This window comes from Gobio gobio, assembly GCF_949357685.1.
Source record: "Gobio gobio genome assembly, chromosome: 2".
Classification (NCBI taxonomy): domain Eukaryota; kingdom Metazoa; phylum Chordata; class Actinopteri; order Cypriniformes; family Gobionidae; genus Gobio; species Gobio gobio.
The window spans coordinates 38,814,302-39,391,017 of record NC_137098.1 but is presented as its reverse complement, the minus strand read 5'-3'; the positions used below and the strand labels follow the sequence as shown (position 1 = coordinate 39,391,017).

Genomic DNA, 576,716 nt, shown 5'->3' with positions numbered 1-576,716 from the left:
ATATTTATTCACTGTATATATTCATCTGTAAATTCAGTTCTACTTATAGTAATAACCATCTCTCTACTTATACATATTTATATATATTCAGAACATTTTTATGTCCTGCACTTACGCAACCATTGTATATCCTGCACTTGCTGCTATTGCACTTCTGGTTAGACCTAAACTGCATTTCGTTGCCTTGTACTTGTACTTGTGTAATGACAATAAAGTTGAATCTAATATAATCTAATCTATTAATGATGGAGCATTATTCTAAAGTCTTACCAATTTTTTATATGGCTGTCCATTGTAAAACATGAAAGCTATTAAGTTGAATGATTGGTTTCACCTTGAGGAAGCTGAAGTGAGGTCTTATGAATATATGTCTTATCATAGACGTATTAGTACAAAGTTAACCTCATGAAGTGAGAGGAGCATCATATATCCTAACATCAAATTTACACATTGTTTAGAGATTTGTGTGTGTGTATCTAATATATTTTTCTAAATAAGTATTTATAAACATCTAGCTGTCGTTCTCTAAAAAGCATTTTAAAAGTAATTTTAAAAATGTTACTTAAAAGCCTTTGTGATAATGTGATCTCCTTTCTCTTTTACTCACCTCTCTACCTTTAAACTGTGGGGAAAAAACTGTGGAACAAAGAAAACCAAACATGTTTCTCTTTCTCTGCGAATTTCTCTAAGGAGCATAGTGCAGATGATTGAACAATTTTACCATGAAAGCACCTTTTCCTATTATGCATTCCACTGTGAATAGCATGCCATTTACAACACATTTCTTCGTTGCACCAGGGTACAGACAATACCATTATGTGATGTGCCTCCAAACCACATCACACAAGGCACAATTTTGTTTCTGTTTCATCTTCTCAAACACAACACTTAGGTACACAATTTAAAAGCAAATATATGTTATGTTCCGTATACTTTCTTCCCTGTTGAAGAAAATAATATACACTGAACAAAATTATAAACGCAACACTTTTTTAGAGCTGAACTCAAAGATCTAAGACTTTTTCTACGTACACAAAAGGCCTATTTCTCTCAAATATTGTTGACAAATCACGCCTGCCCATACCATAACCCCACCGCCATCATGGGCCACTTGATCCACAACGTTGATATCAGCACACCACTCACCCACACGACGCCATACACACTGTCTGCCATCTGCCCTATACAGTGAAAACCAGGATTCATCCGTGAAGAGAACACCTCTCCAAAGTGCCAGACGCCATCGAATGTGAGCATTTGCCCACTCAAGTCGGTTACGACAACGAACTGCAGTCAGGTCGAGACCCCAATGAGGACGATGAGCATGCAGATTGGCTTCCCTGAGACGGTTTCTGACAGTTTGTGCAGAAATTCTTTGGTTATGCAAACCGATTGTTGCAGCAGCTGTCCAGGTGGCTGGTCTCAGACAATCTTGGAGGTGAAGATGCTAGATGTGGAGGTCCTGGGCTGGTGTGGTTACATGTGGGGTCTGTGGTTGTGAGGCCGGTTGGATGTACTGCCAAATTCTCTGAGACGCCTTTCACAGGCAACAGCTCTGGTGGACCCTCAAAACTTGCGACATCTGTGGCATTGTGCTGTATGATAAAACTGCCTTTTATTGTGACGGTGACCAGCCTAAAGGTCCTTTCACACTGGACGCGATTTTGACGTGCGAATAATTTGCGCAATGGTTTTATTTTTTGATCAGCTGTTTGTGTAATGAGTGCTTCCACACCGAACGCGAATGTGCTGCGGCGAAAAAACAATGTTTCTTTTTTCCGTTTCAATGTCCACTCTCGCAGCGACAAAAAAGGCTTAAACCAATCACATACAAGGAAACAAAGATGACGAAACGTCCAGTTGATGTCATTAGCTATTCAATCAACATTAACCTTTGCCAGGTATCGCATTTCTCACGAGATTACAGCTATAGTTGTAGTTACAGCTGTACAGCTGTAGGCTACAGACAACGATAACATAACCTTTTGAGTTAAAACTTGTTGATTTTTTTCTAAACCTAATTGTGTCCACGACTATGGAAAGTGGATGTGTTTCCGTCAGTACGTCTGTGGCACTTAAACGTTACATTGTGACTCAACTGGAAACATAGCAGCTCCAGATCGATAGGTTTCCGGAAGTGTGTTTGTCTTGTCAGATGCGCTGCCACTGTCTCTGGAGGAGCTCCTCAAATTGTCCCACGGACATTTGAAATTAAGTGCGGATTCGGTACCGGATAAAGTTTTAGCTCCTGTACCGGATTAGCATACTCCCCTTCAGACGCTCTGTTCTTTAAAGACTGATGCACCCAAAACCTTCTTTTTGGTCTTTTAAATAAAATGAAAAGCTCGTCTTCACTGGATGATGACGTGTCCATGTTTTCTCAGCTGTCACCGCAAATGTTTTGTAATGTTGGAGCTCTGAAATGTCACAGACGTCACAAATTAGTATCGCGGCTGTTGTGAATGGTTTTGACACGAACTATTCGCACACGAAATATTCACTTTTTCGCTTCGCTTTTTCCGTTACGCGTCCGGTGTGAAAGGGCCTTAAGGCACACCTGTGCAAAAATCATGCTGTCTAATCAGCATCTTGATATGCCACACCTGTGAGGTGGATGGATTATCTCTGCAAAAGAGAAGTGCTCACTAACACAGATTTTAGACAGATTTGTGAACAATATTTGAGAGAAATAGGCCTTTTGTGTACGTACGAGTTCAGCTCATGAAAAATGGGGGCAAAAAAAAAGTGTTGAGTTAATAATTTTGTTCACTGTATTTGGCTGGTTGGAAAAAAAACAAGCACTTTAACGCTTATATATACACTCTAAGAAAAGTTTGTAAAAATAGAACCCAATGTACTGCGTTAATATGAAGGAATTTTCGGTACCCATTTTTCACAGGTGTTTTACATGTATTTTGAATTGGATTGTGTTGTGTTTTAGGTTTGAAGGAAATGTTAAGTAAAACAGAAAATTGTCAGTACCTTTTCCGTTTTTCTACAATTTCTTTTTTTCAGCGTATGCATTCCTTTTGAAGGCATCTAGCCTTGCCATTGTAGTTTTACATGAATGCATGCACAACAACACAATGTTATAAACTACACCATGCACCACGTTTGTATTTCATTGAAGTGCACAGCTTACATCACAGCACACCAGATATGCTGAAAAAACATTCCAGTTTGTGTTAAGATGGAATTCAATTAAAACCTTTACATGGTCAGGTAAAAAATATAATCTGAGAAGCATTGTTTTACATATCACAGTAAGTTAAATGTGATGAGCAATGTAGTGCTGCTACACATTTGAATGTGGTGCATTCTGAAATGTTATATTTTTTTTAAATGTAGGCTATGTGCTCTTGTAATCTTTACCACAATTCTTCTGTTTTCTGATGACATATTTGGTGGAACAACCTGTCACTCACCTGAGTTCAAACAATAGCAAGCCACAACGACAATTCTCGATGGACAAAATCAAGTCCCGTTCTAAACGTTTTCTCGTTTGAGAAGCTGTTTCTCTCAGATATAGGTCATAATAGGGAAGAAAAGACTATTGCAACTTTTCATGTCAACTTTAAAAAACGTTAAAATAAAATTATTGTAAAATATTTTTTTTTAGCTTATTTTAACTTGAGCGCTGCATTTTAGAACGCTGTGTTAAAGGAACACTCCACTTTTTTTGAAAATAGGCTCATTTTACAAGTCCCCTAGAGTTAAATAGTTGAGATTTACCGTTTTTGAATCCATTCAGCCGATCTTTGTATCTGGCGGTAGCACTTTTAGCATAGCTTAGCATTCATCATTGATTCTGATCAGTCCATTAGCATCTCATTCAAAAAATGACCAAAGACACTTTCAATATTTTTCCTATTTAAAACGTGACTCTTCTAAAGTTACATCGTGTGCTAAGACAAACTGAAAATGAAAAGTTGCGATTTTCTACACCTCTATGGCTAGGAACTACTTTCTCATTCCTGCGTAATAGTCGCAGATCTTCGCGGCCGTACCATGGCTGCAGCGGTGCAATGATTCGTTGGTATTCTGTGAAACATGGTGGTAGTATACACCTTCGACTTACTATCACAGCCCTTTACAACACACAGAACCATGGCTAATCACACAGGTAAATCCACAACACAATTTGTCGGCTGCAAGCCTGAAACTCTCTCTGCAACTACACAAACTTAGTGCCGGTCACATTGAAAGTTACCTAGTTGGGGGCTACTTTCAGGCGCTGCGTAATATCATTGTGCTGCTGCAGCCATGGTACGGCTGCAAAGATCCGCGACTATTGCGCAGGAATGAGAAAGTAGTTCCTAGCTATATAGGTGTAGAAAATCGCAACTTTAAATTTTCAGTTGGTCTTAGCACACAATGTAACTGTAGAAGAGTCAAGTTTTAAATAGGAAAAATATTTAAAGTGTCTTTGGTCATTTTTTGAATGAGATGCTAATGGACTGATCAGAATCAATGATGTATGCTAAGCTATGCTAAAAGTGCTACCGCCAGATACAAAGATCGGCTGAATGGATTCAAAAACGGTAAAACTATTTAACTCTAGGGGAATTGTAAAATGAGCCTACTTTCAAAAAAAGTGGAGTGTTCCTTTAAGTCTGATTTATACTTCTGCGTCGGACCTATGCCGTAGGCTAAGCGTTGGTTTCAATTTATACTTCTGTGTCATGCAGACTGCTAGGCAGTGTCCATGGGCAGATGATGGTGTAACCCACAGTATCAAGGCAAAAATCGAAGAAGAGGCTCACCTGAATCGAAGAATCAGCAGCAGTGATGGCAGCAAATAGACTTTTTAAAACGACTTTTATTGTAGCTTGAGTTGGTAAATATAGAAGAAATTGTCATTGGAATTGTAGAATTGGCACGTTGTTACATTTTTGGAGAGGTGCACATCAGGCTACGCCACTGGCTACGCATGCTACAAGAAGCCTACAACATAGTTTTGATACAGAAGTATAAATCAGCCTCTATACGCAAGACGTGAGCGCAGCAGTTACAGAAACTGTATTGCCTTTCAGCATTTGAGTGAAAAAATCTAAATGTCAAACACTGACAGCAAATGAGTTAATTAAAATGGAAAATATATGATATAAATAGGACAAACCGGATGTAAAGTCAGATATACATACATTGATATGAAAGAACAAGACAAGCCATCATCTGCAAAGGTCACGTGCTGTGTTCATCCACTCCAGTCGTAATATTGACATCGCAAAATGTATGAAAGTACAGTGTGATACCTGAACAGTGTGATTGTCAGAAATGTGTGTCCTCTGTCATGATGAAATTAAGCTTTTCAAGAGAGAGTATATCTAGCTCTCCTTATTTAAACTTAGGGAAGCTTGAGTAATATAGTCTTACCACAGACATTCGTTTATTCTCATAGACACACATGCAATGTAAAATTTTGTGCTGCCCTGAAGCTGAGTGTTAAATAGATAATGGATGAGCTGACAAATTTATGGACAGACGTGATACATGGACAGTATTTCAAAGAGATGGGGTGAGATCAGTGCTCTCATACTTATTGTGATTCTTTGCACATGCATTGGAAGCATTGTGATAACTGCTCAGGGCATAACAAAGCTGTCACAGACCATCTTGTTCATTAACAAGGTATTTTTGCAAATAAAAGCAACCATTTCAGTGAGCTATCACAAAACTCGGGACGTGTGGACAGGCTTCCATGACAATACAAAATCAGATGGTTTTCAGCATCATTTATAAAGACAAAGAACTGCAGAGAGACATTCAGCTCTTAACATTGTCTTATTAACTGATCCTCCAATTACTGACAACCAACAGAGTGATCCTTTTCTAAATCTTCAATAACAACCTTGAATGCATGATCAATCCATATCTTTTATTTAACAACTGTAGCATAGCTCTTATCACACAGGAATTACAGGCATGTTTACATTTCGTTCCATGTGATGTCCCTATTCCAGTTTACTTTGCTACAATGGTAGCTTACAAAGAGGAAAGCTGAATCCATTCATGATCTTGTACATAAATGCTGAGATGTGCTGCCTGGAAACGAAGGCATTTATGAGGTCATTCGTAACCATATTTTGCTCAAAATAGAGTCTTTCTTTGCGTCTACATATATCTGTTGTCTGTTGAATTTAATTTAATTTCACCATGTCTCTACCTGAAATCATTTCTTGTCTATGTTCATTTTTTGCACATCGACTTTCTTTTCTTGACTTTAATGAAAGGAAATGTGATGGAAATATAAATTGATGCTTAGCCAATTTATTTTGGAAGGAGTGAAAGGATGTGAATTAGGCCAGGTTTTCATAATAAAGAGTACCCATACCTACTTGAGTCTTCATTAACTATTGACTATTCCTTGATGTTTCACACCCTTCAGAACAGTGAGAATGGTCATGGTTTTTCTCTCAAGAGTTCACAGTGATGTTGAGGGATATGGACAAGTAGTTTCAGTGGTTCAGTTTTGCTAAAGAGAACACTTGCATCATCTCAGCACTGCTGATTTAACAGACGGTGGCCAACTTGTCTAACCATGAAGACATCATCAGCCGCCATATATTGACGGATATATGACCAGCAGGTGAAGATGTGAACACTAGAGACATCACTAGGCCTGCAGTTTCTTGATGTGGGTTGGCAATCCCCTATTCCTCCTGAAACAGCGGTTACAGCCAGTGCATTCATAGCCTTGCTTTTGTATCGCTTCTGTGTCTGAAGTGAGAGGACGGCTTCTTTTGATATTCTCCTCACTTTCCACTCATAAAACCCAAAAGTTTTCAATACCTTCATTCTTCTTTCCATTTCTTATCGCTGTCTGGAAAAAAGATTCCTAAACGCATTGTTGTAGTTCTTGTTAAAAGCTGTGTAAATGAGTGGGTTGAAGAAGGAGTTTGAGTAACCCAGCCAGAGAAAGACACTTTTCCAGACAGGGGGGATGTCGCATGAACAGAGCGGAATGATGAGCTCAGCGAGGAAAAAGGGAATCCAGCAGAGCACAAATACACCAATCAGGATGCCCACCATCAGAGCTGCTCTCCTCTCTTTCTGCTCTCGCCACGTCTCGCCATCCGTCTGGAACGATACAGTCGCATGACGAACTGTGAAGGCCATCTGTGGCTGCCGTTCGGCCTCCTTTACCTGGCAGTAAACAAATAAAAAGATGAAATGCATTAGTAGACCTAACAACTATTAGGTCCTTCATTAACACTATATTGGTGGGCAGAACACAGCAACTACACATTTTAGAGTGAAACTGAGTCTCTGTGATCTGTCCTGTGCCAGATATGAATCAATATGCACAGATTCAGAGAAAAGCAGTGTAACCCAATTTGTCCTATGCTGATCTTTAAGCATTACTTATGTACAGGTCTCCATTCACTCTACCTGTAACAGAATATTTAAATTCTTTAACCCAAACTATATCTTTTACATAAAGCTGTTACTGGACTAAACAATCTGAGATTATACCACATACAATACAGTACATGCATTAACGGCACAGTATGTAAGTTTTGTCGCTAGAGGTCACTTATTCAAAACAACAACAAAGGTGTAGCTAGTGTTGAATCATGGGAGGTGTGGTCTTCACCTCCACGGCCGATGGAAAGCAATCCGATGGGATTCATCGCAGAAATCATGTTCATGTATGAGCGCATTTATTAATGTTTTAGGTAACACTTTATTTTAGGGTTCAATTCTCGCTATTAACAAGTTGCTTATTAGCATGCATATTACTAGGATTTTGGCTGTTTATTAGTACTTATAAAGCACATATTAATGCCTTATTCTGCATGACCATATTCAGTTATTCATATACAATGGTAGAGGAAAGCTGAATCCATTCATGATCATGTACATAAATACTGAGATGTGCTGCCTGGAAACGAAGGCATTTATGAGGTCTTTCTTTGTGTCTGCATAAGTCTGTTCTGTTTAATTTAATTTAATTTAATTTCACCATATCTCTACCTGAAATCTAATGAGAGACCCTTGCGCGACACCGGCCTCACTTAAAATCGCATTATTTGATTTTATTCTAATGAAATAGCCAAAGTAATAAAGTGCTGAATTAGACACTTGTTGCACACTGCAGTAAACTAGATCGATATTAGAATATTATATTAAAAAAGCTGGATGACTTGTGTTGCTAAATGGCATTCAATTCATTTTAAAATATATTGTATGGCAGAGAAAATGATGTACTACAAATAAAGCTATTTTTTGATTTTGCTATGTTAGCCAATTGACAAAATAGTGTCTCTGAGGCATGGGACAAACATGTTACTCATTCATTGCGATAGGCAACGCAATGACACGGGCTGTTACACTGGTTACACTGGGTAAAATAGCTGATTTCTCTGGATTTTAACATTGTTGGACACAATTGGGATAATATAACATAATAAGTACACAAGTTAACAAAATATATAACATTGTTCTAGTGGTCTTTGGATATTTTAATCCAAATCGTACTTATTGTTAGCCTGACGTCGTCATACTCAATTCTAGTCAGAATATGAGTCTGATACTGCTCCGTTGGGCTGTGATTATGGGGCGTGTTTCAACCGAACCAGGAAAGATCTCAATTGGATAGACCTACAACCAATCAGAGCAACGGAGCGACGCACAACGTTAGTTGTCAAATGTCAACAGAACTCAACTGCACTGTGTTGCCATGTCCGCGGGTTGAAGCGACCCCAATTATGTATATACAAACCCAGGAATGCGAATTTTAGCTGCCAGCCCTGCCAAAATAACACATATTTTACCCCCCAAATGCCTTTTTTTCCGGAGAACCCCCCCTGGAAAGCTATTGGGCTTGTTTTTGGCTAGTTTTGAGGAACGTTAGCAATTGGGCGGGTTTTGTTGTAAAAACTTGGCAACCCTGTCTGCACGCACGCTGGAATAAGTAGCCTAACGTTAGAAGAACAAGATTAGTGTACGATCTTTGCCGGTGTTGTAAAAAAAAATAATTTAAGGATTAGTGATGTCAACAATAATCGATTCAGCGATGCATCGCAATGCGGGGCATGCACGATTCAGCATCGATGTGGCAAAGTGCCATAATCGATTATGTCACCGTTTATTTTCTGGCCTTGAGTTGGACAATAAAGTTGTGAAGTTTCAATTACTTCCAGGGTCATAACAACAACAATCAAGATGGCTGAGGCGGAGGGAGATGACCGCGATAGACGGGTAATTAAAAACTCACCCAAAGCTTGGAAAGCGGACATCTGCACATTTCGGATTCTGACGCCGGCTTCACACCGCACGCGTTAGCAGGGCAGGAGCCCGCGCCCCCATTGTGGATTCACACTGGCAGCGTTTGTCTTGCGCAGATATTGCAAATACAGACAAATATTGTACATTGTCACATTTTCCGGGCTTCTCCTCCGAGCCCCGTCTGTCTCGTGCTTTGATTTTTGATGGGCAGCATATGCTGTGATTGTGAAACACACGGGGCACGTCACTACATGATTTCATGGTGAAATTAGTTATTTTCCATGTTAATCTGGTCAGTTTTCATCAAGAACAATCCACTGTGGCTTCAAATCAGCGTGAGCAGCGCGGCAAAAATAGACTCAGCGCCGAAACGATCGCGGCACTGCTGCTCCTGCGATGCGATGAGCTGCCGTGCCGCCTCTGCGTGCGATGTGAATGCTCTGATCTGTTAACATGGGCGCCGAAAAAAATATGCGCTGCTTACGCCCTGCTAACGCGCCTGCCACACTAAAATCAAGCACGAGAATTGACGAGTCCCTAGTGTCAACGTTACTGTGTGTGTTGCACTGAATATTTTTATTGCCTGGTGCCTGGGTGGTGGTTGTTGTTACAATAGTGTGACTGTAATTACAGATTAATATTTGCACAGGAGTTCATGAAGTGCCCTGTCTTAGAGCTTTTTACTGTGTGTAAAAAAAAAAACACTTATGTTCACTGCTAGAAAAAGTTGGCTTAGTTGGTTATTATTGCTCTATATAATTTCAAATGGTTCTAAAGCAGAGAGAAGAGAAACATTTCTCATTCAAAGCACTGAAATTAGTGATTTAAGTTTTCTTTTTCAGGTTTGAAAATGCCATATCCAATACCCTGTAACATTCAATTTTATTTTATTTAATGACATTTATGTCAAAGATACAGGAGAGTGATAATACACACATAGCAGCCAATACAATCTGTTGTTCAATATCTGACTGCTTGTATTGCCTCATGACTGATTAAAAATTTGCCTTGTGTGCAGTAGAATTTTGATGCATCGCAATGCATCGTAGAATCGAATTGAATCGAATCGTTACCTGGTGAATCGTAATCGAATCGAATTGTGAGGGCAGTGCCAATGCACACCCCTATTAAGGATACACAGACAGAGTACTTACCAACACGATCATCATTTCTGAGAGAAATAGTAAAGGTGAAAGCATATACGAACAAGTTCTCAGTTTAGGATTAGAACAAACTCAACCCAAGCGGCTTTTGATGACGTGGACGTTACTGTTTATCATCTGTCCATCATCGTCTAAAGCCCGCCCTGACAATTTCATTGGTCCGAACAGTTTCTGTTCGGGCATAATTACTTCTCTACCGATCAATTCCAGACCGAACTGCCCGAGTAAAAATGTTGTGGGCGGGGCTAAGTTCGGCTGGCATCCAGGCTAACTTATTGTGCCTTTAATGTTGGAAAATGAGAAGCATCTTTCCCCAGCTTTGTAAGGCTAAGGTAGCTTCTGCAACGCATGACATTGTGTGACACATCTCACATCATTTCCCTTGAAAGCAGAGGTGTGAATTTTCTAAATCAAGATAATATATGTATATTTCCATTTGCTCACAAAGTTCCCTATGATAAAGTCTGCATCTAGCTAAATTCGCCCCACACCAGCCACCCTTTTGGAAAATAGTTTTTAGTAATATTCTAGATTATTCTCTATGTTGGCAAATCGCCAAAATGTATATTTAACCAATGTCACACTTTTTTCTGTGCCAAAAAAAAAAAAGTTTAAAAAGAAGCCGTAGCATCAGGCTTTATGTGTTGCCAAGCAACACAGAGAGACAACATGTTAAAATCACACCACTCAACTCCGCTTCCATACCGCTCACATATTATAGTCTGGAATGCTGCTAAAATTGTGAAATTTCCCATTGCTGTTATATGAGGCACTTCTGAATTGTAGCTTATCCAATCAAATTAGAGGACGGGAACTAACTGTTGTATAAAATAAACATTAATCCTACACTACAGTATAAACATTGTTTGGCTTGTGTATTGCATCTTGGATCTTTAAAATGAGAATTTAAATTGGCTTAAGTAGCTTTTTGTTAGAAAGGCTGTAGTTGAGTGAGCAGAGTACTGTGGCAGAACAAAATAAAATTGCTTTATATTTATGTTTGTTTGTGCATTTCAACAGATAAAGGAGGCAACGGAGCAAATAATAGATTTTTGGATCAGTGTATGTTAGTAAGAGTAATGGACTCAAGTATTTTGTGTGAAAACGCATCGATGAAAGGAGGCAGTGTGTGAACAAGAGGTAGAACAAACCTGTAAAAGAGATGATGGAGAAGTTTTGGAAAACATTCATTACATAAAACATTACCTGTCTGAGGTGGGACCATACATGATAAATGCATAATGGTTGGACAAATTTAAAGATGAATATGCAAACTTTATTTTTAAAGAAAATGCTATCTGATACTCCACAAAGGTGCCACATTCTCCCATCAAATTCTCTGCATTGAAAGTAGAGAATGTTGAATTAATTCGTTTTTTGGGGGGGTTTTTTGAAAGAAAGGAATAGAATTAAAATGAGAGCGACAGGATCAAATTAGTAGAATTAGGCCTTAAAGGAACACAACACTTTTTTGAAAATATGCTCATTTTCCAACTCCCCTAGAGATAAACAGTTGAGTTTTACCGTTTTCGAATCCATTCAGCCGATCTCCGGGTCTGGCGGTTGCACTTTTAGCATAGCTAAGCATAGATCACTGAATCTGATTAGACCGTAAGCAGTGATCTTTATAAATGTGAGGCATCCTTCAACCTATCCATTCAAAACTGGTGATTCATTCGTGAATGATACAAGTGTCTGCCTTTATGTGTGGCTCATGGAATTATTTACTCAATCGATAAGTTCATTCAGGAATTAAACACGTGACAAGCTGCATCCGAATAAGCATACTTTCACCTATATAGGTGAAAAACAGTATGTAAAAGGAGTAGTATGTCCACATAATTCATAAAACAGTAGACAAAAAGTACCTGACCTACTTCCAGTGAGATGTATGTACACTTTACTATCCCACAAGGCCATGGGAGAGGAATTGTGAATGGTAGTATACAGTACAAAGACAAAAAAAATACACTCCCAAAGTATAAAGAAAAGATTTCCAATGTTTTCACTGGAACAACTTAATTGTATTTTGTAAATGTAGATTTTGATGGCTGCTACATGCTCCAAAAAAGTATGGACACAGGCAAAATAAAAGTGAAAAGCTTATAGAATATCTAAGTTTTGTAACTCTTTTGAAACAGTCCACAATAAGTAGGTGAATTGGTAACAGGTGAGGTTATCGTGATTGAGTGTAAAAGGAGCATTTCAGTCTTTGCAAGCAAAGATGACTGCAAATAATTGAGGTCTTTCACCTTCTACCATACATATTGTGAAAAGATTCAGGGAACCCGGAGAAATCTCAGTATAGGACAAGGCAGGTCATCTTCTGTTGAATGTGTGTGACCATGAGCCCTCAGATGGCACTGCATAAGAAACCATCATGCTACTATGTTAAATATAGCCACATTGGCTCGGGAATGCTTTGGAAAATCGCTATCACTTAACCAGTGTTGGGCACGTTACTTTAAAAAAGTAATTAGTTATAGTTACTAGTTACTTCTTACAAATAGTAACTGAGTTAGTAACTGAGTTACATCATTATAAAAGTAACTAATTACCAGGGAAAGTAATTACTGCGTTACTTTTTTTTTTTTTTTCCAAATGTTCAAATATGTCAAATAACTTGGATGCCCCCAATATTAGATATGTTAAATGAATGAATTGGACACTAAATAGAATAAATTATTATTATAAAACATTGTACATTAATGTGCATTATTGTAATGTTGCTGTGGGACAATGTGAGAGACACCTATCAAATTCAATGCATTATTGTAAATATTATCAGTAGGCCTACTATAGTTGTGTAAATATTATCAGTACTATACTTTCCTTTGGTAGTGGAGCTCACGTTATAACCTGGGTTTTTAGCCACTAATTTTGTGGCATATGATGATGTGAGGCGCTTCAGAATCACTTGCCACCGGCGTGGAGAGACTCTTTCTTCCTGGGCATAAGTTGCACGTTACTTAAATATTCTTACCTTTCACCTCAACGAGGGAAAAGTAGCGCTTATACTTCCAATTTGCGAAAGCTACCTTTGAAGTCGTTGGACCATCGCTGAATGTGCATATGCGTGTGCGTCATAGGTGTGTGTGTGTGTGTGTGTGTGTGTGTGTGTGTGTGTGTGTCTGTGAACCATAGACGTGAAAAAAAATAGGTGTGAACTCAACCTATCAACTTCAACCTTGTCTCCCACCCACCAATCATCATCAGTTATATGCACCACCGCACCCACCCCCAACACGCATGGCTGGTGCGCGCGCACACGCACACACACACACACACACACACACACACACGTTGCAGGTCTGACTGACAGAGAGCCTCGGATGAAAAGCGCTTCAGTGAGCTCAATTAAAGTAACGCGACTAACGCCGCATTATTTTTCTCAGTAACGCTAACGGCGTTGTAACGGGAGAGACAGTAATTCGTTTGATTACTCGTTACTGAAAAAAATAATTCCGTTAGTAACGCCGTTTATCTGTAACGCCGTTATTCCCATCACTGCACTTAACAGTCCGCCGCTGTCTCAAGAAATGCCACTTCAATCTCTGTTACACAAGGAGAAAGCTATACATCAATTCTATACAGCGATGTCACCGAGTTCTCTGGGCTCTAGCTCATCTCAGATGGTCTAAAAGACAATGGAAATGTGTGCTACGGCGAGATGAGTCCACGTTTCAGCCTGTTTTTGGGAAAAACAGACATTGAGGTCTCAGTCCTAAAGACGAAAGGGACCATCCAGACTTTCATCAGTGACAGGTTCAAAAGCAAACATCTGTCTTGGTATGGTGGCACATCAGTGCAAACAGCATGGGTGACTTACATGTGTGTGAAGGTACCACTGATGCTGAGGCGTATATTGGGATCATACAGACATTTAATGGCATCAAGATTGCATTTTTCCTGGGAAGCAAGACAATGCCATGCCTCATTTAGCATGTGCTACAACAGAGTTCCACGCCGTAGAAGTGATGTGCCTGACTGCCTGCAGTCCAGATCTGTCTTTTATTGAAAATGTATGACACATGAAGAAGAGAATCAGACAACAACCACCACAGACTGTTGAGCAGCTGTCTTGTATCAGGCGAGATTGGGCAAAAAATCCATTTGCAAAACTGGAACAATTAGTATCCTCAATTCCCAAGCTATTAAAAAGTGTAATTAAAAGGAAAGGTGATGTGACACAGTTGTAAACATGCCTCAGTCCCAACTTTTTGGAGTGTGTTGCAGCCATCAAAATCAAAATGTAATACAATTAAAGGTGCAGTAAGCGATTTTTGAAAAACACTGTTGAAATGTGGATCGGACCGAGCACCAAAACACAGTTGTAGCCAATCAGCAGTAAGGGGGGTATACATTCATGTTCGGAGAGGACAGAAAGCTCAGTGCACAAGACAGCAGAATGACTATAAAAAGAGAGAGATGGCAGAGAAAATATGAAAGAAGAAAAGGCCAGGGGAATATAGCTTTTAAAAAGAAAGATTACAATCAGGCAAGAGGTAGGACCCATGTTATTATCGGAGAAGCTTTCCAGCGCTAAAGAGACCCTTAAGGAGTGGGAAGGCCTGAAAACGGACCTAGAGGTTGATTTATTTCTTCTTGATACGTTAGTAACGTTTTTCAGATTTGCTGTTTTTCAGAACTAGGATTTTGCCTTTTGCTTGAATATAATCATGTGCCATCTTCGCTTATTTGTTCATTTGCATTATTATTATTATTATTATAAGCCTGGAACGTCTAAACCTCCTCCACCACAAAAAGTGTCTGAAAAGTGAGATAAAATACTCCTAATATATGGTTTTTCTTTGGTCCCCCTTTTAGTGATCACTATAAACCCTTAATCTTGTCACATTTGTTATATATTACTTGGACTATCATGTTATGTAGGGAGCTGTTCATTAAAGCTGTGTGTGCCACTTGAAGGAGTAGAGGAGCTAAATAACAATTAGACATTCAACCTGATTTATCATAGTAACACAAATTGCTTTCATTTATTGATGATGTAATATCCACGGGCAGCAGGCACAGTGGATTCCACCAGTCGTTGCTGGGTTGCATAGCATGTATGTGAATGTGGAGGCGGAGGCATCAAGATAGGGGTGTGATCCTTTTGGGAAAGGGCGTGTTTGATTCAGTGATTTCGAATATAAACAGCGTTTACCAGAAGTCACTTGCTGCACCTTTAAGTTGTTCAGTGGAAACATTGGAAATCTTTTCTTTGTACTTTTGTCAGTTAAATAAAGTTGAAAGAGAATTAACAAATCACAGATTCTTGATTTTATTACATTTTACAAAATGTCCCATTTTGTTTCTACAGTGATTATTTAGAAAATGTGGTCTGATCTTCTAAGATCTACAAACCTAATCTTGCTAAACTAATAACACACAAACAGTTGTACTTTTCAATTTTTTATTGAAGACATTGAGTGATCAATGACAGGCCAGGCTGGGAAAAGTAAGTGAAACTGTTACGACTTCTTCAAAAGCTAATTGGATTCAATTACGGAGATGAGATTGGAAGTGTGGGTTGCACACAATAAAGGCACATTTGACTTGATACTGTCAAATCTGTTCTTCAAGACAGATTGGTTAGTGTGGACCATGCCTCAATTTGCTTAAAAACACATTACAGAGATGCACAAAGATGAAAAAGTCTATACAAAAACATTGCTTAAGACCTAGGTGTTGATGAATACATGGTGAGTGACACTGTCTTCCAAGGGTCATAGGTTTTATTTTGACATTGGTGGGGACATAACAGCAGTAGTCCCCGCTGAATTGAAACGGTGATGATTCTAAAAGAAAACATGCACAGAACCCACATTTGCAATAGTAATGAATAACTTTCACACGCATCTAATAAACTGCATGATCTTATTTTATTGTCGCTTTAATTGTGTGGATATTCCTGTCAACAATTTGCTTCATACTGTACATTCACTTTAACAACATTAAAGAGGGTAAACTTTATCATTCAAACAAACTGGGCACATTTTTTAGCCAATGTATCTTGTGTTCTTACTCCGTCCATGCAATAAATGCACATCCTCGAAAAAGCACAGTTTTCTAGTGTACTTACTTGAACGTCTCAGGTCGTGTCAAATGCAGCCAACATATAAATATATTTTAATTGTTTGATCAAAATTATTGCAAGAGACAATTCATTATAGTCGCTGGATATTGGTAAGGACATGTTCCTAGCTACTCTACTAAATTCTATGCCCTTGCCGTCTTCAAATGTAGAAAATTCTACATTGATTTTTCCCTGAGTGGGCATCCTGCAAAGATCACTCTCAGAACACAACCGGCAATCCTGAAAGAGGTGTGAAACCAAGGATAACAACAAAAGAGCCCTGAAAACTCTACAAACTGCAGAAGTTTTTGTTCATGTGTCCGCTATCGCAATAACACTGAACAAGAATGTTGTTCATGAAAGGACAACATGTAGGAAACCACTGCTGCAAAAAAAAAAAAATGTTGAGGCATGTCTCATGTTTGCCAAAACCACCTGGTTGTTCCACAATGCTTCTGGGAAATGTTCTGTGAACAGTTGAGACAAAATGCACAATGTTTTATTTAAAGAAAGAAGGGCTCTGCACACCAACTCTAAAACTCTCATCTCAAATGTGAAGCATGGTGGATGGAGCATCATGGTTTAATGCTGATTTGCTGCTTTAGTGTCTGGACACTTTGCAATCATTAATGGAACAATGAATTCTAAAGCCTATCAAGACATTGTACAGGAGAATGTTGGGACAGAAGCTAATGACTGAGAATGGGTGGTGCAACAAGACAATAATCCAAATCATACCTACTAATACCAACTAAAGAATGGCTGAAAAAATGTGACATAACCTAAAGAGGGCTGTGCTATCAAAACCTGAATTTCTTAACTGAAATAGATTTGTGGGGAGCTGGAGGATCTAAGAGTTACAAAATTCAAGGTTTCACTTATTTTCTTCACCCTGCATTGTGGATGATTGATCAGTGTATTCAATAAAAATGTGAACAGTTATTTGTGTTATTAGTTTAGTCAGATTGTGTTTATCTATACTTGTGAGTTGAAGATCAGACCACATTTTATGAGTAATCAATGCAGAAATCCAGGTATTTTTAAAGAGATCACAAATTTGTTATTGCCACTGTGTAAACATAATCTTAAATAATCTCCTTTTATTTACCTCTATGACTTCAGCCATGGGTGTGATGGTGTTGGTTTTGCGAGAGCCAATGCGGAACTTTGCAGCCTTGTAGATCTTCCAGTAGACAAAGAGCACCACACAGAGGGGCAGGTAAAAGGCTCCAAAAGTGGAGAAGACTGTGTATGACGGCTCCTGGCTTACTTGACAAGTCAGGCTGTCTTCTGAGTAGGTCTCACCCCAACCAAAAAGTGGAGAAAGCGAGATAACAGAGGAGAGTAGCCATGTGAGGCCGATCATCACATTGGAGATTCGTTTGCGTGTTTTTAATGTGTACTCCAGGTGGCGTGTTATGGACCAGTAACGATCTAGGGCAATGGCTGTCACATTCCAGATACTGGCTGTGCAACAGAGTACATCGCAGGAGATCCAGACCTGACACAGGGCCCGACCCAGAATCCATCGCCGACCATAAAGCTCCCTAACCAGACTTAGGGGCATAACCAGTCCTGCAACCATCACATCCGAGATAGCCATGGATGCAACCAGATTGTGGGGAACACGATGGAAGGTGCGCACCCTCAGGATTGTTATCAAAACCAGAAGGTTCCATAAAAAGGTGGCTACCACTAGCATGGCCAGCAAAGTGAGCGTGAGAACACTGAACACAGAGAACGGGCGGTACAGATTACCCGATTCGGATCCCCCAGAGATATTAGCCAAGAAAACTGTAACATTGGGTTGAGCCATAGCAGCATGTGACTCTATGCAAATAGATATCTGGCTCTAATTAGAAGGCAAGGTGAAAATAAATGAAGTCATTCAAAGAGTGAAGTGTGACTTTTTTTTTTTTTTTTACTGTCTTTAGGTCAGGCATGGTTTTCTTTTTGGATGTTTTCAAGTTAATTCATTTGAAAATATTTGCAAGAGTTTGTTTTCTGAGTGGGTGTCGTGTTCTTGGCACTACAATTTGTGAGCTTATTGTCCTTTAGCTCAGTTTTCTATGCTGGTCACTAAAAAGGTAGGCGTTTTAAAGTGTACATATTGATAATCATGAGTTTATAGCCTTCAGCAATGTAAAGGTTCACAGAACACACATCTGAAGATGGGAGAATCCATCCTCCATCCTTCATCCTAAAACACAAGAGAAAAAAGGCATATATTAATTTTATAGTTAAAAATACAAATAATAATCTTATTCAGCTACCACCTGAAATAGAAAACAGCTCTAGGCTATGGAAATAATGGAATGAGTTTCTTTTTTTTCTATGTTTTATGGCCAGCAAAGTGAGCGTGAGAACACTGAATACAGAGAACGGATTCACGATTAATTGCACGCTTATTGTGAAATTAAGCATTTGCCATTTATCTTATTAAACACATTCATTTTTGTCAGTATTTGCTATATCCAAAGTAAACAATCAGATTGAAGGGTGAGTCTCACAAAACTGTATTTTCTGCATAGCCTGACAAGCCAGACCCACATCAAGATGTTGGGTCTGGACACTCACCATTGACAGGGCTCAATCAGAGGGGTGGGATAAACGGTTGTCTTTCAAATTCCCTCTGAACGCAATTGGATAGCGCCATGAGCGCCACAACCAACCAGAGCAAAGAAGAAGGTGAAGCTGAGCTAACGTTAGTTGATAGACTTTCGCCGTATCCGGTAGGCAAAACTTTGAACACATCTTGTTTTCTTAAGAATAACTTCAGTGCCGTTCTTTGTTCTTTTCTCAAAGAAAAGCATAACTCCAAGTCCACACGTTGTGATTGGCCTGACCAGAGTTTGGTTTTTCCAGCTCTCAGGTCTACCGAGAGTTGCTAGACTACACTCGCAGCAAAATACATTTTCTGCCGCTAGGGTGTGTCTAGATTTCTAGGCCATTTTCTGCAAGCTCCAATGATCATTGAGGACTCCAAAAGGACACCAAATAACCAAATATAAGAAGTCCATACTTATATTATATAATACATTTATACGCGTGATCAGCGTGGTGGGAGCGGCGGCGCTGCTCACTACGCTGCACACATGCTCAGTATATCAGCTGCTCGTGCTCATCATCATCAGTTCTCTCTTAACAGTAGGTTAAGTCAGTGTACAGTTGGAGTAACTAAATAACTCCGGGATGTTGGTTTATTTAGAGTCAGAGGGAAAGTCAGACATGTCAAAAAGTGAATAACTTTAGACATTTGTGGATTAGTGCTTACCAGAGATGCGAACTGTTTGGAACGGTTCAGTCCGATTTGGTGAACTAGTTCAACCAGATCACTAAAAAGAACGATTCGTTCCGGACATCACTATACACATATCAAACATTATCCTTTTCTCCTATTAACAAACATATATGGAGAGAGAATTTTCTTGTGGTGCACCCCTCGGCACTTGGTGCCCTACGCGCAGCGCGTGGTGGGAGCGGCGGCACTGGCGCTGATTTGCAGTGAAAAGGAGAAAAAGAAAAGATTATGGAGGAGGAAATGGTTGGGGAGTCAATGACTGTGTTCTGCAAAGAGAGTTGGAGGTAAATCAATAATTTTGCAATGTGCTGCTGTTGCGTCTGGTCAAGCAAATGTTTGTGCTTTGATTCTGTTTGATATAATTGTAAATATATCTATTAAAATACTGATATTCTGGTCTATAATTCCTCCCGCTGCCCTGTATCTTGCTTTCTCATTGGCTTGCAAGCTGGAAAAACCAAACTGGCGAATCACATCGTGTATAGAGACGGCGAGCGGGCTTAACATAATGACGGCAGAGTTGCGGCGGTTCCACTGTTCTACTTGAAAACAAAGAAGCTGGCGAACAGCGGTCTTTCGAATCGGCTTTGACCGCGACTCTGGAAGACTTGGAGTTAAGCTTTTCTTTGAGAAAAGAACAAAGAACGGCACTGAAGTCATTCTTAAAAAAGGAAGATACGGCAAAAGTTTAATCTATCAACTAGCTCCACTTCACCTTCGTCGTTGCTCTGGTTGGTTGTAGCACTATCCTATTCCTTGCAGCTGGAATTTGAAAGACAACCGTTTATCCCACCCCTTGGATTGAGCCCTGCCAATGGTGTGTTCCCAGACCCAACATCTTGATGTGGGTCTGGCTTGTCAGGCTAGAGCACACTGTGAAGGTTTTTATTCTGGCCACAAACAGTTGTTCAGGAGCTAATTACCCTCCTCCATACCCAGCTCCTCCTCTCATCCAGTCTGGATTTGGCCTTCTGATTCTCGAATTATGTTGTACATTAAATTATTGAACATTAATGATATTTGCAATACATTTATGTTGGTTCTGTTCTGTTTTCCCTAGGGAGGTTATCAATTTTCTTCCTGCTCTTATGGTTTGCCCAGAACAGAACCATACCACCAATCCAAACTGTATGCTAATTGTCAATCATCTGTAACAATAGTGGTCCTGACAGAATTCATGTGTTGTGATGTTCCACTGTGCTATAATCTGATAAAACAAAAAACACAAATAATGATACAAAATTGTTGGGCTGATGAATTCCCTGAATAATTATTCCATTCCACTGAGTGGATTTCCTCAAAACATACTTTTGAATGGCATTCCTGTTTTAGTGGTTTAAGTCCTTTCGACATGTTTGTAGAACACCAATTTTTTTTTACTTCATTCTCAAGGCTCATTCATCATTATTTTGCCTCTGCTTGATATAAAATTGGCTCATTTATTATTATTCTGTAATTTGGTCCATGGAGTCCTTGGTTTCTGATCCTTCATTAGGTTAGATGTAATTTGTTTGCTTGTGAAACAAATCCGGTTCAATTATTAGTGGTAGCAATTGACATTCCACAAGAGACTTCAATTGACTGCCTGTCTTTATATTGACCTTTCTGCAATAATGTCAGCTGCTAAAGATCCACCCCCCTGGAAGAAGCCTCTTCATCCCAAAAGCACAGCCATCTACACTGAAAAGTAGCTGTAGAGGCTGAGGCAGACATTATTATAGAGCTAAAAGGTTTTGATCTTCATTATGTGTCAAAACTGAACCTCTGTTGGCCTTCAAAACCCAATTAAGGGTACAAAGGCCAGCATGCTTGTCAAGAGAGCTCAGTGGTAAAATCATAAAAACATCAAATACCTGTCAGCATCACAACAGTGCAGAGATTATTACAAGCTGTCATATCAGTAATGATAACAATAAGAGTCCTGAGTTTTCTGCCCTGATTGCAGTCTGTCTCTTTTCAGGCCAAAAAAAACAAGTGTGATTTTGTGTTAGTTTAACTCATTTCAAACAAAGCATAAAAATAGAAAATAAATGGGATTGGTGACAGAAGGGCACTGAGGTGTCAACAGACATTTCGTCTTGATTAACGCACCTCTGATTGCCCATAGTGCGTCTCATTACCCAGCATGCTCATCATCAGTAAATCTGGAGTCTGTCCTGTCAGGAGGAACAGAGAGGAAACACACAATGTCCACACTCGACAAGCTCATTACCACACACAAGCACAGAGGAACACTGATTACAGATTCCCGCTCATTTTCTCTCAGTCAGTGCTGTTGAGCTCTGTTTACTCTGTTGGTATGACAAAGTCACTCTAAAGAGAAAATGACATTTATGGAAAAGATCTAAGATATACATCAAAACTCTGTCTTGGTGACTGGCCAAATATAGTCTACCCTTATTTTTGATAATATTCCTCCTTTTTGCCCATAATTTCCTTTACTTTCATCTTCCTTCTCTCTCTGCATCTCTTCACGTCATCTTTAAATCTTACCCTGCTATCATTTGCCTCCATCTCTTTTATTAGCTTGTTCCCAGAGCCATGAAATTGGACACACATGCACCTAAACACATAATCGGTGGCAAGAAATGCCCTCAGCATATTGTCTTGGCAGTGTTTAACTAATCATCCCTGACAGTTACCCCTCCGAAAATCAACCAGGGCACTGGACACATCCTTAGAGATGAAGAGACCTGTCATTTATTGCCATTCCCATAAGAGTGAAATACGAGTTTATTTCTAGCTTCTACTTTTTTCTTTTTTTTTACTATACAAGATTCTGAGGATAAAAAGCATTCTGTTGTGTTTTCTGACAGAAATAGACAGTTAGAGATTAAAGGGATAGTTCACTCAGAAATGAAAATTCTGTCATCATTCACTGACCATCATGTTGTTCCGAACCTGTATGACTTAATGTCTTCTGTAGAACACAAAAGATGATGACAAAATGTTCATATTTGAGTGAACTAACCCTTTAAATAACAGAAAAAGACGCAAGAAAGAGAAAAGAGAATGTGTACAAATATACTTTGAAATCCTGTTTTGCACACATGCTGTGCTCTAGGGGCTCTTTAATAGATTGCTCACTGCTATTACTCTAGCTCAATATTTAACAATGTTCTCAGGATGATAAACTCAAGCAATTAACCTGCACAAACTTTCTTATTAAATGTTTTGAACCTTTTTTTGTCAACATTTAGCTTCTCGACCTGATGAGAAAGACAAGGAGCCAGTCCCAATGTGGCTGCAGATAAATGGTTAAGAGTCCACTAGGTTCATTTCCAATTAAGGTTATGCAGGAACTGAACAGTTACCAAGATCACAATCCTGAGCTGTCAATAGTGTGCTCTTGAGCGCAGCACAAAACCAAAGGCTGCTGCACTTGGGTGTCTCTGCAATTAGTGTATGCTATACTTTGAATACAAGTCTTATTAAATAATATATCTGACTTGACTTAAACCAGTAAATGTAGGTGTTACCACATGAATGATATTTTGACTAGATTTGTACAATATGAATGTTAACTTCATGTACATTAGATATTATCGCTCACTCATGAATTAATGAATGAAGCATTTACAATAAAATCAAGTGCACTGAATTGTCAATGTCCTTCATTAGCCTGACTAACAACTGCAAATGAACATTAAATTCACATTTATGATGACATTAACAGACACTCTTATTCAGATACTGAAAAGAGAGCTTAAGCATGCTAGTTTGATGAGTTTAGCTGGTCCTCTAGCTTGGTCAGTTTGCTGTTTTTTTAGAGGGGTTTTGAGGACTTTTTTGAGCTGGTCAACCTGTAAGACAGCTAAATCACAAGTGACTTAAAGTCACCATGAAATAAAAATTAACAATTCTTAACTCTTTAAAAAAATAAAAAGTTTCCAGCCACCACCAAAATAGTTTCATGCCCCTCAGAATATTTTGTTTAATTAATATCTGAACATGCAACATGCCCTCTGTTTAAAATAATAAATAAATAAAATACAATTTATTATAGCTTCATGCGTTTTTTTTTTATCAACACTTGAAAGTTTCATTAAAAAAAAGCAACATTTTGAGCAAGAACATCATGTTTTTGTAAAAGACTACATCCAGATCCGATTCAGAACGATGATCAAAACACAGATGGAGTAGATCGAGCCCATAAACACCCCTAAGGCTTGCACAGTCCTATAGCTCATTCTGGGGCAACATTTCATTCATTAATTAGGCAGTTTTGATTAATATGCGGTTTAATGTTGGTGATCGCGTTATTTTACATATGCATCTGATTACATATGATATCGCTTGTTTCTGCATCTTCTTCACATGCGTTTTGATCAGGAGATTCAGTACTCTTTCAGATGATGTGTAAAACCTAGGGGTGTAACGATTCATCTACTACATCGATGTATCGATTTATTTTCCTATGATCGAACTACATCGATCTGTGCTCGGCAAGTTGGCCTTCCGGACGACATATATCGATCTAACATCGTTTTAAAAGGTAATCAATCGATTGTTTCGATCATAGGAAATAACACATTGGATTTAAGCACGTCAGACTTTATATGGATGTTTTTTCTTAGCACTTTTAATGATAAAGGCGTTAAACGTTACTCGATTAAGTCTGCCTATCTGTGACATCATCGCAACGCACCAGCAGCAGCGCTAAGAAAACAAAACATAGCATGGCGGATGGCAGAGGAGAAGCCAACGTGCGAGAAATTATCAATCCACCAGGAGAAAGAGCTAAGTTAGTAACGTGTTACCTGTACTTTCAACCCTTGCTAAATGTTACCTGTGCATTCCTGACACCAGTGTGCCAGCAGAGCGAGTTTTTGTACTGCTGGCGACATAGTGAACGCACAGAGAAGTTTTCTGCGGTCAGATCATGTTGATATTTTGGAAAAAGAAATCTGTAGAGTCATTGAAGAGTAGTTGGTTACATTTTATCTTTGTTAAATATTGTTTGTTTATTAAACTGAGAGTAGTAGCAGGTTCAGCCAGTTTATTCAACCTAAAGAAATGTTGGTTGCACTTTATTTTTGATATTAATATTGTATTTGTATTATTTTAATGTTGTAAAACAACAGCAAAAGTAGCAGGTAAACCTACTATTAATTAAACCTGAAGAGAAGTTAGTTGCACTTTATTTTTGATATTAATATTGTAATATTTTTATGTTGGAAAACAAAAGCAGAAGTAGCAGGTTAACCTACTGTTGAAATGTTGGTTGCACTTACTGTGCTTTTATTCAAAATGTATTGAAAATTGAAAATGAGAGCAGAAAAGGTTAACTTCCTGTTAATTCAACCTAAACTGTTGGTTGCACTTTATTCAAATAAAATGTGAATGCATTTTCCATTAATTGTTGTTTACTTGTTTGTTTATATACATAATTAATTGATACCTGATTCCCTTACAAGAAACAACAGGAATCTAGAAAACTTCACCTGCACTGAGCAGTATCCAGATATTTATTTCAGTCACACAATTTTTGGCTAAAAAGTTACTGAATCGATTTCAAGTCACTGAATCGTTTCGGATTGTATCGTTCTAAATGAACCAATATCGTCCTTGAATCGTATCGACAACCTCAAATCGTGATACGAATCGAATCGTTGTTAAAACGAATCGTTACACCCCTAGTAAAACCGTATAAGAGTGAAAACACGGAAAGCCAGAAAATTCTGTCAATGGCAATGAACCGTTTTCTCAGAAATGTCCATAAATGGCAAGTTAATTTTGGAATACTGCAGTATTTATTATAGATGATTTATCCATCCACATTATTTTTTTAAACTAACTTTCCCTATATTCTCTAAATATCTTCCCCTCCCTCTTGCAACAACATCTTTTCTCTGATGACGTGTTTACAGGTGCAAGGGCGGGACAACCGGTCACTCACATGAGATCGTAACATTAGCAAACCACAACCATCCAATCAATTCCCAATAGACAAAATCAAATCCCGTCCTACACTTTTTTTTATTGTTCGATAAGCCATTTAACTTGGATGTGTCACAAAACGGAAGAAAAGACTATTGTAACTTCCGTTTTATGTCGACTTTTATCACATATGAGACCATATGAAGAGATCAATGGAAATCGTGGAATTTGGGAAGCTGTACAAATGCAAAGTGCTGCAATAATACAGACACGATACAATAAAATAGTGGAAAAACCACCTGATTTATTGTACTATTATGCAAATGCATCATATGAGTGTTTGGTCTGTGCTGTCTAGATTTAAACCAGTAGTACTCAATGAAGGCAATTATGAGAGCCATTGAACATTCAAATACCAATTATATTTGTTCTTCTAATGAAAGAAAGCATGACATCTCACCTCTCGCTATTTTATGTATTTTATGTAGCAGAAAAATTATATTAATAGCCTACTGCGCACGAACGCGGAGCTTAATGTAGATCAATGACCCTGCATGAGTGCAAACTCTCTGATTTGAGCACTTGTCACTCAAATGAGGGTCTCGCGGGGTGATGAAACATTAATCGCTGATTTCTATGAATTCAAGCTCCTGTTCAGTAGAGTGCTGAAAGCATCTCACTTCAACAAACTGCCTGTCAAGTTCAAATCAACAAATTTCAGATATTCAAGATTTCATCTTGAAAGCAACGTTAAATAGCCTATACGTGTGGTCACTTCACGACACGGGTACAAAAATCTAATGTTCCTGCATTCATTTGGGGACAGAAACTCATTCTTTTTCTCTGCTATCTGCCTTTTAATCATGACATTTAAATCCCAAAGGCTTTAAATGTGCTGCATTAAAAACCGCTTTGTCTACACTTCACTTCAAGGGCACCCAATCTTTTTCTCAGTGCTCTACATCGTCTAGGACAGGACAACAATAAATAAGGTTTTGAAGCGATATGACAAACATTACAGCCGTTTGCATCTCGATAAATGTCGCCAATGCAGCACACTTAACATAGCGCTCTTTACACTTTGCAAACAGCAAACGTCCAATAAAGCTCTTAATACTCACCATTAATCACAATAGTAATACGAAGATGCCACAAAAGTGCAGGATTGATTCGCTTTTTATTGTCAACCGCAACTGTTTTGCCCGCACCTCAACGCGTCTTCATCTAAACACTATACTTCAGTCAAGGCTTCTTCAACACCGCATGTGGATTGAACCAATGTGTGGCGTAGGGGTGTTGCATCAATATGGTGTAGGTAGGTGAAGTATATTTCACATATACAGTCGATTAAGAACTTTAAGCTGTTGGCAATGACCGACTCCTGAAAATCGTGAAAATGTCGATAGGTTGTAGAGCACTGTAAATAACAGATCAAGAGAACGGTTATTAGCTCAAACTTTTTTTTTTTTTTTTACCTGTCTTGCACTAAAGTCTTCATTCAAACATTAGCTACATTAAAGTGATATCAGCTACAGGAGGCAGTTTAGATCGCGTTAACGCTCTGTTCCACACAGAGATATTAATATTTAATTAGTTCAATCTGAAACCTATTTCAGATACAGCTGTTTTTTTCTCTCTAGCGGTCTAGCTTTTCCCTGAGCGTGCATTGCTTTAAGATACTATGGGATCAGCGCGCGCATCAATTATAAAATCCTGGTGGGCACGCGGCTTAATTAAATCGGGCGGAAAAAAAGTCTTCAAATGTCTTACACAGAAACTCTCAGAGATTCCTATAACCTATAATTGGCTATATATGGAGAGGAAACGATTTCTTTAATGCTTTAAAGACGGTCTAGTCCAATAATCATGTAGGCCTAGCCTATGTAGGTCTCAATCAATAACAATACAATAGAAATGTAATAGGCTAACATTTAATATATGAAATGTAATAAACGAAATGAAACATGAAAAGGTCCTTGCAACCCAGGTCGATTGCATGTACACGATTTTACTCCCTCACAGAATGGGCCAATGAAAGTACTATTACACTGTAAAAAAAAAAGAAAATGTTCTAGTGACTGATCACATCTTAATTTTTCAATTGGCCAAATTGAATGTCTGTGAATTGCTGCAATTTAATTAACAGAAATTCAATTTGGCCAACTAAAAAAATTAGATGTGATCAGAACATTTTCAATTGGAGAACCTGAATTTTTTTTTTTTTTTTTTTACAGTCTAGCCTATTTAATTTATAATTAATCTAAAGCCTTTTTTTTTTTTTAAATGGTAAGTGAAATCCTGTAACTGCTTTGGCATTATTGGTGAGACTTTGGTAGCCTATGTAATGTGTACTGTAAGCACACTGAAGACTTTCATGTTGATCACAACAGATCACCATTTATGTTCCATATGTATGTAGCCATACAGAAGCACTAGCCTCCAATGTGAGTGAGACATTCATGCACATCAATTTGCATCAAGGTCACTCTATTGTGGAGACCATAACCCAGAATAACAAAGGAACAGTTTATAGAAAAAGAATTAGCTTGTCCTAGGCCTATACTATTGCTTGTCTTCCTGTATATAGACTTGTCACACAGACAAAACTTTAAGTTAAAGGGATAAGGGGATTCAAGTTCACTAAAATGTTAAAATTGTGTCATCATTTACTCAACCTTATGTTGTTGGAAGCTTGTTAGCTCTTCATTCTTCTGCAGAACACGGAGGAAGATATTGGTTGAGTAATGATGACAGAATTTTCATTTTTGGCTGAACTAGGCCTATCCCTTTAAGATCTAGAAGGTCTACACAACCATCTTTAATACTCTCTTTTCCCAAACAATTTGGTCCAGACATTAGACAGTATAGGCTTTTAATTTGAAGAATTACACTGGCTAGCCACCCAACTACTTAACTGTTTAATACAGGAAAATCCCTATAATAATGAGACAATAAATTAACTAACATGCAACGCTTCTATACAAAACATGTTGGAAATAGTTTATTTCACTTGATGATCATAATTTAAAGGTCCCGTTTTTCCTGTTTTTTTTAAGCTTTGATTGTGTTTACAGTGTGCAATATAACATGTGCTCATGTTTCGCGTGTAAAAAACCACAGTATTTTTCACACAATTTACTTATCTGTATACCGCTGTTTTCACTGTCCTAAAAATGGCTTGAGGATTTCCCTGTTCTATGAAGTCCCTCCTTCAGAAATACATAATGAGTTCTGATTGTGCCAGCGGTTCCCGTGTTGTGATTCGACAGCAGCTTAGCGCACGTTGCCCGGAAAGGTCACGCCTCTTACCATAACGGGGAGATGCATGCGCTCAAAGTACAGCGTCCCTGAAGGCCAAACAAAGGTGATTTGACTCCGGGATGAAAATAACAGCGTCTCGACGACATAGCGACAAACACACTACAAACTCAACCGAACGTAACACTTCCTCTTCTCCACATGGGAGAGCAACAAGACCACGCCCCCTTTTTTGCGTATTCTTGTGGGCGGAGGTTAGTCAACAAACTGTTCTACTGACGTAATTAAAGCAGGATGTACAGGGATGTAGTCCAAACCGGCCGTTCGCTGTAGGCTTTGTAAGGGAACTTCTGTTAAATAAAATATCTCGCTTGGCATTGAACTTTGAGCTTTATAATTTTACAGGTATTATTTATGCTCTAACAGCAACATTACACACTAACTAAAGTTTGAAAAATGGGATCACGAAGAACAGGACCTTTAATAAATGATCATGAATGGAACTGGATCCACACTGAACTGACTTCAGCTGAACAATATCCGAAATGCATCTTTTTCTTGTTATCACTGTAAAGCTGCTTTGAAACAATCTGTATTGTATAAAGTGCTACATGAATAAATGTGACTTGATTTGACTATCTGAGACCCATGCAGGTTCTGTACTGTGTGGTGTAAAAACATCTTTGAACAAAACATCTTACTTTTTTTTTTTTTTTTCAAATGTTCAAATATGTCAAATAACTTGGATCCCCCCAATATTAGATTTGTTAAATGAATGAATTGGACACTAAATAGAATAAATTATTATTATAAAACATTGTACATTAATGTACACTATTGTAATGTTGCTGTGGGACAATGTAAGAGACACCTCTCAAATTCAATGCATTATTGTAAATCTTTCTTCCTGGGCATAAGTTGCATGTTACATAAATATTCTTACCTTTCACCTCAACGAGGGAAAAGTAGCGCTTATACTTCCAGTTTGCGAAAGCTACCTTTGAAGTCGTTGGACCATCGCTGAATGTGCATATGTGTGTGCGTCATTGGTGTGTGTGTGTGTGTGTGTGTGTGTGTGTGTGTGTGAACCATAGACCGTGAAAAAATAGGTGTGAACTCAACCTATCAACTTCAACCTTGTCTCCCACCCACCAATCATCATCAGTTATGTGCACTAGAGGTCTTCACGGGTCCAAAAATTCATACCCGAACCCGAAGAGACCCGTAATGTGCTTAACGGAACCGACCCGGACCCGTCTATTATTTCAAAAGCTGGACCCGGACCCGTGAAGATCCGAGAAATGCCAAAAACGTAGTACCCGGAACCGACCTGGACCACTGGGGTCAAGCCATCCGCCACTCCGAAATACACAGTCAATCTATCCGCCACGTTATTTTGGGGTGCGCGCATACACTGGCTGTTACGGTACGACCGTCAGAGAACTGATATGAAAACAAGTGATCTTCTGGTGAACGCGATTTAACATACTTTTATTCAGTACGTCTGTCTGAATAAATGAAAACAAATAAATATTGTACCTGTCACTGTATGATGCCGACTTCCAAAATAAAAGTCTGCCTGAATAAAAATAGAAACATACCTAAATAAATATAAATAAATAAACATTTTACAACCCAATTTCACCTGAAAAGGATAGTACACCTCACAGCCTGTCACTGTATGATGTCGAATTCCAAAATAAAAGTCTCCCTGAATAAATAAACAGGTGTATATATGAATTTTGGGGGAGGGCTTTTAATTTAGTTATATATATATATATATATGTATGTATGTATGTGTGTGTGTGTATAGATATGAATACATGTATATATTTACACACACACACATATACATATATATATATATATATATATATATATATATATATATATATATATATATATATATATATATATATATATATACATATATATATTACAAAATAAGAGCACTCCAAAACTCATATTTGCGCAGTTTTTTTCTATACATTGAGTAACCCATAAAAACAAAAGTCCTAGTTTACACAAACTAATTTCACTGCAGACTGAGAGTACACCTTCTTACAGTGTCCACTACACCGTTTCAGGACAGTCTGATGTGGGATTACAAAATAAGAGCACTCCAAAACTCATATTTGCGCAGTTTTTTTCTATACATTGAGTAACCCATAAAAACAAAAGTCCTAGTTTACACAAACTAATTTCACTGCAGACTGAGAGTACACCTTCTTACAGTGTTCACTACACCGTTTCAGGACAGTCTGATGTGGGATTACAAAATAAGAGCACCCCAAAACTCATATTTGCGCTGTTTTTTCTATACATTGAGTAACCCATAAAAACAAAAGTCCTAGTTTACACAAACTAATTTCACTGCAGACAGAGAGTACACCTTCTCATAGTGTCAACTACACCGTTTCAGGACAGTCTGATGTGGGATTACAAAATAAGAGCACCCCAAAACTCATATTTGCGCTGTTTTTTTCTATACACTAAGTAACCCATAAGAAGAAAAGTCCTAGTTTCCACAGACTAATTTCACTGCAGATGGAGAGTACACCTTCTCACAGTGTCAAATACACCGTTTAGGGACAGTCTGATGTGGAATTACAAAATAAGAGCCACCCAAAATTCATATTTGCGCTGTTTTGTATTGACATTAAGTAACCCATAAAAAGAAAAGTCCTAGTTTCCACAGACTAATTTCACTGCAGATGGAGAGTACACCTTCTCACAGTGTCAACTACACCGTTTCAGGACAGTCTGATGTGGAATTACAGAATAAGAGCCCACCAAAATCCATATTTACGCTGTTTTGTATGTACATGAAGTAACCCAAAAAAAGAAAAGTCCTAGTTTCCACAGACTAATTTCACTGCAGATGGAGAGTACACCTTCTCACAGTGTCAACTACACCGTTTCAGGACAGTCTGATGTGGAATTACAGAATAAGAGCCCACCAAAATCCATATTTACGCTGTTTTGTATGTACATGAAGTAACCCAAAAAAAGAAAAGTCCTAGTTTCCACAGACTAAATTCACTGCAGATGGAAAGTACACCTTCTCACAGTGTCAACTACACAGTTTCAGGACAGTCTGATGTGGAATTACAGAATAAGAGCCACCCAAAATCCATATTTACGCTGTTTTGTATGTACATGAAGTAACCCAAAAAAAGAAAAGTCCTAGTTTCCACAGACTAATTTCACTGCAGATGGAGAGTACACCTTCTCACAGTGTCAACTACACCGTTTCAGGACAGTCTGATGTGGAATTACAAAATAAGAGCCACCCAAAATTCATATTTGCGCTGTTTTGTATTGACATTAAGTAACCCTTAAAAAAAAAAATTCCTAGTTTCCACAGACTAAATTCACTGCAGATGGAAAGTACACCTTCTCACAGTGTCAACTACACCGTTTCAAGACAGTCTGATGTGGAATTACAGAATAAGAGCCACCCAAAATCCATATTTGCGCTGTTTTGAATGTACATTAAGTAACCCAAAAAAAGAAAAGTCCTAGTTTCCACAGACTAATTTCACTGCAGATGGAGAGTACACCTTCTCACAGTGTCAACTACACCGTTTCAGGACAGTCTGATGTGGAATTACAGAATAAGAGCCCACCAAAATTCATATTTGCGCTGTTTTGAATGTACATGAAGTAACCCATAAAAAGAAAAGTCCTAGTTTCCACAGACTAATTTCACTGCAGATGGAGAGTACACCTTCTCACAGTGTCAACTACACCGTTTCAGGACAGTCTGATGTGGAATTACAGAATAAGAGCCACCCAAAATCCATATTTACGCTGTTTTGTATGTACATGAAGTAACCCAAAAAAAGAAAAGTCCTAGTTTCCACAGACTAATTTCACTGCAGATGGAGAGTACACCTTCTCACAGTGTCAACTACACCGTTTCAGGACAGTCTGATGTGGAATTACAGAATAAGAGCCCACCAAAATCCATATTTGCGCTGTTTTTTTATGTACATGAAGTAACCCAAAAAAAGAAAAGTCCTAGTTTCCACAGACGAATTTCACTGCAGATGGAGAGTACACCTTCTCACAGTGTCAACTACACGTTTCAGGACAGTCTGATGTGGAATTACAGAATAAGAGCCCACCAAAATTCATATTTGCGCTGTTTTGTATGTCCATGAAGTAACCCATAAAAAGAAAAGTCCTAGTTTCCACAGACCAATTACACTGCAGATGGAGAGTACACCTTCTCACAGTGTCAACTACACAGTTTCAGGACAGTCTGATGTGGAATTACAAAATAAGAGCCACCCAAAATTCATATTTGCGCTGTTTTGTATTGACATTAAGTAACCCTTAAAAAAAAAAGTCCTAGTTTCCACAGACTAAATTCACTGCAGATGGAAAGTACACCTTCTCACAGTGTCAACTACACCGTTTCAAGACAGTCTGATGTGGAATTACAGAATAAGAGCCACCCAAAATCCATATTTGCGCTGTTTTGAATGTACATTAAGTAACCCATAAAAAGAAAAGTCCTAGTTTCCACAGACTAATTTCACTGCAGATGGAGAGTACACCTTCTCACAGTGTCAACTACACAGTTTCAGGACAGTCTGATGTGGAATTACAGAATAAGAGCCACCCAAAATCCATATTTACGCTGTTTTGTATGTACATGAAGTAACCCAAAAAAAGAAAAGTCCTAGTTTCCACAGACTAATTTCACTGCAGATGGAGAGTACACCTTCTCACAGTGTCAACTACACCGTTTCAGGACAGTCTGATGTGGAATTACAAAATAAGAGCCACCCAAAATTCATATTTGCGCTGTTTTGTATTGACATTAAGTAACCCTTAAAAAAAAAAAGTCCTAGTTTCCACAGACTAAATTCACTGCAGATGGAAAGTACACCTTCTCACAGTGTCAACTACACCGTTTCAAGACAGTCTGATGTGGAATTACAGAATAAGAGCCACCCAAAATCCATATTTGCGCTGTTTTGAATGTACATTAAGTAACCCAAAAAAAGAAAAGTCCTAGTTTCCACAGACTAATTTCACTGCAGATGGAGAGTACACCTTCTCACAGTGTCAACTACACCGTTTCAGGACAGTCTGATGTGGAATTAAAGAATAAGAGCCCACCAAAATTCATATTTGCGCTGTTTTGAATGTACATGAAGTAACCCATAAAAAGAAAAGTCCTAGTTTCCACAGACTAATTTCACTGCAGATGGAGAGTACACCTTCTCACAGTGTCAACTACACCGTTTCAGGACAGTCTGATGTGGAATTACAGAATAAGAGCCACCCAAAATCCATATTTGCGCTGTTTTGAATGTACATTAAGTAACCCAAAAAAAGAAAAGTCCTAGTTTCCACAGATGAATTTCACTGCAGATGGAGAGTACACCTTCTCACAGTGTCAACTACACCGTTTCAGGACAGTCTGATGTGGAATTACAGAATAAGAGCCCACCAAAATTCATATTTGCGCTGTTTTGAATGTACATGAAGTAACCCATAAAAAGAAAAGTCCTAGTTTCCACAGACTAATTTCACTGCAGATGGAGAGTACACCTTCTCACAGTGTCAACTACACCGTTTCAGGACAGTCTGATGTGGAATTACAGAATAAGAGCCCACCAAAATCCATATTTGCGCTGTTTTTTTATGTACATGAAGTAACCCAAAAAAAGAAAAGTCCTAGTTTCCACAGACGAATTTCACTGCAGATGGAGAGTACACCTTCTCACAGTGTCAACTACACGTTTCAGGACAGTCTGATGTGGAATTACAGAATAAGAGCCCACCAAAATTCATATTTGCGCTGTTTTGTATGTCCATGAAGTAACCCATAAAAAGAAAAGTCCTAGTTTCCACAGACCAATTACACTGCAGATGGAGAGTACACCTTCTCACAGTGTCAACTACACAGTTTCAGGACAGTCTGATGTGGAATTACAAAATAAGAGCCACCCAAAATTCATATTTGCGCTGTTTTGTATTGACATTAAGTAACCCTTAAAAAAAAAAGTCCTAGTTTCCACAGACTAAATTCACTGCAGATGGAAAGTACACCTTCTCACAGTGTCAACTACACCGTTTCAAGACAGTCTGATGTGGAATTACAGAATAAGAGCCACCCAAAATCCATATTTGCGCTGTTTTGTATGTCCATGAAGTAACCCATAAAAAGAAAAGTCCTAGTTTCCACAGACCAATTACACTGCAGATGGAGAGTACACCTTCTCACAGTGTCAACTACACAGTTTCAGGACAGTCTGATGTGGAATTACAAAATAAGAGCCACCCAAAATTCATATTTGCGCTGTTTTGTATTGACATTAAGTAACCCTTAAAAAAAAAAGTCCTAGTTTCCACAGACTAAATTCACTGCAGATGGAAAGTACACCTTCTCACAGTGTCAACTACACCGTTTCAAGACAGTCTGATTTGGAATTACAGAATAAGAGCCACCCAAAATCCATATTTGCTCTGTTTTGAATGTACATTAAGTAACCCATAAAAAGAAAAGTCCTAGTTTCCACAGACTAATTTCACTGCAGATGGAGAGTACACCTTCTCACAGTGTCAACTACACAGTTTCAGGACAGTCTGATGTGGAATTACAGAATAAGAGCCACCCAAAATCCATATTTACGCTGTTTTGTATGTACATGAAGTAACCCAAAAAAAGAAAAGTCCTAGTTTCCACAGACTAATTTCACTGCAGATGGAGAGTACACCTTCTCACAGTGTCAACTACACCGTTTCAGGACAGTCTGATGTGGAATTACAAAATAAGAGCCACCCAAAATTCATATTTGCGCTGTTTTGTATTGACATTAAGTAACCCTTAAAAAAAAAAAGTCCTAGTTTCCACAGACTAAATTCACTGCAGATGGAAAGTACACCTTCTCACAGTGTCAACTACACCGTTTCAAGACAGTCTGATGTGGAATTACAGAATAAGAGCCACCCAAAATCCATATTTGCGCTGTTTTGAATGTACATTAAGTAACCCAAAAAAAGAAAAGTCCTAGTTTCCACAGACTAATTTCACTGCAGATGGAGAGTACACCTTCTCACAGTGTCAACTACACCGTTTCAGGACAGTCTGATGTGGAATTACAGAATAAGAGCCCACCAAAATTCATATTTGCGCTGTTTTGAATGTACATGAAGTAACCCATAAAAAGAAAAGTCCTAGTTTCCACAGACTAATTTCACTGCAGATGGAGAGTACACCTTCTCACAGTGTCAACTACACCGTTTCAGGACAGTCTGATGTGGAATTACAGAATAAGAGCCACCCAAAATCCATATTTACGCTGTTTTGTATGTACATGAAGTAACCCAAAAAAAGAAAAGTCCTAGTTTCCACAGACTAATTTAACTGCAGATGGAGAGTACACCTTCTCACAGTGTCAACTACACCGTTTCAGGACAGTCTGATGTGGAATTACAGAATAAGAGCCCACCAAAATTCATATTTGCGCTGTTTTGAATGTACATGAAGTAACCCATAAAAAGAAAAGTCCTAGTTTCCACAGACTAATTTCACTGCAGATGGAGAGTACACCTTCTCACAGTGTCAACTACACCGTTTCAGGACAGTCTGATGTGGAATTACAGAATAAGAGCCCACCAAAATCCATATTTGCGCTGTTTTTTTATGTACATGAAGTAACCCAAAAAAAGAAAAGTCCTAGTTTCCACCGACGAATTTCACTGCAGATGGAGAGTACACCTTCTCACAGTGTCAACTACACGTTTCAGGACAGTCTGATGTGGAATTACAGAATAAGAGCCACCCAAAATTCATATTTGCGCTGTTTTGTATTGACATTAAGTAACCCTTAAAAAAAAAAGTCCTAGTTTCCACAGACTAAATTCACTGCAGATGGAAAGTACACCTTCTCACAGTGTCAACTACACCGTTTCAAGACAGTCTGATGTGGAATTACAGAATAAGAGCCACCCAAAATCCATATTTGCGCTGTTTTGAATGTACATTAAGTAACCCATAAAAAGAAAAGTCCTAGTTTCCACAGACTAATTTCACTGCAGACAGAGTGTACACCTTCTCACAGTGTCAACTACACCGTTTCAGGACAGTCTGATGTGGAATTACAGAATAAGAGCCCACCAAAATCCATATTTGCGCTGTTTTTTTATGTACATGAAGTAACCCAAAAAAAGAAAAGTCCTAGTTTCCACAGACGAATTTCACTGCAGATGGAGAGTACACCTTCTCACAGTGTCAACTACACCGTTTCAGGACAGTCTGATGTGGAATTACAAAATAAGAGCCACCCAAAATTCATATTTGCGCTGTTTTGTATTGACATTAAGTAACCCTTAAAAAAGAAAAGTCCTAGCTTCCACAGACTAAATTCACTGCAGATGGAAAGTACACCTTCTCACAGTGTCAATTACATCGTTTCAGGACAGTCTGATGTGGAATTACAGAATAAGAGCCCACCAAAATTCATATTTGCGCTGTTTTGTATGTCCATGAAGTAACCCATAAAAAGAAAAGTCCTAGTTTCCACAGACCAATTACACTGCAGATGGAGAGTACACCTTCTCACAGTGTCAACTACACAGTTTCAGGACAGTCTGATGTGGAATTACAAAATAAGAGCCACCCAAAATTCATATTTGCGCTGTTTTGTATTGACATTAACTAACCCATAAAAAGAAAAGTCCTAGTTTCCACAGACTAAATTCACTGCAGATGGAAAGTACACCTTCTCACAGTGTCAACTACACCGTTTCAAGACAGTCTGATGTGGAATTACAGAATAAGAGCCCCCCAAAATTCATATTTGCACTGTTCCCTTTCGAAAGGGAACTCGCGCTGCGTCAGCTTGACGCTACGGGGGAACGCCTTCAGCGTGACAGGTGTCTGAATCACAATCGAATCACGTCAATCCTATTGACCGGCGACAGCCCATGACATCATCAAAGTGCGACCAGGAAGTATATAAGGGCGCCTTACCAACATGACACCGCCTCTTCGTCTGAAGGGACTGTTCGGCGGGCAGGCCCTGAGGCATGGCAAAGCGACGCAGCGTCTCGTTCCCTGTTCTCAGGGAACCTAGGTTACATACGTAACCGGAGACGTTCCCTTTCGAAAGGGAACTCGCGCTGCGTCAGCTTGACGCTACGGGGAACGAAATACCAACGCCGCCATGCCGAGGGGAGTGCATGCCCACTGGCAGTGACAACTGTCAGGACAAGCAAATTGAAATAAAATGCCTGAACCACTCCCCCTCTGATCACACAAGGCTGTCAGTGACAGCATTCCCTACGGTCATAGCCCGAGCTATAAGCCTCGTCAGGAACCTTAGTGCGGCTGCACGAGGTCCTACTCAGGCCGCTCAAAGGCCTGGATCCAACCCATTCAAAGGAAGGGGGCTCCTTTAAGGGAATCTGGCTAGGGGGCCCTAGGGCGCCCCAGCCAGCCACTATTCGGGAAGAAATCACCGAATGCCACCAGGGAGACCTGACCCAGAGACCTCTATATGGGACACATGGGACCAGCCATCCTTGTCTGTTCGAGAACAGAGCCTCTGGAAACTCACCTCCGGGAGAGGCATCCAACCCAAGGTACTGCAAGCTGGCAGTGTCCTCCTTGAGCCGGATCTCAGAGACGGGCATCCTGGAGAGCAGTACTCAGCATAGCGCTTTCGACCCTTGCCAGCGAGGGGAGTTAATCTGCCCGATCCTAGGATCTACTGAGTTATTATCAAGTAGAAACACTCAGGAGGCCAGAATGGCCTAAAAGCTGATATAATTGGGAGGCCTCGCGAGGGGCCTACGACCATCTGATCAGGCCCAGGCAGCTTCGGGCTCACATACGACCCTCGAAGAGAGGGGAGCTTAAAAAGGGGCTGCCCGGTAGGTAAGCCAGGTTGTAGGCTAGATTCCCTCCCATGGGAACCAAGTAGCAGAAGCGACCTCAGTCGCGCCAGGGTAAGACCATCCTCAAATGCTGCCAAATAAGGGGCAGATACCACTAGCTGTCAGCATATGCCAGTAAACAGTTCTTGAACTGAGAACCCAACCCCTCAGGGAGGCCTAGTGAGGCCTATTACATGATAGCAGTACATGCCAAATGCTCGAGGAACCAACTCGGGAACTCGGCTAAAGGGAGGCCAGATGAGGCCCATCTCCATAATAGCAGTCGAAGCCCACTGTCGATGCAGCTGGAAACAGGAGCTCATCCCCTCAGGGAGGCCTGGAGAGGCTACCTAATAGCAGGCTATGCTAGCCGCCAGAACATTCTGACTCGGGAATTCCCCCTCAGAGAGGCCCAGTGCGGCCTATTGCCTGGTAGCGAGCTCACCGGGAGGCAGAGTAAGGCCTACCATCTGCCAGCAGTCCATGTTAGTCCACATGACTGAAACCTTGGGGTGTGCCATCAGAGGAGGCCCGGCTTGAGGCCTACTCCCCACGGCAAACCTTCAGGGGGGCCTGGAGAGGCCCGCTACCTGGAAACCCCACATGCCTGCAGCCAGAGGCATCCTGGTCCCGGGGCTCACCCCTAGGGACAGTCAGGCAGCCGCACTGACTTATCATGGTCGACTGGCGTCCATGGAGCCTTACAGCAGATCCGCGGAGGCGGCTTCCTGTTGTGGCAGGCACGAGACTGGCTGCTATATCTCCCGGCTGACAGCGGCTCCTCTGCTGGCTGACAAGACAACAAAGAGAAGTTATTAGTTGATAATTCTGCTACTTGAGGCCGACATCGTTGGGGAGTAAGCACATAGCAATACCAAAAAAAAGGGCCGACTTTGCAAAGGCCAACTTTCCGAGGCTGACTACCTATCTAGGTTGCAGCTATTAATCGCTAACCTCCCCAACGTCGGGACTCACTCGCAAGGAGGCCTACTGAGGCCTACCACCTGACCCGGAGTCTACTGCCCAGACTGCCCAAGTTGGCTGCTCACAGCCAACTGGTTTCCCCAAGGTCTCAACCTGGGGCTAATCCATCCCAGCGGCCCACTTTTCGGGCCTACTGTATGACAGTTGCAGTCTTACCAGCAGCGCCTACAAGCTCTGGAACCTAATTACATTACTCATGACAGGATACTCGGCAAAACAACGCCCTGGACCCCCTAAACGGGGGGAGTACCACGTACGCCACCCGCCCAATGAAGGACCTAGCTTTTGAAGCGGCCTATCGTTTAAATGCAAGGGCGTCAGCCATGGCAATGCTCTGGCTACAAGGGAGCTCACTACCAAACCAACAAATTTTGCTTCACAAAGGTTAAGAAGTGCTGCTCAACCCAAGCCATGGGTGAGGCAGAGTGATACAGAGCTAGGTTGGCGAAATACTCTAATCTACCCTGTTTTAACAGAGGAGTACTGCCACATGCCTTCAAAAACCTGCTGAAAATACTTTTAAAGCAACTGGCTTGTAAAATGCATTCGTTCAGGCCGTCCAAACAGAGGAACTATAAGCACTACAGAACTATCCAACTACTCCAAAGTGATCCCGAAATCCTCAGCAGGGAGCATGGAACAGAAAATGTATTGATATTTTCCCCACAGGGGACTTACCCGCTCGCCTGCAGCACGCCATTGATATTCAAACACAATCTTTATTCATAATGTGTGTGCTTAGGTGCAACATTACCACCGACCCGCTCGAGGGCGCTCTCACACACCAGGCCTGGCGGGCCGTCAGAGATTGGGGTACTTCCTTTTCCCGCTCATCACGGGCCCACCGCCTGATGTAAGAGGCTTTGGGGAAAAGGGAATTGTTAGAAGGAGGAAGGGCCTGCGTTAGTCTAGCGCAGGGGTGTCCAAACTTTTTTTAAAGGGGGCCGGATTCGATATTGTGGACATACCCAGGGGCCGGTCCCTTTTCTAGTCTATTATATATATGATTCGCTTGAGATAGGACACAGGAAATGTATAGATATTTAACAATATCTGTAAAACTTTCATCAACCAAAAAGTTTTAATGGGTGAAATTTTAATATTATTACAGAGTTAGAACTCTATTCTTATTTAAATTTAATAAGTGCTCTATTTAGATCACCACAGGTAAAACCACACTACAAAACATGCTTTTGTGACTTTCAAGATGCTTTTACTAAGGAAAATTACATATTTTTTCCTGGGGGAAAAAATCTAAATGAATTGAGTTTTTGCTTGAAACAAACTAAATTATCTGCCAATGGATTAGAAAAATAATCTTCCAAAATCTTCCTTAAAGATTCCAAACAGAAACATTATTTTTCTTACCCCATTGGCAGATGTATTTGCTTGTTTTAAACAAAAACTCACTCAGAAAACAAGAAAAAATATCTAATGTCATTTAACTTATCTCGTAACATCTTGATTTAAGATTTTTTTGATATATTTAGACTAGAAACAAGACAAAAAATACTAAATGACAGCATTTTTTGCAGTGCACACAAGGCAAAAAGTAATACATACATATATTATATAATAATATAATATAATATATACATACATACATACATATATATATATATATATATATATATATATATATATATATATATATATATATATATATATATATATATATATATATATATATATACATCTAGAATGGTATTTAGTCTACATATAAATTCAAATGCACAAAACTGCAAGTTTATGACAAAAAATAGTCTGCAATTTGGCCTTTATTACTCATTTAATACAAGTCTACATTACAAATTAAATAAAATTAGATATTAACCTACATTTCTGACAAATTACCATGGTTACAGCAGGTAGTGTTGCTACAGTAAATCCATGATAAATTCGAAATGCGAATTGTTGTTTGAAAAGTATTTTGAATCGGCTCAGCTGATTTGCACGTTCGTGTTGTTGATTAAGTCAGCGCTGTTTAACTGGAAATTAAATCAAATCACCGAGAGATTCACAGCTCGTACCGGAGACCTCAGTGCCGAACTCGAACACTTCTCACGGGCTTCGGAAGGCTGTTTAGTGGGCGCGTGATCGAGACACTCAGCAGGTAAACACATTTTTTCAGAGTCAGAGCTCGCGTGAGTTGCGCAGAGCACAAGTACCGCTGTTTCGTTCCGCTTTGGCCGCTGTTTCCCTGGCCTAAAGTCTAGTACTGCCACCTTGCGGTGACATCGTGGAACTGCATGATTTGTAAATGATCCGTGGCGGGCCACATATAATACATTTTAATAGACGCGCTGCGGGCCGTTTGAAATTCATCCCCGGGCCGCATTTGGCCCGCGGGCCGGACTTTGGACACCCCTGGTCTAGCGCCTCCTCGGAGGCGGAGACTGATCCCAACGTGGCCCTCCACGGCGCTGGTTCCGGGTCACTTGTCCGACGTCCTTCCTCTTCTGAGTGCGGCAGTCACGCTTTTTCCACGCCCTGCTCCGACCAGGAGGGGGCGCGCGAGAAGCGACGCTGGCTCGCTGGCTCGCTGGTCCTGCCGCCAGTCCTCAGACCGTGACGGACCGGAGCTTCCCGCCTGTCTGGGTGCCGCCCCGGATCTCTGCGGAATGCATGATCTAAATGCCGCCGAGCGTGCCCTCGCCTCTCTAAACCTTCCCACCACCGCCTCGACGGAGGTGCCAAAGAGTTCAGAGGGTGAGACCGGGGCATCGAGGAGAAAGGTCTTTTCTTTCCCCCCGATGTCCGCCAGGTTCAGCCACAGATGTCTCTCCGTGGCCACCATGGCCACCATCGAACGACCGATGGCGACCGCTGTTTGTTTGGTAGCCCGGAGAGCAAAATCTGTGGTGCGACGCAGCTCGGCCATCGCATCAGGGGGTAGGCCCTCCCCCTGATCGAGATCCCTCAGCAGATCAGCCTGGTAAGCCTGCAACACCGCCATAGTGTGCAATGCCGACGCAGCCTGACCTGCCGACGTGTATGCCCTGCCGTTAAGGCGTGAGGTGGTCTTCAGCGCCTTAGAGGGCAGGGCGGGAGCTCTCAGTGTCGATGGCCTCCCAGACGCGAGATAGTTCGCGAACGTCTCGTCGATTGGTGGCATCGACACATAACCGGACTCGGCGGATCCCTCGACATCAGCGGAATTCCCTCGCTGATAACGAAAGATCCGGGCCGAGTACGGCTTCTTCCATGCCCCCGAGATCTGATCATGAAGATCGGGGATAAAATGGAAGGCTCCCGGGAGCTGCTGGATTGACGTCGGAGAGAAACCGATCGTCGAGGCGGCTCGAACGCGCGGGCTCTCTCCTCGCGCGCCGCCACTGTAGCTGCAGTCTAGCAGTGGCACGCTCCATCACTTCCAGCAGCTCGTCATACACGGGGCAGGGCGGCTGAGAGGGTTCAGCTGATACTTCGTCACCACCCTGCTCAGCTACCCCTTGCTCATCCGGAAGAACACCAGCTGACGAAAGGGAGGAAAGGTCTGACTCCTCCCCCGGCAGCTGCCCCTCGCGATCTGACCGATCGTCAGAGAGAACCACGCCTCTCTCTAGACGATGAGCCAGATCCATCTGGGAACCCCATGATTGCAGCAGGCGCTCGGCCTCAGCACCGGCGGGACCGTCCCCAGAAGCTGGACCCACTTCCCTCGAGAAGAGGGCCAGACGAGAGCGGAGCGTCCGGATGGGAAGACGCTCGCAGTTGGCACAGGAGGCTCCCTCGAGAACCTCCCGTGCGTGCTCTTCCCCCAGACAAAACACACAAAGGGTATGTGTGTCCTCAGGTGTAAGGAACCTGGGACACGGATCCGCGCACTTCCGGAAGCTATGCTTGGACTTCCCTGTGTGTTTCATTGTAGCTTTCGTGATTCTTTCTTTCGAAGCAGACAAACAGTCCCTGAAGACGAAGAAGCGGTGTCATGTTGGTAAGGTGCCCTTATATACTTCCTGGTCGCACTTTGATGATGTCATGGGCTGTCGCCGGTCAATAGGATTGACGTGATTCGATTGTGATTCAGACACCTGTCACGCTGAATGCGTTCCCCCGTAGCGTCAAGCTGACGCAGCGCGAGTTCCCTTTCGAAAGGGAACAGTGCAAATATGAATTTTGTGGGGCTCTTATTCTGTAATTCCACATCAGACGGTGAAACGGTGTAGTTGACACTATGAGAAGGTGTACTTTCCATCTGCAGTGAATTTAGTCTGTGGAAACTAGGACTTTTCTTTTTATGGGTTACTTAATGTCAATACAAAACAGCGCAAATATGAATTTTGGGTGGCTCTTATTCTGTAATTCCACATCAGACTGTCCTGAAACGGTGTAGTTGACACTGTGAGAAGGTGTACTCTCCATCTGCAGTGAAATTAGTCTGTGGAAACTAGGACTTTTCTTTTTTTGGGTTACTTCATGTACATACAAAACAGCGTAAATATGGATTTTGGGTGGCTCTTATTCTGTAATTCCACATCAGACTGTCCTGAAACGGTGTAGTTGACACTGTGAGAAGGTGTACTCTCCATCTGCAGTGAAATTAGTCTGTGGAAACTAGGACTTTTCTTTTTTTGGGTTACTTCATGTACATACAAAACAGCGTAAATATGGATTTTGGTGGGCTCTTATTCTGTAATTCCACATCAGACTGTCCTGAAACGGTGTAGTTGACACTGTGAGAAGGTGTACTCTCCATCTGCAGTGAAATTAGTCTGTGGAAACTAGGACTTTTCTTTTTTTGGGTTACTTCATGTACATACAAAACAGCGTAAATATGGATTTTGGGTGGCTCTTATTCTGTAATTCCACATCAGACTGTCCTGAAACGGTGTAGTTGACACTGTGAGAAGGTGTACTCTCCATCTGCAGTGAAATTAGTCTGTGGAAACTAGGACTTTTCTTTTTATTGGTTACTTAATGTACATTCAAAACAGCGCAAATATGGATTTTGGGTGGCTCTTATTCTGTAATTCCACATCAGACTGTCTTGAAACGGTGTAGTTGACACTGTGAGAAGGTGTACTTTCCATCTGCAGTGAATTTAGTCTGTGGAAACTAGGACTTTTCTTTTTTTGGGTTACTTCATGTACATACAAAACAGCGTAAATATGGATTTTGGTGGGCTCTTATTCTGTAATTCCACATCAGACTGTCCTGAAACGGTGTAGTTGACACTGTGAGAAGGTGTACTCTCCATCTGCAGTGAAATTAGTCTGTGGAAACTAGGAATTTTCTTTTTATGGGTTACTTAATGTACATTCAAAACAGCGCAAATATGGATTTTGGGTGGCTCTTATTCTGTAATTCCACATCAGACTGTCCTGAAACGGTGTAGTTGACACTGTGAGAAGGTGTACTCTCCATCTGCAGTGAAATTAGTCTGTGGAAACTAGGACTTTTCTTTTTATGGGTTACTTAATGTACATTCAAAACAGCGCAAATATGGATTTTGGGTGGCTCTTATTCTGTAATTCCACATCAGACTGTCTTGAAACGGTGTAGTTGACACTGTGAGAAGGTGTACTTTCCATCTGCAGTGAATTTAGTCTGTGGAAACTAGGACTTTTTTTTTTTAAGGGTTACTTAATGTCAATACAAAACAGCGCAAATATGAATTTTGGGTGGCTCTTATTTTGTAATTCCACATCAGACTGTCCTGAAACGGTGTAGTTGACACTGTGAGAAGGTGTACTCTCCATCTGCAGTGAAATTAGTCTGTGGAAACTAGGACTTTTCTTTTTATGGGTTACTTCATGTACATTCAAAACAGCGCAAATATGGATTTTGGGTGGCTCTTATTCTGTAATTCCACATCAGACTGTCTTGAAACGGTGTAGTTGACACTGTGAGAAGGTGTACTTTCCATCTGCAGTGAATTTAGTCTGTGGAAACTAGGACTTTTTTTTTTAAGGGTTACTTAATGTCAATACAAAACAGCGCAAATATGAATTTTGGGTGGCTCTTATTTTGTAATTCCACATCAGACTGTCCTGAAACTGTGTAGTTGACACTGTGAGAAGGTGTACTCTCCATCTGCAGTGTAATTGGTCTGTGGAAACTAGGACTTTTCTTTTTATGGGTTACTTCATGGACATACAAAACGGCGCAAATATGAATTTTGGTGGGCTCTTATTCTGTAATTCCACATCAGACTGTCCTGAAACGGTGTAGTTGACACTGTGAGAAGGTGTACTCTCCATCTGCAGTGAAATTAGTCTGTGGAAACTAGGACTTTTCTTTTTTTGGGTTACTTCATGTACATACAAAACAGCGTAAATATGGATTTTGGTGGGCTCTTATTCTGTAATTCCACATCAGACTGTCCTGAAACGGTGTAGTTGACACTGTGAGAAGGTGTACTCTCCATCTGCAGTGAAATTAGTCTGTGGAAACTAGGACTTTTCTTTTTATTGGTTACTTAATGTACATTCAAAACAGCGCAAATATGGATTTTGGGTGGCTCTTATTCTGTAATTCCACATCAGACTGTCTTGAAACGGTGTAGTTGACACTGTGAGAAGGTGTACTTTCCATCTGCAGTGAATTTAGTCTGTGGAAACTAGGACTTTTCTTTTTTTGGGTTACTTCATGTACATACAAAACAGCGTAAATATGGATTTTGGTGGGCTCTTAAGGCCAATTTATACTTCTGCGTCGAGTGCACGCAGAGGGTACGGCGTACCCTACGCATAGACGCGTTGGATACGCCGTACCCTACGCCGTAGCCTGACGCGCACCTCTCCAAAAATGTAACAACGCGTCAATTCTACGCGGACCACAAGCGCTGTGATTGGTCTGCCAGAACCCTTCCCTTAGGTCAATAAATAAATAAAAAATCTGCGATAGGAGTGTGTGTGTGTCCAGAAATTGGATGATAGTTCCTGCTATAGCACACTATTTTGCAGTCCAGCGATTCTTTATGGTAGTAAATAAAAACATAGATCCGCTGAATATAGTTTATTTATTTTCTCATTAAAACCAAAGATGTTAATCAGTAATTGTATATCAAGAACAGGGACACATTAGGGTATATTTCGTGAATGAAGTCTCCGCAACAACAATCGCTTGCTGAGCCACCGCTGCTGAAAACAGCGGCCACGAGCTCCGCATGGTTTCACAAATGCATTCCAGCGCCAGATCGCCTTATTTAACTTTACTAATCAACTAGAGATGCTTAATTTGTATTAGATACAACAACTCAAGCTGCAAGAAAAGCCGCTCTCTCACTGCTGCTGATATTCCGACATGAATGTACAGATTCTACACATCAAGCTGCTTCTTCTTCGGCTGTTGTCTTGATTACACCAACATGCCCGAGGACACTGCCTACTAGCGTCTGCATGTGGAATTGCACATTGACGCAGACAACAGCGCAGAAGTATAAATGCTCACGACGGCGTCGGCTACGCGCGTAGCCTACGGCGTACACTACGGCGTACACTCGACGCAGAAGTATAAATGGGCCTTTATTCTGTAATTCCACATCAGACTGTCCTGAAACGGTGTAGTTGACACTGTGAGAAGGTGTACTCTCCATCTGCAGTGAAATTAGTCTGTGGAAACTAGGACTTTTCTTTTTATGGGTTACTTAATGTACATTCAAAACAGCGCAAATATGGATTTTGGGTGGCTCTTATTCTGTAATTCCACATCAGACTGTCTTGAAACGGTGTAGTTGACACTGTGAGAAGGTGTACTCTCCATCTGCAGTGAAATTAGTCTGTGGAAACTAGGACTTTTCTTTTTATGGGTTACTTCATGTACATTCAAAACAGCGCAAATATGAATTTTGGTGGGCTCTTATTCTGTAATTCCACATCAGACTGTCCTGAAACGGTGTAGTTGACACTGTGAGAAGGTGTACTCTCCATCTGCAGTGAAATTAGTCTGTGGAAACTAGGACTTTTCTTTTTTTGGGTTACTTCATGTACATACAAAACAGCGTAAATATGGATTTTGGGTGGCTCTTATTCTGTAATTCCACATCAGACTGTCCTGAAACTGTGTAGTTGACACTGTGAGAAGGTGTACTCTCGATCTGCAGTGAAATTAGTCTGTGGAAACTAGGACTTTTCTTTTTTTGGGTTACTTCATGTACATACAAAACAGCGTAAATATGGATTTTGGTGGGCTCTTATTCTGTAATTCCACATCAGACTGTCCTGAAACGGTGTAGTTGACACTGTGAGAAGGTGTACTCTCCATCTGCAGTGAAATTAGTCTGTGGAAACTAGGACTTTTCTTTTTTTGGGTTACTTCATGTACATACTAAACAGCGTAAATATGGATTTTGGGTGGCTCTTATTCTGTAATTCCACATCAGACTGTCCTGAAACGGTGTAGTTGACACTGTGAGAAGGTGTACTCTCCATCTGCAGTGAAATTAGTCTGTGGAAACTAGGACTTTTCTTTTTTTGGGTTACTTCATGTACATACAAAACAGCGTAAATATGGATTTTGGGTGGCTCTTATTCTGTAATTCCACATCAGACTGTCTTGAAACGGTGTAGTTGACACTGTGAGAAGGTGTACTTTCCATCTGCAGTGAATTTAGTCTGTGGAAACTAGGACTTTTTTTTTTAAGGGTTACTTAATGTCAATACAAAACAGCGCAAATATGAATTTTGGGTGGCTCTTATTTTGTAATTCCACATCAGACTGTCCTGAAACTGTGTAGTTGACACTGTGAGAAGGTGTACTCTCCATCTGCAGTGTAATTGGTCTGTGGAAACTAGGACTTTTCTTTTTATGGGTTACTTCATGGACATACAAAACGGCGCAAATATGAATTTTGGTGGGCTCTTATTCTGTAATTCCACATCAGACTGTCCTGAAACGGTGTAGTTGACACTGTGAGAAGGTGTACTCTCCATCTGCAGTGAAATTAGTCTGTGGAAACTAGGACTTTTCTTTTTTTGGGTTACTTCATGTACATACAAAACAGCGTAAATATGGATTTTGGTGGGCTCTTATTCTGTAATTCCACATCAGACTGTCCTGAAACGGTGTAGTTGACACTGTGAGAAGGTGTACTCTCCATCTGCAGTGAAATTAGTCTGTGGAAACTAGGACTTTTCTTTTTATTGGTTACTTAATGTACATTCAAAACAGCGCAAATATGGATTTTGGGTGGCTCTTATTCTGTAATTCCACATCAGACTGTCTTGAAACGGTGTAGTTGACACTGTGAGAAGGTGTACTTTCCATCTGCAGTGAATTTAGTCTGTGGAAACTAGGACTTTTCTTTTTTTGGGTTACTTCATGTACATACAAAACAGCGTAAATATGGATTTTGGTGGGCTCTTAAGGCCAATTTATACTTCTGCGTCGAGTGCACGCAGAGGGTACGGCGTACCCTACGCATAGACGCGTTGGATACGCCGTACCCTACGCCGTAGCCTGACGCGCACCTCTCCAAAAATGTAACAACGCGTCAATTCTACGCGGACCACAAGCGCTGTGATTGGTCTGCCAGAACCCTTCCCTTAGGTCAATAAATAAATAAAAAATCTGCGATAGGAGTGTGTGTGTGTCCAGAAATTGGATGATAGTTCCTGCTATAGCACACTATTTTGCAGTCCAGCGATTCTTTATGGTAGTAAATAAAAACATAGATCCGCTGAATATAGTTTATTTATTTTCTCATTAAAACCAAAGATGTTAATCAGTAATTGTATATCAAGAACAGGGACACATTAGGGTATATTTCGTGAATGAAGTCTCCGCAACAACAATCGCTTGCTGAGCCACCGCTGCTGAAAACAGCGGCCACGAGCTCCGCATGGTTTCACAAATGCATTCCAGCGCCAGATCGCCTTATTTAACTTTACTAATCAACTAGAGATGCTTAATTTGTATTAGATACAACAACTCAAGCTGCAAGAAAAGCCGCTCTCTCACTGCTGCTGATATTCCGACATGAATGTACAGATTCTACACATCAAGCTGCTTCTTCTTCGGCTGTTGTCTTGATTACACCAACATGCCCGAGGACACTGCCTACTAGCGTCTGCATGTGGAATTGCACATTGACGCAGACAACAGCGCAGAAGTATAAATGCTCACGACGGCGTCGGCTACGCGCGTAGCCTACGGCGTACACTACGGCGTACACTCGACGCAGAAGTATAAATGGGCCTTTATTCTGTAATTCCACATCAGACTGTCCTGAAACGGTGTAGTTGACACTGTGAGAAGGTGTACTCTCCATCTGCAGTGAAATTAGTCTGTGGAAACTAGGACTTTTCTTTTTATGGGTTACTTAATGTACATTCAAAACAGCGCAAATATGGATTTTGGGTGGCTCTTATTCTGTAATTCCACATCAGACTGTCTTGAAACGGTGTAGTTGACACTGTGAGAAGGTGTACTCTCCATCTGCAGTGAAATTAGTCTGTGGAAACTAGGACTTTTCTTTTTATGGGTTACTTCATGTACATTCAAAACAGCGCAAATATGAATTTTGGTGGGCTCTTATTCTGTAATTCCACATCAGACTGTCCTGAAACGGTGTAGTTGACACTGTGAGAAGGTGTACTCTCCATCTGCAGTGAAATTAGTCTGTGGAAACTAGGACTTTTCTTTTTTTGGGTTACTTCATGTACATACAAAACAGCGTAAATATGGATTTTGGGTGGCTCTTATTCTGTAATTCCACATCAGACTGTCCTGAAACTGTGTAGTTGACACTGTGAGAAGGTGTACTCTCGATCTGCAGTGAAATTAGTCTGTGGAAACTAGGACTTTTCTTTTTTTGGGTTACTTCATGTACATACAAAACAGCGTAAATATGGATTTTGGTGGGCTCTTATTCTGTAATTCCACATCAGACTGTCCTGAAACGGTGTAGTTGACACTGTGAGAAGGTGTACTCTCCATCTGCAGTGAAATTAGTCTGTGGAAACTAGGACTTTTCTTTTTTTGGGTTACTTCATGTACATACTAAACAGCGTAAATATGGATTTTGGGTGGCTCTTATTCTGTAATTCCACATCAGACTGTCCTGAAACGGTGTAGTTGACACTGTGAGAAGGTGTACTCTCCATCTGCAGTGAAATTAGTCTGTGGAAACTAGGACTTTTCTTTTTTTGGGTTACTTCATGTACATACAAAACAGCGTAAATATGGATTTTGGGTGGCTCTTATTCTGTAATTCCACATCAGACTGTCCTGAAACTGTGTAGTTGACACTGTGAGAAGGTGTACTCTCGATCTGCAGTGAAATTAGTCTGTGGAAACTAGGACTTTTCTTTTTTTGGGTTACTTCATGTACATACAAAACAGCGTAAATATGGATTTTGGTGGGCTCTTATTCTGTAATTCCACATCAGACTGTCCTGAAACGGTGTAGTTGACACTGTGAGAAGGTGTACTCTCCATCTGCAGTGAAATTAGTCTGTGGAAACTAGGACTTTTTTTTTTAAGGGTTACTTAATGTCAATACAAAACAGCGCAAATATGAATTTTGGGTGGCTCTTATTTTGTAATTCCACATCAGACTGTCCTGAAACGGTGTAGTTGACACTGTGAGAAGGTGTACTCTCCATCTGCAGTGAAATTAGTCTGTGGAAACTAGGACTTTTCTTTTTATTGGTTACTTAATGTACATTCAAAACAGCGCAAATATGGATTTTGGGTGGCTCTTATTCTGTAATTCCACATCAGACTGTCTTGAAACGGTGTAGTTGACACTGTGAGAAGGTGTACTTTCCATCTGCAGTGAATTTAGTCTGTGGAAACTAGGACTTTTCTTTTTTTGGGTTACTTCATGTACATACAAAACAGCGTAAATATGGATTTTGGTGGACTCTTATTCTGTAATTCCACATCAGACTGTCCTGAAACGGTGTAGTTGACACTGTGAGAAGGTGTACTCTCCATCTGCAGTGAAATTAGTCTGTGGAAACTAGGACTTTTCTTTTTATGGGTTACTTAATGTACATTCAAAACAGCGCAAATATGGATTTTGGGTGGCTCTTATTCTGTAATTCCACATCAGACTGTCCTGAAACGGTGTAGTTGACACTGTGAGAAGGTGTACTCTCCATCTGCAGTGAAATTAGTCTGTGGAAACTAGGACTTTTCTTTTTATGGGTTACTTAATGTACATTCAAAACAGCGCAAATATGGATTTTGGGTGGCTCTTATTCTGTAATTCCACATCAGACTGTCTTGAAACGGTGTAGTTGACACTGTGAGAAGGTGTACTTTCCATCTGCAGTGAATTTAGTCTGTGGAAACTAGGACTTTTTTTTTTTAAGGGTTACTTAATGTCAATACAAAACAGCGCAAATATGAATTTTGGGTGGCTCTTATTTTGTAATTCCACATCAGACTGTCCTGAAACGGTGTAGTTGACACTGTGAGAAGGTGTACTCTCCATCTGCAGTGAAATTAGTCTGTGGAAACTAGGACTTTTCTTTTTATGGGTTACTTCATGTACATTCAAAACAGCGCAAATATGGATTTTGGGTGGCTCTTATTCTGTAATTCCACATCAGACTGTCTTGAAACGGTGTAGTTGACACTGTGAGAAGGTGTACTTTCCATCTGCAGTGAATTTAGTCTGTGGAAACTAGGACTTTTTTTTTTAAGGGTTACTTAATGTCAATACAAAACAGCGCAAATATGAATTTTGGGTGGCTCTTATTTTGTAATTCCACATCAGACTGTCCTGAAACTGTGTAGTTGACACTGTGAGAAGGTGTACTCTCCATCTGCAGTGTAATTGGTCTGTGGAAACTAGGACTTTTCTTTTTATGGGTTACTTCATGGACATACAAAACGGCGCAAATATGAAATTTGGTGGGCTCTTATTCTGTAATTCCACATCAGACTGTCCTGAAACGGTGTAGTTGACACTGTGAGAAGGTGTACTCTCCATCTGCAGTGAAATTAGTCTGTGGAAACTAGGACTTTTCTTTTTTTGGGTTACTTCATGTACATACAAAACAGCGTAAATATGGATTTTGGTGGGCTCTTATTCTGTAATTGCACATCAGACTGTCCTGAAACGGTGTAGTTGACACTGTGAGAAGGTGTACTCTCCATCTGCAGTGAAATTAGTCTGTGGAAACTAGGACTTTTTTTTTTAAGGGTTACTTAATGTCAATACAAAACAGCGCAAATATGAATTTTGGGTGGCTCTTATTTTGTAATTCCACATCAGACTGTCCTGAAACGGTGTAGTTGACACTGTGAGAAGGTGTACTCTCCATCTGCAGTGAAATTAGTCTGTGGAAACTAGGACTTTTCTTTTTTTGGGTTACTTCATGTACATACAAAACAGCGTAAATATGGATTTTGGTGGGCTCTTATTCTGTAATTCCACATCAGACTGTCCTGAAACGGTGTAGTTGACACTGTGAGAAGGTGTACTTTCCATCTGCAGTGAAATTAGTCTGTGGAAACTAGGACTTTTCTTTTTATGGGTTACTTAATGTCAATACAAAACAGCGCAAATATGAATTTTGGGTGGCTCTTATTCTGTAATTCCACATCAGACTGTCCTGAAACTGTGTAGTTGACACTGTGAGAAGTTGTACTCTCCATCTGCAGTGTAATTGGTCTGTGGAAACTAGGACTTTTCTTTTTATGGGTTACTTCATGGACATACAAAACAGCGCAAATATGAATTTTGGTGGGCTCTTATTCTGTAATTCCACATCAGACTGTCCTGAAACGGTGTAGTTGACACTGTGAGAAGGTGTACTCTCCATCTGCAGTGTAATTGGTCTGTGGAAACTAGGACTTTTCTTTTTATGGGTTACTTCATGTACATTCAAAACAGCGCAAATATGAATTTTGGTGGGCTCTTATTCTGTAATTCCACATCAGACTGTCCTGAAACGGTGTAGTTGACACTGTGAGAAGGTGTACTCTCCATCTGCAGTGAAATTAGTCTGTGGAAACTAGGACTTTTCTTTTTATGGGTTACTTAATGTCAATACAAAACAGCGCAAATATGAATTTTGGGTGGCTCTTATTTTGTAATTCCACATCAGACTGTCCCTAAACGGTGTATTTGACACTATGAGAAGGTGTACTCTCTGTCTGCAGTGAAATTAGTTTGTGTAAACTAGGACTTTTGTTTTTATGGGTTACTCAATGTATAGAAAAAACAGCGCAAATATGAGTTTTGGGGTGCTCTTATTCTGTAATTCCACATCAGACTGTCCTGAAACGGTGTAGTGGACACTGTAAGAAGGTGTACTCTCAGTCTGCAGTGAAATTAGTTTGTGTAAACTAGGACTTTTGTTTTTATGGGTTACTCAATGTATAGAAAAAAACTGCGCAAATATGAGTTTTGGAGTGCTCTTATTTTGTAATATATATATGTAAATATGTGTGTGTGTGTGTAAATATATACATGTATTCATATCTATACACACACACACATGCATACATACATATATATATATAACTAAATTAAAAGCCCTCCCCCAAAATTCATATATACACCTGTTTATTTATTCAGGGAGACTTTTATTTTGGAATTCGACATCATACAGTGACAGGCTGTGAGGTGTACTATCCTTTTCAGGTGAAATTGGGTTGTAAAATGTTTATTTATTTATATTTATTTAGGTATGTTTCTATTTTTATTCAGGCAGACTTTTATTTTGGAAGTCGGCATCATACAGTGACAGGTACAATATTTATTTGTTTTCATTTATTCAGACAGACGTACTGAATAAAAGTATGTTAAATCGCGTTCACCAGAAGATCACTTGTTTTCATATCAGTTCTCTGACGGTCGTACCGTAACAGCCAGTGTATGCGCGCACCCCAAAATAACGTGGCGGATAGATTGACCGTGCATCTCGGAGTGGCGGCTGGCTTGACCGCAGTCCTGGACCCGTCTATTATTTAAAAGCTGGAACCGAACCCGGCGTGAAGACACAGACCCGACTGGACCCGTTTGTCACATATTCCACAATAACTGATATTAACAAGTCAATAAACAAGTTATGAAAAATATAACTTTTTGTCTTACCTAGCCGTCGTCTCCCTTCCTTGTAACGTTACTTGTGATGCATTACATCCTTGCCAAAAAGTTAAATCCATGTTATTCCTCTCTTGTTATTCCAAGCATGCTTAATTCACTCATCATTTCAGCTTTAAAAGTCCACTTTATGTCACGGTGACGGATGACAAATGCGTCTTTGCAGATTTGCATTTCGACTCGAGTTAACTCGCATAATAACTTTGACTGTTTGCCTTTTTGAACTATAATAGCGATTGCTCGTTCGGTGGCCGCTGACGTCCGCATTATTTATTTGCTATAATCTCTGTGAGCGAGCCTGACCACCAAAACTTTAAGAAATAAGACGGTTCATTCATATTATTATTAAAGTCAATCACAGCGGAAGCTCGGGTTGCCATAGAAATGACACGCGCTTGATACTGCGCACATGCGCGGTGGCTGGAGCAACCTGAAATATGAGCTTTTTTACGCAATTTGAGCATCATAGAAAACATTTGTGACAGTTCAACTGAGATTTTGTTGCTGATTTTAAATATATTATTTAAATATAATTTCAAATCAAACTTCAACAGTGCGTCACACGTAGACAGCACTTAATTTTTTCTCATGTTTGTCCACAATATGCATGAAGGATGCCCGGACAGAAGAGGTGCCGTGGGTTTAACTTCTTTATATTCGTTGTTTTTTAGCTTTTTTCACACATCACTCATGAAGGTAACCATTATTATTACCGTGCGCTTGCAGAGAGAGCGAGCGAGCGAGAGAGAGAGCGAGCGCGTGAGGCGAGCGAGCAAGAGAGAGAGAGATCGCTCGTGTTTTTCTTCTTTCTTTTTTTTAAACCTTATTTCCCGGCTCACACTTTTCTTATCCTAATTTTACAGTTGCAAGTTACAAAAAACACACAAGCAGTGCTGACTGACTCTGATCACGGGCAGGTGTTCTCCGAGTCCGGATCGACTCGGGTATTGCACACAATGTTAAACAGACCCGGGACCCGTAGTAATAGATTGGGACCCGACCCGGACCCGGCTGATCATTTAAAATATAGACCCGAACCCGTACGGGTCCCGGGTCGGGTCCCGGGTCCACGGGTCTCGGGGGCTCCGTGAAGACCTCTAATGTGCACCACCGCACCCACCCCCAACACGCATGGCTGGTGCGCGCGCACACGCACACACACACACACACACGTTGCAGGTCCGACTGACAGAGAGCCTGTTCGGATGAAAAGCGCTTCAGTGAGCTAGTAACGCGACTAACGCCGCTTTTTTTCCCCCCTCAGTAACGCTAACGGCGTCGTAACGGGAGGAACAGTAATTCGTTTGATTACTCGTTACTGAAAAAAATAATTCCGTTAGTAACGCCGTTTATCTGTAACGCCGTTATTCCCATCACTGATTATTTAATTGTGATTTCGGCCAGTAGTTTTTGAGATTGTAGGATTCCCCCATTCAAATAGACAGGACTTGATCTTGGATATGGCTGCCAAATTTCTTTTTATGATTTTATGAAAGGGACTTTGGTGTAAGGTTGTAAACGTGAAATCGAATTAGAAAAGTGATTCATGATGAGGTGGTGCACCAGTCGTCCTCAATAAATATTTAAAACAGCATTCTGTAGTAATTAGCACTGTACCATTTTCGCCGGCTTGTTTACTAGCTGTGGTGAAACAGAAAGTAAAAGAATCAATGATTCTCATTTTGGAGAAGTGTTACTAAAAAGTTTTTTTTTTGACTACTCATTGACACATAAACCACTCTAAAATGATTAGCTATTTTGTTTTCCTTCTTATTCACACAAGAAAGGCTCAGTTTTCAAAAGTAACATATTAATGCACTGATAGATTGTTGGAGGAAGAATACAGAAAAAAGGTGTGAGAATGTTTTGGAAAAAAAGACAAAGGAGCGGATATACGACCAGAAAGGCTTGGTAATTGAAAGAGCAAATATTGCGAGGTGAGGGGGAGTAGGAACATTAAATGGGAGAAAACGGATTAAGGAAAATAACATTAGAGCCGTGAGAGAGGTGCAGCATAAATTACAATTTAGCAGATGGCAAACCTGTATAGACTAACCCAGCAGAACCGCTCTCTCAGCAGGTGCCTTAACATACAGAAAATCACCTGAAGCACCCTCTCCCTATCTCTCCTTCTCTCTACCGTCCCCTCTGCCACTCTCTCTTTGCCTATGTGCTGTGTGGGATGCAGACAGAAGGAGCATGTGTGTTTTTTAAGTAAGAGATAGAGAGCGACATGGGAAGCAGAAGATAAGTCTTGCTGGCAGGAAATTGCTTTAGGTATAGTCAAAGATATGAAATAGCGGCTGCTGAGCCTTCACCTTAGGAGAAATTCAATTCATTGAAGTGCTTGGTACTTCAAGTATGTTTCCATTTCTAAAATAATAAAAAGCTTGTGGTCACTGAGACAGTCGTTGTGAGAAACTGGTCACTGAGGTGACCTTTGTGTTTGGATCCTGTCAGCCAGAAATTCACCTTACAGTTTCTTTTCAGAATTGAATTGACAGCCTTCTCTTCCAATCACATGATTTTTCAGGCTACACACCTGGACATTGTTAACATCAAGGACCTAAGCCTTATTCGAACGGGATTAGTTTTAAAAGGGTAGATGGAGTATAATGCAATTTTACCACATGACGTCTGTAATATTAATGGACAATTCACACGGGATAAGAAATCTCAGTAAAACTAGCAGAAGTGGGAGGGGTAACTCGATTTACGTATAATCTATATATAACTTATAAATAACAGTTAGGTCTGGTTGAATGATTTATTAATTAAATTAATTAGATTCTGATTGGATTCTGTTGGTAGGCACTTACCTAAAGCTAAAAGAGGTTTTGTGCCTCTGACAAGTGATTTCAATCTGAATGGTAAGCAGAAAACTTTTTTTTGTTTTCCACAGACTTTTCCCACCTCCTAGAAGGCAACTGAATGCTTTTTCAAACGCTTCCATACTTGAAAAAACGCTTAAAGGTCCCATGGCATGGCATTTTTCTATTATTTTATAATGTTTCCTGAGCTGTACTTATATTGTTAGTATGACTTTTACATCATAAAATGTCATAATTTAGAAATAAAAGGCATTTTTTCTATACTGCTGTTTGCCCTGTGGCTGAATGCCCTGCTTCAAGAGGCGTGTCTGCTGTGAGACTTCAGTAAAAACACCCACTGTTGTGATTGGCTGACATCTTTGCATTTTATATGAGCGGAGGGGGCGTGGTTTATCGAGGCACGAGCAGGCACGAGTCTGCCAGGGAGACGGATGGACCTGAGTTCACTTCACATCAGTTCTCAGCATGTCTGAACTGTTTTAGTTACAGCATATACTTTAGGTTATTAGTCTATTTCTAGTCGGAGGGACTGTCACTCATGTCAGAAAGTTAGTAACTTTAGTAAATTATGGATCAGCGCTGACTGGAGACGCGAACCGTTTAGAACGATTCAGTCCGATTTGGTGAACTGATTCGGTTCACTAAAAAGAACTGGTTCAAAAGAAAGATCGTTCGCGAACCGGACATCACTAATGTATCAGAGACTGAGCTCAGCGATTGCTAACAAAGTTATTTATAGTAACTACTGAGTTATGAGAGCGCTGTCAGTCAGCGCGAGTTTATTGTGTTTGTATCTGAGAGTTCTGAATAAACAGTCACACCGAGTCCGTCTCTTCATCATTATTCTACCAACTTTGTAACACATGCAAAGTACCATTACAGCTGTCGAGATGAACGAGTTAAAAGTAAGTGTTGATAATAGCATTATTTTTAAAATAAAATAAAAGCGTCAGTGACGCGCGTTGAGTACACAGCGCAAACAAAGACACAACAGCAGTAATCGGATGTAATCCAGTTTATTGTGGGGCTAGGCTGGCTAGCCCGGATATGCTCAAGCTTACCCTAATCTCACGCCGCGTTTGGTGCCTCCGCTGTGGGCCAGATGCAGTACTGTGGGTCGGGGATGTTGAAGGCCGAGCTTCGGCGTGTGTGAGGTTTATCTCTGCTGATGTTGAGCAGAAACTCATGACTGTATGCACATTTTAGAACCGATAGACGCGACGAGGACGTACAAAAACACTGACTCACAAGATATAAAACACGAAAACACCGTTCTGTCTGGAGAGAGAGAAGCCGCATTGTGTGCACGAATAATAAATAATTAGCTACACATCAGAAATCACTGATCACAGATCAGAAGGAACTGAAAAAAGACTTCTGTTTTCATTTGTACATCCAAACACTGAGAAACTGCCAGCGTTCACTCGTTCACAAGCAATGATGCAATGATCTCTCGACGAGCGTTTGCATGGGCGTGCCAGATTCTCTGGGCGGAGGAAAGGGAGGAAACCGTGCCTGCTTGGACGTCAAACCAGGAGACTTCAGGATTGGCTCGTCTGGCCTGTCATTTTCTCAAAGGCAGAGAAAGACAGCCACAACTCGGTTTTACACCGATCAACATTTCTATCCACTTGGGGACAATATTCAGGCTAGGGGAACTCATATTAATGTTGAAAAACCTCATAAAATGAAAATTTCATGCCATGGGACCTTTAAAACGACTTTTAAACAGAAAATGACAGAATTTTTTTCGTACATAGTATTTACAGCGGGTCTATTCGCACGGTATTAGTATTACCTGAGGTCATTTTTTTCTGGACCTTTTTACAAAAGGTAAAAGTCACTGTAATCTTTACTGACAAGGCACATTCGGACGGGACTAAAATCACTGAGAAGCTAATAATCAGGCAGCGGCTATTTGAAAATAACAAATTTTCTTGGCGATAATTGCTATTTACACTAAGTGTAAATAGTGATAGATGCTATTTACACTATAAGTGCAAATAGCGATAGATAAATTATTATATTTATTAAAATTATTAAATGGACGGCGCCTTAATGGGACAATAAAAGCCCTCCCTACACCTACCCCTAACCCTACCCAATAAATGCTTTTATTATGATTAAACATTTCGTTAGGCACTTTATTTCCACTTTTAGAACATTTTCTTAATTTTTATTTAAAGTAAATACCTTTCCGATGTGATATGTGATGGGAAAAGAGATAAGAGTGAGCTCTGCAAAAGGCGGATTCGAACCCGGGTCGATCGCGCCAAAACCAAGATTCTTAAAGGGATAGTTCACCCTGAAATGAAAATAAAGCCATCTTTTACTCACCCTGCTGTTGTTCTAATGTCTTATGTCCTTCTATCTTTTTCGGACCTCAAAAGCAGAAATTGTCATGTTGTCATGACAACCTGTACACAATATTAACTTCAGGAGGTTTTATTATTTAGTATTATTGTATTATTTCTAATCATATAGAAAAGACGAGAGTTGCGTTTGTTTCTTTTGAGCCTGATTTCTCAAAATGGTGTGTGTGTGCTTATCCTGGGTAGCCTACCATGACAACAGTGCGAGTTATAGTAAGCATGAGCGCCGGCGGCTGCTGACGGCTCGCACTCTCACAGGAGCGCGCTCAGAGTAACGGACGAGCTCAGTATTTTGACTGAATAATAGGGTTTCTTTCTTGCAAAACCTTATAGTATGCCTCCTGAACAATTTCTATATATGGCGTGCATCCCACTGTATCATTACGTGATACTTTTGTATCATTTTTGTAATGTTTTACAAAAATTATACACACTGGTCGCCATTCACTGCCATTGTAGGAAGGAGCGCGTGCAGGACTATTTTTAAAATTTCTGCTTTTGATGTCCGAAAAAGATAGAAGGACATAGGGCATTAGAACAACAGCAGGGTGAGTAAAGATGGCTTTATTTTCATTTCAGGGTGAACTATCCCTTTAAGGCTTACGCTTAACTGATTGCACCACTGAAGACATTGAAATAAGAGTGTTTTTTTTATCTTGTTTGGCCCAACCAGGCATTGTTAGTGCTAGTGCAAATAGCACTTGCCAACAAGGCACGCTATTTGCACTTGGTGAAAATAGACACTCCGTAATAGGCACTTTACCCCACCTCTCCATGTTAAACTAATCTCGTCCGAATAGTGTTCTACTCAGCACTCAGACTCACTCTATATGCCTACGGGATTAGTTTTACATGGAGAGGTGGGGTAATGTAATTATTACCAGAGCTTCTCAGTGAATTTAGTCCAGGCCGAATGTGCCATCTCAGTAATCATTACGGACAATGTCAGTAAAGATTACAGTGACTTTTACCTTCTGGAAAAAGGTCTGGAAAAATTACCTGAGGTAATGGTAATATGTACGTAAATATTCAGACATTTTCTGTATGAAAGTAGTTTCCCATGTTTTGGTATGGTATGTTGTAAGTATGGAGGTGCTTGAAGCAGCATTCAGTTGCGTAGGTGGTAGGACAAGCCTGTGGCAAACCTCAAGTGTTTTCTGCATACATTCGGGTCAAAAAGAAGGTTGAAAGCACAAAACTTTATTTAGCTTTAGGAATAGTACCTATTACCAACAGAATCCAATCAGAATTTAATTAATAAATCGTTCTACCGGACCTATGTTCAGTCAACATACGGATATTTTAAATGCAGTCCCTCTTTTGAAAATGTTGCTGACCTGTGGAAAAAAAAATTTTAACGAGGAGGCACGAGCCTGCCAGAGAGACGGACTGACCTGAGTTCACTTCTCATCAGTTCTCTCAGCACGTCTCAGTTCAGTGAACTGTTGTAGTTACTAGCATATACTTCAGGTTGTTCGTTTATTTCTAGTCGGAGGGGCTGTCACTCATGTCAGAAAGTTAGTAACTTTAGTAGATTATGGATCAGCGCTGACTCGAGACACGAACCGTTTAGAACGATTCAGTCTGATTTGGTGAACTGGTTCGACCGGTCACTAAAAAGAACCGGTTCAAAAGAATGATTCGTTCATGAACCGGACATCACTAGTGGACCAGAGACAGAGCGATTGCTAACAAAGTTATTTATAGTAACTACTCAGTTATGAGAGTGCTGTCAGCACGAGTTTATTTTGTTTGTATCTGAGAGTTCAAACACGAGTCCCAGTCATGCCGAGCCCGTCTTCCTCCTTATTCTACCAACTTTGTAACACATGTAATGTACCATTACAGCTGTCGAGATGAACGAGTTACGAGTAAGTGCTGATTATAGCATTATTTTTAGATATTTTCCTATCATATGAAAAGCGTCAGTGAGTACACAGCGCAAAAAAAGACACAATAGGGCAGTAATCGAATGTAATCCAGTTTATTGTGGGGATAGCTGGCTAGCCTGGATACGCTTACCCCCCTTCTGCTTAATCTCGCGCCGCGTTTGGTGCCTCCGCTGTGGGCCAGATGCAGTACTGGGGGTCGTGTGTGATGTTGAAGGCCGACCGGTCAGTGCAGCCCGAGCTTCGGCGTGCGTGAGGTTTATCTCTAAAGATGTGACTCTGCCGATGTTGAGCTGAAACTCACGACTGTATGCACATTGTAGAACAGATAGACGCGACGAGGACGTACAAAAAACATTGACTCACAAGATAGAAAACACCGTTCTGTCGGGAGAGAGAGAAGCCGCAGCGTGTGCACGAATAATAAAGTTCTGTGTGAACTTCAATAATTAGCTTCACATCAGAAATCACTGATCACAGATCAGAAGGAACTGAAAAAAGACTTCTGTTTTCATTTGTACATCCAAACACTGAGAAACTGCCAGCATTCACTCGTTCACAAGCCATGATCTCTCGAGGACAAACAAATATAGCGCTCACATGGCCGTGCCAAATTCTCTGGGCGGATGAAAGGGAGGTAACCGTTCCTGTTATGACGTCATAACAGGAAAATTCAAGATCAGCTCGTCTGGGCTGTCATTTTCTCAAAGGCAGAGAAAGACAGCCAGAACTCGGTTTACACAGATCAAAATTTCTTAAATTCTTTTTACAACACCGGCAAAGATCGTTTACACTCATTTTCTTCTTCTGCTTCTTCCAGCATGCGTGCAGTTGAGTTCTGTTGACAACTATGCGTCGCTCAACACGTCACCAACTCCGTTACACACTTGCTCTGATTGGTTTTAGGTCTATCCAATTGAGTGCAGAGGCAATTTCTTTCCTGGTTCGGTTGAAACGCCCTATAATCACAGCCCAATGGAGTATGAGGTCTCTGCGGAACAAAAGTGGGTGTTTCTAAATTTGTGGGTGTTTTCAAACTAATGGGTGTTTATAAACCATGCAATGAAAATGATCCCCTTCACCTGACTACACCCCTAAACCCTACTCATACTGTGACGTGGGCAAATCAGGTAACGCAGTGAAAAACGCTCACTGTTAATGGCCTCTCCCACTGATCTAGTAACTCCTTTTACTATCCTGCAGAGACCTGTACTTGGCCCAATGGAGCAGTATCAGACTCATATTCTGACTAGAATTGATTGGATAACATTTGGTGAAATCGGTACAAATCAATCAGTACAAAGAAAGTTATCCAAAAGCAATATAGTTCTCTAAGGGAGACAGGGAGCAGCCACACAAATTCAAATAGAGTATAATTTATAGTATATAAATGTAAATATTTTTCATTGAATGTGGGGATTTGATGACTAGTCTAGCTGTGCTTGGGGCAGCCCAAATTTCTTGAGCTGTTTTGGAAACAGTTGTGTGTACCTAACAATTTAGTTGGTAATTGAAAACAATTTATCCATATTATATTGTAAGGAATTCAGCTTCTTTATCACCTAAACAGAAAAGTGGGATTGCAAAGGTGCTAAAAGGTATAAGAGGAGGCTTCCCAAGAATGACAGCCAGGCTAAAACACAGCTACTTGTATTTCTACCAGAAAGACTCTGGAGAATAAATACTGTGACAATTATCCATTTATTAACAACCCAGCAAGCAATAAAGTACTTTGGCATAGGCCCCGTCCGTAGCTCGCAATCTGAGGGTCCGGACTCTGCATATCCTGCCTTAAGACGAAGGGAGAGGCGCAGCCGACCCCCCCGTGAGGTATGGAAGGGACCATCCTGGTGGTGGTGGGGTGGATGTAGGGAAGGATTTGACTTGGAGGTGGTGGGGAGGATGGCGGTGAATTGGAGCGTCAGCATCTGCGAACTCAGACATGAGTAGTTACCGATCTTTTATACCCAAGTATTAGAATGTGATTGGATAGATAAAAAGTTGAAGTGACGTGACAATTAAGTCTTCCTGGCAGAACTTATGCTAAAGCTTTCATTTCTTATTGGGTGAAAGCTTCATTTAAGAGTGTGCAACAGTTATGGTGGCTTAGCATCTTGTAATTAAAATGAATAAGATAAACATTGTCAACATCAGAACATAGGCAATGTATGCTGTCATCCTTTGCAGTAAACAAACATTTATTCATGCATGACTAGTTGCCTTTTTATCATCCATGCAACACTGAAAAACGTTAAATTAATTGCTCAAGTGACATTTCCCTTTCTCCTCACACATTTTGTTCCAAAAAAAATCAAATGTCAAATAACTCACTTATCAGTGCAGTTTGAGATTTATTTAGAGGCACAAAAGTTAGCACAAATTGAGGGTTTCTTTAATTTTGCATATGCATTCTTTCCAAAGCTGTGGGATTAGAGAACACCATTGCATATAATTCAATTCAATTCAAATTTATTTGTATAGCGCTTTTCACAATACACATTGTTTCAAAGCAGCTTTACAGAAAGTGCATTTCATAGATGTACAGTAAAAATGTTAGAAAGACAATGTTAAAGAATAATGTTCGAAAAAGTTAATCAATCGTGTATTAATTTAGGCCATAACAACGCTGGCGTTGAGTCATCTCTTCACAGGCGTGGAGTCGTCTCACAGGTGTTGGGGCATCCGAAGTCTCCATGAGAGGCTGGATACAAACTGGAGCTGATGAACTATTTACCTCGGGACTAGTGTCCCGAGATAACAACAGATAAGCAGATGGGAAATGATTAGCGTAGCTGCTGTTCAGAATATTATATTTATGCTTTTGATCCGATTTAACTGTAGTATAAAAAGATAATTATAATGTGAATGCTTGGCTAAAGAGATACGTCTTTAATCTAGTTTAAAATATACACTATGTTGCCAAAAGTTTTGGGACGCCTGCGTTTACATGCACATGAACTTTAATGACATCCCATTCTTACTCCGTAGGGTTTAATATGGAGTTGGCCCACCCTTTGTAGCTATAAAAGAATAGCTTCTAGAAGCACAGCTTGCAGTCTCCGCTCTAATTCATCCCAAAGGTGTTCTATCGGGGTTGAGGTCAGGACTCAAGTTCCTCCACACCAAACTCGCTCATCCATGACTTTATGGAGCTTAATTTGTGCACTGGTGTGCAGTCATGTTGGAACAGAAGTAATTCTGTTCTATCCCCAAACTGTTCCCACAAAGTTGGGAGCATGAAATTGACCAAAATGTTTTGGTATACTGAAGCATTAAGAGTTCCTTTCACTGGAACTAAGGGGCCAAGCCCAACCCCTGAAAAACAACATAATTTTATTGATAAGCGAAGGTCTTATGGGTTTGGAACGACATGAGGGTGAGTAATGACAGGACAGAATATTTGGCTGGACTAACCCTTTAAGAAAAATAAAATTGAAATGATCATTTTGCTAAAAATTTAGCTTGAACACGTTAAAGGGGGTGTCTAATGCTATTTCATGAATTCTGACTTATTTACACTATTAAAGTGTTGGATTCTCATGTTAAACATGGCCAAAATGTCAAAAAATTTGTTAGACATATAATGGAGTATTTCTGTGCCAAATACACTCCTTCAGGATTCAAACAAGTTATGCCCACTTTAAACATATCTAATCATTTGTGTGATACATTTTAATTTTTCATTTTGCAACTTATAAAACATTAAAATATGTTTATGTTTAAATTATTATTATTATGTTAAAACTAGGAAATAGCAAATGTAAATTATATTATTGATTTTGAATGAGCATTTTGCTCCAAATGTTACACATTGGGAATGGAAAATTTACATTTAAATGAAATACATTACCATTTTACATATTGCATTGCCATTTTGCATATTATATTTCAAATAGATTATCACTACCCATAAGCTTCCATACCTCATGCAGGACTTGTTTGCATGCGTTAAACTCCTCTGAAGTAAACTAACCCTGGAACATGAGCTGCTCCGGAACTGCTTACTCATATAACCTGGCATAGGGGAGAGCGGGGCACAACGCTTTTTGATTTTTTCAGTTTGTGTAAATCCACTTGTGGTTCAGAGTATTTATTTTTTCCCACATTAATTGCACACATGTAGTACAATTATGTGGTTTTATTTCATTAATACAGTGTATACTTTTTTCTTGATTTCCCCCGAAAGAATGGAAGTGAAATGTGACAACATGCCCCATAGGTGGGGTACATTGTAACACGCGAGGGGCACATTGTAACATGACCAAATGACAGTTTAAAATGTTATCTGATCTGATATAATCAAAAAAATATCCAAGACAAACTAAAATTTATTTATTTATTTTATAAATAAAAATATTTTATTTTATACTTTTCTTTTCAATGCGTATGTGGACAACATCCAGGTCGCATGTTAATGCCAAGTGTCTAAATAATAACTAACCCCGCGGTAGGTTGTGCCCCACTCTCCCCTACCCCCCAGATGTCTAGGCATAAAACTGCTTCGTATGGTTAAAAAATATTTATAAAATATTTAAATAAAAATAGACTGAAGATTTCTAATATCCATGAGCTTTTTTATCTTTCTAGGCTATGCATTTATCATTCATTGGTGTGTTTCTAGCTTTTGTATATATATCCGCCAGCTTGTAAAGGAAGTGCCCTTGGCAACAGCTAAAAGAAGGAACTGAAAGTGAATTAATAAAAGCAGGATATAAAAGGTAGGGCAATTTTCGGAGATGTTAGCAATAGCAAGCTAGCTTTGAAAGCATTAGATCCCACCCTCCCTTCAAAGTGCACTCAAAAGCTTTGCCTTCTTCAAAACACATGACCGTGTACAGCAAAGTTTGCAAGCGTCACGAGACGAGCGTTAAACTACCTCATGTCTCAGAGTAATACAGAGTAAAACAATAATAATGAAGATAAACTACAAAAGCACGGTCCTGTATCACCTAACTGCTGCAGATTCATTTCGCCATTGATAGTGTTTCCATTGAAATGCAAAAATTCGAGTCACAAACCGTTCTGAGTATACTGTGTGATGTCTGTGTATATATATATATATATGTAAGAGACACGGTTGTTGGTGGTGGTTGGTCCCAGTACAGCTCATAACTCATTTTTTTAATGGGTGCTTAGTTGTGTATACATTTATTCCTATATTTGGTTATTGGGTGTCCTTTTGAAGTCTCCAATGATCCTTGGAGCTTGCAGAAAATAAAGTTTGGTGAGAATATATATATTGGATGTTGTCCACATACGCATTGAAAAGACAAGTATAAACGCGGTTGTGATCAGAATGTTATCCGGTCACCGTGTCCTGGTTTGGAGGTAGTCAAAGATGCATTGTGATCGGATCTTATATAGTATAATGTAAACGCAATCCAGCATTCACAGGTCGAGGTTACACAAAACCCCACCCATTTGATTGAATGTTAATGCCAAGTGTAAATGCAGCATTAGTGATTGCTATCATGATGTGAAGAGACTTTCAACCAGCATAACAAAACAGTTTTTGGAACAAACCCCTGCCTTTAATTGCATTCTCCTTAACTAAATAAGAAACACACTGCCTGAATTTGACCAGTCAAAGGTAATTTGGTGTCTCTTATTCCATGTACATTTTATTGTCTTGACAATGAATACAAATGTACTTGAAATATTTCTTTACTAGGTCATATCCACAATATGCAAGAGTCAAGTCAGTTACCTTATGTCTAATAATCTTAGAATGTGTGAATACTCCAATTATATGGTACAATTATTTGGTGATAAACTGTCCATGGCCTATTTAAAAGAATCAAATCTTTATCACTGCACTGTAAAAAAAAATTGGGGGGAAAAATTGTGTAAATTGATCATTACATATTGGCCCAATAAATGACTTCCAAATAATTATCGCCATGCAAAAAGATGCATTGTACTAATCATAGCTTAAAGGGGCTATATGCGTTTTTCTGAAATTTAAACTCGCGACTGACACTTGTGGCCAAAAAACAGAACTGCTCTCATTTTCTGCTCGCTCTCGCAGCGGTGGTGACGTCACATCCGCAGACAGCGCGGGAAAAGACGACCCGCCAGAAAATAGGAAAAATAGGAGACAGGCTTATAGGTGCACCCACTGTTAGCGGACAAGGTGTCAGTATGCTCATCAGGAGATGTTTGAGTCATAAATGGTAAAATAAAAAGGCTATTGTTACGTTTATTTTGGGGAAAAAGTTGCATATAGCCCCTTTAAGGTCTTCACTAAAAATTAAAATTGTATATTCACCGAACATATTTAATTGTGCTCAGTCAATCTATGAAGTCGAAGTGAAAAATCCATGTTGGCTGAACAAGTCCTCCGTCCGAAAAACGGTATACGCATGATGCGCAAAATGCGCTTGAAAAAAACCGTTTGTGTGGAGATTTCAAACGCGGAGACGCGGGAGCGGCAGCGCGAGCGGAGCCGAACCAGCAGGTGCTGAAGACCGAGACACATTCCCGAGAGAATAGAGATATTCATCTCACAAAGACTTTGGTGAGTATTTAGCACTGAAATTATTCTCCAGAGTTTTGCTTTATGACCGGGTATGAAGTTTAAAAGACATTTTGTAGAATCACGAGTTCATGCATTCATTGTTTTCATGAGTGTGTTCTCGTTTACCACATAATTATCTAATGGTAGCCTGTAGCCAATAGTTTTATTTTCCTCATGTCTTATATGTCTAAAACAATAGGTAATAAGGAAATTAAGTCATTTGTGTGATATGTGCGGCATGCGACTGTTGAACACGGTGCGTTTGGCGTCGGCCTCTTTCTGGGCTTAAGTTATTGCCTTTTAATATCAAACACGTCAAGCTCGTGATTTTCTTATGTCCATTCATTCGTCTCATCCTCATTATATAATGAAGAAACTTCTGTTCTGTCCCTTGCCAGATGTGATGCAGGGGAGCTTTGTCATTAATGTTAGTTTTTATTTTTATTTGCAGGTTTTTAGCTTGTCGTGCCGTGTTTTCTTCACCACAACAACACATCCTGTTATGCAGAAGACTTCTTGAATGTATTCAGAGTTTTTCCTTATTGAAAATAAGGTATTTTCACCCAAATATCCTGTGTTGGAATTTACTTGTTAATAAAGTAATGTGATAAAATGTCAACCCTGTTGTCTGTTTCTGTATTTTGCTTAATATATTTATGTTTTTAGTCATTTTTGTCTTTTGGGACAGTGAGAAATAAACAATTGTTACTACAATTTAAAATATTTAATTGGACCAACCACACAGTTTCACTGTAAAACATTTCTCCAATTCAAAATTTTCCAGTGACTGATCACATCTAAATTTTTCAATTTGGCCAACTAAAAAATTCACTAGAAAATTTTTAATTGGAGAGGTCTGACATTTTTTACAGTGTTGGTAAATTACATTTTTCCATTAGCTCAACATATTTCTAATTGAGCCCATGTTAACAGGCTGTTGCCACAATGGATAAAATTCAATTCACAGAAATTCAATTTGGCTAATTGAAAATTTTAGATGTGACCAGTCACTAGAAAATTTTGAGTTGGGAAGATTATACATTTTTTCCATTGGCTCAACATATTATTTCCAATTGAGCCCATGTTAACAGGCTCTTGCCACAATTGATAAAATTACATTTACAGAATTTCACTTGGGCCAATTGAAAACTTTAGATGTAAACAGTCACTAGAAAATTTTGAGTTGGGAAGATTATAAATTTTTTACAGTGCAGGGAGACATAATCCCTCCAGCGTGTCCTAGGTCTTCCCCGGGGCCTCCTCCCGGTGGGACGTGCCTGGAACACCTTCCTGGGAAGGCGTCCAGGAGGCATCCGAAACAGATGCCCGAGCCACCTCAGCTGGCTCCTCTCGATGTGGAGGAGCAACGGCTCTACTCTGAGCTCCTCCCGAGTGACTGAGCTTCTCACCCTATCTCTCGCCCAGTCACCCGACGGAGAAAGCTCATTTCGGCCGCCTGTATCCGGATCTTGTCCTTTCGGTCATGACCAACAGCTCATGACCATGGGTGAGAGTAGGAACGTAGATCGACGGGTAAATCGAGAGCTTTGCCTTACAGCTCAGCTCCTTCTTTACCACAACAGACCGGTACAGCGACCGCATTACTGCAGAAGCTGCACCGATCCTTCTGTCAATCTCCCGTTCCATCCTTCCCCAACTCGTGAACAAGACTCCAACATACCTGAACTCCTCCACTTAAGGCAGGAACTCTCCACCAACCTGAAGTGGGCAATCCACCCTTTTCCGACTGAGAACCATGGCCTCGGACTTGGAGGTGCTGATTCTCATCCCAGCCGCTTCACACTCGGCTGCAAACTGCCCCAGTGCACGCTGAAGGTCCTGGTCTGAGGAGGCCAACATGACAACATCATCTGCAAAAAGCAGCGACGAAATCGTATGGTCCCCAAACCGCATACTCTCCAGCCCTTGGCTGTGCCTAGAAATTATGTCCATAAAAATTATGAACAGAACCGGTGACAAAGGGCAGCCCTGCCGGAGTCCAACATGCACCGGGAACAGACTTACTGCCGGCAATGCGAACCAAGCTCTTGCTCCGGTCGTACAGGGACCGAACAGCCCGAAGCAGGGGGCCGCCTACCCCATACTCCCAGAGCACCCTCCACAGGATGCCACGAGGAACACAGTCGAATGCCTTCTCCAAATCCACAAAACACATGTGGACTGGTTGGGCAAACTCCCATGCACCTTCCAGCACACTGGAAAGGGTATAGAGCTGGTCCAGTGTTCCACGACCGGGACGAAAACCACACTGTTCCTCCTGAATCCGAGGTTCCACTATCGGCCGAATTCTCCTCTCCAGTAACCTGGCATAGACTTTCCCGGTGAGGCTGAGAAGTGTGATCCCCCTATAGTTGAAACGCACTCTCCGGTCCCCCTTCTTGAAAAGAGGGACCACCACCCCGGGCTGCCAGTCCAGAGGTACTGTCCCCAACCGCCATGCGATGTTGCAGAGGCATGTCAGCCAAGACAGCCCCACAACATCCAGAGACTTTTCGCTTTTCGCACTTTGGACTTTGAACCCTGGCTAACAAGCGAATAGTGTCCGGCCGATGCCACCGCGAGCTCGTGCAGCGCTGTCAGAATCAATCCGTGCATATATTAGAAAACTTAACATTTTGCGGTTTATTTAGTTGCTAAATGCTTAAGGCCATTTCGCGATTTCAATCATCATAAAATAACATGCAGAAAAAAGTAATTTCATGTGCTCTTGGGGGCCCCCTGGTGTGCAGCCGCTATTTCGCTTATGCCTAGGGCCGGCTCTGGCTGCGGCCATCCATCAGCCATCCATTTTGGTGAATGCGATCTCAGACAGAGGACCCCAATTTGTCTCCCAGTTTTGGAAAGAGTTTTGTAGACAGATCGGGGCCTCAAGGAGTCTGTCTTCAGGTTTTCATCCTCAGACCAACGGGCAGGCCGAGCAAGCCATAGTTGTTACTGTCATGACTTCGGTCTGATCTGCTGTGTTTTGTTGTCTTTGTCTCTGTGGCTGTGTGCCTTGTTGCCTTTGAGCACATGGTCCTTGTTTTGACAGCCAACCATGTGCTGCTGTCTTTGTGGCATTTCCCCTCCCACTTGTTATCTTTAATTCTCATTCGTGTTCACCGTCACACCTGTTGCTAATTTTCCCTCAGTATTCTCCCTTATTTTAGATCCTTTCGTGTTCAGTCTTTTGTCAGACTGTTGTTGTACATAGTGCAGTGTTATCACTCATGACCTACTTTCTATTTTGCCTTGTCTTGCTGTGTCGTGTTTTTTCAGGCTCCTGACACACGAGTAGGGCTACCCCAGAATCCATTGCGCACCAATGACGAGAGGACTTTGCCAGATTACACTTACACTAAATGTAAGTATTGGGTTCTGTTTACTCGAATAATCAATGTATCTAATGATACGAATGTAAAAAAAGATATATAAACTGGTTAAAATTTTTACACATCTTACCAAGATGCGATTTTAAATTTTTCTTTATTCTTTAATGTTTATATTCTTTATTTTGTACATAAATGGACCACGGTGAACATATTTAGACAGGTTGTGAACCCTGTTTTGTTTTCAACCAGTTGAATATAACTTTTTTTAAAAGTCCAGTATAAATGTTACTGCCGCACGTCAAAGTTGCTAAACAACAAGAACAGTTTTTCCCATTTAACAGCGCTTAGTCTGACCTTTGCGGCCTTTGAAGGCGTGGACTTTAAGGTCAGAGTCCTTCGAAGGATGCAGCCTTTGAATTGGGACACAGTCAGTGTCTCAATATGAGCCATTCAGGAATGTGCTCCAATAGAGACAGAGCGACACGCGTCATAATCTGAAGACCCCGCCCACCGGGGGGGGGGGGGGGGGCAGACAATCCAACGCTCTCCAATGACTTTGCATTGCGTGAGGCTGCCTCCTTGTCATTTCGGACTTATAACAAAAAACAGAACAATGTCTAAAAGCGGATATGTGACAAAGTGTACAGCAAACAAGCTAAACAAAACACAGAACCAAAAACACAGAAGTTTTTATAAGCTGTTGACCCAAAAAACAAGCTTATAAGGACACAAAAGTGGATACAGGCCATTGAGACAGCGCGACACGTTATATTACACAGAGAACTACACCTACTAGAGGGGAACGTGATCAGCGACATGAAATATAATATATAAAACTGACATTTGGATATTTGACTTAACAGTGACAAAATGTTTACTGCACACATAGACATACTGATTGTCAGGATCCCAAAATGTACCCATTCTTCCTGCTGAACCTTCAAATTTTATAAAAACGTATTTCTGTGTTTTTTAGCTTGTTTGCTGTACACTTTGTCACATAGCAGCTTTTAGACATTGTTCTGTTTTTTTTTTTATAAGTCCGAATTGACAAGGAGGCGATTCACGCAATGCCAAGTCAATGGAGAGCGTTGGATTGCAACCCCCCCCCCCCCCCCCGGTGTGGGCGTGGCCTAAATATGCTCTGTCTCTATGTGATGTCACATGACTGTCATGGAATCTGCCCTAGCTCAGATCTTAGCTCCTCCCCTGAGTGAGCTGTACACAGTCCGCCATGTTTATCTCCTCGCCAGAACATTTAACAGCAGCTTTAATTCTTATTAAAGCTACCAAAGTTAATTAAATCAAGAGCAGTGATTGATTTTCAAATGTTTTTCTTTTGTTGTTTGATTCATATTAACAGCATATTTAGCAGTAGGTACTATATATTACGCTGCTTTCACTTTAATAGATATACACATGCAATTTCTTTCCTTGCTGTTTACATTCACAGACTGTTTATGTAAACTTTGTATATTTTTGATACAGTTAAATTGTAGTCTATGGAGGGGTCAGAGAGCTCTCCGATTTAATAAAAAATGTCTTAATGTGTGTTCCGAAGATGAACGTAGGTCGTACGGGTTTGGAACGAAATGAGGGTGAGTAATAAATTACAGATGTAGATTACATTTTACTATTAAATATAATATTATATATGTTAATATTATTCATAATCAGTTAATATTATGCATCTGTATTATTATTCTTTACTAATATTCATAATTATTTGTATTCTAATTATTATTTAGTCAGAGTGAGCCTGAGCACAGGAGTGTGAGAGACATGGAGAGGAGATCATTTTGTACACAGGAACATGTAGCATAAGTTTTCCAATTATGCACATGCGACAGAAATTCTCTGTAAGGAAGAATTGTGTAGCATGATGTTGTTTTCCGACCATGCATATGACACAAGTCATAAGTTCTCTATAAGACATATTTTGATATGAACAACAAGTTTCTCTATGCATATGTTCAAGGGTATATTGTGCCATGTGAAAGCACAAGGTATAGTGTAAACAACCTGTTTTCTGTTAATGTAATTCATTTCTCTGTTTAAGAAACCTATAAAATCCAAACTGGGTGTCCAGGAAGACAGAGAAAGCTGGGATGAAGACCATTTCTCCAGAAAATTGTCTTTATCTCCTATGTCTGATATAAAATAATAAGTTTTGGGTGACCTAACCCTTTAAACAAAAGAAGTATGCTGTGCTTCTTTTTAGCGTTTGTTTCCATATGACTCCTGGATTCGGCGCTCGGTTGAGAATATCTTTGTATGGTCACAGTTAACTAAGTTTCATACTCCGGGTTGGCTGAACTTGAGAGTTTACGATATATGTGATGGTAAGTTAACCTTGCTTTTTTAACCTTGCTTTCTACCCCCAGAACTTACCCAAACAATACCAAACACAGAAAACTTTTACTCTGTCAGTAAAACTAGTTATTGTGTCAGTAAATGGGCCAATGCAATGAAATGTTTATTTGTCTTTGTTTAGAATATTTTTTTTTTTTACCATGGTAGTCAACCCTATAATGTTTGTTATACAAATCTCATATTTGTTTTACTTTTTGTTGACACTGACAGCTTTATATATATATATATATATATATATATATATATATATATATATATATATATATATATATATATATATATATATATATATATATATATATATATATATATATATATATATATATATATATATATATATATATATATATATATATATATATATATATATATATATATATATATATATATATATATGTATATGTTTTGTCTTGCGGAATGCAATCACAAGCTTTTTAGATACATATTTCAACAGTATAAAAGTTTACTGGGAAAAGTACATTTATTTTTGAAGCAATTTGTTAGATGTAAACAGAAAATTCAAATTTGCATGTCCATTTCTGCCACAAAATGACGAAAGCAGGCAAGTTCCATATACAGTATATGCTTCCAATCTTGACTGGTTGATTGGTAATATTGTGATTCCTATTTCATTATTATACCGCATTTTCCAATTGAACAGACATCACAAACATTCCATGTCATACATATTTACGGAATATACATATATGTCTGACAGATTTTGATTATTGAATTTGAAAGGATTATTTTGCATGTGATGGCTCACAATGAAAGAATGTTTAGAAGAGGATGACAGTTTCACTGATCACAGTTTTGGTCAGCAAGCCAAGTGCATTTTAGTTTTTGTGCAAATTGTACAAATTTATAATTGCCACGTACATGCCAAAATGTGCAATTTGCTTAAATAAGAAATTCAAAGCTGGTGTGAAAAAGAAAGCTTTTTCAGATCTCTGAACTTTTTAGAAATAAATTCTTATTTGAGAATTGGGCTAAAGAAATTGAGGAAATGTAAATGTAAAAACAAGAAGTGTATCTTTAACACAGAAGAAACAGTGCTCTTCAGAGCAGAAAGGTTATATCTTTCATTTACATTAAGAACTTTCCGAGGGCTGTTTTGCTTAAGTCTCTAAAGTCTCTTGAGAAGCACAGTGGACTAAGCCAGTTTTATTTAGTGATGCGTACGCAGCATGTTTAGATTCCATGGGTTTAAAACAACCGATAAAGATTATTTGCCTTTGTTTTGTAAAACAGAACACATCAAGCTATATAACTCAATGTAAAATAATCATTGGTTCAAATATTTATTAATGTAATACATTGTGCCATCATTTCACCCTTAAGCTATACTGAGCAATCAGAAAGAAAGAAAGAAAGAAAGAAAGAAAGAAAGAAAGAAAGAAAGAAAGAGCATGATCTGTTACAAACTAATTAGAGATTAAACAATTCTAATATAATTTCTTTGATAATTACTGCTGAAATGACTGGTGTTAATTGAATGTTAATGAGTCATTAGAGGACTTAGTTTAAATTTCAGGAATATGGCATTTCCCAGGTGGCCTTCAGCCCTCTGGGTGGACAGGCTTAGGGCGATGTCCTCTAAAGTTTGAAAAATTAGAATTGTGCTTCCCCAAGGTCATGTAGCTAATAGATTTGAAGCTGAGCTATCAATCTTACAGCGTTTCATGAATAAATAAGCATAGGTAAGAACTGTCATTTTGCAAAAATGAAAAAATTACATCTACATTCTCTTCGGACCCTTTTTTAATATGTAGAATTTTTGTCATTATGCAGACTGGCGTGCAAAATTCTCTTGGTGAAATGTTAAACAGAAGAGTCACAATCTGCCTTCTTTTTCAATCATCAGCACAGCAGTTCTGCCGTTGGATATAACTCACAGATAATGTCACACAGGATAACCTCCGCAACACTGATTAGACCAGACAATGAACACAGAAAACACAGGAACTTATCCACAAGTTTCCTACGCCCCATGAAGCCTTGCGTCAAAAGTGGGAGCGTCTTCCGGTTCGAAGTAAACAAGAGGGACGTGACATTGACATTCAACAGAAAAATGACCGACTGACTGTAGGCTATATTATGAAAATTATTTCATGGCTACTCAAATAAATAAATAAGAGGATATTGAATATTAATTTCAGTAAATTGTATATTATCTTTTCTGTAAAGTTTTTTACAAAGAAAAAAATAAATCCATTACATTGTACAAAACAATAGAAAAGATGACCACTGCAACAGTATTATAGAAATATTAATAGTAATTGTATCTACAGTTTAACTGAGAAGTTAGATTGTGTTGGTATGAAACAAGAGAGTGAGTCCATGGTGTCATATGAGACAGATGAAGGCAGCGCCAGGTTCATTTACCAAGATGAGTGAACTCACTTGCAATGCACATTGTTTCAAAGCAGCTTTACATAAATTCATGATCTTCATGCCGTATAGTCATTTTTATCAGATTAGAGCTGGGAGATAATATAGTTTACATTTTGCATCGATATAAAAATCATACAGCCGGGAAATAAACCTTATGTGAACAAACTAAACTTGATCATAAGGACTGTCTTGAAAGAGAGATGGAGTCGAGACAGAACCAGGAGAACAGAATACAAAGAAACTGTGGTGGTGTGCGTGTCATCGGTTCACATTGTGGTGTGTTATTCACTCTGTCTTTGAAATCTGACTGGCTCTGTGGCGATCAGACAAGGGCAGACTATGTGCTCTCTGTCCATCTGTCACGCACAGATACTTCCTAAAATAAGAAAAATAAGATTCCCAGCCGTGCAAACTTTGACCTCCTTGTGAGACCTGCCTCGAAGAAGCAGCAAACAGTTGCTGATGGAATATGTGCCTGGAAACAATTGAAAAAAAATATAATTTGAGCCATGAACATTATTTAATGCTAAAAGGAGACAGTAGCCTACTGAATACTCCATTTCTTTTCAGCCAAATGTACTAGTTTTTCCTCAGTTATAGTTATGGTTTGGTACAAACTTAAAATGTTTATTTAATATTAATCAAAAATATTTCCATATTTCACCATAAACAAAAGCTAAATTTGCTCTAATATGCAACTTAATATCAAATGAAAACATTGATTAATTTAGTTACTTACTATAAATAAAGACAACGTTGAAAGGCTGAAAATTAAATTGTTAAATTGTTCTGCAGTCAGTAAACTATAGCCCGTATTTGTTTTGCACACAACACTGGTGTTGGTTTGTTCCATTTGCTTTTAGACAAACTGAACAAAACCGTGTTTTTTATCTAGTCCCATAACAACACACTTTAAATAAATCTTATGGTTGTTTTTTTTTTTTTTTTTGTGCAGATGCCTGGAAATATCAATGTGTTTTGTGTTTACTGGATCTCTCACACAAGTTGTACACACTCTCACTCTTAAGTTCTGTCCTCATGACAACACACTGCAGCACTCAAAATATAAAATAAATGAAACACCTTCTTGACTGAGATGAGAGTATGTTGGAGTGTGCCACAGCTAACAATATCATACAGTATTTTTCACACCCATGGCCTCTATACACACTTCATCTCAGTCCATTGTGCTGCAGTCAGTCCCAAATCATATGAGTCATGAAGATTTATTAGAGTGAAAATGTACCTCCCCTGATGGATATCCCCTCATCCTTTCTTCCCATCCCTGCAATTATTGCCCAAAGCATCAGGAGTCACTGGTAATCAGAGACAACAAAAGCAGAGTTGACATTTCACAAATTCAATGACAAACATTGATAATGTTATAGCTTTTAACTGAGGAGTTAATTATCGTAACAAACATACTGAAAGTCTAACCAGATGTTTTGGGATTTTGTAATATCAGTGAGAGGGGTGTCCAAACTTTTTTAACGGGGGCCAGATTCGATGTTGTGGACATACCCGGGGACCGGTCCCTTTTCTATTTTATATATATATATTTATATATATATATATATATATTTATTTATATATATATATATATATATATATATATATATATATATATATATATATATATATATATATATATATATATATATATATATATATATATATATATATATATATATATATATATATATATATATATATATATATATATATATATATATATATATATATATATATATATATATAAATAAGAATAGAGTTCTAACTCAGTAATAATATTTAAATATATATATATATATATATATATATATATATATATATATATATATATATATATATATATATTTAAATATTATTACTGAGTTAGAACTCTATTCTTATTTAAATTTAATAAGTGCTCTATTTTTTAATACAAATGCACAAAACTGCAAGTTTATGACAAAAATAGTCTGCAATTTGGCCTTTATTACTCATTTAATACGTCTACATTAAAATTAAATAAAATTAGATATTAAAATAATAGTAAAAGGTCATAAGACAAATAATAAATTGCTTAATGAAGTTTAAAGTTGTTTTTAGGGCTGATGTGAAAACCTTTGGTTTTTTAAACAAGATTTAGAGACATTCTGAAAGTAGCAAATGATAAACAGAATTGTGAAATATTTGAATTATACTGCACCAGTGGCTGTCTATCACATTTAATGAGATCGGGTCTGTCCTGAGTTTTAAATGCACACTTTCACAAATTTTCTCTCTTTACCTATATCAGATATGTATCTTCATAAAGATATATCTTAACAACACACAGGCTACAGCGGACACGGAACAAAACAACCTCATAAAAGCAACAATAACCTACTACTAAACTGAACTGAACCAAACGCAGGGCTTAAATACACAGTGAACTAATCAAAGAAACGAGACACAGCTGCACATAATAATCAATCAATGAAAAGTCAAGGGCTGCGTCCCAATTCGCCTACTTATACTATGTCCTAAAAGTATGCACTCTTTTTGTGAAGAAAAAGTACATACTTTTGAGTGTGTAGCAGAAGAGTATGCAAGCTTTGGGACATACTACTTCGTCATCTTTAACGGACTCTGTTACGTGCGTCCCGTCACCGTTTAAACTGCCCTGTCAATCATCGTCACAGTTAAAATCCTCCACTTTCAATTTAATTTCCTACCGTATCGGAGAGAAATGTAGTCGCTCGATGATCTGCCTTTCGTGGGTCTTTAGACTCCTCTCATGTGTTTGCAAAGTTAATGGCCAAACGTATCATTACAAAAGTTCTCAATGCTGCAGAAGGTGAAATATAATGTGGATAATATTGAATAAATATATTTTTGTCAGGTTAAATACTGATAATTGCTCACTCAAACCACTTTATCTAATCCTCTCCACTTAACCGTCAGACTCGCGTAACCGTCATGTTTGTAGTTTTTTAACACTTTTTATCCGCGTTTGTAGTTCTAATCGAATCCTCGTCCATCTCGCAATGGGTTGTGGGTAATATCAGCCGTTAGAGTGCGCATCGATCTGCACTTCGGATTCAATGCACCGGAAATAGTAAACCATCCGGGAATCTTTGGAATACTTTTTTCAACATACTAAGATTTGGGACATACTAATTCTTTTTTCGAATACTATTTAGTACGGATAGTATGCGAATTGGGACGCAGCCAAGGTAACATGAAACTGAACTAAACATATGGAGAGAAAAAATCACCCAAACACAGATAACACATAAATAACAGATACCAAAAATACTGCATATAGGTGACCAAGATTTTACAATATACAAATTGTGTGCTAAATGACACTTTAACACATTTTAAACTTGTTTTGGCAGTATTTTCCCACTGAAAATAAACATTCAAATACTTAATATTCATTCTATTTCATTAAATAAATCATCTAAATTGCTGCAAGAGGACAAATTAAACTTGCATGAAACACTGTTTATGCTCATTATCATATTTGATCATTAGAAAGTGTAAATGAAAGTCGTCGTCCCTTGATTAACTTCATAGGACCCTTGTTGATTTGTGAGCATCTTGAAAAACTTTCTCTGTCAACAGCCTCATGTGATGTGAGGCGTCGGGCAGCGCTGCAAGGCTAATTAACCCGTGATGCTTCCATGAGAGATGATATTTTTAATTACTGTACTGTTTAGTTTCCCCTCTCCACATCTGGACTGTCTTTCATTTAGTTAAATACTCTACTGTAGGATTCAGGGACTATAGGCTAATTAGTGCAGTTGAGCTCAGGGATTAATCAATCAGTCTTATTTACATATTCATGGTGTTTAATTGAAAATGAGTAAGCATTTGTAGACACTCTTGGTATTTGTAGCATTTAATTGCAAAATCTTTTGTCTCAGAGACACAAAAAGAGACTATTCAGCCTAGTTTGTCAGCCAGCAAGTATACGTGTATGTATATAAACATAAATGTGAGTATATATGAAAAAATTGTAAACACACACACACGTTGGGTTTCCATGTTTTATGGGGACTTTCCATAAATATAATGATTTTACTGTACAAACTATATTCTATCCCCCTACACTAACCCTACACATTTTTACGTTTTCAAAATCGTTGATGATGAATAGAAAGTTCAACAGAACAGTGTTTATTTGAAACAGAAATCTTTTGTAACATTTATATGTTTTATATGAATAATTTAAATAATTGTCTTTAAATTCTTTTAAAAAAAAACTTCCTTACCCTAAATGTTTGAAAGGTAGTGTATCACGAAAACTCAACTGATTGTTGAAACAATATTTTAACTATTCATTTACATTTGAATTATCAAAATGTAACTTATTCTTACTTAATATTTCCATATGAACTTTTTTGAAACACTTTCTTGAATATAGGCCAACCCAATGCTCTTTTCAGCCTTTCTTTGTGTCGATTTTTTTTCTTGCTGCAACATTTTCTTCTTCTTTCATTCTTTCTTCTGTCCTCACCATGTTTGTTATAGTTCTCTAATATGGTGTTTTCTACCCACATCTTTCAAAGTAACTTTTGCATGCTGTGAAAATTATGTGTTACAAGGCCACTGGAAAACAAGTTTTTTTCAAAGTTTCTTTTCACACTGTATGCATAACTAATTCGTACACCAAACATGATGATACATCGATTGTGCTGTTTTGCTTGTTTTAATTGTTTTATGCATAATTTATGTAATCATTTTGTTTTGTTCAAATAAGCACATCGGACGAAGCAGCTTCAAACACCATGTACCAAAAACGGAAGAAAGTGATTTAGCTGTTAATTACAGCGCTGGAGTTGTAGGAATAACTACAGCATTTCCACATTCAATGAAGCAAATAGAGCAGTGGATAGCTTCTCCACTCTGAAGGGAAACTGGGTTATACCATTTCCGTCAGAAAACAGAGTCCCTTCTTATTTTTTAACATTGGTTTGTAAGTTAAGGTGTTTATTTGTGCATTACTTTAGCTATGGTTATGTTTGAATGTTCATGTTTGTATGTTTTGAATTACTGAAAGTTGTCTTGTAATATTTATCTCCCTGTAATTTGGTATGGTCAGGACCTATGTATGTGCTCTTTGTCCTGAGACTGAGGCTGTATTCCTTGTGGCAGTACACAGTATGTAGCCTATATTGAGTTGCTGTATGCAGGTCAGTGACAAATAAGGATGTCTGAGATGATTAAAGGGGGTGAACTCTTTTAAAGGCTTTTAGAAATGTAATATTATTATTAATGTTATGATTATTGTTTTTTTTTAATATACTGAAATTTAGATTGAATGATCTGAACAATTCTTTTCGTCTAGCTCTGTCATCATTTTTGTTTTGTTTTTAAAATCTCTTTTCTAACTCATCATCTGATTAAGCAGACATTGTTACACACAACTGAATTTTAAAAATATTAAAAAAGCACATGCAACCGATTCACAGAGAGACTGCTCACTGCAGAGCAATGGGTGGAGTGAGACATCCAGCTCCCCCTCTCTAGCAGTAATTTGGGCATAATGGGTGGCGCTTGAAGGAACCACACCCTAACCCTACCCATAACTCTATCCCATGTCTAGGTCAAGCTCAACCCATGACGTCCAGAGAGGTGGAACTGGGCGTCATTTGGCTCTGCAATGAGCACCACTTGTGCTGCGTTCCAGTCCAGTTTTAGACATGCACTTGCGAACTTCCCTAAGCACTTCCCCTCGGGGGAATCCCCGCCACCATTTTGAAGTGCGTTCCACTTCGTGAAGTGGACAAGGGAAGTTTATATGGACAGACCCTTGCTCCCTCGATTTTGACTGAGGGAGCGAGTCTACTTCATATGTACACTTCAGGCAGCTTCATATACCACAATGCAACACGATTGTGACGTCACCGCATGTTGTGTTTAATTTACCCCACCACAAACAACTCTATGATATATTTATTATGTTTAAAAACATTTAAAACAACCCAAATACACCTCTATACATATAGAATGCTCCATTAAACAATTTCGTAAAGGAAAAAAAATTATAATAAATCAACTCCACAGTGGATTCGAAGTGATCAAGGGCTTAGGACGTTCCAGTTCAGTCCATTGCAAATGTTCCTCCAGTAGTGGGCACTCATGCAACGTAAGCAATGACGCACATCCGAGTGAACGAGACGGAGGGAAGTTAATGAGTGAAGGGCATAATAAAAATGAACTGGAACCCTGCACTGATTCACATGCAACATAAAGTCATGTGACAGCAGTGTAGCATACTGTTAAGAACATCTCCCGTTAATTAAAAATACTGATTATATATTTTTTTAAATAGTCTGTTTACTATTATATCAGCCAGTTCCTTCACACAGTAGCTGGGCCTACCAAAGAGCCTGAGCAGCAATTTCAATAAATGGGCACACCAACAAGCTACAGCTTCCTTCACTGGCTTGACAGAGGAATTTAGGGTCACCAGAGTTAGAGAGGTGTTACTTTATAGAGACTTAACCGACACCAGAGTCTCCTCTGCTCCACTCTTACATCTGGGAGTAAGTGGTGAGCACAGAAGGCAGTTGAGCAAAAGCGAGGCTAAGCCAGCAGCTGACACCATCTGCATTGCTGAAGGCAACAGCTGACACCATCTGCATTGGAATCCAACAGAGCAAACATCAGCTCCCGATAAGGGATATCATCGCCGTGACGGGAGAGAAACCTCAGGTGGAGCCCAGGGTCTCAACTGGTCTGATAGCCTCAGCTTGTGATTGGCAGCTGAAGGTTGACTTAGGAAAGCAACTGAAGTTTCTAGAAAACATTGCAAGGATGACACTCTCACATCTGACTGTTGCAAGCAAATGGTCACGTTGGAACTTACGGTCCCTTGGGAAGGCCAGATAGAGGAGGACAAGTATCTCGAACTGGCAAAGGAATGTAGAAGGCATGGGTGAAGGGCCCACTACAAGCCCACTGAGGACATTCTGTCTCCTTGGTATTAGAGGTTTGCAGGAAAGAAGATCCACCATGAAGCTGTGGAGAAAGCTTCAAGGTGGCTCTGGATCAAGAGGGGTGATCCATGGTGCAGTGCACTACTTGGACTCAAGCCGGGACTGATCTGGGTTGCCCAGGCGAGGGTGTCTGATGATCTAAGACCCGAAACACCCTATGATACTGGGTTTATCACTGTTGATGTGTCCAAGTTGCACACTTGGGTGTTTCAGAAACCATACTGTGCAGTATTCAGTAGTAAAATAAAGTAATTCATTAAATTAATTAAGTAATTAATTAAGGGCATGTTTACATGACAACGATGTACTAAAAACAGACGTCAGCGTTTTCAAAACGATCCCCGATCTGTGAAAATTACTAAAAAGGCTGTATTATGCATTCCAGGCCAGTAGTTGCCGATGTCACCTTATCAAGAAACACCCCGTGAACATGTAATACGCATACAAATGACGTCACTGTTTTCACAGTATTACGTTTTTGTTGTTTACATGGAGATTGTAAAGGTACCGTTTTCAAAACCTTGCACAGGCCACCAAAATGCTGTTGTCATGTAAATGGACGGCCAAGTTTTCAGTTGAAAATGGTATTGTGTTTTTGCTTGTTTTCATACTCACTGTCAATGGTTGTTAACTTGTCTAACATTTTGGGATCATTTAAGCCCATCGCTGTATGTTTATAAATGTGCGGGGGAAAAGAATCCTTCTTTTTTGCATAACTCATGTGTTGGACAGAATATTAATATTCTATTTAACGTTCTTTTGAAACAACATGCAAACAAAAAAAACCTTGACATTTACTGGAGAAGATCTAAATTTTTTTTTTTGATTGAATAATGTATTTTGGGCTTTTCATTATTAAGTTTTATCTCAAGCACACCATCCTCCACTCCAACTTAGATTGAACACTTTTTTTTTGTTCATTTTTACAGCATGTCATTCAGTCAAGCAATTTAGTGTCTGTCAGGTATTATTGCTCCTCTTCTCCTTGATGGAGAAATATGGATGATCGTTTTCAGCGCCATATTACATCAGGCAATGTATAAGCCAAGCGGAACGTTATTGGATTTCCGAGTACACCATTCATGTGGTTCACATGATTTAGCAATGTTTCATAAAGATGAGCCAGAGCTACAGTTTAGCGATGCATGGCATAGCTATAGGGCCATGTCTCCAGATGTACTGTCATGCAGAGAAGTGGCTGAAAAAAAGCGAAGGAATACAGTGACATAAAAGCTGCAGACATGATTAAAAAATTAGCCTCTCTCCAAGCAACTTGCTTCAGTGTTTCACAATTTGTTGTACAGCCTTATGTACTTTCTGACAGTGGATTGATAGAATCAGACACTTATAAAAACAGTCTCATGCTGATTAGCATAATGATGAATCTAGAGTTCAGTGAAGCGTTCCTAATCCAACCCATAGGCTGTATTTAATTAATATGTTGCTGTTTATAGCTGCTCTTTCAGACTAACATTGTTACTTAATTTGAGTTAAGATAAGAGTATTATTATTATAACTATTCATTTCAATTTACTTTCATCCAAAAAGCAACTGTATAACCTTGATAATAAAATACTGATAAAACATAAGTGACATGCCTTAACGTTACAAATGTAACTGATGCTGTAAAATGAGTGAAATGTGAAAAGTGAAATGACACCATAAAGCACAGGATCATGCAGTGTGGTGCAGATTGCAACTGCTGCTTGTCTGTTGATTGTAACGTGTATGCTGAGCTTCTTTGTTTTTGGTTCTCCCCTGTGACCTAGTTTCCCTAGTATGTCTAATTAGCCATTATGTTCACTTGTTATGTCAATCATCTTGTTAGTTCTCCTGATTATTTAAAGGTCCCATGGCATGAAATTTTCATTTTATGAGGTTTTTCAAAATTAATATGAGTTCCCCTAGCCTGAATATTGTTCCCAGGAGGCTAGAAATTTTGATCGGTGTAAACCGAGTTCTGGCTGTCTTTCTCTGCCTTTGAGAAAATGACAGCTCAGACGAGCTGGTCTTGAATTCTCCTGTTATGAAGTCATAACAGGAACGGTTACCTCCCATCCCATTCCTCTGCCCAGAGAATTTGGCACGCCCATGCAAGCGCTATATTTGTCCTCGAGAGATCATGGCTTGTGAACGAGTGAATGCTGGCAGTTTTTCAGTGTTTGGATGTACAAATGAATACAGAGGTCCTTCTGATTCCTTCTGATCTGTGATCAGTGATTTCTGATGTGTAGCTAATTATTCAAGTTCACACAGAACTTTATTATTTGTGCACACGCTGCGGCTTCTCTCTCTCCCGACAGAACGGTGTTTTCTATCTTATGAGTCAATGTTTTTGTACGTCCTCGTCGCGTCTATCTGTTCTAAAATGTGCATAAAGTCGTGAGTTTCTGCTCAACATCGGCAGAGTCACATCTTTAGAGATAATCCTCATGCACGCCGAGGCTCGGGCTGCACTGACCGGTCGGCCTTCAACATCACACACGACCCCCAGTACTGCATCTGGCCCACAGCGGAGGCACAAAACGCGGCGCGAGATTAAGCAGAAGGGGGGTAAGCGTATCCGGGCTAGCCAGCTATCCCCACAATAAACTGGATTACATTCGATTACTGCCCTGTTGTGTCTTTTTTTGCGCGTCACTGACGCTTTTCATATGATAGGAAAATATCTAAAAATAATGCTATAATCAACACTTACTCGTAACTCGTTCATTTTGACAGCTGTAATGGTACATTACATGTGTTACAAAGTTGGTAGAATAAGGAGGAAGACGGGCTCGGCGTGACTGGGACTCGTGTTTATTCAGAACTCTCAGATACAAACAAAATAAAGTCGCGCTGACAGCACTCTCACAACTCAGTGGTTACTATAAATAACTTTGTTAGCAATCGCTCGGTATCTGGTCCACTAGTGATGTTCGGTTCACGAACGAATCATTCTTTTGAACCGGTTCTTTTTAGTGAACCGAACCAGTTCACCAAATCGGACTGAATCGTTCTAAACGGTTCGCGTCTCCAGTCAGCGCTGATCCATAATTTACTAAAGTTACTAACTTTCTGACATGAGTGACAGTCCCTCGGACTAGAAATAAACTAATAACCTGAAGTATATGCTAGTAACTACAACAGTTCACTGAACTGAGACGTGCTGAGAGAACTGATGAGAAGTGAACTCACTGCTCGTGCCTGGTAGACCTTGTTAAACCACGCCCCCTCCGCTCATTTCAAATGCAAAGATGTCAGCCAGTCACAACAGTGGGCGTTTTTATTGAAGTCTCACAGCAGACCCGCCTCATGAAACAGGGCATTCAGCCACAGGTCAAACATCAGTATAGAAAAAATGCCTTTTATTTCTAAATTATGTCATTTTATGATGTAAAAATCATACTAACAATATAAGTATACCTCAGAAAACATTATAAAATAATAGAAAAATGCCATGCCATGGGACCTTTAAACCCGGAGTTCTCCCTGGTTCCTTGTCCGTTCTCATCAACGTATGCATTAATGTCATGGCTGTTTCTCCTGAGAATCTCCTGTGTGTTCTATTAAAAGATTATTATGTGTATGTGTCGTCTTCATGAGCTTTGATATCACGTTATGTGACATTGATTGTATATCCTTGCTTATTGTCTTATACTTGCCGTTATGACCTGCAAATATTTCACACTAGCAGGTTGTAAACAGTAGTGGTGCAATCATTTAATTGAATGATAACAGATTGTAAGGTGGAAAATAATCAAAGATATTTGAAATAGAACAAAATCATCTGCTTTGCTGTTAGCAGCATCGTCGTGATCAAGATATTTGAAATTGACTCAACCTCCTCCCCCCTTAACGCCATCAGAAGGGCCAGTTGGAGTTAGAAGAACAAAAGAATGGCTGGCTGGCAAAATGGTTTTCGCACCTTTGATACAATGGGGGATGTTTTGTCTGATTGGTTATTTTCAAAAGTCTTACGGTTTGGTCTGATTGGTCAGTTTTAAAAGAGTCAGATTTGAATTTGGTGACATCAGGGAAGAGGATAAAAGAGGATTTCAATTGTAGCTCGCTCTCTTTTGGATTCTCTGGCTTTCTCTAGAGAGAGCTGCTCTTTAGCTCTCTCTCTCTTTCTCTTTCTCTCTCTCTCTCTCTCTCTCTCTCTCTCTCTCTCTCTCTCTCTCTCTCTAGGGTTTATGTTTACATCTATTTGAAACTATTTTAAGTGTAACCATAACTAGAATTTGTGTTTCCTTTTAAAAGAGATTTATGTCTATGATGTACTTGACATTTTACATTTACTTGATTGTTAATAAATTGTTACATTTTGATCCTTTCTGAATTAATCTGTAATTATTAACCATCTCCAATGTGGAACGGTATAATTGCAACAAAGGGTTAAAACGGAACGATTAAATGTATGATTAACTATCAAATATAGATGACCAAACAACCGGTTGGGATTCTCTTCTAAATGCGACAACTATGATAAATGGAGTCAGATAAAGAATATTATAATCAAATCCATTCTTCCAGCTGAAACACTGAACGCGTGCGGCCTTCACCGCGGTTCGCTACCGATCCTTGGAACGAATTCATGCGGTCTTACAAGATCATCTCGGAGTTAATGCTTTCCTAACTCCGGAGAAACACAACAGGGCCCGTATTCATAAAGATTCTAAGAGTCCTCTCAGAAAACTCCTAATTTAGCTTAAAAACTTTTACGTAGGAGTCTTAGCTTAAGAGCTATTCGGGACTGATCTGAGAGCAACTCTGAGCAAGGAAAATACAAAAACTTTTATCTTAGTGAAGAGGCGGGGCTGACCCCGTTGCTGCGTATGACACAGTCTTTTGAAGACTGTGATTGGTTGGTTGTCCAAAAAGGGGAAAAAAGGAGCGCTTTTAAGTATAGGGTCTATTCTACGCCTTCACTTTGAAATTACAAGCGCAAATTGTCCTATTTTACCGTTCTCTCTCCCTCACACACACACATTATATATATGTATATAAATCCTTTTATTATTTACCATGCTGTTAATTTCCTATAAGGTATTTGATTGGCTTAGAATTATAAACGTTGTTCCACTCTTTCCAATTCCACTGATTGCTGGCATGTCTATTTAATTGGTGGTTTGAAAGTTGGGTTTAATGCAACAAACATGATCCCTGCACGATCTAATCTATAGTGTCTTATTAAGTCACTGTCATCCATTGTCTTCAACACATCTCTTCTCCCTCTTCGTCTTTCTGCCATTTTCTCCGCTGCTAAAGAAACTCTTAAGCCTCTTAAAAGTCCTCGTCCGTGCTCCTAACAAATTTGACCTTAAGACCTCTTTTAAGGGTTAAGATTCTTTCTGAATAACTTTTTTCTTTACTAGAATTTTTTAGTTAATTTTAAGAGTAAACGCCCACATTTCTAAGAATTTTCTTAGAATTTTGTCACTAGGAGCTACTCTTTGCTTTAAGATTCTTTATGAATACGGGCCCAGATGTTTACCTATGCTTTCCCTCTATTCTAATATAACTAAACAAACAAAACTCACCATCCTGTACAAAAGAAAAGGAAAAAAACTAACTCCAAAACCACAAACAACAGGTTTCCTGGGATAGGCCAAAACTGAAGTGCCACCAGCAGCTTTTAAATAGGCAGAGGCCTCAGGTGTTAGGAGTAATCAGGCTCCGCACCCATCCAATTGGCAACTATACTCAGAAAGAAAAGAGAAAACAAGGGAAAGAGCAGGGGCTCGTAACACCTAGTTTTGATTAGTCATGTAATGAGGTTATTAACTTTGTTTGTTTGTTTTTATTTTTGAATTTTAAAAAAACTGTTGGGGCAGGTTAGACTTGGGACTTGTAACCTGAACGTTACGGGTTCGATTTTCAGTACCAGCAAGAAAAGAACTGAGGTGCCCTTGCGCAAGGCACCTAACCCCCAATAGACCCTTTTCACGGATGAAAATTAAACCGAACAAATCACGGAGCATCTCAATAGTCAAGGGACAGCTTAAAAACGTGAAGTTCTGCATTGGTGACGACCCAATACCAACAGTGTCTGAGCAACCTATAAAAAGCCTGGGCAGATGGTACAACGCAAGCCTAAGGGACAAAGACCAAGTGCAGCAAGTAGGCAGGACATTACCAACAGTCTGGAAAACATCGACAGTACTCTACTGCCAGGGAAGCTCAAGCTCTGGTGCTTGCAATTTGGACTTCTCCCTCGGGTAATGTGGCCACTCACTATCTACGAGCTCCCAATAACAATTGTGGAGAAGATGGAGCGAACAATGACTTCATACATAAAGAAATGGCTCGGCGTCCCACGCTGTCTGACTAACATCAGCCTCTACGGCAGAGGGGTCCTTGAATTGCCTATCACGAGCCTTACTGAAGAGTACAAGTGCGCTAAAGTAAGACTCCAGATGACATTGAAGGACTCCAAAGACCAGACCATCAGTAATGCCGTTCCACCCCTGTTAACTGGACGGAAATGGACACCATCCAACGCGGTGCAGCAAGCTACGTCAGCCCTGAGGCACAGTGACATTGTAGGGCCCATCCAGTTGGGAAGAGGAGGCTTTGGCCTTATGGCAAGTAAGCCAACTTGGCATAAGGCCTCAACATCAGAGAGGAGGAAAATGGTGGTCGATGAGGTGCGCCGTCAAGAGGAGGCACAAAGAACAGCAAAGGCTGTCTCTCTTGCTAAGAAGGGACAATGTATAAGGTGGGAAGGCCTGGAGAGGAGAAAGCTCAGCTGGAGGGAGCTCTGGGAAATGGAGGCAAGCAACATCAGCTTTATCATCAGAGCCACCTATGATGTGCTCCCATCTCCAAAAAACCTCTGCCAATGGTATGGCGAGGACCCAACCTGTTCCCTTTGCCCAACTCCAGTGACTCTTAAACTTATCTTGAGCGGTTGTAAGACCAGCCTCACACAAGGTCGTTACACCTGGAGACACAACCAGGTCCTGAAGAGTCTGGCAGCAGATCTTGAGAGCAAGAGGAATACCACCAACTTCTTGCCCCTGAGAGTAACAAATTTCATCACGGCCCCAAACTTCATCCGAGAGGGACAAAAAAAGCCCAACCATCCCCCTAACAAACCAGAAGCTGGAGCGCTAGCCATGGCCCGGGACTGGAAGATGCTAGTCGATGTTGGCCAGCAACTAATCTTCCCACCCGAGATAGCAGCCACCACCCTTAGGCCAGACTTGGTACTCTGGTCCCCTTCATTGAAGTCTGTTTATATCATAGAGCTCACAGTCCCATGGGAGAATTTAGCAGAAGAGGCCTATGAGCGCAAGAAACTGCGCTACATAGAACTGGCAGCAGACGCTCAACAACGAGGATGGAAAGTGAAAGTCTATCCGGTTGAAGTGGGATGCAGAGGTTTTGTGGCTTTTTCTACCATCAGACTGCTGAAAGACCTTGGCATCCATGGACAGGCTCTACGGCAGACAGTTAGATCAGTCTCTGAAGCGGCTGAAAGAAGCAGCCAGTGGATATGGATTAAGCGGAAGGACCCTTGCTGGGCTCAAAGAGCAACAACATGACCCGCTTACTAATCCCCCCACCCTATACCCCACTTGAGAACCCAAAGTCTCGTGGGCTGTGCCATTTAAAACAACCAGGCAATTCTTATGATTGGGCATGGGACACAAGCTCAGGTTTGATCACCCTGTACCTGGCCACCTTTGATGAGGGTGTCTAGTGTTGAAAGGCCGAAACACCCCCTGATTCAAAGGTACACTACTGATGATGTGTCCCGAAATGAACATCTTTCCCACTTCTGAGATACAGCTCTCACGCCACTCTCAACATCAAGGCAAACCTCATGTGCCGTCTATTGGCACAATGGACAGTTCAACATCACGTCCCATGTTTTATGATTCTATGTGGTATGTTTAGAAATTCGATGCAGTTTAGCTCTCTCTGTAGGCCTATGTCATGTTAGTGGCACGAGGCGGTGGGGGGGGCTACAGAATCAGGCGTTGTTCTTCTTTTGTTGAGGCGGTGCTTCACTACACTCTGGCGTCATAGCCTGGCACATTCTGAGATCGAGCGTTTGGGCCTGGTGTCTATAAAAGCTTTTCTTTGACTAACAAGGAAGTTTTCAGCTCTGAAACTTACAGGATATTCGTATATTACTATGACCTTTTTTATATATCAAAAGCTCAAGGGAAAGTTGATTTCTCAATTCATCATCATTTAGTGAGATTGATAATGGCAGGAAAAAGAGAGAAATATGTTAATTTTACCGTCACTCCCATAGAAGATTAGAAACACCCTCACAGCAGCGCTAACTTGTTTTTTTGTAATTTGATGCAAAAGTAATAAAATACCAAGTTTAGTGTTATGAATGTACATAAATAAAAAAAAAACGTCTCATCACGGTCTGTGAAAAGGGTCTATCGCTCCCTGGGCAAATTCCTAGTAAGGGTTACCATACTTGGCCTTCATGTCACTTCTCTTCATTGAAAATTATTTGTCATATTTGGCCAAGGCTTAGCCCTGAACACACTTTATATATCAGATGTTTTTTCCTCCCTGAATAAAGAATTATTGTGCTGTGTTTGAGCTAAAAGCTTTACATTCTGTTATGACCCAGCCCTATAGCCCAATTAACTTTTGTCTTGTTAGTTTATTATAATAGCTGTCAATCTAATTAAGCCACCTTTTTAACTAAGGCTACCCAATATTCATTACAATGTCATTAAAAATTGAAATAACTGAGCATTATCTTCCTTTGTAAAGCTATTTAGTAGTCACATCAATTAAAGTAATTGCAATAGTTATGCCCACAGATTATCTGGTACATGCACATATACTTTTGCCATTTAATATTCATGGTATAATTGATATAATTAAGGGAACATTTCATTAGAATAGTTCTCTTCTTAGCTCTCTAAGAAGCTAAAATCCTGTGAGATTAAGAATCAATTACAACACTTTTGGAAATGGTTTTATCTGCAAGACTTCTGTATTCCTTGAGGATATAAGTATAATGGGGTTTCTCCATTAAATTTACCTGTGCTATTCTTAACAGGAACATGTAAGGCAGCATATAGTGCCTGAATTTTGATTTCTACGCTCTATAAACAAACAGAATGATACAATCAATTGTATAACATCTTTCTGGTGAGAGGATGTCATTGTTTGTGAGGCTCTTTTTAGAAAAAAGTGGCACCCAACTCTGTCAGCCACTATTAACAGCTATCGTGTGCCAAAAAGATGGTCATGAGGAATTAAATTCGGTAACTCAAAAGACTTAAAAGAGCTTCAACTTCAAATTTTGATGGTCCCTTTTGAACATTCTGTTGACTATAAGTAACTTTGCAACTACATGTCAACTAACTCTCATTAGAGTATTAGTAGACTGTCTGCTTAATATCTGCTGACTCTTTTTTGTGATGGTCCTCCAACAAACATTCTGCTGACTATAAATAACTTTGCAATACATGTAAACTTATTCTAACCCTAACCCAGTCTACAAATACTCTACTAACACTCTAATGAGAGTAGACATGTAGGTGCAACATTACTAGTCAACAGAATGTGTTAAAAGGACCATCAATATAAAGTAAAACCTCATGTTAATGTCCAAAATTATATAAATTAAGATGATTCTGAAGAAATGCAGAGAAACGTTTTAAAGCAGAGGAACACATATGAGCAAAGCAATCAGCAATTAATTTGTGTGAACATTTACTGCTGTTTTTTTTGTTTCGTTGATGTTGTTGTGTTTGAAACCAGATTAGCGGTGCAAAAGGGACATGAAATGTTGAAATAATAACATCAAAATAAATTATGCAAAATGCTTTCTAAGTAGAACATGATGGACAGCCAGGACACAGTTGTTTGCCCTTGGGAAAGGACGGTCCTCTTTCACTAATGTGCATGATATTGTCCTACAGATGATTCCCAAATAGATTTACTGATGTTTCATAAACCACTGATTTATTTTAAATTGGCTAATGTGTTAAACTGCATTTAGATAAAATGACAAACATTAACGCATTAAACTGTCAAGTGTACAAGCACAAATACTAATTGTCAGACTCACATTGACTTGCATGAAAGGTAATGGATTCTCAAAAAAAAACAAAAAAACGGTAATGGACTCTGATTTAAATAGCAGTGGTGAAATCACGACTACTCTCAATGAAGTCTTGATTAGAAACATTGTTTGAGGCATTTAAAGAGTGCTATGTTCTCAACAATTAAATACATATCAAACATGACATCAAATGCGAAGTGCTGGAATTTAGTGGCAATAAATCCACCACTTCTATATCAAACCTGAAAAAATACAGTACGTGTTCTTGTTCTCATCTTCTTACTGACATTATATAAAGGCATTTGCACAGAAACTCGACTGCTTTCAGCTATACTCTAAAGATTTATTGTCTCTTTAATGACATCCCTGCCATCTTTTCCCATTTTCAGATCAAGGTTAACACCCCCACGTTGTAATGGTGGATGCCTACAGTAAAAATGTGTGGATAATATATGCACAGGCCAGGCTTTCAAGAATTCTTAATGATGAAACTCCATTAAATATGTTTTAATGGATTCATATGATGTGTTAACATTTTTTTTATTTAAGGTCTGGTGGTGCAGACCCATAAAAGTTATTGTGTTTTCAGACAAAGACTCTCAGACAAAAAGTTTTTGTTCCTTGTTTATCAACATTTATAAATAAAAACTTTATTTGAAAGTCTACACTACATTCTTATTTTTAGACAAGTATTGTAGACAAAGTAGGTAGATGTAAGAACTAGCAACACTATAAAAATGATATCACTACAAGGAAAAAGTGTTATTGATATGCACTTATATGTAGCACTGTGCTAAGGAAGATGTGACCCTGATGAGATATTATGTAACATAATCCTAAAACCTTGAAATTAGTGATGGAAAATCCATTCAAATTTACATACTGCCCTCTTTTGGTTGATCTTGAAATGTAAAACAGCTAAATTGCTCTTCTGTTGTGTCACTGCTAAAACCTTTCGAAAACTTTTATTTTAAAGAGTATTCACCTGTGCAAAGCTACGGTTGCTCAGTTTTATGTTTTATTCATGGGAAGCACCCATTGCAATTTCGTGGATGAATACATTAAGAATACTTTTGATGACAGTTCAATTAACAAATAAATGTATTCTGTTTCTATTTTCATTTTAAAAGAGAAAAGTGAACATATATCGATGTAACGTCAATGCATCTATTGTATTTCCAGCTAATTTTCTTAATAGTATATATATATATTTTTTTTGTTAACATTTTTATGTACATATATGAGATGAACACTAATGCTGCCATAATGTCTTATTTTTATTTTAAGACCTAAGATTGTCATGTGGTATTAAACACCTGGGCCCGTATTTATAAAGAATCTTAAAGCAAAGAGTAGCTCCTAGTGACAAAATTCTAAGAAAATTCTTAGAAATGTGGGCGTTTACTCTTAAAATTAACTAAAAAATCCTAGTAAAGAAAAAAGTATTTCATAAAGCATCTTAACCCTTAAAAGAGGTCTTAAGGTCAAATTTGTTAGGAGCACGGACGAGGACTTTTAAGAGGCTTAAGAGTTTCTTTAGCAGCGGAGAAAATGGCAGAAAGACGAAGAGGGAGAAGAGATGTGTTGAAGACAATGGATGACAGTGACTTAATAAGACACTATAGATTAGATCGTGCAGGGATCATGTTTGTTGCATTAAACCCAACTTTCAAACCACCAATTAAATAGACATGCCAGCAATCAGTGGAATTGGAAAGAGTGGAACAATGTTTATAATTCTAAGCCAATCAAATACCTTATAGGAAATTAACAGCATGGTAAATAATAAAAGGATTTATATACACTGAAAAAAATTATTTGTTGAATTCACAAAAAAATGTTATCGTAAGTGGTCGCAATCAATTTATTTGATCTCAATTTAAACAAAAACACATGCAATTCCCATAAAACCAATTCATTTTTTAAAATTAAAATCAAAAAACTAAATTTAAATTATTTAAACGAGCACAAATTAATTATGCTTAATTTAATTTTTCAGTGTACATATATATAATGTGTGTGTGTATGTGTGTGTGACTGAGAGAGAAAGGTAAAATAGGACAATTTTGTACTTGTAATTTCAAAGTGAAGGCTGAATAGACCCTATACTTAAAAGCGCTCCTTTTTTCCCCTTTTTGGACAACCAACCAATCAGAGTCTTCAAAAGACTGTGTCATACGTAGCAACGGGGTCAGCCCCGCCTCTTCACTAAGATAAAAGTTTTTGTATTTTCCTTGCTCAGAGTTGCTCTCAGATCAGTCCCGAATAGCTCTTAAGCTAAGACTCCTACGTAAAAGTTTTTAAGCTAAATTAGGAGTTTTCTGAGAGGACTCTTAGAATCTTTATGATTTATACGGGCCCTGGGCCCGTATTCATAAAGAATCTTAATGCAAAGAGTAGCTCCTAGTGACAAAATTCTAAGAAAATTCTAAGAAATGTGGGCGTTTACTCTTAAAATTAACTAACAAATCCTAGTAAAGAAAAAAGTTATTCAGAAAGCTTCTTAACCCTTAAAAGAGGTCTTAAGGTCAAATTTGTTAAGAGCACAGATGTTGACAATTTGGCAACACTGATTTTAGAGCGTCAAGTGACGTGATTTGACTTGACAGCCGTCTTCGCTCGCTGCGCAACAGCGCAAGAAGCTACAGACACTTTTTTTTACGTGATTTAACATAATATGTTGATCGAACGGGTTGCAAAAATATAATTAGGAAAGTAAAGATTGCGTTTATAACGGGATCTAACATAATATTTGACAGTGCCCAGGGCCCCTTAGATGTCCTGTGTCCCTGGGCAAGTAACCAGTTGCCCTAATGGTTAATCCGGCCCTGCGTGTGTGTGTGTGTGTGAGAGAACGGTAAAATAGGACAATTTGCGCTTGTAAATTCAAAGTGACCCTATACTTAAAAGCACTCCTTTTTCCCCTTTTTGGACAACCAACCAATCAGAGTCTTCAAAAGACTGTGTCATACGCAGCAACGGGGTCAGCCCCGCCTCTTCACTAAGATAAAAGCTTTTGTATTTTCCTTGCTCAGAGTTGCTCTCAGATCAGTCCCGAATAGCTCTTAAGCTAAGACTCCTACGTAAAAGTTTTTAAGCTAAATTAGGAGTTTTCTGAGAGGACTCTTAGAATCTTTATGAATACGGGCCCTGGGCTTCAATAGATGAACTTCCTTGTAGGCCTCTTTGGTAAGAAAGTTATGTAAGAATAAATAGGCTCTCAGCTTGTACATGTGAAGGAAATTCAAGGTTACAGAATGTATTGGAAACAAGACGGGATGTAGTGAGTATCCTGGTCAGAAAACATCTGTTTTATCAAAAAGTTATTCATCTCACTATACGTATTTTCTCTATATAAGGTAATATTTATTCTCATTGGATGATTATTACTGAATGCTATTTTTGTGTATTCAAGAAGTACACTGATGCTTGGACAATAATCCTTTGAAGTTTCGTCTCCGTGGTCATCTCTCTTCCCACGGCCATGCATTCTTGACTGAAGGGGCTTAGAGTATTTGACGCCATTGAGAAATAAAGAAATAAGAAATAAGAAACAAGTGTTCTTACACTTTTATAAAAGAGAGAGAATTAATTTGTGTAAAGGTATGTAATCATTGATATTGTTCCATAATACATGTAAAAAAATAAGTCTTTACATTTTACCCCAAAATGTTTTTTCAGTAATAATTATAAGAAAATTAATTATATATCACCTAAATAGAAATCATTAATGTATATTAAATGCAAATGGTTCACTGATATCATATACAATACAAAGTCCCACCAGTATGAAACCTCTAAAAATCCATAAGCAACAATTTCTCTTCAAAGAAAGGTCAGAAAACCAATTTCTTGCTGAATAACCCTTAAATAGTGAATAAGATGCATGATATTCCAGAACATTAACCCCAAAATGTCCGACAGTGGACAGTTTCAAGACACAAGCAAAAATAAATTCATCAGTAATTTGAATTTACAACCAACAGAGTAATAGCATACTCCAACTAGCATGTTAAAACGTCACCACTGTGACCAGTGTGATTTCAACCCTCAATAATATATTCCAAAAATATATAAACTCAGCAAAAAAAAGAAAACCTTTCTGTCAATTTGAACTGCTTTTCACCCAGCAAATTTCTTAAAGCGTAAATGTTTGAATGAACATAAATAGATTCAACAACTGAGACATAAACTGAACAAATGTCATAGACATTTGACGAACAGAAATGGAGTAATGAGTCCCTGAACAAAGGGGGGTCAATATCAAAAGCAGCAGTCAGGATCTGGTGTGGCCAGCAGCTGCTTTAAGTCCTACAGTGCATCTCATCCTCAAGGGCTGAGCCAGATTTGCCAGTTCTTGCAGTGAGATGTTACTCTATTCTTACATCCACATCTGCAAGTTCTCGAACACGTCTGAGGGTGGGGGGTGTGTGTGTGTGGGGGGGGGGGGGGGGGGGGCATTATGGTTACACGTGGTTTGGCACTGCAAGGACGATCAGCTGTCCTTGTTGTTTCCCTGCAGCATTTTCTTAGACGTCTTACATTACAGACATTGCAGTTTATTGCTCTGTTCATGCAGTCCTCATGCCTCCTGCAGCAGGACAATGGCATGTTCATGCAGGTGATCACTGTGCCTGGGCATCTTTCTCGTGATGTTTTTCAGAGTCAGTAGAAAGGTCTCTTTAGTTTCCTAAGATATTCTCACTGTGACAACGGTTAGTGTCTGTTCCACAGGTGCATGCGCAATCATTGTTTATGGTTAATTTAACAAGCATGAAAAGATAAATTATCATGAAAAAGGGATTTTTCTTTTTTATATATTAATACAAGGATTTCTTTATTTATGGTTCACTCGCTGGTGTGTTAGCAGGCTTCTCTTGTCTTTAAAGGTCTTTCCACACTCCAGGCAGGGGAATGGCCTTTCTCCTGTGTGAGTGCGCTCGTGCACTTTGACTTGTGATGTCTGTTTGAAGCCTGTGCCGCAGATGGAGCAGTGATAAGGCTTTTCTCCCGTGTGTACTCTCTGATGTATCCTAAGCTCCGCAGCCCTGCGGAAGCTCTTTCCGCACTCAGAGCAAGGATGAGGTCGCGATTCAGTGTGAATGTTCATGTGCATTTTCAGCTCAAATGACCGGCGGAAGCACTTTCCACATTCGGTGCAAGAATAGGGTTTCTCATCCGAGTGAGCGCGCTGGTGGCTCCTTAGTAAATACAAATGTGTAAAGGCCTTTCCACAATCAGTACAGTGATGATGCTTCTCTCCTTTGTGGCTTTGCTGGTGCTCTTTAAGTTGACAGAACGCCCCAAAAGCTTCACTACAGATGCCGCAGCGAAACTGTTTCTCTTCTGACTCAGGTGGCTGGTGCTCTTTTAGTCTCCTGCTGTCAGTGAATGTTTTTCTGCACACAGTGCATGAATAAGGCCTTTCTCCTGTGTGAATGCGCTTGTGTGCGATCAAATTGGCATGTCCCTTGAAGCGCTTCTCACACACGGGGCAGGCGTAAGGCCTTTCTCCTGAATGAACGCGCCTGTGAACTTTAAGTCCACCCAGCTGGCAGAACGTCTTCCCGCACTCTTTGCACTCGTAAGGTTTTTCACCAGTGTGAGTTCTTAAGTGAACTCGTAATGCTCCGGATGTAGTAAAGGCCTTCCAGCATTGCGAGCACAGGTACGGCTTCTCTCCCGTATGAACTCTTTGGTGAATTCGTAGATCTATAAGTTGCTGGAAACCTTTGTTACACTCAGGGCAGTGATACCGTTTTTCCCCTTTATGAAGTCTGCGGTGATTAGAAAAGGATCCCGACTGAGCAAAGCTCTTGCCACATTCAGAACAGTGGTAGGGTTTTTCTCCCGAGTGAACACGCAGATGCACTTTTAGTTCAGAAGATGTGATGAACCTCTTGCCACATTCAGGGCAACCATGAGGCCTTTCTCCTGCATGAACTAGTTTATGTCTTTTAAAGTGAACTGATGTCTTGAAGTTTTGTCCGCATTTAAAACAATGGTGTTTTGATCTGTTCAAGCGGACTCCTGTGTTTGAGCTCTTTCTTGAGCAACTCCTTTTTCTTTTAGCAGTTTCTAAAAAGAAAAAAAGACAATGTAGCATGCAGTGAGTTAAAAAACTTAAAACTTAAAATAAGGCAGCCCATTGCCTTTTGAAATACACCAGGGGCCTGTACCATGATAGTAGTTTAACAAACTCAGGGTTACAGGATTAGTTTCGGGTTGACAAAACCAAACCAATCTATTCAGGCTTTGTTGGTCCCATGATGCTGATCAACAGCTTTCTCTGTCAACTCAGGCTTTGATCCTGAGATTAGGAGTTTAGCTGTGACATCAGTAGTGAACAGCCAATCACACGCTGTGGATCAGTGAAACTGAGATTCATTTCTCTCTTCTGCAGAATATTACATGATTGAAAAATATTAAGAATATAAACAAATTTACACCGAAAAAAAATCAGCTGTCTATGAAAGAGGACAACTTTAAGAAAAATCTTATACGTCAATGTAAGTAAAAGTTATGAAGTTAGTTTAGTTGATTTATAGCTTGATTTATTGATTTTAAAGCTTATTTGTATGACCTTTATCTAGGCTATTTATATTCATTTTAACTAAGTGCCTTATTAACTAAAATGATACATGTGTAATTGATTAAGGGTATAATAATTACATAAATGATATCTAACTCATTCAAAATTATTATTACTATAAATAAGCATTGTTAAAAGCCAGACACTTTAGTCTTTTAAAACCATTTGCTATGTAGTGACCTTTAATGTGGAGTAGAAACAGGGGGAGTGACTTCATTGCATCAGAGGCGTGTCACTTTGCTCACAGCTGATTGGTCTAATTTCAGTTTGAGATCTCTAATCCAGAACATAACCTGCCCTGGAGCAGGTTAGCCGTGGAGAGTAAGTTACTATGGAGATGAACACAGCTAAAAGCCAAACCACTTTAATGGTACCTAAAACCCAGGATTGGCACAAACAAAGCTTAAACATATCTGGCTAGCCAGCTAAACCGGCTTCATGGTATAGGCCCCAGTACGATTTCTTTCTTTTTTTAATGTAAAATTACTTTTATTTAGCAAGGACACAATAAATTGACCAAAAAATATAGTATTTTGAACAATCTCATAATCTCTCAAATAAATGCTTTTGAACCCTCTATCCATAAATATATATATAAACATTTCAAGTAAGTGGTTCTCAGATGATTTTACTTCAGGATCAAGATACCCAAGTAACAACCCAAAATCAAAATTATTTATCCCACAAAAGTAAACAATAATGTAAAATAAATAAATAACATTTATAAATATTAACAAACTGCACAGATCTATTGAAATATAAAAAATATTAACATGACAATAGCTGAACAGGATTTTTTTCCACAACAATTTTTGTTAAATCATAAACAACAGCAAAGGAGTGATTTACCAGACCAATTGGGCTCACATATTGGCGATGTGAAATATGAGTTTCCACCAAAAAAAAAACCCTGTACTGTACAGTTTGATTGGACACAATCTTTGATGTCAACAAAAGATACTGTCCTGCTTTCTGCGATCGTAACAGACATTTATGCTCATTTATGCCAGTCATGATTTCATGCAGTCATGGAATACCTTATGCTTACAAGTGAAGTAACATCCAGGTAATTATTACTACTACTATATATAATCTACAGTCCACGTCCCTCTAAAGCAAATTCACTGCACAGATTTATTGTGGTTGCTGTGGTGGCCATGGCCTCAGTAAAATGTGAGCACAGATTTGTTTTTGGTCGTTTTACCTGGTTTTGGGACTCCAGCCTCCTCCCTATCTGTGAGAATGGCCCTTGAATCATGGAGGACTGAATCCTGGTTGGCTGGACACACGCCAGAGGTATCCTCATCCTTAACATCAGCATCTTTTTTTAACTCCACACAAATGCCAAACACACTGGGGTGACCACAAGAAGGTGGGCTTGGATCTGGCGTCTCTTCAGTCAACTCAATCACTAGATGTAATTAGATACAAAAACATTACAAAGCTGTACATACATAGAACATTGATCACGTGATTTCTTAATTATCAGTACAGGCTTACTCACAGTGCTCTTGCTGTTCAGATGAGTTCGTCAGTATCTCTATTGCCGCGAGAAGAACATCCATGCCACGTATTACTGTCAGTCCGTTAAATAGTAAAATGCATTAACCGTTCCTGAAGCAGGTGCATATGCTCCAATGAACCGCAAATGCTCTTAAAAGTTTCTAACAGTACGCTATATTTTATTCGATGTTACAGTAACTTTACTGACACAAGTTCCGGAATTGCAGGTGAAAGTTTTTCTGCCCAGAGAGTACAGAAGCCTACAGCAATGACAGTTGCCACTTCAGTCTCCGCACATCTACTACCCTTCTACACTGAAGTTCAGCAATCATGTATGGCGTTAAACCCAGAAGCGAACAGACACGAAGCACACAAAGATAGAGCTGTCATCGTGGATATTCTTGAAGGTGTAAATGTTTTGAAATTTACTTCCTACTTCCGCGTTACGGGTAATGTATCTGCGGATTCTCGTAACCCTGCTGGTTTACAGTTGACCTTTTCAGTGCTGCGTTTTCCACCGTTTGCCAACTACGGTCGCAAGTTCCATTGATCTCTATTGGAAACGACGGAACTCGTGGACTTTTGGGAAACGCACCCCAGTTAAAGTAACGAGGTGACTAGCCTAAGTTACCAGACAGGGCATTTGCCAGTATTTCTCCTAAAAGTTATAACACTTTTTTTTTTACGATATTATTTAAGTTAAATACATTTTAATATTAAAATAAATACTGATATTGCCTATCAATCAGATAAAGCGCTACGTCAGTGTTTACTAAAGGGATGGAAATAACGACACTGATAATAAAAATAAAAAAAACGACACTGATAATAATGCAATGTCTCTAAATTCGTTCCAATTTTGTGCTCACGCGGGGGGCGGCAGTATATTTAAATAAGAAAGCGTTTGCTGTTGCACCAGAGAAGAAGATGTTTCTTTGAAATCCTCTATGATTTTTACAAAACTGGAAAGCCAGCTGGAGTCACCGCTACTGGTTTGAGAACCGCCAGCCTGCAGGGGGCGTGTCATGGCTCAAGCACACTAGTCACATTTTCCACATAAATAAACAAAAACAATCAAAAAACGTAAATATTTCCGACTTAAAGCTGTTAAAAACACAATCATAAAATGTGAGAATATTCGCCATGATCCAGGTACACAGCCATCAGCCCGTTTCGGTCCGTTTGCTCCTACCTTCCTCGATCACGTGATCGGCAGCGGTAGGCGGAAGCCGAGGGTCGCTCTAGGTTCTGCCGTGTTTCTGTGGGGCTGCAGCGTCTTCAATGTGGATCACTACATGGCGGTAACGCGGAACACTGCGGTAATGATGATTACCTAACGCGTTTACTTCAATATAAAAATAGTTTTAGCATCTTCATGGTTATAGTTAGCTCTGGTGAAATTAGTCGGAAAAAGCCTCTTACTGTTTCAATATATCTCAAGTCGTGTGTACACGAGGCCTGCATGAACGCTCGTTAGCCTCTGTTCATTGCTAACCAGGCTAGCTGCACATTGCTATGGCGCTTATTTCAGAATTCTTACCACATATTACGAAGCGGCTACAGTTTGTTTGAGACGCATACAGATAAATCCTGCACGCATGACTAAATCGTATTTTAAAGCTGTAAGTCAGCTTGCATATTTGCTGCTGTTATGTACCAGCTCAAGCGCGCCACTGCCGTGCCTTTAACCTCTCTTTGTTGGTACATAGCCAGTCTGAGGGTGCTAAAACTCTCAGTTCACTATAGTTATACTTGTGTGTTTACGTTAAGCCAGGAATGACATTAATCAAACGCAAATTAAGCTTCCTGTGGGTGGTCCAGTTTTGTGGTGTTTCTTATAAGATTTTTATGGAAACACTGTTTTCAGTACGAAAACTACTGGCTTGTGAATAGGGGTTATGATTGATTCTTACCAGTTTGCATCTTGCAGAAGTGATCTAGTAGTAAATTGAAGAGAGTGCAGTTTATTAGCCTGTTTTTGTCTGGGAAGACAATGAACTGTATTATAATGACTAGCAGTTTCTTAAGGGGATAGTTCCCCCAAAATAAAACAATGTCATTTAAAACCAAAAAAATAGTTTAATGTTTCTACTAACAGTTTGACTGACTTACTCCTGTGGAGCACAAAAGCAGATTAATTGAAAGAAAGTAAATGGTGAAGTCTGTCACTCTGCCTTAACCCTTTGTGTTCCACGGAAGAAATTAAGTCTGCTATCCCTTTAATAGCTTCTTCTCCTTGCACTTGAACAGTGATTTAAATTATTGTTATATGCGTTTCCATGAACCACAGATCATTGTAAAATTGTGAGTGCTTTGCCAGCAACTCTACACGTTCTTCCCGATCCTGGTTGGCACAGTAAGGTTCGCCTCATAGGTAAGTTGCAGAATCTGTCCTTTGCCTAATTGTATAACTTGCATACCTTTGGTTTTGATGATCTATCTTTGTATGTTCTGAGATTTAAGAATTCTTAAGTTAACATATGCTAATTAGACTCAATATCTCAAAATACTACTTGAATATGTGTCTTTTCATTCCATGTCCACTGGACTGCTTTCTCAGTGAGGCAAAGGTCTGATGATGGAGAATGGACAAGGCACAGGTGCAAAGCTTGGATTACCGCCTCTTACTCCTGAGCAGCAGGAGGCGCTACAGAAGGTAATAGCTCTTTCTTGTTTTACTTTATTATTTTTTTCAGTTGTATTATCTTTGTTAGAGACATGAGAGAGGGAAGGGGATCAGTACAGGTCATGGGCCGAACTCCAACCTGCATCACCTGCTCCAATGTGTCAAGAGATCGTGTGCTACTGATGTGCCAAAGCTCCATCTAATAATAGATTCCTAATTAAAAGAGTCAAGGCCACCAGATGCTTCTGTTTAAGTCAGATTGGTGCTTTTTTCATTTTGAAGGCTGGTTGGTACAAATATTCTGTAGGTTTTCTTGTCAGCAACTATCCGTTGAGTTGAAAGAATTCTCTGCCTACAAGTATGTGCTGCGCACCCTTATGGTGAATTGTCATTGTAATAAGCACTCAAATATGTAGCACATATGGGAAAATGGTGTGTTTGGAAGTAAATAGCCACTCTTAAAACGCATCAGCCTCCTTGCTTAATTTTTGCTCTCTTTTTTAGGCTAAGAAGTATGCAATGGAACAGAGCATCAAGAGTGTTTTAGTGAAACAGACCATCGCCCACCAGCAGCAGCAGCTCACAAACTTACAGGTGAGCTGATGTGATGATCTTGTTATGTAGAATGCTTTGAATGTATTAAATGTTGCTTTCTTATTTGAGAGAATTTACAGAATTGATCCGTCTGATTTCGTCAAACCAGTATTGTAGCTAAAACCACATGGTGTACCCACTGGCATGTCATGTAAAGGGTTCACTGTCATTTCAGCATTATAATTCCTGCAAAATGAAGTTAATCTTTCATACTTGCATCTTATAAATATTGGGTACTATTTTATTTATACATAAGGATTCATGGAAATTCTAAATGATCACTCTTTGTAAACAATACCTCCTATGAGCTGTGTGAAATTTATTATGACAAGTTTTTGACATTCAAGAAGTCTTTTTTTTCACACATCACAAGTCTTGTAAATGCTCTTTTTTGTCAGATTAGACTCAGGATTAGACTGAAACACTCCACTGAAACTCATCATGCATTATTTGTTTGCCCTCCCTCTCTGTCAGTTTGGTTGAGGTCTGGTATTTCTGGGACTCATACTTGTTACTGCTACGCTTAGATTAATCTGTTTAAATGTATCTATGAATCAAGAAATTGGACCTAGTATGTACTGCACTCCCCTAGCAGACATCATGATGTCTGAAGTGTCAACAACAGATGAGTTATCCAAAGGATACTTATACACACCCTATGCTTGGAAAATCTGAGCTGCCTACTTGTTGCCTTTGTTGAAAGCAATGCCTATTAGTATCTCTGTTGATTTAACTGTGAAATGTTTCAGGTTTCAGTCAAATTAAGTGGTGATTTAAAGAGGTGGGCAGAGTTTAACGTTGAGTTCGGAGGCATTGACCACCAGTCAGAGAGACTGTCTGGAATACTATGTCTGTCTTCAAAGGATAAAAGAGATATCTAACCTTTTTCAGCACTTTTCCATCTTTACTGTGTTTCAGATGGCAGCAGTGACAATGGGCTTTGGAGATCCTCTCTCATCTTTACAATCGGTCAATAGATTAATTAACTATTATTTACCTTCTGTACGCATTTTGACATAATGACCGTTACCCTTCTTTAACCGGCATTGGCCTGATACACTAGACATTGCAGCAGCATATTTAAAAAGCAGACATGGCTATGTTGTGAATGAAATATTTGTTTTTGGTCAGCCATTTCATTAAGCAGGATGCAAGATGACACCACATGAAACGCCTCCATAAACTGACTGTACTGTTTCAGTGTTAATGAATGCCATGGGAGCCATTTTAAATAACAGGAACAGAATATTATAGATCATCATAGAGAGTTTTAATATGACAATTGCACAGGACATGTCTTATTTACTGACAATGCATCACATATTTGCCTCCCCGAATCACTGCATGGCCACCTGTGTGTGCCCTCATTTCACTGGTCATTGATTGAAGTTTATTTCTCAACCTGAAGCTCCATTTGTCACAAGAAATCTTGTGGGGATTGTGTGTTGTGCTTGTGAATGGTGTGGATGACCCATTTCTCCTTTGTGAATATGCTGTGGCATATAAATGTCATCTTTGTCTGCTGAAAAAAGAGGGATAGCGGTCACTACGACAATCCAAATTGAATCTGCCTAAACTTTGAGCCTTGTGTGTAATCGTATACTTTCGTCATGTGGCTGACATACAATTTAAAACTTGAATGATAATGATTAAAGAATGCTAAATGTGTTGTTTGGTGTTAAAAAAAAGTGTAAAATGGATAGATTTATGCTGATTCTCCCTCAACAGTGATCTGATATGTAAGTCCAAAAGCTCACCTCATGAAAGAGAACTGATTTCACCTCAGCTCATTATCCAGGGTATTTAGTTGTGCTAAGGGGTTACTTTGACATGTTAACCATTAAGGCTATCAGTATTCTTGGATAGAATTCAGGTCAGTTATAACGCTACATGTTTTAATCTGCAAGCACACACGCAAATTTAGGAACGTGCAAGCAGCACTCTCTAAATGGTAAGAAGGGGCTGTGCCGCATGTTCCTAATTCACGATGCTGTGCTTGTTGTTAATGGTAAGTGCTGTAAGTAATGAGTAAGCATAGAGGAACAAAGAAAGTGGAATCTAGCACTAAAAACAGAAACAAAAAAATCTTTAATCCCTGGCTATATTTGAACTTATTGTTTTTGGTGCTTTGTGTTTTTTCCGTATTTTTATTGTTCCGTAGCCAATATTCTCTCCTGTTGTCTCTTTCCTTTCATGACCACCAGGTGGCAGCACAGAGGCAGAGAGCTCTGGCCATCATGTGCCGTGTGTATGTGGGCTCCATTTATTACGAGCTGGGGGAGGATACCATCCGGCAGGCCTTCGCCCCCTTTGGACCCATTAAGAGCATCGATATGTCCTGGGACTCTGTCACCATGAAACACAAGGTATGCTTGTAGAGTCTAGAACATATCCTGAGTCATATTTTTGTCCAAAATCTGTAGAATTATAATTATACAAATACATTCGTAGTTTTATCACCTACTGTTTCAAATTTGAGTTTTGTATGTTTTGAAAGATCATAGTAAATGTCTTGACTGTCACTGTTGATTCTTTCTGAATAGAAGTATTATTATAAAATATATACATTTTTATATGATTATTTTAATAATTTTTATATTCTGGAGAGGGTGTTGGATATGACCCACACAAACTTTAGTGAAATTCACCCTAATGTGAAAGCCAGGAAGCATGTGAACATTGTACACATTGAAAATTCTGTCACAGGGCTTTGCCTTTGTGGAGTATGAAGTTCCTGAAGCTGCTCAGCTGGCGTTGGAGCAGATGAACTCAGTCATGCTGGGTGGGAGGAACATTAAGGTGGGTTCCAAAAAAGACAATCAATCTTAAACTCCCGTTTAAACAGCTCACTGACCGTGAGCTTATTTGTTCATGTTTTATTGTTTTTGTGTTTGCAAGATTCAGAGAAGCTTTCAGTAGACTTACTGTAGCCCTGCCTGTAGATGTTGTTTGTTTGTGTGTGTGTGTGTGCGTGTGCGCGCGCATTTTTCAGTGCTCTCCTCTTCATGGGTGTGTCCTCTAACCTAAATTTGAGCGTATGCGATGTAATGCTTCCACACTGTCATACTGTTTGTTTTCGGAGCTCCTTTTCTCTAGGAGCTGCAGAGGGAGTGTTCATTTGAGGCGGGCTCTTCTCTGTCTGGGATGTGCTGATGATGGGCTGCGCCTGGCTGGTGTTTGCTTGGCCGCCCCAACTGCAGCACAAATACCAACACAAATACCAATAAAAAACTGTTTTTTAACAATCACAGACACATATTACAGATGAAACATTAATCAACCATTTATTGTCCTTTAACATCTATGCTTTCACACAGTGACTAGACAAGAATTAGCTATTGTTAAATTGCTGTCTTATTTATTTGTCTTTGTACAACAAATCTTACATTTAGATTTTTTTACAAACGCAAATAAATACGACAAGTCTTACATGACATGCTTGCAAAACAACATATATAAAGGTTATTGCAGTATTTATTTTCCATGTATGCAAATTTCTGGCATAGTGACAGTGTCTTCTGACAACTTTATTAGTTTGAGGGCTGAGCTACATTATAGTTTATCTTAAACTGTACTTAAGTTTTTTTTTTCAGACTGGTAGAGCAGTTTTTTTCCCCGTTCTTCCCTTTCTCAACCACATGTGCATTTACATACACAAACCGACAAACTCATTCCTTTATACACTTACACTTAGTGGCCCATGTGCTGGTATATGTACTGTAGGTGGGGCGGCCAAGTAACATTGGACAGGCGCAGCCTATCATCGACCAACTGGCAGAGGAGGCACGTGCCTTCAATCGAATCTATGTTGCCTCTATCCACCCTGATCTATCTGACGAGGACATCAAGAGTGTCTTTGAGGCCTTCGGAAAGATTAAAAGTTGCATGCTGGTACGGGAACCCACCACTGGAAAGCACAAGGGCTACGGATTTATTGGTGAGCTGGTCTAGAAAGCATTGTAAATACTGTGTGGAGTTTAAGTCATTGCTGTATGTTGTACTACTGTACAACTGTGAATTAATTTCCACTGTGTTCCAGCATCATGCTTATGAGATGTCTTTCAAGATCCAGATATTTCCAGTGAAGTTCACTGAGTTGTGCCATGCTTTTTACCTATAGAGATGGCAAGTTAAAATGTGAACAGTTACAAAACACTTATGTATGTACAGATTTAGAGATGGAAAGATGCTAGCAGGGTTTTCCTTTCAAGTACAAATGCATGAACTAAAGGAAAACCGTGCAAGAAAGAATAAAATGTGTTGATTTTACTAAAGCTTCAAGAAATGTATGAAAAAAACATAAGCCTAGATTGAGGAATTGGTCTGTCCATTTCATCATGGGTAGAATACGATAAGCCTCAGTCATCGCTGGACGCCGTCTCATCTATGAACCTGTTTGACCTTGGAGGTCAGTACCTAAGAGTGGGGAAGGCTGTTACCCCTCCTATGCCTCTCTTGACACCTATGACCCCTGGAGGTCTGCCCCCTGCTGCAGCTGTGGCGGCTGCTGCTGCCACCGCCAAGATCACTGCCCAGGTGAGAATTAAACCTTAGATTAGGCTGAACACTGCTTTACTCTTGTAAGGGGAACGCATATGTTGAAAAAATTTCAGAATGATATGCTAATGCATTTACAGCTGCACAAGGTTAAACCTTTTGAACTACCTCTTGTGTATGTTGTGTAACTGTCCATTTGCTTACCAAACTAGATCACATAGAAACCAGGATTTGAAATCAGGGATTTCACATTATTTTAATGCATTTGTAGGAGGCTGTTGCTGGAACGACAATGCTGGGTTCTCTTGCTTCACCAGCACACATTCTCAGTCAGCAAATGGGACTTCCACAGGCCGTACTGGCTGCCCAGGCCCCTGGCATCATCACAGGTCTGCAAAAATCAGTGAATATTGATCTTTGATTACTTTTATTGGCCTTATGCAGTTTGAATTGAATTCTTGACCTCCTCACACCTAGATGAATGTTTGGTGCAATAAACGGTTTTAATGTGTTCGGACCAACATTTGCAATAGCCAATGCAATATTTTCTTAATTTTGAGAGGGTTCTTCTAATCTCTTTTCCATTGCACTGAGAATAATGCTAGCCAACCAATAATATTCCTGCTTTTAGTTGCATGCTCAGAGCTGCTGTTGCTGTCTGCCTTTTTTCCCCACAAAAACAATGATCAAATCGAACCCAATTTTCTTGTCGAACATTGGTGTTGGTGTGATCAGGCCTTGAATTGATACATATTCAATGGGTACCATTACTGCATCTGATTCACAGCAAACTTTCAGCATCTTGAAAATCTAGCTGGTTGAAATTGTTACAATAATCAAAGCTTATAAAGAGTTTAAATCTGTACTAAAATTTTTCTCTAAAAAGAGAGAATTGAATCTTAACTGAATAATTGTCTCTTCTGTTAATCCATTCAATAGGTGTGACGCCTGCTCGCCCCACTCTCCCTGTAGTACCCCAGGTTGGTTTGGTCAACCCAGTACTAGCGTCCCCACCAGTCACAACATCTGCTTCTATGGGAACACCAACATCTGCAGCTCATACACATACAGAAGTCAAGAGAGAGGAAGACAACAGACGGACTGAAGAAGATCAGAGTGCGCCAGTTGGAAATGGACAGGACAGTGAACTGGAGCAACTGAGTGTCAGTGCAAGTGGAGGAAAACAAATGGTCATGCAGTCAAAGGTTAGACAGCATCACCTTGGTTGTATGTTAAAGATTATAGAGACACAATCGCAATTGGTTCAGTCCTGAAAGCAAGTTAAGCGTAATAATTCAGAAGTTTGCGTCATTCTGCTACATTTTGAGCACTACTGGGAGGCATTGAATGAATAAATCAAAAGTTTCTACAAAGAAGCCAAATTAAAAATGTTATGAATATATTAGTTTAACCCCTTTTTTCTATCTGTCTTTGCCCACATGCAGTCAACAGTTATGGTGCTACGCAACATGGTAGGCCCAGAGGATATTGACGATGACCTGGAAGGCGAAGTGATGGAGGAATGTGGAAAGTACGGTGCTGTTAATCGGGTTATCATATACCAGGAACGACAGGGTGAGGAGGACGATGCCGAGATAATAGTGAAGATCTTTGTGGAGTTCTCTGATGCTGATGAAATGAACAAGGCCATACAGGCTCTCAATAACCGCTGGTTTGCAGGTCGCAAGGTTGTTGCCGAGTTGTACGATCAAGAGCGTTTTAATAACAGTGACCTCACTGCATAAGACTGTCCCGAAATGGCCACTGGCCCGTCTCTTGGCACTCAAATTTACTCAGCTTTCATCACTGCTGCTTGAGATCCGGGCCTCTTTGAAACTTGTAATTATTTTTTTATTGATGTTGATAGTAATAATATTATTGGAAAAATCTCAATGGTGGGATTTAGCTTAGGACAAAAAAACATGCTCCTCATACATTTACTTTGTGTCACCTACTGTGAAAGACTTGCATTTTTTAACAGTCATTATTATTTGCAGGGTTTTGTTTTCTAATTTTGAAGAAAAAAAATGCAATTTTCACCATTACCACCCACAATTTTTTTCTTTTCTTTTTTTTCTACAAATGGCAACTTTTTCTCCACTGACATTGTGTTCAGATTCTAAACATTGTGTTGGTGACATTGGTTCTGGCTTTACCAAAACAATAAATTTGTCTAATATGCAGTGTTGTCCCAGTCATTTATATGGATGGTTGGATCAGGACATAAAGGCTTGGACACTCCCCTGATGTACACCACACAAACACACACCACTTTGTTTAACCTTAGTCTTAAATTTAACTTAAGAGATTTGCTGGTGAATATGAATCCAGTAATGTTTAGCATTTGCAGTACAAAAATCAGCATGTGCATAATTGTGAATTATGAAATACATTTAAACTGTAAAAATAATTTACACTTAAACACTTAAATTAGCACTTAAATATGCTTAATAACCTTTTGAGCAAGGCTTGAAAGAAGCTGAAGTACATCATAATACATTTTATTTGTAACGCACTTTACATTAAACAAAATCTCAAAGTGCTACAGATTTAAATAAAAAATAATAAGAATAAATAAAACTGAAAAATAAAGTAACAAATTAATCAAGAGATCTGCTAAAAAGGTGGGTTTTAAGACCACATTTAAAAACATCAACAGTCTGGGATCTGCAAGTGGTCAGGGAGAGCATTCCACAGACGACGGGCTGCTGAGCAGAAGGCCCGATCTCCCATAGTACAGAGTTTGGTCGTGGGAGTTTTAAGAAGACATGTTGAAACAGAGTGGAGGTTACGTGTGGATGTTTGTGTGGTGAGGAGTTCCTTGAGAAAGGTGGGGTGGAAAGTGGAATGTCCTGATCAGAGAAAGCAATGCTGGTGATAACAGATTTCCAGACCTGAAGTGGAGGGCCGACTAGGATTGCTTCAGTCTTGGAGCTGTTTAGCTGCAGAAAGTTTTGCTTCATCCATGCCTTTATCTCATCCAGGCAAGTGATCAAAGTGGATGGAGTGAGGTCAGCAGAGGGGGAAGAATTTGTCCTAAGGTAAAGTTGAGTTTCATCAGCATAGCAGTGAAAAGAAATCCCATGCCGGCTGATGACACGGCCAAGGGGGAGCATGTAGAGGATGAACAGGATGGGGCCGAGCACTGAGCCTTGAGGGACACCGCAGGTGATGCTGTGAGACAGGGATATAGCTTCTCCCAACGCAACATATTCAGTTCTCCCAGTGAGATACAAGGAGAACCAGTTGTGGACAGAGTCAGAGAGCCCGATGATGGAATGTAAGCGGTGAAGGAGGATGTTATGATCAACCGTATCGAAAGCTGCAGATAAGTCCAGGAGGATGAGAAGGGATGGGGAACCAGCATCTGCTGCCAGGTGTACATCGTACTTGTCACAAGCATGTTTCCTATCTAATGCTGATTCATATTAACCCTTAAAGGCATAACTCTGGTCTTTAGTGACCCAGGACGTCATTCATTGCCCTCTTCTGTTCCTTTTTTAAAGTTGGATGTCAGCCTTCTTAGTATTCTTCAATCAATTAATTATAAACAATATAATTGAATCTTTGATGACTGAAGTTTCACTCATAGTTTCCGAAGGCAGAAAACTAAAGAATAGAAAGTATCATCAGCAAAACTTGAAATGGCTCAGCGATTTACTGCAGAGCAAGTAATGAACGCAATCAAATATTAGTGTCACTTGATGATGGATCCGGTGAAGAAGCTGTCAGCAATAAATAAAACCCACCCAGCAGGTAGCTAGTCATAACTCATTTACATACAATGCCAAAGTGTATTTAGACATGTAATACCGGTTCAGATAATTAGACTTTCAAACTTATTTTTGACTGAGACAATCATTTTGTGAGAAGTTGATGAAAACAGCAAACAAAAATATCAACATTTTAGGGGAGAATGTGTATATGGACATTTCTTCAACTAGGGGCACTTTTAGCCATGTAAATTTGGATAAAAAAAACTTGTTCAAAAGTCCTGTAACACAGTCTTGTACGTTTAAATAATTTGTCTAGTTTTAAGGTTTGTAAGATGATAAACTTAGATTACAAGATAAATTATTATTTTACATTTTTACAACCTGCAATGAACAAATGTCATTTCCACCACATCTCAATATACAGCTATTATTTTAAAATATAATAACTTATTCCACTCAAGAATTGTCTAAGATAATATTTGTAACTAGTTTTACCAGTTTGTCCACAATGTACAAATACATTTGTCAATTAGATAAATTAACTGCCCTAAGGACCAAATGCTGAACTCGTACACCTGTCACACTCTGAAAAGTAATATTGGTTTGGGTAAGAGCTTATTAGAAAATAAATAACTTGAATTTTAGTAGAGCATGATCTCTTAAATTGTGGATACATGTTTAATGTGTGATGAGAAAGTATTTTTTTAAATGTGTGTGGGGATGGAAATTACGGTGTTGAGGAAATGACAATGAAATTAACGTGAACGTAGAGAAACAGTAGATAAATATAAAAAGTATTGTAATATATTATATATAAAAATGATTACACAAATGCTCTGGCAATCCATTGTACTTTGTAGTCTTAAATGGCAATTCCACCACATGCTGTAATTTCAACCAGAGGGGAGTGCAGTGTGGTGGAAATGACATTTCTGTATTTTTTGTGAAGACATGGAAGATAGCTTCACTGATTAGCTTTGATTCAATACTTAGCATTTCATGTATGCAAAATACTCTTATTTAATTTAAAATGTTTAGCTTTTAAAAAACACCCTTGAAGGTACAACATGTTTGGAAATCACGTAGAATAAATATTAACTGTTCAAGCAATATTTAGCTTGATTTTTCTTCATTTGTTGTTGATGAAAATTTTAATTCCCTCCATGTCTAACATGTGCTCTGATGTCACTGAATATAGACACCACCTAAACAATCTTTCACACAAACTATTTAAAGGGACATTACTGTGTTGTGGTGGAAACGACACCAATACTGCGACAGCTATATTTTGTATAAAAAGTAATGCTGATAGTGGTCTCACATTAAATATATTATAATGTACTTTAATTATTTTGCTAGTGCTTAATTCAGGTGCATTAATAGTTACCAGATAAGTCATATTTTTAAACTGTATTTTCATTGCTGAAATTAAAAAAGTCTGGGTGTGTAATTTTTTAACACAGTAATTTTGACACCTATGTGGAGGTGGAAAAGCAGGGCTCTCAAGTGTCACGCATTGAGCGTGACAGTCACTCATTTAGGTCTTTTGTCACGCACTCCCACCACACATTTTTCACGCAGAACAACTATGTATCATATATTTACAGTATTTCTCAATTGCTAAAACACATTTCTTGAAACCTTCACCCATATTCTAAAAACTTTAAACACAAAACACAGTCTTTAAACTACATTCACAAAACCCCTGACTATTCTGGCAAAATCAAACACTTGCCTCAAAACCATTTGATCGGTGCTCAAAATCAAACAATGCTTTCAAAACATTAACACAGCCAGTCAATATATAAACACTCATCAGCATTCATTAGACACTACATCAAAAAATTGAGAACACAGCGTCCAGGGCATAGTTACAGAGAAAAAATGTTTATTGCATATAGAAAGTCATTTTGCCATAAATAAAAGTAAATAATTCACAACTCAGTCCAGCAAATATATTGCATACTGTAAGTAATACAGTATTACATTTCTGTATTTTCAGCATATAAATAAAGTAAGGCCAAAGAACAAAGACAACTCTAAATGAAAAGTGTATTACACAAAATATTGTGCAATTGCAAAATCAAAGTCAATGAGAGTCTCTTGCTGTTGGGAGAACAAAAGAGTCCTTCCACCCTCATTTGGTAGTCTTGCAATTCTACAAAAGGGAAAATGCTCTTACAAATATATACATACAGAAACAATAGTAATGGACATCACATTCATATGTAAAATGTATTGTAAATCTTTTTCTTTTTTCCCCCACTCCCTTTTCTATTGACAAACTGATGTACCGGTACTATATCAAATGTACAGTAAACTTTCAGTCGCACAAATTAGAAAAACAATACATTTACCTGTTCTCTTCTCTGAATGTCCTGATTATGGTGGCCACAGAGAATCTGGACAAATTGGGTTGTACTCTTGGTCCTGCTTCCCTCATTGTCATTCCATGAACAGGAACATGGTCTATCACAGTTGCCCGAATTTGATCTGAAATTACTATTCTTGCTCTTCGTTGTCCTTGTACTCTTCCTCCTCGTCCACCACCTCTTACATGAACTCTTCCTCCTCTGCCTCTAACATTGTTTCCATCCATTGTGGTATCAACACTCAACGTACCTGGGCCACCTGTGTACTCTGAACTGGCTTATATTCTAGACAACTGATCTGATCGCATCAATAGAAACAAGTGTGAACTATTTTGAGTTGTTGTGTGTAAACGATGACAGCTGTGTTGTAGTTGTGTTTAACTTTTGCCACATGTATGTACCATTTTGCAACACAGTGCAAAATGTGTTTTAGTGAGTAAGAATGTGTTTAGAGTTTTGCAAAAAGAGTGGATGAGATTTGCAAACAGTGTCTTAACTACCTGAACTTTTTTAAGGTTTTGCCTACACTGTAAAAAGTGATTCTGAGTTTTAGTCAGGTGGACAATAAAAATTATGTCCTGTCAACTTGCAGTGCCTCACTACACAATAGGATGCGTTATAACAACCTCAACTTAAAGGTAAATGGAAAACTTAAAATAATGTGTTCATATAACAACAAACCATAGGTTCTTTCAATTTCCTGCCTCATGCGCATGTGCCAGAAACTCTACGTCATGATGACGTACTAACGCATTTGAAATTGAACCAGACGCGCCATCGCCATTTTCTGCACAAGAAGACGAGATCACGACACGAGTTGCTGATGCGAGAGAAAAAAAGGCGACGAAGACGAAAGGAGATCTACAGATGGATTTTTATAGTAAGTACCCTGATTTGTTCTTTCTTTCATGTAAAATTTAGGCACGCACATTTTTGGTAGCTGTACAGTGTGTTAGACAGACACCGAGCTGCTATCGAGACGTGAGCAGAAAGAGATTTGACTAGTATATGTTAATGATAGTAAATATTGTACACATAAGTTACTTTTTAGCGTGTTCTTAATCGGATCTAATTTTTTTTTAGAAACACAGAATGACCATTAACGTTAATATCTGAAGCACCGCCGCTAGTCCATAATTAGTGTTGACCATTAACTTACTACTATAAATGCTTGATTTACGTTACTTATGTTAAACGGCCAGTTGTTATTTTTTTCAAATGACATACCATGCGTTTTTGAGCATGTGCAAACGGTGCTTCTTCTGTCGGCCTATATAGGCAACTTGCCATGATTTTGTATTAATATAATGTCAACTTTTTGTACATAAATCATATATATCATACATATTAATTTGTACACTTAGTTCATTATCACAAGATTCAACTTTTATGTCAATTGTGTTACCTGTGAAGCCCTAAAGAATCATCAATTTCAGGGTTACGTTATTTATATAAAACATTTTCACAATAAAAGCTATATTTACAGCCTGCTCAATTTTATATTGACAGCAACATCATAAGTATAACATTTAATGCATCACCAGAAATAGAAATAAAAAGTTGTAAAAAAAATTTGTTTAAGATGTTTTAGGTCTGCACAATTATGACAACATAATTTTCGATTATTCCCTTAAAATTGTAATGGGTGATTTATTAATTTCAAATGATTAAATGATGTTTTAAATAGCCTAGCTTTATCACAGTGGTTCTCAACTCGTTTGCCCATGGCACCCACATTTTTACATTTTACCCACATTTATGCCTATTATACATTTGTTTACAAAAAAAAATTTGTAGACTCAAAAAAATTACTGTCCCCCTTTACTTAACATAAACATAAACTGTAAGAATATGACTAATACTGATAAATAAACGCTTTACAAGGTTAAGCTATTTAATAGCAGTCCCAAACTAGTTCAGTCTTTTAAAAATGTTTTTTAAAAATAACAAAGTTAATATCAGACTATATACAAAATAAGACAAAGTGAACATAAATGGGTATTTTTGGGTTATGGAAACAACACTTACCATGGTAAATACACAATACTAATAAAAACTGTTAATACATCACGGAAACTGCTCCTGATTAATAAAATGAACATCATACCTGCATGCAAATCCTTCTCAGCTAACGCGTGAGAGACTTTATTTCAGCGTACACTTACGTCTATGGTAGTTCCTATTCCTATAACAATTACGTTATCGTGGTATCAGTAATCGCAATTCGATATTTGAATAGTTGTGCAGCCCTATGTTCAGTGAATATTTCTGAATGTAACATGTATATGTGTACTTAGATGGAGTTTTACTTTTTTATTTTTTTATTTGCAGGATCAGTATAGTGGAAGCAGAAATCGATGAGGTGGTGTTGCAAAATTTGCAGATTTTCCTCGCCCAACCTGCGTGCCTTAATCATCCACTACAAGCTTAAACACCGCCATCAGGCAAGTCACTGTTCACTCCCATGCATCTATATTTGGTCTGGTTTCACACTCAACTGGATTCTGTCGAACCCTGGTGTGTTTGTGTGCATATTATGTCATTGCAAACATGCACGGCGCATGATAGAAAACAACATGGGTCAATATATTGTGTTCTTTATTAATTCGGTGCTATTATGTGCAGCCGAGTGAACAACACAGGTTTACTCTGTGTGTGTGATGCTAAAGGTGGTATTCCGCTGCTTGCAAACAAACTCTTTTGAGGAGACAGTGGATTTCCAAATTTGTTGTCCACTCTAGCTCGTATCCAAGGTAAATCATCAACACCATCACCCCTCACATGCATTATATTTAACTAAATACTTCATAACAAGCTAAAACGCATGCGCAGGTCACATTACTTCCTGGACAAGTGCGCACCCGAGTCCGTGTTGCTTTCACATTCACCCGAACCGCATCACGGTTCGAGTGCAACCGAATAGAGACCACTTCTTCCAGGTAGTCTTGGCTTTGGTACCGCAATGCAAAAATGTGGACTAGTTTAGTTAAATAAAACTCTTGTAAGGGATGATAGTGTTGATCATTTATCTTTGATACGAGCGAGAGTGGGCCTTCAGTGTGTTCGCACATAGCGTGTGGAATCAGGACAACAAATTTGTAAATCCACTGTCTCCTCAAAAGAGTTAGTTTGCAAGCAGCAAAAGCCCACATTATACGACACAAACACACTCACACACCGTAAACCTGTGTTGTTCACTCAGCTGCACATAAGAGCACAGAATTAAAAAAAAAAACCTATATATTGACCCATGTTCTGTTTTCTATCATGCGTCATGCACGTTTGTGATGACGTAATAACACACCGTGTTCGATAGAATCCAGTTGAGTGTGAAACCAGACAAACACTGCCGGGGTCGCCGGGAACAATCGCGCTCAGGCTCAGAGTCCAGACCGCAGCAAACGAGACCAGTGTGAAAGCACCCTTTGACACTCCTGGTTTAAGTGACATGAGCTGGTTACATCCACTATTAAATCGTATTTTGGTGCTGAACAAAAATGTAACAAACAACTGTTGTTGTACCACATCACTGGTGATTTATTTACAACAAAAGTATACAACTGTACACATTTGAAATTAATGTTTTTATTTTTCAAGACAGAGGGAGGGGTTGAAAGGATAAATGAAAAGGAAAAACAAAGGATTTAACCAATAAAGCAGGTACTTTAACCATCCTATATTTTACAGACATCAAACCAAAGGATGAGGACTGCAGCATTGCTTGGCCTGCCGTGGTACATGCGAGAGACTCCTTCTAAATTCATGAAGATATGCGAGGTAAGCTGAAACCTTTAAAGGGTTAGTTCACCCAAAAATGAAAATTCTGTCATTAATTACTCACCCTCATGTCGTTCGACACCCGTCAGACCTCCGTTCATCTTCGGAACACAAATGAAGATATTTTAGTTGAAAGCTGATGCTGAGAAAGGCTTCAGATAGGCCTCCATTGGCATTCAGTACATTTACACTCCCAAGACCCATAAAAGGCACTTAAAATGTTGTTACAAAGTCCATCTCACCACAGTGGCTCTACAATAATTTTACGAAGAGACGACAATGGTTTTTGTGCGAAAAAAAAAAAATCAAAATAACGCCTTTATCCAACTTGTTCTTGTCTTCCTTGTGTGCCTCCACGACGCATGCGTGAGAATATGAGCAGATCCGGCGTTCGGACACATGACCCAGAAGGGATTTGTTTACAAGCAGAGGAAGACACGCGTGTCTAAGCTGTTGGATTCTACATTGATCGTGCTTTAGGTCTCGGCGTAGTGCTCAAATGGGGCTAAAGTGCGCATTTCATGGATTCCCGAACGCCGGCGCTACGTCATTCTCGCGCATGCGTCGTGGAGGCACACACGGAAGACAAGAAGAGGTTGAATAAGGTTGTTATTTTGAATTTTTTTTTTCGCACAAAAACTATTGTCGTCGCTTCGTAAAATTATTGTAGAGTCACTGTGGTGAGATGGACTTTGTAATGATGTTTTAAGTGCCTTTTATGCGTCTTGTGAGTGTAAATGTACTGAATGCCAATGGAGGCCTATCTGAAGCCTTTCTCAGCCATCAGCTTTACACTAAAATATCTTCATTTGTGTTCCGAATATGAACGGAGGTCTTACGGGTGTCGAACGACATGAGGGTGAGTAATTAATGACAGAATTTTCATTTTTGGGTGAACTAACCCTTTAAGACAAAACAAGGGAAAAATTTACATTAGATCTCTTAATTTGCTGGGGTCTGGGGACTTTAAATTGTTTGTGAAATTGGTTTTAACTAATAGTACCTTAATTTTGTTTTCATTCTACAAAGCCCAGTGACCGAGGGTGTGGTGATTCCTAGTGGTTGTGGAAAATGTGATGGAACCTCTGCCTGAATTCTACAATGACGTTGCCCTGGTGATTGAGGAAGAAGTGGTGATGCGTCACCTGAGTGACATACCTAATGCTTTTCTGAACCTGATGGGCCTGGTGTACGCATTAAACCTTGACTACCCAAAGGAATTAAAATTCACTTTTGAAGTGATACAGCGCCTGTTCATTGGAGTTGGATCAGACTGTTGCACCGCAAGAGTTCACTCATTGAAGAGCAAGTTGCTGAGATGAGAAACAATTTTCTCCTCCTTGCTACTATTAGCACTTACACTGTTACACGGTTTTAAAGTTTAAGACCATTGTTATTTTAGATCTCATTGTTTTAAGTGTAACATTGGTATTCTTGAAAGACTGTTTTCTTGTTACCTTGTCCTGCTGCTCTTTCCTTGTCATGTTTGACATTTGATTGGGAATTGAAGACACTGTTTTATTTGAAGTTGTTAAACACAGCTTATTGTGAATTCTTCATGTACACTTGTTCCTGTAAGGAAAATATCTGATCATGACAATAATTATTTGTACTATTCTCTAAGAATGGGTCTGTGCATAAAAAAAGAGCATTTCTTGTGATGTTCTTATATCTTTGCAAGCTAATTCTTTTTGTCTGTTTTTGGGTACTGTGCATCTGTTTAAAAAAATAAATGCTGAGAGATTCAATTTTGCAGTTGTGTTCATTAAAAAATCTGGTTCCAGGTAGATATCTAGAACTTCTTGTCAAAGCAAGCAATGAAGTCTAGTAAACTCAAAAAGTTAAGTTGTGATGTTGAGGAAAAAATACTATTTTATGTCAATTAAACTTGGTTAATAGTTGTGAAAACATGAAAAACTAAGTTCAACCAATATGTTTTTAAGTTGACTTAACAAAAAAATATAAATGCTTATTAATTGATACAGTACGTTGTCCCAATTTACTGCAAGTTATTTCAACAAATACATATAAGTTGGGTTAACTTAACTACTAATGCTGGCTAAACTTAACTGAGTCAATGCAACAAGATGACTTGACCAAGTCAAGTTGTGTCAACAAATCATTTTTTACAGTGTACAAAGTGACTGATTTGACAAATGGGTCATTGCCACTGAGCATTGGGTTCAGAGAATGGGGTTTAGTGTTTTAGCAATTGTGAAATACTGTAATATGCCGCAGCGCCCAAAATGTATCTGGGCGCGCCGCTCTCTCTATGGAATCGGGCTGGAATCAAGCGCGTCTCCCCTGGAGTTCTTAATCGAGCCTGCCACTTATCAGCCAATCAAAAAAAGAAAGAGGCTACACAATAGCCAATCAGAAAATAGCTTTATTGTATCTGGGTAAGATTTAATGCAACAACCACTGAAAAAGAAAGCATATCCTGGAACTGTTCACCATCATCCTCGTGTAAAACCACTGGAGCTCCGAGCATCACTTTGAGCACAGAGTAAGTCATAATCTCCTGTTTTAATGTTACAACAAATTCACAACTTGTTTGACACAAACAATGACAACTTGACTGCTGTTAGAGAATGTTTCCCAGATAATCAGCATCAGTTTTTTCATGAGTGTCTGTAACAGTTTTACAGCCTGTTCACTGATTACACCTGCTCAGAACAGGTAGTCTAGGCCTATATAATAAGCTACATCATAAGCTACATCACAAAACCAAGAGTGCGGATTTTTCCTGAATAACATCACGACTGAAAATTACACTTATTGTTTATGGAATATAGGAACAATTTTATTTACAACACACACACAAATCAAAAAAAATTTCTGGACAAGCAAATGTTTTACTCGGACAAGTGAATGACAGATTTACTTGTCTGAAGGACAAGCACGTGAACAGGCTTAATGTCGAGCCCTGACAGTAGCCTTCACGTGCTATCGGAAATTTCCCAATTCCCACTTTAGAAGTCGTGATTACGAGCTTTTTGCATTCAAGTGCTTTGTTGTCGGAATGAACAGGAATCATGCTGGACACAAGGTTATTCTTGCCTATTTGTTGGGAAAATCTTATTAAAACCAACATATGCACTGACATAAACATTCCAGAGATTCCGCTTTCTGCCGATTCTGTAATTTCAGTCAAATGCAGGCTTTTTTCGTTGTGTACCAAACATAATACACTTCAAATTATTACTCGTACATGTAAATATGCACTACATTAATGTCAAGACAAGACGATCAAGCTGTTTTGGGGGGAAAACTAATAAAACCACACCTGCCCGCACTGGTAGTTCTCCCATGGTTCTCCCCGCCTGCATCTTTAAAGTTTATGACACGCCCATCTCGGGAATTGGGGTATCAAAATTATTTCCCAGTGGTAAACACGACATCAGAGGGCGTTCATGTGCGATTTTTACCTAGGAAACTCGTATTTACGATAATTCCGATAGCACGTGAAGGCAGCATGAGTCATCTCATATTTGCTGGGGAGTATGTGTCCAGGCAGCTGGTAGGTTAGAAGTTTGACCAGAGTACGGTATGTGAATTTCAGCAGCTATTCTGACACTTGTTTAGTTCTGGTTCAGAAGGAAAGAAAAAACGAAATATTCAAAATTATTATGAAATATTAATTTGCCATTTGCCTCCTCTCTGACATCTTTGAAATGGACAAATTCAATAAAAGCCTACTATGCATTGTCTGGATAAAATATAATTAAATAGCCTAGGCCAAAGTTAAGAGAGAGAAGAAATGCTAAATTAAATGTTTTTATTTGCACGAAAAAGTATGGAAAAGTATGAAAAAATCATAATAGAAAGGTAGTACAAAAAAATGTTAATGTGGTTTTATTGTTAGCTTGACAAAGAAAGAGGAATTTGTCCAAAATTATTTGTATTTTTTAAAAATATGACAAAAGAACATAAGTGCCCGTAGTCTAAGAATCACCCATATAAGGGGAGAAGTAGCCTACATTTGATGCTGTGACTGTTCATCGTTTTGAACGATGTGACTTGAATTTTTTATATAGTTCTATAACTATAATTGTAATAATTTTAAGAAGAAAACTATGAATGAGAGAGAAACTAACAAACGCCTTGAGCAACAACCTTTCCATGCGACGCTGCATCAGGACCTTTGCCGCAGGGCGGCGCACCAGCTTCACTTCAGCTTCACTTTCCTCTCTTCCTCCAGACTCCTAGAGGTCGCCATTTGTAGGAACAAGAGCGATGCTGTGTGCCGTTGGAGTTGCGTGCGAGAGGAGCTCAGAGAGACTCACAACAGTGAGGCGGAGCTGGGAATGTATCAGCTACTGAAGCCTTACTTAACTCAGTACCTCCACACACTCGCCTACAAGAACAGGAAATTCCCCTGCAGTTAAAGCCCAGGAGGAGCGTCGCGCGCGTGCTTAAGATAACCACCTATATGAGGACGATAGAGAGGTTTTTGACGGATCAGTCTGGGCTCGATATCAGGACGGGCAGTAGAAGAGCACAAAGCCGGTGGAGTGTCTCTGGAGCGGGTGAGATCAGCCCAGCCCCCCACATACACACACACACACAGACCGGCCTGCTGCTCTTAGCCTGTTGCTGCTGTGTATGTGATCTCATCAAAACAGTCCCGCGAATATCTCACATATCCCAGAGACACACACGTCTGTTAGTAGTTTGGAGTTGTTTTGTCTCTGTTTAGATGCTGGCTGGTGTATTTTGTAGCGGCATTGCCTTCTGCATCTGGCTAATCAGTTAGCTGTAGCATATCGTCGTGTGTAACGTTACAGCAGCCTCACGAGCATGATGCAGTTTGACTATTAGATTTCATTTTGTTATTACAAGATAAACCATGTTTGATAAAAGGGCTCGTGGCATTAACCAACGAGTCTGACGTATTTAAACACCACTTTATCTACATGTTAACGGCTAAGTGGAGTTACTTATTCCGTGCGACACAATCTCGTTCAATTCAGCGAGGAGCTGTTTATGCTGCAAAACTGTGTTCGCCACACAAAATGTGAGTGTGTAGTTAATTTCACTCGGATTATGTTGAACCAAACTGTGAATTTGCTGAGCAACTCGTCTTGTGTATGAGGAGATACTGAATGGAGAGCTCTCATTAACTCTTGACTGGACTGATCACCTGGATGTCCCCTACCATCATTGGAGTCATTGGACATTTGCAGGACAATCGTTCACACGGGGGCTTTTATTTGACTGCGTTTGGTGGATAAAGTCCAAGGAGAGACACCGGCAGCACCAGCCTGTATCCCCATCATTTGGCTGCTTAAGTGAGTCCCCGATGCGGAGGGGCTGAGTGCGCCCGGGACATGCTGAAGTGTATCCCGCTGTGGCGGTGCAACCGTCACGTTGAGTCTGTGGATAAGCGGCACTGCTCGCTCACTGCGGTGCCCGATGAGATCTACCGCTACAACCGCAGTCTGGAGGAGCTGCTCCTGGACGCCAACCAGCTGAGAGAGCTGCCTAAGGTAAGACACAGCCATGATGACCCAGCACTTACATCCCATGTGTGCCTTCGTGCGTGTCTCTCTATTTGCCAACCTCTACTATAAATTATGCATAGGCCTGTAGCTGTTTGGACACACTTTGACGTGACTGGTTAAACAGTGGCTTAGCTGTACATTTCATTTCATGGGCTAGAATGTTGTCTTTGTTGGTGCAGTCGTTATAAAGTGATTTAAGTCAAGACACCAGAGGTAAATGGGTTTTACATTTTTAGCTAAAAGTCATCACCATACTTTTCCAGTTGCATTGACAATTGTTTTGTATACTTTTTAAAAAAAATGGTTAGCTAATGGTTATATAAAAAGTAAAAATCTAATCAAATATGCACTCATTTGCAATGCCAGATTAAAAATTATATTCATTTTGTTGACATGCTAAAGATTTTTAAAGATAGTGTCTATTTTTATCACTTCATAAATCAGTAAATACTGTCAACATCCAGGGAAAAAATGTTATATAAATTAGATGAATGATAAATGAACAAACTCCCCTGTAAAAATATAAATGGGAATACAACAGCTTTAGTTAAGTGCTGCTGAAGTGAAGAGCCTTTAAAGATATGTATTGTAATTGAAATCTTAAGTCGCAAATAGATCATGTTTACAAAAATGAACACTTAAACGTGTGTTTTAGATGTTTTCTTTTCAGTGGTCTCAAAGAAGGCATGTTATGGAAGCAAAATAGCCCAAAATCTAAAACTTAAAGAGTGCATGGAAAAATTATGGTTTTGCCTGTAGTATATTACCTTAAAAAGTCCTAACCCAGTAAATTGAGCATTCGAGAAGTAATTGGAAGAGTAATGGCAGATCATTGGTCAAAAGTAGAGAGATTTATTCTGTACAAGGGGTGAAATAACAGTCTTGAATAGCATGTATCCACAGACAAATGGAGAAAGAACATTGTTTGCTCCCTTTTTTGATTAATTGTTTGCAGTTCAAGTTCAAGTTTCTTGCTAGCATGTGCTCTATCCATCCCGTACTTTAAAAAACCGAACAAATAATTTATTTATTGTGGAGATTTTGACAGTCTAGCCTCCTTTGGGAACACTTTAGCTTGTTTCACATCTGTCTCACTAACTGGACTAAAAGCACTTTGCTTTGTCCTTTTAATTTGGATTTCCTCTGTGTTTTGTTAATGTGCGTGCGTGTGTGTGTGTGTGTGTGTGTGTGTGAGAGAGAGAGATCCTGCTGAATTGGCTGTGAATCAAGTCCAGTAGTGTCTACATACAGTAAACACTAGGGTTGGGTACCGAAATCCGGTTCCAATATGGCACCGGTACTTATATAACCGGTATGTACCGGACCGAATCAGAACGCAGATTTCGGTTCCTCATTTCGGTGCCAAAATTCAAACGTGCTTTCGCGCTTTGGCTGAGCCAGAGACAGACGCTCAGAGCTGGTCACATCACAACTCATGACAACTATTCAGTGTTTTCAACCACATCATGTTTATTTCAGGTTTCAGACATTTAAATGCTCATAAGTACTAGCAAAAAACACACACTGATGTCTATGAAAGCTGCTATGACAATCCTTTCAGGCGGTTATAATTTGACTAACGTTACATGTTTTATTCACATCAGATACATGCACATTATATAGTAACTATATAGTTTACTCTATTCTTCTTCCAGTTCACTGGTCACTTACTTTCATGTATTTCGTGAGACGAGAATGAACTCAAGTGTTGTAAATCCGACAGATCCGATTCTGAGGCGCAAACTAACATGGCGCCGCCCATTGCGCTTTATAGATCAACTAACACACATTCACTCACACATTTGAACATCAGATAGTTCGTGACACAGTTAAGAAGTTTGTGAATATTTTGAATAAAAAGAAAAAACGAAATAAACCCGATACAGCTGAGCTGTCAGCGCTATTGCGGCTGCTGTGTGTCATGTGAGAAACATGACGCGTCGCCATGGAAACATTAAGGCAATGCGTTCTAAAATATTTAGCCAGAGAATATGATCATATTTCAAAAAAGAGCTGAAGCTCGAAGCTGGTTTGTAGCAGAGCAAGAATACAGACGACTGCTGTTATTATTGTAATTTAGAGTTATATTAGGCTTGTTGTAGTTGGGTGGCTTAGGTTTTACTGTGAATTTGTAAATATGTCAATTATAATTTGTAAATAAGTAAATTGTGTTTTGTATTTATTTATATTCATACATTTAAGTATACATTAAACTTTTAATAAATGGTTCAATTTAAATAAAAAATAAATAAATAAAAAGCCATTTAATGTCATCCACCTCGTTTGGTGGCCTTTTAAAAAAAAAAAAAAAAGTATCGGTTCAGGCACCGTTTAGGCACCGGAACCGTTTTAAAAGTATCGGTTTGGCACCGGAATCGGAAAAAAACCCAAACGATACCCAACCCTAGTAAACACACAAGATGTTTTTTTAGCTTGGGCACTTCTCATAGAAATCACGAGAGACGGTTAGTGTGTTGCCAGAGCTAGCTACCGATCCCTATAGTAGCAAAACAAGCAAACATGCTTAATTCAACATTTAAAAACTACTGTAAGCTCTTGACAACTCCCGCCCAGTCATTTTGGAGCTCTTTTGTAGGCTGTATAATGCCAGGACTGTTGGCATAGCCTCATTGGCAAAAGACTCAAGCTTTGTTAGCCAGTCTACAGTCAGCATTGCTAACAGGGTCAGACAGAACGGGCACAGGATCCTCTGACCATGATGTGGAATAGCTGATATGAGCGGACAGGTCAGGCCCTGAGCTTGGAGGTCTGTGTATACGTGTGTATACTGTGTGTAGACAGTTGGCATATGGCTTCCCCTTGGCCCTGTGGCAGAGAGCGAGTGAAAGAGAAATTCAGTCAGCTCATGTCTGTAAAAAGAGGTCCGAGGCATCCAAAATGGTCGACCAATATGGCTAAAGGTTTAGGGAGCAGGGTGTCCGATATATGGCTAATACTTTGGTATTTTGAGGTATATGAAATATAATTTTAATGATAGTAAGTTAGTTGCACAAATAATTTGCTACGTTTAAATGAACCCTTGATTGAAACACTTGACGTTGCACAGCTATAACAATATAACACTTTTATATAATATTTACTCAAATAAATATTTGAAAACAGAAAATGTTATATCCACTTTTTTCATTTATTGGTATCAGAAGATATTATATATATATATATATATATATATATATATATATATATATATATATATATATATATATATATATATATATATATATATATATATATATATATATATATATATATATTGGACAGCTATACATTACCCTTCAAAAGTTTGGGGTCTTTAAGATTAAAAAAAGAAAGAAAAAAGTAATACTTCTGTTCAGCAAGGATGCGTTAAATATTTCAAAAGTGACAGAATATTTTGTCACAATGTAAATGTTACTATTTAACTTTGTCCCATCAAATAATAAATGTATTTCCATAAAAATAACTCTTCAACATTGATAATAATAATAATAAATGTTTCTTGAGCAGCAAATCTGATTTCTTTGTAATCGCAGGAATAAATTACATTTTAAAAGATATTCAAATGGAAAACATTTCCCCTTTTTTTACAGTTAGATTTATTTTTGCTGTCATCTACTGCTAACTTTGTAACATTGTTATTAAGTTATTTATCTGTACCAAATCTAGAAATTAATCCATTTTGCATGTACATTATAATGTTGTGATGACTGAATTCACATGCAACATTTATAGCGGTGGATTATTAGTTAACATTTGCCTAAATGTATTGTTTTTAATTCATTGATTAGTTCCAGGTCGCTCAGCAGTGCCCTTTTCATCTGAGTAGTGCTCCGTTACACGTTTACTGTAGCACTTAGATGGATGGTCTCAGCAGGCCTGAGCCTGTTCTCTTCAGAAGGCCATATGGTGACTCTGTGTGTCGCCGCTCCGCCATGTGCTGAGATTTAAGCCGCTTACAGCTCCTTCTCCCCCAGACTCAATCTGAACTCTGCTGCACTTGTTCCTGCTTGTGATACTTCTTCAGTATAACGTCAGATGTGTCTTTCCTCTTTTTCTTAAAGACTGCTTTTCAGCATGGATGATGTCCACATGTTTAGCTCCTAGTATACATGGTCATGGTGCAGGTTTTGGTATTAGCGCCGTACCATGACTCGTATTAATACTTCACAAGCCGTGGCCCTCTGCCATTGGGTGTGAACTGATTTCAAGAGTTTCAGTATGTTTGAGGCTGTCTGTATAAGATAGTTACATGCTTGTGCAGACAGGGTCAAATGTTCGACGGGCGCCATATTTTAGGCTGAACAGATGGAGGTTTAGTTGCTCTTGTTCACTACAGGTCTCTGAATGCCCCACCTGTCTTATGTTCACCTTAATGCTAGGATGTGTACAGTTCAAAGAAGCACCCTTATAGCAAGTCCAAAAATAGAAACGTTTGAGTTTAATGCAGGACACAAAGCAGGAGGAAGTGTGGGAAATTACCTCAGACAAAACGATGAGTGTTATGTGCAGCAAATGACTTCGGATCAAGTGTTCTGCCAGCTCACATTTTAATATGAGCACCTGGGTGGCTCACAAAGTGCCTTGCAGCCCTTTCCTGGATTTCGGTTACATGGGAAAACATGTTGCTGAACAGTCTGGGAACTGAAGCCCTTGTATCGCCGCTGATAAAACTGTAGGCCAAAGCCGGCAGCAGTCGAGGAATTCCCCATCACACCCTCCTAAAAAACATCCAATGTGAAGCTTCCACCGTGTTCAGGCATTACGCAATCCTTAATCCTCACTGTTTCTGTCCTATTGTGTGACAGTTGAGCATCCGCTTGTCACAGTAAATTCCTCACTTCAGAGATGTTGAGCGCTAACTGGATTAACCCAGAATGCCCTCATCCACATTCACAAAGCACAGAAATGGCATTAGCTATATGCCAGCACAGTTTAATCACAAACAAGTGGATCACACACATACACGTCTGTGGTTTGGGAAGTTCCTGTGGAAGCTTTCGTAAATATGAAGTCTTTACGTTTTTCCTGAAGGGTTTGGGAGGGAGAAACGCTCTATGGCTTTGACAGTTGTGGAAGATCTTGTGACGGGTTACATAGTAGGCTCTTTCAGCTAATCTGACGTCTCCCACCCAGCTGCACATATTAAATGTCCAGGCTTATTATTACAGCTCTGTCTGCATTGTCCTCCTTTATCAGCCATGACTCGTATGACGACTGTGAAGAAAGAGAAGGAAATGTTTAGTAAGGAGTTGGAGTTGTGAGTTTTGAATGAGCAAAATACTAGCTATATGTTTTTTTTTTTTTTGTGGTTTTTTTTTTAAGGTCAAGGTTTCAAGCCTTGCTGTACTTATCGGCACCCAATACAGCTTTTTGATAACATGCTGACAGACCATTTGGTACAACAAAGTGATTTTGCTGCAACCACCAACAGGAAACAATGCATTGAACTCTAAACCTAGAAAAGTAAAGTGAAACAAGGAAAATAAATAACATATTTTACCTTTTGCATGTACTAGTTGTGCTTAAGCCAGAAAGTGTTTTTTCCAGCGCAAGTATGTGTCTTGAGTTTCAAGGATTTGTTTTAATAGATGACCTGTCTGTCATGGCAGATTTGTGCTGTTGTCTGCAGAACAGGTTTAATCTATGTGGGGCTCCTCCCTGCCCTGCCCCTACACATCTAATGCTCATTCATAGGCGCCTGTCCAGCAGGTGTTCCTCTCTTACCTGTGAACTCCACGTTTGTGCATTTAAAAGTTGTTGAATTATACTTGACACGACATCCTGATGCATCAGTCTTGATTCATGCTGTTCAATGGAGAGATATTATATGCATAATTGCATGACCATGTTTTTCTGAGTGACTTTGAGTAAAAAAAAAAAGGTTAGGGCATGTAATTGCACATAATTTACTGTTATTTCTCTAATAAGTACATGTAATGTCTAACAAGGACACTATAAAAAAATTTGGAACACATTTTTAGGGGCTTCTTTGGCCCTTATTTATACAACAGTCTTCGAACTGATGTGCTCTTGAAAGTTAGTTTTAAGTGCTAAACTTTTTCAGTCATGCCTTTTGAATATTCTTTTTGTTGGAAATTAAAAGGCAAATATGTGTCCAGTAGGGGTGTAACGATATTCAAACCGAACCGAAAAATTGCAATACACCACCCATGGTTAAAACCGCGATACTCTCATGTCGAATGATATGTTGTAAGGCTAAATGTCAGTTTATTTAGTAACAAGCTACGAAAATGACAGTCTCTCTCACCTTAGAAAACCAAACTTTCATGTCTTGTTAGCCGTTATACTGTGCTCCTACCGCACACACTTCAACTGCACGCGCCGGCGCGCTGTATATCATTTCATATATAACGCGCAACTACGATCATGCAACTTAATCATGAAATAAAAGTAAAGTACCAATAAATCACATAACTGGTACGCCATGTGTGAGCTGAGAAGGATTTGCATGCAGGTATGATGTTCATTCTGTTCATCAGGAGCAATTTTCATCTTTCATTGACAGTTCATGTTGGTATTGTGTATTCCCAAAATGCCACTTTATTTCCACTGTTATTTTCTATATTTTTAAATTAGTGGGGTGGCTACTTTAATGTGTTACAAAAACTGCTATTTAATAGCTTTAACTTATAGGCCTATTTATTTATCAGTATTAGTCATATTCATACAATTTAAGTAGGCTAAAGTGGGACATTTACTTTCAATTAGTGTATTTTTTTATTTTTTTTTAACTAGTCTGCAGTGGAGGCATTTATTTCATTTTAGTTTACTCAGGTTTGCGGCAGTGGTTCATGTAGGTTGTCTACAAACTGGAAGGTTGGTGGTTCAATCCCCGGTTCCACCTGACCAAGTGTCGAGGTGTCCATGAGCAAGACACCTAACCCCAGCTGCTCCCGACGAGCTGGATGGCGCCTTGCATGGCTGACACCGCCATGGGTGTATGAATGGGTGAATGTGAGGCAAAATGTAAAGCGCTTTGGATGGCCATGGGTCTGTTGAAAGCGCTATATAAATGCAGTCCATTTACCATTTGCTGCTCTTAAAGAAAACGTGAAGCTAACGAATACAATTAATAAAGATGAAGTTAATAAGTTAAATTGTTGTTGTTATTATGTTAAAAGTGAATCTAGTGTTATTATTGCTGGTGCCCTGCATGAACCCTGACCCCACAGCGAACCGAACCAAACCGAGGCTCCAAAACCGTGATGTGAACCGAACCGTGGCATTAGTGTATCGTTACACCCCTGATGTCCAGATTCAAGGACGATGTTTTATTCTCACCAGTTGTGCATGAACATTTTAACACCTCTAAATTAGCGGAGCAGCAGTCACACACTGTTAGATTTCACAGTGATCTGTTTTAGGACTCGTATTTGCAAGTGAAAATTACTCTGTGTTAATGTGAAAAATTATTTGGCCACACCTGACGCTTGTGTCATTTGAAACCTGATCAAAACTTATGAAATTTAATATCATATGAAAAACTCTCTAAACTTGAACACTTTTATGGTTCACAGATTGGCCGCTTTTTGTTGCGTTCCTTTCAAGTCAAAAGAGAAAGATTGGATAAGTTTTCACACAAGATGCATTCTAGCATTCTGTCTGTTTTTGTTTTGCCCCCTAAAAGTTTCTTTGTGTGGCTCTAATGGCTCGTTTCCACTGAGTGGTACGGTTCAATACGGTACGCAATTTTTGCCGTTTCCATTGTCTGACAGAGAATCGTCACTTGCGTGTGCCTTTTCGGCAGTTTTTTTTTCTTGCAGCCTGCAGCCTTGGCTCAAACAAAGCGTGTCTCCTTGTGACAACAGCCACATGCAGAGAAGCAAGAACAAGGTCTGCTGTATGTCGCCCATTGTTGTTTACTGTGTCGCTTTCTTCTTTGCGCAATATTGATGTAGATCACTGCACCACACCTATCATAGGTGCACTGTTGCTGGTGGAAATGCAAGCCGGATCAGGGTTTACGGTCCCGAATCGTTCCGCACCGCTCTGTGGAAACGAGGCATTAGTGGGAGCAGGAAACAGACCATCAGATCATATGACTGTATTTTTCATAGATCTTTGCAGTAGTGAACAGCTCATTTTGTCATTACTGTACCCCAACCCATCCCTTCTTTGTGTGGCTGCCCTGGGCCAGATTATGAGTTTCAGTCATCTGTAAAAACGTTTTTAACCCTTTGTCCCCTTCCTCTCTGCTGCACAATCTGAATCGTCCCACTAAGCTTGTCCCTCAGGGGTCTTTTTGAGTGGAGTGGCTGTCTGCAGCTGTCCTGCTCGAAGCCTACAGTCATTGCTCACTGGATGGATGAGATCTGAAATGAACTACCTTCTGTCTGCCATCCTGCCTGTGTGTACTGGAGTCTGCAGTCTTCCATGAAATGCAGCAGCCAAAGTGTGATGCTAGTTTTATCATGTCAAAGTATTTTTTTTTTTAAAGCTCTTAAGCACATTTTGTAGATTCTTGATATCACATTTATGCTCAAAACATAAGCACAGTTTATAACACATCACTGTCTTGCTGTGCTGTAACAGCAGCCGGTAGGGTGTTAAAATAATCTTTCATTACTCACTAATTTCCTTAATTGGCTTATCAGGCCAAACTGTAAGCCCTACACTCTTATTTGGCTGGCTTACCTCATACCACATGCAGCCAAACCATTTGAGATATATGTTAGCTAACAGGATTACAAAAGCATCTTGAAAATAGGCAGTAATGTTTTTTTTGTAACAAATCCATCTTTTGACTTGCCATCGACTGCTTCGTGATTCTCAGTGAACTTTAGTATAGAGCTCTTGACTTGTAACTGTGGCTTTTAAAGTTCATACTGTTTTTGTTGGCGATTTATACAAACATTCAAAGGTTTGGGGTTGTTAAGGTTTTTAAAAATGTTTCTAAATGAAGCCTCTTATTCTCACCAAAGACTATTTATTTGATCTAAACTCGGATTTTAAAATACTTTTTTAAAATGGTGGAAAAGCTGTATTTTCAGCAGCTGTATCTTCTTGTTATTATCAATGATGAAATCAGTTGGGCTGCTTAATATTTTTGTTGAAATTTTTTTTTTTAGGATTCTTTGAATAGAAAGTTAAAAATAACAGCATTTATTATTATAAGTCTATATTAACAATATAAATGTTTACTGTCACTTTTGATCAATTTAATGCTTCCTTGCTGAATAAAAGCTTTAAAAATAAAATCTTAATCTTACTTAACTCAAACATAAAAAATACAAAATACTGGTAACATTCTATATTACAAATTTGACCTTTTGCCTGCTGAACCTCCATTGTTTACTGTGTAAAGTGTTTCCTATTCCAAATCATAATCCACAGCAGATTGGAATATGGTAGATGGACATTAGCTTGGAATGTTTTTTTTTTTTTTTTTATAACAATGGTATTTATTAGGGCTGTCACTTTTGTAAAAAAATCCTGTTAGATTTTTGAGACACAAGTGTTCATTGAATCGATTCTAAAATCGATTTTAAATGACGTCTTCATTTTCAACGCTAAATATAGCCTACGCCAATCCACGGACAACTAACGGGCATTAGGATGAAAGTAAAGAGGGCGCTTGAGACGCACAAGTCAGCAATATTTCTGATGATTTATTTTGTGCACAATGACAAACAGGAGTGCAACATTCTGGGAAAAAAAACATTAAGCAGAGTGGACTGCCATAACGTCAAAGAAAAACATTAGCTATAGGCTTTAACATGGCTGTGTTTACGATTTATAAATTCCACAACAACAACAACAAAATTGTAGCCCATGAAAAGAGGTGGAAAATAAAGCTTAAAAATGTACTAACCTACACTGAGTGTGAAGTTCATGTGGATAATAACTTAGCGTAATTATTTAACCGTTCAAAATGAAACTTTGAAGGAACTTAGCTTGCAAACAGGCCATGTGTTTTTTTTAATTGAACGTAACCGACACTTAGGCTATGCGGGCGTTACTGATGAAACGTGCAAATAAGGCTCTATTACAAATTATTGGACAGGAAAACAAGTCTATCAACATTTTTGGGGTCCAGAGCAGAGCGTTTTTTATTCACTATATACCCAGCTGTTGAGAAGACGCGCTCCGACCGCACTGATGTTCCAGGGACACTCAGGTACTTCATTGCCAGCTGCGCAAGGTGGGGGTATTTCGAACTGCCAATCTTCCACCACAAAAGCGGGTCGCTGTCAGCTGGCAAAGGTGGTTCCTTTTCATAAATCAACATCTCCTGTAAGAGGTCGCTTTCGACGTCATTCACTCTTTCATAGCCTCTTGTGTAGATGTCACGAAACAGATCCCCCATTGCTGTTAAGGCGGCCGTCTTTCCCCCGTTTGATTTCGAGCTGCATGGCTCCGCCTCCACGGGTCCTTTTTTATTTGTTTAATCCGTTCAAAAATAAAAGTGTACATATTTGGTTAAAATCGATTCCCTATTTTCGTTTTCGAAACTTGTGTTGGTTAATAATAATAAGTTTAATTTATATAGCGCCTTTCCCAAGCTCAAGGGCGCGTCACAATAACAGTAAATAACAAGCAGTTTACACATAGACGGACAGTGGACATTTGCCCAGTCCAAGTAATGAGCGATTGCAGTTGCAAATCGCACTACATTTGCAATACAACATGAAAAACAAAGGCAACAAACATTAATTACAGACAGCATCGGTTGGTCCGATCGATTGTGCAATCGATTTTCGAACGTAAAGTGACAGCCCTAGTATTTATCAGCTGATATATAAATGATCTGCCATTAAACATGCATGTGGTTGTTGTATGTCTTGACTTTACTGAATGACTTGTAGGAGTAGGGATTGGCATTTTTGTTAGTCTCAAAAACGAGTACTCAGGGGTGTGCGCGAGGGGCAGAGCGTGGCCATCGTGGTGATAATGAAAATATTTTAAAGCACTGTTATGAAAAAGAATGTTGACAAATAAAAAAATATCACATGAAAATGTCTTTAAAAATATGAAAGTATGACTAGAATAATAACACTGCATATTGTCAATAATGCATCGTTTTCGAAAAAGAAACATTTAAAAGGAATAGCTGCTTGAGGTGAAGCTGAAGACTGAATGAAGTAAACTGAAGCACCGGACGTGACCTAACGAGAGGGAGTGCGGTGAATTTCAACTATCGGAAAACAATGAATCGCAATGACAGGTCGGACGTTGAGGACATTATAAATGTTTATTAATACTCATATGGCAGACCAAAGCCATACAATTATGACATACTATTAGGGACAGACCAGGATTAGACAGAACAACGATTACAGGAGACAAATTGAGTATTAGTGTGAGGAGAAACAGTGGAGAACAGCGGCAGGTGTCTCGGAGAGAGAACAGTGTTAGCTAGATAAAGCTAGCTAACGATATGAACACTGCTCAGATTACAACACTGTACTGATTATTATCATGTATCAGGCAGTAGCAAAGCTGGTAACGTTATTGTCATCTAGTATTGATACTTACCAATAACAGAAACTAATAGGCTTTGACCATCAGGAAAACTCCCACTCATTAATATCCGTCCACACTAAACGTTATGTGATATAATGTTAGCGGTTTCTCATCACGACTGATTTGGTACTTAGCAATTGTTTAAAAAACAAGACTCACGGTGCACAGTTCACGTTTTCTCCGAGCTGCATCTCCGGATCCGCGACCGTCACATCTACCGCCGGCGGCCGAACCACAGACAGTGTTATTGTGTTTATCCTTAATTCATTAATTCTGTGTTATGGGTTTATTTCGTGCCGATTCACCGATAGTGTGAGGATGTATATGACGTTATGAGTATGCATTTGAGTGAACCTGAATGTACATACATGGCATGAATAAAATATTTACATTACCAGCACATAATTCCAAACTTTATTTTGAAAAAGTGTGAGACCTGTATTAATTTGTGTTAATGTACATACTTTGTATTCATCAATGTAAACACGACGGCAAAGAAGCATCGCGTGTGGATGTTTATTCATCCTTTAGGCAAGGTACACACTGGCTGCGTGACACGCGCGGACTCGAGCCATGCCGAGAGCGCATGCTAGAAATAGAACCGACTCGACACGCAAGTGTGTTGGAAGCGTTTCCAGGCAAAATAGAATAGGAAAAGCTGTTTGTCATTTTGACACGAATACATATAAATAAATTACATTTTGATGTTTGAAAGTCTCTAGGTTTTGACATAAATGCAGATATAATTGTAATTAAGAAAGAAAAATATTCTCGATTTTCAAATAGTACCTGTCAATACAGAACTAAATATTCTGTAGCCTATTTTGCTGTCAATACTGCCGACATTAGGTGCATCTCAATCAGCTCCCTAGTTCAGTAGTCAGGGCACTGATCAGGGATCAGCCCATTGACTTATGTCCTGATCAGTGCCCTGACTACTGAACCAGGAGCTGATTGAGACGCACCCGTGGTCTTTGCTGTATCAGTAGTTTAACATGAAGTATAGCCCTCCCTGTACGTCACCTAGCAGCAGCAGCGCCGCGTCAAACACGCTTCTGGTGTGTAAAGACATAGAAAACGCCACGCTACGCCACGCTAACGTCACGCAGCCAGTGTGTAGCCGGCCTAACATGAGTATAACAATGTTTGACTCCATCATATCGCCGGGATGATAATCCTCCGGTCTAAGCACTATACACACCACCGCGTGTTTCGAAGCAGATGCGCGAAGGGAAGTCCCGTTTCTTCACCTGCTCAAAACGCCACCTTACTGAATTCCTAACTTTTTTGTTTTAGGAAACCTGTGGACTCGATGTCCAGACAGGCTGGACACAATAATTTAACATGACAATGATAAATTGGAATAGAAAAACTACAGAAAATACACACTCGTACTGAATACCAACCTATTCTGCACTGAGCCAACGCAGAGCTGGGCGAATGACTCCCTCCCAGTGACGTAATATGACGCGATGTTGAAAAAAAAGCACTTTTTCCAAGCGCCCAACGAAACAGCCACTTTATCTACTAAAGTTGTGCTCTTATGTCTTTTTAAAACATTTAAAATCCTGCATTACCTTTTCATATGGTATTTTCATACAAGGTTATATATTAATCTTGAAAAAAAAATTAACCTGCAATATGCCCTTTAAGCACAAAGAATTCACAATATTCTAAAGTGTTCTCAGTCATTGTTATGTATATGGCAGATTGACGCTGCACATCTGGCACTTAACTGTATTTTCATCTACTTTATCAAGTAATTCCAGACATCCCTACGCATTTTCGAAGTATACTGTAAAAAAATTACACTGCTGGATTATTATCATCATCAATGTTTTTGAAAAAGGAATATGACCCAATCATAGTCAGTAATGTCGGGATTGCATTTGAGCTGAAACTGAAGAGTGAATAAACACAGACCAACTGAAGCGTTTTGCTATAAAACACATCCTATATGAGATTAATCAGATATATACAACATTTAAAGTAATTTCTGACATTTGCACAAAAGGACACCAATGCACATGTGAATTTGACCGTGCTTGTCTGAACGTGTAACTCCGGTTGTAAAGGCACTCTTCCCGTAACTACAGCACAAAGAATTTACAACTTTCTATTGCAATAGTGTTTTCATTATAATCTTTTGTATATGGCAGATTGATGCTGGACATCTTGCACTATACTGTATTTTCATGATCAAAGTGACTCCAGGCATCACTGCGTGCTTTCAAATTCATAGTTTCACTTTATTTTAAATAACGCTGTCATAACGCTAAACACTCTAACCTCAGGTACCACTCAAAATGCCGCAAGATATCAAGATAGTATGCACCCCTTAACCTGATTGTTTTAGGAAACAACACCAACATTGAGAGATCCATAACTCGATTATAAGGGAATCTGAGAACGGCTCAGTAGTTCGTTTCACTGTATAAACTTTACTCTCTTGGCCAGAGCTAATTTAGTCTGGCCGTTGTCTTGACTTTCTGCCTTTGTCTTGTGAGCCAGCACATGAGATGTTAGTAAGTGAGGGCTTCCCCCTACGGCCCACAGAACTGGGCCAGCAGTCCACATAAATCACAGCTGCCATTGTGTGTGCTGCAGTAAACCTACCCTCATCCCCCATCGCTCTCCTCCTCCCTCTCGCCTCTTTTCTCATGGTGCTCAGACTTTAGAGGACTTTGAGATCACACTGTGCTGAGCCACTTTGCAGTCTGTTCTCTTTCTCTCTTCTAATTCTCTTTAAATTAATTATAACACCACAGCCTTTTCTGGACATTGTCTAACTGTGACATTAGTAATGATTTTTAGTTCTCATCTGCAAAAAACACCATATCAACGGTGAAACGTGGTGGTGGCGGCAGCATCATGCTTTGGGGCTGCTTCATCTAAAACTGGGATTTAGTGAAGGTGGAGGGAATCATGTATGGCTCCAAGTACCAGTGGAATTTGGAAAGCTAAAAATAAAGAAAACTTTTAACCTTTCAGCACGACAATCATCCAAAACGAACAACTAAATCAACAATAAATTGCTTCAACAAAAATATTTTTTTGGAATGGCACTGTCTGAGCCCAGACCTGAATCCTATAGAAAATCTGTGGGGGGGAACAGAAGATGCACAGGAGATGCCCTCTCAATTTAAAGGAACATGCCTACTCTTTGGGACTTTAGCTTATTCACCGTATCCCCCAGAGTTAGATAAGTCCATACATACCATTCTCATCTCTGTGCGTGCCATAACTCTGTCTGACGCACCCACCTCTAGCCTAGCTTAGCATAAAGACTGGAGGTAAATGGCTCCAGCTAGCTTACTGCTCAATAAGTGACACAATAACGCCAACATTTTCCTATTTACATGTTGTGATGTGTATAGTTACATTGTGTACTAAGGCCAACGACTTTGAGGTTGCAATGAGGTTGCAACTTTTAATTTTCCGTCGGTCTTAGCACACGATATAACTATACACAAGTATTCATGAAATATTCATAAATGCTTCAACTAAGTATTAGTTTATGGGGTGTGCACACATATGCAGTTAGTTGATACGTTTTTTTTTTCTCCTCTGAAATGTCATTTTGGTTGTTCAGTGGCATTGCATTGGTTGTAAGTTTGTACATTTAAACATGCAAAAGTTGTAAATTGATTTTTCATTTTTTACATCACAAAAACACTGTATAACAGTGCATAGAATGACAGCAGGTGCACTGATGCCATGTGTAAAATGAATCCTTGTTAAAGAGAGTAATCACTGGTTGAGCTGCTAATTAAGAGCAGGAATAGGACTGCGATGTTTTAACAGGCTGGCACTGAAATCATGCAGCGGCTGCCAGTTCCACAAGAAACAAAGCACACTTCTTTGCTCTTGTCATCTTCTCACACTCTCACAGTCACTTGTTTCATGAGATTATGCTCTTGGTTTGGACCGGACTGCAGTCTGAGAAGCTTCTGCTTAAACCTGCCTGAAATGTGTTACCCTGCTTCCTTTTGTCTGAGCTTGGGAGCAGCTGGCTCACACATCCTGTCCCCGCCCCTCTCAGGGAGTTTTATTCCGGAGGAGGATTAACGCTTGGAGCCCCTCACCCTTTCTGAGACTCTCTCTCTCTCTCTGATCTGCATTTCTGTCTTCACTATTGAATATCGAAAGTAAGTAGACCTGGTGACAGTGTGCATTCAAATGCACTGTTTTTGATCAGCATCTGTTTTAATGTTTCTGTCACAGAGTTGCACCAGAAACATGAGGCAGTCACCTGTCTTTCTGGGTAAACATGGGCGGCACCAGTCGTCATCCAGTGCTGCATAGCCTCTGTGTTTACCACAGGTCACACATCTCAAGCTCCACTTTCCTGTGTTCACCTCTGACCAGGAAACACACCCTATAATCATTTACAGCCTGTAAACCTAATGCTTTACTGCTTTGCTTGTGTTTTCTAGGCTTTTAAAGAGCACCTATCATGGAATTTTGAAATTTACCTTTCATGTAGTGTGTAACATAGATCTAAGTGAACAAAAACATCCTGCAAAGTTTTGAAATATGACCGTACACCGTATATATAGTTATTTTCTTTCAAAAGTAAGAGTCGACTCTGAGTCATTTTTAAGAATCGTTAGAAGACCGAAGCTTTTTCTCTGACTAGATGACGTCAACTTGTCAAGTTATTTGAATACGATACGCCCACTTATTGCGCTCCAAGACGCCAGTGAAAACTAGAAAACATCATGGCGACGAGACGCTGTGTTCTGAAGTGCGACTCAAAAGCAAACTTTTTCATCTGCCCAAGGATGAGCATTTGAAGACTAAGTGGCTTGAAGACAAACCATACATCGTCGCGATTGTGTGTTTATTTAATCGTCAAATGTCTCTATTTGCATGTTTCGCGATCTCAGGAAGCTTTTATTATGGACTTCTATTATGGCACATGGTTCTTCTTCGTCTGTCTGTACCATATGGACTACATGTGCACAGAGCGCCCTCCGGCTGCCAGTATGAATTGAAAACAACACATAAGAGACTCAATCGCTCATGATTAGGCTATCTGCGCATTTTGAGGAAGTATTGAATAAAAAATACTCCTCTGTTTAGAAATTTGACACAGACATATGAGAATCTATCAATATGTCTCCTCATCTGCACACTTTTGAACTAAAAGCCCTGAGGGATGTTGATTTGTCGCGAGTCTTCCTGAGGAGAATAGAGGAGTTTTTTTATGAATGAGATCAGCTGAGGCTCATATTACAATCAAACGGTTCCGACGCGGTTTTCATATTCATAACTCCTGACACATATTAACAAATTACTGTCACTATAAGACTTTGATGGGCGTTCCGTTTCCGAAAATATCTGCACAGACTATACCAATCACAACTGACTGGGTCATCGGACCAATCACCGCAGATTAGCGTCACGTAAAGGCGGAGTTTTGAAAAGTGAATCACTAAAGGAATCATTTGAGAATCGCTGTCAAAACAGGTAAAAATAAATGCATATTATAAGAAAACTAAAGTCTTTTTTGTCATTGCATGCATGCAAAACTGTTGTTGGGGACTTCTAAAACAATATTTGGAACATTTTAAATGCCATGATAGGTGCTCTTTAAACACAGACCCTGCATTTGTGTGAACTTGTTGCTGTTCATAATCTGTGGCTGTTTCAGTTGTTACAGTGAGCTCTTGTGACTTGAACCAAAGGAGACAAACTTTACAAGCATAATACGGTTCAAAAAATAGTTTTAACTAAAAAGAAAATTTTTAAGATATAATGTAAGACTATTGTGTATATAGCCTAATCGTAAGCTTGTTCAGAAATGGTGACACATCAACTCCGGTCACAGTGAAAATATTGTCTGTGATTTTTATGATCATCTTAATCGGCAGGCAGCGCAAAAAGTGTCAGCGTTTGAGGTGTTAAGCTGATTAGTGAGTCTTTGGCAAGAATTGTCATACAATCAGATAACACTGAAGCCTGTTATTTTCTTAAAGGGTTAGTTCACCCCAAAATGAAAATTGTCATTAATTACTTACCCTCATAATGCACAATGCACGGTTCACTCTCAAGACCCTTAAAAGGTACTAAAGACGTCGTTACAAAGTCCATCTCACTACAGTGGTTCTAAAATAACTTTATGAATCGGAGAGAATAGTTTTTGTGCGCAAAAAAACCCTAAATAACGACTTGTATAGTGATGACGATTTCAAAACACGGCCTAATGAAGCTTCAAAGCGTTATGAATCACTGAGCCGAATCATGATTTGGATCGCGTGTCAAACCGCCAAACTGCTGAAATTTGGCGATCCAAATCATGATTCGACTCACTGATTCATAACGCTTCAAAGCTTCATGATGCTTTGTTTTGAAATCTTCATCACTATATAAGTCGTTATTTAGGGTTTTTTTGCGCACAAAAACTATTCTCGCAGATTCATAAAGTTATTTTAGAACCACTGTAGTGAGATGGACTTTGTAACGACGTCTTTAGTACCTTTTAAGGGTCTTGAGAGTGAACCGTGCATTGTGCCAATGGAGGCCTTTCAGAGCCATCAGATTTCAACTAAAATATCTTAATTTCTGTTCCGAAGATGAACGGAGGTCTGACGGGTGTCGAACGACATGAGGGTAAGTAATTAATGACAATTTTCATTTTTGGGTGAACTAACCCTTTAAGAAAATATTTGAGAACTTAAGTTTACAAGAATTACACCCTTTGTCCGCGTCTTTTGATATAAGCAAGTTGTGAGCCATCCTTGATACCTGGCCCATCTAGATTTCTGAGCAGTTGCAGTTACTGTACATTCAGCATGTTCTTCACCCCCAAGCACATCCTCATGATTACTGTTTACTTGTCACAATATGAATGTTTCCATGGATCTGACCCTTCCAGCAGCTCCTCCTCTATCTACCTCAACACCTGTGTGTTCGTGTCTCTCTTTTTCTCTCTCTCCCTCTCTCTCACACACACACAAACACACACACACACACACACACACACACACACACTGTTTGTGCGCGCTGTAGGATAGAGTAAACACACAGACTCCAGTACAGATGGCCCAGTCTGGCTGATCTCTTCTCCAGATAGTGGGATAGGTGTCACTGTAGATGCCGTCTGTGCTGCACCCTGTAGTCTGAACTCTGCAATAAAAGGTCTGCACCTTCTGTCAGATCAAAGACATTATAAGGTATGGGTTGGACCTATATTCCTTGTCTTTGTAAATGGGATGTTTTCCATGATTAAGTGATAAAAACATGTTTTCATGAGTGATTTGATGCAGCATGCTGATACTATGTGCAAGTGGTCTTTTCTCTATAGTTTGCTTGTTCTTGTTGGTATATCTTGTTGGTAGCTGTATAACACATCCCCCCCCAGACTCATGTTTCCATGGCCACAGGATGCAAGGCAAGCCCACGTGGAGAACATACTGCTGTTGCTACGTGGACATGTAGCATCTCAGACTCCTACGTTTTATCTTTGTTGGAAGTTAGATGCATTTGAAAGTACTGTAGATATTAACTACAAATGAACAACAACATTGAGAAAGGAGCATGTAGTCCCCTACTGATCTCTCACTTGATCTGAGACCGATATCGACAAACAGAAAACGTTGTGCAGTAAGTGAACAAACAAGGCAGATTTAAAAATTATATATTACAATTATTAGATGTGGAAAAAATACAAACCTTTTTTTGTTGAAGAGCTATTTTGTTTTGTTTATTGTTTTGTCATGTGAAAGTGCTTTATTTATTGACTGCAGTGGAAAGCAAAGTTACAAAGGTCTCACAGTCAAGAAAGGAAGGAAGTTGATCAGCTATGCACTTTCATATTTTGTCTGATCTCATTGGTGATCAAACACTCTGACTGATATCTTCACTTGTGGCTTTAAATGTTTCATTGACCTGAACACTAGTCCAGGACAACAGAAAGAGCTTTTAAAATGGCACCTAAATAAATGATGGTGGTCAGTTTGAAGTAGCCAGGTTTCCATCCAAGGATTATTATTATTAATTTTTTTTTGTAAAAATAGGTTTAGCACTTAAAAATGGTAACCGATATAGCAATGGAAATGACATTTCTCAAGTGTTGACAATCTTTTTCCGTTTAACTTTAGTGCATAAATTCTATATTGTTACTTCAAATATTACAAAAATTAGTTTGGAAACACTTTTTGTTGAGTAAAAGGGCTTTAATGCAAATAAATGTGGTGTCACATGACAAATTTTGCTTGCATGAATGAAAATATACACACACATCCAAGCTGCCCAAAACATGAGAATTCTTTAATTTAAGAGTTAAAATAAAATTGCTTTTACAGCTCATGCCTCAGATACTCTGCCAAAAATGTAAATGTACACACACATCCAAGCTGTCCAAAACATGAGAATTCATTATTTTAATAGTTTCCGAAGTGTCTGATTTATCTATGTGCTTTGTTGCAGAATAAAAAAAAATGAATTCATTAAGAAGACACAAGCGAGTGCGGATCTTTTTTTTTTTCATTGAAAGTATTATTTCCACTGATCTACGCACCCAAAAAAGTTCACTGCACCAATCTTTTTTTTTATGGACCTTAAAAAAATTTTAAATTTAAAAATGTATTTTGTCCAAACCCATGGCATTTGTTACTTAAAGACAGTTACATACAGTTGTGCCAGACAAGCTTCTTCACTTCGCAGTCATCTTCTGATATTTCCTAATTTAATAATATTATTTGTGAAAATAGTAAGCTGTAAACTAGGGAATTCCAATTGTCTCATTACTCTCTACGTTCTACAAATATTTGAGAAACATTCAATATAATTTGTGATATACACTAAATTATGTATGCAAATGAGCTACTGCTCCCCACCCTGCTTTCCAGAAGAGGGCGGAGCCTGTACAGCTCTGATAATCTATTTGGTGGGAGTGGGTGAATTTTTAACATTCTAGGGTTGTTGTGTACACGCACTTAGGGCTGCAACTAACGATTATTTTAATAATCGATTAATCTGTTGATTATTTCTTCGATTAATCGATGAATCGGATTAAAAACATTAATTTTCAATCCTTTATTCAAAAACAGAACTGTCAGTGCAAATTCACAGTGCAAAAAATCTTTAGAAAGTGCACAGGTTGCTACAATAAATCTATAAATCTTTATATATATATATAATATATATAAAGAAAAATACTAATCAGAAAACTCAACAGGATGTTAGAACTTGTTCTCTACACTACACTCAGACGCACACACTCACAAACAAAATTAATGGGTTTAGTTAAATTGTAACCCATAGTTATACTCCTGGAGAAAACATCTACTGTATTAACCTATTAATATGAATTATATTAAATCCAGACACAGATTTAACTGCTGTGACATATTAAAAAGATTATGTAACAATTAATTAAAACTACTCCTCCTAAAGATGAACACTTCTTATTTTCAATGAATGATATGAATTCTTTATAACAACTTGCATACAACATTACTTATGGATTAAATAATTAATGTATAATAAATATAATGAATCCTTATTAAAAATAAAGAGGTGATTTTCTTTGTCTTTTGTTGTTTGATTAATATTAAGAGCACAAATGTTAGCAGGTCAATGGACTGCTGTCACTTTAAGACCGAATGCTGACTGAAAATGACAATAGATATTAGTCATAGTTTGTGTCATTCCAAGCTGGTTTTGATTTTTGTCTCGTTTTTGTCTGTGAAAAATGTTGTTGATTTAAAATACTGACAAATTATTTGTCAACGAAATTAACATAGCAACATATTGAAAAATGAATGGGCCAAAAAAGGCAAGTGAATAAAAACGTGTCTTTAGTCTTGCAAACTATACCACCCCTGCTTTACTACTGTTATTAAAAAGCTAACGCTAACTTGTCATGCTTGTCAAGCTGGATAACGAGTAAACAAGCAGCAGAAGAGCTACTGGAGGGACGTCACGCTCCTCACTTCCAAACGGAACAAAACTGGGATTTTGTAGTGACTGAACGTTACACTGCTGTTGAACTCAGTGATGTTTTGGTTTTAGGTGCTGAATCACCACCGTGGTGCTCCCGTGCCATGCCGCGTCGCTTTTGCTGCAATTAACACACTTTCTCGAATTATTAATGGCGCTTTTCGACTGGTACGCTCGGCTCGGTTTGCTTTTCCTCTGCGTGGTACGACGGGTACAGCACAGCTCGCCCGCTTCCACTCTGCTTTGCGCTCAACCGTGCTTTTCTTTTTACTCAAACATCTCCGCGTCTTATTGACGGGCATAATAGTTGCGCGACCCAACGAATCGATAATGAAATTCGTTGCCAACGCTTTTAATAATCAATTTTTATTGATTTTATCGATTCGTTGTTGCAGCCCTACACGCACTGCCAACACACATTTTAATTAAGACCAGATAATTTACTGTCATTTATCAGATGCTTGTTAAAAGTACAGGAATAACAAATTGTAGTCCTAAAGGATCTCCACCTGGGACTGAATGTGCAACCTTTATCAACCCAGTTTCTCTACAAAACAATCAGCATTTAACTTAACACTTGCACACGCAGCTTTTGTTTGGAGATTGAGTTCAACCTGAAACAGCAAAATCTGTATGTAGGGCTACTTTTTGGATCTTCCTGAGCTTTGAAAATACATTTCTCTTATTCCTCGCCAGTTAGGATTGCCTCCAGTTTCTGCTTAGCAACTGGACTTATTTGTTGTCACACTTTTTTTTATTTATATCCTGCTTCTCCTGCTTCTCCAAGGTACTTAATACAGCCAATATGCAATTAGTTATTACAGTCTTGGCTAAGGATGGTAAATGTCTGTTTGATTCCATAATTTACATAAACAGAACCACACAGAATTGGAATCTACAGTTTATTTTTTTCCAGCGTACTCTGTTAGAAAGTTCACAAGGTTGATAGTTGGGTCATCTGGATTATTGGATCATAAAGGACCCACAAACACATGTTTTTAAAATACATGATTTTACTATAATAGAGTATTGAATCATCTTCGAAGTCACAGGAGCTGCTTCATGTCACAGGAGGCTTTAGCCATGCACCTCTCAGGGGTCCCGACTGAACCTCAGAGACTGAAGTACTGTTCAAACCTCCTTACAACTGTACAGCACCACACGTGCTGTAAACTCACTCTGACACACCCCGAGCAGATATTCGCTTTGAATAAATCCTTAGATCGAAACTGCATTCCTCTGGGTCTATTCACTCCTTTCCAATAGCAGGACAGATTATTGTCTGTCCTTCATCTGGCATCAAAAATTTAACATTTTTGTTTGCAATGGATGGCTGACCAAAGTAAATTCCTTCTATAAATGTTAATTATGCTCTTAGTCTGAATAGTTTTGCTGTTTGTTTCACGTTTGGTGTGAATAGGCATTAATGCTGCTCTTCACTCTTACATTATATGTCATTTTAGGAGAAATTTGGTTGCATTTTCACAGTTCGTCATATAAACACTGTGAACCAACCAGGAAATCAGGCTCATTGCAGTTTAACCAAGCATGACCACATTTACCAGGTATTTTTTCCATGTTTCAGTTTCCTCCTCCAATCAAAAGTTTCTTTCATTTATCACTTCTTCACTGTTGTGCTCCGTTTAATGGGCTCAAAAGGACAGTTTTGTGTGTGCTTGTTCATGCGTGTTTCTGCCTGTCTGTTTTTGTATCTGCAGTTTTTTCCGTGTACAACTCCTTTGGTTCCTCAACCAGCACATTGCCCAAAACAGACCAAAACGGCTCTTTGTTTACCACAGGGTGTGTGTGAGAGTGAGTGAGTGAGGGCTCAGGCGCTGCTGATTTGTTGACGTGTGTGTTTGTCTTGTTGATTCCTCTGTTTTGAGAGTGCTGTGGCGGACAGGAAGTGAGAATAATGGAGAGAGCTGAGGAATGTAGTGTTTTTGTTTAGCAGAGCCTTTCTAACCATCAAACTGCTGCCGTGCCGAGACCAGAAGAACCTTCACCAGCTCAAATACATCACTTACTTGTTCTCTAATCAGACTCTACAAGCTCTTCTGTGTAAACCTGAGATTTTAAACAGCCATGACAAGTGACAGGACTTGGTAGCCCCAACCATTGTGGAGTCTGTGATTGTTCAAAAATTCAGCTGTACATTAAACATGAAACATCATCTGATGCATGCAGAGTCCTGCACGCGAACGATGGGTGAACTGCTAATATTTGATGTAACAGGTGGAATAATATTTACGTTGTCATTTGTGTGGGTCGGGAATCAACAGGCATGGGCGGACTGCGGGGTCCAATAGCCAAGATTATTTCAAATCAATTCGGTACCCACTGATAGGCAGCTGCTTTCAAAGGGTCCTGTGCTTTATTTCTGTTTTGGAGACCGCCATAGGTTTCTAATTACAACACTATTTACAGCGCTGAGCATTGTAGCCAAATTCACTGCAACTGAAATGATTGACAGCTACAGTCATTGTAAAGGGAGCTCTCTTTGCTCGCTTTCTGTATATAATCTATTAGTGTTGTCACGATGCTGGAATTTCCAACTTCGATATGATAACGGGAAACATATCCATATTCAATACTATTATGGGGACCATGGGGAAAACTGCCATACATGCGCCATACAGATAATTTGTTATTATCTCATAATGGTTTTGTTGTAATGGCTTACACACACACAGCACAGGGAGGCTTTATTTGAATCATTAAACTATATTAAAGAAGACAAGAAAACAGTTAGTAATAAAACAAGAACAGATAAACAAATTGCAATTAATAGCACAAATAAATACAATAGAATAAAGAGACAAATTAAATAAACATGGCTTTTTCAGGTGGGTCCAAAAGTAGTATTCCGGTAAGAAATACTACAGAAATGAAAGTAATCAAATGTAAAATGGCACTGGATAATTTTCGTTGTAAAAATTAAATGCAGATTAATGCATACAATTAAAGTTTCAAAACAAGAGCAGAGAGTGTTTTTACTCTGTCTTTTGTTCTTTGATTAACATGTCAGACAGCAGCAGGAATATTAGACTGCTGTCACTTTAAGAGCTTATGCACAGATCCAATATGCTGTTACACAACATGCGTTTTATCTCAACTATTTACATTTTATGTTCCGAAACGAACTGTATTTACCTGAATACTTGGCAAGACAGTTGTTTTGATTTTTTTTTTTAAAAATGGATATGACCGTTAGCCACGAAAAAATAGTACATTTGGTACTCGCGATCTGTTTGAGAGGTGGCTTTATTGGAGCACCACTTAGATCAATTGTGCACGCGCTGTTGTGTGTGTTGTGAGCGCAAAACTTGCAGGAATGACTAAAATGATGTGCAATACAAGGACTTTTCAACCAGAGAGCATGAGATGAGTGAGTGAGTGAAGGCAGGTGTTTGTCAATTCACCATCGGAGAGAAGACAGAGTGAGAATGCACAGCTGATACCGGTGTATTGATACATTAAAGCAGTATTGGAACGATTTCAGATATTTCAGTATCAATACATATCGAAATATCTATTTTTTACAACACAATTTGAATAAAAGTTAAATTTTTCATGCTGCTATAAGAGGACCAACAGCCACATACACTTGAGAGTTTCAGGAGAGACAACCGCATTTGAATGCAGTGTGAATCCGCCAAAATATCACAGTAAAGGATCATATTTGACTATATTCATTGAATTTATGGAGACTTCTAAGCATCTGAATAGCCAGTGGTGTGATTTTATGCACATTTGTTCAAAATAGCCTGTATAGGCAGATTGTTCACATGATGTAGGCAAAAGTTTTGTATTGTTTACACGACAGATGCTTATAGACACAAGCAAATCGTTGTCATTTAGGAATGAGATCACATGGGTGTTGTGATCTTTTAACGATTAATCGTGCGAGTAGTCTGTTGTATGCACTTCAAACAGCACTCATGCTTCAGCTCCACCAGTATCTGTCTCAGTTGTAAGTGGAGAAGGAGCCCCACTCCCATCAGGCTGTTCACTAGTAATGATTTAGCAGTCATAGCTTTGGCTTGAGAGTCTGCTTGAGAAAGTGAATCTCAGTATGTTCAAACTGCACGTCTGATGTGTCTGGTCAGTGTCCCTCATGATGGTTTGTTTTAGCTCACGTTACAACAACAGATTTGTTGAGTCTTTCTGCTGGTTGAGCCTCAAACAAGTGTCAGGAAAAGCAAATCGCTGCTTAGGAAATATTTTGATTTATTCCATTCTTCTTCTCAGGATTGCACTGCTGTGTAAATCTCAATTTAAAAATAGTTTACTAACTACAATAGCTATTGATCTACATCTTTAAAAGTAACATGATTGTAGTAAGTGTTAGTAACCCTGTGTTTGGGTGTGTGTACGTGCAAATGTGTGTTGAAGACACAATGTTTTCATTGGCTGTGGAGGCTTATTAAAAAGGGACAGTTGAGGAAATGCAGACATGTGATTCTACTGGAGGCTGCAGTGCCCTCCGCACACTCAACACCACTCATTTATTTTCATAATACTCAGTCTTTTCTCTTTTGTCGTCTTCTCACCAAAGCTTGTATTTTTTATGAAATATGAAAATGTATATATTTTGGTTGAAAATAACTGCACTAAATGTATTTGCAACATTTTATTTACAGATTATATTCAGGTGTTATTTGTGCCACATTTTAGGTGTTATGGTTAATAATGATGGTAAATAGTATATAATTGAAAGTCATCTTAAGCCCTATTCGGACGGGATTAGTTTAACATAGGGAGGTGGGGGTAAAGTAATTTTACCTCAGGACGTCTGTAATATTAATGGCCAATTCGCACGGGATAAGACATCTCAGTAAAACTAGCAGGAGTGGGAGGGGTAACTTGCTTTACGCACCACCATAACCTCCTTGTCGTCATGTGCGTTGATATAGATATATATATATACATATACATACATATATATACATACATAAACATAAACATTTAGGTCCAGTCTAACGATTCTGTTTGGATTGTGTTGGTAAACCTAGAGCTAAAAGAAGTGTTGTGCCTCTAAAAAGTGCTTTCGATCTTATTTTTGCTTTAAATGGTATGCGGAAAATACTGGAGGTTTGCCACAGAGTTGTCCCACCCAGTGACGCCGCTACCATCACGCGCTGCACGTAGGGCACCAAGTGCTCCGGGGAGCGCCACAAGAAAATGCTCTCTCTATCCTCCCGCGGCTCTGCAAAATTTGCGAACGCCGCCACCGCCGGCATCATAAAGTAATCGCGCTTAGGGCATCAAAGCGGCCAGCGGTGGGACTGGTCCCACCACCTACAACGAAACCGAGTGCTTCTTCAAGCGCCTCCATGCTTGCAAAACGCGCCACAATTACTTTTAAACAGGAAATGATGGAGTTTTACCGTACATTTTTACAGCGGGTCTATTCGAACGGGATTAGTTTTACCCAAGGTCATTTTTCCGGACATTTTTACAGAAGGTAAAAGTCTCCGAAATCTTTACTGACATTGTCCGTAATGATTACCGAGATGGCACATTCGGACGGGACTAACATCACAGAGAACCTCTGGTAATAATTACTTTACCCCCACCTCCCCATGTTAAACTAATCCCGTCTGAATAGGGCTTTAGGTGTGGTTTGTCCTCATTTGGTGGTGCACGTTGTCATTTTATCTATCATGTCTAAGGTCGCTTAGAAAGAGCCACTGGTAGCTTTAATGAGGCTGGTTCTGCTCCATGGTTGGACTATATCCAGTTGGAACAGTGGACATGTTTTGATCTCCTTGTACGTTTACCAGGAATGTATACAGGGAATTTTTGGAATTCAGAATGTCCACTTTGTTCAAAAAAATCCTGCCTGAGTGATCACTTAAATCTACAGCGTGTCACGAATTGCGAAAGCTTTAAAAGATTTTGGTCAGACTAAAGCTTATACACATTCAGTTACAGAGCTAAAAAAAAAAAAAAACAGAATAAAGACACCTAAACTCTAACAAAGAACCATTTTTAGCATCAAACTTTTCTTCAGGACCATATGGTTCTGAATAGAACTGCTGCTGTGTAAAGAACTTTTAGAACCTTATCTTAATCCGCCTGGATTTGGCCTACCCAAATTGAAAAGCTTCCTATACACACATACAGTGGTTCTGTATTCAAAGTTCAAAATGTTGTTGTCATTTTACAGGAAACCCTTTGAAGTTACATAAAACACTGCTAAAAGGGATAAACATGTAAGTATATTTTGTCTGAGCTTTCCTTCTTCAGTAGAAAAGAAATTATTTTTTTCAAGGAAAACATTTCAGGATTTTTCTCCACATCATAGACCTTCCATGGCAACCAAAAGTTTCAGAGGCCCCGCGTGATCCCAGACGAGGAATAGGGTCTTATCTAGCGAAACCATCTGTCATTTAGAAAACCCCTTAAAATCTTGGACTTTTCTTGGTCTCAACACAGATTGGTCTTGGTCTCGGATTGGGTGGTCTTCTACAACACTAGTATATACGCTCACTAAAGACATTTCCGACTGTGTTTAACTAAATACTCGCCAGGACGTGAATTTTTACATATTTTTGACCATTCAAACTCCGCAATCCTACAACAAAACTATCCTTAACTGTACAAAAAGAACTTGCTGTTGTTCGGCACTTCCTGCAGACTTGGTTGTCTAACCCCCCAACATTTTTACGGAATCCAAAAAACTCCCACACTGTGTTGTCGTCTTCCTTTTTCCATTTTATGATGGGTGGCAACCAGCGTTCAGGTGTAACACGGCCATCTACTATGTTGGGGTGTTAACCAGGTAGTTACTGCTGGATTATCTGAACAAATCAGGGATTCATTTTTAAATATAACGGTTATTGTCATTACAGAAAAGCATTGCACACTTCCGGTACTAAAGGGTGGAGCTAAACTGCAGAATGGTGATTTGTTGTCAGAGGATCGTCCCTTGCACGTGCTACAAATGGAATGACAACACGAGGCGCCATTTTTTTTAATACAGTTGAAACACAATACCGTTTCTTCTTGTGACAACACCCACATGCCGAGAAGCAAGAACAAGATCTGCTGCATGTCCTCCATCGTAGTTTACTGTGCCGCTTTCTTCAAGCGAGAATGACATTGATCGCTAGTACTTTCCTGCATACACTGCACCTATCAAGTAAGGGTACTGTTGGAGGTGGAAACGCAAGCCAGGCTTAAAAAAAACTGAGCTGTAATGTTCTTTATGACTTTTCTGTTTCATACACTTCTAGGATGTATTTGAAGCTCATGACTCTTATAAATGAGTGACTTTTGTTCTGATTCATGACCTATGCAACGTATGACCCTCATTAGAATGAATGTATACTAAAAAGAGCTGATGAATGGTCAGAGAGATACACAAACACATCTTCACCATATGGATGGATCAATGACTGCATGCTTTTTATGACTCATCTGAACACTTACTGGCATAGTTTAAAATGGTGCGTGATATTTGTGTGTCACTCTGCAGTGACCCATCACATGCTCTGGTCTCTTCTTCTTTTCTGCTTGAAGAGAAAACAAAGATAGCCTGCTGTATCAGTTTAGAACTCATAATTACAGCCTGTTTCTTTTTTAAGGCATCACATCTAGAGCTAAACTGTATCATGGTTGTTGTTTTTTTTTGTATTGAGTTTGACTGTTTTTTGCTTTTAGAGAGACCACCTATGACTACTATTGAAATGTATTGTATGTATAGGCTAAATTAGGAAATATATGCCACAGCTGCAGTGACCATTCACTTTTTTAGCCTCCTTGGTTTCCGAAAGTATTTTTCCCATTCATTTTTCACATACTGATTTTTTTTCGTTAAAAGATTATAATCCTTGAATCATACCAACCAGCTATGAGGTGAATAAACATTATAAACTTTGATTTTAAGCCAAAAAGTATTTGACAAAGGTACAAGGCTGTATTTAACTGCTTAATATTTATTGACATTTACACTTTTGTGTGTGTCATTCGCAGTGCTTTATAGAAGTGAGTGGGTGCTACAGAGTCCTTTAAGCATGATTGGCTTGTTTCCATTCTCTGATTGGTGGAGACTTCTCTGCAGAATCATGGATAATGAACCTGAACTCTAAACTCTAAAGTTACTGCCTGCGTAGTCAGACTAGTTGTGGTTTACACATAAGTACGTGAGTACACACACTTATATCAACTAGGGCTGGGTATTGACACAAATTTCACAATTCGATTCGATTTCGATTCACAAGCTTGCGATTCTATATCGATTCAATATCGATTATTTTGGATATATATTGGTTACAATACATAACAAATCTCTTAACTAATGCTGTAAACTATGGGAGTCTGTTGTAACCTACTATAATATTGAAGGTAAAAAATTAACTGATTTGTATACGAACACTTAAATTACACTTAATTATGTTTTTTAATAATAATAGTTATATAAAATTATAAACATTTAAATGGTGGCTGTCATAACTTGCCAGATTAATTCAAACATGCATTAAATATTGAAGAACATTTAAAAAAATTATAATGAATATGTATGTATATGGTGCATATATTTAGCAAAGTGCTCCTCTCTAGAGTTATTTTTCTAGCTGACCAACTTCAATGACAATCTTTTTACACACTTTCAGATGCTCATTCATGTTTATTTCGTGCTGTAACTGGTATTAAGGCAGAAGAGAAGATCAGTTCATGTGTGCTCAGCGCTGCCGCTTCTCTTGAGCTGGGCTGTGCAAAGTGTGCCAATTTGTTTTTGAATTTTGTAATAAAATGGATGTAATTTGAAATCTGAGACTTTATTTCATATTAGGGATGAAACGATTACCGGTTTCACGATAAACCATGGTAAAATTTAGTGACGGTTAGTAATATCGTATAAAATTTAATTATTATTAAAACCGCATGTGATTATCACGATTTTAAAACTCGCGGTAAATCTTGTCCAGTCAGCGTCAGTCTGTTGCGCGCACCGCTGTTTTCTGAATGAGAAGAAATGGCAGAAGGCAGTGACAGCACTCTGGAGATTGTTCAGCCTCTAAAAGGACCCAATCTGAGGCGTTGTCATATTTTGGCTTTTACAAAAGTCCTGAGGGAAACTTAATCGAAGATGGTCACCTGTCTGCAGAACATGCCAGAATAAAGTCGCTGTAATAGAGGGAAACACTTCAAAACTACGAACGCAAGTCAAGTGGACTTTGACCTCAATACCAAAACTACGTCTGGGAAATAATAACGTGAAGCGAACGAACAAGTTCAGACAAGACTAGGGTGACATTTAAGGGATAATAATCAGGGTTTGCCGTTAACAACCGCCGTTTGCGGGTGTAAGTTAAAGTTATTTCGGCTGCACACTAGCCACTCTGCTGTTGAACTTATTATAGTCTTCTCAAAAGCCATCTGTTATAATCGCGTTGCGCATTATAACCACTCACACGTGTTTATATTGAGTTTATGAATGCAATGTCTCATAATCAGAGGCGTTCAGATTATCCGGAATTTTGTTCAGAGCGCGCGCCGCGCTCACTCGCTGAAATCTACACTAAAAGTAGATGTGTGTGTGATGTACGCAAGAGATTCTCTCATCATACAGAGGTTGACTGTTTTTGTTCTGTTTCAGCAGCGAAAATAGTTTCAAACAAACACAGCAGAACCACAGCGCATCTGATATGACTGGCATAAAGTTGGTGAATTTAGGGACCGTCTCTAAAGTTACACACAACATTGGTAACGTTATACACGTTTGAAACTTTAATAGCATTTGAAGACAATGAAAGTCATAAAACTGGCTGTAAAGTGATCATCTAGGTGTCAGGTATGATGCAGTCATTTTGATATTTAATAAAATAAACTGTCAAATCATATGGAAATATGGATATGCATTATTTCTCTAGGATACTGTTTGGGCTCTTACACAAAATATGCTAGATTTAAATGCATCATTGCTGAACACTGATGAGAATATTGCTTGAGAATATATTTACAGAGATAATATTAGAGATTATATTTACGAGAAATTATTATTATTTATTTATTTATATATTGACGACGGCCATTATAAGGAAGAAAATCCCACAGAATCTTGCTTAAAAAAGTGCATAGAGCTGCTTTAGTTTGTTTGTTGATTTTCAAATATAAAACTTGAACAAAACCGTGATAATATTGATAACCGTGATAATTTGGGTCACTATAATCGTGATGTTAAATTTCCATACCGTTTCATCCCTATTTCATATCAATAGTAACAAAACACAAAGCTTATTGCGATTTATTGGATGGGAGGTGTGCTACAATGTTTCATTCATTCATCAACTGAAAACAGGATGTCTAATCGATCCTTGGGATTTAAGAATCGATATTGGTTCATAAAAATGAGAATTGATTAAAAGCAAGAAATCAGTATTTTTTTTTTAACCCAGCCCTAATAGCAACACAGGATTTCAGGTGTCACTGCTTTACGAAATGTGTCAAAACAGGGAAAAGTATGCAGTGCATTCTCAGTGTTGCCTATAGTGAGCATTAGAATCTCTTAAGTCAGTTTTAGAAAAACTCTTTCCAGGTCAAACACTGTCATGGCTGGCCAACATTTTGAGTTTAATCTTGCTGTTAGTTAAACTGTTGACATGTTTAGAACTAGCTACCCAAATAACACATCCATGTTAATTGCACAGATGTTTAGAAATAACTTGAGTACTGTTTGGTTTTATAGCGCATGTTCTTCTGAATGTGAATTCTGGGAATGTTGCATGTGCTGCAGAGACTTGACCACATGATTGTTGGACAGGCCTACAAACACTCGCCTTCACAATGAGGCTTTGTGCTTATCTGCTTTCTAGCTGCCATTTCAGGCTGAGCTGTAGCATGCACAGTTTGCTGTTTTTTTTTTTCTTCTCCTTTCTTTTATTCATCTCCATCCAGTAGGTTACTACTGATCATGAGAATTGCATTGGTCACATGACTGAGTGCTTTTCCTGTATTGTGTTTCACAGATGGCAAACACACAGAGACCTGTGCAGTAGGGATGGGCGATATCTTATCGTTTGCGATATACCGGTAAAAATTCTCCCCACGATAAGAATTTTTCTTCCCGCGATAATAACGATAAAGCCTAGTTGATGGCGCGACCCATCCGCACAGTGCCGTCGCTGGCCGTGTTGATGCCCTAAGCGTTATTACTTTATGATGGCCGCAGTGGCTGCATTCGTCACTTAGTATATATGAACTTTTCTTGTGGTGCTCTCCGCAGCACTTGGTGCCCTACGCGGAGCGCGTGATGGGAGCGGCGGCACTGAATCCGCATCTCACGTGCAGAGCTGCGGAAGAGTTCATAGCTAAACGAGGGGCTACCTGAGGCCAATCTGAACCTGTACATACAGATGTATTTTCACTCGCTGAGCACTTGGACTGAGCGCTTAAGAGATTCGCTCTGTCTCAATCGATCGGTAAAGCACACTATTTCAGTTCATCTCAATGAATGCGCAGTGTATTTGACGCACATTAAACACTAGGGTGAGGCGCGCGACTGAGAGCGCTCAGTGTTTCACACACACACTCAAAGAGAGAGCGAGAGAGTCTTACACCACACAGAATTGACGTGCTACATGTAAACAATATCCTTTGTTGTATTTTCCTGTAAAATAAAGGTGTTTATTTGGAATTATTCAGCCTTTCGTGAACAGGAAGAGACGAATGCACAAACCAAACGGGAATCTCATAGGCTGTGCCTGTTTTGATTTCAGCAAATCAGTTTGAATGAGCGCTGACAACGTGATTAATATTCATGAACCCAGAAGCTCATTAATCCTTAGTGCAGTTTATTTTTATTAGTTGAAGAATTCGTGGTATTATTTTATCAACTCAAATGACTGAAGTTCTATAATTAAATCCTTATTTGTAACTTTTTTGTAATCTGAAGACATTTTTGGGATAATTACTTTTGCTGTTTCTGCTATTTTTACCACTGTTTGCACCATGAGTGTATGAATACAGAATCGGTTTACATGTAAAACTTGTCATTGATTTCAAAAGTATTATTGTTTGTATTGTGTGATGTTTTTTAGCACAGTTGCACTATTTAAACATTACCTGCACCTTTACAGAAGACAATTATATCTGCAACTTTTCCATTTCTGAAAAGGCTGGTGTGGAATTTTACATAAAAAAAATAAATGTATATATATTATGTATTATAGGAGCCTATTTGATGACAGGTACGTTTTAAGTAAGATCATTTGTTTTTCTGAGTCTGCATGCAGCTCTCACTTGTATCCAAAAACATGGGGAATGATACTACATTTATCGTCATTGATATCGTTATCGCAATAAATACTAGAAAATATCGGGATACATTTTTAAGTCCATATCGCCCATCCCTACTGTGCAGGTCTAAACACCCTTTTAGCATTTGTAAGAGACAAGTTGATTGGAAATTGTCCATCAAAATAGATAATTAGTAGTTTAGTAGTGATGTATGAAGTAGGCTTGCTGCAGAAGTCAGATTTCACTTACCACGTGACGATGTGAGACATGACTGACAAGACAATGACGGAGGATTTGGTGCACAACCGATCCTGATCATCATTGACAAATATCGCAGCATATTCGTGAATTTGAATCATTTCAATATCCCACATATTGATAGCGGCTCACTGATGCCTGCAAATTATAGGCCTAAACACTGAGTACATGTGATCGTGAATTCGAAGCCAGTGCACGTTCAAAAGCAATTTCCATACACTGCATATTGACAGCAGCTCCTTGATTTCCTCAATGTGACACCCCTAGTGTAATGTGTCTGAAATGTAGGATGGTAATGGTAAAATTGTGCAGGTCCTAATGCTGAATGGAGCTGTGGTAAGCCGGAAACAGGAGGAACAAACACACACATCCCTGAATAAAACATGGGATGAGCAACAACAAGAGTATCATCTCGTTGTACTCGAACAGACTGGCATTTTACAACACAAACTGGATTGTAATAATCAATACTGAGACCCAAAAAAGGGCAAAGGAAATTAAAGGGATATTTCAGGTCAAATAATTTTGCGCATCTGCTGTACACTGTTTATTACCACTGAAAAGAATTTAGGCTTACTGCCGTTGCTATATTAAAAAAAATGGACTGTTATGTACTAGCTATGTATACCTGTTGGGCAAACATACAGCAACCAAAAATGCAGTCAGTAAAACTTAAAATAATTCAACCCCTTTATTTTGCAACTGCATGTTATAGATGTGATTGTGAAAAATGTATCCATGCAAATGTTTCATTTAAACGTTTAAGGACCGACCTTTCTCTGATGACATATGAGTGCAACGCCACATCTCAAAATCCAATCAACAACTGATGGATAGAACGAATTCCCCACCCTACTTTTTTTTTCTTTTCCTTTTTCGATAATCCATTTCTCTCAGATATACGTTACAATACTAAAGAAAAAACGCAACTTCCATTTCAGCGCAACTTTTACTTTAATATAATTCATTTTACATTTTTGTATGGATACATCATGATGATCTGCTTTTCCCTTAATTTAGGATGAAAACAGAGTTTAGAGGGGGTTCCGCAGCAACAATACATAATGTGGCTACTCTGACCAAATTTTAGACATCTAGCACAAACTTTAACGGTGAAACCTTTTATTTTATTTCAGACGGGTTATCAAAATACTCCTAACCTTATGTGGCCCATGTTTGTTTGGTCAAACAGTGATCACTGCCTCAAACACTCACCGTTAGTTCAGCAAGAAGTTGATGTGTAAGATGGTTCTTATAAAATGGAGCAATGTATGATACGATGGTACAATTTTTGTTATTTTAAGAAGAGTGCATGACCTCTTAGCTTCTAGTTGTCTTTACAATAAACGTGACATCACCTTTTAAAGCCTTTAATGGATTCGTCTGTGCTCTGCATCTCATTTGACTTTGGTTTGGAATGCAAATCAAATCGTTTGTTGTAGGTCAATCACAGAGGCCTGTGTGGATGAGACTTGCTCTTAGTCTGCTCCTCCTGTCTTCACTAGTTTGGCAGTGACATCTCAGTCTGCACAGCGTATGACTATGAAAGGAGGCCGTCTGCAGCAGAACGCTCTGTACGAAGGGGAAGAAGACTGTGATTTGTGCTTGCACTTCACACCTGTTTCCTATTGTTAATTGGCACTTGTATTGGCCCTGTCATTTGTAATAAAAGGGTAATTTCTGGCATCATATACAGAAAAAGTAGTACTCTTATTAAAGCACCTTCCTTTTAAGAAAGGCTTAAACTTTAATTGATTGTGGTCATTCTCCTCTAGTTCCATAGGTGCTGCAGGATAATAGTCCAAACATGAACTTTGATTCAGTGTGCACGTTTTTTGTTTTGCTGCATGTAGCACTGAAAATACACCACCATTTAGAAATCTGGGGTCAATAGTTTAACTAATACTATACAGTAAAGATACTTACATTGTTACAAAAGATTTATATTTGAAATAAATGCTGTTCTTCTGAACTTTCTATTCATCAAAAAATCCTGTAAAAAGTATCATTGTTTCCCAGTGATTAAAGTTGCAGAGAGGCCGTGTATGAACAATGTATTGGGGTGTGGGGCAAAAACTAGGGATGGACCGAAATGAAAATTCTTGGCCGAAACCGAAAACCGAAAAAGAGGAAACCAAGGCCGAAAACCGAAACACCGAAAGAAATTATGCCAATTATTAGTACCATTGCATTTATGGCTATGACTATGTACTAACTTTACTAAAATCAAGACATTGCAATTGCATAAATTAATATTAAAGTTTCAAAGAATAAATCAATTACAAATTATGCCAATATTTATTTAGCACATTGCAACAATGCACAGTATAAAGTAAAATTCAAACTAAAATGTTTAACTTGACCCCACTCATTTGTACATTAAATAATAATTTACAGGCCTACAGAAAGGTTTTAAAATTAAATATTCTCTCATAAAAACAAAGTGCATTTAGGTCTAGTGCATTTTAATTTTTTCTCTGAAGGACTACTACAAGAAAGTGCATTCAGAACAGGTGCATTAGGTCTAATAATCAACACTCAAATAACATAGTACGCAAACATGTAAACTTTACATAAGGCAGTTTTTGCAATAACTTCTAAATCTGATTATAAAATAGTTTTTTATCCAATTCGTTGTTGAAATGATAATCATTTATACACAGTGTCTGTCATTTTCATGACAGGTTTATTTAACATGCATGAAATAATCAAGACATCACTAACAGGTTAAGTAGAATATAATGAATATAACGGCTAATATAGAGCATATATTTAGTGAAAGAGTTGATTTACTTTAGTGAATAAAATTCTGTGGACACTGAATTACTGCCTGAGGTAAATGTGATGCTAAAGTTACATGACATTTGTTTGGTTTACAGCAGTTATATTGACGTCTTTTCGCCGTTGAAACACTGATTTGAGCGATTACACCACATATGATACGTGACAGTAAGTTGTAATGTATCCTCAACACACCTTAGATGTTCATTCATGTTTATTCTTAATGAAGAGATGATCGCGTCCACGCGCGCGAGCCGCCGCTTGAACTGTGATGTGATGTGATCAGTGATGCCACATTAAAGAGCGTCAAAACGGCATTTATCGTTTGAATTTCGTGATGCATGTTGATCGATGTTGGTGTGGGAACTCGGATTGAAGTGTGTTCCGCGCTTAAAACTTGCCCACTGTTAAAGATTGCATTGGGAAACCGTTGGGTTTCACAGTGAAGTCTGTTCCTCTTCTCATCGAGAACATGAGCTCTGCACTGAACACTAGCTCTCGCTGGAGCAGACGTGTGTGTTTCTCAGATATACTGAAATACGTCCACACCGCAGACATTGCTTCAGACAAGCACGTGCAGGTCGCGGTTTCTGTTTGCGTCATCACAACATTTCGGCCATGTTGTTTCGGTGATAAAAGTCTTTCGGCCGAAAACCGAAAATGCACTTTTGGGCCATTTTCGGCCGAAACTTTTCGGTGGCCGAATATTCGGTGCATCCCTAGCAAAAACAGTATCAAATTTAACAAAAAATGCCCCTCAAATTCAAGACACAAGAGCATAAAATGCCCCTGCCCAATTCCACTAAATCCAGTATGACACTGGTGATTTAAAATGAAATATGAAAGAATGAAAGCTGCGCTGCCTGCCACATGTAGCCTAATATGCAATATGCACACACATGTTGCACGTTGTCACAGCTACATAAACAAATTTCTGCACACAGGAAGACGGATGTTAGGGTAATATTTTTAATTTATTTTAATCACAAAAACATACCTTTGCAGTCTCGACAAGTCGAGCCACTAACGCTGTGCTAAGTGATGAACTGTGACTTTGGTCCGTTGTTTCCGGAAGAAAGCACTGAACACAACAGAGAAAATAAATAAATAAAAATAATATTTCAAAAAACTGAACGCAACAGAGACTAGTGCTTCCAAAGGATACACACTAAAGAGATGGCGGATTATTCAGCCGTGGCTCGACTTGTCGAGACTGTTTTCCAAGATGGCTCCTGTCTGTATAGGCGTAATGTACTGTCTTTATAACGTATCTTCTTATTAAACTGTTTGTACACTTACAAAGTTCTCAATGCTTCGGTTTGCATGTAGGGACCCTCATTATGCTACCGTGTTAGTGTGAGGCAATTTTGAGCCTTGTTAGTGGTATTAACTAGCGATTTAATTTTACTTATTCTATGCCCCATATACTAGCGTTATAAGCTAATCTGTTTTTAGAGATAAAACTCTTTACATTCGATTTTCATGAAAACGTATTCCAGAGAACTACTCAGTAACCATGTGTTAATTACCCCTAGGTTCATTTTTTCACCGGAGTTGTCCTTTAAACAGGCCCATTGGCTACCTACATAATAAGCTGTTTTAAATTTCAAATGTTCAATGCCTTATCGCACTGACGTGACCGAGCCTGACCCGAACCCCGAACATTATTTCTAAATATATGTCAGAACCCGGCCCGGCATGTCGGTTACCGACCGGTCCCATCGGCCTCGGGTCGGGTATCCATCCTCTAGTTTGTACCCCAAAACAAGTGTTCCTATTTTTACATAGTCACATATAGAACCTGGTCCTATAGGGCTCATTTCAAGTCTGGCCCCATCCCAAACTTTGCTTCTCTCTGTCACACACTCTCTCACTCAGTAAATAGTGCACAGTCCTTCACCTCCCTAAGTAAATGATTGCTTTCCCATGATCATACAGCAGTTAGCCGTATTGAGGTAGGCCTTTCGGGCGGTTTCTCTGGCAATGGTTTCTTCTGAGTTTTCTGTGGGCCCTCACATACGCCTGTCATTTCTAACCTACATAAGTTTGAAGGGAAATGAGTTCTTAAGAAAAGAAACCGTTTACAGTCATGTTTACACACCAGATCTGCATGTGACCATGCATGAGTCCTCAGCTCTGCCATTGTGTGGAAATGCCAAATGTGACGTGGACTACATGGGAGGACTATCTCTTTTGATCTGTCTCTTATCTCGTCTTAGTGATATTGAGCTGATTCAGAATAAGATCAAAAATGTATTAATACTTGATACTGTGTACATATCCAAACAAATTATTTTAGTTTCATTTTGGCAGATCCTGAATGAACGGTTTATATGCATGTTCAACTCTGCAGTCTGATAACAATAAATGATTAGGCTATTTGTGCATCACATATATTCCAAACTAAATTTTGAAAGTCTAAGGGCTATTAAAGGGATTCAAACTGAAGTTTATTGAAATTTTCCATTAAACCTTCTCACATGCGTGTTTAATGAATTGGGTACGGTGTAATTAAGTATGATCCAGACTTTCCATTGTTTAATGTTCAGTGAACAAATATGCTTTGATTATTTTAAACATTGATGAGCCACGAAGAATGATAATCTCAGCAGAATATGCTTGAAATGAATAGTGAGACAAGCTGTTTATGTTGGAGAAATGTCTGCAGGACAGAAATGCTGTACTCTGCTGATCCAGACACTTCTGCAGTCCTGCCACGGGCCCCCTGTGGTACAATAGCACCAGTGACAGAGCTGCAGTCTGTGTGCCAGACTTGTTTGGCTCAGGACGCTCCTTTTAGACAATTACCCTCTCATAAAAATTCAGCCTTTTGTTAAATATTTGATACTAGAGGTAAAAATGACAATAACCACATTCAATACCTCGCAGGAAATTGAATTGAATTCTTATTGAAATGAGAGGAAATGGATTTTACTGAATTACAGTTTATAGAAATGCAATACAGGTAATGCATTCTGGGAAATTAAGTTTTCTTTTTACACTATTTATTTTTCTGTCATTTGGTCTAGTCTGTAATCTTATATGACCTTCGAACTTCAAGACTTTTAGCCTAATTTTACTTTTAGACAAGTAAAAATTAAAAGTTTGTCTTGACAATATACATATAGATACAGGTGCTGGTCATATAATTAGAATATCATCAGAAAGTTGATTTATTTCACTAATTCCATTCAAAAAGTGAAACTTGTATATTATATTCATTCACTACACACAGACTGATATATTTCAAATGTTTATTTCTTTTAATTTTGATGATTATAACTGACAACTAAGGAAAATCCCAAATTCAGTATCTCAGAAAATTAGAATATTGTGAAAAGGTTCAATATTGAAGACACCTGGTGCCACACTCTAATCAGCTAATTAACTCAAATGGCCTTTAAATGGTCTCTCAGTCTAGTTCTGTAGGCTACACAATCATGGGGAAGACTGCTGACTTGACAGTTGTCCAAAAGACGACCATTGACACCTTGCACAAGGAGGGCAAGACACAAAAGGTCATTGCAAAAGACCGCTGTTCACTGTTCACAGAGCTCTGTGTCAGAGCACATTAATAGAGAAGCGAAGGGAAGGAAAATATGTGGTAGAAAAAAGTGTACAACCAATAGGGATGGGTCGCGATTTTCGTCCAAAAAAAATCCCCATGTTGTCGGTGCTGATGTGGTGCTGACGCGTTCATGTAACCAGAGGCGCTGCCAATAACGCTCCTAAAAGCTGCCAGTCAGCTCTCAGGGTGTTTTATACTGGACATGTTTGCTGCGGTCCGAGTCTGATTGTTCCCTCCGCCTCCGCAGTGTTGGTCTGGTTTCATACTCAACTTGAACCCTGGTGCGTTTGCGTTCATCTTACGTCATCACAAACGTGCACGGGCGTGATAGAAAACAGAACGTGGGTCAATATATTGGGCTTTTTTCAATTAATTTGGTGCTATTATGTGCAGCTGAGTAAACAACACTTGGGTTTACCGTATGTGTGTCGCTTGAAGGCGGCTTTGCTGCTTGCAAACAGACTCTTTTAAGGAGACGGTGAATTGCCATTAATTTGCTGCCCTGATTGCACTCTATGCGCGAATACACTGCAGGCTCGCACTCCGGTTGTGTGTTCTCGGGTTCGGTGCCTCAGTGCACACCAAGCTCTGTAGGTAAGCTTTCACATTAGCAATTTTTCATGCTAACCGTGCCCCATTCCGAACTAAAATGCCAGAGTAAAAACGCCCTGAGACAACAGAAGAATAACACATCGTCTCACGCGCACGCTGTAGACTTGTGGCATTTATCAGGTAACTTGGGGCGATGTCACATTACAGTCATTTGTTTCAGCATGTTACAATAATATGGTTTGAGTTGATATAGCCTATTCCCTAATGAATTAAACAGTTTATCATACAGATTGAGAGTGTGAATGGTCTCTCTCCCGCTCTCTCTCTCTCTGTTTATGTGTGTAGCCTATACATGCGTACATGCGGGGGAGGAGTTGCGATTTTCGAATAAAAATCGAATAATTCCCAGCGATCTTCGAATATCATTTTTGCTTGAAATGCCCATCCCTAAGCTGGAGTCAGTGCTTCAAGAACCACTACGCACAGACGTATGCAAGACATGGGTTTAAGCTGTCGCATTCCTTGTGTCAAGCCACTCTTGAACAACAGAAAGCGTCAGAAGCGTCTCGCCTTGGCTAAAGACAAAACTTTGGACCACTCAGCAGCCGTCCAGTCCTTTATGTTCTGTGATGAAAGTAAATTTTGCATTTCTTTTGGAAATCAGGGTCCCAGAGTCTGGAGGAAGAGAGGAGAGGCACACAATCCACGTTGCTTGAGGTCCAGTGTAAAGATTCCACAGTCAGTGATGGTTTGGGGTGCCATGTCATCTGCTGGTGTTGGTCCACTGTGTTTTCTGAGGTCCAAGGTCAACACAGCCGTATACCAGGAAGTTTTAGAGCACTTCATGCTTCCTGCTGCTGACCAACTTTATGGAGATGCAGATTTCATTTTCCAACAGGACTTGGCACCTGCACACAGTGCCAAAGCAACCAGTACCTGGTTTAAGGACCATGGTATCCCTGTTCTTAATTGGCCAGCAAACTCGCCTGACCTTAACCCCATAGAAAATCTATGGGTTATTGTGAAGAGGAAGATGCGATATACCAGACCCAACAATGCAGAAGAGCTGAAGGCCACTATCAGAGCAACCTGGGCTCTCATAACACCTGAGCAGTGCCACAGACTGATCGACTCCATGCCACGCCGCATTGCTGCAGTAATTCAGGCAAAACTAAGTATTCAGTGCTGTACATGCTCATACTTTTCATGTTCATACTTTTCAGTTGGCCAAGATTTCTAAAAATCCTTTCTTTGTATTGGTCTTAAGTAATATTAAAATTTTCTGAGATACTGAATTTGGAATTTCCTTAGTTGTCAGTTATAATCATCAAAATTAAAAGAAATAAACATTTGAAATATATAAGTCTGTGTGTAATGAATGAATATAATATACAAGTTTCACTTTTTGAACGGAATGAGTGAAATAAATCAACTTCTTGATGGTATTGTAATTATATGACCAGCGTGTGTGTGTGTGTGTATATATGTATAATTATATAGTATGTGTGTGTGTGTGTGTGTGTGTGTATATATATGTATATTATATATATGTGTGTTTTTCTTTTAAAAGTGCTTTTCGTCACAAGCGTTTTCAAACTAAATCAACAAATCACAATAAAATTTCAATAAAAGTCAACACTAAAAACAACCACCCAAAACATTTGCAAAATGTTCATCATACATCAATACATCAACATATAACCACAAAATATTCATCAATCACAACACATACGATGCAGAATAAAAGTGGTGGACGATCCAACACATGCCAAAAGCCGTTCATAAATCCATATTGCCATCCACTTTCACTGAACACAGAAATCAGATTGCAATTTTGGTACAGTGTGATTTAAAAAACAAAACAAAAAAACAAATACCTCAATTCTAATTAAAGAAAACAAGAGAGGTCAAAGTTTTCATTAAGACCCAGTGGAGACATGCCGTTTAATCGATACATCCAGTGAGCTGCTCGTTGTAAAAGTTTAGTTTTTCTCTATATTTCCACCTCTTCTAGAGTTTGTTACTTTTTCAATACCTATACAAGGTAAAACATTTAATTTCATGATTATGGTCTTGAAAATGTCTAGCAATTGGTGAATTAACATCACATCTCCTAATTGCAGATATATTTGAATAAAATAAGAGTTTTTAATGGACGATTAGTTTCTCCAATGTAAATGAATGGACAAGGGCATTTTTGGAATTGAGAGTCTTTTTTTAGCTGAATGCGATGCAATGATGTCACAGGACGTGTCTAGGCCACAAATCTGCGGAAAATCTGTGGGAATTAAGAAATGCAAGGTCCTCCGAATATTGCGGAATATGCTTGATTTTGCATTAAATTCAGTGATCGCAGAATCGCAATGGGACTGGCGGGACTGCCGCTGTGTGCAGGACAGGTATGCACTTGTAAAAATGAGATGAGTGGAGGAAATCACAGTGGCATTGTGTGAGTTCAGCAAAGGAAATCAGGTCTGTGTAAGTGTCTTATTGACCTGCGGGATGTACAGAGTCACTAATGAACTGTTTCTTCCGTCATCAGCCCTCCTCTCTACTCATTAATAATCCACTGCTCTCTTACTATCTCTCCTGGTCACTTTCCCTTTCCCCAATTCCTGCTCTCCATCCTTCCTGACCTCATTTCTCATCTCTTTTGTATCCCACATTCTTGCCTTCTTTTATCTTCTCTCTTTTTTTGGCCTGTGTCCTTTGCTTGAACAATAGAAAAGTATTTCGCTCTGTTGGTGCCTTTAGTGGGAGGAGCTAAGTTTTCTTAGTTTTGATTGACAGCACTGTGTGCGACTTCAGAGGCTTTGTCTCAATGCTAAGGGGAAAGAAGAGGAAAAAGAGGGCAGGGGGTTCGTTCCTATGAAGGACCCTCAGTGTAATCCTCACAGGTCAGTGGAGGAAGGAGGAAATGTGCTCCTTTTAATTCCAATTTGGTTTCAGAATATATTTTTTTGTGTTTTGTTCCTATCACAAAGATCATCTAGACATTTTGACAAAAACTTAGTGCTAGTTTCCTCATTTCAGTGTGTGTTTGTCCATTTGTGCACTCACCTTTTTAGTTTAGTTTTTTTGGGGGGTACTGATGCGGTCAAACCCACAATCCCCTGTCCTTTTCTTCAGAGCTGAAAAGAAGAACCATCTTAAAGCTTTGTTTGCCCACTCCTCCCCCATGCTTACCCCCACCCGTGCCATCCTTTCGTTCAGAGAGACGGAAGGAGGCCTTGAAAGGGCCATTCTGGCCAAGTCACATTTATAAAAGTACTGTGCTGTTTTAATTTTGCATGAGCCATTAAGATCAGCGCCATGATTGATGACAATGTTTTAAGGTCAGGAGCTTGTGCTCTTAGTAGACTTAATGCGTGTTTGTATTGTTTCTGGATGCATTAAACATTAATACTATAAAAGTTAAGGGAATTAACATGATGCCCATCAGTTAGGTGCTGTAAGAGGTTAAGGATTTAAAAGGAATAAAAAAAGGAAAAGTTTTAAATTATAGTAATAATGTAACTAGAATTTGAGCTATTTGCAAAAAAAAATATGCACACATTCACTCTTAATCTTATGTTGAGAAATTTAAATTTAACCTTAATGTTTCTAATTTTGCACTCATTTTCAAATTGCATTACATGAATCGTGAAATTGTGGCCTGCTCCTCTTCTGTGAAAGGTAAAGCCCATCTTTGATTTGATTGGCTTATCTTAATATTATGTAACTTAAATTTTGTTGTCATGACAACAATAAACAGTGGTGCATATTGGGTTGCTTCTAATCAACAATATACAATTTGATATACAATATTTTTTATTGCATCAGAATTATTTGTGGTTATGGCCATGCTGTAAAGTAATAGAGACAAGGTAGAGGAAACCGAGATGGTGTGATAATGAGAGTGGCATCTGTTTGTCAGTGTAGTTGGGTGTTTATATTCATCTCCTTCTGGCTCTTAAAACATTAAGACAACCTCTTGTCGTCTTCCGTGCAGTCTGTTTCCAAGATGTAATGTTGCAAACGAAGGAGTTAACTGTAATGGTTTAATTGGAGAAAGTCATGGGGTAAGCAGTCACTTGACTAACACACAGCAGCCTCTGTGCTGACCTGGACGCCTGAGCCAACATATTCCACCCCATCTTACTACTCTATTCTCCATCTCTATATGCATGGGTGCCTTGCTCAGACAGAAGAAGGAAATGTAGTTTAAGGTTTGATTTAATTTTCAGCTGTTGTGTTCTTGTCACATAGCTAAGGACAGTACAGGCTGTACATTTTATATCTTTTAGGCACTGGGCATAATCACTAAGTGACCTTGAGCGGCTGTTAGATATAGGAGAACTCCAACTCTCACGTACTCATTAAGAAAAATTTCCCTTGCTTTTGAATGTTTTAAATGTGTTTAAATTCTACCATTGGTCAGGCAAACTGTCAATCCCACCCCAAACTCACGCTACTGGTTGAGCCAATGTTGCTGTGTCATACTGGTCAGGATATCTTTGCACAGTAAACGTGGATAGAATAAATTAATTTATCATGGGGAAAAAATGTAACTTCAACCTTTGTTGATGTATACACATTTAATTAATTGTTGTTGTGCCTTATTGCATTTATAAAACAGTTGCTACATAAAAATAAGGACGCAAATTGTCATGAAAAAATTAAGCAAATGCATTATCTGCCATCCGTCTGCTTGGAGTTATTGTTCCTTACTTAGAAACTGCTGAACTGAATAGTTGTCCTCTGTGATTCCTCTGCAGTGATATGGTGAACAGCATGTCCTGAACACTGTATTGACCAATCAGAAGAAAGAACTGTCTGTTTTATAAATGTACATTATCGCTTCCACGGATCCAGACTGTGATTTTTAAATGATCAAATTTCGAGATTTTTTTTGTCATTCTGATGTGACTAAAAATTTGCTGTATCAGAACTCTTTTTAAATATGTTTTTTTTTAATGTGTATGAGAAACATCAAGTGGCAAACCCTCCAAAAGCAGAACAATATACAGTAGCTCTACCTGTTAGAACTGTACCACACTAGCTGGTTTTCCATCCAAAACGTGAAGCAAATCTTTTCAAAGTTCGCAAAAAAAAAGAAAAAAATACAAACGCGAATTAGGTGCGTTTCCGATGAAAAGTCGGTTCCCATCTGAGAGCCATTTTTCCTTTTTGTATATTACTACAAGACAGAATTATATTACTATATAATTAGTTACTAGCTGAATGTTATTTTGATGTGTCCGGTGCACGATCACGTGTGATGACTGCCGCTCTCGATTTGTCACACACACATACATACAGTAGGCTACACATTAACATAACATTCAGTCACTTTATGGAGTGTGTGTTGTCGAGCAGTGTGGCGAAAAGATCTTCCTTAATATCGGGTCAGAAAACAACATTTTAATAATTTAAGTGAAATATGTGCATACATATCAATCACAAGCCAAACATTACTAAATTTGACTGAATTTAAATGTACTAAATGAAGAGTCGTTTGGGAGCTGAAAGAGCCGGCTCTTATTACTGAGCTGAGCCAAATGATCCAGTTCACTAAAAAGAGCCCTCAAGTGGGCTTAATGTTTGCTACGTCAGAATTTATTCGGGAAATGCGTTTCCATCTCCCATTATTCACATGAACTCTTTTTCAAACCTCAAACGAGCTTAAACACTTTTTTTTGAGTTAAGGGATTTTGTTACGAAATTTGCCGTTTCCATGACTCATTTCTAATGCGATACTTCAAATTGGGCATTAAAAACGGGCGATGGAAACATAGCTATTGTTCCTTCCCTCAGTGCTACAAATCAGGTGCTGGTGTCATAGCTGGTGGCACTGGTGCCAATGCTCTCATATGATCATTTTTTATCAGTATTGCATTAATTTATTAAACATTGGTGTCATTTATGATTTCACTGTTGCTGCCATTTTATTTTACAGTTAAAGCGATACTTTGCTTTGTATAGTGAATCTTATCATGGCTTATTTAAACCCACTCACTTTACAAACATACAAATACATGCTATAAACCCAGATTTTACTTAAGATCTCCAGCATTGTCTGAATACCTGTAACTCTGTGTTTTTTTTGTTGTTGCTTTTTTTCGCTATCTGAAACTACCAGCTGGCTCGCTCGCGAACACTTCTGAAACCTAAAATGAAAAATGGGACAGCCTACGGTCTTATGGGCTTAACAGACATGCGCACAAGTCCATAAGCCCGCAAGTGCATATGAAGTGTTTCTTGTGTAGTGAAGTGGATGGAATAGATCGATGCTGAATGTCTTTGCATTAGTCACCTGTTGTCCATTCACAGAGAAACGCAATTGTCAGAGGGACATGAGGCATGTCTGACCACCAAGTCTGTTCACAAGCAGGGAACGCAGATGGATTACTGGACAGTGAAAAGAGTGTCTTTTTGAGTGTGTGAGTGTTGTAGATTGGTAACTATATGGTCTTGGGCTTGCCTGGCATCTGGCTGCAGTGATGAATGGGCCGCTTTGTGTGCGTTTATAATCAGGCCTTCACTAGAGAGCTTCCTCCCCCCTAATAGACCTCATGGCTCCCACTCAGGACGACCTGACTAGCAGTCGACAGTCAGACACCCGCTGGCGATGCTCTGCCCCTCTCTCAGCGTGTTGATAAATGAAGGAAGTTAGTGCTGGTATGCGTTTTGTTGGCCTCTGTGTGAGGGCATCTGAGTGTTTTCCCATGAGTTAAGATGATGTGTGTAGTTCAACCATGTGTCATCAAACCACTTGTTTTTAATTATTTCAGTCCTGTATGCAGCAGCTGTACTGAGTTTATTACTTGATGTTCATGTATATTTTGGTCTTGTTTCTAACCAGGCTCACGTTTCCCTTGGCTTAGTCATGTGATACGTGTCACCTGCCACCATGGCTGCCCACAATGAACCACTGAGGTAAACAATAGAGGGCTGGGTTTTCTCTCAAATGATGCTAACAATTAATCAATAATTGATTAAATTGTTGATAATATTTAATTGATAAAACTTTGATCAAGCAAGATTTTCATTAGAGTGCATAGTTTTGGGCTGCAGCACAGCTCATTAATGTGATTCACTTTGAAAGTGCAGACAGACAGATAGACAAATATTGTAAATATATTCATGGCAATTTAGAATTAATTTAATTTCCTTAATTTTTTTTACAGGTCTATAAATCACACTTACAATTCGGCCACCTCATATATTTAAGTTTTCTTAGAGAATCATGGTTCTTCAAAGAAAAAAGAAAAGTAAAAAAATATATTGTGTTTTTTGTTGTTGCTGTTTTAGCTTATGCATGTGTAAACCGTTGTTTAAGTCATCGTGGATTCCCAGACTATAAAGTCTGCTAAAGCCTCCTTGTGTGCCCAGCCCCCTGATTGAGAACCACTGACGTTTAGAGAGGCAGTAACCATTGTTTGTTTTGTTTATTCAAACTTTTTGTTTCCCACAATCACATGCTGTTTTCTTCCTTCATTTTTATTTTGCATCCATCTACTCTTTTTGTAAAGAGTTTTGATGTTTTGTTCTTTTGTACCAGTGAATCAGAATTTCTGTTCAGAGACACAAGCAGCCAGGGGCGTAAATTTTATCTAACAGTAGGGGGGGACGATAAACATGAAATTTCTCAAGAGCAATTTTTGAAGGGGACACAAATAATATAGCCAAAATCGTACTTGTAAGGATATGTGTACCACAAAAAATAAAAAAATAAAAATAATTGTGCTTATTTGGCGTTTTGGTGCACTGAAAAATGATCTAATGTCCGTTTTTCTTTTCTCTGTCATTTTATCTGACCAACAACACAAAGCAATAGTTGTTTAAATATGAGTAAGGTTCACCACACAGTCATATTATTTAAAATTATCTTGCATCCTCCACATAGTATTTTATACTATGATATTCAGATCTTTAGATATTCAACTGCAGCAAGTCTGATCTGCCACTTATTATCATATTGAGCAAAACCCAACACAGATCTGACAGAGCGCCGTGCGCATATACTTTAGGTTTAGAATTAGCGCCAATTCGAGGGTGGGTTGCTTGAATTATGGGTTCATTAGTCTATTATTCTTAATGAAAAACACAGCAAGAAAACAGTACAATGACACACTCCCTTAAATAGGCACTTTTACATTTCGCTTTGAAACCAAAACTTCCGCGATCATCTTGTCTGTCAGCTGTTTGCTCTAGTGATGAATGAAATCTGACTCTCGTTGGGCTCGTGCTGTATGCAGACACGTTTAGTTTTTAATTGTTGTGTCTGTTCTCTAACTAAACAAAATTATTTTATTACTATAAAAATGAAAACAACGGTGGCCCGGGGCGGTGCCGCGGTGGGCAAGTGATGCTAACAGGGTTTTGCCTAATCTGTATTAAAGAGAAAAGAGTCACTTCATCTGATGTTTAAAGTTAATAATATAGCATTGACAGCTTACTGGAGTTTCACAACTGCTGTCTGAAGAGCTTTGTTCTCTCCCCAAACTTGTGGTAGTTTTTTATGTTCTATGTATCGTTAGTTGAGGTGCGCGGTGGATCAAACCACTGTGGGGCAAGGGGGAGGGGGGACTCAAAATGTTTCTAAACTTAAACGCATTTTTTGTCCCGTTTGCTTTTGTATTGTTTTACTACTTACACATTTATTTTAAGTATATATCATTATATTATTTACAATACTCAGCATGGTTTTTAGGGGGGGCCAGCCCTCAGATTGGGGGGGTCCTGTCCCCCCCGTCCCCCCCGTGATTTACGCCCCTGCAAGCAGCAACCACACATACACACTGCAGTATCGGCCTTGTTTTTGGCAGTACATAGTAAGCCTCTGTTGGTGCTGTTCAGCGGGCAGCTCAGCACGCAGAGAGGAGAGGGCATGATGGGCCGCGGCAGCAGGAATGTACTGAATGTGACCAGCTAACAAGCGACCTCTTGATAGAGAAGCCTGGTGTTCAGTCACTGACATGCACACTTTTGCCTTCCATTTACATGATTGCTAGTTGTATAGAGAAGTGTGTGGAGATGAGCTGTAGTCAGTTTGTTGAGTGGTGGTCATTGGTTTCTTTTGACTTGTTGAATGGAACATCATGCAGAATTAAGTAGTTGTGCTAATTTGAATTTCATTGGTCTTCTAAATTTTTTTGTCAAAACTGTCATTTGCATTTGAAGTGGACTAGTGGTGGAGGAATGCCTGTATAACTAAATGACTGTGTAATAGTTTGTTGTAAATCTGTCATTTATCCAGTGTTTTTTTTTCACCATGCAATTTGTCTAGTAGTGCTTGACCCATCTAGATTTTTTCCTTGTTACCAGCCACCCTGGTTTCTACAAATCTGTCAGAATATAATGCCTGTTATGCAAAAATAATGGGCTTTTACTATTATGTCAGATACCGATTTGCCTGTAATTATTTTTCACATTTCATGAGCAATAATAACCAATTGACAGAAGCTATTAAAGGGGAGGTGCTCTTCATGAGAGTGCTGTCACTTTAAGTGTGTGCTAAATTAATATTTAAATATTTAAATAGGGGCGGGGGGAGGGGGGCCAATAACTGATATGCAGCCTATATTTACACTCACCGGTCACTTTATTAGGTATAGTGATGCACGGATCATGATTTTACATGGCCGATTCCGATACCGATATTTTTCTTACTTTTTGTTCTTCTTTTTTTTCTTTCTCTCCAAGCAAACTGGCCGATACCGATTTCCGTTTTTTTTTTTTTTTTTTTTTTAAGCAACAAACAGTAAAGAATGAAAGTATACATGAACAAGATGTTTATTTGGTATTTAACAGGCCAAATTGGCTTTTGGCCAATAAAAACAAGTCCGAAATCTGAAATTAACGGGAAATTAAATTGAGTTGAACTTATGTCAAAATTAACATTTTAACATCTTAACATTAACAACTGCATATTCTGTAATACAAACAACACAATCAACACACATTCAACAATCCAAACAAAGATGGTACTTAAATCAGCATTTGAAAACAAGAAAACAAGTCTTTACCAGTTAAATTAAATAAAGCCAAAGTATATAAATACATTGTTCCAAAATGTTAAATCAAATTATGTTAAGTGCAACAAAAAAAAGATGCTACAGCAGGGGCTTTTTAAATCAAATTAAGTCAATGTAATTTTAAGGTTAAATAAAAATGATCATCCCAGAACTGATAATATTTCATTTCAAAAGTGCATCATGCATGTTCTTCTTTACAAAAAGAAGCATTTCGGCTTTGTCACAAGTTAGTCTGTTTCGTTTCTCATTCAACACGTGAGAAGCTGAGCTGAACAAACGCTCACTATCTACACTTGTGCGCGGAGAGGTAAGCTTGCGTAACTTCAGCGAGCGCAGGAATGCGCCTCTTATTTGTGCGCCAGTACACCAACGGCTGTTTGCTTCTTTGTATCTGTGCCTCAGACAGGTAGCTCTGCCCGTGTCCTGAATCACTTCAGAATGTTCTTTCAATATCTCAACGTGCATCGCTAACAGCGAGCTTGCTCTTCCCGTTTGTAACACCTTTTGAAGCATTTATTGTACTTTTTGTTTGATTGTGTTGGAGAAATATTGATCATTGTACCTTTTTATTAAAAAACAAACAAAATGGCATAGATTATAGCCTGTTATTATCTAGAGAGCCTCTATTATTATAAATTATTATTAATGTTGTTGTCGTTACCTTGGATCGAGGATAGGGCTGCACGATATGAGGAAAAGCTCCGATGTGCGATAACATTGTTTAATATTGCGATGACGATATGACTTGCGATAAATATTCAAATGTGAATGTTAGCTATACTGTTTCCATGTCTTAGTGCTTTAATAGGGCGTGTTCAGTGTTGGGCAGTAAAGGAACACATGTACCGGCATTACGTATTCAGAATACATATTATGAGTAACTGTATTCCGTTACAGTTGCAATTTATGGTTGGGGGTGGCGGCTACACATGCATGCACGCCTATATTTTTTTTATATTGCCTATATTATATATATAAATTCGTTAGGCTATATATTCGTTAAATATATTATTCGTTTATATTTTTTATTTTCAAAATGTAGCTATTTAATTGAGATTGAGGTGTATACCTCAATTAAATAGCCTACATTTTGAAAAAAAAAAAACTATAAGGCTCAAACATGCGTGTTTATTTTAGTAGGCCTACTTCCGTCAGTGAAACAACACACTACAGCCTGTAAAACATTTAAATAAATATCTGTAAATAATCGAAATATAAGTTAAATATTAGTTAAAGAAAAAAATTGTTTATATTTCCCCACAGACGTGCGTCTTATGCCTTATCCCTTGCGCTGAAAGAGATGACAGAAGCAGGAAAGAAGCATCGTTTTCTAATATCTTATTTTCTCCTGATGTTCCAAAACGGACTTGTAGTAAAATGTGAAACACGAAATTATCTTCCGCAGGGTCAAGAACGTAGGCTTTGTTTGATTATGCGCTGTGAGAGAAAGCAAAACTAAAAATCTCCGACGTGTATGAAATACGCTATAGGCTACACAAAAACCTGACCAAGTCTAATAGCAGCACAAACTGTGTTAAATAAAGTAAAGTTTGAAGTAAAATGTATCTGTCCTACTCCGTTTTCTATTTTACCACAGTAAATGATGCGAATATAGCCTAGGCTCCTAAACTAATCAAACAAGGAAGAAATGTTTAATCCCCTGTGAGAGACGTAAATGAGGATTTGGGAAAATAAATAAGAGATTCCATGTCCAGTAGAATAAAATGGAGTAAACCTATTGTTAAATTCGTGGAAAATCGTGTGACCAGATAGCAAAACGCAAGCAAACTTACATTTGTCTCACCACACAAAGCTTCCTCTCTCGTTCGGCATGAATCCTTATGTTTCCATGGCTGTGATGTAACATTTAATTGCGAACCTATTATTTATTTTGTAAATAAAGCTTTGTGTTTCACTCGTGTCATACTATTCACGTAAAACAGCTTCACATACAAAAAAAAAAAAAGTGTTTTGTCCGCCCACCGCCGGTGCTCCTGCTTATTGACGTGCAACTTTACATTCTCCTATGTGCTGATTTACCAGCCCAAGAGCCGTTGGCCCCGTTGACGTTAGCTAAATATTTTATAATATATGTTTAGTAAGCAGGATTTGATGGCCGCATTCCTACACTTATAAAACGCAATTCAATGTGGAAGTAATCCAAGTATTCAGAATACGTTACTCAGATTGGCGCATGTAAACTGTTTTCCCTTATTCATCGTGTCAGGCTGTCTGTTGCGATGTGTTCATCACGCGAGTTCATATCGCGATGACGATGAAAATTCGATGTATCGTTCAGCCCTAATCGAGGATCGTAGCCAGACATTATAAAGGCTCCAGTTCAATATTGCTGAATCTTTTCTCAACCGCTTTCAAAAGAGTGGATTTGGAAGGTTTAACGCCATGATCCGTTTTAGCGCTTATTCTCTTGTACCGAATGCCTTCGCAAGTGACATGTTCGCAAATGATTGCAATATAGGCATATGTGCATGCGGGCACACTTCCGGAAAAAAATCTGATTTTTGACCGGTCAACCAGTGCATCTCTAATTAGGTACACCTTGCTAGTATCGGGTTGGACCCCCTTTTGCCTTCAGAATCTGCCTTAAATCTTCATGGCATAGATTCAACAAGGTGCTGGAAACATTCCACAGAGATTTGTCAATATTGTCATGATGGCATCATCCAGTTGCTGCAGATTTCTGGGCTGCACATCCATGATGCAAATCTCCCGTTGTACCACATCCCAAAGGTGTTCTAGTGGTGACACTGGAGGCCATTTAAGTATAATGAAAGTGTACCAAGAAAATATTCCCCACACCATTTCATCACAACGATCAGCCTGAATCGGATCCATGCTTCTATGTGTTATCTACCATCTGAATGTCGCAGCATAAATCGAGACTTCTATTGTTTAATTTTGGTGAGCCAGTGTGAATTGTAGCCTCTGTTTCCTGTTCTTTGCTGACAGGAGTGGCACCTGGTGTGTGGTCTTCTGCTGCTGTATCTGCTTCAAAGTTCGATGTGTTGTGCATTCAGAGATGCTCTTCTCCAGACCTCAGTTGTAACGAGTGCTTTTTTTAGTTACTGTTGCCTTTCTATCAGCTTGAACCAGTCTGGACATTCTCCTCTGACATCAGCAAGGCATTTTCGCCCACAGAATTGCCACTCACTAGATATTTTCTCTTTTTTGGACCATTCTCTGTAAACCCAAGAGATGGTTGTGAGTGAAAATCCCAGTAGATTAACAGTTTCTGAAATACTCAGACCAGCCCGTCTGCCACCAACAATCATGCCACTTTCAAAATCACCTAAATCACCTTTCTTCCCCATTCTGATGGTCAGTTTGAAGTTTTGCTGCCATGTGATTTGCTGATTTGATATTTGTTAAAGAGCAGTTGACAGGTGTACCTAATAAAGTGGCCTGCAGGTGCATATGTGCTTCCCTTGATGAATTAGTCTGGCCAGTAAGTGTGTTTTGTCTAATTTGCACTCTATCTTTCCCTTTCAGCCTTTCTTCAAACTGCACAATTTGCGCAAGCTGGGCCTCAGTGACAACGAGATTCAAAAATTGCCGCCCGATGTTGCCAACTTCACACAGCTGGTGGAGCTGGACATCTCCAGAAATGGTATGCAAATCCTCTTAAATGTACATTGCTCGTAAAAAAAATAGACCTGCCGTCTCAAGCTGCTCCCATCTAGAGATATTTACACACACACTTTCTTACACATCCTGTATGTTTCCTTAAACAGAGCACTGGAATGTTTTCTTTGAGCCACGTCTATTTAAAAAGTGTACAACTGTACATCAATTTCAACGCCCAATTGTCTTCTCGTGTGCCTCTCACAGCCTGAGGCACATTCACTGTTAGTCTTAGGATTGAATGTGGGAATGTGAACATGTTGGTCTGTATTTAGACTATGCAGTGTTATATTCTGCAACTCAGCAAATGAAGCGTCTCTCACTGGGTCCCGGATGTGTGGCTCAGATCCCATATAACGCACGCACGCACATACAGACAACTTTCACCACAGTCAAATCACCCTCTCCTCCCGTTCCTTCAGGCCATCTGGTAGCCATTATTAAGAAGCCTGAAAAAGTGCTCATTTTGTTGTGATACTCCCTCCAGTATATCTTGCTGACTTTGCCTCTCTCTCTTTCTCATTCTCTTTCTGTCTCAGATATTACTGAGATTCCTGAAAACATTAAATTATGTCAGGCCTTGGAGATTGCAGATTTCAGCGGAAACCCCTTGACCAGGTTAGTGGGTTGGAGGATCCCCCAAAGCTCTGGCTCATATCAAATGACACTTTCTTTATTATGAAAGGTGGGAAGGAAGAAAGACTGACACTAAAAAAACAAGCTTTAAAAATGATCATATGTTTTTTTTAAATGCTTTGATGTTATTTTTATAGCACAATGAGAGTGTAGCGGGCTCTTTATTCGGGTCAGTCAGTGTACACCGCCATTAGAGGATGTCAACTTTATTCATCACACGGGTGCTTCCCACTCCTTATTTACACTAGAACAGGAAGACGAGTGCTGCTGCTAGCGGTAACCGCTTTCACAGACCAAGCCTCTTCCATTGTGGGTCTCATTTTCCTTTTGTGTCTCTCGGTCTCAGGTTGCCTGACAGCTTCACACAGCTCAGAGGACTGGCTCACCTATCACTCAATGACGTGTCATTGCAGTCTCTACCCAATGACATAGGAAAGTAAGTCAATATAAACATGTTCTCTTGCAGGCGGTCTGCCAGTTATTGTGTCCCTTCCATAATAAAATGTATTAGTATTTGACACACTGCAATGTCATTAAAGTCGGGAAGTTATAGCAGATGTTTTCTTCCTTATTGTTGTACATCCGAATGTAACAGATTATCAAAAAAAGAAAGAAAATGAATTACGGGGACTTTGTTCTATCCATTGGTTGTTGATTGCCTTTGGTAATACGGTTGTTTGACCCACTCAAAAACGGGGTTTAAGCGAACTAAGGGTCTGTTCAAACCCTGGTGCAATTGCTCTGTCAGTGCAATTCATTTGAATAAGTGTGAACGCTGCCATCCGAACCCTGGTGCGCACAAAACAAGCGGACTTAGACCACAGAAAAGACGGGTCTCAGTCCGCTTTCAAACCCTGGTGCAGTTCAAATGAAACATGAGCGCAACACGGACCAAAGATATGTAAACAAACCAAAAGTGGGACAGTGCTCACAATGGACAAAAGGACAGGGCTCAAGCATACCTTTTTTTTCTCGTCTTAGTTGCGATGTTTCCCATCACAGTTCGGTACAGGCATCAGAACCTCGTCTCCTCGCAGCAGATCTTCGTTTGGGTGTGACGGAGGGATTCCTGCCACTGACTCCTTTACACATTTTATAAGCTCTTCACGATTTCTCAGCTGGTCAAAATCATATGTAGGCTACACGCATACAAGTGCTTTTAGCCCAGCACAATGCATTGTTTTCAATGTTCAGTAAGTTCCGTCAGGAAATATATGTAATAAAAGCCGACCAGTTAGGTGGTCAATGTGAACACTAAGCTTTTTTTTTTGGTCCGGACCAAACAAACCAAGCGAAACAAACTATTTGTGTGAACACACCCTAAATGTTTGGCGAAGTTTAAGAGAAGACCAGCGTTTTTCACCAGATGATCGGTTGACATTTTGAGGAAATATTATGAGGTCAAAATTTCGATGAACCTGTAAATGGATAAATTGTTCACAATAAGATGTATTAACATGCTTTTAGAAAATAGATGGGGAATTCAAATTTCATGTACAAAGTGAGCATAATGTGTATCAGTTAGGTCATATATTTATATGGTACTGTATGCTTTCATTTAGGTATGGATAAAAGGAATGTGTATCTAAGAGGAATACCTGCGCATATTATTTTAGAAAATTTAAAATGTCTTTGTATTATATTTACAAAAGGCAGTGAAAATTATCAGATAAAACATCCTATTCACATACAGACACAATCTCATCTCACACACACGTACACACACACACACACGTTTTTTGGCCACTGTTGATGTTGTACAGATGGAAGAGCACATTACTCTTCCAAATCAAGTGACACACACACACCATCTGACACTAAGTCTCGTCTCTTTCTGTTTCTCCTCTCAGCTTGTCAAACCTGGTGACTCTAGAGCTGAGGGAGAATCTACTGAAATCTTTACCCTCGTGAGTATTTTCTTAATAAACTGCAGTCATTAGATCCACTGTGCTCATGCTCTGAATTGACCCCCGAAATAATTTTAATGGATGCAAAGCAAATGACGTGAAATGTCTCTATCATCCTCTAGCTCTCTTTCCTTCCTGGTTAAACTGGAACAGCTGGATCTGGGCAGCAATGTACTGGAAGTTTTGGTAAGAAGCAGCCAGTTCTTTGGTGATATTTACAGCTGTCCTGAGATCAATTTAGTTGTTTTAGTTGTTAAATCATGCATACACATTCATGCCTTGTTTTCGAGTTTATTTAGAGCATATGTTATTTTTGTTTGCCCCAGTTGATCTCTGATTATCATTTCCTTTACTAACACCTGAGCACCTGCTGAGGAAAATATCATTTAATATGATTTGTTTTATTTTTTTCTTTAGTACTATGTGCTGCTTTTCATATAATTTCTCTTTTTTTCCCCATGTCCTGTCTTTTTAATCTGCTTTCTTTTTATATTTCTTCCATTCAGCCTGACACACTTGGGGCACTGCCCAATCTTCGTGAGCTGTGGTTGGACAGAAACCAGCTCTCCTCACTACCTCCTGTGAGTATAGATTGCTTCTGATTGGCTGATTATCATATGGGTCATTTGTCTGGATGGTGTTACATATCTAGTTTAAATTCATGCAGATGTTGTCCTTTTCAGACATTGTTTACCTTCAGTACAGTTGATTGCTTTTGGCATGTGCCTGTTCTGCTGATAACTGAAGTGGAAACTAAAGTGCCTTAATTTACTTTTAGCTGACTGAAGGATGACCTCTGTGTTTAACAGGAGCTAGGGAACCTGCGGCAGCTGGTTTGCTTGGACGTGTCAGAAAACCGTCTATCAGAGCTTCCCACAGAGATCAGCGGCCTTATTGCCCTCACAGACCTGCTGCTCTCCGAGAACCTCCTGGAAGTCTTGCCGGACAGCATTGGTGAAACTCTATATCCCTCTTACAAACATCAATAAATATGAGATTGGCTGGCTTTTGTATAGAGACACAGCTGCACTACAATAAACACATTGCCTGCCTCTCACCTTAAACTCTGATTCAACTTACTGAGAACAACAGTAACAGTGCTACCCAGTCTAAATGAAATCAGAACCCATATGGTGACAACCTCATGTTTACTCAACAAAAATGTCACTTTTCATTTCAGTCTGCTACCTTATTTGCTCACTGAATGTTGATATTTAACTTATTAACTTGTGTGTTGTGATTACGGTAGCCTTGTGGACATTTTGAATCCTAGTTTATCAGTCTTCCCATGAGGAGACAATGAAAAAAATATATATATTTGGTTTCTTTCACAACAACAAGGCACAATTTTAGGAATGTAAAAGCTTGCAAATTAGAACGCATTATGATTTTTTTGTAGATGTTTAAAATTGAGTTGCTCTCCTCTGATCCACTGAGAAACATGTTTTTGTTGATTTGAGAATCACAGCACTGCCCTCTAGTGTCAGCAGACTTCATGTCATGTCATTACATGTTTAGAGATTGTTTTTTTCAGCCACTATCACTTATGTATACTTTTTTTTTTTGCATAGTTTTTATATGCAGTTTTTTCATAGTGATGTTTTTGTCTTCAGTCTTCATCTTGAAACTGTTTTGATATGGTTACAGTGCCGACTGAGTATATATTCTTTGTAGTTATCTCAAAGCATCTGTGGAAACTTCATATACAGAATTCTTTTCTTAACAGGCTCGCTTAAGAAGTTGTCGATTCTGAAATTGAACCAGAACCGCTTGGTGCATCTCACAGACTCTCTTGGCGAGTGTGAGAACCTGACAGAGCTAATGTTGACTGAGAACCTTCTACAGGTACACAACCCCACACCACCCGATCCCTGTGCTCTCTGCTTTCATTTAGCTTACTCTGCTTGCTTACTGCATTAAAAAAGACTCGGTTTTAGAGTCTTGCATTATATTTTCCATATTATTATTATTATTATTATTATTATTATAATACTGTCACAGTGCTTTTTTAAAATGGTGTCATTGTGGGAATTAAGTGACTAAAGATTGAGAGCGCGAGCAAACTATTCATTGGAATCCATTTATATCTGTTTGTTTTAGGGGTGTAATCTTGGACCAAAATAAGTAATTTGGGTGATTTGTGTAGATCACATTTTTTGAAAATGTGGGTGGGGTTATTATTGTTATATTTTTGTGCTTTGTTTGATTTTTATAATGTATTAAACATTTATATAATTATTTTTAAAAGGATATGTATTTTGTTTATTTGTTTATTTTATTTATTATATAGGCATATTAATTGGGTTCCATAAAAATAACAGTGTGAATCTGGCCTGAGACAACTGAAGTAGTTTTAAACAACAACAACAAAAAAACATATAGGCTGTGGTGACTTCCCTCCCCCCAACTGTAAAGCTAATATTTTAAAATTATTCTTCTCAGAGGGCATGACCCCGTGCCCCCTAGAGGGCTTGCAACTTTCACCCCTGATGAGTTTGCATCCCTGTGTTTAGTGGATGCTTTCATCCAAAACTACTAGCATATGAGTAATCACAATTGATTTTCAATTGAACAAGATTTTTTTTTTTTTGTAGGAGTACCTGCATCAGCAAAGTATTTACAGAAATTAAGCAAACCAGTTTAATTAAGCTTGTTGCTCGTTTAATTAATTTCTTTTTATTATTTTGTTTAATAATTTAGCCTACTTAATTTCGTTATCACAGGAAATGATGCGCTCGAAATGTGAATCATTGTCTGTCCATCATTTCACGTGACCATAAAGAAAAATGCCACGTCAATATTGAAAATCCTCGCAGCACATCGGTTATGCGTTGATGCGCTGTGAAATATTGCGGGACATATGAATTGTAATATTAATTTAATAATAAAAGTAGCCTAATCATAATAATTTAATATGCTTCCGCGCCCGACCGCTGCTCCTCTGTGAAGGGCTAAACGGCTTCCACAGGCATGACATCAAAGCGATTTATGTTTTTTTAAAAATCAACATGAATGGCCCGTTCAATGTTCAGTATTTTACTGCAATGTCCGAGAGTCTCTCGATCCTGTCTCATGGTGCTTCACGTAGTGCAGGAAATGGTTTCACAGAATTGCAAATGCAATGCAAATTTTTGTTCATTTACATTTAGTAATTTATTTGTAATAAACACTTTAAGCGGCCCATTAAAAGTATTATTTATATGTTGAATTATATATTTAAAACAAACATGAGGTCATATTGTGACCGCTGCATTGTGCGTAGAAAGTACGACAATATTTCCTCCATGGAGATCGCCTTTCTGAAGATTCTGTTCATTTCTAAAGCTAAACCCAGAATGCCCTTTGTGACATATGCTGGTTCGAATATAGATATAGGCTGAAATAAATAGCTATAGGGGTGTCCAAACTAACGTTTTTTTTCTAGTAGTTCATTTAAGCCGTTGTTCACGCGGCGCCAGCTCCTCCATGTCATTGTCTGGTACATTTACATTTAGTCATTTAGCAGACGCTTTTATCCAAAGCGACTTACAAATGAGAGCAAAAGAAGCAACTAGAACAGTCAAGGGCAACAGTATGCAAGTGCTGTAGCAAGTCTCAGTTAATCTAGCTCAGAACACACAGGACAGTTTTTTTTTGTTGTTTGTTTGTTTTTAAATAAATTAGACAGACAGAAAATGAATAGAATGATAAGTGCTATTCTTGATTGGTCAGGTGCTGCTGGAAGAGATGTGTCTTTAGGTGTTTTTTGAAAATGGTTACAGGCTCGGCTGCACGAATTGAGATCGGCAGGTCATTCCACCAGGTGGGAACAGCCCAGGAAAAGCTCAGTGAGAGCGATTTCATGCCTCTCTGGTATGGCACCACAAGGCGTCGTTCACTAGCAGAACGTAAGTTCCTGGAGGGTGTGTAAGTCTGAACGAGCGAGTTTAGGTATATTGGTGCAGAGCCAGTGGTTGCTTTGAAGGCGAGCACCAGTGCCTTGAATTTGATGCGAGCAGCTATTGGCAGCCAGTGCAGACTGATGAAGAGAGGCGTGACGTGCGCTCTCTTCGGCTCATTAAAGACCAACCTCGCCACTGCATTCTGGATCAGTTGCAAGGGTTTGATAGTGCATGCCGGAAGGCCCGCTAGAAGAGCATTACAGTAGTCCAGTCTGGAGAGAACAAGAGCTTGTACCAGGAGTTGTGTGGCCTGCTCTGATAGGAAGGGTCTAATCTTCCTAATGTTGTATAATGCAAATCTACAGGATCGGGTTGTTGCAGTAATGTGGTCAGTGAATTTTAGCTGATCATCAATCACAACTCCAAGGTTCCTGGCTGTCCTGGATGGAGTTATGGTTGATGAACCTAGCTGAATGGAGAGATTGTGATGAAGTGCTGGGTTGGCAGAGACAACAAGAAGTTCTGTCTTTGCAAGGTTAAGTTGAAGGTGATGTTCCTTCATCCAGACAGAAATGTCTGTTAGGCAGGCAGCGATACGAACACCAACCGATGGATCATCTGGTTGAAATGAGAAGTAGAGTTGAGTGTCGTCGGCATAGCAGTGATAGGAAAAGCCATGTTTCTGAATGACCGATCCCAGTGATATTTGGTATATTGGTATATTTGGTATATATTTGGTATATTTGGAATATGGTATATTTGGTATATGGTATATTTGCTTATTATTTATTCAATCCAGGCAATTTGTTGATGAAACAGTTTTTTTAATTAAAATTCAGATACAATTTATACAAAACGAAATTCCCTTTAAAGAAAGGCTTTCAACAAAACAAAATTTAATGAAGTGGTCAAAATAATTTCTGACCCTGCTGAGGTGAGCTGAAAAAGCTGAGGTGTCAGAGCAGAGCCCATTGTGCAAACTTCCTTGTGCTGTTTTCTCTTTCAGTCCCTCCCTCGCTCACTCGGGAAGCTTAAGAAGTTGACCAACTTGAATGTGGACCGAAACCGCTTGAGCAGCGTCCCAGCAGAGCTGGGAGGATGCATCAGCTTGAACGTGCTCTCCCTCAGAGATAACCGCTTGGGAAAACTACCCGCTGAGCTTGCTAATGCCACTGAATTACACGTGCTGGACGTGGCAGGCAACAGGTGAAAATACATTCTGTAGACAAAACCATGTTTAAGTCTCTATATCACAGGTTTTGGATGTGAGATGGTTAGAGTAGATGGTCACTGAAGGTATGCTATCTATCGCAGGTTGCAGAACTTGCCATTCGCATTGGCTAATCTAAACCTGAAGGCCATGTGGCTGGCAGAGAACCAGTCTCAGCCCATGCTGAAATTCCAGACAGAGGATGATGAGCAGACTGGGGAAAAAGTTCTCACCTGCTACCTGCTTCCCCAGCAACCCTCAACAAGCCTCGGTAAGACACTCCACCATCCTCATATATGGCACTGTCATGCAACTAATCAAATTAGAGCAAGGGGTACTTGTTTGAAAAAGTGCATTGAATGTCAGTAAAAAATACTGTGGGGTGGTCCATGGCCATACTGTCTAAAGCTGAGACTACATCCATGGTGAATCCATGACACATCATATTATAATATTTTGTAATATACTTTGCAGAGAATCTGTTGGAAAGGAGCGTTGATGAAACCTGGCCCACAGACACTAATTTGAACAGGGTATCAGTCATTCAGTTCCGGGATGACTCCAAACACGAAGAGGAAGATGAGGAGACTGCGGCAGAGAGGAGGGTGAGCGTGGAAATGTGTACAGGATGTTTCTAATTTCTGAACAGCTGTTTACATGAAATTGTGTGTATGTGCTAATATTCTGTATATGTGAACCAGCAGGGTCTTCAGAGGAGAGCAACACCCCATCCTAGTGAGTTAAAGGTGATGAAGAATGTCATTGAAGCCAGAAGAAATGAGGCTTATACAGCCAAACCAGATGAGGATTTGGAGTCCCCGGAATCTGAGGTAAAAGCAAACAAAGGCCCAATTGTTTTGAATTAATTCTCCTTTATTTTATTAGGGGTTCTAATGTGCTTTTTTCAGTTTCAATCCCTTCGAATGGAAATAAATGCATAAAACCAATTATAGCACACTGACAATGTACCGTATATTTTCTGGAATTCACCGGGTAATAGTAAAATGACAATATTTTGGTAAATAAAATAATAATAATTATTATTAAATGTATTGATTAAAATATTTAATTATTTAAATACATTTCAATTTCATATTTCAAAAAAGCTGTTTGATAATTATTATTTAAATATTAGATACAAACTGCCCAGTTATTCCTATTGATGTCTGATGATTTTTCGCAGGAGAAACGGTTGAGTGGTTTGTCCAATCAAAGTCATGATTCTCAGGCATCCAGTAGCACTGCCTCTGCCACTTCTCAGGACGAGAAGCGGGGTATAAACAGTACAGGGATTGAGCTTAATGATGGACCAGGTCAAGAGGATGAGGAGCTGGATGAGATGGAGGTGGAGTATTCTGAGGTGAGCTGCACCATTATTGTTCATGCATGCAAATGTCTCTAAGTATGTTAAGTCTGTTGTACACTACTCTGTTGATTATGTTTAGGTTTGTGTGAATACATTGCAGTTAATTCTTTAAACCAGTAAAAGATTTAGTTTTTTTCCTTGATGCTAAGCAAAAATAATCATGTCACTGCATTAGCAAGTTAGGAAGCCATTTTCACAGTACAGGTTTTCATTCACAGCCTACTGTGCACTTTGCCGAAGAGCCCATCATTCGTGGTGGTGATGAGGAAGATGAGATTGAAGAAGATGATGATGCTGAAAGGAGCGATGAGGACACCCGAACGCCACCTTTTCCTGCGGAGAAACAGCGGCTTATACGTAAAGACACACCACACTACAAAAAGCACTTCAAGATCACCAAGCTGCCCAAACCCGAGACTGTTGCCGCCCTGCTGCAAGGCTTCAGTCATGACGGCCTGTCACCTACTGCTCACACCCCTGAGGACGAAAGGGAGGGTGATGTGGAGGAGGAGGAAGATGAAGAGGATGAAGGAGGAGTAATGGTCAATACTCCATTCCTGCACAGACTAGAAACCGCTGAGCTAGAAGATAGCAGGCTGAGTCAGATGAACTCGTCCCTGCAGCCAGTCAAGGTAAGAAGGGCTCACTTCTAGAGGGGTTAGTGGGGGAAAGCTTGGTTACCTCATTGAAAGTGAATAGACTGGTGCTTGTGAAATCAATTTATATTGTCTTCAGGTTTATGTAGTTGAGGTGTTTAATAATCACATGCTCACACATCTCAGTGCAGAGGAAGAATTTTTTTAGACCAAGATGTACAAAATTCAGTGCTAAAAGCCTGAGACTGGCACTAGTTTAAATGTCAATTTACTTTTTTTTTTTTATATATATACAATGTAGTTCATCTTAAACTATATTATCTGCAGAACAATTTGAGTCTAAAATACAGATTTTCATGTTTAGTCTTGTGCTTTTGGACCCCACTGTGTGTGTGTATATGTGTATGTGTGTGTGTATATACATATACATATACTTTTTTTTTTTTTTTTTCCAAATGCAGCCATTACATGCATTCTGTGTGTATCCGAGTCATTATGTCATTGGAATGAACATTGGCACTATGCAAAAAGTATGCCAAGAATATTTTGGACTGTTTTTCCTGAATGATAAATGCTTGTTTTGTGTTTTGATGACCTCTGCCCCTGGTCTGATTGAAAGGACAAAACCTCAAATGAAAAAGCTTCTCCTTGTTTTGCCCCACCCTTTGTCTGTGTTTAGCTCCTCCTCCACAGCTTGACTCCACCCTATTGAGCACTGCTCTTGCTTCTCATCATCATTTGCTGTCTCTGCTGCCTGGGGGAATCAGTGCACACTGCCTTCTTTGCCCACCCTTCCACAACTGTCTTTGTGCTGATCATTTTAAATTATACCTGAGCTTCACTTCAATGAAATAATAATCTTTATTATTATTATTGTTATCATGTAGAATTATGCAGACTCCCATTGGTCTTATTGGTCTAAATTTTGAAGCATTCAACCTACAAAGATTGCTTTGAATCCATTAGGGATTTTACTGGAAAATGTATTTTATACAAACATTTAATTCATGTTTTGCAGTCATTCATTGACTTCTTAAATGCGTTGTAATTAAGCTCAGCGTAGTCTAACCGGGTCAAGAACTCAGAGTGTGTGTGTGTGTGTGTGGTCTCCAAGGCTGGATGGCTGGGTGGCTGAGGAATGCTTGCACAGGGCTTGTGTGTGCATGTTTTCAGTTTGAAAAAATTGAGTTTGCTCCTCCTGTGTGAATATGTATGTGGATCCGAGTAATTGCTTTATATCGGTGTTTCACAGCACTGACTCACTAATGGTTTGTCAGGGTTGATATTGACAACCTGTAACTCTGGTTGCTTCACCCAAATGGTGGGCTTTTAGTTTTCCCTGTCAAGTCTTTTTAAATTTCCTGATAAACATTTAGCCTTCCTTTGTAATGTGTGATATGGCTGTAATGGTCTTTTTTTTCAGCAATATGCTTTTTTACAGATATGAATACAGTCTGAGAACTGGGCTGTGCTATGTCGCTTTAAAGCAGCAGTCCAAAAAAGGTTTATCAAAAGCTTAAAATTTAAAGAAATCGTAAAATCATCTGGTTGATTTGCATTACAATCCTTGTTCATTTTTGAAAAATGTATGGCCAATTAAAGTGAATTGACGTGATGAACTAGACACAGAACTAGTTTTGTTATTCTCTACGATCAGTACCTCTCGTACTTATAATACATTGTTTATAATACAATGATTCCTCCAAACTGTGATTTGCAGCTTATTAAGCGTGTAGGTCAATATTGTTTGGAAGCATATATATGTGGTGGTTTGGAAGCACCCTGTCTTTCTGTGGGTGTGTGCTGCTGCCCTGCCTAGGTGTGTGTGTTTGGTGGTGTGTGTGTCATTCAGTCAGCTGTGTGAATGTTGTTGTTTTTTCCTATTTCCAGTCATACAGCTTCTGTTTTTTGTTTTGTTTTTTTTTTGGCCTGACTAATCTGCATGCCCTCTCGCTGGTTCCTGTCCTAACAGGGGGTGTCATTTGATCAAGTCAATAATCTGCTGATTGAGCCTGCTCGAATTGAGGAGGAAGAGGTCTGTACCTACTCTCTTTCCGCCCAAAATCCCGCTCTCTTCCTCACTCTCTATCTCTCTCTATTATTCATTTATTCATTCACTCATCGTTCACCTGCAGTTCAGGGAATCACTACCTACCCACCATAAAATTCCTTCATTAATCCAAACCTGATGGCTAGGGAAACGCTGACTAACACTTACTTATCACCACTGTAATGGATCTTAGTTTTTGGAGAAGAAAACATTGTGGTGCTTGTGTTACCTGAAGATAGTAAAGACATGTTCTAGGTTCACGAGTACATTCACAAGCTCTGTCAACTGTATTTGTGGCTTTCTGTCCTGTCATTTACCATAGAAAATAATTTGGATGTGTTAAACAAAAATGTATGGAATACAGAGTAAGTCTATGAACAAACAAAGGCGTTTTCTGTGGTAGCCTAAAACATAAGAACGATAAAAATAAATATTTTTCTCCTTTCCATGTTTTTCTCCAAACTAGGTTCCATTATTGTCTGCCTGCTTCTGTTTTTCTTCCCTCTTTCCCACCGCCTACCCCTCTGTCAGGCTCTGCCACCTAGGAGCAAGGAGCACACACGAGCTATTGGAATCTTTTATTGATTTATTTTCTTGCAGCATCGTATTACAAGTGTCACTGTCTTGTCTGGTTTAAATGAACAATACCCACAAAAGTAGTTGTTTACAGTTCTATAATAAATTACATTTGTTACTTTCTATATAAAAATATATGCATGATTGTTCCAGAAGCCCGTAATATTAATCATCCTATAGTTGCTTATAAAATAGAGATTTGTTTGTTATTCTCCAAAAATAAACCTGCCATTGTTTGTTTCTTTATCACGGTGCATTATAAAAATATGTGGCTTTACTTCTCTAAAGATTTCATTGGCCAAGAACATCATTCTGTCTTCTTCACTTCAGTTTTTTTCCCCATTTACCCACTCAATATGCCCACTTTGCATGGCTGCTGCCGTAGAATCAACCACATCTAGTCCATCACACAAAAGATCTCACCACCCCCACATTCATTTTGTGACCGTTGGGTATGTCACGGTGTGACTGTTTGATGACGTGTGCCCTCACATAACCAGTCAATACAAAGTTGTTTTTTGATTAAATTGTCATCAATTTGACTATTTATAATAGTTTTTCATGTTCCTGTTATATGACATATTCAAAAAAGGACAAATAACTATAAATTTAATTGGCTTCAACAGATTTTTTTAGGCCATGAATCCATGACCGTACATTGTTCAATGATTTGATAATTTGACTTCACAACTAGATGTGAACTAGATGTGGAGCCATCATTTTGCCATTAATCTACAAAACTTGATTCAATACAAGTTTTGAGACAGGTGATGTTTAAACATGAGCATGTGTTCTATATTCAGTCTGCATTAATCAAACAGATCCTTAGTGCCCTGCTCCAGCAACATTGGCCTCCTCTCCTTGATTCTTCAGACCATTGTCTTTGAATTTGATAAAATTCATATTTTTATTCATTAATACACATAATATAGTTTTAAAGTAGTTGAATTTGATCCAGTTTTGTGCCATCAAATGTCTATCACTGATTCTTGGATCAACATCATTGCTGAAGTTCAGTGTTATTAATTTTATATACACTACCATTGTAGTACTCAAAATTATTATTGTTTGTTTTACATTTTTAAAGAAATGTATAATATTCATTAAATTGATCAAAAGTGACAGTCGACATTTATAATGTTACTAAATATTTCTGTTTCAAATATATGCTGTTCTTTTGAACTTCCTATTTATCAAAGAATCCTGGAAAAAAAAAATATTATGGTTTCCACAAAAATATTCAGCTGCACAATAGTTTTCAACAGTCTTGTAATTAAATGATCTACTTATTAATAATGTATCCTTTACATGCACAACAGTCATGTTTAAGCAGACTTGAATGATTTTCTGGGTGTCTGCTTATTAAACAAGATGTGAATGTAAACAAACTTTCTGTATAGAATATATTAATACATATTTTTGTAAAGACTGTATGATGTCTATGTATAAACTTTGAAATTTGAGTAATGGCTAGAATACATGACATTTCCCAAGATTTTTGTCCATTTTGTGAATTATTCATTTTATTTAATTTTTTTATCTTTCAAATTGTGTGTTAAAAGTATTTCCCAATATGAATAGATTTTCCAATGATCCGTAAATTTGAGCTCAATTGTTATTGTATGTAAATTAATGCAACGTGTGAAATATCAAGGAAAGAAGGCTGCTGGTTAGGACAATATATTTGATCTGTCTGAACATGGATGCAAATCTTATTCACATTAGAGATATTTCCTCTCTAAACAAGCATGCACTGCATGAAAGCTTCATGTTTTGTTTTTTTGTTAGTTTTTTTGTTCTGTCAGTCAAGTTGTGCATATTATAGCAAATGTCTTGTGAGATGCATTTTGTAGGTTTTTGTTGTGCACTTTTCTGTACATTTCTGATCTCTCTGCTTCATCTGTAGCTGACCCTGTCCATCCTACGGCAGACTGGTGGGTTAGGCATCAGTATAGCAGGCGGGAAAGGTTCTACGCCTTATAAGGGTGATGATGAGGTACATTTCAATGAGCTTTAATGCTAAATATTAATTTCAGTAAATGCTTTCGTGTGTGAGTGTGTGTTGTCAGCTTGTTTTAATGTACTGCACATGTCCTTTTCAGGGTATTTTCATCTCTAGAGTATCAGAAGAGGGCCCTGCAGCTCGTGCTGGGGTCAAAGTCGGAGACAAACTTCTTGAGGTGAACATCTGTTATAATTTTCACCTTTGAGTTGCCCCATACAAAACCAGTCATTCATGCTGCTTTAAGTCCTCCATCTTTGTATTCATCTGGTCTCAGGTAAATGGAGTTGACCTGCACGGAGCGGAACATCACACAGCGGTCGAGGCCTTGCGTAATTCTGGGGCAGCCGTGGTTATGACTGTCCTGCGTGAACACATGGTGGAACCAGAGAACGCCATCACCACCACACCGTTGCGACCAGAAGATGATTATTTCCCCCGGGAGAGACGGTCCAGTGGGCTTCCTTTCCTCCTGGACCCTGCCTCACCTGCTGTTAGTACTGGACCTTCACAGCGACTAGCCACTTGTCTGATCCGCAACGATAAAGGTTTAGGTTTCAGCATTGCTGGAGGGAAAGGGTCAACCCCATACAGAGTAGGAGACACGGTAAAAACAAGACACTCTTCTAGATACACTTTGGTCTTGCCTTGTTGTAAATATTTTATGGTGTGTACATTGCTTTGGTGTCAAGTTGTTTTATCTTGTGTTTGTTTACGGAGCGCAGGACAGGTAATCCGCTCTGTTTAACATATTTAACAGAAATGTATGGACTGCATAAGCCTCTTTTTGGCACTCCTCATCACCTCTAGGATGGCCGACCGAGGCTGCAATGATTAGAATTACAGGGACTGACACCCGATAGTGCCGATAGATTAGAGGATGGCAAGGGATGAAGTATTTTTGGATCTCTGGTGCAGACATGCATCATTCCACCCTCTATCTTCCTGACACACGGCCTCATTTATGCAGCACTTTCACGAAGGAGACACAGTCACACATTAACACATGCACACACTCTAGGCTGAGTAATTGTAAGTCCTGTTTTTGTCCTTCTGCTTGACATTTGCGCTCGTTTTTACTAACAAGTAGATGTTGCCAACTTGTCTGTTTGCTACATTGAGTTTTCGGCATGCAGTGTTCTGATCACACTTCTAGAGAACATACTGTGAAAGTGCTGACAAAGGCAGCTTGAAGACTATTTGTTTGTCAGTTGTCTTTGAAGAATTAAGTGGCCTTGAAGGTCGTAAATAGTTATTTTAATACTACAAAGTCTACATTACATTTTTAGAGTTTTTAATAACCCTTTCTGTGACTATATAATGGGCCATTTAAAAACAAGGCAGGTAATTTTAAGCTAAGGTCAGCGAGATATTTTCTGCTTTAGAGGCATGTGGCATTGCAGCATGTTACATCAGCATATTGACTAGCTATTAACAGCTGTACATGAGTGCTGAACAGTAAGTCACTAGCTGTAATATAGCACTGCAAGTGATTTTAGCACTCTTACTTCTAGAGTATGACCTGTTTTAATTCTTTGTGAGTGTGCAAAAAAGTAAATTCACTGCTCTGTCTCAAAAAATAGGCTCATTTATAGTTTATTTTCATTACCTTGTGAGAATGTGGATGTTTGCATACACTACTTTTGGGGATCACTTTTTTTTTTTTAAAGAATGCTGTTTAGCAATGATTCATTATATTGATCAAAATTGACAGTAAAACGTTTTTTAATTCTAATGTTACAAAATAAAATAAATGCTGTTCTTTTGAACTTTCTATTCATCAAAGAATCCAGAAAGAAGAAAAAATTCACAAATATTAAACAGCACAACTGTTTTCAACATTGTTTTCATTCATCAACATATGGAATTGAGATTACTGTTGACTTAACTCTGTTCCTCTGCTTTATTCTCAGGGAATCTTCATCTCTCGTATTGCCGAAGGAGGAGCTGCTCACCGAGACAACGTCCTGCATGTGGGAGACAGGGTCATATCAGTGAGTCCATCCATCTCTCTCTCTCTAATTAGTGTAGTTAATCAACTTTTTTATTTTTGAATTAAAAGAGTAGTTCACACAAAAAAAAATTTTTTTTTATTTCACCATATTGTAATTTAAAAACATGTCTAAATTTGTTCCTTGGAACACAACTTTTTTGAGGCTGTTATTTTTCATACAAAAAGTGGATGATTACCAGGCTACCAGCTCTAAAAATGACAAACAGCACCATGAAACTGATCCATACAAGTCATGTGCTGTATTTTAAGTCCTCTGAAGCCATGTGATAGCTTTGTGTCTCACCTCAAAAATCATGGGTTTTTGGATCTTGTGATGCACCAGATCTGAATATGAGCAAGAATATGACTTGATTTGGATATGTTGTTCACACAAAGCTATTAAATGGTTTCAGAATAAACCACACAAATTATATGGATTACTTTGATATTTGTATGCTATTTTTAGCTGAGCTTAATTTTTTGTATGGAAAATTATGCCATGAACACGAACACGTCTCCTTTTGTGGTTTACTATACCTTTTAATGATAGATCGGTTTTGGTCCTGGGTGTTAGAAGGATTGAATAAAGATCAGCTCACTGCATTGTTCAGCTACAGTTAGTTTTAGTAGAATGCAACTGAGCTGTCTTCTGCTGTTTTACTGTGCTGTACACCATAACCTTTCTGCTTCACACCATGAAATGATGTCGCTCTGTAATGTACACTTCTCTACTGGAAACCTTGCTTGTATTACTATTCAGCATTTTGACAATTGTAATCTCAAATATTTTGTCTCCCTTGAGCCCTCTCTTTATTTCGAGATTTTGCTGCTTCTCCCTCTGTCCTTGCATGGGGTTTCACTAACACACTTCTTGCCTGCTTGGTGTCGGGTGTGGTGATGGGAGGTTTTTTGACTTGTTCTGTGGGCCTGCTGTCATGGTAACTGCATGCGTTACCATAGCAGCTGCCATTCTGTCACCCTGTGGTAAGCGCCGGTACTGAATGGTCAGTGCTGACCTCTGTTTGTCACCATGGTGGAACTTCTTACTTATAAACAATCCAACCAGAAATCAAAAATAGTCTTTCTTCACATGAAGCAGGACAGATTAGGCCACGTGCATTGACTTTGCAAAGAGAATCTCTGTTATGCCGTTCATGTGAAAATGATGAACACAGCAGCTCTCTTCCGCAGTTCCAACACAACACACCATGCGTCAAGATATGACCCAGGTTGTAATTAAAGGGCAGGATTTAAAGACTTGAATAGAAATGAGTCATTATCTAATATGATGAATCAGTTAGTACTTGTAAATGCGTAGTTATAATCAAGTTAAGAGCAGGTTTTTATGTAGTCAGGCTACAGTCTCTATCTGTCCAGGTATAGATGACATAATGCATAATCGAATATTTGAAGGAATACAGCTTACCCGTCACCTCTATCTTATGGAGCAAGTGCACAATCACAAGGAAAATTGTAGTTTGATGAACATTTTAATTTGCTGGACGAAGCCGAGCTACAATCACATTTTCCAGATCTGCTAGTCTGGCTTCCCCAAAACCAGACTGCTACTATTTCAGTCAGACTGCAGTGTTTACATGACATTTTAAACAGATGAATTACTGCTTTAGTCAAAATGTAATTAAAGTTTTATAGTGCATGTTATCGCACTTACTAAAAATTGTAATTATAACTCATCTTGGACTAAACTTACTTTTTATGAGTAAAAGGTCCTCTAGTCAAAGTATATGAGATAAATCTGGAATGCATTTTAAATATGTAGTAGCGTTTAGGGAATGTTTTCATAAGGCTGCTCTCTTTGTACTTGCTCTAACACACTACATGATCTTGCTACCTAAAGCCTCTCCAGCACTTCCTCTTTCTCCTATTGCACATTCCCTTCTCTTTTCACTTCCCTGGTCAAATGTGTCTCAGTTTGGTTCAATGCATGATTTTTCACTGAGAACCCAGATAATGTAAGTGAAGTGGAAATCACTTTTCCTTTAAGCCTCTGAATGCATGAGAGGGCTCAGCATTGGCTTTCACTTGATCCAGATCAGTCCAGTACAGGAACATTTTACAACTAACTCATGGAATCTTTAACGTTCCTCTAAGACTCTACATACAGCACTTAAAGAGCCAGTAAGACATCACAAGCTCAGCATGAGGGGCTTTCTTCCGCCCATTCTGGGCATATATGCCCTCTCTGACCCTCTGGTGTTTGGCTGTCACTCCAGATCAATGGTGTAGACATGACAGAGGCCAGGCATGACCAGGCAGTAGCGCTGCTTACTGGCACCTCCCCCACCATCACCCTCCTGGTCGATCGGGACCAGGCCAGTGCAGGGGGAGCCTCCCCTCGAACACGACCTCATTCGCCCCCTCCTCCAGAGCCATCTGACTCACCTGAGCAAGAGGAAGGAGGAGACGAGCACCTTGGAAACCATCTCAACTGTCCCATGGAAGATGAATACCCCATTGAGGTGTGAGCTCTAACTAAAAGTGTGGCAGTGAATCTGTAGGGAATGTGTGTGTATTGATGAATGCTGCTTGCTGTAGTTTAATCTCATGACAGCTTCATTTTGCTGTTTTAATGCCTCACTCAACAGAGAAAATGGTGCACGGTATGAACATTGCATACTGGATTTATTGTGTTAGGACTGTGATTTGGCCTTTTGAAATTGTACTCTATTGCTTTTGAATTTTATTGTTGTTCCCTTGAAGTTGTGTAGACTTGCCTAGACAGCCACATCTCCATCACAAATAACTGAACATTCAGTTATTTACACTAAAACATTGACAATACCTTTCAAAAGTTTGGTGTCAGTAAGTTCTTTCTTTTTTTCTTTTTTTAAAGAAATTAACACTTTTTCAGCAAGCATACTTTAAATTTCATCCAAAGTGACAGTAAAGACATTTTATAATGTTACAAAGCTTTCTATTCATCAAAGAATCCTGAACAAAGACCCATAGTTTCCACAGGAATATTAAGATATTAAGAGTATTATAAGAATAAATTAAGCAGCCCAACTGATTTCATCATTGATAATTATATGAAGTGTTTCTTGAGCATCAAATCAGAATATTGGAATGATTTCTGAAGGATCATGTAACACTGAAGACTGGAGGAATGATGCTGAAAATTCAGCTTTGCAATCAAAATAATTTGTTTTAAAATATATTAAAATACAAAACAATGATTTTAAATTGTAATATTTTAAAATATTTTTTGGTCAAATAAATGCAGTCTTGGTGAGCATAAGAAACATCTTTCATAAAAAAAAAGTCTTACCAACCACAAACTTTTGAACAGTATCTTATTTATTATTGATTAATCCCAAATATGATTTATTACTGCATCCATACGACCTACTGCAAACCTCAATACATCTCAACAAATACATAAAACTTGACATCGGAATTTCCTCTTTTGATAGGAAGTGACGCTGATCAAAGCGGGTGGTCCCCTGGGTTTGAGCATTGTGGGGGGTAGCGACCATGCCAGTCACCCATTTGGAATTAATGAGCCAGGCGTGTTCATCTCAAAGGTATTTAGTATGATGCAGGTGATTTGTGGTCAGTGAAGCTTGTCAGATGAATTCATTTCTGACCTCATTGCGTCTCTGAGTAGGTCATCCCCAATGGCTTGGCCTCTCAGAGTGGACTTCGTGTGGGTGATCGTATCTTGGAGGTGAACACCATCGACCTGCGACATGCCACACACCAGGAAGCTGTTAGAGCCCTGCTCTCCAACAAACAGGAGATCCGTATGCTTGTGCGCAGAGATCCCTCACCTCCGGGCATGCAGGTATTTCCACATCTGTTATTAGCGGAGGAATGTGAGAAGAGCCTACAGTATGGCCAGATGCCATCAGGTGGTTTCTTATAGTCACATCTGTGAAGTTCTCTTGGCACAGTCAGATCTAAATAATATCAGACTTGGTCTTTTCCTGAAAATACGCCACAATGGCCTGCAATGAGAGAGACACTTGTACAAGTAGACTCCTCATGAGACCAGAAAAACCTTACATACCTTCGATAACATCCCTGTGTTATTGTAGGAGATTGTCATTCTCAAGCAGCCTGGAGAAAAGTTGGGCATCAGCATCAGGGGCGGAGCTAAAGGCCATGCAGGAAACCCCTTTGACCCCACAGATGAGGGCATTTTCATTTCCAAGGTAACTCTGATAGAAACAAAAGTACTGGTCTGGTTTCCTCCTTCACTACAGTCATGTAAGTCCTTGATTTGTTACTCACTTGTTCTTATAGGTGAGCTCCAGTGGTGCCGCTGCACGAGATGGACGACTGCGGTTGGGCATGCGTATTCTTGAGGTGGGCAACAACAGTCTGCTGGGTATGACCCACACGGAAGCAGTGAGGGTCTTGCGTGCTGCCGGTGATTCCTTGGTTATACTTGTGTGTGATGGCTTTGACCCAAGAAACGCTACAGGCATAGAGGTAAACACTTTTACAGGAGGAGTAGCAATCTGCTCGTGTCCAGCTGTGGCTCAAATCAATATATGATATTATGCATATACTACTACATATTTGCATATTTATTTGCAATCGATTTGATTTTTCAGGCATCCCCTGGTGTTATTGCAAACCCGTTCGCGGCAGGTATTGTTCGTAAGAACAGTATGGAGAGCATCTCATCAGTAGACAGAGATCTGAGTCCTGAAGAGATTGACATCATGCAGAAGGTGAGCTCTTTGCATCACACAGAGTAGAAACAATTGTGGCATGGGCAGAAAAAAAAACATTCTTCTGTCTGACCTTTCCTGCAGGAGGTAGAGATGGTTAGAGAGACATCCCAGTGGGAACGGGAAGAAATGGAAAAAGTGGTGAGTGATTTCCTCCCCAAATTGCATTTGTAATAACAGAGTATTATCATAATAACAATTACTATTAAAATGACGACCACTTCCAAATCTCCCCTATAACTAATATATGTGGATCTGTCCTTTTCTTCTCTCTTTCTCTTGTCTTATTGCCCCTCTTTTCTCCCAAACCCTTCTGAATGATTTTGGGTGCTGCTCATTCCAAACATCACATCTCATTTCTTCCCAATGCCATTAATTTCCTTCATTCTCGTTTCTACATGGTTCCCTGGTTTTATTTTTCATCCATGACTCTGCGTCACCTAAACCTCATCCCCATCTGTGCAATTGATGTCATCGGAATGTGTGTGTTCATATTTGTGTGGGTTAAATGTGTGTGATTGGGTAAACTTCACCCCCCCCCCCCCCCCCCCCCCCCCCACTCCCACCTTATTACCCTCCCTCTTTCGGTAAAGGAGCGCATGCGCTTGGAGCGCGAGGAGGCAACTCGCTTGCTGGAGGAGGAAACTGAGGTGAGGCCTTATGCCCTCCCTGTCTTTACGGCCCACAGTAGGGCTCCAGGAGCGAAACACGGGTCCAGCCGTCACCTTGAACATGAATAAACGAGTCATGTCTGAACCTATGAACACTAGAAGCTCTTTAGGTCCAGTGTCCTCATACGCAGAGCTTAATGAAAAATCTAAATACAGTTTAGAAGATTGTTGAACGTGTTCTTTCAGTGAACAAAACTCTTTCAATGTAATCTTTCTAACACTCTCTCTACAGAATTTGAGCTCTGGACCATTGAAACTGGACTACAAGACACTGGCGGCTCTGCCTATGACTAGTCTACAGAAAGTTAACAGAGTAAGTGCCTTTCTTATTAAAAGTAACGAAGCACAAAGCTTAGTGTGATTATTGGATGGCATGCGTGCTATAAATAATTTTCGTTTACACATCAACAAGAACCGCATAGATTAACATATCGATCTTGAGATTTAAGAATCAGTATCTGTTCACCAAAATTAATACTGATTCATATTGATTAATCAATATCATCAGCCCAGCCCATACTGTAGAGCCATTTATTCCTAACAGTTCAACACACACTAAATGATCTGATGAACCTGTGGTCACTGGAACTGTCTGGAATTACAGATAAATTGTTTCATGACCATACAGAATATGTGGACATTTTCAGGTTTTGCACTGATTTGATTTTTTATATATATATATATATATATATATATATATATATATATATATATATATATATATATATATATATATATATATATATATATATATATATATATATATATATATATATATATATATATATATATATATATATATATATATATATATATATATATATATATATATATATATAAATAAATAAATATATATATATATATATATATATATATATATATATATATATATATATATATATATATATATATATATATATATATATATATATATATATATATATATATATATATATATATATATATATATATAAAAATATATATATATATATATATATATATATATATATGTATGTATATGTGTCTGAGGTCAACTAATGACGTTTGTGTGGTTTTTACATTCAAAAACATTATAATGAATAAGTAATAGGCTATTTTTCTACCGTGGTTTTGAGCCTAGCTCTTGAAATTCTCTGTTTTTATGGCCGTGCTGCATTGAAGACTGGGCTGTACGATTAATTGAAAAATAATCGAAACCGAAATTTAGAACCTCTAACCGACGTATTTTTCCCATGTCGGTTATTTCGGTTTTAGTCACGTGACTCTGCCCCGTCAGTCACATCGTGCAGTTTGCAGGCACACAGAGAGATGCAGGAGCAGTTATCTGTGTTTATAGATGCCCAGAATCACTATAGTAACTGCATGTTTTACACAGTTTATACAGGTAAGTTGATTGCCGTTCTTATAGCCTACGCTGCCACACACAAACATACAAACACACACACACACACACACACACACACAGGCGGCACGCGCAAGCCCCGAAGCTAGATCGCTTTCACTCTCGTCCTCATAAAGTTTGTCAAGTAAATGCGTTTAAAGCCTTGCCAGTTTGAACATTTAAAGCGATTGTGCACTATTCACAAACAGCAATACGGAAAACTTCTCCGTTCAGTGCTCAGCTTTTTTCAGTGACACAGAGCCGAGCCGTGTCGTGTCTCTGACAACACGCGCGCCCTGAAGGCAGACCTCTTTTCACGTGAAGATCGCTCGCAGAAACGCAGTGTCAATGCTGTCCTGTCACTAAAGTAAAGTCACTAAAGTAGCTTAGAAACTCAACCGTTATAGGCATATATTTTAATACCTTTGAAGTAGGCTAAGTACAAACCACAGCTTCATAATGAATAGAGAGGGTATGAGTAATTCACACACACAATCGCGCTCTCATTAATGCATTCAAATAAATGTAATGCAGGCCTATGTGTTAATTTATCTGTATCAGATGTAAAACAAACAGAAATCTGCCCCATTAGAAAATAACTGCTGAAAGTGAACCGTTTCCTTCAAGTATTTTAAAATCACAAAGAAATGCACTTTTTCATTTGAAAAAAAAATTCCACCTTTTAATAGTAGAAAATATTTACAGTAAAAACCTTATCAGGAACTTACTCTAAAACCTTATGAAGGAAAAAAATGGAAAGCAAAAAAAAAAAAAGAGCAAAATATTTGTTCATTAATCGTAATCGAGGTAAAATGTTCAATTAATCGAGGTTTTTATTTTTGGTCAAATCGTTACAGCCCTACTTGGAAGTAAACGCCCACTGCTATGATTGGATAACAGTTTTGTATATTATAATGAGCTTTGGCTCCCCAGTCATTACACATGAGGAATTGTTTTGAAAACTTCCAATGTGGAGAAACAGCCACCGGAATGAGTAGCCCACAGGGCTCGCAAAATGTCTTTATCAAACAAACACAATGATTTACCTCTCATCCACACAAATTCATTGGAATGTTATTTTTTTATTACTTGGCCGGCCCGATCGGTGGATATAACCATGAACCGTGCATAACACACACACACGCACTGGCTCATACATGTTCGAGTCTGATCACGAATCGCAGGACAAGCCTCCAGCCTGTCACAGCGTGGAAGTTATGTTTAGTTAGACACGTACATAATCAGTAGATATCAAACATAACAATGCAGTGCTATCGCATATAAAAAACTTTTTTTACTCACATAATTGTGTTGCATCATTCATGTCAGATCCAGAAGACACAGCATTGTTTTTTTAATCTCATCCTGTCTGCAAATCCAGTCTCTTGTTTACAAACGAATCCGGTGAAATGAAGCAAACAAATGTAATGTCTTCCCCATGTGACCTGGATCTTCAATACAAATAAAGTTCAACCATGCATTTTGGAATCCGAAGGAAGCTTAATTCATGTTTGAAACATGCCATAAGCTTTATTGCTTGGAAGTTCGATCCGGTTTAGCTCCACGTAGGCCTGTGTTATTTATCTATAACATTTCATGACATGCACGAGTTGGTGGAAAAGCTGTCAATAAAAGCTTTTCTTTGACTAACATGGAAGTTTGATAGCTCTGAAACTTACAGGATATTCTTACATTAAAATGACCTTTTATATATCAAAAGCTCAAGGGAAAATTGATTTCTCAATTTATGACCCCTTTAATGGAAAAATAAGGCCAAAACGTGTGTGTGGGTCAGCTCATATTTCCTCACATGCTTGAATTGAATGCTTAGTGTATTGGTGAATAAGCATTGGTCTTCTGAAACATTATGAGGTCACGCTTTACATTTGCTTAGTAGTGCTCCTTTTACTAGTAGTGTCAAAGGTGAACCAGTCCAGCTGCTGGTCATTCCAGCCATAACTGACAAAATACAGATTGTATTTGTTGGTGCTTGAGCTGGAGTGAGGGGGGAGGTGCTGGCCGACAGCTGACAGTAGCTCAAGTTATTTTAAAATGTATGCTGTGAGCTGAATGGCTGAATGGTTTAATGGGTGGGTGTGGCCATTGAGAATGAGGGACCCTTGGAAGATCTTGACAGTTAAGTTATCTAGAGTCGAGCCGTTTGGAATCAGCTCCTGTCATCTTATTGTGAGTGTACCATTGCTATTACTCTACAAATCTTTGCCTTTTCTGTTATTTCCTCATCACTCATTCCTTCTTGACTTCCTTTACTACTTTTCCCTCTTTTTCTTTTTTCCGAGTGTTTTATCTTGTTTAGGATTTGAGTACTGAAATAATAACAGTATCCATTGGTTGTTGGACGTCAAGTTAGCGCTAAGTCAGTAAATTGTATAATGCTAATTTCACACAAACATCACACTTAGTGATTTATTGCCTTTAGTGATGTTCAGTAAAGGTTATAAAATGTAGTAGATGTAATAATGTAGCTTTGTAAGTTTTTTTTTTTTGTCATAATTTTTAGCCTGTGTCTATTTTCTGGGAATGTATAACCTACATAGCACTAGCAGCTGTTAGCAAAGTCAAGTGAGGCACAGAGAGGGGGTGGACTGCTCTTTGATAGGGAAACACTAGCACTCCATTTTTTGTGGTATATGAAGAACCATTTAGTCACAGCTATTTATAGATACTATTTTGTAGAGCAGTCTCATTTATCTACACACCAGAGCCATTGAATGAAGTTTTTTATCAGAATGAGGCCATTAACTGTATGTGGCGGTCACATCTTAAGCATCACAATGTGCCACCAATAGCACCTGTTTGTGAAGCCACTTTTGAAGCATTTTTTTCCTGTGAATCCAGAGAACAGATTTATAACACTTTGTAAAGTTGCATTCTTAATGGTAAAAACAGTTATGTAAATGTGTGTATATTGTGGTTAGGGTTCACTGTAGAGCTACATGCATTTGTAAGAACTACTTATGATTTCTATTAGGTTGTATATTTCAATGTTCATGATTGTGAAAAAGATTTTAAATTGTGTATACCTCCCTACAAAGGCAAAATTTGTCAAAACTGAAACGATATTTTAACTGAACTATTAAAATAGGTTTTGTTGAAAATGTTTGAATTTATATAAAATGTATAAAACTTGATAAAGAAATGTTACATTGGAAATTAACTTAAGTTCAAGTACAAAAATTTCTAAAACTAAAATTATTACTAAAAATACTAAAATATTTTTTTAAACAAACTAATAAAATGACAAAAGCACATAACAAAATTGCTAAAATAAAAACTATAATTAATACTAAAACTATAATTAGTACTAAAATAACACTGCACTGAAACTGAAAACTGAAATCTTAATTTTCACGTTCAGTTTTCTCTGAATCTGAACATAATCTGTCTGCCACAAGGCATATCAAGCCTAAAGTCTATATTAAAGCACACAGCACATTAGTGCAAATGTTCAGGATTGAGTGACTGTTCGCTGTGAGATGTCTCAGGATGATGGGATAGCTGTATTTAGCTTCTCACTCATCTGAATTGGCGTGACCGGTAGATGTTTGTGACTTTAGCAGTGATTCTTCCCAACTCTGCCAGACTAAACCCATCTGTTTCACTCTTAACTGCTTTTCTTTTACATTTTCTGTGTTCTCATTTTTTATGTGATTCCATGTCATTTTCCTGTCCCCTTTACGTATCATTAGTTGCTCTTTTATTTGTCTTTGTTTCCTTCTCACTGTATTTCCCTTTTGTCTCTGTCGACCACATTCTCTCTCTCATTCCTCAGTTTTCTCCCTCCTTTGCTGCATTCGTCACAATGGAGGCTGCCATGCCAGTTGGCCCTGTAGATCCCCTGGGTTTTGAGAAAGTCCATGCCTCTATGTACCATGTAGAACCCGTTGCCCTCCCTTCGTCTCCAGTCTGCCCAGCCGCCAGTTCAGCGGCTTTAAAACAGCCCCAAGCCAACACATGGGACCCACTCTCAGCTCTAGGTGTGCCACAAGAAACTAACGAGGAAGAAGAATGTCTTGTGGACTCCCAGCCAATCTGCTTTAGTGAAAATCCCTTCCTTGTGGCTAATCGCAAGGGCAAAGGCTGCCCTCCTGAAGAGCGCATTTTATCAGGGCCACCTGTGGGTTACGGCAGGCATGGGCAGCTGCAACCCTGGTTGTACAGCAAGGCAAGCAGCCTTGAGGAGTGTGTTTTGTGACTGAGTGTGTCAAGCATGGTGTGTCATCAGTAGCTATTTAGAGTTAACATACCACCTTAATCACAAATGCTATCTGAAGAGTCGAGTTGAGCTTTAGACTTATCAATGTCTTTGAAAGCATCCTTAGGTTGTAAAATTGCTTCACAGAAATATACATGTCTATATATACATTTCCTATATTTAGAAAATAGGTGAATGGATGCAAAAATGGGACTTTGTACTGTGCGTTAACTTATGGTCGTGAGGCATTTAAACATTCCCAGAGTGAATGAGAATGCTTTGAATGTGAAATCAACAGGTGCTGAACCAAAAGGGTGAAGGGGTAAGGCCTCTCACCTTAAATACAGACCTGTCACCGGCCATTTACAGGAACATAAAAAAAACACTATCGTGTTTAAAGAAACGTTTAAAATATTGCCTGTTTCTGTAGCATGACTGTTGTAGACACTGTTTGTAAAAATGCATTTTAATGGCATCACTGCTTGATTACAAATGATCTGAGTCACGTAATACAACACATTTGTCATCAAGTGCATCGTAAGAACAATAGAACAGCTGCAGTGTGCAAACATTATAAAACCTGCTTAAGACCATTGTTTATGGTTTGCTGTTGTTACTCTCAAATCGAGATGAACTGCTTATATAAAACTTGTAAAAAATTGTAAATGGCAGACCTCATCTTGCTTTGTGAAATACTTCATGAGTAATGAGTGATGACAATGAGCAATTCCTTTCCTGTACTTGTTCTAGTGATGTGTTATTTTTTCTGTATTTCAGGGTTCACCGTCTGAGCTTCTCAGGATTGAAAGTCCTGTCCGAGATGCTGCACACTCTCCCAACAACTCGCAGGTCAGCCTCACTCAAATCGCATTCACTCCCATTTCACCTTCAGCCCTTTCTTTTCTCATTTGTTTTCATGTGACTGTCAAACATTTTCCATGGGGAAGGCTAGTTTATTAGGTCTACTGTTTACAGGTCTAGTTAATGTCTTCATTAAGTTAGTGTTCTGTTTTATGGCCTATGTGCTCTGATTCCACCCGTCGTCATGACATTTCCATATTTCTCAGCAGTCCCACAAATCTTCCTCTGCGATGCTTGGAAGAGAGGTTCGATATGTAAGTGGCCTTGTATGGCCAGCTCTAGCTGCATTTGGCTTTGCATTAGATGTTAAGCGAGGAATGGTGGACGAGTCTGACTGTAACTCTGAGCATGTCGTGCTTTTCATGCTCTCTGCAGCAGTGAAATGCTTGACTCTTATAGTATTTACACCAAACCAAGCAATTGAGCATGCAACTACAGCTTTGTAAATTAACACTGCGTATTAAGACCTTAGGAATTATATGTAGTGAATGTAACATATTATAATATGCACTACTGTTCAAAGTTTGTGGTCGTTTTTTAAAATGTTTTATGATCACCAAGGCTGCATTTATTTGATCAAAAACATTATAAACATAAAATCTTTTTAAATTGTAACAATATTACTATTTTAATATATTTTATCCCTGTGATGGTAAAGCTGAATTTTCAGCAGCCCTTACTCCAGTCTTTAGTGTTTCAGATCCTTCACAAATCATTCTAATAATCGGAGGTTGGATGCTCAAGAATTATTTCTTATTTGTATTAATTGAAAACAGTTGTGCTGCTGCTTAATGTTTATAAATATAATATAATATAATATAGCTTACATGTGAAGTTACTGGACTTGAAAAAGCAAATCCCATATGAAAACATTTTCTTTCTTTCACTCATTTTTACATCATGTTCATATTTTTCTTTTTTGTGTGTTTCAGTCAAGCATTCCGTTCCCTTCAAATGCAAACACCAAGGATAATTCATCAGTGAGTGTCCAAAAGTGTAGATAACTAGTAATATATAGCTACCAGAACAAGTTCATGATAATATTAATGTGAATTACATTACCGGCCATATTATGCTAAACTTGCAGTCATTATGTAAATGCAAAATAGCAAATACAGTAAAGGTTACTGTTAAAGGATTAGTTCACCCCAAAATGAAAATTTCCTGACAATTTACTCACCTCCATCTCATCCAAGATGTTCATGTCTTTCTTTCTTCAGTCGAAAAGAAACAAAGTTTTCGGAAGAAAACATTCCAGGATTTATCATCATATAATGGTTTTCAATTGCAACCAAAATGCTGAAGGTCCAAATCAATGCAGTTTCAAAGGGCTTTGAAGTGCTTCAAATGGTACTGTGCGATCCCAGCTGAGGAATAGGGTCTTATCTAGCGAAACGATCGGTCATACAAATAATTTTAACAAAAGAATATACTTTTTAACCTAAATTGTTCGGTGCTAAGGATGACGTAATCACGTAGGAAAGGTCACGCAAGAAGTAGGCAGAAGTACCGCCCCCATGTTTACAAAGCACTTGTGTGAAGCACCTCGCAGAGCTGCGCAAGATGAACAATTTAGGTTAAAAAGTATTTATTTTTATTTATTTTTAGAAAATGACCAATTGTTTCGCTAGATAAGACCATATTCCTCAGCTGGGATCGCACAGTACCATTTGAAGCACTTCAAAGCCCTTTGAAACTGCATTGATTTGGACCTTCAGCATTTTGGTTGCAATTGAAAACCATTATATGATGATAAATCCTGGAATTTTTTCTTCCGAAAACTTCATTTCTTTTTCGACTGAAGAAAGAAAGACATGAACATCTTGGATGAGATGGGGGGTGAGTCAATTATCTGGAAATTTTCATTTTGGGGTGAACTAATCCTTTAAGTTTCTTACCCTGTATTACTTTCAACGTCTTGTTACAGAGATTGTGGATAGTTGGATTTTATTGTTGTTTAATATCTCTCTCTTTCTAGACTAAACCTGGTGCCATCCAGCCACTCTCTAGGGTGCGACCCGCTGGGTCTCCAGCCAGTCAGGATGGCCACAGCAGTCCCAACCCTTTCCAGCATGGCCTCTCTCCCATCAGCTCTCAGACCACTGTAAGATCCCTCACCACTGTCTGAACCCTAATGAGGCTCCCCCTTCATCTTCAGTTACCAATGCCTAAAGACCAACAGAACACGACTGTTGTTTTATTTTCTCCATATATATTCCAAGGTGCGATTACCACCGTGCCTATTAAGCCTAACAAACGGTCACACCATAATCCAGGTCAAAGAAACGGGTTTTTTTTAGAAAAACAAAGACTTATCAGCTTCTCACTGCAAGTAACATTGTGCCTGTTTTCTATCAAGACACCTCTTTTGGATTTTTTTTCTTTCCCTAATCACACAAACCACATTGTTTGCACAGCAAGGTTTACACTCGCATTATCTCAGGATACCAGTGTAAACCAAAATATCGTCCAGAGTCGTTTGCCCCAGTCACCATAACCACAGACCTCCCTCATACTATCAATCTCTCTCCTCTCCCTCCATCTTTCCATTGACATTGGCGAGTGGGCTGCATGCGGTCTAGCCCTGCATTTTCCTCCTGTGCTCTGCCTTTGCAGCTCTGTCTCTCATTAGCTGTTCCATCCTTTTTGTCCTCTGTCTGTTTCTCTACCCCTCCACCCCTCCGTCCTCGAATCCCCCAATCCCTCGTACAGCCTCGTGCCCCATCCCCTGACACACATGAGGAATACCCCATCAATATCAAGCAGGTATATAAGGCCTTCGCAGCTGTGCCACACTCCCTGGCCGTACTGGAACCACCACAGGTAGGACAAATGCTCATCAAGGTTGTGAGCATGTCGTGGTTCCCTCGTAATCCAGTGCTTGGTCACCCATACTTCCTGTTTGGGGAGTCTTCCCTTTGGACGCTCGTTCCTTTGGGAGCTTGTTTCCTATTTGCTGTTGTTGTGCATGAGTCACTCATATGGTGCTGTCGAATCCAGGAGTTCATTTCACAGGGTCACTAATGTGCGTCTTTCATCTGTCACTTGGTTGTTTGATGTTCTCGATTTGATATTGTGATTCCTTGCAGTGTGTAAAGTGTGTTCTCTTGTCCAACATATGTCTTGTCTGCAGGACTTTTTATGTATAAAGTGTGTCTAAATCATCTTTCCTTTTCACTCTCATTCGTTAGGATTTTTACGCTCCACGGAACAATGTCAGCTCAAAGCAACCGTCACCAGAGGTATGTCTTCTATGTTTGTAATCCGAAACATTTTTAAAGAGCCATTTAAAACTGGAATACACTACATGACTTTAGCCCTGATTTTCAGTTTGGAAACATCAGGGCTAGTTGCTGAAAGTCAGTCTGCAGATTTTGGCTAGTCTGAGTTCGCACAGTTTTCGCAATCACGTGTGGACATAAACAGATTTTTTTCAAGCTTCAGACTATGACTCCATCCAGTCGGAGGATATCAAATATGTTTGATGTTTTGTGCCGATTTTAGAACGCAAACTGTTTTTATTTGTCACGTCTCCCAGTAATAAGGCACTCTTTTTACGTGAGTTTGTCGACAGAATGGGTTGACAGTCTGTTAGTGTGAAAATGGTTACAGTAAAAAAAGGTCATTATACACTAAACGACTGAGGGTCAAAGTCAGCAAGTGTATGATTAAAATCTGTTCAGATTTTAAAAGTCCTCCTGTAGTGTATTCCAGCCTTTCGTTAAATGATGATGATGACTTTTGTATGAGCCTGACACATAACCCTTATTTGGTGTGTACTGACTCACCACAACTTATGAAGAACGCAACATTGTCTGCAAGAGTACTGTTGATATGCTGTACATGATGGCTCTTTCAGCCTGAGCTGAATAATGAGGTGTTTATGGATGAGGGTAATGTTGAGGGCAGTGTTCCTCTCGGCTCTCATCCCTCCCTCTCATCTGACCGCCGCGAGTACAGGAGCCTGGCAGCCGTGCCACGCCTGTCTCGCCCCTCAATGGAGTCGAAGGTACCCAGCTCATCTCCAGCAGAACTACTTTGGATGCTTTTGAGCTTGACAGGTGGTGGTGCAGGTGTACATGTCGCTTCAAACTACAACAATTAACGCAATTAATGTGTGTCCGAAATCTCAAGGAGCCGGATCATCTTGCAGCATGCATTTCGGTAAAGTTTGGGAACATGATCGATCTGTGTTCTTCTCTGAATCAAGGCAGTTATTATTGGTGACAGGCTTCAGGAGAGCAATAATTTGACTCTTTTTTTGCAATGGCAGCATATTATGCAATCACTGCATCATCGTGGTGGTGGATCAGCAAAGATTTGGTACTTTTGTGCAAATTCTTACTCATTGTCTAAATTTCAGAACATCATGGGAGCTGCTCCTGCATGCCGGATGCATGCAAAATGTGGTTGCATGTAAAGCATTCTTTACAATTGATCTGAAACTTAAATGTCCGTCTCTCTCTCTCTCTCTCACTCGCTCTCTCCCAGACTCCCTCCTCTTTTGGCAGAGATAGTCCAGAGCAGCGCTCCTTCAGAGACAGACAGAAATATTTTGAAATTGATGTGAAGCAGCAGACCCCAGACAAACCTAAACCTCGCATCTCACTTGTGGGAGAAGATGACCTGAAGAAAATGAAAGAGGAAGAAGGTTTGTGTCTGTGTAGTTGTCAAGTGTACAGTAAGTTCAGTTCATCTGTGAATCATGCTAAAATGCGTGTCAATGACTTTCCTTAGCAAAGCGAATTGAACAGAAGGCACGAGAGTATATGCTGGATGAAGACGAGGAGGATGAGGAGGAAGATCTGGCAAAACAGGTGGCAGATATGAAGGCTCATGGAAAGGTTATACTTGATGGTGTGGAGTACAAGGTGGAGAGCTTGGGACGTCACAGCGCCCCATCACCACGGCAGTGTGCCACGCCTCCCAGCCACTGTGGCAGCTCAGGGTGAGCTGCACTTTTGATTGGCAGGATACAGTCTGCCCTAATCATTGGCTGTCTATCGGTCCATCCGATAATGAAAATAATTGCCTTATTAGGCCAAAACTGATTAGTGGACGATACATCTGTGCATCCTTAGTAAAATGTGTTGTTTTTTCACTCCCCAGTCCTTCCTCTGTCGACGGTAAAGGCGACTCCCAGCGGAATTCAATGGAAGATGGCTTCAGACTGGAGCAGAGACCCAATTCCATGACGGGGTGAGGAATGCTAATACTAGGAGAGCTAAACAGTTTTGTGATGTTTCAGGATATTTGAAATGCTTGAACCCCGTGTTTGTCTTAACAGTTTGATCCCAGTTTATCCCAGTGAATCAGTGGCTCCGGTTCGGACAGCCAAAGCAGAGCGTAGGCATCAAGAACGGTTACGCATGCAGAGCCCAGAGCTTGCTGTCGCTATGGACAAGGAGCTGTCGCCTGCTGAAAAACGAGCCCTGGAGGCAGAGAAGAGGGCCATGTGGAGAGCAGCCAGGTATAATGGCCACAGTGAATGATGTGTTATGTGAAATGTAACGCATCAGGAGCTCTCCGGTCTCATCCTTTCCTCTGTAATGCTGATCTCCTAAAGAGCTGACCACTTGTGGTGCCTTAATCTCATCTTTTTCTCCAGGCTTTAAGTAAACACTTACCCATGTCTTACCCTTGGTGAACAGGGCCTTCAAAGACATTTTCATATTGTTCACATAGCTATAGTATACATTTTATTTATACACACACATGTACATTGTGCATTTGTCTTTGATGGCCCTGAGTTTCAATGTAAACCTCTCCTTCTTAATCTATACTGTCCATTTCAGTGTTTCCTTTCATCTTTGCTCCTTCCTCTCTTTCCTTTTCTTTGTGTGTTATTGTTTCTTTCTTACTTGCTGCTCCCAAGGCCTTATGGTCTAGAGGAGGACGTAAGGCAGTATGAGCAAGACCTGGCTAAGCGGCTCTACCAGTCCCGTGTGAGGGCATCACTAGGCAGCGCTGCAGCCCCTCCCAATTCCTGCTCCTCCTCTTCCTGTCAGCCCAGGTCTGCCCTTAACAGCCAGAAAGCATCATGGGGGCTTAGCTCTGATGCTTGCCACTGCTTGGGGTGCTTGGTTCTTGTGGACATTTTATAGTGCATAGTGTGTAAAGGATGACATTTTGTAGTGTCTTTTTCTAAACGATAAACTTGCCCTACAAGAACCCACTACTGCTTCTGCACGTGTGCTATTTTATTCATTATTTAGTTTGGTGGCGCACTCCCTCTTTCTCTTTGCTCACTCACTTTTGCCTCCCATCTGTGTATCAGTAAAGGCCCTATATTTTCCTAATAACATGTTTTTCTTTGCTGTTCTTAAAGTTGCTTGCAGTTGTTTTTATTAGAGGTGCACTGATACTAGTTCTAGTCAATACCACGAAAATGTTTAAATCTTCATTAAAATCATTGATACTTGGTTCCTTCATATAGAAGTTGTTTAATAGTGCAGCATGTTCAAACTTAAAATGTTTCAGATGTCAATGATCTCTTAAATGTGTTTTAAGCGGCCTAAAACCATCCACTTTGACTGAAAGGGCTGCCTAACCAACAGTAAAATGACCAACTTCAGTTAGCTTTTTTTGTGATAGTTTAAGTTTGGCTAAATCTGAAATAATAGCACAATAATATCATGCTGATTGGAGCTTGGGGTTTTGTAATGGTTGTGCATATGGTCTGTGAATGGACTGTCTGAGTGCACTATACTGAGACTAAATCTGACTTAACAAATTTTGGCAGAGCAAGTATTCATGGCTTAAAGGAATAGTTCACTCAATTCAACCATTATTTACTCACCCTGGGCTAATATAGTCTCATGAAAGTGCCGTCGTATACAACAAACCAATGTTCTATGTCAGGCATTTCCACTACATAACATAAATAATTGAAAAGTAACAGACATTGTGATCATATAAAGCTGAAGCTCAATGAAATGGCATTTAAATGACCATATTAATGTCGTGTGGCCGGTTGCATAAACTGCTTCGACTAGTCTTCCAAGTTAGTCATCTAATCTTTTTTTCTTTCTTTTCAGTTTACAGTTTAACGGTAGATTAGTATTTGAAAAGTGAAACTGATTAGCCCTAGCTAATTGCTTATTGGTCAGACTAGTTCTTAGGACGCAGCTATGTTTATGCAACTGGGCCCTGGTAGCTCAAATATCTAAATACATTAGAGCTTTGGGTTTGAAAAAGGCTTACATTTTTAAGGAGAAACTCTGTGGTGCCACCAACAAATCAGACATAATCGGTGCATCTCTAGTTTGTGATCCTTTCTCATAACTTTGCCACATTTTTTGACAGCCTCCATCAAATTAACTTCTCCTGTATTAACCAATCAGTGTACACAGCACCTCTGCCTCTTTCATCTCTCATCCTGTCTCCATGCACCGTTTGCATTCCTCCTTTCACTCTCTGTGTCTCAAGGCATCTCACTCTCTTTCCAGGATGAAGTCTCTAGAGCAGGATGCTTTGAAGGCCCAGATGGTCATTGCCAAGTCTAAAGAGGGAAAGAAGCGTGGAACGTTGGATCAGCTGTCGGAGTCGCCGTCACCTGCGCCCACACCCTCTCCAACTCCAATGGAAGGTGACGATCTCATTTACCTTGATCTGATCAACTAAACAATGCCATCATACTCTTTTGGGTGATACTGGTTCATTTTTAACAGGCAAATTACATTTATCCATTGTTGTTTCCTAAACAGATATAAGTCCGCGGGCAGTGACTTCGCCAGGCAGACTGGTATGAGACGATTGGTTTTTTTTTTCTTCTTTTCATTTAGTACAGCGCAAACAGCACATTTTGAATCACCAGTAATGTTGTTTTGGGTGACTAATCCCATTAGTAGGATGCCAAACCATCCATTGCTTTACTTTTTACGATAAAACAAAGTCATTATTTACTCTAAATGTCATGTTCATAGCACGTAGAGTGTCATCCATGAACTTTTCCTTTATCTCTTTTCTTTGTTGTCCTTTCTTCTTCCTTCCTTGTACTTTTACATGCCTCTGCTTCTCACCCTCCTGTCCTTCCCTCTGTCCATCTTGCCATCTCTCTTTTGCAATGTTGATTTCCCCCTTCTTTCTCTTTCCATCTTTCCACTGCTTATGCCTGTTTGCTGTCCTTTTAGTCCCTGTCAGAAAAGAAGTTTGACTACCGACAATTCGCTGCCATTCCTTCTTCCAAACCCGTTTACGACATCCAGGTATTGCCTGCATGCAAAGCGTCAAGGAATCCAGCCTGCCCGAACCCTTTGATCCAGTGCTGTCCTCCTGGCTTTCCCTGCTTCCCCTGCTCCTTCTCTCCCTGGCCCTTCTGACAACTAGTTCAAAGCTATTAACTATTAAGGCCCTCTACTCGCCAGCGTGATCAGCATGGTCATTCGTGTTACTGTAGCTTTAAGCATCATTCTGGATCTTAGTTGTCAACAATTTGGGTTTAGTTTTTGGCTCTAAGGACCATTTCCACTGCTTAAACTCATCCTGTTCTTAATCTACTTACATTGTCAATACCATGTGCTTCTCTTCTGGTTATGCAGTTGTAGCGTAGAGGCGGGGCTTACAGATTGGTCCGTGGGCTTTGCGTTAATCCAAAACATGGGATAACATACTAATGCACTAAAACGCTCAAAAGGAAAATACCATTGCATCTTGTCCTCTCCCTCCCTCTACTCTGTGCGCGGCCTTGCGCACGGCCTTGCGCACACTCTCAAAAGAGCTGAATGTGGCTCTGCCATGTGGTGTCACTAGGAGAGACCGTTCTACCGGGGATGCAGGGTGTCATGGGAACAATGGAACGTCGTGTTTCTTGGTGTTTTGTGGTTGTGTTTCGGGATCTTTGTATGAAGGGAGATTGGGCATGTGGGGTGAAGTTAATGTTCCACTACTCTTCCTCTGCTACTGGACCAAAAGACCACCAAATCTGTGAGACTGACACAATCTGTCAAACTGGCGTCTAAATTGGCACCACTAGATTGAAATTAAATAATGAATGGGGAAATTACGAATGAATGAAGCCTTCATTTTTTTGTATGAAGATTCAGCTAACACAACATATTGCTGATATAGATCTACTGAATCTGGATCATTTCAATGAGTAACAATCAACAAGTATTTATTGGATATTTGGAAGGAATAGTTGATGCTTTGATTTGCTTAACAGATTTTTTTTTTTTCAAATTTTATTAGTTTGCTGGAGCACAAGTTTTAGTATTATTTACTTGAATAAGTTAATCTGGAACAGTGTCTTTAGACTACATTCGCAATGTCATGTTTTTGGCCCTTAAATTGTCCTGTGCAGACAGAAGCAAACCCTGAACAATGTCTGTATAATCAGGCAACTGAAGTCAGTCCTCTAACTCATGGCGTCGTTGAATAGAGCTTCTAACCAGAATGACAGATAACAATAGTAATATCAAAAATGGATATAGTCTCTAAGGATTTTATTTATATTTTCTAAATATTTTTTGTAATAAACTTTATTGTAATGTTTTTATATCTCATTTTTATTCTCAAGCAGTTCCTGCCGCTTTGCCCTCTCAGATATGCAGCCAAAACTAAGTTTTCTTAAGTTTTATATCTTGTTCTCTCCAACCACAGAATATCATTATTTTGTCATAAATGTTAAATGTTACTAGTTATTGACTAGTAGAAGTTCTTTAGAAGTGTATATTAAAGTGGTGTTCCATTTTAGTAAAAATTACACAAGCAATACATTACAAACAAACATACACTAATATTTAAAGTTTGGGGCAAGTTTTTTTTTTTTTTAAGAAATAAATAGTTATTTCGGCAAGGCCACATTTAAATTGATCAAAAGGGACTGCAACTCAAGCCTTTTTGGTTAAAAAAAATTCTATTTTAAATATGATGAAATAAAATGCTGTTCTTTTGAACATTCTGTTCATCTTCTCACATTACACTGAAGACTGGAATAATGTTTTTTTATTGTATTTTTGATCAAATAATGCAGCCTTGGTGATCATCAGACACGTCTTTCAAAAACATTTGAAAAAAACCTTGCCTCAAACTTTTGAACAGTAGTTTAAGGTCCCATTTAAAATTGTTTTGTTGGATTGTTAAAAACGGGTCATTCAAAATACCTGCTAGTCAATCTTATTTTACTGCACACTGGATTCAAGCAAAGTCATATGCAGGAAGTCTGGTGAATCCTCCTTATATGCTATTTGGTGGCCTTTTGAGACTGCCGTGATTTGACTGTTGTGAGTGTTTACTGTTGTGTTTATGTGAGTTACTGTGTGAGGAAGCACCTTCACCCTGACTGGGATCATTTAATACAGTTCTCAGAGTGATTTTTGAGCCTTTTCGGGAGGGGGGAGGGGGGAGAACTTGTTGGCAATGTGTTTTTGGTGGGGGTGAAGGTTTGTACAGCATGCCTGTGTTGAGATTTTAGAGGGACTGTTGTGTGAAGTTTTAAGCAGAATCTGTGAAAAGCAGAGCTTAATATGTTATAAAGTTTCTTCTCATTCCTAAAATGTTCTGCCCTGACAAAGATAAAGAGATGGAAAAGGTCTCTCTAATATTCTAGAAGTGCTTTTTGTGGGTATTTTGGGGGCATTTTCAGCATTATTAGGCCAATCCTATAACAACATCTACCTGGATCTCTTAACAGAGGAACATGAGAAGTTTGCAGACCTTATTTTAATGTAGACGTCCCTTAGTAAGTCTGTCTGCTTTCTGATCAGGTGAAGGTCAAGCGGCGTCTCCCAGAACAGCTCTGTGGCTCAGATGTCTAGTCTTTTGATTCAATTTACATTTTGTCTTTTGGATTGAATATTTACACCTAGCATTTTTGCAATTCAGCCAAAAAGAGCTATTCATGGGAGACACCTGAAAGTTTTGCTCTTGTATTTGTCTTTTCGGTAGGAAAGAAAAGATGAGCTGTTGAATTCTTACTGAACTCTGTTTCCTCCTCTCACACTCTGTCTCTCTCTTGCAGTCACCTGGTGCAGGTGATGACGTGCACTTCATGGATGATGCCTCCAGTAACCCAGGTAAGATCCTCAGAGTGAATACAGTCTGCTGGGTGTCTTTATGTGCTGTGTTCACTAGTACCTGGCTTACAGTTATTGTCCCTTTGACACAGGTGACTTCCTTGGATAAATGCTCTTCTAATATTGGTAGGAGGTCTGTTTGTTTGTTTGTGTGTGTGTGTGTGTGTGTGTGTGTGTGTGTGTGTGTGTGTGTGTGTGTGTGTGTGTGTGTGCGCGCGTATGCATTGGTTTTTGATAAGAAGCCTGCTGTACTGCACTTGTTTATGGGCCAACTTATCCAACTTTTTCCTATGCCTCATGATGCTTTGCTCGAATTATGGGAGTAACTTCCGTTTAAACCGTAAACAATCAGTGAAAGTTTCGATCTATGAACGCAATAATACGCTTTTTTTAACTGCAACATTGCGTGATATTTCAGATAATAAATCTTGTATTTACCTGCTTTAGAGGAGAGACAATTACATTTTAAAGCATCCGTGTGAAAACTAACCTGGAAAGAGATGTGAGGATTTGGAGAAAAACAAGAGATTCTTAGTGCATTACAGTGAATTATTCATGGGGTATATTGTAAATTAAATCGGGACAGCAGATCACAAATGCCCGATGTGTTGTCTTTGTATTCTGCTGTAACCGTATAAAACATGGAGAGAAAAAAATCAGGAGGAAAAGAATGCAGACTTAAAGAGTTCTTTCCATAGATTTTCTTGTTATACCATGTCACATTAAAATACCAAGTGGTAAGTTATTCTCCTGACGTCTGAAAATAGAACATGAAGGACATTTTACAGCTCATTCAGTCAAACTGACGAGTAAGGATTATTTGTAGCGCAACCTTATGATTTGAAATTATTTGTTTCAGTCTTTTTGAGTGGAACCGGAAGTGCCTCCCATAATCTAAAACGCAGTAGTTTGTTAGGGAAAAGGTGGATAATCTGCAGTTTCTTCAAAATGAGTGAGGTTCAGATGAGTTTTAATTTCTTAACCTGTTTTTGGAGAATCAAGGTTACTTGATTAAGAGTTCTACCAATTTTTCAAAATAGGTGTGTGTGCACCACAACCTGACAACATGAACTGCATGTGAATTCTAGCAATCTGAATGTAATGCCACATGCTGCAGTTTGCCAAAACAGAAGCTCAAGTCTTCTAATGGATGAAGATTCAAACAGCTACCCTTCTGTTTGACATAGTGTGTAACGGCAGTGGCCAATACAGTCACATAACAAGGGATGCACTGGTATTCAAATTCTGGCTAACAAGTCTTTGCCGATATTCTGTTTTGTTTTTTTATGGCTGATAACCGTTCAGTAGTCCATATTAAAATTCTGTCTGAATAAATATAAACACGTAAAAACTAAAATGAGTACAGTAATTGTACAATATGAAATTGAGATGTGCTTAAGATTACATTTAACAGTTATTGAATTATTGGTGTTTTTAAATGTGAGGCTTAATGTAAAAACGGAAAAAGAGCTTGCACTTTAAAATATCTAATATTGACCGACATGTCAGGAATAATGTACATCCAGCTGGTTGTTTTTGCACACAAAAAAAATGTCTTAACCAGCTAGATGTACATTATCCCACTTTAATTATCCCAAATTATTCATGCAACAATACAAACGCTTGAACAATATTGCAGTATTTGGTTACACTTTATTTTAAGGTGTCCATGTTACAGTGTAATTATACATTTAATTACTGAGTAACATCAATTAACTACATGTTCTTCCTATAGGGTTAGGAGGATTAGGTTTGGTTTAGAGTCAGTTGCATGTAATTATGCATAAATTATAGCAATTGCTGTAGAAACGCATGTAATGTGTAACAAGGACACTGTAAAATAGTGTTACCAAGTTTTTAAATACTAACGTGCTTCTATTTAATTTTCAATAGTCGATAAGTAAGATGCAAAATGGTACCAGTTGAATTTGAATGAAATGAGAGAGCAAGTTCATGGAGTTATATGAGATGTAAGCGCTCTGTTATAGTTTTACTATTAATGACAGTCATTATCAGGAAATATCATAATTCGGAATGTCACAACTGACAAGACAGAATCAAGTATTCCAGAGAGTCGTGTAATAAGATTCATTTCTTTCAAAAATCTGTAAAATCATCCGATAAACGATATGGTTCTGATATATTGTGCATCCCTGTTGTGCATAACATAACCCTGCAATATTCTAAAGTCTCACTGCTGCATTGGAAGTAAAAATACTTGCGTAATTTTTATTATTTTGCGGCTTGCATGTTTTATTACATTTTGAAAAATTGGTTTGTACATCTAACAGGAGATCTTTCACTGCAAGTTACATTAAAATGGGCGTACATTTCATAATCAAGAGGACATTGCTGTAGATTACACTTGTATATTTGTATATGTCTACAAAAGACACCCAAATGTCATCAGCGCTCTGCAGGGGGGGTTTCTGCATGGTGTGCAGCTCTGCCTTTCAGCTTATGCATCAAATGGCTCTCCTGAATCACTGCTTTGCTGGAGTTTGGGGGTTTTGAACTGAAATCGGATGGTTAGGGGCTTAAAGATATTGGGATGGTTTGGAAGTGTGTTTTATTTCTTATTTTCAGTGGACGATGGTGCGCTTTACATGTGCAGCGTTAAAGACTCTCCTCTTGCACTGCAATATTTAAATGATTTGCTGTCTCTTTTTTTTTTTTCTTCCTTTCTGTGTGTGTTATAGATCCAGAAGTTCCTGCCGCCACCACATCTGCTCTAGAGGAGATGGCTCTCTACAGTAACAAGCGCAAACTACGACAGGGCCGCCGCAGCCTGGAGGCTCCTGTGCCCACATAACCGTACACTCACACACTAATGCATCTGAACTGTGAAGATAAAACACACATAGTGATCATCTAATGCTAAGAGATGTACACAGATATTAAACCACTCTTATTTCAGTGGGAGGTGAGCTGATGGGCGTCTCCCAAACGCGAGTCATTTGAAAAGGATTGCTATGAAAGGTCCAGAGGGATGGCTGAGTCATTTACCCATTGTACTTAATTTTTTCTGTCTGTCACCATTTTAGAAGCAGAATTGTTTTAAGAGATGCTGTGGGTTTTTATAAACACTTTGAAGACCTTCTCTAGAAAATGTTCTGGACAAAATGTGGAAAGGCAGAAAAGGAGATTTTTAAATGTATCCGTGTTCATCCAGTTTGCAGACAACATACTGCTACCTTCACTGCCCATGTAAGCCAGACTTTCACTTTTGTTGTTTTAATTCACAATCAGAAAAAAAGAAGCTTTTATTCCTTTTAAATGTAATTTATTAATGTAATATACTGTTTTTAAATCTATGGGAATCCAGTACAATAGAGGAACAAATTGAGGATTTTTGACATGTGTATAAGCTGATTACTTGTGATTTTGTGACGAATTTTGAGTTTTTGGGATTGGTATAAATTTCTTTGCACGCAACATTTTAAGATTGAAACCGAGGCCTTGGCATAAAGCTTTATTTCCATTTTATATCCATATCAGTTTCTAAACAGAATTTTATTTTAAGGTGATGCAAATGAATGTAATATTTTTGAACGGTTGCATCTGACCTTATTCAAAGATCTGTTCTAGACCTTTTCGGAATGTGTATGATCATGTCACATCCTAAAGACTGAGCTACTATGTTGAGTAGTGTCATTCTAAAAATTTTATTTGATCTCTAGTCTTCCTTTGCTGGACTAGGAGAGTAAAATGAAGTGGATAATGTTTTCCTAAACCTTTTTTTTGTTTTTGTTCTTTTGGTGATCTAAAACACCTAAAATGCATTCTCCCATTTTTTTTCTACTCCTTGTTCTGGGCCATGTTGTATATCTATACATTGAATCATTCCCTTTGCTACTTGAGTGGAGAATTTCATTCTGACAAACTCATCTCTCCATAAACATTTGGTACCATTTTGGGAGTGTGAGGAGGAAATCAAATCATCTGAGAACGATTGGTCTCGATTCGAATCTTGCTCATCTTTTCTTTCTCTTACTCTGACAGGTGTGTGAAGGTAGTAGATGTTTTCTAATCTACATTTTAATTAGTTGAACTTACAAAGCCACTAAAAAGCTCGTTGTGTGAATAATGTATAAATACTTTTAAAAGAAAAAAAGAAAAGAAGCAAAAATCAGAGTTGAATCTGAGCCTTTCTGCCCCAAGACCAAACTAAAGTCTGGAGGGTATAGATGATTCTACCAGGGTCTTGACTGACTGATCCCTGTGTGTATATTGGTTTATTGCTTATTGCAATTTTACTGTCAATCCTGTGTGAGGACTAAGACGATATACTTTTATTATTCCTTCAAATAAACCGTTTTATTTCACTGTTCTAAAATCAGTTGTTCACCACCCTGGCTGCCATCAACACTGTGTCCCAATGAACCTGTCAAACATATGAAATCTTTTTATTTTACTAATCTTTGAATTTCAGTCAATGAGAGCAATACAAAAGCTGTTTTGGTTAATAACAGTTTGGGATTGCTCATCATTGTTTTTTTTATTGTAGTTTGAGAAAAAAAGTTGGTTTTCTGTAACCAATGGGATAATGGGATTCACTACATTTTTACTTTTTCAGAGCAAAAGAGTTTGAGCTCTCTTTTTGTTTTCTTGTCTTGGTTACTTGTTGGGAGGATTTTTGTTTGTTTGTTTGTTTGTTTTTGCTTGCTAAAGGGGAGGGTGGGACAAAAGGTCTGAGAATAGAGCTCATTCAGGACTGTAACTAGTGAATTTGTACAACCAAAGAAGTCTATTTTGTGGTTCAGGAATAATAAAGTTTACTTTTCATTTAACAACCTGATGTACTGAGGTTGTTTTTGCCTCTGATTAGCGCGCACTGCCATTTTTCTAAAGTGGAAAATATACTGTCAAGTGTAGATTGGATGTTTGAGAAACGGTTCTGTTTAACAAGTATACATAATAACAATGTACAGTCGAAAATATGCAGTTACACATTCAACCTGGAAAATGATCCAAACATTTTATAGACAGATTGTCTTTGTTTGAACATTATTGATTGCAAGTTGAGGGACAGATTAGCACATTATACAGCAGATAGCAGGTGTTTTCTACCCATTTCAAACATCCATGGACACATGCTTCAGAAAGTGTAAAGTGCTCTGGAGAGTGAGACCGAGTGTACAGACGCCGTCCTCAGATGATTGAGAGAACAGGAGGGAGCTTTATCTTACTCCTGCTGCCCCTCACTGAGTCTGGACTCTGAGACACCTGTCTGCTCCCCCTCTGTAAAGACAAGATGCCTTTGTTATATTGTTACATACATTTAGAATTGCATTCAGCATTATTTGAGTGCTGAGTAATGAAAGCAGGTGTAAGTGTCTTACCCTCTGTATAGTCCTGTTGTAGGCATTATAAAATGACACAGCACTGGAACTGTCTGCATTCAGCTTGTGATAGGGATTATCACAGTGCTCTTCATCATCCTCCATCTGTCCAGTAATACAACATCTGAGTCTCACACATGGTCAAACTTTTTAATAGGGACAGAGCGTGTTTAGGCCACGCCCACACCAATCCAACGCTCTCCATTGACTGAAATGGGGGTGAGTCCATTTGAAATATCTTGGGTAAGACGGTGTAGTTCTCTGTGTAATATGTCGCGCTCTGTCTCAATTGCCTGTATCCACTTTTGTGTCCTTAAACACTCGTTTTTTGGGTCAACAGCATATAAAAAATTCTGGGTGTTTGGTTCTGGGTTTTTTAGCTTGTTTGCTGTACACCTTGTCACATATCCGCTTTTAGACATCGTTCTGTTTTTTGTTATAAGTCAAAAATGACAAGGAAGCCGCTTCACGCTATACAAAGTCAATGGAAACTGTTTGATTGTTTCCCCTCTGGTGGGCGTGGTCTTCAGATTATGACGTGTGCCGCTTTGTCTCTATAGTTTCTGCTCATTACATCACGTACAACAGATATTTAAAACTCATGAGATGTTTCAGGTGCTACAGTGGAGCCAGAGATCTTCACTCAGAAATGGAAATTACAGCCTCGTTAAAACCGCAATGTTGTAAGAATTACTAGGAACAAGCATGTACTACTAAATTTTTTAAAAATATATATTTTATTTTAATCATATAAAAAATTAGATGTGCCTTTTTAATGTAAATCTATTACTATTCAAAAGTTTGCAAGTCTATAAAAGTTTTTTTTTTATGAAAGAAGTCTCTTATGCTCACCGAGGCTGTATTTATATAATCTAAAATACAGTAATATTGTGAAATAATATTACTATTAAAAATAACTTTTCTGATTCATTATATTTTAAAATGTAATCTATTCCTGTGGTGGCAAAGCTGAATTTTAAGCATCATTACTCCTTCAGAAATCATAATTTGCTGTTCAATCAATAATTTGCTGCTTAAGAAACATTTATTGCTATACATTATAAATTATTCTAATGTAGAAAACAGTTTATGCTGCTTAATATTTTTGTGGAAACTGCAATACTTTTGATTAATAGAAAGTTTAAAAGAACATTTATTTGAATTTGAAAAATTAAACTTTTGTAACAATCTTTACTGTCACTTGATACATGTATTGCATCGCTGAATAAAACGTTTTTTTTTTTCTTTTCTTTTTTAAGTACACTCGGGTCTCAAGTCTCATGGCCTCCATGAGCATATGTGGGGTTCTTACTGACCAGAGTTAAAGCTTTGTCCACAGGTATGTGACCTGGCCTAACTGGTCCTTCCTCTAAGACTGACAGCACTTCATCCGGCAACAGGAAAGACTCATTGTACCAGCTCTCAAACTCTGGCAAACGCACAACAAAAGCACAATACTGGTTTTAAAGAAGGAAGAACTTCAGTGAGGTGTGGGAAGTACAACTACTGTATGATGAAAACATTTGGATGGATCAGGGAAGTAAATTCAGATGCATTTTTGTCACAAAATTTTGCCAATCATGGATTACAACAGTAGCTATCTGAATTTGTGGAGGTTTTAAATTTAAATTAACCAAAAACAGAAGCCTGAGAACAAGAGGAATTACATGTTGTTTAGAGAACTAGGACGTCACCTGTTAGCAGCCGTGTGCGGCACTGATTCACCAGGTGCTGACAGTAGCTGACTTCTGTCTTTGTGCATCTGAAGTCCTCATAGGCTCGTCTGTAATGGTCCTTCAGCTCTTTTAGCTGCATCACTAGAGACAGTTCAGCCTCCTCTAGCACAGGCTCCCCTTCCGCACTCACAAACTGACCTATAAAACCAAACAATGGCTTCAGCTCCAGATGATTACTACGTCTCATTTAGAAAGGAGCTTGTTTTTACATCATGTAATGCTCACCCTGGCTTTGTCTCCGCTCTCTGAACTGTCGTAGTTCATATGTAATATTGTCAAGATTCCGTTTAGTCACATTGATGACATCAGTGAGTGTCCGTAATTGGGACGCGCGGTCCAGCAGCACAGCCTTGTTCTCCTTTAGTATTCGGTTAATCTCACTTCCCCGTTCTGCTTTGAAATCCTCAAATGCCTCAGCTTTGGGTGGAGGAGAGCTGAGAAATACATTTTAATATTAATGTAAGATATGAAATTTTACATGTTTTATACACAGCTGATGTTCATATTTATCAGTAACTGCGGTACTTTGTACCTGTCAGTAGAGGTCTCCTCGAGCTTACAGCAGCAGCTGATGTATGTGAGGAACTTACTCAGTTCTGTGTTGTTGTTCCTCTGGATCTTGTTGTTGTGGCTCCTGTGTGGTCATGTCAGATTCACTCATGTTTAGAGGCTGTGCGGCTTGAACAGTTGTGTTTTCCACTGGCCACTGGCTCACTGCTCCTTCTTTTCTGCTCAAGATAGCAATTTACAGGCAGTGGTACATTTTCTAAATTTGGTTAGTCTTTTTTTTTGTTTTGTATTTTGAATTTAACAAATACATACATATGAAGGCAGGGATTATTTATTGACCATGGTGTACTCTTATGGCTTTTTATTAAGTGTACTTTTTTGGTACGATTGTAATGTGTCCTTTTTGCCATTTATTTTTTATCAAATTAAAGCTGCAGTCCGTAACTTTGTGTTCAAGATTTACAAAAATTATATAATCGGAATGTACAACATGAATCCATTTTCCAAATTGTGTTTTTGTCTTACCCTGAATCATTATAGTACACTTATAATAAGTGTTTATATTGGGACTATTTCAGGCCAGACTGCTAGGAACCGCTTCGAAGAATCACAGTCCCTGCGTGACTCGCCATCGCCATAGACGTAAACAGAGAGAAGTAGCTCCAGCTGCAATGTTCTTCCGCAAAACGCATGCAGTTCTGTTTATTAACCACTAGAGCGCGCAAACTTTTTTTGGGCTTCAAAATATCATCCTCTATTCACTATTCACAGCCATTATAAAGCTTGGAAGAGCCAGGACATTATTTAATATATCACCAATTGTATTCATTGGAAAGAAGAGAGTCAGGTTACAATTTATTTATAGGTGTCATTGTTACAGTGCAATTATACTGAATAATAATAATTAACTACATGTACTTACTATAGGGTTAGGGTAGGATTAGGGTTTGGTTAAGGGTTAGTTGCATGTAATTATACATCATTTATACATAAACATGTAACAAGAACACAGTAAAATAAATTGTTACCGAAAGTCATATACAGTAGTTTTCATTTTAGGTGAACTATCCCTTTAAAGAGTTGTGTAGCGTATTCCATCCTTAATTAACAAGACTCATCCTAAACCTAATGGATTCTTAGTTATTTGCTTACATTTGTCACATCTGGCCTCAAACATTAGTCAAATAAGTTGTCACCTGCTGATCTGTTTGTCTTTTCTTGCTTTACTTGGTTTAGGTGACACAGCTCGTTGATGTCTCTGTGAAGATTTAGCTAAACCAAGCCCATATCCACAACTCTCCACCTCTCCAACAGTACATACAGACCCCTGCACCTGTAGCAGAGTTAATGAGGCATGCGACATCTGTTTCTGACCTTTCTGTTCTTACTGAAGTATTGTTGTCTACCAAATATCTGTATATCACTAACCTCTGCAACAGTAGATGGTTTCTCTACGCGAGCATTTCTTGGAAAGAGCTGCTCTGGCAATTTCGTTTGCTGCTCCCTATTTAATACACATATACAGTACATTGAAACATAATTGTATTAACTTCCATTATAAACATGTTAAATTGTTGATGAAGAGGTAACTACTTACAGCACCACTTTTTTGAAATGGGTAAACACCTCTTTGATTTGTGTAATGCTTACAATCTGAAACATTAAATCATTTATTCAGTTCTGACAAAAGGAGATTGATTCAAGAAAAGGTAAACTTACATATTCGAAGCATTGATGTATAAACTATGGTGTTTACCGGAATCTCAGCCAGTGATCCAGACAGGTATCTCTGCACCTGACTCCTCACTTCCTCCACCTGTGTCTCTGAGAGGATCTCAATAGAAAGTCCAACCCGATTAGTCTATGTGTAAGGAGGACATTAAAATAACCATGTAGCCCAAAGTGTCTTAGCTTGGGAAACCATAATTTGGAAGTCATCTGTTGATGTGGTAATTGTGTTGCGTGTAAAAGGCACAGATTCTGAATGTGTACACATTTGTACTCACCAGTTTGTTACACATAGATAGCTCCTCTTTAAGAAACTGGATTTCTTTCTCTAGTCTTCGCACCTGAAGCTTGATAAACATTCACATGGTTTTAACCATCATCTGAAAGGACTTTCTGCATTACGCTGTTACACATTAGTCGAATGCGCAGATTCTTAGAGGATTTAGAGTATAAGCTATTACACATGGACAAAATCTTACCACTGGGTCGACATATTCATTGATTAATGGCTTTGTCTTCACACATTTCATTCTGGTGGCAAAGCGAAGAGTTGAAAGCTGCCAAAAGAATCAAAGAAGCTGTGTGAGTTTTCTAGACTTAGCTGACACAGAGCTAGTCTCACTGGATTTATAATAAAAACATCTCACCGTCTCTTCAATTTGTCCTCCTTCACCATATATGTTTGCCACAAGCACTGTGTTACAGTTTCCTCCTGTGTAGGTACAGTTGAGCCAGAGATAAATAATTAGCTTACATACAGTATGTCCCATTCAAGAATATATTTCTTTTTTTTATTTTTATCAGAAATGAAGATTTTCCCAATGTTCCAAATGAATGTTTACATGCTGATGTTCTGTGGCTGAATACTTGCTAGCTCAAATTATAACTAATGCAGGTGTGTTGGTAAACTGATATAGGAAAACTTCATTAAAAAGTGATAAAGCACACCAACCAAGCGAGTCTTTGAGAGCATGGGTAAGTTTGCTCTGTCTGAAGGGAACATGTTCCCTACGACTGTCAGCTAGAGCCAAGATGACCTGCTCCAGAAAAGAAAGGGACTTGTTGATATACATTGCCTCCGTTTGGACTTGACCCTCTGACTGGATTAAAACACAAAAAGTAGAGAGTGAAACAATTGTAAACTGTAAACATTTGAGGAGCTTGCCACATCAGTGCAAACAATGCTCAACTTTGAAACCACACGTATATTCAGTGAATTGTAAGGCACAAACTGTAATGATGAGAGGAGAAATGAACTGACCCCAGTTTTGCCAAGTCTTTCAGATCCAGCCAGGTCCACCAGGTTCAGTTTAGAGGTGATGTATTTTGCGTCTGACAGTGTGCGAGAGCGAGACTGTGCCACACAAAAAAATACCACTAGATGTAAAAAGGCCAGTTTACTCAATCATTTTAAGATCCTATCATGTTCTGTATATTTCAGGCACTTACCTCAATGTGGATGGTAAATATGCAGTGAGACCTGGAGGAATGTTTATTAAGGGCATGTTCTCCAATAATTCTGTTCATCTCCCCCTGTCAGCGCAGTGAGATCAGTGTTATTTATCACAGAAGAGCCTATTTCGTCTAAATCTGTAACAAGAATATGAAAATCCCATTCTGAATGTGATTTAATTGCTTTTGCACGGGCAAACATTCATGTTATTGTCATTAATTCATAAGGACTTTTAATGGGGATTCTGGGTTTCTGGTGGCGGTTTATATCAAATTGTTTTTCATTAGCCAATTTGTCAACATCGGTGATGAGAGATAAGAACGAACCTTTGCCCTTATCAGGGCAAATACAACCAGATAAGAATTCTGTTTACTGGAAATAAGACTTTTTGTTGAGATAAATATGCATTCATGTTTTTGTTTTTTTTATCAGCTAGTCAAATACCTCATGACTTTACTTCTTACCTCAAAAAGCAGGTTAAGAGCCTCCTCTTCATTGTGAACTAGATGTAAAGACAATCCTTTAACTGAGACTCCACCCCCTGGTTCTTCTACCACAGTTAAGACCCTACTATGCGAACCCTTTCCATGCTTTAAGCTGGAGAGCAAGTCTACCATTGTCTCATTATAGATTTCCAGGAAGGAAAGGTGAACAGAGAATGTATGATCCACACGATGCTCCACCTCCTGGAAAACCTGAGGAGTGAGATATGGTATATTAGCCATAAGAGCTGAAACATTGACTGTGTGCTTCTTTTTCAAGGGTCTCGTTCACCTCCTGTAGGGCTCGAGGAATGATGCCTCTCTGTTTGTAAGTCTCTGCAGCACCTGTCATAGTGTACGTTTTCCCCGCTCCTGTTTGCCCAAAGCACATTATTGTACCTAAACACACAAATGGCTTTCCTAAATATTATTCAAGTATAAACTGGCTCTGTGAATGTTTTTGATTTCAGATATGATACATATGTATGCATTTGAATGACCAACCATTGTAGCCCCCAAAGGCTCCCAGCACTACACTCCGGGCTACACGATCATAGATGTCCTCTTGTGACACATTGTGCAGCACTCCATTCAGCTGAAATAACCATGAGCTCAGATGATTGTTCCTCTTTCCTTTCTTGAAGTCTTTCCGTACTCTCAAAGTCTCAGAGATGAAGAGAGGGACAGGGGTAAGCATTCTGAAATATTAGCTTCAGTCAATCTGTTTTATGTGGGCATGTTTCCTGTGGGTTTGGCTCAGTTGGTTAAAGGTGCATTGTGTTATTCACCCCAAGACTTGAGTAATTTAATCATTTCCGGTCTTAGATTTATTGAGGAAAGTTGTAATAATAATGCTTTTAAAACATATTTGAAATGCACAGGCTTTCCCTTTGTACGTTCCCTTGTAGTTTTTATTTCTTTTTCAGTCTTCTTTGCTTGCTGTTTTTTTTTTCTTTTTAAAATAGTCGTATGGTTTTGCTGCTATTTTGAATTGTTGGAATTGTGTTAAGTGTTTATTCAGGCATGTTTTGTATTTCGTTAAAGCAATAAAAAAACAGAAGGCTGTAAGAAACAATACAAGACCAACTTCACAGATAATTTAATTTAACAATTAAGAACATTTAAACAAGATACATGATGGCACGTTGCATACCTGCTGGTCAGGTAGGCATTCAATAAGCTCATGCGTAAAATTAGCTGTGGGTCGGATGCGAATATACACCTTTACTGGAGAGCCATGCGAACTCATGATTCCTGCAATGTAGAGTATCTCTCACATAGGCTACAGCAGGACAAATAAGCCAGCATATGACATAAGAAAAATATGTTTTGAATATTGACAGCTGAATCAAGAGTAAACTTGGTGTCAGAAACTCACCTGTGTAGCTCGTGCGATAGCATTGCCTAGCCGAGCTGTTGTTGGATACGTTAGTGTTGATGCCGTTGCCATGACAACTCCTCGAGCCTCGCACTGTGCTGTTGCGCAGCACTTCTGATTAACGTTACCTTTATTAAACCTCTTCAGTTCAAATAAAAAACAAGCATTATCATTGGCCACGTTCACACAGCAGCAGAATACATTTTCGACTCACAACCGTATTCTCGGAAAACCCGCACTGTGTGAACGGAACCATTGATAAACACAAACTCAATAAATCCAAGCGTAGGCCTATTATTAAAATCCATGTAACGTTATATTTTTTATTTTTTCATAATAAACTTTACTTCTGATTAGGCTACCTCTAGTTTGAGAGTATGCTCCTTTTTGTAAACGATCCGTGACTGATCATTTGCAAAGCCTGGGTGCAGATGACATTATATGCCTATTGTCAAAAGTTTTGGGACGCCTGCCTTACATGCACATGGACTGTAATGACATCCCATTCTTAAAGGGTTTAAAATGGAGTTGGCCCACCCTTTGCAGCTACAACTCTTCTGGGAAGGCTTTCCACGAGGTTTAGGATTGTAGCAAAGTGCCAGACACACAAAGTTTGGAGGTATTGACTAGAAGTTGGCGACTTCTGTGCACTGTGCGCCTCAGCATGCGCTAACTGTGCTCTGTGATTTTACCTGGCCTATCACTTCGTGGCTGAGTTGCTGTTGTTTCCAATTGCTTCCACTTTGTTATAATACCACTAACAGTTGAGTTCACTGAGCTCCTGAGAGCAACCCATTCTTTCACAAATGTTTGTAGAAGCAGTCTGCATGTGCTTCATCTGTGGCCATGGAAGTGATTGGAACACCTGAATTCAATGATTTGGAGGGTTGTCCCATTACTGGCAATATAGTGTAACTCCTCACCCAAACATCAAAAGGTAACTAAAAAAGTTTAAAAGTATTATTAGGCCTACTTTCAGCAGGAATATTACAGAAGTGTTAAACATTGTATGTAGCCTATATAACTCTAAGTCTATATTATGTAGCATAAGACATTAACATTATTTCAAAGTTGAAAATGCGTTCCGGGGTGTTTTGAAAGTACGTTTTTGTATTGACATTTATGAGTCAACAACAACAAAAACCTACTGAACCAAAACTCACCAAAACCCCACCTTTCCTACTGCAGTTTGATTGGAAAGCTGTGCAGTTGAATGACCATCAGTTTGTTCATGGCTCCTCCCTGGTGAAAGTAACAAGGTCTGACATATAAAACAAACCCTTCCAAACTTCTCTAAAGCTGACATTTTAGTGACAAAACCTTCAACTCACTGAGAATGAAAACAGAAGTGTACATCTGTGTTCTGTGTGCCTGTTTGGTAACACTTGAAGCACATAAGGTATGTACAAATATTTCTACTCTACCATTAATCAGACACTCCTGACAACACAATTTTTGCAGTTATTCAAAAAGTTACTATATTGTATGTCCTTCTTTTCTGAGATTCATGTATATTTAAAATTATTTGACGATGAAAATAAATAGTCACTGATCATCTTATAGTCAATCATATCAAATAGTCAAGCTTATCTTGACTAACTTTTATAGTTGTTATTGGGTTAAATGCCATCCGAATGTTATTCAATCACTATTATTAGTACTACTAACTATTAATATACTAATACCTAATTTTTACGCAGAGATCAGCCAGGGATGTGAAAACTGCTGTGAACGACTTCACATTTTTATCATACAATCCCACAGAGAACACAACGGAGGTATACCTCTTTTTTAACGTACCTATATATAGGTACGTTCCTTCAAGAGTCTTAATTTAAAGCAAACTTTTGTGTCCAAAACCAAGTAGCCTATTCATAACTGTATAGTGTGAAATGACGAAACATTCCCAAAAATATTAATTACTTTTGTATTATTTATGATGGAGACATCGAAACTTTTAACATTCCACATGCTAGCACAGCTGCTGTTGAAAAGAATAAACCACATTTCTTGCCTCCACAGCAAGTTCCTGAATTAGACCTTGTTAATGGAAGTATATATGAGCAGGTAAGTGTCATTTTTGCTTTAAACAGACTTATATTTGAGACCACACTTATGCTACTATCATAGCTACTGTAAATCTCAACAATAAGATATAGAGCTTTCAGATTAAATTTCAATATATTTTTAATGTCCTGATTTTTGTTTCCGTCCATAACAGATTACAAACCACACATTTTTAAATAAAACCCATGTAAGTATTTTGGAGAGGAATCTTGCAGAGGTAGCTTTCAATGCCTTCCTTTCTCATGAATGATTAAGTGAATTAAGGCCCATTCACACCAAGGACAATAACTATAAAGATAATGATAAAGATATAGGCAAGTTCTAAGTATTAAAGAATAGCAGAGTTCACACCACGGCTATAACGATAACGATAGAGAAACAATATCGTTGAAATCATTTTCAGAACGATTTTATCCAGCCGATGAACGATAAAAACATTGACAACATATCAGAATCAATTCTACTGCAACACACTCAAGCATTTAAAGCGGCTGCTTAGAATAAACAACGATGGTGTGGACACTAATATTTATCTTTATAGTTATCGTCCTTGGTGTGAACGGGCCTTTACTCATAAATCTATCCTGTAAACGATACAGTTTTGTATCTTTCTCAATGGAACTCTTGGGATGTGAAGTTCTCCTCAAATCCAATTATTTTCCTTAGCGACATTTCTTTCTTTTTTATGATTTGTACTTTATTGATTTTCTTATTTGCAAACACGAAATTATATAAACAATCATGCCTACTTGACATAACAAACCACAAAATCAAAAACATACATAAAACAAAACAGTTCATCAATAAATGATAAGTAGGCCTAAGTAAATTAATAAATAAATAGAATAGTATGAAGGTAAAAATAAAAAAAAGACAGGGTTTTGCCAGCACCATAAGTTCCCACTGTGAGTTAAATCATATTTACCATGACCATTATTTTTATTTTTATCTCACCACATGCTACTACTACTGTGTGTTACAAAAATGCTAAAAAATGTACCCATTTATCAAAATAAATATCAATCCTCCCGTGCAGACTATAGAAGAGTTATTCGAGGGCTGCCACCTGCCCTAAATCCGAAAGGCACTCACAAATCGGAGGCCTTCCGGAAGATTTCCAGCTTTTTTTTTGCCCAGCATGATGCAGCTGTGTATCCTCTGTGATTCAGTTTTTTAACATGACTTAAAGGCCGAGGGTTACCCAGAATGTATAAACTAGGACAGAAATCATACTGGGTCTGTGATATCTTTAAAATATAATCATTCACCTCTCTCCAGGAATACTGGACTTCTGAGCATTGCCATAAAACATGAAATAGGTTGCCTTCCTCTCTCTGACATCGTTTACATTCAGGATCATCCTTAAAGCCCACTCTTAACAGCCTCCTGGGTGTCTAGAATCTGTGTCAAATTTTTTATTCAATGAGACGTATTCTAATGTCTCTAGACATCGATTTTAAATTACCAGTGATCCTCCCCCATTCTTCATCTTCGAATGACATCCCAAATCTTTTTCACAAATTATCTTAAAGGGTTAGTTCACCCAAAATGGAAAATTCTGTCATTAATTACTCACCCTCATGTCGTTCCAAACCCGTAAGACCTTTTTTCATTTTCAGAACACAAAGTAAGATATTTTTGATGAAATCCGAGAGCTCTCTCAAGGCCAGAAAGATGCTAAAAACATCGTTAAAATAGTCCATGTGACTACAGTGGGTCAACCTTAATGTTATGAAGCGACAAGAATACTTTTTGTGCGCAAATTTTTTTAAAAATAACAACTTTATTCAACTTTAACAGCATTCTCCTACGATATTCACATAATAACCTATTTCACAGTGCAGAGCATCCAGGTTCTACGTCAGAATGCCGGCTTTGGATTGGCCCAAATAGTAGACGAAGGGATTAAAAAAGGGTCAACCCCTAAACTACGAGAGGTCTTTATCCAAACTAGCCTAGAAATCTAGACGCACCCTAACGGCAGAAAATTTATTTCGCCGCGAGTGTAGTCTAGCAACTCTCGGTAGACCTGAGAGCTGGAAAAAACAAACTCTGGTCAGGCCAATCACAGCATGTGTAGAGTCAGTGGGCGGGCTTAACATAATGACGGCACGTCACGGCCGAGTTGCGGCGGTTCTGCGTGCTACTCGTAAACAAAGAAGCTGACGAACAGCGTTCTTTTGAATTGGCTTTGGCCGCGACTCTGGAAGACTTGGAGTTAAGCTTTTCTTTGAGAAAAGAAAAAAGAACGGCACTGAAGTCATTCTTAAGAAAATAAGATGCGTTCAAAGTTTTGCCGACTGGATACAGCGAAAGTCTATCAACTAACGTTAGCTCGGCTTCACCTTCTTCTTTGCTCTGGTTGTTGTCGCGCTCATGGCGCTATCCAATTGCATGCAGAGGGAATTTGAAAGACAACCGTCTATCCCGCCCCTCGGTGAGTTTACAGACCCAACATCTTGATGTGGGTCTGGCTTGTCAGGCTAGTGAAAAACTGTTTGGAGATGGGAAATAATCGGATGATTACGCACTGGTAGTGGTAGATATCAATAAGGACTCAAATGGTATGCAGACAAACAGATTTTTCCATGGCTAGCCATGGGGGGGGCGCGCTCTGGAGGTAACATCCCAGGTGCCTCAAACTAAATGCATAATGATACAGAGATAGCTTAGGGAGACCTAGGGTGCATTCCATTCGACAGGGTCCCTACGCACTGTTCACTGCTCCCTACTCCCTGCTCTCTGAGCACGGTAGGCCTATATCAGTTGAAGTGGACTTCGCTGACAATAATCGCTCATTTGGAACGCCCTGCAACGTCATCAAAGAAAGGCAACGACGGGTGCAGATTAGGAACATAAATGAATATTGTAATTTACTTTACTTTAAAATTTAATTGGAATTGGAATCTCACTTAAGATGGCGGAATACCCTCTGAAGTCCACTTCGCAGTCCACTTACGGTCGAATGGAACGCACCCCGAGTCCTCCTCTCTCAACTGGGAGCTGCAGTTTCCCTAGCCGCATTCAAGGCTCCTTCCCATTCCACAAAAACTGCTTGCATATCCTGTCAAATATACTAAAATATTTTGAATGGACAGAGAGCGGCAGGGAGCTTAAAACATAATTAAAAGAGTAATACATTAAACTTTGCCCCAACGGGAAAGAAAAAGGGCCACCCATCTCGCTGTGTCATCTGAATTTCTTTCCAATAGATTGACTTTAACAATATCCTTAAACCGATGGGGGAAAGTAATTCCTAAATAGTGCACAGGTCTGAAACAATGACTTTGGACTATAGTGCAACATTTTTTATTGATCAAATTAGGTAGACTTTTGACTCTGTCATCATTTACTCACACTCATGTCATTCTCAACCATGCTGTTCTATTTTACATGGAACATGAAAGCTATATTGACACAGCCGCATACTAGAAACAAAAAAAAACGTCTTTTTTTAAAAACATAAAACAAGGAGGACTCTCAGAGCCTCTAGAGTCATGAGGCCTTGGGTTTTTGTTCTGTTGATGAAGTTAATGTTGAATGAATGCAGTAATTGTTGAATTACATTGGAATTAGTCATTTGTGTATAGACTTGTTTATAAAGAGCCATGAAGTGAAGTGTTTCACTTTTTTTTTCACCAGACCGAATGGCCACAAAACAACACACAAGAACCATTGCTCAAGGGTTAAAAAAAAGTTACTTAAATGGTACGTCATGTTTCATACTTACTAAGTAATGTATTATAAAATACATTAAAATGCATTAATCTTTGAATTTTATTTGCGAAAAAATGTTCAAATTGTTCAACTTTTTTTCTCCTCAGATAAGAGACAAGTGATGTAAACTGGAAAACAACCTGTTAAACAGTCAGCCCCCGATGAGATGACACATTTTAATTTTTGCTGAACGAATTACCTTTGGATTATAGAATATCACAAAAGCAATAACACATTAATAAAGATGAACTCCAATTTATGATCTCACAGGTGTTAGCGTTGAACTGTTTTTTTCTTTATAAAAGAAAGAATACATGTAAACAACCTTGTCTCACAGGTACAAGAAAATGTACTTGTGTAAATGTACAATAAAAAAGAAACTCAACTCATAACCGTAAAGACAATATAGAATGCTACAAATACTATATGTGCAACACTACATGTTGAATGATAAAACATTGAGTGCATAGGATGTTATTAAAGGGTTTATTTAAATAGCAATTTAATTAGAAAATGTATGCTATAAAATGTGTAATTTTCATTATTTGGTGATCATGTAAAAATAATTGAATTAAACTGTCCACTGGGTAAATTATTCCAGGGTTAAAACTGATAACTAAGATGAAATCACACCTGTAATTGTAATATCAAATCTACTGATTATTTGTTCTTAACATAATCTGAAAAACGCAGCCAACAAGACTACAAAACTACCCATGTTAAGTGCCAAGAGAATCTGATTTATAATCTCTGTTAGAGATTTAAACCCTAAGGCTATGTTATACCGTAAATAGAGAAATCACAAAACCAATAGTCTGTTGATAAAGTCATTTTACTGCATATTCGATATAGACCTGCTTCTCACATTCCTGTGTTTGTATCTTTTGTCAAATTAATCCATATATTGTCCAAAATTACATTCCATGTATGATAGTCGAAAAAGGATTTGCACCTATGGTCTGTACAGTCATGGTTAAGATGGGATAACCAGACCAATCCAGCAGATATATTTCAGGGATTAATTTAACATGGCCCTAATCTAATTTGACCTGAGACAGAGGAGACTAACAATTGCCTGACTGTCCATGCATACATTTTTATATTATATTATTTATATTTATTTAACTTTATTCGGATTGAAGTTTTAGATTTTATGTATACAGTGTTCGTGACAAATAAGCGGTGTGTTGGTTGACCGCTGCAAGAACTGCAGAAAACACTGGACCACAACTTGCCCCTCAGGGCCTGGCCTGTCATTCAGGCACACACACACAGAAAGAGAAAGGAGCGAGAAGAAAGAGAGAGTGATAGAAGAGGGGGCTTCAAGAGGAGGTAGTGACGTATTCCCAGGCCACAGAATCTCCGCACCTCTCAGCAGCATATAATGAGCTTAACCACACGGCCTCAGTGCAAAGGGGTCAGTCATTCGGATTATCACACTCGACTTTGACATCACAATCCTCCGCGCCTCTGTTTTTTTTTTGTATATTCTTTTTTGGAAACCTGACATTTTTATTTTACTTTCTAAGATTTTTATCAACTGATATATTAAACGTTGGTCACAGGGTCAGACAGGTCAGTCAGCTCAAATATGGACTGTAGTTTACTCCAGCTAAATCGAAGGGTATATAAGCATTGTTGAGTTTGAAGGCAGCCGCTAACTTTTGGAACAGGGATTCACCCTTGTTACCTTAGAAAACAACCCAATGCCACTGTCCAACAACAAGGTCGCTGACGATGGAACTTCAGCACAGCCACTGCAAGAGGGAAAAGCAATGGTGGACTCCCTCATCAAGGTGAGTTGATATTAAATGATCCAATGGCTGATTAGAATCATTCCTCTAAACAAGCCTCCATACTTTTCACAGAGTTTAAATCTTTTCCAATAATTTAATCAGGGCATAATTCATGTTTCAAGTAAATCAGATTCATATATTTCCCTGCATGTATATTTTTTTTACACATTTCCCCTAATACATGTTCTACAATATTAGAATAAAGAACGAGGGGAGCACATCAATTAAATTATAAATATGTCGACAATCAGTTGTGGTTTATCTTCCATCATTTGTTTGTTGACGTGATGACAAACTTATTGAGGTTCGGATTGAAGATGTCGAAGTATGTGTATGTCCTCAATTCGCCTTATTTTCAGGCTGAACATAAAAGCATCTTATGATGGTCTGTTCCTCAAGCCTTAGGGTGAAAAAGCACTATCTGTGAGTAGGGATGATCCACGCTCCACTGCTTAATTATTTTCAGTAACCAGTGGAGGCATGTGTCGATCCTCTCGCCATTGTGCTTGATGAAAACCTGACAGTCGAAACGTTGCACTTCTTAATAAAGTGTGCAGACTTCATGTTTCTTTTTTCCAATACTCTGACTAGCCCAGTAAAATTTGCTCTGTTCTGTTGTCAGCAATGGTAGCAGCTTCTGTTCATCTACAATAATAATATTACATAAAGTAAATCTAATGCTCCCTTCAGATATACAGATAATACATCTTAAAGATGATCAGCATTTCAACTGATCAGATCATTTTACATATTTTTTCAAGTCCCAATGGCTATAGACAGCAACTAAAGCAAGATCCCAAAAGTTTCCAAAGCTTATCCTGAAATAGCCGTCTTATGACAAGCAGATTATCAGTAATATTTGTCACTCATTCTAATGCTTAATCTAGCTATAATGATGTTTGATAACCTGAACAATTATCTAACTTTACAAAACCTTCACAGCATCACAGGAATAAATTACAGTAAAAATATTTAAATATGTTAAAAGTATAAAATGAGTGTATATTTTTTAAAGTGTCATTAATGTAGAATACTAAATCAACTATTTAAAATTTAATTTTGACAATTTAGTCAAAATATTGAATAACCAACGACAGACAAAGCAGAATCCTAAAAGAGGATAAGGCATAAGAAAATTTACATATTTAGTTGCACATATTTTAATTGAAGAGATGTCATAATAGGAACATAGTGAAATCAAATTTCACTGAAATAACCTACTAGTCTTGAAAGCGAAGATGTCTGAAATGTAAATCTAATTCATGGAAATATGGGGGGGGGGGGGGGGTGTTGAACATTATACAATGTCATAGATTACTATTTTCCAGAGATACAAAATTAGATCAATTAACTTCAAAACTGTTCCTGCTGGCTAAATCTCACAAATGTTGATATTCAGATGAAATGACAAAATTAAAAATAGCATAGCCATTCAGATTTTGTACCATCTATGGCCAGGAGAAGAAAATAAGGTGAGGAGGTCAGTGGGGGGATGTAGTCCCGGGAGCATCTTACCCCATTTTACAATATACACCTATCAGGCATAACATTAATCCTAATGCTGTTTTAGTTCCCCTTTTGTTGCCAAAACAGCCCTGACGAGGGATGGACTCCACTAGGCCCCCGAAGATGTGCTGTGGTATCTGGCACCAAGATTTTAGTAGCAGATCCTTTAAGTCCTGGGGCCTCCATGGATCAGACTTGTTTGTTCAGCACATCCCACAGATGCTCGATTGGATTTAGATCTGGGGAATTTGGAGGACAAGTCAACACCTCAAACTCGTTGCTGTGATCCTCAAACCATTCCTGAACCATTTTTGCTTTGTGGCAGGGTGCATTATCTTGCAAAAAGAGGCCACAGCCACCAGGGGATACAATTTCCATGAAACAATGCTTAGGTAGGTAGTACGTGTCAAAGTAACATCTACACGGATGGCAGGACCCAAGGTTTCCCAGCAGAACATTGCCCAAAGCATCCCACTGCCTCCGCCGGCTTGCCTTCTTCCCATAGGGCATCCTGGTGCCATGTGTTCCCCAGGAAAGTGACGCACACACACCGGTCATCCATGTGATGTAAAAGAAAACATGATTCATCAGACCAGGCCACCTTCTTCCATTGCTCCGTGGTCCAGTTCTGATGCTCACGTGCCCACTGTTGGCGCGTTCGGCAGTGGACAGGGGTCAGCATGGGCACCCTGACTGGTCTGCGGCTATGCAGCCCCATACGCGACAAACTGCGATGCACTGTGTATTCTGACGCTTTTGTATCAGAACCAGCATACTTGCCAGCCTTCGCTCCCTACATGCATTAATGAGCCTTGGCTGCCCATGTCCCTGACGCCAGTTCACCACTGTTCCTTCCTTGGACCACTTTTGAAAGATACTGACCACTGCAGACCGGGAACACCCCACAAGAGCTGCAGCTGCTCTGACCCAGTCGTCACAATTTGGCCCTTGTCGAACTCGCTCAACTCCTTACGCTAGCCCATCAACTTTGAGGACAAAATGTTCACTTGCTGCCTAATACTGACTAACAAGTGCCGTGATGAAGAGATAATCAGTGTTATTCACTTCACCTGAATGTTATGCCTGATCGTTGTATATAATATAACAATTTGCAATAAATATAACGTTTTGAAAAGGTGAATTTGAATTGGATTTAGAAAACCAAACAAAGCCTTCTTTCGAAAACTCCTATACATTACCTGCTTCTAGAAGTGTTTTTCCTTCACAAGAATCACAAGGCCTAACATCTGCCCAGTAAGCAACCTGCCATGTGCTTTATAGAGGTATTTATTGTGTCTGAACTTGGGTCAGTGAGGTATTGTATTATAATTGTATTATAGATGTATGTATTATATCATTAATAATACCGCATTTAGAGCAGTTTGGCTGATGTTACATACTTGATCTAATATTCTGTATGAAATCCATTGTGCAATCAAACCTAAACACAGATCTTTATTTTACATTTTTAGTGTATCACTATTACAATATATATGTTTAGATATAGAAGAATGCCAAAGGTTGATTGTGTTATTTCTAAAAGTTAAAGTTCAAAACATCATAGTTGATCTGATCTGACTCAGGTGGTGGCATGTTATCGGCACTTAGCCTCCTGTGTTGGTGGATGCATGGACAACTCCAGCCTACGGCGTGATCTTCAGCAAACACGGGAGCGAGCCCAGACACTAGCGTTGTCCTGCCGAAACCACCTGACAGCTCGACTGAGGGATAAAACTTTACCAGAGACTGAAAGGAAGGAAACAGAGGTGCTGTGGGTAGCGTTCTCCTCATGTCTGGAGCTCCTACATGCAGACATGTGCAAGGTTTTCACCATGGTCAAGCACTTTTCCCTGGCCAATAACAGTACCATGGTGCAAACAGGCATACAGGGTAGGCATGTATAACTGTAAGAAGTTTCATAACAGATGACTAATTATTTAAGACTAGAGAAAAAGCAACTTCTGTACATTCCTCAAACATATGAAGTGTAACTGTCACAGCCCCTGTTATTGGTCTGATAAACATGTAATTGCTTAAACAGGGGGGACAACAGAGGTGGCGGCACGGGCCTTGAGCCTGCCTGAGCTGCAGGAGGCAGGTGACGGTACCCAGACGTCCAGCGTGGAGGGTCAGGAGCAGAGTCAGCTGGAGCTAGAGATCGAACAGGTGGACCGCACACTGGAAGACATGGAGCTGAAAGTCAACGTGCTGCGGTGGACTGTGGAGGCACTGGGTCCTCAGTACGCTGACCCTGTTAGCACTGACAGTGCCTCACTAGCACTGCTGTCCATCGACGAAGAGGCAGCTCAAAGCTTCTCCAGTCGTAGCCAGATGTTCGCGGCAATGATGCTGTGTGGTGTGGCAATATTTGCCGTGGTGCTATCAGTGTGTGTGGTGTTCCTGGTCTGAAGTCTTATTTCTTGTTTTGTGTAGGCTTTTTCTTTTTCTGAGGTCTCTTCAGTTGTGATCGGCCAAACATCAACAGTCTGCACTGCACAATGTTAAAAATGAAACTGTCTGTGTATACTGACTGTCAACAATTTAACAGTTTCTTGCTGTTGATCTCAACAGAGCCTGTGAATCCCGTTTTTCCAATCAAAAAACTTTGCCAAAAAATCTTGTTTTGGGTGTATGATCATTTATAGCAAAAGAAAGCACGATTAATTAATGTCAATGCAGAACAATTTGAAATTTGAGCAAGCAGTAAAATCTGATTTTATATGTACTTTCAAGACTTGTGTTTTGAGAGGTTTTGGTGTGTGTAAACACAAGTCCTGTTTACTGCAGCTCAAGTCCTGTGCGGTTCATTGGCTGGTTCATCATGCCATACCTTCAAATTCATCTGTTTTAGTTTTTGACTATAATACAGTATCAACACAGACACACCTAATCCTTTAACTATATCTTAGCAAGTCTGTACTGTCCTCTTGAATCATCACTAAAATAATTTGGCTTTAATATGTTATGCACATATCTTTATCTTTTGTGTAGAGTTTAATTATTGATTTACTTCAAATCAAGTGTCTAGAAACCTGTTACACCAGCCAGAAACAATTGAATTGATTGTTTTAGTCAGAGTATGGCTGGTATTAATTACTCAGTCACTAATTATAAACAAGTAGGGGTTAATCAATATAAAGTAGAGGTAACATAAGTTTAAAGAAAAGGACTGAAATATTGTAATTACCTCAAACTGAAGGTCACTTTTTCAAAAACATTTGAAATTTTAAGACACTGTTGAAAATCATGTTATTTTCCTTCATGCACTGTAATATGTCTTCACTTTCAAATATCTCACAAATATTATATTTTGTAAAAAAAATTAATAATAGCAATAATAAAATAATGTTTTTAAATTGAATGTTAGTTCCAGTTTATGTGTTGTCAGATCTGTCAGGCAACATCAGACTTTCAGATTTTCAGAGTTCGTCTCTACACGTTTTCTCTCACATTTTCCATGTTTATTGCTATTCAATTGTAGAATCACAAGAAATAAGGTGTTACACTGTAGAGGTGATGCAATAATTGCAAGTGGAGCCCTAAATAATGATTAGAGGATAAAACAGCTCATACAATATTTATATTTTACCTCCTGAGTAAACATTTTCTGGTTGCTAAGCACCTCTCTTCGTGCACCATTTGTTGAACAATAAAATACTTCATTTTTAATTATGTCAAGCACTATTTTGTATTTGGAAAATGCCTGTAGACAAAACGTTGTGACGTGCTTACGTCCAGCTTTATAGTTCAGAACGTGCTTACGCTTTGTATTAAAACAGCATGTGTACGTGAAACGTCATTGTTTACGCGCTCGCCGTTCAGTTACAGGAAGCTGGACAGAGGTGGTCGGACCTGTCAAACAGAAAGGAGAAAAGTTCGGAAACCTTTATTTTATTTTTTATTGCAGTAAAAAAAACATTACTGGTGCAGTTACATGTAACTCTTCTGAATTATTTCAGGTTTAAAAAAAAGTTTTGTTCAATGTATTGGGATACAGAGGAGAAAAGCAAGATCATGGGGTCAAATCAGGTCCCGCACCGCCGCAATTCCACAACATTTTAAAGTTTTCCTCGGATTTAATAAAAGATACATTAAAAAAGGCTACAAAGTGCTTATTTTCCGGCTTCTGCAGAATGTGGTCTCCACACAGCAGGCATTTCACCTCTGCGATCAGAAGTGGATTTAACGTTAGCAGGTCTGGCACGGAGTCTGTTCTGCTGTTCAGAGGTTCATGCATGTTGGTCAGAGGTGCGTATGTAGCCCTACTCGATGTTTGTAAGTGATACACACCATACGTCTAAGTTTGCAGAATGTTTACTGCTGTTGACAAAGACCTGTTTTCTATGATTTGCATAGTCGACTCGACACACTAATCGTCATTCGTCCCCCATTGTCTTTGTTTCAGAGTTGAGCACCTCTGTTAAAGTTCTACAGTATGACGTGAAAAAGTCAGACATCTCGAAGTCTGGCAATAGGAAGTTATTCTTTGACACTCATGCAATGGTCCAACTGCTTGAGGGAAGCGGTAAGATTTAGTTTCCATGTTTCTGAAATGTTCTGCCTAAGTCCAAGTCAGTAATTCATCAAAATGCCCTTTCAGGTTTCATGACCCAGCAGGCGGAGGTCATTGTCAATATGATGGTGAATATCACAAATTCAAACATGGATGTTACGTACGGTGACATGGCTACCAAGATACAGCAGGTGATATTGTTATTGTCTTTTCATACTTTTGTTATTGTTTGGCTGGTCCCATGACCTGTGACCATCACTGGCAAAAGTTGGCAAAGAAATTACCAAAGTTCATCGTGACAGATATTTTTAATAAAAACACATTGAAAAAACTAACGTTGACTGCCTGTTGTTGTCTATACAACTTCCCTTATAGCAGAGCCCAGGTTGAACAGGGCAGTTACTCTTCTTGACTATTTTTGTTTTACAGGAAATCATGTTACAGAAAGTCATGTCTCATATCACCGCTGTGAAAAAGGACATGATCATTCTTGAGAAGAGTGAATTCTCAGCATTATTGACAGAAAATGAGGTGAGACCTCATAATTTATGCTGTGTAATCTATTATCATCATCACCCACTTGATTTGTATACTTCAATTATTTTTCTATATTCAGTGTGAATATTCATTGCCAGTCAAAAGTTTGGGGTCAGTAAGATTTTTATGTTCTTATGCTCACCAAGTCTTTATTTAGTTGATAAAAAAATACAGTAAAAACAGTAACGTGAAATATTATTACAACCAATGTTTCTATTTTAATACATTTTAAAATGTTATTTATTCCAGTGATGGCAAAGCTGAATTTTCAGCATCATTACTCCAGTGTCACATGATCCTCAGAAATCATTCTAATATGCTGATTTGCTGCTCAAGAAACCTTTCTTATTATCAATGTTGAAACCGGTTGTACACTTTTCTTCAGGATTCTTTGATGAACAGAAAGTTCCAAAGAACAGCATTTATTTTAGATAGAAATCATTTGGAACATTATAAATGTCTTTTGCTCAATTTATTGTGTTCTTGCTGAATAAAAGTATTAATTTCTTTAAACAAAAAATCTTACTGAACACAAACTTTTGAATATTAGTGTATATAAATAAATTTATATATTTCCCTCTGCCGTCTGCATCTCTTGTCTTGGTAGTAGCTCTATAGTAGCTGTGAAATAAAAAGTGATGCCTTTTCTGAATAAGGTCATTATTTGGTTTGCCTTGAATTTCCTTGAATCCCTCAAATGAATTACTCAATAGTTTGGTATATTCACCTAATAAAGAAGTATTATGCATTTTGTTTCCTTTACAGAAAATCAAGGTTGAGCTATCACAGCTAAAGTTACAACTCACTGTAAGTTATTGGAAAAACAACTTTTTGGTGAAAAAAGGTTTTTATTTTGCTATTCAGACCTTAAAAACACAGCCCCATGACCAAACATATTTACTGGGCACTGGGTTTACTAGTTTTTTTTAAAATAGTTTTACATTTTGTGCTGCAGGATGTGATAAACAAAAGGCGTGCAGATACCATGTTGGATTTGAACATAGAAAAAAGCCGTGTGAAGGAGATGGTAAGTACAGCAAGATCAAAAACAGCTTTGAAAGCTTCACCATCTCTGGAAACCAAAGATTTGTTAGTTATGTGAGTTGTGTCGTTTGGAGCTGACAGTTATATATGCTTTAACTGAGATGTGTTTGCTCTTGGTCCAGACGGCAGACTTTGACAGACAACTTCTTGGGACCAGGAATGAATTGATGGAAATGGTGAGAAGTACCAGCATTTAGGACAATAATGTTTCTTTATTTTTTTTTTTGTATAAAACTTTTTATGAAACTTCTTTCTTAGCATTCTGAGCAGGATCGGCATGTGACACAGACCCACATGAAAATCGACACAGAAGTGGCTGGCCTGAAGACGATGCTGGAGGCACATAAACTAGATACTATCAAATATCTTGCAGGTAAAAGTGTCAAGATCACACATTTGCCTCAAGTCTAGAATGAGGCTGAAACTTTTTGTTGAGCTTAATTTTTTTATGAAGGCCCAAAATGTGGCTACAAGTACAAAAAAGTAAAGACTGTAGCAGTTTGTGTGATGTCTGCATATTGTATGTTTATACTTTTTTGTTTATACAGTTTTTTTTTTAATTTTTTCAAATGCAATATGGATTATTTTGTTATTTTTACTTGTTTGTACACTTGAATTATCCGTAACAAATTGATATATTAGTATATTGAGATTATAGTGTATGACTACTTTTGCTTGCTACTTGCTAGTGTATAAAACATTTGCTTATTTGCAGATGTCTGAACTAATTCTAAACATAATTCATTGATCAGTACATTAAAAATCAAATACTTGTCTATATTTACTCAAGTAAAATTAAAATGAGTACTTTTACTTGTGTAATATTTTATTAGAATATCTACTTTTACTCAAGTATTTGATTACTTTGTCCACCACTGGTCTCAGCAAAGATACCATGTTCATTAAGTACCTTCTCAAGGACCTGCCGCACACACAGCTGCAGAATGTCCTTGTTCCATTAATCATACCGATAGAGGTCAATATTAATTTATTCACATAACTGGTCAGTAAGAGACTGTTTCAGTATTTATTTTCATTAATGATTTATTTTTCTAATTCTTCTAGGTTCGGTATTCACGTGTCTCACAGTAGTACTTGGATTCTATCGGATATGGATGTGAACATCAGGAGACATTGTTCTTCCTATATATATATTTAAAAATCGCCTCATCAGCCTTTGGTCATAAGAAGAGCTGTGATATTCATAGTCATCCTCCAAGAGCAAATTTCCGTTCCTGCTTTATAAAGATATCAAGTTCTACTGGGAAAATAAATCATATTTACATATCTACATCAACAGTGCAACATCTTGCATTAGGATCATGACGTCCATGCTTTTTAACAGCAATGTCAACAGCTGAATGAAGCCCAAATTTTAAAACAAACAGCTATTTGTATTCATTCATGTTGTGCAGTGTTTTATGTGTGATGAAATGATACAGTTTAAATACACTGCATATTTAAGCAACATCACGCTGAATATTAGCACAGCTCTGACAAACAGCTGGATGATGTCAAATAAAGTGCCCTGGGTTGTTCTGGCATTAAAGTACATTACATGACATTTTCCATATTTTTTGTATGCAGTACACAAAGGATTGAAAAAAAAACTTGAGTTTATACTAGCTCATATGACTAAAATGATTTCATGTTGAAAACATGAGGTGAGGATTTAAACGCACAAGATGTACAAAAAAAGTGTATTTATGATATGATTCAAAGAAAGTCAAAGTGAATATGATGATGTTATTGTGATTAATATTAATAAAATTCTAGTGTTTTTGAATCCTCTTTGTGTACCTGTTTTGTGAGGGCGAATATGAAAGTTGTCACCGTTACTGACGGTCTCTCTCCAGTACACTAGAAGGCAGTGTGAGGAACTCAAGTCGCAGGCGCTGAACGATGAAGAACAGCGTGCCGTGTGTCTCTCAACCTCATGTGCGAATTGACCATGATCAAGAATTGACATGCAATGTGCATCTCTGTTTTGGTACGTTACCTTTTGTTATGGTTACTTATATGTAATTTTGGTGGCCGCTAATTCCTTTATCCAGCGGTCAACTAGTTTTAGCTGCTTCAAACAGTTTATGTGGCAACTCCCAGCTGGTTCACTTTCAATGTGCAACGTATAACGTTAATGAGTTTGAGTGATTCTGTTGACCGTAAACGAATCTTATTTTTAAGCGAGGGAGACATATCAGTTGTTTAATACATGTCAATCAAATCTATTTATATGAATGGCAGGATCATCATATTGTTAAACCATGTTTTTATACTGGGGCTTTAATGACAACCCCAAGCTACTTTTATGGTTGGTTGGATGAAAGTTAAAGGTCCCATGGCATGAAATTTTCATTTTATGAGGTTTTTCAACATTAATATGAGTTCCCCTAGCCTGAATATTGTCCCCAAGTGGATAGAAATGTTGATCGGTGTAAACACGAGTTCTGGCTGTCTTTCTCTGCCTTTGAGAAAATGACAGGCCAGACGAGCCAATCCTGAAGTCTCCTGGTTTGACGTCCAAGCAGGAACGGTTACCTCCCTTTCCTCCGCCCAGAGAATCTGGCACGCCCATGCAAGCGCTCGAGAGCTTGTGAACGCTGGCAGTTTCTCAGTGTTTGGATGTACAAATGAAAACAGAAGTCTTTTTTCAGTTCCTTCTGATCTGTGATCAGTGATTTCTTATGTGTAGCTAATTATTTATTATTCGTGCACACGCTGCGGCTTCTCTCTCTCCCGACAGAGCGGTGTTTTCGTGTTTTCTATCTTGTGAGTCAGTGTTTTTGTACGTCGCGTCTATCTGTTCTACAATGTGCATACAGTCGTTTATGCTCAACATCAGAAGACTAACATCTTTAGAGATAAACCTCACACACGCCGAGGCTCGGGCTGCACTGACTCGGCCTTCAACATCCCCGACCCCCAGTACTGCATCTGGCCCACAGCGGAGGCACCAAACGCGGCGCGAGATTAAGCAGAAGGGGGGTGAGCGTGAGGGTATCTGGGCTAGGCTAGCCAGCTATTCCCACAATAAACTGGATTACATTCGATTACTGCTGTTGTGTCTTTGTTTGCGCTGTGTACTCAATGTGCGCCACTGACGCTTTCCATATGATAGGAACATATGGATCTAAAAATAATGCTATTATTAACACTTACTCATAACTCGTTCATCTCGACAGCTGTAATGGTACTTTGCATGTGTTACAAAGTTGGTAATAATGATGAAGACGGACTCGGCGTGACTGGGACTCGTGTTTATTCAGAACTCTCAAATACAAACACAAACTCGCGCTAACTGACAGCGCTCTCATAACTCAGTAGTTACTATAAATAACTTTGTTAGCAATCGCTGAGCTCAGTCTCTGGTACATTAGTGATGTCCGGTTCGCGAACGATCTTTCTTTTGAACCGGTTCTTTTTAGTGAACCGAATCAGTTCACCAAATCGGACTGAATCGTTCTAAACGGTTCGCGTCTCCAGTCAGCGCTGATCCATAATTTACTAAAGTTACTAACTTTCTGACATGAGTGACAGCCCCTCCGACTAGAAATAGACTAATAACCTGAAGTATATGCTGTAACTAAAACAGTTCACTGAACTGAGACTGACAGAACCGATGTGAAGTGAACTCCGGTCCATCCATCTCTCTGGCAGCAGCTCGTGCCTCGTAGACCTCGTTAAACCACGCCCCCTCCGCTCATATCAAATGCAAAGATGTCAGCCAATCACAACAGTGGGCGTTTTTACTGAAGTCTGACAGCAGACACGCCTCTTGTAACAGGGCCTTCAGCCACAGGGCAAACAGCAGTATAGACAAAATGCCTTTTATTTCTAAATTATGACATTTTATGATGTAAAAATCATATTAACAATATAAGTACACCTCAGGAAACATTATAAAATAATACAAAAATGCCATGCCATGGGACCTTTAAATATTAGATTGTGTGCGTTTTTTTCCAACAGTAACGTTACGAAGAATGTGATGCTGCTTAGTGCTTAATTATAACCAATTATTTTCAGACCCAAAGTACAACACTCCTGAGAGAAGATGACAGATGCTTTCAGTAGCAGCAGTGAGGCAGTTCTTCAGCGCACTGTCAATGTGTCCACCGTCACAAGCAGCCTTGCTGGGAATTTGATGCAGCTGTATCAAATAGCTGAGACATGCCATTTTATCACTAGTAATCAATTCAAGAAGGCAAGACAACATTTTAGAAATCATCTCTTATTTACTTAAACCATTTGTCCAGATGATCTATAAAGGACAGTGTGTCCTGATTTTATCACAGGTAGCTTTACAGTTTCCAGATGAACTCCTTCCTGATGCTGTCAGGGTCTCTGTCGAAATAGAGAGTGAAACCAAAGCCAAGACGTTCATTTTAGGAGATACATCCTATGGCAGGTAAGAACCCTGTTGTTTCATTTACATTACAAGAAAATCATATGTAATCCTGTCATGTAACCACTAAATGCATATATAGCCCTACATATTTCATATTTTAAGACACTTCTAATCAAGTCCGCAATTTATTATTTGTGTGTATTTATTTAGCAAGTGCCACAGAAAGCGGCATGTGTCATATCATTCTCATGAAGTAAAAAATTCAAAACCTTTTTTTTTTTTTTGGCCTAAAATGACCGAAGATCACCAAAGGGTTAAAGGGTTAGTTCACCCAAAAATGAAAATTCTGTCATTAATTACTTACCCTCATGTCGTTCGACACCCGTCAGACCTCCGTTCATCTTCGGAACAGAAATTAAGATATTTTAGTTGAAATCTGATGGCTCTGAAAGGCCTCCATTGGCACAATGCACGGTTCACTCTCAAGACCCTTAAAAGGTACTAAAGACGTCGTTACAAAGTCCATCTCACTACAGTGGTTCTAAAATAACTTTATGAATCGGCGACAATAGTTTTGTGCGCAAAAAAACCCTAAAAAATAACGACTTACATAGTGATGACGATTTCAAAACAAAGCATCATGAAGCTTCGAAGCGTTATGAATCACTGAGTCGATTCAGCGGTTTGAATCGCCAAATTTCAGCAGTTTGGCGGTTTGACACGCGATCCGAATCATCATTCGGCTCAGTGATTCATAACGCTTCGAAGCTTCATGATGTCATGATTCATTGTCGCCGATTCATAAAGTTATTTTAGAACCACTGTAGTGAGATGGACTTTGTAACGACGTCTTTAGTACCTTTTAAGGGTCTTGAGAGTGTAGAGTACCATTGTGCCAATGGAGGACTTTCAGAGCCATCAGATTTCAACTAAAATATCTTAATTTCTGTTCCGAAGATGAACGGAGGTCTGACGGGTGTCGAATGACATGAGGGTAAGTAATTAATGACAGAATTTTCATTTTTGGGTGAACTAACCCTTTAATATTGTGTGGGCTACTACTGACTTCCAGACCTGTTTATTTCCTTTTCAGCTGTTGTGTAGACGAGGTAGCAGCAGAACATGTAAGAGCAGACTGTATAGTGCATTATGGGCCATCTTGCCTCAGCCCATGCAGACGACTACCTCTTCTGTATGTGTTTGGGAAAAGACCTATAGATGTCCAGCAGTGTGCTGCAGTCTTTAAAGAGCTTTACCCTGACCACCAAAGTCATGTCGTCATACTGTATGACGTCACCTATTCACATGCTATAGGTAATTGGTACTGTTCAATCTATGCTAAAGCTTAATAATGTTCATTTAATGCAGGGGTGGCCAATCCTGCTGCTGGGGGGGTGAGGGTCCTGCAGTGTTTAGCTCCAACCTTCCCCAACACATCTGCCTTGAAATTTCTAGGCTTGTATCCATAATTGTCCCCTATTCACTATTCCCTGTCAGTCCACTTGAAGGAGTGAATAAAAAAAGAGTAAGCTAGCATTAATATTTTACATCTAATGGATTCGACTGACAAAAAAGTTTGAGAACCCCTTCTCTAGCCATTGAGTATACATCAGTTGAACACCCATTATAGTTTCAACACCAATACGCATGGCTGTCCCTTTGAATAGAGCTTTTTCAGGTGTGTTTAATTTTGATTGGAACTAACTCTGTAGGTTTGTGGCCCTCCAGGAGCACGATTGGACACTTCTGATTTAATACCACTGTGAATGTTGTGTGTTAATTTATATCATCTCTCCTCAGGTGATCTCAGGACGCTTTTGTGTGATATCTACCCCAATGTTGCGGTATCTCTTCTAAAAACTGATTGTTCCAGCGGTGCTGAACTGATAAAGGACAGCTGTGTGGACAGTGATCACTTGGATTCACAGGATGGTGGAGTCATTTTTAAATTCGGCAGACAGTTTAGTGTAAAAAAGGGGCAGAGTGTTGATGATTACAGTATGTTTTACATTGGCCACGAAGGCCTGACTCTGACAAACTTCATGATGACCTGGAACCATTGTGCCTTCAGCTCATTCAATCCAGAAACGTGCACAGGGCGTATGGAATCGGTTAAAATCAACAAGGCACTGATGAAGCGCTATTATGGCGTTGAACGGGCTAAAGATGCCAGTGTGGTGGGCATTTTAGTGGGCACCCTGGGTGTCGCCAGTTATCTGACCATCATAGACCAGCTGAAAGACATTCTTCACAAAGCTGGCAAGAAGAGCTATATGTTTGCTATGGGAAAGATCAATGTTCCCAAGCTCGCCAACTTCTTGGAAATTGATGTTTACGTGCTAGTTGCCTGTCCAGAGAACTCGCTGCTGGATTCAAGTGAATTCTACAGACCTGTGGTGACTTCCTTTGAGATGGAATTGGCTTGCAATAAGCAAAGAGAGTGGACTGGAGAATATGTCACAGACTTCAGAGATTTACTGCCTGGTATGACATTGCATCATTTTAACAAATCATACTATAGAGCACTAGAAAAGCATTGTGATATTGATATTGTGTTGCTTATAGGCTTTGAATTATATCCGTGTCCATGTTTGGTATTGTTCTGAGTATCTTAATAAGAAACCTATATTATAGGTGGAAACAGTCATGTGGTTTTCCCTGAACCAAACCAGTCTGCCATTGAGGAAGAGGCCACAGATGTCTCTCTTATCACAGGAGCTCTGCGAGCCTGTTCCACCACCTCATCTGAGATAATAAATGGCACATCAGAGTCTTCACTTGTGCTCAGGAATCAGAATCTCACTGTGGCCAATGCTAACACTGCAGGTATAGAGTCTGAGGCCATACTGAACTGTAGTTGCGGTAGTAATTCTGCCACTTTTTTAAAATAAAACGTTTGATTCATGCAAATGCAGAATATAATCATGATCTTTTGTTTTGCAGCATCATTTTTGGCTGGCCGTAGTTGGCAGGGACTGGAGCCCAAACTGGGGCAGACGCCAGTCGTGAAAGCTGTGGAGGGACGGAGAGGCATCGCAATCGCTTATGAGGAGGAGGGTGTGGGAAATAAAGACGCTTTAACATCGCCTCAAAAATCATAACACTCATTTACTATTGGACTGTCACATAAATCATCAAAGGACTACCTTCACACTCACAGCACATGAATCACATCAATATGAAGAGGATTTAATTAAGTAATGAAGCATCTTTTGGGGACATGTTTTAAGTCTCTTGATAATGGCGAGAGTTTCTTTTGCTGCTGGTCAAATATCAAGGAAGGTAAATTAATATTTGTTAAATATATATAAGAATGTAAAGTTCTATTGTGCTACCAATGTGGTAGCAATCTATAGAATAATAGAAGGAAAATGTAACTGACGTCAAATGTGCTTTAATGTTGTCTTGTTTTTAAATGTTATATTCCAACAGAATAAAGGTCGTTCTTCTGCCTTTATCAAAATATGACCTCAATAATGATGTGTAGTCTGGCGTACTATACAAACAAAGTGTGATGAGCATGAGTTTAACAATATTACTATTACTATTAAAAAATGTAAGCATGCAAAATATGTGTAAATCAACACATTAATTGTAACTATTGGTTGAACATTCATTCACATTGCTGATCCCCATTAAGAGCTTTAACAAAGGTCGCTGGGAATATGCCAATCTTCCCATTGCATTGACCCTCAAGCCACTCATCATTGACTGAAAATGAAAGAAAAATCAGAAATGCATCTTAAGAATGCCTTAGTCCATAGTCATACTGTATTTTATGTTCATATTAGTGAATTACAAGCATCACATTTTCAGTTCCTACCTTTTGAGAGAACCGTGATGACGTTTCCCTGTTTGAAAACCAGATCCTCTGGCGTAGAAGAGTCATAAGAGTAAAGAGCTACCATTTTCTCATGAGGCACACTTTTACCCTTTTGGACGGCAGTTTTGGGAAGGGCCAGAAAATAAATGTAGGGTTTAATTACAGGCAAAGCTGTCTTGTATAAATATTACTATATATTATGTGGTCATTTGATCCTGTGTAAGCATAGATGAGTCAAGCTGTTGTACTTTACCTCTGTCACTGAACACCACAGCGTAAGACGGCCATCCTTCATACTACTCCACACAGCCTCCATTTCAGAGTCCTCAATAATCACTCTCTCATCTGAGCCTTCCTTGGCATAACTGAAAGGTACATTACAACCACATTTTTTTTCTCTCCCTGAAATGTTTAATACAGTGCTGGAAATGTTATGACTGGTATAGTTACCGTAAAGTTAACGTTGATTCAGGCAGCTTAAGTTTAGAGCTTATCCTCCGAAGAATGACTACATATGGTTGTCCAGGTGCAACACTGATTGCTATGGTGAACTGAAAATGTACTTTCACAATGCAGCCTGAGAATTCAGTAGTGCCAGTAGTCTGTAAGGAATATAACAAGCTTTAGAAATAATTCAATTAACAATCTGCCACAAACAAAATGTCTATATCTAATAAAAGTTTGAGTTAGTTGATATCAAGTTACAGTATAGACTGCGATTATTTTGTATGTAAAGGAATACTGAACCTCTGCATTCACAGTTTTCAGGCCTTCTATACCCACTGGTCTACTAGGTGGTGCTCTTCTTGGTGGAGCTGGTATATCATCGTTTTCATTTACGGGTTCAATCTATAAGATGTTGACATATTTTTTAAAATGTAGGACAATTTTTTTTACATTTTGCTCAGTCAAACATGAGAAGCTTTTGGAGGACAGAATCAGCTAATATGGATCTCAACAACAACGTGGTTTGAGTTATAAATCTATATACAATTGATCTCTGTGCGGCTGTATTTTGGTATTTATGCAAACATATTAGTACCTTTGGCCATTTTGTAATACTGCATATTTGTTCAAAAGGCAATTACCTGTATTGGTGTTGCTGTCATTGTAACAATATCCAAGGGTTCAAGGAAATTATAAGGTACAAGACCTCGCTGGAAATAACCAGAAAAAAAAAGAATAGGGCATTATTTTCTCTGCTTTGAACATATACACGTACCGGTCACAGAACTGTCTTAAATCTTCATGGCATAGATTCAACAAGGTGCTGGAAACATTCCACAGAGATTTGTCAATATTGTCTTGATGGCATCATCCAGTTGCTGCAGATTTGTGGGCTGCACATCCATGATGCAGATCTCCAGTTGTACCACAACCGTGCCACATTTAGTCACTTAAATCACCTTTCTTCCACATTCTGATGCTCAGTTTGAACTTCAGCAGATCATCTTGACCATGGCTGTGTCCAAAATCACCCCCTTTACCCTTAAATAGGGCACTATTTGAGGGGGCAGCCATAATGTGGCATTATTTTGACTCCATTCAGGTGGCCGGTGAGTTTATGTTGATATTAGCATGCCACTGGAATGCTCTTTTGACATTGAATTCCAGCTCTCATGTCTGTGCTCATTGCACTGCCCTCTATGATAATTTACCAAAAATGTACCTTCTCATTGAAAACAACAGATGCCCAGTTGTCTGCTCCTTTCTGAAGAACAAAGACAATGTTTCCAGGCAACACAGCCAGCTCTTCTTTGGTCTCAGGAACGAACTCATATAGAACAGTGTGCGGCTCACCTTCAAATACCCTGTTGATTATGACATTTACATTTACTGTCTTAAAGGGATAGTTCACCCAAAGATTTTAAATCTGTCATCATTTACTCGCCCTCAAGATGTTCCAAGTATGTATTAATTTCTTTCTTCCTCTGAACATATTTTGAAAAATGTGAGTAACCAAACAGTTCATAGCCACTGACATCCATAGTATTTTTTAGTATCAACTGTTTGTTTATACTTTGTTTGTTCCGCATTCGTCTAAATATCTTATTTTGTGTTCAGCAGAAGACAGAAATTCATACAGGTTTGGAACAACTTGCGGGCGGAGTAAATGAATACATGAATTTTCCGTTTTCTGTGAACTATCCCTTTAACAGATATACACCAAACCCCACGAAGAGGTTAAAATGCATTAAATAATGTTCTTCATTTTGAACATGACCTTAAATTAGTTTTACCTTAGTATTTCTGGGAGTTTTGGTGTAGGTGGAACATTGTCAACCTAGATAATACACAAATGATGGGGTCATTAAAAGTTGAGCATTAACATTATCTTCAAACCTCTTTCAGTTACTCTTATTTTCATCCAACTGTTAACTCACTTGTTAACAAACTTACTTGAGGCTGAAGTGGGGCAAAACCAGAAAACTCATCTGCAGGTACAATAGAAGATACAACCTATGAAAAAAAAAACACTAGTCTTAATCAGTTATGTCTAATTTAACGGCAAAATAGAAAAGGGATCGCTTCAGTAACTGGACACAAGTTTTAGTGATTGCACACTGTATCCATTTGTTAATGGGGTGGTGGGTACCTTAGCTTTTCCAAGATAGTCCTTTTTCTCCAGCTCTGCCACGTAGTGCTTATTGGGTTTGAATAGCAGCCCTGCACGAATCTCTACCAGAGGAAAGAGCTTCTGCTTCTGGAAAGAGGAAATCACAATGTGCAGACAGTTTAAAACAATGCATAAAGACAACCACAGCACAATTAATGCTGTGTTGCACTATGCTCATCAGCATAACTGATTTGAATTTAGTTTTTTGTTTATTATTTTTCAAAATAAGGTTATCCTGATGCAACAGTTTTAAAATATGTAATCACAAAGAATGACACACACACTGATGAAGCATGACTTCATCTGTCTTGTGAATTTTGCACTTTCTGCAACTTACACAACTTCCTACAAATCCTAACTAGAACCACTGATTACGCAACGCCAAATTTAACCAATATATTGGTTATGAAAACTGCAATATGTTACAAAAGAACAATAGCATTATATATCATTGAAAAAAAGTGCAGCAGTGTGCAATTTATTCAGTATATCCATTTAGGGTGGCAACATTATAAAGCTGCATTAGTAATTAATGCATTCAGTAATATTAATTTTTGTTTAAAATTCTAGTACTGATACTGATAGCTGTTACAGACCAGTATGGCATCCAGAGCATGGTCAATATGGCTGAATTTGGCGTCTGCCCTCAGGTTCAGAGCAGTAAGAAGGTTCTCTTGAGCTTTCTCCCATTTTCCCAACTGAGCCTGTACCAGCCCGATGTTGTGCAGCACCTAAATGTTGCATGGGACAAAACGACTGCATCAGAGAATGGACTGGGAGCTTGTTGATTCGACTCTTGAGTTCTGCTTTAGCCTTATGGGGGAAAAGCCTTGCCAACATAAAGTCATGCTAAATGCAGTACATGTTAAATAAGTCATCAAGTACATCACTTGGAATAAATCATGAGTCATTCAACATCACATCTATTAATGTATAAAATCAATGAAGGGGGAAAACAAGATTCTATGGACATGGTTCAACACAAAAAAAAAGGTTCTATATGGCACCAACAATGGTTCTTGGCTCGTAATCATAGGGGAACCTTTTTAAGTGCTATATAGCACCAATTTTGGTGCTTCAGTGGTTCTTCAGCGGTTCTTTGACTAAGGTGCTATATAGCACCGCTACTATATACAGAACATGTTAAGATATGATGCTATATAGCACCAAAAGTGGTTCCCCTATGATTACAATGAAGAACCATTTTTGGTGCCATATAGAACCTTTTTTTTTTTAGAGTGAATGCATGGCACAACTCTTGTCTTACCTCACAAGCACACAGTTTATATCTCAACCCCAGAGGTTTGTAATCTATTAGCTGATTTCCTCTTAACTGCTTAAACGCCTGTTGGAAATCTAGAAGGGACTCTTCAAACCTGAAGATACAATTATGAACATTTTAATAAAGCCCCAGGACATTTCATCAAGAGAAACAGAATGTGGTGGGTAGTCCCTTAAGCAAAGAAAATATATTTTCTTATATATTTACAGTCAATATATTCAATTATTTAATGTATATTGAAAATATTGTTAAAATCACACAATATAAATTTTTTATATTCATTCATATTCATAAAAATTGGTACTGTAAAAAAATAATTCATACAAATTTATAAAATATGGTACTGTGTGTGTATACATATATTTTAACATATATGTACTATATATGTAGACTTTTATATGGGAACATGCATGTGCAATATCCATGTATTTTTATTTATTTATTTATAGTTCATAAAGCACAAATCTCATTTACCACCCACGTTTGCCATGACAAGACATTCAATTATTTTAATATTGTTTTCAGTTAACCCTTCTTTTTTCTTATATGCCATCACACATATTTTCATTTATGAAATGTGTAACGATGCAATCAATAAAGTGAGATAATATGAGTTCAGCTTTATGTAAAAAAAAGCGTTAACTCTTGAAAGAAAGATTGAGTGTTTCAATAAAGGTATTACAGTGCAGTTGTTGTCTTCATTGCTATATTTTTTTTTTATATTTATCAATATATAGCCATACCTGGTAAATTAATATATTGCAGTATATTGAAAAATATAAACACTAGTTTTCCATGTATGGAAATGTATTATTTGATATATTGCACTATATTTTAGTTTCGTAAGGGGTGGTGCCCTCTTTTAAACTATAATAAAAGCACAAATATTTATTAATGTGTTATGAAGAGATGGTAATGGCCTTACTTTTCCTTTTTGTAGAATACAACTCCTCTCTGAAAAAAGGCCACAGCCAGATGTTCATCCCTGCCAATGCTTCCATCAAATGCCTTAAGATGTATAACAGAGATAAAAGTTCCCCATAAAGAGTGAAACTACTTTTACTTCCCTTTTTTTACAGCCACAAACCTTTTTTAAAGTAGCAAAAAAAAAACTTTTTAAATCATAATTCAAAGAGCATAGTATTCTAAAAAGAAATTCTTAAGTAGTATAGAACTGAATATGCCAGGTAACTGTACCTTTTCAGCTTCATCTAATTCACTGTTGTTCAAATAAAGACAGCCAATGTTGAAGGCAATCTTGGAGCTCTTCTCCTCGATGTTGAGGAATATCCTGAGAGCAGAGTCTGGGTCTCTTTGCTCCACACAAGCCACGGCCTCGTCCCACTGACGGAGAGTGCTTACAAATGACATGCTCCTTCAGAAGACTATTAGCAGTGAACAAATGAACGCTGTTCTTCTCTATTGCGAGCCCAGCAGAGGGAATCTGAAAGTTGTCTTAGAGAACAAGCCCATCCCCTCCTCTGAGAGAGAGGAAGTGATCAGCTTCACATGTCACTTGCTTCTTTATTTGTTGTTTCCTCACTTGCCATTTGAGTAAGTTCACTTTTTTTGGTGTCCGTAAGGCATAATTATTAATCTGACAAAAGGTAGCATACTCTTATTTTGTTAGTTATGCTTTTAAGTGTAAGGCATGTTTTGTTGACTCTGTACAAAGAGTGATTGTATCAAATGGTAATTCATGACACATTCACCTACCATGGTACTAAATGATTATCAATAATGTACTTTGGTATTTAGATGGTACTCCAGTAATAATAATAAAAATCTAACGTGTCCTATTATAGACAGGCATATTTGCATACAGGGAGTGCAGAATTATTAGGCACGTTGATTTTCTGATCATATTTTTTTTCCAGGCACATTTGACCAATTCCAAACCACAGTAATCCTAATAAATTTAGTATTTAATAATGTATAAGTGATATATAATTGTTCATGAAGGCTGGAAATGAAAATCACCTTATATTCAGGTGTGCAGAATTATTAGGCATGTTTTCTTTTACAGATAAATTGAGCCAAAAAAGAGATTTAACTCTTTTTAAAAAGTATTAAATGCCCATGAGAAGGATGCAATACTAATCCAATACTAGACATTGCAGTTAAGGCATGACCATTGGACAGTGAAATGCTCGTTGGGTCAGCAGGATCTGACAAAAACAGGTGGTGAAGAAAAGACACCTGTTAACTGCAAAAGAATTAAGAATTAAGGTGAAGAATTAAGGGTGAAACCATCAGGAACCCTTTAGTCTCCAGCGCCACCATTTTCCAGAGCTGCAACCTACCTGGAGTCTCCAGAAGTGCAATGTGTCAGGATCTCAGAGACTTCAGTTAGGTAAAGAATCCTAAAAAATGACCCCCACTAGATAAGAATCATAAGCTGAAGTGTTGTAAAATACATGAAGAAGGTTTTTTTATAGGCTTTATGGACAGATAGGTTGAGAGTGACTCTTGAAGGACCAGCACCACATCCTCTAGTACCACTGTTTGAAGAATTCATCTTCCAGAATCTGGCAGTACGTTTTGGGAGTTCATTTTTAGTCCATCTCTGCAAAACGGACTTCAGGATGGACTAAAATGAACTCCCAAAACGTACTGCCAGATTCTGGAAGATGAATTCTTCAAACAGTGGTACTAGAGGATGTGGTGCTGGTCCTTCAAGAGTCATTCTCAACCTATAAAACCTATAAAGCCTATAAAAAAACCTTCTTCATGTATTTTACAACACTTCAGCTTGTGATTCTTATCTAGTGGGGGTCATTTTTTAGGATTCTTTACCTAACTGAAGTCTCGGAGATCCTGACACCTTGCACTTCTGGAGACTCCAGGTAGGTTGCAGCTCTGGAAAATGGTGGCGCTGGAGACTAAAGGCTTCCTGATGGTTTCACCCTTAATTCTTCACCTTAATTCTTAATTCTTTTGCAGTTAACAGGTGTCTTTTCTTCACCACCTGTTTTTGTCAGATCCTGCTGACCCAACGAGCATTTCACTGTCCAATGGTCATGCCTTAACTGCAATGTCTAGTATTGCATTAGTATTGCATCCTTCTCATGGGCATTTAATACTTTTTGACTTTTCAGTCTGAGTTAAATCTCTTTTTTGGCTCAATTTATCTGTAAAAGAAAACATGCCTAATAATTCTGCACACCTGAATATAAGGTGATTTTCATTTCCAGCCTTCATGAACAATTATATATCACTTATACATTATTAAATACTAAATCAATAGTAGTTATTAGGATTACTGTGGTTTGGAATTGGTCAAATGTGCCTGGAAAAAAAATATGATCAGAAAATCAACGTGCCTAATAATTCTGCACTCCCTATACATCACTTTCTGATTAAGGTTAAGCCTTGCTCTACTGGAACGTTCATGGAAACATGATAATCAGCATATTCCAAATAAACTAAGATACATTGTTTTCCTACAGATCTTTTTTTTCTACAGTTTTAATAATTCTGAAAGATAATTTAACAATGCAACGACCTTGTCCTTGACAACAGCACACAAGCAAGCGCTGAACTTCAAAACGTGGGCCATGAGAGCTTCTGCGTATTGATTTGTGTTTTTATTTCTTCCAAATTCTTTAGTATACTATCCCCCGGTTTCACAGACAATGCTTAAGCTAATCCTAGACTAAAATGCATGTTTGAGCTATTTTAACTGAAAGAATCTTGCACTGACAAATCTTAAAATATGTCAGTGGCATTGTTTTGTCTCAAGATGCACACCAGTAATGTTTTTTTATTGGGCACGTTTATAAAAGTTACTTAAATGTCCTAATTGAACTAAGGCCTAACCCTGGCTTAGTCTAAGCCCTGTCTGTGAAACCGGGCCTAAATGTCTTTCTGTGCTAGCTTGTCTTTGCAGAAAGACCTGCATAGCACCCAGAATCTCTGAGAAGGACACGCACAGATATTATTTAATATTCTGTTACAATAGATATTCCCCAAAACATTAAATTATGCTGGTTTAGATATTGGCTTAAACCAACAGCATGTGGGTTAAAGCATTTGCATGACATATTGGAATATGGTCATTACTTATATTGATCATATATATCATTGGGGTAATGAATGATATTCAGATTAGCTTACTGATCGACCAACATGGGGTTTTAAATGAATGATTCATAAATAATTAATTTTGCCACCCATCATCAATGTGGCTACATTGTCACAAAAAAATATTATTATTAGCATGATACCATGTTATCATGAAACATCTTTCATATCATGACATTATACCAAGAACATGGTCAACCAAGGGAATCAAATCCCTATTTTGTTCATTTCCAAACAGCCCTTTAAATGATTTCAAATCTATAAAATTGTAAAAAAAAAAAAAAAAAAAAAAAATCCAAGAACGTTAAACCTGTTAAATATATATTTGTCATGCTGCATATGCATTCATTTATTTTTATGTGATTACTATTGTATACTATACTATTAAATGTTTCAGAGAACCTACTGAATTGTTTTTTATTTTTGAAATTCAATTAAAAAAAATCACACAAGGCAGAACCATTATGGCGCTGGTTGCCTGGGCAACCGCTGGAGCTACTGGGAAAAGGAAATAGCCACTCCAGCTCCGAGATCGCTACGGTATGTGATACATGGCATTTCCTGTCAGTGTAAATAGACAGTCTGCTGACATGGCTTCACTTGCAATCCACGGTTGCCTTTGAGTAAACAAAAGGACATCCAACGAAGCTTTATCCATGAAAGAGCCGTTGTTCACTGCAGATGCATGCTGCGGTGGGTTAACGTGCTGCTGATGTTAGCCAGCTAACATGGACCTTGGATCGATGCTGTACAACAGTTTGAAAGATGTAACGTGGAGTACGACGACACTACCTTTGGATAGACTTGTTAGTGCCTACAGACTACCACAGATCGTGAAGTTGGACAGCGGTAAGATTTGTCCTGAGTTGTATTGGTGTTGTGTGCAGCAGCGGCAGCTGCGCGTGGGCGGTCGCGCTCCTGTGGAATTCCAATAATTAGCCGCTTCGCGCGCTAGGCTAGCGCGAGCCTTCACTCCATGAACACACCGTGCGGAATACCTTTAAACCGTGGGCTTTACTGCCATCGCGTACACAGTCTACATTAAAATGAATGCGTTTTTAGTTGTTCTGAATCAGTTAAAGACCAAACAGCCAAATAAAAGGCGAAAAAGTGAGGCATGGATGTTAGCAGGCTAACTCAAATTAGCCAGAGGCCAGAGAGTTAAATAACAGACTGTATGCAGTCAAACACCGACCTTATAACATTTTATTTTTATCATCTAGTACAAAACTCCTAGATTTTCCGAACTAGACCACAACGTCCGCAAACTCCTCAATTCTGAAACTTTAGGTGCGAGAAATGCTCAATAGATTAAAATGTTATAAACACTAGTGATATAGGTTTAATTGAGTTATTTATGTATCGGCGTTTTATTATAAAGTGCTTAAAACGTGAGCTCTAAGTGCTGTTGTGTGTGTGAGCTGAGCTCAGTGCTGTGTGTAAAGATGGAGGAGGAAGTCATAATATCAGAGGAACTACTAGATCATTATCATTATGGGAACTGGGGCACTATCATTAGACTCACTAACTGAACCCTTATGCGTTCATTGGGTACAACAGACAGAGCTAAAGGCACACAAAAGGAACCCATCTCACCTCTTATATTAGTTTATGTGAATGCTCTACTTACAAGTATTTTATTGTCATTATATAAGTAGAGTAAATTATGATTTTTGCAACGGCTGTTCTTTAGATCCGTTTCATTGTGGACTTTATTATATCCTTAAGCACCACTTTAGCATGCTTCTTTGCTCTGATTTTCAATAGTTTTATTTTGACAACACACACTATTAAGGGCACTGCTCCATACTGATGTCATATTGTGTTCCGCCTCAGGGGAATCGGTGGAAGGGCTCAGAGAAAATGACTACCTCTTGATTCATTCATGCCGGCAGTGGACCACAATTACCGCCCATAGCCTAGAGGAGGGCCATTATGTCATCGGACCGAAAATCGAGATCCCTGTCCATTATGAAGGTAAGCCACTCAGTTGTTGTAGTGCAGCATGTACTGTTTGAAGAAGCACCATTTGTTCTTTCTAACATGCATTTTCCATAAATAAATCAAAGGATATAAAAGTTAGTCTGCTAGGATTCACTGTTTTATTGCTACTCATTAAAACAGAAAGAGCGACGATCAGTGCTATGTATTTCCCATCTGCTTTTAGTTGGGGGTTCATTAGCTAATTGGTCTTTTCATATTGACATTCCTCTGGCTGTGGAGAGGGTCAGTTGGCCACTTAAAGGAAACAAGACCTTCCTTAGAATTTTAAAAACCATGGATTTGGTTCATACAGACCAAGTATGTCTGTCTATTTTCCTACTTCTTTCTCTGTTGCAGTGTTTTTATAAAATTTGGCAAAATATTATTTGGTTTTATTTCAGTTCAAGGAATTAAAAATGAACAGTTATATCCAACTATAAGTTGGAGTTGTTTAATATGCCCAAATTGATATAATGCATTTCTTTGCTTTAAACTGAAATGGCCTGGCAACTTGAAATCCAATTCATTTCAATTTATATATTGTACGTTTTGTTACTGAAACAATGAACACATTGTTGTCATGGTGTTACATAATTGCTCTGTTTTACTGAACGTCACAGGCCAGTTTAAGCTGCTGGAGCAGGACAGGGACATTAAGGAGCCTGTACAGTACTTCAACAGCGTGGAGGAAGTGGCCAAAGCATTCCCTGAGCGAGTTTATGTCATGGAGGAAATAACCTTCAATGTCAAGGTCTGGTTTTGTGCTCACACCAGCCACTGTTTTTGATTTAGACCTTTATCAGAATGGGTCATATCGATTTGCCCTAATTTTAAGATTTGCAGCAGTCAAAGGTCTTCTGTGTGACTAGCATTTTTTTTCCAGTGATGCTTTTGTGTTTCTCCTAGATGGCATCAGGAGAATCCAATGAGGACACAGAAGTTTACAACATCACACTGAGCACTGGGGATGAGCTGACACTAATGGGGCAGGCTGAGATCCTCTATGCCAAAACATCGCGAGAAAAATCCCGTTTCAACACTATCTTCAAGCGCATCGGCAAGCTCAACTCCATCAGTAAGCTTGGCCGTGGAAAGATGCCCTGCCTTATCTGCATGAACCACCGCACCAATGAGAGCATCAGCCTGCCTTTCCAGTGCCGTGGTCGTTTCAGTACCTGCTCCCCACTGGAGCTGCAGATGCAGGAAGGAGAACACACTATTCGCACAATCGTGGAGAAGACCAGGTTACCAGTGAATGTCATGGTGCCCAGCAGCCCGCCACGTAATCCGCATGACCTCCATTTGATCCGCGAAGGCCACCGATATAAGCTAGTCAACATCCAGACTAAGACAGTGGTCGTATGTAGTGCGTTACGTCCAAACAAAATACTGCCAGTGCATTTCCCCTTGCATGTGTCCACAGCACTGCCACGTTTACTGGTGCCTGAAGGGCTGCTTCAAGGAGAAGCCTGGCTGGAGACAGTGGTCCACCGCTGGTTTGCTTACTGCCAGGAGCAGTTCGACATTGACGACTATTCTAGGGCAGTCCGTGATGTGCGGGTGGACTGGATTGAGGACGGCAAGAGCCCGAAAAAAAGTAGCTCCGGAGGAACGGGAAGTGGGAGCGCCATCTGCAACAGCAGTGGAAGTGGGAGCAATGGCTGCCCCTCACACGTGCATTTGCCAAGTTCTCTAAGTTCAGCCCGAGATGAGCTCACACAGTCATTTCATCGCCTTTCTGTCTGTGTCTACGGAAACAATCTTCACGGAAACAGCGAGGTGAATCTTCAGGGTTGCGTTAGCTTATGTGGAGATTGTGTGCCAGCAGAACCAGCGGATGCAGATTATCTGTTCCCTGAGCTGCTGGAGAGTTCTTCAGGCTCCCTTAAACCAGACGTGCCATACGAGGAGCTTTGGTTGGATCAATTTAAGAATTCTGGATCTGTACTAGACCACATTGAGGGTGTCCGGGGAAACTCTACTGTCTCTGGCTGCACGACTGTACTGCCATTCTCTACAGCAGGTCCTACAAGTGCACTGCTTGGCACAGATGCCAATCTACCTCCACCTCCGGTGCCTCCAAAGTCTGAAGCTGTGAGTTCATTTTTACTGCGATGATAATTTGTGAATTGTTCTTTTGAGTCATTTCTTTTGGTTTAGGCAAGGGAAGATTAAATCACAAAAACATGAATAAAAACATTTCTAAAAATCCTTATCCACTAAAACACAAAAGACTGGAAAAGTAATTGCTTGAAAAGAGTGAAAACCCTGAATCTAGGTTTGTAGAACATTTTAAGGTTCTTTGTTTTGTATCACGCTCACAGATAAGGCAAAGTTTATTCTGTGCTTACATAGTGACTTATTTGTGTACTGTTGGTCAATCGCTGAAGGTATATTCCAAGTAGGAACAAAGGTTAAAATTTAAAATGTGTTTTCAAGGCCTTGTTGATACATTTGCACAGTCTGTCTCAGGAAATCTGTATCCATTCACTCCTCTAATAATATAATTGTAATACATACATTTTTCTTAGAGCCATTACAGTTTGTTTTTTCGTCATCTTCGCAGGTAAAGGAGGAGTGCAGATTGTTGAATGCTCCACCGATTCCACCGAGGAGCTCCAAGCAAGCAAGCTCAAGCAGTGCCACAGTGCCATACCCTCCTGCCAAGCCACGTCAGACAGATACCCGCTCCCCAAGCCCAACATTATCCTATTACTCGTCCGGCTTACACAACATGTGAGTTATGCACAGTTTTGATTGACAAATGGACATTAGTTTTTGTGAACTGCACTACTTATGACTGAATGATCCTCTTCTCCCTTCCCTGTTCTCCATCTCTCAATAGAGGTGGAGAGGGCGAATCTCAGAGTGAATCAGATGAGCAGAACCACGCATGTTACCCTTGTAACTGGATCAGACCAGATGTCAGTGAAGGCTCCAAGCCTCTCCCTTGCCTCAAACCCTCGGTAGATGCCTCTTTCTCCCGCCTTTCCTGGCCTAACGATTTCTGCGGCGGTGAGTCATATAAAGGGGAGGACTTCCCATCGCCTCACTGCCGGAGTTACTCTAGTTATCCTCGGAAGAGGACCCCTGGTACTCCTAAGGCTTGTCCCTCAGGCTTGTTAGACTTCGAGAGGCGAGCAAATTGTGAGGGCAGCGCTGTGGCCTCCAAGGCCCAACAGGTTTCCCAGTCTGCCAAGTTTTGCACCAAGTCCACCAGCTATAACATGGAAATGTGCAGAGACAAATACACAGAGGAATGTAACACTAAGCAAAGCCAGTCCTGCCCTATCTTGCCTCCAAGAACCCCTAAATGTAACGATACAAAGAAGGATGCAGAGCCTGCTATTACAGCCAAGGCCGATGTGGACGTCATCGAACTTGAGTCCAAAAGCTGCTTGCTTGAAAGGCCGCATCACGGCACTACAGAAGTATTCTCCATTTCCTGTCCTGTCACTACAGGGTTGTCTTGGCAACCACCAAGTAATCTATCAGGTATCTCCATTGAAGAGGTTTCGAAGTCACTACGGTTCATTGGTTTGTCAGATGATGTTGTCTCTTTGTTTGTGCAAGAAAAAATTGATGGAAATTTGCTCCTGCAGCTAACAGAGGAGATTTTGTCAGAAGACTTTAAGCTAAGCAAACTTCAAGTGAAGAAACTCATGCAGTTTATTAATGGCTGGAGGCCCAAAATGTAAGGCTGAACAAGCAAGTCAGTCTAGAGCAAAACAAATGCAATGTGCCGCAGTGATGCCGCAGCAAATATTGGCCTTCAGTATTGCATTTGACCGTTTTGTATCTCAATGCTATGCAGTCTTGTAATGATTTTAATAGCCATTTTGTTTAATATATACATGTATATAAATCTATATATTGATTGCTTTGTGTATTAACCTGTGCCCATCTCTGTAATCTCTCTGACCTTACGGTACCTGCACAACAGACTTTATTTGCTCAAACCCAAAGCCTTTGAAAAACCTGAAGCTATTCTGACCCAATTGAACTGTGGCCTAAGTTTCTTTTGTTGTTGATCAATAAAGATGATTGACAATTGATTAGGTAATTTATTTTTGCTTTACCATATTAAGAACTAATATTTGCACCCCGTTCAAATTAAATTATCCTTAACCAAGTTGTAACAATGTTGTTAGTGGTCACTGTCACTAGCTCGCTGTAAATTAAAATGCTCCCAGTACCATTATTTTTACCCCAGCGATTAATGAAAGCTGATGTGTAAAACAAAAGTGAAGAGGATGAAGTCTCACACTTTTATATCTGTTCAAACACTTTGGCTTTGTAGGCTCCAGTATGACAAATGACACGTAGAAATGTTTTATTTGATGGCTAGATGCCTTTAATGCAGTGCAATGGGAATTGACAACTGTGCGCTACCGTTTTTTCTTTTACACATCAGGTAAATCTCGTTACATTTTGCAGTATAGCTGAACATTGCTATAAAAGTGTCATTTGACAGTAGCTGTGGTTCTGAAAGCCTTTTCTTCACAGGTTTACAAAATTTAGAAAAATACAAAAACACATCTACCTGGACTTCATTATGCCACCCACTATTTGGTTCAAATCCACGGTTCCCAGCCTACCCACACCCTGCCCAATATATTAGGGTCAGTTGCTTGATCGAGCAAGCAATCTACTTGATCTTCAACACTCAGATCTTTCTCATTGTGCCGAGCTCTTATATTGTGTTGTTCTTCCCCTCGAGCAACAGCCAACATGCCCTTATACTCCGGAGTCTTCTCAAATCCGAGACAAAGCTCTTCACTAGAACATTAACCAATCAACATGGTTAGAAATGTCTTTCTGTATAATATTGGCATTAAAAACTGGCACGTTCTTATTTTGTCCATGAAGAAAACGGTTTTGAAGTCTTTACAACAATTGTAAGAAAAGTAATAATTTAATGCAAGTGGTTGAACTTATTACAAGGCATCATGATATGTTCCCATTGTAAATGTTTAAAACAGAAATCCACAAAAATAAGAGCTAAAGTTTTGTGGTTTGACCTACCTTGTTATAACCAAAGGATTGGCTCCCTCTAGCTTCCGGCGAGCAAAGGTGACCTTCTGTAGAGGGAACCAGTTTATTTCTTTGGTGTCCACACTCTCTGTCCAGGTACCTCCTTTCTTCAGCTGCTTCAGCTCAAAGTTCTGTAACATGAGGAAAAATGGTGATGTCTTTCACAATTATCCTGCCTATTTCATACTGATTCAATAATGTCTAAGCTTGTTATAGACATCAGCTCTTAGGTGGGAAACTAGAAAATGGATAAATGTGAAACAGATTTACAATGAGGACAGATCACTTCGATGATAACATTGAGGGCTATGTGACAATTAGGAAAGCAAGCTATTGTAAATATGCTTTGTGTTCTTCTACCTTCCAGTCCAGTGAAGGCTCCTTTACGAACACATCCATGGTGTTGAGAAGCAGGTCTGGGTCATCTCTGAAGGCTCGCAGTGAGTGTACCATCACACTCTGGATGAGGCCAGACTCGGCCATGGGTCGCATCAAGTTCATAAACTGCCGTGTCAGTCTAAATGGCATCAGTTCAGGCACTGGGAGGAACTACATGTAATACAAGTTATTGTCCTCAGATCTAATTGAACCATCATTAAGTCAAACTGTTAATCAATCTTTTATCTCGAAATTAGTGCTGTGCTTTTATCACCTTACAAAATCACTGTACTTTCAGTCGAACATACTAATGAATACAAGACAAAAAACCCAACCTGTGTGGCTGATCCAAAAGCATGACCGAAGTCGATGCCGATCATGCCGCCCGTCTCTGTGTTGATCATGAAGTTAGAAAGATGCCGATCACCAATGCCCAGAATCCAGTGACTGATGCAGAGCACAGCATGAGAGCTGCTGAAATGGGACCGCAACGAAAGGAAGGCTTCAGGTGTGGTACTCATCCTTAAAAAAGCACGCCTGAAAACAAGCATTCATGGCATCATTAATTGAATTAGGGCAAATACCATTAGTGTTACACTTGATCAATGTATAATGCAGAGATAAATTATGGCATACTTTAACAAGTCATCAGGCACCATCTGCTCAATTTTCCTAAAGTTGTTCACTGTGTCCACACGTTTTGCTTTCCTGTAGTGAATCAAATGTAAATGCATTAAGAACTACTATTATTTATACAAGGACAAGTCATGTTTTAAAGCCATTGTAGAATACTCAGTAACACTGACCCATGACAAGTGGTCAAATGAACTGATGACTTACTTGTACAGTTCAGCATATCGTCTAATGACGTCCACCTTCCCAGCAACTTTGCTGATCCATTCATCATATGAATCATTGGGCCTAAAATACATTAAAACAAAGTACCACTTGATTCACTCGATGCAGAGTACATATTGATTTGCAAGATATGAAGGCAGAAACTTTTTGCTTTATTTGCAGAGGAAAAGGAATAAATATCCACTTCATGATTGTCCTCAGCTCCTGTTCAGTCCTTCTGCTGGAAAGGAAGTCCTTCAGAGTGCAGGTGTTCTCCATCCACTCAATCAGGCCGATCCTGTAAATGTCAGCAGACATTCGTAAACGACGCTTAAAAAACAGTTAAGGTCAGGCCAGAGAGAGAAGTCCATCCTGGTACCTGCTGGTGATGGGAATAACCTGGTAAGTGCGGAGTGCCAGGCTTCGCTGAGAACAGGCAGTGTCCTGACTGAGAATCATGTTCATTACGCCAAAGAGCTGCTCGATGCGCTGGTCCTGCCGCAGGTCCTCCCCGCCCTTCACAAGGAATGGATAATCCCGCTCGTCATCTCCTCGTATGATGATACGCTTTGGCCGTCGAATAGATGTCATAACCTTTACCTACGGTAGAAAAGATGAACTGTACTTCACTGAAAGAATCATTTCAAAATGACACCTAATAAGAAGAAGATTATTCCTCATACCCTTTCATCGAAACCTGTGATCTTCGCATGATATTCAGGCAAAGGCTTTGATTTGCCATCATATTGACCTGTAGAGGGAAGACCAGAACCAGACGACTTCAAAAGACAAACACTTATGCTACATGGAGAACTTTATTAAAGTAATGAGAAACAGACATGATTTACAAAAGTAAAAATAAGAAAGGTTTGAACTAACCTGGTACCTCCAGTTCATTCTTGAGCGTTTCTGCTTTGAAGCTGCTGAGCCAGGGTGAATATTCCTTCATGTTCCCTGGTTCCTTTTGGAAACGTTTCATGTTGGCAGCCATTTGGTCCACCTGCTGAAGGAAATTCTTATCCTTTCGCTTGTCAAACAACTTGGACCCATCAGCGCCAAGCAGCTTCTCCACTTCTCCACGGAATTTCTGCGATAGACAATTTAACAGTAAACCAAAAACATGTATCTATTCATGAAATACAAAGAAACCAGCATGATTAATTACAACAACAAAAACACCACCACCACATCTAATTAATATGACTATAAAATAATAATAATAATAATAATTTGATTATTGATATTACTAAATAAAATATCAAACTAAATAAGAAATTACAACTATAATAATATAGTAATAGTCTTAATTTCAACATTTAAGCATCAAGCTTTTATTTTGGAGGAAAACCACAGGTGCTCTTTTGTTGACAAGATCAGTTTGTAAGCACTTCTTATTACAAGTTTGGGAAAAAAGTTGGCGCATATTGCATTCCCAAATGCCGGTTATAAACGACCCAAACTCAGAGCAGATGCAGAGATAAGTTTGTGCGGAGCAGCATTTACTGCCAGCCGAGCCACTCGGTGATGCTGAAAATATTGGATAATGAGCTGCGTGCATGTAAAAGAAGAGTGCTGCGTTTCACTCTGAAATATGCACCACATCCATTTAATTAAATTGCAGCCTTTGTGATTTGCTATCGCATAAGTACTGTACATAAGTATAAGTACTGTAAATTGTTTGTGAACCTGAATGAATTTTCTTCGGAAAGATCCAAGTTCTGGAGACTTTGAATCGCCAAGCATTCCAGTCATTTCCTCGTACAGCTGCTTCATTTTCTTTTTGTCCATGTCTGGCTTGTCCAGTTGATTCTTCACCTCACCCAACCAGTCCTGCCAAACCATTACTTGAGAATCAAAACTAACACAACAAGCCATAAAAATGTCATGCAAGTTAAAGAGGAAGTGTGTAATTACTGTGCCACTAGAGCAGAGGTTGGGAACCTTTTTTGACCAAAAAGCCATTTTTTTTCATTTTGATTAATGCATTTTTCCAAAAGAGTGAGTGAGTGAGTGAGTGAGTGAGTGAGTGAGAGTGAGTGAGTGAGAGAGAGAGAGTGAGTGAGAGAGAAAGAGAGAGAAAGAGAGAGAGAGAGAAAGAGAGAGAGAGAGAGAGAGAGAGAGAGAGAGAGAGAGAGAGAGAGAGAGAGAGAGAGAGAGAGAGAGAGAGAGAGAGAGAGAGAGAGAGAGAGAGAGAGAGAGGATGCACACAATGCTTACATCTTGGCATTTTGATATATTTCTGTGTTTATTTGGCCGCTTAGGTGCGCAACCGAAGACAAAGGCTACTATGCTTGTCCATGTTGCACTTGGAGCGCGTGCACAGCATCCCGTCAGTAGAATTCAGTTCTCTTTTGCGACTTGTCGCACTTTTAATATTTATTATCAATATAAAGTAGGCTACATCCCGCTCTTTTCTTTCTCATACATTTATACATTTATAGGACATAAATGGTCTCTGCGGCAAAAGCGAAAGTACCAGCGGGTGAAATGTTTCGAAGTGTCTCTTGGCACAGCAAAGCAACAGTTTCAATAAAATTATATATTAAAGTTTATATAGCCTACTTTTACATTTTCGCTGCTGTTCTAAAAATGTTTTTTTGCCATTACCTTAAACAAGCTACGCAGCTGCTTGAATCCGAGTGCAGGAGCTGTAGGTTACCATACAAATATAAGTGGTTAGTTGATTGCGAGGCACTGAACACGCACTTTGGTCCTCCTTTGGTACAACTTAAATATTATTAATATTATAAACTTTTCATTAACTTCGGTAGTTGGCTTTAACTGTAATTGGCTGCTTTTTCTGCAGAGAGTGGATCGCTGTTGATGAGTCAAAATGTTTTATCAATCATTTGTTGGTAAAGGGCGAACCACATGATTTTTGTCAAAGAGCCAGGTTTGTCTCGCGAGCCACAGGTTCCCGACCACTGCACTAGAGGCACCAACTGAAACTGCAACCTAGTTGAGCAGCTTGAATGGGCTTGACATCTCAAAACTGGCTCAACCAATGGCACTTGGAGTTTGGGGCAAGACTCATAGGGAAAAGGACTTTGTACCTTGAAAACCATGTCAGGGTTGGTAAGTTGCTGAAGGGCATCTACAAACTCTTGAATGACGCCACCTTTATCCAGTAATGAATTCAGCCTGGAACACAAACAACACAGTTTTCATGTCTCAGTATTAGGAAGGCATCAAGTCACTGCACAGTCCTTTACATACTTCTCAACAAACTCCCGGTTCCTCTGACCACTCGCAGTCTCCTCAAAGGTGTAGCTCTCACTGCTGATCATGTATGGGTAGACAAGGGCTTGTGGATAACATTCTGCGATCTCCTCTATAACATGCTGAACTGCTGTCGCCTGTGGTTTGTCAAGCAGAGCCATCATTTGACTGATCCAGCCAATCAGCAACCAGCAAGGCACACTAACAACCTAAAAGGACAGAAAAAGAGAAAAGCAGTTTGCTCAAAAATTCATACCTCATGAGGAGATGAATAATGAGGCATTGTTATCAAAATCTTTAGCTTTGCTAAATGTATTACATATTTACAAATGCCATTTTCTGATTCACCAAAGTAGTTGAGTTTCTGTTGGCCATGTTCATTTACATTTACCTTTTGCCTTAAAATATCTAAACTCTAAATATTAATTTAACCATGTAAAAAGATTTTGCTCAGTGGACAGTAAAGTTCTTCTGGACCATCTGTGGTCTCCACTTTGCATCAGTGTTTATTTGCAAAATCCTAAAATCTATGAACTTAGGGCAGCAAATTATCTCGTACCTCTCTGACCATCAGGTCCAGGGTTTCTGCGGGGTACAGTTCTACTAGCTGCAGTAGACGTGGGAACTTGAGCCTGGCCTCATCTGAGTTGAGCTTCAGTGCCTTCAGCGTCATCTTCACTACATGTCCAGGCAAAGACTGCAGCTTAGGACTGATTGCTAGAATCAAACATTAAAGGTGTTGTTAGAAGTACATCAACTTGCACTGTACCTGCATGCATGGAATCACAAAAAGACATTATCAATTCTGTGAGATATTTATGAGAGCAGTTGGGTGCTGTATTGGTCCAGAGCTGTCTTACCCTCTTCTTTCTGTTCGCTCACTCTTAGTCTTCGGTCACAGAAGTTGACCAAGGTCATGTAGGCCTCCACAATACCTTGTGTGTGCACATGCTGCTGGCTGAAGGACTGCTCTTCCTCTTCTGCCTTACGTGCAGCACTTCGCAACAACTCCAGAGCCTGCGTCTGCAGACCCTCTGCCACCTGAGCGAAAAAACAACACCCAAGATCATGATCCGAACTGGGGCGAGAAAAACTAATACCAACAGCTAGAGCACAACAAACACTCATGCAGTCGTCAAAATAATGGCAAAACTATTTTTCCTCTTCTTTTTTTTTTCTAAATGCCATAGGAAAATGACAATGTCATGGTTTACGTAATATTAAAAATGTATTTTTAATAAACCAGTATGTACTAGCATTATTCATTTGTGCACTGACTGAAAGCATAAAAATCTTGATTTCAGACACTACTAAACAAGTAATGATATTTCAAAAATATTTCTTCAAGAGGCAGAAACTTTTTTGTTGTTTCAACTGTTTAAAGGGGTGCAAACCTGCAAGTTTGGGATCAGTAATATATATAATTTTAAAACAAATTAATACTTTTATTCAGCAAGCACACATTAAATGTTACAAATGATTTCCATTTCAAATGAATCTGATATTTTGATCTTTCTATTCATCAAAGTATTCTGATAATAATAAGGGTGTTCACATCACCATGTAATGTGGAAGGGAAAATGATGTATGTAAATGCATACTATTATTTGTTGAAGAAAGGCCTATGTAACATCCTATCTTAGAATAATTTCTAAAGGATCATGTGAAACTGAACACTGGAGTAATGATGCTGAAAATGTAGCTTTGCCATCACAAGAATTTTAAAATATATTAAAATACAAAACGGTTATTATAAATTGTCACATATTGGTTTTTTAAATGAATAAAAAAATAAATTAATGCAGCTTTAGTGTGTAAGAGACTTCTTTCAAAAACATAAAAAAAACTCCCCAAACTTTTGAACGGTAGTGTAATACCTACACCATGGTGCTGCTCCTTGCTTTTTCATATTGAAGACATTCAAAATATACAGCTTCAATGCCAAAAATACATGACCAATTCTACAATAACAATTGGAATCTGTGACTTCAATAAGCAATATATGCCAGAAAGCGATGTCTAAATAACTTATTACCTCTGTGGCAGATGAGGCCATTGAAAGTTGAAGAATCTTCTGTACTTTATCTTCCCCGAGAGTCTCTAGAGAAGAGGGGCTGCGATCTGCAGCGCTGGCCATGAAGTCAAAGGTGGTGCCCAGAAGGATCTTCTGATCACGAAGCATCTGAGCAGAGGAGCCTTCACTCTGTCTCTCACTATCCACTGTAAAATACAGTAATGCGTCTATAATAAACTCGGACTGTGACAAGGGTTGAAATTATGTATATTTTATATGATAAGAGAGGATGATTCATACTTAAAAGTGGAACAGTCTTGAGCAAAGCATTAATCTTTTCAGCAGATCCAAGGCCAGCACTTCTTCTGTGAGTGAAACGGCTGAAGCTGTGGACCCAGCGGAGCAACCAGGCACCGTCAATCTTTGCATCACGGTGAAGTTCCTTCAACAGCTTGGATGCCACCGGAAAGTTATTCTGTCAGCAAAATGAACACATTACATTCTGCTTGTTCTTAATTCTTTTTTGTCTCTTAAGAGCCAAGCTTGAATGACTGATGTTGAAAACAATTAGATCTATTCAGCCCCAAACCCCCCACCCCACAGAAATAAAAAGTAAACTACTAGGCTCCAACACTGATGTTTGAAAACCCTGAGCACCTGTTTCCATGCACTGTTTGCCATTTGGAGTTTCATGTTGAATTTGCAGCTCTTCACCAGCGCTCTGAGTTCCTCTCCACTCGCCTGCTCCGCTCCGTCCACCTCCATGCTGTTTTCAGGTGTGGAAGTCAGCCTCTCTAGAATCTTATCCAAGAAGAAACAACTAAAAAACAAAGATGAAAGCATGGATGGGACATTTTTATATCTCCATGATTAAGCTTTACAGCACTTCAGACTTTTCAAGGTGGTGAACCATTTCTTCACTATAACAGCACTGAGAAATCAGTATTCCCAGTGAGGTGTTGTGAATTAGCAGACTCACCGAGATGTGATGATGTCATCCCAGACATTCATGGGGTCCAGTTTAGCATCCGGATAGCGGCTAGTCCATCGTTTGACCATGAACTTGAGAGAATTCACTGAGACTGAGAGCAACAAGATACAGTGATAATTTAGTCTGCTGAAAACCCACAACATGGTTATAAATCCTTAAGTGTTCACCCGACCTTCCTAAGAATAATTACTCACCCTCTCCAGTGATATAATTCAGGAAGTCCTGGATCTCCGTCAGAGCTTGGACAGACTGTAGCACAGTCAGACGGCTGCGGTTCAGCAGCGGGTCGATACTTGAGTAGTTCTACACGATACCATGTAATGTGGAATTAAAAATTATGTATGTAAATACATACTATTATTTGTTGAAGAAAGGCCTATGTAACGTCCTATCTAAAATACATGTCCTCTGTGAAACAACTCATTGGTTTGTTCGTTTTTTTTATCGAAACTAACCTGCATGAAGACTTGCATGCAGTTGTTGGCATAGTATTTGGCCCTGTCATAGTCCTCTTGAAGGATGTACAGTAGACTCAGTTCCTGACTGTAATGGGTCTCCATGATGATCTTGTGCTCTTCCATCTTCATGGCAGCATCAACAAAGCTGAGCAGATCCTGAGTTCTCTCGCCCAGCTGCAACTGCTTCAACATACTACGCATCATGTGCTGCAGGTATGTTTCCTATTAGAGACATAAAGAGAAGCAATTACTGCAGGATATTATATTATTTTATAATAATATGATGATTAGTTTCTCCTTGTGGTGACACATCCATGACAAAATAGCTGAAATGTAAACTGCTCAAAATGACTTAAAAATCGTACCACATAAAATGACTCTGTCCACATTTTTTCTAGTTTGACGGGTGAGTTGTCATCGATGTTGACTGTGGCACAGTACTGCAGAGATTTCCACTCTGTCAGGTGATTATAGGCTTCCAGCGCAGCAATCTCCCAGAAATCTTTCTCAGTGTTTGTGGGCTCTCCATCATTCCAGTCCTCTTTGTTCAGAGCCTGAATCAAAACAGATAAATGTTCAGATATGCAGAAACAGCACCAGAGGATAAATATCGAATATTCATAAATTACAATTCTCTGTGGGGTTCAGGAATATACCAGTTTGGATGATAACTGTGATATTTAAAAAATAATATAAATTATATAAATATATTGACACTCCAATATAATATAGGTGGTCGTATTGCAACTGAATGCTGGTCCGTCGAAGACGACAGAGTGTGTAGCTACTACTGCCGCACAAAATCATTGGTAACACTTGATTTCGCTTGTCCACTTTAGACATACTACTAACTATAAATAACTTTGCAACTATATGACAACTAACTCTCATTAGAGTATTAGTAGACTCTCTGCTTAATGCCAACGCTTTATTTTGAGAATCCTCCAACAGGCATTCTGCTGAGTGACTATAAGTAACTTTTCAACTACATGTCAACTTATTCTACTAACCTAACTGTCGACATGCAGTTGACATGTAGTTGCAAAGTTACTAATAGTTAGTAGAATGTTTAAAGTGAACCATTGAAATAAAGTATAACCAAATCATTTCAGAGGAGAAAAAAGATGAAAGCCAGACACTTTACTCACACTCAAGAAAAATTAGCTTTCCATTGTGGGAGTTTTTTGGTTGTTACAGACCCCATTCTGCTGTGTGACGATCAAAAAAGTTATTTTTGTACAGTTAGGGTTACAAACTCTTTGTCTCTCAACATTCATATTGTGATTACATTAAAAAATAATTTGACTGATAGAATTATCCCCCCCAAAAAATAGATATTGCGATATTGTTATTGTGAATTCTTTTGGGCACTATATTCATGTAGTGAAAATCTGATATTGTGTCTTATTCTCTAACACAGTGTTTCCCAACCTTTTTTCAGTCATGGCACCCTTTGAAAATGTTCTCCATTTTGTGGCACCCCCTCGCATACGTTACGCTAGGGGTGTAACGGTACAGATTGTTCACAGTTCGGTTTGTATCACGGTTTTAGGTTCACGGTTTCGGCACAGTTCAGTATTTGCTATGTGCAGGGAAAAAAGGACTACTGTCAAATAAAAATAAAGAAAATAATAAGAACAAACAATTTAAATACAAGCAGCAGCACAAATAAATACTACTGAGCAAAGATACTAATAAAAAACTATGCTTTTCAGGTTTTTCAGGTATGTCTAACATTAGTTTTCAGGTACAGAAAATGATAAAAAGTAAAATAACATTGCATATTTGACTGTATAAATTAAAGATTATTCCTATTAAACTTACAAAAGCTAATCAATCAAGAGCAGTGAGTGATGTCCTTGTCTTTTGTTATTTGACATTAAACAGACAGCAGTAAAGGCTACTGCCCTTTTAAGACCTAATGCATGGATATGCGTCATCTTTCTTGACTGTATAAAGTTTACTTAAGGCATATACAGACTATGTCTGCTAGAATACTCATCAAGATGGACATGTTGACATGCTCTTGAAAGGAACAAACTCACACAAAAAGTAAGACTTGAAAGAGAACTCAATATTTGCGCGCTGTGAGACATGTGAGCACTACTACACCCGGGTGATGACGGCGAAAATGACTGGTCATTTTCGAACATACGGCAGCACTCGCATGCATTGAACAAAGTTTACAAAGAGAGAATTTATTCGAAAAATTTTAACAAAAAAAAATATTTGAAGGACTTTTACACGGCACCCCTGCTCTCGTCAGACGGCACTCTGGCACCCCGGTTGGGAAACACTGCTCTAACAGATATTTAAAACCGATTTAAGCAAACGTGCATATTCTGAATCTGATTATGTTCCCATAGTGTATTTGTAACCAAGAACACAATACCTCATTATAGAGCTTCACGGCTTCAGCATAATCAGTCTTTGCCTCTGCTTGCAGGGCCGTGAATGTTATTTTCTTTGTACCAATCTTGCCGCTAAAGATTCCCCTAACTACATCATAATCTCCCAAAGACCTGTAAAGTCTACAGAGGAATATGAATTAGAACTTATGTACATGGTGAATGCTTTGAACATTTATGAGGGAATTTTGATCGTACTTGGCGAGGTGGATCCATCTTTCTGTGTCAGGTGGCAGCTCTCGTTTGCCTCGAGCTCGTTTCGAGGGAGGTTCTTCTGATGTTCCAGTGCCATGAAGCAAACTCTCCTCCAGTAACAAGATGCCCATGGGCTGCTGCAGACTGGCAAGACAGCTGGCACTGACAAGAGCCGGCTCAACACCAAGCAGGGCCTTATGATGATAACTCATATCCTGTAACACAATGTATAAAATGTTTGCATACAGGCAAATAATACAATTAACAAGCCCAACTGTCTTATTTCAAGATTTGTAATATTCAAGCTCTGTTCAGCTCTAGTGAGCTGCCTTACTGTCTACTGCCTCACTAGCTTATAAACAGAGCCATTGTGTCTCATCTCTTATCACAAGTGTGTACACACCTGCACACAAGAAATGAAAGGGGGGAAGTAGACAGTGCTCATGTTGAGAAAGGAGTTCAGGGTCTGCACTAATTCCTTCAAAATGCTGCTTGTTTCTTTACTAGGCTTGGATTTCTCCATTTCAACCAGCACCCCAGCAAACAGTGAGCTGAACAGCTGCTTCGCTAGTGTGGCATCCCTCTGTAAAACAAATGTAAACAAAAACTTGGATTCTGCTATCTATTTTTTTATATTTAGTATATTATTTTCAAACACATGTTGACGACACAGTTAAAATAGTCCTGAATCACAGTGAACCTGTGCCAGAGCCTGTAGTGGGGCGATGAGGCTGCTGTGCTGAATCTGAATATCAGGAAGATCTCCAACTCTATAGCTGCGGTACAGCGTGACCTGAGCATCCTGACGGATCTTCAGATCTGCTCTTCTCTTCTGTACATCACAGAAAAGAGAATTTAATAATAAAAACATTTTTAAAAAATGCAAACGTCTATCTATGAAAAAGATCTACCTTTTCTGTTCTTTGGGACTGAATTTCTTTCTTGGCGAATCTGTTGCTCTCCTTTTCTTTATCCTTTAGAAATCTCCTCCTGAGCCTCAGAATGTCTGCGCGCCGCTCCCGCTCAGCTGTTTGAAAACCAACCAACACAGAGTTTCACTGCTGTAGAAGTCTCTAATGCTTAAAGGGTTAGTTCACCCAAAAATTTAAATTAGCTCATGATTTATTCACCCCTCAAGTCATCCTAGGTGTATATGACATTCTTCTTTCAGACGAATACAATCGGAGTTATATTAAAAATGTCCAGGCTCTTCCAAGCTTTATAATGGCAGTGAATAATGGCAGTGTTGGGTCATTTTTGAAGTCCATAAAAGTGCATCTATCCATCATATAACTGCTCCACATGGCTCCGGGGGGTTAATAAAGGCCTTCTAAAGCGAAGTGGCACGTTTGTGTAAGAAGAATGTCCATATTAAAAACTTTATAAACTAATATAACTAGCTTCCGGTGGTCAGAGGTACGCAAGTGAAAGAGTAACCCTTGAACCCTTGACGCATGCGTATTGACGAACACAGAAGCGCAGAGGATAGAGCAAAAAACAAAACACCGGTCATGAATTAGAAGTCTAAAACAAGAATTTTTAAAGAGAAATGGTGGAGGATTTCGATATAAGAGAAAAGGGGCTTCAGTTTGTTGCACAGCACTATCCACGAGAGTTGTCAAAGCTTGTGATGCTCCTGTACATTGCATCCGGGGTTACTCTTAAGTCGACTTGCGTACCGCTGACTGCAAGATATTTTAGTCTTTAAATTTTAAATATGGATATTTTTCTTACACAAACGCGCCACTTCGCTTCAGAAGGCCTTTATTAAGCCTTTATTGATGGATAGATGCACTTTTATGGACTTCAAAAATGCCCTAACAATTCACTGCCATTATAAAGCTTGGAAGAGCCAGGACATTTTTAATATAACTCCGATTGTATACATCTGAAAGAAGAATATCATATACACCTAGGATGGCTTGAGGGTTAGTAAATCATGGGCTAATTTTCATTTTTGGGTGAACTAACCCTTTAATGCTAGTCAAGTCCAACCTTTAATCATAGGGAATTGTCAGAAATCAAAAGTATTCATGCACTGTCCTTATCTTTAGTGACTGACCTGCACTTCGACTGTCTGTCTCATCACTGGCAGTTGTGAGGCGTCTAGAGCCAAACCCTGCACCCACGGCTCTCCAGGCAGCTTGGGGGCGCTCTGATCTCTTTTTATCAAACACCAAGAGTGACGATAAAGAATCGGATGAAAGGGAATAATCAGCCAGTGTGTCCACACTGCTCCCGGTTAACCAGTTATATGCTGAACGGCGCCCTGAAAGAACAGTTGTTTATTATTACACAGAAAGATATGGTGAATTGTCATTACTTATCCTTCAATACATTTCCCCTCATATCTTTCCTACAGATCTTAGTCTGCGGTTAAAAAAATCAACACTATGGGTGCTTCTCAATATCCCTCCTCGTTTCCTCGTTCCTCCATCCTCCATTCTGACCCGGAAACCGACCGAGCTCAGCCATCTTGTAGGACATCTCAACTCTCTAATTGCACTGAAGGATGCAAGGATCGAGGAGTGAGGAGGCTTCCTGAGGAGTCATGAGCGAGAATACACAGTCTTATCTGTGCGGAAGTGTTTTGTCGACTAAACGTGACGCACGTATAAATGATCCTCCCCCTTCACATCTTGCCACGGTTGATTAATTATTATTTTTATTGTTTAGGCTACATGTACTGAAGTAGGACAGTTGCAGAATTATATCAAAGCACAAGAAAATTAAAGAAAATTAAACAAACTGTAATACTACACAACAAATAAAAAGCAGTTAATAATTGGGAATAATTAAATGTGGTATTTTGTGGCGGTTGAAACTATTACAATATAAATGATTATCCCTAATGTTCAAGCTAAATCCAGCGGTGTAGAGTCATCATTAATTGACGAAGCTTTGAAGTGATGCTAAAGGGAGCAAGGATATATAATTTAACTTGATTCAATACCTCCATCCTCACATCTTTTCCTTGTGCCCTTCCCTGATGGGGTGGAGCGAAGACGCGAGGAAAGGAAACAAGGATGCACAAATAAGAATTGAGAAGCACCCTATATAAGTGAAAGAAATAAAACTCATTTTATATTTCATGAGGTACCTGCACCAGGAGCCAGGGTCTGAGAAAACTCCAGGGACGTCTGTGTGGCTCTGATCTGACCCTTTATTGTGGCTGCCTGGCTTCCTGCAGCCTCTGGGCCCTGAGTGCCAGGGCCCTGGGTGGCTTGAGTCTCCATAAACATCGGCGTGAGGACTGTACTCCGCAAACGCCAGTTAGAGTCTATTGTGTAGTCCTGGAATAGATTAGTAGAACAGAAAGCACCAAAATTATGGTCTGCAAAAACAACTTTCATTTGAATTAATCAAATATTAGGTATGATTTAAAAAGTCACGGAAAATAAACAGCATGTAGATATGATTTTTGCAATGCTGTAATAAATAACAGTTTTTACCTGGAACTTGCACTCAGAGAGCGGGAACTCAAACATATTGCGTGTGAAGTCAGGGCTGTGACTGGTCATCTCGAGTAGCAGGTCAGTGGCCAGACTAAGGAACTGTTCTTCAATTCGGGATGAATACAGTGACTTCAGCATGACAAGCATGCGCTCCAGAGTGTCTGGAGGTAAACGGCTCTCATGACTCCAGAAATTGCGCACATAAAGCCTTAAAGAGAAATCACATAGGGATATAAGAAATTACCTTAGGGTTTTGTGTTATTATTGATTGTGAGAAGATTCAAGTGCACAAATGCTAATGCTTTTGTTGTTCAAAAGTGTGAAAAAGTTAAGTTGAATTAAAATGTTCAAAGCAAGCGTTTGGTCTGCTTACTGTAAGCCATGGTTCTCATCTGTCAGCCCCTGGAGGAGACTCTCCCGAGCTGTACTGAGCACTTCAACAGAGGTGCTGTCTTCCCTGCTCTCAGAATCACTGCAAACACACCATTATTATACGTACACTACTGTTAAAAATTCGGGGTTACTGTGAGTACGATAAAAAAAAAAAAAAAATTACTGATTTATTTATTCAGCACAAATGCACTAAATTGATCAAAAGTAACAGTAAAGATATTTAGAATTTGTTTAATATTTCAAATAAATGCTGTTATTTTGAACTTTCTATTCATCAAAGAATCGTGTAAAAATGTATCACAGTTTCCACAAAAATATTAAGCAGTTATCGGTTTCCAACACTGATAATAAGAAATATTTCTTAAACACCAAATCAGCATATTAGAAGGTATCATGTGACACTGAAGACTGGAGTAATGATGCTGAAAATTCAGCTTTGCCATGACAGAAAACTAATTTAAGATATTTTTATATTTAAAACTATTATTTTAAATTATTTTAATATGCATTTCACAATTTAACAGTTTTACTGTATTTTTTATCAAATTGATGTGGCCTTGGTGATTAAAAATAAATCTTACCGACCCCAAACTCTTGAATGGTAGAGTACATTTAATTTATGATGAAACAATAAATGCAAAACACATTCATTTGTAAAACTGAAAACCTCTCTCAAAGGATCTAATGGGAACTGTAGAGAGAGGAAATTAATAACAAAAGTCCATTGTGTGAGATGAATGGACTGGATGAAGTCAGTTACCTATAGTTGTCCTGAATCCACATCAAGATGTCATACATTCTCTCTCTGCAGACAGGAGAAGGGTAAGACACAAATGCTGTGACAGTTCCCAAAATCTCCTTTAGCTCTTCTGGCTTCAGTAATGCCAGGATCTTATGTATGATGTCCAGACAAACACGCTGTCTGGCTTCATCTCTGAAAGACACAGCATGTGATATGAACTAGAATATTTCACTATCAAAGGCATAAAACCTGTAATAACACAAGTAAAACAATGGAGAAGTGAGCTACTGCAGTATCAACTGACTTGTGGCTCATGATCTGTGTGATGCCTTTGGTCTTGAGGTGCAGGTAGATATCAGGAATGACATCAGCACGACTCAGCACACATTCAAGGCAGTGTGTCTTCAACATGCCATGCAACTTTGGCAGCAAATAAAAAACAGGGTTTACGAATCTGTGGAATATAAAAACATCAACATTATTTACAGACATATGCTTTAGCGTTTTTCAGGATAAGACTTGATAGATAAAAACTTGAATCTCACCGATCCACCAAAGGTGGGAAGTGTTTGGACACTTTGCTTAGACAAACAATAAATTTGTCATCCACCTCCTTCTTCCTCAAATCCATGAGCTTTGTAATAGTGATATTCAATAAGGGCCCTTCGTTTTGCTACGAAAAACACAAAAAAACAATAGTTGGTAAGTTTACTGGACACTACAGTATCTAAAGACAACCTTCATACTCACAACAATACATTAAACAAAAACTAAATAACCCAGCTGACAAATGTGATATAGTTTGGCAGGAACAAAGTGCCACAGTACATTTTCTCGCTCAGTCATGTAGGTTAGGATTAACCCAATGATCTCAGCAGCTGCCGAGTACACCTCCTTATATCTGATGAACGATAAGTTGTTGGCCAGTGACTGAAAGTATCTGTGTAAAAAATTGTGACAGAACAACATTGGTTTTCATTCAAATGTATAATTTCACAAAAAAAAATGTAAAATCACATTTATATGAGAAAATGTATACAAATAAAAAAAAGAATACAATTAAAAAAGTGCTTACCTGTCATGCTCAATGCCACATGCAGCATCATAAGGAGGAAGACTATTGGCCATTACAATACCTAAAAGCTGTATTCCAACAGAGTTATCCTTGCTGTTGGGATCTGTTCCAGCAAACCGTTCATATATCAAACTATAGGAGGAAAGGGGAAAAAATATTTAGGATTTGCAATCTATCCATTCATGCATGGTCATTTAGCCTGGCACCACAAAAATCTAAGTCTGCAATCTCAGCAACTCTCAATTTGAAATATTTTCACTACATTTACAAACTACTAGTAATAAATAAAGTATATTGAGACATTCAAAAATAACTTTAAATCTGCACTTTTTAATTTTCTAAAAGATGATATAATGATAGAAATATATTAAATGCTTCAGCTCTCATAATAGTTCATTACCATACAGTTTGTCATAATTGGTGCCCTTCAATGCAATTTATTACGAACCATAAAAAAAAACATAACAAATTGGGAAAAAAGCAATCTAAAATAATAGTTTTCTAACTCGTAGGGTATTGTGAGGCAGTCCTTCCAGCATTCCACGACTGTGCGGATAATCTCCAGATTGTGTCGGAAAACAGCCCGCTTGGTGTGGAAACAGTTTTTAACCAGAAACCCAAGGAGCCTATTGGCCAAAACTTCATCTCTTGTGCTACCCTAAATGGTGAGAGAGATAAGGGAAAGAGACAAATTAGATAAAAAAGTATGCAACACTCCTACATAATTTTTATACATGGTTTTCTTTGCCAAAAAAAGTACACACAGAGACAGATTGGAAGTTAATACGAGAGTAAAAAACACTTACTTTTGGTGTGGTTACACTGGCCCATGAGAGGACAGTCACCACAATGTCCACTACCATGAAGTGAATGCCCTCTCCTCCATTGCTACTGGAAACCACCAGCTGCACCAGTGGGCCCAGCCAATGCTTCGCATATGGACGAAATATCTGGACATGAAGATGTACAATAAAAGCAATACATATACAACATATCAATAAATCTAGAGATATGAAAGTGCTGAAGCAGTACCTCTTCAGTATTGATGATAAGTTTGGCTATGAAGAGTCTAATGTTCAGAGGGGTGGATGGATTGTCCAGCTTCCCCTGCAGGAACTTCATCCAAGGAGGAAGAACACTAGGTGTTGCACCCTAAAACAAAACATAGTGTAGCGTATAGAGTCAGATAGTGTTCTAACTCGAAATCTAGGCAAAACTGTTCATTGCCATGAGACTGACCTCCTCTATTTTAGGGGTGATGTTGTTCCTTTGCATGTGGTGCAGCAGTGCCGTCATATTGGCCATACACTCATGTTGATTCAGCTCATCCATCTCCAGCTCCACAGTCTCATCTTGAGACACAACCTCCTTATGCTCCTAATAATGAAGACAATTATTCATAAAAAAATTATAAATAACCTTAGAGATAATATTTCTAATCGTATGACCTCTGCTTTACAGAAAACTCTAAAGACGTACTCGAGTCCTGCTGGAGCTGCTCTCGCCCGAAGGATTCTGGGAGTTGTAGGAGAAGCTCTGAACTCCAGTGGAGAAGTCAAACTGACTCATCTCCTCACTAAGACTGCTGTCTGCCATGTAGGACTGGGAGGAGAGGTATACAGGAGCATCTGAAAAAGAACAAGAGTTTTAAGAGAGCAGGTGGCATTTATAAAAGCGCCTTGTGAATTTATGCTAAAAGCAGACTGCCCTGCATGACGACAACAACGGCAATTTCATCAATATTAGGAGATGGCATTTATCTTTGTAAACGTGTAGTTGTTAACAAGCCTGTGAATATCTCAAACAACTCACCTCCGTTTTCTCCACTCACTTCTTTCCTGATCATGACATATTTCTTTTTCCTCTCCATAGGGACCTGTAAACAAGTAAACATGATACCAAACAACACAAAACAAATACAAATATCATATTATATGTTTAAAAGCTTTACTTACATCAATCTCTATAGGAAAGTTGTACACCCTTTGTGAATCAATGAGGTTGTCAAATATGAACTGATTCTGGAAAATATCAAATTACAAAATTTGATTAACTAGGCTGACATGAACGTGAATGGTAAGTTAACAAAAACCATACATTAATATTTTTAAAAAGTAACAAACGTATTATGAACACTGCTTGAACACAATACGTATTGAGTGTTTTTTGACTGCACAGTAACAGACCTTTTCAGGTTTCTCAGTGAAGAGGAAGCCCTGATAGAACTTGGTCTCATTGAAGCTGCAGCTGATCAGGGCGATGGCACAGTTATAAGCAGCACAGTGATACTGTCTCCTCAGCTCCAGCAGAACCGTCTCTCCTGCCATGTTCTCAGTGAAGGCCTCGAAACACAATCTGACATATATTGTATTGATCAGAAATTCTACTTCATTATGAATTCCTGAGACTGAAGAGATGCAGTTGAAAGGGAAGGTGGAATTTAACGTTTTTAAAACACAGATAAAACATTTATAATATCAGAGCCATAGCCTTATGGGCAGCATTCAGACATATAGCGCAATAGCGCTTCGGGCGACCCAAGTTCGAGTCCCGGCTCGTGGTCCTTTCCCAATCTTGTACCTCTCTCTCCTTCAATACATTGCAATACTCTATAAACAAATAAGTATTTTTCAATTTCATGGTGACTTTTTTATGAGTAATACAATTATGTTCCAGTCTTAGGAATCTGTAGAAAACTATCCCTTTAGTAACATCAAAAGGCTCTTAAAGCTACACTGTGTGATATTTTCCCCCATCTAGCGGTTAAAAGGTATATGACCATCCAGTGAATATTAGTTTCTCTTCCTCTCAATTCCGATTTCGTTTTAACTCCTATGGTGGCCGATTTAGTCCAAGATTAATATGGCTTCCAGTTCGACCTCGTCCACATTCGACCAAGCCTGTAGTGCTCCAGTCAGAAATTGAAGCTTTCGCGCTTCGATCGCCCCCCCGGTGGCCGGTCCCAGTATAGCTCCTAAACCCCGCCTCTCCATGTATTTGAAAGGGCGCGAGACACACTAAACAATTTAATTACACTTCAAATAATTGTTTCCTAAAGATGGTTTCTGTCATATTAGGCAGTTTTTTTTACAATAATTTCATTTCAAGTGTTCGTTTTTTAAATAAGTTTAGTTTTAGTGAGTTATTTGATGCTATAAAAACGGGGGGTGTGACGTCATGATTGACAGCTGAGATTGACGGCTTCTCTGAGTGAAGTTGTCACTGAGGCACTAACGGACTTTTTTCTGGATTTTTGGGAGGAGATTGGAGCTTTAGCTTTAATTTCTACACTTCCATAACTGTTTATTTCACACCAACATAATTAATTGTTCTGCATCTGCGAGAGTGTGGGCGGGCTTTTGATAATCGCGCCTCTACTTCCTGTTCTCTACTGCGCAACTCCGGTCCCGAGATCGCTACTGCGCAGACTCGGTCCCAAGATGTCAGCGCCGTGTGCGGGCCTATGAAAGCTTCAACTTTGGTCAACGGAAGTCAATGAAGTCGCATCGTCCATATTTTTTTACGGTCTATGCATTCGACACGGTGCCATCGAGTGTTAAAATGCGAAAGGCAAAGCTTGAATTCACGGGTATGTCCCTCTTTGGCTGATGTACTTTCAAGATGGAGGGGCAACATGGCGACCTACATTCGAACCCATTACCGTATGTATTTTCAATGGCATATTATAAACTTACGAGAAGAATACTTTATTACTTGAAAAAAGTAAATATGCATTAATGAGAACATATATTTTTAAGTGTTTTTAGCTAAGAACAAACTAAAACAGTTACACAGTGTAGCTTTAAAGGTAAAAAGAGAAAAATGTGTCATATTACTCCACATACTTGAGGAGGTTCTTGGAAAGCTCGTTGCCTTCAGCACTGCCTGTGCCACAGAAGGCCTGGTTGATAGCAGAGTTTTTAGAATAGACTTCCTCTTTAGGCAGACGGGAGTATAACACCTCCATCAGCTTACAACAGCCAATCTTCATCATAATCTGACTCTCAAACACTGACTCAACAGACTGAAAGACAAATGACAGGAAAGACACAATAGTAGCATGACAATAAAACATATTTTGAATAGTGATGGGAGAAATAAAGCTTTTCAAAACTTTGAATGAATTGAATCATTTGCATAATAATTAAATGTTTAGAAGCGTTCGATTCGCCACACGCTAGTGACCTGGTGGAGCGCATTTACCTGAACCATTTTAGGTATAGTGTACTCACCTTAGTGAAGCGTGCCTGTAGAGTAGTCATGATATCAGCAATATTAGTGATGAAGAACTGAGAGAGTGCCTGAGGGCTGCAGTAAGAGGCCAATAGTAGCAGGACTCTGTCTATAAGACCCATGAGCATGGAGTTTGAAGGAACATCTTTGGCTTGAAATGACTGGTAGATAGAGCTGAGGAGAAGAACCTGTCTATCCATCTGGGACCTGAAAAAGAGAAATAATATGCATTAGAAATAAATCTATGAACTGTAAATATATAGACACATAAGCAGGAATTTTTTTAAACTTACTGGCGAGCAATATTTTGAAAGCAGGTCTGAAAGAGCTCCTCCATGATATGTTTTTTGTCCCGGCACAGAACTCTGGCCATGAGCTTCAATAACACAGGGCTCTGAGACAGCTGCAGGGCCTCTAAAAACTGACATTATCAAAATGAAGGACTAATTATTAGCATTTAACATAAAAATATACTTTTTTAAGTTCTCCCTGTCCAATCCAGTTTTACCTTTTTTCAAAAAATGTTGTTTAAATTACTGCTTAAGGCATAATGAAATTTTAAAAGTAAAAAAAACTAAAAACGTTTAACAGTATCCATAGTCTGCGGAGTAGATAACTTGATAAAAATTATGAATGAAATTGATGAAATTAGAATACTTTTTGAAAAGATATGGGGCACCTCTGAAATTAAAGAATATAATATACTAAAAAGGAATATCCAGTTTAAGCATCTCACTTTGCGAATGCAGTCCATGTAGTTGTTGCACTGAAGTGATCCACGAGGGAATTCATCTGACTGCATAGGGAAATGTGTAGCCACCAGAGTCTCTAGAGCCCTCCTGAGCTCTTCCAGTGGCATGCTGGGTAATGCAGTGAAGAAGGGCAGCATGATCAGAGCCTGGCTCTAAACACAGAGAGAAAGATATGAAGAAATTAATAGACTCCATAGGCCAAATGCCATAAACATGCACCGTTTCTAGATTTAGCTTTGGTCTTTACCGTATTACAGTGTCGATGTAAATTTTTGTCACTTCAAGAATAAGAGAAGATTATAATGTATAATCAGTGCAGATTGTATGGCATATTTGCAAAGTACAGAGTAAAAAAAATTAAAAAAATAGTGTGCTAAAAATTGAAAAAGATTACCTTGAGATTTAATGGCATAGATACATCCGTGAGAAGAGCTGTGAAAGTGGTGAACACAGCATTGAATGCTGGGTGAACTGTACTGGAGCATACAGAGGAATTGATCTTCAGGAAAAGAAAAGAAAAAATCTTACAATCTACTCCTGAAATTCCCATTAATGTAACCATTTTAGCTCTTCACAATGCACAGAAAATAAAGTATAAAAATATTGAGTATGTGGTACCTGGAGCACTTTGGCAAGCAATGACAGGACTGAAGTTTTGCTCTCTGGTGAGGCTGCAGGACCCTGCCACCACGGCCTGAGTAAATCCCACTCCTTCAGCACCTGTTCAGCCAATTGCGAGCCTTGGGACTTTCTGACAGAACGCTCACGGAAACTATGATCCAACATGCCGTTCAGCAAAACACTAACCTAAAAAGACAGTTGAACAGGAAAACTTTTCAGATCTCAGTGGTTATGGAGAAAATGGTCAAAATGTTCTATCTAGAAGTTATTTGAATCATTTATCTAACCAATCGTGTTAGAAACCCCCAATTTCAGATGTTTCAGTCACAATAAGTGCAGTTTACCGTTAGCTAGATCTTTTTATTCTGCTGGTGTTTTTGTTCACCAGAGAGCCATTTCCAGAAAGCACCGTAGATCTAGGTAGATTATAAAAACCATTGGTGCCAGTGGTTTCTACATTTTACATAGGTTTACAGGTTGCTTTTAGGAAATGTAGTCCAGTCTAGTTTGATGCCTCACCATGCTGGGGTTCTGGTTGGCTGCGGCTAACAGCAGTGGCACAGTGCACTCCACACTGCGGAGTAACTCAGTATTGAGAGACGTCTGGAAGAGGCTGTAGAAGTACTCTCCGTGAGAGAAGCTGAGGAAGTGAGGATTCAGACTGCCAGAGAGAGGGACGGAGAGTGTAATGGTGTTCAGCAAAAGGCCAACCATCTGCTCACTCTGAGTTGTTTAGAGAAAAAAAGACCAGTTTCAAGATTTTATGCATTTTAAACATGAACTTAATACTAAAACATGGACATTCTTTGATCTTCAATGTCTTGTGGATGGTTTTTAAATTCTAAGACTTTTTAGACACTGCACACTACACAACTTGTAAACACAACTTGTGATCAGCTGCTCCTGACTGTGCCTAAAACTAAGCGTAAGCTCAGAGGGGACCGTGCCTTTGCTGTGTATGCTCATAAACTATGGGATGATCTGCCTTTGCATGTTAAGCAGGCCTCTTCTCTATCTGTTTTTAAAACCCTTCTTAAAACCCATCTTTTCTTTTTGGCTTTTGACACCTAGTAAGATGTCGACTTTATTTACTTGATTTAATTTGTTACTTTGAATGCTTTTATTGTGTGGTTATTAATTGTACATATGTTTTTTCTGTACAGAACTTTGGTCAAATGTGGTTGTTGTAAAGTGCTTAACAAATAAATTTGGTATGGCATGGTAAACAGACTGAGACCAACTGGAACAGGCCCGCTCCGTTTGGGCATGATCAGTCATAACAACCAAATTACATTCATAATCGGCATGACAGTCGTGTAGTGTGTTCCAAGCTTTAGTCCTTCCCTATAATTCAAACCACTTGCCTGATTTCCCAAACAGAAAGCCAACTGCACAAGTCTGTCAGCCAACTTCCTGCTGCCAACATCCATGGAGGGCAGAGACTTCCTGTCGTTTCCAGGAGCTATGCTTTTATACACACTAGTGAGAAGTTTGGAGCCCAGAGAGCGACCATAACCAGCATCCTAAAGAGAAACCGTAAACATCCCAACTTAAAAGTTACTGTAACTATTACGTAGACTGAACAGAATTATAATAGCATCCATTAGATCAGTGTGTACCTGACTGTGCAGAACGGAGATGAGCAGCCCAGACTGGTGAAGCTGCTTACAGGCTGAGAGTAAAAGATGCATGCTAGCATGACTGTCTCTGGTGTCTGCCTCATACAGCTCAATGGCACACAACTCCTCCACACTGTCCAGAACATACAAGACAGTGACCACACACCGATAAAAAAAATCAGTTCATTTGAAAAAATCATCAACAATATTTCAAAACACTGCAACTTTAACCACAATGTACATTGAAAAGATAGGAAACAGGAGGGGTAATGGAATCAGGAAAGAAATACAAACTGGATTTAAATGTTTGGGCACTGCGCAACGTGTCGAAGTAGGTGCAAAAGAACTTTATAACTATACATGAATAATTTACTGAAACCAACTAAAAATTGAACAGACCTCTGTACGGTTATTCTCTTCCTAATGCTGCTCTCCAGTTGTGTCCTGTAAGGTGTTGACGCCAAAACTTTAAGCAAAGGAGCGCACACTTCTGGCAGCTGAGTTATCACTTCAAGATCTGCCATGTTGAACCCAATGGAAGAGGGCTCACACACTGTCAGCACCACCAGTGTGAAGAAGGAAGGGTTAAAAAAATCCTGCTCCATTAACTATAGAGAAAGCAAAAAAGTTAAAGCAGCATTTTTTTACTTTGTAGATTCTGGTAGGTTCACTAGAGCATTTGGCAGGTAGACCCTTGGAACAAAAGTAAATAAGATCATAATATAATATAATTTTTTTTCCAATGTATTATGTTTCGAGCAACAAAAAGTTTACCTTCCAGAGATCCTGTGGACATTTCTTTAGTACCATGGTGGAGAACTCCAGCATTCGGACAATGATGGAGCACTTGCTGTAGTTGTACTGCTCTGTCTCACGAGGGCTGAAGTGTGACTGACCTGCATTACCTATTCTGAAGCAAGCTCTGGCAGCCTGAACGTCCTGCATGGACAGTTCTGTAAGGAAGAAACGGACAGCTGGCAAAAAGCTGGACTTCTCACCAGTGCCTGGATAAGGAGAGGAATGGGAGAAACAAAGAAGTTATAAGCAATGATTCGACAGTTACCGATAATTTCACAGATATGAGAAGATATTAGTTATGCATCTCAAGTTTAGGCAATTCATGGTGTGGATTCACCCACCCAGGATCCTCTGGGGTTGCACACAGTGCAGTTTTGTGAAGGTGCTGTAGCAGTCAAGAGCAGCCAACAGTAGATCCATCCACTGCAAGGTGCATCTGATGCTGAAGGGGGCTTCAATCTCTCTCAAAGAAGGCTGGGAGAGTAAACCGCCTCCCTCTAAACACGAAATGAGGAAACCTGGACCACGCTGCTTCACCTGTTCGTCCAGCCACACCGCAGGAGATGCATTACCTGACAAAAGAAGAAAGAGAGGAAATTAAGTAAACGTGTATGCATATACAGACATTTTGTTTTGTTTTTCTCTAAAATCTTAGTCATATCATTCTGATATGCAATTCTGAAGGTGCAAAAAGACCTAAATCACAAAAGGCATTTATATGACCAAGCTTTTCTAGAAAACCTGTAATTGTCTTAAATTTAAACCACAATGAATCATCCTGGACATATTTTCTGCTTGAAATTCTGAGATTGGTCAAAAAGAATCCCTGACAGGATGTTACCAGTGAATATTTTCACTGTTGTTAATTTCAAGCTCTATTGTTCTCTTAAATTTCTTCAAGTTAAGTTCAAATTCTGAAGGAAAACAATTTGTTGTCTTCAAAGAGAAGAGTCCCTGAATGGCAACACTGTGTTCAATATGAATATCCTGTAGGTTACCGGGCAGCAGAGGCACAAATTCATAGAAGAGCTCCATGCTTTTGTGTCGACACTCAGCCTGTGGTCTTCCGCACTGGGTCAGCAGCCACATGACCACATCTGACAAGCATACTGACTGGTCTGGAGGGAATCCTCTGAGGAAAGTGTAGAAAATGCAGATCTGTCAGTTTGTTATAACACAGACACATAATGTTCACTTTACGCACATTACAAATGTGAATTAAGAGAAGTTAGGAATAATACCATAATCAAATGTATGTCTACCTGGGTATGCGTCTCTTGGAATTCTTATTGAGCAGTTCTGCCTTGTGTTTGATAATTCTCTTCAGATGATCCAGGGAACTACAACACTGTTGGACAGTTCCTGTGTAGACAATAACAATATGACAGGAAAGATCATAGTCATGACCATCAAACAGGATGTATTGATGAAGAGAATATGTCTAGTGTCTTACCCAGGGACTTTTCATCAAAGTGGGCCAGAGCCAGACTCTCAATAAACACCACCAGCACCTCAAAAACAAACTGCTCCACCAAAGAGCTCTCTTCTCTGAGAAACAAAACAATATTTGGATAAACATCTGCATAAATACCATTTTCATTCGCCACACATTTCTTACATTCACTCAAGATGGCAGAGTATATTGCTCAAATATTGAGAGTCTGTATGTAGCCTAGCCAATCTAATGAGCTCTTCTGCTCATCACACACACTGACCTGAACAGCCTGTACATGCTGTTAAATGCAAGCGCAGCTCCAAGCCTCTTGAAGACGTTGGGGTGTAAGGCCAGGCTGTAGATACGTTTGAATAGAGATTTTATGTTGGTTGGGCTCTTTTCCTGCTGTTTGGGGGTGGTCTGTTTAATGGACCATTTGACAAATTCCTGGATACAGGTGCCACTAAAGTCTCTGAGGGTGCTGTCTAACGGATCCACAATTCCATCCTGTGCAGCCCAAATAGATTAACAGCACATGTTTACAGTTTACAGACGGCCAACTCAATATGAATAAAAAAAAATTTGTATACTGAAGGAGTTTCCTCACCAAAATGGCCTCCAGCACAGCTACTGTGTCTTGGCTCTCAAACTTTCTGTTGTTGGTGAACCAGTGGATAAGCTGCATCACCAGAGGTTCAAACAGCTGCCTCGTCACCTGAAGAAGCAGTCAAAGTTTCAATGTTTGTGGACTGTGACTGATGAAAGTGGACAAAATGTGGACATGAAACTATGAACTTTAAGCGATTCTCAACGCTTCTTGGAGGGTAATAAGGGGCCTCAGCAAATTTCCAAGGGGACTACAATATGACTTGAATTTATTTAAAATAAATCACTCCTTAATTAATTCAATATTTTAACAATTAAATAAATAACTTACTGTAAATAATCTTCAACTTTACATTTCAAAATATCCAGGAGTGAAATGTGTAAACTGACACTGAAAACTGTGTTTTTTTATTTTACATTTTACTGTGAACTGCTGTTTTTACTGAAAAAATGTTACTGAAACTTCTTGACTAATTACTGGGTTAATTATCTTAATCCATTGACAATCCTAGGCTAGTTCCTGTCTGATGAAGGACAAAAATAATGTTACATTAGAAAACCTGATTGACAAATGAAACGTTTACTCTGTTCATCATATTTAAAGAGCACACATAAGGTAAAATACCTGGTCGACGTCACAGGCCAGGCGTAGAAGAACAGGAAAGACTTTTCTGTGTAGGTTGTACATGGGAGGAGCAGACTTGTCGTCTTCTGTCATCTGGGCTCCTTTACCCACCATGTATATGACCAGAGTGTGCAGAAGCTCACACGCCGCAACCTACACACAAGAGAGAAAATTATCACTTTCAGCCAAAAATGTTTGGGTGAATAAATAAAATTTTAATAAACTTTAATCAACAATTAAAGTTTATTTGACTATAATTACTTTAGTTTGCCTGTCACTGGAGGACAGTGCAAGCTCTGTGACCCTTGGCAGGAAGGAGTCCAGGTAGATCACAGGCTTTATGTCTTTAAAAGGCACAGCAAAACTCAGCCTCTTCTCACAGTCCCATGCCACAAAACGTTTCATCATGTCTTCCGCAGAAACAGCTGGGGTTAGATACAAGAAAATGCAATATATAAAGGTTAAAAACAAGCAAGCAAAATTAACAAGTACTGCCTTTTTTTTTTTAAGTCAGCAATGAATTTATTTAGTAGCAACAGAAACAAAATAACCTGTCACAAGGCTCCTGTTGAGCTGTCCTCCCAAGTGTCCAAGCAGACGTACCACCCTGCGTCTCACAGCAGCAATCGGAGACTCATCTCCCTAACAGAGACCACAGTAACGGTCAGTTACTGAAATCCCAGAATCATTTACACAGACAAAATCCAAATATAAGTCAAACAAATCAATCTAATTACCACAGACAAGTGCTTTGATTTCTTCAGGAGCCTCATCATGACTTTTCCATAACTTTTTGAACTTCCCGTTGACACAAATGTCACTTCCATATTGTTGTCATCTTTTTCTAATGGAATGATTAAAAACAAATAAAAAGCAATCAGCTACTAAAGAAATTTGATAACAATCACTGACCCTTAGATATCTTACTAGTATATTTAGAAAGAATAGTAACCAGTGACCATTTTTTTGACAGTACAACATTTAGGATAAATATGATCAGTTATTACAAATAACTGACCAGAGTTACTGGTTGTTTTGAGGTAGCCATCTAAATGTGGCAGTATGTCTGTGTAGTGCGGCTGCATGATGTCAGCAGAGATCAGAGAAGACCAGGACTCCAGAGCATCCAGTGCTGCTGTGGCTAGAGGAGCATGGCTCAAACCCAGCCGAAGAGCAGCCTTCAACCAAAACAATGAAGACAGATGATCAATCCATATAAATATCATGCCTCAATTTATGTTTTTTAAATCACTTCAGAATGTCATTCCTATTTACTGTTAATGAAAAAATACTACTGTTGATGATCACAAAATTTTCTAACCTGCAGAGCTGGTATATATGCCTTGATATCCAGAGCCACCATGTCAGGATGAAGCGAGAGGATGAACATCAGACAGGCAGCCAGTAGCTCGTCTTTATATTGTTTCATACGTACACAAACCTGAGGAAATAATACAAACTTTCCCCCTTCAAATCATCACATTCATCATATACAACATGAACAGAAACACAATTATTTGATGAATGAAACAAAGCAGACTGCAATGTTCAAGCATCTAACACAGAAATAAAGTGACAAAAAGGGTTAAAAGGGCACCTCCTTTCCAAACTTAGCAAGGAGTGAAAAACAGGCCTCCTCCATGGTGGAGCCGCCACCAACACTTTTAGGCCCTTGTTTTAGGTCCTATAAAAAAAGAGATACTGGCTTAACTAGAGGTTAATCGACACATTCAATTCAGAAGTTAATGTGATGGAGAATGTGTATTACCTGGAAATAGTGGATTTTCTTGGCAATGCTCATAGAGAGGGAGAGGAGCTTATAAAAGCCGCTGACCAGAGGGAAACGTATTGATTGCAGAATGAGCTCGTGACACAGGGGGTGCATCCACTGAGAAAAATACTCAGGATTTCTTGAAGGAAACAAATCACTATAGAGAAGATAATAATAATATTATGTATGCAATCTCATACAATAAGAGTGCAAATAAGATTTTTTGTTTGTTTGATCGATCGATTTCTGACAGTACCAATGAAAAAAAAGTTTTGACACCTGCAAAAGTCAACCAAGTTGATAAAGGCAATAAAGTCTTTGGGTTTGTTGGGCATCAGGTTTGCTGTGGGGTCAGATGAAGGCATAAATCCAGCACTTGCATCACTCTGTGCCTGAGAAAAAGAAGAAATACCTCACAAAACTGGCCACAATATTCCAACATTTGTGTTTCAAGTTTGTTTATTATATGTACGGCTGTAGTACACACAAACAATTTTCTCCACAGTCTGATGCTGTCAACGTGTATGCGAGTCTTCTGAAAAACTGTGAGCAACATTTAAGTGAGGAAGAATCGGGGGACTGTAAATTATTGCCAAGGTTTTCAAGGCTTCTGATCATTTATATCGTCCATTTGGAATTCATGTGCATAACTTGTTTTTTATGCTCTGTTTCTTTAACCACCCACATTTGCAGCACTGCAACAGTACCTCATCTTCTGCATTGACTTTCTGCACTGAAAGATCAAGTTTCTCCACAATCTTCATGACTGACTGCACCAGTGCATCATATAAGTGTCGGTTTATGTCTCTCAGGTTGTAGTTCTTGGCAGCTGGAGCTCCATCCATGAATCCAGTGTCCTAAAATCACAGCAAATTAGATCAGTTCAGACATTAGATTAAGCTGTTGAAACAAAGTAAACAGAGTACACATGCAACAGCTTTTATGATTACATGGTCACATTCAAACTAGTGTTAGACCGATATATCGGCCGGCCGATATATCGGGCCGATATTTTGCGATATTTTTACGTGTATCGGCATCGGCCGATACAAGGCTGCTGCGTTCGCCAAAATGTTTTTCCCTGCATTATTTACAGACAGGCGTCCACAGGCAGCTCTCACCGCCTTCAAACTGTCTTGCTCTCCCTCCCTCGCGCATATTAATCAAAATTAATTGAGAATTGACACACACGATGGTAAAAGGTCGAAAGACTGAAGTTTCACGTGGAGCATTGGGAGATGTTTTTCTGAATTACCGCTGGTGTTGCTCTACAAGAGATTAAGTTAAGTCCACCTACACTCTAAAAAATGCTGGGTTAAAAATAACCCAAGTTGGGTTGAAAATGGACTAACCCATCAATTGGGTTGTTTTAAGCAAATATTTAACCCAACCGCTGGGTCAAAACAACCCAATTGCTTGGGTTATTTTTAACCCAGCATTTTTTAGAGAGTAACCATTAAATGACTAGGTTGTAAATGGTTTTAAAATTAAGTATAGTACAGTCAGTGTGCACTTTATTATGCTGCTTGCTTGTTGATACTGTGTGCAATAGTGTAATTATTTTATTTATGCTTAAATATTTATTTTCATAATTAATTTTCACCACTGAACTCTTTTTTTTTCTTGTTCTACCTCACCTGTTTTTACAATTTGTTAAGTATTGTTTTTTTTTAGTTCAATAAATGTTCCTTTTTTAAATTTTAAATTGTTATCATCATGATCATTGTGTCATTTTTATGTTGTAAATTGAGGGAGCAAAAGCAGTATCGGCTCCAAATATCGGCTCAAGAAAATCGGCAGCCCGTATCGATCATCGGCTAAGGCTGATGAAAAAAATCGGTATCGGCACCGGCACTAAAAAAAATCCATATCGGTCGATCCCTAATTCAAACCAAATGTGACCCTGGTCCACAAAATCAGTCATAAGTCTCACGGGTATATTTGGTTATAATAGCCAAAAAATACTTTGTATGGATCAAAGTTATCGTTAGGATATTAAGTAAAGATCATGTTCCATGAAGATATTTTGCAAATTTCCAACCGTAAATATATATAAAAAAATTATTAGTAGTAATATGCATTGCTAATGACTTCATTTGGACAAATCAAATATTTGTATCCTAACAAACCATACATTAATAAAAGCTTATTTATTCAGCTTTCAGATTATGTATAAATCTCAATTTCAAAAAAGGTTTTGTGGTCCAGGGTCACAAAAAATATACTGTACCATTAAAATAGTAACAAATTAATTAAACCATTACCTTAACTACTAGATAATTAAACTAAACATGTGTTCATCAAATAAACATCTATTTTCTTACTTTAAAGTTTTCACAGTCCAGAAGCCCCTTAAAGAGGTCAAGGTAGTCCTTAGAGGAAGGAACTTTCCATTTCCCAGAGCGCACCAGGGTGGAATCCTCCTCAGCTTCAAAACCACCTGAAGGAATGCTCCGCTCCTGACGGGTGGAAAAATATGTATGACATATAGATATCATGATAAATACAATTTAAACAAAAAAAGCACAAATCTGCACTTTTAGCAAAAACACTTACTTCTGGCTGAAGAACCGGCTTAGAGCATACTCTGATCAGGCCTTGGTGAACTGTTATTGAAGAAATGAAGAGTGTGAGCCCTGGTAAAAACTAACCTAGAATCAGATTAGGCGAGATAACCTCCAGTTCATCCTTACCCACAGAACTAGTGAAACTCCAGAGGACAGGACCTCGAACTGCCATGGCAACAAACACCTTGATGATGGAGCGGCAGGTGGCATACTGCATTCTCTGGCTGTACTGAGGGAAGCTGTCCATCTGAACCACAAGGAGGCGCTCTAACACAGGAGTGTACACTTCAGGGATCTGCAACCAATTATAGAAATTACAATAGAGTTGAGCTGAGGTAGTTGAAGTAACAAACAGTAGCCTCTCCTGACCGTAAATGTAGGTAGGGCAGATTCTGGGTCTTAGCGCTAGTTTATGATAAACATTTTGAAGCTTTATATTGTAATCGTTGAACACTTTTGAGGTCTAGTTTCCTTGCGTTATTCAGTCTGAGGGTGGCACTCTAATTGGCAGGCTTTAAGTACACACCACACACAATCTTAGAATTGCCTTAATGTATGATTTATTGCCTCCGAATGTGGTTTTAGAATATTACAAGTTGTGGAGGAATACTGGTGAGAAAAAGAAAGTCATGTTTATAGCTGAAGTGGATTGATGTTGTCTGGGTCTGGAGCGAGGTTTACATAAGCTAAAATGAAAATAAGCGGGGCAGTCTGAAATCTGCCCCAAAGGCTCTCAATTGGAGCCAGGTCCATTTTTCACCACATTTTACATTGGAAAATTGAGGGGCGCTGAAGTGCTGGGGAGGGCCCGCTTAGTAACATAATAGAAGCCTGCTGCATCCATATGCTAAATATGAATATATCCTGCTCACTTTAGGATTTAAAATAATCTAGAAAATCGAAAAAATATTTGTTGCAGAATGCTGAACACATTACAATTTTGTATTGATTCAGTTTATACAGAGGTCTGTGTTTTGGATTAATCTGTGTTCTGCCCTTACAGATGTGTCATGGCTGGTAACAAATATACATTTTTTTTTTATTTGACTCGATGACATGACACACTTAACCCTTAAATGCATACCACGGGTCTTTAGTGACCCAGGACGTCATTCACTACCCTCCTCCTAATTCATTTTTTAAAATGAGATATTCTTAGTATTCCTCAATCAATACATTATAAACAATATAACAAGAATTATTTTTATAAAATGATAAAATAAGGCCTGTTTTTGCTTTAGTTTTTAAAAATAAATTGTATAGGGTCGTTAACGACCCAAGGTGTGTATATTTTTTCTGCACAATAATAATTTAATCTTTAATGACGGAATACGTACAATTCACCTTTAATCTACATGGTGGTAATGTCTGATACACAATGATGAAGTGACGTTTCACTCATTGTTACTGCAGACTGATAATAAGTATAATAATAAGTATAATCTGCCAAACTTGAAATGGCACAGCAATTTACTGCAGAGCAAATGCTGAACGCAATCAAACATTAGTGTCACTGTCACTTGATGGTGGATCTGGTGAAGAAGCTGTCAGCGATCAAAATTTAAATTTTGAATCATTTGATCATTGAAAATGATAGTTTTGAGAATATGTTTGAGATGGTGAATATGAGCCAGATGCTGAATGTACTGAGGAAATCAGCTCTGACGAGGACAGTGATGATGGTATAAAACATCTGCACAAAAGGAACCCTTTCAAGCTCCAAAAGGGAACGAAATATGCTTTATTTTAATTGTTGTGTAATTATTACTCTAATATCAGGAGAGTTTTATATTATCGCGGCAGGTAGAGATCCATCCGTGTTAGATATAGATCCGGGTCGCTTTAGAGGACTAAAAATTTACCTAAATACTGAACATTGATTTAAAATACCAATTTACCAACTCATTTGATGGATTAGATAAAGCAATGCTAGATATAATCATCTATAATGTTATTCACAGCTCATAGTAATTGAGATGTATCTTACTCGGTCAAGGTGAATCAGAACACTAGCTATGGAGTCGAGGAAGCTTGGCAGCTGGTAGACATTGTCATCATCCCGGTCAGACTCAGTCAGGTACATCTGCTTGCACCGCTGAATGAGCTCTGTATACATCAGATCCACATCCTGAGGGCACACCACCTTACACGGCTAAAGGCAAACAAACGCAGAACACAGTCAGAGAATCTTCATTCATTTTAGCCTAAAATAGAAACTATTACATAAGTGCAAATTGCTAAATGGAAAAGCAATACTAAACAGATATATTTTGATGAATAGTAAAAAATAAAAAAACCTAGACTTGCTGAGAGAATTTAATTATAGACTATTATTACTATTCTAATAAAATATCAGGATACCAACCGCAGCAAACAGCCCATAACCTCTAATAGCAATGGACAGTTCTTTATTAGTGGATTCCATGGTCCTGATGATCGCACAGAACTTCTGCATGAAGAACTTCAGCTTGCTTTTGTGCAACTCAATGTTCTCTGCCACAAGAGTAGCCACCTTTACAGCAATGAGAGGAATAGTTTGAAAAGATGAGCATGGTCATCATAACCAAGTTGAACATCTCTCAACAAATAAAAAAACAATATGAAACTATTTATACATTTAATAATCAATAAATAGAAAATAGAAAATACCTGTTTTAAAAAAGACTCTAGTGCCGTGTAACTACTCTTTTTCAACTCTGCATTTATATGTCCACAAAGTTTGGACATGACATCAAAGATAGACATGTAATGATCCATGAGACAGTTGCCGAACTGGCTTGAGTGCTTAGCAAACAGTTTGAGACCAGCTGTCAAGAGTCAAAAAAGACAAGAAAAGAGTTCAACATTGGCAGTCTGGTATGAAAATACATGTTGATATCTGATTCCACTCACCAAACATGACTGCATATCGTTTCATATCAGTCTAGAGACATTAGGAGGGAAGAATGGAAAATGTGACTGAGCTGCACATGTACTACACAAAAGATTAAAATAACAATTTAGCTTTAAATTGCATTGCCAAGTTAACACTCTTAATTAATCCTACCTGTGGACAAATCGCCTTTAGCGCATAATCAAAGATTTCTTTTGACATAACCGGATCTGTTTAAAGCAAAACAGTTAGCATATTCGTTTTAATTAGGTTAAGACCAGCGAAGGACTGTAAATTTACACAAACACACAGCCACCTTCTTCCATTGATTTGGTGAAGTTCACCATCAGAGCGGTGATTCCTTTCAGGCAGCCAGCAACAACCGGAAGTTTTGGCTCCTTTGTAGTAGATGTCATCTGAAAACCATTGATTTAGCACTTGGCAATTGTATACATACATATAAGAGCCGATATTCATATGCGAATGGCACCCTTTACCTGTCCTTTCAGTTCACCCAGGTAGGCCTTGTAGAGTTTTTCAGAGTTGTTGACCATCTCACTGGGGTGCACTTCACCCAGCACTCCAAGAAGTTCATAAATGCAACCCAGCACTGTTGGTCGTCAATTTAATGTCTCAATAATACATATGTGGCAATGTGCATTCTGACAGGCAATTAAAAATATATCATAATCAGTCATCTTAAAATAACTATTGGTGGCAATGGCAGCATATTTTGGCTACATAAGAAAATGTAAACAGAAACATAAGGCCTACTGTTTTTATCATATTTTCACTTGCCTGTATCAGGTATCTTACTCTTCTGACCTAACTCTCCGTAAAATTTGTTGATCATATCCCCAACTTTGAGATCCTGGGTGATGCTGGAGTCTTTCGTGAGAAACATTATCTAGAGAGATTTTTGAAATGAATTAACAATGTTTGTCTATGAATATCAAAATATGTCATAAGCACAAACATGTTCACAATTCTCTGACTCCAAGTCAGAGTTAAAAAGTGAGAATAAGCTAAAGGTTCCCTTGCATTGTGATATTCAAAGAAAATTGTTCTCCTTGCAGATCTCAAGTCAGTTGGCTACCAGTCTCAAGTGAGTTTTTAAATGACTTACAGTAAGTGCAAGTTTCCATGTCTGGGTATCAGTATACACTAGGTCAAGAGTGTGTCTAAAGAACTCACTTTGATTAGGAGATCTAAAGCAGGGCTTCGGCTCTTTGCAGCTTTGTCCTTTGTGTAGACAACCATACAAACGTCCTATCCATGCAGAGAGAGGAAAAATACCCAGATGTGCCAAAATAAAGCAAATTAGTGGTACAAAGGTGACATACATAATTAGTCATCCTTTAAAATACACATTAAAATGCGATGCCAAACCAGAAAGAACATTGCTGCCTGCTGATTGAAGGTACCTTAAGATCGACAGCATAGTTCTTCTCCCATCCTCGGACAGTGACTGACATTCTCTGTAGAAATGCCCCTAAAAAATTGAGAATGTCCACTCTTGTATCCCGCAGCTGCAGACAAATGTTACATGTGTGATCGACATACCGGTATTTATAATAATGTTATAATTAAATATGGTAAATCTTCCTGACATAATACAAATATAATTATTAGAATTTGCCAGTAAACACCTCTTACCGTTTCATTAGAGAGAGACTTTCGGAGAAAGTTAAGCAATCCCTCTTCCTTTGCAAAAAGCAAAGATGTCTGTAAAACTGAAAGTGAAATGCATTAGAACTAACGCTGGGGAAAAATGTATCATGATTAATCACATCCAAAATAAAAGTTTGTGTTTACATAATATATTTGTTTACTGTGCATAATTATGTTATTTTATTTTATAATATACATTTTAAATGTTAAAATATAAATTTTATATATATATATATATATATATATGCAAATATTTCTTAAAAGTGTGTATTTAAATATACCTAATAATTATACACAGTACACTCATATTATGTAAACTTCTATTATGGATGCATGCGATTAATCACGATTTATTTATCCCCCAGCACTAATTAGAACATATTTCAGGATAAATTGTCATCAGCATCATTAAAAAGGCAGGCTTGGTCATCAGAGTTGGTCTTGAACCACTAGAGGTGGCAGTTGAAAAGAGAATGATGACCAAACTGATAACTATCATGGACAACACATATCACCCTCTACATGAAATGACCATTGGCATGTAACTAGAGCACCGCCAGCTATAGGATGGCCCCGCCTTGGAGGCCTTCTCCCATAAGACTGAACAAGTTATCACCTACTGTATGTTCAGGATTACCAATGACTGTATTGTGAACTTGTTGGCGGACTAACTCGAATCTTTCATTGCAAATCTCTTTCTCATCCCTTGCCTGAACAAATACACACATATTCTTCTTTATATGGGGATAAACTTGCGTTTTTAAAATTATTTTATTAATTTATTAATTGTATGTGTGGTACAGTTGTTTATTTATTTTTTTGTCTGGCTGCTTTAATTTCCCCTTTAAAGTATCTAGCGTCCGTCTATCTATTAATGGTGAGTTTATGCATGCATTATTTATTTTGTTATAGAGTAAAAATGTGATGGACGACAATGTCACTTTCAGCTATTTTAATGTTTGTGGACATCTTGATACGAGTTTATGTGCATGATCATTAATCTGGATAACGTTACGATTTACAAATCTGTCAGTCTGCTCCATGTGGCACTGTAATCTGATAGTGTATAAGTATCAAATATATACATAAAAGTAATCAAAAACATTTATTTTTGCATTTTGTATGAACACAGCACAATGTTGTTGTTGTTGTTTTTTTGCATGAGAAAGTTCTTACCCAGTTCATTCTCATTCTTAGTTATCATGCATTCCTGTCCCAAGTCTCCAATAATGTCATGGCAGACTACAGCAGCATTCCTGTCATCTGTGTCTCCGAGGAATGAATGAAGCTTTAGGAGATAACCCTGAATCCCTCCAACAGTGGAAGTATCGGAAGACATGATTTGTCTCTGTTGCTTACATCAGAAATTATTAAACGTTGGCAGTTAATGTGAGTAATGTGAGTTTGCCTCAGGGCGGCAAAACAGAACAACACAAACACATGCGAAGACGTTCACTTCCTGCTTGAGCAGCACGTCACTCTAGAGGAGCAATAACTTTTATCAACCGCTGGATGTCGCCGTTTCATACCCCGAGTGGTTGTGTGGCAACAAAATAAATCAGAAGGAGGTTTTGCTTTTATAATAATAATCTCATTATCATGCCCAATTTTTATTTTATATTTTATATTATTATTATCGGTACTGGTAGAAACTTTGTAGACAGGTAGATTTATTTTTACTATGACCAAAAAGGCACATTCACATTTTGAGTCAAAGGGGCTGTGTAATAAAGAATTTGGTAAAGTGGCCTGTTAAGTCAGTCTGGGTATTAAAAAATCTTCCTGATATATTACAAATTAATATATCGGTACTGATTCTTGAGATGAGACAAAACATGTCCCAAACACAAAAGCCATATTTATGTTTAAAAGTTAGAATATCAACACAATAAAAATACTCAAAAAGTTAAAGCTACACTGTGTGATATTTTTCCCCATCTAGTGGTGAAAAGGTATATGACCATCCAGTGAATTTTAGTTTCTGTTCCTCTCAATTCCGATTTCGTTTCAACTCCTACGGTGGCCGATTTAGTCCAAGATTAACATGGCTTCCAGTTCGACCTCGTCCACATTGGACACGGTGCCTGTGGGATATTCTGTGCGCAGTGGGATGGTTGGAACTCAACTGGCCTAATTATTCGGCTAGAAAGAACTGCAGCTAATCCAGAGTGATCTTTGAGGATAGTAATGTTTATTCAGTCATCCAATTGCAAGGCATAAACAGGTTTGCGTGGATATGTACATAAATGTGGTTTCTGTGAGAGAACAAATAAGGATGGTAAATATACATACACAGTTAAGAACTGTATAACTATACTTATAAGTTACATTTGTATAATGTAACCGTAAACCAGAGCTTATTGTACCATATATAGGCGCTAAATGCAGCTGCATTAAAAGGAGCGGAGCTGCCGCTGCTAACAAGAGGTGTCGGGTTACAAAAGTGTGTGCGCCGCTTTAACGTTAGCACTGCAGTCAGTGCGCTCTGTATAACTGCCGATCAGACCTGATACATATTTCCATACATTACAAGCAAATATTTTCTATAAACGAATAAACATTGTTGATAACAAAATAACTGAATGATTATTCAAATAGGTGATCTTTACACTATTGTATGTTGACACAAAAATACTTCTGAGGTGAACATGGCGACCGGCATTCGAAACCCTCACCCGTATGTATTTTCAATGGCATATTATAAACTTACGAGAATACTTTATTACTTGAAAGAAGTAAATATACATTAATGAGCACATATATTTTTGAAAGAACTAAGTGTTTTTAGCCAAGAATAGACAAAAAAAGTTACACAGTGTAGCTTTAAATCTAAGGGAAATTTGTATAGCCTACTCAGGACATTTATTGCGTATTCTTTTAAATAATTTCTTTAGTATTATTTTCAAAACACATTCTATACTTGGAAGTGGAAACGCATGTAATCTAACCTGTCCTCAGCATGAGTTCACAATGTAAAAATGCCAAACAAAGTGTTTAAAAATGCAACAAATAAAAAAAAAAATACAGTTACATTAAAAGGTGGAGATCTTTAAAATATATCAAACAATACAAAAAGTAAATATTGAATTATATTTTCCGTAAAAAAATAGCTATAAAAGTTGTGTCCTCACTTTGCGTCAACTCTTTCAGGATTTTTTATAATTCTGAATAAATCAGGCAATGTCATGGGCAGCTTTAACTCTGAAGAGCACTTGCCCTGCTCATTGTGGATCTCACAGTAGGATACAAAGTCCTGGAAGTTATATATATTTTTAATATTTTAAACAAACAATATTGAAGTCTCTGCAGTAACAGCCTTAACATGTCAACTCCGCCATCGCAGTGTAATGTTTAAGGGAGCTACAACTGAGGGAAAAAACTAAATTGCTCCACTGTATACATGTGGTTAAGGTGGAAAAAATTTCAATTTTGTCAACTCTGTCAAATGTCAACTCCATCAGGTTTTATGTCTGATGGTTGACAAGTGCTCTCAAAAAACTGTATAATGTGATTTTATATATTTTTTGCATACGGGGAATTCTTCTAATGCTGTTTCATGATTATATTTACATATACTGTATATTTGCCCTCAGCTCGACCTTTGTCAACACGTCAGTATTTGTCAACTCCATCAGTATTCATCAGTATTTTACACCGTCAGGTGAAGGTTTTTGTTAATTTTTAAAGAAATGTCTCATTCTTTTTTCAATGTATTGTGTAAAAATTATAAAACATCAATGGAACTACATGATATTGTGTCTTAATTACCTAGGAACATTGGTGATATATGTTTAATATTAAAAGGAGGGAGGAGAATTTAGGAATTTAGAAACTGGGTTGTTCATAATAGTGTGAAAACAAACAAAGAAAACCAGAAAATGTATTTTATGACTTAGCTCCTTTACTGAACACCAATATTACATAACTGAAGACTTTACATTGTTTTTGGATAGTTTAAATTAAATTAGCATGCTTTTTAGTGTGTCTGATGGACACAAATTAAGTTATAGAGTGAATAAATATACATTTTTAGAAAGAAAATATTTAGAAATAAGCCTGCTTCCTGGTTCATTATCTGAGACTTTTGTCTACAAAAATGCCACTTTTTAATAATGTAGTGTTAGTTTTTATTTTTTAACATCTAAAACATGTTTTGTCCCTTATCTCAAGAATCAGTGATGGACAGTAAGATAATATCCAGTTTTCGCAGATGGATGAAAAGATGAAGACCGGCAGGAGATGGTGAATAGGCCTATACCCAGCAAACACAGAACATTCCCTTAACGTTAGTAATTGGTTCCTGTTTGTTTGTTTTGTTTTCTTTGTTTTGTTTTTAAAACCAAAAAATAATGTTCTAGGAAAGTTCTGTATAGGTTTTATTTTTTGCAAACATAAAATAACGTTCCCAAAACGTTACAGCATGGTTATTTTTAGGTTATTATTTCGTAACCATAAAATAACATTCACAGAACGTTGCAGGGTAGTTATTTTTAACACTAATAGGGCCAATGTATCCTGGGTGATACAAACATTTGAGAGGCTGTGGGGCAAGTGTCATTGCTTGGTTTCATGTTTGTTGTGAATATTTAGATCAGGGGGGTATTCCAGTATTCAGATGTGTATACTATGATTCATATAGCCTAGTTATTAATATAACCAAATTTGTTTCAGTAATATACAATATTATATATGAATTCTAAAGAATTAGAATAAAAAAATAAGTTTAAATGTTAATGCAATTCAAATATATTTATTATTTATTTTATTGTCATCTCACACATGGATCTGCATTCAATTAATTAGCATAAAGATTACTTATTAAACGAAGAAGAGATTGAAAAATGATTGCACAACCACCAAATAGGTGGCGATGTGCACTAAGCAGGTTATGTAAATCGCCATTAAACAAAAGAAGAGGAAGTAGAATGGCGCACTTTTTCTTAGCGTCTGTTTCCATTGTGAATCATCGATTCGTTGCTCTGTTGAGGATGTCTTGTGTGTTAACCTTTTTACGGCCTATGGTTTTAACCGGGAACATACTCTGAGTTGTCTGAACTTACTCCGGGACTCGTATTTGGAACCAGCATACCTAGGGTAAGCAAGATTTGGGTTAATCAACCAGGAGTTCAGGGAATATGTGACGGTAGGTTAACCTTGCTTTCTGGAATACCCCCCTGTTGTACACAATTTCATGCCTTCTGTCCTCTGGTTGATAGTTTACACTTTTTTACACAATCAAAAAGTTTTTTTTTGCTCAGAAATCTTTAATGATTTGATCATTTTTAAGTAGATTACTGGACTGAAACCACTTGGGTTTGCTTGTTTATTCAAACATAATTTTTAATGTAAAAAAAAAATAAACATTCTTACATTTTTTTTCATGTTAATGTAAATGTCAAATATGACAACAGACTTTTGTCTCTCAATTATCTCTCAATTATCATTGATTTGCAATGTGCATATTTGGTAGGCTATATATGAGCCATAAAAGCCTGATGTAATAATGTGCGTGCGTGTGTGTGAAATAATATATTCAAAATAATTGTTTATTAATTTTTTAATATATTAAATATTTTTAAAACTTTTTTTAATAGATTGTTGTTTAGTGCTGAAGAAATGTAAAATCTGGGTGAAATATAGTAAATATTTAATTTGATTTAATCTTTCATATGATGATTGATGTGCTTGGGTTATTGTTATTAATTGAACAATAAATAATAAGATATGGTTTGTATAATACTGATAAAATAACGTTAGAATAATGTTAGGGCAATGTTAAAATAACGTTAAAGCAACATTAAATATTAAAATATATAACTTACTCCATTTAAAAGTAGGCTATCAGACATTGCCACCTTGTGGAATGAAGGTGAATTGCACTTAGGCCTATTCAGTCATCAAAGATTCAATTATTGTTGTGTAGGCCTAGAAAATGTATACACTGTTACACACCTCTGGTCGTTAGCGACCCAATACAGGTTTTTTTTTAAATAAATGGGAAAAAATTATTTTATAATTGTATTTTTTTTTTATATTGTTTATAATGAATTGATTGAGGAATAGGCCTACTAAAAAGGTTGATGTCTAACTTTAAAAAATGAGAGAGGAGTAGGGTAGCGAATTACGTCTTGGGTCACTAAAGACCCGAGGTATGAGTTTAAGGGTTAATAAAACGTTCTGGGAACCAAAAACTAACGTTCTGGGAACCAAAATTTGTATAGCCGGGTGTCTGAACATATTTTTAACAGCATGTATTTGGATGCAGTTGATTAAATTAACATTTAATTCTACGAATACATTTTGCAAACTGATATAGTAGTAAAAAAATCCAGAAAATTTGTGCTGACCAGCCTGTATCTCTTTAATTATTTCTCGAATCCTCCAGTAATCTGCAGTAGCCTAGATGTTGGTCAATGAGAGAAGACATCAGAGAGGAAAAAAGTATGCTTCAATAAATGCCGTTGTCACTCAGTTTTATTTTTCAGAGACACTCAGAATTTGAAGACAAGAGAAATTACACACTGGATATCGTTTAATCCTAAAATTGCTTGAAGTTGTTTTGTGTCTAACATTTCTGTCATTACTTAATTGTACTAAAGTCAACAGTATGTCCAACATTTATCGCAATGTAAAACCAAAACTGTTTACTCTAGCCAGACAGGCAGTGTGACAATCATGTTCACAAGGTTTAATTGTCTTGGCTCTTCTTCTCTGTAAATAACTAGAAAGAAAGAAAAATACACAAGATTAATTTATTTTACCTAAACATATTTGTTATATGATATCAAGTGAGAGAGAGATTTAAATTGCCTGCATTAGTCATTGAGGTCCTCTGATGAATGGCTCCTCCACAGCGGCGGCGTCACCGGATCCTGACAGATCCATGTCGCCTGACGGCTATAGTAAAAAAGCAGAGAAATCAAAAGCTGCGTTCTGGCTTTTAAACCCAGAACAATAACCTGGATCAAACATTTACCAGAAGCACTCCAAACATAAAAACATAGGCTACTTAGTGAGATATTTATCTAAGGGCAGGGTTGGGGAGTAACGAAATACATGTAACTGAGTAACTATTTTATTACAGTTACATTTTAAATGGGTGGTAATCAAATCACAGTTACATTCGAGAAGTATTTTAGATTACCAAAGTGATTACTTTGAATTTTAATGTAATTTATTTAATTTAAACATGAATGTAAACTGTAACAACAATTAATGTAAGCAGGAATTGGTGATCCTCAGACTCTGACAGTCTGCAAAAGCATCCTAAGCTACAGTTCTGTTCATAAGTAATAATACCCCTTGCAGAATATGCAAAATATTAATAATTTTAACAAAATTAGATGGATCTTGGACTAAATCTGGGTGTTGAGTTTAATTAATTTGTTTAGGTAATTGCGACTTTTTGTCTTACAGTTCTGATTTTTTCCCCACGCAATTTTGAGTTTATATCTAACAATTCTGACTTTTTTTTCTTGCAATTTAAATTTTATATCTTCACAATTCTGTATTGTGAGAGGCATAAACTCACAATTGTGGGTTATAATGTATAATTATGAGGGGGAAAACTGATGTTGTTTTTTTTTTATATCAGAATTGCACGTTTATCCTGCAATTGTGAGAAAAAAAGTCAGAATTGTGAGTTATAAAGTCAGAATTGCATGATAAAAAAAAAGTCGGAATTGCGACTATATCTCAATTCTGACTTTATAACACAATTATGAGTTGATATCATGCAATTATGACTTTATAACTCACAATGGCGAGTTCAAGTCTTGCAATTCTGAGGATAAAAGTCAAGAATTCAGAAACAAGCTTTCATAAAACACAATGCATTAAGAGCAGGGGGTGAAAACTTTTGAACAGGATGATTTCTTGTTTAAAGATCATATTTATTCATTTAGTAGCCTAAATGCCCTTCAGAAGCTATAATAACTAGATGTTTCCCAGAAGACAATATACAATTTACCATTCATTCAATTCCAAAAGTTTACACACCCCAACTCTTAATGTATCGTGTTGCCTTCTTGAGCATCTTTTTTTTTTTTTTTTTTAAAGATTGTCTGCATTTTTTGCTTCAAGAAATATTGTTGAAAACTGATATGCAGAGGAAATCCAAGTCCTATGTGGTCCATTTGTGTTGCATACCTTATTAGTATTCCAAAGTATTCTAAAGTATTTAGATTAAGTTATAAATCTTTAAAGCATGTATTTTGTAATCTGCAGTAAAATACATTTTAAAATTAACCTCCCCAGCCCTGTCTAAGGGTATGACATTAACTAAAATAGCTGAACACAGTAGAGACATCACCTCATGATCCACCGCTGGATTCGGTTCATCCATTGCAAAAGATGTCGACCCCATAATCTGAGAGGGGGGAAAATAATTATTTAATCATCAACATGTCCATTAATACACATTTTTTATAAGTTCATTTTCATAAACGTTTTTTTTTTTATCATGTTTTGTTTGACTTTTGCTAACTGAGAAAACCAGAAGAAAACTGATTTGCTGATCTGTTAATCAGTATTCAACATCGCTCTACCAAGGAATGTTATATTACGTGTTATAATGCTCTCATTCATTGTATTTTAACCAAGTAAATAGATGGATTTAATTTGCAAGTTGTCATCTCACCCATGATGGATGCTTGCCCTGTTTCTTTGACAAGGCTCCTTGTATAAAAATGAAAATAAGAAAAAATTTGCCGACAGTCAAATGAAGGGTTGATTTTTGCTTCATTGCAGAAGGACACCTAGAGCCTGAACAATAGATGTACAGTACTGAACAGTAGCTGCTTCTACTAAGAGTGAGGAAGTTGCAGCAATGTTTATATTGAACCCTTGTTAGAAAGTCATATGCAGTTGCACTTGCAAGTGATGACAAAATGTGCATGTGTCTGATAACAACTATGTTGCAAATGAATGAGATAAGCATATAATTTAAAAAAATTGGCAAGACACTTTTTTTATTGAAACAATCAGACAGTTAATTGAATAGAAAGTAAACTATATATTATCAAGCACAACTTTATTTATAGCCTATGTTATTATTATTATTTTGGAGACATGCATGACATAAGATATTGGATGTAAGTAAATTCTGACTCATTTTTATTCCCACTTGTAACTAAACACTGGAGCTCAAATTGCTCAAGAATGCTGGTTCTAATAGAAAGGTGTCAGAATACACAGTGCAATGCTTTGTCTTGCATATGGGGCTGCATAGCCACAGACCGGTCAGGGTGCCCATGCTGACCCCTGTCCACCACCGAAAGCACCAACAGTGGGCATGTGAGCATCAGAACTGGACCACAGAGAAATGAAAGAAGGGGGCCTGGTCTGATGAATCACGTTATCTTTTACATCACGTGAATGGGCATGTGCATCGCTTACCTGGGGAACCATGGCACCAGGATGCACTATGGGAAGAAGGCAAGCCGGCTGAGGCAGTGTGATGCTTTGGGCAATGTTCTGCTGGGAAAACCTTGGGTCCTGCCGTCCATGTGGATGTAACTTTGACATGTACCACCTACCTAAGCATTGTTGCAGACCATGTACACCCTTTCATGGAAATGGTATTCCCTGGTGGCTGTGGCCTCTTTCAGCAGGATAATACACCCTACCACAAAGCAAATGACTAAGAAAAATCTTGAGCAAATAGTCCTGATCAACTTTTTTTTGACAATACTTTCCTGTTGATTCAGCTCACTGTTATTCTTTCATCTCTGTTGTGAACAGTTAAGAGGAAAATTAAAGACTTCATGTACAATATTGCAATGTGCAGGCGGCCATCTTATAGAAATCAATCTTTACATGGCTCCTTGTACAAAGATGAAAATTAAAAATAGATCTTTTCAGAGATTGTTTAAAGGATTGTTTACATGTCAAATGTATTTCAGTGTAGGAGTGAGTCATGCTTGGTATGCCTACAGTTTTTATCTCATTGAATCCCAATGTATAGTCTAAAAGCTTTTGGCAAAGCCATTGTAGCGTGTGTGGATGTGAGGGTGTATGTGGAGGATAATGCATATCACCCCTCACCCTCCCAATCAAACACCCGACACTCCTCTTACAGTATGAATTAAGAAATGAATATAGTGGGAACTGGGAAACAGACTGATTGCTGCAGAAAGACAAATGCAGATGTGCATCCACAAGACTGGAGACAGTTGCACATAATATGCATGTTTGCCTATCTAAATGTTCCCAGGAGTATTAGCAAAGAAAATCTTTATAACATTTCTCCCCAAAGTGAGCCCAGTTAGAAATACACTCAAACACACAGTGAGGGCAGGAACATTTCCTAACAACTTAAACCTGCATGACTGGGTGTTTTATGTGATAAAGGGTGCTGCTGCTCACCAGAACTGATAAACATACCTTTTTGCGCAACATATTTGTGCATTTGCACATCATTTAGTCTACTTTAAAAAACTATTTAAAATATTTATCAAGAATATTAATGAATCATTGCTTGCTATTATATTGCTGCTACAATATGATTCTCTTCACAGGTACAAGCAAAGCTATCTGACTTTACTGTAAGTGTAAATGAACAACAACACAGTTTTGCCTGATGTGTTTTTTTTGCCTAAATAATGCCACAGCAGCTCATCTTGCTATAACAGTTAAATGAGGAAGTAACAGCGGAAGGTCTTACAACAGAACACTTGATGTTCTAAGTGTACGTGGTTTCACACTGCTCGGTTTAAAATGGTATTTTATGTCTACATTCATTATTTTGGTATGAACACTATGTTATGTTTTGATAGGATATTCTGGAAATTGCATTCTGAATATTGTTTTCTACTGTTCTGCACCAACATAATTTAATATATGTATTCCAATAAACCATTATTGCCTTTACATATTAAATAAAACAGACGTGCTGATGTGGGAAATGAGAGGTGCATTAAAAGATATAAGACCAGGGAACGCTTAATGATTACTCTTGAGGAAGCTGTCAACAATCCTACACTCTAAAAAAAAAAAGGTTCTATATGGCACCAAAAATGGTTCTTGGCTCGTAATCATAGGGGAACCTTTTTTAGTGCTATATAGCACCAATTTTGGTGCTTCAGTGGTTCTTCAGCGGTTCTTCAGAGGTTCTTCAGCGGTTCTTCAGAGGTTCTTCACCGGTTCTTTGACTAAGGTGCTATATAGCACCTCTGAAGAACCGCTGAAGAACCACTGAAGCACCAAAATTGGTGCTATATAGCACTAAAAAAGGTTCCCCTATGATTACGAGCCTTTTTTTTTAGAGTGTAGATGGCAGTACAATAAAATGCAATCCACATCAACAGCTGAGAAACTGGGGATCCAAATAGGGAATAGGAAATAGGAAACAGAAGCTGCATCTGAAGTGGCATTTACATAATTTACACAGTCTGTTTAATGCAGCTCAGAGGTGACAAATTAATAACCTGCTGTTACAAATGCATGTGTTAAAACATGAAAAGCTACTTAAAGGGGTGGTAAAACACATTGTTTTGAAGGCTTGATTGTGTTTGTGGGGTGCACTGTAACATGTGTTCATGCTTCGTTTTTTTTTTTTTTAAATCATTATTTTTCATATATTTGACCTTTATTCTACACTGCTCTGTCCCTCCTTGTAAAACGGTCTGATGCTTTCCGGGTTGTATGAAGCCAGTCCCTCAAAAATACGCGATGGACTCAGATTGGTTAGCTGGCCCAGTGTGTTGTGATTCGCTAACCGCAGTGTACGTTTGTTGGAAACGTCACGCCCTTTACCGGTAGACTGTGCTTTGGTCAGTATTAGAAACGATGGCGTCAATAAAAACATACCAATCTGAGCCTGAATCAGACCCAGAACATTTTAGTGAAGATGATCGAGCAGAACCTGTTCAGTCCTCAAGAGTAAAGGCTGCGGATCTATAGTGATCGCTACTGAATGGCACTGTTACTTTTGTATTTTTAGAACGATTATAGCCAAATATCTGTCGCAAGAACTATTAACCCAAAACACTAAACACTGGCTTTACTAGTAAGTTAGCCAAATCACACACAGAACCATGTTTAGCATGCCTGTAGATAAATAATACATAAAAGCTCTAATCAAAGAATCATTTACAATAATGCCAAGTTCGCTGTTGAGATTTTAACGTTAGTGTTTGTAACGATAGGTGTTCGTCGGATAACGTTAAGTATGAATGAGCATTTAACAGACTGGTTTGCAGAACAGCGCTGTCATCTGTTTACTTCCTTGCTACAATGTACAATTAACCTATTACAGGAAAACACATCGATGAAAAATAAATCAGACTTACAGGTTGTGGCCCGTAAACAGCTTCTGTTTGTAAATCCAGCTTTCAGGACAAGCCGTTGTGCATATCCTGTATTGAACTCGCGAACATTGTGGAAGTTTTCCTCCGTGAAATGTGCTGCGGGAGGGAGCCCCGCGCGCGTCGTGCATTCACACACTGGCCGCGTTTGTCTCACGCAGCTGACGTTGTGCAAATCCGGTATTGAACTCGCGAACATTGTGGAAGTTTCCCTCCGTGAGATGTGCTGCGGGAGCCCCGCACGCGCCTGTTCCCTTCGGTCTCATACACACGTGCATATAACATGCTGTATGTTAAACGCTTTGCAACGCACCCCTGTCCCTATGAAGGCTGAACAAAGCAAGTACCCCAGACCTGCAATCCGGATGAATATAACAGCGTTTCCTCGGCATCGCGGCAACAACACTCCAGCCTAACTATACCACAACAGCGCCACGATACAAAATGGCGCCCCCGCCCCCCCTATTTAATATAGTTTATTACTATTCTCGGAGGAGGGGTTTATGTAAATATTGAGCCTGGTGATGTCACCAACCCTGGAGGAATGTCTGTAGTCGCCTACTGGCCGTTTGCTGTAGTTCTTAGAAATGGATTTCTTTAAAAGCAAATATCTCCCTTTGCTTTAAACTTTGAACGTTGTAACTTTGCAGATGTTGTTTATGCTCAAGCAGCAACATTACACGCTAGCTAAAGTTAGAATAGTGAAATCGTGGTTTACCACCCCTTTAAATGTGAGATTAAAACGGCCAGTAGGTGGCAGCAAGTCACTGTTAATGAGGGAGTCATTGAGATTCAACTGATTCATTTAAATGGCTGATTCATCCAGGAACAAAGCTTTGCTGCGTTTCACTCCAGTTTTAGACACTTGCAAACTTCCCTAAGCACTTCCCCTCTGGGAATCCCCGCCGCCATTTTGAAGTGCGTTCTACTTCATGAAGTGGACAAGGGAAGATTAGGTTTATAGGGACAGACCCTTGCTCCCTCGATTTTGACCAAGGGAGCGAGTCTACTTCATATGTACACTTCTGGCAGCTTCATATACCACAATGCAACACGATTGTGACGTCACCGCATATTGCGTTTAATTTACCCCACCACAAACAACTCTTTATTTTTATTATTTTTTAAAAACATTTAAAACAACCCATATACACCTATATACATATAGAATGCTGCATTAAACCATTTCAAATCAATGTGTTTTCATGCTGATATCTGGAGAAAAACAGCACTCTTCATGTGATAATGATTATTGACATTTAACTATATTAAATTATATAAATATAAAATACATTCAGGAGCATTTTAACATTTTGATTGACTAAATCACGCAGTGAAAGTGTGCACTAAATGTGTACGCGCACTAATCTAACCTTCTAACTAGACTACACGTAGTGAATGCATGCGCTTACTTGGTGTGAGGGACATGCTTAATAAAGTCAGATTGCACATCGTTAAAACAACAATTACGATATTGCTATTATCGCTATATATTGCTATGCTATTAAACAAAAACAATTGTATGATATATTTGCGTGTATATATAAATGCCAAGAATAACTATAACAATAACTATAGTAGTGTCCACACCAACACACAATTGTTTATTATAAGCATGCTCTGCAGCGCTGCTTCAAGTCCCCCTGTAGTCAATAATTTTATCCCTTAAAACTCATCTTTGATCACCAAAATTACATATTTAAATGTTTTTTTCCTGTGAAAAAAAATTATTTTGTGCGTTAAATAGCTTGAATATAACTCTACATTTCATTTAGTATATGCGGATTCATGACTATCCAAATTATCCCCACCCCCACTCAGGTAAGCGCTGCACAATTACGCTCTTTACAACGTCATGCACATAACGGTAATTAATATGATTATCCTTTTGCTTGACTACGTTATTAAACAGCTAATAATGTGTTGCTAATGTTAAAAAAAACCATGTTCCTGTTTGCCATCTCAGTCTGCCTGCAGTATCAGTCAGTATCCTTAAAAACGCTTTGAACAACTCAAAACGTCAGTGGAGAAAGGCATGTAGTTCATCATAACATTGTAATATACATCATATACATAATTCACCCGCTATATTGCTAAATCTACCCGATTTTACATATCAACAAAAACATATACCAGGATAATCTGGCTTCTCTTGAGACTCCCCTGCTTCAGTAGCCTAGAAATCTAGACACACCCTAGCGACGCAGCCAGGGTCATCTAGCAACTCTCCGTTGGCTTGCGAGCTGGAAAAACCAAACTACAGTCAGGCCAATCACATCGTGCATAGAGTCGGTGGGCGGGCTTAACATAATGACGGCAGAGTTGCGGCGGTTCCGCGTGCTACTTGAAAACAAAGAAGCTAAGTCACAAATTTCTCGGTTGCAACTCGTTCAAAATGCTGCAGCTAGGTTCCTCAAGAGAAAGAAAAAATTTGATCATGTCACGCCACTTCTGAGATCCCTACACTGGTTGCCCATCCAGTTCAGAATTGAGTTTAAAATATTACTTTTAGTATACAAATCACTAAACAACCTGGCACCTCTCTATCTGACTAACCTAATACACCTCTATACTCCAGCGAGAGGACTTAGAACGGACGGCAAATTCCTTCTTAAGATCCCCAGAGCTCGCTTAAAGACAAGGGGAAATAGGACTTTCGAAGTTATTGGACCCACATTATGGAACAATCTTTCGCTCTCAATTAGAACGGTCTCTTTGGCTTTTAACTTATAAGTTGTTTTAATTTTTATTTCTTACATTACTACTATTATAAATATTGTTTTTTATGTTTTTACTTGTTTTCACTTGTATTTTACTGTTGTACAGCACTTTGGTCGTCCTGCGGACGTTCTTAAATGTGCTATATAAATAAACCTCAACTTGAACTTGAAAGAAGCTGGCGAACAGCGTTCTTTCGAATCGGCTTTGGCCATGACTCTGGAAGACTTGGAGTTAAGCTTTTCTTTGAGAAAAGAACAAAGAATGGCACTGAAGTCATTCTTAAGAAAGGAAGATGTGTTCGGAGTTTTGCCGACCGGATACGGCAAAAGTTTAATCTATCAACTAGCTCCGCTTCACCTTCTTCGCTGCTCTGGTTGGTTGTAGCGCTATCCTATTGCTTGCAGAGGGAATTTGAAAGACAACCGTTTATCCCACCCCTTGGATTGAGCCCTGTCAATGGTGTGTTCCCAGACCCAACATCTTGATGTGGGTCTGGTTTGTCAGGCTACTGCTTCAGAGCTTTTATAGTTAATGATATGATAAAGCCAGCTGTCATGTTGACGTGATTGGTTACAAGGTAGTTTGTGACGTCAGAAACACCAACGATTTCAAAACGTTTTTGAGACGTATTTGGTTCACTGCAGTTTTAAAGAGAAAATACTCAACAATGGTGTTGACTTATGAATTTGCACATGCTTTGTCTTAAAGTACATAAAAAACACCACATAGACATAAACAACATTAAAACTTGATTTTCACCACAGGGGGACGTTCAATGCTTGAGCTCTTTAAAGCCAAGTGGATTCTGATTGGCAGTCAATGTTTTTATTGTTCATCCACTGGAAAAACTTGTTCTGAAAATGATTCCATTAAAATTGTTCCTTTGTGGCTGTGGTGTGGACTTCACTATTCTTATAGAATAAGAACGCTTACTAAAACTTTAGGACAACATAAGAATAAAAATTTATATCCCAAACATACAACACTGTGTAAATGATCTAGCAACAGGCTGTAGACTCACTGTGTCACTGGAGTATCTGAAGCTGACATTCTGCACCATGATGACAGGAGGCGGGATCTTCCCACAAGGGGGAAAATAAAACGACAAGGTCTGAAGGATGCGTGTTTAAAACTCTCTGATAAACACCTGACAATGATTTTATCTTTAAAAGCAAACTCAGTGCCATCTAGAGCCCAAAGCTTAAGCTGTGTTTATAGTCACCATAGCAAATGTCTGCCTAGTAAACTGTTAGAGAAATTACAGAATCCATTTTTAAATGAAATGTCTTAGCCTGAATCTACATTACTGCTGGAAAACATTGCTTTTACCAAAGTGACAAAAAATAATCTGTGTTTTTTTGTCTAAATGGTTCTCACTTTTCACTTTTTTTGTCTTGGTCATTTTGTATTGCTCAATAGAACAAAACAAGCATTTCTAAACTGATGCTTTATGCAGATAACAGGTGTTGGGAAAGAGAAAATGACATGCAAGAACTCCAAATGCTACAGTGTGTGAGAGTTGATGTGTGATTGTCTGTGTGACAAACCTTGTCATTCACGACACAAGCTGTTAGGCCAGAGGCCACCATTTTCTGCAGTGTTTTTTCTTTGCTTTGAGCTTGGCGAGCTAGCTTTGCAGAGCCGTGACCAAAACGGCCGATATAGTTCTACAGGAGATGAAGGGAACAAGTTTGACATTATTTTTGCAATGGCATACCTCTGGTGTTTATTTCTTTTGCAACAGTGCAATAAAAGAATGATGAAATAAGAGAAAGTGTTCCACCTTCATGTGAGCTATCTGGTCCTGCTCCCAGTTGTACCGCTTCATCTGGTTTTCCTCCAGTTCCTCCCTGGTCTTCACATACTGGTCAAAGTTACCCAACAATTGCATACAGCACACACTTTACCACTCTGTACCTTTGTTAAAGGTAATATAAGTGTGCCAACAAAACACAGTTCATGAAAGTAATAAAAAACATCAGTATCAGTAATAAAGTAAACAAATCAGTAATAAAAACATCAGATTTCAGGCCATTTAAGGCTTGACAAATACATAGCAATACAGATTTTTGGAGACAAAGCGTTTACATCCAAATCTCGTAAACATTGATGGAGCTTCATTCATGAGTCACAGTTGGATAGACTGCATATTTTCAAAAAAAGGGACATTACATTACACTTAAAATTTTGTCATCATTTTCATTAATGCCTTGTCTGGCTATCACCAGACCAAGCTCAATTTAAGATTGAACATTGGTCTGGGGAGTCTGCTCTGTATTTTCTACTGCACAAGAGGCGTGATCAATGAGCATAAATTAAATGACTCTGTACGCAATTGGATGGTCCTTCAACCAATCAGACCACAAGAGGCATGATCAACGGACAACAACCCATCAAGAGCGCGCCAGGTGGATAAGCCAGTCTGTGATTGGTTCCCGCAAAAGTGTAACAGAAGCAGTAGAAATGAGGCTTGTTTGAGATGAGCAAAATCTGCGCAGAACCGATCACCGGTGATCAGCGCGAGATGCATGCCGGTTAGAAATGTGTCCGGGGGCGGTCCGCCTTGCTCTGATGTCATGCTGACGTATGTCAAAAAACTCTCGCGAGCGAAACACGGATGTGTCGGATTCTGCAGTTGAGCGCAGTTGCTCTCCACCGACTGCGCTGAGCAAAAGCAAGATGGGAAACGACTTAAAGCTTAATGCTTATTGGTTTAAACAACCGTGATGTATGGTTCTTTTTAAAAATGTTTGATTTTAAAACTCTGATATCATGTTTTTATGTGTGAATATTCCCAAACTCTCTAACAAAGGCAATCTCTCTCGACTCTCTGTGGATTATGTGATTGTTGTCATATTTATAAAATATATATATATATAAAAACATGTATGTAGGCCTAATTAAAGTCAAAATGATTGATAAACACATCTTTCGAATGGAAATAAATAACAAAAACTTTGGGTGTCTTGTTCATAATATTTTCATATAAAAGTAACAGAACTTAAATTACATCCAGTTTATCAGCAACAAAGCGCACGAGTGTGAATCCCACGATATCCGCCTTTGATCTCGCAGGTGTCTGATCCACTACGAGAAGAGAGAACTGTCCGGCATGCCTGCACTTTTTTCACTCCTCCCCTCACTGCAGCTGCCTAGTCTCAGCTGAACTGCAGGCGAGGCGAGGCGCATCTCAAACAAGCCTATGAATGTGCAGGTTTCCAGACTGAGTTGCAGGGCGAAATCAAATCGCCGGCAGATCAGGCTGGGTTTACCCAGTCTAATTAATGCCCTCATGTTGTTCCAAACCTGTATGACTTACTTTCTTCTGTGGAACTTAAAAGAAGATATTTCTAATTCCATTGTACTGACACAATGTAGGTTTAGTTTTATATTTCACAGAAAAAAAGAAAGTCATACAGTTTAGAGCAGTGGTCTCAAACTCAATTCCTGGAGGGCCACAGCTCTGCACAGTTTTGTTCTAACTCTAATTAAACACACCTGATCCAGCTAATCAAGGTCTTCAGGATTTCTAGAAACTTCCAAGCAGGTGTGAGTTGGAGCTGGTTAGAACTAAACTCTGCAGGGCTGTGGCCAGTTTGAGACCACTGGTTTAGAGCGAGGGTGAGTAAATTGTAGTTGTTTTTTTGCTGAACCATCTCTTTAAATGCATTCAATAGATTCTCCAAATATTAAACTGTAGGACAAAAATCATGACCACAGTGCTACAGTACTCACAGTATAGTACTTGAGCTTCCTCTGGTGGAGATGAATGATGTTCGTGCACACACCATTGAGAAAGTCTTGCGAGTGTGAGAGGAGTACAAGAATGTGTTTAAAACTGGAAAAATAAAATATGAAAATATGTGGTTTCAAAAATATTCCCTGGTGTGTCAACTTATGCTACAATTCCTAGGCATTTGTCTTACATCAAACTTTTTGACACTTAATTTTTTTCTTTAAATCAGTTTCTACGCAGGAAAATCACCATCGTTTGATTATTGGCACACTAGAAGATCCAATGAACAGTGAAAACAGTTAAGTTTAACTGTTAAAACTTAAGTTCTTTTTCCAGCCACACACATGCATCCAGATCCAGGTGGTTAGTAGGTTCATCTAACAACAGCATGAAGGGCTTTATGAACAGGGCTCTGCAAGAGGGAAATTAGACAAAGGAGGATTTAAGAATGTAGGAAATGTATTAATATTTGTGTATGTATTAAATTGTTAAATTATCATTTTACCAGATATGATTTGGTCCACTCATTAAGTGAAGATGACCAACAAAACAAAACAAAAAAGCATTTTGCAGCAAGACTGGACTGACTTTTAAAACAAACAATTTAACACCATTTCAACACGTGTATATAAAGAAAATTCCATTCTGACATTTTAAATGTCATTTTCATACCTGGCAAGGGACACACGCATCCTCCCGCCTCCACTGAAATCTTTTAGGTTTTTTCGCTGCATAGTACGGGGTGAAACCCAGTCCAAAGAGGATTCGTGAGGCTCGAACTTCAGCTTTGTCTGCGTCCAACTCCTCCAAACGCTCATAGATCTCCATCAGCTTCTCACACTCTGCTGTAGTGAGGAGAAGAACAGCGAACATGGGCCATGCTGTACTGGATTAACAGCTGTGCTACTTGTTAAAAGAAATTATAGCAAACCCACAGTAATAGCGTTTTATATATACAATATATAACCAATGATACGAGTCGAGCAGCCAGGTTTATTTACTTTAATGTATTAACGTATAGCAAAAAACTGATGCATGTGGGTGAATTGATAAAATATGTGTAATTAGCTGGTTCAGTTGTGTTTGATCAGGGTCAGAGCTGAACTTGAACAGGATTGGGCACCCTGCCTTCATTCCTCAACCAATCAGAACAGCATTCAACAGCTCTATTGTATAAATGGAGTTTTTGTACTTAAATCATGCACAGCTGGTATTCAGTAAAATGTCACGTAAATTATGTTATAACAATACCTACGTTTGTGTGTAAAAAATTATATGTTTTGTGTTATGGGCCTTATATGAGCGTGAACTGTCAAAATCTTGGAAGTGCAAGGGGTGGGTGAATAATCGTCTGTCTCTTTCTCTCTTCTAACTTCAGGCAGTTTAATAAACACACCTCCATTTGCCTCTCCATTAGTTACACCATTAACTGGACCATCCTGAAGCTCTCCTTCTCCGTTCACCTCATCATGCTTTTTCACACGCTGTCGAGCTTTTGCAGCCTCCTTCTTCTTTGCAGCCTACTTCTTAGCAAGATCTGATGGCATGGGTGCAGAGTACAATAACCTGCGAGGTTCAAAATGTCAAGTTACATATTCTAACATTATGATATTTTCATACTCACATAAGCTCATATATAAATTACCATCCAACTACACAGATGGATACTGATCAATAAGTTGATCTCACCTGATTGGGTGCAAATCAACAGCAACAATCTTGAAAGTGGTTTGTAAATTTACATAAGGACATTCTTCATAGAAAGCTGTCCATAAGGTTTTTTCGCTACTCTGCATTGCATTAACCAGACAAATACTGTTCATTTTGAAAACCCCAAACGTGGCCGATGTTTTGGGTTCAGTTCATACCCAAATACAGTTTTCAATGCCTTAGGCAACCATTTTTAGTTAATTAACAGCTCAGCTAGTACTCTGAATGTTTTTAGAGAGGCTGATATTACCTTAAACTGTTTATGTCTATAAACTGTCAGTTTATGAAAATGAATACATGTGAGCAAGATGACTGCCACTGCAGCTTAACTTTACATGTCACACCGTTATTTAGCAAAGACAGACTAGGCTAACTAAAAAACGTGTACCAAAGAAATGTAACTGCATAATAAAGTGACTTCAAATAAGCACCCTCGCAGTTAATAACCTAAATCAAATCCATATAGAAGTTGCATATCTCTTGTGACAGAACACAAGCATACATAGGGCCACTATATCGCTTAAGTGACATCTCTATTTGAGAGTTGTGGAGTTCACAAAATAAAAAATATAAATGTACAGTCGTCAATGGCTTAATTGGCAAAAACAAACAGTATAAGCTGGATATAAGCTGGATATGACCTGACTCACAGTATATGTCTCATATGCGTAATGATAATTTCAAGAAAATACTGGCAAGCTGAAACAAAGTGAAATAGTTGTTTAATCGACCTTTCCGAGATGAGCTAAGCGCGCAGTTCTCTGACAGGCGCCCAGGCAGGGATCGGGCCGCCGCGGCTCGCGCAAGCTCAGCGCGCACTGGCCGTATTTGGTGAAGAGCAGATCCCGGCAGATCCCCGCCTGCTGGCGAGACGAGAGCCACGCTTCACCACGCTTCACCACGCTTCATGACGAGTATGCTGTTACGTTACCTGCGTAATAATAAAAGCTTAACGTGGTGTAGGGCCTACACTAAATGGTATTGACAAAACCCCACAAATATGCAATATCACAGGCCTACTCGTTGACAATGGCGTTTGCTAAAACTGAACCGCAACAGGAAAAAGAAATAGAGATAAAAGTTTTTAAAAATTAAAAAGAGTTTCAGGTAACTTACATGCAGGGATGTAGAAGAATTTCAATAGTTTTAAAGGCATAGTTTAAACGGTTAGCATGTATAAATATAAATATTTATTTCCAATTTAAAGTACAAAGATATTTCGCAATGCATCATGGCTTCAATCTTTTCTCTTTCTTCTGTTACTAATAAGGCAAGGCAAGGCAAGGCAAGGCAAGGCAAGGCAAGGCAAGGCAAGGCAAGTTTATTTGTATAGCACATTTCATACACAGTGGCAATTCAAAGTGCTTTACACAGAAAAGAAATAAAAATATTATAGTTATAATAGGAATTAAAAGAAATAAAAAATAAAGAAAATATTGAAAGATAAAAATAAAGAGTATAATTAAAAATAAAAATAAAAACAGGGTTAAATTTAAGCATATAAATTAAAATGCAAGCAGTTCGGACAAAGCACGTACAGTGGCACAGTGCTCATTCAGTAAATGCACAGCTAAACAGATGTGTTTTGAGTCTGGATTTGAAAGTGGCTACTGTTGGAGCACATCTGATCTGTTCAGGAAGCTGGTTCCAGCTACGGCTGGCATAATAGCTAAAAGCAGACTCTCCTTGCTTTGAGTGAACCCTTGGTATTTCTAATTGACTTGATCCTGATGATCTGAGTGATCTGTTGGGTTTGTATTTAATCAGCATATCTGCAATGTATTGAGGTCCTAGGTCATTGAGTGATTTATATACAAGTAATAGCACTTTAAAATCGATCCTAAATGTAACTGGAAGCCAGTGTAAAGATCTGAGGACTGGTGTGATATGGTCATATTTTCTGGTTCTGGTCAGGATCCTGGCAGCAGCGTTCTGTATGAGCTGCAGCTGTCTAATGGTCTTTTTGGGAAGGCCGGTGAGGAGACCATTACAATAGTCCACCCTACTGGTAATAAAAGCATGAACGAGTTTCTCTAAGTCTTGCTTGGAAACAAAGCATCTAATTCTTGATATATTTTTGAGATGATAGTAAGCGGATTTAGTTATTGCTTTGACATGACTATTGACACTCAGGTCTGACTCCAAAATCACCCCAAGATTCCTGACTTGATTTTTTGATTTCAGGCCTTTAGCCTCAAGATATGCATTCACCTTGAGAATTTAATCTTTGTTTCCAAATGTAGTAATTTCAGTTTTGTCTTTGTTTAACTGAAGAAAGTTTTGGCACATCCAACTGTTAACTTCATCAATGCATTTACATAGAGAGTCAATGGGGCTGTAGTCATTAGGTGATAGGGCTAAGTAGATCTGGGTGTCGTCAGCATAGCTGTGGTAAGCCATTTTGTTATTTTTCATTATTTGGCTGAGTGGCAGCATATACAGATTGAAAAGGAGTGGTGCAAGAATTGACCCTTGTGGGACTCCGCATGTCATGGATGTCCACTCAGACTTATGGTCACATATACTCACATAATAGCCTCTCCCTTCTAAGTATGACCTGAACCATTTGAGGACCATTCCAGAAAGCCCAACCCAATTTTCTAGCCTGTCAAGAAGTATTTTGTGGTCAACAGTGTCGAATGCAGCACTGAGGTCCAGTAGTACCAGAATTGATGTTTTGCCTGTATCTGTATTGAGGCGAATATCATTTATTATCTTAATGAGGGCCGTCTCTGTGCTGTGATGCGGTCGGAAACCAGATTGAAAATTGTCAAAGTATCCGTTTGAGCTTAAGAATTTGTTCAGCTGACTGAAAACAACTTTTTCAATGATCTTGCCTATGAAGGGGAGATTTGAGATTGGTCTGTAGTTGCTCAATATGGAGTTATCCAGATTTCTCTTTTTCAGGAGAGGCTTTACTACTGCATTTTTAAGGGAGTTTGGAAAAGTGCCAGAAAGAAGTGAGGCGTTTACCACTTCTAGGAGATCTGCTTCTAAACAGTTAAACACACTTTTGAAAAAAGAAGTGGGGAGTGTGTCAAGGGCGCAGGTTGATGTTTTAAGGTGCTGTACTGTTTCTTCTAAAATTTTACCATCAATTGCTTCGAAATCAGTCATAATAACTTTATGAGGTTGTGGTCTGATCTGACTCACCTCAGAGCAACTCAAGGATGTGCTGATCGCATTTCTGATATTAATGATTTTCTCGGAGAAGAAGGAGGCAAACTCACTACATTTGCTGTCTGAGAGCATTTCACTGGGAATGTGACTCGGGGGGTTTGTTAGTCTCTCTACAGTAGCAAAAAGAGTGCGCGTGTTGTTTATGTTTCTGTTTATAATATTTGAAAAGAAGGTCTGTCTAGCTTTGCCTAGTTCCACATTGAAAGCACGAAGACTGTCTTTATAGATCGTATAATGGACTACAAGTTTTGTCTTTCGCCACATGCGTTCTGATTTCCTGCATTGTCTTTTCATTAATTGCACTTTTGTTGAGTTTCTCCAGGGTGCTTTTTGTTTGCCACTCTTTTTCCTGGCTTTTACAGGAGCAATATCATCAATTACACCCTTAACTTTTGAGTTAAAAGAGTCAAGGAGAAAATCAACAGAGTCTGCAGATATGCTTGGTGTTAGAGATATAGCCTTCATAAACAGCACACTAGTGTTCTCATTTAAGCATCTCTTTTTGATAGAGACAGATCTAGTTTCAATGGCAGGAGAGATTGATATATCAAAGAAAATACAGAAATGATCAGACAGTGCCACATCCTTAATAACTATTGATGAAATATTTAGACCCTTACTGATAAGTAAATCTAGAGTAATAAGACAATCAAATTGTTTTAGAGCAAAAACATGTTTGTCTTATTTCCAGTTCTATCTAAAAATTATTAAATCAAGATGCATTTACTAGATGAATAAAATGACATAAGATATTTGTTTACTGGTTGGTAAAAAAAAAATCTAAATTTAAGTGAGTTAATTATCAAATGATCTGCTAGTCAAAATAATCTTAATTCAAACAGAAACGATTTTAGATATTTGGACTGGAAACAGGACAATAGCCTACTAAATTGTAATTTTTTATTTTTTTGCAGTGTATTGTAGCCAACTTCCTCTTTTGTACCTCTCATTATTCCCCACATCAACATTTGACATAAAGTAATTAATTGTGATTATAACGGCTGTTAGCGACAGGTGAACTGATTCAAAATGTAAGCAGAGGGCCAGTTCATACGCGTATACATATCTATGGGCCAGTCTTAAAAAAATGTTTTAAGCAATATTCAATAGACCAGGTAACAGGGGCAGGGGGGTATTCCAGAAAGCAAGGTTAATTTACCGTCACATATTCCCTGAATTCCTGGTTGATTAACCCAAACCTTGCTTACTCGAGGTATGCTGGTTCCAAACACGAGTTCCGGAGCATTTATTATTTTGTTGTTATTATTATTAGTATATAATTTAATTTTCCATTTTGTTTATTTTGTAGCTATTGTTTTATGTGACTCATTCCCCCTTTATTTTGACATTTGATGGCCTGAATCTCGACCGCGTCATCCGTGCTTTATGACAGCGCTGTCTCCCTCGGCCTGAATGAGTGCGGGAGCTGGATAACGGGAACGGCTGAGCGGACACTTGCGGCCAGACTCATGTGTACGTGGAACTCTTGAGCGCGTGCTGCTTGTTTCCCTGGGTCTGTTTTAACGCATTGAGTCAATCTTCCTCTCGAGCACATCCGTAGGTAGGACTTGATACGTGCCCGACGATGCTGGAGACATTTACAGCAAAGCCAACAAAGTCATTCCGCGATTGTTTTTGTATTTTTCGGAAGGTCGGAAGAGACGCAGGAATTAATCCACAGTTGAGAGCATTTTCTTCGGATTAGTGTGTTTTGAGGGAAATATCGCAGTTGGCTGCTAATGTTGCTCAGCTTTAGTGTGCAAGCAAAGCTGCTACGAAGCTAAGCGAGATAGTGGAGGACTTTTTATTCAAATGTCTTTCGAACCGTAGATTGTCTCCAAAGAACTCTAAAAATAACCGGAACTTCATAATATTTCAATATACGGTTCAGCTGCATGAACGTTGCATCTTGGTTGTGGCTGCAAATGGTGTCGACTGATTAGCGATCTAAACTTGTTATGCATCACCAGTGGATCTCTCATCTAATAATGTAGAACTTAGTAATTCTCAAATAATGTATTCCTACATGCAGTTCGTGCATATCGCTTGCAGGAGGATGTCCGGCTAGATCACAGTTGACAATTTTATATGGAGAGGAGTGTAGTGCATCAGTTTTGCATGTTTGGATGGTAAATCAGACACATGTCCTGGTGTTAGTCATTTGACTTTAAAGAGACAGGTCAGATTGGTTACTATTGCGCCTTCTTTTGTTTGGCTTTACGCTGTGTAACTTAACATCATCATCATCATCAATGACTAGTCATGCTATGATTATATAGTGTCAGGAATTCAAAATACTTACCTTTACAGAATCGCTGTCAAATGCCTCTACTGTAATCAAGACCTTGTTGTTACTTGAACTGCTCTTTGATATCCATTGACTGGCTTGCAGAAGACTCTGTCTGCTCCACCATGCGCCTGTCTTCTTTCCTGGCTGTTTTCCGGCCTGCTCTGCCTCTCATCCTGGGCCTCTCTTTGGGCTGTAGCCTCAGTCTCCTTATGGTGTCGTGGACGCAGGGGGAGACCGATGAGTCTTGTGGAGATGAACTGGGAAATGGGAGACTCGTACACAATGGTCATATCAGGGATGTCCAGGATGGACAAGACGGTGATGGCAATGAGGACTTCCAGCCTCGCGTTGTGCCCTATCACAAGGACCCCAACAAACCACACAAGAAAGTTCTCAGGTGAGTCCCCACATGTCAGTGCAGTTTGAAATCTCAGTGAGAAATGGTTCTTTAAGTTGATATGTATAAATCAGTCACAAATTAGACAAGGTCTCAGTATATAAGAACAGAAGGCCATAATGTAAAATTGCAATGAGCCCTACGTAGATCTGAAATGTATTATTATTATTAATAATAATTTTGCAAACACTTATCAGTGTTGCAATCCAAAATTATTTTCAATTACATTTGGCTCGTATTAGCATCATTACTTAATATAGAATTTTTTTATAGGTTTGACTTGACAGTAAGTAGTAGGATAGGATCTCCTCTGTGCTTCTCTCAAAGCTGAATTCTTAACTACTAGCCGCCGACAAAGAATCTCTTATTATTAATATTATTATTATTATTAAAACAAACACCAATGGATGCATATACAGGGCAGCCAGTCAAATGTTGCTGGTTAAATAATGAACAGTTAAACTTTAAATTGTTTGGAATTCAAAAACAAAGTCAGGACTGAAACATCAGTTAAATGAAATCAGATTAAAAAAATAAGAGGGGGTGTGTTTTTTCATCCATAAATCAGCTGATCTCCACAGTTGTCTTTACTTTTACATGTTATGTTTGAACTTCTATTAGAGTAGCAACTTCCTGTTGAAATAAAACAGAGTTGAGTACATTCTACCCTTTCCATTATGAGGAAAATTTATTGTAAAACTTTATTGTAAAATGTTACCAATTAAATTAAAAAGAGTGTTACATTTAATACAATAAAGTGAGTTTCAGTTGGTGCCGGTGCCATTATCCTAATTTCACCAGTAACAAATAATGCTTTATAAATAATTAGGGTGACAATAGGGTGCCATAGCAGAGGTCAAAGGGCATTGAAGCAATTCACTTTAGCGATCATAGTAGCTGTCCCTCATTTGTCTCACTCACCTTTGTAATTGGCTTAGATCTCTATCCCATCATTCTTGGCCAAAACCTTTTCAGAGACAATGTTCTAAATGTACTAGAATCACTGTATTATGCATGCCAGGCGAGTAGTTGGCAATGTCACATTGTAAAGAAACACTACGTGCCTATAGACTGAACACGCAATATTTATGCTCGTGATGTTACATTTTTCATGATGACAAATCAGACATTAACAGTATTGTTTTCAAAAAACTTGCACTTTGAAACCTATTTTCAAATGTTTGTTTTCTCAGACCCCCAAAACGGCATTGTTGTGTATATGAACGGCCAAAACGCATAATGTTTTCCATTTTTAGTTGAAAATGGTGTTGTGTTAACGGCCCCTTAGAATGATTTCTGAAGGATCGTGTCACAGATTCAGCTTTGCTACCACGGGAATAATTACATTTTAAAATAGAAAAGTTATTTTAAAAGGTGATCATTATTGTCAAAATTAGTTTTAACTGTATTTTTGATCAAATAAATGCAGTCTTGTTGAGCATAAGACACTTCTATCAAAAACAAAAAAAAACTTAACGACTTAAACTATTGAACAGTAGTGTATATTTACACTAAAATGAAACATTCAGTGAAAACATCCCGTTTCACATTTTGTTTTTTTTGCCACAGGACTCGCTACATCCACACAGAGCTGGGCATCCGAGAACGGCTCCTGGTGGGCATCCTGAGCTCACGTGCCACTCTGAACACCCTAGGGGTGGCAGTCAACAAAACGGTAGCTCACCATTTTCACCGTACCTTCTTTTTCACTGGCCTACGGAGTGCAAAGGCACCACACGGCATGGCTGTTGTTGCTCATGGTGATGATCGACCCGTCTGGCTGATGTATGAAACCATACGCCACCTTCACCAACACCACGGCAATGAATATGACTGGTTTTACCTTGCGCAAGATGATACGTACACACAAGCTGACAGGATCATGGAGCTGGTTAATCATCTTAGTGCGGGACAGGATATGTACATGGGACGAGCAGAGGAGTTTATAGGTGGTGAAGAACGTGCCCGATATTGCCATGGTGGATATGGGTACCTGTTGTCACGTAGCCTGCTAGCCCGACTGCAGCCCCACCTGGACTCTTGTAGAAATGACATCCTCAGCGTCAGGCCAGATGAGTGGCTCGGTCGCTGCATCATTGATTATTTGGGTCTTAGCTGTGTGGAGAAGCATCAGGTGGGGGAGCACTTTTTAAATCAATGTAAATGAAAAGCTAAAATCACTTGCTTTATAAAATGTGATTGTTTGAGCCACTTGTCTTAAGCCCTATTCGGACGGTAATTGTTTCTTGTGGGGTCATAAGGTATTTTCATCATTGTCGGGGCTAGTCAGTGATTTTATTGCCGTCCGAATCCAGAATGTCAGTGTTTTTCTCCCACCACCCGCGTAAAAATCCCTGGCCAAATGACCTACTGTTTTTTGACAAACACCAAGGTCGTGTGGTCATTTAATTGCCATCTGAATCCACATCTCTGAGTTTTCAAGAATATATCACTTAAAAATGTGTGACCACTGCAGAGTACCGTACGGTTGCGCTTCGCTGTAATTTGGATGCATTTTAAAGATCTAGACTTTAATTACTGAAATGCTGGCAAGTATTTACAAGAGCAATACATTTCATCACCGCTCAAAAAATAAAAAGAAGAAAAGCACGTAAACATTTGAAATAGGCCGTTATTACGGCAGCAATTACATATGTTAAAATAACCAAGCAGCATTATGTTTACCTCATGTAAATAAGAGGCTGTATTAACTTATTTCCGCTCATTTCCATGTGGAATAAAATGACATCCTTTATTTTGAGAGAAAATACAAGACAGAAAACCATTTTAAATATAATGTGCGTCTATATATCTTCATATTTTTAAACTGATTTAAATAATTAAATAATAATTAGGATATTATTTTCCTATTATTATATTAAATATGCATTTATTCTTATTATACCAAGCATGACATTTTATTTAAAGCATACAATCATGTTTTTGACCACGTTCCCAGGTGCGCAGGAACACAAAACTCGCTCCTCCACCGTGAACAAATCACCATCCGAATGCACAAGTTTTATCACTGAGGTGGCATGCAAATTTATTTTTACGGACATCCACATGAGAAACAATTACCGTCCGAATAGGGCTAGAATAAGCACAGTGCCATTTGCTTCTCCTGAAATTGAACATCTCATAGTGAAAACAAAGTAAATATTGTTTGTTCTTTGTCATTTGCAATATCTTGTTTACATCCATTAATTCAGACTAAAACAATGCACAGAGAGAGAATCTGTTTACACCTGGATTGTGATCAGTGCTGTTGTGATCTTTTTAAATGATGTAGGAGATGACCTACCGTTACTTTGAGCTGCAGAAGAACGTGGATCCTGAGCGAGAGGACAGTGCACAGTTTAAAAGCGCCTTCACTGTCCACCCCATCTCTGAACCTGTTCTGATGTATCGCCTACATAAACGCTATAACCAGATTGAACTGGACTGGACCTATGCACAAATTCAGCAGATACAGGTATGTTACTGTACCTCATCTTAGAAGATAATTTCTCTGTTTCATAAAGCTGCTAACTTCTAGCCAGTTATTACCCGTAGGCATGGTTATGATCGTGTCATGCATCTTGACTAAGCTGTGCCTTGTTGAGACCGGCACAATTATGCATTTTATTAAATGCATGCTGTATTTGGATGTGGTATGTCTCTGTTAGATCCGTCAAGATTAAGTACACGTCTTTTTGAGCATATTCACAATGCCAAGGTCAGTTGTAGTTGGTTAATGTGTATACATGATGGACAAAGCTGTGCTACAATCACATTATCTACATACATTAGTCTGACTCTGCAAATAGTTTAGATTTCAGACTAAAGAATTTACATGGCATTTGAAAAGATGATTTAAATTGCACTAAATTTAATCTTTTAGATGCCTAGCTTTGACATACAGCCTTTCATGTCTGGGCAAATATGCTACATAGGTAATAGGTGTTTGCAGCTGTCAGCCAGCCATCATGTGTCTCATAACAGCAGGAAATTAATTATCTCAGCTTTTTCCACTGCCTTTAGTTTGGATAGGATGACTTTGTCTTTGAGTCAAGGAGAAAACTTGCCTTTCTGCATAATAAATGAAGCGATTTGATAGACACACTGTGCCTAAAGCAATAGGCTGAAAATAATAACTTTTTCCCTTTACCATTTTAACTTTATTGCTGCAATGACTTGTTCTGTTGTTTTGGCCGCAGAACCAGATCAATAACATAAGTGAGCTCACTCCAGAGGGCAAAGCTGGAGCCACGTGGCCCATCGGAATCAACCCACCCTTCCGACCCAAAACCCGCTTTGAGGTGATCAACTGGGAATACTTCACTGAAGAGCACATTTATTCGTGTGCCGACAGCTCTCCGAAGTGTGAGCTTCGAGGTGCGGACCGGGCAGATGTCAATTCGGTCCTGGAGACTGCAGTGGGCCGTCTGAACGAGCGATATCAGCCCCAGTTGCGCTTCCGTAAGCGGCGTCTGCTGAACGGGTACCGACGCTTCGACCCCACGCGAGGCATGGAGTATGTGCTGGATTTGGCCCTGGAAGCCTTTACGCAGAAGGGTCACAGTCAGGTCATCGCCAAACGGGTGAGTCTGCTGAAGCCGCTCAGTGCTGTCGAGATCATCCCTATGCCATATGTAACAGAAGCAACGCGGGTACAGGTGATCCTCCCTGTGACGGCACACGATCAAGACTTTGTGGGTAACTTCCTTGACATGTATGTCATGAATGCTCTGGATACCCATGACAATGCTCTGCTCACCTTCTTGTTTGTGTATGACCCCTTCGATGCCCAGCGAGTCAGCCAGACGGACGTCTTTGCCGGTGTCAAAGCCATGATTGGTGAGGTAGAGAAACGTTACAGCGATGTAAAGATTCCCTGGATCAGTGTAAAGACTGAAGTTCCCTCACAGGTCAAGCTGATGGACATCATCTCCAAGAAGCACCCAGTCGACACCCTGTTCTTCCTGGCCAATGTATGGACTGAGGTCAACGCTGACTTCCTCAACCGGTGCCGTATGAACGCTATCAGCAATTGGCAGGTCTTCTTCCCAATCCATTTTCAAGAGTACAGTCCCACTCTGGTCTACCGTGACCAACAGCCTTCTGCCTCCTCATCGTTTGCATCCGAGACGCTGCGCGATGGCCACTTTGACCGCCACGTCTTTGAAGAAGCCTGCTTCTATAATGCAGATTACATGGCTGCCCGCACAAAGATGGCGGCTGACATCTTGGACAATGATGAATTGCTTGAGAGCATGGACGTCTACGAGATCTTTGTCCGTTACTCTGGGTTGCATGTGTTTCGGGCTGTCGAGCCAGCGCTAGTTCAGAAGTATGTGCACAGGGAATGTAACCCGCGGTTCAGCGAGGACATCTATCACCGCTGTGTTCTCAGTAACCTCGAGGGACTGGCCTCTCGATCACACCTAGCAATAGCTTTGTTTGAACAGGAGCAGGCTAACAGTACCTGAACTGACTACTACTGCAACGTTAAGATGGTTTCAACTTCTTGATTCTCATTTAGGTGGCCTTAAGTGACCTACTGATATTGATCGAGTGAATTTCACCCTGATGCTGTGAACTTCTCTGCACAGATCATCCAGTGGCTCAATTCAAGCAAACACAGTGAAGTTACCTGGTTAAAGGGATAGTTCACATAAAATGGAAAATTCTGTCATTTACTCACCCACAAGACTTGTTCTTCTTTGGATCATAAGATATTTTGAAGAATGTTTTTGTTGTACATACAATGAATGTCAAAGGGGATCAATTCATCAACATTTTTCAAAATGTTTTCTGCAGAAAAAAAAAAGAATGTAATTCAGGTTAGAACCAACTCTAAGTTGAGCAAACAATGACAGAATTTCCATTTTCTGAGTGAACGATTCCTTTTAAGGATGCAGATATGGTGGAATTGACTCCTAAATGTGTGACTAATTTAACCAGAGAACAATACTCAGTCTTCATAACTCACTTTTTAAATAAACCCCAGGAATGGGTTTCGCCTCGTTTACATTACTGCCGATGACTGAATGCAGGAACCTGAAGTTAGGAAGTGAAACACACAAGGAACTCATTCATCTTTTACTATATGTATATGTCAGACTTCTGGTGGTTTGTAGAGGTTCTAGTCTCAGCTATGAAAGTAACTTGAGCCATCTTTCTTCCTTCAGATATATGATTGTATGACTTTTAAACAGAATGTGCTGAATATTTCAGGATCGAATAAACAAATTATCTGTGAAACCTGATCATGAATCATGACTATGATGTGCCCAACTGTTGAAACTGTTTTTATCAGGTATCTGAGTTATGTAAAACAGCACCTATAGTGGATGGGGAATAACAACAATATTATATACAAACTTATATACAGTGAGGAAAATAAGTATTTGAACACCCTGCTATTTTGCAAGTTCTCCCACTTAGAAATCATGGAGGGGTCTGAAATTGTCATCGTAGGTGCATGTCCACTGTGAGAGACATAATCTAAAAAAAAATCCAGAAATGTATGATTTTTTTAAACGATTTATTTGTATGATACAGCTGCAAATAAGTATTTGAACACCTGAGAAAATCAATGTTAATATTTGGTAGAGTAGCCTTTGTTTGCAATTACAGAGGTCAAACGTTTCCTGTAGTTTTTCACCAGGTTTGCACACACTGCAGGAGGGATTTTGGCCCACTCCTCCACACAGATCTTCTCTAGATCACTCAGGTTTCTGGCCTGTCGCTGAGAAACACGGAGTTTGAGCTCCCTCCAAAGATTCTCTATTGGGTTTAGGTCTGGAGACTGGCTAGGCCACGCCAGAACCTTGATATGCTTCTTACAGAGCCACTCCTTGGTTATCCTGGCTGTGTGCTTCGGGTCATTGTCATGTTGGAAGACCCAGCCTCGACCCATCTTCAATGCTCTAACTGAGGGAAGGAGGTTGTTCCCCAAAATCTCGCAATACATGGCCCCGGTCATCCTCTTCTTAATACAGTGCAGTCAAACAGGTGCATCTAATTTAGGCTAATAAATGGAGTGAAGGTGGACATTTTAAAGGAAGACTAACAGGTCTTTGAGGGTCAGAATTCTAGCTGATAGACAGGTGTTCAAATACTTATTTGCAGCTGTATCATCCAAATAAATAGTTAAAAAGTCATACATTGTGATTTCTGGATTTTGTTTTTTAGATTATGTCTCTCACAGTGGACATGCACCTACGATGCCAATTTCAGACACCTCCATGATTTCTAAGTGGGAGAACTTGGAGAAAATACTTATTTTTCTCACTGTATGTATTTTCCCAATTCATAAATACATGTATATGGAGCAAATTAACTAGCTTGGTCTGGCTTAACACAGTCTGCTAAATCCCCTCTTCAGTCCCCTCCTCTATGGCTTTTCAACTTTAGATTCAATACACACTGTATGTTCAGAGGGGCCAGAGAGATTAATATGAAATGGCACCTTTCATCTTCCACAGGCTACATGGCTCAATACAGTACATTCTCCATCTAACTGTATGGAAGTCTTATTTCTCCACTCTGCTATTTTCATGAAGCCTATTTCAGAGAACAGAGGACAGAACCCTGTTGATTTTGCCAGGTCAAGAGTAGGTAGGTAGTGAAAGCTTCTTTCAAAGCGGAGGGTGTGGCACGCTGCTGAATACAAACACCATTTACTCCATTAGCATAATAGCACATTTGTCCTAAAAGAGGAGAAAAAAAAATGAAAATACTGAATTTAATCAAAACTACCGCTGAATCCGCACTACTGTAATCATAACGTAATGGATGTCTTTTATTCTCAACTATCGCAATCATATTATCAAATCATGTCTAACTTCATTAGATCCAGTGATTTTTTCTTCTTCTTCCCCTTTTGGATTTCACATAATGCTGTGCTCATCAACTTTTTTTGATCCAAGGCCCACCTTTGTCCTAGAGAATTTTCGAAGGCTCTCCTAAGATTATATGGACCAAATAATGTCTTGTGTCAGATTAATGTAGTGCATCTTTATTTTTTGCATTTTAATTATGCTAATACAACAAATGCGAATAATTTTAAGGCTTATTAAGTTTGCTGAGTCCCCCTAGTAGGCCCTGGACCCTTGGCTGAGAACCACTGCACTAATGCACATTTTAAGAATAAACTCAACACACTTTCAGTATGGTGTTTCATTCACAAACTTTGGCAAGCGCTTGTTTATTTACATCCTCACTATCCTACACAGGTACATCTGTAGTTTAGATCTCTCGCTGAACAGTGGAACAAGGTGAGAAAGCAAACGTACAGACTGTGAGAGGAAAAAAAACAACATAGTGGGTCATTAAAACCTACTTGTTCAGATGTCTGCTGGCAGTACTTCTATGAGAAAACCAGGGAATAAGAATGACACTTTAAACAAACCTAGTTATGATGAAGATTTCAAAGCCCAGTGGAACTCTTTTGAATAATTGAATACATGCATGGCATTTAATCAAAGCTTAGCAATCAGCGTTCATTTTTAGCACCCAAACTGTTTGGATGTTTTCCCTTACAGAAGCACTGGATGCATTTACTGCACCTCAAAAGAGGCTATGATTAAAAACAGGAAAGATGGTAACATTGAACACACGATGGTCAGGTAAAGAAAGCACAGTTGGTGGCTTGGAGCAACATAAGAGCTTACTTTACACACGAGAACAGAAAACCTTGTTCAGTTGCTAACAGCACCGCAGGCAGATGTTATATTGATACAACTGTTACACTTCAAGTTCATAAAGTTCAAAATGGCTGACTATATATACATGTAGTACCCAAAATATTTGATGGGAGGTGCTGTTGTTGCCCAACAGGCTCTGTAAAAATCATTGGTGTGCTTTCCTTATCCACATATTAAATTGCAAAGTCTTTTTAAAAGACAAAACAAAACTAAAAAAGAAAAAAATACATGACCTAAAATGGCCTCTGCTGTACATGTTAGGTTGGTACTGTATGTAGAGGCTGTCATGACCCAGACAGAGAAGGGTCACTAAAGAAACTCAGTGCTCTTCTGATCAACTCCCAAGCAGTCAGAAGGTTTCTTAAGTCCTTGTATGAAAGTATAAAAATGTGTCCATGCAGCATGCATAGGTCTGAAAAAAATACTCTTGAGTGACAACACATTGGTCACCAGCCCTCCTCTCTCCTCACAAGAAGATATGAGGATCACAGGCAAGCTGCAAGAACACACAATAATTGACCTGGACGAGCCATTCTTCAGCTGACAGTAAAGCAGCAGCCGAGGGATGTGATCAAAACCCAGAACGATACTGCAATGATGAAACGAGTCTATAATTCTAGATGGCAGTACAGTGTATCCACATTTCAACATTTATTCCCCTAGTTCATCCTTCATTTCTTTTTGTTTAGGTGACAAAATTGGCATGGAAAGCTTTCGAGGGTTCAGTCAGGATCCATGATTTAGTGCAAAGACTCCATGAGTCATAAAGCAATTTTAAAAAGCATTGTTTTCACAGCTAAGGAGATGCGTATGGGGATAATGTGTCCTTCATCTTTTAAAAAACTTCATCTAGTCTTAAAAGTAATTTAGACCTTTGATAAAACACAAACAACACTAATAAGAAACAAATGCCCGCAGGGTGCACTATTGAAACAGATAAAAAATAAGTCAGGATTCAAAAGAAATTCTCAAAGAAGAGGGTAATGTCATGTGCACAAGTTTTGGTGAAGCATAATAAAAAAATGTCAGAGTATTAACTTTTATCTAGTTGACTGCTGATAATCTGGTTGTTAAGTCTGATGTTACTGCTTCTGGGTCCAAACGCTCCTTCATATCCCAAAACTAAACAACAAACGGTGCTAATATACACTCACGGTGTGCTGTAGTGCAACTGAAAAATCATGATCCTAACCTTCTATCTCCACACCAAAAATCTTAGTTGGCCAGACAGTGATTCATCTTCTCTGTATTGTTAAAATATTGTCATCCGTGAGACTGTGTGTAGACCGTAGGTTTTTAAAAGATTTGCTTAAACGTGAATAAATAGTGCTCAGAAATGGCTGTTGAGTATTTTCACTTGAAAAAGAGTACAGGCTTTAACCCAGAAACAGTATTCAATACGTCACAATTTAACAAGTAGATAATATTTCTAAATAACTTTATCATTATGCTGGGATGGCCTATCTTCTCCATATATGTGACAACGTAAAAACCGTGACCTATCAAATTCCTTCAAAGTGAACTAATGACTATGTCACTATGTTAGTACCGACCTACAAAGGCAAAACGCAGTAACTACACATAATTCAGAGAAAGTAGTGTGAAACCTGATACCAAAATCAATCAAAAACTTTAAAGCCATTTTTTCATTCTCACTCAATTGTGGGTGTAGTTACTGTGTTTTATCTATAATATGGCACACTAGCTTTTAAATACTTGATTAAAACAACCTCATTCAATCTTTCAATGCTTATATACACTATTTACTTGAAAAACGCAGCTAAATGTCATTAGTGTGGCAGGGACAGACAGCAGAGTGTGACATACCCTGTGAGCCACCAGTTCAGTTAATACTGAATGATGCTTCTTTTAAAGATGCCTGCTTCAAAGTACTTCATAAATACACTTCTGAATATAAGTGTATATGATGGAGATAATTATTGTAGCTCCACTGATTCCCAATACTGATAGACATACAAAATGACCTTTTTGATCAATACTGAAGAAAAAATGTGTGGACTAAATTAGAGATGTCATCAATACCTCACCCAAAACACATGTTTATCACATGGAAATTGTGTATAAATGCCAGGAATTGATGATTGAGAGGAAGAAAGGCTGAATCACAACTGAATCAAAGTTGGATCCACAGTCTATGGGACTGAGCCGGCTCTGAAGTCATCAAGTTCAAAATGCTGGTGGACGTGAGTGGTATTAAAAACCAGAAATCCAAAGAATGCATTGTGAGATGACTTCCTCCCGGAATGGAAGACACAGCACTGTGATTGGCTGAAATGCACACACTGTACAATGGAGCTGCAGTGGCTGTCGGAGTAACAAGGTGTGATTTGTCCAGTACAGTAGATTGTAGGTCAGTGACAACAACGATGACTGGACGCACTCAAACCTTCATACACTGCGGACAAAAATGCAGGGACCTCCACAAGGCGGCAGTGTTGTCACAAACGAGCCGTGTTGTCTGAATGTTGTGGGCTCTAGGTGTTCCTCATGGCCAAGGCCTGCTCCAGCTCCTGCCTCCTCTGCTGAATCTTTGGAAGGGGAAAGTAGATTAGAAGACATAGAGCCAGTCAGTTTTTGCAGGCAGTGCAGATAAAAACTACAAGCTCACAAAAGACAATGACATACAACCCGTTACATCCTGTTTTATAGTAGACGAGCAGAAGGTTCACACTAGTAATCGTATATTTTTATACCCTTACCTTGCAGTAGAAGTAACGGCTGACAGCCTCCTGAGACCAAGGCTGATGATAAAACTCTGCTCTCCTCTCTTCCTCTGGGTTCCCAACAACATCTGTCATCAGCTACAAACAATCAAAGGGTGATAACATTTAGAAATGCAGGACAATGACAGGACAAACATGATGCAGGACATTGTTTACAGAGATGGATACAATACACTGAAAGTTTGGGGTCGGTAAGATTATTTAATGTTTTTGAAAGAAGTCTGTTATGCTCTTTATCAAAAATGCAGTAAAAACAAATACCCTTTCTATTTTCATATATTTTAAAATGTAATTAATTCCTGTGATGCAAAGCTGAATTTTCAGCATCACTACTCCAGTCTTCAGTGTCACATGATCCTTCAGAAATCATTCTTACATGCTGATTTGGCGCTCAAGAAACATGTCTGATTATTGTCAATGTAGAAAACAATTAATAGTATTGTGGAAACCATGATACATTTTTTTCAGGATTCTTCTTTAATTAGAAAAAAATCAATAAAAAACAAACGGTACTATATGAGAGCTGTTGAAGCTTTGGATTTTACTAGTTGAAACTGAGCCAGATTTACAGAAGCTTCTACAAGATATTTGCTTCATTGTCAAAGTATGTAATTTCTGTATCATTAACAGCAGCAAACAGATTTAGATTTTTTATTTCCAGAGAGGTTTACGAAACACTCCTACTGCCCCTTCGGACCTGTTCCAAACAGGTAGTCCCGCCCCACACTCATGCCATTGGTTGAGCCAGAAGTTGACATATCAGGCCACTCAAACAAACTGAGCAATGTTTTGAAACCGGCACAGAGCCACTGTGTTTACACTTTTTGGGACGTCAGCCTACAAATGGCTTTCATACATCTGTCTCAGCACATTAAACTGAGATACATACTGTAAAACAGAGAACACACTTCATCTTCAAAAATATACATTATATAAATATCAAGAGTCATATGTGTAGAAGAAAGAAAGCTGGTGCAGACCTTCAGATCTCTGCTCTGGGATTTGAGCCAGTCCTGAATGTAGCCTTTGGGATCCCTGGAGAAGCTGAGCATGAAATCTCTCTGAATCTTCAGCTGATTGATGGACTCAATAGTTTCATGGATCTGCAGGTCATTTAGAACCAGATTGAAAAATCAAAGGGTGTATTCACAGACATGGCAGCACTGCAAAAGTGGTTAAATCCTGATTATTATCCTTATGTCAGTCGAAATGAGAGACCCTATAATTCAGAATAAAATGTCCAGAACTTCAATCATCTGCTCCATATTTGCACTAACCTTGTTGTCCAAAGAGGCGATCTCTTGCTGATTGGCTGTGGAGAGCAGGAAGCTGCTCATTTGTGCTTTAAGGGGATCTTCCACCTCTACATCAATGTCATAGCAAGCCGTCTTTTTCTGATCATTAGGGTCGACACTGTACAAAAATAAGCTCAATAAGAATTCATGTTTTGTATTCTTCAGAAAATGAATAAGAGCAAATTGAAAAGACAAGACACAAAGACTAATCCAAAATACTTCTGTTTTGGATTCCATACATATCTACTCATTAGAGATGTAATGGAGATGAATTATGATGCAAATAAAAACATGACATACTGCATAATGTTTTATTCATGAGTTTAAGGTGGGTAAGATTTAAAGATTTAAGTCTCTTATGCTCACCAAGGCTGCATTTATTATATACACTCACCTAAAGGATTATTAGGAACACCTGTTCAATTTCTCATTAATGCAATTATCTAATCAACCAATCACATGGCAGTTGCTTCAATGCATTTAGGGTTGTGGTCCTGGTCAAGACAATCTCCTGAACTCCAAACTGAATGTCAGAATGGGAAAGAAAGGTGATTTAAGCAATTTTGAGCGTGGCATTGTTGTTGGTGCCAGACGGGCCGGTCTGAGTATTTCACAATCTCAGCTACTGGGATTTTCACGCACAACCATTTCTAGGGTTTACAAAGAATGGTGTGAAAAGGGAAAAGCATCCAGTATGCAGCAGTCCTGTGCGCGAAAATGCCTTGTTGATGCTAGAGGTCAGAGGAGAATGGACCGACTGATTCGAGCAACTTTGACTGAAATAACCACTTGTTACAAACGAGGTATGCAGCAAAGCATTTGTGAAGCCACAACACGCACAACCTTGAGGCAGATGGGCTACAACAGCAGAAGACCCCACCGGGTACCACTCATCTCCACTACAAATAGGAAAAAGAGGCTACAATTTGCACAAGCTCACCAAAATTGGACAGTTGAAGACTGGAAAAATGTTGCCTGGTCTGATGAGTCTCGATTTCTGTTGAGACATTCAGATGGAAGAGTCAGAATTTGGCATAAACAGAATGAGAACATGGATCCATCATGCCTTGTTACTACTGTGCAGGCTGGTGGTGGTGGTGTAATGGTGTGGGGGATGTTTTCTTGGCACACTTTAGGCCCCTTAGTGCCAATTGGACATTGTTTAAATGCCACGGCCTACCTGAGCATTGTTTCTGACCATGTCCATCCCTTTATGACCACCATGTACCCATACTCTAATGGCTACTTCCAGCAGGATAATGCACCATGTCACAAAGCTCGAATCATTTTAAATTGGTTTCTTGAACATGACAATGAGTTCACTGTACTAAAATGGCCCCCACAGTCACCAGATCTCAACCCAATAGAGCATCTTTGGGATGTGGTGGAATGGGAGCTTCGTGCCCTGGATGTGCATCGCACAAATCTCCATCAACTGCAAGATGCTATCCTATCAATATGGGCCAACATTTCTAAAGAATGCTTTCAGCACCTTGTTAAATCAATGCCACGTAGAATTAAGGCAGTTCTGAAGGCGAAAGGGGGTAAAACACAGTATTAGTATGCTGTTCCTAATAATCCTTTAGGTGAGTGTATTATTAATATTTACAATTTAATAATACTGTTTTCCATTCTAATATATTTTAAAATGTAATTTATTCCTGTGATGGGATGGCAAGCCAAATTTTCAGCATCATTACTCCATTCTTAGTGTCTCATATTTCTCTTAAGAAATCATTCTAATATCGCTGCTAAAGAATTGCTTATTTTGTAAGCATCTTATTTTGGTAGATATCTGCAATAAATATGATACATTCGTACAGACAAGCAAGTAGAAGAACAAAATCACATAAATAGGCAGCCAAACCTAATAATGTGGTTGATGACAATAGGGTCGGGGGGCAGTAGAAGGTTGGTGAGGCGCTGTGGAATTTCAGAGAACTTCAGGCGTGGACAATCAAAGATCTGTGAGGGTAGATGAGGCCAGAAACACAAAGATTTCTTGATTTAAATATTGTATACTGTCTTTACATAATAATTCCAACATGTTTCTGTGATGTTTGGAAGTATCATTTTAAATATCAAATACATTTTAAGGGTTTAACTGAAGCGGTTTCATTCAATAATTACAGATTGTGATGAATGTTAATCAATGCTTCTAATCAACCATACCTGTTGGAAGTACTTGTCACAGTTGATGTACTCCTTGTCATGTGAGTCCTGCAGTTTGTTGGTTTTGACATACTGCCAGAGGGCCTGTATGATACTGGAGCGAGTCTGTGTGTGTATGCCGAGCAGACGAGCCAGACGCGGATCAAGCTTAAACTGAGGAGGCTGCATGCAGGACACAAGAGTATTATGCTTTTCATTCATTTAATACATTATTAAGTTCAATTAACTTTTTTTATTTTTTATTTAAAAAAGTCGATTTTGGATTAAACTGGGTAACAGCAATTTTTTTATTTCACAAAATAAAGCATTACAAAATTATTAATAATAAGTAAACCTGCTGCTCACAGAGTTCCTGTCCTGTTCTAATATACTCATATATGTGATATTCACCCTTCACTATTATGTTCACCATTTTATAAACTTATTATTTCAATGAAACTTTCTGGAAAACTCAAAGCTTTGCGGCCTGAAAAAAATGTACCATCAAAAAGCAAGGACAATTTGTTCTAAAATTTGACATGACAATGATACAATTTAATTTTGCAGTTCTTGATCAATAGTCTTCAGCTGATATACATGTAAACATCACTGGACGCATTTTGTTGTCTTTACCTGATAATCCAGCATTAACAGCAGGGTGCAGCGCACGTTAACATCTCCAGGCCTCTTCACCTGGAAACCGTCTGTCTCCTGAGTGGTTGCAGTTCGATGCCACTGCGGAAGACAAGAGAAATCAACATGATTGCACACTAAGCAACTAATGAAAAGCAAAAACACACAGATTTGCAGTAACTGAAAAGAATAACTTCAATAACAGCATCACCACACATCTTTAATGAACAAAGTGCTGTATGGCATGTTTGTATGTACTATAATATAATATAATATACTGTAGGACATAAATAAGAATATAATACATAAATAAATATAAGATATTTATAGTGGTTTTAGCTCTTGGTTTTAAGAATTGCAAATATTGATAGATTTTCATTTAGGAAATCAAACACCAACCTCAACCAAATGGTTATCAGGGCCGTAAAGGTCTTTGTCAAGCTCAATCACCAGACTCTTGAAGAATGAGGAGAACTTCCTCTTCAACTTGCCTGGCTGTCAATGAAAGCATGAATACAGTTTTCAGAGTGTGCCACTGAGCAAACTGTCCAGTTTCAAGTATGAACACATTTTTGGAAAACAAGAACCTTACACCACACCATAAAATTTCCGGGTAGACTTTCTAAGGAAGAGAACGGCCTAAATGTTCAAATGAAATGTGGCATACTGGTGGATGATTTGCTGTGCAGGACAACATTCCATTCAGCCCAGAGACGGCATGAGTCCTTCAAGCTATCATCAATAAGTACTAGTTTCATTTCTTTCTGCATGGAAAAGCATGCCTCAAGAGTATTAGCTAAACGGGTCTTGGTTAGAGACTGAACCAAAAGGCTGAATTTATGCTGCATTGCGTAAACCTTTAAGAATTTAGTCCTCGTGCTTCAGTTCATCTTCAAAAACCTTACAGTATATTTAACTGTAAACCAAATGTACTGATGGGCTGCAATCACATGAATCAAACCGCTACATTAACAAAGAAAACAGCAACATTCGATATTATCTTATAGACTTATGATTGCACTGATGACAGTATGTGTCTTTCTATTTTTATTCTGCTATCTTTACATGGGTAATTGGTATCGTTACATAGATATAAAGGTCATGAATGTCAAAGTATTTTTTCTTAGATAAGAAACATTTTGCAGCCATGGCTCCAGCACTTGTTTTGTGGCAGTAGATGAAGGGAACATGCTTGAGCGAAAACAAACGTGCGATGAGCCTCAGCTTCAGCTCAATCATTCTGATGGAAACCACTTATCAGACTTCAGGGCATTGTCAATGAAAACATAAAATATACTTGTGCGATGCCTTATTACAGACAGCAGGCAAGTTAGCTAAATCTACATTTAAATAGGGAAACAATTTCTGGTAACTTTTGGTTATTCGTTACTAATGTACTTATTCCTGTGGGTGGAGTTTACTCCATATAATCAGCACTTCATGAATAGTTATGCCACGTCCCTTCCTGGCATCTCACAGTGATTACGATGCAAAAGCAACAGGTTTTTTTTTTAAACTGATCATGACTTTATTTTAAAGTCGGTTATCACAGTCAGTAATTATATTAAATTATCGACTGTGATGGTAAATTTATCTTTCAAACCAGTCTAATGCTAACATGTATAATATTCATGTTTTACATTTGGGTAGTACTGCCACTGTAAGTGTATTACAGGACTAATGCTTTTTAGGTTGAAATTTCTTTCTGACAATGAAAGCATGCCACAAATGCTGTCGCCAGAGCTTCAGATGTCATTAAACCAAGAATTTTCCTATAAGATACGCATTGTTGGTTAAAAGGAGGCAGGCATACAAATATCAAGTCAATGGACCCACAGAACTTTCTGGCACGTATGTTTGGATGGAGGCTGGGAAGTGATCTCACATGTCTGTGGTCAAGACTCAGAGTCTGGGAGAGTATATTTAAACTTACTAATTCAAAAGACACATAGCTGCCATTCACAAGTCATGATGTCAGAGACAAAAAGCACATGATCAAACATTGCAGACAGTTTATGTGTGATATTTATTCCCAATAAAAGCACCAAAGCAAAAGCACCTCAGTGTTTTATAGTAAAAGCTGTTTTGTGCAATTATTGATTAAATTGCAATTGACTCACATCATCCAGCAGTTTGCCCTCCACACGCAGCTCCCAGGATGCAATGCTGCCTTCAGAGTCATCTGCATCAGGCTTGGCAGGGTTAAACGTGTTGGAGATGTAGAGACGCAGTTTTCGCTTTTGCTTCAAATGGGGGGAAAAAGAGTTTATCTGAATATTTATCTTCATCCAATCCTCATGATGATATTAGTATGCTCACAAAAATACAGATGCATTATGCTGGGAAAAATGCTTTTAAGCTGATAATTTAAAAAATATTAGAAGCTAGACACTGATTAATGATACCAGCCTCATTTTATGCTCATTTAAGTGGTTTTGTGTCTTATCCTGTTGATTTATGCAAGCAATATTTAAAATGGTTCAGCAAGAGACTGCAGATGAAAATTCTTGTCCCAAGGTTCCTTCTAACAAATGTGTTTTAAAAGGCCTGATATATAGGTTAACAAAAGTGCAAAGACATTTTTTTTTTAATTGGTTAAATAAAACAGATCTGTTCTGAAACATGAAATTAAAAAGAATATATGGATCGTGGGGATGAGAAATACCTTCATGGGTCTCTTAAGTGCCTCTTGGATGTCCACCCGTTTGCGCATTATGGTCTGGTCTAATTTGCGCTCGAATGCCAACAGATCCATATACGCCTGTGACTCCGGAACAAGCTCACGAATCTGAAAAAGGAATTCAATAAAACCTAATTTTGTAAATAGGAGCATTGGTAAGGAAATACAAACAATCCTAGTTATTTTCCTCTCTTGTTCTGTTGACGATAGACTGAGTGTTTTGTCAATGACTAATGCATCTGGCATCTCCACTGGAGCTGTATCTATCTATATTGCCTGATAACACACACACACACACACACACACACACACACACACACACACACACACACACACACACACACACACACACACGGTGCTGATTATCTTATCTAACACAACCAACTCATAGTGACACGGTGACTATAAAAAACTAAGAACAGAATCATCCATAAACAATAACAATTAAGTCCTATTTTACAGATTAAATTATAAATAACAGATTTCAACCAACAAAAATCAACATGAACACACAGCAGTAATGCTGTCATATATTTTAGATTATTTATGTATTGTAATATTGTCTAGAATAGATATTATCTAAAGAAAAACTCTGGATATTCTCTGCAATGTACAATATTTAAAAAAAGTCCTGCTGTCAGTGTAGAGTATATCTGCATTGTCTGGTTATGGTGACAATTACTGAATGCAAAAACATTTTTTGTCCATCGTATCGCTTGCTTGGTAGAGGATTTTGCCCCTCTAAAAGGCCGAGATAGAGAACAGACGTGCACGCCCGTGCATCTTCATCCGTGCACATTTGCACACGCAAAAAAAAACCCTAAAAAACACACAGTCAAACCAATGAAAGCAATGAAAAGGCTCAGATCTCTTACTCACCCTTTGTGGAAGGATCTTATCAGCCATCTTCCTCCTCTTGGCACTGCAGAAAGAGGGAGAAAGGGGAAACGGAGAGGAAAGGCAGAAAAAAACCCAAGATGTTACTATGGAGACTGACAGTGGAGCACCCGGGACATCTGCTAAAATTCTGGGGCTGGTCCAGGATGCGGGAAAACCGGTGTGGGAGCGTGTGTGTGTGCCTTCGCCAGCCCAGATGGTGCTGGCAACCATTGGCACAGAGGACGTTACTAGAATCAACTAGAATCGTTACTGCTTAAACTTGCACAAGTTGAAGCTTGGAAAGCAGCAGAGGTCCACAGGACCAGCTCATGGTGTGTTGTATGCAAGTATATTTGTGCTCATATTTGAATATTTCTTTAAGCAGAAAAGGTAATGTTGTTTACGTATTTTGTACACTCAAAAGCAGGATCCGTATAGGTAACAATCACCAAAACAAAACCTAAAAGTGCAAATTAATCCACAATGAATCTTTGGGTGGAACTCGCTAGCTTATGAGCGTAAAATAAAGAGAAGTAGAAATAAAATAATAAAGATGAAATAAAATTAAATATTAACACACTTTTGCTTTTTTCACCAGCAATATATTTATCCCATCAACTAAAAACCGCACAACTCAGTCGGCCTGACTTATTAATACATATTTAGTTATTTGTGAAAACATTTAGAGATGACGCTTTACATTGAAGTTTAAAACAAATTCTCACATACTACATCTGTCATCATGCCATGCAACAGGACATGCAAGCACATCCATGCCAAATTCAGCAAAATATTTAAAAACTTTAAGATTTTTTTTAGTTCTTGACTCAAATGTCAGGTTAGATCGAATAGACTGACATCAGCTGATCTACAACTGAATTAAAACATTGCTGTATGAAGGAATAATCTTTGATAATAACCATGAAACATCAAGCTTGTAGTAAATCAGAAGTGAGGGGGGAAATCCTTGTTAGGGATACGTCTCTGGAGACAAGATGTGCCAGGGTAAAGGGGTCAAGGCTCGGGACAAGGGTGGGATCAAAACGTGTGAATCCATCATGCAGCAGAATAAACTCCTACTTTGATCCGAGTGTGGGATCTGATTGGGCCTCTCTCATGTCCATCTGCCTCCCTGGCATCTCATTTGGTCCAGGAAATCCCACAGGCTTCCTGATGGCATTTGAAGGGTCCTTCATTAGAGTGTACTGAGTGTGTTTGTGTGCAAGTTAAGAATTGCTGAATATTTTGACGACACATTACAAAAAGCTGAATACACAAAACAGACAACATGGGAGTTGCACAAGAAACAGCAGAACTAGAGGCCAAAGGATCTGATAAGCCATGTGTGGGTATTACACACAGACACATACAACTATTGCATTGATTAGTCTGATGTGAGACAGGAGGGTTGTAGCAATGCAAGATAATGTTACACTAATGTGTCAGACAAGGTCGACAGACAGAATGAGCAAGAATGTGAATCAATGGAGCTGAGTCAGAGAAGACACAACAGAGAGAGAGAGAGCGAGAGAGAGAGATATCCAGAAAAAAAACCCAGAAGAAACAAGTATTATATAAAATATTTCTCAGTATGTGTCCCCTTTCTGTCACAACAGCACAGTCAGTGGTTTGCCAGCAGATTAAAGACTCCACAGATCAGATTAACTGCAACTAAACAACCACCACTGCCCGAACTAAGACATATGTCACAGAGATTTGTGATGCAAGACCGCAAAGTGACCCCAGAGTGACCCAAGAACAAACAGTGCAAATGAAATCAGAAGAAATAAACATTCTCATAAGAAAGATGCAAAATGAGAGCAATGTATTTCTCCACAGTCGATGTGAAACTGCTCAGCGACATGATGCAATTAAAGACAAACAGAAGATGTTGATGTCTAATATACAGCAACTCTATATGGAGTGAAATTTTAGACTAATGAGATTTCACTGTGGACGGGGCTACCCAGCACACCACCACTGAAATTCACTAGTTAAGTTGTGACGCATCAACCTTCCGATAATACTGTTTTTGGGCCGAGGCGTCTTCTCTGTTTCAACTGTATACTTAAGTAAAATTCAAGTATATTTTTAAGTATAAAGTATACTAATATCAATGTACTAGAGGTATACTTGTAAGTGTACTGTTTCAATACTTCTTGGGACTAAATTGGCCCATTTGCTAGTGTATAAATGTATAAGTTTAAGTAAACTTAAAGTGTAACACTAGTAAACTTTGAGTACACAACTAGTTTACAACTAAGCTTTTCGTTTGTACTTCAATTATACTACAAGTGAACTTATAGGTATACTGATAATTTACTAGATTTTTTTTTGTTTATGAAAATACACTTTGAAGTAATCTACTAGTTTAGTAGTTTTATACTTCAAATATACTTGTAAGTTTTCTTTTTGAACATAACATCATACTTATAGTTTAATATTCTATATATTATTTTATCACTTTACAGGGAGTGCAGAATTATTAGGCACGTTGATTTTCTGATCATATTTTTTTTCCAGGCACATTTGATCAATTCCAAACCACAGTAATCCTAATAACTACTATTGATTTAGTATTTAATAATGTATAAGTGATATATAATTGTTCATGAAGGCTGGAAATGAAAAACACCTTATATTCAGGTGTGCAGAATTATTAGGCATGTTTTCTTTTACAGATAAATTGAGCCAAAAAAGAGATTTAACTCAGACTGAAAAGTCAAAAAGTATTAAATGCCCATGAGAATGATGCAATACTAATGCAATACTAGACATTGCAGTTAAGGCATGACCATTGGACAGTGAAATGCTCGTTGGGTCAGCAGGGTCAGACAAGAACATGTGGCGGAGAAAAGACACCTGTTAACTGCAAAAGAATTAAGAATTAAGGGTGAAACCATCAGGAACCATTTAGTCTCCAGCGCCACCATTTTCCAAAGCTGCAACCTACCTGGAGTCTCCAGAAGTGCAAGGTGTCAGGATCTCAGAGACTTCAGTTAGGTAAAGAATCCTAAAAAATTACCCCCACTAAATAAGAATCATAAGCTGAAGTGTTGTAAAATACATGAAGAAGGTTTTTTTATAGGCTTTATGGACAGATAGGTTGAGAATGACTCTTGAAGGACCAGCACCACATCCTCTAGTACCATTGTTTGAAGAATTCATCTTCCAGAATCTGACAGTACGTTTTGGGAGTTCATATTAGTCCATCCTGAAGTCCGTTTTGCAGAGATAGACTAAAAATGAACTCCCAAAACGTACTGCCAGATTCTGGAAGATGAATTCTTCAAACAATGGTACTAGAGGATGTGGTGCTGGTCCTTCAAGAGTCACTCTCAACCTATCTGTCCATAAAGCCTATAAAAAAACCTTCTTCATGTATTTTACAACACTTCAGCTTGTGATTCTTATCTAGTGGGGGTCATTTTTTAGGATTCTTTACCTAACTGAAGTCTCTGAGATCCTGACACCTTGCACTTCTGGAGACTCCAGGTAGGTTGCAGCTTTGGAAAATGGTGGCGCTGGAGACTAAATGGTTCCTGATGGTTTCACCCTTAATTCTTAATTCTTTTGCAGTTAACAGGTGTCTTTTCTCCGCCACATGTTCTTGTCTGACCCTGCTGACCCAACGAGCATTTCACTGTCCAATGGTCATGCCTTAACTGCAATGTCTAGTATTGCATTAGTATTGCATCCTTCTCATGGGCATTTAATACTTTTTGACTTTTCAGTCTGAGTTAAATCTCTTTTTTGGCTCAATTTATCTGTAAAAGAAAACATGCCTAATAATTCTGCACACCTGAATATAAGGTGATTTTCATTTCCAGCCTTCATGAACAATTATATATCACTTATACATTATTAAATACTAAATCAATAGTAGTTATTAGGATTACTGTGGTTTGGAATTGGTCAAATGTGCCTGAAAAAAAATATGATCAGAAAATCAACGTGCCTAATAATTCTGCACTCCCTGTAAAGGGTTAGTTGACCCAAAAATGAAATTTCTGTCATTAATTACTCACCCTCATGTCGGTCAAAACCCATAAGACCTTCATTCATCTTCAGAACACAAATTAAGATATTTTTAATGACATCCGAGAGCTCCCATAGACAGCAATGAAATTACCACTTTCAAGATCCAGAAAGGTAGTAAAAACTACCTTATTTGTTAAAATAGTTCATGTATAAGTAGTGGTTCAACCTTAATGTTATGAAGCGACAAGAATACTTTTTGTGCAGAACAAACTAAAATAACGACTATTCAACTATTTTTTCTTTTCCGTAAACAGCGTCGGAGACTGACACAGATGTGGTTACTCAGATACTCAGAATTAGGAACATATATGATTTATTTATAAATCAATATTTTCAAACAATGTAAGTTTATAAGACAGTATGTGAAACTTTGTGAAAAAAGTATTTCATAGGCTACTCAATCAAAAGAGTAAACACAACTATAAGCCAAGTATACTTAAAGCTGCAGTCCGTAACTTTTTGCGCTCTAGCGGTTAATAAACAGAACTGCATGCGTCTTGCGGAAGACAAAAACACGGTTTGGAAAATGGATTCATGTTGTACATTCTCATTATATAATTTTTGTAAATCTTGAACACAAAAAAAGTTACGGACAGCAGCTTTATGTATATCTCGATTAAGTGCAATTTTAAGTATATTTATATGAGATGTACATAAAAAGTAGACAAAGTATCCTGTCTTTTTTAATTTAAAAGAAGTATACTAATAGCACACTTGAATAAACTTCTTTTTCGTAAGGGCTGTAGCACACGTTTAAGCAAATCTTTTAAAAACCTATAGTGTCAAAATACAGTTTCTGGGTTCACAGTGTCCCGGATGCCAATATTTTTATGATTCAGAAAAGATGAATCACTCTCTGGCCAACTAGGATTTCAGTGTGGAGATTAAGGTTAGGATTTCAGAAGTACTACAGCACCCCGTGAGTGTATATTAACACAGTTTTTTGTTTGCTTTTGGGATCTGAAGGAGCGTTTGGACCTGGAAACTGTGACGTCCGACTTATCATCCAGATAGAAATCAAGTAAGATACAACATATCTTGTTGCTCCCTGTGATCAGTTAGGACAAAAACTATACATGAAAGAGAAACTTTTCTTTATCATTTTGACAGAGTAAGACTAGGAAAACATGAAATCTACATCAATACAGTCATAACCACTTTATTGTTAAGAGCTGTTTGCTATATTTTTGTAAACATACATTATTGTGCTTCCCATTAAGCTGAATGTACAGAAATAAAACCTCATGCCAGCCAGGATAAGGCCATTCTGTTGAAACATACAGAATTGAGTTCTTGTCAAAGGAAAAAACACATCTTCCCATCCAACCATCAATGCAACAGAGGCAATCGACATACTCAGTCAAAACCCATTCAGCTCTGACTGCATTGAACACTTCATTTCCGGTTTGTCTGTACTATAGATTCTAGGAATACAGTGACAGTGTACTGGACTGCACCAAGGGGTTCATACAGGAGTGTTGTCTAGGATTGAAGACCTTCCAAACTCAAGGCTATTATACACTTTCAAAGTCTTTTTTCCATGCTAATCTTAACCCTAGGTTACAGTAAATGTCATAATTGAATCACCCTCATGTCCATCCAAATCTGTATGACTTTCTTCTGTGAAGATATTTTGAAAAAAGTGTTTTCGAAGTCGGTGGTCACCAAAATGTTTTGTTCCAAACATTCCTCAAAATGTTCTTTTATGCTCCCCAGAAGAAAGAAAGTCATACAGGTTTGGAACGACATGAGGGTGAATAAATCATGACAGAATATTTGGGTGAACTATCCCTTAAAATAGCCTTTTATATTTTTATTGTTAAAAAGGGGTGAGCTTTTAAGTGAGTTCTTTTAACTGTGGATTACTGTTCGAAAACAGGGTTGCTATTGATTTTGCCAGGGTAACCCAAAATTAAAAATGGATGGGTTAACGATTTTTTTCTCTTTTAATTCTTTATTCATATGATAGTGAAGGGAGAAAGGAACGTGGGGAGGTTGGACTCAATAATGTCAGTTCTTGTATGCTGTGAACACACAGCATCGCTGCTTCAACAGGGGTTCACAATTTCAAACGCCTAAATTAGATTCCTGTTATGATATCACCCATTTATTTTTGTGGCTTCCTGATCATTAGTATATGTCATACTATACTCACTTCCTGTTTCGACTCTGTACGGCCTGCTGCTGTTGCATCTGCTGCTGTGAAGGAGCTGGCCTTTTGCGACTGGCCTCCATGGTCTGATTGGTAAGTCCTGGCCGGACAGCGGTGTTCCCTCCATATGGTGGCCCTGGAGGTCCCATTGGGGCCCCCTGATGAGGCATTCGTGCTCCTGATGGCATGCCAGGCCTCTGAAAAAAGGTGACAACAAAAAAAATGAACACGATTATCACACTCTGAAACAAAAGATTACAGAAACAGTATAGAGTGAATCAGTATAATTATGATTTTTAGACATACATATAAATAACTAAATAAACAATTTATTTAAAGTTTAAGGTAAGGTGAAGATTTAAATATCCATCACTATAGGGTCTATTCAACATCCTATAACTGACTAGTACGTAAGCAGCTGTTATAGCCTGCCATAACAGCAGAAGCAACTGCACACACAATTCATGCGCAACCTACTCAACACTTGTGACACCAGAGACAACAGGTCACACGTACAAGAGCTCAGCACAATGAACAAATGTCTCTGAAAGAGTAAACACAAGGTCTTGTCATATATAAAGGTCTCCCCTGAGAACAGATGGTGTGCATTTCTTACTTTTTCTAATACAAACTCATGATATTTTATCTTTTAGCAGCAATTTAATTGCATTAGTTAATTTGTTACTCTAATTACATTAGAATGAGGCATTTTAATTATAGTAAAATTACTATGTAATTGTCTTTACTATGTAATTACTGTAATTGACAGGAAATGAGAGATGTAGATTAGTAGGATCACTATTGAATTAAGCAGGTCAATACATATTAACATCGATTTATTTTTTAACATATTATATACATATATATGATATACATTGCATTATACATTATACTGTATATATATATATATATATATATATATATATATATATATATATATATATATATATATATATATATATATATATATATATATATATATATGTATATATATATATATATATATATATATATATATATATATATATATATATGTATATATATATATATATATATATATATATATATATATATATATATATATGTATATATATATATACATACCATGGTCTGTCTGAATATTAAATTCATTGGCTGAAAGGTGTGTATTAACACCTTTAAATGCAGAGGTAATTCCAAGTCATTTTAACTTTCATTGAAGGAAATCGTGCTGCACACACAGAAACATTCAGGAGTGTAGAAGCATGTTTTTAACACTGCCCTGCGACTTCTATTAGTCGCCTCCATGTTGTGCATTAAAATCATTTAGGCTAATGAATTACACAGCTAGCCATGGAATATCCCTTACATATATACACATATATTATAGGTTTGAGAGTGACAGACCTGTTTGGTGCACACTGCACCGGGATTGAGGGAGTGGGACAACAAAACTGATGAATAATAGAAAAAGTTCCCCATGATAATACACAACTCTATACCCTACAGACAAATATAGTCAAAACTGTACACTGTAAGTCATAACGAGTGGAAAATTAGTTCAATAAGAATAACCGAAGCCATATCAAACAACAAAGAAATGTTCAGGGAACAGATGAAAGAGATGAAACAGATATAATGATAAAACACTGAAACTCAGAAAGCAGGACAGAACTGCATTAAAGTGGAAAATCTGGTGTAAAAATGCACGGATGTATCACAAAACTTCACAAAAGTTCAATATTCAAAATTGTATGTATTACACATTCATTTCTCATCCAAAACATATTTTCAGTTTCATCTATTTCTGCAAGAGATGTGTCAGAATAAATCTGAAAAATCTTATGAACTGAACCAGAATAATTATCCAACCAAATTAAATTCACTTCACACCTTATCTCTTTTCAGTTGACTCAAATTCTGGGACTCAGAGCTTAATGAAGGGTCATTACACCAGAATTACTGTATATGGCTGAAAAATAATTTCTTATAATACATAATTCACTAACCACATCTGATTTATGAAGCGCTCAACATTATTAAAGAGCATTCTATAGAGCTGCCAAAGTCAAAGAACCACTGGAGAAGATCCATCAAGCTCCATTCCTAATGGTGTGATTGAATCCCAAGGCATAGTTATGTTAAACACTATTACTTTCACCTTGTGGCTACGTGGTGAGAAACATTTTGCACTTCGGTTAAACAGGAAAGGTTAGCAATTGAACTGCTGCAGATGTGGAACAAATGTGTGATGGTAATGACTAACGGCTGATTTTACAATCTTTTGTGTTTAATTTACACAAAGGAAGTGATCATGATGTACCTAATAATGATGTACCTGACGTGGGCTTGAGCTCTTGTTATGTCTGCGGGTTAAGAGACTGATGAAGTGAAGTCTAGACTATTGTGAAATAAGAGCAGACTATGCAGGGAGCATTGAGTTGCAGGGTAACGAAAGACAATGACTTACAATGAGATATTTAGCATTTGATAAGGCCACACGCTTGCAGGTGTAACATTTCTGTTATTCCTTGAATGCTGCAGCTAAACACTTTCTTTGTCTCTCTGTCTGATGTGTTGCCAGATGGTTTCAGCTGCTGTTGAGCGGTCTTACTCTCATATTAACACAGGAAAAACTGACCAGCAGGGGACATTATCACGTTTAATAGCTAGAGAGGGATAAATGAGCCTTTCATTAGATTCTTCTTGTTATTAGAGTAGCGAGTTCACACATAAACAGAGTAACAAAAAAAATCTGAATAGTCCTGAAATGTACCACTTAATATAGTTTAAACAATAACTGTCCTTTGCTGTCTCTCTCTGTGTGGCTGCTTTGTTCACAAACCACTTTGAATATAAATTTGGATGCAGGAAGGAAGGAAAACATTTTATTTGCAATATTATTTCCAGCAGTCACACCATGTGGATTTGCACTTCAGAGAGACTGCCGTGTTTGAGCTGCCAATCAGCTTTGACTGATGAGCCACCCTGCCCGATTCCTGCTGATAAACAACTTCTTTTTGCTCAAGAACATGCACGTCCCTCTGGAGTTCCTTTGCTTGCTGTTAAAATGACAATTGCACAGACATCTGATTGGATAGACTTCCATAACTACATTATTTCACTCCTGTGCCTTCCACGAGTTATTGCAGAGGTTTACATTAGCTATATTTATTTATATGTAACCAAATAATCCGTTTATAATAGGACTGAAAACCTTCATGTAAATCCCTCAATCCGATTAAACTCCACAACAACTAACATTACATGGATCCACTAACCATTCAGAAACGTCCAGGAGCTGTCTAAAAGTTGCAACCTCTTCCTGAGTCTCTCCATCTGTGTCCGACTCCGGTTCAAACATGTAAGGCTGCACTTCACAAATGTCAGGTTATTTCTGACATTCTTTTGGCTGAGTGAGATTCGCCTGTTTTGTTGTTGACGGAGTATCCGAAGCTTGTGTAAAGGATCCGCTCTCTTCTGGAAGGGGGGCGCGGAGCAGCAGCTTATTTGCATTTAAAGGGACAAACACAAAAACTGCGCATTTTTGCTCGCACCCAAATGGGGCAAATTTGACAAGCTATAATAAATGATCGGGGGAGTATTTTGAGCTGAAACTTCACAGACACATTCTGGGGACACCAGAGATTTACATCTTGTGAAAGAGGGCATAATATGTCCCCTTTGAACAGGAAACTTTTAGACATGCAAGCCTACTTTACATAGGTTTGTTGACGTATTATGGCTTACAAACTGATTAGTGGAGGAGAGTGATAGTTTATACTTTTTTTTTTAAACGCCACCGAGGCAAAATGGTAATTATGCTCACGATAGCCCTAGTTACATCATTGCGGTGGCTTTCTCCATTTCTGAATGAGGCAACTGGGTACTTTTTTTCTCAAGAATACATGTACATGAATATGTGAACCTAAATGCAAACGTTCAGAAGCTGAAATTGGATTGGATTCATGCGGACTGGTGAGAATTAGTGCATGCAAATATATTGACACATTGGACAAATGAAAGGTACAATTTCTACATTTGATAGTTTCAAAATAACTACGCAAGGTTTCACAATATGATTGTTTTTTTGAAGCAACAAACAAAATGGGGTAAAAGTCATAGTGGTTGTTGTTGTGCTACTTAAATTGAAACCGTTTATTAAAGTTAAACCAAAACTTAACATGTAAAAACACTGTTCTCATCTCACTGTATTTTACCACGGTAGTAAGTTTGCTTTGTTTAAAGTGGGATGAAAGTTTCCGCTCCTAGAGTGAAATGACCCGTAGGTCAGCTTTATTTATCCACACAGTTACACAGTAAGACTGAGTCTGTCATTAACCAAGACTGTGCATTTTATTTAGTGTCTGAGAGAGAAAGAGCTAATATAACAGATTACACTAATGTGTATTAGTGAACCACAGATACTGTGAAAGCTAATCTAAACTCGACATCGAGATAAAACTAAACGCCTAGAAGAGGAGATCAAAAAGAAAATAAGTACAGAGACAGAATATGCACTTAAATTACAAGTCATTGCCCGAACACAAGTGATTTATCACAGAGAGACAAAATACATCAAGAACATTTCAAATACACTGATTTACTACATTAAAACAAGAGACGGAAACAGATACTGTACATAATTGGCCACCTATTTCTTTCCATAAAAAAATAATTTCACTCAAACTAGAAGGCAGCTACTTAAACTGTAACTTAATTGCAAACCTTGATGAGCACATACTGTTCCTTGCCTTGGGAACAAGGCTGAACCACCACATTTTTGCAGCTCAAGCTGTGGTCAAACATACTGTCATGTAACAAAGAATATACAGTAGTATAACTTGCCCATGCCAGGCTTCAGACAGCCAGGAGTGCAGCACAGAAGCAGCAAGGTGAACAATAGCAAAGGTCAGGCTGAGGTAATCCAGATAACTCATGAGTCCAGAAAGAAACAGAAGAAGCAAAGGAGAACAAAACAGTCATAGGAGAGGACATAAAAGGAGAGGAAGCCAAAATAAGGAGCGGGAAACATTTGCCCAGGAACAATCAGTGCTTCGCCAAGGTTAATTAGTCTGCAGAGGCAACACCACCATTTCCTTCATTCATCACCCAAACTCAGCATTTATGTGTTAGAAGTTAAAGCAACTCGATGCAGAATTAAGGCAAATAGTGAACAAAAGGTTGTTTATGAAGCAAACCAAGATTATTACTGCAAGTGAAAGGTGTTCTCTTAGAAAATAAATCTTAAAACATCACATGGCAGAATTAATTAAACCACAAAGAAGAAGAACTCAAAGTCACCAAAAGTTTTTGACAGAAGTCTCTTGCTCACTAAAGGCTGGAACGCACTACATGACTTTTCAAATCTGAACAGATTAAACCAACAAAACTAGGCATCATGCAGTTTGTAAATAGTTAAAGAGTAAAACTGGGCATCATACTCTACATGACTGAGAATCAGACACTACCAGACTTTCAAGTCGTTTCGAAAACAACATGAAACACATGCCTTGTTGCTAGGAGATAAGTGACAAATGAAAAATATCAAACACGTTTGATATCGTCTGACTGGATGGAATCATAGTATGGAGCTAAAAAAATAAAAAAACTGAGATTGTGCCCATCATACACCATGCAATTTTCTAAGAAATCTATCAATTCAAATCCGCAGACTGGCTCTGCCTCTGGCTTTCTGTGACTCTCTGAATTACTGTTACTATTTAAATAATACTTATTTGTTTTTTGTTTATTTGAATATATTAAAATATATTTTATTCATGTGATAGTAAAACTGAATTTTCAGCATCACTACTCCAGTCTTCAGTGTCACATGATCCTTCAGAAATCATTCACCATAATATGCTGATTTGCTGCTCAAGAAACATTTCTTATTATCAATGTTAAAAACAGTTGTGCTGCTGAATATTTTTGAAGAAATCATGATAAATTTTTGCAGGATTTTTTTTTGCAGATTTTTTAAACAGCATTTATTTAAAATGGAAATCTTTTGTAACATTATAAAATGTCTTTACTGTCATGTTTGATCAATTTAATTCATCCTTTCTGAATAACAGGGTGTTTAAAATTACTGAGCTTAAACCTTTGAACAGTAGTGTATATCTCAGTTGAATAAATCATAATAATAATTCTGCACTTAATTAATATAATAAAAAAACGCAATAATCAAAACCGCAATAAAAGAAAAATCAGGACACCAATCAATGTATCAAAGTATGTTATAATGTAAATGTACTACTAATAATTTTATAATAATAATTATTAGTAGTAGCCTAGTAGTAGTATTAAGGTAGTCTTTCAAAACCCAAGGACGTTTTACAGAAACGGCAAGAAATTACAACAAGAACAAAAACAGAGCACAAGAAACATAACGCAGCTTTATGCATTACACTCGCTTACAAACTGCTTTTCACTTCAGATTGATCTGCTCTGGCTAGACAAAGCCCAGCTAATCATAAATAAAAGATTACACCGCTACTGTATGTACACAAAGGTGCAGACAATAAGTGGATCCTTATTGCCTCTTCTGCATCAAACCTTGAATAGTGTCATACGGGAAAGATCAGTCCGTGTTACAGTATTATTAGTAGTAATCATTACTGCTGCTTCAAACACATCCTTTAGCCCTAGAACTAGCTTGAATTTTTAATGAACAACATGTTAACAGACACGCTAATCTACACAGTAGCTGTTGTCTGTGAAGCACTTGATGTGTTCTTGGAGTTGTAATAATAGTGTGTTGAGTCTGAGAGCGGCTTGTGTTTTGAATGAAAGCGCTCGTCACCTTAGGCATGCTGCCAAACGCATGCAGCCACCAGTGACCAAGTGGCTACATTTGGCCTTTCTTTTGCATTTGCCGATCCTTCTCGCTCTTTTTTCTTAAACACTCGCCTCCCTCGTTCGCCTCTCCTGCCCACCCCGTCTCCGCTTTTAAAAGAAGAGCGGCGCGGAGCCGGGATCCGGAGGACTGGAAATAACCTTCACATGGACACCGTTCAGCGCTATCACTCAAACGCACGGGCTGTATCTGTAGCTGAGCTCACTCTCTCTCTCTCTCTCTCTCTCTCTCTCTCACACACACACACACACACACACACACACACACACACACACACACACACATGTGCCGAGAGGGTACGTACCACTCCATGGACGAGGAACTCAAATAGTTTGCTCTTGGTGGCTTTGCGAGCTCCTCCAGCGGTCTCCTCCGAAGCCATTTCCCTCTGGTCTCCCTCCACTCTGGTTCTCCCTCTCTTTTGTCTTTCCCTCTCCCTCGCCTCTCTTCCTTTTCACCCTTCGCTCACCTCCTCAACCCCCTCCGAGGCTCCCTGCTCCACTTCCCTTACTTTCTGCTCTCTCTCTCTCTCCCTCTCTCTGTCTCGGAGTGTGTTATGCCCTGTCGAGCCTCTTGCTCTCTCTGTGTCTCTCACGCTTACGTTTGGTTGAGCTGCCTTTCAGGAGCCCAGCTGCTAGAGAACGTGGGGGGTTGAGAGTTGGGGGTCTTTCAGGGGGGTTCCTGCTGGCCCACCATGACCGTCCGTCCCTCCCCCTTTTGCAAACACGCTGACTGAAAGGCACACACGCTCACAGGCTCTGCTGCAGCTGTTGCATTCCATTGGTAGATAAGGGAATGCTCGCTGACTGGTCGCTCGCAGCCCTGCTGCGGTGGAGTTAGTCTCGCCGCTAACCAAACCCCTCCTCCTCTGCCTTCACTACTGCTCGCGCTCGCTCATGTCCTTTGCTGCAGTCAAACCCAGCAAGGCTTGGAATACACTGCTCATTCTCAAAAAAATGGAGGGAGGATCCTTAAAGCAGCAGCAGTGAGAAAAGCTGGCCGTTTTAAGACTGAAGTGGAAAGAAAACCGGCTCAGACAGCACTGAAGGCTGATTTTTTTAACCTAGTTAATGGCTGTCTGTCTCAACTAAATATGAATACTTGCAATGATTACCTGAGTGCTCATTTTTAAATGGTGAGAGGCATATCAGTGAGATGGATTTTGTTATATTGATGGATTACACTGTGGATATTGTGGGTTTTGAAGCCATTCCTCAACAACAATGATAATGAACAGTTAAAAATAAAAACACGGTAACAGATTAGGTATACATATTTACTATTAACTAGTTGCTTATTAGCATGCATATTACTAGCTTATTGCTTGTTTATTAGTACTTATAAAGCACATATTAATGCCTTTTTCTGCGTGACCATATTCTACAACCCTTAACCCCATACCTAAACATAACCACTACAACAAGGACCTTACTATCAATAAGCAGTAATTCAGAATTTATTCAGGGGGAAAACCCCTAGTTAAAGGGTTAGTTCACCCAAAAATTACAATTCTATTATTAATTACTCACTCTCATGTCAATCCAAACCCGTCAGACCTTCAGATCTTCAGAACACAAATTAAGATATTTTTGATGAAATCCGAGAGCTCTCTGACCCCTACATAGACAGCTTATGAGGGTGAGTAATTAATGACAGAACAGTTATTTTTGGGTGAACTAACTCTTTAATAGTGAATATGTATACTCTAAGCTAAACTGTGACCATCCATCCATCCATCCAAACATACATACATACATACGTACATCCAAACATACATACGTACGTGTGTGTGTGTGTGTGTGTGTATGTAATAAATATGTAATAAATCTGATTCTGGGTTTGATTTAAATGCTTTCCTCTTTTCTTTTTTGCTCATTTGATGAGTCAGTTCCTCAAATGTCTATGTACATGTGGTACACAAATCTGAGCTAGCTACTGTAAATATTTGTTTAGGATGCCTGAATTAAAATAAATCCCTACCATTCAGTTATTTATTTAATATTATTTTTTTTAAATGTCTCCGCAATATCTTAAATAATGACTAGGCCTATATGCACCGAGCGCAGAAGAGCTAATGAAATTGACTCGTTAACGTTAGACTAGCATGTGAATGATCAAGCCAGCTATAACAAATATTAACCTTATTTTCCCAGTTTCAATGTTTCTAGGAAATGTTCTGAACTGGGAAGCAACTGTTTCTAGGAGGTATATTTTGCCACTATTTGGTTATTGGGAAGTAATTACATTTACTTTTAGTTATTTTTCAGCACTTCTTACAAGTCTATGTTTCCCTAGAAATTATTAAAATGTTTCAGCCAAAATATCAAACACTGAACATCATAACAGATTTTTGACACCTTCCTTTAAATAATGTCAGGTTTTCTCCATGTATTTTTACGAATTCATGACTTCAAAAATAACGATTTTCTTTTTTAAAAGGATTCTTTATTCTGTGGAACGTCTCAGTGTTTTTGTCCATACACTGAAGTCAGTGGGGTGGGGTTTTTTGTTTTACTAAATTAATGACATAGTTCCATGAAAACAGTTTTGTGGAAGAGGCTTAACTGCCATAACACTTCCTCCCAGCCACAAGTCGTCTCCCATCCCCCTTGACTTACCATTTGCTTAACTTGAAAACAGCGTTGAAAACCAAATTATTCATGAGCTGTTTTGACAAACTCATTGTAGAGTAAGTGATAAATGACAGCTGAAAACGTCACACCTGAAGCCTTCAAATTAGGAACACGTGTGAAAACATGGATGCAGGTGATAGGAGGGGAAATGTAAAAAAATACAGGCTTGGTGACAGCCTGAGAAAGAGAATATTGAAGTTGTTACATTTGAGGAAATATTACAAGACAAACTTTTTTGAATAACACTCACAAATGATACACAACAAAACTGAGAACATTTATTAAAAAAGCATATAGGGTCAAATTTCATGTTGACGAAGTGTAAAATTGTTCAATAATATATTAAGAACTAATGCATTAAGAATGAGCTTGGGTCAGACGAATAGACAAAAATGGAATTTCTCTGATATGTCGGTTTCTTAACACTGAAATTCAACTGTTAACATTGTGTTTTAACATTTAAAAACAACACAAAAAAATAAAAAAGCTGAAATATGCCGTTTACATAAGCATTCAGTGTTGCAGAAGCTTTAAGTTTACACAGATGAAGAAGAATTGCCCTAACAAGGACATAACTGACAAACTACTGGCCTCAACCTGTGAATCACTAAAATTACTACCACATTGTCTGGCTGAAAACTCCAAAGTCAAGAGCTATGATTCTGAAGGAGAGCTGTTAATATGAAGATTAAATTACTAAAATGCTAATTTAGGAAAAATATCCAAGTGTTTGGATACAAGTTGTTTGTTAAATAATCAGAAAGTGTCTAAAGGTCATTCATCAATTCTCTCTGCATTAACAAGAAGGACGATTGTAAGATATGCCATAGAGAAGCGGAGAACATGCTCAAGTCAAACATATCAAGAGCTCTGCATAATATGATCCTTTATGGGAGAGTGGCACAAAGGAAACAATTACTCAAAATGAAAGCATGTCTGAACTCTAGAGTCTGCCAAAAACCATAATAAATGACCAAGTGTGGTGTGGGAAGTGATTTTGTGGTCAGAGAGAAGAAGTGATATGTGACACAAAGCTAAAGCGGACTTTAAACAGCAGTCATGTCTGATTACAACGCACAGAATAAATAAACAAACAAACAAATAAATAAATAATACAGTGGGAGGGCCTGTTTTAGTCTTGAGAAAAAGCTTGGTGGAAAAAACAGGCTTCTTTTACCATGACATTGTGACCCCTTGTGATCACTTTTGTTTTCATCAGCCCATTTCAGGAAGTAGTTCTATATAAGCATCTCATCAGAGAGCTGAAAAGATGTGTAGGTCTCAGTACCCCTTCGAGCCTCCCCAAGTCTCCCTTTTTCCATTGCAGCTCTGCCAACTGCTCAGGTCCCATTGACTGGGAGGTAAAGGGGGTGGGGGACTCTAGTGGGGTAAGGGGAGGAATTGTGTGTGTCTATTGTTGGGGACTGTCGGACAGTTTGACCTCAAGCTGCAGTTTTAGGTTTCTCCTGCAGAGGTCTGTATATGACTCCCAATGAAACTATTTACACTTATAGTTTGGTTCTCTTATTTCTTTTGGTTCGGACCAAAAAAGAAAATACTACATTTAGTCCTGGTTCACTTAAAATTCATAGTCATTTTTAAGACCAAACCTAACGATACAACAACAAAAAAATTGACACAGACACTGACAGTGCTGTGTGCTAGGCTAAATGCGTTTGTATATGCGTATATATGAGGGTATTTTTACTAGTTGAGAACTTGTGAAGAGCTTAGAAATTGTGTAAAGTCAAAAAAGAAAGTCCTCCATTACACGCACAAACGAAGATCTTTTGTAAGAAGACGGGGCTCCAATGCCAGTACAGAACCGTAATAGGCAATATTGTGACTATGATGAGAAAAACAAGGTATGCAAGGTATAGCAATAGCACCAGAGTTTGTTTTAATCAAACCAAACCTGCTGGGAGGTCTGTTTTCAGACTAAATACACTCTCAGCAGTATAGTCAGAAGTCAAAGTCAAACAGACAATTAAAGTCCTTATTCATTTGAAGGCCAAGCAAATTTGATGGAATTCTGGATTACAGTGCATGTAATAACAGCCAAGCTCAGTTATTTGCTAAATTTGCTGCAGTAAATGATTGTGTTTAAACTTATGTTCCAAACTATGCACTTGAGTTTAAGAACCTGGCAAATATAATATTTAAATCTCAGAAAGATTACAGAACAAGTAAATCTAAAACAACAAAACTCGAGATTTGCTAAAAAGACATTGTTCATTTATAAGAATTTTTCATGGAGAAGAAAAGCAGAAAATATTAAAGGCAACATGATTTTGAGTTTGACGGACTAAACATCTGTATCCTCTGTTTTCTAAGACCAGTTTCTCTGTCTCTCAAAATTGACAAAATTGTGAGGAAAACGCACAATCCTAAAAAAATAATTAAACGTCTCATTGGCACACACACAATAGTTTTCAGGACAAACTGTTCCACATATATTTGAATTAATATCATGTTATTAAAACCACTTCTGAATATAAATGTGATTAACAGAAAAGCTAAAGCAAATGAAAAGTAATTGACATAAAAAAAAAATAAGAGTAAATTTTATATTACATTTACAGTTTTACATACAGGTGTGAATCTCGAAATGTCCTGTTCAGAACTTACAACAGCAACTTACAGTATAGCGTCTCGAATACTGTCTGTATGAATAGGCAACTGGGGTCTCTTTTCAGCAATCATGGAGAAAGTAATATCAAACATGGTGATGACCATAAAACTGAAGAGTCTGGACTCTTGTGTCAAAAGTGATAAAACGAGCCACAAGTTACTCCATCAAATTTTCATTAACCAAACGCAGCTTTTATATATGCGTGGAGAACGGAGCATTTGAGTTACGTGTAGAACACAAAACTGTATGGATTAGCTCTGGTGGAAAAACAGTGCCAGAGTGTTTTTGACACACAGCTCATGTCTCTGTAAGTTATCGAAAAGACACAAGAAAACACTCTGTAGACACACGTTTGTGCAGTGCAGAGTGGGTCTTCTTGCACTCAGTTGTCCTAGTCCGGTTCAGTTCACACAGTGCGGGTTTTCTGAGAATGTGGTTGTGAATCTTGAAGATTTACAGGTGTGAGTTTGGCTATAGTAGTGGTTCCCAAACCATTAATTTGCTCCTACCTCAATATAAAATATTGTTAAAATCGAGCATGCATTTCTAACAGGAAAAATACTACCTCTAGGTGTAAAAACAGGAAAATGGTAGTGCCATAAAACAATAAATGCATGACATTCAATCAAACTACTTTTGCGCAAGGTTACATAGATAGGCTAACTGTGGTTCTGTGAATTTTGGATGTCCGCCAAAGATGGTGCTTAAGCATTAGTGAATTATCACGGCACCAGCTAGATAGAGACAAATAACTCTGCAAGTCTAACACCATTCCGAGTGACAAATACGCCAGTCATCCAAAATTCACTGAACCACAGTAAGCTACATAACTAGCATTCCATTTAATTCCTTCTGACCGCCAGAGGTGGTGCTTAAAGGGAATGTCTAATGCTATTTCATGCATTCTGACTTATTACACTGTTAAAGAGTTGGATTCTCATGCTAAACATGGCCAAAGTTTCAAAAAATTAGTTGAATGTATGACAGTATTTCTGTTCCAAATGCACATGTATGACATCATAAAGGGCGGAATTTCTTGTATGGGCACTTCTCTCAGATGAACGCATGTGCACATCAACCAGAGCGAAATCACAAGCACGCCCATCAACGAGCTTCTTGAAACTGAAAGATGGGATGGTCCCAACGATAAAAGATCCAGGTCATGAGTCGAAACCGGCATAACCCAATTAAAGACAAAGCATGTAATTTGCGAACACGCTTAACGGAAACAATGGCCAAAAAAAAAAATTTTTTTAAAGGATTAGTTCACTTTAAAATGAACATTTCCTGATATTTTACTTACCCCCAAGTCATCCAAGATGTTAATGTCTGTCTTTCTTCAGTCGAAAAGAAATTAAGTTTTTTTGAGGAAAACTTATTTCAATTACAACCAACGGGTTGAAGGTCCAAACCAATGCAGTTTCAAAGTGATTTGAAGGGCTTTCACGAGTTCACACATTCACAAAATTAAATAGAGTAAAGATTATGCGTATTTGGTGTGCTGTCCGGGGGAGGGCTCAGGGCTCGGAATTTTGGCCCGAACCCCGAGTATTCCCCTAAAAACAAAAGAGCAAAGGACAGCCACCAAACTAACCAAACAAACCCCCCCCCAAATACGCAGAGAATTGGTGGGCTGGTGCTTTTTGAGATGAAGCCTGTTCGCTTGACCAGTAGGGCCCATGTTGCCTATGACGGGAGCAGCTCGCAGCATCGGGCAGACAGACCCTACTGGCTGATGAACGGGGAGTAGCCATCATTTGGAACGACTGATCGGGAAGGCTCTCACAGCATCGGACGGGAGGCCAAGGCTCACAGCATCGGACGGTTAAATCCCTACCGGCTTAATGAGGAGCAGTATGATTTACACCATCCAAAAGGGGGAGCCTGTGCCGCCTCCGACGGGAGCTCACAGCTTCGGCCGGACGGGCCCCACTGGCCGAAAAACGGGGACGCGTGGTTTGGCGCGGCCGTCCAGCCTCCGAGAGGAGCAACTTCCCGGCGTCAGACGAGTGAGTCCTATCGGCCGACGGCACGGTGAAGGAAATTTGAAACACCCAGCCAGGAGATCTCTCGCGGCGTCCGACAGAAATCAAGACTCACGGTATCGGACAGGTAAGCCTAGCCGGACAGAGAAAGAAAAAAGATAGACACTGATCGTAAGGGCTCTCGCAGCATCCGACGGGAGATCAAGACTCACAGCATCAAAAGAGTAAGTCTCGACGACAGACAGGTGGAAAGTAAAGCATGGACTGCGACCTGCTCTCAGCACTAAAGATATCGAAACTCTAATCAATGCTTTAAAGGTCCCATGGCATGGCATTTTTCTATTATTTTATAATGTTTCCTGAGGTGTACTTATATTGTTAGTATGATTTTTACATCAAAAAATGTCATCATTTAGAAATAAAAGGCATTTTTTCTATACTGTTATTACCCCTCTGGCTGAATGCCCTGTTTCAAGGGGCGAGTCTGCTGTGAGACTTCATTGAAAACGCCCACTGTTGTGATTGGCTGACATCTTTGCATTTGAAATGAGTGTTAGATTATGTTGCGGAGGGGCGTAGTTTAGCGAGGCACTGCACGCACTGCATGCATGAGAGAGAGAGACTGACTGGGCACTCGTGAACCACGGAGAGCTGGAGGAAGTTTTATTGTACAGAGTTGTTGAGAGCGCTGTGCTGTTAGCGCAAGCTTATTTGTAGCTGAGAGTTCTGAATAAACAGTCCCAGTCACGTCGACTCTGTCTTCTTCCACCTTATTCTACGAACTTTGTAACACATGTAATGTACCATTACGGTAGTCGAGATGAACGAATCGTCAAAGAGTGGATTATAGCATTATTTTATGATCTATTCCTATCACATGAAAGGCTGCAGTGATGAGCATTGAGTAAACAGACAGTCTGTTGATCGCGTGAATGCAGTGATCTCGTCATTGCAACGCGTTTTCTCTCACAAAATGCTTTCAACACAACTAACAGCAAACACAATATCGACATGAATACAGTAAGAGCTTCACTGTGCTGCATAACAGCGTCATTCATTATAATGGCAGTTTGGGCAAGTGTGCAGATACACTCGCGACGTGTGATTGACAGCTCTGGACATTATAAAGAGTGTTCTTTGATCGCTCTCTGAAGTTTAATCACTTAAAAAACGGATTTGTTTCATGCTACTAACAGAAACGATCGTTTTAGTCACTGGCTTGATTCACTGATGCATTACGCTTAGGGCATCAAGACGGCGATCATTAAATGATCTAGAAAGAAAGTCTGAGTGAACTTGAATGATTAGCTACACATCAGAAATCTCTGATTACAGATAAGGCATTAATGAACACTGTTACTCATTGTTTGTCGCGGTGTTGTCGAATCCATATCGTAAAGTCTGTTTGCAAAGCCTGTGCTGACATAAACTGAATCCATTTTCTCAGAGTGCTCTGGGCGGGCAAAACAGAGGAAGTGAAGGTAACTTTTCCTGGTATGACGTCATAACAGGAAAATTCAAGATCAGCTCGTCTGAGCTCTCATTTTCTCAAAGGCAGAGAAAGACAGCCAGAACTCGGTTTACACCCATCAACATTTTTAGCCACTTGGGGACCATATACAGGCTAGGGAAACTCATATTAATGTTAAAAAACCTCATAAAATAAAATGCTCATGCCATGGGACCTTTAATAACCTCACGTCGCGACTACTGTAATTCACTTCTTATTGGGCTGCCCGCTAGAACAATCGCTAGACTACTATATGTACAAAATTCTGCTGCCAGAGTCATGAATCAGGTCAAGAAATCTGATCACATTGCCCCTTTGCTCTATAATCTACATTGGCTACCTGTTTCTGTCCACATTCAGTATAAAAGTCTATTGTTAACTTTTAAATGTCTTCATGGACTTGCTCCCCATTATTTATCTGAACTTCTACACTGTTATTCTCCTCGTTCTCTTCGGTCATCTGACTTAAGACTTCTTACTGTACATCGTTTCTGTCTTTCTATTATGGGTGGTAGATAATTCCGTGCTGTGGCCCCGAAACTCTGGGATTCTCTCCCTCTTACTCTGCGTGACACTGCTACTATATGCCGCTCAGGTAGCCTTTGATAGACCAGACTTGGAGGCCCTTAATGCTGTTGAGATATGAAATGAATGAGGTAATCGAAAGGAGAGAAAAATTGGGGAACTGCATGTTATATGAGAAGTGGAAAGCTTTAAAACATCTCCACGCTGTCACGTATGATTGGACAGTTCTGGGGGAAACTGCTTGGAGAATGGTTTCGAGCGATGTGTCGAGGAGAGGTTAACGGGTGGGTTATGGGAATATCAGTTCTGAATACTAATGAGGTACTGGAGTAGGGAATTGGTCCGCCACTGGAGCCACTGTCCTGAATTTCTGAAACAGAAAACGAGACTAAGTCATCAATTTGATTTTCAGACCTGGGGATGTGTTTTGCAATTATGATAAATTGATTGCAAGCTGAGATCCAGATGAGACGTCTTAGAAGGGGCATCAGAGCGGGTGAATGAGAGCGGCCTTTATTAATGCATTGAACTGTTGCCTCTTTGTCGCAATGCACTAAGATGCTGTTAGCAGTCCATTCTTTCCCCCACAGAAAAGCCGCTACTACTAGAGGGTAAAGCTCGAACAGTGCTGAGGACTGTGGTATGTCTTGGAGCTGTGGTGGCCATGGATACGAAAACCAGAATCCTTGACAAAATGAGATTGTTATAGAAAAAAGACAGGCCGTTCCACTGATTTAGGAATGTTATCCATAACCTAAGTTCGCCACGGCACGTCTAATCGAAATAAGGTCCTCCAACGCGTGAACCGAAGATGCGAGCGAGAGGAGATGCTAAATGAAAGGACGGCCTTGCGGAATGATGCGCATTGCAAAGTTTAAGTGGCCGAGCAGGGAAAGGAGTTTGCGTTTGGAACAATGGGAGTTGTCTAGGAGGGTAGATGAGACGAGAATTATCCTATCGATTTTTCTTTTGGAATGTACCACTGACCTGCAGACTGCCTCTGGGATTTGGAAGGGGAAATTGATAGGAGCATGAGGAGGAAAAGAAAGATGAAGATGAGACCTGTAGGCTTTTGCTGTAGGCGGGGTGGCCTTGCACTTGCGTGAGTTGCTGGAGCTGTAGGCCACTGAAAAGGGGAGTGGTTAGAAAAAGTCGGAGGATACGGTTGGAAAGTTTGAGCTTGAGTCGCTAGCAAGCTCGCGCTAGCATTTGCAATGGGAGCTGGAGGCCACTGAAAATGGAGAGGGTTAGAAACAGCTGGAGGAAAATACTGAGAGGCTGAGGGGAGGCCGGCGGGCCTGACTGCATGCGGCCAGGCCTGTTGTTGCGGCCCATCGCTCCAAGCGAGCCGGCTCTTGTGCGGGAGGAAGACGGTGGTGTTGAGCGAGGCGAGTTCTGAGACCGGCGGGCTTTACTCTGCCTCTTGGCCGTCTTGGGAGCTGGAGAGGACTTGGGAGAGAGGTAGGCTGACTGTACAGTTCCGCTTTGTTCATCTTCCATGAGAAATGCACTTCCGAATTAGCCAGCACTTGCCTCAATCCTAATACTGTCCACCTCCCGATTGGGCATCTCGCCAGTGGAGGCGAGTGTTGGCCTCTGCGTCTTGGAGAGTGTGAGGTTGATCAGGCAGGCTGGCGGCTGCTCAAGTGCAGTGTCCGGCGGAGGAGGAGTGGTCCTTGGGCCGGCAGATTGCGGCAGAGTATCCCCAGGGAAGTTGGTTTCGACATCAGACGAAGAAGACTGAAGCTGTGACATGATAGCAAACGGGCAAACCAAAATGCTGATAAACTGTCAACAAACAGAGGCAAGTGTAACACCTGCCACACCTGATTGCAGTAGGTAGATTATTTTTGTGGACCACTAGGTTCGACTAGGGAGCCTGAGATAATAGTAATTTAAGACATACAGATAAAATGAATCAGGACTTCTTTTGATATCAGCCGACTATTTACAATTTAAAATGTAAAGATAATAAGGAAATACATTTGTTGTAAACACAGAAACACAGAAAAACAATCAAATGAACAATATACCGGTATGAAAAATATACAAAAGTTAGATCTCACAAAAACCCTATAGGTGCACCTTTGTAAATAACCACACACTTATATACATGTAAAAAAAAAAAATTTTCACATTCATCCAATAGCTTGGTATGAATACAAAAATCTGAAAGTGTACCAGCAGTATTTCTCAAAGTCAACGAAATTCAAGCTCAACAGTTCTCATAGACTGTTTTTTTCCAGTCAAAGTTAGTTTTGTTTTTCCTAAAAAAATTGAAGGAAAACGTTTTTTTTAGAAAAAACTAAAGTCTATTGCGTGTATAGTCTAAAGTCTATTCTATTGTGTGAAAGAGCAGAAAAAAATTATGGAAAAATAGTCCTTTAAACCCGATCATTTGAATAAATCACATTTAAAAAAAATTAATCACTCAGTATCAAATGAAAGGAAAAAAAAATTGAAGAAAAATGTGAGTGAAGATCCCACCTCAAATTTGAAGAAATTTGAAGTTCACGATATGGTGTTTAGGCCTACTCAATCAGATAGTCTAGTGTCCAGATCCATGGGGGCTCGCCATCAAAGGAAATATCCAGAAATGTTTCCACAGGGAAAAAAACCTGACCAAATCCTTGTTTAGTGATGTCTTTTATCAAATATTTGGTCTCAAAATAGCGATGTTCAGACACATTACCCACAGGTGCTCTGCTCTAACGCTCTTCTCAAAATGGAGGATTCAACTCTCCCTCTGCCCGAGAGCACGTTCTAGAAAGAGCAGGCTTAAAGGGGCAGTCCTCTATTTTCACATGTTTTAATACAATCAACATAAATTAATTAAAGCACTATTGTGTGTTATGTATTGTATCTTGTCACTACTACGTAGCTAAATCACCTGTGCTACATAAGTCTGCTGTATAGAAGCTATGCATCGACGTCACTTTCCCACCGGAACACGCCCCCTCAGCCGGGACTGAGTGGCAGAAGAGCTGCTGCGTGACTGGAGTTAATAGGGGAAACCGCGAGTAAAACAAACAGTTATCAGTTTAAACTGAAGGTTAGACTCGATATAGTGTTCTTTACAACTTGGCAAAGATCCAGTGATCCATGAATATTGACATGCAGCCAGGAATCGTGTTTTCCTGACATTTATATGAGCCTGATTTCGATACATAAATATCACTGTCAGTCATCACAATTTCGAGAATGAATCCCGCATGTATATGCGGATATGGGTCTATGTATTAAAGTGTGTATGTGTGGCCACTTGTCAAGAATTGAAAACAAGTTTTATTCAAATTCTGAATATATTATAGGCCTATTAAAAAAAAATTTATATCGCCTAGACAGCGCGCAAATAGTGCTCCCTTTATAATCACTAAAAGCTGTCACTCATTCAATGAACGCGATCTCACAAAGTTCCGTTATATTAATCAGTGAAGCTCAGCACAATGAACCTTATTTACATGTCTACACTTTATTAGAGAGGATTAGCGCGTGTGCAGAACTGGAGCGGTGAGTGGATTCTAACTTCAACACCTGTGATTGGCCATTGCGTTTTTAGAAATCAATAAACATGTCTGTGATTGGCTACATTACTCACCGAAGGGGAAACACATTGGAAATTTAATAATTTGACGAGTGCAAATACAGAAACGTACTGGCTCTTTTGCCAAATCATCGCTAATAAGATGCTATTATTACAGTTTCTTACAGTGGATTATAGATCCTAGATCAGCAGTGTTGGGCAACTTTTCCCTCTAAAAGCAATATGCGAAGCAGTAAATCATGAGTGCCTGGGCACTGCCTGGGCAGTGGTTTGAGTGCAAAAATGACACGCTATTATCAAGTCCATCTCCCTCGGTCCGGAGGGGGGCACAGGGATGTCCATGGGGTCCGTGGCCAAGACTCCCCCAACCCCCCCTCTGGCGTCGGGCCTTGTTTTGTGTGTTTTTCACTGCATTCACGCTGCGAACCAATGCTGCCTTTCAGTCGTTTTGCCACTCAATGTGGCGTAACCGCAGTCACTCCAGCTGAAGGTGACGTCACGTGTATACCCTCTATACCTTTTGTCTCGTTGATAGGGTTGATTACCTGAATGTGCTCCACTCGTGTTGAATTAGGTTTAATTATCTGAACGTGCTTCTCCCAATGTTACTAAAACATAATTTAGTGGGCTCTGCATGATCCCAGCTGAGGAATAGGGTTTTATCTAGAGAAACAATCAGCCATTTTCAATAAAAAAATTTAAATTGATATACTTTTTAACCACGAATGCTCGACTTCGGTGTTGTGATTCTTCATGGCGTGTGACATTACGTCGGAAAGGTCACGGCCGTGACGTAGGTGAAAGTACCGACCCAGTGTTAAAAATAACGTGCAAAGACTAAATCAAACACCCTTTACAAAAATAAAGGTAAAACAATGATGTCGGACGATTTTGAAGTTGGAGCAGAACTTTTTTCAGCACAGGGTCGGTACTTCCACATACGTGGCCTTTCCGGCGTGATGCCATCATACGCCGTGAAGAATCATAACACTGAAGTCGAGCATTCATGGTTAAAAAAAGTATAAGACCCTATTTCTCAGCTGAGATCGTGCAGAGCCATTCGAAGCCCTTTGAAACTGCATTGATTTGGACCTTCAACCCCTTGGTTGCCATTGAAATACATTATATGGAGAAAAATCCTGGAATGTTTTCCTTAAAATCATGTTGACAAGAACATCTTGGATGAGATGGGGGTGAGTAAATAATCAGGAAATTTTCATTTTGAAGTGAACTTATCCTTTAAGGTCACCTGACTTCAAAGGCTCAAATGGTGACAAACAGACAAAGTCAAGTACAAGTGGTAAATCCCAGGAAAATTGGGGTTACGAACTGGCCTTAAAGAAGTAGTCAAAACTGCAGTGTAGTCCAAACCCAAAGATCTACTGTTGTCTCCCTCCAGTACTGCAGTGTAGAAAAAGATAGACTTACCACTTTAGGCTTTATGTGTGCAGCTTTTAGTGGCAGTGGTGGGGCGTTGACATGGACCCCCTGGCAACTGCCGCTGATGAGGTACGCTCCCGGGGCCGCATGACAGCTTTCACATTACACATTTTTCATGCAAACCATACCCCATTTTGAACTGCCAGTGTGAAAGCACCCTTAGATGCAGCTTGTACCACTGCAATGCAAAGAAGGCTTTCATTTGATTGGAATTATTCATTTAGTTTAATTTATTGCTTTATTTATTATATTAATAATTATATTAATGGAATTTAAAGAATTTGGCATAAAACATGACACATACATTTAATAGGGTTAGTTTATAAAGGTAAAAAAATCAATTTATTGTCCCTTAATGGAAAATGTGTGACTGCAGTCTAAGCGAACGAGAGGATGAAAGGATGTTAAATGCCCCAGGGGGAATGCCACTCTAAACAGTTTGGGAACCACTGGGTTATAGAATGTGGTTGTCACTCCCCTAAATAACTGAACTGTGTGTGTGAACAACCATACTATGGACTCAAATCCTGGACAACCATATTCCGCTGATACTATGAATGTAGCTTATATATGTCATTTATGTTGCTTAACTATAAACATGCAAATGTAACAAACGTAAAGATTAAGTTAGTAGAACTTATATTAGCAGATGCTTATATTAGCATGTGCTAATATAACTAGCAAAGTAACACTGTTACTTTGCTAGTTATATTAGCACATGCTAATATAAGCATCTGCTAATATAAGTTCTACTAACTTAATCTTTACGTTTGTTAGGGCTGTGCAATATGGACAAAATAATCATATTTTATTATTATATTGATTTTACGATTTTCTTTTGGCAATTGTTTTTTCTTTTTCAAACATGCTACATTCTAAATGTATTCAGTGCACAAGAAGTGCTTTCATAACGGAGCAGTACAGAGCAAAGTGAGTGTTTCAACTTTTCAATGAATTCCTATGAAAGTTTAGCTTCCATAGGCATGATCTGATAACGCGCCAGACTGGACACGGGTCGAGAATGACTGCCGCGCTTACCTCAGTTCTTTGCTCTCATGATGAATGAAATCTGACTCCTGCTGCATTTGTGCCGTGACTTTCGTTCGGCTCACTCACACTTTAATGAAAAGACACATTCAGTTTTTAATTGTAGTGTCTGTTCGCTAACTGAACGAAATTAATTTATTACTATGAATATCAAAACAACGTTGGGGGCGGTGCCGCGGTGGGCAAGTGATAACCAGTAGCCGTGGCTTTGGGAGTGGCCTCCTAGGGCAGCAAAGCAAGTGCATTCTGGGAGTTGTTGTCTTTCATCCACATGAGACAAAAATACATTTTCTGTCTTTTCTCGGTCTAGAAGGCACCAAATTCAAAAATAATTTCACATTTCTACTACATAAATGACCCAGTTTAAATACACAGTCATCTTCCCAGCGCTGAAGTGCCCCATGTTAGTTCATGTTATTGTTACATACTATTGATATGCAGGGTCCACGTCTTCGCATACATGATGATTGAGTCTGTAATTTCTTTGGGCCGTTTTGATCCTCTCATAAAAGGCATGACGCTTGCAAATGCTTGAACGATGAATACTTATTCAGTCGGTTCAGGCTGGCTTTCAGGTGTTTCGATGGACTTTGTCAACATGCATTGATCATACAGTTTTATGGTGCTGTTTTAAGTGTTGGAACAGGTTTGTAGTATTACCCCATTTCTTTGCAATAATCATTTTACAGGTCTTGCAAATTACCTTGCTCTGTGACACATCCACTCCCCTGAATTCAAAATACTCCCAAACGACCGATGTTGAATTTCTCTTTGGCCCCAAATAATTTTGCAGCCATATTTTGTGTTCTTTCCTCCCATTCGCCTATTCTGTTCTCCCACTCAGCTTTGTCGTATTTGCGTGATGCGCTGAGTGAGCTCTGATTGGTTTTCATCTTAAACATGCACACAAGAACGTTGCAGTATTCGGAATTAAAATATAAATAATTATTTTTATTTTTTTTTACAAAAAACGCAGTCAAATCGTGATTGTTTTGTGATTGCGATTAATTGCACATCCCTATAGTTAACTACCCCAATTTTTTTGGGTTTACAGTTTAGAATGATATCTGAAGCATCGTGTCACACTGAAGACTGGAATAATGCCTTGCCTTTTAGGCCTTGCCAAATTAAATATTCAAGCGCAAGAAGATGCGAAAGAGAGAATTCAATAGTGTGAGAAGTTTTGTGTGCACACATCCGAAGTGTGCACCCAGAAAGCCGCTTCTCAGACAGTGTGCGAATGCTGAATTGAGCCCTCTTTCACGTCTTCTTGCGCTTGAGGGACATATTACTTCGTCCTGGCGAGTATCCTAGTAAGCGTAGTCTGTTATATTTTAAGCGAACATTAACAGTTGAGACAGTTGCAGCTCTTAAAGCTCCTAATAAACCTGCTGTTCTCTTTGTTTAATGTTGATTAAACAACAAAGGACAAAGAAGAAAAAATAAATAAAATCACACAACGCACTTGACTTAATAACTTTTGTAACTTTAATAAGAATTAATCTGTTTAATTTCTACAGTGAAAACTAGGCAATGCTATTTTACATACGATTACTCATTTTCTCTACCTGAAAAGGACTTTTAGACTTTAGACTGTTCTATTATTTTTGATTATTTGTTATTATTAATTGTTATTATTAAATATTATTAACGCATGCGTCATATTCTCGCGCATGCGTCGTGGAGGCACACACGGAAGACAATAACAGGTTGGATAAAGGTGTTATTTAGATTTTTTTTTTGAGCACAAAAACTATTGTCGTCGCATCGTAAAATTATTGTAGAGTCACTGTGGTGAGATGGACTTTGTAACGACGTTTTAAGTGCCTTTTATGCGTCTTGGGAGTGTAAATGTACTGAATGCCAATGGAGGCCTATCTGAAGCCTTTCTCAGCCATCAGCTTTCAACAAAAATATCTTCATTTGTGTTCCGAATATACGGGCTTACGGGTGTCGAACGTCATGAGGGTGAGTAATTAATGACAGAATTTTAATTTTTGGGTGAACTAACCCTTTAAGCCCTGAACAAATATTGTGTTTCTATTATTTTCCTGATATCCGTTCCTCTCATCAACCCATATACATAAACAAATACTTCTGTCTCTTTAACCTACATACTTCATTCTCATTCCATTAATGTGGACAGAGATGGACAGAATGAGGCCAGAGACAGTGAGGGTCTAATCGAGCCTGGTATAAAGAATGCCTTTCAAATCTTCATATTACAGCACAAAGGCAAACATTCATGTCCTTTCATTGTATTACAAACACACAGCACATCTGAAAAGCAACCGGTCAGCTTTAAAGGCATCAGCTCCATGTATCAAAAGTGCCAATTCAATATGGATTTACAATAACAAGCCATTCAGTCAACCCAGACTCTCTCTCTTCCCCTTGCTTACTCGGTTTGGGGGGGGGGAGCACTAAATGAGATATTGAGCCTTTCCCCTGTAAAAATTGGGTCAGCTCTCTGTAAGCCAGACAGTCTGTCTCAGAGACGACCAAAAAGCACCATAGTCGGGCGAAGCGGCACACTGCACTACAGACTCACACAGTGAGCCAACTATCAGCCTGCCCTGCCTCACAATTTCGCCCCATCTGAGTCCAGGAGAGATGTGTGTAAAATACTGTGGCATACCCCAAGGCCCACCCGCACAGCAGGCGCAGATTTACACTTAGGGAAATAACCTGTAATTACACATCATGTAAGACCAGAACACTGCCATTGGATGTAAAGAATCAGGATCAATGTAATAAGGTTATCACTATTTAATCCAGACGGTTGGTCTGAACTGCATCATGAAATAAATTCGAGGTTAGTCAACTAACCAGAAATGTATGAATTGCTGACCAAAGCAGTGCAAGATCATATCCTGAAATGTCCAACCAAACCTTAAAGTCCAATCTGGCAGATGGTGGCATCTACCACAGGGCAATAAAACATCAAGTTCATTCAAAGGGTCATGAACAATATAAGGCACTCTACTGAGCTACAAAACAATTTTTTTTTAATAAATATATATACAAATTATTTCTTAAAAGTTAGGCTGATTACTTTGCTTTTAGTTGCATTCACAATTCACGTTTTCTTGCATAAGCAAATCAAACCCCCTCCTAAGAGCTTGCAGGAAGTTTCTGCAAAGCTTGTTTTACCTTAATGCTGCCAAAGCATTCCAGTCCAGCAAAATAAGGAAGTCCTTAATTGTCCATATCTCTCTGCAAGTAACCTTGGACATAAAAGCCATAGACTTTTTAAAACAGTGACCTGTATTTTGGGGGGGACGGGAAATATTTTCTACTAATTGAATAAAAAATATGGAAACTATACAAAACCTTCAAGGAAAAAAAATAACAGTGGCCCCAGATACACTCGACCCCGTTTAAAATGGCACACTTCATATGCACTTTTGGTCGTGCGGACTTACAATGGCTGCCACGTGCACGTGTCCATTAGGTCCATGAGACCGTATAGGGTGTCCCATGTGTATTTTTAGGTTTCAGAAGGGTGTTTGTGAGTGCCCCCTTTGTGGTCAATATTCGCCCTTGATGCGCACCTTTGCTGAGCCCACACTGGTGCAAGTTCCACAGCAGACTTCTTCTCAACAGTCAAAGCGTTAGCATTACGTCACAAAAGTGTGGACATGTAGGAAGACCACGAGTGTTTAGGGTGCCATTTGGGACAGGACCTTAGACTGCAAAATATCAAGCCAAGTGGCATCAGCAGACAATTAAAGTTCTTGCAGAACCAAGCTATTTTTGACATTTGTACTTGTAACTAACTGATTCCAAGGAATAGTAATAACATTAATAATTACATTCTCACAAAATGTCTTTTAATTTTTTTTATAACAATCATCATTTTACAATTGAAAACAAACTTACTTTCACTAAACATTTAGCTTGAAAAAGTGTTTGTGCGTTGTTTTTTTTGTTTTTTTCAAATAAATGTCATTTGGTTTCATATTTTATTATAATGATATTCAAATACTTTTTGGGTCCACTGTGTGTGCCAAATAAATAAAATATTATTTAAATAAATGAACAGGCTTGGATTAAGTACAAATACATATTTAAAACAGAGATGCAAATACTGCAGGTGTCTAATAAATGAGAAGACGTATTGTTGTGCTGAACAAAGAGCAGCATGGCATGAGGCGTTTCTAGAGTCTAGGCATCCTATCATTCTAATTCTTTACATTTAGACCAGCAGAAAGGCAGCAAAGGAGAAGAAAAGAAAAAGAATGAAAGAAAGAGAGTATTTAATAATCACCCCTTCATCTCTCTGCCTGCACTCTCACTAGTGAAAGAGCCAATTCTCCCTAAAGCTCTTGAGGTGTGACAGCTAGAAAAAGTGGGTCCTTGAATACTAATGGGATTTCTCTCACTCTCAGAAGATTGCTGGGCACTGAAGCGAACTTCTGTGAACCATTCTAAGTGTTGCTGGCCCCGCTGGAATTGTTTCCAGAGAGAATACAAGGCTTCAAGCTCAAAGACACACCTGCAGCTTGGTACTAGACCACAACCTGGTACTACAATGTCCTCGTTTGAAACAACTGACTTAATACTTTGAAGCTAATCTGTCCACACTGCGTTCAATCCTCAAAGGTTAAAACATTTAACAGATGCCTAAGAAAGTTTCCGTTGAGACACAGCAGCCGATAGTAAGAAAACTTCTCATAATGTTTCAAATCATTTTACAACACTATACAGCAACAAAAGCAATTTAGATTTAAATATTAACAATATACTATAGCAGAAATTACTGTAATTCACTTAGATTTTAGTCTGTTTCTCGCACAAAGCTATTACACGGCTTTTGACTACTTTTCTGGTATCCTCCTGATTCACTCCTGAATATTAATTTTTGTCCTCTATAAAGAACAATTTGTGCTTTCAGAGATACAAAAAGTTTAAGGCTTGACCATGACATCTTTCTCTGCTGGGTTTTTAAAAATGCCTGAAATAACAGTTCCAAACATTTGAGAAACAGCAGGTATTCTATTTTATAATTATTAATTGTTTTGTTTAATTTTAAATAATTTTCATGAGATTCTTTTCACAGAAGAGTGTGATTTTCTTTTACAGGAAAGGCATTGATTTCTTACATGGCCACTGTAGACTGCCGGTTGCACATGCTGTGCATACGTTACAACTTAGCCTGGTTTTGACGTAAATGGAAACGAATCTTAAAATCAGTCATAATAAATAATTGTGATTTCTTATGTTTTTTTTGTATCAGTATTTATTTATTGATCCTTATTCATTTCAAATACAGTTTTACAGCAACAGAAAAATACCTATTATGATCACGATTAAGTATCGTTGTTCAGTTTAGTCTAGTTTGCTCTTTGTTTGTGTCCCTAATCTTTAGTTAATTCCCTCCTTTAGTAAATAGTCCCATTAGACCGTTTCGGTTCCAGTCAATCACCATGTCTATTTAAACCCTGAGTTTCCTGTGTTTTTTTGGCCGGTATTGCTTATGTTGTTGTGTAGTGTTTGCTCCCTTACTCCTGCGTGTACTCTTGGATTATTAAATAACTTTGATATTTCTCTTTATCTTGTGCATGTTTGATCTACACATGACAATCATATTTAACTTATTTTTAATGTTAGCTACGTAAGGCAAATGTTAGAATGAAGGATAAACTGAAATTCACAGCATTTCAACACTTCTGCTCACGATTTGAAGGCTGCTATTAGAATATTAACGGCATTTAAATGCGACTACTTCAGGGGTTTTTAAACTTTTGACCCCAGGGGTCCTCCAGAAGGTTCTAAGGGGTCCCCAGAAGATTTCAGAGAATAAAAAGACAAAGCAGAAACGTTTAAAGTCTACAGAACATTTCTAAATGTTTCTCTCCTTTCTTGCCAGAATCGTATATGTTTGTTTTACATCTTTCTAGTGAGTTTTTCTCACTATAGTCCCCTTTATCTTGCTCACTTGGAGTTTTCTTAACACAGTATGTGCTGCTTACGTACATTTATTGTGAAAGTTGCTTATAAAAGTAATTTTTTATTGAAAATGTTCTTCTGCAGGTTTATACACCCAACATTAAGTATAGCCAATTTAAGTTTGGAAACGATATGTTGTATTTATAATGTCACCCACTATTTATTTAACAGATTAAATATTTTTTCATATAAAAATATATAGATGGGTTCTAGGATAGAACATAAAAGGTTCATCATATTTGGGGGTCCTTGGCATCATAATGTTTGAAAACCCCAGCATTACTTTACGGAGAGCATATGACCTAATGATGCAACCGAATAAAGTACTGAGTTAGTTAGAAACTAGTAGTTACTAAGCCTCTAGTGTGAACTTTACATTCCAATTTAAGTAAGAAATTATAAATGGCTGGTACAATTCTACCCTGGTGAACAACGTAAAATAATTAAATAAATAAAAAAGTACAATATGGCCAAAAATGAGACAAGCTATTATTTGAAAAGCCATTATTACAATGTTTTAATTGCCTCTTTTAATTTGTTTTAAAATAAATTAATACTTCCAGTAAGGATGCATTAAATTGATCAAATGTGTCAGTAAAAACATTTATAATGTTACAAAAAATTATTTTAAACAAATGTTGATCTTTTATTCTCTTCATCAAAGAATCCTGAAATAATGAAAAATATTAAGCAATACAACAGTTTTCAACATTGATAACAAAAATAAATGTATTGAGCAGTAAATCAGCATAATAGAATGATTTCTGAAGGATCATGTGACACTCAAGACTAAAAGGTTGCTGAAAAATAATCTTTGCATCACAGGAATAAATTATATTTTAAAATATATTCAAACAGTTCATTGTAACAACATTTTACATTACCGTTTTACTGTATTTTTGATCAAGTAAATGCCTTGAGCAAAAGAGACTTCTTTCAAAAAAACATTATCTATCTAGCACAAACTTTTGAATGGTAAAAGGTTGAGAACATTTGCCCATTTTTACAAAACTCCATCCTTTTATGTTCCATGGTAAAAAAGAAAGAAACAAAACAAAACAAAACAAAACTACGCCTATTGGGTTTGAGCAACTTAAGGGTGAATAAACTGACAATTTTATTTCTGGATGATCGGTCCCTTAGACTGCAGTTGGAGTTTGAAAAGAAAAAAAAGAGGGAAAAAAAGAGAAAAAATTATTGCAAGGATGCCACAGAAATCTAATGTCTCCCTAAAGTCTGAATGGCTTCAGAGCACGCAAGAGGAGGATCAAATATGACCACAGACCACACTGTTACCCACTCAAACTCACATTTAACATGAAATGCTGCACACAGGACAATCAACATAAGAGGCACAGCCCCAGCTTTCATAAAAAACCAGCATGGATAGCATAGCCAGACTGGTCACCATGAGTAGCCCTGGATGTTCAGTCTCTACAGTCAGTGGCGGTGGACGTTCCAGCAGTGCACCCAAGCAGAAGGGATGCAGCAAAAACACAAAATTCCAGCTGCTTGCATCTCACCAGAGAAATAAAAGCTTGTGTATAGCACAACTCCTGAATACTCTTAATTCTTCTGGTGATTCACTCAGCAAACACCCAAGACAGATATAGAAGCGGGACAAACTTGAGGGGGAACGGCAACTCGATGCTAAAACCACAAATGCTTTGTCACAATATTATTTTGAAGAAGGCAACAGAACATAAGATATGCTACACAGGAAAACACAGACCTTTTATAAATCTGTGACATATTATAATATGCTGTTTTTGCATTATGCATTATTACCCCCAAAGGAAACTGCCCATAAACCTTTCTTGATATGAGGAGTGAACAGACACTGACGTCAGGGTCACTCCACTCACATAAGAAACCACTAAATTATGATGGAGTATTATAATATCAGTCCTGTTGGGGAAGAGGAAAGCAGCACATCTTAATAACTAGGTTAACAAAGACTGGAAAGCAGAATGCATTCAATGCAATGAAGGGAAGAAAAAAAATGTCATAGCGATTTATGTTCATCAGTGTGAATATGCTTTTATATTTTAAATCTCAAGCTATAGAATATAAAAATCGCTTTCAAGTATTTATTTCATCAGAGGCACACAAGTCATGTGTATCTTCTTTGACATGTACAGGGAGCTTACTCTTACACCTAATTTATCCTGTGTGACATCAAAACAATCAGTTCTGTACGTGCATGTATAGGACCACAAGAAAAGGGGGCATTTTTCAGATCACTACACTCTAAAAAAAAAAAGGTTCTATATGGCACCAAAAATGGTTCTTGGTTCGTAATCATAGGGGAACCTTTTTTAGTATTATATAGCACCAATTTTGGTGCTTCAGTGGTTCTTCAGCGGTTCTTCAGAGGTTCTTCACCGGTTCTTTGACTAAGGTGCTATATAGCACCTCTGAAGAACCGCTGAAGAACCACTGAAGCACCAAAATTGGTGCTATATAGCACTAAAAAAGGTTCCCCTATGATTACGACTCGTAATTTACGAGCCAAGAACCATTTTTGGTGCCATATAGAACCTTTTTTTTTAGAGTGTAGGGAGAAACCATTGGGATCTAAGTCCATATGGGTGTTATCACACATTCTGCACAATTTAAATATATAGCATAGTGTTAATATTATTTGATCTTTTGACAAAGTGTCACTGTTATCACTTTGGTTAATATCTGTAAGGACATGCATGTAACTGCGTAAATATTAGGATTTAGAGATTCCAAATCTGTGTAGGAGCATAATATAATAATATATAATATAAATGAAACAATGTATTACATAGTGTTGTAACCAGCACTAAAACACTTTCTTTCAACCAAATAATTAATTTCCCATGATTCCTCCAATTGTTTGTGAGTGACTACTACACAAAGAGACTGCATTCACACAGAGCTATTTATATTACTAGAAAATGTTGTTATATTCAATAAAGATATCTCCATGCCTTCGGAAACAATGACTTTCCCAGGCCTGAAAATCAGTTTTTCAGTCCCTTAACATTTCCAGGTTTCCCATCTCTGAAGGAACCACAGAGAAAACTTGAGGTAGAGCATCTTTATGTTGCTTAGCACTTTCAACCCCTACAACTGAAGCTGAGATAATTAGGCTCTTTACAGAGTACAGGGGGCATCTGATGTCTCATAACTCCACTACAGCCTTAAGTGCTGCTTTGAACCTCTCACTCCAGTCAGCATTAAGGACATAAAGGACCCTCCATCCGTACTGAAGTCCAGTGATGGAGAAGACAGGATTAACACGTGCACCAGTGTGTGTGCGCGTGCGCGCTCATTCAGGACCAGTTCGTGTGTACAGTCTGGATTCATATACTAGTCTCTCTCTGCTTTTTACATTGCCAAATAAACTAGATCCAGTCGGAAAACTCCCATGCGCACTAATCTGACTGCCTGTGATGAGATGGGCGGATTATACACCATCAGGACGGCAACAGACCGCAGATACTAAACAATGTTGTTTAATAAGTGCTTAATAGAGCAGATGACATTCTTATGATGTTGCTGTAAATGTCCTACCTTCCTCTCCATGGCAAATGGTTACTGTGGCCGGTTGGTCGCTAAAGGGCAGCGGACGACAGATGAAGAAGCGGATGTGTGTCCGGAGCGACGGAGATGAAGTTCGTTATAGCTTAAAGCAGAAGCAAACACACTCCCTGTTGCTCAGCGCTGGAGTGACTGGACAGTCAGTGTAGAGAGAGAGAGTGAGGCAGCGGAGTGAGGAGGGGATGCAGCCAGAGACGGTGAGCTAGGCGCAGGCGCGTCCTGTCCACCGCTGCTTCGAATAAAACTCGGGCTGTTAGAGGGAGCGTCGTCAAATTGCACGCCTCTCCCTGCGCTCCGTTACAGTCGGTCACTCTCATGGGCTGACAGAATACAGTCGGAACTTTGTCGAACAGGCCTAATATACTAAGCAACATGCGTATGAAAAGTCCGCCAAATCTCTGCACAAGATGAGAGTGAAGAAGAGATGGCAGTGTAGATTAAACAAATGTACCCAAAAGCTGGTTCCCCCTCAAAATAACAGACAACCGTGAGACGGCGACAAGAGTTCTTAAAATTGATTATTATAAATGTAACTCAAAAATGAAAATTCTGTCATCATTTACTTGTTGGAATAATTCGGCAGGGAGTTAATATTCGGCACATCACCAGAATCGTTCAGAAAAACTTGTGCGTCGACGAAAAAAGTTAATTAAGATTTGAAATGGCATGATGGTGAGTAAATTAATGATGACAAAATGTTCATCTCCGGGTGAAGTGGCATTTTCACTGATTTAACGGTTTAAGATTCTAATTTGCAGCAGAGGCCCTTCATTTTCTAATTTTGTCCCGCTACACATTCACTGAGCCATGAGAGTCTTGCCAACAGTCTTCCAGCTCCTTACTAATGTCAATATCATCCTCAGGAGAAACTGTCCATAAAGATATTTCTTGATATATATGGACGTTGACGTCAGGGTCACTAAATGACGATGGAACATCACAATATCATTCCTGTTGGGATAAGAAAGCAAAACTAGGCTACACAATCCCAAAGCACAACATGGACAGGTTGGAGCCACAGCTAGCCTACTGTTGTGCACAATCTCACACTTGAGTCACATGAACTGCAGAAATGTGTGCTTTCAGGAGTATTTATTGCAGCTGAGATGCAATCATTTTCACCTTTAACTAGGTAAAGTAAAATATGATTCCTATACCAACAATCTTCCTGATGATGCTGATGTCCAACTTCGCTCCATTTAACATTCACAGAGTTACTCCTGAGCGACACTTAGATGTCTAACAGATGTCAATGTTCATTGATTATTTAAAAGTCTATAGTCAAAATACAAATACACACAGTTGGGGAAAGTTACTTTTAAAAGTAATGATTTACAAAATTGTATTCCCTAAAAAAAGTAGCTAATTGCGTTAGTTGCTTTTTATGTAAAGTAATGCATTAGGTTACCTTTGTGTTACTTTTTCTCATCAGGGCTAGATCAGCATGTTTGTTATAGTAAAACAAAAAGCAAATGTAAAGGCCCTTTCACACAAAAAGTGAAATGAATAAGGGCTGAAAGAAAAGCAAATTCACAGCTCAAACAAACATTTTAACTGTGCTGCCATTCTGGACCGCAGAAGAATAGGACACAGTTAAGCTCAACACTCTCACTTAAGCAATGAAAAAAAAAAATCTTGTAATGAGTTACTCCCAAAACTGCAAATACATCCAGTATTTTAACTTGCACAGAAACCACATTAATTTCAACTCGTAGATGTTTGCTCTTTGGTAAACCTAACAAACATGTACTCAAATCACAGATGCAGATTCTCATTTTCTTTGTGTTCAGAACTGTGACGCTATTGTGAAAAGAAGTCTATGGACTTTGAACAATTTTATTGTGATTATTATTACAGTGACTCTTCAAAATTTCATATCAATCCTGCACATCAAAATAATCAATTGTGGCCTCCTCTTTAGATGGTTTCATCCAAGCGTTACTATTTTCAGCCCTGAAACAAATGTGAATTAATAACTTTATTAGTTAAGATACACTTTACACTCAACTGTTCACATTACATTAATCAACAAAATGAATTGGAAAAAAAAGACATTTGTCCAGGCCATACCAATGAGTATTATTATGCATGTGGATTTATCAGTAGCAGCAGCAGCTCATGTGAATAATCATACTGATAATTTACGATTATCAGGCCTTTTAGAGTAATCATATACACTACCATTCAAATGTTTGGTGGCGAGTACGTTTTTTGTAATACTTTAATTCAACAAGGATGCATTACATGGATCAGTAAAGACATTAAAATGTTACAAAATTGTTATTTCAAATAATTTCTGTTGTTTTGAACTTTCTATTCATCATAGATTCTGAAAGAGAAAATATCACGTTTCAACAAAAAATATTAGGTAGCATCACTATTTTTAAATTGATAATAAGAAAAGTTTCTTGAGCACCAAACCAGCATATTAGAATGATTTCTGAAAGACCATGAATACATTTAAATAAATTTCATTTTAAAATATATTCAAATGGAAAACTCTTATTTTAAAGGTCCCGTTCTTCGTGTTTTTTTGAAGCTTTGATTGTGTTTACAGTGTGCAATATAACATGTGTTCATGTTTCGCGTGTAAAAAAACACAGTATTTTTCACACAATGTACTTATCTGTGTACCGCTGTTTCCGCTGTCCTAAAAACGGCTGGTGATTTCCTCTTTCTATGAAGTCCCTCCTTCAGAAATACGTAACGAGTTCTGATTGTGCAAGCGCTTACCGTGTTGTAATTCGACCGCAGCTTAGCGCACGTGCCAGCAGTTCCTGTGTTATGATTCGACAGCAGCTTAGCGCACGTTGGAAAGGTCACGCCTCTTAACGGAGAGATGTATGCGTTCAATAATCTCTACAGCGTCCCTGGGAAAGCCAAACAAAGGTGATTTGACTCCTGGATGAAAATAACAGCGTCTCGACGACATGGCGATAAACACACTCAACGCAACAGTTCCTTTTCTCCACGCGACACGTCCGCTTCTCCACGTGGGACAGCAACAAGACCGCGCCCCCTTTTTCGCGTTTCTTTGTGGGCGGAGGTTAGTCTGTTCTACTGCTCTACTGACGTAATTAAAGAAGGAAGTACCAGGATGTAGTCCAAGCCAGCCGTTCGCTGTAGGCTTTGAAAGGGAACTTCTGTTAAATAAAATATCTCGCTTGGCATTGAACTTTGAGCTTTATAATTTTACAGGTATTATTTATGCTCTAACAGCAACATTACACACTAACTAAAGTTTGAACAATGGGATCATGCGGAATGGGACCTTTAAATTGTAATATTATTTCACAGTATTACTATTTTAACTATTTTCGATCAAATAAATGCAGCCTTGGTGAACATAAGAGACCGCTTTCAAAAACATTTAAAAAAAAAAATCTTACAAATGCCAAACTTTTGAAAAGTAGTGTAGTGGTGAGATGTGTGTGAACGTACTTGCTGTTGTGTTGTTTAATGTGGGCAATGGGAGGAGGGGCTCTGGTAACAGTTTCCCTTTCAATCAAAGCAGCCAGACTAGTGTTAGGACATACTGATTTCCCCCTGAAAACACAACATTTAAAACAATCATGTTCAAGAGTACCCAATGCTACTGACAGGGCATATGCTTACCTTAGAGACGTCTTTAAAGTTTACTTTATAAATTTGCTTTTATGCTTACCAAAAGAATAGTTTTCAATACTACAGTTGAAAGCCTAATTTAAAATTTCACAGCTTTTGCTGACCTGATGGCAGTGACCACTACATTGCGCTTGGGTTCGCTATCATAGCTGAGGCTTTCCACACCATATGCCTCAGCTAGCTCATGGATAATTCTCCGGTGTTCACGCTTCATAGGTGGGAAACAGTGACTCCTTTTAGATTGTTTACCCTGAGGAAAAACACAATTACAGTGTGTTAAAAAAATAGTGTTTGTATAGTCGATTTTAAAATAACTATTTATGGTGTGATTATTAGTGTACATCTTACCTTATTAGCCAGTTCAACTAAATTTTTAATCTCTTCCTCAATTTCACTGACGAACTTGAAATCTTTCCTGTATTAAAAAAAAAAAAAAAACCTAAGTGTGAGTGTTCAGGCCTTCACTTGGCTCTGTAGTAGACTAAACATTTGACATTTGTGTGTATATTCTACACATCAGTTTTTCTTTAAACTGTCAAAACAAATGTGTACCAAGAACCCAAACTCAACTGCCAATGTTTTAGTGCACAGTTATTTTCAAGAATGCAACAAAAGTATTTCAGTAAAATGGTCGGTGCCTTCATTGTGATGTCTCATACTACCATGCCATAGATTTGTGCTGATTTATGTTTTAGAATTTGAACCACCTTGCATCCTCTTTGAGAGAGTCAGTAAATTTGGAAGTAGTTGACTTGTTGAAGGGATCCACTGACTGATCAATCTGCAGGGCCTCAGCCAGCCGTCTAGGGGCAAAACAGAAAACATCAAAACCAGCGCAGCCGCATAGACACATCTAGTAATATAAACAGGCACATATATAGGTAAATGACGTGTAAATAAAATCAGCCTTTGCCATCTTCCGTTCACCTGTTTCTCTCCAGTGTAGCGCACTCTTGATCACACTCCAATCTGAATAAGAACATCCAAATAAAAAGGTTACTCCACAACGGAAGCATATTACAACGCATACGGTATGAGAACGGTAAGATTCTTTAATGTTTTTTAAGAAGTCTCTTCTGCTCACCAAGACTGCATTTATGTTATTAAAAATACAAAAAATCTGTAATATTGTGAAATAATATTAAAATGTAAAATAACTTTCCTATTTGAATATATTTGAAAATGTAATTTATTCCTGTGATGCAAAGCTGAATTTTCAGCATCACTACTCCAGTCTTCAGAGTCGCATGATCCTAAAGAAATCATTCTAATATGATGATTTGATGCTCAAGAAACATTTATGATTATTATCAATGTTGAAAGCAGTTGTGCAATTTTTTTTTTTAGGATTCTTTGATGAATAGAAAGTTCAAAAGAACAGTATTTATCTGAAATAGAAAGCTTTTGTAACATTGTACTACCTTTCAAAAATTTTGGGTCGGTAAGAAAAAAAAAATGTTTGGGAAAGAACTTAAAGAAATTAATACATTTATTCAGCAAGGATGCATTAAATTGATCAAGTGACAGTATAGACATATATAATACAGCAAAAGCTTTATGTTTCAGATAAATGCTGTTCTTTTGAACTTTCTATTCCTTAAATAATCCTGAAAAAAATTGTACAAAACTGTTTTCAACATTGATTATAATAATATATGTTTCTTGAGAAGCAAATCGCCATATTAGAATGATTTCTGAAGGATCATGTGACTAATCTGATCTGTGGAGTAATGATGCTGAAAATTCAGCTTTGAATCACAGGAATAAATTGCATTTTAAAATATATTCAAATAGAAAAAAAGTTGTTTTAAATTGTAAAAATATTTCACAATAATACTGTTTATGCTGTATTTTGGATTAAATAAATGCAGCCTTGGTGAGCAGAAGAGACTTCTTTAAAAACATTTAAAAAATCGTACTGTTCTCAAACTTTTGACCGGTAGTGTACTTTAAGCTTTGGAGGTAAAAGTTTATTTAAAAGTTAAAATTACATTGGAGTTCCTTATGAAGTTACCAGCCACTGTAAATGCATTTAATCACCAAAATCAATTTTTACTTGCATTTTGTGCTTGGCGAGTGTCAAGTTCCATGCTCTCCTTCAATGCAACTTTGAACTTGTCAGAAACAGCAGAGATCACTAATGCTGTCATTTACACAAGGCAAACACTGACCCACAGGCTACTCTTCTGGACAACTAATAAAAACAAGCAGTCATGCAAGCTTTAGTTTGTGAGTATACCTGGCCTTTTTCTGCTCCTTCTTTGTGAGCTGTCCAATGTCAACAGACTCTCCCAGCTGCATATCCGACAGCTTACTAGCCACGGCAATAGCTGCATATCTGCAGAATAAGAGATGAAAATTGTATTTGACCTCTGATCAACAAGAATGTTTGACATTGCTAACAGCAGTCTAATTTGCAAATGTATATCCTTTATTTTATATGTATCGGCTTGCTGTGACTGCACAACAATTAGTGTTTAGTGGGGAAAAAGAAAAGAACCTGCTGGTGATTCAGCCAAATGATCAACATAAAGCTTAACTAACTTCAGTCAGTATCACTACTACACTGAATGTCTATGATAGCGTGCCATGTTTTAACCTTTGGTAGGAACTGGCTGCATCAGCACAGGGGATGGTCTCCTTCTTGCGGCCACAGTCACACTGCAGTGCCACCTACAGATTGAAAATAGGAAATAAGTGTGAGTATAATGTAAGGCTCGCCATTTTGATTCTTTTTTTCTTTTTTTGGGGTAAATAATAAATGTGTACAGAAAAAGAAAGCATTTACAAAAATCTAATATACAGCTGAGGAGCAATGATTGTGCTAAGAGAATCAGATATTCTGCCCTTCTGGGGTCTCATTTATAAAACTTTGCGTATAAACCTTACTAAAAGTGTACGTACGCACAAAAGATAGATTTTGCGTACGCACAAAAAAATTCTGATTTATAAAACCATGTGTACGTCAGAACCTGCGCAAAAATCCCTTTATAAATCACAGCCAGCAGAACATTGTGCGTATGTGTATCTCCACCCCGTCTCCTCCCTGAAATCACCATATATGGAGCTTACAACACCTAGTTTTACTATGCATAACCTCATTTGCATATAATTTGCATGCACATTACCATCCACGTGATACCATGTTTAACACTGTCAAAGGTACCAGACATAGAAAAATATTAGATACAGACTATAAATGCCTTACACAGTACATTGCTGACAATCATCCAATATCTTTTTTATGTTTTAGAATAAATATATCAAAATATCCATAAAAACTAAATTGTATAAAATACTTCAGATTTTTCAAAAAAAATAAAGTTTATTCATTAATTTCCACGGGCCAAATGTTATTTTAATGTAAAATATTTTGTTAATTTTAAACCCTTCAACTCAAATCCATGCAGTTTTGCTGATAATGTGAACATATAGGATGTTTAGGCTATTTTAATTTAAACAGATAGGCTTACTTATTTATTGCAGCGTAAATACAATCGTCTGCCTCAGAACGTCACTGACTAAGTATTTTTTAAAAAGAAACGTGTAAATCTTAATTTTTTCTTCAAGTTGTATCCTTCAAATACAGTGATATTTTTCATAATATTGTGAAGATGTCTTTACACTCCGTGTCCGTGCAGCTGTGTTTGTACAGTAAGATGTTATCATAGGACCCATTCAAACCGGATAATGGACCGTTCGACCACTGAATCCTGCAGTGTCTGTGATATCGAATTAAGTGTGCATCACTGATCATTGTTCTCGCTAAAACATATTTTGTCATAACATGAGATCTGCAGTTTAGTTTAAAGACGAATTATTGGAATTAGCCTATATTTAATCCTGTCATTAAAACAGCGTGTCACAGGAAAAGTGATCAAAAGTCGCACATGTCTATCTAAATTCATATAATTTTTGTTTAAATTCTGAGTATTGACTTTATGTAATTTCAGCGCATATCGCCATTAATGAAACTGGAACATTCATGTAAATGTGTACCTATATCGATATGAAAACGGTTTTAAATTGTTCTTACTTCATTACTTTTCTCACTGTAGTAAAGAGTTTGTGTGCATTATCTTTTTTTTTTGGATTTTACTAGATGTATATAGCCTAAACCATAGGCACAAATAACACTGTTGGATTTAATCTTCATGATAATGTGGATATAACGTATGAAATGGAGTGAAAATTAAATGTCATTAATTCTTATAATCATTCTTCTCACATTTATTTTCTACAATCTAACTTCAGTTCACGACCTCACCATCTGTGTCGCCAATTCCTTTTGTCTCCAGAATGTGCGTACGCACGGCTCAAAGTTTGCTTAAAGGTCCCATGGCATGGCATTTTTCTATTATTTTATAGTGTTTCCTGAGGTGTACTTATATTGTTAGTATGACTTTTACATCATAAAATGTCATAATTTAGAAATAAAAGGCATTTTTTCTATACTGCTGTTTGCCCTGTGGCTGAATGCCCTGCTTCAAGAGGCGTGTCTGCTGTGAGACTTCAGTAAAAACGCCCACTGTTGTGATTGGCTGACATCTTTGCATTTTAAATGAGCGGAGGGGGCGTGGTTTATCGAGGCACGAGCAGGCACGAGCTGCTGCCAGAGAGACGGATGGACCTGTGTTCACTTCACATCAGTTCTCAGCATGTCTGAACTGTTGTAGTTACAGCATATACTTCAGGTTATTAGTCTATTTCTAGTCGGAGGGACTGTCACTCATGTCAGAAAGTTAGTAACTTTAGTAAATTATGGATCAGCGCTGACTGGAGACGCGAACCGTTTAGAATGATTCAGTCCAATTTGGTGAACTGGTTCGGTTCACTAAAAAGAACTGGTTCAAAAGAAAGATCGTTTGCGAACCGGACATCACTAATGTACCAGAGACGGAGCGATTGCTAACAAAGTTATTTATAGTAACTACTGAGTTATGAGAGCGCTGTCAGTCAGCGCGAGTTTATTGTGTTTGTATCTGAGAGTTCTGAATAAACACGAGTCCCAGTCACGCCGAGTCCATCTTCATCATTATTACCAACTTTGTAACACATGCAAAGTACCATTACAGCTGTCGAGATGAACGAGTTAAAAGTAAGTGTTGATAATAGCATTATTTTTAAAATAAAATAAAAGCGTCAGTGACGCGCGTTGAGTACACAGCGCAAACAAAGACACAACAGCAGTAATCGAATGTAATCCAGTTTATTGTGGGGCTAGGCTGGCTAGCCCTGATATGCTCACGCTTACCGCCCTTCTGCTTAATCTCACGCCGCGTTTGGTGCCTCTGCTGTGGGCTAGATGCAGTACTGGGGGTCGGGGATGTTGAAGGCCCACCGGTCAGCCGGAGCTTCGGCGTGTGTGAAGTTTATCTCTAAAGATCTGACTCTGCCGATGTTGAGCAGAAACTCATGACTGTATGCACATTTTAGAACCGATAGATGCGACGAGGACGTACAAAAACACTGACTCACAAGATAGAAAACACGAAAACACCGTTCTGTCTGGAGAGAGAGAAGCCGCAGTGTGTGCACGAATAATAAATAATTAGCTACACATCAGAAATCACTGATCACAGATCAGAAGGAACTGAAAAAAGACTTCTGTTTTCATTTGTACATCCAAACACTGAGAAACTGCCAGCGTTCACTCGTTCACAAGCAATGATCTCTCGAGCGCTTGCATGGGCGTGCCAGATTCTCTGGGCGAAGGAAAGGGAGGAAACCGTTCCTGCTTGGACGTCAAACCAGGAGACTTCAGGATTGGCTCGTCTGGCCTGTCATTTTCTCAAAGGCAGAGAGAGACAGCCAGAACTCGGGTTTACACCGATCAACATTTCTATCCACTTGGGGACAATATTCAGGCTAGGGGAACTCATATTAATGTTGAAAAACCTCATAAAATGAACATTTCATGCCATGGGACCTTTAAAGGTGCGCACATTCTCCCGTCAAGTTTGTTTTTTATAGATCACAACCTTTGCGTGGGAACTGGCGTATGTACGTTTCCAGCCCCGTTTTGTGCGTACGCACGCTTTATAAATGAGACCCCTGATCTTTTTCCTACACTTGAAAACAAATCATCTGAAAATTAATTGTGACAAGCTATAACAAACAACTATAATACATGTATGAGAAAAACATAATTTACTGCTTCATCCCAATACTTTACATAACCTATAAAGTTTGTCTGTGAGCATGTGCCAGACCACAAGCACCCTGCAGCTGAGGAATCAGGGAATCACATCAGGCTACAGCTGAGGAAACAAAGGACCGCTTTGACCAATAACTGCATGTTCCATCGATAACCAACTGAGTAGATGTAGGAGGAGGGAAAGGCTGTACCTTGGCACTGCAGATATTGGGTGGACAGGGGATTCCCGGATGGCAGGGAGCAGCACAGGGGTGCCCACAGCCAGGTTTAGGATGAGTGCATGGCTGCTTACACTCTCCCTCTGCCTGACATTCTCCTCGGTGGCATATCCTCTTACACCGATGAGAAGCGCAGGGTAAGAGCTTATCACACACTAAACCACACGAGATGTCCTGCAGGTGGCATGGGATATTACTCCTTTGCTAGGGAGAAATGTGAAAATGCAGATGATTTGGAAGAACTTTTCTTGAATAGAGTGAATCAAAAAGGATTTGATTGGATATTTATTGCATTTGAAACCACCCACTTTTCAAATGCAATGATTAAATTGTAATTGAAAAAAAAAAAAAACGTCTTTTTACCTCATGATTACCCATGCACCACTTTTTAGTGAGGTAGGTACAGGGAGGACATCTCTCCTCACTATGGCATGAATGGAACACTATGAGGAATCATATAAACAAAACCATCAGCTACAAAATCTTTACAATTCATATTACTTTTCAAAGGTTTAGGGTCAATAGGAAAATAATGCTTTCATTATGCAAGGAAGCATTAAGTTGACAGTAAAGACTTTAGATTTCTTAATTCAGATGCTGTTCTTTTTAACTTTCTATTCATCAAAGAATCCTAACAAAATATATCATGGTTTCAAATCAGCACATTAGAATGATTTCTGAAGGATCATGTAACACTAAAGACTGGAGTAATGATGCAGCAAATTCAGCGTTGACATTATAGGAATTAATTACATTAAAGTATATTACAATAGAAAACTTTTATTTTAATTTGTAAAAATATTTTACAATAAGTATTTTTAAACAAATAAATGCAGCCTTGTGCAACGGTAGTGTTTACGATTCAGTTCATCATGTACTTTATGTTTCAATGTTTGCAATTATATCTGAACAAAAAAATGTCAAGGGTATGAACGTACAGAATGCCAACTTTCATAATCCACCATATAAATCTATCTTCACATATATCTGTGATTGTCTGAGCAAGCAGGAGTACCTGGGTGATCACAATCATGACTCCGGGTACACAAGTTTTTACATTCAGGAGGTCTGGTTCCACAAGGGATGGGCGGGAAGAGCACAGTCTCCCCACAGTAGCAAGCCAACTCGTCAAAACCTTACAATAAACACACACAATGCTGATATGAAGAAAAGGGATGGACATACACAAATAAGTTCTTGAAGATAAGGCTCTTTAGAGAAAGATTAAATACATGGGCATCACCCTGGTGCTAAAGCTTACTGGTTTGCCAACAAGGCTGGCAGTTGCCACGGTGACATAGGTCCTGACATCGGTGTAGACCGCAATTGAGCTTGTAGCCACAAATCATTGAGCATTTATGCTCCATATCCTAATAAAGAAAGAAGATGTTTACTAAAACTCTCTTGTGATTAATGCAGCCAGATAAAACTTTCATAAAAATATAAAAGACTCACCACACAACACAACTCTCCACACTTGTGCCTGCCGCAAAAGCGCTTCTTGATGCAGCGTTTCTCACAGGTAAACACCATGTCCTCTGTAGAGGACAGTACATTAGCATTACAACTCCTACTCTGGAATAATACATATAATGGCTTACATAAAGTTTTAGTTACAGTAATTAGCGCCCTGTTGTCCCAAAATCCCCCCAAAGTCTTACCTTCAGTCTGAATCGCTGCACAAGGAACTTCCTATAAAGACAAAGCAGAGTATGATTTACATTTGCAGTTTTCAGAACTTCCCTTACTTTTGTGCAGCTGTATGATAGCTGTCCCACCTTGCTACTACTGCCACATCTGCATTTAATAGAAGATGTCAAAGAGCATGGCCCACAGCTGTCCTCATGGCAGAGCTTTTCACACAAGTGGACAGAATCTACAGCAGAGCAGACACAAGTGCAAAAGAAATATAAGAATTCTGAACAGTTTTGTGTTGAAAATGTTACGCTTTATGCTTATGGAAGACCATGAAAATGTCAAGCATTTACTTTGAACTGTAGACGCACTCTTTCCTTGAGATGAAATGAATGAGTAAATATTTAATATTCTGCCAATGTATAGTAACAAGATGACAATAAAATGTAGACTTTGTTCACTTATAACGAAGTCATACTCTGCTAGCTGTTTCCAAACAGGTTTCTCAAAACCTTTTCTTCCCTATTGTGATGTGTATCCAAGTGAAGCGGCTTCTGGCACCAGGAAAAAAAAATAATGTAGGGCAGAACTTGATTTTGTCCATCAAATTGATTTGATCATGGTCATTTGCTAATTGCTTCGATCTCATGTGAGTGACAGGTTGCTGGAGGGGAGGAATTATTGGTGCACATTATCAGAGAAGAGACGTTGTTGTGAGGGGTAGATTACGAGGGCACATTTATTAAAGGTCCTGTTTTTCGTGTTTTTTTGAAGCTTTGATTGTGTTTACAGTGTGCAATATAACATGTGTTCATGTTTCATGTGTAAAAAAAAACAGTATTTTTCACACAATTTACTTATCTGTATACTGCTGTTTTCACTGTCCTCAAAACGGCCTGAGAATTTCCTCGTTCTATGAAGTCCCTCCTTCAGAAACACGTAACGAGTTCTGATTGTGCCAGCGGTTCCCGTGTTGTGATTCGACAGCAGCTTAGGGCACGCAGAGCGCACGTTACCGGAAAGGTCACGCCTCTCACCATAACGGGGAGATGAATGCGCTCAAACTACAGCCCCTGAAGGCCAAACAAAGGTGATTTGACTCCGGCATGAAAATAACAGCGTCTGAACGACATGGCGACAAATGCAACCGAACCGAACGCAACACTTCCTCTTCTCCACGAGGGAGCAACAAGACCACGCCCCCCTTTTTGCATATTCTTGTGGGCGGAGGTTAGTCGACAAACTGTTCTACTGACGTCATTAAAGCAGGATGTACAGGGATGTAGTCCAAACCGGCCGTTCGCTGTAGGCTTTGAAAGGGAACTTCTGTTAAATAAAATATCTGGCTTGGCATTGAACTTTGAGCTTTATAATTTTACAGGTATTATTTATGCTCTAACAGCAACATTACACACTAACTAAAGTTTGAAAAATGGGATCACGAAGAACAGGACCTTTAAAAAAATAATTACATGTAAAGATAATTTATAATAAACACTGATATATTCCACACAAAATAGGCTTTGTCGATTTTGATTTCTTGATTACTTTGAGATCAGAAAAACATCATTTTAACAACAAACTTATTTATGTACAAAACAATTTGGCTCATACCATCATCTCCACAAGGCAGAGGCTTGTTGCAGGTCTTGCCACAGGAGGGGATGGGGTCAGTACAGGTCTTTCTGTCTGGGTAGCCAAGCTCTAGAAGCTTAGAGAGTGGAGTCTGTCCACACGAACAACTGCGTACCAGCTTGGGGCTGAGTGCACATGGCTGGCACTGCCCAGGGTGGCATTGCTGCTGACAGCGATGAGACTGGCAGTCTAGCATCCTAGAGCAACAGATTGAGAGATGGGAGCTCTCATATACTGAAAATGCATGCAAAATTAAAATAATAACCAAAAGTAAAAGGTCAAACAGGCCAAAATTAATTAATGAACACATTATAAAAGTCACAATATGTAATTTTTCGCTGCTAGATGTCGCTTATTCAAAACAAAGACGTAGCTTGATGACGCCTTGATTTCGCGGAGCTTTTATTATGCTGCAGACGACCGCTTCCACTTCTTCCGGTCATTCGTCTGTGGGGTAACGCAACGCTGTTTATCATATTAGATACATTTGAGTGTGTTGAAAGTTATGTTATAATTAGGGTTGGGAATCGTGAGAAATTTTCCGGTTCCGGTTCCGGTTCCGCCTAACGATTCCGGTTCCATTAAAATTATTAAACAAATAGAGGTAAAGGAAAAAGGCACAATACGCAACTCAAACAATCCATTTTGTGTTTATTACTTGCTCTAAAATTTATTTACAGGTTGGCAATGTCAAAAAAGTCCTGTACTGTACATATATTACAGTATTAATTAAGCCATTCTTGCAACACATTTTTTTTCAAATGAACACCTCTGAAATTGTCTTATTACATTTTATCTCTCGGTCTCTGAATAAAACCAAGTTATAAATTATATTTATTAGTTATATTTATTAATTATTTATATATTAATTTAATAGTAATTCAGTTATTCAGTGAACTTGTAAATAATAAATTGCAATTCAGCATTACAAATGTAATTGTGCCTAAACGCTTACCTAGACCATGGTGACTCAACGGTTGACATATAAATATATATATATATATATATATATATATATATATATATTTATATTATATTATATTAATTATATTATATTATATTATATTATATTATATTATATTATATTATATTATATTATATTATATTATATTATATTATATTATATTATATTATATTATATTATATTATATTATAATATATATATATATATATATATATATATATATATATATATATATATATATATATATATATATATATGCCTTTCACTATAAATCTGGTATAAGCCCTGTGGCACTCTGTGCTGTAGCAAATGTTTTGTCAAATTGCTAGTGCAGCCTCCTTTGCATGTTATTAACTTTTCACGTGTTACATTTTGCTTCATTATCATTCATTCTTTGGAAATGAATCCATACTTGTGACTTTCTCTTTGCTATGCTGGTGGTCAACGAGAAAATATCTGACGCAAAACCGTAAATGTGTAGCGCGAGGGCTTTCAGTGCTGAACTGCGTTGCACTCCTGGAAGCGGCAGGCAACGTAATTAATATTCATGATGAGGTGAGCCAGGGTTGCCAGGTTTTCACAACAAAACCCGCACAATCGTTTCAACCCGCGGACATGAAACACAGCCCGCGGCAACAGTGGAAAACGGGAAAGCGGGAAAATCACGGAGTTGGCAACACTGGCTGTCACTCGCTATGAAAGGATACGCTTCCAGCGCTTCGCACACACATTGCACCAGAACCGTTTTCGGAACCGAAACTTAGGAATTTCGCGCGGTTCTGGCATTTTTCAAAAATCAGTTTCGGTTCTGCATGAGAACCGGTTCTCGGTTCCCAACCCTAGTTATAATGCACCTCTGTGCGTTCACTCTGTGGCTACTATGAGACACTTGTTGCACAGTGCAGTAAGCTAGATCGATATTAGGCATGGTAAAACATGGTACTCCCGGTAAATCCAGACCTGCCAACCTTGAAGAAACTTTATGAGTACACCCCCCCCCCCCCACGGGCCCGATAGCCCACCGCCAATGTACGCTCCACCGTTGTCCACCCACCAGTAAGAAATCTATGAGATACCTAACACTAAAATACATAATATACACAATATACTTTCACCAATTATGATTTATTAGTTACTCCATAACCAAATACAAGTAGACCATAAATGTTATACAGTTACTGCACACCCATCATTGTGTTCAGGATATTATAAACAAAAAAGGCTGATGATGGTTAAACGTCATACAAAAATAGAACAAAAGACAAATTAAACACAAATAGTAAGATTAATAACAAACTACCGTGTTCACTAGCAAAAGTGTTTGTTTTCAAGTAGATGGCAGCAATCTTCCACTAAACTATGGCACATTTCATATTTTCACTATGAATGAAACTGAGTAGTAGATATTTTATTTGAATTTGACATAAAATGTTGCTATTATATAAATAGACTATTACAAATTTACATGTACATTTAATTTAATATTTAATCAAATTAAATATGAATTTTAATTAATAAATAAAAATGTATATAATTTAACACAACTACACAAAACTACACAACTGTAGAGTAAAACATTAATACAAAACTGATATTCCATGCGTTTAAAAAAATCTGACAAGATTAAGGCAAAATCACACTGTCTGGTGCCTCTCTAGACAACCCAGCACAATTGCTAGCATAAAGTTTAAGGTAAAAATAACTGCCATTCATTTACTAGTATCTTAATACTATGCAATTTGATAAACTGTTCATTCATTACATCACTTTACCTCTGTCTTTATCCCCATTTTTCATCTTCCCTGCATCAGATGGCTTTGGTCTTTTTGATACTATAGGGTAGGCTATGGCAGACCATAATGCTAATTTATAATGGGTCATGTGAATTCGACCATCTGTCACAATCAGGTAACTTTTTGTCTACACCTGGTGCGAGTTAAGCACCCTCAAACGAAAGCAATGCTTTCTACATTGAATGTGGCAAGACGCGACGCGACACAACATTTACGTTAATTAATTTATACCAGCAGGCCTAACAAAATCATACAAGAAACTAATTATGGAGCTTTGATATTACAGAAACGCCAACTCTATTCATTCACGAAAATTTGCTGAAAGTCAACAGCACAACTGTGCAACGTGCATGTTCACATTTTAATTATCCATAACAACCCCAAAACTTGCCCGCTTGCCTTGCACATCTGCTAATAAACGATGGGCAACTTTTTTCGACTATTTTTCTTACCTTATTTTTTTTGTTTTGTTGCTGTGGATGTTATTGAGCTTAGAAGTTTAGCTCTTGCGTTCTCCTGAACATCTCGCGTCGCGCTGCCATTGCCCGATGCCATTTTTATATCACTCCATAATCTGTCTATGTTTTAAATGCCTATTCCCCGAGTGGTAGACTACAATGACTGGCTGTTTTAAAATATCTACGAGAAGTAGGCTAGGCCTCCATACTGACAGCTGGGCTCATAGCTTGCAGGTTTGCTTAGTGCACTGTAATAATATTTAAGAATGTATATATTTTTTTCCATTTGATTGGTTCAACCGCCACTCGCCCAAATTTTTTTTAAATATAATTTTTCGTCAAGTCAACCGCGGCTGTAACCGCCAACAGCGCATCTCTGTGAGGCGGTTCAGCCATGGCATGCAAGCCTGCAGTTATCCGGCCTGCCCAGCTTGCTTGAGGCACTGAAATGAAACGAACGCGCGCGGCGCGGGCTTGAAGCATTGTCTAGGAGGGGCGGGCATGTAAGCGGAGGGTTAAAATGAAGCGCTCTGATTGGCCGAAAGCTTTTCACTCCACTTTCACGCTGTGGCTCAGCAGCAGAATCAACGTCATAGACTGCACTGAAACCGCCGAAATGCGAGATGCAACAAAATGCGTACATAGAGAGCAGCGAATCGTACAAGCGTACCAAAGGGTCAAAATGCGTGCCGAGTACGAAAAAAGCGTACATGTTGGCAGGTCTGTAAATCAAGAAAACAAGATTTAAACAATAAGACTAACTGTGTTGAGCTATATAACAATGATTTGTTTTCTGTCGATGAATGCATCCAAACAGTTCCTCACCTGTCTAATAAAACGCATAATATATTAAAACGTCTTTGGTGTTTCCATGGTTTCTACAAAATACAAACGGAAATCAAGGGTAACACGGGTATGATGTCGTTGATAGGCGACACACAGACACGGTCCGTGTCCTGTTTAAAATTGCTTATTTCTCTGGATTTAAACATTCTTGGAAACATTTGGGATAATTAAAGTAAACAAGTCAACAAAATATATAACATTGTTCTAGTGGTTTTTGGATATTTTAATCTTACATATTGTGCCTTTAATAAAAAGTCTAAAACACAAGGCAAGTTTGATATCAAGGCTCTGCATATAGTAAACTAGTAATATGATTAATGTCATACATTGACAAGTGAGAAGATTTTACATTAGTACATACTTTCCACAGGGCTTGCAACAGGAAAAATATCCTGATCCATCAAAACTCTCAAGATCAGTTCCACATGCCACCTCCCTGAACACCACACCACAGAAGCAGGCTAAAAGGGTACAAAGACATTGCTAGAAAATTATATACAATTAGATGACTGAATAGACACCTATTAAATTACACAAGGACTACTGTACTTACCTTGCTGGACACGAAGTCGGCAGGGTTGGCATGGCCCTGAGTGGCACAACTGAGCACAGGAATGCTCTGAGCAGTTCAGAAGAGACCCACAGACGTCTTCACAAAGCAAAGGTCCTGCCTGACTGCAACGCACCTGCTTACTGCGCACACAAGAAAACGCTGTTGTTTTGCCCCTATATATCTGGGTAAATTATTGCATATAGAGTTCATTAGAAATAGTTAATAGTACCTCATTCTCCCACAAATGCAGGACTTGGTGATAAAAGCCGGGCATTGTGGGCAGGGCCCAGGATGGCACAAGCTACAAAGAGCAAGAGAAAGTCTTATGCACGAATGTCAACACTGGATTGACCAATGTCATTTCACTTATCATAAATATAGACAAAATTATAGATGTGCAAACAATTTAAAAAGAAAGTGAGTTGCCTAAATGACTAGTTGAGTAATCACTTTTAAATGGTTAGTTAACACGAAAATTATTATTAACATAAACATTCAAAAAAAATTACATTCAAACATTATTAACATATAAACATCAGTTATGATAAACGGAAGCTCAATCATGTTCACTTGACATGCGAGAACCAATGAGGTTAATTCTTGTTTGAGCTTCCACAAGATCTGGTTTCCACAATGAGGTTTTTTTTGCTCGTCAAGCAGGTTCAGTTAAGCTTCTTTTTGGTCAATATTTAAATATGAATAAAAGCTTAAATTAAATCTGTTCATCATACAAAGCGATCGGGTCTCTTCAGAAAATCTGGACTAAACCGCTCAATTTATATGGATTAGTTAAGATATCTTTTCAGTTGCGTAGCTGTCAATGAAGGTACAGAAAGATCTCAGATTTCAACAAAAATATCTTAATCTTAATATGAATGAAATACGAAGATGAATGAAAGTCTTACGGGTAGGGCTGTGATGGTGGGAGTTTTTTACCACCGCGGTGGTAATGGACCAACTACTGACTGGCGAGTCAGAGCCGGCCCAAGGCATAAGCGAACTAAACGGCTGCTTAGTGCCCCCTTCGCCACCAGGGGGCCCCCAAGAGCACATGAAACTTGCCGCATGTTGCTTTATTGAAATCGCGAAATGGCCTTAAACAATTACTAGATAAACTGCACTTTTTTTGAAAAAGGTTTTCTAATATATGCAAGGATTATATATTAGTGTCATAATATTCATGTAAAACAGCACACGTTACATGTGCTACTCAACCAGTGGTGCAGTTGTCACGTTTACCGGCACAGCCCTAGTTACAGGATTGAAATGACATGAGGGTCTGTAATTAATGACAGAATTTTCATTTTTGGGTGAATTAACCCTGTAAGAAAGCCATGTATGTATATTAATTAAGCTGGTTTCATGTTCATTAGACATGTTTCTTAAAAGTGCAGTGTATAGCATTTATGAGGATCTATTAACAGAAATGCCATATAATATACTTAACTATGTTTTCAGTGGTGTATAAAGACCTTACATAATGTACCATTATGTTTTTATTACCTTAGAATGAGCCATTCGATCTACATACACCACGGGTCCCCTTATAGTGAAATTGCCATTTTGAGCTGTCATGTTTCTACAGTAGCTCTAAACGGACAAACTGCTCAAATAGAGCTCTAGCTACTCTTTGCGGTCTCAGAGGACGACATTTTTGTCCTTCTCTACGTGCTTCGAAAAGGAGGGGTGAGTGGTGGCCGGTTGCAAGATGGTGCTAAAAATTTTTGGTCACAGTGAAATTTCAGCAAAGAAGGGTCACTGTTCTTTGTCAAGAAGTCACATTCAAACCAAGCAGTTTTCTATTGGTCCATTCGGCACTTTTGTGTGACCAAGCGAAATCTGTGCGGGGAACTTTTTCACCCTCACACAAAACTCCCAAGAGCATGATGGATTCCGATTTAAATCAGTCAATTATCAACAAAACATGCAACCTCACATTTAGTGGGACTTTACTAAGGGTGTCACGATTTCGATTTTAAATCAAAATCGACCAAAATTAAGTCACAATCTCAAACTTCGAATTAAAAAATGGAATCGTCGATGCTGCCACACCCCCATGTCACGTCCTGTTGCTTGCCAGCCAAGCGGAAAAAAAACAATCGTGTTGAAGTGCAGCGAGTCAACCTCAGCTACAGCCACTCAAAATATAGCACCCATAGACAGAACTTGAACCCCGTCCTCTTTCACTGAAGTCGCCGGTGTGGAAGTATTATGGATTTCCAGTGAGTTATGTTGACAACACACGCGCGCAAATGCAATTACGCGCGCGTTACGAGTATTCATAGCCGCAGACATGCGACCTTATTCGGTGGTGGAAAACTCCGGTTTTAGGCATTTAATTTGCGCGCTAGAACCACACTACGAAATCCCAAGTAGAACGCATCTCACAGCTACGGTGATTCCCTCCATGTACAATAATGTAAAGGAGAAAGTTATTGAAGGTCTGATCACCGCACATTTAGTTGCATTGACTACAGTATTTTAGCAGTTCTCTTTCCATATTCTTCTTTAAGAAAATTGTTACAGTTGTCTTGTCTTGTAAAAAAAGTGTTTGACAACTCAAAGAGCAGCTCTAAACAACATATCCGTCTTTAGGAAGAACATAAAATAATTAAAAAATACAGTCATCATTCTCAGGGGATAAAAAGTAGTTATCAGTGTGGTATATGTTCAACTGTTCGGAAATAGTTTGTTAAGACACTTAAAGAGTTAGTTCACCCAAAAATGAAAATTCTGTCAGTAATTACTCACCCTCATGTTGTTCCAACCATGTAAGACCTTCGTTCATCTTCGGAACATAATTTAGTATATTTTTGATGAAATCTGAGAGCTGTCTCACTCCTCCATAGGCTTTCAGAGGGAATGAAACTTGATGGCCCAGAATAGTACGTAAAAACGTCATTTAAGGAGTCAAAATGACTTCAGTGGCTCTGTATTAAGTCTATCATGCGACGAAAATACTTTTTGAGTGGAAAAACAACAAAAAATAACGACTTTATCACACTATTATTGTTGTTCAATTTGAGCCTCTGACGAGAGTTTGCGGGAGTGCCACGACGCATGCGCGAGAACTGAGATTAACCCTACTCCGAAAGAGTGAGCAGCCAGTAACAAGTAGTTGTTACTGGCTGCTCACTCTTTCGGATTTCACTCAGCTGCACTCAGATTTCATCAAAAATATACTAAATTATGTTCCGAAGATGAACGAAGGTCTTACATGGTTGGAACAACATGAGGGTGAGTAATTACTGACAGAATTTTCATTTTTGGGTGAACTAACCCTTTAATTGTTCAGAGAAGACTATGGACATGGCTGTTTTATTGTTTTTGTTTGTTTTGTTGTGAACTTGAATGTCATCTTCTGTGAAGAAGACTGCACTCGCAAAAGAGAAACTAACTAGATGGCAGGTTATTTTGCTTAAAGGTCCCATGGCATTTTTCTATTATTTTATAATGTTTCCTGAGGTGTACTTATATTGTTAGTATGATTTTTACATCATAAAATGTCATAATTTAGAAATAAAAGGCATTTTTTCTATACTGCTGTTTGCCCTGTGGCTGAATGCCCTGCTTCAAGAGGCGTGTCTGCTGTGAGACTTCAGTAAAAACGCCCACTGTTGTGATTGGCTGACATCTTTGCATTTTAAATGAGCGGAGGGGGCGTGGTTTAACAAGGTTTACGAGGCACGAGCAGGCACGAGCTGCTGCCAGAGAGACGGATGGACCCGAGTTCACTTCACATCAGTTCTGTCAGTCTCAGTTCAGTGCTGTTGTAGATACAGCATATACTTCAGGTTATTAGTTTATTTCTAGTCGGAGGGGCTGTCACTCATGTCAGAAAGTTAGTAACTTTAGTAAATTATGGATCAGCGCTGACTGGAGACGCGAACAGTTTAGAACGATTCAGTCCGATTTGGTGAACTGATTCGGTTCACTAAAAAGAACCGGTTCAATAGAATGATTCGTTCCCGAACCGGACATCACGGAGACAGAGCGATTGCTAACAAAGTTATTTATAGTAACTAATGAGTTATGAGAGCGCTGTCTGTCAGCGCGAGTTTATTGTGTTTGTATCTGAGAGTTCTGAATAAACACGAGTCCCAGTCACGTCAAGTCCGTCTTCATCATTATTACCAACTTTGTAACACATGCAAAGTACCATTACAGCTGTCGAGATGAACGAGTTACGAGTAAGTGTTGATAATAGCATTATTTTTAGACATGTTCCTATCATATGAAAAGCCTCAGTGACGCGCATTGAGTACACAGCGCAAACAAAGACACAACAGCAGTAATCGAATGTAATCCAGTTTATTTGGGGATAGCTGGCTAGCCTAGCCGGATACCCTCACGCTTACCCCCCTTCTGCTTAATCTCGCGCCGCGTTTGGTGCCTCCGCTGTGGGCCAGATGCAGTACTGGGGGTCGGGGATGTTGAAGGCCCACCGGTCAGCCGGAGCTTCGGCGTGTGTGAGGTTTATCTGTAAAGATGTGGCTCTCTATGTTGAGCAGAAACGACTGTATGCACATTTTAGAACAGATAGACGCGACGAGGACGTACAAAAACACTGACTCACAAGATAGAAAACACGAAAACACCGTTCTGTCGAGAGAGAAAGAAGACGCAGTGTGTGCACGAATAATAAATAATTAGCTACACATAAGAAATCACTGATCACAGATCAGAAGGAACTGAAAAAAGACTTCTGTTTTCATTTGTACATCCAAACACTGAGAAACTGCCAGCATTCACTCGTTCACAAGTAACGTTAATGATCTCGAGTGTTTGCATGGGCGTGCCAGATTCTCTGGGCGGAGGAAAGGGAGGTAACCGTTCCTGCTTGGACGTCAAACCAGGAGACTTCAGGATTGGCTCGTCTGGCCTGTCATTTTCTCAAAGGCAGAGAAAGACAGCCAGAACTCGGGTTTACACCGATCAACATTTCTATCCACTTGGGGACAATATTCAGGCTAGGGGAACTCATATTAATGTTGAAAAACCTCATAAAATGAAAATTTCATGCCATGGGACCTTTAAGTTTTCAATTGACTGAAGATACAAGTTGTTACATTGTTGTTAATAAATGTTAACTAAAATAAATTTGACAATGTAGTGTGGTACATTGCGAACAAAGGTCAGATATTATATTGCATAAAAGTCTAGTCTAAAAATGGCAGCAACCTGTGCTTTAAAAAAAATAAATGTAAAAATCGAGAATCGAATCGAACCGTGACCTTAGAATCGAAAATGTAATCGAATCGAGGATTTGGAGAATCGTGACACCCCTAGACTTTACCATGACACTTTTTACATGGTTTTGTGATGTTGGGCTCTTACATGTTACAGGGGTGATTGCATTCCGCTCCACTCCTCTTTTTCCCACACATATCTCCACAGCTATGAGGGATCTCAGTGCGCTGAAACTCAGGATTGGTCTCCTTCCCTGTCCATTAAATAAAAGGTGAATGAACAGAAATTTAGAGAACCTTCAGTTTTACAGCATTATCCATTAAAAAAATAAAGCCACATTATCATTTCACAAATTTCCAAAGATTCAGACAAAAAAAACATGTAAAAACACAAAATAATCTTACCACAGAAACAGGTATACAAATTTGGGGTTTTCAATGCCACATGCTGGCATGCAGGACAACGCCAACCTTCAGTGCCATCTGTAAATAATCAAACATTTATATGTTTTATTTAACTATGGTTATTGTAGTACAACAGACACTGCTGATGGTTAGCTCACAGTATTTGGCATTTGTTTTTAGAAATCATACATTAATCTGTCAGTATAATAAATGTTAAAGTCCCTTTCAAGGTAAGTCAGTTCACTTGGCGGCAATATTTGCAACACTTCCAGGCAACTCCCATCTACATTAAATGGGGAAATACCAAAATCCCATATTTCAAATAAACAGTCAAATCTGACAAACTGTTTCATAAATGTTGCTTCTTACGCTCAAATATCCTTAAAAAGCAGATATTTTAGGGTTGGTTCTGCCAATGCACATATGCAGTCCTAAGCGGGACTCTTCTAATGGTAGCTATACAGTCTTTGGTAATGTCCTCTATTAAAGGTGAGAGGCGGTCAACGTACCATCAGCTTGAGATGCAGGTGATCGAGCCCATTTCTTGATGCAGTTGAGGTGGAACACATGGAAACAGCTCTGACAATTCCAAACCGGAGCCATGACCCGAATAACTTCACAACAGACCATACACTCATACTTTTCCTCTGTCAGCTGCTCAATTAGACAACCTATATAAATATATACATACACACAGGGTTGAAGATGTTAAAAAGCTTGTCATTAAGAGAGACACAGAAATACTGTCAGGCAAAGGGGTAATTCACAGCTGGCAAGATGGGCTTTTAATAAAGCATTTTTTTTAAATTGGTGCTCAATGACTAGATAAAATAGGAAAAAAGGGCTGTTGCATTCCCTTTTGCCAGAAAGGTAGGTAAACTTGAACACCCATAATGCATTGGGAACTGCCCTGCTGTCCACCTGACTGTCAAAATGCATAAATCTTTAACAAAAGCCCGGGATCTGTCAAAAGTCTGCCGGATGATGCAAAATTACACGTTTTGTGTCAAATAAACGGCTAGATCTGACAACAGGTAACATTGAGGAGGAGTATACATTGGTAATTTACATAGAACACCGACTTTACAACAATACAAAGATGGTTGAAAATCAGCGAACTTGTCCTTTAATTATCGTACCAAGTATTTACAAACAGAGTGTACAGTAACTGTAGAGAAGTGACAATCATTTGTAAAGGTGCAACAACAAAACAAGCACTCGTATGTGTGTTTATGTTCTGACCTAAAGCACATCACCTGTCTGTGTCTCTTTGCTTTTGGGAGGCTCCATGCATTTCACCAGTCCTGTTCTTCGCTCAGGACCACCACCTCTCTTCGGCCCCGGATTCTGCAGTACTGGCCGTTTTCCTCTTGTACCTTCTCTGTTCCTGTTGAACTCCTCATGTCTTCCACTGTCATCTTCTGCACCTCTTCTCCCCTCCTCTCTGATCTGAACTTCTCTTTCTCTCCAGTTACCCTCAATCCCATGGTTAGGGATCAGTCCTTTCCCCCGGGAACTGGGCTGTATGCGGCGGTCTCCACCTCTCCATCCCTTATGGTTCCTCTGCTCACGCTCTGGATGTTCATGAACTGCTGCAGGCTTTGCTTCTCCTCCAGAAGCTTGGCTTTCCTGGTTCTCCTCCTTATCCCTGGGCAGAGGCTCCTTTATCAATCTCTCAGCTCTCACTTTATTGGGCATCTTCCGTCGGCTGTCTCGATAAGACTTACTTATATCTGCTTCCATGGATGTTCTTTCCTTCTCCTCTTCTGTCGATTTGTTAAAAGTAGGCATGTTGGGTCGCTTAGGACCACCAGCTCCACTGTCCCTTCCTGAGCAGTCGCTATCACTTCCAGGTTTTGTCCATCTCTCACTCTGGGGGTGACGATCATTGTTGCGCCTACAGTCTACTCGTCCTCCTCTTTGTCTTCCTCCTCTGCCTCTACCTCTTAAGCCTCCTCTGATGGCAAAGTCAGGAGTGGGTAATGTATAGTTGGCAGGGTTTTCAAACTCATTTTGACCGTGATCAGTCGCACTGAACTGGCTAAAGTGATGATGAGGCCGAACATGATGAGCCCTCCAGTCCTGACTGTGGTCCTGCTGCCTGTAACTTCTCCTAGAGTGGGGCTGCTTGGGTTTAGCTTGAGGTACAAACTCAGCAGACTCAGGATTCAACTTTGATGTGTCTGAAAGTGAAGACAAATGGTTGACAGGTTAATTTTCTGCCCTTTGACTTTATTGCTATAGCATTATCTATACAGCCATGATGACTGGATGCTTTGTAGGCACTGGACATATTGTACACTGATACTGACACAGCGTTTTTGCAACATGCTGTGCCGTAACATGGCAAATGGATGTCACCTGCTTTTCTCTCTTAGAAGGTCTGTCGAGTATCGACCAGACAGAAATATGAAATCATAAATTTACTGACAATCTTTCGTGCTTTTAACTTGTTAACCAACTTCCTTCCACTTCTTCCTTGTGGACGTGACGTGCCGATGACTAGTAAAATATTATTCCCTAAACTGTGAAATAAATCGCGTTACAACTCATTTCATTATTTTATTTTCTCAGATACTGAGATTATATTGCTGAGATAAAAGGATGAGTTCACCGTCACAATCGTGAACACACACACACACACACACACACTTCACTACAGCTAACGTTAGCTGTTATGAGGCGAGTAGCCATAACCGCTTAACTTACCTGTAACGGAGGCTTCAGCCATTCAGCCGGGACTCAAGACAGTTTAGACGAGACTTCCTCAGAACAGCTGAGTATATGATGATTACGCTGAGAAGCCGATAAAAAGATATGAATATATTATGAACTACACTGACTTGAGTTAGTGCTAGTTGTACTGAAGCCGCTTGTCGATGTCCAATCAGAGAACAGAAGTCGCTGACATAGAGACACGTGACCGCTGCGTCACAGCTAGGACCCTATGACTCGTGAGATGTAAAATTGCTTTTTTAAATACAATGTATGCTTTTCACTCCTAGTTATATGTACTGTTACATTACAAAAAATAAAAAAACATAAGTCATTTTAAGAAACGTGTTCATCAGTATTAAAGGGATAGTTCACCCAAAAATGAAAATTCTGTCATCATTTACTCACCCTCAAGTTTTTCCAAACCTGTATGAGTTTCTTTGTTCTGCTGAACACAAAAGAAGATATTTGAAAGAATGTTTGTAACCAAGCAGTTCTCGGCAGCCATTGACTACTATAGTACTAGAGATCTGCTTGGTTACAAACATTCTTTCAAATATCTTCCTTTGTGTTCAGCAGAACAAAGAAATGTATACAGTCTTGGGACAACTTGAGGGTGAGTAAATGATGACAGAATTTTCATTTTTGGGTGAACTATCCCTTTAAAGGTGGGGCAAGTGGTATTTCAAAAATGCTTTATAAAGGTGTCTCAGACCGAGTACCAAAACAAACTTATAGCCAATCAGCAGTAAGGGCGTGTGTACTAATAACGAAGATGTCTGTGGAACAAAAGAAGGCTTACGATTAGGCAAGAAGTATCAGCTTTCCAGCGCTGGAGAGAACTCAAGTTTGCTTTATTTCTTCTCGATAGGCGAGTAACATTGATTTTGTTTTGTTTCAACTAATTATGCTGGCTTTTGCTAGAATATGCTCGTGTGTCATGTTCGCTTGTTTGTCCATTTGCAATCATATGGTCGTTTACATCAGCGATGATAAATACCCATTCATTTCCACACCCTATAAGCCTGGAGTGTCTAAACTTCCACACTGTCTGTTTCAAGCGTCAGCTCCCAAAGTGTGTCCGAAAAGTAAGATAATTATACTCCTAATATATGTTTGTTTCCTTTGGTTCCTCTTTTTGTGATTGATATAACCCTCTAATCTTGTCATAATTGTAATATGTTCATTAGTTGGACTGTCGTGCTCGTGCTATTGAGTTGTTAATGAGAACTGTTTGTGTTTTTGGGATGTAAGGGATGACTTTTTCACTGAACATTCGACCTGGATTACCACTTTTGATGACATCATCATACCCTCAGCGGGCTGGCACAGCCACTGATCTATATAAAAATGTATATAGATCAGTGGCTGTGCCAGCCGGCCGAGGGTATGATGTTATTCATTATTCATATATAAATATACAAATATTCATATTCAGCAGAAACAAGTGATAAAGCATTGCATATGCACATTGTCGTTTTTTAAATAAAAAAAACACGATTTTCTCAGATTGTTGTTCAAAATGTAAATTATTTTAATATTGGTAATAATAGGTGATTTTTTTTAATTATTATTTTTTTTAATAGTCTCAGTTCTTTCTTTTGATGTATTGCATGTTCCTATATTTATAAAACAAAATATTCTGGGGGCCATGAATTTTCAGTGGGTGACAACTTTAAAAATAGATTTGAAACAGAATCAGGAATGGAGAGTAGGCTAAATCATTTGACGACCAGATGCATGAGGCTAAGTTGTCAGTTTAAACAACTTTATTATTTAATCAAATTTTTATTATGTAATCAAATTGACAGTAGTAACACAAGAGTACACAGATTACAGCATTGTGTATTTCACTGTCTCTCAATGTGTGGCACAACATGACGATTATGATTATCAAAAATGCAGGTCACTAAAATGTTTGTTTCCTCAAATTCTGATAGCAGACATCACTGCTGAACAGAAAACTGATCTCATTCAACAAACATTTTGTTTGAGATTATTTTACAAAATAAACATCCACTACAGACCTCACATTTAGTGTGCACTCATATACATTCAGATGCAATGTCTCTCTCTCTCTCTCTCTCTCTCTCACACACACACACACACACACACACACACGCACGCGTTAAATTTGCTGAAAATAATCAGGTCTTCCAGTGAAGAAAGTTGATAAAAATAGAATTTAGACCTTGATTTTTGGTGAGCCACCCTGTTATGAGGATAAAAAAAGAGACAAATATATATATCCCTTGCATGCATTATTAAAAACGCCTAACAGACATAAAAAAGAAGATAAACTTTCAGGAACTGTCCCAATGCATAGATTTGCTGAAAATGAAATAATCAAACAGAAGACAAAAATCTCTACTACTGTCCATCTCAACAAGTTGTGCAGTATTAGGGAAATATTTTCCAATTGTTTTCTTTATATTCGGTTTGTGTAATGACAGTTCTTTGGTCACAATACTCTAAATGTCTTTAGGATACATTTTTAAAGGAGAAGGTAATATAATGTGCCACAATTAATTCAGTTTTATAAGGATAAACATTGTAAACCTTCAAAAGCAAAATCCCCATTATTACTGAACACAATGGAAAAGATTTAGAACATACTGAACGTTCATAATACAAGGTTGTAATGTGTTGTGAGTAATAAATCACATTCTTGACGTCAAAATGAATTCATTATTGCAGTTCTCAACTCCACTGCTCCTAATCTTTGAGATGATCTTGACAGCAGTACGAGAGCTCTATATCAAATATTATATAACAACATAACAAATGTCTCTGTCGAGCTAAGGACTGACAGCTGTCAGTAGATACCTCCTCCTGTCTTGCCTTTCAATTGCAAATCGGTCCAAATCCTCGATTTCAACTATGATGTGTGTAAGGGACAATTGTGTACCGGGATATTATGACAAAAACAACAACAAAATCAAAACAAAGATGCACACGCACGCAATCTCACAAGCGCCAGTCTTGTAAATATGCATTAGTAACATAAGTCGAGGAAAAATTAAACTTAAGCAATATATGTGCGTTAAGTGGATATGTGCAAAATGTCCTAAATGGTTGGAATATGGATGAAAAATGTTAATCAATACTGTTGACACATTTGTTCACAGAACATTTTCTAATTGTATCCAAACAAGAGGAAGAGACACAGTATCTATAACTGAAGTCATCCAACGTATTCCAAAAATTCAGTTCAAATCAATGAGATAAAATCATAAGTGAATATGCCAAAAAACAAACCTAAAAACCCTACAAAACCCATTTGAAGATATATAAAGGTCTGTATAATGAATGTGCCGTTCCGAAACTATCATGACAAGAAAGAGCTCTGAGAGGCACATCAAATCAGAAAATCAAACGTAACTGCCTTCAGTTCAATGGCGATTTCGAGGGTGAAAGGTCAAAGCCTCATCCAGTACATTCAAGGTTTCCAGAGCTGCTCCCCACGTCGTGACAGGAACCGAGCAGAAGCTTCCTCTGAATATAGATTGTTTTGTTTCAGGTGTTAAAAGCTGGATCCAAGCATTTGTTTTGTGGATGCCTCTTCCATTCAAACACCACACCCTCACTGTTTTCAGTTTCCTCAGTGTTCACAGGGGTTGGTGGAGCTTTATGATTTGAGATGTGTGGATTTGTAGCTAGACATCAAGAAAGTTGCTGGGCTGTGTGTGACTTAAGAAGTCAAAGGTCAAATCTCAGCACTGCTCTGATTCAATAAAGCCTTCTTTTTCTTGACCTATAGGCTCTACCTCTGCGTATGCTGGATGACCAGAACCTCGGCGAAATTTCATCGCTGGCCATCGGCTGGGACGTCTCTGTAAATGTAGGAATTTTGATATTGATAAAATATATATCTTTAAATGCACTCCCCATCAAAGTCAATAAATACATATTCTACTAGATAGTTCTCCTTGTATTAACATTTGCATAATTTTTTTTAAGCCAACAAACATTCCTGACTTTACAGTTTGCAGTTATTAAATCTCTGCATGCCTTTTTGCCTTAAAGGGATTGTTCACCCAAAAATGAAAATTAGCCCATAATTTACTCACCCTCAAGTCATCCTAGGTGTATATGACATTCTTCTGTCAGACAAATAAAATCTGAGTTATATTACAAAAGTCCAGGCTAATCCAAGCATTAGAATTGGATTCATAGTTGCTCTGTTTTTGAAGTTCATAAAAAGTGCATCTGCCCATCAAATAACGTGCTCCACGCGGCTCCGGGGTGTTAATAAAGGCTTTCTGAAGCAAATCGATGCGTTTGTGTAAGAAAAATATCCATATTTAAAACTTTATCAAGTAAACTTTCGGCCGACCGCCTTCCTTCCGCCTTCAAAATTGTTGAAAGTTCCCCTGCCGATCGAAAGACTAACGCGACCAGGTCCGCTCGTCATGAATTCACGTACGCATCTTGAGTTTCACTTTCAACATTCAACAATTTTCCACGGAAGGCGGTCGGCCGAAAGTTTACTTGATAAAGTTTTAAATATGGATATTTTTCTTACACAAACGCGTTGATTTGCTTCAGAAGGCCTTTATTAACATCCCGGAGCCGCATGGAGCATGTTATTTGACGGACAGATGCACTTTTTATGGACTTCAAAAACAGAGCAACTATGAATCAAATTCTAATGCTTGGATTAGCCTGGACTTTTGTAATATAACTCCAATCTTATTCGTCTGAAAGAAGAATGTCATATACACCTTGGATGACTTGAGGGTGAGTAAATTATGGGCTAATTTTCATTTTTGGGTGAACTATCCCTTTAATATGCCACACAAAATGGTACAAAAAACACAAAATGCTGTCATCATTTGCTCACCCTCATGTCATTCCAGACCTCTGCAGACTTTCTTGCCTTTGCAGAGCAAACAATACATTTTTAACTATAATGAATGAGGACTGAAGCTTTCAAAAGTGCAAAAGTACCATAAAAGTGTTCCTTCCTGTTGAAAAGATCCAGCATTGCTGGTCACCATCATAAGGTATGTTTTGGTTCCTGGTTAGACCAGCACTTTACCAGCTCTAACCAGCCTGGACCAACATGCTAGTTTATGCTGGATTTTTCAGCAGGGTTTTTAGTGAGTAAGTTGATTCGATTCACAGAAATACTGTGAAGAGCTTGAAAGCTTTGGTAACAATTGATTGTAAGTGCATGGAAAATAAAGACCAGCACACTTTACAAATTCACCTTTTGTGTTCCACGGAAGAAAGGAAGCTAGACATTTTTCCATTTCTTTTTTAGGTGAACTATTTCTTTAACTAAAACCTACACACTCTCACCTCAATGAAGAAGAGTCCCGCAGCAGAGCTCGGGTGGTGGTATACATAAACTGTCACCAGGACGACGGCCACCATCACGAGCAGAAGCAGGAGCATCCCAAGAATCAGCCCCATGTGCATAGGGTGAGTGCTGTTCTCTGCGGTGCTTTTTGCTGCAGCAGCTGAAACACACATTATACTGTATTTAACACTGATGCATTCCAGTTCACTCATACTGTCAGAACGAATCAGTCTGTCTTTGTACACACACAACTGCTTGTAATATTCTCAGTGAGAATGAATCAAGAGTGCAGGCTCTTTTTTCCCCTCAACAATCTCTTCCTCAAAAACCAGTAAAAGGTTGAATCTTGTAGTTCTTCTTTTGAACAGAAGAGAGCACTGTCTCCCACAACTAATTTATGCTTGTTTGCGTCTTTGGGTTTCTGTGGCTTGTGTTTCTGTCCAACATGCAGATAAAAAGATTAATGATGGAAGAGAGACAAAGTCGTAAATCTTAATTTTGTATTTTGGACATTTTCAACCGGCCCCAGTGAGAAAGATTTACTGTGGTCTGCAGTTCTTGTGTTTTTGCACTACAGCCAGGCCCCTATAAAAACCTGCTGAGCAGACTCTGTGTCTTTGAGACAACCAAATGGTTAGGAAAACCTCATTCTTTTTCTTACACTGTCGATTATAAATGTACAGATGTCAGTTGGATCTGCTTTATCTAAATGTAAATCATATAAACTGTATATCTATGTAGTGAGATCTAAATTAACTTATTTTATTCAAATATCAAATACTCAATACAAGCAGATTAACCTGACTACATTAGGTTACATGAAACCTACAAAAGAAGATATTTTGATGAATTTTTCAACAGTTTTTTTGTCCATTTCGGACCTAAAAAATATTTCCAACTCCACTTTATCTTTCATTTAATATATCTGTGGCTCCATGATCAGTGAAAACATCTCTGCACATACTGTATCTTGACTAAGTGTCATTGCTCTTCTTTTTGTCAATAACTTTATGCTACATTGTTATATTTCAATGTATTTTTTCATTGCTGCTCCTGGAAATGTATATGTAATGCTTTGGCTCTGTATCTGTTATGTCAATATGTGAACTCATTTCCTTAGGTCCAGAAATGTCTGATAAATGAGCGACTGAAAAAGTAAAAAGTATATAATTTTTCTCTATCAAAAAAAGAGGCAAATATAAAGTGTATTATACAGTTCTTTAAGCCAAAAGGCACCAGAATGATTGACAGACCTTACAGGGAAGAACTAATAATGAGGCAAGGTTTCTGTTGTTATTCATTACAGCCAAAAGTGCCCATGCCCACTTAGGCATAGGAAGTAATTTATTTTCGATAAGAGGGGGACTGAAGCTTGGCAGCTAAAAACAGCCTGGCTTGATGACTGTCATACTGAAACAAAATACAGAAAACTGTGACACTTGTGGGTCCCTCAAATGTTTTGTCACTCATGAGTCATCACTCTTTACCTTCAAATAGCATTTTAGACTTCAGTGGATCTGAATCATATCGAGACATTTTCCTTTAGTGCCGGCAGTGCTAATGGAGACATTTTGTTGAAATCAGTTTTAAAATCAAAGCCTTGGCTCGACTAGTGTAATTGGCACAGATCCCAAGCTCCAAATCTCCCCCTAAGAAAATATTCCAGATTCACCTTCATTTCAGTGTAAGGAGATGGTAAGATTAGCACCCCTCCAGTCACAAAAGGACACAATTTCAAGAGGTCTTTTCTTAAAGGGTTAGTTCACCCAAAAATGAAAATTCTGTCATTAATTACTTACCCTCATGTCGTTCGACACCCGTAAGACCTCCGTTCATCTTCGGAACACAAATGAAGATATTTTAGCTGAAATCCGATGGCTCGGAAAGGCCTCCATTGGCACAATGCACTTTACACTCTCAAGACCTATAAAAGGTTCTAAAGACGTCATTACAATCCATCTCACTACAGTGCAGGTTCTACAATAACTTTATAAAGCGGCGAGAATAGTTTTTGTGCGCAAAAAAAACCTAAATAACGACTTATAAAGTGATGACCGATTTCAAAATAATGCATCATGAAGCTTCGAAGCGTTATGAATCAGTGAGTCGATTCAGCGGTTTGGATCGCCAAAGTCACGTATTTCAGCAGTTTGACACGCGATCCGAATCATGATTCGACTCGTTGATTCATAACGCTTCGAAGCTTCATGATGCATTATTTTGAAATCGGTCATCACTATATAAGTCGTTATTTAGGGTTTTTTTGCGCACAGAAACTATTCTCGCCGCTTTATAAAGTTATTGTAGAACCTGCACTGTAGTGAGATGGATTGTAATGACGTCTTTAGTACTTTAGAAAAGTGCATTGTGCCAATGGAGGCCTTTCCGAGCCATCGGATTTCAGCTAAAATATCTTCATTTGTGTTCCGAAGATGAACGGAGGTCTTACGGGTGTCGAACGACATGAGGGTAAGTAATTAATGACAGAATTTTCATTTTTGGGTGAACTAACCCTTTAAGATATTCCCAAGAGACTGCTGTTCTTGAGAGACAAGTGGGATTTTTAGCATGAAGATTTTATTATATAATTATATTATATTTTTTTTGCATGAAGGTGAATGTTATTTTAATTCTATACATTAACAACTGACTGTAGTAGCAGAAGTGCAGTGACTAGCTATTGTAGATTATCGAGAAAACATTATGTGGGCTGGAGAGGACATGATGTCATGAATAATTGACATACACAGACAGCTAGCAACTGAACCACACCTGTCCTCAATCAAATACATCTTTCAATTTCTTTTTTTATTGTGTCAAGATGGCCTTGCACAATCAGATTTCTATATTATTTTTGACAGAGGGACTGTAGATAAAATTTAGATTTCTATTTCATACATTGACTGTCCATTGTCCCTGTTCAAAAAAAGGTTAATTGTTAATAAATGCTAATAAATATTAATAAACATTGTTTTATTTTTAATAAGTTATAAATTACATAAAAATACACTTTCATATACTATTCAATATGTATCTTGAATGGTCTATTGCTAATGCACACTTTTTCAGGAATTACAACATTCATATTATTCTGCATTAGGTTAGATAGTGCTTTCTCCTGGCTACATGTTTTCATTGGCAGCATGTGCTGTTTTCATGCTTTACTGATGAAATGTTGAAGCCCTGACTGCCGTTTCCGACTGGTAAAGAAATATTGAGCTTGCTCCAAATTAAAAACACATGACATGAATCATACTAACAGAATTCTGGGAATACAGAAGGGGAGAGATGAAAAGGAGTGAGGATGAGAGAATGAGAGAGAGAGAGAGAGAGAGAGAGAGAGAGAGAGAGAGAGAGAGAGAGAGAGAGAGAGAGAGAGAGAGAGAGAGAGAGAGAGAGAGAGAGAGAGAGAGAGAGAGAGAGAGAGAGAGAGAGAGAGAGAGAATATGTTGAGTTTTCATGTTTTATGGGCACATTCCATTGACATAATGATTTTTATACCGTACAAATTCTATCCCCTAAAGCTAAAAGTCACTGAAAACGTTCTGCATTTTTATATTTAAAAAAAACTGAATCATTTTCCAAGATGTTTTCCTCATGGGGACCAAAAGAATGTGGGGACATTTTGTTCCCATAACAGGGTTTACCTGAACCACACACACACACACACACACACACACACACACACACACACACACACACACACACACACACACACACACACACACACACACACACACACACACACACACACACACACACACACACACACACACACACACACACACACACACACACACACACACACACACACACACACACACACACACACACACACACACACACACACACACACACACACACACACACAGACACACACACACACACACACACACACACACACACACACACACACACACACAGACTATGACCTTATTTGTACATGAGCAGGAAATGTGGATGTTATTTGTCAGAAAAGTGAGATCAGAGTGATGCAGCGTGTTGCTGTGTAGTTCACAGACGCACTTTGAAACCACATACACAACAGCAACGATAAGATCGTACCTCCATTGTCTTTGAGATGTAGTGCAATCTTGGTGTCATCTATAAAAATAGATGAGAAAAGAGACAGAAGGGAGAGAAAAAATTAGTACAAAAATAAAGCTAATTTTACATCTAGAAAGTTTCTCTCAATTGTAAAATCATAGACCCTAAAAACAAACTTACATCTAATAAACAACTGTAAATGGGTCGCACATGTGTGTGAGGATCATTTCAACGAGACTGGAGGATATGTTTGTGATTGGAGAGCAAGTTAAAATTTGTAATGAAAAGGAGCAATCCACTCCATGATTTTTGAATACACTTTCTGGTGATCTGAAAAGATTCTGTCTGAGACAGACAGGACAACATCTGCTGTAGGCAATTCTGACGAGAACTGAAACCGAAATGAATAAAGTAGCACAAATACTGCTGATGCTGAGGGACCTGATGCTGCTGTAGTATCCTGCTGTAGCCAGTGGCATTATAGCAAGATATAAAGCTTTTCGTTCACATCATGTTGCATCAAAGCTTTTCATTAACATACATGCATCACCTGATTAACTGCGATACTTCACCCACAGATCAGGGTCAGAGATGGAGAGAGAGAACAAAGTTTATTTTAGATGAAAAATTTTAACCTAAAATGTGATTCATGCTGTTAACATATAAATTAATAGACATGATTCAGGGCAAAAATATTATTTAACACAACTGATTCAACTTTACATTAAGTTAAGTAATGGCAGCTAAATTACATTTAAGGTTCCTTAAAGGGATAGTTCTCACCCCTCAAAACAATTTTTTGGGTCATTTACTCACCCTCATGTCGTTCCAAACCTGTATGACTTCACAGTTTTATAGTAAATGTACTTTAGATGCAGCATGAATTTCTTGATTATTTAATATAGATCTCTCCGCTTTTTAATTTTGTTGTCATAATAACGTAAGCAGGCAGTTAGTGAAATAACCATTCAGTAATGAGTGAGGGATGAAAAAAAGAGCGTCTAAACAAGAGTTATATACCCTTTTCAATAACCTCATAACTCACTGTCTTATTGCGCATTCTGAGAAACTGTTAATGAGGAACAGATTGTTTCATGTACTGTATTTAATCACTTTAAGTGAACTCCTGGCAACCCTGGGAGGGACTAATGTAATCTTTGTAGCCAGATCTTTCCCTGCCTGTAAAAACAAAGAACGGCAGTGCCACTGACTTGTGCGAAGAGAGCAAGTATTCATAATCACTAGCCTGCCTTTCATTTAAGACATCAAACACCAACATCATCTTTTACAGCTTCCTATATAGCTCCACCCACAGTGAAATTTCACTGGCCCTCATAAAGTCCTGCTCCTCATAAATGTGCATTAAACCTAAAATATTTTCTTATTGGCATGAGACGGTATTTTTGCTTTCAGTACAAACAGAAAAAATACTTGTCCCCGGACATATTTGGATAAGTGTTACATTGACAGCTCAACTGCTCAGTGCCCAAGTAATGATTAGAATAATAAATTAATAGAAAAATAACTTTTTCATGTTGACTTGTAAAGTTTAAGTACAGCTATTGCTCCTCTACATTTTAAATATTTATAAGTGTATTCATAATTCACAGATGAGAATGATAATTTATGCTGTGCTGTTTACTGGTAATGTATTTGTGCCTATCACAAAGAAAAACAGAAAGCACACAGTATGCCGTCAAGGTTTTATAACAATTAACTGGTATATGGATGAGGGTGTATCTTCATTGTAAGTGACAGTGTTTATTTGAAGAGAGATTCTTGTGTGCCGCTGGAGGAGAATGAACATCATGATTATCTATTGAACGCCATTTATGAGCAAACCCCTTCAGCTACATTCTAAATGTTCTTCAGCACATAACGCTTCTTCTCCAGGAATTGATTTTCCCTAGACTCATAAAGCACAAATAAGCCTTTCTTTTTCCGTGTCTATTGATTTATGTAGAATCCATTGGTGCCCTCTTAACATTATCCTGCTGCATTCTTACCATGAGCAGTCACTTGTAACTAATGGTTTAGATCATTGACCCGTTGGTTTCCTGTCGTCAGAGGATTGTAACATCAGTTTCATGATCCATATTTCAATCGAAGTGGTATTCAGATATGACAGTACCTTCTGTTGGTGTGCTGGTCGGCATGTGCAATGGGGCTCGAGTAGAGTGATCCTCAGTAGTCCCCCTGTTCCTTGTAGTCATCTTATCAGCTGACGCAGTGGTCAGTAGAGTATGATTGGTATTGCTGAAGATGTCACAAGTGTTATCCTTTGTCTGCAAATGAAAGACAGGTGAAATTATCTGAAAATCTATAGTATGGGTTTAGTTATGATACATACAGGTATACATTTTGGTGCTGTAACATTAAATATGGCAATATTGTACTATCTAAAAACTAGGGCTATCAATTTAACATGTTCATTAAGTGCAATTAATAAAAAATGATGTTATAAAAATTACATTTTATTTCGATGGTTAACTTTAGGCATTCTACAAACTATAAGTAACTTTGCAACTACCTGTGAACTAAAGCCCAAAGTATACTTCACTTTATACGCGTATGCGAGGATCAGCATGTGTGGCGCGTATTTCGGCATCAGAAGAGTACACACATACTGTACGCGGCCGGATTTTTGTAACCACATGTACATTGTACGCTCAGGTCGCACATGCACATTTATTTTTTACATGGGTTGTAACTCGTAGTGAGAGATTGCTCAAAACTGCGCATGCGTTGAATGGCTGTGTTAGACTGTGAGCATATGCTCGCGTCCATGTAAAAAACAAAGTATACTTAGGGTATAACTCTCATTAGAGTATTAGTAGACTGTAGTAGACTGTTCGTAGGCTGTTAGGTTAGGGTTAGGGTTAGTAGAATAAGTTGACATGCAGTTGCAAAGTTACTTATAGTCACCAGAATGTCTGTTGGGGGAACATCAAAATAACGTGTTAGCAGATATTAAGCAGACAGTCTACTAATACTCTAATGAAAGTTAGTTGACATGTAGTTGCAAAGTTACTTATAGTTAGTAGAATGTCTAAAGTAGACCATCAAAATACACCAAATCAAAATAAACACACACACACACACACACACAATCCATGCCCTTTTATCCAAATTCCAACAGCCAAAGATGCCAGTCTATACAAACGAATAAAGCTAAATAAATCAATCAAATGTTTACAGCTCAAAAAGCTAAAACCCATTTTCATACATGTTACTAAAAACTAGTGGGTTTCACTGTACAAGTAGTATTTTAGAAAGACAGAAAGACAAAGAGAAAAAGAGAGAGAGATAGCATGGGGTATCGTTTTCACTCTGGAAATGGCAGACGAGTTCATCCATCATGCAGGCACAGAAAACAACACACATCCACATACACACCTCATCTGGGCAACTGTTATCCACCCAGTCCTGCCGATGGCGATCAAAGCCGCTGGAACACCTGACATGAAAAATGACAAATGGTCATTAGTATTTTAAAGATGGCCAATAAATAAGCAAACATCCTCTCCATCTTTTATAGATCCCATCGGTGGCCACTGCAGGGAAATCCTATGAAATCTTCAACTCTTCTAAGAAACACTATAAGTGTGTGTTCCACGAAAAAATACTTCTTACGGGGTTAAACCAACAAAAGGATGAGTAAATCTTCATTTACGAGTCATCCATGAAACTTCCGTTAAAAACACTCAATGTTCACTGTGTTCCAGAACAGGAAATTCAAACAGTGAAATATACAGAGGACTGTCTACAGCAGTATATCACTGAGAGATGCTGGCTTATAGAGTCAGCATCAGGCAGTACAGCTAGTGTTTCTTTTCCTCCTCCCCTGCCTTCACTTTTTCTTGTACACAGAATGGCGTACAATGGGCCTTGGCTTCTTGGCATTCCTGATGATGAGATACAGTCACCTTTACTCCATATCTTTCAGCAATTCCCCACTCTCCATTCATCTTTTTGGGACATATTATCTCTTTTCAGTTCAGTACCATTCACCATATACACATTCATATCAGCTCTCTCCTTATTTCTTGCTGATATATTGGGGTCAGACACACATTTGCTTCCCAGTCACTGTGCAGTTGGTAAACCAACTGGTTTTATGTGTGCGTGTTGTATGACATTTTTATTTTGCTTGTCATGGCTCGTCACTGTAAAAAAAAAACTAAGAATCCTTTTTTTGTGGTTTCAGAACTAATGATTTTATACAAGAGTTGATATAAATGGACAAGATATTTAAATAAACATGGAAGAAATACTTTAATCTATCCAATAATGTAATATAAACTGACAGTCTATGGAAACTGTGTGTCTTAGAACAGCATTTTTTACTCAGCTCTTGTAATGGTGTGGGTGGGAGTCACTGCTTTAAACACATGACATGCTCTTTGAAAAGAAGCACCTTGACCAGTGTCGGATGGGGGCACTATAGTGTGTGTCTGAATCTTTGGATTAGAGATTTCATGGCCCATGAACAGGAAGCAGAGCTCTACTAAGAGCAGCTACTGACTAGAACACAAATACACACACACACACACACACACACACACACACACACACACACACACACACACACTATGAGCCAAAGAAGTGGCACTGAATACAACCGCTGGCCTTGTGAGGCATTTATATTTAGGGCCCGAGCACCGATGGTGTGAGGACCCTATTGTATTTGCTCAGCCTATTATTCTTCTTCTCCCAAATGAATCAAATTTTTTAGCGCCTAAACATGCTCGAAAACTCAAGAAAATTTGCACACGCGTCAGAAGTGGCGAAAATTTTGATCTGATATGGGTTTCAGAAGCGTGGCAAAATGGCTCGATAGCGCTACCTACAAAATTTCAATTAAGCACCATTCGTGCTGTTTCACGTACGAGTATGAAATTCGGTGACACATGTAACAGCCCAATACCTACAAAAAATCTGGGTGCAAAATCTAAAAATCCAACAGGAAGTGAGATATTTTTAATTTTCTCTGCAAAATTTTTGCAGTTTTTTTCCATTTCCACACGTCGTACTTTAACGAACTCCTCCTAGAGATTTAACCAGAACAACATCATATTTGGTCAGTCTATCTTAAAACCTTAGCGATGTTAAATTGTGAAGATCTTGAGTTTTCCCCGAAGGGCGTGTCCGTGGTGGCCTGACAAATTTCCATGTTTCGCCATGAAACAGGAAGTTGTTGTAACTCGGACATACAACTTCTGATCTGCCCCAAACTTCACGTTTTATTAGAGTCCTGGCCTGAACACATCTACATGCCAATATTCAGTGACAGTCATAGCGCCACCTGCGGGCAACAGGGAAGGCCATGTTTTACACTGTGATTAACTCCTCATTGAGATTTAACCAGAACAACATCATGTTTGGTCAGTCTAATCTTAAGGCCTTGGTAATGTTAAATTGTGAAGATCTTGAGTTTTCCCTGAAGGGCGTGTCCGTGGCGACCTCAAAAAATCTGATGTTTCGCCATGAAACAGGAAGCTGTTGTAAGTCAGGCATACAATGTCCGAACTGCCCCAAACTTCACATGTTTGATAAGAGTCCTGACCTAAACACATCTACATGCCAATATTCAGTTAGTCATAGCGCCACCTGCTGGCAACAGGAAATGGCATGCTTTATACTATAATTCACTCCCAGAAACACTTTTAAATATGCCATGAAATCTCAAACATGCTAGAAACACATTAAATCTTGCAACACGTGGCTATGTGCTAATGTATGCGATTTACGCCACGAAACAGGAAGTTGTTGTAACTCAGGCATACAATGTCCGATCTGCCCCAAACTTCCCGTTTGATAATAGTCCTAACCTAAGGACATCTACATGGCAATATTCAGTTACAGTCAAAGCGCCACCTGCTGGCAGAAGGAAGTGTGGCACATTGAAGTGAGTTTGCCATATTTCTCCTATATTTCCCCTCTTAAATGCATGTCGCCCACTATTCACTGTTTTCCTGAGGCCACCGGGTGGCGGTGCATGTGCGAGGGCCCTTTCATCGCCGCTAGTTTTACATTGTAATTTTGTTGCTCTTTTGTGGTGGCAGATTCTTTTTTTCTTCTTTATAACCTTCGCATTTATTAATTCATTCATCAACACTTTTACCCAAAACAACTTGTTGAGTCATACAAAAACATATTAAATGCTCTAGTATGGGTGCACATTATACTAGTATTAGACTAGGTAAACCCAGCCTGATCTGCCGACAATTAGATTTCGCCCTGCAACTAAGTCTGGAAACCTGTACATTCATTTCTACTGCTTCTGTTACACTTTTGTGGGAACCAATCACAGACTGGCTTATCCACCTGGCGCACTATTGGCGGGTTTAACACGATGACGGATAGAGAAGCGATGGGTCATTGCCCGTTGATCACGCCTCTTGTGGTCTGATTGGTTGAAGGGCTATCCAGTTGCGTACAGAGTCATTTAATTTATGCTCGTTGATCACGCCTCTTGTGCAGTAGAAAATACAGAGCAGACTCCCCAGACCAATGTTCAATCTTAAATTGAGCTTGGTCTGGTGATAGACAGACAATACTAGTATATCATCAGTTATTATACTGATAATATTTTGTTATATTGTACACTCACCTAAAGGATTATTAGGAACAGCATACTAATACTGTGTTTGACTCCCTTTCGCCTTCAGAACTGCCTTAATTCTACGTGGCATTGATTCAACAAGGTGCTGAAAACATTCTTTAGAAATGTTGGCCCATTGATAGGATAGCATCTTGTAGTTAATGGAGATTTGTGGGATGCACATCCAGGGCACGAAGCTCCCATTCCACCACATCCCAAAGATGCTCTATTGGGTTGAGATCTGGTGACTGTGGGGGCCATTTTAGTACAGTGAACTCATTGTCATGTTCAAGAAACCAATTTGAAATGATTCGAGCTTTGTGACATGGTGCATTATCCTGCTGGAAGTAGCCATTAGAGGATGGGTACATGGTGGTCATAAAGGGATGGACATGGTCAGAAACAATGCTCCGGTAGGCCGTGGCATTTAAACGATGCCCAATTGCCACTAAGGGGCCTAAAGTGTGCCAAGAAAACATCCCCCACACCATTACACCACCACCACCAGCCTGCACAGTGGTAACAAGGCATGATGGATCCATGTTCTCATTCGCGCAATGAGCGTGCAAATTGTAGCCTCTTTTTCCTATTTGTAGTGGAGATGAGTGGTACCCGGTGGGGTCTTCTGCTGTTGTAGCCCATCCGCCTCAAGGTTGTGCGTGTTGTGGCTTCACAAATGCTTTGCTGCATACCTCGGTTGTAACGAGTGGTTATTTCAGTCAAAGTTGCTCTTCTATCAGCTTGAATCAGTCGGCCCATTCTCCTCTGACCTCTAGCATCAACAAGGCATTTTCGCCCACAGGACTGCCACATACTGGATGTTTTTCCCTTTTCACACCATTCTTTGTAAACCCTAGAAATGGTTGTGCGTGAAAATCCCAGTAACTGAGCAGATTGTGAAATACTCAGACCGGCCCCGTCTGGCACCAACAACCATGCCACGCTCAAAATTGCTTAAATCACCTTTCTTTCCCATTCTGACATTCAGTTTGGAGTTCAGGAGATTGTCTTGACCAGGACCACAACCCTAAATGCATTGAAGCAACTGCCATGTGATTGGTTGGTTAGATAATTGCATTAATGAGAAATTGAACAGGTGTTCCTAATAATCCTTTAGGTGAGTGTATATTGATATTGGATATCTAATTTTATATGCTAATTTCCTCTTATTTTCACTGTTTTGCTGTTATCGAATGCTCAAAGGTACTCTTTAAAAGTACTCAGTACATTTTGATGTTGTGATGCTTAAATCCCTAGGGAAAAAGTAACTTGACGTTTGACACAATACAAAGCTTTAGAATTCACCAAAGTACAAAATATACAAACTAGATTTCAAATGATTTAATTATTTAGTAAAAAAAAAACATTTTGGGTAATTTACTTTTATAGCTTTGCCATGCTTTCCTTTTCCTTTCCAGTATTTACCCCGAGCTCTGATGAATCAAGAAAGAAAGACAAGTTAAAGTGAAATATATCTGTCTGGATTTGAGGTTGCCCATGGCGGCGGCCACATCCTTCGTCAGCACTTCTCCAACCTTTCATAATCTCATTTGCATGTTAATGGCTGTAAATGCAGTCAGCTCAAATTTATTCAGTTCCGGTAATAATCTGACCTTCAGGGTGAAAGAATGCTTTTCCAAGTATGCAAATCTAGGTTTTTGATGCACATAATTATTACTAATACACTCTGTTAAAGTAATTTCATTACTTCAGATTATTTAAAATATGAAAGATATTATGGTGAAACACCCTGCTACAGTATGACACTATTCTGTTCTATTACAGCTTGTTTTGTGTGTGTGTGTGTGTGTGTGTGTGTGTGTGTGTGTGTGTGTGTGTGTGTGTGTGTGTGTGTGTGTGTGTGTGTGTGTGTGTGTGTGTGTGTGTGCCCGCATCAGACTTCATCTGCTCTCTCCAAAGACAAGGGGTAAATTGTTGATAAATTGCATTGGGAGGACCAGACTGTCAGTTATTTTCTTAAATCAACTGAGTTACCTGCATTTACTGTCTCATTAGCCAGCTCTCTCTCTCTCTCTCTCTCTCTCTCTCTCTCTCTCTCTCTCACACACACACACACACACACACACACACACACACAGCCTTTATCAAGCCAAAAAAACTGACTTTAATTACCGCAGCAATATCTAACTCTGCATTGTTTCCATAACCTTCAGCCAAACAAAAATGGTTATGCATATTGATGAAGTCTGAATTGACTCCATTGTCTACCAGGAGAAGATTCAACACTCAGTGTTCCCATTTCATTTGCAATCCAGCCGATCTAGAAGCAGGTTTCCTAGTATGTAATGATTCATAGAATAACAAATAGCTCTAGAAATGCTCCGGCTCAAAAAATTTTTGCAGCACATATGCACTTGATAAAGGGAAAAATTTAAACAGAAGCGAACTGGACTTTTTCTCTCTTTGTCAGTCAAAAACCAAATCTCACAATAAACACCAACTGGGATATTATATTCCTGAATCCCTCAGAGTATGTGTATGCATGCGTGTGGGTGTGTATGTATGTGCTTAAGAATAAGAGCGAGGGATTGAAAGAGTAGACAGATGGAAGGATTGCCAGGAAAATAAAGCAGAAGGAGGTTGGGTGTCTCGGTCTCGTCTGTTCTTTGGTATGTGATCTACAGAGAAAAGCTGTCTGGGTTCGGGAGGTGAGAGCCCGGGCATGAATCAGCAGGAATGTAACTTCATTTTCCCTCTTTCTCACATTAAAGGAAAAAAGTTGTGGCATGAAAGATTCTCTGCCACATTGGAAGCAATATTACTTCGAAAAATAGAATGCAAGATGCAAGAGAGATTTCATTAATGGTCTTAGGCCAATTTATTATACAAAGGCAATCTTGTAACATTGTGACTGCTGAATTAGAAGTGGTGAGTTATCTCCACACATCTTGTGAATGTCTGTGTTGAGAGTGCTTCTGTTTCAGCAACTGCTGACAGAACTTATAAAATGTAAATTACTCCCCTCATTCATTGCACAACCTCAAGGCAAGCGGTCTGAGAACCGCATCTTTAATTCCAGTAAAATGAAGTTAGAATAATGGAAAGAGAGACGGATGAAGAGCGCTTTGTTTTCTCACCTATTGAGCCGGTGACACCAACTGCAGTTGAAGTTAATCTGTGATGCTATGCAAGAAGTGCAGCTCGTGAATTGAAGACATGCTGCAAAAGAGAAAAAGAGACAGAAAATACATCAGCGAAGAATCAATGAAGAATAGAGCGAAAAGGCTAACAGGACAATGAAATGGATTTTCATATGACCTCATTTGACAACAACAGTCTAAAATTAAATCTGATATTGTAGATAGAAGCACAACAGTATAAGCCTCTATTAGCTATAAGGTAATTCATATTTATGTTTTTATGGTAGTTAATAAGATTAAATATGTGTATAGCCTATGTGTGTGTGTGTGTGAGTGTTCAATGGCTTACTGGGTAACGGCATCATTTCTACAGCTGTACTGTTGGTAATTTTGGTCTTTAACAGCTCCACTCTGTGATACTCATAGATAGTCTTCCTCCGCACATCTAGAGCCACAAAAATACACATTATAATTAGCATGTGAATCATTTGGATTGTTGAAACTACTGTAGCACAAGCAAATAGAGAGAGAGTAATGGTGTTTTTCCAGTGAAGTTTGGTCTTCTCTTGTACACTGCCTCCTAATTGCTAACTTGAACACATTTACAGTACTTTCACTTGTTTAAACCACCTCATATGTACTGTAAGAGTGGGCATGGCCATTTTTAATGGAAAGGTGTCAGCCGCTTCCAGTTATTTTAGTTGTACAAAAACAGTCCTTTATGCTGCTTGATGTTAACAATGTCAACCTTGTCAAAAATTGGATGAGAAAATCATCCACAGTACAAAAACAAATCGTACTAAAAAGTGTTGTACAGTGTTACTTTAGAAAAAGAAGGGACTTATACAGTGACAGCAGTGGTTAAAGTTACAAGGGGAGGGAAGGGAAGCTCCCTTGTCTACCCTAAGCCTATTGAGTTTTAACATATCCCCAACATAAAGCGTGCTCTGTGTTTGGTGGGTGAAATTAAGAAAGAATGGGGAAAAATTACACGAGAGGAGGCAATGGCTCGATTGCACTATTATTTTTTATTGCGCTGTTCACACAATAATCCGTCACTGATTTTTCATGCACATTCTATATAAGAAATTAGGCCTGTTTTAATAAACAATAGTGTTAATGGGAAGACTACTTAAAAAGTGAACAACTCACTTAGATACCACCACTTTATGTCATGTCCAAATCAAACTTGAAATGACTTGAAAGCAATCAGCTTGATGAAAATAGCCTAGATACATCCTGTGTCTGTGACCGTTTTGGCACTTGTAGTGTTTACCGAGCTTTGATGATTGAAGATTCGAAAACAAGTTAAAAAGACTGCTTATGCTCTAGGACCATTTTTGGGATTTCCGCCTGGATTTGGCCTACCCAAATTGAAAAGCTTCCAATACAGTGGTACCTGCACATACAACCACTGCTAAAAGTGATAAATATGTAAGTATATGTTGTCTGAGTTGTAATAAACCCCCCCAAAAAAGAGGCACTTTTTTATTTTTTTGGTTATAAATTCAGTTTTGAAAGTGTGTAACTCAGGCCCTGTCTGCTCTAGCACCCTGCAGACAGCTTTGGCTGTTTCCACTAGATTCCAGAAAATACTGGAAACTGAAAAATGACAGTGGTATAAATGCAATATCCCAGTGTCATTAAATAATTTTTTCCAGTGTTTGCTGACATATGCTGGAAACAACCAAAACTGTAGGGTGCTAGAACACACAAGGCCTGAGATGTACACTTTCAAAAAATAATTTATAACCAAAAAAATCAAAAACGCCTATTTTGTTTGTCTTTTTTTATATTTATATGTTTATTATATCACACACAACATATATTTATCACTTTCAGAAGTGTTTTAAGTGAGAGTTTTCTGTAAAATGACAGGGATATTGCATTTATACCAGTATATATGTGTACAGGGGGTGTACTGTCTGCAGTTATACAGGCCTGAGTTATACACTTTCAAAAAGGAATTTATAACCAAAAAAAAAAATCAAAAAGCGCCTCTTTTTTGGGGGGGGGGGGGGGGGGGGGTTTATTACAGCTCAGACAACATATACTTAAATGTTTATCACTTTTAGCCGTGTTAAAGGGTCCGCAGAGTTTAAGAGGTTAAAAAGAACAGATGAGTACAAATAAGATATTCACACATTTATTTACTGCATTCTTATGGTTATTACTTTGGAATAAATGAAGATTGAAAGAATGAGATTTATACGTAATAAAAATAACATACTTACATTGATAATGTAAAAAACAAACAAAATAGAATTGTATTGGTTGTTGGTTTTATGATAGTGTAAGTAATGTTTATTTATTGAACCTGGAAAATTTGTCAACATTAAGTATAACTGGAACATGAATTTACACATGCAACCAAGATGATGTCAGAAGAATGGCTGAAATTTATTTTAAGTTAATCAGTCACTTCAGGTGAAGAGAAGACACGTGTGAACTATTTCACATGAGCTTGATGATTAGTTAATTCAGAACACAGCCACATACCTGATTACTGCAGGGAGTGCACACTTATGCAGAATTTTTTCTTCTTCTTTTTTTTACTGAAATGTGTCATGAGGTGGATACCTCTAGAGCCACATGCTCTTTCAAACAAGACGTTATCCACAATTGTGTAATTGTCTTAGTCTGTTTTCTTTGTAGAAGACATGAATTCACTCAATTCATTCATTCCACAAATAGATGAAGACATTTGATTTCATATCAAATGCTGTGGATCATTGACAAAAAAAATTGTAAAAGAACTAGTAAAATTGTTTGTGGTCAGTAGAGATTGGTATCAAGTCTGAAACTGAAAAAAACTCACATTTGAGAGGACAACTGCATGAGGCAGCAGAGTGCACTGAATGCATGTAAAGGTATCAAATGCTCTTTCGTTGAGATGTATGATTACTGTAGTGAAATAGTTTGTGAACATTATATTTAAAAATGTTTTTCCAAAAATAGTTTCCAAAAAAGAGCTGTGTTTACTAAACTAATTAATTCATTTGAAAAAAAGATTCCTGAGATTCTGTGCATCTCTAACATGTATTACTCTTACATTACATTGGTTATTATAGTCTCTGAGTATGAGTACTGAATAACATTAGTTTGATGTGCTTCATCTGAAGGTAATTCAGTATATACTAATCTTTGAGTTAAAGTTAAGCCACCCATTATTGACACACACACACACACACACACACACACACACACACACACACACACACACACACACACACACACACACACACACACACACACACTGGATCAAATCCATGTATGGATATAACAGCCCATACAGATGCAATTACCTAAAAGCAGTGAAATGGAAAATTGAATTAGAATGGGAAGAGGCTGGATACTGTAGCAAGATTTCTATGTAAATGTGTACAGATTTATACTTCAAAATTCAAAAATCTCCCTGCAAATTTAGAGAAACCTTTTAAGTGGTCCTCGTTATTTAAACGGACTCAAAAATAATGCAAATAATGTTTTGTTTGACCTTTACTGATATCTACAGGTTTGTGTTGGGTCACCTCCATATAAAAAATAGAATCACCTATATCTCTAATAGAATAAAACCAAAATGTGTATTTGTTTGTTTGTATATGGCTTTTCATGTGTCAGCCTCTGGCTGAACGTGTACGGTAAGGTAAAATCTCTCTGATAACATGAGTGTGTGTCTGTCTGCAGCTGAGGAAGTAACTGTCTGACCTTGGTCAAACCTACATCGTTGGTATATTAATACATAAAAGAGTGGCTAAACTTTAAGACAGGAAATTGTAGTTTGTTCAGTGAAGGCTGTTTCTCTTCCTGTGGGTAATTACATTTCTTGCCCATGGGGTGTCACAAAACTCCTTAGTAGCATGCTGATATTGCCTGGAGATATGCATGTGTGTGCACATGCATCTTAAACAGTGTGGCCTGATGAGTCTCCAGACGCTAATTAGTGAAACAGAGGCAAGACCAACGCAGGCTATTACCACTCTCAATCACTTCATCTCATTCTAGACTCTCTGCTTCCCCTCAGAGCTGACTCTCTCTCTCGCTTATATTGTAACAGACAAATAGACAGACAGGATGATGCCAAGCCTGCCCTTTCTCAGCAGATAGTCACAAACAACACATACACTTGGAAAGAATAAGCTGTCGGGAAAAATCATGAGCTTCCATTCATGATGTCCTGACTGCAAACCCTTCATCTCCTCCTGTTCTCTCCCACACTCGCTCACTGCCCAACTCCAGACATATTTATCTGCTAAATTCGTCTCTCCAGCACAGTTGTGTTTGGTCCTGCTGGGCTCGCTGTTACTACAACATCAAAGACTTTTGCTGCTTGGCACACTAGACAACAAACAGACAGCTTGAGAAGGGAGGAGATTGGAGCTTTGAGATCATCCCAGAAGTAACTGACTGTCAGAACAAACATACTCCCAATTTTCTGAATAGCACCTGTCGTACAGAATGCAGATGGTTTACTGGTGTTATGATAAATGCATCACATTCACTCACTGGGGATCTGCTGGATCTTATGGACCACCACAAAGGCATCAGACAGCCCAACCTTCACTGGATGATTGACAGAGCTGATCTTTGCTATCTGCACTGGGACCTGAAATAAAAGCACATATTATTTATCTCATCAATCATCGACTTGAGAGGGGAATTTTGACAGCTAGAAAGAAAGAAAGAAAGAAAGAAAGAAAGAAAGAAAGAAAGAAAGAAAGAAAGAAAGAAAGAAAGAAAGAAAGAAAGAAAGAAAGAAAGAAAGAAAGAAAGAAAGAAAGAAGATAAAAAGTGAGTAGAGCAGACATAGAGAAAGGGAGAGGCTTAATTCAGTTAGGAAGTTTGCGGGCTGAATGAGCTTTGCAATAATTAAATAAATCTCAACAGCATTTCCAAGAATGCCTTCTGACTAGAGGCTTACAATATCTCTTTATATATTTCTGTCAGCAAAGTTATCCATACATATTTTAATCTTTATTCATAAAATGATTACACATACTATTATTATTATATTATACATCACATTATAAATATGCATGTATATAATATAAATATTGTCAAATTTAAATATTATTTACATAATGACTAAAGGTGATTCATGCATCTTAAGTATGTCACATTTGACTGCACATGATCTGTTTTTCAACTGGAAAGTCTTAACCATATCGTTACATATCTCTTTGACGTTACATGGTGCCTGACCATGTTTGTAAGTGGAAAATTGAAAAGTGACACACAATCACACAGACTCTGATGGAACAGGAAGTAATCACAGAAGAGCCAAGTCACACAGTGAGAGAGACAAATAGAAAACAGGATGAAAGACATATGGAGGAAGAAATGAAAAAATATATATATTTATATCAGACCTCTTTGTAAGCAAAGACAATTCGCCCATCGCTGTGTAATGTGGCCTGGAAGGTGAAACTTCCTAGATTATAAGAATCCTGAAGATGGACGTGATCCCACTGGACAACCAAAGCAGTTCCTATAAAACATACACACACAATAGTATATTTAATATAAATATTCTCTACTTATCTTTTCAAAATGCTATTGATTTATGTGCCTGTAAAGCTCTGTAATCAACAGCATCTTGAAAAGATAGCCTGATCTATAATGTGACACATTTGATTCATGGCAAGTCGAGGCACAATATTTTTGATGGGTGTGTGTATTTGAAGATTGGTAGGTCTGACAGATTTATATTGGGTATTCCTGTACTATTATATATTTTCACTATATAATTCTGTCAGATAGGGCACTCTCTGTCTCTCAGTTTCTCTCTCTAACACACACACACACACAAACAGACACACACGCACAGGTTTGTTTTGCTATCTAAGTGAGGACATACCATAGGTGTAATGGTTTTTATACTGTACAAACTGTACATTCTATCCCCCTATACTACCCCTACCCATCACAGGAAACATTCTGCATTTTTACATGTTTAATAAAACATTGTTTAGTATGTTTTTAAAGCTAATGAGGAGATGAAATGTCGTAATACCAGTGTAATACATGTTTCATTATACAAATTTGTGTCCTCATAAATCACAAAAACAAACACACACACACACACACACCAGTGCCTCTGTCTCTTACCATTGTCAAAATAGATGACAGTTGAGTTTCTGGAGAGGCTGGGGTCAAAGTTTGCCATAAGTGGAGCAATATATTGCGTGGCTGTCAACATTCGGTGAACCACATCTCCTGTGTAGATGAACCCTGAAAAGACACACAAACACACACACAATCCAAACCATTACAACTCATATCCATGCATTAACAAAATCATTTAAAATGTGATCTTCAAGATGAAAATAATATAAAGGCACTCAATTTGTTTATGAATAAACTGTTTTGGCACCAATATATGAACATGTGCGCCTCTTTCCTCCTCTAAATCTCTGTGCTCTCCTCCTTTCTCATCTATCCATCCTGGCAAACAGCCCTGGCCTGTCTCCAAAGTGATTAATACTCTAATTAGCCATATAAATGCCTCCTTCCATCCCACTCACAAACAGGAGAGAGGACCTTCCAAACACACATACATAATCTAAAATGCGTCTTCAGCATTTGTCTGCTTAAATCAATGCAAATCTTTCCACAGGAATTCAGCCAACCTGGACTGTGGTGACCACCTCCACTTTCTGTAAACACACAGCACTTAAAAACTCATTAAATTCGATTCAATAAAAAAAAAACTAAGACCAAAATAAGGTTCACTATTATTTACAACACAAAGATAAAAAATAAAAACAAATAATTAAAAGAATATTATAGCAATATGCACACTTAATAAAAACTATAACTTAATAATTATTAATAACTTTTTTAAACTACTGTCCCATTGTACTGTCACAGTACTTTTTTTCTAAGGGAGGTTTTAAAACATCTGTAACAATGATCACTTGAGTTTATCGTTTCATTACTGCCTCAATGACAACTAAACAACCATTAGACTACAAAAACATTTATTAATATAAATAACAAACGCAAATAGTGGCAGATACTATTTGCCCCTCAGTGTATTGTAGTATACTATAAAACATCATGCAATAAAAACATCATTTTTAGCTGATATGAGATGGGAATAGGGAGAATTTGAATGGGTTTGTTAAGTCAAAAGCTAAATTCACTGTCCTTGCTCTCCGCACCACTGTCCCAGTTACCAAAGGAGTTTCTTTTGTAATTGTGTCTGGCTCAACCAGACTATGGTGGGTGGAGTCAAAAAGATGGGCTATTTGCATAATTATTTAAACAGACAATCCGATTTTAATAATTTAGCAAGCATTTTCCAGTGCTGTTTATTATGTATTATTTAGGCAGGAAAAGTACCTTTGATACAGGAGCACATGATTTTTCGTGGCTTCTCTGGGAAATTTAGATCACTTGTGTTTCACCGTTCATAACCACAGAGTGACTGATGTAATTATAGGGAGAAATTATATGCCGATTTTCTCTCTCTATCTTTCCCTCACTCTCTTCGCTTCATCTCAGAAACATTCCGGCAGCCAGTGAGTCACATGAACCAGGATCATAATAAAAATCCCCACATATGCCTTCATATCTACAGCATGCACAGTTAGCCGTTATTAAGAAGAACCTCTCACAGCTGATAAACAACATGATCCTCTGGAACACTGTGACTCAGTCAAGCTCTTATGCCTACAAGCAAGAACCAATCAATTATATATTCATCTGCAAGCTCATATAGATCATATGTTCTGCTTCAGCCATATAATACTCATATCGCATGGAGACAGGCAGACGCTCTCTTATAACCTGAGTGAAAATCATTGGCTGTGCTGCATACATCACGTGGAGGAGGACAGTTCACTTACCGCCAGTTGCAACAGTGATCTCTCGCAACAAATGTCCATAAAATGGAAAATCAAAGGAGAGATTTACCCGCTGAGGATGAAAATAAGACAAAATTTAGCTTGCAATTATAAAAAGATCTAAACAATAAGAAGAATCAAAATAAAATTACGATAGAAAGCCGTGATTACAATAAAACATATAGCAAGTGTACATCCAGATGGACCCCGTGGACTCATTCTGTGGTCGGCTAAAGCAAACATAACTCTGCTAATAAATTTGACTTCTGTCCTAAATCTATGGTATGCTTGTCCGCTGTGGTTTCTTTTGTTTGGCATGTGCAATGTGAGGATATCGCAGTCTGTTCCAGTAATGGGATGGCGCCACACCAAAACCTGATCCCATTTCAGAGAAATGTGGCATTTGAGGATCGACACTTGGTCTGTTTCTTTCATAATCGACACGAGCAGACAACTCGTCCAGAAACAACAAAAACAGGTATAAACCTCACTATACAAAGTGTTGTTCTTGTAAGAAACATGCAAACGGCTGATGGAAAACAGTTATTGCTCAACTTGAATGTTGGTCAATGTTGGCATTTCTTGCCAGTTTCATTTTAAAAGAAGTGTCCTGCTTTCTATTTGAGTCTAATGAATGAATGAATGAATAAATATTAATAATCTAGTGTTTGCCATATAAAATGAGATTAAAATTTGTTTTAAGTCTTACCGCTGCTTGTCTGTGTGTATTGGACAGGATGCCGTGAATCTTCACCTTCTCTTTGTCCATCTGATCGATATTTACCCATAACTCTTTGCTCATAGGGTCACTGGGGCCATAGGTTTTTGAGGTGTAGTAGTTATGATCTGTGTCTTCCTATAAGGAAATATCAGACAGCCAGTCAGGAAAAAGGACACGATACTTGCTGAGAAGAAAATCATACAGGTCTGGAACAGCATGATGGTGTGCAACAAAATACATTTTTAATTTTAAGTGAACTATCCCTTTAATAAACTATGAATAAACATCCCAACACAATACACATTTGCTTATGCCAGGCTTTTTACAATCAGGGGGGCAGGAACCCATTCTGATTCACAAACAAAAACCATTTCAGGTCTTTCAGTATTAAAAACAAAACCAAACACTCAAAGAAAACATGAGCACACAGATGTTTACAACTGACTGAGCCAATCTCTGTTTGTTTGTTTTTTTGTATGTATGCATTTTCAGTGCTGACCACATATTTAAGAGGGACATGAGAGGTTTAATGAGCTCGGTGTTGATCAGCCGTGTCTATAGAGGTGTTCTAGCCTCTGCCTGGATAATATGACAACATCAAAACAGAGAAAAGGTCAACTGAGTTCTTTTAGCCCAGTTTTCCCTCTCTGTTCACCACAACAGAGCTGGGTGATAGAAAGACTCAAGAAAGGGGAAGACAAGTGATTGAGACACAAGGCTTATATGTGTTTAAATAAGTGTGGATGTATGTACTGTGTGTGAACGGACATATGCTTGCGATCAGATGTTCCTGATCTCAATATATAAGCAAAAACAAAACAAAAACGAACACTCCAAAAAGAATGACATTTTAAATAAATGAACAGGTCTGCCAGTTACATCTGCCAAGCAAATGGGTGAAAAATCTGAGTGCCAGCAGAAACAACCCATCACTGCTGATTAGCAACAGCATAACACTTTGGACTGAGATAGAAGAAAACGATCAACTCACAAAAAGAAAATCAACTCATGGAACTTGTATCCCTCAATTTACTGACCATTACAAATCATTTTCTACAAGGACCATCATCAGTGATCCTATTATTATAAACTTGTGGATTTTAAAAACGAACCAAAATGAATATTTTGTCTACCAATTAGTATAATGCATGACAAAAACCCTTGCTCACATGACCAAGGCCATGAGTGTGACATGATCATTCATGACTCGAGTTTGAGTCCCAACCCACGGTCCCGCTCCCCTCTCTACTCTCCTGTCATGATAAAGGCATAAAGGCTGAAAATATATTTGGTAACACTTTATTTTACAGTGTCACATATGTTATACATCTTACATGTACTTACTAGCCTGGCGTGGCCATACTCAATTCTAGTCAGAATATGAGTCTGGTACCGCTCCATTGAGCTTTGATTATGGGGCGTGTTTCAACCGAGCCAGGAAAGACCTCAATTGGATAGACCCACAACCAATCAGAGCAACGGAGCGACGCATAACGTTATTTGTCAAATGTCAACAGAACTCAACTGCACTGTGTTGCCAAGTCCGTGTTTTTCTCCATGTTCGCGGGTTGAAGCGACCCCAATTATGTGATTATATAAACCCAGGAATGCGAATTTTAGCAGGCAACCTTGCCAAAATAACATATTTTGCCAACCAAACGCCATTTTTTCCGGAGAACCCCCCGGAAAGTTATTGTTTTGGGCTATAGTTTTGAGTAGCAATTGTGCGCGACATTGCAAAAACACTTGGAAACCCTGTCTGCACGCACGCTGGATTAAGTAACGTTACAAGAAAAAGATGAGTGTAAACGATCTTTGCCAGTAATAAAATAATTTAAGGATACACAGAGTACTTACCAACACGATCATCGTTTCTGAGAGAAATAGTGAAGGTGAATGCATATACGAACAAGTTCTCCGTTTAGGATAAGAGCAAATTCAACCCAAGAGCCTTCGATGACGTGGATGATTATGTTACTGTTTATCATCTGTCCATCATCGTCTAAAGCCCGCCCTGACAATTTCATTGGTCCGAACAGCTTCTGTTCGGGCATAATTACTCCTCTATGGAGCGAGTCCAGACCGAATTGCCCGAGCAAAAAAAATTGTGGGCGGGGCTAAATTCGGCTGGCATCCAGGCTATGTACTTACTGTCATAATAACAGTTAAAGGGATAGTTCACCCAAAAATGAAAATTAGCCAATAATTTACTCACCCTCAAGTCATCCTAGGTGTGTATGACATTCTTCTTTCAGACGAATAAAATCGGAGTTATATTACAAAAGTCCAGGCTAATCCAAGCATTAGAACTGGATTTATAGCTGCTCTGTTTTTGAAGTCCATAAAAAGTGCATCTGCCCATCAAATAACATGCTCCATGCGGCTCTGTGGTGTTAATAAAGGCCTTCTGAAGCAAATCGACGCGTTTGAGTAAGAAAAATATTCATATTTAAAACTTTATCAAGTAAACTTTCGGCCGACCGCCTTCTGTAGAAAAGTGTTGAATGTTGAAAATAAAACTCAAGATGCGTACGTGAAGTCATGACGAGCGGACCTGGTCGTGTTAGTCTTTCGATCAGCAGGGGAACTTTCAACAATTTTTCCATATATTAAACAGGGAAGGCGGTCGGCCGAAAGTTTACTTGATAAAGTTTTAAATATGGATATTTTTCTTACATAAACGCATCGATTTGCTTCAGAAGGCCTTCATTAACACCCCAGAGCTGCGTGGAGCACGTTATTTGATGGGCAGATGCACTTTTTATGGACTTCAAAAACAGAGCAGCTATAAATCCAATTCTAATGCTTGGATTAGCCTGGACTTTTGTAATATAACTCCAATTTTATTCGTCTGAAAGAAGAATGTAATATACACATAGGATGACTTGAGGGTGAGTAAATTATGGGCTAATTTTCATTTTTGGGTGAACTATCCCTAAAGTATGCATAGTTACATGGAATTTACCCTAAAACAAACCCTAATCCTACCATAACCCTGTAGTTATGTAGTTAATTAATATTACTCAGTACTTAAATATATAATTACACTATTACAATGACACTTTAAAGGAACACACCGACTTTTTGGGACTTTAGCTTAGTCACCTCATCCCCCAGAGTTAGAGAAGTCCATACATACCATTCTCATCTCTGTGCGTGCCATAACTCTGTCTGACTCACCCACTGCTAGCCTAGCTTAGCACTAGGGTGGCCATTTCCATAACACCAAAAAGGAGGACACTTTGCGGAATTTAGTGAGGCAAGAATAATTGCATAGGATTCTGGTGTACTCGCAACTACAATACAATTTTGTAGATCATATCAATGGTATCATGATACAGTGATTCTGCAATAGCCTACTCTATTCGTACCCAGACCATTTGATCTACAATATATATTGAGGTAGACCTATGTGTTAGAGGCAAAGAAGTGTTTGTTCACAGTATTTGTATTTATTCAAGACAATGTGATGTCTGTTTCAAAAACTGACCACTGAGAGGAACCTGTCTTGCAAAGTGCACAGTGCCTGAAAACATAACATTTCTGGACTTCTGGAAATAACAGAAATACATAAATAAACAAATAATGAATGTGAAAAATAAATGAATACACATTTCAGCTCTTAACAAAAAAGTTCACCCTCTGCAGCAGCTCTTTAAGAACTGATATGTGTATTTATTAATTTATTTTTCGCATTCATTATTTGTTTATTTATGTATTTCTGCTATTTATAGAAGTCCAGAAATGTAATGTTTTCTGGCACTGTGCCAGATTATTTGGTTATGTATTTCTGTATGACTGGTGATGCTTGACTGCATGATTATGATAGATTTTACAAAGCTCTGCAGTGGAAATTTTGTCATCCTGAGGTGATTTTGCTTCTTGAAAAAATGACCTAAGGGAAGACGTAGCCTACCTGGGGCTCGTCGGTTAAGTTGATGTTTTTCCGTGCTGGCATGTCGGTCAATGGCGGCTTTCCCTTGACTACTAACATCCACTTCACAGCGATACAGTGTGCAAAATCCATGAAAAGCGTCTCTACTACTTTTTGATATAAATTCATGCTCTTTTGTCCATTCCAGATTAAATGAGGTCTGAGCGTCTGACATCCTATGTTAACGCTATGATATGACGTAGCCCGCACATCGTGGAGGCTTGTTTACGTTTTAACCAATGATATATCAGATATTAATTTGACACCACTTTCAGCCAATCATTTGTTTGACAAGAGATCTTACGGCATTATACGCTATGCTGCTGCTTCCCAATAAAGATTCTAGAGTGGGTTTTTATAGGCCGATTCATGGCAACTTCAAAAAGGAGGACAAATAAGTGTCCGGCTTGAGGCTGTGTCGGACGCCAGACAGGGGGCTTAAAATCCAGACTGTCTGGCCAAAATCCGGACGTATGGCCACCCTACTTAGCACAAAGACTGGAGGTAAACGGCTCCAGCTAGCCTACTGCTCAGTAAGTGACAAAATAATGCCAACATTTTCCTATTTACATGTTGTGATGTGTATAGTTACATCGTGTACTAAGGCCGACGGAAAATGAAAAGTTGTTGTTTTCTAGACCGATATGGCTAAATTGGCTAGGAACTATACTCTCATTCCTGCGTAATAATCATGGAACTTGGAGCCGTACCATGGGTGCAGCGGCGCAATGATTTTACGCAGCACCTGAAAATAGTCCCCAGTACTCTCTGTGCAAGCAGGTTGTCACGTTGGTTATGTTGACGGAAGTTAGACTACTTTCAGGCGCTGCGTAATAAGTTCCTTGATTACTACGAAGGAATGAGAGTATAGTTCCTAGACATATCGGCCTAGAAAATCGCAACTTTTCATTTTCCGTTTATCTCCAGTGTTTGTGCTAAGCTAGGCTAGCAGTGTGTGCGTAAGACAGAGTTATGGCAAGCACAGAGATGAGAATGGTATGTATGGACTTATCTAACTCTGGGGGATACGGTGAATAAGCTAAAGTCCCAAAAGGTCTGTGTGTCCATTAAAAGAGAGAGCATTACAGTGAACCATTTATTTTTATATTGTGCGGACACGTGCTTTGTGAGTTCAAGACATGATGTTTGATTAACTAATAATCAAAAAGAAAGACCCACTGGACATGACCCTCTTAGAGCGTTAATGAATCACCCTGAATTGATCTATTGCTGTTTACTGAGCAAGGCAACCCTTGAAAAACCCTGAGCAAGGACAAAAACCCTTGATAAAACTCATAGATGTTTGCAGCATCTTATCAAACAGCCTGGCACTCTAGAATTCAGTATGGAACTATATGAATAATAAGAAATGTAATCTCTGACAGTTTAATCTCATACAGTACAAAACAAGAAGAGCTGAAATTAAAACCAGCTAAAACACAAAAGCCTAAACTAAAGCCTGAGGCCATGTCATAAAAAAGCAATAGAAATTCAAGCCTTTGAAACACAAAATAAAGTGTGTGTGAAATAAATGATGCACCTGGTGTATGGGTGTATGTGTGTATGCATGCTTATACAGGAATGCGTTTGTATACAGGAGCTGGTAGGAGTTCAAACACTAAAACTCTATCACACAGACCTTGTAAAACAGCATCAAAGGAAACAGCCAGTGGACATAAAAAATTTGCAAATACATACTGTATACACTCGCAGTGCTTTGATGAAATCATCATGTGGGAAACTAATTCAATACTGAAAACATGTGCACATAATTCATCTTGTGTTGTTTTTCATATGGATATAATGATCACATTGATCGATGTACAACTGCTCTCTGTCTTTCTGTGCACATTAGAGTATTATTATCCCAGATGCAGCCACTAAGACCAACTCAGACCAGCAAAAATTTCTATGCTGGTTAATGCAGGTTGTGCTTGTGGACCAGCATGCTGTGCAGTAGCCAAAACTTGGGTTGACTTTCTGATAAAACTGGTTGACATGAAGTCTTGCTGGTTATAGGCAGTTCACTTAAAAATGAAAATTCTGTCATAATTTACTCACCCTCATGTCATTCCAAACCTGTGTGACTTTCTTTCTTCAGTGGAACACAAAGGAAAATGTATCATGAAATATGTCAGAAACTGTTTTGGATATTGTTGACTTGTAAAAAAAAAAAAGAAAAATACACTAAGCATTATTTAGATATATCTTCTTTTATGTTCCACAGCAGAAAAATTCAAACAGGTTTGGAATAACATGTGGGTGAGTAAATGATGACAGAAACCAGCACTCCAGCTCCACTCTTTTGAGCAGGGATGGCACATAGAAATGTGTACAAATGAATATACAGTTAAACCAAATCTCAATGAACCAAGAACACTGTCGTAAGAGGAAGTCAAACCCCAGAGCTGAATGACTGACAGCCCGTAACTTTGTGCAGTCAGCTTGACAGCATTTCTATCTGTTTTTATGGTCTCTCATGCTCACCCTGCTGAACTTCCATGCTGGTCCTGGCTGGTCTAAATCATGCCTGGTGAATGTGCCTGACCAAAAGAAGCCTTGCAGTGTAAGATATCCTCGACTTTTCAGTGGGATGAACCTGACCCGAAATTGCGCACGCTCTTTCTAATTCCCTCTCGCAGCAAATAAACTACACCTTTTTTCACTCAACTGAGTTCTCCCTCAGAGATTGTGTGTGTGTGTGTGCGTGTGTGTGTGTGTGAGAGAGAGAGAGAGAGAGAGAGAGAGAGAGAGAGAGAGAGAGAGAGCATTAAAAAACAGGGTACAAAACAAGTTAAAATGTTCATAACAATTCATTACCTGAAGTTACTGCTTGACAAGCTGACCAAAACCAAAACCCAAATGCCCGTCACACTTGATCTATTTCAGAACTCAAATGTTCTTCCCTAGTCCAATTTTTAAAAGTTTGGGATAGGTAAGCTATTTTAAAAGAAGTCTTGTATGCTCACCATGGCTGCATATATTGAGCAAAAATACAGTAAAATTACGTAATATTGTAAATTATTATTACAATTTAAAATATATATAAAAAAAACATTTTCTTTTTTTTCTATTTTAAGTTTTTTTAAAGGGTTCAACCAAAAATTCTGTCATCATTTACTCACCTTCACGTCCTTCCAAATCGGCAAGACTTTCATTCATCTTCGGAACACAAATGAAGATACACATAGACATTAATCAGAGAACATAAACAGAAGCTCAACCGTACTTGCTTGACGTGTGAGAACAAACCTCATTGGTTCTTGCAGAAGCTCAAATGTGCTGCGTAACACACAAGAATGAACCTCATTGGTTCTCGCACGTTAAGAAAACAGGATTGAGTTTCCATTTATCATAACATGAATGTTTAAATGTAAATAAAAGCCTAAATGAAATCTCTAAATCATTTAAAGCTATCATATCTCTTCAGGAAATTTTGACTAATTGGCTAAATTCATATGGCTTAGTTTTATGATCTCTCTATGAACTTTTTGAAGTGTCAAAGTGGTAGTTGCTTGGACTGTCAATGAAGGGGAAGAAATCTCTCAGATTTCATTAAAAAGATCCTCATTTGTGTTCTGAAGATGATTGAAAGTCTTACGGGTTTGGAATGACATGAGGGTGAGTAAATGATGACAGAATTTTCATTTTTGGGTGAACTAACCCTTTAAGCCTAGCTCTAAAGCTAAACATAATCACTGAAATAAAATAAAAATAAATAACAATGCTGTCAATATGAAATGCATACAAATGTTCGTATAATTGTTATTATAGAATTATAATATATATTACTGTACATCCCCTTATTATTTTAATGGCAATGCTTTTCAAGTGACCACAACAGCGCAGTATGACTGATATATGAGGGAATATTCATCTTATGTTACAGTTTACAGTAAGGTTACCATTATTTGGGAGCTGTTGTCTGTGTCGTCATCAGCCAATATTCCAGGCAAATCCTGAGACTCAGGCTTCAAGCTGTCTTGACTGGCTTTGTTACTTTCCATTGGAAGCGCCTCTTGGAGAAGCCAACGTCTCCTCCTCAGCAGCTCTACTGTGACAACATCGTCCTGTGACCATCCCTGAAGAATTGAATAAGCAGCTCCTGGAACAACACAAAACAACAATCAAAAGTATAAACATGCAACATAAGGGGGGGGGGAAATCTGTATTTCCTCTTCAAAGCTTACAAAGGTCATGAGAATCAGTTTCATTGCTCAATTACATCAAATCCAATCCAGACAAACTTAATTTGTCTCACTACTGGCTCTCATGATCAAGACATCACCCATAAACATTTATGCCTTTTGATATGGTTTATACGGACACAAGCATCACTTTTTCTTTATTCTCCCTCTCTCACTCTGCCATGAGAACATCTTTTTTTTTTCAGATGAGCCTGTTTAACTGTAATAAAGCAGACGGTCCAGTGTACTCTTGACACTTAGTTTATTGTTAAACTGAGGGATGGTGTTACAATGTTACAGCAAATGGCTTCTGTGAGAGTCAAAGTTTAAAGGTGAAGAAAAGGTTGCAACTGCGAGCCAAGAGACTCAACCCATCCCGGTCTGCTTTTCTTCTTCTGTGGTCTGTATATCACTCTTTATGTGCCTAATCTCTTTCTTTTACCACCCACAACCACATACTCAGGGCCAAATTCTTATGCAAATCAAGACTCATGTGATCAGAGTTTAATTAAACCTTCTATTTACTTTGTTCTCTAGTCCTCTCACTGGAAATAAAGATGTGAGAAATGATGGGAGTATGTGAGCTGGAAATGAGGACGACTGAATAGCCAAAATGGGAATCATCAAACACACTTCATAATGTGATTAAGCAGACTAAACAAAAAGAAGGGGAAAAAGAAGAAACAAAAAGGAGAGACCAATGAATCACCCTGGAATGTCGGTTAGTGTCCTGCGAACACCAGCTTAATCTAAACTAAAAGTTCAATGCGGCGGTTGTCTGTTCAAGTTTAGTCAAAATCTTGGTATTTTTAGTAGCTGAGGTCGAGAGAGGAGAGAGGGAGAATAAGTTTAGGCCTCAACAACTTGTATTGATTTCATCAGATTGCATATAGAGATGACTAGTCTTTGTCTAATGACAGTGAACGCTTTAATACAGAAAAAAAAATCCTGGAGAATATGCATGCACAGACTTGAGCGCTCTGTAGCAGTAAGAGAAACGGCGGAAACAAAAACTAGCCAGAGGTATGTTTCCCAAAAGCATCATTAGCCAACTATGGTTGCAAGTTCCATTAAATTCTTTTGGTAACGACAGAACTTGTTACCATAGTTTTCTTTGGGAAACGCACCCCAAAATGATTCTCAATTCTCTGTCTACCCATCAAACACTTCTGATTAGCATGCAGCAGCTCCTCTCGCCTGAACCAGATCTCACACTCTTCCTCATTTACTTGCTTTGTGCTCTTGTTCCAGAGACACAAAATGTAATTAGTTCCTTATCTTATAAGACACGCATTTAAAGTAAAGAAATATTTCACTTTGAGACAAAGATTGAACCAATTGTACTTAAAACTCATCTGAGAATGCAAATATGCTTGAATATGCTTGTGCTGCTTAATATCGTTGTAGAAAGCATTATACATGACTCTCTGAATAGATCATTCAAAAGACCAGCATTTATTTGAAATAGAAATCTTTGTAACATTATAAAAGTCTTCACTGTCAATTCTGATCAATTTAATGCATCTTTGCTGAACAAAAATAGTGTCTTAAAAAAAAAAAAATTCTTGACTCCAAATGTTTGAAAGGTAGTGTATGTGCCTAATAAACGTTAGGCTCACTGGTGAGACAGTACCTAAAGAGGGTTTTTTAATTATTTAAACATCGTCCATAGCATAGTCTATTGAGGTCACAACAGCATCATTTTAATAAAGACCCATTTCATGTTTCATATTTCATTGTTATCTTTCTCCTTTATCACCAGGGTTTGTCTCATCCTGTACCACTGTTCCTGTGGATGATATACATTACAAAGAGTGTCTGACTGGCACATATGATGAACTATCATTGAAAAAAAACTTGAATGCAGATAAATTCTATTAGAGGAAGCATTCTCAGTCAGTTTGACAGATTTGCATAGTCTAGATCACAATTTGTGCAGTGCTAAACAAAATACTCAAGAATGCAATACTCCTCTATTGGGATCTCATTTAGAATTCAAAAAATCCTACCGAACACCATATCCTATTTCCAGAACTCAATCTTATTTATATGTGTTGCTCTGATAATCCCAGCACACATCTATTCATTCATGTGAGCGTCTAATCTATTCCCTGTTCTGCCAAACAACCCAAGTGAGAATGAAAGAAGAAAAACTGCTCAACTTGCAGAACACAGTTTTGTTTCCATGTCATCATGGTCTACTGTTCCTCCTTTAAACCCTCAATGTGAGAAAAGATCCTCAGAGCCAAGTCCTTCTGTAAAGCCCATTATACATAACAGGTCAATGAGGATTTAGAGAGGCGGCTGTCACTGACTTTTATTGTCGCTGAGTGGAAATCAGTGTCTGCTCGCGACACGCTTTGAAAAGCCACCGCAGCAGGGACAGGATCTCTTTCTCTCGTGCTTGTGCTTTCTTATTGCTGCGAGTCTAAATCCAGTCCCACATTTCCCTCTCTTTCTCTCATTCTTCATCTTCTGAGTAGAAGGTATGCCTTTCATTTCAGCTCTTAAGATGTCCATGAATGAATAAATAAATATCACACTATACATACAGATACTGCTACAAAAACTTTTTACTACAAAAATGTTCTTTAAACACTATGAAATTAATAATTAAAACCACTTGGAAACAACTAAGTATACTTATATGTATTGAAGGTAAATGTTATTAATATGATCAAAATATTCATATTCTAATGGAAGGAGAGAAAGAGGAACTGGTGTGTGTTTTATTCATTTGAAGTAAGAATGTGTCTTTGTGTGTAAAAGAAAGAGAGAGGAAAGACAGAAAACGTGGGAGAGAAACCTGCTAATGTGAATTTCCCTCCAGTCATGTCTAAAATGATCAAAATGACTGATATATTACTCTTAATTAATCTGAGGAGGACTGTCGGAAGGAGAGAAAAAGAGCAGAAAGGCAAAAAACTTAAGTTAGTAGACCACATGCATTTATCTTGAGTCACTGCTCTGGAACAAAATAAAAACGATAGAGCAAATGTAACACGGGGTACAAATGTCTTAAAGAAAGAAAGAGGTTTGGGGTTATGGGGGTTCAAAACCATTACAGAACACTCTAACGTAGTGCAGACGACTAGCTAGCAACAGAAGTCTAGAGGAGTTTGATTGGCTCACTCTCTCTCCAGCCACTACACAAAGCAGACATATTAGAGTGTGTAATTAAAGGTAAAGCATGCTGGAACAGGTCATCTGAACTCAGGATACACACAAACACGTCTAAATGTGAGAGAGACGAACAACAGTGTTCACTGCCTAATCAATGACCATACACCATCCATCTTTATCAAACCTAATGGTATATATATATATATATATATATATATATATATATATATATATATATATATATATATATATATATATATATATATATATATATATATATTACAATAATTTGTATATATCCGATCAGGCATAAGATTATGACCCCCTTTGTGTTGGTCCCCCTTTTGCTGCCAAAACAGCCCTGACTCGTTGAGGGATGGACTCCACTAGACCCCTGAAGGTGTGCTGTGGTATCTGCCACCAAGATGTTAGCAGCAGATCCTTTAAGTCCTGTAAATTGCGAGGTGGAGCCTCCAAGGATCAGACTTGTTTGTTCGATTGGATTGAGATCTGGGGATTTTGGAGGCCAAGTCAACACCTCAAACCATTCTTGAACCATTTTTGCTTTCAAGTATAGCCAACCTGTACACACACACGTTTCCATGTTTTATGGGGACATTAACTGTACAAACTGTATATTCTATCCCCCTACACTAACCTTACACCTAAACCTACCCATCACAGAAAACTCTGCTATTTTAGATTCATAAGCTTGTTTCCTCGTGGGGACCCAAAAAAATAGACTGGTATTACTATACTTGGGGGGACATTTGGTCCCCATAACGTAGGTGTCACGATCACCAGTAAGAGTGCCCGTGTAGTCCACCAGAGGGCACTCCACCTCAGACTATTGCCATATCACCACAGACTACGTTACCCATAATACTCACTGCTCCTCATCATCCCTGATTACATGCACCTGTGTCTCATTACCCTGTTTACCACACCCTATATAAACCTGGTTATCTCAGTCATTCACTGCGAAGTCTTGTTTGTTGTATAACTGCATTTCTGAGCGTTTTCAATGGTTTCTTGTCTCTTGGTCTTGAATTACTCGCCTGTTCCGTGGATTACCTGTCTCTCCTGCCTTGTTTGCCTGTTTGGACTGCTTGCCTGTGTATGACCTTTTGCCTGTTTTTGACTACGATTGTGGATTACCCTTCAATAAAGCTGCGTTTGGATCCTCAACAATTTAAGTCTTGAAGCAGTACGTTACAGTAGGGAATACCAGGACACAAATGGACACTGAATACATTACAGGAGAAATACATTTAATGGAAAAATGCCGTTTCTACATTGAATCAGTATGACTGATTTTGTCATGTAATTGAGTGATGTGTATGTAGTTTAGTGCAAGACCAGAGTAATAATTTCTAGTGTGTGTCTAGATGGTAGTTTGCGCACATTATATGGTCTGTGGCTGACAGTAATGACAGAATACAGACGGCTGGCTTTGCCCAAGGGTGATATAAGGTTTCGTTTACTAACCATTCACACAGAGAAGTATACTTAACCCAGCTAAACACTGGCCTCCAAACCCATGCTCAAACCACACACACAGCTTCAGACCATCACTTTTAGTACAATGGTATGATGGACAGAATGAAGACATGTTTAATTTCACATCTGTTCATGTATCTCAACTGTTAAAGGATGGCACTAGCAATTGCAAGGCTGCCAGGGAACACATACGGTGCATGTAGCTTGAATGTACTGGCAGATGTAAATGCAAAACATGTGTTGTGAACACCCCCTTCACAGTGCATTGATAATTCTGCAAGTTATGCTTTTTTGACTTTGCACTGACACCAAAATTATTTGGACCTGTTTTATAAACCACAGTGATTCCTTGGTTTAATCTTAAAACAGAGCTGTGCATCTTCTAATAAACACTAATTATATCAAGCACAGTGCATATGAAGCAGTCATTTCATTTATAAAGCAGTTGTTGGTGTGCATGGTGCATGTATAATTAAGATTACTCATCCTGTGCTCAACTGCTTTTAATTAATGTCCTCCTCACCATCTAACCTCATCCATCTTCTGCTCTTTCACCGGTGCCATTCTCTTGCATTGCTCACTCTCACCAGTAATGGGGGTTATGCTCAGTGCAACAAACTTCTGTATTCTATATAACAGGTTGCATCGCTTGCGGTTCATGTCTTTTGTATGTGCTTCGTTAAATATAGAGCCGTTTTACTCAAGCCTCATACCTTCAAAGGAACGAGCAAAAATGAGCATAACCGATGTGCATCGCATATGCAGATTGACATCTAAAAAAAAAAGATCTCGCTAAAAAAATTCTCACTATTTAGATATTTAATTCGAATAAAACACCAACAATAAAAAGAACTAGCTAGGTTAGCTGAATACCTTAAAAGCCCATGTAGTTACACGTTACTATGTACTTAATACAGTAATAACAGTAAACTATGCATAATTAAAAGTAAAGAACCCTAAACTAAACCATAACCATTATCTCTATAGTAAGTACATGCAGTGAATTAATATTACTCAGAGTCAGTCCAATGTAAAGTGTATCTGTCCAGATATATCGCCATCAGTTCATGCTGCCGTTAACACTTTTCCCAACAAGTGGATGCGATGAAACCAGTTTTCCTGTTTGCTCATTTGACATTCAGCAAAAAGCCTATTTTTTTAAACAGATAAGGACGATGGTGTAGAGAATCCAAGTTCAGTTTTATTTACAGTGGTAATAATCCAAAAACATGAAATATAAACTATAAACTTGGTCCAACATGTAAAACAAAACATGAACAATAAACATGGCTTGAAACACTGACCTGGCACGTGGAATATGGAACAGCAAAATATAGTCCAAGACACAACCAACAAGCATTGCAAACATGAGGACTAAAATACAAGACAATGGGAAATCACATCTCGGCCTAAAGGCTCATTCTCACCAATGATGATAACGATAAAGATATAGTTTTAAAATAATTTGAAACATAAAATAATAGCAGAGACCACACCACAACTATAATAATAATAATGGCACAGAGAATTGATATATAGTTTTAATCACCTTCTGAATAATTTTTTCCAGCTGATGAACAATAAAAACATTGACAGCCAATCAGAATCCATCCTGTTTAAAGAGCTTGAGCATTTTGCGGCAGACAACGGAAACTGTAGCGTGTGCTTAGAATAAACAGAACAATATCATGCATTGGTGTGGACATTGTTCTTTGTGTGAACGGGCTTTTAGCGTCCACAAAGCTGACATGTTTACCTGTTGTATCTTATCCATATTGTGTGGATGAATACACACTGACACAGCCAAAACGCATCATCTGAGAAGCGCTAATTAAATGTCACAGTTGGACAATTTGTTGTTTTTGGATTTTGGCCCTCCAAAATTCATTTGGTGCATCACTAGTAAATTATGCAAATACTTAAGCTTTATGTTGTACTATGTTTTTGTTTTGCTTCTGCACATGGCGGCCACTCACACTATCTCTTATTATTTTCTCTCTGATTTCTCCACTATTTAATCTCCTGTTTTCTTTCTTTCCCTTGCCAGTGTGTTTTGTATGCAATACGCTTCACACGCGTACCCTTCGCTGTTAACCAGTTAACCAGTTTATTGGTCTTGTTGTTTGGAGTTTCTCTCTCATGACTCTGTCATCTGCCCAGTTATTCCTTTAGATTCTCTGACTCTCTGAACTCCTTGATCAGTAAACTGCCAATCCCGGTCTCGATTTTAAGCTTCGATACTTCTGGAATTCCCCCTGCTTCGGTTGCCAGTCTGGACTGATCTTTGTTAATGACCACTGAATCCTGTCACTAATCATGGACCTGGATTCATCTTTTAATCTAGCTCGCCGCTCACCCAGGTTTTGACTTTTCACCTGCCTAACTCTCCTCCTTGCTTTCCCCTTTGACCAGACTGATGACCTGGTTTCTGACTATTGCCTGGCTTGCGATTATTCTCTCTACTATTTGGTTGAGCCCAGCCCAGAGCTCGACGGCTCACCTCCAGTTATTTGAGTTTGATTAATAAAGATTGTGTTGAGCATCGCTCTGTTTTTGGTTCATTACAGGAAACCTGTCAGTAGCCTACGCTGGTAGTTCACCCAAAAATGTAAATTAGCCCATGATTTACTCACCCTCAAGTAATCGGTATTAGTATTGGTATATTACATTCTTCTTTCAGACAAATACAATCGGAGTTATATTAAAAAAATGTCCTGGCTCTCCAAGCATGGCAGTGAATGGCTGTTTCTGGTTTGAAGTCCATAAAAGTGCATCTATCCATCATAAAAGTGCTCCACACGGCTCCGGGGAATTAATAAAGGCCTTCTGAAGCGAAGTGATGCGTTTGTGTAAGAAACATAATCCATATTTAAAACTTTACAAACTGTAATCTCTAACTTCTGCTAACTGTCGTACACGTATTCATGAGAGACTGGCGTTCCAGCATATGACAATATTTATTGATATTATATATTTTATATATAACTGATATTATATTGATATTATATATAGATTCGCTTCAGAAGGCCTTTATTAACCCCCTGGAGCCATGTGGATTACTTTTATAATGGATGGATGCACTTTTATGGAGAATGTCATATACACCTAGGATGACTTGAGGGTGAGTAAATCATGGGCTAATTTTCATTTTTGGGTAAACTATCCCTTTAACTAACTACTAGACATGTGCCGGTATACGGTAATACAATATATCAGAATAATGAACATGCATGATATTGTTATCGTGGGCACTTCAAAATACAGTGAATAATTATTTATACGATTTTCAAAATGCTTTTTAAGAATAATTTTCCCAACATCTGGGAAATGCACAACACCACTGTATGCTGCATCAAAAAGGCATGCGCACTGATGTAAACAAGCCCTTCACAAACAGAAGCTCAACCTTACTTGCTTGACGTGTGAGAACAAACCTCATTGATTCTCGCACATCTAGAAAACACGCTTGAACTTCCGTTTACCATATCTGATGTGCGCGTTGGTGAATAAAAGCCTAAATTATATCTGTTCAGCGTATAAAACGACCGTGTCTCTTCAGAAAAATTGGACTAAACTACTGAATTCATTTGGATTCGTTTTACAATCTCTTTATGAACTTTTCCAAGTGGCAGTTGCATAGCTGTCAATGGAGGGTCAGAAAGCTCTCAGATTTGATCAAAAACATCTTCATTTGTGTTCTGAAGATAAACGAAAGTCTTACTGGTTTAGAATGACATGAGTGTGAATAAATGATGACAGAATTTTCATTTTTGGGTGAACTAACCCTTTAAGCCTAGCTCTAAAGCTAAACATAATCACTTAAATAAAATAAAAATAAATAATGCTGTCAATTTGAAATGCATACAAATGTTCGTTAGGTCACATTGAGGCCTGTTCACACCGGGACGATTTTCGCGCGCATTTAACGCAGACGTTTAACACCTCGTGACTAAACAAAGGGCGCCAATGTGAGTGTGCACACCGACGCGCAAAACGGCAATGAAAATCGCTTGGGTGTGAACACTCAAGACGCGCCGAAAAACGCTAGCGATAAGCGTGCGCGATATTCGTCCCGGTGTGTACAGGCCTTCAGGGGTAGGTTTAGGGGATAGAATATACAGTTTGTACAGTATAAAGATCATTATTTCTATGAAAAGTCTCCATAAAACATGTTGCCAATATTATAATATAATAGTATATAATATAATGGCAGTGCAAAATCAATAGAAAACATGTTTTGTATTCACACTTGAGGTCTTTAAGCTATAAAGCACTAGTGACCTCGCCTTGCAACATTAATCAAAGACACACGTACATAACACTACAATTCTGAACTATGTGACTAAAGTCACATCCTCTGATGGCTCATAGTAAAGGTTATTTGTGGTAAACACATGAACAGCTTGAGAGTTCATTACTGCATGGACTGCTGTGCTGCTATAGCTCTCTAAACTCAGAGCATGCAGTTTGTCCACCCCCGCTTTCCTGCTCTAATATCTACCTCATTACAATGGCTTCACAGAGGGAATGAATGTTCCTACATTTTTAAAAAGGTACTTCAACATTCCTTTGGATGACAAATGTTTCTAAATAGATCCATTAACATTCAAAGGACCACCTGTGAGCTAAAATGGTCCACACGGTTTATGGCATATCAAATTATTAGTACCTTTTTAGCTTCTTAAGGATCCTAATAGGTACATAAAGATTCTTTGATCAAATATGACAAAGTACAGGATGTGGAAATGTTATATTTTTGGTGACTATTTAGAATTTTATTTTCGCCACTTGTGTTTAAGTTTAGTCATGTGACATAATAAAATTGATAAAACTAAAAATGTTCTGTCTATTCTTTAGTTATAGATGAATTGATATGGACATACTGGATAATACAGATACAATGAAATGTTCATGAAACATGAACATGAAATGTTCATTCTTGTATTCATAATTGTAAGATTTGCGCATAAAGTATACTCTCTTATACAACTTTGATTACAATATAAACCTGAACGTAAGAATCCTTTGTGTGTCATGTTGTGGTTCAATATTTTTATTCCAGCCCTTTGTAAGGTGCTGTTTTAACCCTATTCAATGGCTTAGAATACATTTTCTTTCCAAACTGTTTTCTATAGAAGTTATTCTTCACTATTATCCCACAGGCATTCAGGAACCTACAACAACACATTGCATTGCTGGAAAAATCCAACTATACCTCTCTTGACTGTGAGAAATCTAATTCGGCGATTACATTTAATTTATTATTGGGCAGAGGTTGAATCATAATTGCTGTACTGCATAAATATCCTGACTGTTATTGCACTAGTGCCATTTTGGGAGTCATCGATTCATAAACATAGCTATTCTCAAAGGAAAAGTTATTCTATATAAAGTTCTTGTTTTTATATCTACAGTACTATGAATATCTGACAGTCCAGCATCCACTGAAAAAGAATGCTCTTAGATATTATGATTTAATTGATTTTACAGATAAAAAGTTTGTTAAAAAACCTGTCCTGTTATTTGTGTTATAGTGTACTCTAAAAGCAATGCTAACTGAGCAGGTTATATAAAAAATCCTTTTAAGGAATCCACAAGAACACACGAGTGTGTGGCCATTTCCTGTTTTTATCCAGCACAAGAGTTAAACCCAACAGACATTTCTACTCTCCCTTACACACACACACACACACACACTTATTAGGGCTGTAAAAGGAAGATGACTGGTCTGGGATAAAACAACAACCTCACCCTGCATGTCTCATTCATCTCCCTTAGGGCATTGTAATCAGGTCAACTTGTCTTCATACATGCTGTCTGATGTTTAAGGAATGAATGTGTGTGTCTGTGTAAATAATGTTAATGGAAGTGGTTGTGGATAAAAAGTCAAGTTAAAGAAAGTTTCTAACTTTTTTCCCCCAAGTAAACAACTGAGCACATTCACATTCCAAAATGTTAGACTGATGCATTAATAGCATTTTCCATGAAATCACATGTTCCGGGTAAATAAAACCCCCCAAAAAAATTATAATAAAGGGATGGAAGAACTGATCTGTTTTTAAAAAAGCCTGTTTACATCTACTTGAAAACAATCTTCAAAACATCCAAGATTTCTTCTTCTCTCATTAAAATATTTTAATGTTATAAATGATTATATTACAACATTACAAAACGCTGAACATTCAGACCCATTAGAGACAGTAGGTATTCATCCTCTAGTAATATCACACAATTAATGAAAAAAGGAGAAACATTTAAAGAAGGTTTTTTAATAATATAAAGCCTTGTCAGAGTCATGTGTGCAGCACTCCAACATTTAAAGCAGCAGTGTTTAGAACGGCCTAGTCCCCCTGTTCCCACTTCTACTGTCCTATCATAAGCCGCGTTTCCACCGCAGGAACTTTACCCCGGAACCAGGAACTTTGGGGGGGAACTCGGTGTGTTTCGACCGCAGGAACCAGGGTCTAAATGAAGTTCCGGGTAAATATTTCCCCCTCCAAACGGCCCTGCTTGCGAGGTGGGACTTTTGAAAAGTTCGCGAACTTTCGGGGGTGGGACTTGGGCGCTGAACATGCTGATTGGTTGAGCTCTCGCAGCTATTTTTTTTTTCCACCGCCATATTTACAAGTCTTTTGCGAGGTGAGTTCTGTGGGTTTTGCGTTCAGTAAATATTTTTTTTGCAACAATGGAGTTCAACAATAAATTCGACCGATGGACCGACGACGAGGTTCAGGCTTTATTGAGCATATATGCGGAGGAGGACATCCAGCGGGAACTGGAAACGGCGACCCGTAATGAAAAGGTATAACGTTACCTGAAGATATCGACTCGGTTCCAGTCACACTGGAAAACAGTGCAGAGAGAAATTGAAGAAATTAAGACAAGATTACAAGAAATTAAAGGATCATAACAACCGGAGCGGTTCCGACCGGCGTATCAACAAGTGGTATGACCGCCTGGACGCGTTGCTGGGACACAGACCGTCCTTTTCTAGGGCAGCGGTAACGAAAGACTCGGCTAGTGCGTTGTTGGAAACCATCCAGGAATCCGAGTGGGTTGAAGGTAAATATATCATCTTGGTATCATCTATTAAACTCGTTGCAGTGTTTAAACACGTTGCAGTAACTTTTTTCAACGTGCTTTTCCAGACATAACGAGTGGCCCTGATGAATCGCAGGCAACGGAGACAAGCGTGTTTTCCCCCGCGGTCACCAGTACGTTATAAAGCTGACAAAAATGTGTATATATTTAAAAACTGATGTGTAATCCTTAATGGTTTTGTTGTTTTTAATTGTAAACTTAAATTGCCAAATTTGCACACTGGGCATTGTTCAAGCTGGCCAAACAATTGTTCATTATTTGTAGTGAAAACACTTTAAATAATTAATTGATGGTTTCTATTGTTTCATGGTTGCCTTGTGTATTAATTTCCATGTGTTTCTGTGCAAGTTTTCTACTTAGGGAAAAGGAAAAAGGACTGTGACTTTTTTGATGCACTGAGGGACATGGAGGAGGCTAACCGGGCCGTCCTGCAGCATGGACAAGAACAGCCTGACCAATATATGCAGCTGTTACTGGATAGCCAGGCCGAGGAGAGATGAGGAGGCAAGAGTTGGCATTCCACCAGGCAGAAGCGGAAGAAAACAGACGGCAGCAGAGGGACTTTCAGACCGGGTTTCTGTCTGTTCTTGGACAGTTTGTCCAGTCGTTCAAGAAGTAGCCACAATGACCAGCCGCTTGAATGAAGCATTTGCTCTACCACACTTGTACTTTATATATTGTACATGTTGGCACAGCTCTTGGAAAGGTTACTGAAAAATACACTTTTTTTTATATTGTTGTTTTCACATTTTATATTTTCATTTTATTGTTCTAGTAATTTATTTGTCTTTGCACACTTTTATTTTAATTTTGTAAGAACTAATCTGTCTAAAATAAAGTAAAATGTGTAAAATGTCACTGTGTCTTTAATTTCCACATTCTAACTATATAACCACATTCTAATTGTAGTCATATAGTGTAGGAAGCAAATAAAAGGGCTGCTGCTCGCAAGTCTTTCTGAATATGCACATAAACATATCTAGAAAACCCAAATATTATATTTTTAAATGTATAACTATGTGAATGTAGTATAATAACTTATAACCACAACTTAAGTGAAGCCATAAGTGTGGTCCTGCTTCATTTCAAATTTGAGGAAGAAGTCTCTAAAATTATGCATTTAATGAAGCATATTGTAATACTAGTCATGTGAAAAAAATTTTTTGTGAATGTTAAGAGATGTTATTGTGATAAAAAATAAAATACTTGCAATCTAGTACCTAATCTTTCAACTGCTTAATTCAGTCTATTGTTTTCATTCAATTAACTTTTCACACATCTGTCATGACTGAAACCTCATTATCCTTTTATAGAAAATGTTTTGTTTTGGAATTGAGCTATTACAACACATTCAGATTTTGGATTGCCCATCATCCCATTTTGCATTAAAATGGTCAAACCAGGTGAAAGTGCACGTTTAAATAAACAGTGTTGGTAATGTGTGTACATAATCAGCAAAAGCAGCGCTGCTTGCATCTCCTACACTTGTTATTGTTGCAGACAGTATCGCGCAAAAGTGATTACTGTCCGTCGGTAACTGGGAGAAGCAGTCGCGCGCATTCCCACGTCACCGGACTAATTTGCCTAATCTCCCCGGTACTTTAGACCGCGGTGGAAACGCAGATTGTAGCAGGTCTGGGGGAGAAAAAGTTCCTGGGAAAAAAGTTCCTGGTACAAATAGTTCCGGGTAATTTCGGTGGAAACGCGGCTATAATAAAGGCATACACTGTAAAAAAAGTTGACATAACTTAAAATTGTAAGGCAACTTGCTGCACAGCTCTTTTGACTTTACTCAAATTTAAACAAAGTAGTTCACTTAACTCAATTAACTGAGTAAGGTCACATGTCTCCCAATTTAAGCTCTTTTGTTCAGCTTTTTATTGTTTTATGTCACCATCATGGTGATGAGTGTTTTCTTTAGTTGGGCACTTTGACAACTTTTTAAAGGGATGGTAAACAACGATTTCACTATTCTAACTTTAGCTAGCGTGTAATGTTGCTGCTTGAGCATAAACAACATCTGCAAAGTTACAACGTTCAAAGTTTAAAGCAAAGGGAGATATTTGCTTTTAAAGAAATCAGTTTCTAAGAACTACAGCAAACGGCCAGTAGGCGACTACACACATTCCTCCAGGGTTGGTGACATCAACAGGCTCAATATTTACATAAACCCCTCCTCCGAGAATATTAAATAAGGGGGGGGGTGTGAGGCCATTTTGTATCGCGGCGCTGTTGTGGTATAGTAGGCTGGAGTGTTGTTGCCGCGATGCAGAGGAAACGCTGTTATTTTCATCCGGATTGCAGGTCTGGGGTACTTGCTCTGTTCAGCCTTCCTTGGGACGGGGGTGCGTTGCAGAGCGTTTAACATACAGCATACATACAGGGAATCAGGCGCGCGCAGGGCTCCTGCAGCACATCTAACAGAGGAAAACATCCACCGTCTTCGCGATTTCAATGCCAGATTTGCAAATTTACAATTTACAAATGATTTACAAACAGAAGCTGTTCACGGGCCACAACCTGTAAGTCTGATTTATTTTTCATCGATGTGTTTTCCTGTATCAAGGAAGTAAACAGATGACAACGCTGTTCTGCAAACCAGTCTGTTAAATGCTCATTCATACTTAACGTTATCCGACGAACACCTATCGTTACAAACACTAACGTTAAAATCTCAACAGCGAACCTGGCATTAGTGTAAATTATTCTTTGATTAGAGCTTTTATGTATTGTTTATCTACAGGCATGCTAAACATGCTTCTGTGTGTGATTTGGCTAACTTACTAGTTAAAGCCAGTGCTTAGTGTTCGTTTTGGGTTAACGTTAGTTCTTGCGACAGATATTTGGCTATAATCGTTCTAAAAATACAAAAGTTAAAGTGCCATTCAGTAGAGATCATTATAGATCCGCAGTCTTTACTCTCGAGGACTGAGCAGGTTCTGCTTGATCATCTTCACTCAAATGTTCTGGGTCTGATTCGAGCTCATATGGTTTTATTGACGCCGTTGTTTCTAATACTGAACAGCCTCAGGTAAGGGGCCTGACGTTTCCGACGTGCACTGCGGTTAGCGAATCACAACACACTGGGCCAGCTAACCAATCTGAGCCCACTGCGTATTTTTGAGGGACTGGCTTCATACAACCCGGAAAGCATCAGACCGTTTTACAAGGAGGGACAGAGCAGTGTAGAATAAAGGTCAAATATATGAAAAATAAGGCAATTTTTTTTAAAACGAAGCATGAACACATGTTACAGTGCACCCCACAAACACAGCCAAGCCTTCAAAAGAATGTGTTTTACCACCCCTTTAATGTTTGATAAGAAAACAATCAAATGTTGTCAGTTGCTCGATGATAATAATATAATCATTGTGTAGTGGCTTAATTCACTGATTTTATGACTGAATTTAATATGAGCAATATACTATTAGCTTTTTTTTAATTGTGATTTTAGAAAAGATCAAACATGGTTTTAATCAAAATAGTGTACAATCGGTTTTAAACCTTAGTCAACTAAGCACTTTGACCTCCTATGAGATTTTCTCACACAGACATCAAGAATCAGCCTATGAATCTCAACAATGGTGACATGCTTCATACCGCAATGCATTCTGGGAGCCATGGATGAGTTTTGCATGATGCACCCAGAATGCATTGTTAACTTGTTGCAGCTTGTATGCGTGTTAACTTGCATTTACAAATCGAATTTACAATTAAAACTAGGTTGGTCCAACAATTGTTGAACCAACTTATTTTGACCAGTTAAGCCAACTTTTTTGCATTTAATTGTCCAGTTAACTAAAACATTATCATTACATTTTTGTGATTTAGATTTTTTACAGTGTCTTAAAAGCCAATTTTGTGCAATAAAACATGGAGTGAGGAAAGACTGTGCCACTTCTGAGATTTTTACTAGATATGTAACAACAAAGCAAAATCACACATATATTGTTTACATTTTTACGTTTTGTTAGCACTGTACCTTAAGCGAGGCACATCTGATTTGCAAGGATCTCCCCCCAACTAGCAACTTCTGCTCAAAGCACTTCAAAGTGGATTTTCTATGTCTTGGTTGCCATGATCATTTCCTCTGAGAAACCGATAGACCTCACAACACATGGCCCAGATTTGCACTCACACAGCCTGGTCCCATTAAAGTATGTTTCCACATCTCAGTTTATGATGCGTGTGACACAACTTGAGAGCCTTTTAGTGTTTCTTCAAACATTTAAAACTCCTTCAGGGTAATGTCAGTGTTAATTATAAAGAAAATGTAAAAATCACACCACCACTAATAAATCATCCTAATTGTTATAAACGAAACGTTAACTGAATTAAATGAGCCCATCCAAGTAGTTACTGCCTGATTCACTTACTAAATCACAAGTCTTGAAATTAGGAACTGTTTTGTCCATCCGAGTTTTGTGAGACCATTACTGACTGGTTGTTTATATGACAACATGTAGTTAAGGATGAACATTTGCGGTTTTTATATTAAATTACACTTGAATTATAACAATTTGAATATTTAAAACATTAAAACGTTTCCAAAACTGTCTTGTATCAATCGGGGGGTTTGAACTGATGCAAAAACAGTATTCTGTAGGAAACACTGACTCATGAAAAGCACACCAAAAATGTTTTTTTGGCTTGGCACCCTTGACATCTGCAGTTAAACACATTAATAAGAAATGCCTTTAACACCAGCTGCTGTTGAACACAGACAGAAACCAACTCTCATATTCTCACATATATCACTGAAAGCTTCCCAATCTCTTGTGACCGATCACATCTGGACACACATCATAATGCTTGAATGAAACATTTTGGCCTGGCCGCCTGGTTAGCAAGTCTTGTAAGTTCTCCAATTGTTTTGCTCTTGTTTTGAGCTGCTGTATCGGTCTGGTTTTGCCTCTTTTCTTTTTCTTTTTTTGCTTTGTGTTTGTTTTTCTCCTGGGATATAGCTAAATGATTTCATGAAGTACATTTGTCATGGGTCACCACAGGACTTTGCACTGAATATATAAAATCTGCACTTGACCAATGTTTTTCAGGCCCATACGAAATAAAAACGGACAGTTTTACCCGACAGTGACTTATTTCAGCTCCAGCTATATTAATGAGTGTGACTGTGTGAAAGAGGGATGTTGGCTCTCTAACACACTAAAACGTATGTGCTCAAGATCGATGGAGACTGGGGAGTAGTTTGGAGAGCAGTTTGGATGTTTAAAGACACTTGGTTGTGCATAGTGATTTTTCAAAAGACGTTTGTAATGACATGAGGGTGAGTAAAAGCTGACAGAATTATCATTTTTGGGTGGACTATCCCTTTAAATGGTCTGCATAACACACACAAAAGAGGATCCCACAGCTGTAGCTTTCTCTGTTACTTCAGCCACATAACCTAGCGTCCAGGTTATGTAACATTTCACAAGCCTTCAATCTTGGCTGTATGCGTTTTCTACCGTAGTTGGTTGGCATCACACTAACATGAACCCTGATCTCCCAGCCAAGGACAGAGAGTATACAATGCATAATTTATTCCTAATTAACATGTCAGACTTCATTTCTTTGTGCTTAAAAAGTGTCAGCCAGCCCAGGGCACAGCACAAAAAAAAAAAAACATGTTCATTACGCTCAATTAGGTTTTGCTGATTCAATTATAACCCCCAACACTCCACAACACGCACAACCATTAGCCTGTAACTATGTGCTAGCTCTAAATCACAACTAGTTTAATCTTAAAATAAGAACATATGACCAGATCATATAAAATGTTTGACAGCTTGTAATGGTGCTCTAATATGAAAAATGATTTTAATCACAGAGGGTGCAGGAGCATACAATGAAAATAAAGTACAAGAGTGCTGAGATATTTAAAAAAAAAAGGTCATAATGAGCTAAATTTAGTTGTTATCTTACAGATGTTTCAATGATTATTGAAAATAGAAGGTTACAACCTAGAAATACTATTTATGAATGATGCTGTTGACTGCCTTGGGAAAAGCATGATGGGAACATAATATCCTTGGGGCTGTTCTCAGATCAAGCAATTCAGACACTCGCCCACAAACCCAGAGACAGCACAGCTGGATCTCTCTTTTATCTCCCACCTCCATTACTGTGTGCAACAAGACATTCAGTTATGAGGAATAACTATCAGCATGTAGATGAGCAGTTTGCATTAGCCTCAGATCGCAATGAAAGTTACGATGACACAAAACTATATTAATTCCTAATGACATGCAAATGGGGATGCAGATCAAATGTCACTAAATGCATAATTGTGCAAATTCATTTGTTTGTAAATAAAACATAAATGTACATTTATTAAAAATAAACTCACATTTATCAATACATTTACATTACATTATGCATTTAAAGGCAGGCAGCTGCTGACCAAACGCCATGACCCTGGCATTGCACCATGTGCACAATAAATGTAGCTATAACTAATGAAACTATTGAAAGCAGTGATTTTTGTTATGGATGTGGGGAGCACTTGCTAAGATTAGAATGAACTGAGCAAAATAACAAAACAAAAAAAAGGAGAAAAAAAACCCCAACAAACTAATGAATAATTCACTATAAGGATAAAAAAGCATGTATTGCAAATGTGCTCAAACTATCTTCAGAACATGAGGAGGTCAGTTAATTTGACGCTTTTATAATCTAATTTAAATCGAATTCATTGAGTGTGTAAAACACTAGTTCCAATGCATGGGACACTGATTATAAAATACTGCATACTACAAACTGTACAGCTACACAATTCTTTATCACTTAATTACAAAAACATTAACACATTGGTGTTTACAATAGCTGAGGCTCAGGGGAGTTTCCCTTAGAAACACACACAAGCAGTATAATGTGTTTATGCTTTACAGTTCTGCAGATTGTTTTTGTCCGTTTCTGCTGAAGTGAATTTCCCAAAAAACACACACCCACCCCTCATACATAGGCTACACTCCCTAAAACACACACACACACACGGTTCCAGTTGCAGAAACACAAAGCTTTATTGTTCAAGTCTGAGTTAGTCAGAACCGACACAGTCCTGTTAAGGCTTGCATGCAGCTGAAAACACCATCATGAACATGAGTCGAGTGTTTGTGTGTGCTACTGGGCGACTGAACATAATATTTCGAAAAATTGCAACACCTTTAAACATCTCATGAACAAATAAACAGGTTACACCTTATTTTATAGTACATGTACTTACAGTGTACTTAACCAAGAAATTTCTGGTAATTTAAGGTAACTACATGGGTTAAGGTTGGGTTTAGGGGTAGGGTCAGGGTTAGTGCCTAGTTATTACCCAGTTATTGTAATTGCTATAATAAGTACATATGTACATGCAGAACAGGACTGTAAAATAAAGTGCTACCAATAAACAAAAGGCAGAAAGATTTAAAAATGTTAAAATGTTTTTTTTTATGTTTAAACTTAATTGTTAATGCAAAAAATACAAAAGTTTTGAGGGGAAAAAAGATTTAATAACCTTAAGGTGATTCTGCCATACTAGCATTAAATTAAAACTGCAAAAACAACAACAGGTTTGCACACATAGGTCGGTCAAACAGATAGTCTCACACCTTTGGACGAGTTGTTGGAAGGTGGGGTGGGGATGGTCAAACAAACAATGTTTTGAAAATGCCATGGGTTATTTGGTGTACAAGGTACAAGGGTGTGTGTTTTGTTTATACTTTATACTAGTCTCTCTGGACTGTAATGCATGCGTTTGAGAACTAAGACTGCCTCTGATTTAAACACTCACAAAGGCGAATGACAACCACATTTAGCTGAAAAAAGGGGTACACATAGTAACATGAATAAAAAACTATCTTTATAAATCTATAATCTATATTCAGGTTAACTCTGGCCATCGCTGTCATATCTTAGGTATTATACTTGGTAAGAATTATTCGATCCAGAATATGTTCCATCCAGCTTTTGAAATTTTTCGACGTCAAGTACCCCCAAATATGCTGAAACTGTATTTTTCTCTATTTTTGTAGAAATGTTGAATCACCCTGATCGCTTACAGTTTTTCTCAATTGTTTACACACAAATACGGGTACTTGAGACACAATGACCACAACATGTAACTCATGCACCAACCCCCTGAACCAATTCCAGTTCTAAAACACCATTTGTTCAAAACACTACACACAATTCTCTGCATTTGGCACAATTTTCATGCAGAACATCTCTTGTTTTCACAAGGAACACACTGCCATTCAAATATGCACACTGACTCATCACATGGGCAAACACCTGTCACACAGTTTTACAATTAGCAAACAGAGCTTTAGCATACAAGGGCAACAGGTGAGCTCTTTTTTGGAGCAGCATAGTTTTTATTTGTTACTGTAACTGTACAGTAAATTCTTCTGTTGTTTTGTGTGTAGACCACTGTATGTGCAACTTTGTGTTGGTTGGGATGTACACTGTGGGAAAAATAAAATATATTTGTTACCATGTATTTGTATGTTCTATAAAAGTATAGAAACAGTATTCTCAAATATTGTACAACACACTTATGTATGTACTGTCTGTAGTAAGTGTAACACTGAACCAAAAAAAGACCGAAGTCATTATGATGAATGGAGAAGAAGTGTTTTCCATTCATCATAGTGTTTTACATTGAGCACATGAGTGTTCAACTGGTTCTTATAAATGTCTATTCATATGATGGTTTGTGTGTGTCATTTGAAAACAAAATACCATTTTGAGAAGAAATAACATTGTTTTGAATGTAAGGTTTCATTTTGCAGGAGAATTGAGGGGTTTTGCCCATTGTGTGTGTTTTTTTATTTGTGTGTAGAGGTCTGAGAGTATGAGGCATGCTTTCAGAAAATCTGTGTAAACAATCGAGAAAACTGCAAGAAACCTTACAGAAAAAGCAGTATTCTCTTGTCATTGTTAATTTTTTGTAAAAAAAAAAATATATATTGGATTAAACAGAAATTAAGGGCAGATGTCCATAAGAAATGAACGATCTTTTATTAGAACTGACTTAAATAACTAGACATTTAGCACTGCATGATAAATATGAGCAGCAAAACTAGACATACAAGCAAAAACAACAACATCCAGCCAAAAGAAAACAGAATAGAGAAAGAAACAAGTAGTCCTCAAGAGAAAACACATTGTGCTGGTTAATTGTCCTTTGCTGAACAACACTCAAGTGCTTGTGAGTTTGCTTGAGTGAACTGAAACTTTCATTACCCTTGAGCCAACCTCTGCTAACCCCCCACAGTGACACTCCACACAGACACACACACACACACATCTTCAGGGACACGTTTACAACTTCTTGCTATTCCAATCTCTCTGCCTCATCACCCATTCCATCTCATTCACACTAGAGGCTCTGTTCTAAAGTCACTAGATGCTCTGCATTCACTACTTACATTTGGGTCAGTGCACATGAACAGGTGCAAGAAATCTTTTTAGATGTCCTAAAAGCAGATTATAGCAGCTAACCAGCCTCTGTTTTTTTCAAGAAGGGGAAAAAAAGCATCTGGACTACACTTTTAACATGTAAATGCACAACTGGGGTTAATAGCACACATAATCTGCTATTAGCCAGCTATATTTGAGAATAGTGCATTGAATATGTTTGTGAAAGAATAACAAACACTTCAGAGCGGTGTAATTAACTTTTGTTGAAAGGTAATTAGCTAAGCTATAAAGAAAAGGACCTCATACTGAGTACCATTATTGCAGCCCTGGAGAGAAAGACAGCGAATGGCAGAGAAAGATGGAAAGAGAACCAGGGAGGAATTGAAAACAAAAGCACCGCTGGAGGCCTGAAAAGCATTGTGAACATGTGAAACACACAAGACCCTTAGAGAACAATAGACAACTGGAAACCTCTGTGACTTTCACCAAGAAACTCTTTCTTTCTCCTCCCCTCTCTCTTTCACAGCTGTATTCAGTGAGGTCAAGCGGTGCACTTTTAAATGGGATTTAGTCTGGTTAGGGTCGAGGCGTACTTTTAACTTCTTCTTCTTTTGTGGCAAATGTAACAGAACAACATAGCACTTTGAGCAAGATTGTTCATTCATAAAGTGTAATATTCGTTTTTGTTAATGTACGCATGGTGGTGCGCCTGGGAACAACAGTCAGGCGCTGCAAGCATACCTACCCAGAAGGACCCCCTCTATTCTTTTCTTCATAGCTCTTTTCACCCTTTCTAAGGAACTCATTCAAGGATGGATAAAGCCTGACTCAAGCTATCCATTCACTTATCCGCCATGCTGAAAGAAGGGAAGGAAAATTGCAGAGCCTAGCATTCAAACCAACTCATTCATTCCAAATGACTGTCTTGCCCAACATGTATTCATTTTCGGTTTTCTCTCACTAATTTCACATTCTCATATATTTTTTTTTCACATTATCTGACTGCTGCTTTCAATCTTTTTGGATGCTCTTTCTTTGCTCCAAGGATCTCCCTTCAAACGGCTAACTCCCCCTACAGCAGTCACTTCTGAGAGACATGAAGGTCAATGGAAGTTCCACTAGCTGCCTCTGCAGGGCTCGTGTTTTTGTGTGTGTATGAGTTTGTGTGTGTGGAAGGCTGCTGCTGGCATTATGATGGATGATGAACTTAGAACCAGGCTGTGTATTAGAAACAGGCTGTGCATCAGTGCTATGGTCAGTTAACTTGATGCCTACTTGATGCCAGGAGGCCTAATTCTGTCTTAGTGTGAGTGTGTGTGTGTGTGTGTGTGTGTGTGTGTGTGTGTGTCTGTGTGTGTGTGTGTGTGTGTGTGTGTGTGTGTGTGTGTGTGTGAGTGAGAGAGAGAGAGAGAGAGAGAGAGAGAGAGAGAGAGAGAGAGAGAGAGAGAGAGAGAGAGAGAGAGAGAGAGAGAGAGAGAGAGCACGTCATATCCAACTTAGCCAAGTTAAGGAAAATGAAAAATGAAAAATTCCCGATGATCTCACCCTGTCTTCCATCATCTCACTGTCTCATTGGTTCACACCCATGCTCCGACGTCCAAACAGGCTCAGGTTTGTGAGAATGTAGTTACAGACAGTCTTGTTAGGCAAAAGATTTACAGAGAAGGAGAGAGCGATGGAAAATATGCAGGAAGGATGTCCAGTTCTAATGACGTCCAGATGGAGCAACCACAACTATCTGTTACCAAAGGACAGCTCTAAAAGTAAACACTTGGCATTTTAAAAATTCTCAATATATAAACTGAAAGTCCAAATTCTTACTTTATTCTTCAAGGGTTGCAGGAATAAAATAATAACAGGACCTTTCAAGGAAAACGTTTTAATGTTCGGTTAAAATCTACACTAAAACAAATGGTAGTTATAAAATGGTAAAAAAGAAAACCTGGTAAAATGGTAAATGGTAAAAAACACTAGCTGAACCTGATATATACTGTACATAGTCGCTCTAACACCTTTACAACGATCTGCCATATTCTTTAAAGCTTGACTTGTGAGAATCAGACATGCTAACATGTTAACTTTCTATTGAGAAGTGGGCAAAAAAATGATCAGAAACCTGCAACAATCATTTCTCATGCGGTTTGTGATCACGTAATAAAACTCTTAAATCGCTAACTAAACTATTCAAGTTTGTGTGAGAACATGAATATCATATGGATGTATCTGCACAATTCAGTGTGCATGCATTCATTATAGAGTCTCGACTGAATGTTTTTAATAGCTTTTACTGCAGGCCCTAGTTTACGTACAAAAAGCTGTTCCACAAATGGGAGATTGCTCCTTGTGACCTCTTACTTTGCTCCACCAAATTTAGCAACAAACTATTCATTTTGTTGCATTGGTAGCGAGAGAATCACACCCAGCTCTTCACTCCTATTAATAAAGTCTTTTCTGACACAGCACTGCAGATGGCCAGCGCACTCTATAAATAATGCTTTATCTGGGCCACGAGCTGAGAGACTCTATGTGTACAAGAGATGCACATCGCTTAAACTCGACGACATGAAGAGATGAATCTACCTGCCTGTGAAAGTACAAGTAAGAGAAAAACCATTACTGGGTAAAAGCAGACACAATATAGAGATGCTCAGTCTGATGGGTCTGAGCTGCCAAGATGTAGCTTTATATTGCTGCCAAGGTATAATGGATTGATAATCCAGGGCCAAAGGCATCGCCCAAGCTCTGGGGTGGTCTACAGCCCAGTGGCAGCTCTGGATTCAATGTTCTGATAAGATATCATAACTCTATATCGCTCCCTGAGACACTTCACAGTGATATATGCAGTGCTAAGGATTGAAAACAAGGAGAATTTGTAATGCATTGTAATTCAAGAAGCTAACAGATTTCCTTCAAGAAACAGACACTCACACTTCAGACTTTAACTTTACATGGATTGAGATCTAAGCACAAATTCAAAGATCGCAAGGAGTCTTCCTAATACATTTAGTATGGTTCAAAATCAATCAATTCAATCATTGTCTAAATAAAGGCCCTTTTCACGACTGTCATGCACGCTAATGAGGAAAAAAAAATGGTATGGTAAAAAGTATAACCCTTAAGAAGAAATTGAGGCCAAAGAGAGAAAAGGAGAGAAGCCAAAGGGAGGGGGTGACAAAGACAGACTGAATACAAACCTAAACCCAACCCTTTCCCATTGGATGAACTACTTAAGAGTTGTGGGGGCCCTGCATTCTCACCATGTCTCCTTTTCCCGGTGCAGTTTCAGAGCTGTTTCTCCTCAACCATCTAAAGCAGACGGGCTACATACTACTTTTAATAAATATTAATTAATATAATAATTAATAAACCATGCTTGTTAAGTAAAGGACTTTCTTCACGTTTTGCCAAGAGAGCCAGCAAAAATCCCTTGACCCCATAAAACAACTGTAGGCCTATAGCCATATTCACACAGAGCGTTGATCCCAGAAAATTGCCATAGAATTGCTAGAGAGCCTTCTGTGTGAACGCAAACACGTCCCAGGATTGATCCCGGGATCGATCCTGGTATGGTGACCTAGTAACATTTCTGGGATCAGTCCTGAAACGCGCCCTGTGTAAACAAAAGGCAGGATCAATGCCGTAAGGTGTGTATCGTAGTGATGACGCTGAAGCTGAGATTGTTCGCCAGCTTAATAGAACAGTACGCGATGCAGCAGTTTATGATCTAATCAGAAAAAAAATACACAAGAGTGGTTTCTCAAGGGAAAAATCGCAGATCATCAGCAAACTTCCGCTGCTAAAAACATTACATGTCACATCCTGATGTCATGTGTTTTTAATTACGGGATCTTTACAGGATGTGTGTAAACGCACGTAAAGATTCCAGAAAATCCCTGGCAGTGTGAAAGAAACAAAATCAATTATTGTATTCTGGGACACATTATCAGTGTATTTTCCAGAATCTCTGGGTGAAAGGGGCTTATCTTAACCCAAAGAAAGGTGGGTTCTGGTGGAAGGTATGGTGCTCAATTTATCTATCATAGCTATCAAGTATTAGGAAAAAAAACTGAAAGTCATTGTGAGGGTTTTTATCAACCAACTTGAACTTGACTGTGTGTTTTGGCATTCAGAAGTGTCTGAACACGTTTACAATTCACTCAGCTTCAGGAGTATCTGTATGGGGCAGGAAAGTAATGGTTATCACAAGCTACATACTCAAGGCTGATTCACATATAATATTATGTAATGTTGTACTACCCTTGGCCTACTTTGCTGTTTTTTTTTCTATCAATAGAAATGAAAGATCGCTATGCAACACACACACACACACACACACACACACACACACACACACACACACACACACACACACACACACACACACACACACACACACACACACACACACACACACACACACACCAACAATAACACTCAAGGTACACATGTGAGAGACATTAGGCTGTAATGTTTTTCTTTTTTTGTCCAAAACTCACATGTAGTTCCCATCCTGCCAATGCCTGTAAAGTAGGCTACAAACTAGGTCACAGAGTTCTGATTCAGAATTTTGACTACTTTATCAAAAACAAGAACATTAAACCACTTCTCCAATGGCGTAACACCATTTATGCAGAAGTTAGTTCCAGTTTGATTGGCCAAGTGGTGTGAGTGCTGATCAAGCTGCCATCTAGTGCACTTGGAAATCCCCTACTTCCATTCACTAGTACAAATGTGACATTTATTTTTATATTTCATTCATATCACTTATTTAAGTGTAGTATTTACAAACATTTATTTTGCATAAAGCAATCCATGCAAGGCGAGTGATTAAACGTCTGACGTATATCCGGGTGAAATGGATTCTCAAACATAACAATTTTTTAGGGCGGGACTGGGTGTTGTCAATAGCTAATCGCTGCGATCATGTGAATTACCGATTATTGTGTATTTTGTGGTGACTAACATTTGTTGTCTAAAAGTTCATTTGTACACAGCACTTTCATATTACAGAAATGCAGCACTGAAAAAAAAAAAGCAAAATTCTTAATTACTATCCACAACAACATTGTTTTTGGGGGGGTTATCAAGGTTCTGGCGTCTGCATTATTTCTGCTTGGAGCAGGGAAATGAAAAACCTGGAATGGAGCAGGAGCAGAGTGATAATCCTTTGAAAGTAAAGAATTTGTTGCAGCTCCACTAATAATCGACGTCAAATGTTTGGTTTCGTTTGGAACAAATTCGCATAGAGAAAACTATACGAAATGTAAAGTAAATTTACCCGACATTACCTTTTTATTATATGGAACTGTTGTATAAAAGCGACATCACACACCAGCTGATTTTGCTGTTGTTCAGAAAATCTTGCTGATATTCACAACAGCTGCTCTCTTAGCTTAGTTTAATATAGGTTAGATCTCTATACGAGAATGCGTCTCTCCGAGACACATAGACAAAGGCAGTCACACTGAGCTCAAGTCGTATAGGTCGGAACATGGAAACACCTTGGAATTTATGACTTGAGGAATAGTAAATTACTGCAATCTACCCTTAAATGTGTACAAGAATAACAGTTCCAGTACAGTCTGTTGAATCCCCCTGCGTCTCATGTTAAATAACCTTGCGCAGTGTGAAACGACACAGTAGAAGGCGATTAGAAACCCTATAGCTAGCTGTTCTAGTGATGAACAGGTTATATGTCAACGAAAACAATCCCGCTCCACATAACAAAAACTGAAGGTGCAAGATTTCCCCACTCATATTCTTTCAGCAGGAAGCGAATACATTCACATACCGCTTGAAAACAGCTGCTGATAAACGCCTCTGGCATACAGCACATCACAACAGCACATGCTCAACCCGCACATTATGAGCTTATTCGTTGTTATGCATCGCTTATTATACACATGAAAAAAAAAATCAATACAGCACGCGCCTAATGTTTAGAAAAACTCAAAAAAGAAAAAAAATGTACACACACAGTGTAGGCTATTATACGCTTTTAGATAAGATGCACAAGTAACATCAACTTTTAATGAACATGCATTCTGTTTTCTCATTATCCCATTGTTTAAAAGTCCTCCAACACAAAGATATAGCCTACATAAGAAAAATAGACATGGGCAACTTATCGCTTTAGGTCACGTCGTGAATACCTGATTCCACATCCCTATAGCCAAAACAAACTCCTGTCATCAATATAGATTATACTCGAGTCCACGAGCACACTCACCTCCCGGCGTTAATTCTCCTCGGGTGATCTGGAAAACACTTCCCAAAGTGTGTAAAACTAGAACAATTCCCACAAACACATCGAGCGTGCTTGAACCAGCCATATCAGATATCCACCGAGGCTGATGTCCTCAGTTTCTTTTGCAGTCTGCCGTCGCCAAAGAAAATGTAAAATAAAGACAAACAGCGTCTGGTCAGTCGCCGAGCATTCCGCGCTCCTGCACTCTGTGTGTCGCGCGCGCTGCTGAAGCTACTGCCTCACCGCTCCAGTGATGCGAGGGCTCGCGCTCCCGATAACGCGCTTCCTTGAGACTCCAGACCCAAACAAATCCTAGCAGAGTTCAAGTCTAGAAAAAAAAGACAGGTCTAGCTCGCCTCCTATCATTGCATTCACCACGAAACCAGGAGTGTAGATGGCATCACACATGTACCACCAATAGTGTCCTGACTCTGACTTGCATGGGGGCTTCACAGACATGAAGTGGATTTGGAATTAGACGGTTCACTGACTCTTAAGACACAATATGTCACACAAATGTTTCTGCCATTTAAAAAAAAAATTTTTTAATAGCAACATTTCCACTTTTACGATTAACCAGAGACGATTTTAACACAAATACACCATTTCATTAGTTTTTCTCTTTATTTTATATACACAGTATAGGCTATAAAATAGCCTATTAAAAGTATAAATATATATATATATATATATATATATATATATATATATATATATATATATATATATATATATATATATATATATATATATATATATATATATATATATATATATATATATATATATATATATATATATATATAATAAATACAATATAAACATTATCCTAATATGTGACCCTGCCACAAAACCAGTAAAAAGGGTAAATTTTTTGAAATTGAGATTTATACACACTTATTTTTATATAAGAAGTCCAGGACATTGTACAGAAAGCTCGTTCAGCATCTGCCCCAGGACCAAGCGGTATACCTTATAAAGTATACAAGAGATGCCCGACGCTCCTCCGCAGGTTATGGAAACTGTTGCGAAGGATATGGACAAAAGGTATCATTCCAGCATCCTGGAAAAGAGCAGAGGGGTGCTTTGTACCCAAGGAAATGGACTCCTCCGACATCAGCCAGTTCCGAACCATTTCTCTCCTAAGTGTCGAATGCAAGGTATTCTTTTCTGTCCTGGCAAAAAGGATGACTACCTACATGGTGAAGAACAAATATGTCGACACATCAGTCCAGAAGGGCGGCATTCCAGGTTTCTCCAGGTGCTTGGAACATACGGGCATCCTCAACCAGCTGATCCGGGAGGCCAAGAAGAGCAAAGGAAACCTAACGGTTGTCTGGCTCGACTTGGCTAATGCATACGGTTCAATCCCGCATGGCCTCATCAACACGGCTATGGAACACTACCATATCCCCCACCATACTAGGGGTATAATTACCAGCTACTTCGGAGGATTCAAATTACGGTTCAAAACAGCCCATTTTACAACTCAGTGGCAGGACCTTGAAAAGGGAATCGTGACAGGTTGCACCATCTCCCCCATCCTGTTTGTCATGGGAATGAACCTGCTCATAACAGCTGCAGGAAAAGAATCCAGGGGGCCATCAATGGAGTCAGGCACCCGCCAACCTCCAATAAGAGGCTTTATGGATGACCTTACCATAACAACTTCAACCCATGTGCAAGCAGGGTGGATCCTGAAGGTTCTTGATGACGTGGCAACATGGGCTCGGATGAAGTTCAAGCCAAGGAAATCAAGAAGTATGGTGATCAGAAGGGGGAAAGTTATCAGCAAGTTCCAGTTGCGAGTACAGGGGGAGACGATACCATCAATTGAGGAAAACCCGATTAAGTGCCTAGGGAAATGGTATGACGCATCCCTGACCGACAGATGCAATGTTTCCAGGACAGAGAAACAGGCATATGCATGGCTGAGTAAGATCGAGGGGTCAGGACTGCCAGGGAAGTTTAAGGCCTGGCTCTTCCAGCACGGTCTGCTACCACGACTCATGTGGCTACTGACAATCTATGAAGTACCTATGACAACAGTGGAAGGAGTCGAGAGGCGAGTGAACAAACACCTTCACAAGTGGCTCGGAATCCCACCAAGCTTCACGTCAGTAGGGCTATATACCAGGTCTGGCCAGGTACAACTACCACTATCATCAGTGGTGGAAGAGTTTAAGGTGGCAAAGTGCCGGGTTGTGATGATGTACCAAGACTCCACTGATGAAAAAGTCAGAAGAGCAGGCGTCACTACGAGATCAGGACGCAAATGGGCGGCTGACACATCAGTGGCACAAGCTGAAAGCGCATTGAAGCTGAAGGACATCATCGGGAACCCATGCGTAGGGAGGCAAGGACTCGGATCCACCCACTTCCAAAGTGGGACCTGCCGAAGCGGAAGATCACGTGGTCGGAGATCTGGAGACTGGAGCCCTTTCGTATCTATCTTCGTATGGTCTGAGGAGGCAAGAAAGATAATCTTGATTGAACTAACGGTCCCGTGGGAAGATGGGTGCGAGGAGGCCTATGAGCGGAAAGCCACTAAGTATCAGGACCTTGTTGACCAGTGTAGGGCCAAAGGATGGCAGACCTGGCTATTCCCGGTTGAGGTCGGGTGTAGGGGTTTCCCGGCGCAGTCTGTGTGGAAGACACTCACAGCTCTGGGTTTAGCAGGTAGGGAGAGGAAGGTAGCTGTTCGTAGGTTGGGTGAGGCAGCAAAAAGAGCGTCTTGCTGGCTCTGGAGTAGGAGGGAGGAGTTGAGCTGGGGGCCAGGAGGAGGTGGGCAGTGACTGGCCATCACTGCCGACCCGCCAACTGGAGGGTGTTGTGGTTCAGGGTCGAAACACCCCGTGAAAGTTGGATGCCACCTGACGACATCTTCTCCTGGCTGAAAGCTACAGTCATGTACTATTGTCAGTGACTGGGTTAGACAGCATCAGTATAGATGTATCCAATAGTATACATCACATGTAAGCTAAGCTTTCCATTGATGTATGGTTTGTTAGGATAGGACAATATTTGGCCGAGATACAACTATGAGGATGCAAAAAAATCTAAATATTGAGAAAATCGCCTTTAAAACTGTCCAAATCCTTGCATTTGCATATTACTAATAATAATACATTTTTTATATATTTACGGTAGGAAATGTACAAAATTTCTTCATGGAATATGGTCTTTAATTAATATCCTAATGATTTTTGGCATAAAAGACAAATCGATCATTTTGACCCATACAATGTATTGTTGACTATTGCCACAAATATACCGGTGTGACTTATGACTGGTTTTGTGGTCCAGGGTGCTGTGTAACTTAACTTGTTTTTTTTTCTATAAATAATTGAGACATGAACAGGTTGAAAAGAGAAGACAGATAATTAATATAATATATAGATTAATACATATTCATTTATAAAAAATTATATATATATATATATATATATATATATATATATATATATATATATATATATATATATATATATATATATATATATATATATATATATATATATATATATATATATATATATATATATATATATATATATACTTACAAAAATTTATAAAAACATCAGTTCTGTAGTTTCCTTGACCCATGTGTAAAATAAGCTCTACTTATTTTTTCCTTGATGTTAGTACAGTAAATTTGGTAAAGATGGCCTGCGTTGTCTCGTCCTGAGAGCCCAGAGGCAAGACAGGCAATGGAGGGGGTGAACAGGGGGATCATTAATGTTTGGGAATGGCACTGGCAGGCTTTTCCACACCGTCTGCCAAGCAGAGTCCCTCTAGAGGACTGAGAGGCAGTGAGCTGTGGTTGAGCGCTAACCACCTCCCTCTGCTCCTTCAGATCAGGACAAGCAGCCTAGCAAAAACATTTAAGGATGAAGCATGCTAAAGCCGCCACATTAGCATTCCAATTTAAACCCTACAGTGTCGCATCAAGAGCCAAAACACGTAGAACCGCTGACTGAAGACCTTGGTCTTGGATCTGAGGACCTTGATTTATTGTGCTCATGTTTATGACAGTATTTCTCGGGTTTGCAAGGTAATGCATTCTAATCAATTTCCCAAGATGTTATCTATTATCCTCTTTGAAGTCCACAAATAACAATAAACTAAGTATGTGCAGTGCAAGTGTACAAGGGTTAGTGTTCATACATGCTATATTAATAAGAACAATTTAAGCCACTGCATGTGTTAATTAGAATTGTTTTTGTGAAAATTAAAAAACGGATGATATCAAACAAAAGTGAGAGAGAGAAAAAAAAACAAACGATTGGGAACAGTGTGTAAATTATGAGCTTCTGTAGATTTAATAAAAAATAAGGATGTAACAATATATATTGTATCACAATATATCGCAATACAAAAATGCAACAATATGTATTGTGGACAGTGACAGTATTGAGTATAGTTCACCCAAAATGAAAATTACTGTTAGAGAAAATTCAAGAAAAATTTATTTCCACCCCAATGTAATACCAAATTTTTAAATCAACAGTACATTTTTTGTTAACATTTTACCGTATGTTAACAAGTGTCACAATAATATTGTACCATGAGTTCAGTATTGTAATATGTATCGGATCGTGACATGAGGGTATCGTTATACACCTGATAATAAAAAACAATACATATATAATATTTAACACATTTTTTCTTACTTTGAGTTTGAGAAAAATGTGTCATGGATATAATAATTGTGTTTGAATATTATATGAATACCACATGTAAAGATTATTGAGTCAATCCAACATTAAGCAGTTTTAAATTTACAGACATTCCCTGCCTAAATGCTTCCCATTTGCCCTCTTCCCAGCATGCATGAATCAGTAATATAGTAGCATTGTTTGACCATTCTCACATACATTTCTGACAGAAAACAGATTAAAAAAAATAATAATAAACCCTAATAAAATTACCCTGGTAAAAATTATACATGTTAATGTACTAGACACACAGATAGAGCTTACAGCTCAGTCTGACTGAATTATTATTATTAGCTGGCACTAGTCAATAAGGAAGATCATACACTATGCAGCAGACACTTAATATTGATCTGCAAGTAAGGAAACATTTTATTTTATTACAAAGCTTTTTATACACTGACAGCTGTGCTACAAGTGAAAATAACAAAATATATCATATAGTTGTGCTCAAAAGTTTACACACCCCTTCTGTGAATCTGTGAAAATATGAATCATTTTCAAAATAAGAGGGATCATACAAAATGCACATTTTTTTATTTAGTACTGTCCTGAATAAGATATTTTACATATAAGTCCATTTATAATCCACAAGACAAAAAATAGCTGAATTTATAAAAATGACCCCGTTCAAAAGTTTATGAACCTTTGATTCTTAATACTGTGTTGTTACCTGGATGATCCACGGCTGTTTTTTTGTTTTGTGATGGTTGCTCTTGACCCTCTCCAGCAGGGACTGTATGATTTTGAGATACATCTTTTCACACTGATGACAACTGAGGGACTCAAACACAACTATTACAAAAGGTTCAAACATTCACTGATTCTCCATTAAGAATGCATTAAGAGCCGGGGGGTGAAAACCTTTGAACATCAAGGTAAATTGTACTTAATTCCTCTTCTGGGAAACATGTAAGTATCTCCTGTTGCTTCCGAAAGGGCAGGACTAAATGAAAAAACAATTATATTTAAACAAAAAAATGTGGACATCTTCATTCTATTCAAAAGTTTTCACCCCCTGGCTCTTATTGCATTGTGTTTCCTTCTGGAAAAATATATGTAAAATATGTTATTCAGGACAGTACTAAATAAAAACATATATCATGCATTTTGTATGATCCCTCTTATTTTGATAAAATGATTCACATTTTCACAGATTCTGCAAGTGGTATATATACTTTTGAGCACAACTGTATATAAAAATGAGAGGAAAAAAAAACTGTGTAAATGTGTTGACAATTATAAATCTAAAATATAAAAGCGCTATGTAGGGCAAAATGTACTAACATTTTAAGAAGAACGCTATGCAAACATACTTGATATCCTTTGAAACCACTATGACGGTAGATGCATGGGCATTCATTTACGTTATTTTAACATTATGTTTAGTACCCAAAACCTTCCCATTCAGACAATGATACACAAATGCAGGACATTTAAGCATTTCAGTCAATGAGCTTCAACAGTTCTCCCTTTTACAGCAGATTTAGTTCACAAACAACTGACAGTCGTTACCTAATAATAAATCCTAAAATTTGGCATTGGTAACTTTGAGCCATCAGTCGCCTGCACACAAGCTCAGAGGATCACCCATTCTTGGTTTATTTTGAGTCAGACTTGTGAATTCAGCCAATTGTTTACTCGATATCTGACCGGATCATAATCGTTGAGTTGTTGACTCAAGAACCGATGCAACTGGATCGGTCCAATTCACGAATTAATTGCTCAGTGCGATTTGTGAACCGATTTCGATTTAAAAGAATGAGCTCGTTCACGAATCGGACACTGCTATTCCCAAAATAAAAATACTTCGATTAAGTACAGATACTTGAAAAATGTAGGCTACTTAAGTATCAAAGTAAAAAGTCTTTGTTACTGTCCACCACTGTGAATAATAATTATTCGGACAAATGCCCGCCTGACAAAGACCTTGACTCTTTTCTCACCACTTCATTCAGAGAAACACTGCACGAGTTTACTTGTCTAACGTTTGGAGAAAAATTGTCCCTATTTGTTAAGCACTAGGGCTGGAGTTATGGTTATTTCAAATTAAATAATTTGAACTGGCATTTGTGGCAAGCAGGACAAGGCAGAGGGACCGTGAGAGAACGGTGCGAGGCCGGTGGTGCTCAATATCAATCACGCCATTCTCTCACGGTCCCTCTGCCTTGTCCTGCTTGCCACAGCATTATATTGATCAAAAAACTAAAGAAAAAAGGAAAAGAAAAGCCTGTGGTATGTCTACTATTGTGTCAGAAAGAAACATGAAGATTTCTTCATTAGCCATATACAGCATTATAATGCATACAATTAACAATCATGTATTCAGTTTCGTTAAAGAGCATACTAATGTGATAAGAATACTACAATCTTTTTTCTGGTGCTTCTCATTCAATTTCTGAGTAAGAAAAAAGCAATGACTCTGAAACATTGAAAGAGATAGAGAAATAAAGAAAGACATTAAAATGAAAATGTGGACTTGGTGAATGGAATAGATTACGCTGGTTGCATATTTTTATTCCGCTGAGATTCAGATGAACTGACTGCGCATTTAAGCATAATAATGAAACACCTCTGTGCAAATGTGAGCGTGTGGGTCTATGCTTGATGAATATTCTACTGTCTCTTTCTATTAGTTTTTACACCTCAGCAATACTGGCAAAACGTCTTCAAGGAAAGTTAATTTCCTGCCTCACACACACTTAATAGAAAAATCCTAGCTGTCTAAATACAAAGCAGGACAGGGAAGTTCCAGTTTGGAAATTACATTATCAAAATTAATAATAAAAAAACACTTTAAGATAAATGCAAATAAATCAAGAAAAATATCTGTAGTTTTAGAGAATACAAGGAGTTGTTTTATTAGCAGTAACCAAATTGGTGGTAGAAAGCAGTGTAAGGCTAAAACAAGTGCTCTATATTGACTGTAGTTATACTGACGTCAACATTGTCCTACATGTTGAATAACAATAGAAGTCCAATGGCATATTTTCAGTATCATAATTAGTCTTTTTCTAAAGTGTAAGCTCCAATCAGATTATGAAAAGTACAAAGTTTTGTCGATTGTAAAGAATGATCAGCTGTGCCTATATTAGCTGACACTAAACATTTGTAATAGTTTGTAAAAGCTTGAATTCAGATTGTGTATTTCTACATGATACTGCTGTGTGCTCATGTAATGTGCAGCACATTTCAGAAATCCCTTTTGTATGTTTTTATTTGGATTCACAATTCTAAAACATCTTTATTAACACCGATTTCCTCATTTCCTAGTAATTCATCTACATGCGTACACTCCTTTTCAAATCATCATGTTTCCTTTCATGCTTCATACTTGTTATGATAAATCTAAGCACTTGTTTTGACCTTGAAATAAAAGGACAAAGATTGCAGGATTCAAAACACCACAATCTGACAGTTTATAGCACTTAAAAATTCCCTTTATCAACCGAGTTCATCATTGTACATTTACAGCTTTTGTTACAGTGTTCTGGTACCCAGAGAATTTTCCTTTTCACTTAAACACCGCAACAGCACAGTAAACTATTTCACTTTGTTCATGTTTTGGTATCATTATAGTTTTCAATTTTATTATCTGTCAAAATGTGGTCTGCCTGAATCCAAAAAGGAGATCAAGTGGTGATTGAATGCACATTTGAAGTAATGAAAATACAATGTTCTCAAACCCACAGAGATCTGGAAGGAGAGCAGGCTATGAAAGCAAAACAATCTCTGAAATGGCACCCTGAGCCCATATTAGATTTGATAAACCTTCCTGGATTAATGTTATATTGTGGTCATCTTAAATATTTAATTTTAATAGCTAAAGCTATAATTTTCTTAACTATTTTCTGAAATACATTGTTTGGCATTTCCAATGAAAAAACAAAACAAAACACAAATTGCCTTCCAAATCACAGAAACACATTTTTTTTGTAATTGAATATGAACATTTGCCTTGGTTCGCCATGGTTATGTATCTGTTTCTGTTGAACCTACATAGGCATCTAATCAGCAAATGTTAAAGCAGGCATGGACATAAAGTGTTGGCTGAAAATGAAAATATAATTTCAGTGCCTCAGAGAGACTTCACAACATGTGGAATGAGTTATGTCACAGATTCTTATAAGAAACTTTTTTTATGATTGATATAGTTTAACTGCTTCATTCTGCTTAATTGGAACTTGTTTGTGTTTGCACTTTTTCCTCCCACGAGTTTGTGTAAAAAAAACAACCTCAAACCCTAAGTTAGTACAGCCATGCCGTCGGGGAGGCTCAAATGAAGTGGAACGCACTCTAAATCTATAGGGACCTGATGGCCAGTGTTTGCATGTCTGTGTTTTCTTCAAGCTTCAGAACTGTTTGGGCACTTGTAGAGTGGGTTGGAGAAAGAGAGCTTGCTTTCCTTTGAGCTGGAGACCTGAATAGCACACACAAGCAAAGACAGGCCCAGATGTACAAATGAAAAGTACTGATTATACTTATACTCCATTTACACAGAGCAAATCTGGAATATTTAAGTAGCCAGCGATTGTATCCCATCATTATGATGAGACATTATGATGTACATTTTCCCCTCATGATTGGTCAGCTGCCTTTTCTTCTCCGGTATCTTATTTTTCTTATTATTACTCAAGCAGAAGATTAAAGGTATTACTTAGGTCCTCCAATCCTAAGCCTTGGTCATATCATGGCATATCAAAACTATAACTGCAGCCAGTAAAACTGAGTGCAGAGCCATAAAATAGTGCACAGACTGCATTGTACATCATCTGTATGTCTTTTAACTCTTTCCCCGCCAGGGTTTTGATCATTTTCACAAAAATGTTATGGCCCATAGAATATTTTGTTGTATATCTGAGGATGCAATGTATCAAAAGAAAGAGCATACCCCCTGCTTTTAAACAAATTAAAAAGGTTTTATTATAGCTTCACGCATTCCATTTTTATCAACACTTAAATATGAGTAAGTTTCATAAAAAAAAGCTGAGAAAATCACATTTTTTGTCAAAGACTATATCCAGATCGGATTCAGAGTGATGATCAAACACAGATGGAGTAGATGGAGTCCATCAACACCCCTAATGCACAGTCCTATAGCTCGTTCTGGGTCAACATTTCATTCAGTAACATTAGGCATTTTGATTTATGTGATGTTTAATGTTGATGATTGTGTTATTTTACATATCTGCTTCCATACGATCGCTTGTTTTTTTGCGTCTTCTTCGCCTGTGTTTTGATCAGGAGATTCTGTACAAATTCAGAAGATGTGTAATAGTGCCCCCCTAGCGTCTAACAGTGAAAACACGGAAAGCCGGAAAATTCTGTGTTTGGCGGGGAAACGTTTTCTCACAAATAATGGAAAATTCCGTGTTTGGCAGAGAAAGAGTTAAAAGTGAAATTGTTTTTGGGGTGAAATTGAATGATCATTCGCTGTGTTAATTATAAGTTTCATACCTTTGGATATTCTTTCCATGGGTAAACGCTGATGTTTAGTTGAGGATGTACAGGCCACCTGAGTCTAACATCAAGGGAGGGCAGCTGAAACAAGAATTACCACATTAATTGCCTTTAACGTTAACTTAATAAAATGTCAGCTATAGGAAAAACAATAATAAAGTTCATAGTCAAACTAGCAAAGTAAATTCAAATGACATTACATTAGTGTAATAAGTGACTAGAATAACAAATACAATTAATTGTGAAAATCAGTAACTGTTTTCAAAACACTAGGGCTCCCATTAAATTACATTTCTGAAGCAGCTTATTAATGCCTAACTGAGCAAAATGTGGAGAAATCTCAGTTAGCCATTAAAATATGCCAGGCTTCACTGAAAACTACCCCTCACTGCACAGGAGAGTGAAAATGACTGCATGCCGCATGCAGAATACAGCGAGTTTAGCACCGAGTGTTAAATGCACACATGCTCACACCAACACAAACACACAAACTTAGGCTTGCGGGTCAATATTTCCTATCAGCAGTGTGACAGTTCTCTCTCTCACACCTGCAGAGTGGTTCAAATTACTGAATAACACTGTTCGCTCCAAAGTGGAAAACAGGCAGTACGTGGAAAAAAAGAAAATGGAGTGGGAGGAAAAAGAGTGTCTAGGGATAAAGTGTAAGTGTATATGTGTAAAGAGATAAATCCAACATATAAAACATGGCAGAGAAAATTAAGATCTCTTTTAATAAATAAACACACAATTGCATAATATAAGCATGTCAGAGAAATCAACTCATTTGATCATGGCATTTATATATTGAGGTATATTACTGACCTTTTTCGGCACGTCAAAGGTTGAGCTATCCAACTCTTCATTAGCAATAAGACCGGAGTCCCTGTTCAGTCCCCAAGAAAAAAGCTGTCAATACCAACATTTATACAGACACTTTCTGATTATGTAGAATTCATCTGAATGTGAATGGGCTTACTTTTGTAAATGTCTCTTTTGAAATAGCCAGAACAAAATGACTCCAGTTGCAATGACTACCAGAATCACAGCTACACTTAATCCAACACTGACAGCTGCAGAGTTCAAAATTACACATATTATTGTATATATTATATATATACAGTATAACATATTGATGCTTATCTGCATGGAAAAACTGCAAACGCATACTCACCCATCCAATTACCTAGTTCACCATCCTGCATCACAGGTGTTGTAGGATTTAATGATTTTTCTTGGCAACGATTCCCAGTCCACTGTGATGGACAACTAGAGAAAGACAGAAAAACATAATTATTGCACAAACGCGCACACACACACTTTGAATGGCAGCGATAATTCAAAAGGGAATGCTGGCTCCTCAACTTTCCAAAAGAGAAATAAATAAATAATTGTAATGAAAATTTGCTTGGAGACATCCACATGAGCTTAATATCAGCAACAGCCTTCCCTTGGCTCCTGTAATGAGAAAAAGACACACATTCTCTCTTTGTCCCTTCCTTTCTTTTCCTTTTCTTGCCTGTGGGGAAGATCTTTTCACATAAAGAATGTCCTTAAGCTGATCTGAAATCAACCTCATGCACACAGATACACTAGTGTCTGCGAACAAGTGACTTAAGTAATTCTCGTAATTTATTAGCAATGACATACACCATTTCAAAGAGAAAGACAAGGAGAGAGAAAACATTTGAGGCTTAGGGGGGTAAATTCAAACGGAGAAAGATTGTGTTTCTTGGCACAAGGAGAACAGTAATTACAGAAAGCATGCTTTGGCAGTCCGCTGAAAAGTGCATGTTTAAACTGAGGGCCAGGGTGCTGATACTCTTTGTATAACTCGCTCACATTTCAATGTGATATCCGGCTGGCACTGTAGAACAGCATGAATAATTCAAGGAAAGATTTTCAACAGGGTCTTGTCATCTACCTGACCATGACCGACAGGTGAAGGTGAGGATTTTCCCCCCTAGTTCAAACTCAAAGGAGATTTTAGATCTTTTTAAACCATTATCACAAAACCATTTAGCAAATTCTTTCTGTAACCCAGCAAAAATCAGATCTGTCGCGCGAACACTAAACAGCGCTGTGAGATCCAGTGAGAAGCGCGTACATTCAGCGAAAAACACAAATGTCTCGGTGATTTAAACTATTTTAAAGCCAGACAAAACAGCGCTGACAAACATCAGAAACACTGTCCTCAATGATACAGTCAGAAGGCTTTTCAATTTTTTTTCCATCATTTTTTACCATGGATTTACTGTTTTAACACTAACTGCACCATGGTACTGTGGCAGAAATGTGGGATATTCATATATAATTGTATTATATTATTAATATAGACATGTATTAAAGGAGTAATGGAATATTATTACAGTATTTTTATTTAGCTATCGAATGTGAATGTGTACATTTATAGGCTACCAAATGTTTTTAGGCTACTGTTTTTCACACAAATGCCATAGAAACCATATAGCCTAGATACATTTTACCATGGCAGTGAAGAGCTATATGAGTATTTTTAACTGTGGTCATCATAATCTAAATCTATGATACTATGCAAGACCAATGGTTCATTTTAATAAAACTCTGTCATAATATTTACATTTTACCATATCAAAATTAGGTTGTTACTAAATACAGATGTCCGTGTTTTTGTTGATGAACAGAAATGTACATCTGCATCCTCCTAACTCAAGCTGCTGCTACTATAACTACTACTGTCAACTCACTGCCAAATGTGCAGTTCTAAGACAAAACGTAATATTATTATTAATACTGCACAGCAAACTGTGCCGAAGATATATGCCAAAGTCAGGCGACACAAACCTGTTTCATGACTAGAAACAATATCACCTGTTAGCACATGCAGAAACTTAGACATAATTTTTTTTTCTATTAAGAAATGTATTTAAGGAAGAATGACTGGAAAAGTGTAAGGAATTCAAAAAGTGTTTGTCATATTCTGACAATAAAGAGTAGTTTAAAACCAAAATTAACAGTCTGGTTTCTACAACTTTCACTTAGGAGCCAAAATCTAACCTTTAAATTTGAAAGAAATAAATATTTTACATTTATCGTGATAATTATCGATATCGACTGTAATGAAAAGATTTTATTGGCTATACCGCCCAGCCCTAATTTACACTATAAGTGAATTGTATCAAATTAATAATTTAAATGTCAGTAGTGTAGTTAAATACTCTTAATATAAAGTAGGACTGAATATAATATTCCTTTAAAAAAATTCAGTATTGGATTATTAATCTTTTGGAATATCTGTTGCATATATTTATGTATGCGTGTGCATTGTGTTTGGGGAACTCACATGCACACTGGTCCATTCTCCTTTACTGCACACCTTCCTCCATTGAGACAGTACCCAAAAGGACACTCTGAAAAATAAAACACATCCACATATAATGATGACGCATGATAAAACAACAGTAATAATCACTACTATTAAATCCTACATGGACCTCATTTTACACTATTAATTAATGCAGGTATAGGATGAGCGCATTGTGGGTTAAGTTATGGGCTGGCAGCTTAAGGGTGCAGGTTCCATTCCAACACAGTTGGGGGCAACCCTTAACAAGAGAGTTACAGAGAGTCTCCATTAATGATGTGTCCTTGACCGAGGCACTTCACCCCCACGGTGCTCCTGGGCCACGGCTCCTTTAATCAGATGATTGCAGGGATAGTCCCCTGAAGAAAGTGCCCACTTAATGAGAAGTAATATATTATGCAACTCCTAAAAAGTAATTTTAATTTGACCGGTTTTATGTTTCTTAAATTTTTAAGCTATAAATTGTACCTTTCATTTAGGGAATTAAGTTAGAGAAGCAACTACTGATATTTTACTTTCCATCCTCTTACACATTGTCTGATGAACAATGATTTATAACTCCATACCACAATAATTTATTCCACCCAGATGAGTATAAAGAACAATATTATAATGATCTCAGAAAAAACGAAATCACATAACGTTCAAAATGTTTGGGGTCAGTAAGGTTTTTGACTTGAAATAAATTAATACTTTTTTTCATCAAGGATACATTCAATTGATCAAAAAGGACAGTAAAGACATTTATAATGTTACATGAGATTTCCATTTCAAATAAATGCTGTTCTTTTCTTTGATGAACTGAAAAAAACATGTAGGCTATATGAGTAATATCACACAAATAGCAGTTCTGTTTTCAACATTGATAATAATAAGAAATGTTTCTTGAGCAGCAAATCAGCATATTAGAATGATTATGTGACACTGAAGACTGGAGTAATGATGCAGAAAATTCAGCTTTACCATCACAGGAATAAATTACATTATAAAGTATATTAAAATAGAAAACAGTTATCAGAAATTGTAATAATATTTCACAATATTGCTGTTTTTACTTAAGTGTTGACCCCAAGCTATTAAACGGTAGTGTATACTTAACGTCTCGGTTATGTATGTAACCCTCGTTCCCTGAAGGAGGGAACGGAGACGTACGTCGGAACTGACCGACGAATTGGGATCTGTTTTCAGAGACCAATCTACTTCGAGTGTATAGAAACGAGCCAATGAACACTGGCATGCGGTTCACGCATTCCACGCACCGCCCCGCATTGCGGGTATAAATACAGAAGTGGAAGTACCACATAACGTTTTCAACTGAGGAGCCGAGATAAGTGGCTCGGGCCTTCAGCTGAAGCACAGCACCTGGTGAGGGGACGTACGTCTCAGTTCTTTCCTTCAGGGAACGAGGGTTACATACGTAACCGAGACGTTCCCTTTCAGACAAATTGGGATCCCAAACAACACGTCAGGGATGCTGGCCCTTCCAGCGCCCTGCCTGAGCTCGCTGGACCACTCCTATGTTAGAGTTGGAGTCAGGGCTCCCGGCAGGGAAGGACAGTCACTGCTGTTCCTGCAAGATCCACTTAGCGTGACTTTTGGATAACGCTGGGAAGCGTGCCCGTCTCGGGCGATGGTACGCTGCGGAGCCACATCCTTCAATGAAAGAAGAGGTGGAAACACGCATAAGGACTAACCTATCAGGGTAGTACAACATATGGAAGTCTCTGGGGTGGATCCAACCTGGTCCCAGGGGGGAAAGAACACGCCCAGAGACGACAGAGCGGGCTATGTCCAGGGAAAGACATGGGGCTAGCTGAGTAGGGTAGCTGGTACCGTGGAGAATACACATATGGGGTGGCCATAAGGGGACCGCAACATATGGAACCCAGCCTACACACACGTTCCACAAGCATACGGGTGCAGGCCTAGCGTCAGACGGCCAAAACGTATGACACCGAAGGGGTGACGGAGGAACTCACCGGGTTAGCCGTTTCCGGGGAACTCAACTGGAGCGAATAGACGCACGTATCCGGCCCAGAGGGTGGGAGTGGCGTTGCAAGCCGACACTAGAACGGATTTTTAGCGCTACTGGCCACTGGGGGCGAGGAAGCGGGAAGATACCGGCTCTACAAGGAGGCTATAGAATCTAGCGAACGTGTTAGGTGTCGTCCAGCCCGCAGCCCTACATATGTCTGTCAGCGAGGCGCCTTGAGCCAGCGCCCAGGAGGAAGCTACACTCCTTGTGGAGTGCGCTCGCACCCCGAACGGGCAAGGCACGTCTTGGGACTGGTAAGCCAAGATGATGGCATCCACTATCTAGTGGGCCAACCTCTGCTTGGAGACAGCCTTTCCCTTCTGCTGGCCTCCGTAACAGACGAAGAGCTGCTCTGAGTATCTGAAGCTCTGAGTCCGGTCAACGTAAGCGCGAAGAGCGCGGACGGGACATAAAGCTAGGGCTGGGTCTGCCTCCTCCGAAGGCAGCGCTTGCAGGTTCACCACCTGATCCCGAAAGGGAGTGGTAGGAACCTTGGGCACGTATCCAGGCCACGGTCTCAGGACAACGTGAGAGTTGGCCGGCCCGAATTCTAGGCACGATTCATCGAAGTGCATGCAGGTCCCCTACCCTCTTGATTGAGGTTCTTGATGGCCTCCGTCTGCTTCTGGGCCACCGAGAACTGCTGGGCGAAGTTCTCGATGGCGTCGCCGAAGAGGCCGGCCTGGCAGACAGGGGCGTTGAGGAACCGCACTTTGTCGGCCTCACAAATATACGCCAGGTTCAGCCACAGGTGGCGTTCCTGGACCACAAGTGTGGACATCGCCCGACCCAGGGTGCGTGTGGTGACTTTCGTCGCCCGGAGGGCGAGGTCTGTCACGGTACGCAGTTCCTGCATAACCCCTGGGTCGGAACTACCCTCGTGCAGTTCCTTGAGCGCCTTGGCCTGGTAGACCTGCAGGAGCGCCATGGCATGCAAAGATGACGCAGCTTCCCTGCCGGCTGTGTAGGCTCTGCCCGTTAGACCGGCCGAGTAGTACCTCCCGGCCTGCGAAGGGCGTTGGGGGTATGTGGCGAGCAGCGAGGCTGAGGGACCGTGAGAACGGGACGAGGCCGCGGTCATTAGAGATGATGATCGCCAGCTACGTGCCGTCGGCCTCGTGTCTCACGGAGGAGTGACGGGAGTATAAAGGAGGAGCGACGAAGGAGAAGGACGAGAGAGGACCAGGCCTGGATTATGATTTGCATTTTGTTTACGTTTTGTTTATGTATGTGCGCGGCAGTCGTCCGTGAGGGGCTGCCGCTTTTACTTTCACTTTGTGTTCATTTATTTTATTAAAAGTATGTTGAATGTTCGCCGGTTCCCGCCTCCTTCTTCCCACACGAACTAACTTTACTACAGCGGTACTTCCACTTCCGTATTTATACCCGCAACGCGGGGCGGTGCGTGGAATGTGTGAACCGCATGCCAATGTTCATTGGCTCATTTCTATACACTCGAAGTAGATTGGTCTCTGAAAACAGAGCCCAATTCGTCGGTCAGTTCCGACGTACGTCGAACGTGACCGACTGAAAGGGAATTCCACCGGTTGGTTGTTTGTTGCCAAGCATTACATTGTTATTAACAATTTCACTTTCAATTCAAACTGGCTGTTGTTAAGGCTGCAGTCCGTAACTTTTTTGGGTTAAAAATTTGCCAAAATAAATTGAGCAAGTACATAACCAGCCAGTGTTCAAAACAATCTGCTTACCTTAGCTCGATTTACAACGGTAAGCTTTTTAATTCCAGTGGTACTGGTGGGTTTCCGCAGGAAATTCAAGCATATCTTTGGGTCATTACGTCACATCTGTACACATGAAGAAGGTGTCCCGGCTAGTAGGCTATATTGCGTGTGAGGATGTTGGATGTGGAGATTTATAGCCTTTTCTCACAGCACTTGATATAATTTGATGGCGGATCCAGAAAGGTTCAAACGACAATCATCAGTGACAACTGAAGATTCACCCATTGTAAAATGCAAAAGACTTCGGACTTTTGGAGTGGCTACAGAAAAAAAGAGACTACAACTGGGCCCATGCGAAAACAAGGATAAAAAGGGCTTTTGAAATGTGGCGTAAACTCTGTGTTTTGAAGGGGTTCAAAACAGATGCAGAGACAGATTTTTTTCTGCTGGACAAGACATGTCAATGGTTAAATTCATACAGTTACAGAGTTTTCTTTGTTGTTCTCGTTTTGCTATGTGCATTATGGTAAATATAAATTATTTTGTGCTAGCTATGAGAGGGAGCAATTCTCTACTCCACATTAATTTGTTGGTATATGACAGTTAGAAATTAGACTGCACAGAAATGGAAACTGAACTACAGGTAGCCCTAATACACATTAAATGTAGTCACGCAATGCATTAATGAAACATTAACTTTAAAAAAAATACATGAATGATGACCCCTTTAAATACAAAAGTGATATGAATGAATGTGTTTGTGTTACCATAGCAGCTGGACTCATCAGAGTTAAAAGGATGGCAGTCAACAACATTGTCACATCGACTCTGATACGCTACACACTCTGCAGTCGTCTCACACACTAGTTCTCCTTCTTCACATATATTAACAGCTACAGAGACACAGAGAGAGAATTTCATCTGTATGTGTGTTCATCTGTCAGCTATGATGTACTACATTGTATTTTAAACATATTTGTGCTTGGGTCTTACGGCATCCATATTCATCTTCTCCATTTGGGCAATCTAAAACAGTATCGCAGCGTAGCAGTGCTGGAATACAGCTGTTTGTGCAGTGATATTCTCCTGTCTCACACCCTGTTTGAGGAGGCGCAGTGCCAGTGACCACACTCGCACACATCTCCTCATCCGAGTGGTCAAGACAGTCCACCTCACCATCACAGTGCCAACTCAGTGGTATACACTCGAACAGATACAAACACTGGAAGTGCTCCGTGTGGCATGCTTGTGGGATAGGGGTCACTGGACCTAAACATACACAGAAACAAAATGGTAAACCCAGTTTTCAATTTGGGAAGAACTGAGAGATGAGAATCAAAAGCAATACCTCCAACAAGACATTGCCTAGTGAAAGAGAAGTCATCCACAGCAATGTCCGTCCACTGGTCAGCTCCCACTTCTGCCTGAATACTCACTCTGAAGGGTGATGCATTTGATAAGATCACATTAGCATACTGCCAGCTGTCTCCATGGTTTCCACAGGTTGCCCACATTAGCAAGGGTGTTCCACTGTGGCCCACTGTATACACCTGCAATATAGTACCCAGAATTCATAACACAGCCTTCAAAGCTCAGTGTTTTCTTTAAAGCTCAAGTGTTTTCAATATAAAATAAAAGCAGTGGAAGGGAATTCATTGAACTCTTTGCAAGTGAAATACTGCCATATGAATATACACTACCTATTCATTGAACTACTATTGCAAGTATGGGGTCAATAAGATTTTATTAATAGCCTACACTTATTCAGCAAGAATACATTCAATATTTTTTCTTTTGAACTGTTCTGTTAATTAAATACCAAAAAAAAAAGTAATACATAATTTTGATAATAATAAGAAATGTTTCTTTAGCAGCAAATCAGCATATCAGAATGATTTATGAAGGATCAAATAAATTAATCCTTGGTGAACATAAACTTTTTTCTTGTTAAAGCACATTATTTTCTCACCTTCAGCGTACCCATGTGATGTGAGCCATACATATGGAACCAAAAACGCAGATGACATATACCGACACTGGCAGGAAACTCCAGCTGGGTTATTAAGCTGGCAATGTCTCCTTCTGCATGGGCACTGGAGTTCACAAACAGGTACCCCTTTCCTCCATCTGAAAGAGTAAACCAATGTCGTCTTCACAGCATTAAATATCTACTTTATTAAGGACGCATGCTAGAATAGCTTTAATATGTAAAAGATTCGGAGCAAAACAGTGGCATAGGTTACGTTTTATACACAAATGTTACATAAATGTATTTTTGTACTATGTGTTAACAATTACCATGTGGTATTTTTTTTCGGTTAGCAACTTTCTCGGTTGCTCAGGCGTTTAGCTTGTTGTCACATTCAAACAGGATGACATTCCTTTGATTGTAGGCACTATTACACTTCTAAATACAGCTCTCATTACCGAGTCTCACATAATGACTCTACTACTGCACATTAATGTCATGATGAAATGCAAGTAGAGACAGATGATTTCTTCCATATTGTGATATACATCCGAGTGTAATGGATTATTGTAGGACGGGGATTAGTTCTATCCACTGGTTGTTGATTGGATTTTGAAAGGTAGGAGGCAGATCTGGATGTGAGCTTGCAGTCAATTGTAAGAAAGGACCGGGTTTAGCGGATTAATTGTTTGGAGAAGTCCAGCATAAATCACCAGAAGGTCAAGTTCTGAGATATTAAAAATGAGCGACTTTAACACCACTACACCTCTACAAATATTAGAAACAATTTCTTGTCTCGTCAAAAAGGAGATTATATTATTATAGTATTTTAGTAGAGACAGTAACAGCAAATATTAGATTTCACTGCATGACTCCATATTACTCTGTACAGCAATTTCCTTGGCTCTTTGTCTAGCATGAAAAATCAATAGTAGGTTCAGTAAATCAATCACCTTTTAGAGGGCAGACTCATTTTCACAATTAAAATAATGTACACTTAAAACTTTCACTGAGAGACACTGATCTTTCAGCAGAACAGGGAATGAGTATATGAGTGGCTGAAATCCAGATCTTAATTACACTCACTGATGAAGTAACTGGAAAATGGCTTTTGGTGATGGATATTTCTGAGCTCCAACCCTTTGGTTTTTAAATCATGCAACAATTCATTAGATGATTCAGACTGCTGGCTTCAATTTTGTTACATGTGAAATTCTAGGAGTGTTTCTTTCTAATAATTCAAAGCAAAATAAAGCTTTTATTGTGTTACTCATTGGTGGTATGCATGTGTTTAATAGTCTTATTTGTATTACCCAGCTGATTTAAGGGCATTGCAAATTTTTGGTTTTACTAACTGGGGCTGTGGTCAGCTGATGGTCCCGTCCAATTATGCATTCTGCCATAACCTATATCCCAGTCAAAGTCATCATGAGGATCCTGTGACAGCCGACAGGTGTCCTGCCAATGGCCACCAGGCATATCAAAATTACAAGCTCCTGGAGCAATCACTAACAGACCAAATGAAGAGTTGAGTTGTTAGCTTCATACAAGAGACAATGTTATTAAATAGACAAGAATTGTAAGGTTAGTACCTTAATGTACTTACTGCAGTCTAACTCATCGGACTCATCCGAACAGTCAGCTTTACCGTCACACTCCAAATGATACTCAATACAGTCTCCATTATTACACAAAAAATCAGTGACAGCAGGGCATGAGCCAGGATGGACAGCCCCTGAAACACAAGGAAACTCTTTCAATCTCACTGATCCAAAAAAAGGTGATCTAACAAAAATGAAAACATAAGACATCTAACAATGAAAAGATGTATTCAACAGAACAGTATTCAACAAATTAAAAAAAGCAATAAAACATCACCATCTAGAGCTTTTTTAGCAAGAATATTCTCAAATTCTTTGAAACATAAAATGACAACAATGTAAAATTATTCAGGATAAAATATGCACCGTTTAATTCTCAGAAATTCCTTCCAAAGTACATTCTCACACTGAAATTGCTTGTTCAAAATTATTGCTCTGCTCCTCTTCATGATTTGATAGAGCTAATTTATGTACACTCGCTGTTATATTTTTAGCCTATTATATTACAGACTGCTATGAGTAAGTGCAGTTTAGTTGAATTGCTGTTCATTTCAAAAGCAAAAAAGGTGGGATTTAGTGAAGGCCCAAAGGAACCACAACTCCAAAAGGGTCATGTCCCTTAGTAAAACAGCAAAATTCATGTTTACACATAATTAGATGATAAAGCCATGAATAGTCATTTCTAATAAAAACCACTGTATTTGTTTAAAAAACAATTAATTATGCTTCGGTCCACTGACGCTTAACTAAATTTAGAAAGTAGCCTGGACAAACAGATTGGGTTTGATATCTCTGCTTAACACACTTTCTCACTAAAAGATCCACAAGCTCAAGTGTAATTACTACGATTCAGAAGTGTCAGTATGCAAATTAAATGTTCCATGTCAAGCCTGAAAACTGAAAGAGGAACTTATTCTGACTTTCATGCTGTTCCCTGATGGCTTGTCAGAATTAGCAAATCAATTCTCATCCAATTAAAAGGTGGTACTGCTTTCCATCAGGCGGCAATGAGGACAACCCTTTGAGCCCTGTTCTGGTCAAGCTTATACAAGAACGTTAAGCAAAAGTGACACACGGGAAATAAATGTGAAGATGAGAACTGGAGGCATTGTTGCTTCCCCTGAGCTTCATTGCTCAAACTAGTCAAACTTGCCTGCAGCTTTCACTTGTTTGCTATAGGCCTGTCCGTAGAAGACATCCGTAAGTTTTGGTACATATACATTCATGCTCACATCAGCTCAGCTAGTCAGATATCAAATTTCAGCTTGTTCAAAGCTGTTTAATTATTAGAATTTTTTCGGATCGGACTGGAAAAAAATAACACTTACGTGGTGGTGCGCAGTCAATGAACTGCAGGTCATCCAGAGCCGCTCCACCACTCACATCTTGTGTTCGAACAACTTCAAATATGAGAATAAAGTTCCTGAGGTTCCTCAAAGACACTTCTGCTCTTCTCCATTCCCTGTGCATCTGCCGCTCGGTCCACACCTCCCTCAGTTCATTTTCTGTCTGTCCAGCACACAAGCGGAAAAGGCAAAATACTTACAACATGTGTTAATTCAATACCATATACTGTAAAAATCCAGACCATGATCCTATCCATGATACAATGAAAATAGTAAAAAGCAATACAATTATTTATTTTTTTAAGTTTGAGCTACAGATACGTTTTGTTAAAGTTACAATGAAACCAGAATCGGCAATACTTATTTTAATTATTTTATTCTTATTTTAATATTTTTATGGAATGTTTGAGAGTTTATTAAAGATTTATCCATGCACATATTTTTTTTCAATTCATGATCTCTCGTCAATTTTTAAACAAAATCTTAATTCTGATATGGATGAGCGTCCTACAGCAACTGTTATCTATTGCACATAATGACAGATTCATACAAGGTTCATAACCCCCTTGAGGTATGTTTCATAGCATAAACTTGAAGTGCTAAATGGTTTATCTCAGCTAAGAATCACACATAACACAGGACTGCAAAGTCTCACAAGAACATGTTTCAGCAACTTGCTCTTGTAAGTTTCAGCTTATGTTAATAGAGCTACTATATAAGACCTCCACACATTCCCTGATTTAAGTGATATATTCCAGTTTCACTGCTCCACCTGGTAAGATCTAGTCAAGTGCGCTGTTTATTAATAAACGTTTTTGGAGCAAACTCAGTGTGCGGACATTACTCTTCTTACCTCTAAGATCTAGTCAGTACCTTAATAAAGAGACGGATGATTCCAGTGGCTTTCTCAGAAATATAGTACCAGAAGGCAAGTTTACATGTGGCACTAGACTCCTTCCACACAGAACTTCTCATGTGAGCTTTATCACCCTTCAATCCCACAGGAGTGGCTGCCAGATATACAAAGTGGCCTGTGTAGAGAGAGAGAGAGAGAGAGAGAGAGAGAGAGAGAGAGAGAGAGAGAGATTGACGTTAATAATGTTGTGCTGCTCTACCTACAGTATGTGAAAGCATTCATATCACAAACAAAATGATTTCATCCAGCATTAGTGTCAAGATTTAATGGCACAAACTTCACAGACTTATGCAACTTTTGGTAGGACAACTTCAGAACTCGTTTTAACAGCCTTGTAACTAATTCAACTTAAGAGACTGATAAAACTCTGCATGCTCAGACTCCTGAAGTACAGTGCAAACTCCACCTCTTCCACTGATTAGGAGAACTGAATAAAGGGTTGTGGACATTATCAGCCTAAAAAACATGCATGCATGAGTATTTCAACTAGCTGGAAATCGTACACTATCCTTGACAATATTTTTAATGTAACCTATATAATTTTAGATGCACTAAAACTAATCTGGCATACAACTGAATGGACGTCTAGGACTTCTGAAAATGACAAACAGATGAACTCAAACAGGGATAAAGCAAAACTGTGATTGTGCATGAAAAAACAGGACTGCCAATTGGGGTGATGTATAGATCATGGCTAGGACATCTGAACATCATCAATAATGGTTTTCCCAGCTTACTGTAGCTTTCATGAGATCATGGGACTCTATAGTTCTGTTGATGCTAGAAAACCTTGCTTATGGAAGGATATACAAGGAATGGCAAGCTTACAACTACTTGAATAATAACGATATCTTGCTGAGATGAAGTGAAGCAGGGCACCAAACTAATAAAGGAGGCTTTATTACAGAGACAGGGACTCTGAAATCTTAAACCATGTCTAAGACTGGCAAGTCTTTACAGCTTACAAGAGAAATTAGAAAATTCATTTTCATTCCAGACTGGGTATATCATTATTAAAAAAAAATGTTCGGGAGGAGCCAAATAATTCGTCTTCTCAATCATTAACACAAGCGTAGCAGTCTTCGAGCCGCCTCAGTGAACATTCTTCCACCACTTCTCTACCTTACCACCTCTTCCTTTTTATATTCTTCCTTATTTTATCCAATAACCTAGCATTGTCGGGGGTTAGCTTGGAACTCGAGCCAAGCCAAGGAAAACCAGCCAAATTGGTTTACCATTATTCATTAAGATTGTACGGGCAGGGCAGGTGAACTCAGTTATCAAACAAACAAAAGCAAATTCTCTCGCTAAATGACTGGCAGTAAGTTCAAGGATCACCCCATCTCTGCAACCAAACATTTACAAAGTACTGATGTCCCATGAGGAGCTTACAATAGATGAGTAGAAGCAAATAAATACATCTTAACCCTCAATGCTACCAGCAATTACCAGAAAAATGCAGATGATGAGCAAACCTTTCCACAGAAATAGATTTCTGTTTATCTTCTTTATTTCAATCATCTAAGCAGCAGGTGCAGGATGTGCTGCAATTAGCATTTTGAATGCTCTGCATTATGAAGTCAAGAGTATTTTATAAAATATAAAATATCAAAATAATGTAGTTACATAGGATTGAAAAAAAGTTTGCTTTCTATCTGCTTTAGTCTTATTGAACAGGTAGATGAGCAGTAAACACATTGTTTACAGTGTGTTTCTAATGTGAGTGTGAAGGTCTTTGGTGGCAGTTGTGCTAGGCCTCCACATAAGATCCATGCATTTTGGTTGTACATATGCAGCGGTATACAGTAAAGTCTTACCACTTTCATTCTTAAGTGTATGATCATGAGGAGGTATGATCATATGAACGGAGCCGACTCCAAGGGCCCAACTAAAGGGGTCTGCCAGGCTGTTTTTCCAACCACAGCGCCCATGTTCAAATGAGCAGGATGTCCCACAATCCAATTCATCAGTTCCATCTCCACAGTCATCAGTAAAGTCACATTTCTGCTCTTGCTTGTAGCAATTGGCATTGTTACACTGTAGAGAACCCAGTGGACAGGATCCTGTGAAGAAACACACACACACACACACACACACACACACACACACACACAGATAAATATTCTTATTCATAAAAAAAAAAGATGTTTATTTTATTCTGCTCATCACAATATACACTATCGTTCAAAAGTTTGGAGTCAGATTTTTTTGTTTTTGAAAGAAGGCTGCATTTATTTGATCCAAAACCTGATGAAAACTGTAATATTGTGAAATATTAAAATGTAAATAACGGTTTTCTATTTTAATATATTATCAAAGCTGAATTTTCAGCATCATTACGTCAGTCTTCAGTGTCACATGACCCTTCAGAAATATATATATTTTTGCTACTCAAGAAACATTTCTTATTATTTTTGCTGAAAACAATTGTGCTACTTAATATTTTTGTGCAAACTGGGAAGCATTTTTTTTTCAGGATTCTTGAATAAAAGATGAATAAATAGTTCAAAAGAACAGTATTTAATTGATATAGAAATATTTTGTAACACAATTAATTCCCATTTGATCAATTTAAGGCATTCTTGCTAAATAAAAGTATTAATTTCTTTAAAAAAAAAATATTGCTGACCCAACATGTTTTAAAATGTTAGTGTACACTATTATTACAGAAAAATATACATTTTATTATACTACTTAATAGTCAATAATTATAAATATTAAGTATTATAAATCTATAAACTATACTGAACTCTGTTCCAGGGGACCCACTGCTGTGCACATCTTCCTTATCTGACACAATGGCTGTGTATGAAATCGCCAGCTATATTAAATAGGGCTCTATTTAAGGGGACAGCCATTTGTAGTGGTGTCTGAAACCATATTGGACATTATCGAGTGCCGCCATTCAATCCCACAATTCACTGCAACAATGAGTGTGCAACCAATGTAAGCTCAACGACTAGAGAATACACAAAATACAGTCGCGTGCCGAGTGAATTCCCAAGTCTGACCAGAAGATAGTGCCCGCAGCTGAATCATCCATCCATCCATTTTACAAACTGCTGGTCCAATGTGGCTACAGCGTAATATCATGCAGATATAAATACATTTTTAAATGATTATTAAATTATTTAATTAAGGTTTATACTTTCTAGTTTCCATGACAGAGTTCAAGACAAGTATTTTCATTCCTACTGGAGCTGCTAGTTTGATAGGATTCAAATGATTATAAAAAAGCGGCAGCCTTTTGGCGCACTCAGTGTCCGAATTCGCTCACTTGTTTTTATTCAACCAGCTTAAAAAGCTTTTGTCTTATTGTCCTGAAAATGCTATTGGAAAGCAAATATGCTGAAAAATTTTAAAAATTATCAATAGAATAGTCTAGCTCATAGATTGATTATATATTTGAAGAGCACTGTTACACAGTTATAGCACTGAAGGTGTATATGGCATCATTAGTACAAGTGTACCTGGAAGTAACCGTGAAGTGGTGTGTGTCTCAAATCTGCTGTTTAGAATACAGCCTGATGAGAAGATGATGTCATCCAGGCAGATGTGAACTCGAGTATTGAGTCCCACCTTGCCTTCAAACATAATGCGGAAGTTGTCAGAAGATGAGAGAGGCACTTCCTGTCTGCTCCAGTAGTTGCCTTGATTACCAGTCAGGCTGAGTAAGAGTGAGTGGCTGGAGTTTGTAGACAAGTACACGTTCAGAGTGCCAATACCGTCACCTGACATGTGGATGTAAAAGACCATCTTGGAAAGCAGGAAGAAAGAAAGAATTTTTACATCAGATAAAAATATATCACTAGCAAGAATGCTATATATTGTTCCAAATATTCCACAGTAAATCATAGCAAAGCTGATGTTCCAACCAACAATATGGTTTCTTGTGGAATATATTTTTTACAACATTCAACAAAGTAGTTGTTAATACAAATTAACTTACATTTTAGATCAGGGGTGCAAAACTCAGTTCCTGGAGAGCCACAGCCATCAACCTTAATTAAATGCACCTGATCCACCTAATCAAGTCCATAATACCCAGTACACACTGTACAATTTTGGGCTGTCCCAGACAAAGATGACCAATTGTGACTCCTAAATGGTGGACCTACGTCGTACAGTGCTCAAAGGCCGTTTTCACAGTCTTGCAACCAAAGACAGCCTGCGACAATTTTCTGACAGTGTCAAAAATTTTGCATGATCATCTCCCAGTGACCTACGTCTACTGACTAGTCACTAGACAATAAGAATTCAACATCAATGCGACATGGCGCTAAAACTTAAAACTACTAAACTCAAGCTCCATCTACAAAACTGGCTTGCCAAGATGGCCCCTTTTCCCTAGCCATGACTGCGTCCATTTTGCCACATTTGCCAAAGAGCATTTCATCTTGCTCTATTTGTTTACCACTAGCATGTGTTGATGTTTTATTCTTCTATACTATCTTGCAGATAGTTCCCCCTCAGAAGAAATCGCCTCCGGTAATTGTCACCCCCCCACCACCCCCCAGTACACACCACTGCCATCTTCCTCCTTAGCCTACGATTCAATAGGTGTCATTATCGTACAGACTACACACATTTCATAACCAAGTTTATTAGATCCATGTCATACAGTGTGATTTGTAATGATCTTACAGGATTGCCGAAATCGCAGTCTGTAGCAGGCATAAGGCTTATTTGAAAACTACAGGTATTCAGTGGCAAGAAAAAGTATCAGGTCCTGCACATTCTTCAGTTTTCCGGCATTTTTTTCATATTTGAACCCTCTCCAGCAGGGACTGTATGATTTTGAGATCCATCTCTTCACACTGAGGACAATTGAGGGACTCAAACACAACTACTAAAAAGTACTAAATAAAAAATAACATGCATTTTGTATGATCTCTTTTATTTGGTTAAAATGATTCACATTTTCACAGATTCTGCAAGTGGTTCACATACTTTTTCTTGCCACTGTGTTGAAGCAGGGATGGAATTAAACTCTGCAGGGCTGTGCCCTCCAATTTTCCCAGTTGCTTCATCTCAGTCAACATAAACGGCTCCAAACAAAACACAGTAGTGGTGTTTAATTTCTGAATAAATCAGTGTTTTGAACTAATAAGCTGAGTGAATGATTCAACGACTCACTCAAAACAATGCGTTCCGTTTAAACAGTATTACATTATGAACAATTATCTAAATGACTAAATGATGTTCCAATCCAAAAAATATATTCAGCCCATCAGCAGATTAATTCCAGACTGAATTCCAGGCTGTACCAATCATGTACTTCTAACCATTTAAACCACTTAGCAAACTTGCTAAGATATTCTGCCACTGTGTTGTTGTCTCTCTGGCAGAACGCCTTGAAAGGTTTCTCTTTTATTGATTGATTTTGCTTGTTATGGCGACTGATATTCTTCTGTTTCTGTATGTATGCGTAAACGCTCCTGTCAGTGTCTGGCTGACTGGTGAATTAATGGAAGTGTCTGACCTTTCAAGATCAGACATTTGATTGTATCATGCATCCACTCACATGCACCGATGCACGTACACATACAGGCACAAATGTGCTAATTTCACTAAGCATATAATACAATCTAAAAACAACAACAACAAAACACTTATGTTCCTAATTGTCATTTATGTCTAAAACGGCTAACCAAGGCTGACAAGTACACACAGAAACTCCTCTTCAGTTGCTTCTTGTGATTGATTGATGGAAGCTGAATGAGGGGACAATGGGAAAACAAGTCTCTGTGAGCTAATTATCTCACACGCACATACACACCACTAAAAAGAATGAACACAGCCTGTCAAGTTAGAGGAGATCCAGGAACATGATTGTCTTCACACACAAACTGTTGTGAGCTTTGAAAGGTGCACCTCTTGGTCCACACTGTGGTGTGTGTGTGTGTGTGTGCGACTGTGCGTGCATGCGTGTGTGTGTTTGACAGAATGATGGAGTACTGCCGGCTGGCTCAATGACTGAATTGTGTGCTTCATTGTAACAGAGACAAATCCTGACATTCACTTCTTTCCATTAGATTCAGGTCAAATCTATGGATCCAACATTGCAGGGGAATTAAATATTCTTAAATTTAAGGAATTAAATCTTCATTGTGAAGATGAACTAATTGGAAATATCAATAAATCAAGACTTCCTTAAAGGGTTAATTCACCTCAAAATGAGAGGTCACTCTTCTGCCAGAACTAGACTCATATAAGTTATAAATATGGATATTTTTCTTACAAAAACGCATCACTTCGCTTCAGAAGCCCTTTATAAACCCCTAGAGCCTTATGGATTACTTTATGATGGATGGATGCGCTTTTTTGGGCTTCAAAATCTAAGGTACCATTCACTCCTATTATAAAGCTTGAACGAGCCAGGTTATTTTTTAATACAACCTCAATTGTGTATGGCTGAAAAAAGAAAATAATATACACCTAAATGATAGGATAATTTTAATTTATGGGTGAACAAATCCGTAAATAAATATTATTCAAAGAATTTTGTCTGTATTGTCCAGGGCTGTGAAGCCACATTGCTGCTGCTCTCAGTTGTGTTTGTAGTAAAATGACTGTAGAAGTAAAGCTTTTTTGGGCTGGTAGATGATCAGATAATACATTTGCAAGGTTTCATGAGGTGCTGCGAGATTTTAAATAAATTTCAGAAAAGTTACAGATGGCTATGGATCCTTCTACCTTTAATGGTGTGTATACCGGTTTTGAAGGTGTGATACTATGAAACTTTCTAGAGAACCAATATGTAAACCCTAGATCAAATTTACCTTTGCTTTTCAGTTAACTGTACCATAAAATAACTTCACTGTAACAAAATAAATAAATAATCTATACAAATTACAATATATTAATTTTCTTTCTAAGCCACTAGTGGGATTGAATGCAGTCAGTTAGTCTGTTTAAATAATACATTTCAAATAAACCTTTTTGAAAATGGGAAACTACCAACTGTTCATTTCTGCAGTAAGCAGAAGACAACATCTGCCCCAAAGATCTCAGAGATGCCGATCTAATGCAAAAATATCAGTTTTCCATAAAAAAGGAAGCAGCAACATATGAACCAGACGAGGAAAAACAAAAGGCACAAGGGGAAGTCTATGAAACGGTCTCAACTATCATTCACTCATATACTGCTTTTTTGCTTTGTTGATTGTTTTGATTGCAATTGTTCTTAAATATAATGCAAGTACAAACTATCTACTATAAACTGTTGTCAAACTATTTGGACAAAAGAGAATTAAATCACATAAAAACAGCAGTGAGCACTCACTTTGCAATTCTTGCTGCGGTGATGGAAAATTGGTCCAAGGATTTGGGCAGTATGTCCAGTTGTCTGTGGGAAGGATCCTTCAAGATATAAGTAGTGGCCTGATGGGTTACGGAGGGTGTGATCAGTGGACGGTCCAGTCCCATAAGTGTGCATATTTCCTGGTTTTATCAACCAATCAAAGTCATCATCTTGGCTCTGTCTCCATGAGCAAAGGTCAAATTCGAAATTGCAACGACCACTGAATCCCTCTGGAAAAGAAAACATTAATACTGGATTGTGAAAAATGAAAATTAGGTGAACCATCCCTTTAAAACAAACACGACTTCACAAGCAAAGCACATTTAATACAGTATGTGTGTCAGATGTAAAGGTACAGTTACTGAGATACAGTTGAAAAAAACATCTGGGAGAAAGTGACAGGAAAGAGGATGATAGATTTGTTTCTCACTGCATATGTAATGATTCTCATCTGAGCCATCTCCACAGTGATCGATAAAGTCACACAAGTTGTCCTCAGAGATACAGTGACCGTTGGCACAGATGAACTCGTTGTTATGACAAGGAAGATCAGAGGTTATTGGAGGGGCACAGTCCACAAATGCCACATCATCAACAACTACATCACCCATGTAGCTGATGCCCCGCTTGGCTCGAAGAACCACCTATTGATTTTATAAAGCAAAACGCACATGCTGTTAAACTGCAGTAAGCTACTGTACTTCATTTGCTCCACAATATTTTCATATGTCTGCATAGTCAAATCGCAATAGCCCAAAAACACCTCAAATAAAGGATTCCCCAGCTTGTGACAGCTTGCTAAGTTATGTGCGTTGCTTCATTCATTCATGTAATCTCATCCAGTCTCTTGTTTACAAACAAATCCGTGGTGAAATGGAGGAACAAACGCGCAATGTCTTCCCCATGTGAGCCGGATTTTCATTAAAAATAAAGTTCCATGCATTCATATTATTGGAATATTGTAAGTTTGATCTGGTTTAGCTCTACGTAGGACTATGTTATTTATCTATAACATGTCTGGCACGAGTCGGTGGGCGGGGCTACAGAATCAGGCGTTCTTCTTCTTCTGTTGAGGCGGCGTTTCACTACACTCTGACGTCATATCTAGACACATTGTGAGATCTCTCGTTTGCTGGGCCTGGTGTCAATAAAAGCTTTTCTTTGACTAACAAGGAAGTTTTCAGCTCCGAAACTTACAAGATATTCTTATATTACCATGACCTTTTATGTATCAAAAGTTCAAGGGATGTTGATTTCTCAATTCATGACCCCTTTAAAAGAACGAATTGCACTTTTATATGTGCAAAAATCAAACCTTTCATTGAAATAAAGAGTTGAAAGTGGGAGGGTAAATCACATTATGAAATAAATGCTTTTCACCAAAACACGTTGGCCATAATTACTGGCACCCTTTAATTAAATACATTTTGCAACCTCCTTTTGCCAAGATAACAGCTCTGGGTATTCTCCTATAATGCTTGATGAGTTTGGAGAACACCTGACTGTCAGGGTTCTGTCACTTCGGTCTAGTTTCCTCTTGGTTTGTGACAGAGCCCTGACACTCCTGTATTGTTTGTCTTGTCTTGTGTGAGCGCGCAGCTTTGAGCATGCTCAAGCTGCGTGCTCTTCTGTCCTTGTGTTTTGTGTGCGGGGCGTGGTGTTCGGATCCCAGCACTTCAGTCTAGTTTGGGTTTCAGTTTTGTGTTGGGATTCCGACATTCATGCTCCGTGTTTGTTTTTCTGTCACGAGCGCACGGGGTGAGCATTCGCTCGTTCTCGTGCGCTCTGTCTTGTCATGTGAGCGTGTGCTCTTCTGTCTGTGTAGCACACGGTTCATGTTTACATCGGCCGTGTGCTTTCATGTTATGTTTTGTCTTATGTTATGTAGCACGTGGTTGGTGTTTTTCACTGGCTACGTGCTACGTCATGTCATGTTTTGTGTGAACATGCATCAAGTCAAGTCAAGTCAAGTCAAGTCAAGTCGAAGTCTTCCCCTTCGGGGTAGTTTGTTTTGTCTTGTTTTATTTTATTATTATCATTAAAAAGCCCTTTCGTCTGCATCTCTGCAAAGCCTGACACTGACAAGAGATCAGAGACCATTCCTCCATACAGAATCTCTCTAGATCCTTCAGATTCCCAGCTCCATGTTGCTGCTGCTTCTCTTCAGTTCACCCCACTCCTTTTCTATAGGGTTCAGGTCAGAGAACTGGGACAGCCATGGCAGAAGCTTCATTTTGTGCTCAGTGACACATTTCTGTGTTGATTTTGTGTTTTGTTTTTGAATCATTGTTTTAATGAAAGATCAAACCACGGCCCATTATAAGATTTCTAGCAGAGGCTGTCAGGTTTTGATTTTTTTATCACTATGTATTTGCTAGAATCCATGATACCAATTATCTAAAAATAGATGTCATGGGGCTCCAGTAAAAAAAAAAAAAAAAAAATAGGCCCACAACATTAAAGATCCAGAGGTATTTATTTTAACCGTGGGCATGAAGTTCCAGTCATGTCTGACAACTGAATATGCTGGAGTTTGTTTTTGGATGAGCAAGGAGGATCTTTCTTGAAATCCTCCCAAACAACATGTGGTGATGTAGAGGCTGTTTGATTTTTTTTAGGCTTTCTGTCCCCAAGACACAACTAATCTCTGCAATTCTCCAGCTGTGATCCTTGGAGAGTCTTTGGACAATCAAACTCTCCTCCTCACCGTGCAAGACATTTCCATTAAGTGCATTTCCATTTTGTGAAGCTCAACAATCTTTTGCTGCACATCAGAACTTTATTTGGTTTTACTCACTGTGATGGATTTATACTCCTGTGAAACAAGAAGTCATAGCTAGACAATTCCATGTTCCTAGTCACCCTGGTGTGCTAAAAATGTAAATATTAATGGGAATATAATTCAGAGATATTTTACTCATAAAACTTCTAGGGTGCCAATAATTGTGGCCAATGGGTTTTGGAAAAAAACATATATCATAACATATCTCATAATGTGATTTTCAAAATGTGATATACATACACTGTGTACATATATAAAGAGTTAAATTAGAAGTGCTTGAGGGCTGCTGCCAGTACACAGCAAAAGGGCACTTAGCACTAACGAGTGAGAGTATCATGAAGTATCTAGCACAATGAAAATATTTTTTACTATATTTGTAAGAGTGTTTATATAGAAACAGTGTTGATAAATATTAATGATGCAAGGGCCAGATGGAGAAAAGGTCATGATATTTCTGATCAAAGCATCAACAGTTCAAACATCAGCCTGCCAGTTAACCTTTTACTGCACATTTTAGGAATACTAAACACACAGTTCTCCAATCACCTTTCTATATAAAAAAAGAATAATGCTGTTCAATTCTGTTTTTATTGAATAAAAGTATTTCATTCTTAATAATTGGAGAACCAAAGGGGGAAATACTGTATATTCAAACACTAGCTTTTGAAAAATTCAAAGCATTTATTCCAATAATTAATTTATTTCAGAAACACTGACCTGGATTTTACGACGGATTCCTATGAAGACTTCACCCCGCCGCCAGCTGTTGCCTTGGTTACCATTTTGGGACCAAACTTCATGTGTGAAAGTACCTGATTTGATGAAGACCTGCACATACAAGTTTGAGATTGTTTTGACAAACTGCAAACTGTTCTCTGGAAAAATACTTTATAACAAACATTTTAGACTAAATGAAGCATGACATTTATTCTGTCACATTAATAATATGATTTGATGTTTTCTGGGCCTGGGTTACCAATGCAGTACATGAATAAGAATTATATTAATCATTTCTAGATAATTGTACCTGCAGAGTTCCAACAGTGAAGCCACTCATGTGATACCAGAACACCAGAGTGCACTTAGGTCCTGTTATTTTGATGGGAGCAGTCAAGAGATCAGTGGTGTGACCATATCCTCCATTGGAGCTGTCCGCAAATATATACCAACCCTGTGAAGAACCACTGCAAAAAGTACATGTGTACAGATGAGTAAACAAAAAGCAGAAAACACATCGACATGCATGCAAACCTGACCATGCATTTATAAATGAAAGCACAAAGACATTCCAGCAAATGGTGGTGTTCTGTCTTTGCTCACAGTGTGTGGTCATTAGAAGGTCTGTGGTACTGTTCTCCATGGTGAATACTCTCCCCTTGCCCTGTCTGCCAAAGAAAGGCATGTGGAGGAACAGGAGTGGCTAGATCACTTAAATTCCATCCACAAAGCGTGCCACCTTCAAAATCACAATACTCCTTCACTGAGAACAGAGAACAGTAATATCAGAAAAATGAATGGACAGAGTTTGCGGTCAGTAAGTTTTGTAATGTTTTTACAACATTATGCTCACCAAGGCTGCATTCATTTGATGCAAAATAAAGTAAAAACAGTAATATTGTAAATGTTATTCAAAATGAATATGTATACTTTAAAATGTAATTTATCCCTGTGATGACAAAACTGAATTTGCAGCATCATTACTCCAGGAGCACCCCTAATTGTGAGAGTTAATTTCATTCAGAACCCAAGGACCCAAACCTTTTAAACAGACAGACAGATATATAGACATATAAACAGACAGATAGATGCCTACCACAGTGCTCTTCATCAGAGCTATCGGAGCAGTCGGGGGTGAAATCGCACACTTGACTGAGGCTCACACACTCTCTTGTAGTTGAGCACACAAACTGGTCAGGGGGGCAGCTATGAGGGGGTGATGCTGACAAGGTGGGCAGAGGGGCAGAGGTGCTGGGCTCCTTTGAGGGCAATTCACCTATACAAGAATATACACATATAATTACAAACACAGTATTTTACCTTAAAACCATCAAATGTGTAACCGTGGATCCATGATCACACTATCCAGTAAATGCATGGCATTGTTATTTCACCTTCATATGGCTGACAGCCAAGGAAAGACAGATCATCTATGGCAATATCTCCTCTGAAGTCATCACCAACAGTGCCCTCCACTAAGATCTGTAGCAGCAATAATGAAGACAGAAGAGGCAATCTTTATTTTGCAGCTTGCACATTGTTTGGATGGCAAACAAAACATATCAAGAAACATAAATAATATGATTTCATTATGCCATGTCTATTTAATTTCTTTCTACAAAGAGATCATAAAGTAGACCTTTAAAATTGACATGTACCACGGGATGGTAAAAGAAAAGGAAGTTAAAGAAATTAAAGGGGGGGTGAAACACTAATTTTCAGTCAATCTCATGTCAATCTTGAGTACCTATAGAGTAGTATTGCATATCTCCAAAAAGTCTTTAGTTGTATTATATTTATAAAAGAAAGATACGCTGTACAGAGTCTTTCCGAAAAAAGCAGAGCGGCTGGGGGTGTATCGTTCGGGCGGAGCTAAAGAATGACGAGCGCGCGCAGCTATTGCGTTGAGCTATGCATGTTTACATAGAAAAACAACGGAATAGATAGCTAACAACACATAACAACTGCAGCGCAGCTGGCTTCCCTGAGCGCTTGCTCTCTCGCTCTAGTCGCGCGCGACTAGAAAAGAGCCTGTACGGCCCGTACAAGGACATTCCGCCCCATCTGACGTCACATATACCCATACTCGAAAAAAACTTTCCGAAACTTATGAGAAACCGGAAGGAGTATTTTTGCCACAGAAATACTCCATCAAACGTCCAACTTTTTTAAAAAACTTTGTCCATGTTTAGGATGGGAATCCAGGTCTTTAACAGTGTAAAAACACTGTTGAACCATGAAACAGCATTTCATTCCCCCCCACCCCCCCCTTTAAATTCAAGCTGATCACTCAATAATAACTTAAAAAAGCATAAATAGAATCTTATATTTAACATTAATAATAAGGTGCATTATAATTAACAATTTCCACAAGCATGTGAAGTTCTTCTGGATAATCAATATTGATTCAATTTGATATTGCAGGAAAGGGCTCCGATCATGTGAGGAGACAGGGTGCTGAAAACATAGGTGAGTCGACTGCGTGCGTGCGTGTATGTATATATACTGCCTGGCCAAAATAAAAAGTCACTGTTTGGATTTAAATTGGCAAATGCTTATGATTTATATGTTAGCATGTTATATGTTTGGCAACATCTCTTCCAACCCTAATTGATGGAGTGTGTAGCTTTTCATTTCTTAAACAACCATGTAGGAAGACACATCATGGTCATATTCCAGGATGACAATGTCAAGATTCATCAAGCACAAACTATGAAAGAATGGCTGGGAGGGATCATGAAGGATCATTTTCACACATGAATTGGCAGTCCTTAAATTCATTTAAATTCTTTTTGGGATGTGCTGGAGGAGACTTTACAGAGTGCATGACTTACGTTGAGTGAATGAGGCAAATGACTCTGTGGCAAGCAGCGACGCAGAGGGATCGTGAGAAAGGGGCGAGGCCGGTTGTGTCTCACGGAGGAGCTCGGACGCTTAAAAGGAGGAGCGACGACAGTGAAGGATGAGAAAGGACCAGGGCTGGAGTTTACGTGGCGTTTTGTTTACGTTTCTTTATTTGTGTGCACGGCAGTCGTCTGTGAGGGGCTGCTGCTTTTATTTTCTGTTTGTTTATTTATTTATTAAAGTATTTTGAATGTTCGCCGGTTCCCGCCTCCTTCTTCCCATATTAACTTACTTTGTTACAGACTCCCTCATAAAGACTCTATTATATTTCAATGCTTTTGTGTTCTGCGTTCCCCTGATAAAGTTTAATATTGTTAATATTACATATCAGCAGGAATACAGTGCATTTAAAGCAGGAGCTGCCAGTCAATCAAAGGATTCTGCACACAAGGACACCATTGCCTCTGTATGACCCATTCTCTTCAGTACCCATAATTCTGATCAATAACTCACCTGAAAGTGGTGGGCGCTGTTGATTGCCAGTATTTTCCTGTGCCAGAAGTTGCCTTGGTCACCATAGCGAACCCACAACAAGTTTCCCCGCCCACTGTTACGTGTGCGCATGTACACAGCCAATCGGAACACATTCTGGCCAAACATGTGGTAGTGGAATCGGAAAATGCATGGTGGTTTAGGTTCAGGACCTCGGCGAGGAGTTGGAAGAAAAGGCTGACTGATAAGAACAGCAGTGTCTTTGAACTTCTGTGGTTCTGAAGATTCGATAAAGAGGAAGTGGCCATCCACATTGGCATGTGTGTGGTCCTTCCATGGGCCTGTGTTGAAAGTAGGAGTGGGTCCTTGGATACGGGTCCAATCAAACATATCCTCCTCATGTTCCTGAGTCCAGCTACACAGGCCTTCCTCAAAGTCACACATTAGCTCTGGGGCTGATAGGAGAAGAAAAGATCATTGTAAACCGACTGACCAAAAAGAGCTAACGTCAAACAATAAACTGCTTCAATGACCATTTAAAACTCCACTAATACTGACTGCAGTTTTCCTCGTCTGTTCCATCTCCACAGTCATCGATCAGGTCACAGATCAGAGAATAGTTCACACATGCTTTGCTCCGGAGGCAGTGAAGGTGATACGGAGTAGGGCACATCTCCACAGCCTCGGGCAATGAGCAGTTATGGAACATTATATCATCTAGGGCAGAGACTCCCTCATACACGGCCAGGCTCAGTTTTGCAACTGAGATGTAGAAAGGCCTGATCTGCCTGCCGATCTGCACAGTTACCGGGTGCCACTGGTTACCTTGGTTGTAAAGTGTTTGCCAAAGTAAAGTGATGCTGTCTAAGCCATCTATCAGCAGGTGCATTTCAGCAGCACCAACAGAATGGCCAGAATTATAGTGCCTGTAAGCAAAACAATCACCATTACTATTGATATCTGAACACTTAATGTAAGAAATTATAATGTAACGCAGTGAAGTATATTGTTTGATTCAGGCCAGGGTTGTGTATATATAAACATACCTTTTATTACATACATAATATTAACATATATGAATTAAAAATGTATCAAAATGTAAAAATATATTTCACCAAGCTTAGAAAGAGGTAAGGTCCGAGCCTTAAGTCACTTGTAAAATTCTTCATCCCTTACCAGAAGGTCATGACACAATCTGAACTTGCTTGCTGGAATGTAGGACTGCGCAGCAAAGCCTGCTGGGAAAACCTGCTGCTCTTCTTGAAAATAAACATGAAGTGGCCTTGAAGAAAAAAAGAGAGTAAAATACAAACTTGTATTATTATAGTATACATTATGTTGCTCATAAATGATTTGTAGATTTTTTGACATTTAAAAAATCATTCATTTGAATTCAGTTTATTTGAATGCTTTTTGCTGTGTAAAATAAATATTGACAGATATTTAACAATGGGAATGGCATTTCCAACCATTAATTTGAACATCACTCTGAGGCAGACCACAATTATGTAAAGGAGCAGTTTGAAAAGCAGCATTATTTTACTTTTGCAAAACACTACAATTAATACAAACTACACTGTTTACACTCCCAGATGATTTGTAGATATAACATTATCCATTAAATGGGATATTACAAAAGTTATTTCAGTGCTATTGCAAACTAAGTAGGTTCTTAATGGGGAAACGGAAAAATGTAAAAACATAAAATCGGTGGATTCAGTTTATACTGTAGGTCAGATCTACAATTTAGCATCTATTGGGGCTGACAGAGTAACTTAAATGTGAGACAAAGGCATTTGTACTTATGTGAATGCTCTCACCTGCACTTGTATTAGTCGAGTGGTCCTGGGGTGGTGTTTGGTCTACATAATCTATGGGGACTCCATCAGCTGAGCCTCTTACCCATTCAAATCCATCACCCTGGATGAGCTCATACCAGCCACATGTGTCAGACTCGAAATCACACTGTGCCGCTGAAAGTCAAATGAACATTATGAAGGAATAATGAAATGATAACAATGGAAAGGATAAAACCATTCTTTTAAAAATATTTTTAACAAATGCCTATGCAAAAAACTTTGTCAATTGCTTATTGTAAAACCACAAAAAAGAGAGTGTTTGATATCAATCAAAAGTAAATGTTTCTTAAACAGTGACATGGCTCATATTCCAGTGAAATATTCCAGTATATTTACTTACAACAGTTGGCCTCATCCTCTCCATTGGGGCAGTCTAAAGAAAAGTCGCACACTTTCACCCCATCCACACAGACATTTGCCACACTGTGAAAGTGAGTTGAAAGAGGTGCCTCGAGGTCAGTGTCTAAAGAAAACAAAAAAGCCAATGTATATATTGTATAGAAAAGCAAAGAAAAAGAGAAGTGAAGTCTCTCACGAAGTGGAGACCTTCTGAAATCTCCTTCCTGCATTATCACCTTTGTTAACCATGTCATGTGATGTAGGTCTGAACATGGCCACATTATTATGATTAATTGGACTGTCCAGGGTACTGCTGAAATAATTCACAATAATGGGGTACCGTAACACACACACACACACACACACACACACACACACACACACACACACACACACACACACACACACACACACACACACACACACACACACACACACACACACACACACACACACACACACACACACACACACATTTACAACTAAACATATAAACCTCCCTTTGAGACACTTGGTAATAGAAAATATATACAGTGAGCCATGTTCTGTTCTGTCTGGATTTATGGTGGAAAATAAAGCATGTTTATGTTTTCTCGTAAACAGTTAAGCATTTTTTGTGATAAATGTATAAAATATAGTTAATGACTTTCTGAAAAGCTATATTTTTGTGTCAGATTAAATCTCAAAATGTAGATCTCAAAAATCTTCAGAAGATAATAAAACCACTCCATGATTTTATTATGGCACTTGCATATACTCTTAATGTAACTGATGTCTTTTGCGCCTTCTATCTTGGGCTGAACTGTAAATTAGAAAGTTGCTGAGGTTCCCTTCTGACTATCACCATTGTCCCTCTGGTGCCCCAGTTCATCCAGCAAAGGGCTGTAAATGTATTAGACCTTATTTACAGCTTTATTTTCCCGCATCTCTTGAGCTCTCTGCACCTCACACCTTTCAGAAATCACATCAAAGTGAGCACAGCCATCACATAACTTCATCTTTGTGCCTTTACAAACAGCTACATCATGACCCAGACACAGAGAAATCAAACATACTGAATAACTTACAGAATAAAGCAAACGTATTGACAAGATTATAAAAAGAAAAAGTTTACCCAAAAATAAATCATTCTGTCATCAGTTACCCACCCTAATGTCGTATCAACGCATGTCGTATATATACAGTGAGGAAAATAAGTATTTGAACACCCTGCTATTTTGCAAGTTCTCCCACTTAGAAATCATGGAGGGGTCTGAAATTGTCATCGTAGGTGCATGTCCACTGTGAGAAACATAATCTAAAAAAAAAATTCCAGAAATCACACTGCATGATTTTTTAACTATTTATTTGTATGATACAGCTGCAAATAAGTATTTGAACACTTGAGAAAATCAATGTTAATATTTGGTACAGTTGCCTTTGTTTGCAATTACAGAGGTCAAACGTTTCCTGTAGTTTTTCACCAGGTTTGCACACACTGCAGGAGGGATTTTGGCCCACTCCTCCACACAGATCTTCTCTAGATCAGTCAGGTTTCTGGCCTGTCGCTGAGAAACATGGAGTTTGAGCTCCCTCCAAAGATTCTCTATTGGGTTTAGGTCTGGAGACTGGCTAGGCCACGCCAGAACCTTGATATGCTTCTTACAGAACCACGCCTTGGTTATCCTGGCTGTGTGCTTCGGGTCATTGTCATGTTGGAAGACCCAGCCTCGACCCATCTTCAATGCTCTAACTGAGGGAAGGATGTTGTTCCCCAAAATCACGCAATACATGGCCCTGGTCATCCTCTCCTTAATACAGTGCAGTCGCCCTGTCCCATGTGCAGAAAAACACCCCCAAAGCATGATGCTACCACCCCCATGCTTCACAGTAGGGATGGTGTTCTTGGGATGGTACTCATCATTCTTCTTCCTCCAAACACGTTTAGTGGAATTATGACCAAAAAGTTCTATTTTGGTCTCATCTGACCACATGACTTTCTCCCATGACATGACAATGGTCATTGGCAAACTTAAGACGGGCCTGGACATGTGCTGGCTTAAGCCGGGGAAACTTCCATGCCATGCATGATTTCAAACCATGACGTCTTAGTGTATTACCAACAGTAACCTTGGAAACGGTGGTCCCAGCTCTTTTCAGGTCATTGACCAGCTCCTCCCGTGTAGTTCTGGGCTGATTTCTCACCTTTCTTAGGATCATTGAGACCCCACGAGGTGAGATCTTGCATGGAGCCCCAGTCTGAGGGAGATTGATAGTCATGTTTAGCTTCTTCCATTTTCTAATGATTGCTCCAACAGTGGAACTTTTTTTCACCAAGCTGCTTGGCAATTTCCCCGTAGCCCTTTCCAGCCTTGTGGAGGTGTACAATTTTGGTGTACACTGTAGTGTCTTTGGACAGCTCTTTGGTCTTGGCCATGTTAGTAGTTGGATTCATACTGATTGTATGGGGTGGACAGGTGTCTTTATGCAGCTAACGACCTCAAACAGGTGCATCTAATTTAGGATAATAAATGGAGTGGAGGTGGAAATTTTAAAGGCAGACTAACAGGTCTTTGAGGGTCAGAATTCTAGCTGATAGACAGGTGTTCAAATACTTATTTGCAGCTGTATCATACAAATAAATAGTTAAAAAATCATACATTGTGATTTCTGTATATTTTTTTTTTAGATTGTGTCTCTCACAGTGGACATGCACCTACGATGACAATTTCAGACCCCTCCATGATTTCTAAGTGGGAGAACTTGCAAAATAGCAGGGTGTTCAAATACTTATTTTCCTCACTGAATATATTTTTTTACCTTACAATGAAAAGTCAATTCACCGTAAAGACAAAAACAGTTGAAACACTCCTCAAAATACCCATCTTGTTAAACTTCAGAAGTTTTGGATTTAGACGAATAAAAAGACATAATAGTGTTCACCCACCTACGGCTGCCACACATTCTCTGCTGAAGGACAGATCATCTATCGCAACAACTTCATATGGGTCACTGCTGTTGAATATCAATCCTCTAATCACAACCTGTAAATTCACAGCATTATGTTTTACTGATTCAACTATAGTCAAGTCAAGTCACCTTCATTTATATAGCGCTTTTTACAACACAGATTGCTTCAAAGCAGCTTTACAGTGATAATAGGAAATTCATTTTGCTTTAGAAAAAAAGCTAAAGTAGGTTTTTGATCGATTAATTTCTGTTGTAAAAACTGATTAGTTATTTAATTTGGCGCCACTTAAAGAACACCATCCTCAGCTAAAACAGAAAACCCTCAATGCGGCAACAGTGGGCTACCTGGTGGCCGGAGAACGCAAACCATGAAACAGGTTTTGAAATAGTTCTGAAACTATGCCACCACCATCCCCGCGCAAACCCCCAAAAAGGCGAATCTAAAACGGTGACAGCATGTACGCAAGCATAACATAGCCTACTTTTAGCCTATAGGCAAGCGCGTTTTTATATACTTCGGTAACACTTTATTTTACTGTGTCCTTGTTATGCATTATTACTATAGTAATTCATTACTATAAATTGTGCATAATAACATACAAACCACACCATAATCCTAACCCTAAAGTAAGTGCATGCAGTTCATTAATACTTATCAGTACTTAAATGTGATGAGATTAAACCCATCAGTACATCCACACCAACCTTAAACTCCTCTTTGCTGTTTAACACCACCATGGTTCGCATCCAGGGAAGAGTGTGTGGATAAGGATTGGAGGTGGACTGAAACCAAACCTCCTCCATCTCTCCCGAAGATTTGAACTGGATCAGAACCTGCAAAGCCCCTGTCAGCACCCCGATATGACGATAGAAAGTTAGCTGTTCAAAGGGAAGTACAACAAAAGGGACACAAAATATAAATTCCCTCAAAAGAAAATATTATGTGAACAAAGGATTCCAGAGGTGCATTGCTTGCTTCATTATACACGTTGAGCATAAAGCTGAACAGCGGTTGGCCAAATGATACAAAATTAAGGCTGAAAGCATTCCATACTCAAAGCTATTTTGTTATAAAGTGAGGTTCAATGTCATCTTATTTTTATTTAAGCAGAGAAGCACTCAAAGTGAATTACTCCATATCCAATAACAGTGGATCTATAACCATAGATCACAATGAGTGCATGCACTGCCCACAGTGTCATGGCTCTGACAGTCTATGCATAATTCTCCGCTGTCAATAAGAGTGTGTAGCCGTGGCAGTGGATGAGTGCTCTAAACACTTAATCGGGTGCTTGAGCAAAGCATTTAACAAGATGCTGCCTACGGTTTGTGGTAAACCAAAATGTCTCTCTCTCATCAAAAAATGAACATATTGCACTGTTTATGGAACTTCTCATGACCAATTTTTTAACTAGGATTACTTGTATTTACGATAATTCCAACAGCATGTGAAGGCATAAACCTCTCTACTTAACCGTCGGTCTTGCACATCTGCCATGTAGCCTATGTCATTTTTTTTTTTACACTTTTTATTCGTGTTTGTAGTTATAATCGAATATTAGCCATAAGCGATCTGCGCTTCGGATTCTAACGGGAAAAAGTAGACCATCTGGGTATCTTTGGAAAATACTAATTTCAACATACTACGATTTGGGACAAACACTAATTCTAATTTCAAATACTATTTAGGATGGATATGTGAAATGGGACGCAACATTCAGGAACGAAAACCAGAGTGAGCCACTCACTCATTCATCCCACTGATTTGTTCATAAACACTGATTCATTCAGCAATGAAACATCACTGCAGTAATTAGCAATTTTATCTCAAATGTAAGTCAATATTCATTTCTTGATTATTGAACATTTGTATAAAAGCAATATCACACACTAAATGTTATGGGAATGAGAATTTTGATATATAGCTTGCTCAAAGCAGATGTTTAGCAAATAAGCTACTATTTTTATAGGGCATCAGGATTTACAGTGAATTTAATTATAGAGAATGAAATATGACACTAAAAGGTGTTTAGTTAGAAACAGTGATAATGATTTCTGTACCCGGCATGTCTGTGAAGGCTGGAAAAGAGGACTGTATATTTCAGCAGTGACTCCTTCTCCATTTTTGGATTCTATATAGAGGCAGTGACCTGACAAAAGAGAACAAACAGTGTCATGAGTAGTCAGGAAATACAGTACACAATTCGAAATAGAATACAATTTTAAATGGAACAGTTTTTTTAACCTTTAGACAAAATATAAAAGACAATTTAAAACAGCTCACACTCGAGGAGGAAAAACTTTATTCAGAGCCCAAACTGAGAAAAATATGCAATTTGGTGCAGATGTTATTTATACTACCAAAAATATTCAATTCTGATAGTTTGTAATGTAAATCAATGATATTTTCATAAGTGTAACAGACTCTAATACTAAATTTTTCAACCACATTTTTTTTCAACTAAATGTTTCAACTAAATATCCAAATAAAACTAATTAGTAAACTAAATGAACCATATAAACTAAATTACTGATCTAATTACTTATCTACTGCCCACATTGTCACTGTATGATAATTTAAATGAGCTGATGACATCATTTTCTCCAGAGCGGCTGTACGGCCGAATAAAATTCTGTTGCATTATTTTCCTGTTTAACACTGTGAAGCTGCTTTGAAACAATCTGCATTGTAAAAACCGCTATATAAATAAAGTTGACTTGACTCCTTATATAAAATGCATACAGATACCAGTTGTTACTCTATATCTCCCAATAATATATGATATTTAAATGCTTTGTTTTGTGATCAAAAACATATGATGTAATGCAATACACTGATGATTAAGAGATACACATATAAATATTCTTTAAAAGCCTGTTGTATCCTATTTGATAAATACATTTTATCATGATTTTTCTAAAAAGAAAAAGAAAAAAAAAGAATCACATGTACTGTCCCATGACCCGATGGCTAAACAAAGTATGATCTATCAGTCTTGTGTGCAACAGGTTTTGATCATGTCAATAATTTAGAGGCCTTAGAAATTCATGTATCTAATATTATACCTATATTATATCTAATATTTTATTATACCAATATGGTTACGAATAATAAGATTAACTTACCAGTAACATTTTCTCGATGGTCTGCCCCAGTACTGGGCCAGCTCAAGCCTGAGCCTCTCATCCAAACATGATGTTGAAAACCACAGAAACCTTCTTGAAAGTCACATCTCACAAACTGGGAGCCTACAATAGAAGAAAACCACAGCTCAGGCCATTACAGTAAAGTAAATCAAACACTGGTGTCTTCTGATCATTTGAAATCTGGCATCCATTACAACACATTTAATAGGTGCGCAGCTTGACTGAAAATCTGTTATCATAAAATAGATTCAAGAGAGCGGATACACGGTAAGGAAATATAACGTAATATATAATAAGTATACAGTGTTGGAAAAAAAAAACATTTATAACGATGATGAAAATACTAATGGATCTTTTCTTATCATCATTAAAAGAATGAATGTGCAAAAAAAAGCAATAGGGTCAACCCTAATATATCAACATCAAGTCTGTAATGTTCTGCCTTCTAAAAGCCCCAGAGAGATTTAATCAATATTTTTGTAAAAATCACTGTTGTATCTCATGTAGACCTTCCAGTGTGCCACTTTATGAGTGTGCCATAAATCTTACTATTTACACATGAGGCCTTTAGGAGCATTTAGAATCATTCTGTCAACAGAGAGCGGAAAGAAAGGCCATTACTGTCAAAGAGTTGCCTGCGTAAGCACAGAAAACATACAAACCAAACAGCAAGAAACCAAAGTGTTTAAGAATAATACATACAGTTAGTCTCATCACTGCCATCTTCACAGTTTTCTCTGAAATCACATACATGTTCCTCAGACACACAGCCGCCTCTCGCACAGGTAAACTGCTCAGGCAGACATGGAGTGGATGATACACTCGCCAGGACACACAACAGAAATGCGGCCCGCACGCACACCCTCATTGAGCTATTCGATAGACAGTTCACTAGTTCATTCAGATCTACTGTACAGCAAAAACACAGGCAGACACACTCAGTTTAAAAAAAGGTCCTTAAAATCCAGAGAGAGACAGCGTATAATCTCAATCTTGTGCTACGGACAGTCACGTCTCACAGAAGAACGTCTGCTCAGTGCTCACACCAACCCTATCTCAAATGACTTTATGACTGTTACACAATAGGTCTGCTTTTTTTCATTATGTGTCAATGTGTGTGCCTGATGTCAAAGTGTGCGTCAAACTTCTTGTAATTGGCTAGAGATAGTGACAATAAAATGTAATCTATTATTTTAAGACCCAATCAACTGTGCAATAAGAACACAAGTTTACAAGCAAGTTAAACAAACACAGGTTCAGAAATATAAAGAAATTGAAACAAGAAATTTGTCATTACCTAAATGTATCTTCATTTTCAGCTCGAAGAAACAGGACTGGATGAGCAATAAGGTGGCAAAGTAATCAGTCATGCATTAGTTCCACCCTCTGTCTTGCACAGGCTTTACAAATATTCATTCAGCTATAATTTTGTTTTTCATGAATCAATGACTAAAATTTAAAATATTTCACAAGGTGTGCTAGAAGAGAAGCTCTGTTGGCCATAATAATATCCGAATAACCTTCAAGCACACACAAGCACAGCGATATGAATGAATTTATAACTACAGCAAACAAGTCTTGCTTGTAATTTTAATACTTTTATATGCACAACTCTTCCAGGCAAATCTAAGATCTCACATGATCAAAGTCATAATTTTTTTAATTCAGCTGCGCAAATGTAAAAGACATCTTTTATTTGCAATTGTCTAACCTTGATTTAAAGTAGGTTTGTAGGTAGTACATGTATATGCAGTATTATAGGCTGTCTAATGTAATGGTGAATATATTGATATTCAGGGATGACTGATATCTCATTCTCACTTACAGCAGCACTACCAGTCTCTGAACAACCATATAACAACGGTCTCTCTCTGCCTTCTAGAAGTTTGCAGTCGGTAAGATATTTTTCACCAAAGCTGTATTTGTTTGTTAAAAAATACAGTAAGAGAGTAATACTGTGAAATAATATTACAAGTTAAATAACTGTGTTCTATTTTAATATATTTTCAAATGTAATTTATTCCTGTGATGGCAAAGCTTATTTTCAGCATCATTACTCCAGTCTCCAGTGTCACATGATCCTTCAGAAATCATTCTAATATGCTGATTTGCTGCTCAAGAAACATTTATGATTATTAATGATGAAATAATTCTTATATAATGTTCTTATGTAAACCATGCCACATTTTTCTTTGATTAAAAGTAAAAAAACATTATTTATTCGAAATAAAAAGGCTACTTTCTAAACAATTCACTGCATCCTCGCTGAATAGAGATATTCATTTCAAATTACTTTTGAATGGTATTGTATGTGTAACATACAGTATATACAGTGTATATTTATATATTATATATTTATAAGCAAATTTACCTGCATGGCTTCTTTATTACATGTGACAAAAACTTCACATGGTTCACATTTAGGATTCTTTCTTTCTTTCTTTTTTTTATATCAGCCCCACATCATTACTGATGCACTTGACATCTCACTAAATTATAGAAATTACCTAGCTGGAACGGGCTATGGTAGGATAAGCAGGTCAAATAGAAGGTGACTATACTAATAATCCTCCTGTGACTGATAAGATCCAGAGACTGTGGATGGTGATAATGGTGTCTTAAGACACACAAATCCTTAATAGTCCAATTGAAGTACAAATCTTGTGCCACCAGGGATGTCACTTTCTGTCTCTGTGATTAGTTGGGTTTATTGATTGTCAGCACTGGGAGATTTAAGTGGCTCTGTTCTCACTTAATAGACACTAATTATTATGTCAGTCTTCAAGACAGACAACACAACAGAACACAGACAGGGTATTAAGCTCATCTAGCTGTCTTTAAATAAGCTTTCAGGCATTTCAATACAATATCATATCAGTATGGACATCATATCAATAAAAATTATAATGTCTGTGGCATGTTATTCTACCAGTGTTTTCTTAATATCAAGGAAAAAGACATTTCTCAATGTTATGCATCAAAGAGACACAATATTTATAGTGTTTGGAGAAATCAACCAGTGAATGGTTCGCCTATAACTGTATCTGCATATTAAGGTTAAGAGAAAATATTAGCTGAACTGAAAAAAATTACAAACATCACCATTAAAGGGATAGTTCACCTAAAACATGTTTAGTCTGTAAGCATTTACTCACCCTCACGTTGTTTACAAACTTGTATGTCTTTTTTTTCTGTGGAAAATAAAAAATATATTGTTTTATTAATACTTAGTACTGTGCTTTTGTTACAAACAACAATACGAGCATTTACGCTAATAAATTATCACTGACCCACTTCAGTGTGGAGGACATAACTGATAACAAATATAAAACAGATATACACAAAAGAAACATATACTTAAAGAAGAATAAATAAAATAAAATAACTATATACATAAATGTCAGAGATAAATGATTGGCAGGAAGAAAGTGTCTCTTGAAATAAAGATAATTTTGGTGTTAAGAGGAAAAAAAGAAACAAACAAGAGAACCTGCAGTCCCATCTGCCTTCATTTACATCTTAGTATACTCTCCTATCCTATATCTTTATATTACTAATGTTTTAAGAATGGAAATCAAGCTGTCATAAGTTCGGTTCCAGTGCAGAATAGTTGTAATTATTGCAGCGGATCGCTCCAAATGAACTATATCTATAAAAATAGGACAACCATTGTTTTGACAAAGAATTATGAGGAATCCAAGAACTAATGATAGTTTTCTGTGCAGCTGTTAACCCAGAGAAGAAAATCAGTTTTTGATTTAAAGGTTTTTGAGTCAAGGTTTGGACATAATTGTGTGTTGGAAGTGAACACAATCACCCAACAATGATAAAAAACCACCCACTCCTTTTTAAAAGAAAAAATAGCATTTAATGGGATACACACTAAAAGTTTTTTGCGCGTTTTTTGCTCACCCCCAAAACTTGATCATTTGAACATGGTATAAGAAAATTAGCTGTGGGGTATTTTGAGCTAAAACTCTACATACACACTCTGGGGACATCAGATACTTATTTTACATCAAAATAGGTGCCCTTTAAAGAGCAAAAGACATGGCTCAAGATCAATTTTCAGTTCAAAAGGAGATATTTTGAGAAATGTTTTAAGAGATTTTTTGTCCATAGAATGGAAGCCAATGGTCAACAAAACCATTGGATTTATTCACTTCATAAAATAATATTAAATATACACTGTAAACCCAAAGTTGGCAAAACGAAATATATTTGAGGTAATTAGTTACATCAAATTAAATAAGTTTAAGTAAGCAGAACTGGCATATTTTGTACTCATACATTTTAATACATGCTCTTACTTGAAATTTGAGTTATTGAGAAATTTAAAATTATAATGTAATCTCAATTTAAAGTGTCACGAAATCCCTCTGTTTTAGCCAGGTCATTAACACCACAGAGTTTAAAAAAGGTCTCAAGAAAAAGCTGTAGAAAAGTGGGAGAGTAGAAAGTAGGAAAAGGGGAGACAACAACCAATAAAACACAGACCTGCAACACACTCATTATACAGACACAGGAATATTAAAATATGACCACAGAGAAAGCAAAAAAAACCCCCACAAAAACCAGCTGTTGAGGGCACCTTGGTGCATTTTAAAAATGTAACCCTATATGACAACAAACTTCCAAGGACGAGGGAGAAACGCGGAAGAACATTTAAAAGGTCTAATAAAATTTTCATTACATTTACGAGCAATACAGTCTCTGAAAAAAGGATACATATCAGATTTAACACAAAGTTGTTGTCAATTGTTCTTTGAATTGTCGGTTTACGCATGTGCGTTCGGTGGTGGACAGGGGTCAGCATGGGCACTCTGACTGGTCTGCGGCTATGCAGCCCCATATGCAACAAACTGCGATGCACTGTGTATTCTGACACCTTTCTATCAGAACCAGCATTAACCTCTTGAGCAATTTGAGCTACAGTAGCTCGTCTGTTTGATTTGACCACATGGGCCAGCCTTCGCTCCCCACGTGCATCAATGAGCCTTGGCCACCCATGACCCTGCTGCTTCTAACACATCCACTTTGAGGACAAAATGTTCACTTGCTGCCTAATATATCCCACCCACGTACAGGTGCTGTGATGAAGAGATAATTAGTGTTATTCACTTCACCTGGTGAATATACCCTTCTGTGTATATTTAATTTAATGAAGACTTGATTAAATATGTGCGCATACACTGTGTTGGTTCATGTTTAGAGCACTAGAGTATATGAAAACTTTAAACACGCTCACTCCAGTCCCGATATGATCTATGATCCCCGTTGAGTGTTCCTCATCACGGCATTCCGTGCAGAAACCTCTCATGCGTATGTTGTATGTTGTATTTTTAGTCATATTTTCCATGTGTTGGTAGTCAAACACCAGCCCTGACAGCATCGTGGGGGAAATTAATCAACACTTTTGTGCTACTGTGGAAACATACACTTGCGGCACATGTCTGAATTCAACACTGAACAGGCAGAAGTGAAGGAACAGCGCTGAAATGGTCTTTTGTGACATTTGAATTCTACATTATAACACTTTAAACATTACGTAACACTTAATTTTAACATTTACTCTCCAGTTTGAGTTAAAACTCAAAACAATGGAACAATTCATTGTAACTTAAAATGTGTCAGTTGTGTGAACTCAAAAGAAAAATAGTTCTATATACTCATAAAAGTTAATTTGATTGAACTCTTTTGTTTAATTTAAAGGGGTACTTCACCGCTGGAAAGATGAATGTGTATTAAAATTTGGTCATTTATGTAGTAGAAATGTGAAATTGTTTTAGAAGTTGGTGCCTTCTAGACTGAGAAAAGCCAGCAAATGTATTTTTGGCTCATGTGGATGAAAGACAACAACTCCCAGAATGCACTTGCTTCGCTGCCCTACGGGGCCACTCCCAAACCACGGCTACCGGTTATCACTTGCCCACCGCGGCACCGCCCCCACCGTTGTGTTCATTTTTATAGTAATAAAATAATTTAGTTCAGTTAGAGAACAGACACTACAATTAAAAACTGAACGTGTCTGCTCAATACAGCACGAGCCGAATGAGTGCCGCAGAACAAACGCAGCAGGAGTCAGATTTCATTCAGAGAGTGAGGAGCTGAGCTGAGCTATAAGCACGGCATCCATTCAAGGCTGCACAGTCATTCACGGTGAGTGTCCAATCTGGCACGTTTTTTTCAGTTCATGCCTCAAGCTTAAATTTGAGAACACTTGCTTTGCTCCGCAACGCTCTGTTATGAATGCCCTAGCGGCGCCGTCCGCATTTACATTCTGTGAGTGAGATCCCTCCCCTGTGGGCGGGTTGAAAACATGCGGAACAGCTCCTTCTACTGGCTGTAGTCTATAGCCTCTGGCCCAAAAAGCCTCAGATGATGCAAAGTTACGATATTTGCGTCATCGGAGGCTTTTTTCCAGACATAAAATACCTAAATCTCTCATCTCAGGGGTATATGAGAGGGGGGGGTTACTACCGGGTTTCTACTGATACAAAGCTTAATGCTAATCGCTTAAGTAACCCTTTAAGTTTAACCTCTAACAAATGAATTATTTAGGGTTTACAGTGAACCCATTAATGCTGATTACAATCTACACTGTAAAAAAAAAATCAGGTCTCCAACTGAACATTTTCTAGTGACAGATCACATCTACATTTTTTAGTTGGCCAAATTGAATTTCTGTGAATTAAATTGCATCAATTCACAGAAATTCAATTTGGCCAACTGAAAAATGTATTGAGAAAATTTTCCATTGGAGACCTGATTTTTTTTTTTACAGTGTAATGACTGTGCAAATGTATTTTGTACACTGATTTTGTCCTTCAAGCTGTTGTGTTCATCTCATTCTCAGACTCACAAAAGCTGTTGTCAACTCCTGAGAGCTTCATTCTCTTTTTAAATTGAAAAATTGCATTTTGTGGCCCGCATGTTACCTGTCAGAGCTGAACTATTTGCCTATCCTGGCTGCTCCTTAGGTCATTCACCCATTTCATCATTCTCCCTCCTCACCAGCCCACAGTCTGCTGCAACACAGACCATCTCCACTATTCACTCTTTCAAAACAATATTTGTCACTATTTACTTCAGGCACTGTCAGATATTCTTCCTTGTTTCTCTGGTGGTGGTGTAACCTTTGCATTTGTCTTTTACTGTCAGGCCTGTCTAGTTATTTTGGAGTAATAGTTAAAACTATAACTATTTGTTCTCTGCTCAGTATACAAAATGATTTGTCTCAAGTTTCTAATTTAGGTCTTCCAGGGTTGTTCAAGCCAGTGCAGCTTTTAAATGAGCACTAATCACTGTGTTATTAGCTGACAGTTCAGCTTTTAGGTCTAAAGTGTGTTTATTCCTCTGAGAAAGGAATAATAGAAGAGTTAGTGAAGTTTGACACATGGATCACTTCTCTCACCTTAGTGCTTTAGGTAAAGGTGGTACAATTATATTATCTGTCAAACTACTAAAGATGATCAGCTCAGTTAGGTCATTCATTGACTAGTCGTTCATCAGCTGGCTAAAAAAATACATAGGTTTGAAATATGGAACTCTTTTAAGGGAGGTTTTACATATGGCCTGTAAAAGGCCACAATAAAATGAATGGAGGACAGAATGACAAGAATGACACGGTGAAAATGAAGGAAAGAAATTGGTTCAAAGAACATGTTTAGTGCCAAAGATTGATTCAATGACTAAATTAGAGGAGGATTATTCTGTTGTGTTTTAGTCAGCAAATCAAATTCACTCAGTACATGTTATATGATGATTGTGTTTTGAACAACAAAAAAAAGTATATGTTAAAAGTGTAAACAATTTGAAGAGGTAGAAAATATACAGAACAAATGTAAATTAAAATATACACTTATTTAAAATGCATTTCCAGAGATTAATACTTGTACAATATACCAAATCATATTTAACAAATGTACCAATTATTGTCCCTTTTAAGACAATTTATTATATTAGAGCACATTAGATTCAATTATAAATAGATTTATTAAAAGTTAATCAAATTCATAGTAAAAAGAAATGAAGCTGTTTGTCTACTGTTTGAAAAGGTATTGATATGGTACTTTAGGAAAGATAAACAAAGATACGTTTTCCTCCTACGCAAACAGTTACATGAATTAATACAAATTGATATAATTTAACAATTCATTTAAGAATGACAGAAGTACACTCTATGAAAAATAGGACCCAATGTACTGTTAATATGAAGGAATGTTTTACTCATACTTTGAGTTAAGCATTGCATGGCGTTTTAGAGTTAAGCGTTTCGAGGTAACGGATAATGTCCTGGCTGAAAATTGCCAGTGCCTTTGCCATTCTTTCATTTTTTTTCTTGCGGTGTATTCATTGACTACTCATATAAGAATTACATTTTGTCTAATGTCTGTTGTTAATGCCAGGGTCCCTAGAGGTCCAGTTTACACTTCCGACTCACCTTTCGTGAGGGCAGATCCTCTACACCTACTTGCTGAAGTTGAGGCTTTGGGTCTTTTGTCATCATCAGTAGTGGGTCATAATAATGTGTATCCATGGTAACCCCACTGCAGCCTATTCTGTGGCCTAGGTGCAGTTCTGTATTAAACAGAATATTTCTGCCAACAAAGAGAAATAGAGTCTGAGAAATAAAGGAATGGGAGTGAAGGACAGCAGAATCTGAAGATGAAACGACTGGATCAAACATAAATTGCATCCTTTTTCATTTGATCTCTAGGCAGGAGAATTGACGTATGCCAATAAGGACACACGGTCTAGTGCCAGGAATATCATATTATTGCCTTTGTTAATAGGATATGAGTGTTTTGTCCTAAAGTACCTAGATGAAACTGGTGTATAGGCAGTGCTGCATACAGTTGTTGAATAATCTGACAGAATATTTTCCCCAGATTCCTGTCAATACATTTCTGTGACTTTAGGTCCATTTAATTTCTTAATTTGCAGTTTTGGTGACATCAATAACATTAATGAATCTCTTTTAGGTTATTGGTATAAGATGGTCCAAGGCTCAATTTAATTTCTCAATTTAATTCTGGCTAAAGTAATTAGAGCCAATTGAAAAAAAAAAACCCACAAGGCATTTTGAATTCTAGCTGTTTGTTTTATTACTAATGCTGTGAAGGATATTCCAGGCTTTCATTCTCTAACACTTTCATTTCACTATTTATATGACCAGCAATTCATCAGCATTGTACACAAGGACATTTCTGCATAGTTCAAATTGAGCACTTGCATTTTGTGGACAATTTGTAAAAAATAAATTACAAAAAAGATCTATTGCTAAACCTAATAATGTTACGCACTTCTCAAACTGTCTCAAACATTTCTGATCATTTTGAGAATTTGTGTAGAGATCATCCAAATATTGAGCAGACATTAGAATTCAGATGAGCTTATTATATTTAACCTTCACGTCAAGTACAGGAGGTGTTCTTTAAATAGACAACCAGTTCTTTCATCAGTTTTATTTCCAACCTGCGATTGGAAATATATATTTTTAATTCTATATCTGGTGTCATTTTTTTCTACAACCCCAATTCCAGGAATGTTGGGACATTGCAAAATGAAATAAAATCAAGACTCAGTGATTTGTTCATTCTCTTTCAACTTTATAACTGACAAATTGTATTTTGTAAATATGAACACATTTTTATTTTGATGGCAGCTACACGCTCCAAAAAAGTTGGGACATAGGCATGTTTACAAATATCTCACATCACCTTATATTAGGATACTAATTGTTGCAGTTTTGCAAGTGGATTTTTTGCCCAACCTCGCCTGAAATAACACAGCTGCTCAACAGTCCATGGTTGTCGTTGTCTGATTCTCCTTTTCATGATGTGCCATCTATTTTCAATAAAGTTGAAAGAGAATGAACAAATCGCAGATTCTTCATTTTACAAAATATCCCAACTTTTCGGAATTGGGGTTGTATATAATTTTCAGACATCAACATCACTTAGATGAAAATATGAAAAACACATGATGAGAGATTATTTTCTTATTGTATGACTTATTATGGATGGACCCTGTTGTGCAAACAGATATAGCCAATACATAAAACACATGCATAAACCATATAGGCAAATAATACTAACAGTGTGTGTGCATCCTTGTTAAAGATTATACATCTTGTTTAAACTTGTCTGGGGGAGAAAGGACGATAAAAGGACAAGTCCAGTCTAAAAAACAGAGATGATCAAAGTGGGAGGAAGCAATCAAGCAATCAGTATCACCCCTACAGACATCAGCAAGTTGATTGCATGGTATATAACCATTTCGCATAAATATTCTGAATAATTATTTTAATACTGTCATTTTATTTCTTAGGTTAGTCTGTTTCTCTTACTGCGTATCTTGCTATTCTCATATTTAACTCTTTTTCCTTCCCGTGTGTTTTTAAGTTGCCAGCCATCACCAGCATTTTTGATCATTTTCATGGCCCCCAGGAATATTTTGTTGTATGAATATCTGAACATGCAATATGTCAAAAGAAAGAACAGAGACTCTTCTTTTAAACAAACAAACAAAATGTATACATCATCGCATATTTGGCCCCGCCCACTGGCACATTAGTGAGAAAAAAGACCCAGGATCACTAGACTAAAAATAGCGTTACCTTCCAAAGGTTCCTAATGTTAGGAAAGTGGTTATTTATTTTCAACTTTGTGAATGTCTCAGTAGAGCATCAATTGTTTGTTCGTTACATTTCACTGTGGATTCTTTGGAAAATCAGTCGCATTTTGGCACAGGCTTTGCAAACAGATTTTAACTGTAGGATATGGACCCGACAGTAATGCCACAACATGTAAGTAACCGTGATAATTCTATGCCTGACCTGTGATCAGTGATTTCTGATATTTCTCCTTGAGCAAAGCACTTTACAAAGCACCATGTTGCTCCAGGGGTATTGTCCCTGTAATAAGTGCACTGTAAGTCGCTTTTGGATAAAAGTGTCTGCCATAAATGTAAATCAAGCCAGTGACTAAATTATCAACTTTAAATTGTTTCTCTTAGTAGCATGAAAATAATAATAGTAATTTAAATTGTGATTAATTTATAAGCGTTTTGAACGCTCTCTTTATAATCACTGGAGCTGTCAATCACACAACACAGTGAGTTCTGGACTCTCGCCAAAACTCCCGTTATAATCAATGATGCTGTCTATACGCACCAAATCTCTTATTTACATTGTGTTTGCACTGTTAGACTTCCATGAGATGAGAGTAGATCTTAACCACTTTAATATAGCTGGTGTAAGAGAAAAACAGAAGTTTCTTTCCATACCAGTAATTCGGTCACTGTGAGATTTTGAGTAGGTGTGCAATCACCCAGTATCCTGTGAACAAAGCATCAGTATGATAAATAGATTTCCACTGGATCCTAATACAATGTAATCCATTACATCAGTTGGCTAAGTGAGCATTATCTTCACAGTCTGGAACTGTAATGATTATCCATACTCTGATGAAAGCCATGCACCTTATATTGGAGTATTACTGGAATACTTGATAGATCATTACACAGAGTGACAGGCTGTGATTGGCTTGTTAAATTGATTAATAACATGCAACCGCAGGTAAAGAATTTCGCTAGAGCGCAAGCATGAAATACAGTGTGCAAGGCTGATGAAGCATAACATGGATGTCAGAAAAATGAAAAAAAAAACCTCACCTGTGGTTTCTGAATGACTAAATTACAATATTGAATATTTGTATTCTCTAAAACCATTTACAAATTGCATATGCTTTGTCTAAATATGCTTTAGAGTAGACACCAAGGAAAAACAACAGACAAAAGAACGTTTAGACTAAAATAAAATACTGCTTAAAAATATTAAATAAGACATTTGCCCTAAAAGCAGCAATGGACGATTACAGTCAACCAAATCTCAACTTGCACATACAAGCAAATTTGAAGTTTTAAAATGGCCTGTCCTGAACCATAGATAGTAAAAGAGTCCTGGACGCGGTTTGTGGGAACCATTTACTTGTGCTGCTCTAACACAGGACAATGCCACACCCTAGTGGATCAAATGTGCAGTTGCAACTTTTGTAATTTAAGCAAAACATTTGAGAATGTTGACAAAAAGTATTATCTAAAAACCAGATTTACATTGTGAAATGGCCAAAATAAACTTTCCTGTTATAAAAGTTGAAGTGCTAAGCATAATCTATTGAAGACGGAATTGGCTTTGACTCGACGATGACAATATCTCAAGACACCCGCTTCTCGGGGTCGGTTCTAGGCATGGGCAGGGGTGGACTTGAGCCTCTGTAGCAGAAAGTCAGACAATCACACGAGCGGGCAGAAATATTTGCAATTAAGGTAATTACGAAGAGTTGTATTCGTGAATATGTATCTTGTAAATATTAATATACAGCTCTGATTTTATTTTTGATTCATACCAAGTTGAACTTATCTATAAAATACTCGCTCATTTAAGAACGTGCATTTATTGCAGGCGGCGCTTCTCCTCAAATAAGCCTACATAAAACATTAGTATTTATATATAGTGTTTCTTGAGTAAAGTACGCTGTAGGCCTACTTTACAAACGGTTCTTTGTTTACCTTTACATTGGCAGCAGAGACAGTCTGTGTGCAGCTCTTCATTTCACGATAGAGGCAGGTGGAGTTATGAGATTTGATCGACGGTTTGAGGATCCAATGGAGTTGAGAGGTTTGGTCTCAAGCTCGTTTTTCATTAACTAAATATTTGCATACCCCATGGCGTAAAAGACAGATGTAAGAGCCTGATATATATATATATATATATATATATATATATATATATATATATATATATATATATATATATATATATATATATATATATATATATATATATATATATATATATATATATATATATATATATATATATATATATATATATATCTGCCCGATATTTTTAATTTTCTTAATCTAGACAGGCAAATAATTGTCTTACAGTGTTTTACTTTTACCATTAGATTGAATAAATAAATAAATAAATAAAATAATAACAAGTTTGTGCTGTTGACGCTCACACAGCCTCGTGAAAAATCAAAACAAATCAGCTGCTCAAACAGAGAAACTCAGTTAATATATTGCGTGTGTAATATACAAAATGTGGAGTTTTTATAATTATTATAACATATGATACAGTTTTAAGCAACACCACACGAGCAAGAGTGCTGTTTTCCTGAACACCACCACGATTGAAAATGGGATATTGATTTCATATGACAGTTCCATAATAAACAATTAATTAACATCAAGTCACTTACATTTTAGATGTAATATTGACTGTTTTTGTTCTGAATAAAATTTTCATAGATATATTTTCACTCGCTGAACAGTTTCACTCTCCATCAAGCGATCTGTCAATTTCAGTTCAGCTCAACGGATGCGCAGCTTGACATACCATAAACTCTAGTGTGAAGGCGCACAACTGTTACTGTTTCTCTCTCTCTCTCTCTCTCTCTCTCTCTCTCTCTCTCTCTCTCTCTCTCTCTCTCTCTCTCTCTCTCTCTCTCTCTCTCTCTCTCTCTCTCTCTCTCTCTCGAGAAAAGGGTGTCTGGCTCTTATTTTGTCAGTAATGGAGTCAGATGGGGTGGAGACAGTCAGACATGTTTTCACACTTCATCTGCTTTACAATTATCTTGCACTTATCGTCTGGTGAACTGTTCACAGTGTGGCAGTATGTCAGATTAATGTATATTTTTGTACAAGATGTGGAACACGCAGACGAAGGAACCTAAAAGTAAAGGTTTGCTCTCCTGAGCTTAACCTTGTTGCAAAGTGTCTCTGTTTGTCTTCTGCCTCTCTGGGCCAGACACTCAGAACTTGGTCAATCCGCTTTTGTCTCTCTGGCATTGAGACTCAGGATGTGCTGTAATCATTACTGTCTCGCTGGACAAAAACTCTGAACGTAGTGTTTGTTAATGTCTCTTTCCTCACCGGCTGGAGGCTCAGAACGTGGTCGTATCTGTTGCTGCCTCACAAGCTGTAGACTCAGAGGCTCAGAACGGTATGGTGTATCTGTCACAGTCTCCACCTTGCAGCCTGGGATTCGGAACGTTGTTGATCCTTTTTTGTCTCTCCCCTTACAGGACAGACTCAGAACTTGGTATATCTGTTACAGTATGTTTCATCCTTAGAGGACAGTCTCAGAACTTGGAATGTCTGTTCTGCTAAAAGGATACCTTTATCCCTTTCCGACGAGGAGATTGCAATTTGGCGCTTCTCCATTCCAGTGCTGTGATTGGCTGCTGGCTTCAGAGGGGGCACACACAGTGTGCATAAAGCAGTTAGAAGTCTTTAAAGTGTCTTTTAAGTTTTACCACTTTCCTAGCCACCACCAGAATACCTTTGGCAATATTCTGAACAAATAGAAACCAAAAATGATGCAAAAAGATGGATTTATTAATTTGTACATTAAGAGCTAAACTTGTGTAAGATGCTGCATTAGAAATAGCTCACAACAGCTTACAATCATCAGTTTTAAGCAGAGGTGGGTAGAGTAGCCAAAATCTGTACTCAAGTAAAAGTACAAGTACTTACGGAAATATTTACTCAAGTAAAAGTAAAAGTAGCAATCGTAATATTTACTTGAGTAAGAGTAAAAAAGTATTCGATGAGAGAACTACTCAAGTAGTTAGTTACTAGTTACTTTCAATCTGATTGATAAGAAGCGAAAACCCTACTTGGAGAGCTTTCACACACCTCTCTGTAACACTTTACAATAAGGTTGTATTAGATAACATTAGTTAATGTATTATAAAATGAACTAACCATGAACAACACCTCTGTTCAGCATTAGTTAATATTTGTCAACGTTAGTTCATAAAAATCCAACTGTTCATGGTTTATTCATGTTAGTTCACAGTGCATTGACTAATATTAACAATATTTGAATAATGCATTAGTAAATGTTTAAATTAACATAAAGATAAATAAGTGCTTTATAAGTGCAGTTCATTATTAGTTCATGTTAACTAACGTAAGCTAATGAACCATATATATATATATATATATATGTGTGTGTGTGTGTGTGTGTGTGTGTGTGTGTGTGTGTGTGTGTGTGTGTGTGTGTGTGTGTGTGTGTGTGTGTGTGTGTGTGTGTGTGTGTGTGTGTGTGTGTGTGTGATTAATGGTTAAACAGTGTAAATTAATGGTGTGCTGGGCTAACTAGAGCTCTTCTTAAAACATACTTTGTTCTTATATTTTTATAGGCTATTCTTTAGGTAGGAATAAAATACAATACCGTTTTTATTTGTATGTATTTTCTACACTTCAGACAGGTGTCTGTCCGGATTTGTGTATAAATGCAAGACGTCACATTAGGCTGTTCAATTTGTTTCGTTTTGTGAAGAAAAGGATATGTAAATGTAAAGATGTGAACGTTTGTTCGTGGACGTGTGTTGTTTGGAGGATTCAAACGATTTGTCATTGCTTACACGAGCGCATATGAGGAAAACACTGGGACAGTGTGTGAAAGAGTATTATAATAAGGGAAATTTCCCATAGTTACCAAATGACCGTTAATAGTGTTCAAATATAGGCATCATTGTGACACTTACCGTTACATGTTCGTTTCAGGGTGGAATTCTTGTATGCTGAGAGATGTCAGTTCGTTTTGGTGCACACAACATGCATCGCATTATGAAACTATTCTTTTTGACATCTTGGAGTGAAATCATAGACTGAACTTGAGGCCACGGGCAATCTGCCTCCCGTAGCTCACACACATCTTCCTCTGCTTCGGCCATCATCTTCCGACTAAACGCGCGCTAATTATAAGCGGGAGATGCGTTGCAACCTCTCGCGAAGCAGCCTCTCCAACATTTCGCGAGACTTGCGAGAGTCATATGAACTTATTTTAATATATATAATATAATTATTACCATTTGACAGTAACGGAGGAACGCCACCGAATGTAACTAAGTAAAAGTACAGTTTTTTCACAAGAAATTTACTTGAGTAAGAGTAAAAGTACCCATCTTTAAATCTACTCTAAAAGTACAAGTTACCCAAAATATTTACTCAAGTAAATGTAACGAAGTAAATGTAATTCGTTACTACCCACCTCTGGTTTTAAGGTTTCCAAACATAGTTATGAATAACCAAATATGAATTACCAAAAAAAACGAAATAACGACTTGTATAGTGAAAACCGATTTCATGAAACAATTTCTGCTTCATGAAACTTTGGAGCATATCGAATCGCCAAGGTTTGGATCGCCAAAGTCATGTGATTGCAGCAGTTTGGCGGTTTGACATGCGATCCAAATCATGATTTGACTCTCTGCTTCATGAAGCAGTGTTTTGAAATCGGTTATCACTATACAAGTCGTTTTTTAGTTTTTTTTTGGCGCACAAAAAATATTCTCATCGCTTTATAATGTTAATATTGAACCACAGTACTCACATGGACTGATTTAAATATGTTTTTAGTAGATTAATGGATCTTGAAAGTGTAAATTTCATTGCTGCCTATGGAAGCCTCACTGAGCCATCGGATTTCAACAAAAATATCTTAATTTGTGTTCCGAAGATGAACGGGTGTGGAACGGAATGAGGGTGAGTAATAAATTACATTATTTTCATTTTTGGGTGAACTAACCCTTTAATCTAGCCTTGCAATTATTCCACTGACTCAACAACGCCCCCTCATGTGCAGAAACAGAGTATTCAAGGTTCAAACCATGTAAAACATGTAGTTTCACTACATAGATTATCCCAACAAGTGCATCACAGTGAGAGATGTGTTTTAGTGAATGAGAATGTGTTTTGTAAAAATGATGCACGAGAATTGCAAATGCTATTGATATGTCACAGGTGTCTAACTACCTGAACTCGTTTAGGGTTTTGCCAAAACAGTGATTTATTTAACAAATATGTTTAGACCACAGAGCATTTGATTCGGAGAATGGGGTTTAGTGTTTCAGCAATTGAAAAAAATTGTAATATAACTAAATTTAAATTATTTTAAAATATTTAAAGTGTTAGTTCACCCAAAAATGAAAATTCTGTCATTAATTACTTACCCTCATGTCGTTCGACACCCGTAAGACCTTTGTTCATCTTCGGAACAGAAATGAAGATATTTTAGTTGAAATCCGATGGCTCAGAAATACCTCCATTGGCACAATGTACTTTTACACTCTCAAGACCTATAAAAGGTACTAAAGATGTCGTTACAAAGTCCATCTCACTACAGTGGTTCTACAATAATTTTATGAATCGACAAGAATAGTTTTTGTGCGCAAAAAAAAATAAAAATAAAAAAAGACTTATATAGTGATGACCGATTTCAAAACACTGCATCATGAAGCTTCAAAGCGTTATGAATCAGTGAGTCGATTCAGCGGTTTGGATCGCCAAAGTCAAGTGATTTCAGCAGTTTGGCGGTTTGACACGCGATCCGAATCATGATTTGACTCGCTGATTCATGATGCAGTGTTTTGAAATCGGTGGAATAAAAATACAACAACACACAGTAAAATGATGTAGGTCAATTATACATGGCCAATAAAATAACTACAAAGTTGAAGTCGCAAATTAAAAAATACATTATAAAATGTCTTATAAAAACAAGCAGGTAAGCAAATGGGGAACTCCAGCAGCTTTGAAGCTTCATGGGGACTGAATTAAACATAAATATACACCATAAGACATAAAAGCTGATGGCTCCAAGTATGCCCTGGGTCATGTGCCAGTCTCAGCCCTACATTCCTGTCTACACTCTTACAGTTCTATAAATGAAAGACTAAGGCCCCCTATAACAAAACTGTAATTCATTGATTTAGCTTATTAAAGTGCCCCCTTTATCTCAAGGTTTTTTTTTGCCTCAACATATGGACAATTTACATCAGAAGAAGTTCCTTTCACAGTTGAAAGCATCAAATAGAAGCAAATAGTCAAAGTGGAAGCATAAACAATTTCCATATGGAGGCACAAGACTAATCCAAGGTTATGGAGGATATTTATTTCCTTCTAATAACATGAAAAAAACTCACTTAGTAAAACTCAATGCAAATAAATTAATTATTTATATATTTATTTATTTAAGAGAAAAAAGGAAAATATGACCCAATAATGCAACAATAACAAATCAGATTTGAAAATAAAAGTTTATTATAAAACTATAAGAATTAGGAAAGTTGCTACAGATTTCACCTGCTCATTCAGAAATGGCACATCTGAGAACTGCATGGTTTGACCAATGGACTTCAGCGTTGAAACCGAATATTACACTCCATTCTGACAAGTAAGCCACATTTCCACTTTTAAATAGTTTTGTCCAAAAGCCTCCATTCAACATGGTATAATACAACAAACTCGTGTTTGTAATGATACATATGAACAGACACTGATACACATACAGATTTAGACTGTGAAAAGAAAATATTTTACATATATCTGCTCAATGAAGACTTTTATGCCAATAGTCATAACAGCCAAATTAATTTTTTTCTTCCATCAGAGAAGACTCCATGTGAAATTGTACTATTGTGGCATGAAAGTTAAACAGCACATCCGCAACAGTCAGATAAGAGCCACCATATAAAACCCCTGCAAAACAGAGACGGCCATATCCATGGGATTGATTTGCCTAGATCAGCAGCCAATAATAATAATTATGCAAAAAATTTCCACTGCTGGCAGGGAAAATGTCAGTGAGAGCACCAATTTGTAGTCACTGCATCAAAGTCTTGCATGTTTCCCTTAATTGAAAACAGCGCACAGAGATGATGGAAAAATGTGAAAGCACACAGAACAGTTTCAGCTTGAACCAAAAAGCATATTGGCAAAATCAACATGTAAAAACTAGTGCTCATGCGCTCATGTACCATACAACCTGAAAACAGCAAATCACTTGTATAGCAACAGACAACTATTATGGCTGGTTGACCTATGAAGACCACCTGAAAGCTGGGATGAAAAAAATAAAATAATACTGACTGACTTTTGAACATTATTTTCTTATAATAACTGAATGACCTTTATGCTATAACCACACTCAAGCGAGGAGCATGGCTACTTAAAAAACACACAGACAGACAAAAACATGCTAGTTCCCCTGCAGTGATGTTGGTTGGACATTCTCACATTCAAAGCGCGCACACACACCTGTAACAAGCATTACAATAAATCCAGCTGCTGCATTCTAATGTGCCACATCAACAAAAAATTGTAAACACCAAATTTTAAACGCTCTTCTTTTGCAGCGGTGATCGTACCTGGTGTCCTTTTAACTGCATCTCACATAAATGACGTTTCAAGCTGTAATGGTCACGTTCGAAATAGTAACAGCACCCTCTACTGTGACTAATGTTTGAGGTAATGCGTACCAAGTGATTTGATATGCTTAGGTGTTTTCATGATATGTAGTGGTGATAGTGGGTACCAATTGCACTTTAAACACTTGATACCCAAAAAGTTTAGCCAAAAACACAGTTGACCAATGACAACAATTGACCCAAAGATTCCCCATCTGAAAGGTAACACATTGACCATTCAAATAATTCCTTTCCAGTAAATTTAAAGAAAAACAAACATGATTAGCTTAATAAACCCATCCAAAGAACATATTTACCAATGCCAGAGTGCTAAAAACAAAGTCCCTCCTCACAAACACATACCAGCACTGTAGTACACCTCTAAGTTGAAATACTTCAGGCTTTGAATATCTTCTGCTATATACCAGTCGCTCCTGATACATTACTGATCGACAGGTCTGTCAAAGCAGATTCACATAACCGTTAAATCCCAGCTGAGGTAGGTGTCCAGAAAGTTCAGCTGCAATGTGTCAATTCTGAGATTTAAAATAAAACATAAGCAGCCAAAAGCACGAGTCTGCAATGCCACCGAAGGAGGCGGGAATCGCCGCCAATAAGTCCAACGTGGAGAATCAGAGGCTATCTGAGCCCAGCCCTTGAGGTCATCCACTCTAAACCCTGACACAGCCTGAAACAAACACACACAAAGTGGTAAATAAGGATGCACAAATAAGAAAATTCTGATTTTTTTTTTTACATTTTCATATTAAAGACCACTATAAACATTTTAAACTACTGCCTATAAAATTCAAAACTAAAAACACAATTAAGTTAAAAATGCTACAAGTCAACAAGCATCTCAGAATTACAATGTAGTGTATGTAAAATGTATATTCAGTTTTTTAATTTGCCATAGATTACATTTAACAGTGCTGTTAATATACGTTTAAAAGTAACATTACGTGAGTGTTAGATAATGGCAGAGATAATATCAACGTCAAAATACAGGAAATAAGCATCAACAATGATATATCGACAAATTTTGATTGATACTGCAAATTTAAAGTCCCTGTAAAGGCAATTCTGAGATTTTTTTTCCTAAACACATTATAAATGTTAGAAATGTATTGCCGAAACAAATTACAAAGACTGTGAACTTTGTAGTACTGAATTCAGAAGTTAGACCGTTAAACAGTTTTTCACCGTTGCTGTGTTCAGGATTTTCTGGGCGGGGCTAAAACGGTGGCTCGATGACGCACTGGAGCCACCGAGCCTGGCTCCTCCCCTAACACGATCATAACTAGAGCGCATTCGCATCAGTTTGCCCGCTCGATCGCGAGTTACTGTCAGTACTGTTAGTTACTATAGTCTACAACTTACAAAACGGCTTACAAAACAAACACGATGATCAAGAAGAGGTGGATTAATTTTGTGAACAGCCATCTTGATGGAGAGCTGAGGATAACCACTGACGCCTGCCTCTGAGTCTGCAGTGACAATACACCGGATCGTTTTACAAACTTTCACTGGAGACAACTGGGATTCACTGATAATCCGCTGCAGAACCGACTATCACCCGCCCCGGCCTTAGTCCTCCCGTCCCGCCGACACCTGGTGTGTCGTGATCATAGACGGTCGTGATCAGTGATTGTTGTCTTGTGTGCTACTGCAGCTTTCCCGCAAGTGGGCGTGGTTTCGGCGCCGACAGCGGACACACCCCCAGCGTTTGAGAGCAGAGAATTTTTGTTAAGTTTTTGATAAGCTATTTTATGTACTTGGTGGATTTTTTAATGATTCAAATTTGGCTGGGTAGTTAATAACACATTTATCTGTGGTGTGAGAAACTCAGAACACATGTTTAGTTTTGACTTTAAAAATATGTGTAATATTAGTCAAACTATAATACTGATTCATCTGGAGAGAGACAATATTTCTGGAGAGAGATTTATGCCATGATTAATTTAATCTACTGGCAAAAGTGTCTGACAAAACAAGGGACAGAAACAAGGGACACAGAGTGTTAATAAGCGCAAACTAATTAAAGCGGATGTCCAATGCCATCTCATGCATTCTGACTTATTTACACAGTTAAAGAGTTGGATTCTCATGCTAAACATGGCCAAAGTTTAAAAAAACGAGTTGAATGTATGACTGAGTATTTCTGTGCCAAATACTTAAGGGTTCGTATAAGTTTCTGAATTTTTTTTTAAATTATGACAGTGTGACACCATAAAGGGCAGATTTCCTAATATGGGCATTTCTCCCAGAAGAGAGTGCACGCACATCAACCAAAGTGAGAGCAAGAGCGCGCCCAACAACGTGCTTCACCCGTCTTACACCACGGGTCACGACACGAAGCAGCGGTACATCTGTATCGGTCTTATACTACTCTCTAAGTACTCAACCTTAATATGAGATTGTGAGAAACTGTGTGTTATGTACCCTTCAAGCACAAACCCTGCCCTGCAGCTGATCACAGGTGACTGCGTGATTGAGTTGACCAATGAAATCAGCTGAGGTAGGGTTTAGAAAACAAATCTATTTATTAGGCTACTGATATGATCTCCTGTCAGTGTGCATCCTTTTGAAGATTTTCAAAACAATTATTAGCCTATTTATTCATGAGTAAAACATTATTTAACTTTAACTTGCTGACTTGTTAAAGGGGTACTTCAGCACTGGGAAGATGAATGTGTATTTAAACTGGGTCATTTATGTAGTAGAAATGTGAAATTATTTTTGAATTTGGTGCCTTCTAGACTGAGAAAAGACAGAAAATGTATTTGTCTCATGTGGATTAAAGACAACAACTCCCAGAATGCACTTGCTTCGCTGCCCTACGAGGCCACTCCCTACACCGCCCCCACCGTCGTTTTGATCTTCATAAATAATACAATAATTTAATTCAGTTAGAGAATAAACATTACAATTAAAAACTGAATGTGTCTTTTCAATAAAGTGTGAGTGAGCCAAAACGAAAGTCACGGGACAAATGCAGTAAACTTTCATAGAAATTCACTGAAAAGTTAAAAACACTCACTTTGCTCCGCACCGCTCCGTTATTAATGCCCGATCAGAGCGCCCGTGCTCATTTTACATTCAGTGAGTGAGATCCCACCCCTGTGGGCGGGTCGAAAACATGCAGAACTAGCTCCTTCTACTGGCTGTAGTTTTTAGCCTCTGGCCAAAAAATCCTCCGATGACACAAAATGACGATATTTGCGTCATCTGAGGATTTTTTCCAGAAATAAAATGCATAATTCTCTCGTCTCAGGGGGATATGAGGGGGGAAAATACCATCATTTGAATATACTACCGGGTTTCTACTGATACAAAGCTTAATGGTAATCACTGAAGTAACCCTTTAATACATTTTTACATGAATCTATTACGGCAAGCAACAAAAACAGGCTAGAATAGTAAATATTTAGAGGTACTGCAGCTCTTACCCTTCTCCGGTGAGCGCACAGCAGGACTGGATGTGCCAGGGATGATCCTTGATGGAGCTGAGGGTCAGGTATTTGGAAATCTCTGCTGCAGACATACAGCCCTTCATGTCTTGCTTATTAGCAAAGATCAACACTGCAGCTTTGCGCAAATCCTGAGAGAATGACAAGAAAAAAACCCTGAAAAACAGGCTAGAGTGGGGTGTTATATTCATACTCCAGAGTTGTATGTGTGTGGTGTAAATGTTAAAGCATTACCTCGTGCGCTAGCATTCTGTAGAGCTCTTCTTTAGAAATGGCTAGTCTCTCTCTGTCGGTACTGTCCACTACCAGTATAATGAACTACCAGAGAAAACACACAGAGCATTATCATCAGATATCAGGCAGCATACTATTGCACTTGCATTCAGAGGTGGTTTCTAAGTTTAGCAAGGCCACAGAGTTGTTTGTTGCTCAGTGTACGTGTAAGAGCGAGTGCTCCTGAATAAACCTTGACAGCAGGGCCCCACCACAAATCTCATATGCACACTTTCTGAATGAAAGGCAGGGGTCTCGCTATTCAAACCTCTTTGTGCAACCCTGAACTTTGAACTCTTTAGTTAGACAACAGCTGCTAAGGTCTGGCGGAATTACTGCTGAGCACAACTGTTGTCCAAACTATTGATCACAGCACACTGGACACACAGCTGTTCATCTCACCATATTATCTATAAAAATGCTATTGCATCCGTGCATGTTGTTAGTTTTGTTACTATATATGGGTATTTTTACACCCAGTAACTAACAACACATTTAAAGATGTATCTGTATGAGCAGAGCACATTATAGTCAAAAGTTGGTTTTTGATATCAAGACTGCATGAAATAACATGGACAAAATATGTAAAATTATTGTTCATTGTTAGTTCATAAAATAGTTCACATGCGTCAATAATTCAAGACTTTTCCAAAAGACAGTTTGTCCACTGAAATAGGGAGTTGCGGGAACCGACATTATAGAACATGTGGCGAAGCAAATACACTCTTACAGTTCAAAAGTTTGTGATCAGTAAGGTTAAGAAATGAATAATTTATTCCACAAGAATACATTTATAATGTTGCAAAAGACTTCTATTTAAAGTCTTTTGAACATTCTATAAATTAAAGAATCCTAAAAAAAAAGGTATAGGTTTCCACAAAAATATTCAATATCCAACTGTTATCAACAATGTAAAAAATAATAAATGATTCTTGAGCACCAAATCAGCATATTATAATGATTTCTGAAGGATCATGCGACACTGAAGACTGGAGTACTGAAACCGTGCCATCACAGGAATAAATTAAATTTTTTCAATAAATTCAAATAGAAAAGAGTCATTTAACATTTTCACATTATTGTATTTACAGTTCAAATAAATGCAGGCTTGAGCACAAGAGATGCGGCTTCAAGTCACACTCATGTTGCCAAGCCATTACATCTTTCTCTGCCAATGATTTCCTGTCTACTCTATGAGGTCTCTGTGAATACAAAAACAGGCCTAAATCAAGATGCAGGAAATTCATCCTCGCTCTGTTTATCATAGACAGTGGCCTACACATTTGTTTTCTGTCTTCCAACTGGCAAAGTCACATTAACAATTCAACACTTAACGGACTTCAGCTTAACAACAGCCGAAATCAAATACCATTACATTTTTTTTGTATAAAGTGCTATATGAATAAAGTTGACTTGACAATTTCTGACAACACCACCCTGTAAAATCACCCATGGGACCTTTATATGTTTCAATTTCATCTGCCAAGCATTTAAAAACAGTCAATTATGTAATCCCCTCGTGTAAGGTTTTCAATTCTGTTAGCCCAATTATCCCTGACCAAACGGGTTCAGCCTCCAGCAGTGTAGTGTATGCAAGTGCATTACCTCAGTGTTGGAGTAGTATGTGTTCCAAGAAGAACGGAGACTCTCCTGACCACCGATATCCCACATCAGGAAGTGGGTTTTCTTCACCACTATTTCTTCCACATTGCTGCCAATCGTAGGAGATGTGTGCACCACCTCATTCATTAAACTGCACAACAAAACAGGTTCAGATAAAACAAACTGCAAAGCAGGAACGGCAGTCTATACTTGACATTAATTACCACATTGAAACCTTTACCTATCTGTCCGTATCTCAATCTATTGTTTTACTGTATACTGCACATTATACGATGAAAGAAATTGCTATGTCTCATGTATGTTCATTCTCACTCTGTCTTACAACCTAAAAAAGCGATTTTGGCTGGCCCAGGCGTGTGGCAATAAAAACTCCATTCTATTATTCTATGAATTAGACTCTCTACTAATATAAATAAATAGCAATAAAGACTCTAATCAAGTAAATAAATATCTATTACTCACAATTGATAAAGTATAGTGGTCTTTCCAGCATTGTCCAGCCCCACAATAATCACCTTGTGTTCTGCATAACAGAAAAAAATGTATTACTGATTAAAAGAATGGTCAAATTAATATTAAGAGACCTTAATAAACAAACTTCAAATGAAACAAATTAATCTCAATAAATGATAGGAATTAATGTAAAAAAATAATACAATCCATTATTAAAGTGGGTTCATTGAGTCAAGTGCTCTTTCCTAGCAATTTTTTTCTGTTGTTCTCTGTTCTAGTAACTGCCAGATAATTGGTCCAGCAATCCCATACAAACACACAGCTCAGCTACACTGGAAGCACACTTGCGTAACAGAGGAAGATGTGATTAGATAAACCAGTGATCCATCCTTTATCAGAGCTCATGGTGAGAAAATTCTGCCAGCCTGTGAGTGTGTGTATCTGAGAGAGATAGAGGGCAGAGTTTGATATGTTTCACCTTTAAACTCTGATGTGAACTACAGGAAGCAGGATTGGATACCTCGTGGCATCTCTGGCAGCCCCACAAAGAAACAGAGAGACTATTTTACGCCTATTACCCCCTCTAGAAGTACCGACCCCTATTTTACTTCTGTATGCCTCCAAAAAAACAAAACAAAAAAATTCAAGACTACAGTTAAAGAGGTCATGAATTGAGAGATCAACTTTACATTCAGCTTTTGATATATAAAAGTTCATCATGATATAAGAATATCCTGTAAGTTTAGGAGCTGAAAACTTCCTTGTTAGTCAAAGAAAGGCTTTTATTGACACCAGGCCCAGCAAATGAGAGATCTCAGAATATGCCACACCTTGACATCATTGTGTAGTGAAACGCCGCCTCAACATAAGAATAAGCACGCCTAATTCTGTAGCCCCGCCCACCGACTAGTGAAGCTAAACGGACCGCGCTACCGAGCAATAAACATGCAGAAGATAGCAAGATATTCCGCTGTGCCTGGTTGTGGAAGAAGACTGTATAAGCTGCATAAGCTTCCTTCGGATTCTAATATTAGGAATGTGTGGTTGAACTTTATTTTTAATGAAGATCCAGTGGGGAAGACATTGCACGTTTGTTCCTTAATTTAACCACGGATTCATTTGTAAACAAGAGACTGGATTTGCAGACAGGATGAGTTTGCATGAAGGAATGAAGCAACACACTAATGTGAGTAAAACATGTTTTTTTATATGTGATAGTATTGCATGGTTACAGATTGTTTGATATCTATTGATTATGTGTACGTGTGTAACCGATTCAGGATCAGACTAGAACATGTATGGGCCAGGGCTCGCAAAGCCCAACGTCCCAGGGCTATGTGTTGTCCAGACAGGTTACCAAAACATAAGCCCGTCGGCAGGCCGGTGACACTCTTGACTTGATATTTGAAGGAAAAATACAAATCGCGGAAGTTTTGATCATGCTGATTTGTCTGACTCTGCAGTGAGGCTTGTGTGTGTGTTTGATAAAGACATTTTGCGAGCCCTGTTGTGGGCAAAATATTCCAGTTGCCGTTTCCCACACGCTTTCAAAACAATCCCTAATGTTGTACTCACGGGGGAGACGGAGCTCATTATAATATGCAAAGCTTATCCAATCATAGCAGTGGGTGTTTACTTCCAAGTCTTCATTGTGGCACAGCCATAAAAACAGAGCGTTCCATGAGAGAGGCTCAAAACCAGGGTCGAAAATAGCCTATTCATTATTCATCATGATGTTTTTGGGTGTAAAAACCACGCAAACGTCATTAGTTGACCTCAGACAACAGTGTAAAAACATAAAAAAGCCAGTTCATGACACATTTAAAGCCTCACACAGGTTTTAGTGGACCTTTTCATAAACTCAAGGACAAATTTAGCCAAATTAAATGCAAGACTACTAGTGCTACTGCTCTAGGCTTTAGCCGAAGGACAAAACCTATGAACATTAAAGTCAGCAGTTAATGATTTACAAGACCAATAGGTCCTTATTTAAGAAGTGCTTCTAATAGACTGATGAATATTTACAATGAATTGCAGGAATTGTCATATTTCTTAACAACTGCAGGAATGTTTGTGTATTAGATAGCAACGCTCAGTGTAATGAAGTGACTGGTCCTCTTCAGGACAGTAATCCAGGGAATTAGGAAAGAGAATGGGATTACAAATCCAACAGGCAGAATTCCTTCTGTCTAGAGAAGTAGGCCAAGGAGCTATCCTACTTTCTCCTGGGACCTCTTTTTGGACCTAGAGCAAGCCCCGGTATTTAAGACAGGCTAGTTCATTTGTAATAAACATATCTGGCACACACAAGAAATCATATTAAATCAAGTATAAACTTCTATGAATGCAAATAAATTGGTGTCAGAAATTATTGAAAGTGTACGCAATATCAACAGATTCCATTCCAGTGTTAAAGAAATATCTGTCTAACATTACAGCAATCTGGTTAGGAATGTTTGTCATGGGATAAAACTGTAAATAAAAAATAAAAAAATTGCAAAAAATTAGCCAGGAAATACCTTTCGGTTGTTTGCTCACTTTATCAATGCTCAACTTTACAATTGTAAAAAATATGTATTCAAGGTAAAATACAGTTATAAGTGTAACTTGGAGAGAATCTAGTATGCAACTTAAAATCTCTGTAGCTTCTGTGCATATGTCCATCATTGTGTGTCCTGGGGTGGATCTCTCTGGGCAGGCTGAACTGACTGCTGAAACAGGCGAACAATAGGAGAGGAAAACGGTTTCCTCACGCTGCTTTTGTTTGCCAGATGCTCGTGGCGTCTGTTTCTCTACACAAAAGCATTTTTAATTCAAATCAGTTGCTATTATTGTCACTGCACAAGTTGGAGCTGATATCTGACCCCTCTGTCCTCTGGACCTACATCATGAGAGACGCATCTGTCACAGCAGCAGTAAAGACAAACATATGTCAGATGTACAAAAAATAAAAACCTGCTTGTAAACTCTATAAGAAAAAAAGAAATGGAAAAAAAAAAAATCATGAAATATAGCCAAGAGCTGGAGAATAGCTGAAGTTTCATCACAGGCTAGTTTTAGGCAAATCCACTGTGGCAAAACCGTTTTTTCATGCACTGGTCAATTAAAATTTTGGGCTAAGTTCATGTCTTCTTTCAGACCAGTGGAAAGAAAAAGTGTTTAATTTATTTTTTCTTAATGAACTGCACTATAAATCTCCACTAAAATAACATTGTTACTTTTTCTAAATTTCTATGGGGTGATAAAAAAATATATCCAATACTCCTATATGTAGAAATCTAACTATGACAACAAAATTATTATTATTTTTTTTAATCTGGCTTTCCAATGTTCAGATTTCTGTTCTGGAAATGTAAGCAAATGTGTGTTAATTAGATAATTAATTAACATATTCCATAACACACTTCACAAAATGTAAAACAAACTATTGTCTGAATGTACTGTGATTAATCAATAGGGGAATTTTATAGATTAGTTAATTTTATTACCATATTCACCTGTGGTGTCTTGCCTTATGGTATTCATTCAGTAGCATTGTGATAACATCACTGTACCAATGTAGGCTACAACAACAGTACTTTGGGGGGGAAATGGGTAGGGTTTGAGCTAACATAGACTTTCTCTCTTAAGCTTTACGTGTGTTACTACAGTCTTCAGAAAGCATGTTATCGTTCAACAAGTGGATAATACTCAGTTTCTGTGCAGATCATTTAGAAGACATTTAAAACTGACCCATCTTTTACCTCCACCACTAACTAGATAATCTAATGTGTTTGAGCTAACAGTTAACCCAGAGAAGGTAAGTTAACGGGCCGACTAACAAACCGTTTCAAATACAAGGTGAAGACACCTTGATCTGGTCCGTTTAAAATATACGATAAGCACAAGTAAACGTGTCAGTGAAAGACTATGGCTTTGATGGGTTAACATTAGCACAACGCATCGGGCTCACTAGCATTAACATTAGCTCAGTTCAGCCCGAGGCGGACAACGGTCAAAAACACTCGCCACAAACCAGTCAGAACACCACCTCTTACCTTGATTACAAAAGAAGCTCCACAGTTTGGCGAAAATTAGACCCATTTCTCCTGGTGGGTGAATGAGCGTGTCTAGAGAGTGCGGGTGTCGCGAGAGGCCTACAGCAGCTGTCCGTGGAGCCGTTATGTCTTCATAAACCCGCTCGAGCCATGCAGATACGATAACTCAGCACATGCCTCCGTGTCCGTCGTGTTCACACAGGTGAGCAGCTCCCGAGCACTTCTTATTTTGTGTGGTCAGATCAAGTGTGCGACAGATGCGAGCGCGACGGACACATCGCTGTCCAAACAAAAGCCTCTTCACTTCCCAGGTCGCTCTGGCCTCATCCACATTTTCCTCATGGACAAAAAACGCACATCAGCACCCTTTGTCTAGCTACACACGTGTACGTGCACGGGAAGCACTCAAGGGAGTAAAACTTGAGGCACACGGAGTTCACAGCAGCGCGTGTGTGTGTGTGTGTGCGCCGCCGCTGCTGCTGCTGCTGGATCAAAACAAGCTCTCTCTCTCTCTCTCTCTCTCTCTCTCTCTCTCTCTCTCTCTCTCTCTCTCTCTCTCTCTCTCTCGTTGTACACACACACACACACCATCCCCGATAGATAGATAGATAGATAGATAGATAGATAGATAGATAGATAGATAGATAGATAGATAGATAGATAGATAGATAGATAGATAGATAGATAGATAGATAGACAGACAGATAGGCAGACAGACAGACAGACAGACACACACACAGACAGACAGACAGATAGATAGATAGATAGATAGATAGATAGATAGATAGATAGATAGATAGATAGATAGATAGATAGATAGATAGATAGATAGATAGATAGATAGATAGACAGACACAGACAGATAGATAGATAGACAGACAGATAGATAGATATACAGACAGACAGAAAGACAGACACAGACAGATAGATAGATAGATAGATAGATATACAGACAGACAGACAGACAGACAGACAGACAGACAGACAGACAGACAGACAGACAGATAGATAGATAGATAGATAGATAGATAGATAGATAGATAGATAGATAGATAGATAGATAGATAGATGGATAGACAGACAGACAGAAAGACAAACAGCAATAGACAGACAGACAGACAGACAGACAGACAGATAGATAGATAGATAGATAGATAGATAGATAGATAGATAGATAGATAGATAGATAGATAGATAGATAGATAGATAGATAGATAGATAGATAGATAGATAGATAGATAGATAGATAGATAGATAGATTCTGCTATGAATATAAAAGTAATACAATTATCCAAACATGTACAGATTTGGCATATTACTGAATGGTAGGATGGTTCAGACTACTCAATGATATTTTTATCATCATATTATACATATTACATATACATATTATGACCCTTTTCACAAGATGTAATATAAATCTCTGGTGTCCCCAGAATGTGTCTGTGAAGTTTCAGCTCAAAATGTCCCCCAGATAATTGATATCTTGTCAAATTTGCCCCTATTTGGGTGTGAGGAAAAAGTTTGTGTGTGTCCCTTTAAATGCAAATGAGCTGCTGCTCTCCGCCCCCTCAGGAAGAGGTTGCAACTTTTAGACTGCACCTGGACCGTGGACGTTCACGTTTCTGAATGGTTAGTGGATGTGACGTTGATTCAACCCATCGACTAGCATGTATTGTTGTATAGGAGCCTCCTATACAACAATAGTCGATGAGCTCTCGTGTGGGAATGTAACACGTCACGTCCATCACCTGAATGCATAATAAATGTGCGTTTATAAATTACGCAGATGGTGAACAACATAGCTCTAGTCTCAGTGAATACATTCAGATATGGTAACTTTAGTCATATTAGCCTTACAGCATTCTAGAAAGCTCATTCAGAAAGCAAATTTGCAAACATTCACAAAACATGAAGTGCCATCCTTAACTTACTTGTCCTGGGGGGTATTCCAGAAAGCAGGTTATGTGACATACCTGGGTATGTTTAAGGGTAATTAAGTGCATAACGACTCGGTTACTAGTATAACCTCGGTTCCCTGAGAGAAGGGAACTAGTATTGCGTAATCATATTTCTCGAGAATATGAAGCCAAAAATTAACCTTATAATTTTATATAATGTAAAACTCAGTGCAACTGCACAGCAGACCTAGGCAGAGCGTACTAGCACGCTGATTGGCTGTGCTGCGACAATTGCACAAACCTATGGCAAGGTGGCTGAGGAGTGCACCAATCGGGTCGCTTCGCGCCCAAAAGCATGTCAGACACCGCCTAAATTTGCATATTGAAGCTATAAAAGCCCATGTTACGCCATAGGATTCAGGTTAAATCGGCTGAAGCGATCCACTGATCTAAGCATAAAGCATGGCGGGTTACGCAATACGCTTTCCCTTCTCTCAGGGAAACGAGGTTACGTTAGTAACCGAGTCGTCCCCTTTCGAGAGTACTCTCGTATTTCTTAAGTTTAGCTTATGCTATTGGACCCAATTTAAAACGCTGTGCGTGCTTGAAAACTTTGTATATATATGGCCTGGGGAGAGAGCCAGAGGCTCATAAAGAGAAAAAGTGTGAGACCGGACAATTGTGAGCCTCATATAAGGGTAAAAATAGAAAAAATATTCCTATGTAATAAATCCAATAAGAACTAGACCAGACAAAGTCGGGCCTTATTAATATTGAAATGTGTAAACATTTGTTATATGGAATTTTGACAAACTACACCGGACAGAGTCGGGTCTTAGTATGTAATGTGATTACAGTATGCTATTAGTATGCTTGTTACACATAGCTTATTATGGGTTTGAGATAAAACCCCAGACCAGAAAGAAATCGTGCCATAAAGTAATGCAAATGTGAACATTTGTTATATGGGGTATAGATAAAAAACTAGACCAGACAGAGTCGAATGAGCTCTGATGCCTATAGGGCAGCAGAGGCCTTTTGATTCATAAGCCAACGAGATAGCGTATACTACCCATCGTGACGTGCTTTGTGATCGTGCACCTTCTGGTGCGGCCACCAAAGCAAACAAAGAGCTGTTCCGACTGTCTAGAAGCTGCGTAACGCTCTAAATAAAGCCTTAAGGCCCTAATTGGGCAGAGCAGATTCACATCTTTTTCATCTTGAGACAAGGGAAGAGCTGATAGCGAAATAACCTATGCACTGAACGGAGTGGAGAGCACTTTGGGTATATAACCATGTCTTGGCTTGAGGACGACTCTGGAGCCTTTAGGCCCAAACTCGAGACAGGAAGCGCTCATAGAGTGTGCATCGCCAACTCGCTTGACTGACCAGTGCCAGCAGTTTTTAGTGAAAGGAGCTTCAAGCTCACAGACTGAAGCAGTTTGAATGGGGGATCTTTCATGGCCTCAAAAGCCCTATTCGGACGGGATTAGTTTAACATGGGGAGGTGGGGGTAAAGTAATTATTACCAGAGGTTCTCTGTGATTTTAGTCCCGTCCGAATGTGCCATCTCGGTAATCATTATGGACAATGTCATTAAAGATTACGGAGACTTTTACCTTCTGTAAAAAGGTCCGGAAAAATTACCTCGGGTAATACTAATCCCGTTTGAATAGACCCGCTGTAAAAGTGTACGGTAAAACTCCGTCATTTACTGTTTAAAAGTAGTTTTTGGCGCGTTTTGCAAGCATGGAGCCGCTTCAAACAGCACTCGGTTGCGTTGTAGGTGGTGGGACAACTCTGTGGCAAACCTCCAGTATTTTCCGCCTACCATTTAAACCAAAAAGAAGATTGAAAGCACTTATTAGAGGCACAACACTTCTTTTAGCATTACATTAGAATATTTTTTAATACTCATATAATATAAAAATGTTATTTAAGATTTTTTTAATATTCCGAGATTAAACTCAGCGTTTCCTCCCTGCTCCAGTTTCGCGTTTTTCTTGTTGGTGTGTTTGCTCACGTGATAACAGGAAGCAACGTCTCCCTTATAAGGGAGAGCTGAGAAAAAAGTTTTACAGAAATAAAGCCATAAAAGGCTTAAAATTAGTGAAATCTGTAGCATAAACCAGCGAAAAGTGAGGAAATATGCTCAGTAACATATGTAGAAAAGATTTAGAGAGAAAATAAATGTATTTAAGAGATAGATTGAGTTTTTCAATCTTTTTCAGAGTGCAAACTGGCATTCAAATCTGCCTCCATTTTCTTAGCAACATCCAACTTCCAAAGATCCAATCAATTCCCGAAGGATGAAATCAAGCCTCGTCCTACATTTTTTCTAATTTCAGAAGCCATTTCACTCGGATATACTTCACAATGAGGAGAAAAAGATCAACTTCCGTTTCACGACGACTTTAATTGTCACAGAGAAAGTTAGGCAAGAACTAACGCAGAAATATCCAGACAAGACTTGGTCGATTGATGAGTGTAAAAAAGTTTTAGGATCATGTATTCGCAAGAAAAATGTGAAAGGCATTATTTGTTGTCAAAGAGAATTTGGTTTAGCGCTAGCTAGACAACAGTCTCAGCATATCTCGGAGCTAGAGAAACAGAACAAAGAGCTCTGTGCTAGAGTAGCATCTTTGACTAAGAAATTGAACCGCAACAAAGCTGCAGAGAAAACTGATGTGAATGAAGCTAGTCAGCCTGATAACGTTTATCCTGACTTGCAAGCTTTCTTTGAAACAGATGTAGCCATTCAATCAGTATCTGATGTGCCTGTTGATTCAGTCAAAGTATGTGGCACTAGGAGAAGGTCAGGAATTTAGGTAATTGAAAGTATTCCTGCTAATTCTGTTGTCCAAGTTCAAACTGCCAAATTGCTAGGGCCTAGAGATATAGAAAGATTATCCCAGAGCTTACCCTCAGCATGTACACATTTTTCTGAATTTAGAAGGACATTGTTATGCAAAATGCGTCTCTACGACATGTCGTTAACAGAAGTCACACAGCTAATGTCACAGATTCTAACTGAATCTGAATTCAAAAGTTTTGAGTCTGCTGTTACTTCTGAACTACAACATGCCAGTAAAGGCGATTTGAGAGAAGATGTTTTGAAAATTCTAAAGAATATCATGGGACCCAAAATAGACTGGTCCAAAATCACTAACTGTGTGCAAAGGAAAGAAGAAACTGTGAGTGAATTCACTGAAAGGTTTTGTCAGTCAGCTGTAACCTACAGTGAATAGTTGATGATTCTGAATGACCAGGGAGCTTTTGTTCGCGTCTGGTCAGATGGCCTTTTAGCCGAGTACAGAAAAGCATTGCCATTCCCTGATCTTACTTGGTCTAACAAAACCCTCAGAAGTAACCTAGAAAGGTTAGCTACATGGGAAAGGGATGCTGATGTTAAGGCAAAAGTGAGAGTAGCAGCACAAGGAATCCAGACAACAGATGGCCTAAGAGAGAAGGCAAATGTAACTACTGTGAAAAATCAGGGCACTGGGATAAAGAGTGTTGGAAGAAGTTGCGAGATAGTAAACAAAATACTGTGCATTATTCTGTTCCTTCTCAGCCCGCCTACAACTCTGAAGTAGTTCAGACAGGGTACACTGAAACTTTAGGACAGCTTACTCAGGCTCTTCTAAGAGCACAAAAAGAACAAGAAAAAAACTAAGTGTTGGGGCCGTGAGGAGCTACCTTTCCCCTGTGATCCATCACAATGACAAGAGAATTTTTGTGAAAGGTAGCATTACAGCCCCGAACATTGTTTTACAGAGTGCACCAGTCACGAACCCATCCTCATGTATGATGTCTGCAATGACTGAAGTTTTGGAGGATGAAATGACTCACGATTGTGTTACGCTTACATACGCAGCCACGAATGAAATAGCAGAAACTCCCATTGAGAATACAGAATTGGAGTTGTTTGTTGATGGTTCAGCTCAAGTGATTGAAGGTAACATTACAGCAGCTGCAGTGTTGTGTCAGGGAAGGAAAACCTGGACTCATGTGTCACACTGTAAAGTTGTTCCCCCACCAACAGGGATAGGATAGGACACACGGATCAGTGAGGAGCCCAGGAAAGAACCGAATGCAACAGGCATCGGGGGCCAAACCTGCGGTGAAGATTCCCTCATAGGCCTTCCCACACTAGTCCATCCTTACCTCACTGTTCTTTAGGTGTCGCAGGAATTAAGAAATAGGGCAGGAAGAAACAACAATAGCAGACTCAGATTGAACAGATGAGACAACCCTAATGTTTACTGTATTTTAGAACAAATACTGCTCTGTTGTCTTTTGTTTTCTTTCTTACTCTGTGCAGATACCACTTGAAGGCTGTCCCCAGACCCATATGCACATACCTTCTCATCTGCGTATGAAGCCACAACCTCTAAAGGACAACTAGACCCACTACTGAGTCAACTGTTACTAAGAAAAAAAGAAACAAAACAAAAAACAACGCAGAGAATCACCTGCGGAAACTTCAATCATACATCAACATGATCAAGATTGCCTTGCTACTAATCATCATGGACATCGCACAAAGTGTAGACTCCAGAAACAACATATTCTTAGAGCTGATGAATATGTCAAGAAAGACTTGTTTGCTGGAAAGAACGTCTGCATGCCACACCCGCCTTCAGTCAGAGCAGGAATCCCATGGGTGGCACATGATGGGAGGAACTTCTGTCTAAAACATTCTACCCAGCCAATTCAATGGCAGGTGCACCCTGGTTTATGTTCTCTCCACCCCATGCTTGGATAACTGTTAGGTCAACAAATGACTCACAAGGACTGTTCCGACCACAAAAGAACATTACCCGTAAGAAGTACACGGACCCTAGTGGCATGTGTGTTTCTGTGTCAGCATGTCATTTGTCACTACAGACAATCAACACAGAGCAAGTGATATGTGCCTGTAACTTTTTCCAAGTTACATGACTAGAAGATGGGGCTTATGCTAACAAACATAAGCTACAGAATGGACTGATGAAGGTTTAAATTTGTATTATGTGAGAGTTATTAGAACTCTCAAAGGGGGAACTGTGGGATTACAAATTTAAGAATATGTTCAAAATACATTGTATTTAGCATTTAATTAGTCTGCTATTCAAAGTTTTCAGGCCAGTTCCTGTTTCTCTTCATTGTAAGTAAAATGAATACCATTTGTCTGTAATGGCTCTTGGAGCCCCTGAGTGATTGAATTATAATCTATGCATTTGAATGGCACTGTTATACTGATTGGATTAGAACTACTGATTGGTCATTGCTTTGTTTAGAATTGTCTCCTCCCCTACTGTGTGAACACCTTTTAAGGGGCAGCAGTGGCTCAGTGGTTCATGTAGGTTGTCTACAAACCGGAAGGTTGGTGGTTCGATCCCCGGTTCCGCCGTCGGTGTGTGAATGGGTGAATGTGAGGCAATGTGTAAAGCGCTTTAGATGGCCATTGGTCTGTTAAAAGCCTTTCACAAAAATTAAAAGTCTGTTAATTTTAAGGACATTCAACATTCTGAACGAGCGCATCATAAGTGCTTTGTCAAGATGTCTGAGGTCTAGTATGGGTCTGAGACCGCCATCCTTTTTCGGAACGAGGAAGTAGCAACTGTAAAAGCCTGACTCGCGTATCGCTGGGGAAACCACAGCTCCCTTTTCTAACAGTTTCAATACTTCAGTGCAAAGCACGTGACTAGGGCTGAGCAATATGGCTGAAAACTGTCCCACGATATAAGTTTTTCATATTGGTCGATATCGATAATTATTGATATTTTTTATGACCTATTTAAAATGAGGACCAGGAGAAAAATATATTACATTTGAAAAAAAAGTATTTATTATAATCCACTTAGTTATAGAGGCAGAAAAGTCAACACAACCATGGGAAACACTAAAATTATTAAAATGTAAACATGTTTATACCTAACGCGTCTGCATGAGCGCGAGGGTCAACACGGAGTGGGTGGTCATGCGCATTGAGAGCGGGAGACCCCGGCTGAATCCAAAATCACCCCCTAAACCCTCATTTACTATTTCCTACGTTAGTCCACTAATACAGTTCACTTGAAGGAGTGGATGAAAACGAGTGAGTGAATTCAGACAGCCGTTGAGTGTACATCGGCTGTACACTCGTTATTGCGGTGCAATGTGGGATTGAATGAGTGCACTCAATAACAACCACTCTGGTTTTGGACCTCCGAGCCGAGCCGAGCCCGTAGAGCAGAGGTGGTTCCGCTGGAGGCTTGTCAACGGCGGTGACTTCACAGTTCTGGAGATCAGCGAAGGGTGAGTCCGCTGAGGAGATTAAATCTGAATCCTATGGCGTAACATGGGCTTTTATAGCTTAAATATGCAAATTTAGGTGGTGTCTGACGTGCTTTTGGGCGCAAAGCGACCCGATTGGTGCACTCCTCAGCCGCCTCGCCATAGGTTTGTGCAGTTGCCGCAGCACAGCCAATCAGCGCGCTAGTACGCTCTGCCTAGGTCTGCTGTGCAGCTGCATTGCACTTTAGATTTAGGCATGTGCCGGTATCAAATTTTCATGTTGCGATTAATTGCTGAAGCTTTTATCACGTTTACAGAATTATCACGATATTGAAATAAGTTGCAAAAAAAGTGTTGTCATACTATAACAGGTTTAATAACTTTTTTATAACAAAAGAACCAAACATTTAAATACAATAAAGCAATACACAAAAATTTATAAAGTAAACAAATATTTAAAATAGATTAAGTGCAAAAGAATTATAAAGAACAATAGGTAACACTTTACAATAATGTCTCACCAGTTAATGCATTAACATTAACAAACAATGAATAGCTACATTTTTACAGAAGTTATTCTTCTTTGATACTGTTAGTTTAAAAAAGCAACTGTTAGTTAGTGTAAGCTCAGTTCCATTAAATAATAGTTACAACTTTTGATTTTAATAATGCTGAAATGTACATTTAACTAAGATTAATAAATGCTTTAGAAGTATTTTTCATTGTCAGTTTGTTAATGAATGAACTAATGTTAAATAATGTAGACTTACTGTAAAGTGTGTGACTGAACAACAGTCAGAACATATTCAAACAATATCTAGGGCATGTAATTTAGTCCAGATTAAAATATAAAATGTTTAAAGGGGGGGTGAAATGCTGTTTCATGCATACTGATCTTTTGGCACTGTTAAAGACTTGGATTCCCATGCTAAACATGGACACCGTTTCATAAGCTACGGTGGACGTTTGATGGGAGTATTTCTTTGCCAAAATTAGTACTTCCTGTTAGTCATAAGTTTCGGAAAGTTTTTTTCGATCATGGGTCCGCTTGACGTCAACAGGGCGGAATTTCCTTATATGGGCCGTACGGACAATTCTACCGGAAGAGCGCGCGCACGCGCGCGCGAGAGAGAGCGCGTGAAAGCAATAGGCTACGCCCATCAAAGCGCTGGCTCGTACAGATGGAATTTGCTTTTCCGGATCAACAACTGAGTTGCGCAAATATTTATGTCTGTTCCCTGCATTTCGGTGCCGATTGTTTTATAAACAAGGCCCAGTTCGACGCCGGATTTTCAGATCGCCTAATACTGAAGGATGGAGCGGTCCCAACGATAAAGGTCCCAACGTTGGAACCGCAGGTTTGACTGCTTCAAATGTCTGTTTTTGCCTATGCCCATCAAGTAACGTTAGCCCAAACATGATCACGTATTGATCAATGGAGCATGCGATGTATATTGTGTACATTTGTTTAGCTGGCCACTATATGTGTATGTTTGTGTATTGTAAAAGCACTCCAAACAACAATACACAAAGAATGGGGAAATATGTTGAACTAAATAAGCGCGGTTCTTCATTCAAATGCGCTACTATTCCATGTCTTTCTATGTAAACACTAGCCTGACGCGCAAAACCAGTCCGCTTACTACAAATCATGTCTTCACAAACCACGCGTAAACACACACACACACACACACACACACACACACACACACACACATTGTAACACTCGCGCTTGACATGGTGTTCTAAATAACACAAGCCGCTAAACATATTATATAGTTAGTGTAACTTATACCACATAGTCGACGTCCTGCTCTAGTCGTTTTTGCTGCTGCTCCTGTTCAACTTCAGCCTCTGGGTCTGATTCCGGATCATAGATGTATGGCTGTATCTGATTAAAAGCCATTTTTTATGTTGAATAAAGTTTTTTTCCGCTTCTAGGGATGACGCAGCTCTCAGACGCACGCAACACAGTAACAGCGGCGCGCGCTCGACATTCTTTAGCTCCGCCCACACGATACGCCCCCAGCTGCACGGCTTTTTCCGGAAAGACTCGGAACAGCGCATCTTTCTTTTATAATTATAATAAAAATAAAGACTTTTCGGAGATATGCAGGATGCAGTGCTACTCTATAGGTACTCAAGATTGACATGAGACTGACTGAAACTGAGTGTTTCCCCCCCCCCTTTAAGTTTGAATTGCCTTAAAGGGGCTATATGCAACTTTTTCCGGCAAAATAAACGTAACAATAGCCTTTTTATTTGACCATTTATGACTCAAACATCTCTATGACTCAAACATCATTATGTCCGCTCACAGTGGGTGCACCTATAAGCCTGTATCCTATTTTTTCCTATTTTCTGGCGGGTCGTTTTTTTCCCGCGCTGTCTGCGGATGTGACGTCACCACCGCTGCGAGAGCGAGCAGAAAATAAGAGCAGTTCTGTTTTTTGGCCACAGGTGTCAGTCGCGAGTTTAAATTTCAGAAAAACGCATATAGCCCCTTTAAGTCTTTTCACCGTATCGTTTTGTTTACGAGGGTTACCGGGGAAACGACTGCATTTCTGCTGTTCCGTCAGCGCCCTCTGCTGTCCAAGTGAATGTGCACTTCAGCGCGTCTCCTTCACTCATTCCGCCATGTGCTCGGCTCATGCACGGTCTTGTTTACATCAATGCGTGTTCCTCTTTGACGTGTTGTTCATTTTAAGCGGTTGATGGGTAAAGTATTCTTAAAATGCATTCTTAAAATCTGAATAATTCTGAATAAATAATTATTCACGGTATTTTGAAGTGCCCACGATAACATTATTGTGCAAACGAGTCCCGGAGTAAGTTCAGATAACTCAGAGTATGTTCCTGGGCTGCGTTCAGCCCCGACAAAACGTTGCAAAACGTTTTTTAAACGGTAACGGTGCTGCGTTGAACACCCTGTTCTGTTGACGCAAGAGTTGTAACTATGGCAGCCGAGAAGGCCATTCTTTGTGTTCTTTTTGTGGAATTTTCGGAGCCTGATGAAATCGATATAAATACTGCAAAATACATGCAATCACTGCCCTTGCCGTCCAGAATAAAAGACAACATCCCAATCCCATTTAATGAACCTTTTTCATCTCCTGGTAATCAATTCTAACTTAAATCATTTTATTTCTAGTTCTTACTTTTTTAATAGCTTGTATTTTCTTTCTCACTTTATGTCAAGCACTTAATTACCATATATGAAATTTGGTATATAAATAAACTTGCCTTGCAATTAAGCTAAAGATGTAAATAAATACATCATAATGTTGATTATATATATAACTTTACTTCCATTGTGTGAGCTGTCTCTTTAATACCGCGTGGTTTATATACATTTTGCCGCTGATTGGGCTGACATTTTTGACACACCCACCAAACGAGATCAAACGCATCTCAAACCCGTTGCACACCGTTTCCAGGAAACATGACGTTCAACCGGAAACCGTAGCAAAACGTTGCGCACCGGTTTGAGCTTTGAACGTGCCCCAGGTTAACACACAAGACATTCTCAACAGAGCAAGGAATCGATGATTCACCATGGAAACAGACGCTAAGAAAAAGCATGCCATTCTACTTCCTCTTTTGTTTATTGGCGATTTACATCACCTGCTTTGTGCACATCGCCACCTATTTGGTGGTTGTGCAATCATTTTTTCAATGTTTTCTTTTAATAAGTAATCTTTATTCACTGAAAATAAGGATTATATTGTTTATTTGAAGCTAATTAATTGAATGCAGATCCATGTGTGAGATAACAATAAAATAAATAATAAAAATATTTGAATTGAATTAACAAACTTATTTTTAATTTATTTATTCGAATTCTTTAGAATTAATATATAATATTGTATATTATATAACTGAAACACATTTGGTTATATTAATAACTATATTAATTATATAAAACACATCTGAATACCTCTTAAGCAAACTAACCCTGGAACATAACATCCGGAGCAGGTTATATTCAGAGAGTTGCTATGGTTACCCTGAAAGTTATCTCCGTTTTTGGAACCGAAAGTTGAGGTTATCCACTAACTTACTCTTAAACATACCTGGGTATGTCACATAACCTGCTTTCTGGAATACCCCCCTGGTACTGTCACAGTTATGTTCTGTTTTAGTTAATGGACTTTCAGTTTGTTTTCGTTTGTCACATGTTTCTTTGTTTCAGTTTCCCACCACTCTGTCTCCTTGGTTACCCTCATTAGTTAAGTTCTGTTCAGCTGTGTCCTGTTAATCTCGTTTCTGTTTGCTATTTAGTTCTCCCCATTCACTCAGTCTTTGTCCAGTCACCATTATGTAAAGTTGTTTGCTGTTACCTGCCTGCCTTGAGTTTATTTCTTTAAGAATTTTAAAAGAAATGCGTTTAATTGATGACAAAGGCCAACTCTCTTTCCACTCACTGACATGTGCTTTCTTGACGGTGGAGAAACCTGCAAAATATTTTTTATAAATTTTCTTGGCAAAGAAAAGGACAGATGGTGTGCTGAAGATGTTCTGTAATTTTTTGTCACATTCTTGAAGAATGTAGACAAATATCACGCTTATGTGAGAACACAGTGGTGAAATATATATATATATATATATATATATATATATATATATATATATATATATATATATATATATATATATATATATATATATATATAATATATTCCACATGACTTTCACTAAATGGACATAGAATAAAGCTTGAGATTTATAAGATTTATTTTTCCTGTTTGATTTTTCTATTATTATTCATTTTCAAACAGCAACCTATTTAAATTTGAGACAAACTGTAGTCCAGCCTTCTAGTGCACTGGGAAGGCTTTTATAAAGGTCAAAGCAACTGCTGACTTCTAAGTGTGTATTTGCAGGTAATTTCCAGGGCTCTGTGAGCTACAGGAGTACCGGAGTGTGTCAGCGGGTTGCTCTGACAATGATGTATCCATCCACATTTATCCACAACTGGCAAGTTGCTTAATGTGCTAGGCTTTGCAATAAAGTCAAAGCATACTTGAACACTTGATAATAGTGGTGACATTTTGCTGTGTTTTTCCAAAATTCTAAATCTCAAATCAAAATATGCTTAATTTTCTGGACAAGATTCATACTCTTGACTCTCCCTCTTTATAAAATGTAATTTATGGATGTCCGCTGAATATTGCAGAACAGATTTATTGTATAGCCTACATACCTTCTGCTTGTTGGCGATACAATGCGCTTTCGCGGTCAAACGCTAGGTGGCGCAGGAAGCACCATTTCAGATGAGCAAGCTCGTGCTCTGTGTAGACCGTATAGACTAGAGCTACACTAAAAAAAAAAACAGTTGTAGGCTAAGCACAATGATGAATAATACTATTTTTTAGTAATTAACTGTTCTAGAGATTATGTAGCAATCGTAAATGATGGCATAACTGTAACCTTTCCATTATCATTATTTTAACTTGACTTAATTTGGACAATTTGAACAACTCTGGACTTTCACCAATATTTTTTACCAACCCCTTTTCGAGTCTCTCTATACAGCCACGAGATGGCAGTGATGAGAGACATGAAAGGGATAGAACAACCAAATTAGCCTATTGGGATGGTTCACTCAAAAATCGAAATTCTGTCATCACTTACTCTTACTAATGTCATTAATTCACCTTCATGTCAGAGAGTGAACACATGTTAGATCTATCTGATACCTCATGATCTATCATCACTATGCTTAAAGTCACCACATAGTAGTTGATAGTCAAGGAATAAGGTGTAAAATGAATAAGATTAAGACAGCTAGTGCACAAACTTGCATAATAACTAGCTTTTTCTCTCCTTGTCCATTATTGCACACACAAATTACAGACCAAGACGGTGCTGACTCTTAACACAGCAAAAGAGCAGAGCGAATGCTTTCTCCTTTGAAAAGCCATTTAGAATGATTTTAAAAGCACCGACTGTAAAATGAGCATGAACAGTAAGTGGGGATTAAATGTTGAAAGAGATTCAGTAATAGAGGATGTCTGACCATGCTAATTACATCTCATATACACCACATGCTTATATTTTTTATTTTATCTACAGTATAAAAAGGTAACACTTTACAATAAGGTCTAATTTGTTAACATTAGTTAATACATTAACTAACATGAATAGCAATGATGAGCAATACATTTATTACAGTATTTATTCATCTTTATTAATGTTCGCTTTATTAATATTTACTTCCCAAAATAAATACAAAGCGTCTTTGAAACGGTAGTTTGGCTATCTTAAAATTTGTATTTCAATATGTATTTATTTTGGGAAGTTTGCTTATAATTACACATAATTATTGTTGTTGAAACTGTAGTGTCCAGTAAGAAATGTGCTGTGACTCGTTGGAAATTTATCGTTACTAGAGCTGCTACTTCATTAAAGGCTAGACTTGACTAAAAACACAAGCTAATGTACAATCATGTAATGTTATACTATAAAAAGATTGTGTAGCTACATTCATTCATTACTGCCCAGAACTGATATCAAGTATGTTTGCGGTATTAGTAAGTATTTAAGTATGCAGTTAATCACTAATAAAGAATGTGACTGGGTAATTTTGGGTCAGAATGGCTTGATGGCTTTTTTTTCTGGGACTCGTCATCCATTATTCAGTAATGATTGACTCACTTGAAAGAGTCACTTGTCTTGTCCTCTAATTAGGCCACAAAGGCACCTGTTGCATGTCCTGCATGATCATTCAAAGCATTTGAAGGGCACTGAAACACAAGCACTCTTGCTTTCATGTTGACCTTATGCCTATTCATAAGCACACAACAGCAAAACCGCTATGCAGATGTAAACCTCAATCAAGCCTTTAATGGTCATTTGAGGGTAAAGCATGCACAAAGAGAATTAAACATAACGGAGGGCAAAACTTGTTAAGAGTAAAGAACCGGCGGCAAGAGTATAAAGTGAATTATGGAGTAGTATGAGAGTAGAAATGACTAACATTCAATAGATTCACCCCTGCAGGTGCAATTACCTTATATCTCCATCTTCCAGGAAGCATGGTTGTCTATAGCTACTGTCCCTAAAAGCAAATCATTCCTTCAGCCCACACATACTGTAGCTGTCAATCTCCAACACCTCCCCCATAAGCACCATCAGCGCTAACATCTCCCAAACCAGGCTGAACATTCCGACCTCAAGAGTACTGGGGACTTTTGAGGAATAATGGAAAGTGAATCATCATGCTATAAACAAATTAACTAGTGGTGGTTTTTAGGAAGAAGAGGGTCCAATATACATGCAAATGATGTACATTTGCATTCAGTCATTTAGCAGATGTTTTTATCCAAAGTGACTAAAAATGAGGAATATCACAAGCAATTTATTATGCAAATGTAAGGATACGTTTCCAATAAAGAAAGTGAAAGTAGCATAAATGAAAGAATGGTAGCCTATAGAAATAACTCTTTCTACTGAACAAAAAAAATTCATTATATGTACACTAAAAAATAACAAAAGTTATTACTAAAAGAGCCCTGTGTTAATATGAAGCAATGTTCCTAATGATTATAAAAAAAAAAGAAATGTCCTAGCAGAAAATAACTTTTTCCTTTTTTTCTTCAGATTTTTGCTCCGTTCAGGCTGATCTTTTTTTCTTCTTCTCGTTTTGTGAAGAGTGACATTACAAGGTAATACAATTAAAAAAACGTTAAAAAAAATAAAATAAATGTGTCAAAGAAAACGGGCAAGGCTAAGACATGCAGCAAAACAAAAGAAGCGGGCCCTCGAAGTTCTGGTGGCTTAACATCAGAAGAAATAGGGTTTAAAGGGGTAGTTCACCCAAAAACGAAAATGGGATGTTTTTCTGCTTACCCCCAGGGCATCCAAGATGTAGGTGTCTTTGTTTCTTCAGTAGAACAAAAATGAAGATTTTTAACTCCAACCGTTGCCGTCTGTCAGTCGTATAATGCATGTGAATGGGGTCTAATTCTATTAGAGTAAAAAAAACATGCACAGACAACTTCAAATTAAACCCTGCAGCTCGTGGCGACACGCTGATGTCTTAAGACACGAAACAATCGGTTTCTGCGAGAAACCGAACGGTATTTATGCTATTATTTCACCTCATATCAAACGAATGTCATCAGCTCTCCAGACCGCCATAACTTCCTGCGAGTAAGGTCAAAATACCAGCGCGATCATAGAAATATATACATAGATTCCTCATTCGACCGATCTGCACTAAGGAGGCATCTATTTATATATCTATGACCACGCTGGTATTTTGACCTTGCGTGTTCTACTGAAGAAACAAAGACACCTACATCTTGGATGCTTTTGGGGTAAGCAGAAAAACATCAAATTTTCATTTTTGGTGGAACTATCCCTTTAACTTACGAGGTGGTGTAAAAAGTATCCCATATTAATGCAATTGTAGCCAGTGGGATCTTCAGTTATCAGTTTTGAGTGTTATTTGTGTGTTATATTTTATCTGGTTGTTGTCGTTTTTGTTTTTGTTTTTTTATGTATTCAGCTCCCAAAACTATTGAATCCTTTTTTTGAGTTTTATAAAGGGTTGTTTTTCCCTACATAAAACACAAAAACTTGTTTACCTCTTACCTAGAATTAGTTTTCAGGCAGATGTAAAGATACTTAATAGTTTCTAGAAATGAGCATGAAAAGTAAATGTAACTATATACACTCACCTAAAGGATTATTAGGAACAGCATACTAATATGTATTTGACCCCCTTTCGCCTTCAGAACTGCCTTAATTCTACGTGGCATTCATTCAACAAGGTGCTGAAAGCATTCTTTAGAAATGTTGGCCCATATTGATAGGATAGCATCTTGCAGTTGATGGAGATTTGTGGGATGCACATCCAGGGCATGAAGCTCCCGTTCCACCACATCCAAAAGATGCTCTATTGGGTTGAGATCTGGTGACTGTGGGGTCCATTTTAGTACAGTGAACTCATTGTCATGTTCAAGAAACCAATTTGAAATGATTCGTGACATGGTGCATTATCCTGCTGGAAGTAGCCATCAGAGTATGGGTACATGGTGGTCATAAAGGGATGGACATGGTCAGAAACAATGCTCAGGTAGGCCGTGGCATTTAAACGATGCCCAATTGGCACTAAGGGGCCTAAAGTGTGCCAAGAAAACATCCCCCACACCATTACACCACCACCACCAGCCTGCACAGTGGTAACAAGGCATGATGGATCCATGTTCTCATTCTGTTTATGCCAAATTCTGACTCTTCCATCTGAATGTCTCAACAGAAATCGAGACTCATCAGCAGGCAACATTTTTCCAGTCTTCAACTGTCCAATTTTGGTGAGCTTGTGCAAATTGTAGCCTCTTTTTCCTATTTGTAGTGGAGATGAGTGGTACCCGGTGGGGTCTTCTGCTGTTGTAGCCCATCCGCCTCAAGGTTGTGCATGTTGTGGCTTCACAAATGCTTTGCTGCATACCTCGGTTGTAACGAGTGGTTATTTCAGTCAAAGTTGCTCTTCTATCAGCTTGAATCAGTCGGCCCATTATCCTCTGACCTCTAGCATCAACAAGGCATTTTCGCCCACAGGACTGCCGCATACTGGATGTTTTTCCCTTTTCACACCATTCTTTGTAAACCCTAGAAATGGTTGTGCGTGAAAATCCCAGTAACTGAGCAGATTGTGAAATACTCAGACCGGCCCGTCTGGCACCAGCAACCATGCCACGTTCAAAATTGCTTAAATCACCTTTCTTTACCATTCTGACATTCAGTTTGGAGTTCAGGAGATTGTCTTGACCAGGACCACACCCCTAAATGCTTCGAAGCAACTGCCATGTAATTGTTTGATTAGATAATTGCATTAATGAGAAATTGAACAGGTGTTCCTAACAATCCTTTAGGTGAGTGTATATATAAGTGTCCTGACCTCGGAGAATGTTTTCTCTATCCACGCAATTTTCTCACCATTTATACCCCTCACCCGTTTGCATCCCTGATATCTCTTTTTGTGTAGGTCTCTTCTATTTCACCTCCATCCCAGTTGAGCATCAGACAAATTAACTTAAGTCGGTATACTTTGTATAAAATCTAGTATGGGATATTTTTACAAATTACTTTTCTTCTTCTTCTTATATTTACATTTACATTAAAAACTTGAAAACACAAAAATGTGTGAAAAAAGAGTTTGAGTATCGTTTTTTCTTTTCTGACAAAGCCATCTTTCTTCCTTTTGTGGAAAAGACGCCTGCTTCCTATGAGGAAATATGTGAAAGCCAAGAGAAAATGATGAACAGGAAGACCAAAAACTTCAGCCTATAATTATGTGCTGCTTCCAAAACCGCCATTCATATGCCTACGGCCCCCACTTCTTGCAATTAACATGAATTAGTGAGTGTTTGTGAATGAGGTGAGCAGAGAGAGTGAGAGAGTCTATGATGATGTTAGTGGGTGGAGAGAGAACACATCTGTTACTGTTTGGCATAACACAAGCACCATGATTATCTCTATTTTGGCGAATTCAAGTAGGTTTTGTACCATCTTGTTGTTGTCTATATCCCCTTCATATCCAGATGTTTTTCAAGCATTGTCCAATAGCTGACTGACAGAAGTTATTAACAAAGTTTTGTGCATGTTAAGTTTTGCATCAGACACACTGCTGCCCATATTGTTCATTTCAGTCCATTACAGTTTCTTTTGTGTGCCATCTCTCAGCACATCTGTACACAGAGATGTGCTGCATGAATCTCTCTCACTCTCTCATTACTCTGTCACGGAAACAAGTTCACAGGGTGTCGATCTACAGATATGCTTTTGTGCTGTTGAAAACTACAATAATGGAACTACAGATCCAGAAACGAATCTGACGAGTCACAATGACCCATCTCTACAAATAAGATGCTCAAAAGATGAAATGCTCCCTACTTCAGTCCAGTGGTCAGTCGGTTCATTCCCCATGCACAGACCATAATTACGCTGCCTCTGCCTGCTATTCTCTGGCCTGTAATATGACTTCAATGCCAGGACTCAGACGAAATGATTATTTAGAAACGCATTCTGAAAAAAAAAAAAGCTATATATATATTGTCAGAAGTACATTGTTTCAAAACAAAAGCTAAATGTTCTATTACACATGAAATTATTTATGTCATATTGCATTAAAAAAAATCACAAATAATTAAGCACATAGGCAACCGTGCACAGAGTTTCTGTTGTGTTTTGTAATAATAATAAAGAAGCCCACAGTTTCAGGAGCAGCTGTGTATCGTCCATGCAGTTGCTCATTAGTCCTGGCGTGGCTTTCATGTCTCTTTAGTGGGTTCTCAAGAGATGTGACATTTAAATGTCCATGAATTTATTTGACCTTCCTGTGCATTCATTTTTCTTTGCAGTTCATTGCAGGCACAGTGTTTTAAAGGCAAAACTCAACCTGTCAAACTTAATTTTTTAGGTTAGTGGTTCAGGGAGACCGTAAGAATTAAATGTCACCCGCTATTCCAGACCCCTTTAGGCAAGGGTATGGCAAGGTAATCTCCCAAAGTGAATAATAATAGCCTACTCGCTGGAAAAAGTATTTATCCGCAATTGTATTTGAAATAAGATGGTATGATTTTACCTTCCTGTGTGTATGAGGATCATCTCTGAGATACAGTGCCACATTCATGACACAAACTAAACAGGCGTACTATCGGTGATAACATTCTACAGAACAATCTGTCATGCTGAGGTACGGGTTTTAGAGAGGATATTAGTGAGGTAGCTAGGTCAGCTAGTGAGCTAGACCAAGTTAAGAGCTTAGTCAGACAAGGAGACAACGTAGGCCGGTTTGAGCTATTCCCTTTTTTTCAGCAGAGAAGGACAAATCTGATTTTACATCAAATTGTGTGAAATTATTTAGTAAAATTAGGCGTGTGGTGGGAGGTGGTGAAACTGGGCTGTTATCAGAGATGCAGAACATCGATGACAACAAGAGTTGGGCGTTTGACACTCTTAAGTAATCCTGGATAGCAGACATCGACATCAGACCGAGCAGCATTAAATAAGCAGCCAATGAACGCGTTGCTCCGTCGGTATAAAAACCTGCCGCCAGCGCCCTCGCCGAACTGTGTGAATGAGCAGCTCACACAGTCACTCGTGCGCGCGGATGGCGCGGCAGATTTTACGCGCTGACTGTCATGCATAATTGCTTGTTGACGGAGGAAAGCGGCGGCAACACCATGCAGTCCTCTTTATTGTCCGTGGCTCACTCTCCCGGGATACCTACAGCTGTTTCATTCATGTGGAAATCAGGAAATCCACAGTCGTCCAACTGGACGGGGATGGAGAGAGAAAACGCGACTAGTCTCGGCGACACATTTGATAACCGGCGTGCACCGTATGGCCAGTTTTCTCCATCCACATCCATATTCCTGACTGTTCTCATGACACTGCTGGTGTTCGCCACGGTGCTCGGGAACGCGCTTGTCATTTTAGCTTTTGTGGTTGAGAAAAGTTTACGCACGCAAGGCAACTTTTTCTTTTTAAATTTGGCTATAGCGGACTTTCTTGTCGGTGAGTGATATTGATCACGGTTTGCATGTCAGTTTTTGTTTTAACTCTGCAGTGTGTTTAAATGTAGCTATGTTAATGGATTTTCAGGTGGGTTTTGCATCCCCGTGTATATTCCCTATGTCCTGACGGGCGAGTGGAGGCTGGGCAGAGGTCTGTGTAAACTGTGGCTGGTAGTGGATTATATGTTGTGCACAGCTTCAGTCTTCAACATCGTGCTCATCAGTTTCGACAGGTTTCAGTCCGTCACTAAAGCGGTGAGTGACACACACACACACACACACACACACACACACACACACACACACACACACACACACACACACACACACACACACACACACACACACACACACAAAGTGGCCATATAGTTCCATAATAACCCATCAATGGATGCTTTCCATTGCAGAAAACTGCATTTGTGGTGGAAAAGGGTTCTTTAGATTATTAATATTCTCTCTCTCTCTCTCTACACACACACACAGTTCTTTAAACAATAACACGGGGATGATAGCAGATTTTGTCATCTCCTCTCCCGCATGTCGTTCCAAACGTGGATGTTATGACATATTATAAAAATGTCTCAGTATTTTTATCCATACAATAAAGGGCAATGTTTTAGACATCATAGTTTAAAAAGATCTTTTGATCGAAACGGTATAGGTTTTGAGCGACCTGAGGGCGTAAAGGATGACATTACCTGACGAGTTTTCATTCTGGGAGACCTTGTGCTTTAACATGCATCAACGTAAACGTTTTCAAAGTAGAGTGCAATACAGAGATTATACTTCACCAAAAACACTTTGTTTTTAAATTACATCATGTCTAAGTAAATTACAAATAGCTTAACAGACCACAATACTACAGTATTGATGGAAATCATTGCCTAATGATACATGTTTGAATGCCTTGAGAATAAAACAAAAAAAGTATGGTAATGCTGAAAATGAGAAATGTCAGATTGTATGTGGTTTCCACATAAAACAAATATCACTTTGAACATTTCCATTGTTTATAGGCAGTTTCATTCAGGAGTTGCATGGTCACATAAAGATGAATCAATCCAACACAAATTCGTTTTTACATCACACATGCATGCATACTGTAGGACAGACCTACAAATGCCATGTACACTTTTACACTTAACAATCATCTGTCAGCATTCATTTATATCCCTGTATGCATCAGCGCACAAAAGCATGACGCCTCTTACATCTACCTCTGAGATAAATGCGCTGAGACATCCATTTAATCATATTTTATTATTTAATCTGGCAACCAGAGACAAGATGACATTTTATTTTCTAGTACAAATTCTCTTTGTGTCCATCTGTCCTTCCACCGTTCTTTTGTTGTTCTGTCGAACCCTACGTGTATTGCCTATTAATTCAGTTATAAATCTGTATTCCAGGTGAGTTACCGTTGCCAGAAGGGGATCACCAGAGAGGCCGTTTTAAAGATGCTCTGCGTGTGGCTGGCCGCGTTCCTTCTTTATGGTCCAGCTATTATCAGTTGGGAACACATCGCAGGAGGAAGCGTAGTGCCAGATGGGGAGTGCTATGCCGAATTTTACTTCAACTGGTATTTTCTGATGACTGCCTCAACTGTCGAGTTCTTCACCCCTTTCATAAGTGTCACTTATTTCAACCTCAGCATTTACATCAATATCCGCAACAGATGCGCAGTGAGAGAAGAACAGCCGACTTACATTCGGCTTAGGAGCCTCAAGATGAAGCCGCTCAGAGCCGCCGATGTACAGCGTGTGTTTTTTGTGAGGCCTGTAGAGGAAAGTGGGGTCGCAAAATTGCCCTCAAGGCCACAGTGCTGTCGGTTAGCTTCCACTGCAAAAGTGTCCGCCGCCGAGTTCGGCAATGGCAGACAGACTAAACGAAGAGATAGCACTATTGCAGACTTGCCTCCTTTGCAGGTCGGGGGCCCGCTCCTGACATCCAGTGAGGCACAGTTTCATTATGTGGATCATTCGGCTGGATCACACAGACACCGTCCTGATATGGTTGCCAGTCTGGCCAGCCGCTTTCGCCTATCTAGAGATAAGAAGGTGGCAAAGTCTCTAGCTGTAATAGTTTGTGTTTTTGGACTCTGTTGGGCACCCTACACACTGTTGATGATCATTCGGGCTGCATGTCACGGTCAGTGCGTCCAGCACTACCTTTATGAGATCTCGTTCTGGCTGCTGTGGATAAACTCATCCATCAATCCAATCTTGTATCCTCTGTGCCACAGCAGCTTTAAAAGAGCCTTCAGCAAATTACTGTGTCCGAGCAAGACAAAAATACAACCTCAGAACATTGACCAGAAGTATTAAATTTATGAGGATTTCCAAATGGGATGTCTTTTTAACCCTGTTTAAAGTGCTTGTATCAAGCAGTACTGAACAGTAGCACAACATTTACTTTATGTACATTGTTAATGAAAAGACAAAAGACCTTTTATCTACTTATTTAAAATCAATTTTTTTAGTATGAAATGGTGGCATAGCTATATTTCTTCCAGATTCAATGATGAATTATTGATTTATGTACAAATGATTGAGTGTCATGCTTGCCTTTGTAAGTTATAAAAAAAAAAAATCACATTTCAAAATAAACCGTACTGATGATGTTACAAACATAATGGACTGATATACCTCTTGAAACCACAGTCTGCAATGAGAACAATTGAGATGATATAGACCAGACTGTCCATGATAATTGTATACTGATTGTACATGACAGATGTACAGGGTTTGCTGGCTAAGAATGTAGTTCCCCTAGCAACTGCGGGACGGACTAAATACAGAGAAACATGACTCATTTCTTATGATCATATTAAGGTAACTCATTTATTATGGATTATTTCAGGGCTTATAACAAAGTCTGGACACTTGTCTCTAACCAATGCTAATAAGATGTACAATGCATTAAGATTCTCTGTTTAAACAGAGATTCAGAATGAGTCAGAAACAAATAGACAATACTATTAATACTTGAATGCATTAGATTATAACCAATACCTGTACCAACATGACTTCAAAATCTGGCTCTTCAAAATAAGGTAAGCTTATTAACAATAAAAGGAACAGCTAAAGAAAGCATGAAATTTAAAGTTATATCTACTTTCTAAATGCAGGTTATAGATCTTATTGTGAATATTTGAATCTATTATTGAATTATTTCATTTTTAAAAGTTTTTGACACCGTAATGTTTAATCAAAATGACATAACTGGATTTTCCTGTAGCCAATAATTTTATCCCTTAAAATTGATCACCAAAATGACAGTTTTTTTTCCCCTGTGAAAAAAATGCCATGTCTTAAAATAGCTTGAATGTAACTCTACACCCTTGCTTCATATAGTATACGTGGATCCATGAATATGCAAATTATCCCCACCTCCACTCACTCACACCAGCTCAGAGATCCACTCGCTCAAGTTACTGCAGTAAATGCTGCACAAAGGTATAGCTCTTTACAATGTCGGACACATAATGGTAATTAATATGATTAGCATTTTGCTTGACTACTTTATTAAAAGGCTAATAATGTGTTGCTAATGTTACACAAACCCAAATCAGTCTCGAAAATGACCAAAGAAATTCAATATTTTTCCTATTTAAAACTTGACTCTTCTGTAGTTACATCGTGTGCAAATGCCGCGAAACAACAATGACAGCCCCGTACGGATGCGGTGTTTATGAAACAAATATACAAGTAACGTTAAATAAAAGGTATAACAACTTCTCTTGCCGTATGCACCGTTTTTTCCCCTCCGTTTCCCTCAAATAAGCACCTTTGGCGATAGAAATTATTGTAAATTTAGCATAAGCCTCATACGG

General features: G+C 38.6%; 20 protein-coding genes and 2 long non-coding RNA genes across 64 annotated transcripts; 10 read left to right on the top strand and 12 right to left on the bottom strand.

Moving 5' to 3' along the window:
* Positions 1–5,858: 5,858 nt before the first annotated feature.
* htr5ab (5-hydroxytryptamine (serotonin) receptor 5A-b) lies at positions 5,859–26,915 on the bottom strand. Its single transcript, XM_079841684.1, has 3 exons — positions 26,776–26,915; positions 17,582–18,673; positions 5,859–7,146 (listed from the first exon to the last, which is right to left on the bottom strand). Exons 2-3 carry the CDS (start codon positions 18,287–18,289, stop codon positions 6,814–6,816), a joined length of 1,041 nt encoding a protein of 346 aa, XP_079697810.1. The 5' UTR covers positions 18,290–18,673; positions 26,776–26,915; the 3' UTR covers positions 5,859–6,813.
* Positions 26,916–97,083: 70,168 nt separating this feature from the next.
* LOC307122297 (uncharacterized protein) lies at positions 97,084–102,833 on the bottom strand. Its single transcript, XM_079810346.1, has 3 exons — positions 101,615–102,833; positions 101,315–101,521; positions 97,084–99,596 (listed from the first exon to the last, which is right to left on the bottom strand). Exons 1-3 carry the CDS (start codon positions 101,673–101,675, stop codon positions 98,356–98,358), a joined length of 1,509 nt encoding a protein of 502 aa, XP_079666472.1. The 5' UTR covers positions 101,676–102,833; the 3' UTR covers positions 97,084–98,355.
* A 4-nt stretch (positions 102,834–102,837) lies between these two features.
* puf60b (poly-U binding splicing factor b) lies at positions 102,838–111,513 on the top strand. Of its 2 annotated transcripts, XM_079810326.1 has the most exons (12): positions 102,848–102,932; positions 103,904–103,987; positions 104,174–104,269; positions 104,744–104,833; positions 105,752–105,802; positions 107,038–107,199; positions 107,540–107,632; positions 108,557–108,770; positions 109,179–109,369; positions 109,602–109,719; positions 110,270–110,535; positions 110,776–111,513. In XM_079810326.1, the coding sequence occupies exons 3-12, from the start codon at positions 104,189–104,191 to the stop codon at positions 111,073–111,075; spliced, it is 1,566 nt and encodes a 521-aa protein (XP_079666452.1). In that variant the 5' UTR covers positions 102,848–102,932; positions 103,904–103,987; positions 104,174–104,188; the 3' UTR covers positions 111,076–111,513. The 2 variants fall into 2 exon arrangements, with proteins under 2 accessions (XP_079666453.1, XP_079666452.1); XM_079810327.1 differs by lacking the exon at positions 105,752–105,802 and having other exon boundaries at positions 102,838–102,932.
* A 4,534-nt stretch (positions 111,514–116,047) lies between these two features.
* Positions 116,048–120,943, top strand: LOC307141161. Its single transcript, XR_013818326.1, has 4 exons — positions 116,048–116,298; positions 117,750–117,862; positions 119,106–119,195; positions 120,225–120,943. It is a non-coding gene; the product is annotated as an uncharacterized lncRNA (long non-coding RNA).
* Positions 120,944–123,452: 2,509 nt separating this feature from the next.
* Positions 123,453–223,055, top strand: scrib (scribble planar cell polarity protein). 28 transcript variants are annotated; one of them, XM_079846237.1, is made up of 47 exons: positions 123,453–124,684; positions 179,066–179,183; positions 179,737–179,815; positions 180,180–180,269; positions 181,684–181,740; positions 181,863–181,926; positions 182,247–182,321; positions 182,550–182,694; positions 183,467–183,585; positions 186,628–186,827; positions 186,936–187,102; positions 187,306–187,436; positions 187,533–187,661; positions 188,015–188,191; positions 188,416–188,829; positions 190,766–190,828; positions 193,326–193,415; positions 193,522–193,599; positions 193,699–194,028; positions 195,335–195,415; positions 197,649–197,894; positions 198,849–198,959; positions 199,043–199,219; positions 199,473–199,589; positions 199,681–199,869; positions 199,995–200,114; positions 200,199–200,255; positions 200,708–200,764; positions 201,018–201,098; positions 205,960–206,352; positions 207,160–207,231; positions 207,450–207,497; positions 208,176–208,223; positions 209,222–209,347; positions 209,956–210,066; positions 210,435–210,485; positions 211,735–211,894; positions 211,981–212,191; positions 212,353–212,442; positions 212,531–212,713; positions 213,119–213,256; positions 214,692–214,831; positions 214,950–214,987; positions 215,376–215,450; positions 218,204–218,258; positions 218,351–218,384; positions 220,958–223,055. In XM_079846237.1, the coding sequence occupies exons 1-46, from the start codon at positions 124,526–124,528 to the stop codon at positions 218,365–218,367; spliced, it is 5,877 nt and encodes a 1,958-aa protein (XP_079702363.1). In that variant the 5' UTR covers positions 123,453–124,525; the 3' UTR covers positions 218,368–218,384; positions 220,958–223,055. The 28 variants fall into 28 exon arrangements, with proteins under 28 accessions (XP_079702363.1, XP_079702337.1, XP_079702340.1 ...); XM_079846211.1 differs by lacking the exon at positions 218,351–218,384 and adding an exon at positions 211,103–211,252 and having other exon boundaries at positions 220,958–223,047; XM_079846222.1 differs by lacking the exon at positions 218,351–218,384 and adding an exon at positions 211,103–211,252 and having other exon boundaries at positions 123,470–124,684; positions 187,536–187,661; positions 220,958–223,047.
* On the bottom strand, positions 222,016–230,206 carry kif9 (kinesin family member 9; the record flags this gene model as incomplete). Its single annotated transcript, XM_079803713.1, has 19 exons — positions 222,016–223,499; positions 223,601–223,705; positions 224,917–225,029; positions 225,295–225,474; positions 225,562–225,770; positions 225,927–226,064; positions 227,043–227,179; positions 227,275–227,350; positions 227,444–227,499; positions 227,603–227,707; positions 227,853–227,921; positions 228,054–228,131; positions 228,222–228,286; positions 228,527–228,674; positions 228,836–228,928; positions 229,024–229,107; positions 229,492–229,722; positions 229,802–229,908; positions 230,014–230,206. 19 exons carry the CDS (start codon positions 230,204–230,206, stop codon positions 223,410–223,412), a joined length of 2,277 nt encoding a protein of 758 aa, XP_079659839.1. The 3' UTR covers positions 222,016–223,409.
* Positions 230,094–237,516, top strand: LOC307116736 (uncharacterized protein). 2 transcript variants are annotated; one of them, XM_079801078.1, is made up of 8 exons: positions 230,177–230,198; positions 231,704–231,824; positions 232,076–232,286; positions 232,588–232,665; positions 232,910–232,954; positions 233,109–233,141; positions 236,597–236,662; positions 236,779–237,516. In XM_079801078.1, the coding sequence occupies exons 3-7, from the start codon at positions 232,224–232,226 to the stop codon at positions 236,642–236,644; spliced, it is 267 nt and encodes an 88-aa protein (XP_079657204.1). In that variant the 5' UTR covers positions 230,177–230,198; positions 231,704–231,824; positions 232,076–232,223; the 3' UTR covers positions 236,645–236,662; positions 236,779–237,516. The 2 variants fall into 2 exon arrangements, with proteins under 2 accessions (XP_079657205.1, XP_079657204.1); XM_079801079.1 differs by having other exon boundaries at positions 230,094–231,824.
* A 414-nt stretch (positions 237,517–237,930) lies between these two features.
* Positions 237,931–243,649, top strand: rgs9bp (regulator of G protein signaling 9 binding protein). Of its 2 annotated transcripts, none has more exons than XM_079805104.1 (3): positions 237,931–238,467; positions 241,557–241,863; positions 242,015–243,649. In XM_079805104.1, exons 1-3 carry the CDS (start codon positions 238,378–238,380, stop codon positions 242,380–242,382), a joined length of 765 nt encoding a protein of 254 aa, XP_079661230.1. In that variant the 5' UTR covers positions 237,931–238,377; the 3' UTR covers positions 242,383–243,649. The 2 variants fall into 2 exon arrangements, with proteins under 2 accessions (XP_079661230.1, XP_079661231.1); XM_079805105.1 differs by having other exon boundaries at positions 238,081–238,467; positions 241,582–241,863; positions 242,015–243,644.
* Positions 243,650–243,786: 137 nt separating this feature from the next.
* On the top strand, positions 243,787–247,851 carry mcur1 (mitochondrial calcium uniporter regulator 1). The gene is made up of 11 exons (XM_079805091.1): positions 243,787–243,847; positions 243,933–244,002; positions 244,106–244,221; positions 244,379–244,498; positions 244,574–244,677; positions 244,916–245,017; positions 245,789–245,830; positions 245,979–246,050; positions 246,190–246,243; positions 246,326–246,440; positions 247,133–247,851. Exons 3-11 carry the CDS (start codon positions 244,107–244,109, stop codon positions 247,186–247,188), a joined length of 780 nt encoding a protein of 259 aa, XP_079661217.1. The 5' UTR covers positions 243,787–243,847; positions 243,933–244,002; position 244,106; the 3' UTR covers positions 247,189–247,851.
* A 99-nt stretch (positions 247,852–247,950) lies between these two features.
* Positions 247,951–253,981, top strand: dph2 (diphthamide biosynthesis 2). Its single transcript, XM_079805068.1, has 7 exons — positions 247,951–248,057; positions 250,094–250,271; positions 250,363–250,475; positions 251,509–251,729; positions 252,216–252,899; positions 253,050–253,241; positions 253,359–253,981. The coding sequence occupies exons 2-7, from the start codon at positions 250,122–250,124 to the stop codon at positions 253,514–253,516; spliced, it is 1,518 nt and encodes a 505-aa protein (XP_079661194.1). The 5' UTR covers positions 247,951–248,057; positions 250,094–250,121; the 3' UTR covers positions 253,517–253,981.
* ncf2 (neutrophil cytosolic factor 2) lies at positions 253,506–259,620 on the bottom strand. Its single transcript, XM_079805078.1, has 14 exons — positions 259,335–259,620; positions 259,063–259,145; positions 258,123–258,231; positions 257,452–257,586; positions 256,835–256,942; positions 256,639–256,698; positions 256,479–256,522; positions 255,908–256,049; positions 255,327–255,395; positions 254,986–255,087; positions 254,689–254,840; positions 254,492–254,603; positions 254,239–254,347; positions 253,506–254,126 (listed from the first exon to the last, which is right to left on the bottom strand). The coding sequence occupies exons 1-14, from the start codon at positions 259,506–259,508 to the stop codon at positions 254,029–254,031; spliced, it is 1,497 nt and encodes a 498-aa protein (XP_079661204.1). The 5' UTR covers positions 259,509–259,620; the 3' UTR covers positions 253,506–254,028.
* A 3,046-nt stretch (positions 259,621–262,666) lies between these two features.
* garem (GRB2 associated, regulator of MAPK1) lies at positions 262,667–268,402 on the top strand. Its single transcript, XM_079810888.1, has 6 exons — positions 262,667–263,069; positions 264,057–264,197; positions 264,824–264,954; positions 265,110–266,297; positions 266,770–266,939; positions 267,049–268,402. Exons 1-6 carry the CDS (start codon positions 262,949–262,951, stop codon positions 267,899–267,901), a joined length of 2,604 nt encoding a protein of 867 aa, XP_079667014.1. The 5' UTR covers positions 262,667–262,948; the 3' UTR covers positions 267,902–268,402.
* Positions 268,403–268,538: 136 nt separating this feature from the next.
* prkdc (protein kinase, DNA-activated, catalytic subunit) lies at positions 268,539–306,311 on the bottom strand (the record flags this gene model as incomplete). Its single annotated transcript, XM_079810690.1, has 86 exons — positions 268,539–268,982; positions 269,229–269,368; positions 269,598–269,786; positions 269,951–270,152; positions 270,252–270,323; positions 270,456–270,536; positions 270,658–270,750; positions 270,832–271,052; positions 271,136–271,203; positions 271,332–271,539; positions 272,139–272,282; positions 273,506–273,593; positions 273,669–273,880; positions 274,231–274,388; positions 274,532–274,712; positions 275,707–275,891; positions 275,986–276,160; positions 276,343–276,505; positions 276,665–276,767; positions 276,871–276,979; positions 277,132–277,356; positions 277,500–277,688; positions 279,527–279,665; positions 279,741–279,952; positions 280,141–280,320; positions 280,438–280,569; positions 280,649–280,764; positions 281,800–282,006; positions 282,838–283,030; positions 283,190–283,400; positions 283,566–283,664; positions 284,346–284,519; positions 284,632–284,781; positions 284,873–285,000; positions 285,156–285,267; positions 285,403–285,534; positions 285,909–286,060; positions 286,209–286,352; positions 286,435–286,554; positions 286,642–286,779; positions 286,882–287,030; positions 287,215–287,278; positions 287,358–287,423; positions 287,589–287,757; positions 289,248–289,426; positions 289,635–289,842; positions 289,929–290,056; positions 290,372–290,539; positions 290,782–290,886; positions 291,006–291,194; positions 291,528–291,731; positions 292,373–292,531; positions 292,628–292,760; positions 293,027–293,235; positions 293,402–293,631; positions 293,767–293,997; positions 294,424–294,557; positions 294,688–294,787; positions 294,879–294,973; positions 295,141–295,367; positions 295,468–295,575; positions 296,092–296,244; positions 296,353–296,516; positions 296,643–296,733; positions 296,829–296,935; positions 297,110–297,269; positions 297,413–297,532; positions 297,689–297,775; positions 297,860–298,019; positions 298,142–298,254; positions 298,570–298,719; positions 300,187–300,321; positions 300,419–300,468; positions 300,556–300,724; positions 302,417–302,581; positions 302,795–302,941; positions 303,079–303,236; positions 303,322–303,352; positions 303,476–303,531; positions 303,618–303,717; positions 303,799–303,911; positions 304,100–304,208; positions 304,496–304,570; positions 304,726–304,830; positions 304,958–305,034; positions 306,149–306,311. The coding sequence occupies 86 exons, from the start codon at positions 306,309–306,311 to the stop codon at positions 268,778–268,780; spliced, it is 12,363 nt and encodes a 4,120-aa protein (XP_079666816.1). The 3' UTR covers positions 268,539–268,777.
* A 5,103-nt stretch (positions 306,312–311,414) lies between these two features.
* On the bottom strand, positions 311,415–313,779 carry LOC307142723. Its single transcript, XR_013818507.1, has 4 exons — positions 313,611–313,779; positions 313,284–313,340; positions 311,783–311,869; positions 311,415–311,693 (listed from the first exon to the last, which is right to left on the bottom strand). It is a non-coding gene; the product is annotated as an uncharacterized lncRNA (long non-coding RNA).
* Positions 313,780–320,930: 7,151 nt separating this feature from the next.
* On the bottom strand, positions 320,931–324,427 carry abcf2b (ATP-binding cassette, sub-family F (GCN20), member 2b; the record flags this gene model as incomplete). Its single annotated transcript, XM_079803700.1, has 6 exons — positions 324,407–324,427; positions 323,734–323,836; positions 321,782–321,862; positions 321,546–321,665; positions 321,020–321,076; positions 320,931–320,936 (listed from the first exon to the last, which is right to left on the bottom strand). The coding sequence occupies exons 1-6, from the start codon at positions 324,424–324,426 to the stop codon at positions 320,931–320,933; spliced, it is 387 nt and encodes a 128-aa protein (XP_079659826.1). The 5' UTR covers position 324,427.
* Positions 324,428–329,968: 5,541 nt separating this feature from the next.
* chpf2 (chondroitin polymerizing factor 2) lies at positions 329,969–337,561 on the top strand. Of its 2 annotated transcripts, none has more exons than XM_079843944.1 (5): positions 329,969–330,185; positions 331,017–331,311; positions 332,881–333,445; positions 334,604–334,786; positions 335,511–337,561. In XM_079843944.1, the coding sequence occupies exons 2-5, from the start codon at positions 331,037–331,039 to the stop codon at positions 336,780–336,782; spliced, it is 2,295 nt and encodes a 764-aa protein (XP_079700070.1). In that variant the 5' UTR covers positions 329,969–330,185; positions 331,017–331,036; the 3' UTR covers positions 336,783–337,561. The 2 variants fall into 2 exon arrangements, with proteins under 2 accessions (XP_079700070.1, XP_079700071.1); XM_079843945.1 differs by having other exon boundaries at positions 329,970–330,097.
* Positions 337,562–339,468: 1,907 nt separating this feature from the next.
* smarcd3b (SWI/SNF related BAF chromatin remodeling complex subunit D3b) lies at positions 339,469–389,446 on the bottom strand. 8 transcript variants are annotated; one of them, XM_079846136.1, is made up of 15 exons: positions 388,232–389,446; positions 356,583–356,776; positions 351,467–351,556; positions 350,387–350,429; positions 349,493–349,615; positions 348,948–349,070; positions 347,227–347,322; positions 346,828–346,929; positions 346,216–346,377; positions 345,911–346,008; positions 344,984–345,040; positions 344,026–344,161; positions 343,729–343,851; positions 342,725–342,826; positions 339,470–342,553 (listed from the first exon to the last, which is right to left on the bottom strand). In XM_079846136.1, the coding sequence occupies exons 1-15, from the start codon at positions 388,241–388,243 to the stop codon at positions 342,500–342,502; spliced, it is 1,515 nt and encodes a 504-aa protein (XP_079702262.1). In that variant the 5' UTR covers positions 388,244–389,446; the 3' UTR covers positions 339,470–342,499. The 8 variants fall into 8 exon arrangements, with proteins under 8 accessions (XP_079702261.1, XP_079702262.1, XP_079702260.1 ...); XM_079846134.1 differs by lacking the exon at positions 388,232–389,446 and adding an exon at positions 363,722–364,130; XM_079846135.1 differs by lacking the exons at positions 344,984–345,040; positions 388,232–389,446 and adding an exon at positions 363,722–364,287 and having other exon boundaries at positions 339,469–342,553.
* On the bottom strand, positions 389,335–414,638 carry nfx1 (nuclear transcription factor, X-box binding 1). Of its 4 annotated transcripts, none has more exons than XM_079846098.1 (24): positions 414,445–414,637; positions 412,992–413,918; positions 412,245–412,406; positions 411,736–411,813; positions 411,479–411,584; positions 406,371–406,442; positions 406,142–406,281; positions 405,950–406,049; positions 401,507–401,724; positions 400,036–400,133; positions 399,919–399,949; positions 399,713–399,795; positions 399,519–399,627; positions 399,273–399,392; positions 398,621–398,700; positions 398,231–398,461; positions 394,482–394,555; positions 394,122–394,220; positions 392,810–392,851; positions 392,590–392,685; positions 392,231–392,297; positions 391,987–392,132; positions 391,700–391,804; positions 389,335–390,211 (listed from the first exon to the last, which is right to left on the bottom strand). In XM_079846098.1, exons 1-24 carry the CDS (start codon positions 414,464–414,466, stop codon positions 390,136–390,138), a joined length of 3,282 nt encoding a protein of 1,093 aa, XP_079702224.1. In that variant the 5' UTR covers positions 414,467–414,637; the 3' UTR covers positions 389,335–390,135. The 4 variants fall into 4 exon arrangements, 3 of the variants coding, with proteins under 3 accessions (XP_079702224.1, XP_079702225.1, XP_079702226.1); XM_079846099.1 differs by having other exon boundaries at positions 390,081–390,587; positions 414,445–414,638; XM_079846100.1 differs by lacking the exons at positions 389,335–390,211; positions 391,700–391,804; positions 391,987–392,132; ... (1 more) ...; positions 392,590–392,685; positions 392,810–392,851 and adding an exon at positions 393,837–393,996.
* A 1,550-nt stretch (positions 414,639–416,188) lies between these two features.
* On the bottom strand, positions 416,189–478,039 carry plxdc2b (plexin domain containing 2b). The gene is made up of 14 exons (XM_079846199.1): positions 477,558–478,039; positions 449,915–450,114; positions 442,064–442,210; positions 441,358–441,427; positions 439,616–439,738; positions 438,877–438,995; positions 438,014–438,113; positions 433,857–433,952; positions 433,505–433,586; positions 427,199–427,259; positions 425,934–426,087; positions 423,821–423,859; positions 419,755–419,915; positions 416,189–418,283 (listed from the first exon to the last, which is right to left on the bottom strand). Exons 1-14 carry the CDS (start codon positions 477,658–477,660, stop codon positions 418,164–418,166), a joined length of 1,575 nt encoding a protein of 524 aa, XP_079702325.1. The 5' UTR covers positions 477,661–478,039; the 3' UTR covers positions 416,189–418,163.
* Positions 478,040–485,136: 7,097 nt separating this feature from the next.
* On the bottom strand, positions 485,137–523,939 carry malrd1 (MAM and LDL receptor class A domain containing 1; the record flags this gene model as incomplete). Its single annotated transcript, XM_079808785.1, has 33 exons — positions 485,137–486,710; positions 487,748–487,831; positions 488,573–488,633; positions 488,727–488,820; positions 488,934–489,016; positions 491,070–491,136; positions 495,575–495,700; positions 495,801–496,076; positions 496,156–496,357; positions 496,777–496,934; positions 498,132–498,284; positions 498,383–498,511; positions 499,706–499,886; positions 500,597–500,754; positions 502,457–502,702; positions 504,110–504,395; positions 507,925–508,172; positions 508,373–508,586; positions 511,442–511,552; positions 511,752–511,908; positions 512,045–512,204; positions 512,538–512,717; positions 512,836–512,923; positions 514,799–515,232; positions 515,336–515,703; positions 515,954–516,059; positions 516,598–516,750; positions 516,977–517,099; positions 519,902–519,998; positions 520,630–520,803; positions 521,986–522,074; positions 523,051–523,173; positions 523,774–523,939. The coding sequence occupies 33 exons, from the start codon at positions 523,937–523,939 to the stop codon at positions 486,636–486,638; spliced, it is 5,370 nt and encodes a 1,789-aa protein (XP_079664911.1). The 3' UTR covers positions 485,137–486,635.
* Positions 523,940–541,172: 17,233 nt separating this feature from the next.
* arl8 (ADP-ribosylation factor-like 8) lies at positions 541,173–552,720 on the bottom strand. Of its 2 annotated transcripts, XM_079808467.1 has the most exons (6): positions 552,196–552,720; positions 548,168–548,228; positions 547,688–547,835; positions 546,044–546,127; positions 545,789–545,940; positions 541,173–543,027 (listed from the first exon to the last, which is right to left on the bottom strand). In XM_079808467.1, the coding sequence occupies exons 1-6, from the start codon at positions 552,239–552,241 to the stop codon at positions 542,979–542,981; spliced, it is 540 nt and encodes a 179-aa protein (XP_079664593.1). In that variant the 5' UTR covers positions 552,242–552,720; the 3' UTR covers positions 541,173–542,978. The 2 variants fall into 2 exon arrangements, with proteins under 2 accessions (XP_079664593.1, XP_079664594.1); XM_079808468.1 differs by lacking the exon at positions 548,168–548,228 and having other exon boundaries at positions 552,196–552,708.
* Positions 552,721–572,434: 19,714 nt separating this feature from the next.
* Positions 572,435–575,508, top strand: hrh3 (histamine receptor H3). Its single transcript, XM_079845337.1, has 3 exons — positions 572,435–572,885; positions 572,973–573,139; positions 574,294–575,508. Exons 1-3 carry the CDS (start codon positions 572,510–572,512, stop codon positions 575,206–575,208), a joined length of 1,458 nt encoding a protein of 485 aa, XP_079701463.1. The 5' UTR covers positions 572,435–572,509; the 3' UTR covers positions 575,209–575,508.
* The last annotated feature ends 1,208 nt before the right edge of the window (positions 575,509–576,716 follow it).

Excerpts from the sequence above, each read along its gene's own strand:
- chpf2 (XM_079843944.1), top strand. The coding sequence starts at position 331,037 with ATGCGCCTGTCTTCTTTCCTGGCTGTTTTCCGGCCTGCTCTGCCTCTC. Across the intron at positions 331,312-332,880 it reads CCACACAAGAAAGTTCTCAG|GACTCGCTACATCCACACAG; the intron begins GTGAGTCCCCAC and ends TTTTTGCCACAG. Across the intron at positions 334,787-335,510 it reads CACAAATTCAGCAGATACAG|AACCAGATCAATAACATAAG; the intron begins GTATGTTACTGT and ends TTTTGGCCGCAG.
- nfx1 (XM_079846098.1), bottom strand. The coding sequence starts at position 414,466 with ATGGCTGAAGCCTCCGTTACAG. Across the intron at positions 394,221-394,481 it reads GCAGCCAGTTCCTACCAAAG|ATATGCAGCTATTGCCGTGG; the intron begins GTTAAAACATGG and ends CTTATTCTGCAG. Across the intron at positions 390,212-391,699 it reads ATTAAACAACACAACAGCAA|GGCTGAAAATAGTAACGCTT; the intron begins GTACGTTCACAC and ends CATTTGTTTCAG.
- puf60b (XM_079810326.1), top strand. The coding sequence starts at position 104,189 with ATGATGGAGAATGGACAAGGCACAGGTGCAAAGCTTGGATTACCGCCT. Across the intron at positions 104,834-105,751 it reads AGCAGCTCACAAACTTACAG|ATGGCAGCAGTGACAATGGG; the intron begins GTGAGCTGATGT and ends ACTGTGTTTCAG. Across the intron at positions 107,633-108,556 it reads TGGGTGGGAGGAACATTAAG|GTGGGGCGGCCAAGTAACAT; the intron begins GTGGGTTCCAAA and ends TATGTACTGTAG.
- dph2 (XM_079805068.1), top strand. The coding sequence starts at position 250,122 with ATGACAGATGCTTTCAGTAGCAGCAGTGAGGCAGTTCTTCAGCGCACT. Across the intron at positions 250,272-250,362 it reads CTAGTAATCAATTCAAGAAG|GTAGCTTTACAGTTTCCAGA; the intron begins GCAAGACAACAT and ends ATTTTATCACAG. Across the intron at positions 251,730-252,215 it reads CACCTATTCACATGCTATAG|GTGATCTCAGGACGCTTTTG; the intron begins GTAATTGGTACT and ends ATCTCTCCTCAG.
- LOC307116736 (XM_079801079.1), top strand. The coding sequence starts at position 232,224 with ATGAAAACAGAAGTGTACATCTGTGTTCTGTGTGCCTGTTTGGTAACA. Across the intron at positions 232,287-232,587 it reads TAACACTTGAAGCACATAAG|AGATCAGCCAGGGATGTGAA; the intron begins GTATGTACAAAT and ends ATTTTTACGCAG. Across the intron at positions 232,666-232,909 it reads CCACAGAGAACACAACGGAG|CAAGTTCCTGAATTAGACCT; the intron begins GTATACCTCTTT and ends TTGCCTCCACAG.
- smarcd3b (XM_079846134.1), bottom strand. The coding sequence starts at position 363,799 with ATGGCTTCGGAGGAGACCGCTGGAGGAGCTCGCAAAGCCACCAAGAGC. Across the intron at positions 346,930-347,226 it reads CTGATAACCATTTGGTTGAG|TGGCATCGAACTGCAACCAC; the intron begins GTTGGTGTTTGA and ends TGTCTTCCGCAG. Across the intron at positions 345,041-345,910 it reads GTCATCAACCACATTATTAG|AAATCGAGACTCATCAGACC; the intron begins GTTTGGCTGCCT and ends ATGTCTCAACAG.
- hrh3 (XM_079845337.1), top strand. The coding sequence starts at position 572,510 with ATGCATAATTGCTTGTTGACGGAGGAAAGCGGCGGCAACACCATGCAG. Across the intron at positions 572,886-572,972 it reads TATAGCGGACTTTCTTGTCG|GTGGGTTTTGCATCCCCGTG; the intron begins GTGAGTGATATT and ends ATGGATTTTCAG. Across the intron at positions 573,140-574,293 it reads TTCAGTCCGTCACTAAAGCG|GTGAGTTACCGTTGCCAGAA; the intron begins GTGAGTGACACA and ends TCTGTATTCCAG.
- rgs9bp (XM_079805104.1), top strand. The coding sequence starts at position 238,378 with ATGCCACTGTCCAACAACAAGGTCGCTGACGATGGAACTTCAGCACAG. Across the intron at positions 238,468-241,556 it reads TGGTGGACTCCCTCATCAAG|GTGGTGGCATGTTATCGGCA; the intron begins GTGAGTTGATAT and ends GATCTGACTCAG. Across the intron at positions 241,864-242,014 it reads GGTGCAAACAGGCATACAGG|GGGGGACAACAGAGGTGGCG; the intron begins GTAGGCATGTAT and ends TTGCTTAAACAG.
- LOC307122297 (XM_079810346.1), bottom strand. The coding sequence starts at position 101,675 with ATGGATGTTCTTCTCGCGGCAATAGAGATACTGACGAACTCATCTGAA. Across the intron at positions 101,522-101,614 it reads ATCTGAACAGCAAGAGCACT|TGATTGAGTTGACTGAAGAG; the intron begins GTGAGTAAGCCT and ends AATTACATCTAG. Across the intron at positions 99,597-101,314 it reads GGCTGGAGTCCCAAAACCAG|AAACTGCTAAAAGAAAAAGG; the intron begins GTAAAACGACCA and ends TTTTCTTTTTAG.
- arl8 (XM_079808467.1), bottom strand. The coding sequence starts at position 552,241 with ATGGGTCTAATTTTCGCCAAACTGTGGAGCTTCTTTTGTAATCAAG. Across the intron at positions 546,128-547,687 it reads CATACTACTCCAACACTGAG|TTCATTATACTGGTAGTGGA; the intron begins GTAATGCACTTG and ends TTTCTCTGGTAG. Across the intron at positions 543,028-545,788 it reads TGTGCGCTCACCGGAGAAGG|GCTGTGTCAGGGTTTAGAGT; the intron begins GTAAGAGCTGCA and ends TGTTTGTTTCAG.
- mcur1 (XM_079805091.1), top strand. The coding sequence starts at position 244,107 with ATGTGGTCTCCACACAGCAGGCATTTCACCTCTGCGATCAGAAGTGGA. Across the intron at positions 244,222-244,378 it reads TTCATGCATGTTGGTCAGAG|AGTTGAGCACCTCTGTTAAA; the intron begins GTGCGTATGTAG and ends TCTTTGTTTCAG. Across the intron at positions 245,831-245,978 it reads AGCTAAAGTTACAACTCACT|GATGTGATAAACAAAAGGCG; the intron begins GTAAGTTATTGG and ends TTTGTGCTGCAG.
- ncf2 (XM_079805078.1), bottom strand. The coding sequence starts at position 259,508 with ATGTCATTTGTAAGCACTCTCCGTCAGTGGGACGAGGCCGTGGCTTGT. Across the intron at positions 258,232-259,062 it reads GTATTCTACAAAAAGGAAAA|GTTTGAAGAGTCCCTTCTAG; the intron begins GTAAGGCCATTA and ends TTGTATCTTCAG. Across the intron at positions 256,699-256,834 it reads ACTATCTTGGAAAAGCTAAG|GTTGTATCTTCTATTGTACC; the intron begins GTACCCACCACC and ends TTTTTTTCATAG.
- plxdc2b (XM_079846199.1), bottom strand. The coding sequence starts at position 477,660 with ATGGCTGGTTCAAGCACGCTCGATGTGTTTGTGGGAATTGTTCTAGTT. Across the intron at positions 442,211-449,914 it reads ACAACAGCTCCCAAATAATG|GAAGACACAGATCATAACTA; the intron begins GTAACCTTACTG and ends ATTTCCTTATAG. Across the intron at positions 423,860-425,933 it reads GACCAGCACACCAACAGAAG|ATGACACCAAGATTGCACTA; the intron begins GTACTGTCATAT and ends CTATTTTTATAG.
- scrib (XM_079846211.1), top strand. The coding sequence starts at position 124,526 with ATGCTGAAGTGTATCCCGCTGTGGCGGTGCAACCGTCACGTTGAGTCT. Across the intron at positions 199,590-199,680 it reads AGGGCATTTTCATTTCCAAG|GTGAGCTCCAGTGGTGCCGC; the intron begins GTAACTCTGATA and ends TTGTTCTTATAG. Across the intron at positions 212,192-212,352 it reads AGCCACTGTGGCAGCTCAGG|TCCTTCCTCTGTCGACGGTA; the intron begins GTGAGCTGCACT and ends TTCACTCCCCAG.
- htr5ab (XM_079841684.1), bottom strand. The coding sequence starts at position 18,289 with ATGGCTCAACCCAATGTTACAGTTTTCTTGGCTAATATCTCTGGGGGA. Across the intron at positions 7,147-17,581 it reads CCATGGCTGAAGTCATAGAG|GTAAAGGAGGCCGAACGGCA; the intron begins GTAAATAAAAGG and ends GTTTACTGCCAG.
- garem (XM_079810888.1), top strand. The coding sequence starts at position 262,949 with ATGGACCTTGGATCGATGCTGTACAACAGTTTGAAAGATGTAACGTGG. Across the intron at positions 263,070-264,056 it reads GATCGTGAAGTTGGACAGCG|GGGAATCGGTGGAAGGGCTC; the intron begins GTAAGATTTGTC and ends GTTCCGCCTCAG. Across the intron at positions 264,198-264,823 it reads GATCCCTGTCCATTATGAAG|GCCAGTTTAAGCTGCTGGAG; the intron begins GTAAGCCACTCA and ends TGAACGTCACAG.